Here is a 553030-nt window from a genome sequence, read left to right as displayed (position 1 = left end):
TTTCTGGGCATGTCTGTGAGGGTGTTGCTAGAGGAGACTGACAATTGAGTCAGTGAACTGGGAGAGGAAGACCCACCTTCAATGTGGGTGGACACTATCTAATTGGCTGCCAGAGCAGCTAGAACAAAGCATGTGGAAGAGGGTAGGGTAAGCCAGCTTGCTGAGTCTTCCGACTTTCATCTCTCTCTAGTACTGGGGGCTTCCTTCTGTTCCTCTTGCCCTTGGACATCAGACTCTAGGTTCTTCAGCCTTTGGACACTTGGACTTAACATGAGTGGTTTGCCGGGGGCTCTCGTGCCTTTGGCCACAGACGGAAGGCTTCACTGTCAGTTTCCCTGCTTTTTAGGATTCTGGACTGGGACTGAGCGACTACTGACTTCCTTCTTCCCCAGCTTGCAGATACCCTTCTGTGGGACTTCACCTTGTGATTGTGTGAGCCAATTCTCCCCAGTAAACTCCTGTTTATATGTATCTCCCTTTCATATATACATATTTCCTGTTAGTTTTTGTCCCTGTAGGGTCCCTGTGACCCTATTGTATTTGTCTGACTAATACAATAGAAAAGGTCATTGGAAATACCCTTAAGATGTAGGGCCATCCACATTACAAAGATGATCCAATTCTCTTGTTTTATCAAATAAGCCAATTTCTGTAAAAACAAACTGCAGTCTAGCTTACAAAAATCATTGTTTTCATCTTCATTCAATCAGCATTTGTTGGGTGCCTTATACATTCCAGAAATACATTATGTGTTGAGTTTACAGGTCTTCATCGATACTTAAGGTAGATTTTGAGGGCATGTTATAGCAGAAAATGCAAAGGTTTAGAGCACAGAGGGACACCAATTTGTGGAGATGTGGCAAGGTGAATACTGGTCCATCTCACAGCGTCTTCATAGAGGAGACCAAGCAAATAAAACACATGACTGATTTTCCTTTTCACCTTTGAGGCCCTGAACTAATAATACTGAGAGAAACAGGAAAGATAACCCTTTGGAAGTCTGATTTACACATAGGTAAAGATCTATTGGTCCCAGATAGTTCGGTGTTAATTCTTAGGTCCATATTCAATAACAGAATTTAGGAACTTAAAACCCTGCGACAAATTTTAGATAAATTGGTTTATTACTTATCTTTCCACAAGTCAAATCTCCCACATCTTGTATACCTTCTGTATTACTTATACACTGTGTACTCATTATCTGCAAGGATGGGATAAATGAAGTGGTGCTAATCTGTTTTATGACTTCAAAGACTGATTTTTTAAAAAATCCAAGTTCTTAAAAATAAGCTAAAGAGAAAGCCCAAATCATTTGAAGCCACATGTAAAATTAGTTACACATTTTGCCACAAGAGTACTTTGTTTTCAAGAAATAGATCTATCCTCTATGTTCCATAGGTTTTGAATCTAGGTATTCAGTTTTACTTGCAAATACTTTAAGGTGTATAGATACTTCTATAAGTAAAAGTAATTTGTCAACCAAAATATTCAGCCATCTACTGTGAATATACATTGGGTAAATTTATTATTTGGTAAGAACAAAAAATTAAATCTTATAAACATAGTCAATATAATATTTGGACTGTATCTTAATCAACATAAAAATTACTCTTGCCTGATATTTAGCATATGTAAGATTTTCATATAAGAGAAAAGAGAGGACTCTTAGTGGATATTCTAGCCAAAATGAAAGGAAGATGCTGAAATGGAAACATCATTTACTTAGCTCCAAATCTAGGAAAATGTAAATTGCCAGTGTCAATAAAGTTTATCTGTGTTTCATGTAGCCTATAAATGCTATGGGATAGAAGTAATTTTAATTGATTTTGTTGCTTCAAGGACTGTTCTTTATTCTTTATTTACAGCTATGTTTTCAGGCATAAGCACCGTAAATTACAGGGTCAATATTGAGCATTCAAGATAAAATCAGCTCCTTTGACCTACAGCTGCTTTCAGGCTGAAGTTTTAGTGTAAACCATGTTTTTGTTCTATAAGCAAATGTAGCTTTATTAACTTTCATTTTTCAACTTAAGATATATGATGAAATTATTCCCTGAGTTATCACACATAAATAATAAATATACACTTATACTAATAACCAGTTCTTGACAGATTTTTCCCTTTCCATTTTCCTGGCAGTGATCAAATTCTCTCAAGCATACCCTACTGTTTCACAGCCAACACCAGATACTGAATCACCCCAGATCTTTTCCTCTCTACTTTTCTCTTCTTCAAGAGAATTGAACATTTTCATTACTTATCTTCTTTACTTTCACCTGTTTTTCTCATTCAGAACACAGCTGATTCCCTCTCTAGCAAAAAAAAAAAAAAAAAAAAAAGTCTCTGCCTTTACTCAACCATGTCTGTACTGTTGCTCAACCAAATCAATCTGTACTGCATCTCAGCCAAATTAACTATTGACAGCTTTGCACTATAAAATTTCTTCCCTCATCAGAACTAGTGTAAATTACTGTAAGTTTCACCTCTCAGATTCCAGTTTTTCCCTTTGAAGTCACATAGAGTAAATGGATTTTTTTTCTTTTAGAATAGCTTACTAGGAAGAGGAAACGTTTTGGAATCGGACTGTGTCTGTTCAAATATCATCTCTCCTTATTAGACTAAGACTTTGAAACAAATTATTTACCTTCTCTTTGTTTCCATTTATTTTGTATGAAAAATAGTTCATACGATTATTTTGAAGATTAAATGAGGATTAAGATCCTAGACCAAGGCTGGGCACAGTGGCTCACGGCTGTAATCCCAGCACTTTGGGAGGCCCAGAGGGGCGGATCACGAGGTCAGGAAATCGAGGCCATCCTGGCTAACACGGTGAAACCCCGTCTCTACTAAAAATACAAAAATTAGCCAGGCGTGGTGGCGGGCGCCTGTAGTCCCAGCTACACGGGAGGCTGAGGCAGGAGAATGGCTTGAACCCGGGAGGCAGAGCTTTCAGTGAGCCCAGATCGCGCCACTGCACTCCAGCCTGGGCGACAGAGCAAGACTCGGTGTCAAAAAAAAAAAAAAAAAAAAAAAAAAAAAAAAAAAAAAAAAAAAAATCCTAGAACAAAGCCTAGCATATAGTATTAAACTATCTGCAACTAAATTATTGTTTTTCGTATCTGTGAAATATATCATTGCAATTATTATAAGCGCAACTCAATTTACCATTTTCAAAATTCAAAATAAATGTTCTCAGTTTTTTCAGCTGTTCTTAAAGGACATACTTCAACCTTTTCTTTCTTTCTTTTTTTTTTTTGACGGAGTCTCTCACTGTTGCCCAGGCTGGAGTGCAGTGGTGCGATCTCGACTCACTACAACCTCTACCTCCTGGATTCATGCCATTCTCCTGCCTCAGCCTCCGGAGTAGCTGGGACTACAGGCGCCCGCCACCATGCCTGGCTAATTTTTGGTATTTTTAGTAGAGACGGGGTTTCACCATGTTAGCCAAGATGGTCTCGATCTCCTGACCTTGTGATCTACCCGCCTCAGCCTCCCAAAGTGCTGGGATTACAGGCATGAGCCACCACACCCAGCCCACCTTCAACCTCTTATACTTAAATATCTTATTTGAATCCTGATTGTTTCATCATGCTTGTATTAGCATCCTGTCACTGCTGTAACAAATTACTACAAATTCAGTGACTTAATACAAACACAGGAGAAATTATCTTAGCGATTTGCAGGTCAGAAGCATGAAATGAGTCACTCATTTAAAATCAAGTTGGAGGCATGGCTGCATTTCTTTCTGGAGACTCTAGGGCAGAAGCCATTTTCTTGTCTTTTTCAGCTTCTATAATCTCCCTATATTCCTCACCTCATGTTTTTTGTTTTTTTTGTTTTTTTTTGTTTTTTTTTTTCATCTTCAAAGCCAGTGATGGCCGTTGAAGTCTTTTTCACAATCCCATATATTTCCTTTCTGGTTCTTCCACCTACCTCTTCAGTTATTTCAGGGACATTGTATTATACTCAACCCAACCAGATAAACCAAGATATTCTCCCTGCCTTAATTAGCAATTTTTATTCAATCTGCAACTTAATTTCCCTTTGCTATATAACCTAACATACTCACAAGTTCCAAGAATTACAATGTGGACATTCTTGGAGGGTCTTTATTCTGTCAGCCACACCACTCAATCCTATATTTCATTTTTATTCTTCTTTTTCATTATTTTATGTTGCCTTTGGCTCCATTAATATAATTCACTATCAGTATCAGTATTTCACTCATAGTAAGAGGTTCACTGAATGTTTGATTGATGTAAAAAGAAAATAGAGCTCAATCTCAATATTAAAGGATGAGAAGTATTTAAATAGATGGACTAGAGAAGAAAGGTCATTGAAGACAGGAGAAATTAATGAAACAATAGAAAGAGCAAGCTAAACATAAAGCTATTGGGAGGAAGAGCTTCAATTTAGAAAGTGATAAAAGATAAGGAGGGATGTTAAAGTGAAGCCAATTACAAATGTCTTTAAATACCAAGTTGAAAAGATTATACATAGTGTAATCATAAGCAATTATATAGATTATATATAGTATAAATAATTATATTTTATATAATGTAATAATAAGAAATTATATATGATTATTTAAATTATCTTATATAATTATTTATATATTTATTTTGTACATAATATATTAGAAATAATTATATAGAATTGCTTATTATGATTACACACTATTGCAATTATATATAAACTGCTTATTATGACTACACACCATATATATAAATGGTGTGTATGTATGTATGTAAATATTTTGTGTGATAACATAAAGTCTTATTTGCCAAAATTGTCTCTCCTGTGCTCACTTCAGCAGCACGTATACAAAATTGTCTCTCCTAGACAAATTTACAGTAAGCTTAAAAGTGTCCCACTATTTCGTTGGATTTAACATTCTTGTCTTTTTGAATTGATACATAATAATTGAACATATTTGTGGGGCATAAGTGGTATTTTGATACATGCATACAATGTATAATGATCAAATCATGGTAATTGGACTACCCATCACCTCATTTATCCTTTCTTGTGTTGAGAACATCACAAATCTTCTCTTCTAGCTATTGTGAAATATGCAATAACTTATTGTTGACTATAGTCACTCTACTGTGCTATCAAACACTAGAACTTGTTCCTTCTAACATTTTTGAACCCATTAACCTACCTCTCTTCCTCCTCCATCCCCCATACCCTTGCCAGACCCTGGTAACCACCATGCCTTACATGAGATACTCCTTACATGAGATCCATTTTTTTTTAGCCACTACATATGAATGTTAAAGGCAAGTCGTCCTGGGGATGAGGCAAGAAGGCTAAACTATTGATATGGTAACACATACTGAAATTTTTGCCGTAAAAATGACTTTCTAAATTATATCATGAAAGCTTTGAGGCTGGGGATTGGATTAGGAGACTGGATGAAGCTCATAAATAGAACCAGGACTATGGTTGGGGAGGAGACTGAAAACAGGGAGATAATGCCAAGGGCAGACAATGCCTATCTCACAATTTTGCCAATAGCTTTTTCCCATTCTAGTCAACAAGAAGCATCCACTTTTAAAAAATCAGTTACTGATATGTTAAGAACAATGTCTTTTGTATTACTCAAGTAGGTCAGATTTGAACATGTTGAGTCTGAAATAACACAGGCAAGGACTTATCAGTCCATGTCCCATCATTTTTTCCTACATCATTATGAAAAGCTCATACACAAAACACTTGTGATGATCATTACAGTCACCTGGTGCCTGTAGCAGGAAAATACTATCCATCCCTACGGTGCTGGGACTTCAAAACATGAATTTGTTGGGGGCACAGAAACATTCAGGCCACGAGCATTCCATCCCCACACCACTGCCCTCAATTGTATCCTTCTCACATGCAAAATACATTCATTTCATCCCAACAGCCCCCAAAGTCTTCAGTCATTACCACAAAGTCTAAGTCCAAAGTCTCATTCAAATCATCTAAATCAGATGTGAATAAGACTCAAGGTAGGAGCCATTCTGAGGCAAATTGCTCTGTGAACCTGTGAAATCATACATGTTACATGCTTTCAAAAGACAATGATGGAGCAGGCTAACAGAACAGACATTGCCATTCTAAAAAGGAGAAATAGTTAAGAAGAAACGAATAACAGGTCTCAAGTAAGTCAGAAACCCAGTAAGGCAAACAACATTAAACCTTGAGAATGAAGAACCATCTTTGGCTTGAGGTCTGCCCTCCAGGCCCACTGGAGGGAAGATCCCACCTTCCAGACCCACTGAGGCAGATGTCCTTCCCCCCTGAGCTTTGCCATGCAGGAGTTGGGGCCCCAAGGCTCTGGGTGTTCCTGCCTTGACAGCTTTGTTGGGCAGAGTTCACACAACAGGTATTATGATTGAAGTTGCATGCCTGTGGCTCTCTGGGGCTAGATTTGCATGCCAGTGGCTCTACTGGTCTGGGATTTCCAGGGTGGCTCCACTCCCATGGTTGTTCTCTGCCTGTGTAGCTTACCAAGGCTCTGGAGGGCTCCATACTTTGAAATCTAGTTAGAGGTAGCCACAGCCCCGGACTCTAGCACTGCATGCACTGGTTGAAAGAGTGCTGCCCAGACTCCATCAATATTTGCTATCTGTGCCCTCAGGACAGGCAACCACCATGGCCTGAGCCATGCCACAGCCTGCCATAACTGCAACTGGGGCAGCCAAAGAGCATGGCTACCCTGCAGTTCAGGGAGCACAGCCTGAGATGTGAGGCAGTGCCAGGCAAGACATGCTAGGGTCCCTCAGGCAGTAGCCCCTTGTTGGCATTTGAAGCTGCTCTGCTTCCCAGGCTCTTGCACTCTGAGGCTGGATGGGGGTGGAAGCCCTGATGATTTCTAAATTTCCATCATGGTCATTCTTTTATTTTCTCACTCAGTAGTTCATGGCTGCTCCTTAGATGGCTGACTAATCTCATCGGATGGTCTTTGGCCACACTCTTCCTGTCCTCTTCCAAATAGGTTTCTCATTTCTTTCAATATGAACAGGTTGGAGTTTTTCAAATCTTTAATTTCTGCTGCCTTTTATTTTTTGATATTTCTGTTAGTCAAGGTTTTCCAGAGAAATAGAATCAATAAGATTTTGCGGTACCTTATATTATATTATTATACAATACTATATTACATTTATTATAATACTATATTACGGACACTTAGTATACAAATTGGCTCATGGGATTATGGAGACTGAGAAGTTCCACTATCTGCTGTCTACAAGCTGGAGACCCAAGAAAGCCAATGGTGCAATTCGGTATTTGTCCCAAGGCCTGAGAACCAGAGCAGCTGACGGTGTAAGTCCCAGTCCAAATCTGAAGGTCCAAGAACCAAGAACACTGATGTCTGAGGATCGGAAAAGGCGGCTGTCCTAGCTCAAACAGAAGACAGTGAATTCTCCATTTCTGTAACTTGTTATTTATTCGGGCCCTCGGTGGATTGCATAATGCTTATCCACACTGGGGAGGGCAATCTTTACTCAGCCTACTGATTCAAATGCTGTTTCTTCTGGAAACAGTCTCACAGACACATCCAGAAATAGTTTCACTAGCTGTCTTGGCACTCTTATCCCAGTCAAGTTGAAAGATAAAATTAATCATTACAAACCTTTCTAATGATATTAACAGAAGTTTGGTTTTTTTTTTAATATAAGCCCTATAATTAGGGTGATCATATAATTTGTCATCTAAAATAAGCCTCCATTTCGACTGAAAGTGCACAGTTGTTATATTGAGGCAAAAGGAGTAAACTAAGACTTCCTAGGACACATTAGAACGTAAGATACCCTATGCATAACAATGGTGCAATCTGTGTGTGAAAACAAGGTTATTAAGTTTATAATCACATGTTTAGTGGAATTTCATATTCCTGATTACCATAAATGTAAAATTATTGTATAGAGAGGACAGGGAACAAATGTACTTTTCTAATTCCATTAATACTGTCTTAACCTTCATTTGATTGACTATTTTCAGAGGCTGGAGGAAAAATACAATATGAATTTAAGAAGCAAATCCATATTGGCCCTATGTAGTTGATATTGGAGAACAGAAGGAAACTGTCACATAAATAGCTTAGCTAAGCCTCAAGTTCAAGAATGTGTGTTCTGAGGAATGTCTTGAGAAGCATAACTTTTGGAAAACAACCAGCGTGTGAAAACCTGATGGAAAAAGGCAAAAGAAGTCCATGGCACCTGCAGTGAGAAGGGCACAGAGAGCCTCTGATAATGCTGGAAGCTTATACAAGCATTTGAAAGAAGTCTAGAGAAGTAAATGGGAAGGGAAAATGAGCATCATTGAATTGGAGACTTACAATAGTTGAATTTCATAGCATGTAAATTATATCCTAATAAAACTGTTAAGAAAAGAATTTTAAAATCCATAACATAATATTTTGTTTTTATTTCATCACGGCATTTAAAATTGTAGTAACCATATTATTGTTATAAAAATTAAATCATGGACACACCTTTTACATGATTTTGTTTGAATAATAGTGCCAGAAAACAGTGATTAATGGCTAATTGTCATATTGAGGAACTGTAGGGACATGGCAGAGGGCTTAGTCATTGACCCAGTCATAATCAGTAATTGTGTGCATTATTTGGATTAAGACATCTAAGGCTGCTTACCAAATGTTCAAGTGACTCCAAGCTAAAAGACACTGCTAAGCTGATGACAGAATCAGGATTCAAAATTATATTGACAACTTGGAAATTTCGACCAAAATCAATACAGTGAAATTAAACAGGAATATATATAAAATTCTACCACTAGTTAAAAAGGAAAAAATAAAGTTTGGTGTATCTAAGATGAAAGGAGAAATTTTTCTCTTATAGCAGACATGAAACTGAATGATTTCAAGCAGCAAAGGTTAGTTATTTCTTTCTCATGCCACATGCCTGTCATGAGTTGGCAACAGAGCTCTGTGCATCAGAGTCGCTGAGATTGAAGAGCAATGCAGCCCTCATCTCAGTCATTGTTGGTTACTGTGCTAGAAAGAAAGGAAAGTTTGCTAAAAGCCTCATCAGTTCTTAAGACTGCCATCCAGAAGTTATGCATATAACTTCCTCCCACAATCCATTAGCCAAAGAATGTCATTGAGCCACACTTAATTGCAAGAGGGCAGAGAAGTGCCATTATATCTGTGCTCAACAGTTGGATAATCACAAATATATGGCCACCAGTATAATACCTATTGTAAACTGCAAGCACAACAACAAAGATTAATGACTATAGTAAGCAGAATTCTCAGATGGTTCCCAAGTTTCCTGAATCCTACCCTCTCCCCCAGGGTTACAGTCTGTGTAATCTCCTCCCCTTGAGTGTTGCCTGGACCTGTGGGTACAAAGGATATTACCCCTGGGACTAGATTATTTTTTATGACCAAGGTTGGAAAACTTTGCAGATGTAATTAAGGTTTTAAATCAATTGATTTTGAGATAATCAAAAGGGAGAGTATCCTGGCTGGACCTAAGCTAATCAACTGAGCCCTTAGAAAGGACAGGGTCCTGAAAAAAAGTGATTGAAAGCATGAGAAGTATTTTTCTGCTGACTTTTAAGAAGTCAGTTGCCATCAGAGACAGCTTAAGACCTTAGGGCAGCCTCTGGGAGCTGGGAATGACTCCCCCAGCAAACAAGAATAAGGAAAATAGGAACCTTGGTCCTATAACTCAAAGAAACCAAATTGTCTAGTAACTTGAATGAGATTGGAAGAGGAAATTAAGCTCTAAATGAGAACACAACCCAGCTAATACATTGATTTCAACCTGAGCCCCTGAGAAGAGAACCCAGTTTCATCAAGTCCCATCTATTGATCCACAGAAACTATGAGATGATTTTTTTAAAATTGTATGTAGTCTTAAGACATTAGCTTGTGGGAATTTGTTGTGCAGCATAGAAAATGAATATAATTATAAAAGAACAAGTTCATAATATGTGATGTTTTAAAAGTCAACCACCCAAAATACAAAAGACAATGATGATTCAATTTTGCTTTTAGAAAAGTGTTTCATATATTTGCTTAGGAAAATAATTGTGATGTTTATACAGTTCTGAGTGGAAAAAAAAATCAAACTGTTTTTCCTCTGCTGTCACTCCACAAACAATCAACACAGAAGACTTCTGTGACAAAGTGTGTGTGGGGTTTTCCCACACACACACCAAGCAAGCAATCGATTCTACAGCAGCTACTGCTGGGTGTCCTCCAGTTCAGTTCCAATACTATCTAACTGGAGACAGCTTCAGATCCCACGGGATGAAGGCTCAGTCCCACAAGACTACCCCTCACTTCTGATGTCAACTTCAAGCCATAAGTTGTTTTACCTGGGCTTCTGACTGACTGGCTGTAAATCTGGGTTCCATGACCTCTTCCTCTGGTTCAAATAATTTGCTAGAGCAGCTCATAGAACCCAGGAAACACTTACTTACATTTACCGGTTATTATAAAGAAAATCTGTGCAAAGGACACAGATGAAGCAATGAATAGGGCAAGACATGTGAGAAGGGACCTGGAGCTTCCATGCTCTCGCAACATGTGCCACCCTCCAGGAACTTCTACATATTCAGCTGTCCAGAGGCTCTCTGAACCCTGTCCTTTTGGGTTTTTATAGAGGCTTCATTACATAACATGGTTGATTAAACCATTAGTCATTGGTGATCAACTTACCCTTCAGCCCCTCTCCCCTCCCTGAAGCCTGGGGTGCCAGAGCTGGACTGAAAGTCCCAACCCTCTAATCATGCTTCAGTCTTTGCAATGACCAGTCCCCATCCTGAAGCTACATTGAAGCTGCTGGTCATCAGTCATGATATCAAAAAGGACATCATCATTGACATACAAAAAAGCATCACTTTGGAGATTGTAAAGATTTTAGAAGTTGAATGCAAGGATGTGGGGATGAAGACAAAATATGTATTTCACAATATTATAACAGTCAAACGTTAACAATTGTGGTTAATGCTGGAAGCCACTTTGTCCAATATATGCTGTCATATATATATAAAATCTTGTCTTCATAATATCTTTAAGGTAATTATCTTTATTATCATGTAATTATTGTAAACCAAAAATAAAATTACATCTCCCCAATTGACTGAATAGACCCCCTTTTTGGCCAAGGGGATTCCAAAGAAACCTGAAAAACTAGTGCAGGACATGATGGGAAGTGAGGGATCAGACATACCTCATTATACCCTCTCTCTTTTGAAGTTTAGACACAACTGATCAGCATTAACATTAAAACAGAGATCTTAAGACTGACAAGCACTCTTTGTAGCAATAAGCTACCAAATTCCAACTTGCCTCTGATATAGCATAACATGACAGACAGCAGACCCTGAAAGAAACAAAGTATTTTACCCCAAAATATATTTCTTTGACATATTTTGAGGTGGTGCTGCAAAGCTGTCTCTTGTGGAGACAATTTATATTCTGTAGAGAATCCCCTTCCCTTTCCAGACCTTTTTCTGATTCTAAAGAGATTAGCTGAGTGTCTGGCACCTTTTAAAAGTCTGAATAGGAAACATTTATCACCTATTGACTCTAGGGCAACCACTTATGATACCTTATTGGATAATAGGAACTATGGTCTCTACTTCTTATCTTAATCCAGACACTCCTTTCTATTGATTCCAAGTCTTTAGATAATAACTTAACTCTTTCAACCAATGGCCAATCAGAAAATCTTTGAATCCACCAATGATCTGGAAGCTCCCAACTCCCCCTTCGAAATGTCCCACCTTTCTGGACCAAATCAAAGTATACCACACAGATATTGACTGATGACTTACGTCTCCCTAAAACGTATAAAATCAAGCTCTTTGGGCACATGCTCTCAGGGCCTCCTAAGGCTATGTCATAGGTTATGATCCTTATCATTGCAAAATAAACTTTGTATTGATTGATACCTGTCTATCATACTTTTGGGCTTACATAATGAATCAGGTGACTATTACTTTTGTCAGGTTTTCATGTGTTTTCAAAACTTAATAGAGCAAATATGTTTTTCTTTTGTATTTAGATATGAATAAATAAAATATATTTTTATTAAAAAATATTTTCCAAATTTACAGAAGAGTAGACAGCAATTTACAATTAGGATAACCCACTGTCGACCTAAAGGAAGAAGATGAGGCACAAAATACAATTTTTAAGTGTTTTCTTGAGCCAATATGAGGACAGCTTCCCAAGAAACACTTCCAAGTTGCCTTGGGGAGTGCTCTGTTCCACCTTTATTACAAGTAGGTTTCTAAAGGCAAAAGAAAACAAGGAGTGGGCTGAACTAAGCTGGAATTCTGATTGGTTTTCATAAATAACATTGAATAGTGATTAGCTGTACACTGTTGAACTATAATAAGGTATGAGTTATGGTGTGCAGCATTGTTAGGTTAATGTATGGCTACTTGGTGTCAGTCAATCTAAAGCCCACATAGCAAGTAGCTTCAAGAGGTGATTAGTTAGCTCAAGGGGAATTGAGATGTTCCCATCTCAATGCCTCTCTGGGCCTGATCATTTAAAGTGGCTCATATTTCTCAGATAAAAAGTTTCTTTTCTTTCTCAACACAAACTATGAACATGGCCACAAATCTAATATGATCTAGCAATTAAATGAGACCACAAAATAACCTTAGCCATCTTAATCTAATATTCTAATAGTCTTTCTTGCACTGAACTGGATAGTTTAGTATGATTTATCAAATTCCATTTCCCCTTTCTTTTAGTTCACTTGTCTCAACCATATTTCCCAGTCTCTCCTGAACTTTGGCATGATCCTATGAGCCCTAGTTTGTACAATGGGATTCAAAGTAACGTATACCACTGCATATGTACTAGATCTCACACATAAAACCCTCCCTTTCTTGATCCCTCATTGTGCTCTGTCCTCCTGCTGGCTAACTGGGAGGTCATCCATGGTGCCCCTAGAAGCCTGTGTTAATGATAGCAGAATCTGGGTCTCTAAAAGGCTATTGGAGCTTACCCCCCTAAGCCACCCCAGTCATCTGTAACTGCCCTAGACAGTTACGTGAATGACACATGTATTTCTTTTGTTTTGTGTTATTATATTACACTTTAGCACTGTTATTACAACTAATTGAGCACTTACTCTATTCCAGATCATCTGCTGAGATTCTGCATACATTATTTGCAATCATTATCATCCTAATTTCACACATGATGAAACCAAATCTCCAGAAATTCTAGTCAATCATCTCAGATTGCTCTTCTAATTTGTTAATGAGCAAACAAGGACTGGAACCCAGGTCTTTGAAAATCCAAATCTATTTAAACAATGCGTCTGCTGTATTGCCATAATTTTAGAGGGATAAAAACAAACTTGACTGAATTGAAGAAAAAGAAACCCAGAATTGCTAAGTGTCCAAACATTTTCCTACTAGAAGTATTTTATGGAACTGGAGTTATATGACCTGAAGAAAATCAGCTTGAAGTACCTGAAGGCTTGCTATTTGGGAGTAGAAATATCATTGTTCTTTGGAGCAGAAGTGGGAGATCTAAGGAAGAATTTCAGTTGAACCTAAGAAATTTTCTAATAACCAAAGCTGTGCAACAGTGAGATGCATTGTCTTCATTTATTAAAGCTTCCATTCATTAAACTAACATTGTATTCACATTTTATGCTAGGCATTCCGCTAGGTGCAGATGATAACAAGATGAATAAGACTTGGTTTATGTCATTAATAATTTACTTTCTAGAAGGAAAAACAGCATGCAAAAAAAAAAATTACTTGCAGTACAGAACAATAACTGTAACAATTGCCTGAATTGAAAGCGATTGGCCCTGTTTGACTTTGCTAGGGAAAATGTTCTAAAACACTGCTTTATGGAATAGTGCCTGTTTAATGAAGTTTTTGCTACTCCAAAATAAAATGAGAAAAATAAGAAACAGAGAGATATTTTCAAAAGGCTAATTTATTCTTTTTGTCGGATTATTTACATGTTTCCTTTTTGATGTTAAATGTTCTTTTTTATGAAATGATGTGGTTGTAGCTGGTGGCTTGTTACTTGCTTTGTGTTTTATGTTAATATCTTTACTTTGCAGAATAAAACTTTAGCAACTCCATGTTGCCTCAAAAATTGTTAAATGAAATGTCACTAGCCCATTATAAGCCATAGTCTACTATGAGCTGGATGTTGAGCTAAATACAAGTTTACCAGATAAATACAGGCTTTCCAGGTAGAAGTGTGTAGTCACAAAAACAAGGGGAATTCAAACACTGCCTGAATTATATCCTTAACCAATTCTCTCTTGCTGGAATATTGAATATCCCAAGGAGAGTGACAAAACAATAAGCTGCAGAAATTGATAGGTGCCACATCACATCAACTTTTTGTACCATGCTAAATTTGATATGATTCTATAGGCAACAGGGAACTATCAAAGAAGTTTTCAGGCTGTCAGTCAGTGCAACAGTATTTTTAATATGGATCCTCAGACTGTTATTCAGTGCTCATTCCATTTTCTCTTGTACTTGAGTTTTTACAGTCTGTGATTGTGACATTTTTAGACCTGGCAAGTCTACACAATAAAAAATAACATTCATGTTAGACATCTTTTTCTCCCATACTCCAAAAACAATACTTTCTTATGGTGTTCTTGCTGACTTATTTTTAGTAGAAAAGATGAAAATAACAAGATCTTGTTTATGTTTTAGAAAGAGCACAGCCTTATGTAGAGGCTGAATTGGAAAGGGACAGTACACTGGGACCAACTGGGTGATAAGTTAGAAGCCTGATGCAACAGTGAGTTCCCTGAAGTTGGGAAGATTTGCAGCACTAAATATATCATCATGGCTCACTGTCCTTTCACTGAAATGATCCTTTCAACTCTTAAAAGGATACATCAATTTCTAGCTTAAAGGTACATGGGCCGGGCGCGGTGGCTCACGCCTGTAATCTCAGCACTTTGGGAGGCCGAGGCGGGTGGATCACCTGAGTTTAGGAGTTTAAGACTAGCCTGGCCAACATGGTAGAATCCTGTCTCTACTAAAAATACAAAACTTAGCCGGCTGTGAGGGCGCACACCTGTAGTCCCAGCTACTTGGGAGGCTGAGGCAGGAGAATTATTTGAATCCTGGAGACAGAGGTTGCAGTGAGATGAGATTACACTACAACCTGGGTGACAGCGAGACTCGGTGTCAAAAAAAAAAAAAAGGAACATGGACAACTTATATATGTAAAAATGATCATAGTGAAAATCACAGAAAGATTGCATTTAAATTTTTTTTCTTGCTTTCCTATTTTCTCCAGTCTGACAGATTCTGCATGTTTCTGCTTTTCCTCTCCTAATCTGTACTTTTTTAAAAAAAAGCAGCACAGGACACTTCCTGACATTTTCTCTTTAAAATGTATGGTATCTTCCTACGCATTATGTAGCCGCTTCCATGCAAACCTGACTACAGTCTACTAATGTATAGACAGTCTTATCCAGGCAACATCTATACTGCAAGTTTACTAAAGCTCCTTCAGCAAAATAAATTTATAAAATAAAATAAGACCCAGAATAACAACAAATTGTCATTTCAAAAAGCCTTGGTAAATTGATACTTCAAAATAATATTGAATTTAAATCTTTGAAAGGATGTGATTTGAATGGATTTAAGCATAGCATAGCTATTCCAGGCGAGATTCATATTTAATCAATAATTTAATATTGCTTTGCTTAGAGGTGAGTTATGCTAGAAGTTTTTGTCAAACTGCAATCAGCACCATTGACAGCTTAACCTTTCCTCCATCAATTACTTCTTGATCTCTAGTACTAATAATCAAGAGGCTACTATAATTGTTTCTGGAGCCACTAAGATCTCAGTTTTTAGCAATTGTTGCTAATTTTTATATTCTATAATAATGAACATTAATCTCTTGTTTTTCCTCTGTTGGTTTCAACTGCTGAGAATATATAGAAACTATAGCTGATATTATAAATGTACTGTTAAAATGATTCTTAGCATACCAAATCAAGCCTAAAAATATACTAAAAATATAAATAAGTTGGTTTCTCAGTCAATGCCACAATAATTTTAATGTGGGTGTTCAAACTACTATTCAGTGTTCTTGTTATTTTTAACTTGGGTTTTATAGTAAGAGATTATTACCTTTTGAGACCTGGCATATCTACCCAGTGAAAAATAGCATTCAAGTTATGCATCTCTTCCTTCTATACTTCAGAAACAATGCTTTTTCAGGATGTTTCTTTATCACTTATTTCTACATAGAAAATATAAAAATCTACAGAAACGTGCATAGCAGCCATTTTTCCCAAAAGCAGGACGCAGCAAAGGGATGTATGAGTCAGGTCTATATTGTGCTCATTCTCTTGATGATCCCAGCATAATGAAACTAAAATCCTACATGGCAAATTCCCTGGAATTTCACATTTTGATTCTATTCAGTCAGTAAATGTTATTTTGCTTGGTGCTTAATCTTGTTAAATAAGGAAGAAATTTCCACAAGGTTTGGTACCACATCCAAAACCAACTTTCTCATATGAACATAAACATTGACTCAACGGCTCTAAAGGTCCTGAACTTCAGGGTGTGGGATGAAACTACTTTGTGGGTTTATGGCTGGTGTTTGCTGTTTTTCAATGTTTATGTATCAGAATCTCACCAGCAACTACGTGACATGCTGGATAAGCAGGGTGTTAAGTTGAAGTCAAAGTTTTATAATAATCTGGAAAAAAGCATCATTTAAATTTAAAATAAGGAAGGCAAATACTCATGTGTGATCTCAGTTAGGTATGTACACAAAGGTTTACAAAGGACCTTAGCTTCTCAACTTTATATAAACAGCTTTTCCTTCTAAATTCACTGTGGTAATGACATGAGGTAACATATGTAACCTACAAGGTCACATTCCAACCATAATCCAACCGTTCTGGTGGCTCCATGGTAGCAAGCTGTACAGTCTATTGTTTTTAACTTAATGGCCACACTTTATGCCATTTTGTGAGACACAGGTTCATTAGACCTTCTGTTCAAGAGCCTTAAGGCCACAATTCATTCTGACTCTGCAATTACCGGTGACAATTTTTATATGCAGCCAAATTTTTCAATCGCAGTGGGAATGTTTGCATAATGTGTGGCTTTTGGCTCTTCTTTCTGATAATCTCATGTTGGGGGAAAAAACATTAAAGATGTGTTCTGGAAAAGTATCCATGCTGCATGTGCCAACTTACCATTTTTCAAAAGAGCAAACTCTAGGAAAGGGAATATGGGGAAATAAAAGATATCAGCACATCTGGTTTTTTAAATAAATGGTTTATATTGGTTTGTGATAGATATAAACCAGGAGGAAGATAGCTGGTAACCTTCCTTGTTGGTTATATTATGTAAAAGCACCAGTCTTCAAAGCTTTTTAGTTCTTTGAAATATATTCACTGTAAGTTACACCTTTAGATGAGTTCTCCTCAGTATATAGTGCTTTTGAAATTAATCTTGAAAGCAACCAACTAAATTTTTAGATTATAAGTTATTGTCACTGAGCCTCTTCTACTAATTTAAGAGATGCTGAGTGGAAGTCTGTCAGGCAAGAATTTAAATCACTTCTGGCCAAAAACTTGGAGTGAATCCATTAGAAACCCGATGTTATGCAGAAACTCTAATTGGAAGACAAATAAAGAGAGAGCTATTCCTATGCAGGATCCTGGGGTTTGATTTGTAGGTTATCAGTACATGCTGACCTATAACAGATTTTACAAGACAGAAAGAGTCTGTGCGTTTAAATAAACAAATATGAAATCATATCAACTGACCATTGTTTTCAAAGATTGCAGTTTGACACCATAAAAGCTCAAGAGTCATTATTTCTACCCAGGAATTTTGTGGCTGTTTGGGTGTGTTTGAAGTGCTTGAAGAACAGAGAGGAGCTTGAAAAAAAATACATTGAGAGGTTGCAATATTAATTAAACTTACACGCTCAGAAGAAAGAAGAGAGAGATAGAGGGAGGGTAAGAGAGAGAGACAAAGACAGAAACATGGTAGCAACAGTAAAAGCTTTCCTTGAGAACTGAATTAAACTGTTTTGAGCAAAGTGCATGCATCCTTTAGACTGGAGGAGCAACCATGTATTAATAGTCCCAGAATTTTCATTGAGGGGAGCTCTGTGTTGACCTGCAAACCCAGAGAGGAATGAAACTGATTTATATTACACACAGCATGTTTATCTTTACTCTCTAGCAGCAGCAGGCCAGCAGGGAAGCCGTGTTGCTCTGATGCATAACCAGTGACCTGGGTTCCAGGCTCACATAGGCTAGTGACTGGATAGGCCATTATAGGTAAACCACTTAGTCTTCATTGCCATCAGTTTCTCTCAGCTTTAAAATGTGGATAATACTGATTTTCAAAGACTAGGGCAGGTTTAAATGATATAATATGAGACTGTTCGGGCTTTGTAGTAAATATATGCTATACATTTTTCAATGATTCATTAATTTTGGGTAGAAGCAGACTTTTCTGTGGAGAAAAGGCACAGACCAAAAACTCTGGTAATCTTATGTTCACTGAGGGAAACAAAATGGAAGAACACCACCTGGCATGTAATAATTATTAACTCTCTTCCCTGGCCTGGCAATTTCCCCATCGTAACACAGGCTACTGCCACAAATTCCTGGAATTGATTCAATGCACATGTCCTTGTTTCCAAGACCCTGAGTAAGTTGCTAGGATACCACTGGGACCTTTTAGCACTTTATTTTCCTTTTCTCAGTATACTATTGGAGAGGTACGTCCTTTTATAAATTGGAACATAATATATTCCTCAACTTGACACATCATGGCCTATAAGTCTGTATTGCATGTAACTAGCTATGTTAAATTTAACAATACTGAGCCTTTTAGGTGATAATTGTTGGATACTTTAGGCCTGTATTCTTTAACAGTTTTTAGGATATGTTTCAAACACTCAGTTTTTGCTGCAAACATTTCCTCAACTACTGACAATTAATGAATGCAAAAATGTGGTAAAGGAACAAAATTTCCAGGTAAAACTGGTGTCATTTATGTGCATATGTATTCCAAATATTTTAATTATGCTTCAAAAGGAGGTACTATATTATCCAGATGGATTTATAATGATATCGTTTTCTAGTTTTCTCTCAAACTAAATGAATAATCATCTATGGAATCTTGAGCCCCACCCTACTTCTACTTTCTATGAAGGGAGAAAAGGGAAAGTGAACATGTTACTGAACAAGTGAGTTGCCTAGCGACAAAAAACAAGTTTCAAAAGATTAGGTCAATAATGTCCAACTAAATCTAGTAACAGTCAAAGAGCATGCCCTTGGGTATCAGACCTCAGTTTGGGTTCTAAAATTCAAATATACAATCTTTACTATGTATTTTCAATAATATCAATTTGTTTAAAATTGAGTTTCAAACAAAAGTGATGGCAAAATGATAAAACTAGAATAATCCATGATAAATTCATTTCCATGTAACCTCAATGTTGTGGATTCTCCCCTAATGTTTAGGTTCAAATTTTCCTGTGCTTTCCAAGACAGGACAAGAATTTGTTTCCTCATCTGGGTAGGCTGAATCTTTCTCAGTTTAGATCAATGAGTATGTGTATGGGGACCATTTGACTGTTGTCTACAGGAAGTCAAATTTACTCAGCAGCTTGTGAAGTTTGAATTCACAGATTTTATGGATGGTGCAAAAGAGGTAATTCAAATCCCGCACACCACGTTAATTGCATTAAGTAACCTGTTTGATTTGGTTTCTTCTACCTATCCTTTGGCCACTTCTGGTCCCCCAGTGCCTTCCTTTGACAGCCCCTCAGCCTTTGATCTGTTGTGTGCCCAGTCTTTCATCTCTTCCCCAATTCCTCTGTCATACTCATGTAGGAAGCCAGCAAGGGCTAAGGCAGTGTAGCCTGATGTTGCGATTATATCATCCTGGGAGAAAAGGGAATCACAGCCATCACAACAAGAAGTGTAGTACCATTTCCAAGAAAAATCTCAAGTTCTAGCTTATGTATCACCTGAACCGCTTGCTGAAAGAAAATGAAAAGATCTGAGGTTTGAAAACAACTGTTTGCTAAGACATCAAAGTGAACATGACTGTTTTCTACAACAGATGAGTCCCAGTGTCTAAAATAGCCTTTTCTCATTCTCATGTGCAATGGGATATGAATGCAGATTCACAAAGAAACTTTCTAATTAGTACACAAAGGGAAATTCTAGTAAGAGTGGAACTCATATGAATAGAATGAGAAAAGCCATTCAGCTACCATTGAATCATGACTTTTCCCCTAACTTCACAACCTTTTTTCTAAACTCAAAACACACAGCAAAAAGGCAACAGAAGCAAGGAAGGAAGAACCAGGCTACCTCAATAGATGATTAAATTCCTGAAGTTTTCCTATCTAGCGGGTGTTCTGGAATAAAAAACAATTTGAAGAAATAGTCAAACCCTCTGATTTAGTATAGGATTTCTCCTTTCAAATACAAAGATTGAACTGATTCTAATGAGTGTGCTGGAAAGTGTCAAACTGATACTGCTGATGCTTTTCTTTCCTACTCCACAGTACTTCCCCATTGAGTCCTAGGTTAAAAAAAAATCAACTATTCCTTTCTATTATTTTCCTTTTTATCTTATTTAAAGGAAAACAAACAGTGAATCCTTTGAAATGAACTTGATATATCATTGCTACATGCACTGCTTTTATTTCTCAGAAGTTCACAACAGGTCTCTTCTTCCCAACTCTCAGAAGCTGTGCTAAGTCACATAGATCACTTGAGGACTCATATTTTAACCTTCTCCCATAATCCTAAACTAGAGTTAGACTTGAGGAATTAGGTCTTGTTGGCTCTTTCCCAAGACTACAATCAAGACTACTCATCATTTGCTCAGTCTCTTCAACCAGCTTATTTCATTGTCTCTCTGGTTTATAGCAGCTTTATCTTACAACTGGCCTAAGCTAGAATTAACAAGCCGAATTTCCCAAAACACTAATCAACAGTACTTGCAGAAAATACATTATCTTCAGTTTCCTATAACTCCAAACAATGCGGAAACTAAAAAGACCTGATTCATTTTGCATTGTTCTATTTGGGTTTGTAACAGGATGTCGGAATGTCTCTAATAATATGAGCATTGTCCTTCGAGATGGTCATATCTAGATACTGAGTGCTTTCTCTAATAAAGTTCCCATTATTAAAATCGGGAACAATGCTTTGAATATTCTGCTTTGGAATTACCTTCACTACCAATTTACATGTAATATGAGGGATATCACACTACTTTACGACCATGCCTCACAAAGGCCAAAATTTTCTCGAAGAAAATTAAATGCTGTGGTTTAGACACAAAGTTTCGAATGTCTTTGAGAATGATGCAGTATAACTATTCAAGACAAAGGCTGTGGAAATCTTAGACTATAGTTATGACTCAAAACAAAAATAAAGCAAGCTGTGCCTTCCATATATGCCTAAGGCTATGTCTCCAAAAATTTCCAGTTATGTGTAAAATATTCAGCCAATTATTTTCTTATGAACTACCAAAAAATCTTATTTGATTTGGTTATTTATTTTATGTATTTATGTGTTTTATACCCAATCAGCTAGTCATAGTATCTGCACAGGCTCTTTCAGGAAGATCTCTGCTTCAGACTCTGAGTATAATCATTAAGATATTAACATCATAAAAACGCTTTCAAGAATCCGTGTTACTGTTTATTCTAAAATAAATTCTTTGTAATCACAATGGTTTATCTCAACTCTCTACAGAGCCTGCAAAAAGTAATAAGACTTTAAACTTCTGGTGCTTCAGCACCGAAATTTCCTACAATAAAGATTTGTATTAAAAAGTCTCTTATTTTAAATGTTTAAATGTTCAAGTGTTTGGGGTACAACAGTATAAGTTATCATGTTCATTTAAAGGGATAAAATACTCCGCAGAAAAGCCAGGAGGATGTAGAATTGAATGTCAATGTCTAAGTTTTATGTGAATGAAACAGAGAGCTATGCATTAGAATGCCTTGAGGAGTGCAGGCAGCAGTAAAAAAAGTCTCAACAGAGATAGTGACCCATTTGTTTTTCTGAATTTCAAGGTCATTGCATTGGTCTATATGGCAAGTGTGAAATTAATTACTTCTCTTTCAGATTTGACAATAAGAAGATAATAAAGTATAAGTGGTGATGGACATATGTAGTTCACATTAAATGAGACCGAATTGTACTAAATCATAACATGATCATGGTTGACTACAGCATTAACAATCCAACCATGTAAATTCATATATACAAAATATGTACATGCATTCACATATAGGGGATGAACTATGTGATTGAAAACCTGTGGGTTATGTTTGTGTGTCATATTTCTTTAAGACATATTAACCAAAACACCACTCAGAGGTGAAAGAATCTTTCACCAACCAAAAAAATTCTTGCAAACGGAACAGAGAAATTCAGACTTTGAACAAAAATTAAATATTGAAATGTATTAGGTCATGCCAAACGTTATTGATGAATATATTTACAAACAATTTATGATGAACACTAGAAATTTTCTTGCTTGTTTAATGCAAGGTATTATATCATTATTAATACCACTATTTTATCATCATTTGTATATAAAAGACATCAGATATCCTCTTAAAATTAATTGAATTTTAAGTATTTATCTACATAGGATTTGAAAAATTGATTCAAAAATGGTGATAGAGTATATGTTATTATCCCCGTATATCACTGAATGTGTCAAAATCCTTTACACACTGAATGTAAATGATCCCTAAAAATCATATTTAAAATTTGTTCCACCCTTGCTTATATTTTTAGGGTGACTGAAGGAGTCCCTGATTATGTCGCAAGCACTTTTTAGTATGTGCTGTAAACAAAAGCCCAACCAAATTGGATCCGGTTTAGCCAATAGAAATCTAGCTGTCAAAATCTGCTCCAGCTTTTAATATCTTAGACTTTCATTTTCTAAGTGAGCATGAACCTGAAGTTTGGTCTAGTCTCCAAACAAGAAAACTGCCACTGTAAATGTGATTATCTTCATGCTGCAGCCTAGTGATCATCCAGTGTGGTGTAGTAGAATGAATGCAGGGTATAGAGTCAGGACATTAATAAAAATCCCAGAGGTACAAAACACTCTTCAGAGAAAGCTGTGTAACATGGGCCAGCTTTGAGTCTTCTAGATGTGTAACTTTGGGCAACTTGCTTGCATTTCTGACCCTCTATTTGTTTTCCAATTTAAAAAAATGGGGATTTTATCACACTTACATAAATCTAGAACAATCCATGCCATAAAGATTAGATTTGAAATGATAGTTGCTCTAATGGTTAATTTTAGGTGTCAACTTGACTGGATTAACGGATACCCAGATTGCTGGTAAGCTATTATTTCTGAGTATGTCTGTGAGAGTATTTCCAGAAGAGACTGACATTTTAATCAGTGAGCTGAATAAGGAAGATCAATCCTCACCAATGTAGTCAGGCACCACCCAATCAACTGAGGGCCCAGATAGAACAAAAAGAGGAAAGATGAATTCTGTCTCTCTCTTCTGGAGTTGCGACACCCATCTTCTCTTGCCCTTGGACCTCAGAACTCCAGGTTCTCTAGCCTTTGGACTCTAGGACTTGCACCAGGAGCCCACCCCAGATTCTCAGGCCTCTGACCGCTGACTGAGAGGTACACCATTTGCTTCCCTGGTTCTGAGGCCTTCATACTTGAACTGAACCATGCTCTAGGCTTCCCTGGTTCTTCAGCTTGCAGACAGCATATCATGGGACTTCTCAGCTTTTATAATTATGTGAGCTAATCCCCTAATAAATCCCCTCTCTTCTATCTATACTTTTGATTCTGCCCTCAAGAGAACCTTGCTTGATATGGTTTCCTTTTATAAAACTATTTTCTCAGTAGTAATATACTTTTTACATTCTTGAATTTATGCATTCTGCTTATCAAAGTAATACCTACAAATGACACACCAGAATCTCCACTGGTGTCTTTGCATTACAGCTATTAATAAATGTACATGTATGTGTGTGCTTTGTGGACTGAATGTTTGTGTCTCCCTAAATTCATATGTTGAAGCCCTAACCACCAATGTGTTGGTATTTGGAGATGGGTCTTTGGGAGGTAATTAGGTTTAGATGACATCACAAGGGTGGGATCCCTATAATGGGATTAGTGTCTTGATAAGAAAACGAAGAGAATCAAGAGCTCTCTCTCCTCCCTGCCACCTCCTGCCCCACCCTGTGAGGACACAGTCAGAAGGTGGCCATCTGCAACCCGAAAAGAAAGCCCTCTGCTACCTTGATCTGGGACTTCCCAGTCTCCAAAAATGTGATAAATAAATTCCTATTGTTTAAGTCACCTACTCTATGGCAGCCTGAGAGAACTAAAACATAATCACAAAAACACATAAACACAGACACACACACACAAAGATACATACACACACACACTCAGATATGTGTATTTTTTTTCAAATTTCAATTTTCAAAAGAAAAAATATAATCCAAATACCCAGTACAAATTTAGCCTCTTTAATCTAGGTTTTTTTCTACATGCCTTCTCTTTGGGTTTAAGGACAATCATTATTTGTCTCTTCTCGTCAGTGGAAACTTACAATGGAGGGAAGGAATTTGGATTTTATCTCACAGGCAATAAGAATTCACTTTTCATACTTGGACAGGGAGTTAAAAATAAATAATATTAGTCTGGCTACTCTGTGTAGGATATTCCAAGATAGACCAAATGTAAGAAGTCTAGAGGTTCATGTTATTCAAGTTCAAAATGATAAAGGATGAAATAGAATTGTGCTTATAAAAATACAAATAATTGTATTGATGCTTCGGAGTTGAATGTGCCTGAGTTTAGTTCTTGCTTCCATGATCACTAGCTCTGTGGTATTAAGTCTAGTCTTCACTACATCTTAGGATTCTTCTTAAAATGGGATTAATAAAGCCAACCCACTTCAAGGTTGGCGTAGGGTTTTAAAAAGCCAGAGCTGTTAATAGTCATAACTGATATTGGCAGCCAGTTCCCAATGACTAGATCTGGATCCAAGTGGGTATGGAGATTAAATGAGACGGTTAATGCTGAGTGCTGAGCAAAGTGCTTAATACATAGTACATCTGCTAGTTGGCAGTTATTGCTGTTATGCGCAGAAAAATTGGAGGGGGTTGGCTGTTGTAATGTTGAAACTGGTTGGATATAGAGAATACATGAAAAATAAAGTTTAGAAGATTTGATATTTGAGATTTGGGTATCAAATTGAATTTGAATCTACTGGTACTATTAGGTCTTAAAGCATACCAGCAGAATTTTTGGAAGAAGTGAAAAAGCATATGCAGATATTTAAAAGCCTTTCTTCTTGAAGGAAAGGTGCATGACAATCTTTATGATTTAGCTGAAAATATTAATGTTATAGTTAAAAACCAGGCATTTGAAGAAGTCATAATATGATAACTGCTTGAGGCAGTAAATAATAAATTTAGATAAGATATGTTACATTCCAGATGACTGAGAGTCTTATTAAGGACTCAGCCCACCCACCCCCTACAAATATGAAAATATCTAACAGAAATTGAAAATATAAGAATATATGAAAGGCAAATTATTAGGGTATTATTAGAACTCAGTAGGTGATTTTATGTGCGTTTGTATAAGAAAAACTTTGGAAGAAATGACTTGAAATTAGAGCAAAAGGGCTTTAGTGAATTTTGTGCTCTGCACAAGCAAATTTCTACTTTTTCCAAAGGAAAATTGGATTAAATAATAGAAAACGGTAGTAATACATAAAATAATATATTATTTGAGAGGTTTATTTTCTCATACACATTGTTTCCTATGTTCCATATTGATTAAATAAGAAAAGATAATTTATAGTAGAATATTTGCTTGAAAATAATAACATAATAATATTGTTAATATGTTATCACAAAAAGTCTATTGTGAAACCACAAATGTTTGATATGGGTTTCAAGCATCATTTGTTTATTATAATAAGACATGGTGTTATACTATATTGAGATATTACACTTATTAAAACAAATTCTTTCAAAGATTGTCAATCTATTAGTACTACCCTGAGGGAAGAAGGGGGGGTTAACTCAAAAGGAGACAATTATAAAAAATATCTAAAGATGAAATATAGCTTTCAGACTTCAAAAGAAATAAAGTTGAGTTTTAAGTTATCTGGAAAGAACCTATAGTTTCCAGTTGATGAAAATAAAATGACCTTGGCCGGGTGTGGCACTCCCAGCACTTTGGAAGGCCAAGGCAGGCGGATCACCTGAGTTCAGGAGTTCAAGACCAGTCTGGCCAACATGGCAAAACCCCATCTCTATTAAAATACAAAAATTAGTCAGGTGTGGTAGTGTGCACATGTAATCCCAGCTCCTCAAGAGGCTGAGGCAGGAGAATCACGTGAACCCAGGAGGTGGAGGTTGCAGTGAGCTGAGATCACGCCATTGCTCTCCAACCTGGGTGACAGACAGAGACTCCATCTGGAAAAAAAAGAAAGAAAATAAAATGGTCTTAACTCATTAAAAAAGTTAACTCTTCTATAGAGGAACCAAATTGGCAAACAAACTTTAATTGTTAAGATTACAAATATCTGTTTCGGACAATGGTTTTAGATGTTTGTATAAAATAAACCCATATTTCCTTTTGGAATATGTAAATTCCAATCATTTAAATTAACATTTCCAATCCTCTCTCTAATTTTGTTTTGATGTTTTCTTTAGAAGCATTTGTGATAGACACGTGTTTTCCTGTAATCTGCACAACTTAATAAATACTTGTATACTGCTAATGTATATACTGTCTATATGAGATTCATATTTTAACAATGGATGTGAAATTATATACACTACAGACCTCAAAACCCTGAGCAGAGGCAGTCTGACTGAAAAACTACATCAACCCAATATAAGGATTGTGGCTTAGACAATGAAAATGTCTTTATATTAATTCAGTCACCTCATTGATTTGTCTACCTGATGACCCATATCAAACGAACACACAACAATAAATTTGGTTCACTGAAAAGCATTTTAACTAAAATTCGCCAGATGTTGGCAATCACTCATTCTCAATCCACATCTTATCTCACTGATGAAAGAAGAGAATCTCATAAACCCTCAGCTATTCATTAACAAGTCAAGCAGCTCTCCATGGAGGCAAGCCCTTCACATGCTCCATGGCCCTTGCTCAGATTGTGACATTTGTGCATTTTTCTTTGGTGCTAAAAAAAAAAAAAGAGAAATTGGTCCCAGCGCTTCTGAACATTTCAGTTGCTTATAAACTGCCCAAATGGGGACACACGATCTCCATTCCTCGATTCCTATTGGTGTTACTTTTCTTTTCTTTTCTTTTCTTTTTTTTTTTTTTTAAAGATATTTACAATTCCTTCCCTACCCAGTGGGCAACATGGAATGGCTTTCACTTCCTTAATTCCCACAGCCAGTCCTGCAAATCTCTCAGTCCACGCATCCTCTACAGATGCTCAGATGTGTTCCCTGTCTTTGATTCCTTATTACCTTTCACCTGAACTACTGAAAGAACCTTCTATAAATACTCTCATAAAGTAATTTTTTCTTATTTCACTTGATTTTAATTAATTCATAGTTATAAGATCTCTCTGGAATTAATTTTTAGGGCTAGCATAAAGTGATACTTGAGGTTTACTTTTACATAGGGCTATCAGTTGGTCCAGCACAATTTACTAAAGAGGCTTTTCCTTCACCATTGTATTGTTGTGTTATCATTGTAATGAAATGGAAAGACTAGATAAGCATGTCTATTTTTTCATTCTCTCCCCTCTTCCCTTAAACTACTTGATTCTTATTTCAGTAGCACAATGTGTTGACAACTACTAAATTTTGACTACTAAATCTTCATAGTCAGTGTTCAAGACAAGAAGTCCACCAACTGTTACTTTTCAAAATTGTTTCAACTATTTTAATTTCTATCCCTGTCCATATAAATTTTAGGATTGGCTTGCGAATTTAACAAGTGCTTATGTAAATACAAATTTATCAAACAGTATACTTTAAATATGTGCAGTTTATTGTACATAATACTGTTTTTTAAAATTTTGTAGGTTTTCACTTCCAGGAAGATAGAACAGATGTACTTTTGTTTATTCCTTCCACTAAACGAAATGAGAACTCTTGGGAATTATATATTAAAAAAACATAAAAAGATGCGGAAAGGTAGAAAGAAGAAGGCAGAAGATAGGAAATCTGATACCTGAAGAACAACATGGTAGAGAGTTTTCTGAGTTTTCTTTTTGACTCGTATATCTCAGGCTTAGAACTGAAGAAGCCAGTAACCTGGAAACATCAATGTGCAGAAACAAAAACAGTAAAATAGAAATGAAAATCAGCTGTCTCTAGCCAAATGGCCAGGAAAGGTGCAGCCCTGCAAGATAGAAAATTTTTAAACAATAACCACTCCACTCAAGCCAAATTCTACAGAAAAAAATAAATAAATAAAATTAAATTAAAAAGTGCCTCACTTCATCCATGTCAGCAAAGTCTGATTGGAGAGCCTGGACTTTCACTCTTAAAGGCTATAACAAGGTAGTCTAAAACCTGCACAGAGGTGGTCAAGAACAGGCACTTAGAAAAAAAGGCCTTTCGTCCCCACCAGAAACCGATAAGGATCCCCTAGAATTCCTGATGAAGTGGTGTTAGAGAAGGGCTAGTGGAGACCCAAGATTATGCCTGTGCAGCTGTGGTGTCACAAGGGGCCATGTGAGAATGGAAATGAGACACTAATGAGTTACTAAACCCCTTCCAGCCAGTGGGAAATACATGGAAGCTTACTGGGGAGCCAAAACTTCCCTCTCTGCCCACCAGTAATGAGAAGCACACTACCTCAGGCCTTAATGAATGCCAAGCATGGAACCTGGATTTCTACCCAACCTGGCAGCAAAAGGAACAGGGACTTCCTTCTTCTGCTGGAGAGGTATCTGAAGAAGCAAGCCAAACAGAAAGTTTAAATAAGATCTAGGGTGTCATAACATAAAACCCCAAATACCTAGTTTTCATTCAAAAACACATACCATACCAAGTGTCAGGAAAACACCAAACAGAATGAAAAGAAAGGAAGTCAACACATGCCAACACCCGGGTGACAGAGATGTCAAGGGTATGAAAAAGGATTTTTAAAAATATTTATTTATTTATTTATTTGTTTGTTTGTTTGTTTATTTTGAAGACAGAGTCTCACTCTGTTGCCCAGGCTGGAGTGCAGTGGCACAATCTCGGCTCACTGCAACCTCTGCTTCTGGGGTTCAAGCGATTCTCCTGCCTCAGCCTCCAAGTAGCTGGGATTACAGGTGCCCGCCCCCACGCCGAGCTCATTTTGGTATTTTTAGTAGAAATGGGGTTTCACCATGTTGGCCAGGTTGATCTCGAACTCCTGACCTCAAGTGATCCACCGCCTTGGCCTCCCAAAGTGCTGGGATTACAGGTGCGAGCCACCGCGCCCAGCCTGAAAAGGATTTTAAAGTAGCATCATAAAAATGCTTAAGTGTGTTCAAACATATAGTTAGATAAAATGAGAAAAATCGAGTATTTGATAGCACAACAGGGTGACTGCATCAACAATAATTTATTGTACATTTTAAAATAACTAAAAGTATAATTAGATTGTAACACAAAGAAAGGATAAATGCTTGAGGTGATGGATACTCCATTTACCATGATGTGATTATTATGCATTGTATGCCCATATCAAAATATCTCATGTACCCCATAAATATACACACCTACTATGTACCCGTAAAAATTAAATATAATTAAAAATATATATTATTGAACAAGCAATTACATAGATGCTTAAAACAAGTAAAGCAATAGAAAGTCTCAGCAAAGAAACACGATATACAAAAGAACCAAAAGGAAATTTCAGAACCGAAAAATATAATTGAAATTTTAAAAGCTTTATGAATGGGATGAATAGCTGAGTGAATGGGATGGGGAAGAGTATGTGAACTGGAGACAGAAGAATAGAAAACATCCAAGGGGAAAAAAAGAAAAAATTTGGACTTGTTAAATGTATTTCCATTTTGTTCTTTGGTTCTCTAAGGCAATATTTGTTATCCAAGTTTTAAACAGATTTTGTATTTTCAATTTATGGTATAATATAATTCACTGCTACTATTTGAAAATTGTAGCAAGTGAATTTTTTTACTTTAGAATTAATGTATTGCCCTATTGAAATATATTAAGGAACTAAACCATCAAATGAAGTAGATGGAAAGATGAGTCTTTTGCTGAATATATATATTTGTCAAATAAAATATATCAGGTTATTTATTTTCTGAATAAAAATGCATAAATTCATAATTATCATTAAGAAAACATGACTTTATAATTCAAATGATGTACACATCTGTAATAGCAAGTTTGGGAAGCTTTTTCTAGTAGCCAGTAGGCATACAGCCTATTTCATTAGTGTGTAAAGTATATTTATTTTGAAGAGAAAAATGACATAAACACAAAATATATATAGCCACTCTTTCAATCTTTTAAGGCATCCTGAAATGTTTAATTAAGGATATCAATGGCCTCAGAAGTTAAAATCATGAGTAAATGGAAATATTTTTTCTCTGACCAATTAAATCTCATTTAATGCAGCCATCAATAGCTACTATTCTCATTCTATCAAGTATAATATATACCAAATAGAAGAGTCAAAATGTAACAAAAAAGGATTCAATCATGTGCTTGTGGTACAAACAGATACTTGAGGAAAACAATATATGTGTCCCTTTGTTCCAGTTAAACCTCATTACCAGTGTTTCAGCCTCAGGAAGAAATATCCCAGAAGAGAAACCCTAAATTATTGCGTTTAATAGGAACCAGTTACAAGACTATGCACTGGTGCAGGGGCCTACTCATGACAATTTCTGCCAAGAAATGAGCAACCAGGTATGGGGTGCACATAAGGAATCCGTTGTGCTTATTGTCATAATATTCCACTTAGCAACAAATTGCCAGTGAATGATGCCCAAGTGTCTTCTTGCAATTCTCGATGAAGCCAAGCAAGTCAGGGAAACTACTTCTCTAGCTGGATGATAAAGAAGCAATTAAACTTTTGGAAGATTGCTGTGAAATTTTTCTGGCAATGACATATTCCTGAAATGTCTGTAGAAATGTCTGTAAATCGCATTTTAGAAAATAACTTCCAACTTTAAATAATGCAGCAATCCAATATTTAAAATTATTCAGAAGAAAGTGCAATTTAAAGTTTTAAAAATAGGTTAGAAGGTAAGACCTCAATAATCTGTTTTCCAACTTCTGTTTTAATTAAATAATACAGTTTAAAGCAGGACACACATATGATGGAAATTCCAAAAGTAGGAATTAGAAATTTCAACTTCTAATTGTCATTTTCCTTTTTGGCTTAGAAACTTGATTAACTCTATGAGGTATAAATAAAACTGCATGCAATATAATATGCTGAGAAAATTGCCTTAATCTTACACAAACTTTTTATTGAAGTAAAATTCACATATTAAGTTAGTCACTTTAAAGTGAAGAATTCAGCAATATTTAGTACATTCACAACGATGTACAACCTCATCTCTCTAGTCCCAAAACATTTCCATCACTCCAAAATAAAATCCCATATCCATTTAACAATTACTCCCCAATTTCTTCTCCCCCACCAGCACCTGACAACCAACAATCTGCTTTCTTTTTCTATGGATTTACCTATTCTGGATATTTCATATAAAAGGAATCATAGAATATGTGACCTTTTGTGTCTATCTTATTTCATTTGGAATATAGTTTTCCAGGTTCATCCCTGTTGTAGCACGTGTCAGTACTTTGTTTATTTTTATGGCTGAATATTTCATTCTATGTATATATCACGGTTTGTTGATCTATTAATCTGTCAATGGACATTTGTACTCTTTCTTTCTAGCTATTGTAAACAGTGTTGTTATGAACATTTGTTTACAAGCTTTTGTTCGAGTAGCTGTTTTCAATTCTTTCAGGGTATATGCTTAGCAGTGCAACTGCTAGATCATAGGATAATCCTGTGTTTTACTTTTGAGAAACTGACAACCTGTTTTTCATAGCAGCAGAACAATTTTACATTCCCAACGGAAATGTACAAGGGTTCCAATATCTTCCTACTTCACCATTTGTTTTGCCTGAATTATAAACACATTTTTATTTTTGCTCTTTGAAATCAACAATGTGTATTTAGGAAATAAAATTATAGAGAGCTTTTTATTGCTGGTCATGCCAAAAAGTAATCTAAAATATTTCTACACATACTGATATTTGTTCTTTGTTAGAACAGCTAAATGATTTTTACAAAGAAATAATATTATTTGTGAATGAACATGGGACAATGCCAGAGTATATTTCTCCAACCTTCACAATTATCTACAAGGAGTGTTTATGATGCTTTTTCACACCCAAGCATAATGGTGAAATGTAGAAATGATTTAATTAAAGAGAATGCCTCCATCCTGCTAAACACTAAAGTAAAAAAAATAAAACAAATTGCCAAAGTCAGTGTTGCCTTTCAAGGTCATTCCTTGAGAAGAGGTTTGAAATTGATCAGTGTTATACATCTCAGTGACCGCCTCCATCATGTTCGATAGCTTGGATTTCAAGGTTTTTCGTGACATGTTGAGCACCATCATCCTGCATGCCCTTGCCATCATACGGAAATAGAAAACATGAAATTATAACAGCAAAGATGATCATAGAGGTATAAGGATGAGAATTTCAGATTCAGAAGTACAAATGATAAGAAACATCAAAGTGGAAAAATAATCTTGCTTGAAGCTGCCAAAGTGGACTTTTAGCTTGGTACTTCCCAGGATCCTGACCTATCGCAAGTCCTCTTACCTGTACAGGTTTCAGTGTATTAGGAATCTTCTTAGGAGCTGGATTCGTGTGTCACAGAAAGAATGTTATATATCCTCTTAATTTTTTCTGATTATAGCTTTATGTAGACCCCATTTCCCACCTCACACAATAATCCCATAAAAGAATTGATGGGGTGAAGGTTGCATTTGAAAAGATGTTTAGCTATACAAAAATGATATATTGCACTTGGAAAGAAACAGTGGCATTATGCCACATGGGTCAAGAAGCCATATAAAACATGTGAAGTATGTTAATCTTCAATTAGACTATGTAAGAAATTCTGTAATTTTATTCATTATGACATTGATGATAACTCTATCTGTAAAACAAAATCTGTTGAATGCTTCTGTCATCTTCTACACTTCTGTCTACCTCTCAAAATGGCCTCTTTGGAATCCAGGATACTTTTTGAGGAATATTCAATATGCTTTTAGGCATATGCAATACTCAATATCCCCTTTAAGCCTTTCACACACTCTAAGCTAAGTAGTCCAGGATTCCCTGAAATAAGAGGCTCCCTATTCACCTTTTCCCTTGGTTGGAAACATGGTTTTTTTAAACTGGAAGGGGGTTGTAGTGAAAAAGGCATTACAAGAAGGACCTTTAGGGAAGTTGACACTGCCGAGTCAGCAGTTTTCACCTTCCGCATATTTTTCTTAGGGCTTTCCACAGCTGAAAGGTGATAAGAGATAACCTATTTCTGCAACCATTCTTAGGATGGTATGTACCCAAAACATCTTAGAGAAGAGCAATATTCTTTTAGCAGTAAGTCCTCTCCAAAACAGTTCTGGGAGGTTACCCGGCACTTGGCTATTTCTACTCTCTCCAGTGAATTCAAGTAAAGAATGTGAATTTGAAAATGTCAAGTACTCTCCCAAGTCAACTAAAATCTCATCTTGCAAAAAGTTGTGAAAGTTAGTCTTTTAGCATGGAAACAACATTTTGTTCCATTTATTTTGGAATTTACTTCTCTAGATAGACGGCAATGTGAGTATAATCAAACAATAAACACAGCATATCAAAAGTCTATTTGAAATTTCACTCATAAAAATTTGAATTCAATTCACCTCTGCTATTTACAAAACTAAACCCTTTATGATATTTTCCAAATGACTGCAACAAGGGAAAACCTACATACACAGTCACAAAGTATTTCAAAAGCAACGTGTCATCAAGGGTTGTATGAATTTTACTTTTTAAAATTGGATATTTATGGGAAAATGAAATATGATATTTGTTGGCCTATAATGTTTTATCAACTTGTTTTGTATCATCTGTTTTGTTTGTTTTTCTATTGGTGGAGTAGGCAAATGCCACTGCTAATTTCTGGTGGAATGTAGGTGACTGCAAGGCCTATCGCCACAGTATTTTGAAAATTTATTTTGAAAAATAACACTGATGAAGCCTCTTTCAGGCAATTTTTTTGATGGCAATACCCGAACATAAAGAGCCACAAACTATATAGATACTCAGAGCATGCACGTGGGTAAAACAACACCAAGGGGACCATATATCTACTTAAATTAATATGTCATCAACTTAGTCAGAAAGACCTTTTAACAAATGAATAAATTATTTCCCAAGGTAGTGAGTTCTCCAAAAGTCCCTGGAAATTAAAGTGTAGAGATTTTATTACCAACGTTCCAGACATTTTACACTGAGATATTGAACTATGAGATCTTCTCTAGCAACTCCAGGAGTTGATGACTGTGGAAGTACATTAAGATTAATGATTCAGGATACTAGAAATACAGTTTTTACTGTTTAATTTTTCACCACCACTCTTAATCACATGAAAGCTGGCTTGCATCCATTTAGGTATACTGAAGTTGCTCTTTTGGCTGACACCAAAGATTTTGTTTAAAATTCAGTGTTATTTCTCCACTCCATCCTCCTTGACCTTTCTGCTGTGTTGGTTACTACTGATCATCCATTCTTCTTGAAACCCACTTCCCCTAGACATCCCCATTAATATACTGTCCTTGTTCTCCTTCAGTCTTCAATGACTCCTTCCAGGTTTCCTTTATTATTTCATCTTCTTATGCTGCTCTCAGGTGGTGTAGCCCACCTATGTGCTCACCTTATATTAAATCTTTTTGTCATTCACTGACAAAATTCCTACTATGCTGATGAGCTGTTGAATTTTAAAACTTTGAACCCTACCCTAATTCACTATATAAGTTTTTGGGTTTTTTGTTTTTGTTTTTGTTTTGAGACAGAGTCTCGTTCTGTCACCTAGACTGGAGTGCAGTGGTGCAATCTCGGCTCACTGCAACCTCTGCCTCCCAGGTTCAAGGGATTAGCCCTGCCTCAGCCTCCCTAGTAGCTGGAATTACAGACGCTGCTACCACTTCCTGCTAATTTTTGTATTTTTAGTGAAGGTGGGGCTTTGCCATGTTGGCCAGGCTGGTCTTGAACTCCAAACTCCGGTGATCCACCTGTCTCGACCTCCCAAAGTGCTGGGATTACAGGTGTGAGCCAGCACGCCCGGCCCACCATATGAGTTTTAATCATGTATTTTAAACATCTTACTAAAAGATTCTACCAGGTTAGTCTGCCATAACCTCAAATTTTACCTATCCCCAATTAATCATTAATTAAGTCACTTCTTTTTTTTTTTTTTTTTAACTTCCTTTTCTAACAGGGGCACTATCACTTACCCAGCAACACCCGGAATAGTTTTTGTCTCAGATTCCCTCATGCCCTTTCGTGACCACTTTTTGTACTTAGCCTCTTGAATATTTCCCTTCCTCTTCATTTCCCACTTCCACAATCTTATTCAGGCCATTGTTGCCTAGCAAAGCCTCTATGTTTACTTTCCATTTCACAGCTAAGAGAATTTGTTCATTTCCTACAGGCCACAGTTCATGCTTTTAAAAATCAGTCTTGGTCTGAGACAGAAGATATCTAAGACCCTAACCAGACTCTGTGTAGAGATTATGTATACTGCATTATCTTAGGATACAACTGTGCATGGTTGATGACTTAGAGCCAGATCAAGGAAGACAATGCTGGTGAAGGAGATACAATCTGTTGAGATGGAGTTTAAAATGTGTGGCACACTGCAGTATTATACAGGCAGTGGATCAGGGGGTTGGGCATGGGCACTATAAATGGAGAATGTCACGGATAAGACAAAATACGTGTAGCTCAAAGACTCCAAATCAGGGAGGCTGAGCACCAGATAATGATCCCCTCAGCAAAACTGTGATGTAGAACAAAATTCCAAAGCCTTGGTGGGAGAAAGATGAGCACAGGTCCAAGTCACAATGCTGGGAAGGGGCAGCAGTGGATGTGTAGTTACCAGCAAAAAGAAGCATAATTTTTAAAAGGAAGAAAAACAACTTCATGACAAAAGTGGGATCAAAAAAAGAAGACAATATTTTGTTTTTAAAAAAAGAAAAACAAACAAAAAACAGGGATAAAAGGGAGAATTAAGGCTTGGGGAAGGAGAAGAAACCCAGTTTTTAGAACAAAGGTAAAGAGGCTATAGTAGAGATTGATGGTGTGCCAGTGACTATTGGTTTGGAGAGGATAATAGCTAGTATTAATTAGACATTTACTCTATGCTAAACACTATATGTACATTAGCTCATTTCATTTCTCACCACAACCCTATGCATTAGATACTATTACTATCTGTGTTACGAGGTGATTAAATGAAGCCCAGAGTGTTTCAGGTACTTTGTTCAAAGTCAGAAAGCTTATAAGTGGGCAGATGGTAAATTGGGAGTATGGTCTTTCTGACTCCAAAGCCTGTTCCCTTAACCACCAACCTATGCCTGCCAAAAATCTTCTCCCACAGGCAGGATTTTTGGGTGTGTTGGGGGGAGGGTCCTGATAAATGAAAGTAAGGTATCATATGGCCTTACCATTGGGCAGAGAGTGGAGACTGGGTTTCAGAATTAGCTTAGCCTTGTTTCTCATCTCTCATAAACTTAGAATTCTAAGCCTGTGTCCTAAGAGAAATAATCCACACATCAGGGAAGTATGTAGTGGATTCTTAAGTCTTGTCAAGGCAGAAGTAATCAAAACAGAATCATGTCAGCCCAATACTTACAAACTTAGCTTGCCTGGCTCAAAGATCTTCTATGAATTCCCACTGAGTCAAAGTCTTACTCAGTTTGGGCTGCTATAACAAAATTCTGGGCCAGGTGCAGTGACTCAGGCCTATAATCCCAGCACTTTGGGAAGCAGAGATGGGCAGATCACTTGAGGCCAAGAGCTCAAGACCATCCTGGACATCATGGTGAAGCCCCGTCTCTACTAAAAAATATACAAAAACTAGCCAGGCATAGTGGCACTCACCTGTGGTCTCAGGTACTCAGGAGGCTGAGGCACGACAATTGCTTGAACCCAGGAGGCGAAGGTTGCGGTGAGTTATCACACCACTGCACTCCAGCCTGGGAGACAGAGCGAGACTGTCAGAAACAAACAAACCATACATTGGGTAGTTTACATAAAACAGAAATTTATTTCTCACAGTTCTCACGCTAGGAAGTCCAAGATCAAGGTGCTGGCAGATTTGGTGTCTGGTGAGAACCCACTTCCTCGTAGATGACCATCTTCTCACTTTAACCTCATGTGGAGAAACAGCAAAGTATCTCCCTAGAGTTTCTTCTAAAAAAGTACTCATCGCATTCAAGAGGGTGGAGCTTACTACTTCCCAAAGCCCTCATTTCCTAGTACCATCACCTTGGGATTGGGATTTTAACATATAAATTTGGGGGGAGACGTAAATTCAGTTCATTGCAGGCAAGAACTTGAAGTTGAATGTTATACCTGGGCTGGGTCTTTGAGGTGTAAAGTGGAGTGGCTAGTAATTGAAGGAGGAATTCTCTTTGCAATTATATTGAATCTTTCATCAAACAGTATTTGAGCAACTACTATGTGCAGGGCTCTGGGTGACATAGATGAAGATGACACTACTGTCCACTAATGGACAGACATGAGCATATACATTGCAAGAAAGTGTAGCAGATATAAGTAATGGATTGCAAAATTAAGTAGGAAGGCACAGGGAGCATTATCTAACCAAGCCTGCGTGGGTAGAAGCAGCAAGATATTCCAGCTATTATTGCTGTGTAACAAACCATCACCAACTCAGTGGCATTAAGCACAGCACCACTGAATTATACTCATGGCTTTTGCGGGTAAGGAATTTGGATAGTGCATAGTAGGGATTTCTTGATTTTTGATTCATGGTATTGAAATGGGAAAAGTTCCCTTATCCTCCTCACAGGGCATGCGATGGGGGTGTGGCTCACTTCCTCAATGCCCTACTGCTCAAATCTCGGGCAAGCATGCAAATGGGCAGGTTGTGAGGCTCTGACCCCACAGCAGTGTCTGGGGTTGAATGATCACAGCTGAAGCCCCAGTGGGCATGTGCTACAGTGCGTGCTTTCAGTTTAGCCATCTGTAGATGACTTGTGTTAGTCAGCTCAATTACATCCCCTGCCTTATCACAAGGACAGAGGGCTTTCTGTATCCCACGGTTTCTTGCCTTGGTGTACTGGAAGAATAAGGTCACGTGTGGGCTTGGAGAATGAGTGCAAGGTTTTACTGAGTGGAAGCAGCTCTAAGCAGATCGGGGAGCCAGAAGGGAGAAGGAGCGGAAAAGTGATTTTCCCCTGGAGTCAGTCATCTCAGGGCCGGGCTCCCCTCTAACTGTCCCAGCCAAACTCCATGTTGATGGCCTACTGACCTGCTGGAGTCTACTGGTGTGCTCTTACATCAGTGCATTCTTCTGGACATCCAGCCACTTGTGTTTTCTTCCACTGATGTGTTCCTCTCAGCTGCTTGTGTCTCTGCCTGCTAGGGTCTCTGGGTTTTTATAGGATTTTACAGGCACAGGATGGGGGCATGGCAGGCCAGGGTGGCCTCAGGAAATGCAACATTTGGGCATGAATAGAGAAATGCCTGTCTTCAGGCATTTCTAGGTCCATGGGCATAGACCCCAGAGGTGGAGCCCTAGCCAGAGATCACACCCTTCTCTTCCCAGCACTTAGTCTGCCCCACTCTTGTATCAGTATCTTGTGCATGATCTAGGAAGGTATGAAAGATTGAGGATTAGAATCATCTGAGACTTTTTTCCTTGCATATCTAGCACATAGCTTAAGATTACTTGAAGGCTGGTCTCAATTGTGACTGCTGATTAGATCACCTGTATTTGGCCTGAACTTATCACAAAATGGTTTCAGGGTTGTAAGAGAGAATGTTCCTATAAAGAACCTCTCAAGAAAGAGGATCTCAAGAGGTCCAGGAAGAAGCTGCTTGGACTTTTTGCAACCTCATTTCAGAAGTGAGGTGTCATGCTCTCATTCCACCACTCACTACTGAAGCAATCATAAGCTGTTACAGTAGGTAGCTAGTCAGGCATGAACAGGGCAGGAGAGGGCTCTGCCTAACCAAGAATGTCAGATGACCATCAAGTGATGATCAGGCAGTTGTTAATCTGTCTTTCTAAAATAACTGGTCCCTATAGACAGAAAAAACCTGAAACTGGTGATCAGTAGCTTCTTGATAAGATCTCAGGAGTTGGGCGAGTGAGCTCAAGAGTGTGCACTAAGAAGCAAAATGGCAGAGTTTAACCGGTAAATGACCTAGGAGCATTTGACTGGTAATGGAAGAATGCCTCAAGTGAGCATGCGTGCAACTCCAATAAACACACCGTGCATGCTGCCCTCCTAAGCACTAGCAGGCCATTGCACAGGCAGATAGCCCACCCCAAGGGAAGAATCAGGGAAGAAGGGATGCAAGGCCCCAGAAGCATGCCAACCTATAAAACCCCAAGTCAAAGGTCAAGCCATGCACTTGCCCTTTAAGTCGTCCACTTGGCTCTCTTCCAAGTGCACTTTCCTTCTGTTCATTCCTGCTTTAAAGCTTTTAAATAAACTTTCACTCCTGCTCTAAAACTTGCCTCAGTCTCTCCTTCTGCCTTATACCCCTCAGTGGAATTCTTTCTTCTGAGGAGGCAAGAATTGAAGTTGCCCCGGATCCATATGAATTCGCCACCATAACTCAGATAACTTCCACCACTAACAAGCCCATGTGGATTCATGGGGAAGGGTATATAGCCCATCTCTTGAGAAAAGAAAAATAGCTTACTGAGGCGAGCAGATCATTTGAGGTCAGAAGTTCGAAACCAGCCTGGCCAAAATGGTGAAACCCCGTTTCTACTAAAAATACAGAAACATTAGGCCGGAATGGTGTTACACCTGTAATCACAGCCACTGGGGAGACTGAGGCTGGAGAATCGCTTAAACCTGGGGTGGGGAGGCTGCAGTGAGCAGAGATCACACCACTGCACTCCAGCCTGGGTGAGAGAGTGAGACTCTGTCTCCAAAAAAAATAGAAATTAAAAAATTTAAAAAATTTTTAAAAAGCTCAGAGCAGTGTGAGTCATGCGAGGTTTACAGGCCAAGGCAGATGTGAGTAATGGGGCTTCAGTCATGCTCTTTCTACTGATTCCTGGGAGCAATTGTTTAAAAGTATTTATTCCTAACTCTCTCCCCCATTATCTTCATGTTCCTGGAATTCTTGATACAAAGAATAGTGTATAGCTAACCAGTAGCTTCTGTTATTTTAATGTAAATTCTCAGTAAACATCTCAGGAACTGCCTCTTTTTCCCCTTTGAGAATCCACTTGTAACTGCTTTTAACTGAAGTGTATATTCAAGGCAACTTAAATAAACTTAAATAAACTCTTTACTTATATTAATTTTGCCTCAACTTCTTCCTTTTAGATTGACGCTCTTAAAATGCCATGTCAAAAAACTTTTTAAAGCTGCCACAGTCTGCCCTCTGGCAACAAATTACTTATATTCCTCCACTTCATAAAACATATTGACCCCTTTAAGGCCTGCTAAATGTTTCATCCCATATAAAACAGCATCCAGCTCAGGCTTAAGGTCCAGGATCTCATCATCAGATCTAGGTGTGGATGAGGCTCTTTGGAAGTGACGCACCGGTTTCTTTTGGTCTGAAGACTAGTCACTAAAAGACAAGTTATCTACTCATCAAACATCAAATAAATAATGTTGGGAAAGTCCTGAATTTGTGGGGTCCAGTGCAAAATTAACAGGCAGGGCCCTTTCTTCAAATATGATTAAGAATTTGAAGATGGTGACAGCAGAGAACTAAGCTAAGCTCAAGGCCCTTCTTAGGACGGGCCCCTGAGCAATTGCACGGTTTATACACTCATGAGACCAGACCTTCTTCCCATGCAGAAAATAAGAAAAGAAGAAAGAAAGAACAGTTACTGGTCTCTAGTAATTCTGATACCAGCTGAATCCACGTTGCTATTTCCTGGTCTTGCACTCAGAAGACTATCTGGGAGTTGTTTTCTAGGGTTCTAACTAAGCCCTGCCCTCTGGTATTCTCTCTCTACTTTCTGAGTCATCCTTCCTTTTCCATATATGTAGCCCTTGTTTGAGTAGCTTTCTCAGTCTGATTAGTTTCTCAGTTAAGTAATTTTCTCAGCTTAACTTCTATTGGTAGATATTTGGGGTTCCAAAGTTCTTTTGTTTCTATATAACTTAGCGCCTACGTTTTGTTTTGTTTCTGTATAACTTAGCTCCTAAGATGGAAGAATTATTTTAAAATTTTGTGTATTTTTAAAAATATATGAAATTATAGTATAGTCTGCTAGACAAAAGTCAGGCCTACAAATGTTTTTTACATAAGTCTTTCTCTACTTTGTGTCTCCAGAAGGCTGCTGTGAGATAATGCCCTTAAGATTCTTAAAAGCCTTAATATTTAAAGGGCAGGATCTGCAAGGCACATCCAAAAAACCCTTAGAAAGTCTTTTGCCTTTTATCTCTCTCAAGGGATCTATAAGGCACCAACTTAATTTTTTTTCTAAGTTCCTAACAAAGGGTTTTATAGTCACACCCTTGACCACATCTCTGACCTGCCCAGAGGCCACATTTTCCTGACTGCACCCTGGATTTGATCTTTGCCCCGAAGCCTTTTTTTTTTTTTTCTTTTTTTTTTTTTTTTGGTGAATGTATATTGTATGGGATGGGGAGAATATGAAAGTTTTAATATCAAATTCAGCAAGTCTTGGTTCCTATATATCTTAATTTCTGCTTGAAGCCTGAATTATTTTCTTCCTTTGCTCTTCTTTCTCTGTCTGTAACTGATGATATGCAGCTAAAAGAAACTAGTTGACACTTTTAAAGTTTTGCCAGGAAATTCCCTTACTCACCTCCATTAGTTCCTTAGGTATGTTTTCTATTTTCCGCATTATAGCAGGTAACAGTTTTGTTAAATTTCCCCCACTGTTCAACAGAATTCTCTTCTCCTCCAATTTCCAGTAACATTTTCTACTTGCCTGTAAGACTCACCAACATTCTCCTGGAGACCTGTCAGGCTGCTGCTATCCATTTCTCCCTTCCCATTTACCTACTCTGAAAGCTACTGCCATTAAGTTTTTTTGTTTCAGTGACATTCCATTTCTGATACCCATTTCTGTATCAACGAGGTTTCACTCAGAAAAGTAAAATCAATGTGAGTGCCATTAAACGAGAGATCTGGCATTAGAATTAAAACATACACAATTCTGGTTGCTGGTAGAAAAGTCCTTGCAAGACTTTTATCTCTGCATTTAGTGTTGGGCTGACAAGGCTGCGGATCAGCTAGGCCTAGATTCAGGAAAGAAAAATGGACATAAGATGGAACAGAGCAGTGGCAAACTAAAACCTACAAGGCAAAATGTAATCTATGAGAACAAACTAGACTCCATGAGAAGAAACTGGAAAGATGTAGGGGATGTGTAGATGCAGCTGAGAGCTTTTGCCACAGAGATGCACATGCACTTGGCATAGGACTTAGAACAGCTAAAGAAGGAGAGTAGATGAAAGCTGGTAGACTTACAGGCCCAAGTGCTACCGACACCAACAAGTGAGCTAGCAGATCAGTGGTAGGGAGGAGCTGCCACTGTGCCTGGTACCCACACTGACCTCCAGAGCTACTGCTGCTTCTTTTCCCCCTTCCAAATCTCACACAAATTTCCCTTGTGCTCAACACTGTCTTGGAACAACCCAGGGAAGGGAATTCTAGGAAATATAGTCCAGCTCAGCTAAGTTAGTAGAATACAGAGCTACTACTGAAGACTTTCTGGAAGACATGTTATTTGAATTGGATCTTTCGCAAATGAGGACTTAGCCAAGCAAAGATGGAAAGGCAAAGAGGGTATCATAATCAAAGACATGCATTCAAAGGATAGCAGGGTAAATTCACAGAAAAAAATGGACACTGGAATATCAGCTTGACAGGAGCAGAGACTGGGTCTGTTTCACTCCACAGCCTACAACAGAATGCTACACTTAGTAGGTGCCCCATAATTATATGTTGAATAAATAATCATGTAGATTAAACACATTGTCAGAGACAAACAGTGGTTGGATTTGAAATGGCAGATTTGCCATGGACTGAATCATGTAAGATCTTATATATGACTCAAAAAAAAAACAGGTAGCAAAGGATTGGTGAATTATGGTCTGGTCTAAGAGTGGGTTAAAGCAATGAGAAAACGTTTTCACCAGCCTCGGCAAAAAAAAAAAAAGTCTTAAACTAAGGCAACAGAGGGAGACTTTGATATTGGCTGGGAAAGGGGTGAGAAAGCTGTGGCTCAAGCTAAGTTTTAACAGAATGTTCCAAAGTGCCTTTAATAAAGAAATTTTCCTAGCAACTGTTCAAACATTTCTTGTCCCATTTAATGGGAATAAAAACAAATCATTTCGATCATTATTTCTGAGAAAAATTTGTTACATCTAATGCTGACCACCACCTGAATATATTAAACTTTTTCTTCCTACTTTTTGTGGCATTTTTTCTCCCAGTTCTCTCATTTGTGAAACAAAACAGATTTCTTTGTCAGTGAAGCATAGTATATTATACAGGTAGAGTGTTTTTTTTCTTACACTTGAAATTCATAACTCCTAAGGGGCCATCCAGCTGAATTTATATTTCCATATGGTTACAGAAAAAATGACCAGCCATTGAGAAAGATAAAGACATTTTCCAGTCAGCCATTAACATCTGAACACATATAGTTTGTTTTATTTGGCACTTGGTCTTTGCTTTTTAAACTCCAAAGCAATGCTAATTTAATAATAGAGAAGACAGTTCAATAACAGGAAAACTATTTTGCCCTTACCAGAGCCTCTGCACAATTTAAGATCTTTTCAATTCTCAGTCAAGAAAGCCAGAAATCCCTTTGGTCACAGGAGGAAATGGTTTCTGAATCCTCCCTGGCAAAATACAGGAATTACACCCACCTATCATGTATTCATGAGGTCCCTGCTAAACCCATTTAGGAACCTACATCAAAATTTACCTTCTGGCCGGACATAGTGGCTCACGCCTATAATTCCAGCACTTTGGGAGGCTGAGGCAGGCGGATCACTTGAGGTCAGGAGTTCAAGACTAGCCTTGCTAACATGACAAAACCCCGTCTCTACTAAAAAAAAAAAAAAAAAAAAAAAAATTAGCTGGGCATGGTAGTGCATGCCTGTAATCCCAACTACTCAGGAGGCTGAGGCAGGAGAATCGTTTGAATCCGGGAAGTGGAGGTTGCAGTGAGCCGAGATCATGCCGCTGCATTACAGCCTGGGTGACAGAGGAAGACCCCATCTCAAAAATAAATAAATAAATAAATACATTTGCCTTCTAAAGCAGTTTTCTCTGAGAATATCTGCAGGGAAAGATGATCTCTACATACTCTCACAGTTTTTGGCAGAAAAAGAACTTGTGATAAGCACTGGAGGGTGGACTTCTTAGTTCTCCCAGTTGTCTTTCCTCTATTTGACAGTATCAGGATTCAGATTTTAGGGCTTCTGGCTTCTCTAAGCAATATGAGCAGGTTTGTGCAAGTGCTGATCCCAATCATGGCCTTTAGCAAGCACGTGGGATTGATGTGACATCAGATCACAGACATTTAACGTATCAGCATACCTGTATCAATAGGTTGCTCTCTGGCTTGTAAATAAATCACATTTGCCTTCTCTAATTGTCTTCAAAATGTGCTCAAGACTTACTTCTTCCATGAACCTTGAGTTCATCATCCACATCCAATTATCCAGTAAGAGCCCAATTCCCACTGTTTCCCATACAGCCTTCTTAGCCTGGAGAGTATCCTTAACCTCCTCCGAAATATGTGTGAGTGTGTGAGAGTGTGTGTGTGTGTGTATTTCTGCTACCACTATTTGAAAACATTTATAGTCACTACTTAGCAATATTAACATATATTTATGAAGAGTTTTTAAAGCACAGATAATATTTATTTTCACACAGGTTCATATATTCACCATCGTTGGAAATTCACCAGGAAAAATTAGGAAGATTTCAGAGCTGACAGAAAGTGTCAGTGACTTCAGTAGCCCAAGACAGAGTAGAGCCGCCAGAGGAGGGGATGGGCTCTGGATCGCAACAGTAGAGAAATCCAAACTAATGTTTACAATTGGCTTTTATCTTCACATCTTCAAGCCTTGGATGGTGATTTCTTCCTTAGCTGTGGTCTGGATTTGGGCATGGTATCAAGGTGAGAGGGTACTTGATGCAGGATAATTTCACTAATTTAAGAAAGCCCAGAGATAGGATATAAGTTCATGTCTGAATGTCCTCAAGAAAACTTTATGTGTGTGTCCAGGGAGTATTCTGGGAGAAAGTGAGAAAGCTCAGAAAGGAAGAGAGCTTGGAGATTTTCCCCAAGGAAATCTGTATAGTGAGTAAAGATAAAAATTCCTTTTATGTTCCTATTTGTTTGTATTCTGCTTCCATGGGACAAACAAGAAGCAAAATAAAAATTAAGAAAGATGTTTTGCCCCAGCACCAGTCGCCAACCCTTTCAGTACTTAAAACATTCAGCAATGACACATAATATGTGTTTCCTGTCCTCAGGGAGCCCATAAAATGTCAGGGAATATGTGAGGTAAAATGAAGTTTGAAGTGTACATCACACTATGGAAGGGAAGCAGGAGGAGCCACAGATTCTAGCTGAATTCTTCCCTGAGATAGCGGAGTGATCATGTGGGAGGTGGCATTTGACTTGAAGATTGCAGTGTGAGTAACTAACTGTCTGACTCAGAAGAGTGGGAGAAGGGCTCTGGACACTTGAGCCTGGGCAGAAGTGTATGGTAAACCACACTTTGTCTCCCCCTTATCCTCGAGGGTAAATGTCAAGTTTTCTATTTCTTTTGAACGTTCTTAACCAGACTTTATGGCCACACTCAGTATCTTAGAGAACAAAACGGTTGATGGAAACTTGCCCTGACAGTGTTCCAGTCCACGTCCAGAACAAGAACATTGTGATGGCTCTTGTCTCACACAAGGAATTTTCTTGTAAGAGTGCCACCACACACACTTGAAACCATCATAGCTACAGAGAAAATGGGTTAAATGCTAGAAAATTTGCCCTCGAAGCCTTCCTATCATGTGTTATGAATGTTGTTCAGAAAAGCCCAATCTTGCTCATGTAGAAAGAAGGCCTAGTGAACCCTCCTATAATATCCCAGTGTTTGAGGACCCAAGTCCTTTTAAACACTGCAAACAAGAAACGTGAGATTTCCCTGAACCAATTCTGTTTTGAATCCTGTAGGTGTTTACCAGCATCTGTCAGCCCCAACCATTTGGGGAGGTGCATCTGCTGTTTCCCTCTTCTCCTCAGTTATTGTTGCTACAATCTCTGGCTCATTAGACACACCAGACAGCGTCACATTCAAATTGTGGAACTGTACTCAATCTAAATAAGAAAACAGCAGGACAACAGTCATATAGGTATCTTTAATTGTGCAATATTTAAAGGTTAGATATCACCCATATGGGTATCTTTCTTGAAAGGAAACTTTTACCTTGTATTCCTCTATAAAATGTGAACAAAATCACTTAATAATAACAATATAAAATATTTTGTGATTGTTAAATTATAGGTATATAAATGTTCATATAATTGTCATCTTTAAGAAGAAGATTTTAAAAAGAAGTTTAAGTATATTTTCAGAATTGTTCTTTTTTATCTTTTTTCGTTTTCTTTTTTGTGCTTATTGATGCTTTTGGCAGATTTTACTTTTGCTTGAATATACTAATGACCATATTTATTTTTTAAATTGTATATAAAGTCTCACAAACCTGTTCTATATTAAAACAGGGAACTGATCTAGGAAGGATGTTGAAATATCATTTCCACATTCCACTTAACTATCCCTTAGCTTTGCTGCACAATTAATGTGGTCTCCAAATAGAAATCCGAACTGCACTGGAAACATAGAAGAAACTTGAAGCATTTGTTTTTATAATTTTTAAAAAATACTTTTCTAGTTTAGCTTGGACCATAACACAGGTATGGAATATTGTTCATGTAGGAAGATATCTTAAAATAATTTTCCCAAGAAATGGAACACCTTCCTAAGAATAATTTGAAGTCTTTTATTTGTTTTAGGTGCCGGCACCAAAGAGCAAAGCTATGACCAGAGATAATGATTACTGTGATATTTATTTTTATATAGCTGTATACATATCAGGCATTTTAACAATCATTGGTTGCTACATTTCTGTTTATTCCTATATTTATAGCTTTCTAGCCATATGGGACAAACTTTTTTAATGCAATATGTGCAAAATAAAGCCTACTCAATGAGAATTTGTTGTTCTGCCCCTTTGTACACCAGTAGCAAGCTTTGCATTTTTAAATTAAATGTTTCTCTTTGTTTTACTTTATCCATTAAAAGAGGAATTTATTTGAATCAAATCCACAGAACTTCTGCCTTAAAAGTATTTTTCCATTTTAACAGTTGAACTATAATTAATACCTTGAGCCTCCATAAATCTAGACGAGTAGTCATTCCTTAATTAAGAGATCACATTTTCCAGACTTGTCAGGAACTCCTACTGAATTTGTGTACTAGCTCTCACAATGCCAACAAAAAAGGAAAACACAACAAAACAAATGTATGTTCATCCTTTATTAGGTAAAGAAAGTTTAGGAAAAAGATGGTAGGAGAGCTAAAAATATAATCCTAAATTACAGTGTAGACACATTAATTCCACTCTGTTTTCCAAGGCATATGAACCTATTGTGGGTTGACAGCGGTCAAGATGCAGCAGTAATGAGGAATGAAGGCATGTCCCTGGGTAATTAAGCAGAATCTTGTGTGCCTCTTCTTAACTTTTCAGACCACTAAGTACTGCCATGATTTATCTGATCATTTGAAATCTGCTCTAAAAGGAAGAGCTCGGTTGGGCATGGTGGCTCACGCCTGTAATCCTAGCACTTTGAGAGGCCAAGGTGGGCAGATCACTTGAGGCCAGGAGTTCGTGACCAGCCTGGTCAACATGATGAAACCCCATGTCTAAAATACAAAAAATTAGACTGACATGGTGGCCTACGCTTGCAAACCCAGCTACTGTGGAGGCTGAGGCAGGAGAATTGCTTGAACCTGGGAGGCAGATGTTGCAATGAGCTGAGATTTTGTCACTGCACTCCAGCCTGGGCGACAAAGCAAAACCCCATCTTGAAAAAATAAATAAATAAATAAAGGAAGAGCTAATTATCTCTCCTAGTGATTCTCGTGTGTGTGTGTGTGTGTGTGTGTTCAAAGTAGGAATGAAAATGAGAGTTAACACTTTACTCTGGCCTCAGAAATACCCGAAGAAGTTTACATGTATACATCAATTCATTTAATTATTTGAGCAGTATTTAGATTGGTGCAAAATGAAAGTAATAGCAAAAAACTGCAATTACTTTTGCACCAACCTAAACATCAGGAAGGTACCATTATTATCTCCATTTTACAGTGGAGACTTAAAGGCTTAAGGAATGTGCTCATGATCTTTCAGCAAGTAGAAGAACTGGAGTTTGAATCTAACTTAACTGTACTTAACAAATGTGCCATAAACTGCCTCCCTGTTTCACTATTCTTCAGTGGAAGCACAGCTGTTTTGAAAGGCCAAGACTGCATTACTGTGGCAAGAGTGAAGGTTTTAAAGGAAACTGTTCAAAGTCAGTTTCTTTGAGACTTGAGAAACAAAATATGATTGCTTTAAAACTTAGATCTAAATTTTTAAAAAAATACTACTTTTGTTATGTACATCAATTTTTCATGTAGACAAATATACTTTTTAATTGAAGATTTATTTTCAACCAATATTGAGTTTTGACCACTGTTCAAATTTTTTCTGCCCTTAACTGTAGATTAGCTCAAACTTTGTGTTTGAATAAAAGCCTTGAGTTATTTAAAAAAAAAAAAAACAAAAAACTCCTTAGCCTCTTGAGCAAAAGGAGTTTTTAGGACCCCAAAAGTAAAGGAGATATATGGGGCCCGAAATTACATTGTAATGCTTGGTTAGGATCAAGTTCTAAAAAACTCTCGAAAACATATAAGGATATGTTATTCAAACAGTCTTTCAGAGCTATCCAGAGATTTTAAGCAGTGGACTTGCAATATGTAATTAGGCTCCCTACTTATGATTATATGTAGGCTTAGCTACAAGAATGCATTGACCAGTATGTTGATCACCCTCTTATACCTAGTGTTTAACAGACAGTGTTATTAAATTTGAAATAATAAATCAATTAATAGCACAAAGAAAGCTTGAAAGAAGAAATAGGAGAGTATATGAAAGATGAAAAAGGCCTGACCTGAATTGGTGGTAGTGAGGTGAAGAGAAGGAAACTAACAAGAAAATCTTTATAGTCCGGTGAATCATGTTGATTTAGGTTTTTAGACATCTCCTCATTCATTCTCAAGTTTGCTTTACCTCTTTCTCTGCCACTGCCTCTCTGCTGTCATGAAAAAGAACACTGAGGTTAAATTCAGAGTAACTTATCTCCTAGTTGCTATGCATTAGGTAATGAGGCTATGAATTTTCGTTGGGCCTTAGTTTCCATACCTCTAAGATGAGTTAAAAGTAATACTTAACTTGAAGGGTATTTATGAGGCTTGTCATATGTGAAAAAAGTGGAACAAAGCATTCAATGATTTGCTTGATCTGAATATAATTTATTATGAAGGAAGTGCGATTTAACTTGCAGTCAATACAAAACCCTTGTGAAAATAAGCATAACACAGCTATTTTTACATGTGTGTCCATAAAGTACACTTTGTTAAAATTTTAAAACATAAGAATAATATTAATATGTAAGCAAAACATAAGTTCCAAATTGTGGGAATATGAAAAGTTAAAAATTTGTGTCACTTTAAAAAGGTAGCTTGATTTATTCAAGCTTAAAATAATTAGTGAGGCAGAACTAAAAAACAAATTATAAAAACTATTCTAAAACTCATACAGAACCAAAAAAGAGCCCAAATAGCCAAAGCAATCCTGACCAAAAAGAGAAAAACCAGAGACATCAAAATACTGGACTTCAAACTATGCTACAGAGCCATAGTAACTAAACAGTATGGTACTGGTACAAAAGCAGACACATAGACCAATGGAACAGGATAGAGAACCCAGAAATAAAGCCACGCACCTACAACCATCTGATCTTCAATGAAGGTGGCAATAACAAGCAATGGGGAAAGGACTCTCTATTCAATAAATGGTGCTGGGATAACTGGCTAGCTATATGCAGAAGACTGAAACTGGACCCACACCTTTTACCATATATAAGACTTAACTCAAGATAGATTAAAGACTTAAATGTAAGACCTAACTATAAAAAAATCCTAGAAGAAAATCTAGGAAATACAATTCTGGACACTGGCTTTGACAAATAATTTATGACTAAGTCCCAAAAAGCAATTGCAACAAAAACAAACACTGACACATGGGGCCTCATTAAATTAAAGAGCTTTTGCACAGCAAAGGAAACTATTAACAGCATAAACAGGCAACCTATAGAGTGAGATAAAATATTCACAAACTGTATTTGACAAAGGTCTAATATTTAGAACCTATAAGGAACCTAATTCAACAAGCAAAAAGCGAATAACCCCATTAAAAAATGGACAAAGGACATGAGCAGATACTTCTTAAAAGAAGACACATATGCAACCAACAAAGATATTAAAAACTGCTCAATATCACTAATCATCAGAGAAATGCAAATCAAAACCACAATGAGATACTATCTCCTACCAGTCAAAATGCCTATTATTAAAATGTCAAAACTTAACAGATGTTGCTGAGGTTGCAGAGAAAAGGGAACACTTATGCATGTTGGCAGGAATGTAAATTAGTTCAGCCACTGTGGAAAGCCATTTGGAGATTTCTCAAAGAACTTAAAACTGTCATTCAACCCAGGAATCCCATTACTGGGTGTATACCCAATAGAAAATAAATCATCCTACTAAAAGACACATGCACTTGAATGTTCATTGCAGCATTTGGAGATTTCTCAAAGAACTTAAAACTATCATTCGACCCAGGAATCCCATTACTAGGTATATACGCAATAGAAAATAAATCATCCTACCAAAAGACACATGCACTTGAATGTTCATTGCAGCATTATTCACATTAGCAAAGGCATGGAAGCAACCTAGATGCCCATCAACCATGGACTGCATAAATAAAATATGGTACATGTATACCATGGAATACCTTGCAGCCATTAAAAAAGGATGAAATCATGTCCTTTGCAGTAACATGAATGCAGCTGCAGGCCACTATACAAAGCAAATTAACTCAGAAACTGAAAACCAAAGACTGCATGTTCCTACTTGTCAGTGGGAACTAAATACTGAGTACATGCAGACACAAAGATGAGAACAGTAGATATTAGGAAGTACTAGATGGGGGAGGGTGGGAAAGAGGCAAGAGTCAAAAAACTATCTAGTACTATGCTCACTACCTGAGTGACAGAAGTATCCCTACACCAAACCACAGCAACATGAAATTTACCCACGTAACAAACCCACACATGTACCCTCTGAACCTGAAAAAGAAGAAAAAACAATGAAAACAACAATAACTATAACAACAAATTAGTGAGGTGATTAGAAGTACAGGCTTTAGACCATGATGGGCCTAGTTTTGTCATTAGTAGAATACGTGGAGAAACAGCAATTGCACATGGTTACTGTAAAGATTAAAAATATATGCTTTATTGAGATATAACAAATGCTCAATCAATACTACTTTTTTGGATCTGAAGTTAATATATATTATCTTTTCAAAATCATATCAATTTTTAGAATCCTAGCTGATACATTTTTGAATATTTATTTTACTAAAGTGACTTACGATGACTCCACATAACATTGTCTGCAGAACTATGGTACCAATGCACAGGTGTTTTGTTTCATGTGAATGTATCTTCTGAGCCTAGGTCATTACTGATGGAGTTCCTGTTACCAGTTATGTCAGCTTTGACATAGTTCAAAGGGCATATGTAGAAGCACTTCAAAAATAATTTCATAATCCTAAAGCTTTGTTGGTTGTAAGTTTAGTTTCTGTGTTCCTTCCATACTATTTTTTGAAATGTTTGTATTTTTTACCAAAAGACATTTGTTTCTCAAAAACATAAACTCTATTTCTATAAACTAAATTAAAATCTATAAAAATGATGAAATTCTAGCCCTAAACACGCATATTATTCTTATGTTTTAAATCATTCATAAAATTTTATATGACCAGAATGGCCCACAAAAGGTAAATCCATAACTACTTTCTGTATTTTGTCTGTTATCATTTGAGATAAAATATTGCAGCTTTTGTATTTCTTTTCTTAGAATATATCCATACCACACATTAGTAGGGAATCTTGTTTGAGGAATTCTTTCACAAATTTAAGTTTTGGCTAACAAAAGAGTACAAGGGATGACATTGTTATGCTTTACATTAGTGATTCTCTATCTAGGCCATATAGTAACATCACCTGAGAACTTGTAAGATACACTTCTTCCATCAGAACCATCCAACGCCAACTTAAATCTGAATTCCAGGGGTGAGTCCAAACATGGAACTTTTTCTTATCTTAGTTTCCCAGATGGTTCTGATTTACAGAGAAAAAGTCACTGCTTTACACTTCAGAACCCTCACAAACATGACTAATATTTTTTTATTTCAGATTTTAGACAATGCTACACCTACACAGGTTTAAGTCTTCCCACTTTCAGTCCTTTCCCCAACGTTTGACTCTTACACATTTTGTTTGTTTGCCACAGGGTTGCTGCACACAGTTGGCACGTTGTGCACTGGACAATGGAATCTGGCTAACCAGGCATTGGGAGAAATGGAAATCCAACCCCCTGAATGCTCACAACCGTGCAATCTACCATTCCCCCCATGAATGGATGCCCTTGTCCAACTTACTGCATGGACGAGCTGCAGTTCTGTGAATATAAATGCTAATTTGTAAGTTTCTGTTTTGTTTTCTAGTGAGTTTTTTTTTTCAAAAATTCAATTTGTAGCCAAATTGTACACGTAGAAACAAACAGAAATAATCAGTTAAGTCAATAAGGATTTGTTTATTTGGTTTTATGGTATTTTTCTATACCAACTGAATTCCTTTATTAATAAAGGAATTTACAACTTGTAGTTCAAAAAGTAGTTGTAAAATATTTGAAAACGCATTGGACTAGGAAATAGAAATCCAAACACTAGTTGCTGGCCTTGTGATTGTGTACAAATCACTTGAGTCTCTAAGCCTTAGTTTCCCCAACTTTGAAATGATAGAAAAATATATGTTTTCTGGTCATTCACAGGATTATTATTAGAAAAAAAGTGTTTCTGAATACTTCTTTTTTTTTCGAGACAGTGTCTTGCTCTGTCACCCAGGCTGGAGTGCAGTGGCACGATTTTGGCTCACTGCAAGTTCCACCTTCCAGGTTCATGCCCTTCTCCTGCCTCAGCCTCCCGAGTAGCTGGGACTACAGGCCCCCACAAAGCTCCGCTTTCCAGGTTCATGCCATTCTTCTGCCTCAGCCTCCCGAGTAGCTGGGACTACATGCACCCACCACCACACCCGGCTAACTTTTTGTATTTTTGGTAGAGATGGGTTTTCACCTTGTTAGCCAGGATGGTCTCGATCTCCTGACCTCATGATCCACCCACCTTGGCCTCCCAAAGTGCTGGGATTACAGGCGTGAGCCACTGCCCCTGGCCTCTGAATACCTTTTATAAAATACTATGTTCTTGAAAGTTCCCTGCTCAAAAGGCCTTCAATGGGTTCCAACTGCATGTGAATTGAGCTTGACTGACAAGGACAATTACCAGGAGATTGTAAGTCTTTCTACCTCACCCCTCAGAGATTTCAGTTCTAATTTAGTGGGGCTGTGATGAGACCAAGAAATTCATATTTTTGAAAGCACACTTGAAGATTTTGAATATTAATCAGATTTAGACAGTATTCAACTATAGAACATAAAAGTGAGGATGAGGCATAAGGAATAACAAGGCTGGGGCATTATAGAAACTGAAAGCCCTTTGCAAGTTACCCTTACTTCCAGACCCCACCCTATCCTGCTGCTTTCAGGAACCATTCAGGATTAATAAATCTCAGCTGAGATCCAGAGATGTGTCATTCCTCATTATTTTAATTACTCCTTCCTTCTGTAACCTGGCTAGGCACCACTACTTCAGTGTATACTTGTTTAATAAAGCTTTATTCCAAAGCCTGTCATTCAAGGTCATCTGTGATTGGCAATGACCTGCCTTCCCAAGTTTATCTTCTACTACTAATCCTCATATATCCCACAGTCCAGCTAAACCCAACCAAATTCATTTTCCTGAAAAGAACCTAAATCTTCCAACCTCTTTCTCTTTGTACATTCCTTCCTGTAGATTGCCCTTCCACCTTTACATGGAAAGATTTAGATTTTTGAGTTTGAAGTTCACAGAATTGATGGGGGAGGGGTTAAAGCAAGCCATTTTTAAGAAAATGTATATAAAATTAGGTACAACAGGAGTTATATATTTAGAAGGGATCCATACAGGTGAGAAGTTCTAAAGCTTAACTTCATTAACTTTAAAGTAAATACATTTTTAATTGTTTTGAAACTGTATGGACCCTTCCAGACCTAACTGTAAAGCTGCCTCCCAGCAGGCACTTTATCTGATCTTCCTTAATACATTCTACAATGTGTGTCGATTTCTGTCTTCTGGAATTTACCGTATCCATTCTTGTAGAGTGTTGTAGTCAGGCAGGGTAGTATCATAAAGGATTAACCAATAACACTTTTTCTACAACTCCTTGAATCTGTGGCTTCCCACCAGTTCAGAAAGCTGATATAATGCACAGTTATAGCTATGAGAAGTGTCCTACAGCACATTACAAAAAATCTAGAAACAGTTCTTGGCTTTTTAATTTAGCCATTCTTGTATAAGGACAGCCAGAAATAACTGTACAGAGAAGTGACTACAATCCATTCACATATGCTCCATTCAGTCCAAACTAAATGAACCCCCAACTTAATCACCCTTATCAGACTCCATCTCACACTCCTGATAAGACAGGCAATAGAAATGAAAAAGCACTGATATGGTTAGGCTTTGTGTCATCTTGAATGATAATTCCCATAATCCCCATGTGTCAAAGGAGATACCAGGTGGAGGTAATTGGATCACAAGGGTGGTTTCCCCATGCTGCTCTCATAATAGTGAGTGACTTCTCCCGAGATCTGGTGGTTTTATAAGTCTTTGGTAATTCCTCCTGCATTTATTATCTCTCTTGCCGCCTTGTGAAGGAGGTGCCTTGTTTCCCGTTTGCCTTCTGCCATGATTGTTAAGTTTCCTGAGGCCTCCCCAGCCATGCTGAATTGTGAGCCAAAAATCTCTCTCCTTTATAAATTACTCAGCCTCAGGCGATGTATTAGTTCATTTTCTCTCTGCTGATAAAGACATACCTGAGACTGGGCAATTTACAAAAGAAAGAGGTTTAATTGGACTTACACTTCCACATGGCTGGAGAAGCTTCATAATCATGGCAGAAGGCAAACAGGGGCAAGTCACATCTTACATGGATGGCAGCAGGCAAGAGAGAGAAAGAATTTATGTAGGGGAACTCCTCTTTTTAGAACCATCTGATCTCATGAGACTTATTACCTATCATGAGAACAGCATGGGAAAGACTTGACTCCATGATTCAATTACCTCCCACTGGATCTCTCCTATAAGACATGAGAATTCAAGATGAGATTTGGGTGGGGACACAGCCAAACCATATCATTCTGCCCCTGGTCCCTCCTAAGTCTTATGTACTCGCATTTCAAAACCAATTATGCCTTCCCAACACTCCCCTAAAGTCTTAATTCATTTCAGCATCCACTCAAAGGTTTACAGTCCAACATCTTACTTGAGACAAGGCAAGTCCCTTCCAGCTATAAGCCTGTAAAATCAAAAGCAAGTTAGTTACTTCCTAGATAAAATGAAGGTACAGGCATTGGGTAAATAGAGCCATTCCAAATGGGAGAAATTGGCCAAAACAAAGGGGCTACAATGCATGTCCGAAATCCAGCCGGGCAGCCAACTCTTAAACCTCCAAAATTATCTCCTTTGACTGCATGTTTCATATTTAGGTTATGCTGATGCAAGAGGTGGATTCCCATGGTCTTGAGCAGTTCTGCCCCTGTGGCTTTGCAGGGTACAGCCTCCCTCCTGGCTGCTTTCATGGGCTGGCATTGAGTTTCCATGACTTTTCCAGGCACACAGTGCAAGCTGTCACTGGATCTACCATTCCAGTTTCTGGAAGACAGTGGCCCTCTTCTTACAGTGCCAGGAGGCAGTGTCCCAATAGGGACTCTCTGTGGGGGCTCTGACCTCACATTTCCCTTTCACATTGCCCTAGCACAGGTTGTCCATGAAGGCCCCACCCCAGCAACTAACTTCTGCCTGGGCATCCAGGCATTTCCATACATCTTCTGAAAAATGGGTGGAGGTTCACAAACCTCAGTACCTGACTTCTGTGCACCCAAATGTTCAACACCATGTGGAAGCTGCCAAGGCTTGGGACTTGCACTATCTGACCATGGCCCTAGCTGTACATTGGCCCCTTCCAACCATGGCTAGAGTGGCTGGCACACAGGGCACCAAGTTCCTAGGCTGTACACAAAATGGGGACCCTGGGCCCAGTCCAAAAAAACACTTTTTCCTCCTAGGCCTCCTGGCCTGTGATAGGAGGGGCTGCTGTGAAGACTTCTGACATGCACTGGAGATAGTTTCCCCATTGTCTTGGGAATTAACATTCGACCCCTCATTACTTATGCAAATTTCTGCAGCCAGCCTGAATTTCTCTTCAGAAAATGTGATTTTCTTTTCTATCACATTGTCAGGCTGCAAATTTTCCAAACTTTTATGCTCTGCTTCCTTTGTAAAATTGAATGCCTTTAACAGCACCCAAATCACCTCTTGAACATTTGCTGCTTAGAAATTTCTTCTGCCAGATACCCTAAATCATCTCTCTCAAGTTCAAAGTTCCACAAATCTCTAGGACAGGAGCAAAATGCCACCAGTCTCTTTGTTAAAACATAACAAGAACCACCTTTGCTCCAGTTCCCAACAAGTTCCTCATTTTTATTTGAGAGCACCTCGGCCTGTACTTTATTGTCTATATTGCTATCAACATTTTCGCTAAAGCCATTTAACAAGTCTCTAGGGAGTTCCAAACTTTCACAGATTTTCCTGTCTTCTTCTAAGCCCTCCAAACTGATCCAACCTCTGCCTGTTATGCAGTTCCAAAGTCACATCCATATTTTTTGTTCTGTTTTTAGCAATACCTCACTCTATTGGTACCAATTTACTGTATTAGTTCATTTTCTCACTGCTAATAAAGACATACCCAAGACTGGGAAATTTACAAAAGAAAGAGGTTTAATTGGACTCATAGTTCCACATGACTGGGAAAGCCTCACAATCATAGCAGAAGTCAAGGAGGAGCAAGTCGTTTCTTACATGGATGGCAGCAGGCAAAGAGAGAGAGAGCTTGTTCAGGAGAACTCCTCTTTTTAAAACCATCAGATTTCATGAGACTTATTCACTATCATGAGGACAGCACAGGAAATACTCACTCCCATGATTCAATTACCTTCCACCAGGTTCCTCCCACAACATGTGGGAATTCAAGAAGAGATTTGGGTGGGGACATAGCCAAACCTGTCAGGCAATTCTTTATAGCAGTGTGAGAATGAATTAATACAATCACAACTCAAAATCTTACCCCTCCCCCTATTTCACAACTCATCCTTTCACCACTAGTCCTCTACCATCTGAGCTGTTGTTTCTGTCCCCCCACCAGATCATAGATCTTACCCCTCTCAGGACCTCCAGACTGGCTTTATTTTGTTCTTTGGCCCCAGATATCTGTCTTATTTCTAAGAAATCTCAAGTTTTGAGTCAGTGGATGAAGTCATAGTCCATCCTGTCACTAACTCTTATTTATTCATCCATTTATTTATTTATTTATTTTTAGACAGACTTTTGCTCTTGTCGCCCAGGCTGGAGTGCAGTTGGCATGATCTTGGTTCACTGCAACCTCTGCCTTCCAGGTTCAAGCGATTCTCCTGCCTCAGCCTCCTGAGTAACTGGGATTACAAGCATGTGCCATCATGCCCGGCTAATTTTTGTATTTTTAGTAGAGACGGGGTTTCTCCATGTTGGTCAAGCTGGTCTCGAACTCCTAACTCAGATGATCTGCTCGTCTCATCCTCCCAAAGCGCTTAGATTACAGGCGTGAGCCATGGCGCATGCAGCCTATTTTTTTTTTTTTTTTATCTTTTAAGACCAAGTGAAATGCCACTGCTTCTTCAAAGCTTTTAGGAAATTTATTTATTTATTTTTCTTGATTGATTTTTTTCATAGTGTTTTTATTCCCATTCCATTCCAAGCTCTCCAGATCGTTTTTGCTTTCCTTCCTCAAGGAGGATTAAGTTGCCAGGACCCAAGCAGTAGTTAGTCAAAAATGCTATCTTTCTTGGATTTTAAAGAATTAAGTGTTGATCACAAACTCTATCTACATGAGCCATGCAAATAACCAGGGTGAAGGAGTATTAGTGTAACTTCCAACTGGCAAGTGTACACCCTGATTAAAGAACACAACTCCAAACAGTGGTCGTCAGATGGGCATGCCCCACATTTCCAGATTTTTGAAAAGAAGGTAAAAATCTGTATTTAATGGCAAATCTCCTGAATTTTAAACATAAAATCAAATACATGCGGATGAAAAGCAAACCTGTATGCTAATTGAAGCCCACAATCCACCAATTTGGAACCTTCTTCCTAAATGCCTACCAGAGAATTATGCTGAAATGATTGGCCATGGCTAGTAGCAATCACAGAGGAAAAATTTACCTGAGATGTAAACTGGGCAGAAAATGTGGATTGATTATATAGTAGCTGAGATCTTCATACCTTTCTCTGGAGTGGTGTGTACCAGGGCCCCTATCCATGGCAAAATTAATTTTCTATGGCTACTGTAAAACTTACCACAATTTTGGTGCTTAAAACAACACAAATTGATTCTCTTATCATTCTGGCAGCCAGAGGTCTGAAATCAGTTTCATTCACTAGGTTAGAATCAAGGCGTTTGCTGCACTGGTTCTTTCTGGGTCTCTAGGAGAGAATGTGTTTCCCTGTCTTGTCTAGCTTCTGGAGCCTGCCTGCATTCCTTTGTTCATGACCCCACCCTGGAGTCACCCCAAATTCTTTCTTCCATCATCACATCTGCTACTTCCTTCTTTGACTTGCTTATCACTCTCGTATATGTACCCTTGTGATTACATTGACAGCCCATCTGGATAATAAGGATAATGTCCCCATCTCCAAATCCATAACTTAATCACATCTGCAAGTTTCCTTTGTCACATTAGGTGACACAGATTCCAGGGACTGGGATGTGTATATCTTTCAAAGGGCCTTTTTCAGCTTACCTCTAAGCACCAAATTGCCAAATAAAGTATTATATGGATTTGGACAATGATAGATAATACCTGTCCCCCTTTTACAGGTAGCAAAGGAGCCTATTGAAGTTTCCTGTAACCCTGATGAAACTGGCCACCTAATAACAAGTGAGATAGGCTTTTCCTTCTGTCCACAGGGAGAAAGGCTGGAGAAGCATTTAACTTAATTTAAAGTATCTACTACAGGAATTCTGACTTCCTCGAAAGGAGCTTTCCTTTCCTCTGTATTCATTTGGACCCAACTCCATAGTCTACATACTCTACTGTAAAGCTTGCTACATTTACTAAAATTGTGTTTATTTGTGTGTCTGTGTCCTGGACTAAAAGAGGTACTTTTTTATGTTAAAAACCATTCCCCAGGGCCAGGTATATTACATAAATATTAAACTGTATCGATAAGGAAATAAATAAGTTGCAAGGTAAGAGTATTGAACAATGCTATAAACACTGTGTTTTGATTTTTCATTTTTATGCTTTACCAAAACACATAAGTGGAAAGAAAGATTGAAAGTCAAAAAACAGTTATTGAGGAGCCTGTCTTTATTTCACCTTCAAAACAACCTTCCAGAAGGGTTATTTGAATTTTTACAGATAAGACAATTAGGTAATTTATTCAAAACTATTTAGGGACTAAGTAGTAAAATTGGATGTCGAGTAGTTATTGTGTCGTTCTTGACACCGTATTTCTTTGACATTGCATTCTTTCCTATTTATTTAGAACATCATATTTATGTAGAATTTGTTCATCCGATCTTTTTTTGTAGTTTCCTGTGGATTGGTCAAATTATCACTCTGTTTGATGAAAATAGTGCATGCTCCTTCTCCCTCCTGCTTTTTTCCTTTCCTCCAACTCCCATTGCCCCTTCAGGGATGAGACACAGTTACTTCCTGGGGCCAAATGGAATCCTGCTGTGCGTGAACACAGGAAAGAAGCTGTGCTTCTTCCTTTCCTCGCTCCCTCTCCTGAATAAATCCTGGCTGCTCCGGGAGTGTTTATTCAGGCGAGCGTTTCCACCCCACAGGGGAGAAAACCAGGCTCATTAAATCCTGAATAGTACTTAGTATTGCTTGGATAAATTTTTTAAAAAGAGGATTTAGTTTTGAATATTAGAAAAAAATGTATGAACTGGCACATGAAATCATCTCCTCAGGGAAGTGTTGAAATCCATAAAATTTAAGTTACAAATTTTAGGAAATACGCCAAACAGGTAGATGCTGGCTGAAAAATGAAGTCCATCTCTAAATAAGGTCTATTCCCATTTCCAGTGATTTTATAATTCATCCCTTATTTCTGACCTTAAAGTATATATTTGAATCATCTTCTCCACCAGAGATTCTTGTTACAATTGCAAGTTTGCCCTGAAGCCCGGACTGTTTTCTCATGTAAAGACAGCAAGCTTCCTTGCAATGCAGGATGAGATTGAACTCTCACTGAAATGTTCAGTGCTTATTGTTATAATTACTTCATTTCAAAATAATATGCTTTTTGTTATCTTTTAAATAACCAAGATATCAAATATAGTCCACTAGCTGTCATAGAGCTACACTTGTGAAATAAATGCACAAAATCACCTTGACAAATCTCAACAATACTCCCACTTTTTTTTTTTTTTTTTTTTTTTTTTTTTTTTTTTGAAGTGAAGTTGCGTGAACACGGCTCACTGCAGGGTCAACTTCCTGGGCTCAAGTGGTCTTCCTCAGCCTCCTGAGTATCTGGGACTACAGGCACACACTACCACCCTTGGCTAATTTTTTTTTTAATTACTATTTTCTGTAGAGACAGGGTCTCATTATATTGCCCAGGCTGGTCTCCAGCTCCTGGGCTCAAATGATCCTCATATCTCAGCCTCCCAAAGTGCTGGGATTATAGACTTTAGCACACTGTGCCTAGCCAATCCTTCGCTTTTGACTACTGAAAAGAGCTGGTAGTCAACAGCAATTATTTCAACAAGATTTTGGTCGGATTTCTAACCTTCATAAATTCAAATTTCTAAGAAACTTCCTTCCTAGAGTTTTCTTTAAAGTCTATTTTTTTTAAAAAAATTATAAGAACAAATATGTTTTAAGGTGTCTTCTTTTTCTTTAATACTTTTTAATTTTGTTTATAGTCTTATGTAACATCATTCCATCTGAAGATGATTTGTCATTGGTGTAGTCACTCATGATTTTGGAGTTTTTATTCGTCATGTAATTTTTAAGTAGCTTTTAATTCATCTTCATAATACTTGAAGAATTCTCACACATGACTTTTCTTCCAGAAAGACTCAGGGCCTAAATGGAATTAAATAGTTAAAAATTAAAGTCTGTTTAATTTTATTTTGTTTATTATGAATGCTATCAATTGCTTAATGTTTAAATGATATGTAGGTTATAAATATACAAACAATTTCATAAATATTATTATTATATTATAGCTGTATCTGTATTTTTCTGCCTTAAATTATTATTTAGTATTTAGAAACATATGCTGTTTCAAAATGTTTTAATAAAATATTGAGCTAATAATCTTCCTGTGATAATTATATTAATTGTCAATGCTTTCCCCTCTTTTAACTATTTTGAAGTTTCTTCACAACTGTTTCTATACGTAGAGCTAGAATTTTTCATAATCTTGAAATATTAGGTATAATTTACATTCTATATGACTAATACCATTTTATCATATAAAGCAGAAAAGAAAAATTCACTCCACATTACATCTAGAATGTTAACTACTACTTAAAAGTGAATATTAAGATATTACAAATTAATGTAAATGGCACACAGTCATCTTAATATCAGTGCTACCATGCTTTTAGATATGTTGTTAGCCTATGCAATCACATTAATGTCAATTATGCACAAATTCAAGGTTACCAGGAAAATATTATTGAAGTTGGCATTTGGTTATTTTTGACTTCCCAAAAACTGAAATTGCACCCAAAAGCAGATTTTGGCCAGAGAGCAGATAGCAGAATATTGAGGCCAAATCCAAAACTGGATGCAACAGAAGTAATTTTATTAATCAGTAAGAAGGGGTAGTCAACACAATGGAAATTCTCATGTATAAAACTACTGACAAAACTGTTAAATGTTACTAGTTTGGAATGCAGAATAATAACATGTTTTACTGGCTTTATAATGGATACAACCTAAGTTTGATGATGTCCTTTTTTTTAGAGACAGAGTCTGGCTCTGTCACCCAAGCTGAAGGCACCATCATAGCTCACTGCGGCCTTGAACTACTGGGCTCAAATGATCTTCTGCAGCAGCCTCCCAAGTAGCTAAGACTACAGGCACATGCCACTGTACTGGCTAATTTTTTGTAGATACAGAGTATCACTTTATTGCTCAGCCTGTTCTCAGACTCCTGGCTTCAAGCAATTCTCCCCCTTTGGTCTCCCAAAGGCTGTGATTACAGGTGTGAGCCACCATGCTCAGCCAATTATGTCATATTTTACTAATAGTTCAAAAATGCTATTAAAATACAAATCATGTAAATCAACTGCTCCCTTCATTTTGCAGCTTTTTAAAATAATGTTCTTCAAATTCAACCTCACTTCAAACATTCCAGTGTTCATGTAACAAAACAAGTAACAAAAGTTATTAGAAGAAAATAGATCTTCTTAATGGGGAGAAGGAACTGGTAATTTCAATGCTCAAATATGTGTGTGTTGCCTACATACAGCAGATTCTCCAGCAATTAAAACTGGCCACTCAAAATGTCAGTAAACCAAGACATCTGTGTTTACGTAGTAAAACAAATTGGACTTCATAACAGCCATGATAAAAAAAAGGATATATATCATATCTATTGTGAATACTATCATGATGCCCTGGAGTGTCTTTCACTGACTCACAAAAGCCAATTGTTAAAAATCAGGAATTATGTGAGAAGCTGTTGAGGCACTGGTGACTTCAAATCAGTCATGGTGGGAATATATATACCATGATAATTGGAAAATCAGAGCTTCTTTTATTGTTCTTTTTGCAGGGGTGGTGATGTTTTAGCTTTCCTTTTCCACAAGCCATCTTACAAGTACACCCTTAACTACAACCTAAGGATTCAAATCAAACATTTAAAAAACTATCATAAACTTGACCTTGGGTCATATTTTCACAATTACATAAAATTCATAGATGCCAATTTATATTTCACTTTTCTTTGTTTTTGTATTCACAATTTGTTCTCTTTGCCCCTCATCAGAAAATGCTGGTAGCTTTTCTGCTTTTAAGTATGAATTTCATGGGATTTTTCATGCTATAACAAAGGCGAAAAACAATTTTTGATCAAAAGAAAAACATTTTAATGCTCAATACAACAGATGTTCAAAGACAGCTTTGGAGTAAACATCAGTACCATCTGGATGACCTGCCACCATCTGCAGATGGGAAATTGCTACTTAATAGTTTCTGTGAGAAGGACAGTGTAAAATATTATAGTATTTAAAATTAAATGATGTTTGCATACCCAAAGTTGATATCATTTTCAGATGTTCTTCAATTCACTGGTTATAATGATTTATTCCAGACATTACTTGAAAGGAAATAAAAGTAAATTTTTTATAATAGATTACAAGTTTATTAGTTACTGAAATTGACCATAAAGCCACATATAATTTTATCTTTTTTTAAAAAAAGATGTAATATGTAAGTATATATGTCTAGGACAAACAAAACAAAAAAGACCCCATCAAGATCTCAAATGAAATGCATTATTTATGTAAACTGCTTCATAGTTTTCACAAAAATAACCCCTTGATCTAGGCTCTGAAAGTTGTAAAGAAAAAAGTGACTATTATAATCACAGTGAAAAAATTCTCTATTTTAGTGTTCAGTAGTCCCTTTTGCCACTTTTTATTTCTTATTTATTTTTCCATCTAACAAGAAATAGATTCTTAATGGTGAGGAAGAATGAGGAAGAATTTTTAAAATTGGAGGAATCTTACTGAGACTGTGAGACCACAAAAAATAACAAGGAATGCAGCAACAAATATAAACAAACTTATCATCTAACATTCTAACATTTAGACTTTCAGCTAGAACTGTTATTTTATTTCTTTTTAATTTCTTTCTCCTTCTTCTTTTCTTTTCTTTCTTTCTTTCTTTTTTTTTTTTTTTTTTTGAGATAGGATCTTGCTCTGTCACTCAGGATGGCGTGCAGTGGCGTGATTACAGCTCACTACAGCCTCGACCTCCCAGGCTCAAGGGATCCTCCTTCTTCAGCCTCCCAAGTAGCTGGGACTACAAACTCATGCCACCACAACCAGCTTATTTTTAATTTTTTTTGTAGAGATGGGGGCTTACCATGTTGTCCAGGCTGGTCTCAATCAAGCAGTCACCAACCTCTGCCTCCCAAAGTGCTGGGATTGTACTTGTGTGCCACTGTGTCTTATCCTAGATATGTTCTAATCTGTATGAAACTCTACCAACTCTTATTCAGTAAGTATTTGAAAGATAAAGAACAATGAAAAATGGCAAATTTTAATTATTTGTATATGTGACTTATTATTTAGAAAAGGTGTTTACAGAAAGTAGTGAATCAATTACATTGTTAGTAGTTTCCAAATGATGATGAGCATTCAAAAACATCCAATCTCTGAACAACTGTTTCTCTATTAGTGCAAGAAATGACATGTCTGGCAATTTAAAAATGAACTTGGCACACTTCGTAATATATAATTAATGTGCTGTCAATATGTATATGTAATGTGATATACAGTGAGTATGCATGCACATATGTACAAAACAACCATAAAGTCACCATACTTAAGCTCTCTCTAAATTATTAGCACTTGAGAGACGATTCCACATAAGGGGTCCTCAGGCACCTCCCTTCCCTAATTCTTTACACATAGGAGTCTTTCAATAATCATTTTATGAAAGAAGGAAGCAATGAATAAACAGTGAATGAAAACCTATTCAAGGTTGGATTTTTACCATTAAAACCACAACCACACACACAAACTCTGTATTACAAATTTTCCATACTATTTCATGTTTTAAAATGTGTCTCTAACTCAAAGATAGCATCAATGGCTGCATTCACAAAACTGAATAACCAAAAAGTAGTCTGAAGAAAAAAATGATTCATTATGTTGTGCTTCGGTACCCTTACTTTAAAAAATATCTTACTCACAATTAGTTCCACTTACAACCAAGGCATCTAAAATACTATCTCTCAGTACTCTGGCCTCTAACCATTGTGAGAGAAGACAGGTAAACTACTCTTTTGCTGAAAAGTGTTATCCTCTATGGGATGAAAGAAATAGTGTTCAAACTCGAACAGTGCTTTCCTGTAAAGCCTGTGAACACACTTTATGTCCTATAGGAACTGAATCAAAATCTCCTTTTGAGACCACAGGATATCATTCTGGTGAACTACAGTATCCCTTTCAGTGGATTATACACTATTTAACCGCATTCTTCAGATACACAAAGGAAGCTGTCTGAGTAAGAGAATCCTTGTTTTTTCACGGACACATCCAAAAGACTCTTCTCCTCAAACGAGGCTGGAAGCATTTAGGTTAATCAGTCAGTAGGTCAGTCTCTCAGGGTATTTTTACCTTATGCTAAAGTTGGTGACTATATTCAGATGATAAGAAAAAAAATCAAAATACGCTAACAGATTTAAGGAGATTAAATTAGAGATGTACAAATTTCAGAGACTTTTAAAAATTGGGGGTATTTTAGCAGTACTAATCTGCCTACGCTATTTCCCTTCTGAAGTCAAAATGCTTGTTCAGACCTCAAAACATTTATAGAGACTGTTTTATCTACCTGAGATGCATTTTTATCTGCTGTCTCTCTGACATTATTTATTCACGCTTCAAACCCCGGTTCAAATGTCACTCACTCTAATACATCTTCATGGATCAACTCTTCCCCTCTTAAGGTTGATTATTTGTTTATTTAAATATAATAGACTTTTATTTTTTAGAGCAGTTTTAAGTTCATAGCAAAATTGAGTGCAAAGTACAGAAAGTTCCTTTATAATCCCTACCCGCACATATGTAAAACCTCACCTCCTCCACTATTGACATCCAGTACCAGAGGGTACATTTGTTTACACTTGAGGAACCTACATTGACATATCATTACCATCCCAAATCCATAGTTTCCATTAGGGTCCATTTTTGGTGTTGTACATTCTTTGTATTTTGACAACACATAATAATCAGAATAATGTATCCATCACCATAGTGTCATACAGAATAGTTTCGCTGCCCTAAAACTCCTCTATATTCTCTCTATTTGTTCCTCCCTTCCTGCTAACCTCTGCCAGCCACTGATCTTTTACCTTCTCCATAGTTTCTCCTTTCTCCTTTCTCAGATTGTCATACAATTGGAATCGTAAAGTAGGTAGCCTTTGAGATTGGCTTCTTTTGCTTGATAATATGCATTTAAGGTTCCTCCATGTCTTTCAGGGTCTGATGGCTAAATTCTTTTTAGTGCTGAATAGTATTCCATTGTCTACATACACTACGGTGTATTTATCCATGCACTACTTGAGGACATCTTGGTTGCTTCCAAATACTGACAATTAAAAATAAAGCACCTACATCCTGTGAGCATTTTTTGCAGATTATTTTTTAATAAATATATATAATGAGCTGCTACTTTCGGGCAAGCAGTATAGTAGATACTGGAATACATGTGACATCCGCTATTACATCAGTGCAAACTTTGAGAAAATAATGAGAAGTATGGAAGCTCCACGTGAAGCTAGCCATAATAATAACAAATCAGTGAATACAACAGCACTTATAACATTGTAGTATATGTTCCAAGACACATTTCCAAGGGCTTGACATGAACACAATGTTTCATTCAATTATGTGACATTCTGAAAACTCATAACATGCATTCATAGATTTTCAAAGAAAAAGAAGGTTTCAAACAGAAGAAACAAAATCAACATTACAAATACCACAGAGAGGTCAAAAAAGAAAATTACTAAGAAACTTTTATTGAATTTTGTGATTGGAAGTTTATTAGTCAACTTAAGAAGAATGCTTAGGGGGCTGATAACAAAAGGCCGGCTGCAGCAAGTTTAGGAGTGAAATGACAAGGAGAAAGGATATAGAAAGGTAACTGTCACAAGAATCTCCTAATAAAATAATTTCAATAAAAACTAAGGGCAGCAAACACTGGTTGGATGCTTACTGTTTTCCAGAAACTGTTTCTGTGTGTTAGCTATTATTCCAACCATTTTACATCTAAAAACTGAATTAACCATCACAATAAAACTGGAGATAAATGTGATCGCTTTCCTCAACTGACAGATGTGAAAACCACTGAAAGACAGAGGAGTTGAGTAATTTGCCCTATGTAACACAATTAGTCCCACAGAAGGGAGAATATAACCTCAGACAGTTGACTCAAGAGCCTCATGTCCACTTTGCTATACCAGTTGGCTTATCTTAATAAACATCCCGAGGTAAAAATTGCTCATGCTACTCCACGAACATCCTAATAGAGTCAATTTGAGCATTATCTTCCAGCACGATTACATTGTAATTTTTTTCTCACCTTTTCAACATTTCAAGTAATTGTTTCTGCCTCTTCACCCAACCCCTCAAGAATTTTCCCAAGTAATTTCATTCTAATTTATTTTAGGCCATTTTTCTGCACCATAGATACACTATGTAATCTAATGATACCACCTTTGCTAGTACTATTATAACATCTAACACCACCACTACTGAAATTATCCTACAGGAAGGTCCCTTTGCTGTTTTAAAAATAAATATCTTATTGAGAGAATCCAATGGGCCTATTTGAAAGTGAATATTTCTATGAAAGAGATTACTTTTATTTGAATCATGCTTCATAAACATTACATTGCATTGTTTTGGGGTCAGCACAGGCTTTGGAGTCAGATCTAATCAAGGCTACCACTTTCTGACTAAGGGATTTCAGATGGGTCTAACCGAATTTAATGATTTTTGTTTTTGTTTTTTTAAAATAAACCATGTATACTTCATATGGAGAGCTAGAAATATCAAAAAGTGTAAATCTCTAAGAATAGGATTTGCAGTTTTTTACAGAATTCAATTTATATTAGATTGAATTATATTAAATGGACTTAAATAAATATGTCTTATTTCTGCTTTCTCTCTAGAACACTCATGGACATTGCCTCAATGGATCAACACAACAGTCTCACAAGCTGAGTCTTATTTTCCAGATGAAGAAATTGAAGATCATAGGAGTTAAGTGACTTGCCACAATTTGGACGCTAGTGAGCCCCGGTGTTACAGATATGAGATGGGCAGGAGCGGGTTCTCCCCTCAGTCCACTAGAAAGTCAAGTGATGGTTCAGCAATTATCGCATTTCCTCTCTAAAAGTGATAAATTGGTAGCCGGTGCCAGGGAGAGGCCAGTTCCGGATGGTCCACACCTGTTAACATTAAAGGGTTAATTAAAGGAGACCCCAGGGAGGAAAAACTTCCTGGGCATATACAGTAAGAGACAAAAATGGCGAAGTATGATCTTTGGGGTACATGCCACTGGAAAAAGGGAAAAAAGCCTCAGATGGCCACGTGTATAACTCCTCAAACACACTGCATGTGCTTGCTTCCCAAGGGTAAGGAAAGCACTGTGTATTCGGGATACCCAACCTAAGGGAAGAATCATGGGAAAGACATGAGCCTACAAAGTCCTGGGATCAAGGCCTCCTTTTTGTTGTCTTCTCCTCTCTCTTGGACCTTCAGGTGCCCACTTGGGTTTGTTCCAAGTGAATTTTCCTTTTTTGCCTGTTCTAAAGCTTTTTACATAAATTTCCACTCCTGCTCTGAAACTCACCTTGGTCTCTTTTTCTGCTTTATGCCCCTCAGTCGAATTATTTCTTCTGAGGAGGCAAGAACTGAATATGCTATGGACCTGCATAGATATATCTGCTGCTGATAACTTGGGGTAACACAGGCTGTTCCACTGTTAACACAGGGAACTAGAATCTAACCCTGAATGACTCTTCAAGCAAGCAAGGTCAGAGTGAGATTGAAATGTATTGACGATCTCTGAAAAACAAAAGCAAAAACAAACTCTGTCTCTATCTGTATATATATATATTTATATATATACACATACCTATATATAGTATATATGTATACATTCATATTCAAAACATTCAGTTTTATTAATCTTGAATTCAACCCATTATATTTCTATATACACATTTTTTCTTTAACTGCATTTCTGTGCCTACTCTAAAATCCATTTTAAAAGATCTGAATAATGCAAACATTTCTGCAAATTACACTTCCCTAAAATCTATACTTATAAAATGTTTTGCAGAGAAATATAGCCCAATTTTTTTTAATTGAATGCTTATGTCATATACAGTTTCTACAATGTGCTGATACTTCCATGCATTTTAAGATTAATATTAATAAGGCAGTCTCAAATGTACTTTGCCACTCTACACCCTTAATTGTTGATTTGTCCTCACTTGAATAGTCACAGAGGGTTTTTGTTCATTAGTTTTAATGTTCATTATTGGCCACTGAAAGAAAATAGATTTTACTTTATTTAAATAAATTAGGATTCTGTATTTTGAGGTTTTCCTCTATTCATTTGATGATGCTCAAATACTTTTCCTTATTATGTAAAGAGTATTGTATATTCTGTCTTTTCCCGTCTCTCATTACTTAAGGAAAGGATTTTCATTGCTAACATAGGGAAAATGTTTATAGATGTGATAGAAATAATGATCATAAGATTATCTTATAACAACATAAATTCCACCCAGAGATCCACAAACACTTCATTAATATTATTAATACAATTATGTACAGTTTTCATACCCAGAAAACCATCTAGATTAAAATGCAATCATCTTCATATAGTAATATTATCGATTTGCATTAACCACATTAAAGTTGCATAAATACATGAAACCACATCTTTAACTCATTTCTTGTGTAAAAGGTTTAGAAGTATCCCAAGCTTAAAGGAAAATAATAAATACTGAATAATTGTTCCTTAAATATTTTTCTCACTTCATATCACCCTTATTTTTAAAGGTCTTTTAATTTTTTATTTAATTATCTAAATATCTTGAATTATCAAAAACACATCTTTTTCACATTTTTGTTTTTCTGTATACTATGTATTTAAAAGAGCTGTTTCATGGTCACTGTTACCAAACATGCTAATTAGCCCTGTTCTTTTATAGCACTATTTTCCTAGCATTATTTTTTTTCTGGATAGCTCACTAGGGAAGATACTTTGTATCAGATGGATGTGTTTATGCATGATTCCCAGCAGGACTTCTGGAGAGTACATATTAGTTTCTATTTCAAGAAGGGAGCTGATTTAATAGGCAGTGTCATGTTTAAAATTTAAAATTCTGTTTAATTATTAAGATCTGGTTGACACTGTCTGAATGACTTTCACTTTGGGCCCTGTACTATCACAGTGACATATAGTTCTGATTTCAAGGGAATTCTGTTTCATGGAAAGAACTACTACTAGTCTTTGTAAAAATAGAGAAAGGAACTACCTGTGAGTAAAAAAAAACAAAATATAACATGTTTATAGATGTAATAAAAGTAGTAATCTTGGGGGAAGAGGGAAATTAGAAAATGGTATCCTCTGAACTCATGGCCTAGTGGATAAGTACAAACTGAACCTGGGCTCTGCTCATCTCATCCAATACGAAAGAACATGCACTTTCAAATCATATTTCTTTGTTGCAAATGCCTTTATCAAAACCAGGAAAATGATCAGTTTTGTTGTTGTAAAACCTATAATGTTGATTCAAGTACTCTTTTAAAAAAAAGAAAATAGTTTCATTGCAGGCCATCTTCCATATGATGAGATTCTATTTTCCAATGTTGTTTTGTAAGGTCACATTCTCCCACATAAACAATGTTGTGCACCGTCATCAGAATTATGCTGAATTTTAGGTCCAGTGTTACTCATTGTATCATCCTGGGCCAGTTATATCTGTGATCTTGTGTCTCCTGCAAGTGTGGAATAATATGAACCATACGTGGTTACTGTGAAAGTTAACTGAACAGAGTTGGTAAACTACCCAGCACCAGAGTTTGATGAATAAGGCAGAGACAGTCAGGTTCTAACATCAGGAGGCTCACATGTGGAAATGGGTTCTTGGAAGTCCTTTTCTCTCATATTCTAACAATAATAAAATTGGTTGTTGTCACCATAACCCTCACAACTTAGCACCATTCCTTTTAATATATGTTTTAGTACATATCTTCTGGAGCTAGACTCTCAACAAATGTCTTTACTATTAACAAGAAGGACAACTTAAGTACACGTAAATTTTTTTAAAAGAGTTTTTTTTTTTAATTTTTAAAAAATCCCTTTCTAACTTTCTTTATGCCATTTTCCCAACTGGTAAGTATTCAGAGTGCTGCTACTACTTCAAGCCTGTCACTAAATCTTTTCTTTTTTTTTCAGATGGAGTCTTGCTCTGTTGCCCAGGCTGGAGTACAGTGTTGCAGTCTTGGCTCACTGCAACCTCCACCCTCCGGTTTCAAGCAATTCTCTGGCCTCAGTCTCCCGAGTAGCTGGGATTACAAGTGTGTGCCACCATGTGCAACTAATTTTTGTATTTTTAGAAGAGATGAGTTTCACCATGTTAGCCAGGCTGGTCTCTAGCTCCTAACCTCTGGTGATCTGCCCGTCTCGGCCTCCCAAAGCACATGAGCCACTGTGCCTGGTCTCTTACTAAAGCTTTCTGAAGAATTCCCTTCCCAAGCACTAGTCTCTAGTGTTTCAAATGATCTCCTTTATTCCTTTTCTCACATCAACAGAAGCCCCATTCTTTCAAAGAGTTGGTTTCAACTAGGTATTACAAAAAATTCATTTATTGAACTGATTCATGTGAACATATGAATGAGTCTTGGCTCCTTAAACTCATTTGTGGTTACATCAGAAAGAGAAGGAAGCTGTACAAAAAAAAAATATGTTTCATTGATAAACTTTTGGAGACATAACTCAAAAGAAAAAAAAAAACACACATTTTCAAAGAGAAATCTTAGGTGAGGGCAAGAAGTGTCACCTTGAATCACGCCGGGAAATCTTTCCCTTCCCTGTAGTATAAAACCCTTAAACACTTTCCACTTTTCAAATTTAATAATAACTATTTCTAAACATGCAGCTTGTTTTTCTAAACAGCTCTGAATGTTTAGTTGTTTTTTATAAATGGACTCCCACTAGGCAGCCCCAGGAGGTTTCAGAGGTAAAGGAAAGAGATGAAAGACCAGTGCCATTTGTGTGCTTGTGTTGCTTGCAAAGCAGGTGTTCATATACCAAGAAACCCTGCTCAAAATCTATGTAAGATAGCAGTATAATAAACTTAGGAACAGGGTGTGCTATATAAAGCAAAGGCACCATCTAGCATCTCTGGGTTCACAGAGTGTATGTAGCATTTCTTTAAGCTGCTCACTTAAAGATTTCTGGTTTCAGGAAAACGTATTGATTCTCCCACCATAACTCCTAGGTTATCTAAATTGTCCACCCTGTGATTTGGCTAGAAAAATAAGAAACTAAACATCCATTAGTAGAGACAATTCATGAATTTTGTAAAGTTACAAAAAATAATAATTGATACTGTAAACACGGTAAATGGATATTATTACCAGCTCGCACACAATTAGCTTAGTAAATTGGCTTTCAATAGGAGTCTCAACTTAAAGGGGAAATGCTAGGGTTGAATATGATTATAGTTTAACAGTTGCTTTCTTTAATTTTTTTGTCTCTGAAGAGCAACTATACCAGTGAATTGTTGAAACCCCATTAATTTGCTTGGCCAAATGTGCATCCTCAACTACCTAATCCAAAATTAGTCAACTGGTAAAAAACAGATGACTTTTAACAGACTGGCATTTTGAGCTGGTGTACAAAGGTGGATAGATTACAGCAATTCATTTAAATTTCCTGGTTCCATGTTAATAGTGCGTGTTAATAGTGACTCAGAAACACCCTCTGATACTCACAGTGTGTCAGTCACACTAGAATGCATTCCCTCAGTTCCGGGAGCAAGGCAGCTTTTCAAGGCTGGGCACTAAACAGGGGAGCTTTGTGAGCGCCTAGACTCCTCTGCCGGCCACCTGCTCTTCCTCTCCTTGGCTTCCACATAAGTTGCTTGTTCCAATGATCCTGGCATGTGCTCAATGTCTTTTAGAACAAGATTAATACCGTGAGCTGACACGGCTTTCCTGGCAGCCTCTGTCATGTCTCTTCTCTAACACACTCTACTCACTTCCTATTCTAACATCACTGCTCACATCGCAGGGGGAAAAGGTCTCTCTGTCTTCATACAACACTTCAGCTGAAAATCGCACAGTTACTGAAAGTTTCACCACTTTTGAGATACATAGTATAATAAATAAATCCTGACATGATAGACCTGAGGGGGAATTTAACAATAATATAGAAAGAAATATCCTCAGAAGTCTATTTATCCTGGCCCCAAATAGTCACTGTATGATATAATTCTATAAAATGTTAGATTCTTAATTTGGCAGACTAGTCTTTTAATCAAAGGAATATTTCATTCATTAAACTACTTTAACCTATGGAAACACAAGGTGAAATGTTGTCAATAAGGCAAATGATTGTGGGGTTTGACTAGAAATTAATCGCGATTATCTATAGGAAGAGCCTATATTGACTGTGTCCAGTCGACCAATGGCTTACAACAAGTTATCACTATCACAGGAAACTGATGGATGTGGAGACGTGACAAACACTGTTATTGATTCTCTACTAAAAAGGATATTACAAATCAAATAAGCACAAAGCTGATAACACAGCTAATTGAAAAGAAGTAAGGAAGACAAAATCTCTTAGTGATCATGTCCTGGAGTGGAGAAAATGGCAGATGCTGATGTTAGTTCAGTGAATGTTAGCTTAGCTCAGAGGAGAATTTAAAGAGAGAAGGGCTGGAGCCAGGCACAGTGGTGTGCACCCATGGTCCCAGCGAGTCGAGAGGCTGAGGCAAGAGGATTGTTTGAGCCCAGGAGTTAGATGATGCAGTGAGTCATGATCATGCCACTGCGCTCCAGGCTATGTGACAGAGCAATACCCTGACTCTTAAAAAAAAATGTAGAGGGGTAGCTGCCTCATTAACAAATAACAGAAATTCATCCAGCAACCCAGCTATTCATTCATCCCCCAAAAAGTCAAATCTAACTGGAATGGGCCCTCTTTTGGTGGGAACTAGGTATAGATAATTTTATAACTACTCTCAGGAGATCCAATATGCAGCTAAGCTTCAGAACTAAAGATCTAGGCCAGGCGTGGTGGCTCATGTCTGTAATCCCAGCATTTTGGAAGGCCGAGGTGGGCAGATCACGAGGTCAGGAGAACGAGACCATCCTGGCTAACATGGTGAAACTCCGTTTCTACTAAAAATACAAAAATTTAGTCGGGCATGGTGGCGGGCATCTGTCGTCCCAGCTACTCAGGAAGCTGAGGCAGGAGAATGGCATGAACCTGGGAGGCGGAGCTTGCAGTGAGCCAAGATCACGCCACTGCAGTCCAGCCTGGGCAGCAGAGATAGACTCTGTCTCAAAAAAAAAAAAAAAAAGTAGTCCTTTGTGTGAAATTTCTCAGTCAGATATTGGTGATTGATATGCACTGAATGAACAAGTGAATGAAGGCATTACTTGAAGAACTGTTTATTTCAGAAACATGTAACATATGGCATCCTCCTTAAATTGGCTGCATAGATACAATGGTATTCTCTGTGCAGATTTAAGACAGCCAAAAATTTAGGTCATTTGAATTAGAGAACTAATATTCTCAGACTTTTCTGATATTTTCCTTTCAATGTATAAGTCAAAAACAGGAATGAATGCAAGTTGTACTATTCCAGGAAATTGCCTTCTCAATCCTGTAATCTTCTTTTTGGTAAAAAGCCTTGATTACATCATCTTTCCCAAAATACAAGGTTTCTATTGCAATAGCTCCAGCAGAATTGCTATTTAGGATAGTAGATGTTCAATTCTTTCTCTTTCCCAAGGTTGATGTGTACAAGTTTCACCTATTAAACAGTTTTCTATACATCATTTTAAGAAAAGTTCATCCAGAAGCAAAGAACTAACGCCAAGAGGAAATACTTTCTAATTTAACATGATGAATTCCTAAATGTTATTTGTATTTCTCTGCATATGCATCATCCTCTGCAATGGTAATTTTTAAATCCACATTTTCTTTATATATTCTTCAAAAACATTATTTTTTAAGGGTGCTGGAAGTACAGCTATGAATAGCACAGAAAAAGGCCTTGCCTTCAGGAAGATCACATTCAGCTGGAAGAGACAGATAATAACCTGGCAACTAACAAATGAATAAAAACAATCTTAAAAAATCTAATTTAAAACAGTGGTGTTCCTTTCTCCCTTGGGATGCCAAACTATTATATTTCAATGTATACATGCTTTCCTTTTTCAGCACCATTAACAGTAACTTCACCAGAATAATATCTTACTTGATAGTGCTTTTTTTTTAATTTCAAGAAGGATGTATTATCTCTTATTACTCAAAGAGGTTGTTTGCTTGTTTGTTGTATTTGTTTTCTTCATTCTGAAAGGATATGAGTTGTACAGAACTGAAACTTTTGCAAATTATTGCAACTTGGAGAATCAGCTGCTTTCTCTACCCCTTTGAGGAGCATTATCTATCTCTTTTGTTCATACATCTGCCCTCATTCAAAAAAGTAATTTTCTTTGTTTACAACTGAATTAATCCAGCGTATATTTATTGGGTAGCTATTATATGTAAAAGTACACTATATGCTAAACCAAGTAGATTTGGTCTCTGCCCACATATACTGGACAGTTCACCAGAGGAGACAGGACATTATAAAAAGAAACACACATCAAAATGTGGCAAATACTATGAAAGTTCCTCTAAGAGAGTGTAACGGGAAAAGCTAACATAGACTTGGCAGTGAGGGAAGAACCTTTAAAGAAAAGTCTTTGCAAACTAAAGTGGGGTTTGGTGGAAGAATTCTCTGGGAATGGCCCTGAAGTGAAATAGAGCTTGGTATATTTGAAGAACTGAAAAGTAGGCCATGAAAGTGAACGAAAGTGAGTGAGGGGGTGGGGCATGAGATGAGGTTTCAGGGGTGGGTGGGCAGGAGATCCTGCATGCTTTATAGGCTGCGTCAGAGTTTGGATTTTATTCTAAGCACAATAGAAAGCCTCTGAACCATTTTAGGGAAGTAAGTGGCTTGAGATAAATTACATTTTATAGAGATCATTCAGTTAACTTTGTGGAAAATGGATGGAAAGCAGGTAAAAGTAGAAATCAGAAACCACTTAAGTTGTTGGAGGCTGTTCTTGTCCAGTGGAGAGAAGATGGGAATTTGGATAAGGCCTGGCAATAGAGATGGGAAAAAAAGTAGCGAGATTTGAAAGGTATTTTGAGAATAAGATTTATGGGGCTTGCTGATAGTATGGACATGGGGGTAAGGGAGAAGGTGGATTCATGAATGACACCCACCCCAGTTTCTGGCTTGAGCAATCTTGCATATTTGCAGTATGGAAGAGAAAACAGATCTTAAAAATGTCATTATGATGAGTGGAACGAGAAATCCATTACACTCCAGGCAAGGAGATTAAATTCAGTCTAAGTGATGAAGAAAAATCTTCCCGAAAAAATTCATGCTTATGCTGAAACTTGCATGGCAAGAAAGAGCTTGCTAGGCAAAGAAGTGGCCTCTTTATATCAGGACTTTCTTTATTTAATTCCTGCTAGTCATTTGCTTATTTCCTCCCTCAGATTTTTAAGATAGTAGATCTAATTGACCCATCGTATCCTTTCCAATCCAGGCCATAGACCCTGGGTCAGTAGCCAACCTATGTCTGGCTTCTCTTATACCAAATCCATACAGCAAAAGCCACAGTCCAGATTTCATTTAGAAGAGAAGGTATATACAGTATTGGTAGGATCATCAGATGGACAGCTCTAGAGAGGGAGCTTTCTGGCTCCCTCTCCTATAACATTACTTAATGTGTTACAAGATAACTTAGTTGTCTTCTCTACTTTCCACTTAAACCAGTTGGAAGGAACACTAATTTTTTCCTCATGTTTAATAAGGGCCTGGAAGGAAGGTGTGGCCCTCTTCAAACTGTTTCACGTTAAACTCCAAACAGAAAAGAAGCCATTAGTCATAGATACATTTGGACATCTGAGACTTAGCAAGTCTAGGGTGGTCGGGAAAGTAACACTCTGAGATATCATTCCCCTGAGGAGATGACTGGATGGATAGAGGCTGTAGGGCCTCATCATCTGGTTTGCCAACCCATTTTTCATATACTTTTTAACCTCTGTGAATAGTTCAGTGTTCCAAGCAAGGAGTCATTAAATCAGTTTTGTTTGTGATTGATCCAGAAGTCTCTGACCCTGTATAAATTCAAAAGGCAACTAGAAATTTTCTCATGTGCTTGGTCCAAGGAGTTATATTAAATATTTTTACAACAGATTTCATATCTCTAATTCTTGATGATGCAATAGCATGATATATTTGCCCTGAGGGATTGTTTATTTAAGGTTAAGCCACTATAGAATTGCTTTAAAGAATGATAGGGGTAGCTAGGTCAGACCACGTAGGCTAGCGCCCATGTTTAGGCAGACAAAAATGACAACTTGGAATTTGCTGGGATTACTTTCCCTTGGTAGATCCATTGCTTCAGCTAAAAAGCCAGACTGAGAACACAGGCAATAAATCATACAAAGTGATACCAATGCACGCAGATCCCTTGTGCCTCCTTGTTTTCCACTTAGGCACACTCTTGCTGGATCCTTTTCATAAGTGGAATGAATGGAGGAAGGCACCAGGTGAATGGAGTCTGAAGCTGCAAGCTGCCTAGGGATGAGAGGCCTTATCAAATTACTATAAAAGGAAATTCTGCTTGCCACTCATTGCATAGCCTAGTTATTTCCGTGTTGTATATTCTGCTGTTATATTGGGCATTCTTGATGTTTTAGTGCAGTAGTCTATTGGGGCCTAAAATAATAGGACTCTATAAATTAGGGCAGTGTTTTCCAATGTTTCCAGTGTCATCACCTACATCAAAAGGGGAAAGCAGAAGTGACTCTTTGAGAAGATAGGGACTAGCCTAAGGGCTCTAGCAGCTTTAGGCTTGACCCAGCTACTCCAAGGGCTGAGGAAATCAATATCTTGGCACACTAGAAACTCATTTGCAGCACACCAGTATTTTCTGGAGCACCACCAAATTAAAATGAATTAAACAAGATACTAGTTTATTTTCCTTACAGACAAGATGGTGGTCCTGAGCTTATATAGCATCCAGTAACTGAGGCCTGTTCTAGCTTATAGTTTCAGTATCTCCAGAGCAGTTTCCTTGTCTACGTGATCCAAGGTGGCTCATCACCAGCTTCACATTTCACAAAGCAGGATGAAGGACGAGGAGAAGGAAGGCATACCCCTTTCTTTTAAGGCTATTACCTAAAAGTAAAACAGATTACTTTCTCACATGCCATCAATAAATTTAGTGAAATAGCCAAGCTTAATTGCAAAGGAATCTGGGAAATATAATCTTTGGGAAAAAAGTTTGATTTTTATAAAAATGACATTATGAAAGAGTAAGAATATTGGAAGACTAGTAGTCTTTCTGCTTTCTGCCCCTTTGATCATCTCTCTCTCTCTAAATGTGTACACATGTACACATAGACTTTGGTACACATAGACCATACTCATCTTTAGTCCAAAAGATAAAACTCAACATTTCCATTAAATTACTGGATTTAGCTCAAATCATAGGATCTTGGTGATATGGAGCCACCACCATGAGGTCCAGAAAGCCATTTTGGGGGTCTGGTGACCTCTAAATTGAAAAACAAGTTATGCAAATCTCCTCCTCCTCACAAACACACATGAAATAACTTGTATGCAACTGTGGAGTCAGAACAAGATAATTTTTCTAAAAGATTACATTCAGAGAAGGAAGGAATGGGAAATACATCGCAGTTCTGTTTTCATTATAATGATCAAATCCCACTGGCGGGAAATTGCAAATATGTTCCTGCCTTGACAGCTGAGTAATTTTTTTGTCTAGTTCTGTTTTCTTGGAGGAATACCTTCCACATTGTCCACAGGTCCCTGCATTTTCTCCTGGAAGGTCCTTGCTCTTCATTATCCTTGATGACCACATTTGAAGTGAACAATGGAGAGTTTGTCCTTCTTGGGGGCCAAACAGCTTTTATAATCCTGTGTCTGCTGTTGCACTTCTGGGGGCGCAGGCATTGCTTAGGTCACTCGTCCTTTGGCATCCAGGATTGAAGCTCCTTTGTCAATATAGCCCTCTAGAAACTTAATAGGTTTCTAATATATTTGTTTCCAACAAATTACATGGGCATGTAGCCAGCATCAAAGATTTCATATATATATACATACACACACACACACACACACACACACACACACACATATATATCCTAAATACTTTATCTTTTTTATTCACTAGTCTCTCTGCTCATCTTTCTTGACCTAATGGAAGCTGTCTTAAAGCAATCCAGATATAGGTTTATATGAGAAAGACAATTCCCTTAATATGATTTCTGTCCTCAAGATAGCTGCCTTTCTCTGGCCTAAAAATTTTAAATGGGAGGTATTTGAGAAATAGTTTGAGGTTATATCTCATAGTAGCTTCAGAGCCACCTCATACAAATGTCGTAGTTTAAAGTACAAAATCAGTTTTAACTTTTTAACTTCTAGGGCACCTAGGCACCAGCCACCCAGCCAGCTTGGATTACTGGGTGCAGGCAGAGAGAGTGGCCCTTGTCCCAGCCATGAATATTTGAGTTTATGCTTGCAAGCTGGTTAGCGATAGCCTGAGTTCATTTTTCCTTTGTAGGATTTATTAAAGAAAATCACTACAAGCCACTGTCTATAGTATTTAAGACGTTTTTTCAACTCTTTTCCTTAGAGTTATAGTCAGTCCAATTTCCAAGATATCATTAGCAACAATTTTACCAAATACTTTGTAACAGCATTCCAGCTTTCCAGTCAGAAATACTTGTGTTTTTGCTGCCCATCTCCGGACAGGTTAGATAATAGATAACAAATGTTACCTATTTCAAGTTGTGTTATATGAAGACATTATTTTCAGGTGCCAGATTTTTTAGTAATTAAGATATAGGCTGTCTGGTTATAACAGAGATCCAAGATAAAAGCACTTAAATAGGACAGAATTTTCTTTCTTTCTTAATACCAGTTATGACATAGGCTGTCCAGGGCTACTTTATAATATTGGAGACCCAGGCTCTTTCCAGAGTGTTGCCCCACCTTTCTTAGTGGACTATCCTCATCCACATAGCATAAGCTGACTCACGACTGGAGCCAGAATAGAGAAAGGAGAAAAGGATCTCATTCATTATGATCACGAATGAGAAATGGTTTAAATGTCTTCCTTTCATAGACATGATTGGCCAAGAATTGGTAACAAAGACAGAACTGGCTACATGGGACCCTGGGAAATGTAGCTGTTGCTAGGAAGTCATATGCTCGCCTTGGAATTCTATTACTAAGGATGAAGAGAGGAATTTGATTTGGAGGGACTGTGTCCATATCCTTCACAAGTTCCTTTGTATTTTAAGAACTCCTTGTTTTGGAAGAGTCAGGTTTTTTTCCTTTAGTTTAAAAGGCTACTACATACTTGGAGGATCCATGACATTTAGAAATGGAATTTCTGAAAATAGAAAAATAAAATTGAGAAAAGTTCCAGATGATAGTCTTCTTTCTTTTGCTCAAGATTTCTTTCTTTCTTTTTTTTCTTTTCTTTTCTTTTTTTTTTTTTTTTTTTTTTTTTTTTTTTTGCGATAGAGTCTCACTCTGTTGCCCCAGACTGGAGTGCAATGATGAGATCTCAGTTCACTGCAACTTCCGCCTCCTGGGCTCAAGTAATTCTCCTGCATCAGCCTGCCAAGTAGCTGGAATTACAGGTGCTATTTTTTTTCTTTTTTTTAAGTAGATACAGGGTTTCGCCGTGTTGGCCAGGCTGGTCTTGAACTCCTGACCTCAGATGATCTACCCACCTCGGCCTCCCAAAGTGCTGAAATTACAGGCATAGCCATAACTCCCAGCCTTAAGATTTCTTAATAGGTATTTATTAGAAGCTTAAGTTATGTGACTCATCCTTTGAAGTTGGTCCTCTTTTTTATTGCTTTCTAATATTGATATATTTTTAATTCTTGCTACCAAATTTTTATTTAATCTCAGCTTAATGGATGTTGAAGGTTTGTTATGTTTTCAAAACACACATAATGCTACTATTATATGTTGACTTTTTCTAAAACTTGCTCGGTATACAAATTATAGCAACTATTGGGGAAGCTGAGGAGCAAGCTGCGGTGAATGACTTTTTCTGAATATTTGACGTATTTGTGTAACTTCTGATTTTGAAATCTGCAAAATTCTGTTACCCAGCATGTGGCAATTAACAGTCTATTTAGCTGCAGAAAAATGAGCTTTTGTAAACTGAATTATAAAATACATGTTATACTATTAATTCTTTTCATTAATACAATAATTGACTCCCTCCAAGAGTCTAGTATATCTCTCACAGATTGCCAAGCCTTGGTGAGATCTCAGCATGTCTAATATAGGGAGGTATAGCAACATCTGATGGTTCAGGCTTTGAAGTTATAGAGCTGACTTTAGACTCCCAGTCCACCAGTTACATTTACACATCCTAGGAAAATTGTTTACCACTCTAAGCCTTCTGGTTCACAACAATACAATTCATGTAATAGTACTACTTGCTGTTCAGATTAATGTAAAAATTAAATGACATTATCCATAAAACGTATTTAGATAGCCTATAGCAAATGGCAAGTATATTACATAGGCATACCTTGGAGATACTGCGGTTTTGGTTCCAGGCTACTGCAGTAAAGCAAACATTACAATAAAGCAAGTCACACAATTATTTTGTTTCCCAGAGCATATAAAAGTTATGTTTACACTATATTGTACTCTATTAAGTGTAAAATAGCATTATGTCTGAAAAACAATGTATTTACCTTAATTAAAATCACTTAATGCTAAAAAAGGCAAACGATCATGTAAGCCTTCTAAGACTTCTAATCTTTTCAGTTGTGGAGGGTCTTTCCTTAATGTCCATGCTTGCTGACTGATCCGGGTGGTGGTTGCTGGAGGTGGGGAGGCTGTGGCATTTTCTTAAAATAAGATAACAATGAAGTTTGCCATGTGGATTGGCTCTTCTTTTCATGAAAGATTTCTCTGTAGCATGCAATGCTGTTTGCTAGCATATTACCCACAGTAGAACTTCTTTCAAAATGGAGCTAGTCCTCTCAAACCCTGCTGCTGCTTTATAAACTAAGTTTATTAAATATTTCAATGGCCTTTGTTGACATTTCAACAATGTTCACAGCATCTTTACCAGGAATAGATTGGATCTCAAGAAACCACTTTCTTTGCTCATACATAAGAAGCAGCTTCTTATTTCTTCAGATTTTATCATTAGACTGCAGCAATTCAGTCACATCTTCAGGCTCCAATTCTAATTCTAGTTTTCTTGCTATTACTACCACATCTGCAGTCACCTCCTCCACTGAAGTTTTGAACCCCTCGAATTCAATCATGACAGTTGGAATAAACTTCAAATTCCTGTTAATATGAATATTTTGACCTCCTCACATGAATCAAGACTGTTCTTAATGGCATCTAGAATGGTGAATTTTTTCCAAAACGTTCTTAATTTACTTTGCTTAGATCCATCATAGGAATCACTGTCTATGCCATTTATAGCTTTACAAAATGTATTGCTTAAAGAATAAGACAAAAGTCAATATTACTTCTTGATCCATGGACTGCAAATGACTGTTGTGCTAAAGGGATGAAAACAACCTTAACCTCCTTGTACCTCTCCATTAGAACTCTTAAGTGACCAGATGCATTGTCAATAAGCAGTAATATTTTGAAAGGAATCTTTTTTTTTTTTTTTTTATGAGTTGTAGTTCTCAACAGTGGGCCTAAAATATTCAGTAAACCATGCTATAAACATATGTGCTGTCACCCAGGCTCTGTTATTTCATTTACAGCATAGATTTACCTTCATTCTTAAGGGCCCTAGGACAGTTGAAATGGCATATAAGCATTGGATTCAACTTAAAGTCACTAGCTGCAATAACCCCTAACAGGAGAGCCAACCTGTACTTCCAAGTTCTGAAGGCAGGCATTGACTTCTCTCTAGCTATGAAAGTCCTAGATAGCATCTTCTTCCAATAGAAGGCTGTCTCATCTAGGCTGAAAATCTAATGTTTAGTGGAGTCATCTTCATCAGTAATCTTAGTTGGATCTTCTGGATAACTTGTTACAGCTTCTACATCAGCACTTGCTGTGTCACCTTGCATTTTTATGGCATGGTGATGGCTTCTTTCTTTAAACCTTGTAAACCAACCCCTGCTAGCTTCCAACTTTTCTTATGCAGCCTTCTCAGCAGTGTTCATAGTACTGAAGAGAGTTAAGGCCTCACTCTGGATTATGCTTTGGCTTAAGGGAATGTTGTGGTGGGTTTGATCTTCTATCCAGACCATTCAAAAGTCTCTCCATAACAGCAGTAAGACTGTTTCACATTCTTATCATTCATGTATTCACCGTACTAGCCTTCAAGAACTTTTCCTTTGCATTCACAACTTGGCTAACTGATGCAAGAAGCCTAACTTTTGGCCTGTCTTGGTTTTCAACATGCCTTCCTTCCTCGCTAAGCTAATCATTTCTAATTTTTCATTTGAAGTGACAGATATGCTACTCCTCTTTTCACTGGAATACTTAGAGGCCATGGTAGGGTTATTAAATGGCCTAATTTCAATATTGTTTTGTCTCACAGAATAAGGAGGCCTGAGGAGACAGAGAGAGATGGGGAATAGCTACTTGATGGAGAAGTTCAAATATAGACAATATTTATCAAGTAAGTTGGCTGTCTTATACAGACACAGTCCGTGATGCTCAGAACAATTACAATAGCAACATCAAAGATCACTGATCACAAATAATAATAGATATAATAATAATAAAGTTTGAAATATTGCAGGAATTAACCAAAATGTGACAGTGACATAAAGTGAATACATGCTGTTAGAAAAAAAATGGTGCCAACAGATTTGCTCAAGACAGAGTTGCCACAAACTTTCCATTTGTAAAAAAAAAAAAAAAAACAAAATGCAATATTTGCCAAGTGCAATAAAGTGAAGCACAATAAATTAAGCGCAATAAAATAAGGTATGCCTGTACTTAGTTTTAACACCAATGGGTAGTCTTATATGTATTCCTATGGAAAAATATTTCTAATGAAATACTCCATGATATAAGTTGAAGACAGAGTAATACATAGTGAGTAATTCTCTTATATATAGTTCAAAAATAAGCAAAGCTAATCAATGATTGATGTTAGAAGTTAATGTAGAAGTTATTCTTGCAGTGGGCAGTGATTGGCAGGGAGCATATGGAAGGCTTCTAATGTTATGTGAATGTTCTAATTCTGGATGTGTCTGCTGATTTAAAAAGTCATGTTACATTTGTAAAAATGCATCAGGCTGTGGCCTGGTGATCTGTGTGGTTTTTGTGTGTATGCTATACATCAGTCAATAATTTTTTTTTAAAATTCTTTAAACAAAAGAGAGCAACTACTGACTAGAAATCCTTTCACTCTGTTATTTAAACAAGTAACCTGACTTCTTAGCAAAAGGAATTTTAAAAAGCGGGGCAATAAGATATTTATGTAAAGCATGTATTCTTGAAGACTTCATATTATTTAAGATGTACTTTATTTAAGACTAATATCTCAAAGAAAAAACTAAAAATAAGCATTTCCATTATTTTTTGAAAATTTGATTCATAAAATTTTATTACTGCTTTATACTGAATTATTTTGAACTAGCAAAATTGGAACTAACATAAAATGTATGAACTTTATAATTATTAAAATGTCAACAGTAGCCAGAAAAGATTGTGTTCTACTCTCTCTTTGGAGGCATTCTAGTTATCCATGCTATTTAACAGAATATTTGGCAAATGTGTTGACTTTTGAAAGGTAGTTGCACACTAATATTTATAAGAGTTTATAAGACAGAAAAGAGAACACAGCATACTAAACCCAATATGAAGTTAACACTTTACAATTCAGTTAAATGTTCTTCCATGTAAGAGTCAATAAAAAGAATAGCTAAATTTTGCCAAGTTTTTATTATTATGTGCTCAGTCACTTGTCTGAGGAGTTTACCCATATTTTTGCTTTTAATTCTCACATTGCATCTATGAGAAGTATCTCCCCCATTTTTGAGATAATGAAACAGAGGCATGGAGAAACTAAGAAACTTGGCCAAGATCGCTAGCCCAAAGAGGAGCAAGATTTGAGCCAAAGCACCCTGCATCTAGAGGGAGTAAGCGCAATTTACATTGGTTTGCCAACGGGTAGGAAATTCTCGATGTGCATCCCAACTTCCCCAGCGAATCATTAAAAAACATATTTCTACTGGACAAATACGAGTTTCCAAGGAGCAGAATGCAAAATTTGCATCATTATATAAAATAAAAAGCCATGAAACAATTTCAAGTCTTCTAGGTGTCTGCTTTTTGGTGTCTCTAGATTTCCCCAGCTGATATTTCAGTGGAAAATTGTAGGGAGCTCTACATGAAAGTATTCTTCTTAATAAAGCAGTTAAGTGAAGGCAGAAATAAATAAACTGTGACTTAGTCACTTGGAAGAATAGCAGAACTAAAGAGATGGTATGTCGAGCAGAGTTATGCCTTCAATTGAAAAGAAATTATATTTTACCTATGAGTTCAATTTACATTTTCTAATTTGCCTTTGATATTTGAAATTCTGTGTCATGCAGAAACAAGAAATGCTTGATTTAAAAATTGATGAACTCGAGGTGAGCCGGAACTCTCAAAGGAAGTCTTTCTCATTTAGTTGTAAAAATATTTCTCCTGAGTTTTAAGTTAACCTGCCTGATGTTCAATCATTTAACCAATCAACGAACAACACAGTGAGTGAATTTACAATGTTGTTGCCCCTATAAAGTTGCTGTAGAGGTTTTCTAATTCTTTGCCCCAAGGAACAAAATAATAATAAATATCATGTTCCAAACATGAATCAATTGAGCAGTGTGAAAAAAACTCAATCCCTTTTTTTTTCCTCCTAGCATGTAGACAGAATAGCTGGCTGAGTTACTGATAACGATTTTTCACTTTTCAACTGATTATTCCAGCTTTGCATAGACAGTGACTATAACTAATTACATTGCTAGTTGATATCCCCTGGGTTTCTTACACCAACTCCACGAATCACAATCTTTTCTCTGATAGGCTCATTTGTCTGTTAGCAAAAAAGCAATGTGGTCATTTTCTTTCCTCTGCTACTGTTAATTACAGCTCTCTTTTTTCAGATCTACCAGCTGCTGCCACTACAATGAATAAACAAATCAATTTTATAAGATACTTAAGAGAGAATTTAGCAAGATGCCCTCAGAATGCAGAGGCAGCAAACTGAGCAAAGATATCCTCTTGCCTAATTCAAGTATGCAGTTCAAATACTTAGAAACAAAGTTCAGGGCCAACAGTCGTTCATTAAGACATGCCAACTAAAGAGTAAAGAATTAATTTTAAAATCTGAAGGAAGTATGGATTTTTAACTCTGAATTCTGCTTATCCTTTAATACATAATAATGAAAATACTACTTAAAAATAAGAAAAATCATAAAGTATATTGCTCATCATGATATGGAACAATTTGGATATTGGAAAAGATTTAAGTGTTATTTTACATTTTCTGATATTTCATGAACATGTTTAGCAGGATATTTGTGAATATTATATATAATTAATAATAGCAGTAAATAAAATACTAGTAAAATGATACATTTAATTTAGTCAAGTTATCTTAAAAACTTCTCATGCTTCATAAATTGAGTTCTTGATCTAATTGAAATAATGGAGACATTATGAAATATATGTGTAGCAGTGCAATTTTAAGCAGATTTTGTGTGCTTAAAATATTTTAAAGTGATAATAATTTAATTTCTTTTCTGTGTTTCTAATTATTAAAAAGAACTTTACTAATTATTAAAAAGAACTTTTTTCCATACTAGAAAGGATATACAAAAGGCTATATTTGGTTGTACTTTAAAGAATCTTCTCAAAATAAAACTTGTTAAAAAATCACTGAACACTTCCTTAAAAATAAGTTGGAGCTCTTAACATAAACTTGTTCTCCTCCAGTCTTCATAATAAAACTGAGCTGCAGGTATTATCCTTCCCTTATTTAGTGACAAAGAAACTGAAAGGCTTAGAACTCTAAAATGAGAGCTCCATGGTTAGAATCTGGCTATGGCTTTCCATCTCCACTGTACATAAAGAGACCATGTATCTGTGGCACACAAACTGCCATAGCCTTTTCTGGAATGCATGACAGACATTGCTATGCAATTTCAATACTTTTGTACTCAAAGCTTCCACATGGTCCCAGAATCCTTTTCCAACCAGCACTTCAAAAGCCATTACCAATCGATTGGCATTGGCCCGCAACTTAAAACCCGGTTTCCCTTCCTGCACCTTGCATTTTCCACTAGAGCAGGCTGCCTTTTGAGAAATGATTAAAGAGTGGCTACTTCCCAGATGCTCTGAAGTTTAAAATATAAAAACCCAGATCATCATGTAGCTGATTAATGTTTTCAAAGTCTTCTGTGAGTGGATTTTAAATAGATTCTGCTCAGTGCATCAACTACTCTCTGAAAGCATATTTTCCTTTTTGGAAAGCTGCTTTGGGATAGTTCATTAACATGACATTAAAAAAAAGTGGTAATTTTGTGTATGAAAGTAGAGTCCTTTAATACATTTAAATGCTCTGAAGTAATGTGGACTCTCAGGGCAGTTGGTGGTGTGTCAGTATATGGAACCAAGGAACTGAAAAATATATCGGAGCAGGATTGCTCAACTTATTCTGAGGCTTCAAGCAGGATGAGATTAGGAAACAAACATTGCTGAAGGAAAAGCCCCTTAGCTTGAGCAGATTTGTAGAGGTGAGTGAAGTCCTGATCATATTCCGGCTGTGACAAATTTGCTACATCTTTAATTTTATTTATTTATTTAGATACCGAATTTTGCTCTTTTCACCCAGACTAGAGTGCAGGGTTCTGCGATCTCGGCTCACTGCAACCTCTTCCTCCCGGGTTCAAGCGATTCTCCTGCCTCAGCCTCCTGAGTAGCTGGAACTACAGGCATGTGTCACCATGCCCGGCTCATTTTCTGTGCTTTTAGTAGAGATGGGGTTTCACCATGTTGGCTAGGTTGGTCTTGAACTCCTGACCTCAGGTGATCTGCCCGCCTCGGCCTCCCAAAGTGCTAGGATTACAGGTGTGAGCCATCATGCCTGGCCACATCTTTGTCACTTGTAGGTGCCAGAGACTGTGGAATAGGCCGTGTTACAGGAAAGGGGTCCCGATCAGGACCCCAAGAGAGGGTTCTTGGATCTTGCGCAAGAAAGAATTCAGGGTGAGTTCACAGTGCAAAGCAAAAGCAAGTTTATTAAGAAAGTAAGGTAGTGAAAGGACAGCTACTCCATAGACAGAGTGGGTTGTTCCTGAAAGTAAGAGGAGGAACGCATCCACCCTAGGCACAATACTTGTATGTATGGGGACATGTGTTCCGCTACATGGGTTTGTGATAAAGGATTAACTTTCTTAATTACTATATTTTATAAGAATCGATATTATTATCTTTAAAGGAAAATTAGGAGTGCCTTTGTTCTCCAGATATCGGGATATCTGGACACTCCCAACTCTGGGTCTGTTTAGTAAACATTATTAATTTGTTCCCTTAACTGTAAACATCTAGAAGCTAGGAATGCCTCACTTTCTGAGAATGCTGCCTAGTAGCTCTCAGTCTCATTATTTCTCGCCCTCACTCAAAATGGAGTTGCTCAGGTTCTAATGCCTCTGACAGCTGAGGCGGTGTGGGCAGGAGAAATCAGGTACTAGCGTTGCCTAGTGGAACTCTCCATGATAGGGGTTATGATTAAATTCAAGTATTTGAATGCTTTATTACTTTCACTGAAGCATTGTCAGTTTTCAAAAGGCTTTATGGTGACACAATTACGTTTCAATGCTTATCCTGCTATCCTGCTTAATCTAATGTAATGTATAAACTGTTTTCACATTTTTATTTCTTTTTCTGGGCTTCTCAGATATGCACGTCCTACTTTTGTCACATTGATAGTTGAAAGGCATCAAAAGAAGGAGGCTAAAAGATGTCTTCGAGTATGTGACTGCATATTCCATTCTTAACCCTTGTCCAGTTAAGAATGATGATTCCAGTGAGTTCTATCAAAACATTAAAATATATACGCAGGCAATAGAGAAAAATAAAATTTTGAGTTACATCCTTTCAACTTTCTTTCTTTGCATCCTCTGATTGTTCTCTTTATGAGCTGTGAAGCTTCGTGGGTGCCTTCAGTTGTCCAAATGAAAAGCCAGGTGTGTGTGAATCACAGATACTTTGCCTGAACAAAATGTGTTACAAGGTATTTAATTGTCTTCTTTGCCTTCACATAAATAAAAAATTTGGGCACTTAAACAACCCTTTTACCAATTCTATGGGTTTTATAGTGAAGGTTCTTGATGTGATTTAATATTGGGGCACCGTTAATTGGTTGATTATTTCCTCTTTCCAGTCCTTGAGGAAATGTGAAGTTTATGTGATTTTTCTCTCTTTTAAAAAATTCTTAACACACATAATGATAGGGCAAGAAATGCATAGGCAACAGTTTAAAAAGAGATAAGCAGAAATGCTGTGCAATGGCTAGGCAGCATGAAACATCTAGCATTTCTGACAATCTTAACAGTTGTCTTTGTGACTAGGATGATCATAGAGCCCATCTTTGATTTAACAAGAATTTAAAACATTTTCAAATGATGATTTTTATGCTATCAAAGAAAAAAATGGTCTCCTCAACTGCCCATGACATCATAAAGCTTGGGCTTTCTCCAGACCTTCAGGAAATGATCTTGTGAGGCGATGCCAGTATTCTACCAGGAGAGATTAAGTTCCTAATGATACTGTTTCAGCTATTTTGAGAACAGGGAAAACTATATACTCTAGTACAAATGTGTATATTTGTTTGATGTCTGATATCCTTTGCCATTACTAGTTTTCTCTTTCTTCCTAGGCCTACTTCTGTGACTCTAGGTACCAGAGAAATAAATGTGCTTTCTTCAAAGGCAAATTATGCAAGTCCTTTTTAAACTGTGCCCTTTCGTAGGGGTCAGTCTGTGTTTTTCCACATTCAAATAATCTAAGAGTTTTCCAATTAGCACTTTCCACTCAAAGCACAGCACTGTCTTCAAACTGGCAAATATTTTTGGCTTCTTTTGTCAAGCATAAAATTGCAAATATTTGGAGCTCTTTTTTTTTTTTTCTTTAATTTGAGCAATAAGACTATTTGTCCAGAAAAGGCAAATCGTTTTACAGGGGCTTAGACACCCATCTGTGCACAAAAGTATAGGTAAGTGTCACATACAAAGAAACAATACGATTAAACTCATGCATGCACTGGTTAGTTCATAACTGCACACATTGTCTCACCTCTTTTACAAAAGTAAATCAGGAATTGGTAACAATCCATTAGATAATCAGAGAAATGTGACTCTCTTGAACATGCTTGTTATCTATATCATATGGGGCAACTAAGTAGATTATAACCCTAGAAATCAGCGCATACTGGATTTAAGTTTGATCCTAAATGAATTTCCATGATCTCCAGGAAGAGCACAAAGGTCTTCCGTTTATGAAGCCCCTGCTCCATGTTAGGCACTGCTCTCAATAATTTTGCCCTCATTTCATGGCATTCTAACCACAGCCATAGTACATACATACTGTTATCCTTTTATTCTTAATGAGGAAGAGGAAAACCACATAGGTGCACACATCTGGATTTGACCCTAGTTTGTCTAATTCCAAAGCCTACTCTTGACTATATCACTTGGTTTGGAGGGTGGGGGATATTGCTCTAGTTTATCTGATGTGGTCACTCTTCTAAATATACTAACTTAATCAATGGAGGTTACTTTCAGTTTATGTTCAAAAATGACAGCTACCGCGACTTACTGTTAATATTTCCATTTAAACATGAGGCATACTTTGATCTAAAATAGTCTAAAATATCTGTATATGAGCAAAGTATACTGGACACTAAGTGTATCATATCTTCCTGGGCAGACATGGCAAGAAACAAACAAATCTAAAATTGTTGACCAGTAACTTAATTCCAATTATTGATTCAAAGGAAGATTTATTCAAAAAAAGAAAAAAGTTTAAGAAGACATAAACCGTAAGTTTTTTTCCTCCTCTGCCTCCTCCCTCTCCCCCTCCTCCTCCTCTCTCTATTCCTTCTCCTCTTCTTCTTTTGCAATGTCAAGGGTGGGGAAAGAGACAAACGATAGCAACAAAAATTTGATCAGGAAAGTACATCTCCACTGACTTACCAAAGATGTAAAGACTTTAAAACTATAAAGTACTGTTTAAAATATGTATCTTGGGCCAGGTGTGATGGCTCACGCCCGTACTCCCAGCACTTTGGGAGGCTGAGGTGGGTGGATCACCTGAGGCCAGGAGTTTGAGATCAGCCTGGCCATCATGGCAAAACCCCACCTTTAGTAAAAATGCAAAAATTAGCTGGACATTGTGGTGGCTACTGTAATCCCAGCTACTTGGGAAGCCGAGGCAGTAGAATCACTTGAACCCAGGAGGTGGAGGTTGCAGTGAGTTGAGATCGCTCCACCACACTCCAGCCTGGGAGACGGAGTGAGACTCTGACTCAAAAAATAAAATATAATAATAATACATAATAAAATAAAATAAAATATGTATGTGGGTAAGGAAGGTAACTAAAGATTACCTTGAAACAATAAAAGCAAAAACAATATTACAATGGTAGAGAGAGGTGAGTTTTTTTTTTGTTCTTTAACATTTTCATTTTAAGTGTTGTCAAAAATTTTAAAAAGCATTGTTTAAAAAACAGTTATTGATATCTAGCCTTCCATATTCCAAATACCATCTGCAAAATTTAGTACTATTTGGCATGTTCTTGCAATGTGCATTTATTCCATGTAGTCTTGAATATGTAATATACTTTTAAAAACACAGGAGAATTGGAGATAATATCTTTTTTATACCATATGCTATCTTGGAAGATGCACTAATCAAAAAAAATTGCAAGAGATTTTTATAGTTATATCACTTGCTCACTTACCAACATGATCCACCTCTCAGACTTAGAGGACAAAACATACATATTGAAATAACTATATTCTCTATTATTTAAAAAGCTTTTATATCTAATATCTAAATCAAACTATTTTTAAAGTTATTTTAAGTGAAGCTTTTCCCTTGTTCCTTCAAATAAATAAACTATTAAAATATTTTGCTTATAATCAGATGCACACCATTCCAAGAAGCTCACTAAAATATCCCAAAAGTAAGGGTCCACCTGAATTCATTATAAAAAGATGTTAATTTTCCCAAGGGAACCTAGAAGCACAGTCTTCCCTAAATTCTTCCTCAGCTTTCTTTTCCATCAGAATTAGATCTAAAAACATAGAATTTTGCAACTGGCCCTCATTATTGCATTCAAATGTGGCAAATTTGTACATATTCCTTCAATGTAGCTCATGGAATTGTATCTTCCATGTAGCCTAATCTTTTCCTCTTACTTTTCTCTACTGTTTTGGTAATCATTGATCCTCTAACACATCTCAGTAACCATAACGATTGAAAAATTATCCCTGAACTCATAGGAAGTTTTCTGAAACCTCAAGAAAACCCATTTTTTCGTATTTCACAAAAGTCAGTCCTGGGGACCTAGTCAGAGCCTTAAGCCTCTATAATAGCTTCTAGAAATCATTTTTAGGCTTTTCTCCAACTCTAGGATATCAATCGCTCCATTTAATCTGATATCCGAAGAGAGGTCTTCGACCTTTACTTTTTTCGAGATGCTCTGAAATTAAAGAGCCTATTAGTTGAGATAAACTCTCTCCGGAAATTATGTCTTTCTAAGGCCTGTTTAAAATCGACACTGAACCTTAGACTCAAAGGTTCACTGTCTGACTAAGGGTTCAGGCACAGGCCTTGGGAAGTCTCATGATGGCCCTCTTCTCTAATTTCCTCTGTGTGTGTGTGTGTGTGTGTGTGTGTGTGTGTGTGTGTGTGTGTGTGTGTGTTTTACTCTATTCACCTTATCTCAGCTTACTTAAGAATTTATCCTTCTACATCACAAAAACTACTTGCATCTTCAATTATTCTGCTTAAAAGTCACCGCCATAAAAAAATCCAAGTAAGTAGAGTTTGATGACAGTGACCCACAAATACCTCTGCCACACCTCCTCTCATCATTTAGACAGTTCAAGAACTCAAGTAAAGAAGCTTCAATCTGTGGTTTCCTATTTAATATCCCCTAATTAGTTGGTATTACTACTGTCTGTAACTGATTGTATCAGTTAATTCCTTCACAATGCATATAAAACCATGGTCATATTTTGAAGCCTTATTTGGGCCAGCAAACTTTCCCCAGCTGATCACTTTTAATGGGATTTTGCATATTTTTTAAATTAAAAATATACAGGACAAAAGAGTATGACTAAAACAACGAAAGTTAGGTCGGGCGTGTTGGCTCAGGCCTGTAATCCCAGCACTTTGGGAGGCCGAGGCAGGTGGATCACTTGAGGTCAGGAGTTCGAGATCAACCTGGCCAACATGATGAAACTCCATCACTACTGAAAATACAAAATTAGCTGGGCATGGTCGTGGGCGCCTGTAGTGTCAGTTACCCAGGAGGCTGAGGCAGGAGAATCACTGGAACCCAGGAGGTGGAGGTTGCAGTGAGCCGAGATCGCGCCACTGCACTCCAACCTGGGCAACAGAGCCAGATTCCATTTCAAAGAAAAAATAAACAAACAAAAAACAATGAGGTTGGGCGCAGTGGCTCACGCCTGTAATCACAGCACTTTGGGAGTCTGAGGTGGGCTGATCACGAGGTCAGGAGTTTGAGACCAGCCTGACCAACATGGTGAAACCCTGTCTCTACTAAAAATACAAAAATTAGCTAGGCATGGCGGCCCATGCCTGTAATCCCAGCTACTCAGAAGGCTGAGACAGGAGAATCGCTTGAACCCGGGAGGCGGAGGTTGCAGTGAGCCAAGATCATGAGATTGCACTCCAGCCTGAGTGAGAGAGTGAGACTCCATCTCATAACAAACAAACAAACAAGCAAACAAAAAACAATGAAAGTCCATTGACAATTATGTAGTACTTCAGGAAAATAAAAATTTAAAAAAAATTCCAGTGGATATAGATAAATTTAATTAAATTAACTAATCATGAATCTGGATTTTTTTCTTTCATAGCTTACTGTTACTTGAAAACAAACACATATTCTTGCTTAATCTCATGGATCATAGTATAGTGTCATTCTTTTTTCAGAAGTAGAAAAATATGTCCGTAAGTATGATTATGACTTTATACAAAGATCATCTAAGTAAGCCTTTCTTGATGCTAATTGGCTCATACCAGGATAGAAGTCACAGGAGCATGGGAGAGGAATGAATTACCCAGCCAAAAAATGCAGAGTGACCAGGACGAGTTTTTGAGACAAGTAAGATTACGATGACAATGAATGCATAGTAGGAGCAGTATATCTTTGCAATTTGAATATTGTGTTGCCTGTCTTCATTTTTCTGTCAGCCAGAGCTGACATTCTAGTATATAAGAAAACCTTGTAGAAAGTTGAGATTGTATGTGACACTTAGGGTAGAATAACAGTGTTTTTCCAGATAATAATGCTCAATGTCTTGTTCCTTCTGATGCCTCTTTAGACCAGTGTACGGGCACCATACTAGGGACCTGTAGGTATTCTATAATGGTGGTCTTGTCCTATGTTAATATTGCTTCATTGTCAATATTATTAAACTTTATATTCTATGAAAATGTTTTGTGAATTTAACATTGGATTAACGGATATATCTTAATGCCATTACAGTTTTAGAGACCAAAAGATAGAAAAAACTTACATAATCAATAGCACATGATTTTATAGCAAAACAATAAAAACAGTGTATAAAGCTACCTGAAGTTCTGTTTAGCTCACATTATGAATAGTAGGAGTGTATTCAGAAGCCGTAGGAGACTAGGTAGAATCACAAAATCAACCCCTTTCTATTCTTTCCACTAGCAGTCCAGAAAGAGTCATCTTTCTCTGGGTGAAGGTCAGCATGTGCCTGCTGCTGGACCACATTGACCTTCTTTCACATGCTTCTCCCTGACGGTCAGACATCCAACAGAGAATGCAAAGTCTGATCTTCCAAGAAGAGCATTTACTTAGCATGGTGCAGAGTAGGAGCAGGTGATCCCCATGTCTTTGATGACTGGGACGTAGATGAAATGTTCCCACTGGATCAGGCTCTAGTTGAAGGATTTCTGGTCCTTCTTTATCCCAGGATAATTGACGTATGGAGTGGCCATGAAGTGAAGGTGGCAAAGAATGGAACTTCATTTTATTATAGTTGGAAATATTTTGATTTCCATCTAATTTTTTTTGGCAGGGGGAACGGAGTTTTGCTCTTGTCACCCAGGCTGGAGGCACGATCTTGGCTCACTGCAACCTCTACTTCCCGGATTCAAGCAAGTCTCCTGCCTCAGCCTCCCGAGTTGCTGGGATTACAGGTATGCACCACCATGCCCAGCTAATTTTTGTATTTTTAGTAGAAATGGGGTTTCACCATGTTGGTCAGGCTGATCTCAAACTCCTGACCTCAGGTGATCCACCTGCCTCAGTCTCCCAAAGTGCTGGGATTACAGACATGAGCCACTGTGCCCAGCCAGTTTCTGCTGATGTCTGTCTGATTTTGACAAAGAAAGATGAACTTGATATCTCTCAAACTCTTTATCTTTCCTATTTCTTTGACTAAAAGCTTCCTTCTCAGTTTTGCTTGGATAGAGCAACCGATGCTGGTTTCTCCTCACAGATAGGCATTATACTACAAATGAGACTCAGAGCAGCTTCATATATTCTTCCTCATCTCTGTAAATCAATCATCAAAGAAAATATTTGCTTTCCTTTCATTTTCTAAAGGATAACAAAGACCAATAAACAATAACCCTTGGGGAAAAGCACAACTGATGTAAAGCCTAAAAATTTGCAAAGGAGACGAGACTTAAAGAGATGACTTCACTTCCTGAGAGTGTTAGCTATGAATGAAATGACAGCCATTTTGTAAGACACTTATTTGTCAGGACCAATTTATGTAAGGTAATCATGTGCTTCCTTTATAGCAGATTTTTCAAATGTGATAGACGGTCAGTTAGCTTTAGAGTGTGGGCTCTTTTCATAGTAAATGATTGATATGTGTCTATCAAGGTTTGATGTTGAGACATTCTAAATATGTGTACATACATATATATACACACACATGCATACATATGTAAACGTAAACACACATTTGAACATAATAAACAATTATTTGTATGCAGGTGTGTTTACTAAGCACTTTCTGAAGATCACGCCATGGCTGTGAATATCTCATGTGTGTATTTAATATGAAAGTAAAGTGTATCATGAATATGTACTAACGAGAGCTTAGTGAAGTGGAAGAAATCTTATTTTTCCCAAAACATGAACAATGTTTTCAAATCTCCTTTTTCCAGAAATAAAATTTAGTCATTCTTAAATAAAATGCTATGAGCTGAGCCAACTTCTTTACGTGAAGCATCTATTTAGGGCGTCAGCCACATATAGTCACAACCTTTACTTAGTCTTCCCTTTGATGTTCGGTACCTCCACATAAAATTGCACACTTGAAATGGATGATGCAAAATGATTCTTCAAAATCAGGATAGTTTTGCTTAAGCCAGGCTAATTGAGGTATTTCAATTATTTTATGACTCACAAACTCAAAGTAAATAAACTCCTTTGTTGGATTCTCCAATTTATTTCATGAAAAAAAAAAAAAGAAAGAAAATGTTAACCTACAAATTGCTTATGACTAGTGGTTCAAAGTTATAATTTTTTTGAAAGAAACTCCACTGTGGGAGGAACCTAATTTTGACCTTTATGTGCAGTTATTGGGATGATGTTTCATTCTTTTTATGTTTATAGAATTCAAAGAACCTGAAATTTCTTTCCAATTATAAACTTACATTATTATAAATAAAGTACCCTGAGTTAAACATACGTGTTCCTCATTTTAGAACAAATTTTTAACATTAGGAAACTTATTCTTAGTGAGAAATGATACTTAATTATCATTAAAAGACTGAGTCCATTATTATAATTGTGATCATTATGCCGTGATAGCAGTAATACAGCTTTATATGGATTAATTAATATAAGGAAATAACAGGCATCTTTAGACCTCTGAATCACAATATTTCAGAATAAGATCATGTCATCCATTTTGGACACTTTCATTTTACAGATGGTGCAAAGCAATAGAGTGTAATTGCTAAGAGCACAGATTTTTGGGCTCAGACAAAACTAACATTGAATCAGCTCTGAAACCTCTTGGCCAGCATCCCTAGATACATTATTAAAATTATTCATAAAATATAGCTAACATTCATTGTATACTTATCATGTGCCAAGCACTGTGCTAACCACCTTACACAAATACTCTTATTTAATTCTCACGACTTTATGACATAGGTATTATTATCCTCTCCAATTTGTAGAAAGGGAAATGAGGCTTGGCAAGCTTTAATACTAAAATCATGTTAGTTTGACACTAAAGGCTATTGTATTAGCCTTTAGTACTTTTTTTTAAAAAAAAGTTTTGAGTCTCAATTTTCCCAAGTATTATATTGTATAACTTTAGAGCTTGTTTGTAATAATGAAATTAGTACTTATGTGAAAGTACCTGGAAATAGTGAACTCAAATTCTCAGCAATTAAAACTCTCATTTCTCAATATCCAGACTAAAGATAGTTTTGTTATTATTGTTACACATAGAGAATATCGCTTGTACTTTATGTTTACTTAATGTTAATCACTATATAATGGCAATGAATTTTATTCGTTCAGATTTCTTCTACCTTCTCACTTTCCTTAGGGCACACAAAAATAATTTCAAACAATTTCATGTTATTTAAGAAAATGAGATAATTTTAAATATTTAGAAAAAAAGAAATGCTTAGTCTGCTCCTATAGATTGGACAAATTGAAGGTCAAGGGAATTAGAGTTTCTTGAACCAAATGGGGACAGAAGCTTTTTGGATATGAATTTTTCATCTTATTTTGTGTTTCTGAGAGCTGTAATTGGGAATTTTCAATAGAAATTTAGAAGTGATAAAAGTTGGAAAATTAGAGCATCCTAGAATCTTGTTACAGTAAATGAATAGACTCCACAATCATACTGCTTGGTAGGATCCCATAAATGGGTGCACTCAGCTTGCTCTTTTAGGGGGCTTCCTCTTGATAATTGTGCAGGCACTGATCAAGAAGCAAAATTATACGGTGAACTCATCGCACCCGGGGTATGCACAGAATGAGTGCTGCTTTTGGCCGGCTGTGAAGTGGTGTTGTACAAGGCATTTAACATCTCACAATGAAATAATATGTGGAAAAGGTGTAAAGTGCTGCTCAGCTGAGAATCATTGTGGCTAATGCTAATCCAATTCTAGTTCTTTTGCTCTACAATGAAGACTAGGACTGGGAAGCACTTTGTAAACATACGTTGACTTATGAACATATAATTATAAAGTAATGAATTCTGCATTTTTCATTGTCACTTCATAAATGTATTCAGCAAACATTTATTGAGTGCCTAAATGTTTTATGGCCATGAATATATTTCATTTGCATGTCAAATTAAACATTTCAGAGAGGATAGGGATCACTGAGTATTTATTGAGTGTCTTTCTAACTCTGAAATTATTGTCCTGATCTCTACTCTGGCCTCATGCCTCAATTCTCCCTTAGAATTCCCAGAAAGCAAGGAATTATTGCTGCACAGCTAGCCACATGCTGCATCCCGCTTTCTGCTGCCAACTGCTTCTGACAAACCTATTTTTGATTTATATTTAGAAATGGGAGGCTAGATAGAGGTGTGGAAAAGTATTTTTTAAATTATGTTCTGTGAGATCATAAAACAGATTTTTAAAGAAATTTTCTGAACTTGTTATGACCATTCATTGATAAGGATCTAAGAATGGGAAGAAATAAAAGGCGAGTCTTTCTAATCTACTTAGAATTTCATTTTTCACCAAATATTGGCTGGTACTGGAATTTAATATATGTAATTTTTTTTCCTTATATTAAAACACAAATTTCACTAGAACTTTTTTCACCTATCTTTTAGGAGGTTTATAAAAGTTCTTAAAACTTTTTTAAAGTTTAGCATTAATCTCATATGCTTACAGTCCTTCCTTTTAGAACCTTGTTTCATTGCCAGTCTTGAAAAGAATTGGAGTTTTGTTTAACTGCTTTGAGTAGCTATTCTTAGCAGAGCCCATTAAAGCTTGGTGTTTACCTTCTCAGAGAGAGTGAAGCAACAGGACTGAAGTGTTCACTGGACTTGAATCGAAAGATTGCAAAGCAATTAGGACATAGTGCATTTAGTTGGAGTCTGAAGCATCTGTCTGAGCATTCATTCTATACAATGTCGTTCATAATTGAAATTAGAACTATTTAGCTGTAATGCTTTCTTAGGGTCCATTACTGAAATTGTAACACTAATGTCAGTGTGTGAATAAGGCTTTGAAATACAGAATAGGAGAATCTGCTTCCTAATTGGCAAAGTTTCAGGAGAGGAAGAACACTGACACATTCACATCCATAGACTGAAAGTGCAACGGATTTGTCATGTCGTGTTCTGCAATCCAAGAAAGTCATGTTTGCTGACAATGGATTCATTAGAACCTCTCCCCTACTTCCAACAGGCACAGGAAAAAATGAAATTTTTCTGGCAGTTCCCAGTGTTGATGGAAGAATCAAAGTGGCCTTCAATGGGCCCTTAGTAAAAGGAGAGCTTTGTTTTGTGTTCCAGTCAGCCTGAAAACGGTCATTTTGAAACTCAATAAAGGTGTGTGTTCTAGGAAGTCAGAGTTGTTTGTTAATACACTAGGCTCCCACAGAGGAAGCTGGGTTAAATATGTCACTAGAAAATTTATGATGCATGCAGAAGTCTTCCTGACTTTAGGTCCCTGAGGGATTCTGAATTAATAGAGAAAAGTCAGAGGGAAAAGCCTTTATTGTGAGCCACAAAATAGGATGACTCTGTGAACTTCAGAATTAATTTTGAGTACATTTTCTCAAAATCAAATTTACTATTTTTTTTTGAGAATGTTTCAATGATTCAGTTACTAATTTACTACAAGTAAATTATTAAAAGGGTGTGTGTTGCTGGGAGGAAGGGGGTTTGTAACCAATATTCTCATTAATACCTTATGTTTATTGAGTTTGACCAGTAGCCTCGGCATTGGAGGAAGCTACATATCTTTCCTACTGCAGTACATTTTTCTTCCATGTTTCCACAAAATATTACCCTACAGTGATTTCCAATACCCTTCACTGTGTCTGTTCATTCTGCTTCTTTTACTTAAAAGAGTTGTTGGTGGTACAAGAAAAATAGAGAAAGATCTCTAATACCATAACATAGATGCCTAAGGTTGTTGAGACATAGGACATTCTGTCTGGGTAATTATCCCCACATCTTCATCATTATAAGAAAGCATTGAAGGTTGTTTTGAATATTTTACAGAATAGTTATAAATTATTTATTAAGGATTACATTTATCCATGAAATGCAAAGTGAAATTATTGCACAGTCTAAAGATACTCATATATTCAATTTCTATTGACTGCACTAATTTAGAGTAAGAACTGAAGTTATTCATATATGAGTTTCAGCACTGAAAAACTGTATAACTGGTATCTCCAAGCACTTACCAGTCTGTAGATCAAAAACAAAGTTAGATTAGCAGTAATAACTCAAGACATTATTTTACACGAGCTCACAAAGAGCCCTCTTGTTAGATGCTGACGGTGAACAACTGAGCATCCTTTAAGGTATTGACCTGTGTAGCAAGCACACCTGCTGCTATGATCAGAATGTTTGTGTCCCTCATGAATGCAATTAGTGCCCTCATAAGAGAGACCCCCAGAGAGATCCCTTGTTCCACCACATGGGGACACAGTGAGAAGGCACTATTTGTGAGCCAGAAAGTAGGTCCTCCTCATCAGACAATGAATCTGCCTTGATTTAAGGCTTTTCAGCCTCCAGAACTGTGAAAAACACATTTCTGTTGTTTACAAGCCATTTGGTTTTTGGTATTTTTGTTATAGTGGCACAGACAGACTAAGACACCTGCCAAACTTTTAACCCTAGGGCCGTTAAGCTGCCTAAATCTGCTCCATTTTCTATTACAAAGTAAAGACCGTCCCTCTACCCCTTATACGATACTAACGTTGAGCCCTCTAAAGGCAGTGTTCCTTCCTGCTCTTAATTTTGGTGAAATAGGTTTTTATATATGTTATGTATGATACTGCATAATTCAAAATAAATTCATTTTGTTTTTTTACACGTTATCCACCTAAGTGGAGAACTTTAGGCGACTTGTCTAAAACATTTTCAACAACACTAAATACTATTTCTTAACAAAGTTATTAAAACTAAGTTAAGCATATCCAAAAAAAAAAAAGTATCCTAAATCTCTGTTTATTTTTTTTCTTATCATAATTTTTTCCAATGAAAGACAACTACATTTTTCCAGTTGTTCAGGCCAGAATCCACTTGACTTCAGTCTTTCTTAGACCAGATTCTACAAAGCAGCAAATTTTGTTAGCTCTATCCTTAAAATATATCCAGAATTTGACCACTTTTCGTTATCTCCACTGCTAACACTCTGTTACAAGCCGTCATCACCTCTGCATGGATTATTGCAACAGTCTCCTTTAAGTAATTCCTTTGCTTTGGTCCTCTGTCTCTAGAATCTGAGAGATTAAGAGTGATCCTCTCAATACACAAGTTAGATCTTTCGACTCTTCAGTGGAATTTCATCTCACTCAGACCGAATGCCAGAGACCTTGCATAGTCCCATCTCCCACCCCTTCCCCCGCCACCAACAATGCACCCTCTACTCTCTTTCTCATTGGCTCCACAGCACCCACATGACCCTGTATCAGTTCTCTTAGAGGTCAAGGTGTCTGCTCACTTAGGTTAGTTGGCAAATAACCTCTCTAACCACCCTACAGTAAGTGGCATTCCTGCCCATAGCAAACATTCTCCATCTCCTTAACCCACTTTTAATTTACTTCTTATGTCATTCACCAAACACTCACTACAGACCTACCATGTTTCAGGGCTTCAGGCATCATTGTATATATTAGGGCCAATGCAGTCAAAAAAAATACTCAAAAACTCTGTTCTCATGGAATCTATATGCTGGCGGATCTTAAATTTTTTATGACAGTATTTCACATCACAAACTATATCTACATGTTGGTGTGTTTGCTATTTTTAAAAATTATTATTGATTTTTCTCCCTGCAGGAAGAAAGCTGCATGAGAGCAGTGAATTGCTTTGTCCAATGCTAATCATTAAAGCTTAGAATACTGCTTGTCACATGGTAAGCAATAAATAAATATTTTATGATAAATAAATAAATAAATGGACAGAAATAAACCCAAAATGAAGTTCCGCCTTCAATTTTCCTGCAGATCAGGATTTGAAAACAGCCTGTCTAAACAACCTGCTTTCTAGACAACAAAGAAGCTAGAATTCTCAACAGTCATCTGGATCGAGGAGTTTCTGGATTTAGAGATGTTTTTCAATGAAAGATCAATCTCACAATTATAAATTGTAAAAATAATAATATTTTCATTCATAAAATTAGCTGATAGATATATATAAAATAACAATGTTAATTTAAAAGAGTGTCATGTACTGGCACTCACAAGGTTAGTAGAGGAATTGGATGAGCTTTCTGGAAAGCAAATTTGGTTTTACGCATATGTTTTCCAGAAATTTAGCACCTATAAATTTATTATTGAGAGTGATCCTCTCAATACATAAGTTAGATCCTTCAACTCTTCAGTGGAATTTCATCTTATATAAATAATCAGAAAGTTATGTGCAATGGCGGTCATGAAGTTAATATTTGTAGTAGTAAAATCTTCGAAGTAATATACATATTCAACAGAAAGAATAAATACAATTGAAGGGAGGCTGAGGCGGGCAGATCACCTGAGGTCGGGAGTTCAAGACCAGACTGACCAATATGGAAAATCCAAGTCTCTACTAAAAATACAAAATTAGCCCAGCATGGTGGTGCATGCCTGTAATCCCAGCTACTCAGGAGGCTGAGGCAGGAGAATCGCTTGAACCCGGGAAGCAGAGGTTGCGGTGAGTCAAGATTGTGCCATTGCACTCCAGCCTGGGCAACAGGAGTGAAACTCTATCTCAAAAAAAAAAACTTTTTTCAAAATCAGATGCTTCAGCTATTTTGTTGTTTCCCACAGCCTTTTACAGAGCTTTGAACATAGTAGATACTATGAGACTATTTGCCATCATAAGTTAAAAAGATCATAAATTATCATTTGTTTATTACCTAAGTATTTAATTTTCTAGTATGATTTTGACTCTTTCTGGATAATTTCTTCCATTATCTAATGTATTTCAGTGTTGAAGACCCCAGTATCAGACTAAAAGAGATGGCCTTTATCACTCACACACACACACACATACACACACAAACACACACGTACACTTTGTACACATCACTCTTTATACTAAATGGGCAATTACTACTGTAGAGGAATCGTGAAAGGCTGCTTTCTTAGGTTAACTGAGAGCTTCCAAACTTGATGCAGTGTCTAGTTACCTCCCTATTCCAGGATGTTTATACTAGGGACAGTAATTTTGGCAAATTTCAGCATGCTGTATGAAGTGGTGAGAAAATAGATGAGGTTTGAAATTAACCATGCCAGGAAAAATAATGAAAATATTAGAGCTTAAAAGTATTGCCTGATAAAGGTATTATAAGGCTATGAACCAGCTGAAGGTGTGCCTGGCTTTGAGTGATGCCTGCCTGTATCCTGCCTTCTTGATAGCCAATGGCCTTGTCCAGCTGAGCTAACAAATTCCCAATTCCACACTTTGCAATCTCAGTGCACTTGCTGAACACCATTTCCCTTGTTTAATGATAATATACGTCATTGTATGACTTTTGTGGGAGATGGTTCGACCTGCTGTAAATGAGCAACTTTAATACATCTGCTTGCATAAAGCATTGAAATCATGGTCTAGTTCACAAATGAGGAGTCCTAGAATTAGACGTACATTTTATCACAAGAAATATGTTGATGACTCCATGGACAGCTAGCTGCGATTCAATGAACCTGAGACAAAACCTCTCAGGTTATGTCACTAGAAGTCAAGAATGTTGATTAGCTCCTAAGGCTGTGTTTCTTTCCTTTTCATTTTGAAAGATAGCCATAGTGAAGGAAACTCAGGAAAAGCACAAATATTACATTTTCATTTTGTTATGATTTTCCTTTCATTCCTGTTTTATTTTGTATAGTATAAAAATAAATAGTTCTGCTGACAGAATCAATTTTTATTATTTTCATTCATACTTTTGGTAAAACTCATGAAAACACCAGACTATATTCTTTAGATTTCATTCAAATAAGTTTTCTTAGTTGTTCTTCATTTCCTCTTTTGCTTTCCAACTTTGTTGACAAAGTCTATTCCATCAGAAATGAAAATATGCCATTCAACACCTGGGTCCCTTCTTATCTGTGCCTAGCCTTATGAGAGAAATTTTAAACTAAATAACATGAAATAGCATTTAAATATGTGAGGTCAGCTGTCATACTAAACTTTACACATTCTACAGATGAAAAGTGAATTTTTGTAGCTTAACCTCCAAAGCAAGAGCAGCTGGAACTGGCGGTATTTTCTTTCTAATAAAGATAAAATCCTATTGTAAACAACTCTAGAGAACATCTGAGTTGTTCCATTTCAGTGGAATTTTACTAAAGTAATACAAGTCTATAAATCACATTCTAGTCTGCACTCATAGAATATGGAAGTGAGTAGGGTCCAGTCTCTCTATAGTGAATTAATACTTGGAACAAGAAAGCAAGTATCCAACACACACACTACTTTTTTTTCCCTCTGACCTTTACTTTCTTGACTGATATTTTGTCAGTGATGTAGACTGCTTACAGTTTAGACTGTTGGGATATTTAGAGTTTAGGTTGGTGAAATATGGTGGAAAGGAACTGGGTGGAGGTTGCAGAGGAAATTAAGAACAAAGGGCTTAACTGCAAGAGATCAGTATCCTTATTCTTTCCACTAAGTAGTAAACTACTGAATGAAGCAATTTGGTAAGAACAGGGACTATCATTTAGAAAGGAAATCAGATAACACCCAGACTATTCTTTGCAAGAAGACAATGTAATTAGTTTAACAAAATGCTGCTGTTTTCACAGGCAGTCAGCCAGAATGTAGGTCTCATTTGGTTGCATAAAAAGGGTTTTGTGCTGACATTGTGGACTGAGATTTTACCTGTAATTTCTCTAGTCTTGCCTGAAAAACACCTTCTTATCTGCCCAGGGCCTTAAAAACAAAGGATGCAAGTTCTTTATCAAATATATTTACTTGCCTATTGGTATCATTTGTACGGAAGCACAATTCATTTTCACCACTTTATTGCACAGTCAGAGAGAAAGAAGGTTGAGATGGAGGAGGTGTCTGCTCTATGCTTCTATTACCAATTTATTCATACCTCTATCACAACACTTTCCATGTTATGTTGTAATGACTTCACTTCTCCAAAATGTGGTGCACCTTGAGAACTGTGCCTAGCACAGGATCTCACTATATGGTTATTTATTAAGGGAGAAGATCTTTATGTCTTTACATACGTCAGTTCTGTTGTCATATGCTGCTCATGTTGTCAAGCAGAACAGCCTGAATGCATTTGCTTAAAACAGAATTTGTGAAGTTTCTTGAGAGGAATGGACACCAGGGGTTTTGGATGCAGTTTTGCTTTTTAATTAAAAAAACCCCCACATACTAAATAAGCCACTATTAAATACGTGCCAGGTTATCTTCCTGCATAACTCTCTTAGAGCCCATAAAACTCTATGAGGTAAAGATTATTGTGTCCATCTTAGGAATAGGAAAATTGAGGTTCAGGGAATTGTGTAGCTTATCTAATGTTTCTCTATTGGTAAGCAGCCAAGTCAGGACTAATACTAGAAGCCTTAGTTGGGAGGGGAGGGTAAAGAGAGAAAAGAAGTATGGCTTTTTCCTCTGGGTACATTGTCCAGTATGGTGACTTTTCATTATGTTTCATGTAGAATGTCAACAGGAAGCTTCTTAGGCCTGTGGAAAAGGAGTTTCAGCAAGCAATATGAAATAAACTCTTGAAAAATCAAGTCTAGAAGGTCTGAAGAATTGATGTGAGTATGGTGCCTTTTTGTTGTTGTTTTAACTTGCTTGATCATTCATCAACTAGAGACTTGACCTCTCTCTCAGGCTTGCTCACTAGTATAGTATCAGATTAGAACCCACATCGTTCCATGACAAAATCCCTGCTCTGATGGACTGAATCATATTGCCTTCTTACTTCCCCATTCTGACTGAGGTGTGTCCTTAGGATCTACCTTTTGTCTCAGTCATCATATCATCTGAAGACTGAAAATGGGAAGAAAGAGTGGATCTCAGTTTCCTTCCTCCCTACGTAAGTTTTGAGAAGTGTGGTGGACTGAATAATGTCTTCCCAAAGACATCTACACTCTAACCTATGGACTTGTGATTAGTTTACCTTTTACAGCAAAAGATAATTTTCAGAGGTTATCAAGGTAATGATCTTGAGATAGAAGAATTATTCTGAATTATCCCAGTGTACCAGATAATAATCAGTAGAGTTCTTATAAGAGGCAGGCAGTAAGGCTAGAGTCACTAAAAGAGATGTGATCATGTTAGGTTGCTGGCTTTAAAGACAGAGGAAGGGGCCCTGAGTTAAAGAATGAAGGTCGCCTTTAGAGCCTGGCAAAAGCGAGGAAACAGTACCTCAGTGCATTTGTGCTGCTATAACAGGATACTTGAGACTGGGTAATATAGGAAGAATAGAAATGTATGTGTTCACAGTTCTAGAGACTGAGAAGTCCAAGATCAAGGCATTGGGTGAGGATCTCCTTGCTGTATCTTCATATGGCAGAAAGGAAAAGGACAAATGAGGCCTGACCTTGTGTCCTCACAAGGTAGAAGAGCGGAAGACAGCACAACTAGCTGAACTCTGTGTAACCCCCTTTTAAAAAGACCTTAATCCAATTAACAAGGGAGGAGCCATGATGGCCTAATTGCCTCCTAAAAGCCCTGCATCTTAATACAATTGATCTTTGAACAACACAAAGCTTAGAGGCACTAACCCCCTGCACAGTAAAAAATCTAGGTATAACTTTTGACTCCCCTAAAACTTTACTACAAATAGTCTACTACTGTCTGAATAACATAAACAGATTAACATATATTTTGTGTGTTATATGAATTGTATACTATATTCTTATAATAAAGAAGGCTAGAGAAAAGAACTTTATTAAGAAAATCAATCATTAGGAAGGGAAAATGTATTTACTATTCATTCAGTGGAAATGGATTATCATAAAGGTCTTCATCCTCCTTGTCTTCATGTTGAGTAATCTGATGAAGAGGTGGAAGTAGAGGAGGTGTCGGTCTGGCTGTTTCAGAGGTGGCAGTAGCAGAAGAAAATCTGGGTATAAGTACATCTGCACAGTTTGAATGCATGTTGTTCAAGGGTCAGCTGTACTGTCACATAAGCAACACCTGAATTTTGGAGGGGACAGATTCAAACCACAGCAAACAGGTTCTGCCTTAGAGCCTTCAGAAGAAGACATTCCTGATACCTCAGTTTTAGGATTCTGACTTCCAGAACTGTAAGAAAATAAATTTGTGTTTTTTAAGCCACTCTTTGTGGTAACTTGTTGTGGTAGCAACAGGAAACTAAGTGGTTACTACAAAAGAATCTCTTCCTTCTAGTGCTTTGAAAAGAGAGAAATCTAGCAAGGTTTAATTTCATCAAAAGTATCATATAAGCCCAACAACTGTGAAATGATCTGAAGTTTTTTGAACAATAGATTGAACATATTAGACATGATAAAAAACCTAGGTAAGGTTAAGATGTGTGACTTTCTATTTTTCCTTTTTACTGTAATACTTGAGACCTTGAGTCTTCTCTGATATATGTATCTATAAATAAGAGTAAAGCAGTGGGCTTGCCCACCTCATAGAAGGGCTGTTTAGCTTCATTTGGTAAAGCTTGTAAAATGCTGTGAAGATAATAAATGCTAATCTTTATTTAATCAACTAGGCAAGAAGACAATTAAATGAAAGACCAGGAGTGTGCCTTGCAGCATACTATCTGATGGAGTTCTTGTAGCTCAAACCAACAGAGACCTATATTTAAAATACAATTTCCATAATCTGCCCCATCAAAGTGATAAATTAAGGTTTAAGGCTTCCAATTTCTTGTTTATCTCAACTGCTTAAATTCAATTGCTTTAATTAAAATTGCATTGAGAATGCATTTTCCAATTTAGACTTTCAAAGGCCATTGGGGGTTTTGTTCCATTACATCCTTTTCATCTTACAATGTTTGAAGGATCACCACTTAATTTTCTCAACAGTGAAAGGAAATTTTCCTTCTTAAATTAATAGTTATTGTTTCAACTAACACGTCATACAGCAAGTCTGAAAATTGGCAGTTGCTAAATTTAGAAGTGGGTAGAGATATTTTACAGCCATTTTAGCTCTGGAGTCTGTCTTTATGCTGTTCTTGAAACATACAGAGACATTATTTCATAGCAAAAAAATACACTCCAATCAATAAAGAGAGTAGAAAATAGTAAGAATATGCCACTCACCTCAGGACAGTTTAGCATTTGCTTGGTGACCCAAGAAGTAATCTGTATTTCATTATATTTTCAGGGCCAGAAGTCAAGAATAGGAGAGCAGCAGAAAACCACCAAATATGACAGCCAGCTTCACATGGGTAAATTTAGATGGTTGTGATGTGAAAGTCCCACCCATTCATCCCTTATCCCTTCGCTCTAGAATTACAAACCACCAAGACAAAAGAAATTCATTCATTTTCAAGGCTGTGGCCAACTTTCCTCCATCCTTCCTTCTTTTCTTCTCTTTACATTTTAATATAATTCCAGATTTACAGAAATGTTTCAAGAATAGTATAAGGAACTCTTTATAGCCTTAATCAATATCCAAAAGTTGCTTATATTTTGTCCAATTTGCTTTATTAATTCTGTTTGGTTTTTTGTTTTTTTGTTTTTCTCTCTCTCTGAACCATTTGACAGTTAGGTGGAAACATCATTGATGCAGGATTTTTCTTGGTCTCCTTACCAGTTGGGGACCTCTGGCTGGTGATGCTGAAGGCCTCACTCAGGGCACGCTGCCTCCCACAGGATGCACCCTGCCCAATCAGCCTGCCAAGTCTAGCTTGTGCACTGGTTCCTGAGTTCTTTTCCCATGCCCAAGAAGAATGAGGATGTGCTGACCACTGAAAGGTTAGGAGGGTGTAGAATAATTTTACTGAGTAATGAAACAGGTTATAGTGGAGAGGGGATGCGGGGGTGGTCACCCTACCTGAAGTCCCACATATGGCTGGGTCCAGGTCCTTTTTTGGACTCAGAATGGGGAGTGCGTGTTGATTGGTTTGTCAGTATGCAAAAATGGTTAAAGTAAAGGCACCACTCAAAGGTGGGCACAACAGTAGAAAACCAATTAGGAAAGGTTAGGTATGTGTAAAATAGGTGAAAGCTGGGGATCAATCAGAGGAAAGTAGGCCAAACAGGAAGACAAGTTCTCAATCTGGTCTGAAGATTTAACTTGTAGCTTGGTTTTCAGGTTTTAAACTGTCTTTGGCTTGGAGGTGGAGTTTCACTGAGGACCAGCTCCTATCTGCCTAGACAGTTGGCTGCCTCTTGCTGCTCTCAGCATGATCCTTTACTTTTTTTTTTTTTTTTTCTTGAGATGGAGTCTCACACTGTCACCTAGGCAGGGGTGCAATGGCACAATCTCAGCTCATTGCAACCTCTGCCTCTCAGGTTCAAGTGATTCTCTTGCCTCAGCCTCCCAAGTAGCTAGGGTTACATGCGCCTGACAACACACCTGGTTAATTTTTTATATTTTTAGTAGAGACAAGGTTTCACCATGTTGGCCAGGCTGGTCTCAACCTCCTGATCTCAGGTGATCTGCCAGCCTTGGCCTCCCAAAGTGTTGGGATTACAGGCATGAGCTAACATGCCTGGCCGACCCTTTACTTTAAATACTTCATTGTGTATTTCTTAAGTACAAGTATATTCTCTTACATATTTTCTTTGACAAATTGTCCAAATTGGGAAATTTAACTTTGAAGTAAAATATTTTTGAAATTTATAGCTCATATTCAAATTTTGTCAAAGGTCTTAATAAAACACTTTCTAGCTATTACTTTCTTAGTTCACAATCAGGTATTTCGATTAGTTTTCATGTCTATGTAGTCTCCTTTAATTGGAAAGAATCCCTTAGCCTTTGTTTTTGTTGACCCTGAAATTATTAAAGGGTACAGACCAATTATTTTGTAGAAGAGTTCCTGTCTGGTGCTTCCTCATTATTAGGTTCAGGTTATGTTTGACAGGAAAACCATGACACATTTTATCCTTAGTGCCTATCAGAAGGCATGCACTATTTTTCCAATATTGGTAGATTTAATGTTATCACTTTGTTATTGTGGTATCCATCAGGTTTCTCCACTCAGTAACTACTATTTCCCACTTGTAATCAATATGCCATTTGTAAAGAAGATAACATGAGGCCATATAAATATTCTGTACCTCATCAAACTTTAATCCTCTGTTTTTTTTTCCTAATACTTTGATGATTTTTTTATTTCTTTCATTTATTTATTTTTTTAACAGAGTCTTGCTCTGTTACCCAAGCTGGAATGCTGTGGCACAATCTCGCCTCATTTCAACCCCCACCTCCCAGGTTCAAGCCTCAGCCTCCCAAATAGCTGAGACTACAGGTGCCTGCCACCACGCCTGGCTAATTTTTGTATTTTCAGTAGAGATGGGGTTTCACTATATTGGCCAGGCTGGTCTCAAACTCCTGACCTTGTGATCTGCCCACCTCAGCCTCCCAAAGTGCTGGGATTATTTACAGGCATGAGCCACTGTTCCTGGCCCCACTGATGATTTTCTAACTCATATATGCTTCTATATTTACTGGCTAGCAGCACCCCACTATAAGAGTGTTCTCTTCTTTTCCATTTAAATATTTATGTATATATTTACCTCAGTAGGGAACCATGAATTTTTCCTTTACATGAGGTATTATAATCCATTATTACCTCTCTTTTTTTCTACTTAAATTGTTTCAGATTTGACCACTCTGAGCTCCTTCAAGATAACTGTTTTGCCTTTTTGACATTACTTCATCCCTCTTGGAGCATTTCTTTACTTTCTGGTTCAACAGGATATTCTAGGTTCTTCTTGTACTTTCACTGCTTCAGTACTAGAATCAAACTTCTCCCCAAGAAACTGTGGTTCATTTTAGTAAATAATGGTATTTAGTCACCAAAATTTGAGTACTGTAATTTTGCTCATTGCTACTAGTAGGTCATTGATCAAAGGCCCTGTCAGCCAACAGAGCTAGAAAATATGTATGTATATATACATGTATATATATGTAATGTATATATACCCATATCTAAATGTATTTGCATATCCATCTATCTGTAAATAAGTATTAAAAACCGTTAACTTACCCTGATAACTTTAATGTAACCCCATCATGGCACAGTCTATTCTGTCCAAAATTGCCAGCATACTCGGTGAAAGAGCTTGAACTTGATCTTAGATTTCCGTGACTCTAATAGTCCAGATTCAAAACCACTTAGAATAAAACTTACTTCCCAAGCCCCATCCATTGTACAGATACACCCTTCACTCTACTCTCCTGAATATCAGTAACCCTACTCTAATGCCCCATATCACTATTCATTCTTTCTGAAGATGAGAGAGAATCAAGACAAAGTTTACTTTATATGTTCATATCTGACAAAGAATTACAGTTCATATTATTTTTGAGGTCTGAAAAAAGGCTTTTAATATTATTTTTTATTCATTTCTTGACCTTGATGAGTGTCACAGTTAGTAGGTTCAGAATTGAATTTGCTCTTGAGTCTACTTCCAGCAATTCTGAAGTGATATTACAGAGCATCCTTTACACATATATTAATTAGATGACTTCTTCCCACTTTCTGTAGACCAAATGTGCTATCCTCTAAAATGTGAACTGTGTAATTAAAATAAATACACATCACATTATTTCTCCTATATTCATTCCATCTATAACACACTGGAATTTCTTTTTCACACCTGCTTCAACCAACTTTCATGGACTAACTGAATGAAGCAGTATTTGCACGTTTGTTTGTTTGTTTGTTTAATCCTGAGCACATCATGAGACTCAAAAGTGAGCACAGAATATTCATCATAGTTTCATTCCAAAACATGCAAATTATTTTTAGGACTTCAGAAGCGCTCTAAGATGTCTGGAATCCTCCCCAATGTTCCCCTAATCATGCAAATTATCAACCCAACTCAGTATTTACATCCAGATTTTAGCAGCCTTTTATAACCATTAGCCTTATTTGCTTAGGAGTCTGTTACAAGTGTATATTTGAGTCCAACACTATCAAGCCTTCCAGAAAACTGGGGCAATAAAGACTATGAGTACAAGAAGTTCAAGCTGAAATTGAGTAAAAAAGGTTGCCAAAGGAAGAAATCGACAGTTTAGAAAAGTATAGACAATCTTTAGTTTTAGCAAAGTTCATAGGATTGAACTGTCAACACATAATTAGAATACCACTTATAATGGCACTGTGCCAATATAAGCCAAAATACCTCCTGTTTTATTTGTAATTTAAAGCCTGAAAAATAAACAACCCCTTTTTAATACTAATTTGTGTGTTTTTTTTCACTCTGACTAATATTTTAAAACTATCTTTGAGAAATTTAATTTTTAAAATAAGCTATTTCTGACTGGGGATAAGAGTTAGAGATTAGTTTCATTTTTCTTCAAATAGATATGGAAAGTATTTTACTCCTCTATGTAATTCATTCATTATTTTCATTAAAAAGATGTATTTCTGTCCTAAGCAGATATAATCAGAGCAGACAGAGTCCTGAAAAATTACTTCCTTCATTGGGATTCAGAGTAGTGTTTAACTTGTAAATGAACAGTTAACATTTAAACACACAGGTGAGAACTCTGCAGGTCCACTTCTGCATAGATTTTCTTCTGCCTCTGCCACCCTAATACAGCAAGACCAACCTCAACCTTCCTTTTCAACCTGCTTCAAGTGAGGGTGACAGAGATGAAGACTTTTAGGGTGATCCAGTTCCACTTAATGTTATTTTCTTAACACCATTTTCTTTTCTTTCTTTCTTGTTTTTTTTTTTTTTTTGAGACAGAGTTTCACTCTTGTTGCCCAGGCTGGAGTGCAATGGTGTGATCTCGGCTCAGGGCAACCTCTGCCTCCTGGGTTCAAGCGATTCTCCTGCCTCAGCCTCCCAAGTAGCTGGGATTACAGGCACCTGCCACCAATCCTTGGCTAATTTTTTGTATTTTTAGTAGAGATGGGGTTTCACCATGTTGGCCAGGCTGATTGTGAACTCCTGACCTCAGGTGATGCACCTGTCTTGGCCTCCCAAAGTGCTAGGATTACAGGTGTGAGCCACTGCGCCTGGCCCACCATTTTCTTTTCTCTGACTGTGTTAAATGGTTCATGTAATTGGTAAGGCTTCCAGTCAATCGTAAGCTGATAGTGGTTAAGTTTTGGGGAGTGAAAAGTTAGATGTAGATCTTCAACTGCACAGGAGGTCAATGCCCCTAGCCCCCATGCTGTTCAGTGGTCAACTGTAATTCACATAAATGTCCTTGAAATTGTTAAACTGAAAAACCCCAGAGAGAAATAAGGGAGGAGGAACATCTGATTATGAGACACAAAATGTAAAGGCCAATGATTTCTGCATAGAGAAATTCAGTTAACAGCAACACAGACATTGTTCTCTTCCCATTCTAAAGCTAGAGCATTCTATATAAACTCTCTTCACTACTACAATGAGCAAAAGAGATAACAAGTATTCTGATATCTTATTTGTGGTAGGCATTTTGCAGAGATTAGGATTCTGTGCATCAAGCATTCCATGGAACTATAACATAGAAGATAGAAAAAGAAATAGTTATAAATATGCAGGGTATTTATGATGGCACTATAAACTTTTACAGAAGGAGAAGAGCCAAAAAATGGGTTAGTCGACAACATAGAAACGTAATAATTAAAGTGTACAAGTATTCAAATAGTTATAGAACAGAACTCTTCTTTAGCCATATCCAGTTCTACTTCTAGACCTGGACAATAGGGCCTCTGCCCTGAGCCCCTGCCTTTTGAGTTCTTCTAGCCGTACTTCTCTTCATAAGGTGTGAGGTTCCCAGGACTAAGCCTATGTGCCCACTCTAAGATGGCACACACGCATGCCCAGAGTAGCTGGAGCTCTGGAATTCTCTGCTCAAATAACTCTGCACCTGCATCCAGAGCTTGCATAGGTCTATAGTTTTGTGAGTGAACTGCTGGGTCATCGGGGTGCCTAAAGGGGTAACCAAGAGATGTCTGTGGGTATCTGGCAGAGGGAGCTTGGAAATTTGACTCGTTGAGGTACAGGATTGATCTGGGGTAGAAAGAGACATGGGCAGTCACAGGCCTGGTTTCATGTGTTGGTTCTCCTCGTGCTACCCCAGTCTGAGGTGGAACTCTGAGAAGTCACGGGCAGAAGTCTGAGAATTATAAATTCAATTCTAATTTCCAAGTTGTTAGGAAGGTAAATTTTTCAAGGTAGAAGAAAACAAGACATGTTATCTTGGCTTGATTGATAATGTTTAATATTAGGTTGGTGCAAAAATAAATGTGGTTTTTGCTATTATTTTTAATATTTAGAGATTTGGTATATTGGCCTCTTTTTGTACTTTTGGCCTAAGCCCTACAAATGTTGGGGGTGGGGCACAACTAATAAAATCTTATTTTGAGTTTCACCAACTCCTTAGAGAGAAGAGATTTTTAAGTTAATATGAAGATAAACTAAAAATTATTTCTAATCTGGTGTCTTTTTGTTTTGGTTTTAAGTTCCTGTGTTTGGTTTGTGTATTTGAATAATTGTTTATGTTAACTTTTCATTAACACTACGTGCTTTCTTGCAGAAACGGCTTTGCTCACTCTCAACTAATTTTTTTTTTTTGTCATCATAAAGTCCTTTATAGAGATTCAAATGTCAAATGCCATCAAGATTCTGCTGCCCAGGTTACAGACAAGCTGGTCAGTGCTCTCTTACAGACTGCATGACCGTGTTCCATGTGACCTATGAGGAAGCAATCTGCCTGCTTAAGACCTTGTAATTTTTTTAACTGAAAATGACTGAATAATCTAGTTCAATAATTTTCATTTTACAGGATAAAAAACTTATGCCAGATATCACTTAACACCGATAATCTCTCCTACACAAAAATAAAAATATTTTTTGGCCTAAAGAATAGAAAGCTCTTAATAAGTACTAGAGTTTTTAAAAAGTGATTTAAATAAATTTTTATTCCATTAATGAATTTTAGTTTTGAGATGGAATGAGTATTGATTTTCAAAGTTCTTATCAAAATGCAGATACTTCTAAGAGACAAAAGTCTTGTGCATTGTAAGCTAAGCTAGTTGATAGCTGAGGTCTTGGAAACTGAACACAGTTCAGGAGCTTACAGGACGAAAGGCAGGAAGTAGGGGCAGGGTGAGGAGGTGAGTTGGTCAGTGAGACGGGAGACAGCCTGAAAGCACAGCTTACTAGACAATTTTGCCTAAGGCCAGTTCTGTATGCAGGGAGATGCTGACTGGAGAAAAAGTGGCCCAGTTGTTGGATCTGCAGCACAGAACAGGCCTTGTAGCAAACAGGAAGTGACAAAAATAACTACCTTTTCAACACAAGCAGCAGCTTTAAATGGTGCACAATGAATTTTTCATCTATCAATTACACTGCAAACTAGAAAGTCACAGATAACAAGGATGCCTCCTTATGTCACTTCAGGGGACTGTTTAAAAATAGAAGACTGCCGGAAAACAGGAGAAGCATAATCAATACTGTGATTAATGGCAGTAATTTCATGCAAACATCTGGGCAATTAAATATGCTCTTTAGGAGGTGTTTCGCCTCGTGACTAGTGAAGGAATGAATGAGTTTCAAATCAAATATCACTGTCAGTATACTGAATAATTCACAGCCACAAACGACTTCAAACTGGAACATTTCCAGCTGCCATATACATAAAAAATCTTATTTTAAAGAAAATATACTCTGGGTCAGCTTTTCATTCTGCAATCCTTGTTCATTTTAATTTAAAGGCACTCTAACAATTATGTAAACACATACTATCTATTTGTACCCAAATGTCAGCTATGCATTATGGGAAATAAAAGGACTATATCACATGACTTCTGCTTCCAGCAAAGTTAACATTTTTGTTGGCTGAGCAAAGAATATCCTCAGGAAACAATTAGCAGGCTATTGTAAGTGTTGGTGTTTCCACACCTGGGCCAACCATAAAAACTATTTGAGATGTTTGTTAAATTCAATTCATCAGGTTGAGTGTAGAACTCAGGAATCCTTATGGCCACATACAGTCCATTTTTAAGAAACACTGCAGTACTGTTTCTAAGAAAGCATGACATAAAATCAATATCTAAAATAGATAATCCAAGAGATGAAACTATTTGACCCAAAAATAGTTAGAAAGAAACTTCCATGTTAACACCTTATTTTGGGCAATGTACTAAGAGCTTCATTACTACACACATTTAAAAAAATATAAAACCTTGTCATTCTAACAATTCCCTCACTGCAATCATCTATAGAATCCTGGAAAATAAAAGGACTTGTAAAACAATTATTTTTATACATGGGAAACAAGAAGTTCAGAGAGATGACTTGCCTGATCCCAAAATTTAGTTAGTGATTAACTGGAATTCCATTCAGAGCTATCCATTATGCCACATCGTCCCTCTAAGTAAAAAGTGCTATCATTAGTTAGAACACTTTGGTAGCTTTGCTGCAAGCTCAAAAACTAGGATATCTACTAACAAGCCAGCTGACAATGTTATACCTCTTGTGTCTTTCAAAAAAAATGTTCTTACCTCTAAAGTATCATGATATTTTATTGTCAGAAAATTCAAACTATGAGCAATGCCATCAGTTAAGTAGATATCGATTTTAGTTACGAGACAGCATTGCTGTGAAAAGAGAATACACCATTTCTAAACACTGAGACAATGAAGAATGTCCACTGGTTACTGTGATTCCAGTCGTGTCCGTTTCAACTCCCAGATCATCCGGCCAAACAATTATCCACCATCTATGCATCAGTGCAGACACTTACTTCAGACCATCTCTCTCCAGGCAAAGTCAAGATTTATCATTTGAAGAACTTCTTTTCCTCACTCTTTTTCAGAGCCACCTCTTAGTTGGACTATTTCACTGCAACAGTCCTCTTCAACTGGTGATAGTCTTTCAAGTAATCCATAAAACAGGATGGAAAGTTTCTTTCTCAGTTACTGTTGCAGCAGAAGGGAAGTGTGACCTGGCAGCAGGTACAGGTGAATCGGGAATGTGTACCGCTTCTTCATGCAGCTTGTACATTCAGGGTCTGCTTGGACCTCATCTGGTATATGCCACTTCCACTTGATGGAGTCCTACTGGCATGCTTGACTTTATGGCATGGTAGATCAGATATCCAATTAACCAAAAGTGTGAGTGTCTTTATGGTTTGTGGTTCAGTACCTTATAGGACACAGTAGCAAGGTAACCATTATTTTTCGAATGAGAACAGTTACTTGCTGAAAATTACGTTTATTTTTTTGTTTTTTTTTTTTTCCAGAACTTTGGACTTTGTGTATTACAGATTTCTGCTGGTTGAATCTGCCAAATACAGTTTAAGTAGATACACTGGGTTATGACAGCAAGAAAGAAAATTTTTGATACTGTCAACAAACATCTCTTTCTTTCTTTGAGTCTTCAGGACTTTGGGATTATTGAATAAACAGGCTGAAGAACTGCATCACAAAGTATTACATGTGCATCTCTTTTGATGGTGGTGTCTGTGAAGTGCAGCAACTTACTTGTAAATTTAGAGGAAATATTCTAACACACTCTAAACAATTAGACACATAGACATTTCCTTGAATAGAGCATACTTTCTCACAACATTAATTTCCCATTTTTTGGCATGCATGCATCAGTATCTCCTAGCTCACCGTATCTAGCTTCTATCAGCAAGCTGTCGTCAGTGCGGTTGGTAAGTATGAATTCTGTGTAAGAGTAAGAATGGTTAATTTGGCTGGGCGCAGTGGCTCACACCTGTAATCCCAGCACTTTGGGAGGCTGAGTCGGGTGGATCACCTGAGGTCAGGAGTTTGAAAGCAGCCTGGCCAACATGGTGAAACCCCATTTCTACTAAAAAAAAAAAAAAAAAAAATAGGTGAGTGTGGTGGTGGGTGCCTGTAATCCCAGTTACTTGGGAGGCTGAGGCAGGAGAATCCCTTGAACCTGAGAGGCAGAGGTTGTAGTGAGCCCAAATCGCGCCACTGCACTCCAGACTTGGAAACAAGAGCAAAACTCCGTCTCAAAAATAATAAAAAAAAAGATTAATTTACCTTCAAACTAAATTGTAACACATATTTGACATAACATGGTGCCAATGTGGTAAAGGTGTACTGCTATCCTTGCTAAGTGAGATAACTGAATATGACAGTCCGTACTTATTGGAATACATTAAGAAATCATCTGCCAGATCAGTAGCTACACATTCAGTGATAGAGACTATACAAATTATTTCAGTAAAGAGAGCCACATGTGGGATAGCTGTGGCAGTTTAAATTACCATCTATTATCATTATGATAATCGAGCATCATTTTCCAAATCCCATACACATTTTCTACTGGCTAAAGAGGAGAGTTAAATGTTGGTGTGATACCAATCACAATTCTTGAAGTTTTCAAATCTTTGATGATGGTGCCAGGTAATTTTTCTGCATTTACTCCAGAGGTGTAGTTTTAATTTTTTTATTGAGAGGGAGCACTTGGAGCTTCTATTTGGTCCTACTTATTGTAATCACTCTTCACTTAGGTCTCCGAGATAGAGGTTCTAACGGATGCTAAATGTAATATTCAAAATTCACTAGGGAAATAATCATAGTATATGTTGGGATCCAAGTGGGACTATCTTGAATCAACACCTGTCTCCATAAGACCAAAGTTGCTATTTAGGATTCTAAGAATGAAATTTAGAGCAAAGTCATTGTCAAAATATTCCTGAAAAGTCTGCATATTTACCTTATTTTAGAACATAATTACATCGTGAAATGGTAACAGATAACTGTGGTAACATTAAAAATTTTTTCCTGAGGGGTAACTAGGTGCATTGTTTTTCTTCAAATTTCAACAGATGCTGAGTCTATGGACTGATTCAGGTCTGAGAACTGGGAAAGAGCTCTCCAAATAGGTGGCTTGAGTCAGGCCTCTGTTCAACTAGATTATAAGGCCTAATTTTTTTAAATCAGTTCTAGAATTCAGATAGGAATTCATGGGCTATCTTCTATTTTCATCTCAGGGGCTTTAATGATTAAATAGCTACCTCCAAAGATCCACTAACGCAACCAAACTGCTCTTGCTCCTGGTGGCCAATGACAGCTACTGCTACCTGGGCCTTTCCATTTTTGGGAACTATTGTCCTCATTGAGATAGTAAGCTGTTTTGAAAGTAGTTTCTCTCGTTAGCACCCCTATTTAGTAGAGAACAACTTTTAAAATACTTTTTCAAAGTGAATGTTCCATCATAGGGAATGATGGAATATGACTAGGTGTATGTGAGTGAGCTACAGTGGATACAGAATTCTAACATTGCCATCTCATTTAGTCTTTGGATTTCTTCTTTATCAAGGAATTTTTGGCATCTCATCTTCAGTTATTTGAACAAATAATGATTCCAGGTTTACTATATTCTGTACTGTTTGATCTAGCTCATTTGTTACAGAATATGTAGTAAACTCACACTGGTAAATTTTGCCAATTAAAAATATGTGTTTCTGCCTTCTTGGTCTAGCACCTTCAGAATACTTTCCCATATGTAGCAGAACCTAGATGGCATACATTTTCTAGTTTTTTGGTATATAAGCTGTATCCTCAATGCTTGATATCATAATTACTTTCTTCTCAGGGTATGTTGGAATATGACTCTAGCTTTATAACTGGAGACATTAAAATGTGTTAAGAACAAGGCAAAGATTTTATTAACTTGTCTTTGCAGGGTAACTCCACTGTAGAAGTTGCTATGTAGTCTTTCAACAAGGCAGGAAACACCACCTCATCAGGTTAGGAAAATGAGATGTTTAAACTCACAATGGACTGTGAATTGGGAAGTCATGTGAATCCTATAAGTTCTCCAATATCCCTTCATTTTAATTAGTAGGTTCTTTTCTTTCCCAGTCCTAACCTTTAGGGTTTATGTAAGAGATCTAATGAGGCTATGAATTAATAGACATTGGAATGTGGCAGCATACTGCATCAAATGATGCATCAAATGAGGATTTTGTTTCTAGCTTTCTCAGAAGAGAGGCTGCAAAAGTTAAGAAATTCATAGAAAGTCCCTAGTTTTCAGTAAATGCCTGATATGGTTTGGCTGTGTCCCCACCCAAATCTCATCTTGAATTGTAGTTCCCCTAATTCCCACATGTTGTGGGAGGGACCCTGTGGGAGGTAATTGAATCATGGGGGTGGTTACCCTCATGTTGTTTTTGTAATAGTGAGTGAGTTCTCACAAGATCTGAGGATTTTATAAGGGGCTTTTCCCCCTTTTGCTTGGCACTTCTCCTTGCTGCTGCCATGTGAAGGACATGTTTGCTTCCCCCTCTGCCATGATTGTAGGTTTCCTGAGGCCTCCCCAGCCATGTTGAACTATGAGTCGATTAAACCCCTTTCCTTTATAAATTACCCAGTTTGGGGTATGTCTTTATTAGCAGTGTGAGAACAGACTAATACAATGCCTGAACCAATGAACTATAAATTTAGCTTATAATTTTCCTTTTTAAACTTTCATGTGTTCTTAGAAGGAAAGTCTTCAGGGCTGGGTGAACTGGCTCATTCCTGTAATCCCAACACTTTGGGAGGCTAAGACAGGTGGATTGCTTGAGCTCAGGAGTTTGAGACCAACCTTGGCAACATGGCAAAACACCACCTCTACAAAAAATACAAAAATTAACCAGGTGCACACTTGTAGTTCCAGCTATTCAGGAGGCTGAGGTGGGAGGATCACTTGATCCCAAGAGGTTGAGGCTGCAGTGAACAGTGATCATGCCACTGCATTCCAGCCTGGGCAACAAAGTGACATCCTATCTCAAAAGAAAAAAAGGAAAAGAAGTAATGACTTCAGCTCATAGTCTGTGAGACCTTCAAGTCTTTCCTACAGTTATATAGCAGCAGAGCCTGGATTTTCTAAAGCCTTGCTTTCTATTGTACCCGATTCCAGGTAATGAAACATAATAATTTAGCTGTTTTGCTCCAAAGTGCCATTAGCTGTCCAAGATATATCCCTTTAAAATAGGTTAATTTTCACTATTCAATGTCTAACCAGGAGAGATATAAAATTTTTAGTCCTCTATTCCCCCAAGTTGCTACTGACAACAACCACTTCATTTCAGAGTTAGTCACATGCCGTGAAACCAACTCTGACTGACTGTAACCAAAAACAAATTCATTAAAAGGGCTGATGGGTAGCTTACACAATCACCAGGTGGGTTGGCTGAAAAAGAGGCATCAAATCCCTTTATGATATAACTCTTGCCTATATCTTTGAATTTAATGTTAACAATTCTTCTTTATGTACATTGCACTCTATTTCTGAAATAATTCAGTTCCCGAATGTGCTATGCTGCCACACCTGTATGCTTTCCCATAAGCTATACTTTTTGCTTGAAATGATACTTTCCTACTTTTAAGCTCTTAATCTCCTACTTTTTTTCATGCATTACCTTCTTTATCAAGTATTCTATGATAACCCCAAGTAGAACTGCCATTGAGAATCTCTCATGATCTTATACCCATTACAATACATGTTATCATATTGTACATTATAGTACATTGTGCTATGCATTGTATGCTATATAAATATACTAATTACAATGAGGTATAATAATTTAAACAAATTTGATTCCTCTACTTGACTTTGCATAGCTTATCCCCTCTTCTAGCAAATATTTGAAATGCAGCAAATATTCAATTAATATTGAATGAAAAGACAAATGAACCAATAATCATTTTTAGGAAAGGATAATTTATGAATTCACAGTAACAGATAACATGTTACTGTTACAAGTATTTCTTTAAAGCATATAAAATTTTCTCTGATGTTAAATCTCACCTGTTTCTTCAAGATCCTCACTTTCTTGTTGGGGAGATGACCTAGAGCTGGTTGGTATCTTATTCTAAGTTAATTTTACTCACCATTGCTTACCCCACTGATCCTTTCCTTTAAAGAGTATTTCTCACTTAATAAAATGGAAAAATCTATCATCCCTAAGCTCTTATCATTCAAAAACTTCTGACTAAATATCTCCCTAAGACTGAGGCTAAGTGTTCTGACAAGCAGTTGCAAAGATTTTCATGAATCTTCTTTTTCTCTGCCAAGTGAGAGTCCACAGAGGCTGTAAAAGAGGAGCAGATAATGGGGAGGAAAAGACAAAGACTATGCTGGGAAGTGGGTGAAAAGAAAAACAATGATCAAATGAGTCTGATTAATGCCCAGTGGCAGACGCAAAGCAGTGGAGTCGTGGTCAGAGCACTCCTATGTCCGTGAAAATTTTGGACGTGTTCACCATGGGTTGCTTTTGTGATTTCAACTCTCTACTATTGGATTAATACAGTTACACCATTTAAAACATTGCATAATGCTAAAACAACACCAAAAATATAATCATTCCCAATTCCAGCCCCTACTTACATAGTCCTCCTCCCCAAATATTTCTGATGTTTTCAGCTGATTTTTTTTCTTGGCATTTATCATGTCAGAATTCCTAAGTAATATGCAAGTATTTTATCTTTAAATCAATATTAGACATCATCTCTAGATTTCCCTGTTAGATGAAGATTAAGCTGTCTTCTATGTCATCTCCTTTGCTTCCCTTCCCTTATTTTCTCAATTGTTTTATTATAATTGTTGGTTAAATAAAAATACAGTTTGTACATTATCCTGCCTATAACTAGAACTGGCATTAAATTGGATTTTTATTAGAATTAAAAAATATTTATTAAATTAATAAATGCCTTGTTTATATATTTGCTTCATATTTTGGTACCTAATTGGTTAAGTCTCTATACACTCCAAATGCCTCTAGGTACAGTTTCCCACAAGGCCAATCACATCAAGTAATTTATTGGTTTTACTTTGTGTATTGTTTCACTCTGTGTGTGTGAATTATACTCACACACACATACACACATATATGTATAATTTCCATACTGGAGTCACTGATTCTACTATTTGGACTAGTTATTCTCTAGGTCTGCTATGCAGGATTTACCTTTGCTTTTATTTTAGGATTTTTTTTCTCAAGAGATGAATTTTCTATTCCTTTTTTCTTTCTTTTTTTGAGACGGAGTTTTGCTCTTGTTGCCCAGGCTGGAGTGCAGTGGCGAGATCTTGGCTCACGGCAACCTCCATCTCCTGGGTTCAAGCGATTCTCCTGCCTCAGCCTCCCAAGTAGCTGGGATTACAGGCATGTGCCACCACCCCAGCTAATTTTGTATTTTTAGTAGAGATGAGGTTTCCCCATGCTGGTCAGGCTGGTCTTGAACCTCCCGACCTCAGGGGATCAGCGCGCCTTAGCCTCCCAAAGTGCTGGGATTACCGGCATGAGCCACCGCGCCTGGTTATTCCTTAGATCTTATGTGTTCTTATTTTAAATTTATTTTCTTGTTTTGATGAAGCACATCCTGAAGTATCATCATAAGTTAAAAATCATGCTATGATGACAAAGTCATTAGTACAAAAGTCCTCAACATGCTTATCTATTCATTATGCTGCTCCAATCTGAATTGGTTATCTTTTATACCTGGTGTACAGTTGTAATCTTGGAGGTACCCTTCACCATACTCTTGGACTTTCAGATAATTCCTTTACTGCTTTATTCTCTCTTCCTCCTCCTCCTCCCCCTCCTCCTCCTCCCCCTCCTCCTCCTCCTCCTCCTCTTCTTCTTCTTCTTCCTCTTCCTCTTCCCCTTCCCCTTCCCCTTCTCCTTCTTCTTCTTTTTCCTCTTCCTCCTCCCCCCTCCTCCTCCTCCTTCTTCTTCTTTTTAAAAAGTTCGGTGTGTTTTTACTGAATTCTATGTCTCTTTTTGAATTTCTCATTATTTAGGGAAACACATATTTTAGTTGAGAACTGCAACATGAGAGTAAAAAACTTTTGAGAACTTGCCTGGCTTTATTCTACTCTACATTTAATTAATATTTGCTTGTGTATAGACTTATAGATTAAAAATAATTTTCATTCAAAAATTTAAAGACACTCTAATATTCAAATTGTCAGTGTTATTTTGGAAAAATCTAAGGCCATTTCAATTTGTTATGCGTTGTAAGTGAATTTTCTACCCTCTCTCTGTAAGCTTATACAGTGTTTTCTTTGTCGTTCATGATCTGAATTTTCACTGTGATTTATTATGTGTCCATTTTCATCCATTATACTTGACATTTCTAGGTTCTTTCAACCTGGATACTTAAGTCTCTAAATTCCAGAAAATTTTACCAAATTGTATGATAATTATTTCTCTCCTTCATTTTTTTTTCTGTTGTCTTTTTCTGGAACTCCAAGTATTTGAATGTTGTACCTCCTAGACTTTTAGATCTGTTCTCTAATTTTCAAATATTTTGCTCTAGTAGTTTTTTCATATCTTTCTCTTTTTGCTGTATTCTCCAAGAGATTTAACTCAACTTTTCCAACCTTTATATTAAATTCTTTGTTGTTCTAACTATGTTTTTAATTTCCAAGCAAGAGAATTTTGTTTCCTCTATGGAATATTAAAGATAGTTTTACATGTTTTTTCTTCAGGCATAACCTGTTTCCTTCATGGGTTTTGTGCATTTGTTTTGGTCTCTATCTCTCTGCTTAAGCCTTTCCTCAAATACCTAGAAACCCTTGATTATCTGATGCTATTCAACAGGGGTAAACAAATAGCTGATTGGAAACATTGACTGCATTGATGGGATCTGTCAGTATGAAATTTAATAAGGGATAATCCTGCTGGCCATTTATGGAGAAAACCCTGGGTACCAAATTTTATTATGTTTCCTCTTGAGTTGTCAGATTCACCAGAGAAGAGTGTTCCACTTTCTGACATAGAGAAAAAGCAGACAAACAAACAAAACAAAAATCTCAATGCTGATGTTCCTGTGGTGAGACAGAGGAAGGATTCTGCATTTGCCTCAGAATTCAGCACTGAACTATAGAACAGGGGATTCACCTAATCCTCTGTTTTGGTATAGAAAGTCCCAATTCAGAGACTTTCTTTTACCCTTTCTGTGGGTCAAATATTTGAGTTTTGGGCTGGAAAGAGGAGAGTGAGTTATCAATGGCAGGGAGGCATGGACAGGATCTGGAGTATTTAACTGTTCCTTATAGTTTTAAATTCTTCTTAGTCAACTCCATTCACCTTATGTCCACAGCTGCTTGGTGTGTCCATTCACCCAGCATTCAACACATATGTGATGGAGGTGGGTTTGCTGCCTGCTTGCCCCTGCCAGTTTCTATGATTTGGTTTCCTTGGTTCTGCTAAGCCAGTTACCAGGTGTCCACTTGTTTTCAGCTTCCCAAATGTTGCCACGGTCTCCTCACTTGTATTTCCTTTTCCGAGGTCTTTGAAAATAAAGAAATAAAATAGATTTTCTATGGTTTTAGTAGGGCTTTGGAAAGAAGGAAATTATATACCTGTGGGTGATCTATCATTTGACCTGAAAATGTGATGATAGCTCTTAGATGCATGTCACACACCAGGTAAACTCTAGAATGAGTTCTTAGGTGAAAATTATTGTAGGCATAATGGTCCAATATCAGCTGTTCAAGGTAAAAAATAACTTTAATAAATGGCTTCTTTTCCTGCTCTTGAACTGCTTATCTATATCCTCTCTTTTATTCTTGACTTGGCTTTTCCCTTTTGAATACCTCACTAATCTTTAGTTTCCTCCAGATTAAACACCATGTTTGAAATGCTGTCCTGTAGACCCGACACTGGACCTGCAAGAATTTGGGCTGCATTCTCCTCTGAATAGGTAAAATGACTCCTATTTCAGTCTTTTCACAATGTCTCTTTTATAAGGGAATTTGTTTACTGTCTAATGGTAAGTAAACTAATAAATATTTCTTTGATGTCTATGCACAGATTTGAGAAAGCAGGATTTGATTTTTGAATATTTTAAATTCTGATAATTTATCTGCCAACATACAGGTTTCCCACTTTACTTGGCTATTGTTAAAAAATTTCCTCTTGGTTTAAAAGATGATTATCAGAAGTAAAAGATTAAGGTGGGGTGCAGTGGCTCACTCCTGTAATCCCAGCACTTTGGGAGGCAAGTGGATTACCTGAAGTCAGGAGTTCAAGACCAGCTTGGCCAATATGGCAAAACACCATCTCTACTAAAAATATAAAAATTAGCCAAGCATGGTGGCGGGCATCTGTAATCCCAGCTACTAGGGAGGCTGAGGCAGGAGAATTGCTTGAACCTGGGAGGTGGAGGTTGCAGTGAGCCCAGATCATGCCATTGCACTCCAGCCTGGGTGACAGAGCAAGACTCTACCTCAAAACAAACAAACAAAAACAAAAACAAAAAAAAAAAAAAAAAAAAAAGAAAATAAAAGAAGTAAACAATTAATATAAAAAAGGATAGTCTAAACTTGAGGCTTTCTTTATGATTTAATGAGTAATAAGCAATATTTAAAGAGCCTTGGAGAAAATAAGTAAGGCCTTAGAAAAAAATCAAGGTCAACTGCTTAAAATATTTGATCTTGTAACACAAATGCTTTTAAATATCTTAATTCATAAGACTCTTAGAAAATGGGTTAGAGAATATAACAAAGCAAAACAAAGTTTCTGTAATGCCAGTTATAGTAAAGAACACAATTAAGTTTAGTACAATAAACATTTCTTAGCTCCTTCTTTGTGTAAGGCACTACATCACATGCTGCAGCAGAAGAAAAAGGAAAAAAACAGTAAGAAGAATACAATCACCAGAAGTTTAGACATTGACAAGAAATTATTTTTAAAATTTCACATAAAATTATAAGCTTTGTCTAAAATGTTGGTTAAGAGTATGGCCATATAACTTACAAAACTGGAACACTTTTGAAGGAAAAGGGAGACAATATTAACTATACTAGGAGAATCCTAGCAAAACACAATGCAAACAGATGACATGAAGTTTCAAAGGTGGGGGTGTTTTTATCTATTCAGTGAGGTCAGGGAAGATGGGGAAGGTGGAATTCAAAATAGAGAGGACAGTATGTGCAAGAACATGGGTAAGATATGGCAGATACTTGGATGGCTTTAAGTATAAAAATATATAATGATATGCCTTGGAGAAAAAATCTTGAAAGTGAAGTATAGATTTTGAAGGGTCTGCATATAAAATCTTTGTTTTTAAGATTTTAAGAGGAATGATAATATTTGAACTCTAAGTTGAGAAGATTGTTTTGCCAGAAACGTGTAGAGAGGATGAAAAATAGAGATTGAATAAGACAAGAACACGGAGGAGGCAAGAAATAATGAACCTTAAATAGGGTAAGAATGCCAAGGAAAAATCATATGCAAATGATACCATGTGGAACTCGGAGTATAATTCATAGATATGGCAAATGTCGAATGGGGCATGTGTGTCAAAGGAAGGAGAAGGCCAAGAACTTGTGAAGTTTTAATGGATAGGTAAACAAGAGAATCTAGTACCATTAAATAGATTAGATAATTCAGGAGGAATTTTTAGGGGAGGGAAGGGATAGTTGTGAGTTTTAAATTTAGTAGATTGAATCTGGGAAGCTAAAAAAAATTCAAATCAATTTGTCTAGCAAGTGGGTGGAAATTGTGAATCTGAATTTCACAGCACATCATAGTCATAAAGCTAAAGCCATGGCTGTGAAAGAGGGTCCAGGAAAGAGTGTAGAAATAAAGGAAGTTAAGAACATGGTGGTGGTGGTGGTGGGGTCATGTAAACTCACAAGAATTAGTTTAACATGGTGAGGGAAAATCCTAAACTCTAATGTCTAGAAGTCAACATTTTATTGAAGACTATGAGCTGGGTACTTTATCAGCCTCTGGGGATGAAAGAGGTAGGAAAAAAATGAATACTCCTACCACCAAGGAGCTGCCTAGAACAAATATTAACGACAGAGTAATTATTAGTATTAAATACTATGAGAAAGTCCAGTAAGATAGGAAATAAAGATTCAATTTAGTGATAACTATATAATTTACCTTTCATGAAATAGCTCTAGTGAAGTGGTGAGGAGTGCAACTCAATTATAAAAAGGAAAGAATCAGGGTGTGGAAAAGAATAAAGGATTGTAAATTTTTCTTCCAAGAAATAGTGCAATTGAGAAGGAGAGAAGGAAAGAAAAGAAGGGAAAGGGAGGGAAGAAAGGGAGGAGAGGAAGGAAGAAGAGCAGTAGGAGGGGAGAGCCAGTGGCACACTGGGGTAACTAATTTGAGAGGGTGACTGAATGCATGAAATTGGGTTGAAGCTATGCCCATTCAAATACTTTCTTAAAAAAATTAAAATATGCAAACATTACAATCCACCTCAATAAGTAATACTTATTCCTATAGTGAGCTAGGTGTATTACTAGATTATCTATATCCGTATTTGTATTCTTCTTTTCCTCTACAAGTTGTTATTCTAACTTAGTCCTTGATTGTGGCAAAATCATGTAATATATTGCATATAATATTGTATTTTGATATTAAATAAATCCATATACATAAGAAAAATAAATTATCTACTGAGACAATTGGATGTTTCCAGCTTCTCTCTCTCTGACAATAAAAACAAAAGAGATTGATTCTTGGATTCAGATATTTATGGTTTAATATTCTTAAAAGTTTTACAAAAATCAAGGTTATCTTTTTTTTTAAAAAGCCTTCTACAAATAAAAGTAAACTATATTGTTGGTTGGCTCACCCTTGTACGTTCTTTGACATGTTCTAAAAGCCAACAACTCTTATCTGCAGTCTTCCTTTAAACTCTTGATAGATCTCCAAATTCCCCAGGAATCATTCTAGATTCAGAGTTCAACTTAACACAAAGGTACTCTATCCCTCTAGTCTACTTTTTATGACTTCAGGAAAATAAATATCTGTAATCATCTTAGTTACTCTGCTTCACAGCTCCTCTTTCATGTGTGGATTACAATTTGTAAGATTAATTCCTTGGTGGACAGGTGTACCTTGATTTTTGCATAAGAGAACAACCTGTTTGCTTTATTCCCAATATGACTTCCTAAAATTCAGATGACCTTTGATACACATTATATCTAATCTTCAGAAAGTTCTTGGTTTAGTACTAGATTACATGCAACTATTTGATATTCTCAGAAAGTGATTTCACAGTTTATCCTATGTACAAGGTAATTTATTAATATGCTAGTTATGAAAATATTAGTCCTTCCTCTTGCTTTCTTTCTGTGAGTGGGTTATTCAGTTCATGGCCATCCTTTACTATAATCCTATTTTTTTCTTTTTTAATTTTTTAAATGGAGATGGAGTCTTGCTGTGTTGCCCAGGCTGCAGAGTGCAATGGCATGATTTCAGCTTGCTGCAACCTCCACCTCCCTGGTTCAAGTGATTCTCCTACTTCAGCTTACTGAGTAGGTGAGATTACAGGCACCCGCCATCATGCCCAGCTAATATTTGTATTTTTTTGTGGAGACGGGGTTTCACTATGTTGGCCAGGCTGGTCTTGAACTCATGACCTCAGGTGATCTGCCTGCCTTGGCCTCCCACAGTGCTGAGATTATAGGCATGAGCCACCATGCGGGGGGGGGGGGGGGTGGTGATTTCTTATATGGGATTTTGCCAAAGAGTTAATAGAAAAATTAATTCTGTGATTAAATTTGCCTAGACAACTATGATGTGTAACTTTAAAAAATAAATTATATTCATCTATTCAAAACGTAGTCTTTTATTTTTGTCAAGTCTTTGTAGAAACCTTAAATATCCTATGTTTACAGGCATTTGCCTGAAATATATTTGATGCAATGAAGTTTTCTTCTCCTTTATTTGATCACAGTTATAAGCATACAGTAACTAAACAGTTTCTCCAGTTGATGTGGCCAGTTTCATACACTTGCTAATTCAGGGAAATGCACTGAGGATTTTTCCCTAAATTAGTTTTCATTTTCTGTTTCATATGGATTAGAAAGACATAGATAGTAACGGGTACTGCTTATAAACCATATCTTACATATTGGTCATAAATGTATGTAAATCATTCATTGAGTAAAACCACAATGTCTATGAACCATTTTTCTGTTCTCTTATTTATTGACAGTTTCTTTTAATTACAACACAATGAATTGATGGTAAATACAGAAGATGCAATAGTATAAAAAGCCATTTAACCCTTCCCTTGGTTAAGACACTTACAGCAGACAAAAACTGCCCCACCCCTAATCCCCTCCTTGAATGGAAACAAAATAAATATAAATTAATAAATACAAAAAAAATCACTGCACAGCCCTTAACTCTTTGATTGCCATGGCAAGAACCATGCTGATGATTCTAGCTTGTGACATTTGTGTGGTTAAAGGTTGCCGCAGCAGTCAAAGGGTTATAGCATTGTAAACATAAGTACTTTGTGGAAAAGTTCAGTCATGTTAATGGTCTATAGCAATGAGATTAATAGCATGACCCCTTGACCTTTAATGACGCAACATTATAAGGAGTTAAAAGAGATAGTAGCTTGGTGAGCTGTTACATAGACTAGTCAACCACTTTATTTAACAATGTGCTATGAGGCCTTGATTTACTAATAAAAGACAACTTGTGAATAATAAACACTGTTCAATGCACTGATCAATAAAATCAATGAAAAAATTAATTTAAGCACCACAAAATTTTGCCTGATTTTATCTGACAGTCATAATACACTTTAGCACCATTTATTTAGCCTTATATTTGCACACAAACAAGCTTTGTGTTTGTCAGTAGAAGCTATCTGAAAAAAATTATGCCAGATTTAAGATGGTGTAAATGTATAGAATCCTGTGTGGGAAAAACATCACTACAACTTGCACACCTTAAAACTCATTCAGCAAATAAATGTATTATTTATTTCTTTCCTTGCACACAGAACACTACATATTATCAAGAACTTAATGAAATAGTGTTGAGTGTAATGAGAACAATGCAGAAACTTAAATCTAGATTTTAATACTCTCTCCATAACTGAAAATATCATGGGGAATTAAAAGAAAGGTGAAGTATTGTCAGACAACCACAAGATAATGGCCTACATATTTAATTTCCTGGCATTTCTCTCTGCTTCACAGTTTAATGTTATTTAAATAAAGTCCGTATTAATTTTAATTTTTTACTTTCCCATAACCACAATATAGAAAGAAAAAATTAGTTTTGTAAGAAGCTATAAAATGTATATTGTTTACCCAAGAGACAACTTCCCTTTGCAATTACTTGCATCTCATTCTGACTCTGAATGATAATTGTCTGTGCAATTTTTTAAATATATGGTATTTATTTGACAAACTAAGTTTATGGGAGCTTTTTCTCTTCATCTATCTAGTAAATATATATATGTGTGTGTGTGTATATATATATATCATATATACTATATATTCCCAAATCTATATTACCAGATAGCTTATATGGATGTCATAAATCTGCATTATCATACTGATCCGCCACTGGAATCAAGATAATGTTAATATAGGTATACACGTTTTAAAACATCTTAAAGATAGGTTACTATACTGATGAAGCAGGCAAGTTTCTCAAGGTCAATAATTGATTCTTTTAAAAAAGCATCAACCAACTATGAACTAATTAGATTTTATGTTTTTGTTTAAAAAGTTGTTTATTAAAAGTTATATTAGCGTAAAATTGAACTAGTAAACTCCATTTATTCCCTCCTATAATATAAAAACAAGATCTATTTGTTTAAAATTAGATACCTAAAAAAAATCTTTCAAAACTTTTAAGCCTGAAGCAAATTTTTATGGTCGAATCTCTAAAACCCCTGAAAATAGAGGTCTGCAATAGAAATGCTGATACAGTCAAAACCAAGGCAGCAAAAAGTTGCCTCTGTAACACCCCTAATTCTTTTATTCTATCTCTCTAACATATATGTAATTTACACATACAGAGAAATAGACCAAAGGATGAAGGTTTTAGGCATTTATGTACCCATGATGTACCTTAAAGAGAACACTATACTGTGACTACTTCCTGTATAATTATTTAAGATATATTCTCCAAAAGCAAATTTCCTTAGCTATCTCATCAACAGACAATACCCTTCATACTCAGCATTTCACTTTTCTCAGGGGAATAGCTCTATAAAAAGTTAGAAGCCAATGAGAGAGGTTGGGATGTATGTGAACTTTACTGGGACTGTCTTTGCATGGAAGTTTTGAAGGAAAATACCGAGGAACAAAGATATTTCCTGGGTACCACCTCTGATGTACAATACTGCTCAATACTGATTTTCACAAAGGGAATGGAAAACCAAATCTGTGTTAAAAAAAAAAAAAAAAAGACAATGTAGAAATAGAAAGAAATGCAAATATAGACAGAGACTGCATAAGACAACTCAGTAAGATGTATCTTTCCCAACCATCTGTATTTTTGGGTGACAAACAGAAGGCAAACAAATAATGATCTTAGAATTGGAGGAGCAGAAAAACCAGGCACACACACCCTTGCTTGGAAATTGTTTGTTTGGAAGTAATTAAGATAGTGAAAATTTGTACTTATGAACATATAAAGGAATAATTGATTTCACATCAGCTATAAAAGAAGTAAATGCCAAAAAGACCTAAAAACCTAATTTTACTCAGGCAATGGTATACACTAAAGAGCTGTGAGAAGACAGCCAATAATGTGGCCTCTGTGATGGAATTTCAGTAATAGCAAAAATTATAACATTGATTTAAGGATAACTCTCATATTACTACCAAAATCATTCATTCAAGCAAAGTATATTTTATCTTAACAATTGGATTGTTAATATATAGAGGAAACAGGTTCAAACTGGCATTATGTAACAGCAAATGAAACATGCATCCTAGTGACTTTTCAAATAGACAGCTCATACCAGGCTTTATTCATTCATATCTTGGCCAGACAGGCCAATGTAGCGACATACATTCATATAAAAGGTGGCAAGTACAAGCAGCACCATATCCTATCCTAGGAAAATGCATCCTACCATGCAGTCACATCTCATCAAAGCTTCATCATATATAAAGCATGTATAAAAAGGCCTGTGGCAAAAAGTATTCTGCCTGGGATCCAGTTTACCCACAGACCAAATACAAAAGAAATGTCTGTATTGTGACTGATATTTTTTTTTCATGGATAAAAACAAGTGGAAAAAATTCCCAAGAAACATCTCTATAAGCCAAGAAGTTTATCATTTTATTCTTGTTCACCATTCTTTTCTTCCAGTTTTTCTCTGTGAAATAAAGGTTAATGACATCTTGCTCTGAAGCTAAGTGACCTAACGTAAGTATATTTTCATATTTATATTTAATTGATTTTTATCCCTTTTTAAGGGCATATAAATTCAGCTCTACAGCAGAGCACATGGCAACGTTATATGAATCTGTACGACATTCTAGTTTATGATGTCTTTTCCTATACTGTTCAATGTGCCACGTAATGTGAGGATACGCTGAGTGCAGATTTGAATATTATCCCCAGTCCAATGATGTATAAAATAAATTCTAAGACACACTCATCTTTAAGTTGAAAAGGCATAGAATCCTCAGAAATCTCTATAAATAAATGTCTTTCATACATAACTTTTAATACTTACTCTGCACTGACCATGAGTTCTGGGTTATGCCCTTATTCTCCTTAGAAAGCATTAGTTATGAATGCCTGTGAAGTCTCTGTTATAACACTAAGCTTCGGTGATCTTATATCCTTACTTAGTATAAACAATTAACATTGTTCTAATAAATGATGCATGTCACGTCCAGTTGTAAGCTCATAATTGTGTTTAAAAATTGAAGACTGCTACGTACTTCTGCATTCTACTCAAAAATTGACAGGAATTTTACAATATCATGTGTTTTTCCCTTAATTTCTGTGAGTATGTCTAATCACTGTTCATTCTTAGGCTTTCTATACTATTGGTTTAACTTTCAAAGTGGACATGTATAAAATATTGAAACATATATTTGTAATTGGATGTTATTAATCTTACCTGAAACATTTCAGAATTGTGTCAAAATCACACCAATGGAAAAAATGGAAAATGATTTCAGAAGTACATGAAAGACAAAGGTCACAATTAGATGAGATTAGAACACTAAGGCAACTTCTTTGCTACTATGCCAAGTGTTTTAGGTTACATGATTATTGAGGTAAATTTCTATATCAGGGAAATGGCTTGTCTCAGGGGATTCTAACATTATATATCTTTCCAACTGAGGTTACTGAACACCTACCTCTTACATTTTTAGCCTGTAAGGCAATGCATGAGTATCAGATGTCTTTAAGCATGGTAACATCTAATAACCACTGGCTAAATATTACATTGATATATCACATAATCATCACTAGTGTGAAGAGCTTGAAGTGGCATTTCTTTCTCCACTATTTTATGATTGCTAAAGTAAAATTTCCAGTTGTATTATCAAGGAGTGCTATAGTTTGTCTTTATATCTAACAAAAGACTCATTTTTCCTCCTCCTCCATTTCCATTATATTTATTAAATATAATAATTAGCTTTCATATTTATGGTGTGGTGCTATTCCTGGTTGCTGCTTTCTTTAATACATAAAATTCTAATTTTTAAGACATAACTGTTAAAAATTTTCTGATATAGTTATGATTCCCTCCTAGGCAACGTGGAACCTGTGACTTAGCTACATATGCTCTGGCACCTATTTCCCATGGTCACAATATATCAACATCATGAAAGTACATGAAATCCAGCCGAATGATTAGATCCTCTTATACGATTGACTTGACACATTTTGTGATATTACATATTGGCTGAGATTGCTGTAATAGGTCATCTGAAATGTACATTTTTGGTTTATATAGCATATTCTATTTGACATCTGTGATACTTTGGAATATGCCCTTGAAAGCATCAGAAATAAAATAAGCTCTTTACCGTGTTTGCTTAAAAAGATCTTACCACCATCCAGAAGATTGTTTCAGTATATGCTACAATCTCACAGACTCAATACTATCAGTAAACCCCTTTATTAGTTTCTGGAAATGATTCCAAAAACTTAAAAATATATATATATTTTCATGACTCAGTTTAACTCAGTCTGTTTGCTTATAGCATCCATTCCTCTTCAGATAGCACTTTGAGTTTAGTTAATGTGGACACACTATTTATTCCACTGTAAGATCCACAAAGTGTGGGTGTGTATGTGTACCACACTAGAGATATTAGCATAATATGTAGAACTTGCAAATATGACTACCCCTACAATCCAGTTTATACACCATCATCTATGTACTGGAACTAGCAGTGAAGTTTGGACAATGTTCTTATCCACCACATTGTGTTTTTTAATGACCCACAGAGAGGGAATGAAAATAGGTACATAGTATATGAAATGGCCAAATTATGTGTTAATAAAAACTGATTATGAGTAATTATTAAATGTAACACTTGCTTTTTTCAGTAAACCAGTCTGTATCCTTTATTACTTAGTAATTATTTTTGGTAATCATTACTTAGTAATTTATCACATCGATTCAGAAAAGCCTTGCCCTCTGATTTATAACAGAAGTTGTCTTTGCTAGTATCACATAATGTTGTCTGATTTAGCTCTATAACCTTTGTAATCAGAAAGAGCATCTGTATTCACCTGCTCTGACTGCCATGTCAACAGATACTGTTCGGAAGTGAGTCAGTAAATTCACAACCTTATCTACAATTCTGATGCGGAATTACTGCTTTACAGGAAATTCAAACTGATCAGCTATTTTAATACTTCATTGCATTTGTTTAATAATACACAGAACAACAATATTTTACTAAAATTCTTAACTATATGGTCATTTTATGTGAAGAACATTGCCTTGTTTACATTTGTGTTTATATTAGATAAAGTAGTGATAAATGAAGCAGAACAATTAGTTTTGCAGGCATGAATGTGTTTTCATTTCAATTTGGGAAATGGTATGTCTGAGCTTTTCATGTTTTTAGTGATATTTGATGCCTCGCATATCTCTACTAATACTGAACTGACACCTTATGTTATTGACCCATGGAAATTTATTCCACATTGGTTTTGAATCACTATTCTTATGTGTTAGATCAATTACTTTCCCTATCGCTGTTCCATTTGGATTGAGACTTTTTTCCCAAACCCCAAGTAGAAGAAGAGTCAGGAACCATCCCCACAAAGTAGCTGGTGTACAATAAACAAATGGTATCCCAGTGTTTGTGATTACATTGTCCTTATTTTCTTATCTCTTGTAATAGTACAGCCTGATAACTGAAATGTTCTAGTCAAAAGAGTAGCCTTATATGCCTTTGCTTAACACATAACTCTTGTGTCATATTAAAGTAAATATGACCCAACCCTTATTCATGACATTTGCCAGAATTCAAGCATAATGATAGACTCCTTCCTTCTTAATGCTATGATTATTTTCTAGCCCTTTATACTTATAGTCTTATGACGAATCAGGATATTGTGATGAATGAGTAAAGAGGCAACAGATTGCTTATTCAGTTTCTTTCTCATTTTAGAGGAAAAAAATCAATTTTCAATGCAGGGTGATGGAGTTCCTCAATGATTTGCACATGTCCCAAAATGACACAGTTCCTCATTTCTATCTTTAGCAAAATATAGTTTCCAGTTATTTTTTTCTTGATATCAAGGCCCTAAAAGGATTAAACCCTCCTACAAGCAAACACTGTAAAAACGAGCTTATGTATATAGTCCTCCATGCTTAGCAGCAGTGACTAACTCTTTATAATATCAGCATCATCTAGAATGGAAGCACTGAAGTAAAGCTACAGGGCTGACTCTGGTTCTCATTTCTTGCTTTCTTGGCCCTTGCGTACATAATCTCCAATATCCTCTTAAAATATCATCTGCATTGTATGATATTTAACTGTAAAGCCATTCTTCTTTTCTTACTGTTCTTTTTTCTTAGCCTCACAGTATATATGCTCAGGTTGTAAGAAATAACAATCTGCAAGGCTTTGCAGCATGCCACCTACAATTATAAAATATTTTCCCCAACCAAATCATAAACATGTAGTTTAACCAAAAGGCATTCTAATTTTCATGCTATGTTGAGTATAAATATAAATTCAAGGCAGCCAAACTATCCATTTCGAAATAAGAATGTATACCTACACTCATTAAAAATCATCTGGAAATGTGTATTATTAGCAAATGAGTAAGAAATTTTTACTAGTATAAAATTCCTGCTTTATATAAAAGCCACACTGGCCATTCAAGTATTTGAGGTTTTTTTTTTTCCCTATAGTTTTTTGTAATTTGTACTAAAATGATGAATTTAGACTTGAAATTATATTATAATGAAATTAAAATTCACTTCTACCTATAGGGCATTTTCAGAGTGTGCATGTAAAGAGCAAAGTGTCCATCTGCAGATCGGCCATCACCACTCTCTCCACTCTAAGGAAACAGCTCATGCTCACTAGATTTTAGAGAACAACTAATCCAATGGAGAAGCAACACCAGATTTCCTTCAGTTTGTGCCAGTTTGCAAGTTAAAGGTCAAAGGGCAAAGACATAGAACAGGACTCTTCAAGGAAAATTTTCACAGAAGACAATGTTTAAGTTGTTGTTAATGACAGTCAATAGATCAATAATCAAGTTCAAGGCAAGCTGTTCATTGTTTCAAAAGCTAATCCCCTCAAAGCTGGCTTTCACACAAAGCCAATGTCTGACTCATGGGGTGCATTCATTCTGACCATCTCTAATAAGTTCACAGCCCAGTGGCTGTAAAGCCTTTCACTGCAAGAAGCAGCTCCTAAAAATCAATAAAGAGGTCTGTCAGTTGCTGACTTTTCTCTAGGAAAAAAATATTGATACAAACCTGCTCTGCAGGTCACATGAAAATGACAATACTGCTGTTAGGACAAATTACACTCAACAATGAAATGCTTTGGTGGTCTCTTGGCTCTGTCAGTGATCAAATGGACGGCTAAATGCCAGAAGCCACACTAACCCTTTGAGAACTATGGTGGACATGCAATAGGTAATGCACTGGAGCATATTCATGCAACTTCAGAGTCATCGTTTTAATTCATTTTTAAAATGGCAATGCTAACTGCATATACCAAGGCAAATTGAATTTTCATGCAATGGATTTTAAAACAGAAATTCAGTATGCCTGAAACAAAAAAAGAGAAGATGTAGGCTGTTATCAGTTTTTCAAATAAAATTTCAGTCTTACGAGATTCTTAATAAAATACCTTTTTTATTTGCCAGAAAAATTTTGGCAAGTAACATCACTTCTGTTTGTTATAAACACATTTATGTAGTCTTGTAAATCATTTAAAAATTACATGACATTATAGGACATAATGTTTTAAAAACCTGATCTTCTTGAACCTGTGACTGTTTTTACCATTGCCCAGTTCTGTAACTTATCAGATCACAAGACCAACAATCCTAAGACTCTGAAAGCTGGTGTGATAGTTCTCAAAGGGTTACACGGGTATATTACTAGTGTCACAAATCCTTGTAAAATAACTGTCACTGTAATCCACTTCAGAGATATACTGCTTCTTGCTCTGCTTTGTAATGAATATTCCTGACAGACTCATGGAAGGCCTGGGGCAATGGCCTAATACAACTTGGGAAGATTATCACAATGATGGAGGAGTAAGGTGGAAAGAAGGGGTTTAGAAATACTTCAAAAACAATTAAAAGGTCGTGTTTGAAAATAGCTATGAATATAAATGCGATGAAACATTGAGGACATAGCTGAGAACAGCTGTATAAAATGAAAAATGGATGTATTATTAAGGCTGTTACTATATTGCAGATATTTTGGCCCCTTGGTTGTTGGAAAATGGCTGTCCCAACAGTCTAACGTCCTGCATGTGTATTCCAAATCTCCCACCTGACAAAATGGTGCGTAGGAGACTATCCAAAGCAGTCAGAGAGCTATCTTCTTTGGAGACAAAGCTGTTTTGGGTCTTCACACTTTCCTGGAAGTTCAATTGTGGGTTTTTTGTTTAAACTCTTTTTTCCCTTTGTTTTAAAGCAAAAGAGAGAGAAAAAAAAAAAGAAAAAATAAAGAAAAAAAAAAAAGAAGGAAAAATCGTGGGTTTTCTGATTTGCTTTTTTTTTTTTCTCACCCCAGAAATGGGCTCAGACTTCAGAAGGAAAATAACATTAGAAACTTTTAAGAAGAATCTTTTCTTCTTTTTCTCCTCTTCTTTAGTTAATCCTGAAATTTTACTGGGCATTGAGCGTGCAGAGGAAAGGCCTAGAACTGAATGACAAAGAAAGACAAAGGACTGAAGAACAGCAGATACTGTGCATCATGGAAGCTTCCCCATGAGTGCATTTCCACTCATGTGCAGGACCAGCAACCCTCTGGGTTTGAAAGGTCAGCCCCGAATCAGGCTGCCACAAGCCTGCTCCTAGCTAGGAAACAGCATAACAGCTCTTGTCTTGAATCTCAAGTTACCACAAACTCCTGCAAAAGAAAGAAAGAAGAAAAAATCCCTACATCACACCCACTCTTGCATAGAGCGTTTACAGTACAGTATGTGGCGGGGTGTTCCTTTCCTCTTGAACTGGAACACAGTGTAAACCAATACAAGGAGGCATAAGGCCAAGATGCAGGGAATGACAATAGCTATGGCTTTCACAGTGCTGGCTGTGTTGTCCAGTTTGATGACAATGTCTACATCATCTGGTGGGCTGTGTCCTTCTTTAACTCTGTCTGTTGGTCCATCACAGCCCATAAAATCCTTGAGGATGGATCTTGGATATCCAGGTTCTACCTTGAGTATCTGGTTGTTGAATTTCCAATACTCCTTTCCTTTGTAGAAATACGTAAAGCCTAGGGGGAAAAACATACACACACACAGGTACCACTTATTTGTGACAGTGTATATGTAGAGAAATGTTATTAAAATAGGCTATGTCTTAAGAGATGTATTTTAAGGCCCTTCAGTTTTCATAGGAAGAAAACACTATTTTCAGCTCAGCTGTCTGTTAAGATGGCTGTGGCTGCTGTGCTCCAGGAATGATGCCATCTAATGCCTATGGAAAGCTCAGTCCAGAGAGAGAAATATCATTTACAGAGGACTGTTCAAAGACTGTGCTATGCAATCTACTCCTAGTCCAAGCTAGAAAAGAGAACCTTATCTTTTTGCTCGCTTATAGGACTGCTGTTACAAAATTACATATTAGTGTGATAATATCAACCTATATTGAAAGATGCTGAAACAGCCTTATAAACTGAAACACTGTTTACTCTCAGGCTGTTACTGGGAACATTGTTCAATGTATGATAAATAAGCTTCTCTATGAAACACCTCAAGGGAAATTTCTAATCATCTTAGTATCAGGAATCCGTGCTCCTTCTAAACAACAGGTTTCCTTTTGTAATTTGGATGAGAAATCATAATAAAATATAAATCATAAAACTGGAGGGGCTTTCATTTGTCTGCAAAGAATCTCAACATGTAAAGACGTATTCATAGCATTTGGTACTCTAACCTCATTTCTGGCTCTAGGTCATAAACATTTTGTTCCTTCTCCTTTTGTCCTCTTTATTTTACTTTATTAAAAGTATGTTTAATTTGTGTCACCTAGCTATATTTTATAGAAGTACCAAAGCCATTATTCACTATTTTAAGAATAAAATAGAACATAAATCTACAATTCCATTTTTAATACTTCCTAGTACCTTATATTTCACGGGGAGGAGGTGGGATGTGGGAGGCTCAAGTAACATGCAATTTATTTTCTAAAACATTATGAATGCATACAATACACTTTGTAAGCTCCTGATGATTAAACTACAAATAGGGACATTTTTCCTAGGTCTGTTCTCCAAATTTTATCCTTTTGTTGGGCACATATCCATTTTTTTTCTTTCTGTCCACAGCTCATTCATGTCAAGTTTCTGTGTGACTATAATACTTTGACTTAATTTGTCCTTTGAGATAAAACTTAAAAAAATCAAGAAGAAATGTTTTAACGCTATAATTACTTAAAACTATATTTTAGGAGTTATCTATTTTTGATAGAAAGCATAATTCATAGTTTGTAATCATTAATGAAGGTAATATTTTTTCCTGTTTTATTGAGGACTTATTATGGAAGAAGCATTGTGTTAAAGTTTAGTAGATGACCTGTCTTTTAATCCTCACAAATACTCTATCAGGTAGAATTAACTATCCTTTCTTTTAAGCCCACGATATTGAGGAACAGAGACAAAATAACATGCTCATGTTCTGGTGAACACAAGATTTAAATCTTGATCTAGATCTAGAGCCTGGATACTTAATAATTTTTTAAGACTGGATCCCTTTAGATATCTACTGTCTTTTTCATTTGAGACTGAGTTTCGCTCTTGCTGCCCAGGGTGGAGCGCAATGTCCCGATCTCGGCTCACGGCAACCTCTGCCTCCCGGGTTCAAGCGATTCTCCTGCTTCAGCCTCTTGAGTAGCTGGGATTACAGGCATATGCCATCAGGCCTGGTTAATTTTGTATTTTTAGTAGAGATAGGGTTTCTCCATGTTAGTCAGGCTGATCTCAAACTCCTGACCTTAGAGATCTCCTGTCTTTTATCAAATACTTGTAGTTTAAACGTCCAAGGGTGTGAGAGGTATCATTTTTGAATGAAGAACTCTGACATCTCTCAAGAAATTTTAGATAGGGCAGATGATCACTTCAGGGCACTTTATTCTGGAAATCATTCTGTTCAATGCCATAAACACCTACTGCTGCTTTTAGTTTCGTAGGACAGTTTTGCAATGAGGGCAACTTGCCAAGTGAAAACAGGTGTATGTAGATTCGAGTTGTTCTGCTGAGAGTTGGTATTTGATCACATTAATGAAATTCAATATAATTACTCAACAGGCTTGGATGAAGAAATGGGCCTGCCATTGTAACATTGAGGGCCTGCCAAATAACAGTACATTAGACAATCATAGTTAAATAATGGCATTCATCTAGAATTAAACAGACCTTCAAAACAGGTGAATGCACTTCTTATATAAACTGGAAACCAACAGCCGGAAGTGTCCTCATCTTCAATTTTTAGCTAAAGCTAATTACTATGGAGCTACTGGGCATTACACAAAAGTTAAGAAGTTTCTATTTACATACTATACAGTTCTGTAGGCCAAATTTTATAGTAACACACTCCACATATAGGAGTAGAATTGTAGTTATTGAATATACTTGGTACACATAAAAAGTCTAGGTTTGTTGTAGAGGCTCATGCCTGTAATCTCAGCACTCTGGGAGGCCGAGGCAACAGGACTGCTTGAGCCCAGGAGTTCAACACCAGGCTGGGCATCATACAGGAGTTACAGACCAGCCTGGGTATCATAGTTAGATGAGACCCTGTCTCAGAAAAAAAAAAAAAATGTCTAGTTACTAGGAGATAGTGTAAGGTTTGAAAGGAAGTAGCCTAAAATCTTAGTAATAGAAGTATGTCAAACCTTGACCCTGCAAAATTCATCTTGTTCAATAATTTAGGGTTTTTTTCATTTATGAAAGTCAGTTGGTTGAATAAATATTTAGGTATTTGTATTTTTTTTTCTTTTAAAAGCAGCTTTGACATGTATTTTTGTATACATGCTTATGAAGAACAACTTCTGGTGAATTCTTAACTAAATTTTCATTGTTTTGAGAAATTCTGGAAAATAAATTAATGAGGCTATGTTTTATTTGATGATCCTTTTATGTTTGACTGAACCTTACTGGACTTTTCTATTGTTTGATCCTAAAAGTGTAATGAGAGATAATTCTCCACAGCTGGTACTACTATATAGCTTAGGAGATGCACCCTGAGAGGAGGGTCTCTGTGTTCTATTTCTTACTCTTACATGCTCATTAGTAAGAAGTTGCTATTTAATACATGTGGATGAATAAACTGATGTGCTCATCTTTCACATGTTTTCATTTCTTTGTCCTTTTTAAGTGTATAGCTTCGAAAGTTTTGAGGCACATTATTAATGTGATTTTACTACCTCCGACGTGACTTTATAGTGACTTCCTTTACTCTCTTATTGCTTTCCCTTTTATCTCAGAGAGTTATGTTTTAATCTTAGTCTCACTGTACTATGGATTTCTGCTTCTGTCACATACAAGTAATATCTTAACTTGGTCTTTCAATTTTCTGAGCCAATAGAATACAAACAAATTATTTTTCTCAGCCAGTACTATGATCAGGACTTCAAGGTTCTTTTTGACTTTGCCTCTGCCTAGTGTTCCACTTCTGGGACACCATCACACAGAATGTAGTGGTATATCATTATACATACAGCAATGCTCAAAAAACAGTACATGTACTTTGATTTTTCTGATTGGTATTAATTTATCCTGGTTCTAAGTTCTTTCAAGTTTATACTAGCATAGAGTTTTCTTTTTCTTCCTTTTTTTTTTTTTTTTTTTTTTCTGAGAAAGAGTCTGGCTCTGTTGCCCAGCCTGGAGTGCAGTGGCATGATCACAGCTCACTGAAACCTCCTTTTCCTGGTTTCAAGTAATCTTCCTGCCTCAGGCTCCTGAGTAGCTGGGACTACAGGTGCATGCCACCATGTCTGGATAATTTTTATATTTTTAATAGAGATGGGGGTGTCACCATTTTGGCCAGGCTGGTTTCAAACTCCTGACCTCAGGGAATCTACCCACCTCAGCCTCCCAGGCGTGAGCTCCCATCCTCTGCCAGTGTAGAGTTTTCTTAATCTTGCAATAGGCTTATGGTCAATCACAGTTTTCAGTGCTAGTGTGATTTTTTCACTCTCCCCTGACTCTTTCATTAACTTTGCTTTCTCTTCCTTGCCCCTAGATGCACTTAAGTTTGTCTTGCAAAAGATGCCTATTTTTGCTTATGTTGAACATACGTCACAGACTTTTCATGTTATTGAGGACATATATAATATACTATTTTCTTATGCTTCATATCGAAAATAATTTGATGAGGTAAATTTTTTTCTCTGTATTTCAGAATGTCATTTTCCTTTCCTTTGTTCTGAAATATTGCATATAAATTCAATTTCAAATTATTATTATGATTTATTCGTATTTACTAATCCCTGGATGAGAAGAGATATGTTTACATTTCATATATGCCAACAGATAGGGGAGTACTGATTATCCATGGCTTAGCTAACTTTCCACTCGGGATCTAGCTGAATGTGAAATCCTGGGATAGCAAGTAAAGAGGCAGCTCTTGGATTTTTTTCTTGTTATTATGCCATCATATATCCACTCTATTCTCACTATATTGAGCTGGAATCTTCCTTCCTTGCTGACACTCTAAGTCAAAGAATACATAAAAAATTATAATTCTCAACATGCATTATTACCAGATATAATACCTCGAGTGGCACCTCTATCTTCCTTGTGACCGGTTCTGTCCCATGTATTTTTATTATCTTTACAGGAATTTTAATAGAAATACAGGTGAGATTACTTCCAAGGTATACACAACTTCCATATTCAACTATTACTCATCTTTTTTCTAATGACTTTTTTACAAACTAAAATAAGTGGAGGTTAAAAAATGTCTACAGCATAATATTACATGTAAATCTAGGAAAAAAAGTTCATATAAATAGAAATACAGTATTACATAGCTCCAGTATAGCACTTTCCAATGGCTTAATTTAGCACACTGAAAAAGCCTAATGTGTTACTAAGATAGCAAACTTATGAAATGTAGAAAGCACATGTTGCATACCATTTTCTTTGTGTACAAATGCTCCCTGAGGAGATTCAGGGATCCCTTTCCAGACTGTGATTGGCTTGGGATAGCCAGGGTCCATTGTTTTCATTTCTTCACTATATCTCCAATATCTACAAAGGATAAAAACAACAACAACCACCACCACAATAACACACATATAAGGGAAAGATTATGCATACAAACAATAATAGCTAACATTTATTAGACCTTTGCTGTGCGCTTGACTTTGTTACCTGTGCACCTGCTAATGATTTACAGAACTCCAACTGGCAAGCTCTGATTTAAATAACTGAAAATACAATTGGCATAAGGCATTTATTCTGTTTCTTCTCCTGCATATATTAAAAATGGGCATCTTATTGTCCATATCCTGCCTGTGTTAAAAATAAGTTCTTATTCAGTATGCTAAAGTGAATAAAAAGTGCTAGCTAAGTATATTTATAGTTCATAAGGACATCACCAACCTGCATATATATATCAGAGGTTTTCATGAGTTTTTAAAATCTTTCTTAGGAAGCAGAACATTTTTTTTTGAAATAATCTTAAGTAGAATCTTGATTTATTTCTTCATTCAGTACATATTTAGTGAATATATATTATGTTGCTGGCATTATTGTAGGGCTAGAGATACAACCTTGAACAACACCGATATGCTGTGGTTCTCACCGATCTCACATTATAGGATATGTGAGGATATGAGCAATAAACTAATTTATCAATAAATATATACTATGATAGGAGGTGATAACACCTATGAAAAAAGCAAAGCAGATAGAGTTATCTAGGAATATCAGAAGCCACGTTAAATTGGTGGACTGAGAGGTCCTGTCTGATAAGTTGACATCTGAGCACAGAAAAGTGAGGAGTAATACATGTAGTTTTTGGGAGAAGAACATTCCAGGCAGAGAAACTAGGAGTTGAAAATTCCTGTGGCAGGCACATGCTGGAATACCTGTGTCTACAAGGAAGCTGGGGTGACTGGAATTGAGTTAGTAATGCGGACACAAGGTGAGAGTCAGAACCAGAACCTAAGATTAGACAAGCCTTTACACTACAGTAAGCCTTTGGTTTCCCTCTAAGAGAGACGGGAAGCCAATATATATTTTGAACAGAGGAGCTTAAACTTAAAGAATACACTGGTTGCTATGAGTAAAAGAGTTTGAAGGAGGTAAGGCAGAAGTAGGAATGCCAGTTGGGATGTCACTGCAATAATCCTTGGACTAAGGAGTCAACAGCTATAGGATTGATGATAAATCAAGGCATTTGGGATATATTTTAAAGGAAGAGCCAAAGGACGTATTCATGGATTAGATGTGGAGTGTGAAAGAGAAGGAAGCTGAGCATGACTCAAGAATTTTAAGCCTGATTATCTAGAAGAAGAATGTTATCATTCAGTAAGGTAAGGAAGTAAGGGAAGGTAAGCTGAGATGAATTGAGGAATCTTGACTTTGGTGTTAGCTACTTTAAATTCAGACTTCAAGGTGGAGCTGTTGAGGAAGAAACTGGGAATGAGAGTATAGACGTTAGGGCTGGTGTTGATTGGAGTACGAAAGTGTAGACATTAATACAAATAAGAGCAAAACTCACCAAGAGTTAGAACTCTCAGACTCTTATCCCTTCACAGGGTAGTCCTTGAGCTACTTTCACAGAACCCCTAGACTTCCAAGGAACAAATTGTGAACATCCCTACTTTGGATCACTCATTATTGTTCATGTATTTTAAGAGTAAAATGAGTTTATATTTTGAATGGTCACAAAGATTGACAAAAGGGTAAAATCATTGGGAGTTCACAGTGATATCACTGATTTCAGGCAGCCCGGTTGCTCTATGCATTATTTTACTTAATCACAACAAACCCATGAGATAGTCATCACTGTCCCCATCGGAGAGAGGAGAATTCTTGGAGGACAATGAATGATAGGTAGAAGTATAACCATGTTTGTCTGATTTCAGATAACCATGTTTATCTGCTATTTTCACCATAAAGGCAGTTTCCAAATTCATTTGATGCCACTAAATATGTTTCCCGATTTTATTTGACAATGCTTTTCCCCCGCTAAACATCTATGGTGATCTACTAAAGCTAGTGTTTCACCAACACATATCTGGGAAATGATACATTTTTAAAAAATTATTTTTGTCTTAGCCATTTTATCTGAAATTAGAAAAAAATAAGTATTTTCTAGTTTGGATATGCCTCTGCCAGGCCTATGGAGGATTCTTTACCTACAGAGCTCTGGGGTCCTGTGCAAAGGTTTTGCTATAAATTCCTAGAAACCTCATTTGAGTAACATCTGGAATTCCTCCATCCATTGAAGATGCACTTCCTCCATCTTCAATGTTCACACAGAAAAAGATTGTTTCAGGAAGTGTTCTAAGAAATAACACCCAAAGAAGAGTTTACACCAAAAGCGAAACTGTCACGGGTATTTGTCACAGGTTCTCATCACATCAAAGATGAGAACAGATCTGACGAACAAATCAGAAATAGCTACATGGAGAAGCACTGAGCTGAAAGAATGGTGCCTGAACTGCATCATTTGGAAGAGCACAATGAAGTGGAATCATTAGTGTATCATGCCACCAATTCTAAAATATATTTTCTTTCACATTTTGTTCATGGAAACATTTACTTTTAAATTAAAATATTTAAATTAAACATCATTTCTGAATATTCCTGTCCCACAGAACATTCTGTGATGAATGGTTAATGTAGTTGAGATTTGCTCATAATCTAAAGATCTCTTCTCTCAAGTAAATATCTCAGTGGGGTTTACAATAGTGTATATATAAATATATAAAACTGCTTTCCACACTTGAGCAAAGAAAGTCTCTTGCAGGGAAATAGTCAAATACCTATTTCATGGATCCTAAGAAACACTTTTTCACATTTTACATCTCTCAACATCAGAATGCCCTTTCAACAGATACAGTGTTAGTTTACTTGACAGGGTTTTCCTCTCAGAATAAATAATGACATATCTTAACAATACATGGCATTTTTAGATGACATAAACTATAACTTAAAGTGAGCTTTTAAATTCTAACTTAAAATTTGGACTAGGGTCGGGTGTGGTGGCTCACACCTGTAATCCCAGCACTTTGGGAGGCCGAAGTGGATGGATTGCTTGAGCCCAGGAGTTTGAGACCAGTCTAGGCAACATGATGAAACCCTGTGTTTACCAAAAACAAAAATCTAGCTGGGCATGGTGGTGCGCATCTGTAGTTCCAGCTACTCAGGAGGCTGAGGTGGGAGGATCTATTGAGACCAGGAGGTTGAGGCTGCAGTGAGCTGCGATTATGCCACTGCACTCCAGTGAGGGCAACAGAATGAGACCTTGTCTCAAAAAAATAATAATAGGCCAGGTATGGTGGCTCATGCCTATAATCCCACCACTTTAGGAGGCCGATGCGTGTGGATCGCCTGAGGTTCAAGAGGAGTTCAAGACTAGCCTGGTCAACACGGCGAAGCCCTGTCTCTATTAAAAAATACAAAAATTATCTGGGCGTGGTGGCAGGTGCCTGTAATCCCACCTATTTGGGAGTCTGAAGCAGGAGAATCGCTTGAATCCAGGAGGCGAAGGCTGCAGCAAGCCGAGATAGCGCCACTGCACTCTGGCTTGGGCAGCAGAGAGAGACTCCATCTCAAATAATAGTAATAATAACAATAAATAAAATTTGGAATAACTTAAAATCCTGAGGACAATGGGATCACATCCTGCATGTGATTTAAGTAACATTAATACATACCTAGCAACCAGATTAGTTTTCTGAGAAGTAGTTATGTTTTTATGTAGAAAAACTACACTTTATGCAGCATTTTGTAGCTATAAATTTATACACATATATCGTTTTGCTTAAATCCCTCAACAGTCTTTTACATCACATATTACAGAGTTCTCCACAATAATATCCTAACCATCGATTTAGTATGAACTGTCACTCAATTTAAGCAATGACAGAGCATTGGGTATCATATTATTCAAAGACAATTGACTTAGTCACATTTACTGCATTTGAATGTGGTAGAATTGAAATTCAAATGTTACTGCTGGTGTCTGCCTGTAGTTCTTATTCTCTCAATGCTGTCATTCAAACAATTGGTGTTCATTGTTTGGGTATAGCTTTCCTTTCTCCCTTAGTCTGTTCATTCATAGATTCATTCACCCACTGATGCTTTTCTGTGCACCTATATTATATGCCAGACTCATAGGATTCAGAGAGATCTCATTTCAGGAAAACGTTAATGGAATGTAAATTGTATTACACTCTTTTGTAGGAACATAATTTGGGTATGAATTCGTCAACATAAACGCATTTTTCCCTCTCAGCAGATAATACAAAACAATAATTTAGGATCATTTTACAATTTTAGAAAAAAACAACATAGGCTCAATCCCAAAGGTTGTCTGCTTTGTGTCAGCTTTGAAATATATCCAGTAAACTGGAATGCAATTAGAATTATCTATATTTAGTGCTGTCTTATAAAAGGTGCTGAGGCTTATTCATAAACATTGCTTTGTATTTTAATTTTCAACATATTTGAGCATATGTCAACATGAACAAAAAAGCTCATCCCACTGAGTTTTTCTCCCTGAAAAATAAGCTTATAGATGCATTGAGAAGTAAATTAGCATATTCAGATGAGAACACTGTGTACATCAACCATTTGGGGGGTTTAAAATGTAGATATTTTCATGGAAAACATTGAAATTTTGTGTGGGAGGGTCAGTAAGCAATAAAAGCTATTATAAATGAAGCTCATAGCTCTTTCTTCTGATTCATCAGTTATCTCTACTGTAGAATTTTGACTTTAATCAGATGATTTTTTTTGAAATTAGCAGTCTTAATCAATGCCCCCAAATCCCATTCCTCAGAATCAGTCTTAAAAATGCAACAGAATAGAAAATATCAATATATCAGTTTTTGCTATATTTTTGAATGAATCAAAACATATACATTAAGAAATTACTTTATAAACATACCATTAAAGCTGGAAGAAATAAATGTATTTTTCTATTTGACTGTTAGTGATGATAATAATCAAGAAAATAAAGTAGGTCTACATTTTGTTCTTTTTATTTGAAAATACCTTAAAATTCTCGACAGCTAAGCTTCTTATGAAATATGGCAATAGAGTCTTAGATATGTTTGTGAGATGTTGAGAGATGACTTAGAAATATAGCATTTTAAGCTAAATGTTATGAAGATCAAAACTTATCCAAGGACCAAATTGTAGTGTATTAACAAAAGGGCAAGTAGGAATCTGAGGGACTGAGTTCCATGCTGTATGTGAAATAGTACAACACTCTATATTTTAATCTGAATTTACAGATTTATTTAAAGAACTGTCATTTCATCTACTCTCTTTAGCTATCTCTATACTTAGAAGATTTCACATGAACTCCTGCTTTCAATACCATTTATATGTCAATAAGTCTGAGATCTGTGCCTCCAACTAAACTCTCCATTAAGATGCAAACTCAATTATCTAACCACCTACTTGACTTCTTCACTTGGTGTATAAATAGGCACCTCAGTCAAGCATGGATATTTCAATCTCTTAATCCCTTCCCCCAATATCACTCTCCGTGTCTGTCTTGTCTCCAGATAAGGTGCTATCTACTTAATTACTTGGGTGGAAAGCCTAGAAGTTGCCCTGATTTATTTTGTTCCTCCCCTAAAATCCAAGCCCTGAGGACAACTTGCTATCATACTCAAAATGTATCCTGCACCCACCCACTTTGCTCCATCTCCACCGCTATCATCATGTCTTCCTGCACTCCTTCAATGGTCTCCCAGTTACCCTCCATGCCTCCAATCTTGGAGCCCATTCTTCACACAGAAGCCAGCACAATCTTTGTGAATACACAGAAGATCATATCACTTTCCTGTTGAAAACCCTCCAATGCCCCTTCCTTGTACTTAGAATAAAATTCAAACTGTTTGCCATAGGCTACAGGGCCCTGTGAAATCTGGTTCCTATCCTCCAGTTTCCACCACTTACCCACTATGCTCTAGCAACACTGTTTTTGAACAATCCAACTTCTTTCCTACATTATTGCCTTTGCATGACTATATCACCCACCTGCAACACAGTGTCCTGAATAGCTTTCTATGGCTGAAACGTCTTCCTACTCAAGTCCCCACTCAAGTGTCCCCTTCACAAGTGAGGCCTTCCCCCAAGTCAACACTAAATCCTAACCTGTCCTTACCACCAGGAGTCTCATTTCTCACTGTGAAAATTATCAGGGTCATTTATTTGTTTACTGTTTATTATTTGTCTCCCCCAACACAGTCTAAGTGCCATGAAACTAGGAGCTCTGTGGTCTTTCTTTCTACTACTCCATCTTCATTACCTAGCACATGTCACATACTTTGTGTTTCAAAATGCGTTATTGAATGAATGAAATAAGTGCTAGGGTAGGACACGTGCAGAAATATTAAGGAAGCAGGCATTAGAGCTACCGAGAATAGAATGGGCTGCCTCATGTTCATACTGTCACAGGCAGTTTGGTGGAGAGGGAAGGGTACTCTTGGGCTGTAATTGAGGGTATCTAGATTTTGGTAGGAAGTGAACAACATGCAGGGCTGACATATGGCAGCATCTAATTTAAAGACGTGCTTTGTTTGCATAGTAAATTATTTTAAGTAATCTTGATTTTGAATGCTTTTCTAGAGTTTTTGCACTTTCCAGCTCACCACAGTACTCGTCATTCGCTATTGCCTTGGATATACTACTTTACCCAGTGTTACAGCCATTACTCACCTGATCTGTTTAAGGACTTGAATTTTTTACAGCTGTTCTAGATACTCACTAAAATCATTTTTGCTCTTAGCCTTAGATAAATAGAAAACTGTTGACATAATTTTTTTCTTTTTTGTAAGCAGAAAAATGGAAGTGGGAGAAGAGGGGAGAAATAATAAAAAATACTCATATAAAAGTGACAACTAAATTGTTTCTTTGTTTCAGTTAGAGAGTTTAATGTCTTTTCCATCTAACTTTTAAATCTAGAATAAACATATTGATAATTTACTGTTGACTCTAGAAATACGTAATTATACGACTATGGAATAATTTGTTTATAAAACATCTATAATTCATGACATCTTACATAAGATCATACACGGAAATTAATTGAAATCCTGCTTTCAGTTTTTTAAAACCTATAAAACCATAGTTATTTAAACAGAACTTAAAAGTAATAAAGGTTTTTCTGTATTTAGCATGTAGAAAATACATTTTCTGTATTTAGCATGTAGCTTTTCAAATGGGGAGTAAATGATCTAAAAAACCCTTTTCCTGTTTTCTATAGTCTTTATTCTTCTATACTTTTGGAATCTAACCTCCACTGATTTCACAAATTTAAGGTAGTTCACGTTTAATCTTTAAACTTAAATGTTCCAATAAGAACTAAATTTTTAGAATGAAAATATTTTAAATGTAATCTCTACATTTGTGGGCAAAAGAGCTATCCGATAATGAAATGGGCATTTTTATTATTATCTATGAAACTTTAATTAAACTGTTATATAAAAGTTCAGCTTCCATTTTCTGTCCCCTAGAAGCCAACTTCTCCAAAGTGTCTCCTCAGTCTTTCATTTTTGCCCTTTTTTGAGAAAAAGAAAAAAGTGCAACTCCATATAGTACTGAGATCTGCATGGTACTCATTCAAGCAATTAAAATCAGCCGGTGAATTTAACAACCTTAAGGGTTATACCATTTTAAAGAATATGTTATAAGTCTGAAGATTTATTTTCATTAGTGGTCACTATGCAGTGGCAATAAAGTTCTTCCCCTTTCATACCCTATTACATTGACATCCTATTGAGAGTCATTATACTTTTTGTGGCTTTAAGTAGCATCTTCTCCTTTGATCAAATTTTTGTTTGATAGATATTTTTAATTTGTGATTTAGTAAGAAACACTAAAGCACAGTCTAATTTTATTATAATGAATTAAAATCAACTAGCATTTTGCTATGGAAAAATAGAGAAATATTGCATATAAAGTTAGTAAAAGGATAAATTTAAAAGTGTACATTCTTGTTCATGGAAGCGAATTATAGCAACTTTTGGTTCACACATAAAGCTCAATGTTTGAAATCATTTGCAATTAAAAATTGTAAATTTCCAAATAAACAAAGTTTATAGTCTTACTTACTTTTCTCCTAAAGTTGGAGACATTGCATAGGGTTATTTTATGCTAAGATAATATGGCAAACTCAGTAATGGAATGTTGGACATTGAAGCCTGTACTTTATATGTGTGTATTTTTTAAAAAATTTACTAACAAATGGAAGTACAATGGCAGACTTAAGTCATCCTACAAACCAATGAAGTCTACTTATGAATTTCTCATTGTGAGCTAGCTAGTAATAATGTAATTAAAATTTGATTTTTGATTTTTTAATTTAATATTTATTTAAATTAATAAAAATATAGGCTTCGACTTATATATATTCCATTTGTAATATCTGTTAACAACTGGGCAGGGCTAGGGCTATATCTGCCTAATAGCTACCATAAGGTTTTTTTTTTTTTTAATTTTGTTTTTGTTTTTGAGACAGGGTCTCACTCTGTTGCCCAGACTAGTTTGCCTCCTGGTTCAAGTGATTCTCATGCCTCAGCCTCCCAAGTAGCTGAAATTACATGGCTGTAATTCCATACCTGGCTAATTTTTGTATTTTTAGTAGAGAGGGTTTTGCCATGTTGGTCAGGCTGGTCTTGAACTCCTGAGCCCAAGTGATCCACCCACCTTGGCCTCCCAAAATGCTGGGGTTACAGGCATGAGCCAACGCACTCAGCCTTACTGTAAGTTTTAAACTAACAATTCTCTTTCAATTTGTGAACTCTGCTAGTAATATCACAAAAGGAAAAAAAAAATAAGAGAGTAAAATAGCTGGGAGAAAATATTATCCTTCAAGCTAAAAGTATTTAGCCCAGTGATAGTTTGACTATGGTATCTAAATAAATGGCTTCTTAAGAAATATAATCTGTGACTAAACTGAAATTATTTGGAAGTCTTCACAATTGATTGTATACAAAGTATAAAAATTTTACTTTGAGTGTGAAACAACAAAAATCATGTGCTAAAAAGTATTTTTTTTTTCTCAACAAAGTAAGTAAAATTCCCCAAAAAATGTATCGCAAGAACACACATATACACAGCTTACATAGTATTATGGGCATGTTACAATTATGGAGAAATGAAAAAACATATGCTAGGTATACATATTCATAAGAAAGTCACCTTAGCTGAATATATTCAAGAAAGATTTATCTTAAATATTATTTGAAATATAAAACAATTTTTAATTGCATTAACTCCTGTGTTAAATCCACCAGGATTCTTCATCAACAGCTCATGCCTCTGATAGACTAGAAGTGCTGATTTTCTAAACATTAGTTAATTAACTGTTTTTCTCATCAGAAGTATATACTGACCTGTCTCCCTTGAAGAAATAGGTTTTCCCAACGTCCTCCCACCAAATGGCTGAATCAATACCATGAGGGGGAATTCCACTTCCAAGGGTTATCAAGTCATGAGGGTAACCAGGTTGAAGAGTTGTATCCTTGAACACCCAATATTTGTTACCTGTATGAAATAAGTGTAAATGCAGAATATACTAATTTAATGTCAGAAATTAGAATATATCTAATTAACACAATACATTTAAAATTATTATATTAAATATATACTATACATTTAAAATTATACTAAATATATATCATATTAAATCCTTGAAATAAGTTATTAGTTGTCCCATCTGGAATATTGATGTTATCTTTGAAATATCATTCACAAGTGGATATAATGAACACTACTTATTAATATAAAAATATAACCAAAATTTGTGAGTGAATTTAAAAAATAAAATAGATCTACAACTTCACCATAAAGAAACAATTCTAAGTCAAGGATGAAGGATTCTTCCCCTAGGAATTAGAGGTCCTACTTTTTTTCAAGGCTAAATCATTCCTGTATTTTGAGCAACGGGTATGCCCTCAGATTGACTTAGTGATTATAACCTCTACTCGACTGAAACACTTCCTCTGGGCTGGTCCTTTCCTCTGATTATATAAATGTTCACAAGTCTCCCTAGTCTTATATATTCATCCTCCCTTGACCTCATGCCCTCTTCTGTTAACTCTATTCCTGCCTTTAAGAGTGGTAACTGAGGGGAGGAAAATGTTAACTTTAACCATGTTTGGAATTGCTGGAGCATGGCATGATGATACCAAAAAGCAGACAAAAGCAGACAGGCTTTAGTCAGTTGTATTGCTATTTGACAATTCTCTACAGACAGCACATTTCCTCATGCCCTCCCTGTGCCCCTGGCCGACTGCGCCCACCACTTCCCTTTCTGGTATGCCTATCAAGTTTCAGTCCACTAAGCTTTTTGTTCTGGAGTCACCAATGCCCTCCAACTAAACAATTTTCCATCCTTATCTATTGACACAATTGACCACCTTAAGTACTTTCCTCCCTGAGCTGCCAGAAAACCATTTTCTTTTGTTTTGCTTGTTCTCTAGCTGCTCCTTTCTGGGCTTACTGTATTGTACTCAGCCCTTGAATGTTGTTGTTTCCTAGGATTATGTTCTCTGCTTTCTTCTCTTCTTATCCTAAATAAGGAAGGGTCACAAACTCAAATAACTACAGGGGCCAGGTTAGGGATGATAGTAGTAGTACAGTATCTACACTAATATTGAGATATTTCCAAAAAAGTCAGTAAATATCTATTACCCTAAAGGCGTATTTCCCTCCTTCCCCAAGTCCTCTTCTCCTGGGCCTTCTGAATCATTCTATGATCCAGCATCGTCTTGGATCTCTGGCACCTCCTGGGGTTAATGTCTGGCAAAGTAAGGTGTCCCAACGTCCTTTCTACAATATTTCAAAACCACCCATAGATAAGGACTATGATAAACCATAGCTTTCCTGTAATACCTAAGGGTATTCAAAAAATTTAAAACATGTGCTCTCTTAACACAAAATAAGCTAACAAAAACCACACATCCTTAGGTTAAACTTAGTTGGGAGTTTCTAGTTTGTAACCATGGGTAATCTCATTTACTCCAAGACCTTCTACTAACATTTGATACCATTTGAGTTAAAACAACATTTACTGGGTATCTTCAAGCATCCCAAGTATCATACCAGGTACTCAGGATACTGAAGAGGGTAAGACAGACCTGATTGCTACCCTGATCATCCTACATGACAGCAGAAGAGGCAGATGAAAACCAAATATACACATGGATAACTGTAGTAATTCAAAAACTAGTGAAGGCTAAAACAAAAACAAAAACAGGTTGAGAAAAAAAATAAAGGGAACGTACTTTAAGCAAAAAGGTCAGAAAGACCTCTCTGAAGAAATACAACAAAATCTAAAGAAAGAGAAAGTAATAAATATGCAAAGAATATTGGGAAGTGCATTCAGAGCAGAGGACAGTTTGGGATGATCAACGAATTGAAAGAAGATCTGTAATTTGTAATAAGCAAGGACAAAATCTTTGAAAATGAACATAATGAGTTGAAATCTTATTTAGAGTGTACTGGAGGCCATCAAGGAGATGAAATTTGTGTTGGGTTGTGATTGGTTTTATACACTAAAATGATTTTTGGTGAAAAATGGATTATAAAGGGAAGAATGAAAACAAGATGACCCATCAAGAGTCTTTGGCAAGAATTAATTGAATCATTCACTCAATAATTACTCAGTACATGCACCAGGCACTATTGTAGGCACTACAGATAGAGAAGTGAAGCAGAAGGTCAACATCTCTATCTCATGAAACTTAGATATCAGCGAGTGAGTATGGAAACATTGACTTGAATCAAGCAGATAAATAAATTACAACTTCAGAAAGCAAAGTGCTATACAAATAGAGAAAGAAAAAAGGATATTAAGGTGACAGTGATGGGATGGGGCTACTTTGTATTAGACATAGGAAAGATCTCTTTATTCAACTGTGACATACTATTCAAGGGAGCCAGACCACTGAAGATTGTTTGAGGTAAAGGAAACATAAAGAATAAATGTTATAATGGGAAGAAGCTTGTTGTGCGGCTAGAAGAGAGTGTGATAGGAGTGTATAATGATAGAGGTGAGGATCATGTAACCCATGTAGGAGTTGAACTTTATTCTAAATGAAATAGGAAGTCATTGAATAGTTAAATCAAAAAGTTCTTTGATAGTGGTTTGGACCAATACAGCAGAAATAGAGATGGAAAGGATAAAACAAAGTCAGGACATATTTTGGAGATGGAATTGATAGGCATTGCTGAAGGAAATAAGATAAAGATAATATTAAGAATGATATTCAAGATCTAGTTTGTGTAGACAAGTGAATAACAGTGTTATTTAATAAGACAAGACTAAAGGTGAGTGGGAAGTTTAAATCAAGGGTCTGAGATGTCAGTGAGATATCTACATAAAGAAGTCATGTAGACAACCAGGTGTGTCACTTTGAAAGTAAGTTTGTAAGACACAAGCCTACACGTGGCATTTAGGATAAATTTAGGACGTGTTGAGATTATCCTGGGAAAAGTATATACAGAAGATAAAGAGTAACCATAACTGGACTTCTAGTAATCTATGACCATTGGGAATGATCACATAAAGGAAGAGGGAAGAGTAGGCACATGAGGAGAAAGAAAAGGCAGTGTTGAAGACAAAAGCAAAAGAAAACGTCAGAAGCCGAAAAGAAAAAAATGTAGTCATAAATGACTATCTCTGATCCAAATATCTCTTGAAAGCCAACCAGTATCCATAGTTATCTGATGGGATTTTCTACAAAGTTCAAATCTGAACTCATCTGAAAACCTTTCTTATTTTCCCTCTTTGGGTAGATGGAATGCTAGTTATTCTGTGGATGACATCAGAAACCTCCTTGTTCATTATTTTCTGTATTTAATGGATCATTAAATACATTCAGCTGATTTCAATTCCTAACTCTCACTTAGAACTGTCCTTTGAAGGTTGTTCTTTTTTACCAATGGTCCTTTCCATCATCCCTTCCATCGTCCCTTCTAAAGGTAATTGCTTTGTCCACAAGCTGTAAAGTAGGTGTCATTGTTCTCCAAATCCACTCTCTATACTATCACTGTAAGACTAGAGCCAGTCAAAATGCTGTGCTGCAGAGTAAGCTATGGAGACATGGCTTCATCTGATAAGCAGAGATAAGCAGAACCATCCATGTTTCTCTCTTGGGAGGATGACCCAGAGAATACTGAGAGATTTTTCCCTCTCAGCAGGGGAAATTGACTATTTTTATATAATAGGAAGCGTGAGAAGCCAATATGGCCAGAGGAAGCAGATATTATAAGGAGGCAGAAACTGAATAAAAGAGATGGACTGAAAGAGAAAAGAGAATGAAAAGAGAAAAGTGATGCAAGGAGCGAAGCTATGAATGGGAGAGGGACCCTGGCTGTCTGAGTTCCTGTTACACACCCACTGCTTACCATAAGTTCCCCATAAGCTCAATTAATCTTACAGGGTTTATTTTTCTTTTAACTGAATGAGACTGTTCAACGTAAAATTGTGAACAATCAAATATCATGTAAGTTATTAGGTGCATCTGAGCCCAAGCCTGTTGGCCAGAATCCTGGCTCTAGCCAATGATACCATGCTGTCTTTCAGCCATGAGACTTAAGAGAAACCTGTTTATTTCCTAGCTTACGTTATTTCAACAGTTCCCTTTCTCACTTTATTGTCTCCAGTCAGTCTCCCTTGTAACTGTCCTCCACAAAGTCAACAAAGGGATTCCTTGAAAATGCATATTTGATTTTTGCCTCTCTTTTGTTTAAAATTTTCAGTGTTTTCTCACTGCATTCAGGATAAAACCCAAATTCATTATATGTCATTTCAAGGCTCCTTTCAGTATGGGTGTCTTATCTCATCTACATTCCACTTATCTCCATTTATGGAAAACTAGGATGACACTTTCAAAACTTAGCTTAGCACGATTTCTCTGAAAAACATTTCCCATCTGAGTATGGTGGGCACTTTACATTGTCAAAGTACCAGCATTTACCTTGATCTTATTACTTAGTACATTGTACCCTGATGAATCACAAGCCTGCCACCCACTTTAGAGTGTGAGTAACTTGAGGAAAAACACTACATCGAACACATTATTTTCCTGCAGCACCTCATTTATAGTGCTTGGAAAGTAGGTGCTTAATAAATAGTTACTGAAGCAAAGAACCATGTTTAATATTACACGACTACTCAAATATAGGACCAAAAATCTAACAAAAGGCACAATAAAGGCTACATAAATACCATTGAGGGCATTACTTTGGAATCTTGTTAGTATAGCAGGAAAGAAAAATTTTATAACCACTAGCAAGAGTGAGAAAATATAAGGCATGCTCTGGTATGGTGCTGAAAAATCATTTATTTAAGTGATTATATTTAATCAAGTGTTGGGAAATACAGTCATAAAAATGCAAACTTACTCTCAGCCCTTGTATAATCTGAATATTACACACACACACACACACACACACACACACACACACACACACACACCCCTCATCCCAAAGGCCCAGATCACTTCCTTGCCAGAGTCAGTGAGTTGGAAAATCCAGAAAGCTGTTTCATAGCATGCTCTATATTTTAATCTAATCTCTGTAGCATTTAAAATAGAAAGTCTTAAAACAATAAAAAAAGAGAGAGAAAGGCCTTTTCTGTTGGCATATACCTCAGTGACTTATTGCATCCTTTGCTTTCATCTCCTTTTTAATTAGGAAGGAGTATGCAGTTTCAATGCCTCTCATGCTAGCTATTTAGGGTACATCTTGTGTCAGCTCAACTCAGTTGGTTGTCCTTCAAGCAGAAGCACTCTAGTATGCTTTCGATCACTTCCTTTTGCAGCTCCTAAACTTGATTATCATTTGCATGATAATTTCTTCCAGGCTTTTTTCAGTGATGACACTAGGCTCATCAATAACCAGGATGCCCTGGTGCATGGAGCAGGAGAAATGGTTCACAGAAGCTTAGTTTATTGTTGTAGTCCTGGTGTCTCAGTAGAGGATAATGTGTGAAAAAAGAAAAGGAATTACTGTTCTTATAGGAAATTGTTATTATTCTACTTAAAAAACTGTTATTGTTGCTATTTTTAAAAACTATGCATTGAAAATACTTTCCTGTACTGTTGGTCTAGTATTTTCCGTAAACAAAAGGGAGAAATAATCAGTCTTTCACTTTTTAATGATGAAGTCCTTTGTATAAAACAGCTCGATTAGCTTTTTTTTTTTTTTTTTTTTTTTTTAACCTGCTAGGAAAAATGCACTTATATTCCCTTTATGAAAACAAAGCAAAATAGATAGCTTATCAGCAAACATTTGCTGTAAAGTTGCATGACGGAATTCCAGTAGTTACTCACCAAAATTAAGAAATACCACCATGCCTGCTGAGTATGTGGCATAAAATTCAAGGAAATAACTCAATAATAATTATGAATGGTAACATTTAATTTTCTGAGTGTTTATTTTGAAAATACAATTATACAGTTACTTTTATATCCTGATGAGTTAAGATTTTCATATGAAAAAACTGAAATGACTTTGTTTCTATTTTTTAGTTTTTCAGTTAAATATGTAAGATTTATATTCAACTCTTTTTACTGTACATATGACAGGTGGTTTTTTAACTACCCTACCATCAGACAGTCTGGTTCTCAAGGAAAATATTGCCTTTTTGGCAGAATGTAAGTATTCCCTGGATTTCAGATGAGGTTGACACATTCTGGAGCAAGTGGAAAAAAACTAGTTCTTACCGACATTGTACTTGGCAGAATGCAGAGGGAAAATATCAACAAGTTAGAATTAAAGACCAAAAGGTTTTATAAACAGAATAGCTTTAAAAATGTTTAGAGTTGGAGAGGACTTTACAGATCATCTACTGCAGTGATTTTTCAATGATATTCGTCTATCCATCCATCTATTCAACGGATGGATGACATTCAATCATCCCTTTATTCCATCTATTCATCCATCTATTCTCCTATTCAATGTCTGTTTATTACGAGCCTATTATAGTCTGTCACTCAACTAGGAGCTGCAGAAACACTGATGAAGGCAACACAAAAAGTTCCTGCCCTTGTGGAACAGACTAGCAGAGAAGATAGACAGTAAACAAATAATCCCAAAAAGAATTTTTAAATTAAATGCTGTTCCTATCAGGAAACATGCAGTATCTAATAACCTCTTTTTTTTTTTTTTTTTTTTTTTTCAGAAGGACAATGCTTACTCTGGAGGTTAAGATTTCTACCTGCTTTTTGACCCCCTTGAACTGAGCCACTGTTAATGATGGGAGTGCATTATATTGTTCAGATGTACTGGATCAGAAAAGTGGCTGAGAATCCAGCCTAACGCATTTGCTTATTTTACAGGTCAAAGAAGTGATGTGTCTAAAGCCACACTGCCAGGTGCTAATAGATTTGTACTGCAGTCCAGGCCTCTTGATTCAGTGCTTATCTTACTATCCAAAATTGACTCTCAGAACAGAACGAGTTCACACTCTGGCTTTCAGAATTGCTAATGATTCCCTTCTTCTTCCCTCCTTTATCAACTAATCACCAAACATTTTCAATGGGAGTGTTTATTAATTAACCCAGTGTATTCAGCTCATGCTTGTTCACTGTATCCTGAGTAGTGAGATATCCTTTGTGCCTTATTACTAAAGAAATTAAAAAAAAAATCTACTGTATTTTTGTCTCCTCAAAACTATTCATACATTAGTATTTTGTGTCTTCTATTACAACAGTGGTCAGTAAACGAGGACCACTAGCTGCCACCTGTTCTTGTAAATAACCCTTTACCAGCAAAAAGCCACATCTATTTATTTACATATTGCGTATGGCTGCTTTTACCTTGCAATGAAAGAGTTTAGTAGTTAATGACAGAGTCCATATGGTCCACAAAGCAGAAAGTATTTACTATGTAGTCTTTTATAGAAAAGATTAGAAAACAAATTCCTTAATGGTTTTTCTTCATAACACAGAAGTCTGTGCATAGAATCGTCAGTAAATATTGTTTATTGGGCTGATTACTGTTCATCATTTATATATTCATTGAGAAAACATCAGGGAATTTAAAAAAAGTGTTATAAAGAATTGATATTTTATTTGTTAGATTATGTTATTTAATGGGGCATTCAATAGCTTTGAAGTCAGAACTAGGCGGTCACAGCTCTACCAATAACCAGCTGTAAGATCCTGGACAAGTCATGAATGTGAGCTTTCTTTTCATAATTTGTACATAGGATGCTAACTTAATGCTCGCTTGGAATTCTGGAAATAATGAGAGATCAAATACATTCACATTGTATGTGCCTCAGGATGTCCCAATAAATGGTTATAACACAGTATTTCATTGATCAAATTTGCTTATCACCTACTCAAATAAATAAATGATACCAATAATAAACAATTAAGTAACACTAAACTCTTATTTGGGCTCAATATTTGTTTTGATTTCTATATCATTTATAGGTTGGTTGCTCAGGAAATTTGAATAAATGCTCAACTCTTGAGGTCATATGACTTTTTGTTAGCAGCATTTTGTTTTCCAGATTCCACAATATGATCCAGTAAGCAGAGAATTTTGAATGCTTACGCAAGTGTGCTTGCCATTGAGGTGTGCAGCTCAGGTCTTCCTTAGAGAAAGAAACGATCATCAGCTGAGCGCCTTTGGGTCTGATGCACCAATTGGGCCAAGGCTACACTCTTCTTCAGCAGCCTCCCACCAAAGACTGAGCACAGCAGAGTACTAAAGACTGGCCATTTTTGATCTGTATGCAAGTTCTCTAAGAGGCATTCTTTGATCTGAAGCTTGGCATTGGGTTCACCAAGACTTTGTCACCTACTGCTAATCCTGCCTTGTCCCCTTTAATCTTTCATATATTTACCTTCTTCCTCGACAAACCACTCAACCTCCTAACTTGGTCTCAGTGTCTGCTTCCTGGGGAACTCAAAGGGGCACAACAAACAAAGTTGTGTTATAACAGTTTTTGAAAATGAGGAGGCCGGGCGCAGTGGCTCAAGCCTGTAATCCCAGCACTTTGGGAGGCCGAGACGGGCGGATCACGAGGTCAGGAGATGCAGACCATCCTGGCTAACATGGTGAAACCCCGTCTCTACTAAAATACAAAAAAAAAAAAAAAAAATTAGCCGGGTAAGGTGGCGGGCGCCTGTACTCCCAGCTACTCGGGAGGCTGAGGCAGGAGAATGGCGTGAACCCGGGAGGCGGAGCTTGCAGTGAGCTGAGATCCGGCCACTGCACTCCAGCCTGGGCAACAGAGCCAGACTCCATCTCAAAAAAAAAAAAAAAAAAAAAAAAAAAAAAAAAGAAAATGAGGAAAACTTTTAGATACACAAGTAATATTAATAGGAAAATACTGCAGCTTCAAACATAAATGAAAATAGACATAATGAAAATATACTATAGAGTTTTTGAATCATTATAATAAGTAGAGGTATATTAGCAACAAGAGTTTCAAATATTAAACATTTGGACCTATGTTTTAGATGATCATTTCAACATACAACAAAACCACTAATACTAAAATTCTATAAATATTTATAATTCAAAAAGTAGCACTATTCGCTTAATCTAAATCTATTTTCATGTATACCAAGACAACTATCTATAAATTCCTTAATCTAGTATAACTTCTTATATATAACTTTTCTGTTATATCCTATAAATAAATAAATAATCATTGTATTCACCTATTTATAGAAAATATTTCTTTTAGGTTACCTATTTATTGTACTATGTAAGAAACAATGTATTTCAGCCTCAAATGAACTTCATGAATACTCGCTAAACCTTTCAAGAAAAATAATTTGTGAGCAGCATAAAGAAATTGCCGGTTTATGAGTACTCATTTGAAATAACATAACAATTAAATTCATATAAACCATTTATTAACAAACAGTTCTTTTCTTTGCCATTTTCCAGCACCAAGTATTTTAGACAACTCCTCTCTTTTGATACACATCTTCTGTATGCCATTTTTATTCCCAAATTTTATTGCCGTCCTCTTTTCTGTCTCATATTTTAGTTTCTATTCCATAAGTGATTTGTGTCTCTTGAAATAAAACTGCTAACCAGGGTAATAAGTATTGCTTAAAGTTGTTAAGTGATAGCAATAATTTGAATTTTGAGACAACTTTTCAACTACTTGATTTTATTTTGACTGTTATGGATTCTGACAACACCAGCATCTTTGTTTTAAAATTTGTTTCCAATTCTTGAAAGAGATTGCACCAGCTCAATTTGCAAGACAGCTTTTTTGATACTATTATCTCATAACCATTCAATCTTACATGCCTAGTAACTGAGAATGTATACCTGGCTTGATTATGTTTCTAAAATGTTACTCTTTATATGGGATATACCTGAGTGATGGAAAGATAGCTAACTAGCACAAAGTGTGGAGTACATTCAGTTGCTGGAAAAAAAAGCATATTACTTCCTTGAGGTGTGTTACATTTTCTATTTTCTGGGTCTCTCTAAGTAAAAACAAAAAACAAAAAACACCTTATGAGCATAAAGGAGAACGACTCAGTGTTACTTACTAAATATCAAATAGAGGAATAAGTTGGTCTATTCAGCCATCACAACTGTAAATGGTGCTCAGTGATAGTCACATACACCAAACCATAAAGTTGGCTGACTTTCAGTAAGAAAGGCCTATGGGTTTGTATATCTATAATCTCACTCAACAGCCCTTACAGCAAGCAACTTAATCAGTGAAGGGAGACATTATACACTGGCTTCTTTAAAAAAACATAAACAACAAAAAAATACCCACCCACATACATATGTCTACACATGTGAGGTTGAAAGAAAAAGTATCTAAAATACTTGTCTACTTACTTGTACCTATAGTCATTTCACAAAAATTTGAGGGATCTGATACAAAATGTGATACAAAGATAAAACATAAATTAAAAACAAACAAAAACAAGATGAGAAATTACAGAGCAAAAATAAAACACAGATAAACAATATAAAACGACAGTGACAAAAGTATTCAAAATGTGGGCATCAAAATTTTTTGGTAGTTATTTCCAAGATAAACACTTAGGAGAGAATACTTTATAATCACTATAAGTTGTAGCATCTAAAATTAAATTGAGATCATAGAGTATTTATAATATTTCTTCAGTAAGTGTATGAGTTATTTACTAAGACTTAATTGATTAAATTTTCTTTCTACTATTGTCAATAACACTAAAACTTTAACCTAGAGGGGAAAGTTGCTGCGGAATGAATGCATCTCAGCTATGAGGGTTCATTGCACTTGATTACCAACGGACTCAACTAAGAAACGAAAACTGACATAGTACTAATTTGGATATTCATAATTAACATGCTCTGGAATAATGAAGGAATCAAATTGTACTACCTATGTCATCAGTATATTTAAATGTATGAAATATTTGCATAATCTATTCCAACATAAATTTATGTGCTTAGTAAAGCTTCTTGTTAAAAAAAAAAAAAAACAGTCTTATTGTGGTATAGCTGACATTCAATAAATTTAATGTGTATAATTTATTAAGTTTTGACATGTACATACCTATCAAAGTATTGACATAATCAAGAAAATGATCATTTCGTCATTCTGAGAAGTTTTCTTCATGCCCAACTCTTGCCTTCCTCAGGGAACCAATGAGGCACTTTTTATCACTATACGTCAGTTTGTATTTTCTAAAATTTAACACAAATGCTATAATATAGTATGTACTCTTGTTTTGTCTCAATTATTTCACTCAGCAAAATTATTTTGAGCTTCATCCATTTTGTAATGTGAATCAGTATTTCATTTCTTTTTATTGCTGAATATTCTTTCATTATATGGATATATCACAGTTTATTCATTTACCTGTTGAGAATATCTGAATTATTTCCAGTTTTGTGTTATCACAAATATAGCTGCTTTGAATATTCATGTAGAGGTCTTTGATTACACATGTTTTCATTTTTCTTGGGAAAATACCAAGGGGTAAAATGACTGGATTATACAGTAGCTGTGCATTTTACTTTTAAAGAAAACTGCCAAAATGTTTTCCAGAGTATACAATTTTACTTTCTATTAGCAATATATGACAGTTACAGTTCCTTCATAATCCTGCCAACACTTGGTATGGTCAGTCTTTTATATGTTAGTCATTCTATCAGGTTTGCAGTGGTATTTCATTGTGGTTTTAATTTACATTTCCCTAATGACTAATAATGTAAAGCATCTTTTCATGAGCTCATTTGACATCCATCTATGATCCTTGGTAAAGCTTCTGTTCAACACTTTTTGCTCACTTTTATTGAGTTGTTTGTTTTCTTTGTATTGAGTTTTGAGTGTTCTTTATATATTGTGAATAAATATCCTTCATCTTATACTTGGCTTACACTTGCACTGAATGAAGCCTAATCTGAGGCTTTTTATTCCCTTAAAAGTGTCTTTGAAGATAATAATTTTTAAATTAAGTCTGATATATCAATTTTTCTTTATGATTTTCTTTATATAAATTATGATTTTGCATAATATCTAAGAAATTTTTGCACAGATCAAGGTCACAAACTTTTGTATCCTATGTTTTATCTAGAAGTTTTATAGATTCAGCCCTCACATTTAGGTTAGGACCATATTTTCATATAGTACAGGATGTGAATCGGAGGTTTGTTTTGTTTTTTGTTTTTTTTTAACATGTATGTTTGTCAAAAATTACTTGTCCATATATGTTTTCAGTCTTGATTATTATAGCTTTGAAATAAGACTTGAAATCAGGTAGTATTTTCCTTTTTCTTTCTTTTTTTTTTTTTTTTTTTTTTTGAGACAGAGTCTTGCTCTATCACTCAGGCTGGAGTGCAGGGGCATGATCTCGGCTTACTGCAACCTCTGCCTCCTGGGATCAAGAGATTCTCTTGTCTCAGCCTCCCGAGTGGCTGGAATTGCAGGAGCCTGCCACCATACCTGGCTAATTTTTATATTTTTAGTAGAGTTAGGATTTCACCATGTTGGCCAGGCTGGTCTTGCACTCCTGACCTCAAGTGATCCACTTGACTCCCCTCCCAAAGTACTGGGATTACAGGTGTGAGCCACCTTACCTGGCCAAAATCAAGTAGTATTTCCAAAGTGGTTTTGTCTATAATAGGCCTTTTGTATTTGTATATATGAATTTTAGAATCAGCTTGACCATTACTACAAAAGTGCCTGCAAGTATTTTGATTGGGATTGCAATGAACGTCAACATCAATCTGGTGATAAATGTCATTGTAATAATACTGGGCCCTCTGACCCATGAATGAGACATATCTGTCCAGTTATTTAGGCCTCTTTACTTTCATTTAGCAGTGTTTTGTTGTTTTCAATGTAGAGGTCATGCACATTTTCTTGCAGATTGATTCCTCAGTATTTGGTGTTTTCGAATGCAATTGTAAATGGCCTTTTATTTTAAAATTTCAATTCCTGATTGTTCTTTGTTAGTATGTGATGGGAGATAATTCTTCATAGGTCTTGTGCTTTTCAGTTTGTCTTGAGAGCAGAGGCACTGACTGCCTTCGTTCTAGAATCCATTTCCAATGATATTTGTAGAGCCAACCATCTTGGATTATAGATACGGTGTCTCCCTTCACCGCAAAGGAAAGGTTTGTTTACTGTCCAGTATAATAAAGAAAATATCTCCTTTCAGTGAAAAATTTGGGCAGGCTTGTTGCTAATTATAGAAAATTTAGGTACTTTAATTCATGGTTTCTTTCCTGCAATGAGACTACTTTCATGTAAGGTGTCACCTTTTAGTATCACACTTTTAAAACTGGGGTTTAGGGAACAAGTACAGATGACTATACTATGGCTACTGCTTTTGATTTCCATCCTTTTCTCTGACTCAGGAATCTCATGTCTTCTGTCAACATCCATGAACATGAGGCAGGCTAACAGGCTTTTATTAGCTTATAAATAAGATAAAATCTCAGATCCTTTATAGTTCTTGAAAATATACAGAAATACAATTAAATGTTTATTAATGTTCTTGCATCTTGTAACTTTGAGAGACTCACTTATCAATTCTGGAAGCTTTTTGGTTGACTGCAATCCTCTCTCTTTCTACACAGACAATTACATCCATGGATACAGTTTTACTTCTGTTTCATATCAATCATGTTGTCTATAAATACAGCGTTGTTTCTTTCTTTCCAGTCTAAATTATTTTTATTTATTTCACTAGATAAAACTTGTCACAATGTTGAACAGACCTGATATAAACATCCTTGTCTTGTTCCTGATCTTCTGGGGAATGCAAGATACTGTGAATTTTACCTTGTTGGGTCACTATCTCTGTATCCCTATAAATATTCTTGAGCTGTGTTCTAGGAATGTTATTTGGAAACCATGTGATGGCTTCAGGTCTTACTTTGAAGATTTGTTAAGTAGAATCCAAGCAGGGATATTTCTAGGATAATTATTCTGCATAACTGAGGTAAGGCCCTTTTCAATACTCGATCCAATGCCTATGAACAGGTGGTTGGGGGCAGCAGTTACTATGGCCCTCCGTGAGTGTCAGGCCCTGCTCCTTTTATTCCCACTGATTGGTTCCTTTTCTAGATTTGAGTAGTTTCCTTACAGACATGAGTTGACCAATAATCTCTCCAATATGTATGAGAGTCCATCTGCTAATCTCTGGGCTCTCTTGTGTAGCTCTCTCCTCTATGTTACTTTCTCCTGTGCATGAAGCCACCTTGTTCTCCCTGAACTCCTAGCTCTGTCTCTTCAACTGAGGAAGTCTTTTGAGCTCTGCCTGGGTTCCCCTACCTTGTGCCACAGCCTGTAAATTATTCAGATGGGAAGCTATGGCAATTTCAGGGCTCATCTCCTTTATTTCTTGACTCTCAGGATTCAATGTCCTCTGTTTCTTGATACACAGTGTCTTTGAAAATCATTTTTTAATATAATGTCAATTTTTTATTTGTTTCAGGAAGAAAAACAAATCTGATCCCCATTATTACCTCTTGGTTGGAAGCAGAATCTACCATTATAGTATACTATTATGTAATATATTACATTACATTCTGATATACCATACTTTAACATACCAAAAAGCAGTAAGATTATGTTCAAAATATAGAATTGGACACATATATAAAGGACAAGTTTTATGTTTTCATAATTTATATACTGACAACTCCCACTTCATATGATGTACATGTGCACATATAATTTTGCCCAAGTTCAAAAAATATCTAAATTATACCAAAATATAAGTATTTATTTATTTATTTATTTATTTATTGAGACAGAGTCTCGCTCTGTTGCCCAGGCTGGAGTGCAGTGGCGCAATCTCGGCTCACTGCAAGCTCCGCCTCCCGGGTTCACGCCATTCTCCTGCCTCAGCCTCTCGAGTAGTTGGGACTACAGGCACCTGCCACCATGCCCGGCTAATTTTTGTATTTTTAATAGAGATGGGGTTTCACCATGTTAGCCAGGATGGTCTCGATCTCCTGACCTCGTGATCTGCCAGCCTTGGCCTCCCAAAGTGCTGGGATTACAGGTGTGAGCCACCGCACCCAGTCAAAATATAAATTTTTAATTGTATCTAATGGCTTCTCATTCTTCTTAAGATTTATAAAAGTTCAAATAAACAAGACATGTTATATTTATGTTTATATTACTAACACAATAGCTGTACTTTATAACTAAACACTCATTTATACATATAGTTGAATCCACATCTTCAAATTCTTATGCAAAATGAAAACAACGTTAATACCAAATACCTTTAGGAAATACACAGTTAAATACATTTATATCCAAACATGGACTTTAGTTAAATAGGGGAATAAAAGATGAAGCTATTCAAATACATAATAATTGTCTAGTATAGATTAGAAGAAGAAAAAAAACATAAAAGATGATCTCTGTAAAGAGAGAGAAGAAAACAAAGAGAAATAATGTAAGGCAAAGAGGCTAAATAAAAGAGTAAATTAAAGAAGAATAACATCTAAATCACTAGTAACAAGAGTCTAATATGGCTGGTATAGGTTGAGACCAACTTGTACAAGGCTATAAGTACAGGTTGGGGCTTGAATGTTATTCTTGGTTCATTCAATCAATCTTTATTGAGTGTTTACTATATTCCAAGTATTGTTTAAGATAACAAACTATGACCACAGCCTGCTTCTGTATGGGCCATGGTCTAAGAATACTTTTTACATTTTTAAAGTTAGAACACAACACATACAAAAAACAAAGAAAGGTATATAATAGAGACCATATGGGCTGCAAAACCTAAAATATTAACTATTTTGTCATTACAGAAAAAGTCTGTCAAAGCCCAGTTTAAGATATTGGGGATAAAACAGTGTAAAAGAAAAAAACAAAAAAGAATGCCTTGCCTGTATGGGATATTCTAGTGGGAAGGATACAGATAAACAATTAAAATATATGGTTTGTCAGATGGTACATGCACAAGTTATGCAGGGAAGGGGATCAACTGTTAGCAAAGGGGCAGAGATTGCCTCATGGCCCATAGAGCAAAATGGAGTGACCACGTGGGATAAGGAATGATGTGGTTATCTGATCTTTTGAGGATGATAAGGGCTATAAAGAGATAGCATCAAGGAGAAATATTTTGATCGTGATTGCTGTAGTGACGGTAGTGGAGGGGGTCATTTCACTTCAGAAGCCCAGGGCGCTAGGACTCTCACTCCTCTCCTGCCAGTCATGAGGTAGAGACTAGGGAAGAGTGTGGTTTCACTGGCAATACCCAGAACTTCTGACTCTTTCTAGATAATCAATGCTTTATTGAGCGGGAGAGCTACAAGTCATAGCTGGGCTTTGAGAGGGTTTACTTGACGGTAAGAGTAAACTGGAGGAAAGAGTCACCAAGCAGGATCCTCAAAGTGACAAAATTTATAACAGTAGGCATTTCCTGAGGTTGACAATGTACTAGAAGAGACCACTGACAAGCACAACATTCTGGCGGTTAGATAAGTCTGGGACAAAAGATGAAATTATTGCTGTTGTAAGCACCATAGCATAACAAACACCATACTGAACCAAATCAGTATTCAGTGATATTTTATTGAAATGTTTATTGAGCACCTACTATGCACCCAAAACTTTTAGGAACTGAAAATAAAATGATATGCAGGAAAATATAAACAAGTTCCATCTCTCATGAAATTTCCATCTGAATGCTGTGGGTAATTTCAATTTTTTTTACAAATACTTTGTGCAACTTAGAAGATACTACTTACATAGGGTGGGCAGGGAGGGCACTGGGGGACATACCTTTTATGCTGGCTGTTGAAAGATGAAAAGGAGCTGCCACAGGGTAAGGAGCAGGGAAGCGAATAAAAGTGAGAAGCCCCCGAGGCAATAAAGAGCTGTCAGAACATGAATTGATGACTGTGGCAATTTCGCCTCAGGCAGTTTTGTCAGAGAGCACTACTGGTCCTGTGAGGAGGCAGGGCCTCCTGGGATAGTCCCCAAGTGGAAGGCTAGTCGGAATGAACCTGCCCTTCTTTTTGTTGCTCCTACTCATGGGACCCAGGAAGGGTGTAGGAGAGGGGAATTTCCCTCGAATATCATGTCGCTAAGATTCACAGCCTTTAGGTGGTATCCTTACTTTGTCCACTGTGGCGCGGTGCACACACACTTTTTTATATGCTTATTATAGACAGCAGGAGGGCAAGAAAATTAATAGCAATCTTACGAGCAGCAGCAGCAATAGTTGGCATTTATTGAGGGTTTATACATGCCAGGTACTTTACATGTAGTAATTAATTTAGTTCTCAAAATCATTCTGAGATGGGGAATAATACAAACTCCATTTTTCAGATGGGGAAACTAAGGCAAAGAGAATTGAGTAGCTTGTTCAGTTCATACATCTAGTAAGTGTTCAAGGTTGGCAACATGGCCATAGAATTCTCAGGTTTTTACAGTTAATGTACTAAACTGCCTCTTTTCTTGAGGAACAATTTGTAAAGATAAAGTCCAGGTATATACTTCCATTTTATAGAGGTAGTTTGAGCCTCACTTTAAATATTACAAGTGTTTCCCAAATCCCACGTTTTCATTACCCTCATCATTACTATTATTTTAGTTTGATTCTGTGAATAATTGCTTTTTGAGGGATTAAGATCCCCCTTTTCCTTTCCTCAATCTCTATTCCTGTATAAGCTTATTTTCAGGCCTTTAGGCTCTTGGGTAATATGTTCAATCATAAACTTTTACACTCTAGTTCTCCTCAGCTTTAGCTCAAATACATTCTCTTCACAATTCCCTCAGTCCTCCAACTCAATCTGCCTCTTGTCCCTGTGTTTTCCTCCACAGATATAAGATTTGTGGTTTTGAATATTAACTAGTTTTGAGAATAAAATAATAGGCAGTTGCCTAAGTTCACTTCGTCAGGTAATCTCACTTTTGCAAGCCAGGCAGTTGGTAGTACTTGTGAGATTAAAATTTGGCACTCAGATAAATAACAGACCATAAATTTCATGATACTGATAACTGGATAAGTCTGTTTTCCTTACCTTTATTTCTTAGTTTACTAGACTCTGTTTAAATAAACTGATTAAATCAAACAGATTTTCAGAGATTATGTATGAAAATAGGAGTGTAATAGATTTGAATGCCTAAAACCAGCAAGCAACTCCAAATACTCCAAACAAAACAAACAAACAAACAAACAAACAAACCAACCTTTCGTCAGTGCAGAAATGGCTATTTATGTATTAATTTTTTTGGTACTTTTAAGTCAAATCTAAAAGTTCTAAGAGAAAGAATATCTCTTAAATCTGACATGAGAATACCATATGAGAACAAATAAAATAAAAATTGAAAATTATCTGTATTTCATTTATATTTCTAGTCAACATAGCTTATTTCATTAAATTCATTAGCTATATAATCTCATTTCATCACTTTTGTGTGCAGCACAGGGCTCTAGACAAAATGATTAAAATACAACATAGCCAGATATAGAAAACATCCTTACCTTTGAAGAACACAAAATTCCCATCGCTATTTTCATAAACTGCATCGATACTAGGAGGCAGGCCCCGCCAGAAGTAAGTAATTTGCATTGGGTATCCATCCATCACCCTGTTGTTTCTCACTCGCCAAAACCACTGGTCCTGCAAACCAAGCAAAGGCATTTCTCAACAAATATGTAGGCCTCCCTGGTATTTCACAGTGCAATGGCTGGATGCTTTTGCAGTCAGGTTGGTTTCCTTATTATTGTCTTACATTAAATCCGTCAGAGAAAGAGCTAAACAACTTGACCACAATGATCACAAAATCTTTTGTAGTGAATTCCCTAATGTCTAAGCCATACAGTGTAATTAAAAACATAATGTCAACATACTGAATCTTGTCATTTTGCATTTTCTCCAGGGCTTTCTAGATGGAGGTAGCACAGACAAATCCCTGCCAGATTTGTGGATATGTCAGTTTCTTGAATATGAGAGCAGCGCTAGGGCCACGCATGCTTCCTAACATTTTTAGATATATGCAAGATCTCCACACCTACCATGTTGAGGATGAAATATCTGTCTGTATGCCCGTTATGTCTATTGTCTCATACAGTTATAAAGTAGAGCCCTCTTTCATCATTAAACATATTTTTGGCTGATAACTTTACTCAAGAAAAATAGGCAAAATTATTTTCAAAAAATAGGAGGATTCTAGTCTGGGTTAATTGCCTTTCCTATCTGCTCTGGTAATACCCTGTACTTCACCCAATCATAGCACAGGTCATTTTACAGGAAAAGTGTCTATTCATTCTTACCGCTAGTGAAGAACACATGGCTTGACCCACAGCAGGTTTTTATAAAGTTGTTGAATTAATAATTGGCCTACACACAATATGTTTCACCATAATATTTACTAAGGGCAAAAAATCCCGAAAAACAAAAACAAACCCTTCAAACCCAAAAAAAGATACATCTGATGACATTAAGTAGTTTTCTATTTAAAATCTGAAAATAAATGAAAGACGACTCAGTGTTTTAATATTTAAAAACTAGGTGTATTTTAAAAATTGATTTTAATACAATTAAAATTTCACTTTATTTTAAATTTCTGTACATATAAGCAATATTTCACTTGGATGTTAAGTATATCCACTATTTAGACGAGTATATATCACAAAAATACTTCCATTTTAATTCTCTTTCTTTCTTGCTCTTTTCATACAACTTATACATTATATAAGTGATTTATTTTAGGACTTTCTCATGCTTTTGGTTAACAATATGTTAGCCTGACCAAACTTTCTAGGATTTATCAGTTACTCATACACACACACACACACACACACACACACACACACAATCTACTGAGGATTCTTGGACTTCAGTTAATATGATAACAATGAACTTTCTTTCACCCAAATGAATCTGAATATGAAAACTGTCTTAAAAGCCTTTAATAGTTGTACTTTGTTCTAGTTATCATGTACTGTCTTCTCTACCAACTTCTGTAATTTTTTTAAAAACGAGGAAATAGCTTAATTAATGGCTCTAAGCTCATATGCAATTCTTGTTCTGTTGCCTAACAACTGTGTCACTTTGGTCAATATACTAGTCATTGAGTTAGCACAAATTAATATCTAATTTATAGCATGATTACTGTATAACATACAAAGAACTTTCTGAGAACCTGGCACAGACTAGTACCAACATTTTTGGTTGTTGTTATTGTTAAAATTATATTGAAACAAGTTATCTACTTTCCCTGTTCATACCCCTGTTTACAGTTTTGACACTTGTTCATTGTTTCCTTTTTGGATGTTAGCTATACTATAGTTCCAGCCACGTATCTCATTCCAATCAATTTGTAAAAAATGTTTTTCACCTTTTCTTGATAATTTTCATGGTGCTAGGTGGCCTGTATTAATAATGTTTTGATCCATATGCAGTAGATAAAAGAAACAGATTTTCAAATACAATTTCATATACAGATTGATTCAGAGAAATATACAGGGGCACGAAAATAAAGAGTTCACTGCAAATAAAATATAAGTCAGTGATATTCTAATCAATTAAAAGAAAAATCATAATTTTTGTTTAGATATAACAAGGGCTTCTAACGGGGTGTTTAAACCATGCCAATCTCCAAATAAAGTGTTCTTAAATTATTGTAATATATATGCCAAAATAATTAGTAGAAATGAATAAACAAATGGATTCTGATAAAGAAATAATGACCATGACTATCTATGAAACAATGAAACAGAAAGTTCTCCAAGCTGAAGAATGGGAGGAAATCTAGTGAAAAAACCTTGACTACATTCCAATTTTTCCCACAAAAGCCCTTCCCATTGCTATAATCTCACCACATATGGAGCCGGGCCAGTGGCTCTATGCAACAGACACGTGTTGCAGTCTGCAGATAGAAGTACAATCCCAACTTGCCACTAATAAGGGGAGAAATGCAAGTTCTGTCTCAAGATAAACATAGTCAATTTGCAAAAATTCAGAAGGTCATGTGAAACTGCAGATGAATTCCACTGGTTTTTGTTGACAGCAGCCTTGGCAGAGAGTCATATAAATTATAGATATTCAGGTTCTGCCTCTATTCAACTTATCTGCAGTTTAGCAGAGAGCAATAGTACAAATAATTTAGAAAGCATCTGTCACAGTGGATGTAAACTCATGCCATGGTTACTATAGACTGCCATTTCAGAAATAGGGTTTGTGAACAATTCATAGAGAAAGGATTCTTAAAATGCTATTTAGGTCTCTGTGCACATTTTCCTTATAAGTGAGACATCCCCTGATGATGCTGTCTAAAACTGAAGTCCCTCACTGCACTCATACAGGTCTGCTGGATATCTTCACCTCCCTCTCCTGTTGTATTTTCCTTCACTGCATTTATAGTCGTTTTATACAATACTTGTTTTACTAATTTATTGTTCATTCTCTCTCCACTAAATATATAAGCTCCCTGATGGCAAGAATGTCGGTCTTTTGTTTACATATAGTCCCCTATTTCCAGAAAAGGACCTTATACATAATAGGGGCACAATAAATATTTCTTTAAAGAAAACAAAATGTGAAGAGAAAAGAGCAAAGTAAAAGTAATGATCCTTTTAGAAGTCAACGTTTTAAAATTACATCTCAGTTTTTTTCCCTGTTGTGGTTAAGATGTTTCCTTATTAAAAAATTATAAAAGCTATAAAGGGGTCGCATGAACATAAAAATTCTATTTGAATAGGTAGATGTTTAGTACATATTCTGTTTTCTAGAAAAGTATGATATTTAAAGGTCTTTGAACAATAAAAAAAATACATTTGGTTTCACCCTTCTAAACAAGATAAGTTTGGTTTTAGTTTTAGATGGGGAGGGAAAGAAAGACTAATAACCCTTATGGAGCTCTAAATCTGCTATTTGTATGTTGCCTTAAGCTTCTTATCTCCTTCCCTCCTTCCTCCTTCCCTCTCTCCCTTCCTCTTTTTCTTCTCTCTCCCTCTTCCTTTCTCTTTCTCCTCTCCCTCTCTCTTTCTTTGGTTCAGCCCTTATAGAAGGAGGTGGAAGGGGAAATATTAACCATAACTAGCCTATCTGTAAAGTCAACTTGTGAAAAAAACACTGCTTAAACATTACCAAATTGGAATTCCTACTTAAACACCAATATTTCACTTACGATACAAGCACGTACGGTCTTACATGTAGATTTATTTTCCATGTAGCATAGAACCCAGACAGATCATTTAGTTCACAGAGATAAGTTCACATAGTGTACACCATGGAGCAGTAACACACGGGGAAATTCTGTTTATTACTCTTTTACATCCTTTAAAATTCTGGCTCATGACAGGTATATTTGTTTGCTGAGAACTGTAAGGAAAAGGCCTACTGTCTGAATATGAAACGATGATGTTAATGATCTACTATCAGCAGGAATTGCTGTTTTCAGGACCTTTTAATAAAACTAATCAGCTGAGGCAGGAGAATAGTTTGAATCCAGGAGGCAGAGGCTGCAGTGGGCTGAGAAGGTACCACTTCACTCTACCAGCGTGGGTGACAGAGCGAGACTACGTCTCAGAAAAAAACAAAACAAAACAAAAAACAAAAAAGCTAATCAGTAGAACTGATCTACTTTTACTTCTTTTCTGATACATAGATTCATTTATTCAACCAACAGCTTTCCATAAATCTACAAATGTGTCGCATGTTCACACTGAACATTTCTAGCAGTCACCAGTTGTTCTTTGGGCCCTCCTTTGCCAAGCCACCTTGGTCTTGCTCTGTCTAGTCTTCCCCCTTTCTGAAACAGCATCTCAAATCTCTTGATTTCTCACCATCACCGCTGTCACCATCCGAGTGCCACTGTATTTCACTGAGATGACTTCAATGCCAATGTAAAGCCTCTACTTTGCCTCCTACTGCATCTAGAATGCAATTCAAACTTGGACTCCTGCCTCCAGCTCCTACGCAGCTCCCAGCAGTCTCTCCTGTGCTCACATCGCTCCAGTTGTATCAGCTTCCTTTCAGCTGCTTGACAGAGGAAAGCTCTTTTCTTCCTTAAGACATCTTGCAGACAGTTTGCCCTACAGCAGGCCCTCTGTTTCTGTGGTTTCACTGTCCACAGTTTCAGTTACCTGTGGTCAACCCTAGTCCAAAAATAGGTAAGTCTAGTGTTATAAGGTATTTATTTATTTATTTATTATATTTTATTTTTTTTAAATTTATTTATTATAATTATACTTTAAGTTCTAGGATACATGTGCATAACGTGCAGGTTTGTTACATATGTATACTTGTGCCATGTTGGTGTGCTGCACCCATCGACTCGTCAGCACCCATCAACTCGTCATTTACATCAGGTATAACTCCCAGTGCAATCCCTCCCCCCTCCCCCCTCCCCATGATAGGCCCCGGTGTGTGATGTTCCCCTTCCCGAGTCCAACTGATCTCATTGTTCAGTTCCGACCTATGAGTGAGAACATGCGGTGTTTGGTTTTCTGTTCTTGTGATAGTTTGCTAAGAATGATGGTTTCCAGCTGCATCCATGTCCCTACAAAGGACACAAACTCATCCTTTTTGATGGCTGCATAGTATTCCATGGTGTATATGTGCCACATTTTCTTAATCCAATCTGTCACTGATGGACATTTGGGTTGATTCCAAGTCTTTGCTATTGTGAATAGTGCCACAATAAATATACATGTGCATGTGTCTTTATAGCAGCATAATTTATAATCCTTTGGGTATATACCCAGTAATGGGATGGCTGGGTCATATGGTACATCTAGTTCTAGATCCTTGAGGAATCGCCATACTGTTTTCCATAATGGTTGAACTAGTTTGCAATCCCACCAACAGTGTAAAAGTGTTCCTATTTCTCCACATCCTCTCCAGCACCTGTTGTTTCCTGACTTTTGAATGATCGCCATTCTAACTGGTGTGAGATGGTATCTCATTGTGGTTTTGATTTGCATTTCTCTGATGGCCAGTGATGATGAGCATTTTTTCATGTGTCTGTTGGCTGTATGAATGTCTTCTTTTGAGAGATGTCTGTTTATATCCTTTGCCCACTTTTTGATGGGGTTGTTTGTTTTTTTCTTGTAAATTTGTTGGAGTTCTTTGTAGGTTCTGGATATTAGCCCTTTGTCAGATGAGTAGATTGCAAAAATTTTCTCCCATTCTGTAGGCTGCCTGTTCACTCTGATGGTAGTTTCTTTTGCTGTGCAGAAGCTCTTTAGTTTAATTAGATCCCATTTGTCAATTTTGGCTTTTGCTGCCGTTGCTTTTGGTGTTTTAGACATGAAGTCTTTGCCCATGCCTATGTCCTGAATGGTACTACCTAGGTTTTCCTCTAGGATTTTTATGGTATTAGGTCTAACATTTAAGTCTCTAATCCATCTTGAATTAATTTTCGTATAAGGAGTAAGGAAAGGATCCAGTTTCAGCTTTCTACTTACGGCTAGCCAATTTTCCCAGCACCATTTATTAAATAGGGAATCCTTTCCCCATTTCTTGTTTCTCTCAGGTTTGTCAAAGATCAGATGGCTGTAGATGTGTGGTATTATTTCTGAGGACTCTGTTCTGTTCCATTGGTCTATATCTCTGTTTTGGTACCAGTACCATGCTGTTTTGGTTACTATAGCCTTGTAGTATAGTTTGAAGTCAGGTAGCGTGATGCCTCCAGCTTTGTTCTTTTGACTTAGGATTGTCTTGGAGATGCGGGCTCTTTTTTGGTTCCATATGAACTTTAAAGCAGTTTTTTTCCAATTCTGTGAAGAAACTCATTGGTAGCTTGATGGGGATGGCACTGAATCTATAAATTACCTTGGGCAGTATGGCCATTTTCACGATATTGATTCTTCCTATCCATGAGCATGGTATGTTCTTCCATTTGTTTGTGTCCTCTTTTATTTCACTGAGCAGTGGTTTGTAGTTCTCCTTGAAGAGGTCCTTTACATCCCTTGTAAGTTGGATTCCTAGGTATTTTATTCTCTTTGAAGCAATTGTGAATGGAAGTTCATTCATGATTTGGCTCTCTCTTTGTCTGTTACTGGTGTATAAGAATGCTTGTGATTTTTGCACATTAATTTTGTATCCTGAGACTTTACTGAAGTTGCTTATCAGCTTAAGGAGATTTTGGGCTGAGACAATGGGGTTTTCTAAATATACAATCATGTCATCTGCAAACAGGGACAATTTGACTTCTTCTTTTCCTAACTGAATACCCTTGATTTCTTTCTCTTGCCTAATTGCCCTAAACAGAACTTCCAACACTATGTTGAATAGGAGTGGTGAGAGAGGGCATCCCTGTCTTGTGCCAGTTTTCAAAGGGAATGTTTCCAGTTTTTGCCCATTCAGTATGATATTGGTTGTGGGTTTGTCATAAATAGCTCTTATGATTTTGAGGTACGTTCCATCAATACCGAATTTATTGAGCGTTTTTAGCATGAAGGGCTGTTGAATTTTGTCAAAAGCCTTTTCTGCATCTATTGAGATAATCATGTGGTTCTTGTCTTTGGTTCTGTTTATATGCTGAACCAAATATATCCAGCATATAAGGTATTTATCCACAAAACTTTTATTACAGTATATTGTTGTAATTGTTCTATTTCATTATTAATCTTGTACTGTGCCTAATTTATAAATTAAACCTTATCATAGGTGTGTGTATGTATAGGTAAGAACATAGTGTATGGTCTGGTACTATCTGCAGTTTGAGGCATCCACAGGGGATCTTAGAACATATCCCCCATGGGTAGGAGGAGACAACTGTACTTGAAATGTTCTTCCTTTTCCATCAATTTGAACCACAAATCATCCATTAATTCTCAGCTGAAATGTTATTCCGTAAAGTGGGCTTGGCTGCCCTCTGACTGAAATTACGTAACAGTATGCTATGATCTCAATGTTTGTATCCCCTCAAGTTCTTATGTTGAAATCCTAAACCCCAAGGTATTAGGAGGTGGGGCCTTTCCTTTGGGAATGATTATGCCTGGAAGGCAGAACCCAAATAAATGAGGTTATTGCCCTTATAAAAGAGGCCCTAGAGAGCTGCACTGCCCCCTCCACTGTGTGAGAATACAAGTAGCAGTTGCCATTTATGAAAAGTGGGTCTCACCAGACGTGGAATCAGCTGGTGCCTTGACCTTAGATCTCCCAGTCTCCAGAAATGTGAAGAGTAATTTTCTGCCATTTGTAAAGTGCCTAGTTTATGGTGTTCTGGTATAGCATATCCTGATGAACTCAGACATCCTCGAACTATCTCATGGTACTCTGCATTTTGACTTCACAGAACTTGCACATGTGTTACTGCATCATTGTATTTGTGAAGTAATTTCTTCCACCTGCTCCACTGTATGATATGCTCCAAAGGAATGGGGCAGTGTGTATTTTACTTAGCACTGGATTATCAGCATGGTGAACTGTGTCTGGTTTACTGCAGGAGTACAACACATTTACTAGAAAAATCTACCAATTTTTTTCACCAAACTATCATAGGATGAGTACATATACCTGAGATTGTTCAAAGCAAAGTAGCTGTTTAATGAATATTAAGTCTATTTATTAAGATGACATTCTAACAACCTCCGCCTCCTGGGTTCAAGCAATTTTCCTGACTTGGTCTCCTGAGTAGCTGGAACTACAGGCATCTACCACCATGCCCAACTAATGTTTGCATTTTTAGTAGAGATGAGGTTTCACCATGTTGGCCAGGCTGGTCTTGAACTCCTGACCTCAAGTGATCCACCCGCCTTGGCCTCCCAAAGTGCTGGGATTACAGGCGTGAGCCACCACACCTGGCCATGTGTTATGTTTTAAAGGCTTCTGATGTGGGCATGGAGTGTGTATGGGGAAACTGGTGTTGAAAATTAAGCTGGTTCCTAAGAAAAAAATTGGGTATGCAACAATACTGAAAGAAAGACAAAATTGTGGCAGCTATATACATAATAAGGAGGAAGGTGATTTATATGGATGCTTATTAGGCAGAGAAAGAAATGGTGGTCTTGGTTTTCCATTCCCTGGCAGGGCTTGCTTTGGTTCTACCTCTTTGCAAGCAGTAGGAGATTTCAGAAGCACCCAGCTGGATGCTCTCCACCATGGAGTAACCCTTGGTAGCAAAGCTCATCAGGCAGTCTCATAGGTGAGTGGAGTTTGGGAGGCAGCAGTGCACAGGTAGCTATGTACATCTGGGCAGAATGGAGGAGCCAGCAATGAATATTAACCCTAAGACAGACGTCCAAAGGTTCACCAATTTCAGAACATTGCCCTTCTGAAGGGGCAAGAAGAATAAATGGGGAACTTCAATTGGAGTTCAGGGAAGGAGAAGTATACTTTGGAGAAAACTTTATTAAATAGCTGTTACTTTCACCACTGAACTGACTCATTGTTTTAGTCATATTTCAAAAGCATGGAGAAAAAGCAAAACATCAGAATTTCTCAGAAAATTTCTTATTTAAAGTTTTTTAATAACACCCTATGCCAGACTCTATATCTCATAATCACAGCCATAATTACTGCACTTATTGAAATAAAAATTGATGATGGTGTGGCTTGTGCCTGTAATTCCAGCTACTTGGGAGGCTGATATAGGAGGATCACCTGAGTCTAGAAGTTCCATGCCAGTCTGGGCAATATAGTGAGACCCCCATCTCTAAGAAGAATTAAAAGGAAAGACTGATGATGATGGCTAATACCAATTATTAGGTTAAATTTATACATTTTTAGGGTATTTTATGTAAATATTTGAATATATCACCTAATATTTCCAACAATAAAATACATTTAATAGAAATATAATACTTAAATATATTATAGTAAAAAAATTTTTTTTCTAAGCAGCTCAAATTTTAAAACATATTACTAGATTCTGTTGAAAAGGTGACAAAGACATTTGTTGCTCAGAATGGTGAAGTAAAAGGAACTCAGAAAGTTGAAGCTGTTGGATTTAAAAGCATGTCGACAGTAGCTGTTTTTCTTAGAAAACAACCACATTATATAAAAACATTGGTTGACAATAAATTTGAAAAATAAATTTGTTTTCAAGAACAAACGAGGCCACTAACAAAGTAAAAAGCTATGACAACATTGAGAAAATATGTGTATCCCAGATCACAAAGGGTCGATTAATCTAATATATAAAAAAACTCTTAAAAATCAAGGAAACAAACCCCCAAACCTTACAGAAAAATCAGTAAAAGACATGAACAGTGCATACACACACACACACACACACGGTTTATAAATGTAGGGAAAGATATTCAACCTCACTCATAAGTAAAATGCAAATTGAAACTATTTTGATATACCACGTATTATCAGATTGCTTTGATCTCATGGCTTGTAGGAATAGGCACCCATATATATTTCTGGTAGGAGTGCAAAATGGCATGAAGCTTGTGGAGATCAATATGGCAACATCTAATAGCATTATATACATATTTGTCTTTTGATCCAGTAATCTCTTCTCTGTCAATCCACTTCAGATTAAGCTACAACCTCCCAAATAAAAAGATGCTATACATTACAAATTCCTATGATATACTATAATAAAAATAAATTTTTGCAAGGTTTCTCACTGTGATGTCATTTGTGATAGCAAATGTATTTTATCTTCTGTATAAAAGAGGATGGGAAAATTTATCTATATTAACATTGTTGTATAGGCATAGATATAAATATAGATAAAATATAGATATTACTTATGTTGTCCTTACTAAACAGATAACACAGAAACTAACAAAAAAGTGGTTACTGACTAATAAAAATGGGTGGAACATACTAAAAGTGTGGAAATGAAGGACAGATTTCTCAGACCATGTGCATGTTTTATATATTCAAAAAAAATTTGTGTCAGGTTGAATTGTTAAAAATTAAAAAAAAAATCAAAGGTAAAAAAAGCATGTGCTAAAAATAAATCCCTAAATTCATCTGTACAAGAAATTGGAAACACATCCACATGGAGAAAATAAATATATCATATGACTTTGGAACCGAGTACTCTGATTGTACATTAGTGGGAAACAGACCACAAAAGAAACTTCAAATAAATATTAATCTTCATTTAATAATTTTATCATTAAAAGGATTTCTGGTATTATAAATTTAAAACTACTATAAGACAAAAGTTAATATGTTAATATTATTAGAACAAAGAGTTTCAGAGTAAAATAAAGAGATACAAAGATGTTAATGTTATATTTGGATTAGAAATTAGAATGAAAATAATTCATGATTTAAACACATACACAAATAGCATTTTCTAATTTTTTCTAAATTTTAAGGAAATTTTCACAATCTCCTAATTTTGTTGACTCAAAAGACATAGAAGCCATAATATTCCACCAACAGGTATTACATAGAGCTCCTATTAGAAGGAAATCAGGGCTTCTTGGAGAACAGTTGAGTCTGGGCTCAAGATAGGCTAATTAGAAGGTAAGCCTGGGACAATTGTGATGAAGTAAGAAATACTCAAGACTAATAGAAGCATGCCAACACATGAGAGCAGCTTAAGCAAAGGGTAAATTTGGGATAAACTGAGAATCAAAAGGAAAAATGGCTGCAATTGGGTATAATATACTGAATGAATATATTTAAGAGTTCAGAGTATTAATCATTACTATCGCAACTGGCTATTGCAAGAACTCTTTTCACTGAAACTTGGTAATCAAAGGGAAAGAATTAACTATGAGAAAGAGTTAAATATATGTGCTGCCTTTTGAGAAGAAAAAACGTAGTTCATTTCTAGTTCATGAGAGTTAGCTTTTAAGAGAAGAATGCCTAATGCAGAAGGGAAAACAGAAAGAGAAAAACCATTTTGCAACTCCCAATTAAATGACTGGTTCAAGCAAGAATCATCAATGAATGTGACTACATTCCATCTATTATTGAGAAAGAAGATATTTGTACATTACAAAAAACCAGGTGCAAAGTAAGCAAAAAAAAAAAAAAACAAAAATTTTCATATTGTGGTAACTGTAGATTCACAAGCAGTTATAGGAAATAATACAAACAGATTCATTTTTTCCTTCCCTACTTTTCTCCCAGTGGTAACTCTTGCCTAACTACAGTACAATTTCAAAAACAGAAAAGTGAGATTGATCCAACTTACCAATCTTATTAAAATCTCACCAATTTTACATGCACTTGTGTGTATTTATGCTAATTTTAATGGCAAAAGTATACCTTTCCAAGGCAAAGTTATGCCCGTTGCCACCCTAAGCATCAAGGATTGCATCAGTGATAGTGGACATCTGGCTATATGCTCATAATGTGATGCAACACAAATAGCTAGGCATTTGAAAGTCACAAAATCTATGATGTACAATCATGTAGAAGTGAAACTTGTTAAGCCAGAATCTAATTGGGCCTTCAGACTTGACTTCTTCACATTTAAGAGAGGAATAACTTAAGACAAGCAATCAAACACATTCTAAAATGGGAGATAGTTTATAAGACTATAAACTTGGCTTGGTCTCAGCAAGAAGAAAAAGGAGAGAAAAAAAAGAAAAGAAAAGAGGCTGGAAGAAAACAGCCCATTAAAAGATCTAAAGAGACATAGCCAAACGCAACACATACTCATTCGATCCCATATTTAAAGATCAAATTTCATAATACCTGCAACTTTGTTTTGCCAAACAGTTGCACATGTGTATAGCATTTGCACACATACATACATATGAAATAAATATAAGCAAAACACTAATAGTTGTGAAATCTAAATATTAGGTGTGACTGTATTTACTCTTACAACTTTTCTGTATTTTTGAAAAATTTCTTAGTAAAAAGTTGAAAATATATACTTATTAAAAATCTGGAAAATACATAGGTAACTAGATTATGAAAAAATCATATTATGGAAGCTTTGTAAATATTTGTGATGGGTAAATACTATTCCAATTAGTGAGTATAAGTTTAATAAACCTCCATTGAATAGCCATTTAGATTTGCTACTATAAAAAAGGCTGTAACCAGCATCTTTGTTCATTAAAAAAGAAACAAAAATATGTTTTGTGGCATGTAACTAAGGATAATATATGCTTCATTTGACTGTAACATATGTGGACTGGAAATGTAAAATCACATATTGTGATAACATGCAAATACATTATAAATTCATGAATTTAATTTCACACTACATTTTGTTCTTACGTTTACAGTTTACAGAGAATTGTAAAACGTACTGTAGTGTTTAAAGAGAGAGCAAGAATATTTACACTTAATTAACTACATTACTTTTTCAACATTGGAAAAGAAAAAGTAAAGTCATAACTCAAAGAAGAAAAAACTATTAAGGGAGCCTTAATAGATGTGTCTGGCAAAGATAATGCCATTCTGGGAAGCTTTCAATACTTTATCACAAGAGCTGACATAAGCTGGTTTTTGGTATATAAATGTTAGGGGAAAACCTGTTCAAAGCAACCATTAGAATAGACTTTTTCACTAAGACAGTCGTGAATGTCTGCAATGATTTTGCAGGCACGGTTTTCAGGGCTCATCAATTAAGATTGACCAGATGTAATTCTGTGAGAAATGATGCAGCAGTACATCTCAATAGGTCAAATCACTTTGGGTATTTTTGAAAAATGCTCAAAATATAGACTTTATTATAGTAGAGGAAGGAAGTGACATATTAACAAGTGATTCTTCTAAATAATTTATAAATTCACAATTCTGAAGTTTCCCTTAATGTCTTTATTTTCAAGCAAGAATGTCACAGTCACCATTTGGATTAAAAATTGTGAACTATTTTAATACATAAAGTGTTTATTTGTGTTTCAAAAGAAAAGGGAGTTGATATATTCAGAATACTTTGTTTACTACTTGTGCTAAGTTTATGTGTTAACATTTATAGTCTCCAAACATTAAATATTCATTTTTATATTAATTTATATGAAAAAATCTCAACACCAAAGAGTTAAGTGATGTAGCAGATATGGACCCCCTTTTTATTCATTAGTATTCATTCGAAATTCTAACTTAGAGAATACTAATTTTAAAACTTAAAAATTCATAATCATTCATGAAGATGATAATATAAATATTCATTTTTATCCAATTTCTATACATAAACAATAAATCATAAAAAAGTGTTGCTACACCAAAAATGTAGTTCAGCCCTAGCATAGAAAGAGCGAGCTGGGGAGTAAGTGAAAGAAGGGTGTGTGCTGACACTCTTGTCTTTTTAGGTATTTATATCTTTTTCCTGTTTCTTCTTTAATCTACTCTCGTTCAGAAATCACTGGGGGATGGTTGCAATGAAGAAAAGAACAATCACTAAAAAGTTTATCATCAATATACTGCAGTTAGGGAAAGTAGTCACAAATTCCAGATAAGAATACATCACACATTACTGCTGTATGATATTCTGATTTTTGTGATCTGAAGATCCCATTAGCAAGGTGCTCTAAATAATTCACATACCATATAATTAAATGTTGAAACAGGTAAAAGCGTTCATTCCTTCCATTGTACTAGCAGTTCTGGATTCAAAAATATGAACTCTTTAAGAATGTATATTCAATCTACAGAGGAGGAGAGGTAGACAGCTAATTTCAAAATGCTCTGTAAAATGCTATTCTTGCTGTCTCTATAAAATGGGAACTACCTTTCAGTGAATATTATGAGCTGGGAAAACAGCTGTATCATTAGCACACCTATCAAGAATTACCATCCTTTTATTTTTGAACTGAAGAAAGATGTCTCATCTACAATAAAATCCAGGTTCTTGCTGACTATAGGGCCGTTTCTACCTAACGTACATAGACAAGGTATTCAATTTAGTTTTTTCACCACCCAAGCTAAAGTTGTCTCTTCAATCTCTTTCTATCAAAGCATCATGTTTTATTTTCTTCACAATACCTATTGTTCTCTGAAATTGCCTTGTTTATTTGTTCACTTGCTTTCCATCAGAGTATGTGCCTCATCTGTCTTATTAAAACACTGTACCCCTTAGCCCTGGAACAGTTCCCAGCACCATTTGTTGAATGAATGTTCAAAGACAGGGAGAGAAAAACAGAGACAGAGATAGATCAGCAAATCTTTTGTTTGGCCTGGAATTTGGGAAAACTTAGTCAATATTCTGTTTAGATGTCTTCACAGAAACTCTTAGGTGTCCTCACAGAAACTCTTCCTCAGGCCCTCTTTCCTGCTCCTATAGCCCTAAACTGGCCTATTTTCTTAAATTGGCCAGCCTACTTAGACCATTGGATGGAAACTATAATTTTAATTTATAAATGAAAATTATAATTTATAAATCAATGTATAAATTTATAAATGTATATAAATTTATACATTTATTACTATAAATGGAAATTATAATAATTTATACATTATAATTTCCATCCAATGGTCTAAGTAGGCTGGCCAATGTGCAAGTCATATGTATATTCTTTTCCATAAGCAGCAGCATCATACTTTGCTTTCTCTTTTTCTTTTTTAAGGTACAATCTAGGCTTCACCTCCTCTGGGGATACTTTCTTTAAACTATGCCTCCTATTCCCCCAAAGACTTCTTGCTTTTTAGGCGACTGTCCTGCTTATTCCCATAGCATACCTTAGTTCCTGTAATAGCAGCCAGTGTGCCATGGCATAGGCATGCTGAGTAGGGTGGGAAAGGAGAGGTTTCATGATACGACATAGGAAGAGGGAAAGGGTTGAGCTAGAGCTACAGAGTATATTTTCAACTTGGTCTTCAATCAGACATGTTCTTTCTCACCAGACTTCACCACACCACACAAGAGGAATTTCACTGGGCTGAAAGAATGTAGAAAGTAGAGCAGGCCGTCAGCCTTAGGAATACGATATTGAGGCCCAGCGCTGCGGATCACTCCTGAAATTCCAGCACTTTGGGAGGCCAAGGCAGGAGAATTGCTTGAGCCCAGGAGTTCAAGACCAGCTGGGGCAACATAGTGAGATCCTGTCTCTACAAAAAATAAAAAAAAAATAGCTGGGCATGGTGGTGCACGCCTGAGGTCCCAGCTATTTGGGAGGCTGAGGTTGGGGAATTGCTTAAACCTGGGAGGTTGAGGCTGCAGTGAGCCGTGATTGTGGCACTGCGTTACAGCCTAGGGTAACAGAGTGAGGTCCTGTCTCCAAAAAAAAAAAAAAAAAAAAAAAAAAAAAGTATACACATATATATCTATATCTATCTATCCATCTATCTATCTATCTATCTATCTATCCATATATATATATATATATATATATAAAAAATAACGTGTGTGTGTATATGTGGGGAGATGTGTATATATATATATATATATATATATATATAGAGAGAGAGAGAGAGAGAGAGAGAGAGAGAGAGAGAGAGAGAGAGAAGAACTAAAGAATCAATAGACTCTACTTATAAGCCCGGAGCAAGTGCATAGGCCTAAGTGGGAGGGAAGCAGGCAGGGGGATTTGCCCAGGAGGGAATGTGCCATAGGGAAATATTTTTTTTTTTTTCTTTCAAAGGAACACAAAGTCAGTTGTCAACAAATTAAGTGTTAAAGGCCTAGGCTGAATGACTGATTTGCTCCTAAGAGATAAGGGTAGACAAGGCAGGGAATTCCCAAGAAATTACAAAGCAAAAAACCCTGAAAGATTCCTAAGTGACTTTGTTTTGGAGTTCAGGAACAGTTGTTGCCATAACAGGGGAGACTAATCCTCATTACCATTACCTAATTGCTTTATGCTAATATGCTCTTGAAAGCATTCCTTTTGCTGTCTCTGTGTGGCTGTGGTTTATTTACTTAAATACAGAGTTCAAAAGGTAACTGCCCTTCTTTACACTCAGAGTAAGTCCTCAACACACAACTTGCTGTGGAGTAAAATAGTGATCAAGTTCTAAGGCAGTCTTGAGGGAAGTCAGATGATCACAATCATTAATGAACGGAAAGCACTGTGCTACTGGGTCATTTTTATGGGTTTTACCCATGACTTACTGTTGAATACAAAAGCAATTGGAGAAAGTTCTAAAAAATAAAAATAAGTCAGTAAGTTTCCTAATCATTCAGCAAAATTATGAAGCCTTGAACAATTATGTCGATATGATCAAATAATTTTTGAAAATCATTCTGAGCAACCGGGAATCTAAAGACAAAAGACAGATAAAATAAAATTGGTAAAATGGTGTATAACATTTGAATCTTTGTGAATGTATAGAAGTTGAACATAGTACCAGGTGTCATTTGGGCATAAAAGAGATGGTATGTGTCTTTCACTAGGCTGGAAGATCCATATATTAAGAATAACTGAAGAAATCTTTTAAGGTGAGGAAGGATGAAGTTGACTGGGCTTTCACAGAAAAACTTTCAGGGTGTTATGGAAAAGTAAGTTAATATGTATCACACAAAAGAAAAGCACAAAATAATCTATGCTTCATAAGGCTGAAGATTATGGTGAACAGGAGAGGACATATCTTCTTGGTAAAAGGGGAAATAAGATTTGATGACCAGGAGGCATTCAGGTAGCATGTCGTGGGAATGCATGCTCTAAGAGGATAGAGTGGTAACTGAAGGGAAGGAATGGCAATTCTAGAAGCAACTGTACACAATGTGATATGAAATGGAAAGGCAACAGCTTGATGGGGCATCCAATAATATGATCATTGAAGTAGAATGTATATAAGAAAACAGGAAATGAGGGACTAAAAAGAAGAGGAAATGATGTAATAATACATGGGGATTTAGAAGGGTCTGACAGGCTGTGCAGCATTGTGCTATGTCTAAGGGCAAGACGTTCACTTAGGGCTAGAAAAGAAAGCACTAGGGATTTCAGGAGGGAAGTCCACTACTGCAACAAGTAGAGAAGATAAAGCACTTCAGTTAGGTAGAGAAGTAAATGTTAAATAATAAAACACACATCCCAGACTGAGGATGCTAAGTGAACAAAACATAATACAAAAATCAAATTAGGTTCCAAGCATTAAGAAAGAAAAGGTGAGTTCATAAAACACATTTATATATGTGGGAAAATTCCTTCTTGCTCAATCACATGTATAGTATGCTGGGAAATATAGTGAAAAGTTCAAATGTAATTGAGAATATGCTATTTTCCCTGTATTTCTTCATGAGTAGTCAAATTAATGTGGAAGCGAGGAGAGGAAACAAGCTTATTTAGTTGAGCAAATAAATTTTTTCTCCCTGTCTTCTGCTTATATGTGAAGGGAGAAATATATTCCAATTTACTTTTGTTTTTTGCAAGGTTTTAGAATTTTTCACTGTTTCTTGATTTTTATTGTGGGGTTGAAAAAGAAGTTGCAATGGTAATTAGTTTTATAAACATCATGAATATAGATGAATCTTACTTTATGCCACACATCTAGTCCTGAAAACTTGGTTATTGATTATTTTACAAAGCAAATACTATTTCAATTGAACTAAAAGGGAATAATATTTAAAGGAATGATATTAAAGGAATGAATCATTTTGTTTTAATTTTATAATTATTCTTCCTATGGAATATTAAATAAAACTATTTTGTATTGAGACATGTTTAATGTTAAATATCTATGGCTCAAGTATTTTCGTATTGAGCTGCATTCAGACCATTATTTTCTGAAAGGAAAACTGAGTCAGTGAGTTATGCACAAAATGAGTGAGTTGGTAATATATGGTCCATCAAGTTCATCTTTCCTCTGATTGGTACTCAAATACATGAGTAAAAATTGTCAAATTTTAATTTTAAAAATTACTTTTATATTACTGATTACAACTAAACATGTGTCTACACAATATATATCTTAAAGAGCTTTACAAAATAGACATTGTTCCATTCAATTCCAAAGCGGAAGCTGAACAATTAAAACAAGTATAGGTGGGCCTAGGTAATACTGAAATAGCTTTTGTGGTCTGAATATGTCTCATGTGATCTGATGTATAGAAAAATAACATTGTCACTATTATTCTCATGAATATGAGCATATATATTTGAGTTCCATTTGCCAAGCTACACTAATAAAAGTAGTCAATGTCGTGTCTGGAAAATCCTGGAAGGGGTAAAGTCTTTTCTTTCTCTTTCCTATTGATCCTTCAAAATGCTTTTTTGACCTACAGTAACTTAATTTGGGTGCTCAGTGAACATTATTTTCATAGCTGTTTTCTGAAGTGTGTTTTTTAGATTCAATCATCATAATCAAATCAATCATTAAACAGAAGTCACTCATATGATTAAAAATCAGATTTTCTCCTACTCCCAAAGACCAATAAAGAATACAGATATCTACCGTTTTGCAATATTTTAACACTATCATTCATTCTTGTTGAATATTTTTTTCATATAAGATCGATAATACCTATTTTCCCCCAAAAGATCATTGCAGATTTGTTCGTCCTTAGTCAGATTCTGTCATAACTATTTCTTACTAGTCAGATACATAGAAATTGTGACAGTGAAGACAAAACACATTAATGGAATGGAGGTTAATGGTCTTCAATTCAATAGCTTTCTATATATTGTTCTGGTTCATTTCTTCTGGATGTAGAGTGTTGCACCATTACCTCCTAAGCCACAGAGGAAGGAACAGTATTTTAGCGTATGCCAGAGGAAAAACAAACGAAAAGATGGGGTAGCAGAAACGTGACTAATTCATTTACACACAAATGCACACATACACACACACAGGTTTAAGATATTCTCTTAATCAACATATTTCCAATTCAGAGACAAATTCTAGTTTACCTCTTATTAGTAGTCTGAAGGTGTAACTTAAATTTTTAAAAGAAATAATCAATTCATACTTTCCGAAACACTGATAATTATTTAAAATTAATTCTGTAGATTTGTGCTGTCAATATGGTAGCCACTAGCCATGTGCAGCTACTTAAATTTAAGTTAACTAAATCTAATTTTAAAATTACTTCCTTAGTTGCACTAGCCACACTTCAAGTGCTTAACAGCAGCCTTTTGACTTGTGGCTACCATACTGAGTAGCACGCACATAGAGTACCTTCATCATTGCAGCAAACTCTATTGAATAGCCTTGCTCTAGAAAATAACATTTTAGCATTTGATCAATGTTATGATTTTTCTCATACTTAAGACTCCTGTACTGCTATGAAAAGAAATTCCAAAATGCAGCAGTGATTCAAGACTATGAGAAAATGTTGAGTGAGATAATTGTAAGGCACTAGTGTTTCTAGAGTCAATCTTCAGCAGAAACACTGTAACTATTGATTAAAAAATGTGCAGTGTTTCTACAACTCCACTGGTGTAGTCAGTTGAAATGTTAATTGTGGTATCACAGTATCACAGGTACAGGCACTATGGCTATAACTTTCAGAATTTTGTTTTTTCTTTTTAGAGTCTCACAAAAAACATTATTTAGCTACAGGTCTAATTGGAATGTTATTTCCTTTTATCGTTGCATTGCTGGTTCCTTTATCTGTTTAAACCTCAGCTAAAATGTCACCTCTTCAGAAAAGATCCTTCGGAAGCTACAGCATCTTCCTTTCCACATATCTCAACTGTTAGCATCTATCACATAACCCTGTTTAATTTTCACCTTTGAATTTGTTAATGTCTCAAATACTTATGCATATTTATGTGATTTTTGACTGTCTTTTCTTTCTCCCAAATAAAGCTCATCTTAGGAGAGGGATTTTGTGGTGCTCACTATGGTATTCCCTGATACTAAAAGTCTGCCAGGCAAAGGCAGGCACCTTATAAATATTTATTGCATAAATAAATCAAAAATGCATTAAATAAGAAATGAAGATTAAAGTTATTCACAGCAGAAATGTGCTTTTTTGAAATATAAAGGCATTTTTAAATAAAAAAAATACACTGACTTTTCTTTCCCAATTTGATCTTTGCTATTAATATTTATCAAATTTTATAACGAGATATAGTAAGTACAAAGTTTCATATTGTATGTGTAAGTACAGCATTCTGAAAGTTAAGTAAAAAGTTAGCCTTTAATGGGTGAGACTGACCATCTGTATCTGGAACCCACTCAAGCAGTAGTGAGTATCTCTTGGTGAAACTGGGATGCATGCAGATCTATGGAAAAATAACAAAGGTATTTAATTCTTCTTAAATATTTCCAAATATTCTAAGTAAATCCAGTATAAATGGAGGTTTTGAAATGGGCAATGCAGACTGTTTATTGTTTAAGGAAAAAAAATGATACAAAAAGCAGATTTTGGTCAGGGGGACTTTAATACTATCCAGGGACTGTATGTCCTGAAAACTTAACACATGTAACAATGTACAATATCAACTACATGCTAGCACAACACTGGGAGTATCAGGCTATCAAAAAATGATTGCTCTAGGGATGCAATTAAGATTGTCTAAGTGCTTCAGAAGTAGACTTTTGATTATAATGTGGCTTATAATGCAGAATCTTCTTGAATATAATTAATGCATATTTTCTGTGAGAATTAAAATTCTCACTATAAACTGATAAGTTGCCATTTTGGCCCATCGATCAACCATAACCAGTCTTTTGTGATGTTATTTTGTTCAGTGATTTCTTTTAAGCCCGAATCACTGAGACAGCCGGGTCCATAAACCTAAAGACTAGATCTTGATACACAGTGACCCTGAGTAGTGAATAAACTGGCCAGCCACCTTCCTGGCTATGTTTAACATCTTAAAATAGAATGCAATTCTGATTTACACTACCTTAATGTTGTTTGGTATCCAGATTTTAGTTGTTCTTTGTACTTCTTTATGAATAAAATTTAACAAACTTTTCAAATTAATATAATAATTATATAAATGATGGATGATATTTTAAAATAACCCCCAAGCAGCATTTTTAATAGCACAGGAGGTCATTTTAGGCTTTACCTAGATAGGTGAATTACAAATGCTGACATGTTATGCCCTGTTTCAGGAGTGTCTGTGCTATGGTTAAACATCAAACACAATCTTAAATGATATTTTCCTCCCTTTATTTCTATGTATATACTAGTAATTTCAATGACACTATAAATGTTTCATGTTTGAAATGTATAACTAGAGAATTTCAAGGAAACAATCTCTACATGCTATGTCAGAATTGGCCTAAAACCCACGCTGAATTCTCACATTAATATGAAATGCCGTAACATTTATTTAGTATAAGGTGGGTCTGTCTTGGGCTTAGATCAAGTCAGAGTGTATTACTAGAAATATCAGAAAGAACTCTTTATTTTACATATAACATAATCACATATTATGAGTTCTTGGGGAAGTACGATGGTATATTTTTAATGTGAGATAATTATATTCATTTCTTTTTTTCCAAACATGCTTTAGCTCTGAAATATTCTATGGTGGTTTCCTCCACATAACCCAACAGAATCCTTGACAAGTAAGAGATGAATGTTAGATAACCATAGATTCCACTGATAAATATTACTACCAAAATTATATATAGACTAACTTATAAAGAAATTAACTATAAATATTTGAAGTTATTGATAGTAATTAGAAGAGTGATAAAAAGATTAACTAGTGATATTATTCACTGATTTTTAAATTAACATCCTTTTTAACACCAAATAAGATGGGCTATTGCTTTAGTTTAAAAACTGCTTACTGACCATAACTATAAACATGAAGTACACAAAAGAAACAGTATCTTTCTCCCTTGTGCTATGTTCTGTCTAGTCTTCAGTTTTTGCAGCAAAGATCTAGGGTTAAAAAACCTCTTTATATTTATAGTTTATAAAATATTTTTAAAATATTTATGATTTGGAATACGTAGCTCTCAAGGAAATTCAAGAGGCAGATACACACCAGTAACACATCTCAAAAGAAGTTATGTGTTTGTTTTCTCCAGCCAAAAATCCAAAAATATAATGTCAAACTGAAATGTCAGCAGTAGTAGAGTTTGTCCGTTTTCTTTCCAGGTCTCATGAAAAACTGTTAGCCCCTTGTACTACAGTTAATAGGTTTTACTCTGTGTGCTATGCAAAGCCTGTCTACACGCCAACATGAAAAAGGCCTTTAAAGGGACATCAGAGCTTCAGAAACTGCTTGTCAAAAGGATTTCAGTTTTCTTTCTTTGGCCTTCCTAACCACTGTCAAAGGCTTATTTCATTCACAGCGGTTTCCATATTATTAATGCCTATAGCTTGCAACTGTAATTCAGGGTGGGCTACACGGTTACAAAATTATACACAGAGTTGATTAGGTATAAAAATACAAGGCACGGCTCCACAGATTTTACAGTACATTAATATTTTACTACTGGCAATGCTTAGTGATATAAAGGAAAAGAAGTCTTGGGAGGCCGAGACGGGCGGATCACGAGGTCAGGAGATTGAGACCATCCTGGCGAACACGGTGAAACCCCGTCTCTACTAAGAAATACAAAAAACTAGCCGGGCGAGGTGGCAGGCGCCTGTAGTCCCAGCTACTCGGGAGGCTGAGGCCGGAGAATGGCGTGAACCCGGGAGGCGGAGCTTGCAGTGAGCTGAGATCCGGCCACTGCACTCCAGCCTGGGCTACAGAGCGAGACTCCGTCTCAAAAAAAAAAAAAAAAAAAAAAAAAGAAGTCAATAATTTGCTAAAAGACATTTAAAAAAAAAACCCTCTATCAATTTTGCCTTGAAATTTGACTTAAATTTTTGCAAGTTTATTATAACTACAGGTAGACTGAAATGTCTGTGTGTTTTTCGTTGTTGTTCTTTAATTTTTTTTTTTTCCACCAGAAACCTAAATAGAAATGGCATGGTAGAAAGTACTAAGAGTCCTGGCCTCTGGTTTTGACTCCGACCTCTGGCTTTGGTCTTCTATGCATTAGGACAAGATGCATAACTCTCATGTCTTACTTCCCCATCCGTACCATGGTGAAAGGATATCTGAATGCCTCTTTCAGTTTAGGCACAAAGTTGTGGTAAAAATGGAGGAACAGACAAGTTTCAACTCTGCTTATACTTATTAGAAAATTCACAAGGAGCATCTATTTTATTTATAGATATCTGAAAGACAATACCACTTGATTCATTAGGGAATATTGTTTTGTAAAGTGATTTTTTGCTCTCATAAATAATACACTTCAAAACCAAGTACAGTTCTTCAACCTGAATCTATGCCTGATTATCTAATGAGCCTTTGATAATGTAACAGTGTCCCTGACAGTACCTTCCTGAATAACCTCATCAAGTTATTAGCTGAGCATTCAAAAGACTTCCCAAATCACTGATTACCTAGAATGCATTCATTTAATAAACAACTATTTTCCACCTCCAAAAGCTAGGTGCTATGCTAGGCATTGGAAATGGAGCAGTGAATAAGAGAGTGGTATGAGAAAGCCAACTGTAACTTGTTCAAACTTTAAGCTCAAAACTATATTTTACTATTTATACCTCAAAGATTCCTGAAATATTGGTAAAGGAAAAAAGCAGTGACAATGTTGTCTGTTTACACTGTTTTGCAATATTCATTGTACAGATCTACAATCCCTAATTCACAGTTCTAAAATCCAGAGAGCTTGAAAGAAGAAAGTTGTTTATTGATTTTGGTATGAACTTATTTGGCAGACAATATGATATCAACTATGTGATGATATTTTAGAGACTATACCAGTTATTAATAATATTTATAAGTTTCATTGAAAGAATATTAATGGGTTTGATTATGAGTTACTTCCCTAGATCCTTTGAGAGTATTATGGAAGATATATTTAAAAACTGGTTGGACTTCAGAGTTTTAGATAATACATCTTCAGACCAGTGATTATATTTTAATAACTAGTTTTTTAAAACTTAAAAAATCTTACTTGGCTACACTGGCTAATCATGACTTCAGTGTCCCTATTTCAAATTTGAATGCTGATGGCGATGGCATTATTTTGAACAAAGTTGAGGATTGTATTTCCTGCTTCTAAAATTTTTCAAAGGGTCACTACCTTTTTTTTTGTCTTTGGTGTTTTAAAAATAAACAAGAGAAATAGAACTACTTTGAAAACAAGAAATTTAAGTTCCTAGTCTTTCATCTGAGGCCTTAGGTATGTAATTTACTGTTGGACTGAGTGTTATGTCTAAAGACAGCGCCTGTCAGGAAGATTGATTAGAAGCCTTCCCAACAGGCAATGTGGGGACTGAAGGAATTTGTTAAATATGCAACCCTCATGGGAAAGTCACACCCTCTTCTGGCAAATATTGTCTAAATATATAGTTATAGGAGGGTATATTTTAATTTTTTTAAGGTCCTAGCCAGACTCATCCATGATTGGAAACACAAGAAAACACTCTAACATTATACATTCTAGCATTTAAAACACTGTAAGTGTTCATATATATTATATCCTATAGACAGATTTCCCTCGATTTCTAACATTTTAGGATATGGCCTCTGTAGTGACAATTTCATTGAAATAAAATACATTCCTAGGGCAAAATCTGTTTTCCACTGTAGGTTTTAGTATCTCTGCACATGCACAGAATGGGCTCCTTCACATGGCAGATTTTAAAATACTCAATGTCACCTGTAGTATCTCTTTTATTGATTTCTATTGGAAAATCCTTATAACTTTGGTAAGAGTTTTCATAAACTCAATTCGGGAAAATGTTTTATAATTTCAGTTTAAATTTAAGTTATCTCTAAGAAAACATATTTTTTTGGTTGAATCAGGATATTAACTATATTGATCCTCAGTATATAATTTGCCAAGGATATTTTCTACATATAGATTCATGCTGCTTAAACGTTCTATTAAGAATGGAGGTTAGGTGCAGTGGTTCATGTTTCTAATCCGCAAATACTAACTTTGGGAGGCTGAGGTGGGCAGATGACTTGTGCCCAGGTGCTCGGGACCAGCTTACACAACATGGCAAAACCCTGTCTCTAGAAAAAATACAGAAATTAGCCGAGTGTCGCAGTGTATGCTTGTAGTCCTGGCTACTTGGGAGGCCCAGGTGGGAGGATTACTTGAGCCTGGGAGGCAGAGATTGCAGTGAGCCATGATCACATCACTGCACTCCAACCTGAGAGCAAAATCCTGTCTCAAAAAATAAATAAATAAATAAATAAAAATAATAATAATAATACTAATAAAAGAATGAAAACATCAAAAGACTGGGACTTGGCACATAGGACTTCCCCATCAGCCCAGTCTTCCAACCTGCAAGTGAAAATCAATTATGACAAATTCCATAATTCAGTTTGTTAAAGAATTACAATTCAGTTTGTTAAAGATTCAATGAGATCTTAATAGTTATATTTAATTTTTCAAAGAATAAATTTTTAACTAAAAAGTGTGTAACTGTCACTGAGTTGAAGAAATTTGAGGAATTTGGATAATGGAATTACCTAGAGTTAGTCAAACTGTGAGCTTAAGGGCACATTCCTCCAGATTGCCAAGTCCTGTCCAAGACTTTTGACATCCATGGCAAGGAGTTAGGGTCCAACTACTGAGTCATAGGGAAGAGTCCACACAAGGACACTCTTACTCTGACACCAACTGCAAGTCTGAGAGACATTCCCAAAATTCAGACTTGATAATTTCCTGGAATGACTCAAAGAACTCATTGAAAACTCTTATGCTCATGGATATGTTTTATTACAGGGAAAGGGTACAGATAAAATATCAGCAAAAGGGAGAGACACATTGGACCAAGTTTGAGAAGCTTCCATTGTCCTCAGGATGCATTACTACCCTAGTATCAATGTTTGACAACATGGGCTACTGCCAATTATGGGTGCTCATCTGAGTTTCAGTGTCCAGAGTTTTTCTTGAGTATTCATTATGTAGGCAGGATTGATTGACTGGTTGCCCACATGGGTGGACTCGGTGTCTAGGTCTACTTAAACCATGTGAATCACTTTAAATCACATGGTTGGTATTTCTGGTGTGGCCAGTCCCTACCCTATGATCCAGTGTCACCAACCCCTTCTCTAAACAAAGAGACTGTATCAAGTATGACATAGGCTAACTCCACATATCAGAGGGCAAAAGCTAGACTTCCTTTAGGACATGGCCAATTCTTTATTAAATAACAAACATTTATTTCAAGAGTAAATATTACTATTACAGATTAAAAGAATAAATGAAACCAAATATTCAGTTGGAAATTCATAACATTCATTGACTTTTAAGAAGAAAAAAGCAAAGTAGAAAACAACTTCATTGCCTATTATGAACACCCCGCTCTAATCTCACACCTGTCAAAGAAAATCCAAGTATAACATTATGAAAATTAATTTTGTAAGTATGTAAGAAAAGTCAAAAGAAGTATAAAATTCTGTATGTAAACAAAATTACAGCCAAACTTGCAAAAATTTTTACATGTTGATAAAACTATATGATCATTATTTTGTTCCCATTCTATGAATGATATATATGTAGATTTTTTATACTAAGTTATTTACCTAAACTTCCATAAATATAGACAAATTTTCCTGTATTACGATAAAACTATTTTATTATTATTATTATTATTATACTTTAAGTTCTAGGGTACATGTGCATAACGTGCAGGTTTGTTACATATGTATACTTGTGCCATGTTGGTGTGCTGCACCCATCAACTCGTCAGCACCCATCAACTCGTCATTTACATCAGGTATAACTCCCAATGCAATCCCTCCCCCCTCCCCCCTCCCCATGATAGGCCCCGGTGTGTGATGTTCCCCTTCCCGAGTCCAAGTGATCTCATTGTTCAGTTCCCACCTATGAGTGAGAACATGCGGTGTTTGGTTTTCTGTTCTTGTGATAGTTTGCTAAGAATGAAAACTATTTTTTTCTTAGAAATAAGTGATAAGTTGAATTAAGTGATATACATATAAGGAATTATTTTTAGAAAATCTAACGTATAGATTCAAATTTTATGTACATGTTCTAAATTTCATATATTCAAATTCTATGTACATGTTCTAAAAAGAATATAAGAACCTTTTTTATATTATGAAAAACAGAATTTATTAAATAAAAGCCAAAGAGATTGGGGAAAATGGGAAACATTTTAAAAATTTTACTAAAATTTTATTTCCCAGCCTTGATTAAAATTTGTCATATTTTTCAGGTCCCATATCACTTCTGATAATTATTTTTCAACTTTACAGTCTGGAACCTTTTAGTTTTTAAGACAGCTGAAGTCTCCAATATAACATATACTGACTTAATACAATTTAAAACCATAAAAGTGACATAAAAGTATCATACATTTCAAACAATTCATCCTAAAATGTATACCAATGACGACAATATCTAACATCAGTTCAGCTATTTTGAAACATTCAAAGTGCTTTCAATATCTTCCCTTATCATGAGATGGGTAGCACAACTATTATTATTTGCCTTATTTGACTAGAAATTTATAGTCCAATAACTGAGGTAAAGTCCAATAATCAAGGTAAAATAGTCTGGCACTACAAGCCATGTATCCTGACTTTTAGTCCAGATTTTTTTCCCCTGTAATATGTTGTTTCTCTTAAAAACAAACAAACAAACAAAAAACAGGGACAGCTCATTGTTACCTATCTCTTCCTCAGAAAAGTATCTGCCAATTTTAATGACGACGTTTTAAAAATGAAAATGAAACAATCTATATGCTCTTGTTGCACCTCCTGCTTTCTTTACTTTGCATTTCATATAGGTAGAATTTTACTTGTCTCCTTCTGATTAGCTGATTAATGTCTATTTGCCACACTGGACTGTAAACTTTTTAAGGCAGAGGTACTGAGGCAGCTACAAAGATTCTCATCATACAGATGAAAAAACTCAGGCTCAATAGTGGATTCCTGGTCATACAGGTGCCCTAAACCTAGGCTTTTCTGCTTTTACCATAAGGTAGTATACCTTCTTAAACACCACAGGGGCTCAATACAGATTCAAAAAGTAAATAGATACATTGAATATGACTATACATCAGAAACTATGTTCCTCCACATACTAATTCCCATATTATACATTTATGAAAGATAAGCAAAACAAAATCTCCTATTTATATCTAACATGTGGTTGAGAAAATTGCCCTTACATATATATTTAGTATATTGTATAATTTTTAAATAGCGTTCTTATTTCTAATCACATAATCTAATCAAGAATCTCCTTTATTCTTTGTATAGGCAATAAAGCAGATTGGTATATTAATATATGCAATAAAGAAATTTTAACAAATTTATAATTTACATGAAAAAGTTTCAGGAATCAATAAACTTCAGCATTTCTCTTTCTAATAGTAACCGCAAATGCAGCTGCTTGGAAAAGGCTATCTCTATTCAAGAGATTTCGGGATTATGAATAAGGAGGTTTATGTGTCAGTGGCACATGAATGGCCAGCTCTTACATCAGCTCCTTTGGACTTCAGCTCAAGGATATCAACAGTCTTTGCCTAATGACCTGACCAGCAACTGGTACAAATAACTGCACTTCACTAGTAAGTCGCACAGCCCAAAGAATGCAGAGACTCAGCAACTGCTTTAGGTGAGGGGTAAAGAGCCTTGGTTTAACAATAGCTCAATTTAATTCGCCATAAAAATGCTTGCTGCCCTTTGATTGGACAGATTAAGAATATGATGCATCATTCTTTTGAGTCAAGTTTCAGTAAATAATAGTTGTACAAAGAAAAGGAAAACATTATTGCTTCTTTTTACAGAAGTCCCAATATTCTACTATTTCTCATCTAGTTCCAGATAGGACATCTCCCTGCTATCTGGCTGTCTCTGATTCTCTTCATAATTTGAACTCCCTGGACATCTGAAGATAAGCCTCATTTAAAAAATCCAGTCTTGGCTTCTCGTCACTCATTCATAGTGTTACAATTCTTAGAGCTGCTCTTTTGCCCTTATGAGAAAAAACTGAAACTGTTTTTCTTCTGCTCTCATACCAACACAACAGTCAACACGGACTGTGTTTTCAATATTTTGACCCCAAAATATTTGGAGATTTGTCCTTACCAGCAAGTGTGTGATCAATTCTGCAGTGGTTATCAGTGGAGTGTCCTTCAATCCAAGGTTGGGGACTAAGTCCCAAAAACTGCCTCCCTCCCTCTTCAGATAAGCAGTGGCAACTCTGGGCCCACAGAACTTCTGACCAACTGGCCTCAAGTTAGGTCTCAAGTATCTGATCCCCTTTGGGATTGACTGATTTACAGATGTGTTACACAGAACTCAGAGAAACACATACATTTACCAGTTTATTACAAAGGATATGACAAAGGTGAAGAGTGCACAGACTGAGGTATGGGGAGAGTGGGGCGGAGCTTCTATTTCCTCCCTGGGCATGCCACCCTTCCGGAACCTCCATGTGTTCTGCTATCTGGAAATTCTCCAGGCTGTGTCCATTTGGGTTTTTATGGTGGCTTCATTATGTAAGCATGTTTGATTCAACCACTGGCCATGAAATTAACCTTCAGTCCCTCTCCCCTCCCCTGGTGTTAAGGAGTGGGGTTGAAGCTCTTAACCCTCTACTCTTGTCTCCCTCTTTCCAGTAGCCACCCCCCATCCTGCAACCACCAAGGTAGGGGCTGCCAGCTGTCAGTCAACTCATTAGCATAAAAGAATATATCACTTTGAAGATTCCAAGGCTTTTAAAAATTGCATGCCAGAAAACAGGGTCCAAGATCAAATATATATTTTATAATACCATAGTCCTGTTGCCCAAATCTCTTTTCTGCTAGTTGTCTTCACTCTTGCCTTTTAGGAATGGGACTGTTCTTACTAGTTCTACCCCCAGGAACTATCTTTTGCTCACCACTTCTCATTAGCTCGGTCCCCTACATTCTGTTCCCACCTAGTCATTCTTAGTCTATTCTGTTGGCCGGTTAACCTGGCCAGTGGAATAAAGCTTCAAGTTCCCAACATGGCATATAAGATTCTTTATAAAGTAGTTCTGTTTGAGATTTTCCATCCTCATTTCTCGATTTCCTTGCCTTGATTTCTATAGTAAGCTACATTCCTTTCCCAGTGCACTATATTCTTTCATACCTCCAGCCTTGGCTTACTTTACATCTGCACATGCAGATTACATCCCTTCACAATAACTTTTTCCCAATATATGTGGTCCTCCTAAGTACTCCCATGGTACTTTGTACATTCGTCTATTACAGAACATAAAAATGTATTGTGATGATCTAGTTACTGGTACTTAGCTAAATTATTTCATTCCTGAGGGAAAGAATAAGGAGTGGCTTGGTCATCATTTTATTACTAATGTCTAGCTATTACTTGGTAGCTGGATAAAACTTCCTTAAATGAAAGAATAAAAGCGAATGAATAAAAGATTACAGTAGTTATAAGCTTCCTGAGAGTAAAGAATGTTGTCACAGACTCCTTTGCAATCACTTTAAGGTCATTATAGTGCTTTGCACAGTACTAATAGCAGTAGTAATAATAACACAACCATCATCAGCTACTACAACCATAACTTTAGTTGCTGAAATTCCTTGAAATCTGCTTTGTACCAGGCTCTGTGCTAACTACCTTTTATGGCTAATAATTTATTAGTGTTTGTAGAGCTGACAAACTTTGCTATATGACAGTTCTCACATGACATAATTTAACAAAACTCTCTGAATTAATGGCCAAATATCTTGTCACTTTGCATGATTTTAAAGTATTTCTATAATGAAGACTAAATTCTCACAATAGTGCCTAGAAAACAGCAAAACTGTTACACAAACAAAATAAGTGTTTAGCTTGATTTACATAAGATTATTTCCACTTGAGATTAATGCATAGTGGGCACGGATTCTTACCTAACTGGACACCTTTGCTAGACAGGCTAAATTATATTATGGACACTTGTCATAATATTGTCCAAGGCCATTTAGTCAGTCTAAAGAAAAATTCCAATGAATATTTTAAAAGGTTTTGCCTATTTTATTTTTAAAAATTGGTACGACTTCACCATCACTTAATACATTTCAGTCTTCACATTTATAAAGCTTCATTTATATCACTATATTTTGGCCTACTAAACATATATGTAACATTATTACAATAGCACATATTTTTAAAATCTACTCACAATTCCTTCACTCTACAATTTGTCTATCTTTTCCATATCTTGTCAATGTATTTTAATAATAAAATTTTATATTTTAATATTTTATGTGTTAACATAAAATTTTATATTTTAGTATTTTATTTGTTTATATATGATAATCATGTCTCGTTGTTTCATATATTCTTCATAATTAATGTTTCAAGTGATTTTCATTATATTCCACTGGGTTGATGTACAGTCAGTCCATAATAATTCTTCAGTTAATGACGTACTGCCTACAAGACAGGTGGTTATAATGAGGATGAAAAATTCCAATTGCCTAGGGATGTTGTAGTCATTATAACGTCATAGTGCAATGCATTACTCATGTGTTTATGGTGATGCTGGTGTCAACAAACCTACTGCGCTGCCAGTCATGTAAAATTATAGCACATACAATGAACTGTAGTACATAACCTTTGATAATAATAAATGACTATGTTAATTTTTACATACTTACCATATTATACATGTTATCATTATTTCAGCGTGAACTACTTATAAAAGAAAAAGTTAACTATAAAACAGTCTCAGAAAGGTCCTTCAGGAGGTATTCCACAAGAAGGCATTGTTTTCATTATATGCCAGCTCCATGCTTTTTATTGCCCCTGAATGGGACAAGATGTGGAGGTAGAAAACAGTGATATAGATAATCCTGACACTACGTAGGCCTAGGCTAATGTGGGTGTTTGTGTCTTAGTTTTTAACAAAACAGTTTAAAAAGAAAAAGAAAGACAAACAATCAAAAAACATTTCCAATAAAAAAGCTTATAGAAGTAAAAGTTACAGTAAGCTAAGGTTAATTCATTATTTTAAAAATTATAAATTTAGTGTAGTCTAAGTGTGAAATACTTATGAAGTCTACAGTAGTGTACAGGAATATCCTAGACCTTCACATTCAGTCGTCATTCACTCACTGATGCACCCAAAGGAATTTCCAGTTTGCAGCCTCCACTCATGGTAAGTGTACTACACAGGTGTACCATTTTTTATCTTTTATCTCATCTTTTTTTTTTTTTTTTTTTTTTTTTTTTTTTTTTTACCTTAGCTATCATTAGGCAACTCATGACTATTATCATTTGTTATACCACTACCATATTACTGGATAATCTGGGTTTGCTTGCAAAATTTTTTCCTACTGGCCCAAAAGGTACAGTAGATATCTTTGTTCATTTTCATTTTTACTTTATTACTTTGTGGATCAATCACCATACATGGGGTTAGTAATTGGAAAACTATGCACATTCTCCTGTTTGTTGTAACATATAGTATTGCTGTAGTTTAAATTTAAAATCACCTTTAAAATTTGACTCATTTGCTATTCATACTATCTATAGTTTCTTTAATATTAATAGACATGTAAACAAACACAATATATGTTCTGAAACTGCAAAGTAGTGTAAGAAGCATAATGATGGAAACATAAACATTTGGAACCAAATGTCAAGCAAATAAGTTCTATGGAAAATTGGATGTCCCACCATCTCCCTGTCACTTCTCTCATTCATGGTGGAGGGGAAAAGTGAATATTTAAGAAAACACTTTTCAGATTCTCAAAATCATTCTTGTTTTCAAGGTGAAGAGCCTAATTCTAGAATCTGTAAAAATGTTTATGTTAATGCCAACAATAGTATTCTAGAGAAAAGAAAGATTAAAAACACAGATGCATCATTAAAATAAATCTCTGCTATTAAAGACAACATTAAAAACAACACATTTTCCTTTATTAAATGTTCAGTGAAAAATAAAACTCCATGACAAAAAAGAATAAAATGTTAAAAATAATCTTTAATTTTTATCCAGAGATAACTGTACTTAACATTACAGTATTAGTCCTTTGACAATTTTTATAAATATATTTGTATATATGCAAATATATATACACACATGCATAGATATATGTATGTATACATATTTACATGTTATGTATATATATGTATTTATAGTTACAGATTAAAATCACCTAAATTGTAGATTTCACTTTCTTTCTTACCTCTGACTACATATATCATCACCCCAGAGACACTCAGTGCTTTCACTTTCTTGTGTCCCTTTTAGGGATAATTTGTATCTGGGTATGAGTGTGTAACTGGGTATACATAGGAATCTGGGTATAAGTATGTGTTCCCCAACTTCTCCCTCTTAAATAGCATGGTTTAAAAATTGCTCTGTACCTCACTTTAAAAATATATATCTTGGAGATTCAACCTCATTCTTTAAAAGAGCTACACTGTATTACATTGGCTAGGATATGTCTAAGGCTAAGTTCCTCTTGCTGGACATTTACATTGTTTCCAGTTTTCTGTCAAAAATGCTGAAATGACTGTTTATATACACAGCCTTTGAAAGCTTTTGAGCGTAAATCTTCAAAAAACCTTTCCCAGGCAAAGATTCCTGGTGATCAAACATTTTTCTGAAATGTAGGAAGAATGCATACTCACATTAACAGAATCACAGTGCTAGTTCTCCACATTCTCACAAATATAAGATACTATTAACCTTTGACCTTTGTCAGAATGAATTTAAAAAAACTCACTGTATTTTTAATTTGCATATACTTCTATAAGTATGTATGAGTTACTTGTTATTCCTTAAAATGTATATGCATTTCTTTATCTTCATGTAATTTTTCATCTGGGTGCATTTCCTTTTTTTCATTTCTAAGCCTATTATAATTTTTAAAAGTAACACTTCTTATATGTGTATTGCTTTTCAAGTGGATTCATAAATATTTGCAGCCATGTAGAAATGTCTATATTAAACGTTATTAAATCTATCAAGGTATTATGAATAGCTTTTTAATTCTGTAGCTTATTTAGAAACAACTCAATGTCAAGGTATATATACATGTAATCAAAATAGAAAAGATTTTGCAAGTTTTCTTCTAGTACTTTTATGGCTTAATGTTTCCATTTTAAATAGCTGGTCCACCTTGGAATTTATTTAGATTTTTTCCCCTGACTCTATTCTGTTCATTTGTCCTATCTAGTAATCTCTAAATGTCATCCAATTTTAAAAAAATTTGCGTAACAGTAAGTTTTAAAATCCAGTAGTACAGTCTTTTGTATTTTTATACATTTATACTTTCCTATATAATCTTTTATGTTACCTGGTTAAAAACTAAGGTACTATTTTTATTAGCCATTTTAATTTTATCAAGTCTTCTTATAAATGAATATCATAATTTTCATTTACTCAAGTCTGGGGACTTTCAGTGGAATTACTTTTAACTTTTAGAATAATCAGGGAAAGTAATTTTTTTTACAATACTGATTATTTCATTCCAATACATGGAAATTCTTTTCATTGCTTCTCTATTTTTATCTTTAAAATTATATATGTTGTTCCCCCCCCCCCCCCCCCCCCCCCCCCCCCCCCCCCCCCCCCCCCCCCCCCCCCCCCCCCCCCCCCCCCCCCCCCCCCCCCCCCCATTCTTTAAGATTTTGAATATTTCATGTTATATTTTCTCCTGAGTATTGGAATCAGACTGATTTAAAGATGGATACAAAGAATCAAAATTTTTAGTAGAGTGAATCTTTTAATCAAGAATAGGATACATCTTTCTATTTATCAAAATTGTATTTTTGTTCTACAATAAAGTTCTAATTTTTATTCACGGAAGTTCTGCACATTTTTTTATAAGTGTAGCCCTAGATGTTTTATTTTATATTGCTATTGTGTTGAGATTGTTTCTTTTTCCATATTTTGGTGTTAATTAGGAGAAATTCATCTGCATTTAACAAAAAATATAAATACACTTGTTGAGTACAATGAAAAACTATTAGGAATAAAAAAAGAAATTCAGAGGTAAGCTGTCCATAGCTTGATATATGGGAATGAATTAACTTTTATGTCTCTCTTTCTCATATGATGTCAGATATAAATATGATAATCCATCTAAAACATATGAAAAAATCATTGTAGGTGATTAATAGGTGTTATCTATATTATTATTCCAATATATATGGAATATGAAACTTTTATCAATAATAAAAAATAGGATAAAGCTAGGTTAATAACTGGACAAAAATTAAAATCCCTGTTTATACCTTATGCCAAAGTAAATTCTAGATGAAGTATAAAGATTTAAACTGAAAAACATTCCTGAATGCCAGATGAAAAAAATATTAAAAATAATGAAGAATTGTGTAAGTTCACTGGTCACACAATTAACACATAAAAATCAGCAACTCTCTTCATAAAGAAATAAGCTTTAGAAAGTGTTGGAAAAATGGCTAGCTATCTAACCAACATCCACTCCCTCTCTTTCTCCTGTTAATAAATTCTTGATGTTTTCTGAGAGAGTAATTTGCACAATTTAACATTCTTGCTCACCCAGGCATCTTTTTAATCAAGGAGGGCAACAAAGCCCAGCCATAGTAAGGACACTAAGCATTTGTCTATTTTCCCTGACATGGTTACTATATGTTTCAATTTTGCCCCTTTTTCTTCTTTATATAATATGGAATATCTGAAAGGGCAACATCTATCCTGAAAAACTGAGTACTGAAAAATCAGTTGTGGTATGCAGGGAGTGGTGATTGATACAGCTGGGATTACAAGTTTGGCATAAGACTTACAATTACTATCCTGTCCACAACACTGTCCATGAAACTGGCAATTACTGTCCTTCTACATGTAAGTTAGAATCTTAAAGTGTAAGGTCTCCCATCCCTAATTCCACTGAAGTTATGACTGGAATAATTTTTACTTTGTAGAATAATGTGGGAGAGTAATGCTTTTCCGATATTAAGTTTTTCCCATCCAAGCACTTGGTAAATCTCTCCATTTATTCAATTCTTTTAGATTTCCATCATTACAGTTGTGTATTGTAAAGTAAAGTTGTGTGTTGTAAAGTCTGTTGTTGCTTTTGTTTATACATACTGTATATCAGATCCATTTAATTGAGAAATAATTATGAAGTGATAATTGTACATAGTCTTCTAAGCACTGGGAACAGACAAACAAGACAATCATGAACTTCTCTCATGAAGGTTAAATGCAGAGAAGACAGAGTTAGAAGTAAAAAGACTGTTTATTAAATACATATTTATTGAATGTTATGAATGTGCCAGGCTCTTCTAGTTCAATGTAATCCAATGAGTTATTCATTTGTGTCAAAAAATATTTTCCATTTATATAGTCTATATAGTTATCAGATAAGTTATATTTTATTTTTTTCTATGGCTTAGGGAGTCTTTCTTAACAGTGTTAATAGTTTTAATTTTTTTTCTGTTGATTTTCATGGACTTTTTCAGGTAGACTATCACCTAATTTGCAAATAATTACAGCTTTCACACCTATTTTATTTTAAAGATTTATACATGTAAGACCGTCTTTTGAAAGATAAAATAAATAAATGCTTTTAAGAGATTGTGAAGACCTGGGTGAATGTTTAAATAACTTCACATAATCCACAAAGCACAATGATAATTACAACATAGTTAACTAAAATTTTAAAAAGGGAATACAAAGAATAAAGTCTAATTTTTGCTTTAAAGAAATATAAGACGACAACAGTGGCACATTCACAAATGCCAAATTTGAAAGAAAAAATCAGAAAAGTGTTATTTTTTCAAAGTTCCTAAAATAAAATGCTTTTCATGTGCACTATAAATCTTGAAACAAAACTTTGCTTATTTATCTTGAATTAATGTAAAAGCATTTTGAAACATGAATTGTGAATATAAGTACTTTCTATGCAAAAATGTCAATATAGAGGGCGGAGCAAGATGGCCGAATAGGAACAGCTCCAGTCTCCAACTCCCAGCGTGAGCGACACAGAAGACCGGTGATTTCTGCATTTTCAACTGAGGTACTGGGTTCATCTCACTAGGGAGTGCCGGACAATCGGTGCTGGTCAGCTGCTGCAGCCCGACCAGCGAGAGCTGAAGCAGGGCAAGGCATCACCTCACCTGGGAAGTGCAAGGTGGAAGGGAATCCCTTTTCCTAGCCAGGGGAACTAAGACACACAACACCTGGAAAATCGGGTAACTCTCACCCCGATACTGCGCTTTAAGCAAAGGGGCACACCAGGAGATTGTATCCCATAACTGGCAGGGAGGGTCCCACGCCCATGGAGCCTCCCTCATTGCTAGCACAGCAGTCTGCGATCTAACCGCAAGGCAGCAGCGAGGCTGGCGGAGGGGCTCCCGCCATTGCTGAGGCTTAAGAGGGTAAACAAAGCCGCTGGGAAGCTCGAACTGGGTGGAGCTCACAGCAGCTCAAGGAAACCTGCTTGTCTCTGTAGACTCCACCTCTGGGGACAGGGCACAGCTAAACAACAACAAAAGCAGCAGAAACCTCTGCAGACGCAAACGACTCTGTCTGACAGCTTTGAAGAGAGCAGTGGATCTCCCAACACAGAGGTTGAGATCTGAGAAGGGACAGATTCCCTGCTCAAGTGGGTCCGTGAACCCTGAGTAGCCTAACTGGGAGACATCCCCCACTAGGGGCAGTCTGACACCCCACACCTCACAGGGTGGAGTACACCCCTGAGAGGAAGCTTCCAAAGCAAGAATCAGACAGGTACACTAGCTGTTCAGAAATATTCTATCTTCTGCAGCCTCTGCTGCTGATACCCAGGCAAACAGGGTCTGGAGTGGATCTCAAGCAATCTCCAACAGACCTACAGCTGAGGGTCCTGACTGTTAGAAGGAAAACTATCAAACAGGAAGGACACCTACACCAAAACCCCATCAGTACATCACCATCATCAAAGACCAGAGGCAGATAAAACCAAAAAGATGGGGAAAAAGCAGGGCAGAAAAGCTGGAAATTCAAAACATAAGAGCGCGTCTCCCCTGGCAAAGGAGTGCAGCTCATCGCCAGCAACGGATCAAACCTGGACGGAGAATGACTTTGACGAGATGAGAGAAGAAGGCTTCAGTCCATCGAACTTCTCAGAGCTACAGGAGGAATTACGTACCCAGTGCAAAGAAACTAAAAATCTTGAAAAAAAAGTGGAAGAATTGATAGCTAGAGGAATTAATGCAGAGAAGGTCATAAACGAAATGAAAGAGATGAAAACCATGACACGAGAAATACGTGACAAATGCACAAGCTTCAGTAACCGACTCGATCAACTGGAAGAAAGAGTATCAGTGACTGAGGATCAAATGAATGAAACGAAGCGAGAAGAGAAACCAAAAGAAAAAAGAAGAAAAAGAAATGAACAAAGCCTGCAAGAAGTATGGGATTATGTAAAAAGACCAAATCTACGTCTGATTGGGATGCCTGAAAGTGAGGGGGAAAATGGACCAAGTTGGAAAACACTCTTCAGGATATCATCCAGGAGAACTTCCCCAACCTAGTAGGGCAGGCCAACATTCAAATCCAGGAAATACAGAGAACGCCACAAAAATACTCCTCGAGAAGAGCAACTCCAAGACACATAATTGCCAGATTCACCAAAGTTGAAATGAAGGAAAAAATCTTAAGGGCAGCCAGAGAGAAAGGTCGGGTTACCCACAAAGGGAAGCCCATCAGACTAACAGCAGATCTCTCGGCAGAAACTCTCCAAGCCAGAAGAGAGTGGGGGCCAAAATTCAACATTCTTAAAGAAAAGAATTTTAAACCCAGAATTTCATATCCAGCCAAACTAAGTTTCATAAGTGAAGGAGAAATAAAATCCTTTACAAATAAGCAAATGCTTAGAGATTTTGTCACCACTAGGCCTGCCTTACAAGAGACCCTGAAGGAAGCACTCAACATGGAAAGGAACAACCGGTACCAGCCATTGCAAAAACATGCCAAAATATAAAGACCATTGAGGCTAGGAAGAAACTGCATCAACTAACGAGCAAAATAACCAGTTAATATCATAATGGCAGGATCAAGTTCACACATAACAATCTTAACCTTAAATGTAAATGGACTAAATGCTCCAATTAAAAGACACAGACTGGCAAACTGGATAAAGAGTCAAGACCCATCAGTCTGCTGTATTCAGGAGACCCATCTCACACGCAGAGACATACATAGGCTCAAAATAAAGGGATGGAGGAAGATTTACCAAGCAAATGGGGAACAAAAAAAAGCAGGGGTTGCAATTGTAGTCTCTGATAAAACAGGCTTTAAACCATCAAAGATCAAAAGAGATAAAGAAGGCCATTACATAATGGTAAAGGGATCAATTCAACAGGAAGAGCTAACTATCCTAAATATATATGCACCCAATACAGGAGCACCCAGATTCATCAAGCAAGTCCTTAGAGACTTACAAAGAGACTTAGACTCACATACAATAATAATGGGAGACTTCAACACTCCACTGTCAACATTAGACAGATCAACGAGACAGAAAGTTAACAAGGATATCCAGGAATTGAACTCATCTCTGCAGCAAGCAGACCTAACAGACATCTATAGAACTCTCCACCCCAAATCAACAGAATATACATTCTTCTGAGCACCACATCGCACTTATTCCAAAATTGACCACCTAATCTGAAGTAAAGCACTCCTCAGCAAATGTACAAGAACAGAAATTATAACAAAGGTCTCTCAGACAACAGTGCAATCAAACTAGAACTCAGGACGAAGAAACTCAATCAAAACCGCTCAACTACATGGAAACTGAACAACCTGCTCCTGAATGACTACTGGGTACATAACGAAATGAAGGCAGAAATAAAGATGTTCTTTGAAACCAATGAGAACAAAGATACAACATACCAGAATCTCTGGGACACATTTAAAGCAGTGTGTAGAGGGAAATTTATAACACTATATGCCCAGAAGAGAAAGCAGGAAAGATCTAAAATCGACACTCTAACATCACAATTAAAAGAACTAGAGAAGAAAGAGCAAACACATTCGAAAGCTAGCAGAAGGCAAGAAATAACTAAGATCAGAGCAGAACTGAAGGAGATAGAGACACAAAAAACCCTCCAAAAAATCAATGAATCCAGGAGTTGGTTTTTTGAAAAGATCAACAAAATTGACAGACCGCTAGCAAGACTACTAAAGAAGAAAAGAGAGAAGAATCAAATAGACGCAATAAAAAATGATAAAGGGGATATCACCACCGACCCCACAGAAATACAAATTACCATCAGAGAATACTATAAACACCTCTATGCAAATAAACGAGAAAATCTAGAAGAAATTGATAATTTCCTGGACACTTACACTCTTCCAAGACTAAACCAGGAAGAAGTTCAATCCCTGAATAGACCAATAGCAGGCTCTGAAATTGAGGCAATAATTAATAGCCTACCAACGAAAAAAAGTCCAGGACCAGATGGATTCACAGCTGAATTCTACCAGAGGTGCAAGGAGGAGCTGGTACCATTCCTTCTGAAACTATTCCAATCAATAGAAAAAGAGGGAATCCTCCCTAACGCATTTTAAGAGGCCAACATCATCCTGATACCAAAGCCTGGCACAGACACAACAAAAAAAGAGAATTTTAGACCAATATCGCTGATGAACATCGATGCAAAAATCCTCAATAAAATACGGCAAACCGGATTCAGCAGCACATCAAAAAGCTTATCCACCATGATCAAGTGGGCTTCATCCCTGGGATACAAGGCTGGTTCAACATTCGCAAATCAATAAACATAATCCAGCATATAAACAGAACCAAAGACAAGAACCACATGATTATCTCAATTGATGCAGAAAAGGCTTTTGACAAAATTCAACAGCCCTTCATGCTAAAAACGCTCAATAAATTCGGTATTGATGGAACGTACCTCAAAATCATAAGAGCTATTTATGACAAACCCACAGCCAATATCATACTGAATGGGCAAAAACTGGAAAAATTCCCTTTGAAAACTGGCACAAGACAGGGATGCCCTCTCTCACTACTCCTATTCAACATAGTGTTGGAAGTTCTGGTTAGGGCAATTAGGCAAGAGAAAGAAATCAAGGGTATTCAGTTAGGAAAAGAAGAAGTCAAATTGTCCCTGTTTGCAGATGACATGATTGTATATTTAGAAAACTCCATCGTCTCAGCCCAAAATCTCCTTAAGCTGATAAGCAACTTCAGCAAAGTCTCAGGATACAAAATTAATGTGCAAAAATCACAAGCATTCTTATACACCAGTAACAGACAAACACAGAGCCAAATCAGGAATGAACTTCCATTCACAATTGCTTCAAAGAGAATAAAATACCTAGGAATCCAACTGACAAGGGATGTAAAGGACGTCTTCAAGGAGAACTACAAACCACTGCTCAGTGAAATAAAAGAGGACACAAACAAATGGAAGAACATACCATGCTCATGGATAGGAAGAATCAATATCGTGAAAATGGCCATACTGCCCAAGGTTATTTATAGATTCAATGCCATCCCCATCAAGCTACCAATGACTTTCTTCACAGAATTGGAAAAAACTGCTATAAAGTTCATATGGAACCAAAAAGAGCCCGCATCTGCAAGACAATCCTAAGTCAAAAGAACAAAGCTGGAGGCATCACGCTACCTGCCTTCAAACTATACTACAAGGCTACAGTAACCAAAACAGCATGGTACTGGTACCAAAACAGAGATATAGACCAATGGAACAGAACAGAGTCCTCAGAAATAATACCACACATCTACAGCCATCTGATCTTTGACAAACCTGAGAGAAACAAGAAATGGGGAAAGGATTCCCTATTTAATAAATGGTGCTGGGAAAATTGGCTAGCCATAAGTAGAAAGCTGAACCTGGATCCTTTCCTTACTCCTTATACGAAAATTAATTCAAGATGGATTAGAGACTTAAATGTTAGACCTAATACCATAAAAATCCTAGAAGAAAACCTAGATAGTACCATTCAGGACATAGGCATGGGCAAAGACTTCATGTCTAAAACACCAAAAGCAACGGCAGCAAAAGCCAAAATTGACAAACGGGACCTCATTAAACTAAAGAGCTTCTGCACAGCAAAAGAAACTACCATCAGAGTGAACAGGCAACCTACAGAATGGGAGAAAATTTTTGCAATCTACTCATCTGACAAAGGGCTAATATCCAGAACCTACAAAGAACTCAAATTTACAAGAAAAAAACAAACAACCCCATCAAAAAGTGGGCAAAGGATATGAACAGACATTTCTCAAAAGAAGACATTCATACAGCCAACAGACACATGAAAAAATGCTCATCAACACTGGCCATCAGAGAAATGCAAATCAAAACCACAATGAGATACCATCTCACACCAGTTAGAATGGCGATCATTAAAAAGTCAGGAAACAACAGGTGCTGGAGAGGATGTGGAGAAATAGGAACACTTTTACACTGTTGGTGGGATTGTAAACTAGTTCAACCATTATGGAAAACAGTATGGCGATTCCTCAAAGATCTAGAACTAGACATACCATAAGACCCAGCCATCCCATTACTGGGTATATACCCAAAGGATTATAAATTATGCTGCTATAAAGACACATGCACATGTATGTTTATTGTGGCACTATTCACAATAGCAAAGACTTGGAATCAACCCAAATGTCCATCAGTGACAGACTGGATTAAGAAAATGTGGCACATATACACCATGGAATACTATGCAGCCATAAAAACGGATGAGTTTGTGTCCTTTGTAGGGACATGGATGCAGCTGGAAACCATCATTCTTAGCAAACTATCACAAGAACAGAAAACCAAACACCGCATGTTCTCACTCATAGGTGGGAACTGAACAATGAGATCACTTGGACTCGGGAAGGGGAACATCACACACCGGGGCCTATCATGGGGAGGGGGGAGGGGAGAGGGATTGCATTGGGAGTTATACCTGATGTAAAAGACGAATTGATGGGTGCTGACGAGTTGATGGGTGCAGCACACCAACATGGCACAAGTATACATATGTAACAAACCTGCACGTTATGCACATGTACCCTAGAACTTAAAGTATAATAATAATAATAAATTAAAAAAAAAAAAGGACTGGTCAGTAATCAAAGGCAACTATCCTTTCTTTTTGGACACTAAAGGAGTTCCTAGTGCTGTATACAATTCTTTCTATTTCCAGCTTCAAAAGAATATAGTTACCACTATATGCATTCATGCATACATAGTGAAATATTGTGTACTGAAATATGTTCTGTACAACTTTGGCTAATTCTTGCCTTCTGCTTTTTTTACACAACTAAAAACTAAAATATTCAGTGTTCTTATCTTGTAGTCCAAAGGTGCTTTGAGAGTATTCATTTGAACAATCAGATCTTGCTGTTGTCAGTTTACTGATAACAGCTTACACTCTTCAAGGAGTTGTATTAAAATCACCTTTTCTAGGGTAAGGACAAAGCTTCTTTGTTATTGTTATTTTGTTTCTCTCTCCTTTGGCATTTTGTTTTGATTCTCATTTTCTTAGAGTAGGTGGTTTACATTCTCTAAAGATTATAAAGCTGCATGGCTTAATTTTTTCATGCATAAGGACAGAAGGGTATGTGTGTGTGCGTGTGTGTGTGTGTTTCTGTGTGTCTGTGTGTATGTATGTATATACATATCCCACCTCCTACAGAAACACATGTCTAGGTGAACTCACTTTAAATAAATGGATGCCTGGAAAGTGCAATGTCAATCAGATTCTCTGAGAAGAAGCTCACAACCAAAAACCATTATGCTGAAAGTTCTACTATAAAGAAAGGCTTCTTTCTTACAAGAAAACAAAATTATCTGATGATATTACCTTTTGCTTATATCTAGATTTTCTTATTTTTGGCTGAAAAATCACACATATAGAATTTATATAAATAATACTCATTGAAATCTTTGGGCAAGGAATAACAACTTACCAAAATAAAATGCTTCAAGGATTTCATTTAGCCTGACTATCGTAGTATAAAAATAATATTTGCCACCGTTTGATTATGCAATTCTTACAATGACATCCCTATTCATTAGCACTGAGCACTATGAAGGTCACGTGAACCGATCTCCGCTCTGGAGAAGTAAAAATCTTGTTGAGGAACACATTTCAGTAAGAAATAATTAGAGAAGACAGAAATAAATAACATGCTAATTGAATGAATATAGAGAATATAAAAATCACTAGAGAGAATCAATCAGAGAAGATGGGACATCAGAAGATGCTGAGGATGGAACATTTGGATAGGCAGAGACTCAAGAAGCTATCCCCAGACATTAAAATTTAGGAGAAAATAAGTGTTGATGGGTAAGGGTTGAGGAGATGAAGACACTTCTAAATTGTGTAGAGTCTGTAATAAACAAAAGTAGAAAATCAACATATTAATAAGAGTGAGATCAAACAATGAGCAATACTCAAAATACTTGAAGAGACAGTCAATAAGAAGCAAAATATGAAAAATAATGATGTATACATTGAAGAAATGTTGAAATGGGAGAAAGATCAGATATGGGGTAATGACATTAATTTAGAAGTAAAGGCAGTCTAGACTAAGTAAGTATAGAGGAGAAATTAGGAGACCAATCAGCTGTCATTGGCATTGAAAAACAGAATTCCAGGCTCTGTCATATGTAAGCATTCTCACATCCTTCTGTGACATTCACAAGTGGAACATCTGTGTGAAGCCTCTCACCCACGTGTCCACCTTGAAGACTAGAATGCAATTTGCAAGAAACCCAAGTGTAGCCTATTTTGTTCACTGCTACATAGCCAGTGCCTAAAATAACATCTACCGTACAGTATGAAGGCAATAAATATTTCTTGAATACTTACGATTTCAAAATATAGTTGAAAGTCTACTTTTCTTTTGAAACTTTTCTCAATTATTTCAGGTAACAAAGCAAAAAGTTTAGTGGGGTAAACATAGATTTTAGAATCACGTAGACCTGTGTTCAGCTATTGACTACCTCTTAGAAGTGTTTGAACAACACTTTTCTGATTTTCAGTTTTTTAAATTTGTAAAACAGAATGTTATCTATCTTGCAGTGTTTTTATGAGGTCAGAGACACATAATGGTTACCGAATCTATGACAACTATTAACTAAGAGTCAGATATCATGCAATCATGCTTTCTTTACATCTATCCAGTGTTGCATATGTCTGAATTAAAAGATTATCACTTTATACTAGATAGTAACATGTCTGTTTTTTTCTCCCTCCATACACAAACCTATTGCTGCACCACCCACTTCTTTAAGGTGCCTAGAAAATTTGTCTCAAAATTCATTAAAACTCCAATCTCAGTAAAATTTCTTGTTTGATTAGACTTCAGTACTTTCTCTTTGTTTCAGTGTCATTACTTTTACTCTTATGTATTAAAAGTATTAATGTTCAAGTTTGTCTTCATTCCTGAAAAATGAGCTCTGCAAAGACAGGGATGCTAGTTTCTATTCACACATTCTTGATGCCTAGGAAAGTATACTGGGCACACAGACACATTCTATCAAAGATGAGATAAAAACAAAAAGTATGAAATTATGTGACAAAACATTCACTAAGCAAATGGATATTACAAAGAAAAAAATGCCTATTAGAAGATGTTATCTTCCAGAGAAATTATTCTTAGAAAGAAAGCAATAATTCTTGGAATTAGTGAGAAAATGAAAATAGGGAAGATTTTAGAAACTCTGTCCTGTCAGGGATTTTGATAAAGGAATCCAATATAACCTCAGAGTTTAGGGAAGCATGCCTTACTTACATTTTTTATATACCTGTTTTGATATTGAAAGTAGCAGTTATTGCATTTCTACTTGAGAGTCTGATCCATGCATTTTTTATCAGTTCCTGATTTCAGGAACCAGTGATCACAGGACTTTATTTTGTTAGTCAACCGCACTTACTAAACTTTTACAATGTGCAGAGCAAAGAGGCTGTTGAAAGCGATCACTAGATATGAAGACACCAGTCTCCTCTGACATCAGCAACCTACTTAAGATAGACAGGAATAATGAAAAAATAATGTACCCAGAGTCAATTTCACATCATATTCTCAGATAAGGTTGATGCATTAGTGTTATTATTATGATATCAAGGTATAAAGCCTGCAATGTTGAAATTCTGCCAATCCTTCAGTTTTCATCAGGTGTCTTGTGGAATAAACAAGATTGCACTTTGTGTTCATTTCAACTAGTTGCTGTGGGCTTAGCCACAATGACTAACAATATGAGTAACGCAGAGTAACACAATGAGCAACAAAAGTAAGATTTTCTTTACTCTTTGAATCTAAATTTATTAAACTACTTGAAATAGAATGGCGATATCAAATAAAGTATTACAGGGCATTTATAGAGTTCAAAAATCTATTCATGTGCTTGAAGAAACACATTGATTTTTTCCTGGAAAGCATGATGCTTTTATGCATATTATATCAAATCCAGATATTATTTTTCAACAAAGAAAATAGAGCATTTTATCAAGTTAAAATTATATGAAATCTGTATTTTTAAATGATAGCTTCTGGTAGACAGAAAATTACATAGGCAGCATATAAGTAGAAGAGCATATGATTATTTATTGATTTATGTCCACCAAAACTGAGAGCACATTGTTTTATTTTAAAATAAATAATATTGGCAAAACGTGATTCTTTTAATACTCTACTACCAACATCCAAACTTACTTTCTTAGTCTTTAAGAGTGTCTTACAAATACCGGGGGGGGAAAGTATTTTTCAGTATTATATTCACCTTCCAATATTATATAATTTACTTTTGATATACTGTTTATTAGTGTTGTTTTCTGAGACCCCAACATTAAAAGTATTTTTGCAAATGTAAAATTAGTTTCAGCTTGTAGCCTTTAAAAAAAATTATATAAATTAGTTACATACAATTGCCTAACAATATCAAAACAATAACATATATATGTAAAGTCAAAATGATAGCCTCATAGAGGAGATTTAACTCAAATGGCTACCCGTGGACCCCAAACAAAATGATCAATGCTCTTCCTGAAAAACAATGCTGTAATGGTCAAATGAAATTACAGGGATCTCATAAAGATATGTAAACCAAAGATACAATAGCTGCAGTATGCCTGGAAGTGGCTAAGCTCCCAAGCAAATCATCCCTATTAGCTCCTATTCATGATTCAAATTATGCTATTTTATCTCTTCATAACATGCAGCATTTTTTTTTACCCTCACATTTTAGGCATTTTAGCTTCTGCTGACATAAATGCATTCCCAAAATAGAATGTTACAGCAATCTTCTGCTAGACATTTAAGCCCATTTGTGCATTTATTTTTTAAAATGTTTTTTTTGAACTTTCTAACTGTGAGAGTGCTGGGAAGGTAGTGTTAGAATGAATGAGAACTTGTTTTCTAAAGCAACACTAGACACTTGATCTACTGTTAAAAAAAAAAAAAAAAAAAAAATCACGGTCTCCTACCTTGAAAACAAACATCTCACGGCGAAGAATAGCTAGAGTGTTAAAGTTCCCATCACAGATGTTGGGTTTGGCTCCAGGATAGGAGGGTCTGCCGGTGGGAGGCCTAGGAGGTTTTGGCCTGTCATTCTTCCTTGGGTCAGCTGGAGGAATAGAGCGGTGAGGGGGCACTGTCGGTAGAGGTCTTGTAGGTGGAGGAATCTTGTCAGGTGGACCTTTTGAAAATATGAGGACAGTGCTTGGCTCACTTAAAACTGGAATAGAGCTGGAAAATATGCTACAGAGAACAATCACTTATCAGCAGAGGGCACAGACTAAGTGAACTAAGAGGTCTTTAAGATTGTATATTTTCTGGAAAAAAAAAAAAAAAAACAAAAGACAAAATATCTTACCCCCAAAAAGCATTGCCAAGTCTATCTGAAACTATCCTTATCATGCTAGATTCTGGACCCAGGTAGCTAGGTATACTTTGTTAATTTTTAATAATATTTTTCATAGCTTCACCACAGTTATTTTTGGGAAAGCTGCCTTCAGAACTTTTTTGGAAGCAGGTGGTATATAAATAATAAATAAATGAAAAGGAATACTGGAGCCATGTAAGTAAGCTCCAACAAAGTTAATCCTAGATTTCAATAGATAATGATTCTATGAAAATATTTCCAAAAGATAAACATTAACTAAGCAAAGTTTATTCTATCCAATGTGTCAAAACTATTTTATACTCTTTTATTGATTTTCACTGTTTTCTTCTAATGAAATATTTTGACAAATTGCTGGAAGAGTGTTTCCTTTAAGTAGTGAATCTAAAATACCGATTGATTAAAACACCACCAGTAAAATATTAATGTGAAGAAGTATTTCTCAAAAGGGCTTCTAAATCAAGACAAAGTTTACACATGTAATTTGGTACAGATGTTAAGCATCATTCTCAAGAGATTCATGTTTTTTAAAAAAGATGTAAAGCTGTTTGCACTTAATATTTAGGTATGGGAAGAATATTCTTTTGCAGACCTTCAGTCTAGACTACTAATTCATGAGGTCATGAGAAACAGACTTCTTTCAGTGAACCACTTAAGAAGAATTTCTGATGACACACACTTAGACATAGGACAGCTCAATTCAACAAAAGAGATATTTAGCACTGAGTCAGACATTTCTCTCTTCTTGGTATCCCAGAAAACTAAAGAGCAGCACAAAAATTGACCTTTTTTTTTCACAAATCTATTTTAACCCTGAGAGAATACTTACCACTGAGTTATTAAAATTAAAAGAAAATAAATGAATGCAAACCGAATTAGTGAACTTAAACTATGCTGCTTAAAAATGCAAAAGACATCTTTTGGACACTGGATATTAACATACAGATAGCACACGTTTGTCTTTGTATTGTAAAAACAAAAGCTTCACTTCATTAATTTAGTAAAGCATATTTGCTATATGTTAATTATAAATGTTAAGTTCTTTGCTACTATGTGTGAAATAAATGTCTTTATAAAGGTCAATGGTTGTATGAGGAAGTTAGGATTATAGTAAATATGCATAATAGTCTTTTCTCTTTTCTCTTAATTTGCATTCATTGAGTGAATAAAAATGACACTACTATACTAAAAATTTGTTTTGTATTCTGTATTGATAAACTTCACCACTTGTTAATTTCACTCCTTTGTTTGTTAACTCTTACTCTAGGTCAATAAATCATTACGTGACTTTGGGGTCAATTTCTTGTATCTATCATATAAGGGTATTTTGTGGACCTTCAAAAGTGTTTTGTCTAGGAAATACCTAACATCAACTCTCACAAACTGTGAGTCAATCTATCAGTTTGTAGAAAAGTCTCAGCATTTTATATACGAAAGTCTTATATTTTTCTGTTTTTTTTTTTGTTACATTCACTTATTACATATTTTTTCCTGAATTTTAAAAATTAAAGTTTATTAGAACTTTGCTGTAACTGCAGGTTTTCCAACCAAACTCAGTAAGAAAATTTCATCAGTGCTTAACATGTTCCCATAATCTATACATTAAGATATCTGGGACCTTTGCCAACAGAATTCAATTGATAGAATAGTTTTGCCAGTAGGCCAGCTACATACTTTTTCTGTAGTTATCTGTTTATTCTTAGAGCATCTATCTCAAAGAAGAAAACACAGCAGAATTTCTGGACTTCACTACAGGATTAAGCGAATGGAAAAAGTAGTAACCTACCATATATCTTCTGGATGCCCTGCAAATCATCATTAGGTAGTTTGAAGTTGTCTGTTTCCATGTACTGGTAAAATGGAGCCATGATGGCAGTGGGGTCATTGGAATGCTCCAATCCCAGAGCATGTCCCAGTTCATGAACTGCCACAAGAAATAAGTCATTTCCTGTGTGAACAAGAAGAAAATAAGTTATTGTAACTAATATCTAAATACAGAATTGAAAAGGACAATTTGGTATTATCAACATTTTACCCAAGAAAAATAGGAGGAACTCTTTCCTTCAACTATTAGTATGGTTTCATCATTGGTTTTCCTACTGGCAAAAATCCAATATCCTTCGTTCAAAAAAGGGTCAAGGGAGGAGGTGGTCGTGATAAAGTCACAGATATTTAGAATCCAAAAGGGAAGAAAAAAGAATAAAAGTTGAAGAACAGCAGCATTGGAAACTGATACTACTGCTGTCAAAATACTCTTCTAATTATGAAACACATAATGTGAAACATCTTACTTTAATATGCCTCACATATAATATAATTCTAACAACTTAGTAAAAAATATAGGGCAGATACCTTCCTTACTTTTACACCAATGAGTAAATTAAGGCATGAAGGTGACAAGTCTTGTCAGGAACAGCAAAGAGCTAAGATTGGGACTTAAGGTATTCTGACTCCTAGACTAAAGCTTTAATTTTTTGCTAGCATAGAATATAGAAACATAATAATGTAAAATAAAATCTATAGGCTATTAGTCATACTAACTAGAATGCTAGTCCTAGCTCTATAAATACCAATTCTAATCTTTTCATACATAATCTGAACCAAATACATTTATCTTAAGAGCTGCTGTTCATCACTGAAAATTTCCACCTGTGGTAAACTTGTACAGTAAAGTCTATGGAGTAAAAACTCTGCAGAGATATTTGGTGTGATTTTACGCATTCAACCCCCTGTTGATGACTTCTCCATTTTGCTCACTCTGGATCATCATAACCATATGCATTACGGGAGAAAAAGGTGGTCCTACATCTATATATTTAATGCTAAACATTTAGTTGGGCAATATGATGTATCAAATAGTTGGTGCTGTTACATTTCTAAGGGTTATGCTTCTAAGTGAAAAGTTTAATGTGATTGAACATGAAGGCTAATATTTCACATGAATACTCGCCATGAATGCAAATATTTAATAATTTCAACCAGCATTATTTCCATGAAAACTTCTTTCCAACCATTTTTATAATGTACTATGATAATTGCCTTCAGAAGACTATTTTTTGAACCCAAAGCCAGGCGAATAACCAACATTTTTTCCACTCTGGAGTAGTCTGTCACAGAGATCATAAGATTGACTCTTCATATGACATTAGCATACCATTGACAATGAGCCATTGACAGTACTTCCTGTGGTCTACCTGAGTAAAAATACTAATAGAGCATGGTTATTGGGGGTTGTCTAGGGAACATCGTAGTCACAGGAGGAAGAAAAAAAGGAAAACAGAAGGAAGGAGGAAGTTATTCATGAAGAGTTGCATAACTATGACGGTGTTTGGAAGTATGTAATTTAGGGAGAAGACTACTAAGGATTGTGTCTTGGGGGCACTCACAGGTGAGAGGATGATTGGAAAGAAAAGAAGTTATACTCATTTTTAGATATGGAACATCTAACCCCAATGCTACAATGAACACCTTTGTAATTTCGAATCAGAGACACCTTAGTTAAAATATGAATCTGATAACCACGTGGCCTATTGCTACCCTAAATACCATGTTAAGGGGAAGAAGGATAGCTTCGGAGCATGGCCACACCCAGAAAACATGAGTCAATTTTGGCTGCAGCATGCTATCAATGGGCTAAGTGAAAGGATATTTTCACCAACAGCAGACTGAATGGCAAAACAAAGATCTATCAAGCAGACAAAGGAACAAAAGAAGCCCAGGCAATCGAACGAACAGCAGAAAACTCACGAACTGGCATTCAAGTTCACCATGAACAGCTAGTCACACCTGAACTCAGTCAGAAGACAGTGCTGACTCAGAAAATAGCTTCAGATACTCTTGACCTTCTTTTAGCAAAACTGATGCAACTTCTTGGTAAGAAAGTCCCGACGTGGACTTACAGGGATTATATCTTGCTTTAATCTTCACAGGGGAAAAAAAAAAATCCAACCTCCATCCTCTCCTCCTTGCATATCAGGTCCCCTTCACTAGAAAAAACAGACCCTGCTCTGTTCCTAAACACATAGAAAGTCAGTCTTACTCTTAAGAAGATAAATATTGCTTTCAGTCAAAACTAAAATTTTGGCTAGGAACCCAGTTGATTATTAAAGGTACTTCAAACCTCTCACAAGAAAAGAGTCTCTTGGTCTCAGATTTTTTTTTTTTTTTTTTTTCCTTTTTTGGCTAGAAAGAGGAATACAAAAAGACAAAAACAACACAGACATAATAGCAAACAGGTCATAACAGCCAAAGTCATTCTGTTTCATGTATCTGTTCTCTTCAGATCATTCATATTTTTCCTTAACATCATTTCCAAGGGTGGAGTCATTCCTTGTCTCAGGAATAAAGTAAGGTTTAGAAGAAAATTAATAGAACCAGGATATGAACTTATGACCTGTGGAGTACTCTACACTACTTTTAATCAGAAACATTGGCCAAGGGCTCCAAGTAATTACCATTCTTCAGATGATTGGCAATAATGTAATTAAACCTTGCTTGCAGCTTCACAATAGTTTAAAAGGGTAAGTTGTTCAATAAAGTACTGCCCTGTAATTTGAATTCCACTAGGAACAAAAGTTGTTGGCACATGATGAGCTTCAGACAATTAAAATGCACCGGACCTCTTTCCAAATGATGAAAATAATAACTGCTGCTGTAACTTATCATTAATTCACATTATTTGAAATCCTTAATTGTAATATGCCTTGATTTTATCACCAAGCAGGCAACAAAGGAGAAATCAGTCTCTTGGTTCTTAATACAGAAATAGTACTTGCTTCTTTTGCAAGATTTTGAGTTTTGAGTTTGTTGCTTTCAATTGTATCTAAAATCTCCTTTCCTTTGTATACTCCAATACAATGTTAGAATACTAAACTGTATATTATGAAGGATAATTAATTATTTGTCATTTCTTTGTCATAATTATGTCTATATATTATTCCAAGGTCCTTTACCCTTCCATGCATTTTCAGATACTGTCTTCCCTGCTGACATATCCTGAATGTTAAAAAAAGATCATGTAATATTTTATACATACAAATTGTTATGGAACACTTATAATCCTACTAAAATATTTGGATATCACCAGCATCACTTAATCTCTCTCTCTGATGATTTTGTGGTCCCAAAACTTTGGCTCCTCCATTCCTTCCAGAGGTCATATCACTACCCCGAGTTCTGAATTTGTCATTGCACTGCTTACATTTTTGTTAAATGTATTTTGGTATATTTTGCCTTGCTTACACTTTTATCAAATATGTGTTTCAATGAATTACAGTTTCCCCTAGTGTTGGAGCTTTTCAAAGTTCATCTTTGCATTCTGTCTTCTAAAACTTGTTGAAACTCAGCATTTTTTCCCCTAATATATATCTTCTAGCTTGACTCTGTCAATTGTGCAAGATCTTGTTAATATTTTAAAACAAAAATCAAAGTCATCTCCTCTGTGAAGCCTTCTCCAAATTCCCAGATCAATTCAGTCCCTCTACATCTGTGTATACCTAGTCTTTCATATATAACTTGATTGTAGCACATACCATAATTGCCCTGAAAAATTCTGATGCTCTTAATATTCACCTGTAGGTTAAAAGACTGACGGAATAAATTTGAACATATTTCTAATTTTAAATATATATAAATACTTAAAATGTTACAGTCCATATCTAGAAATAAAAATCAGAAATCATCACCAAACCTGTGATTAGTAGAAATTTCTCCAGTGCTTAGTGGATGGATAGGATGGAATAGGTCTTCTCAACCTGCAGTCCTATCAGAATATGCGTACAGTTGGTTTCCCTAGTTGAGAAGCTAAAGAAATATTTGGGAGCCAGCCTCTGAGATGACAACAGTGATCCTCACCTCCTGATCTCACACTCACATTGTCCATCAGCATTTTATCAGTTTGCCACAGCAAAATAAGGCAGAAGTGATGGTATTTGACTTCCAAGGTGAGGTCATACAATACATCCATGACTTCCATCTTATCTCTCTCTCTCTCTCCCCTCCTCCCCTCACCCCTGCCTCCTCTACAACCATGTGAGTTAGCTTGGAAGTGAATTTTCCAACCCCTTCATATGAGTGCAGCCCCAGCCAACATGGGTATCCATGAAATAACCCTAGCCAGAACCACCTGGCTAAGCTGCTCCTGGATTTCTAACCTTCAGAACCATGTGAGATAATGAATTGTTGTTTTAAGTTGCTGGATTTTGGGGTAATTTTTTGTGTAGCAATAGATAAATGCTATGGGGTATTTTAGCACTCTATCTTCTCTCCATTTGGTTAGGATTAAAAAGTGATTCTAAGAAAAAACTGAAAAATACAGTAGAAAGGAAGCTGCTTTGAAGCATGTGAGTGTTTGTATAGCACTTCTGAAATAAACAAGGGATTAAAATATTGTCCATTTTAACCCCCTCTACAAAACCCAAAAGGCTTGGCATAACTCTTGGTCTGAAGGAACGTCTGTGATTGAAAATTTCCAGAGGTAGAAGTATCATCTATTTCCTTGTCTCCTGTGTTTTTTCAAGTCTGGAAAACTTGATAATTAGGTTTTATTATTTGTTGTACCTATGCTATGACTCTCTTTGCATTTCACTGAAAAGAGGGCTACTCTCTTGGTGGTCAGGAAAACGTGTTTCCTGCCAGAGAGCCAGAGAACTCTGATACATGGGTCTGAAAAAATAACATAAAAGAAATACTATTTATTGAGCATCTACTATGAACTATAAATGTCACTGAACTTGTTACTGAAATGTCATGACCTAAACTTTATTACTCCTGCTTTACCAGTAAAGCTCTCAGAGGCTATGGAACTTGCTCAGTCAGCCAGCCCATAAAAGGCAGCGTTGGTATTTACTTCCTGGGGGCACAGGTCACCTAAAAAGACTTATGTCACAGCTTTGCAATACAGAAGCTGAGAGAAGCCGATCTTAGGTGGATTTTCACGCATCTCTTTCTGACACTACTACTCTTCCATGGAGCCTGCAGTCTCTCAGAGTGTTCTCTCTTGCCTTTTCCCTGCCCACCATCCCTGCCTTCAGCATTCCACCTAGACTGGGCTGCTCCCCTAGTGCCTCAAAACTCTAGAACCATCCCTCAGTCCTTTCTCTAAATGCTTTCCCCCAATTGAGTCAGACATAGTTTGAGTATGAAAAAATGTTTATTATTGCAATCATTTATTAGTTACTTACCATTGATGAGTAAATTTCTTGCAATGCACTTACGAGTAGCATTTACATGTGTGTCAGATAAATTTTATTGAGATTTATTTGAGGGCAAACCTAACTTATTTTTATATACACTCGGACCTTTGAAGTCTTTTGATGTACACAGGACTATTATTATGCCCCAACGCTTGTGGAATTAAAAAAAATAGTTTTTATAATACGCAAGTGACAGAATGAAGTATCAGTTAATAGTCATATGTGCCCAGTAGAGTACTAGGTGCTTAATGTGTTAGTTTATGTACTCCCCTCCATACTAATTAGGTTTTATTATTATTACCATTCTACAGACTGAGAAACTATGACTTTCATTGGCAATGGGACTTGACCAAAGTTACACAGTAAGTGGTAGAAACTTATGTAAGCTCCCATACAGTCCAGGTCCACAACCAAACACTTAGTGTGCTAAGAAAATGCACTTATCCACTTTTTCCTTAGCCCTCAACATCTTTTCAAGGCTCTACTGAGCATCCCAGGAGGTGATGGCCACCCTGTCAAGCCACCTTCAAAGAACACAGCTGCTGCATAGGAGGTTTTTGTAGGTATCTGTAATAATAGTATTTCTTTTTTCCACTGAGCTAATAATAAACTTACTATTTTAAAACTTGGTAAGCATTTTAGTCTGTCCTGGCTGCCATAACAAAATACCACATACCGCGTGGCTTAAGCAACAGAAATATACTTTCTCATAGTTCTGGAGGCTAGAAATCTGAGCTCAGGGCACTAGCATGGTCTGGTTCTGGTGAGGGCTCTCTTCCTGACTTCTTCAATGCCCAGCTTCTCTGTACGTACTCAGAGAGAAAAAGGTAAACAGAGAGAAAAAGGAAGCTCGTTGGTGTTTCTTCTTATAAGTAAACTAATCTCATTAACTAGACCTTATTCTCATGACCTCATCCATCCCAAATTATCTCTCAAAGGCCTGATATCCAAATACTATCGGATTAGAGGGTTAAAGCTTCAACCTATGACTTTTGTGGCTTTAACTACAAAATTTTTATGGACACAATTCAGTCCATAAAAATTCCTCAGTCCAATTTGGCCACTCAAAGAGCTTTTTATCATTTTCATTGCTTCTTACTTTTAATTAAGTCTGAAAGTCCTGGAGTTTTTTTTTTTTTTTTTTTTTTTTTTACAAAATTAAAAAAAAAATTATTGCTACAATTAGAAGACATAGGTATAGTACACAGAATTTCATTTTTTAAATTATATTTCAAAATACGTATTCAGCAATTAAAGAAGATTGCCGGGAATGTTAGAATTGTCTGTTTGGATATGGTGTGAAGTATGTCTAATAAGGCACAGTTAAACACTGTGCACTTAAAATATGAAGAAAACAAATTGCCATTTAACAGGTCTTCCAAAATCAGAAAAAGTATTTTCAGGAATATATGTGCCAAACATTTATAGTATTTAATAAAACAAATACTTTATATTAAATCAATATAATTAAAACAACCTATATGTATATGTTAGTCAGGTAAAGTAGAAAACTTAGGAAAATATTTGAATAATCAAGGCCAAACTATACTTTTTATTCCTTTGGGCTAGAGTTTGAAGATGATGTCTGTATTTAATGAATTAGACATGTCTTTACCTAATTCATAAAAGTCTTGCTGAAGAAAAGCAAGACTGGATATAGTTAATTGCACCATGCTAAAAACAAAGCCCTTTTTGTTTCCAATTGAGCTCAGTTAAGATTCTAAGAACATTCTCAGTTATGTTTCATGTTATTTATTTTTCTGTGATTTATCTGTGCAACACTTTTTCCATGGGTAGCTCATTTTGATTGGTCAGGATGATTCTGGAGGCCTACTTGCCTCTCTCTACAGCTAGTGCAAAAGAGATCAACTTTACTGACTGCTTTAAAATAAAAGTAATCACATAATAAATTGCAAAGCCAGTTTTTAGGAACTGATATGAATTGCCATATTATTTTGATTACTATTTGAAAAATATAAATTATTATTTGTATGGCAATCCTGGTAATATGTGCTACAATTTCCAGATCAGCAACAACTATATGAATTACTCTTTTAAAAATTTTCAATTATCTACTATGTGCAAGGAAATATATGCAGAATTACTGAACTATTGATAAACAATTTATCATAGCATATAATTGATTTTTCTACTTGGGCCAGAAAATATGAGTGCCTGGAGCTCTAAAGATAAATCACCCAAGGCCTTTGTTCTTCATTTAGGAACTGAGAGTAGTTCAGTAACTCTGAACTCTTTTGAGCTCATAATCCTCTCAAAATTATCTGAGAAACTACAGAACTTCTTTCCCAAAACATGAATGCATTAGCAAAGTACTGAAAGTTATTATGGAATTACTTTTGCACTACTTAAGTCCTTTAAGACATACTGGGGTACAAACTCTTAGTTATAAGATGAATAAGTTATGGGGGTCTAGCATATAACATGATGGCTATAGCTAACAATACTGCATTTTATACTTGAAATTTTCTTTTCTTTTTTTTTTTTTTTTGAGACGGAGTCTCGCTCTGTCGCCCAGGCTGGAGTGCAGTGGCCGGATCTCAGCTCACTGCAAGCTCCGCCCCCCAGGTTCACGCCATTCTCCTGCCTCAGCCTCCCGAGTAGCTGGGACTATAGGCGCCCGCCACCTCGCCCGGCTAGTTTTTTGTATTTTTTAGTAGAGACGGGGTTTCACCGTGTTAGCCAGGATGGTCTCGATCTCCTGACCTCGTGATCCGCCCGTCTCGGCCTCCCAAAGTGCTAGGATTACAGGCGTGAGCCACCGCGCCCGGCCAATACTTGAAATTTTCTAACAGAGTAGATCTTAAGTGTTCTTGTCACCAAAAAAAGAAAAATGGTGACTACGTGAGGTGAACAATGTGGTAACTAACATGATTGTGGTAATCACTTCCCAGTGTGTTTATGTGGGTGTGTATATATGTAATCATTACTTTGCATACCTTACATATATATCAAAAATAAAAGATAAACTGTATTTAAAATCCTGACTCAACTATTGACTGTATACAATTTAGTAAACTACTAACCTCTCTGCAATTCAATTTCTTCATTTGTAAAGTGGGTGTGACATCACCTATTATAGGGTTGTTAGTAGGTTAAACACCATCAAGTATATAAAATACTTTGAATAGTTTCTAGAATATAGTTTACTACAAAGAGTGGTAATTTCAGTAACAATAACAATAACTACTTCTACCACTGCAAATATTCCTATAATCAACAAACCTTACAACAAACTTTTGAGGTAGATACTAAATGACATGAAAAGAAATTGAAACTCCAGTACACTAGATCACAAGTAAAAAGGCTGTTATGTGCCCGAACAGGAATCTAAATACCAGTTCTGACTTTACCAAAACTAGTGCACCAACTGGTTAAATATGGTTACTATGCAAACATATGTGAGTGACAGAGTTGAGAAATATACCAGGCTCAAGTTTTGGAGAGTTTTAAATGCTAGGTTTGAGTGTTATTATCATGTAGGAGATAACAGAGTACTATGAAAGTTTGACATTGAAATGATATTGCTGTAGAGTAATTTGGCCTCAGTATGCAAATATGATTGGAGTGAAATGATTGATGGCAAAGAAAGCAGTTAGAAGACTGCTTCAGTAGACAAAGCTATTAGGTCATGAGGGCTAAGGTGGTGATGAGGGCTAAGGTAGTGCTGAAGGGAACAGAACACAGGAGTTGAAATGAGCAAAGGAAGTATGTGAGTGATATAATGATTTGAAATCCTTTTTTGAACTTAGGGGTTAAGACCAACAACAAGTATGACATTATTACATTACTGTTGGTCATAACCCCTAAACCACCAAATTCCATGTCAAGATCATCTCATATTTTACTCTCATTATTTCCAAAAGCAGAAAAACTTAACTTGGATTTTGATTAGAACTTTCAAGGTTATAATTTTTAAAGGCTGTCCATATAAATGTCATATAGAAATATTTCACATTATTTTCACATAGTACCTCATACCGGCTTTTCTCTGCAAATCTTGTGCTTAAATGAATAATGAATAGTTAGCAAGAAATTGTACAAAAGTTTATAAAATGTTTCATACATTTGCTTGGACCAACACACCTAGATTGTAGTTCCCATATGCATTCTGCTGTATTTTTCAAGCACTTTGCTGATGTGAGCTTATCCTATAAGAAAACTGCTTGAAGACATACTGTAACACCACTGATACAAAGCTGCTATACATAATGGCTGGCTCATAACAAGGAGATGGGTTGGCTCTTTTTGAGGAAGGGCATTCAGCTTACTATCATGCAAAGACAGACTTTTGAAGCCTTCATAAAATTGGAAACCAGTACATGCTTGCAAAATTGCATATGAGAAGAATAATTAGCAAAACGATTAGTGTATTTTGTTCACAAAATTCCTGCTTTTTCAGTATACATATTTGGACACCAGAAACTTTTTTTATTTTACAATGAAAAAACTTCTGATCCTACACTAAAGAAACAACTCTGATTAAAGCATAAATAAAGGGTAACTTATACAGCAATTGAATTTAAGATGTATTTTGTGGCTTATATCTTGGCCTTAATTTTCCCTACAGCTTGACTAAATTTTAGACAGGTTTTTTCCTGACCATAAGTTCCAGACTGCACTTTTCTTAAAGTATTTACTATAGGAAACTTTCAAATATAAATCCTTTCTTTGTTACTTTCAGATGTAAATATTATCCCAGATTCTTGCCAGTTTTACAACCTAGGAATGTCTTTCTCTGGGACTTGGGAGCCATTCTTTGAAATGTAATCATCAAGCAAGATAGAGTCCTTATCTTCTTGTCTCTATGGGAAGGGAAGAGCCTTATTTTGATTAGCAACAATTAGCAAAAAAAGATCTTCTAATCACATTGGTGAACATCCTCTCTATACTTAGTAAAACCAATCATGACTATGGGATCCCCAGGAAAATATTGGGAAAGTATTTATAGGCTGTGCAAGGAGGGATCCTAAAGATCTGGATGGTGGTCAGGCTCATCTGGAAACATGAACAGAATTAGATGGGTTTTCTGGTTCATTTCCACCTCCTAAAGGAGAATAAAAGTTGGAGAATGGTTGAGTTTAAATTCCCAGCTCTTGAGGACTAGAATAGAGACCCTCACAGAAGGGATGCACAAATTACAATATGAAGGAAGTAGCAAGAGAGAATTAACCAGAAATCAAGTGAAAAGATGTTACAGATGTTATAGTTGTGTATCAAGTTACTAGAGTACGTGTGTAGGGCCCTCAGAGTAAACCCATGCAACATGTTTCTCTGCTCCTGGATATGTTTACATACTTAGAAGCAACTACCCTATATTCAAGTAAACTGCTTGTTTTCTGCAAGTAGGAGATTAAATTAGTTATAGAATTTAAAAGTTGAGGGAAGACAGAATTTTAGTTGCTTTCCAAATTTTGCTATTTTCAGTTCATTGCCACCTAATTCATTTTTTTATATTACAGACCTGATGGCCTAGGTATAAACAATTTCCTGTTTTTAGAAAACAAAGCAAAAGCTCATAAAAATAACCCTCTATACTCGAGTGTTTGTACAGAGATTAAAAACTTGTAAACAAATTTGTTTTTATAAAACATTAATACATAAACAACAGCAAGTATAGTAAAGAAGTTTGATAACTTTATCATGGCACATTCAGATTTCCTGATGATTTCCCTTTCTTCTCTAAGTGAAGTTCTTCTCTGAAAGAGCCTGTTTTGCCAAAAAATATTTAACAAAAGAAAATAAAAGGCTTTTTCTATTAATGTTTTAGTTTTTAATTTTAGTTTTCTCTAAAGCAACCCTCTTTCCATACTCTCCCAAGCATGCATATTTTCATGAAGGTATACAATAGTAAAACTACACCAAAATGAGTATACAAAATATAAAAAAATTATAACCTTAGTACCTTAATATAATCATGTATTTTTTAGAGTAGGCTTCACATATATGTATAAAATTTCATAGACATATAAAAATTCATAGACAATTAAAAATGATAGATATATATTTCTTTTTTAGCATATTGTGAACCTTACACTTGACAGTGGAACAGTTGGCATTAATTTACTGTGTTGGCCTATCGAGTGATTACCCAGAGTTTGAAATCAACAACTCTGGAATTTCTGACAAGGAGTTATTTATTTTAAATAAGATTTTCCAACTCGACTAAAGCTATTGATGCTAATAAGACAAATGTGTTTGCCTTTCTGTAATTCTCATTTCAGAACAGTAACTTGAGCTCATATTTGTTTTCTAAGAAGCAATGTAATACATGTAAAGTTTGGCTTGATAAATTACCTTAATGTATGAATTTAAAAAATAATATGCAAAATCATAAATTCGGTAATTATTTGTGCAGTCAAAATTAGCGAGGATTAGCTGAGCCAGTTTATCAAAATATTTTAGTAAAGTAGTGGACTTTAAAATAGACATGTACATGGCACACACCAATAAAATCAGAAGATTCATGCATGGCCTAGTGTTCACACAGCAAATTTTAAAACATATTTCAGGATCTTGCAAAAGGATATGATGTAACCTAAGTGTCTTCCTTATCTGCTTTCTTTAGTTTGCATTTAGAGTGGCAGAACTGAAATAGCAAGATAAAAATGGAAATGAAAATTAAAGGACATTTCTTTTTTTAATGATAGATATGCTTTACATTTGTCTGTGATTTACTCCACATATTCTGTAACTAAAATTCATATTTAAATTATTTCAGTGTAGGTGCAGCAAAATATCTTGTCTTATTTTTATTTAGTAAACAAATATTTGAAAGGCCTGGGTTTTTGCTTAGGAGTTGGCAGACTATTCTGTTGGCAATGTGGTTAAGAATTTCAAATGTTCTGAGGAATGTTTTCTTTCTAGGATACATGACTTGGATGGGAACCATAACCTAAATGTCTTGTGAAATATGTGTGTGTGTGTGTGGTTTGTAAGTAGAGCAATGAATAAACCACTTATGTTTCATAATTTTTACAGATTCTAAGGAAATAAATTTGTATAATAACTTCACTGTAGTCTTGGAAATTTCTTCCAGCAAACAGGAACACTTAAAAATGTATTAGAAATTCTGACTCAAAAAAAGGCAAGGGATGTAAATCCCTGATTGTGAGCTTTCTTTTCCTTTTTATTATGTCTTGATTGCAAATAACCTAATTAATGGGAAGCAGTTGCTTCATTTACTAAAGGATAATGGTAACATTCGTGGGGTACCCATTATGGCCCAGATTCTTCTCACGAAAATCTTTTAAGGTAGATGTAATCACCCCGGACAGAGCCTGAAGAAATAAAGGCTTGGAGTAAATAACTTAAAAGCTGGTAAGTGGTACAGGAAAGTTTGTATCCAGGTCTCTTTGAATACAAAGTATTTCTTCCCTATGCTGAATATGACTATCTTGTAGTATTATACACACACATACACACACACACACAATCTTCCATAACTTTCATCACCTAAACTAAGGTAAAAGATATAAATGTAATCTTATGACACAAATGAACAAAAAAAGAATCAATGTTGATACCAAAAAGAACTATCATTTCCTTTGATGTTTGCTCATGGACTGCTAGATTCCATGAATTTTAATAACATACAGCAAGAATATATTGTCCACTCTATGTCCAACCAGAAACACAGACTATTCATAGGAGATACAATAGTCTCCAAGGAATTGACTGTGCTCTGCTAGAGAACATCTACCATCCTATATCATATTAGTTGAGTGTTAACAAAACATCATTATTATCACAGTACTTTATTGGTCGAAATCCTAAAATCGTTTCTTATTACAGTTCAAACTATCCATTAAAAACTACCTTTCATAATCTGGTTTAGACTTTCCTATCCAACCCATCTGTCACTATTCACCCACATGTAACTTAATCCTTAATAGCTCCCCTAATAAACCATAAAAATTTTTACCTCTCTCACTTTCTTCATGCAAATATCACAACATATATAAAAGTGATAAACCATTTGCCCCTTTCCTCTCATTGTTCAAAGTTTTAGTATGTTTTATTTTGATCAAACAACCTTGGATGGTCAATGTTAAGAAATGAGAATTGAACTGTGTATGAATGATTCCATTCACTACATCATGTCATTTATTGCCGCAAGGGATATGTCTTTTGCAGAGGTAGAATTTCCCTCTGAAACTACTTTGACTATTTTCACATACTCCTTCTGGCCTTGTCCTGCTCTATTTTGTTAGTCATCCTTACAGTGAAGTGATTTTTACCAAAATCTATTTTAGCTGTGGAGAAATACAGATTTTTTAAAAATACGCCATCAAATTACTCATACATCCCTTTGTGAAAAGTAAAAAAAAATAAAGATTTTGTATATACATAAGTTTCAATACTTAAAAAGCCTTAGAAAGACTCTTTAAAATATGATTTTTCAATTGTACTTTGTAAACAACTTTAAGAATGATAATATTGTTTAAGTTAGCCATTGCTACATAACAAATCCACAGCTTAAAACAAAAGTCGCTGATACTCTCACAATTTCTATGGCTAGAAATATGAGAGAAGCTTAACTGGGTTGTTCAAGATCAGATTTTTGTGATGAGGTTTCAAACTGTTAGCTGCAGCTGTCAAAACGTTTGACTAGGGGACGCTCTGCTTCAAAGCCCAATTAGGACGTGTTGGCAAGCTTTGGATCCTGCTATCTGTTGGACAGAGATGTGGTCCTCACCACGTGGGCTCCTTTCATATGCTGGCTAGATGTCCTCATGACATGTCATCTGGCTTCTTCCACAGCGACTGATGAGACAGACAGAAATACTGCCTGCGCTGGAAGCCGCAGTCATTTATAACCTAATCTTGGAAGTGATTCACCATTACTTCTTCTCTGGTCTATTTATTAGATTGAAGCCACTTTGTCTAGCTTACGCTCAAGAAGAAAGGATTATACCAAGGCGTAATTACCCAGAGGTGGCTCATTGGCGGCCATTTGGGGGCTGGTTACTCTAGCATCAGTAACAACAGTGAAGGCTACCGCTTGAAGCAATTTCTAGGTTTTAGATACCGTACTAAGTGTTTGCACTCATTGTAATAAGTATGCAAGGGACAGTGTTCCATATAAGTTTTTCCTATGAAGAAAACTGATACTCAGGAATGTTAAACAAATAACAAGGAGTACTGCTAATCATTGGTAAAGCCAGGATTCAAACCTAGGTCTACTGTAGTCAAAGTCAGCAATTTTTCTCCCCTTTAACACTGTACCTTTTTTTCTTCTATGATAATAGAAAATGATCTAAACTGTAATGATTTTTATTCCACATACTGTTTTGGGAATTCATGTTACTTAAGCAGAGAGGAAAAAAGAATCATATTGAATTACCTTGCCATTACCTTTATTAAATTTGATTCTTAAGAAAAAAATTGCAAGCTTTAAAATCTGCTACTTTTCAATATGACACTTAGATAAATAAAAATTATACAGCTCTGACTTGCTAAATTTTGAAATGAAGTGTTTGTGCTCAGAAATGTTCTCCCAATAATCAGGCACAAATACAGGGGCCTCTTTATCATTGTCTTGTCCACTAGGAGTTTTCAATAATCCTCCTCAGTTACTGTTCTATATAGGCTGGAGAATCAGGAGCTAGTGATGGGTAAACTGAACTTCTAATGATGGAGTTATAGTATTTGTTTATATCTGAAGAATATGTTCTCTATTCATTTTGCTACAGTAGTCACATTCTTTGCATGTTATAATGAGTAATTCAGAGTCATCCTCTACCTTTGACAAAGAGAATATGCAGACATATTTTCACATTAATGACTCTTCAGTCTTAGTACCCATTTTTTTGACAAACAAAATTAGAGCTTAAAATAACGATGTAGAATTAAATATAACACTTAGAACCTGAATTAACAATGTGACAGATATTATTAAAATTTTCATATAAAAATTCAGTTTTTCTCTAATTATCATAGTTCCCATTATAACTATCATATCATCAACTAACATATTATAATCACTTTTTAGTCATTTTGTATCCTGCTGACCTTTATCTTGCAATATAATCTTCAAGTAGAACCATATAAAGAATGAAAAGAAAGAAGGTAGACTGCAATTCAGTATCAGCATACACAGCATTAAGCACAGTTTTCTGTTGTAAATAAAACGGAACGTAAAAACAAAGAAAAGATAACATATTAGATCCTCCAAAAGCAGAAAACTATTAAAAAAAGAAGACACCCCTCTACAGAAACGCTTGTGGAAAAATGTGCATATGAATATGTAATTTTAAATTATTTTATAACATATGCTTCTTAGCAGTTAATGAGAAATTCTAACTCCAGCAATATGTCACCAATTCTAACAAAAATAATAACCATAAGCAATTGCTTTCAAAATCCCAGAGTCTCCCTTGGTCCACTAAAATATTAAAGACACATAGCTCTTAGATTATTAAAAGCATCTTTCTTCACACTTACATAAAGAAATTTTGTTTTTATTCCTCTTTCCTTATATATTTAATATCCTTATATATTCAATTTCTTTATATATTCATTTACTGGTTTTATTCAAAACCAGTAAGGTATAACTCAACTTAAAACTTAAAGATATTCAAATTTTTATAAATTGTGTACCTGGAACAGATATTCTCAAGAAACTATTTTTACTCAGAGAAGTACCTGTATTTTCTACATACTTTATTTTCTATTTTGTAAGCCTATTTTTTTTTTCATAAAAAAGTGATTAGGTTTTGGGGTCTTTGGTATTATACATTGTCAAAGATTTATGAATGTCTAAATAATTTTAAACCATGTATCCATCTCTCCTCTATATATTTTTCTAATTTTCCTCTCAACACATTCCAATTTATTCATCAGGTATTATCCTTTCTAGGGACAATGTTGCTGTTTCCCCTAGCAGCTTATTTAATACAAATGTTCTTTGTATCCATTCCTTATTTTTTTTTCTACTACCTTGCTTGGCTAGACATGTGATCCACTAATCTTTATTTTTCTTCTCCACCTTATGAAACACCTAGATCTGATGTCACTGATATATGTAGCTTTATTTTTATGTATTGTTCTAAAATATAAGATTGATAGCTATTTGATTGGTAATTCTTCAGTCTGTTCATGTCTAGAAAAGAATTTTAATAGAATTTTCCCAAATAAGCTTTTCATCATTGAAAAAAGGATAAGAAATAAATCTTTCCTTTTCCTATAATGAATTCACTATCTCACAACTATTCAATTGAATTTTTATATGATTCTCTTCCTTTGAGCTACTTTAAAGCTCTTTTTATTAATCTTTTAGTCCTTTACAAGTTCCTAATCAAAGTTTATTTCAGCCAAACTTAATTCCACTACATGCATTTATTCATTAAGCAAACATTTATTGAGTATTAGATTAAGTACATTGACCTGACTCTCAATGAGTTTAGTCTGATAAGGGAGACTGATAAATAAACACAAAAATACAAATACCTAAAAATCACAGAGATATCCCCTCAATAGCCATATCCTTAGCATCTAAAATGCTGTAAGCACAGTGGCTTCTGAGGTCAATAAAATAAGGTCCCAGTTTAAGTCTATAAGAATAAGATAGATATGTAAGCAAACTCAAGGATATTTTACAAGTTTGCTGGTTCTAAGACAGAAGTATGTGCAGGCTAGTAAAGACTCAGATGAAATGAACAATTCTATTATGATTTTGTTGTGAGACTGAGTCTTGGGGCTTAAAACTGGAGTCAGGGTGACCAGTTGTGTTCTAATCAAAATGCCTGTGTAAGAAATAATGAACTAAGGTAGGAGTGTTATAGATGGCAAGTGTCATGGATGACATAACAGACAGATAAAGAGGAGAACTGATGTAACCATGTTATTGTGGAGAAAAAATGAGATAAAGGGCAAATTAACAAATCAAACACAAACAAAAAAATCCAGAGTAACACCAGGTTTCTGGTTCAGACAATTACATGATGATATATTAACAAAGGCAGAGAATACAAAAAACTACAGCAGGTCTGGGGACATGAAAAGTTAACTTTTGAATTTATTGAGATGAGATTCCTATGGAACAGTGAAATTTGGGTTTGGAACTCTCAAAGAAAAACTGACTCAGTATTAATGTTCTTACAGGTTTTTATTAAATAAGTAGGTTAAGCCATAGTAATAAATAAACAGGCAGAAAAAACATACAGAAAGATTACAAAAGAAAGGATAATAAAATCCATGGGTCAAAATGTAGAGGTACATGGAAGAAGGAAATCTTGAAGAAGAGTAACTTGGAATAGTTCAAACAGTAGAAGATAGAGTGAGTAGCCTACTGGGAAGTTAAAAAGAGCTAAATGTTTTAATAAAGCAGAGGATAAATAAAATGAGATGTCAAGAAAGAGATGACTAAAAAAGGTTCATGGATTTGACAACTACGATAAAAGAATGACTTCTGACAGGAGCCTGGAAAACTCTAGTTGAGAGTGTAGGAGGAGTGAAATAGACACTAAGCACTCTAAGAGCTTAACTACAAACTGCAGAGGCCTGCCATATTGTGTGGGTTCCCAAGTCTTCCTTAATTTAATCAAATTAAAAACTTTAAGTAATTTTTATTGATGTAAAATGTACATACTATAAAATTGCACAAATCCTAAGTGTACAGGTTAGTTGATCATCATAAATTGAAAACCCTATGCAATCAATTCCCAGATCAGGAAATCGAATGTTACTGGTAATCCATCTGCTGGAGTCTCCTTCTTGGTTGCTACATTCCTAAAGGAATGGTTATCAGATCCTGATAACCACAGATTAGACTGCTCATTTTTGAACTTCATATTAAATAAATTCATATTAAACAAAATATCAAATATTAAATGGATTAAATTCATATTAAATAAATTAATCAAATGAATTTATATTTAATATGAATTAAATTCATTTAATTCATTCCACTGAATAAATAAATAGTTTATATTTTTGGTGTTGATAAATATTGGAGTTGTTCTAGTTTGGCACTATTAAAAACAGCAATGTTATGAATATTCCACTACATATGTTTTCATATACCACACCACATTATACCATTATATTCATTCCCCACCCCACACTAAAATACTTGTTCAACAGACATGCATATGTTCAGCTTAAATAGTGACAAATAGTTCAACACATATGTTTGTGTATGTGTATATACATATAGTTTTTTCTCCTTTTCCAGGACTGTACGGAACTCCATCTGTTCCACGTTCTCATGAATAACTGAGTAATTGTTATCATCAATATTTTTATTAGCTATTCTGGTGGATGAGTGATATTGCGTTGTGAGTTAGATTTTCCAGATGAGTAATAATGTTGACAAATTTTCATATGCTTATTTGTTATTCTTTTTCTGTGAAATGCTTGTTGAAGTATTTTATCTATTTTTATATTGGGTTACCTATTTCTTTTTGCCATTTTGGAGTTGTCTGTTTACATTTAGGACTATGAAGGGTCTGAGACTTGCCCTATTTTAGAGGAAAGAAGTTAGCCTGTCATCATTTCATGGAATGCTGGAAGACATAATATGCCTGGGTCAGAGACAGAAGATCTTATTACCCATGACAGAGCAAGCATCATGGGCATCAGTATATTTGCATTAGTTTACTTTGCTCCATATCCCCCAGGAGTCATATGTATGTATACAGGTAGATACCTGCAGATTCAGTGTGCTGCATTAGAAAACAAAACCTCTTAGATTAAGGAACCAAAATATTTTATAAAGGTCAATAAGCATGCCTGCTCTTTTTTCTAGAGGAAGGTATTATGCTAATTATACTGGACAGTAAGCTCTTTATTCCAGAGAGATACACACTATCTGTATCTGTCAAGGCTATTTTTTTATAACCGACTTTGTGAAAAGGTAGCCCAGAAAGAAAGGGTAGCTAGCACCCCACTTGCAAGATGTACAGAAATACAAGATCTCCATGAAGAACTGTCTTCCAACGACATATTCTACATACGATTTCTTTATAGACAGGCATTACAAATATCTATTACAAATAAATGACTTATTTTTCCATATTCTTAATGGCATTTTAAAAAAATGAACCAATGTTCTTAATAATAATGAAGTCCAATTTATGGTTAAAGCTTGTATCCTATTTAAAATATTTCTCTGTATTAATTATGCTGTATTTTAAGTTCTTGACAGTTTTTCTTTCACATTAAAATATAACCAAAACAGCATGGTACTGATGCCAAAACAGAGATATAGACCAATGGAACAGAACAGAGTCCTCAGAAATAATACCACACATCTACAGCCATCTGATCTTTGACAAACCTGAGAGAAACAAGAAATGGGGAAAGGATTCCCTATTTAATAAATGGTGCTGGGAAAATTGGCTAGCCATAAGTAGAAAGCTGAAACTGGATCCTTTCCTTACTCCTTATACGAAAATTAATTCAAGATGGATTAGAGACTTAAATGTTAGACCTAATACCATAAAAATCCTAGAAGAAAACCTAGGTAGTACCATTCAGGACATAGGCATGGGCAAAGACTTCATGTCTAAAACACCAAAAGCAACAGCAGCAAAAGCCAAAATTGACAAATGGGATCTCATTAAACTAAAGAGCTTCTGCACAGCAAAAGAAACTACCATCAGAGTGAACAGGCAACCTACAGAATGGGAGAAAATTTTTGCAATCTACTCATCTGACAAAGGGCTAATATCCAGAACCTACAAAGAACTCAAACAAATTTACAAGAAAAAAACAAACAACCCCATCAAAAAGTGGGCAAAAGATACGAACAGACATTTCTCAAAAGAAGACATTCATACGGCCAACAGACACATGAAAAAATGCTCATCATCACTGGCCAACAGAGAAATGCAAATCAAAACCACAATGAGATACCATCTCACACCAGTTAGAATGGTGATCATTAAAAAGTCAGGAAACAACAGGTGCTGGAGAGGATGTGGAGAAATAGGAACACTTTTACACTGTTGGTGGGATTGTAAACTAGTTCAACCATTATGGAAAACTGTATGGCGATTCCTCAAGGATCTAGAACTAGATGTACCATATGACCCAGCCATCCCATTACTGGGTATATACCCAAAGGATTATAAATCATGCTGCTATAAAGACACATGCACACGTATGTTTATTGCGGCACTATTCACAATAGCAAAGACTTGGAATCAACCCAAATGTCCATCAGTGACAGACTGGATTAAGAAAATGTGGCACATATACACCATGGAATACTATGCAGCCATCAAAAAGGATGAGTTTGTGTCCTTTGTAGGGACATGGATGCAGCTGGAAACCATCATTCTTAGCAAACTATCACAAGAACAGAAAACCAAACACCGCATGTTCTCACTCATAGGTGGGAACTGAACAATGAGATCACTTGGACCAAGGAAGGGGAACATCATACACCGGGGCCTATCATGGGGAGGGGGGAGGGGAGAGGGATTGCATTGGGAGTTATACCTGATGTAAATGACGAGTTGATGGGTGCTGACGAGTTGATGGGTGCAGCACACCAACATGGCACAAGTATACATATGTAACAAACTTGCACGTTATGCACATGTACCCTAGAACTTAAAGTATAATAATAATAATAAATTAAAAAAAATATGTGGTGTAAGGTGAGGGGTCAACATTCATCTTTTCCAGCCATACAGATATCCAGTTAAACTAGCATTATTTACCTAAAAGGCCTTTTCCCTACTCTATTGCTGTATAGTGATTATCACTGAAGAACTATAGATGTGTGGATTTATTTCTGGATTATCTATTCAGTTCCATTAATAAAGTCCCCTCACCAATACTCATGCCAATATAGTATGCTGCTGATTTTGGTAGTTTTACTGAGAGTCTCATATCTGATAATAAAAGTTATCCATGGGAGTTTTCCCTTCTTCAAGACTGTCTTGGTCATCTTGAAGTTTTGCATATTTATCTGCCAGAAATCATTAGTATTGGTTCTAGTGTGGATATATTGCCAACAAATTATCTTGGATTTTCTTTATCTAGAAAATTATTTTGTACTTTATTTCTGAAAGATATTTTTGCTGGAATACAGTTTTAGGTGGCATTAGAGGCTGAACATCCCTAATCTAAAAATCTAAAATCTGAAATGCTCTAAAACCTGAATCTTTGTGAGTGCCAACATGACACTCAAAGGAAATGCTCATTGGAGCATTTTGGATTTTATATTTTTGGATTATGGATGCTCAAATGGTAAATATAATGCAAATATTCCAAATACCCTCCACCCTCTGCCCCCTCCCCCACAAAATCCAAACACTTCTGGTCCCAATAATTTGGAATGTTGGATAAGGAATATTGAACCTGTACTTCTTTAAATACATGAAAGCTGTCAATATCATTGTCTTTTAACTTTCAATGCTGACGTTGAGAAGTCAGATGCCAATTTTATTTTTCCTCTCTCAAACAAAAGTGCCTTCATTTTTTTTTTTGCCTCTTCTGACTGCATTTAAGATGTTCTCTTTGGATTTAACTAGTTTCACTATGACATGTCTGAGTAATAATTTTTGTATTCAATGTGATTGGAGTTCAAACACTTGTTCAGTGATGTTTTTCATCTGTTTTGGAAACTTTCCTGCAATTTTTTTGTGTATATATTGCTTTCATTCTTTTTTCTCCACTTTCTCACATTTGAAGCCTCCTGATTTCACAGGTGTTACACGTTTTTTCATTGTGTCCTATATGCATGTCTCTACTAATTTAGAGCTCCCTCTCTCTCTCTTCTTGATTTCTTTGTGCTTAAGCCTGAATATTTTCTATTTTCTTGATATTGGAAGATAGATACTAGTCTCTTTCAATTCACACACCTTCTCTTCTATTGTGCCCATTCTTCTATGAAATACATCTATTCAGTTGTTAATTTCAGTTATTGTATCTTTTCAGTTCTAGGGTTTCTATTTGATCCTTTGCAATATATTTCTTTTAACAGCCAAAACTGCAGCCTCAAATCTACTTTTTAGTTATATGTATCACAGTTATTTTAAAGACTGAATGATAACTCCAACACCTGAATCATGTGTATGTGTGTTTTTTTTTTTTTTCTAGGTCTAGTTTCTTTTGGATGCCTGGCAACCTTCCTGAATACTAGGCAGTGTGTATACATATTGGGGAGATGCTAGATAATATTTTCATCTATATTCATCCTATCCTTTGAAAAAGACTTAAAATTGGGCAAATCATCTGCGCCCTATCAGAGACTGAGGAGTCTGTTTACATTCTCTTTAAGACTCTGTTCCTAGGCTGTGACTCTCTAGATGTCCCAAATATGCTCATGCAGTGTTTGCCAAAGTCCATTATCCCTAACAGGCCCTACACTCTAATTTTCGTAGCCTCACAACCATGAGACAACTGAAAACTTTATTTTGTGTTTCAGTGGCTTTTTGACTAGCTCTTAGTTTTTCATCCAGTGCAGTTTATGAGTTTGGTAAAACCTTGAGAGGAACAATAAATAGTATTGAAATGTACATCTCAGTGCTTCCCTACTCTCATGGATCTTGGCCCCTTAATTGTGGCTTCCTTCATGGCCTCAAACTCCAATTCGTTGTCTCCTTATCTCCAGAAGATTCCTAAAAGTTCTTTTGGCTTCTGTGCATGATACCGTCAACCCTGAACCTGAAGTCTCAACCAGAATTGGCAAATGCCCTAAGATCACCTAGTATGTAAGCTCACCTTTCTTTGGTTCCTTTTTCGCCAGGATCTTCACATCTCATGTCCTGGATATCCTGGCAGTTCTCTTATGTCTCTGAATATACACACATACACATATATATATATACATATGCATGTTATTTTATCTGTCTTTTCTTGATCTCAATGGGAACATTAGTTTGCTATAAGCTGTCATCATAGCCAAGGCATTTATGTTTTTCAGGTTCACTCAATCACTTTTTTGACTTTGCCAGTGAGCAATAAAGGCATTTAAAAATGTTTCTGGTAACTAAAATTCTAAACATATTTTGGGACATAAAAATGTTTTTCTGCTAAATTATCTCTAAATTGTTTGTGAAGCGAATATATTGAGAAGCACCTGGAATTTTGTCACCAAATAATAAATTCTTATTTTGTCACCAAATAATAAATTCTTCACTTACAGCTGACTGTTCACATGCTGACATTGTCTATGTCTCTTAGAATTATTTTTTTCTGTAGAAAAATTACTACACATTCTTATAATAAGCACATATTCCAATTTTATGCTCCATCATCTGTTAGTTCCCCTTATAGCTTTGCAAATTTACTTCAGCATCTTTCTTCTTCAGTGAATTTAGGATCCTTAAAATTTCAGGTGCTTCTCAATATATTCTCTTCCCAAACAATTTATAATAGGTCATCAGCATATCCCATTATTAAATACCCCTAGTCAGGTGGGTATACTACCCCATCTCTCCTTTAGGTTATTCCGCTTAAACTCATAGTAATTCACAATTGGGCATTACTCAAACCATCATTTAAGACTCAAGTATAAACCTTTGAAAGACAAAAAGAGACATGCCGTTGATACATATGTAGAGAGCTTTTGTATTCTCTGTCTACACAGTATATGTATTTATTGACTTTCTTTCCACAAAACATGGGAAAAGCAGGGATAACTGCCAGTTTTTTTACCCTCTTCTTTATTTTCTGATATAAGCAGAAGAATCAAAGTTAATAGCATTCAATTTTTATACACTGATTAATTACTGAATAAAAATAAGGTTAATAAAAAAATTGGCCAGGTTTCAATTAGTAATTTGTATACATTTTCCCTACCTCTTCTCTATGCTCTTACCTTCAAAATATTGCTATACATCTTTGTCTTGAATGTTTTAATTTCATAGAAAATAGGACATTTAAATTCCTATTTTCCTAGGTAATTTCCTAGAAAGTAACCTTCTTTCCTTTTTTTAAGAAAGCTATGCTATTTATCTAATGCTGTATCACTGATCTCTGAAAATTTACTGCATTTTAACAACAATAATCATTTGCTATATTATTCCTTTAATGTTCTGGGCCAGGAATTTGGAAAAGGCTTGGCTAAGGAGTTCTACCTTGGGGGTCTCCAGGAAAATTGCAATTTGATACGGTTTGGGTCTGCATTCTTCTCTAGATTGAGGAGGGCTGGAGTCTACTTCAGGGTAAGTGGCTCACTCACAGAGTTTGCAAATTGGTGTTGACCACTGGTGGATGTCCATCTCTACTTGGGTCTTGGGTCTCATATGGCCTGGGGTTCTGTGAAACACAGACTGTATCCAAAGTCAAATATCTTGAAGTGAAATAAAAGAGTAAGAGAGGGAGAGAGAGAAAGCGCTATCTCTAGTTAGAAAGTATATCTTTGTCATGACCTAGTCTCAGAAGTCACATAGCATCACTTCTACCACATTCTATTCATTAGAAGGGAGTCACTAAGTATGACTTATATTCATTGGGAGATGATTTAGAAACTATGTTTCAATGGGACAAGTGTCAAAGAATTTGTAGAATATTTTAGAAGCATCACAACAGCCACATGTGCCTTAAACTCAAATTATAATTTATTCAATTATGGAAATTGGGAAGATGAAATTAATCTGGTTTCTGCTGTTGCTATGAATAATATCCTACTGAATGAATTTTTGTGAGATTTTGAATATAAAACTAAGTTTTTTTAATATTTTCCTATATTTTTCAAAAGTCTTAATAACCTTACTAAGCATATTTCATAACATTTTGATTAGAAAGAACTGCTGCCTACACGAATTCAGAAAACCAATTATTTCACATCAAAATTTGCAAAAAGAAAACAGATAAAATACTGTCTGCAAAATCAGACTCTATGCTTAAATAAAGTAATAAATGTATTCTACATATTACAATACAGAAAATTTAAAACTCCAAAAAGATAAAAAGAGGTTCTATGTGAAAAGTCATTAAAATTAAAATATCATTAGGATCAAATTTGAATACTAGTCTTTCCCAGTGTATCAATAAAATATTTTTGTGGGACAGAAAAAATGTAATGCAACACAGAGAAAATAACCTATTAACTGCTAGCCTGGTACCCAAATAAGTGAATGGTACTTTCCATAGGCAAGTAAAAGGGAGATAGCTTCCTTATAATTTCTTGTGAAAAAAGTTTGGCTCTCTCCCACTTCCTAGAAATAACCAAGTGGAAGAAAATGAAATAATCATTTAATATCCTTTCTATTTAAAGATGTCTTACAAATTAATGAAAATAACTCAGTAGAATAGTATAATAGGCACAAAGGCAGAAAATAGCTAGTGAAAATTCACATAACACATACAATAGAGTAATACACACAAAAAAATATGTGCCTTTCAGTATTAACAAAGTATGTAAATCAGTGAAATTAAATTCTTATCTATTAGATTGGTCAAGGTGAAAAATCAGGTATTATTAGAGTTAATACTCAGGTGGATAGCTTTGAGTGGCTGAATCTGTGTGCCTGCTGTGCAGCCATCCTATCTGGGTACATAACCTGAATCCTCACCTACAACTATTACCTCAGACACATTATCTAATTCTTTGTGTTTCACCTTCCTCATCTGTAAAGTTAAGATAATAACAGAATCTACTTAATAGAGGTTCAGTGATGATTAAATAAAAATTCACCTATGGCACCTAACAGAATTTGATATTCAGTAATACTATTATTATTTGCAATTTAGTTATTATTTTTACCATTACTTTCATAGTTATTGTTATGTTCAGGGTCAAATGAACTGTCCTTTTTATATATTACTGGTAGGGGTATAAACTGGCTGTGTGTTTTTGAAAAACAACATAACAACGTATTAAGTTCTTTAAAAATGTTCATGTTCCTTGACCAAATAATTATGTGACTCTATCATAAAGAAATCACTAGAGTGGTAAACTAAATTTTACACACATAAATATGCTTTTTTTTTGAGACGGAGTCTCGCTCTGTTGCCAAGGTTGGAGTGCAGTGGCACCATCTCGGCTTGCTGCAACCTCTGCCTGCTGGGTTCAAGCAATTCTCCTGCCTCAGACTCTCGAGTGGCTGGGACTACAGACTACAGGCAAACGGCTATTTTTTTTTTTTTTGTATTTTAGTAGAGACGCGGTTTCACCATGTTGCCAGGCTGGTCTTGAACTGAGCTCAGGCAATCCGCTCGCCTGGGCCTCCCAACATGCTAGGATTACAGGCGTGAGTCACCGCGCCTGGCCATAAATGTGTTCATTACAGTATATTTAAGAGCTAAAATTAGAGATAACCTGAATTTTCGCCATTAAAATAATCCTATTATATTAAATCACATGCCAGAATATTATGACTCTTTAGATATTAGTCATCAGACATTTTTTAAAGCTATGTATTAGTCATTAGACATATTTTAAAATTATGAACAATTCATAACAATTGTACATACAGCTGCCCAGATTTACATCTCTGCTTTATCTAGTAATTAATATATATCTACTGAGGAGAGTGATTAAATTTATCAGACCTGCAGTGGTTATCTTTGAGTGAAAGTCTTAAAGATTTTAATAATTTTCTAACTTCCAGTTAAAAAAAATTTACACAAAGATATTGTTTATATGATTAAAAATATTATAAACCATATTACAGTAAAAGATTTACTAGAAATTATGGGTTTAATGATAAATCAAAATGTGCAGTTGGTACTGTAGTTACCAGGAAATAAACGAATGTTTTAATATTTATTTTAATATTTATTATTTACCAGGTATTGAAGTAAGTGGATTGTCATATTTAACTTGTTTAAATGGTGATTGTATCCTTTTCAACTACCACCTTCTTCCCCACCCCACACATTACAAAAAGAGAAACAAAGGTATGGTCAGTTTAAGGGATGTTAAATACAGAAGAATTAATTCTCAATTGTTCTATTGCCAATAGATGTGATATCGGCATTGAGAAAAATTGCAAGTCTTTATCTGAAGACCAACAATCATTTTGTTCTTGGTCTGTATGAAATGAAGATGTATGGATATAGATATGTCAGAGTGGGTATCTGGCTACATCAGTATTTTTGAAGAAGAAAGATTTTGACAGAGTCCATTAGGTCAAATCTAAGAAGAACAAGGCAGGCACCAGACTGCATCGTGTTGAATTTAAAATATCTAGGTAAATTAACGTCACATATCTGGGTCAATCTGAATAGGAAGGGTGGTGGTACTCAGAGTGGTACCACAGAAATAATGAGGTTGAAGTTATTTAGGAAAATGAAGTAAATAATTTTTGGTATGCTATTTTGACCTTATCATTTGAGATTCACATAAGCTAAAAAGCATATGCATTATGTGAATATAAAGCCTTAAGGTCCTGAATAGAGATGGACAGAAGATTCAACCTGAGCGAAGAGTGTGGTGAGACTCATCACCTTCCTCATCTCACCACCCCAACTTATCAGTGTTGAAATGAAGAGATTATGTTCAGAAAAGAAAGTATTAAGGCTGAAAAATAAATCATGGCAATTTAGGTTAGTTAAGACTAAATTATATAAGTTGATAATAAACATAGATAAAGAGAAGTATTTCCCAGTGCTTCCTCAAAGATTCTCTTATTTTCTTCAGTATCTTCAGCCTCAAGTGTGAAGAGTTCTACTCGAAGTACTTCTACTACTTGAGTAAAATCATTGTTTTAGATATACTGAGCAAATTCAAAACTTATAATCTATTCTGTTTAAAAGTTTATTCTGTAAAGTACATTGCCTCTAGTTTGATTTCATTTATTCCATAAGAATTCATTATGTTCTTAAGATAGTCATGGAAAGGTGCTATATTTCCATGCATGCCACAAACTTACAAAGGAAGGTGTAAAGTTATATAGAGAAAGTGATTAGGAAAAGATTATTAGGTTGATTAGATAAGGGTCTTGAGGGACTGAACAGGAGTTTATGATGGAAGGAAGTGGGCATAAAATGCAGTCATTGTTTTCAAGGCAGAAATTCATACAGAAACAATAACTGAAATTAAGAGGTAGAAAACACCTACAAATTTAACTAATTGAAATCAGTAAATTAAGATGCATTATTTATTGAGGCCAGGAATCAGATTGGAAACTTAAGATAAGTCTAAAAAGTTTAAATTATACCCAATTTAATTTATCTGAATCATCTTCCTAAGAAATAACATACATAACAGAAATGTACATTTCTCCAATGTTTCCATTAGACAAAAAACATTAATCCCTTTCATCTGGCTAAAATTTTGTCAATAAACTGTGTCAGTAAAATCACTATAACAAAAAGCTTTCATAGGTTAAAAACTTTCACTTTAAACAGGGGTTATTTGCCTCTGGTTTAATGTATAATCATTAAAAAGTACTTAGTATGCATACAGATACATATTCTTGTTAGTAGAGCTAAACGATGCTGTTTTCTTGATCTAATATTCTATCCAACAGACATTTAATAACAAAATTAATTGTTTTAGGTGGCTATAAAAAAATCAATGTTTGCATGCAAAAAGAAAGTTCTAACAAAGTGCCAAGTTTACTTTAAAAAAATGACCTAAATTACAATATTTAAAAATTTTGTTTAATTTATACATAGTATGAAGTATCCTGCATAGGTATATATGTACGTGTGTGTATGTATCTGGAAAACATATATTATGAAGGGAACAAAATAAAGTCTGGTTTTAAAAGTTAACATGAAAAAATTAGAGACTTTTATCTAATTTTAGCAAATTTAGATTGGATAATTTATATATAGAGAGACTAATATAATATGGGCCAGTAATAGAGAATAAAGTTCCATTTTTATATATGTCAAAATAAGGTAAGAGAAATTGGAATTAAGTTATTATTTTGAGATTTCTTTTTCAATACTATACAATATGAAACAACTTCTTCAACTCTGAATAACTCAGTGTTAAATAAAAAACAAGTTTTTTCTGTTATGAATGAGCGAATTTAAAATTCGATATGTCCAAGATACAATTTAAGACATCACAATTTTTAAAAACCTGTAAGTGGTGAGTTTAACAAACATGAAATACAATTGTTACAGAGAAGTCAGGAAGGGTTCTTGCTCTAGAGTCAGGTGGAGTTAGCAGAATTTTCACACTGAATAAGTCAATTCCTGAAGTTAAAAAGTTGCTTCTTACATATGCTTCTATATTTTATTTTGTACAATAATCTAATTTAAATAAAACCCATAATTGCCTGTAGAGTGTCTTCAAAACTGTTCTATTTTTAATACCCCATAAGTCTCTAGAACAGTCATGTGTCAGTTAATGATGGGGATAGGCTCCAAGAAATGTATTAGGTGATTTTGTCATTGTGCCAACATTAAAGTGGACTTACCCAAACCTAAATGGTAAAGCTTACTACACACCTAGGCTATATGGTATAGTCTATTGCTCCTAGGCTACAAACCTGTACAGCTATGTTCCTGTACTGAATACTGTAGGTAACTATAACACAACTATAAATATTTGTGTATCTATATTAACATATCTAAAGATAGAAAAGGTACAGGAAAAAATGGTATTATAATCTTATGGGGCCATCATCATATATGAGGTCCATCATTGTCCAAAATACAATTATGTTTCACATGACTATATATATTTTGAAATAAATAATAGTAATAGTATGGGAGATAATATTGAAAAAAGGCCAAAAAACCATTTCAATAGAGAAATAAGCTCAGAACAGGTCATACTCAACCCTTCATATTTTACGCCTTAATAGATCTCATATCCTGCAACATGGATACAATATTTTAAATTGCAGGTATACTCATTTTATTCCCTTGTTGAAAAGCATTCAGTAGATTCCAATGGGCCCTAAGAGAAATCCAACCTCATTAGCATGTCACTGACTGACTTCAACAAATTGGATAAAAGCAATCTTCTTAGTCTTCATATTATTACTACTATTCACTCTTAATTACCTTGTCTTCTAGACCAGTGATTCTCAACTGAGGATGATTTTATCTCCTAGGGGACTGTTAGAAAAGACTGGAGATATTTGGTTATTACAATTCAGAAATGCTACCAGTATCTATGGCTAGAGGCCAGGAACACTGCTAAACATCAAGCCTGTAATGTATAGGAACATCTCTCTTCCTACCCCAACAATGAATTATCTGTTCCAAAACACCAATAGTGCTGAGGTTGAGCAACGTGGTTCTGGACAAATATTCCTAATCATTTTTAGTATGATCTTTCCCATATAGTTCTTTTGCTTTAACATTTCTTTCTTCCCATTTCTCTTTGTCAGAATTACACTTTTTTTTCAATTCTCAATTCAAATGCTCCATTGTGCATGAAAACTTCAATTCAATGTGACTGGTACAATTCAATTAAGATCAAACAATATTTATTTGGGTTCAATATGCTCAGCAAGATCCTATGATATTACGTAATTATAGTTAGACACATACAGCAAAATATACCTTATTGTAAATTACAAAACATAATAACATGCATCTGAAAATCTGCCATCCCAAGTTCAAAACAGAATATTGCCAACTCCTTTACATCTACTCAGGTATGTTTGTTCTTTTTCTACTCTTCTACCTCCCTCAAAACTAATCACTATCCTCAAATTTGTGGTATCCTTTGCTGTTTCGAAAAGCACATTTACATGCCTATATCCACATGGAATATATATTTTGTTTGTTTTGAACCTTAGAAAAAATGTGATTATATTGTATCTAGTCTTTTGCAATTTGCCCTATTCATTCATTATTGTCTTTTAAATTCATCTAGACTGTTGCTTGTAGCCGTAGTACTGTATTTCCCTGTCTCTTAATACTCCACATTGTAAATAAATAAGAATTTTATATACTCATTCTACTAACATTTAAATGGTCCTTCTTTTTTGGCTATTAAAAGCAATGATGCCATGAAAACATTCTTGTATATATGTACTAATGCACAAGGGCAAAGCTTTCTTTAGAATGCCAATAAACCAAAAAAAAAAAAAAAATTCGGTAAATATTTATGTAAATGTTCAATTTTACTAGGTTTTTGCCAAACTTTTCGGCAACTGTTTGAACAATTTATACTCCAAACTTTTCCCCAACTGTGAACAATTTATATTCCAAACTTTTCTCCAACTCTTTGAACAATTTATACTCCTACATAGCAGGTATAAATGTTCTTGCTGATTCACATCTTCACTGTCACTTGCTCTAACATTTTGTATATAAATTATTATAAACTATAGATAGCATTTTATTTCTATTTATTCCAACAACTTTACTTTGTAAATGGCAAGTTTAGTTCAATTATATTCATTGTGGTTACTGATATGTTTGAAATTTTAAAATTATCATATTATCATCTGATCACTTTATTTGCTTTTTTATGCTATAATTTTTATTTGCTTGTTTTCTAAAAACTATAGTTTTTTCTGTTGCAATTTTACATTTATTTTGGTTTTCTTCTTTTGTTACCTCTTCTACTATTGGTTATCTGTGAAGATTTACTATGCCCACTTAATACAGTAAAAAATTAATTCCTTAATGCTAAGACAATATAAGGATCTGAGAACATTTTAATTCTCATGTCTTATGGTTTACATGCTGTTATTATGCAATCAACTTTTATTTCTTTTTAGTTATACAGATTACACATTTTTATTAATGTATGCATGCAATGTTTATTACTTTCTTTCATCAAAATTATTTCATCTAAGTTTTTTTCTAGGAATATTTTCTTTCTTCCTGTACTTCATGTCTCAGAAAGTTTTGAAGAATTGTTAAGTGAATGGTCAATTGTCTCACCTTTTATACATTTTTTTTTTCCATCCTAACCTTTGAAAGAGTTTTGCTGGGCAATTCTAGGTTGAGTTATTTTCTTTTGGTATTTGAATGTATTCCACTGTCTTCTTGACTTTCCAGTGACTATGAGAGTTTCCTGTGAAATTGCACATAATGAGTCTTTTCTATCTGTTGGTTTGGAAAAAATTCTCTCTTTGGTATACAGCAGTTACTACAAAATAAGTGTCTGTGTGTATGTGTGTGTGTGTGCGCATGCATGCCTTTAGTTTATGCTGCTTTGAATATATTGAGCTTCCTCTATCTGTGGATTCATATTTATACCTCCAGATAATTATCAACAAGTATACTTTGCATGTTGCATATCTTTCCATCATTTTCTCAGTTTTCTCCTTCTGGGACTCCAATTGTATTATATTACATCATTTTGTCCTATTTCCCATATATCTTACCTTTTAATACTTCCTATCTTTTTTACTCTCCATACTGCAATTTACAGATTTACTATCTGCAAATCTATCTTTTTGTTCACAAAATATTTCTTCAACCAATACTAGCCTGCTATTCAATCTAACTTTTATGATTACATTTTATTCTTACTATTACATTTCTAAAGTTCTATTCCTCAGCTCTTCTTGGTTCCTTTTCATAGTCACTTGATGTCTGCTCAGTTCTGTGATTCCATTTTTTCCTTTTTAAAGATATCCTGAAGTTTTAAAAGATATCCTATTTTAAGATTATGCAACTTAATTTCATAGTCTCAGTATCTGAAATCCTGAAGATTAATCTATTGTTTAGAGCTGATTCTCATTCATGATAATCTGTTTCCTTCTGTATTAGTGATCTTTGCTCCTAAACCTCTATTTGCATGAGAGCCACCTGTGAAAATAGTTGGGTGCCTAAACCCAGTATGTTTCCTCTAGAGGATATATATTTGCTTATGCAGGGAGCTGTGTATGTATGTGTATCATTTTGTCCATATCCAAGTGCAGTATTTTAACGTGGGAGCTTCAGATTCAATTTGCTCACCTTGCCCCTGAACTAAGGTTTGGTCTCTGCTTTTCACACATACTCACCACTCAAAACTCTTAGTTTGAGCTCACTGTTTTACTGATCATTTGGAGATATCCTTCCTGAATGTGATGTCAAAACATTCAATACAAATTGTACCTTATTGCTTATCTACTTCTTTAGTAGTAAGAAAAATCTCTGGAATATTTTGTCTTCCAGAAGTAACCATTCCAAGAGTTTTCTTTTAAAATATCTACATGTTACTTATTAAAATTAGTGTATTATATATCCATTGTAGGTTGTAAAATTCTGCTTCTCTTATGGCAGTATAGATCATTAATATTTTCATTTAAATTTTACATAATGCTAAGTCTTTCCCTAGGTTTCTATCAAATATTTCATAATAGCATGATCAAAAAAATGTTTGTTGAAGGATTAATATGTGAAAATACATTATCAGACTTCTATGTTAACATCACATAAATAAATCACATAAATAATATACTGAATGTTATCACATAAATACATACTGAATGTTCGGTCCAAATTTTGTTTATATCTTTATATTATATTACTACTAAATTATGTTACATACTAAATTATGTTACTACTAAATCACAGGAAGTGTAATTCAGGACACATGATTTCTAAAACAAATATTTATAAGGGAATACTTTAAAACTACAGATATAATTTAATAATGAAAATAATATGCATGTAATTAGAATATATAAAAAATATTATGTCTTCTATTTTCTTCTATTGTCTTTTAGAAATTTGCATAGCAGGAGTAAAAACAATGGTTAGTTTTACTTTTTAGTCCTTTGGGAATAATTTTTTTTTTTTCTGCATAGTGACTGAAAGAATCTTTTACTTACAGGATATATGTATTTATGGATCTGATTTTATCAATTTTGCAGTGAATAAAATGACTTCTGAATTGCACACTACTGTCTCATTTTAGAATTGAACATTATTGCTATTATCTGTTTGCTTATTTATTTTGCTTTAATTTTCCTACTCTTCCTCCATCCTGAGAGAATCTTGCACTCTTAAGCTGAATTTATTTACCAGATCTTCAATATCTATACTTTATCTTTGGCTTTCACATCATTTTATCTATTCATACTTTCCTAGAAATGGCTTACCAAGATTTTCTTCCACATGACAGAGTCAGTTTTTACAGTAATAACAGGTTTTCTTTTCCTGATCCATAGCAAGCACAGCAACGGATGTTCTGAGTTGTTTCTAATATTGTTTTTCTGGTTTTCTTGATAAAATACTTTCATTGACAGCCTTTTTTTCCTGAGTCTTCAAGTAGATATTCCTTTTTCCTTGATTCTTCAGTATCCTTTTAATGGTATCGTTCTGTTATTACGACTACCTAACCTTAGGCAAGTTAATAAATTTTCTGCCTCAGTTCCCTTGCAAAATGGAAGTAATTACACTATATATTTTACAAATTTGTTTTGAGGAATAAATGAGTTAAATACACAAAACTAATTTAGAATTGTGTTTGGAATGTATTAAATGTGCACTTAAATTAGCACTTTATTTTTTTTGTTTTCTTCTTTATGCATCTTTGATTATGGTTGATGATAACCCATAGAGAGGCTTTTTATAATATCTCCTACTTTCACTACTTTTTTTTTACATGCTGGTCAAACAATCTTTTCAATTAAAACCTGGAAAGCAGGCTGATATTCCATGGTCTTAGGTCAATTCCCATTGCTCAGGACATATGCATCCGGTACGTACAGTTTTACTGAACAGACGTGGAATCTTTCTTATGCCCACATTCTTCTTTTTCTGATGCATTAAATCAATGGCAAAGCTACAATCTCCACTGTGGATTATAACAAAGTCTATTTCTGCTGGTTCCATGATATGTCGTCAATAGATTTAGGGAAGAGGGTGGGGGTTCTGGCAACTCTTGATTTCAACTAAAGAAGAGAGTTATAAATTAAATGTTGTTGTTAGTAGCTAGTGTTGCTTTGTTTACATTGTAGGAAATTTACAAAAATTGTAGCATATTAGGTTTTAAAGTGGTATGGCTGTAATTCTGCAAAAAAGGTACAAAACTAAAGCAGAAATCTGTTACTAGTCTTAGATAATTTAAGCAATAATGCCATTAAATCATTAATTCAGACCAACTGGATTTTTTTCAGAAACTTAAAGATATTGTCTATATTGAAAAAAGGGGATGAAAATTGAAACTTCGATTTCATTTTGTCTCGTTGTCTAGAATAAAGGACAAAAAAAACCTTAAAGATTAATTAGAAGGAATATTTCTACACAGACTATGTAAGAGAAGAGAAATAACAATAGCTAAATAATGGACAATAGGGCAAAATATGTATGAATTATGATTAAACAACTTACCAAGAGATTCAAAGTATATATAAAATCCAAGTAGTATTGATTTACTTCTCAACATATTGTTGTGGCAGACACGGACTAGCTGTTCATTAAACCTGTCACCTTTCTCCTGCCTTCCTTGTGATTAGTTGTGGCCATAGTATTGCACTTTAGTGCAACCAGGGGGGAAATGAAACAGTTTAGTAGAATAGTTGGCCCTCCACATCCATGGCTTTTGCATCTATGAAGTCAATAAACCATGGATTTAAATATTTGAACAAAAAAATACATGATTGCATCTGTACCGAATATGTACAGACTCTTTAACTCTTGTCCTTATTCTCTAAAAATTACAGTATAACCACTATTTACATAGCATTTACCTTGTTTTAGGTAGTATAAGTAGGCTAAAGATGACTTAAAATATACAGGAGATTGTGCACAGGTTACATGCAAATACTAAACCATCATATATAAGGCACTTGAGCATCTGTGCATCTCGGTGTCTGCAGGGAGTCCTCCAATGCCCCACAGATACCAGGGGATGGCAAACAAATCCCTCACATGAGCAAATTTATCAACTGCTGCCTGGACGTTGACACCTGAGGCAACTTCCAAAGTCATGTGTTGATGCTAAGCCTTCGTTATTCTTGGTGTCTCTGATAGAGTGTTTGGACAGAGCTTCTTATCCCACCACAAGGGCAAGAAATAAAATCTGTTGTGTTAAGTCATAGGAATTTCTGGTTTAATCTGCTTCCCTTTATTTAGAACTCTATATTATATGCATTTTAATGTTTGTGATCCTTTTATACATTTGTGTAATACTAACAAGTGACATATTTTTGTGAATGTGACTATATCAAATTTTCTGCTATTTTCCAACTGCACACAAGGATCTAAAAATAAATAACCAAGTAGAGACTGCATAGTAATCGTGTAAGGCAATGTAATTGAAAGGTTTTTAAAAAGTCAGTACTATGAAACTTTTGGTTACCAGTCTTGTAAAATGAAACAGATTCAGTATAATGAAGCCCATTCCGGTAAAAAAGGAAAGAAGTCAGTTTTTTAAAAGCAAACATACATAATCCTCCATAATAGTTGTGAAAGCCGAATTATTGAGAGAGTTCATTCTCCAGTTTTAAAACATGATAAGAAAAATGTGGTAGAGTTAATATTTTTAGAATTTAAAATCTTAATAAGTTAACTTATTTTAAGGATGAGTTAAGGTCCTTGACTGTCCATATCAAGTCCTTTCCTTTTCAAAAACTCCAGGACAGATGAATTGAGACAGTATTCCCACAGTTGGTTGTACTGACGAGACGCATCTTCATAAATATCCAGTTGGTATCTGATCTTCAGTACTGGAGAAGGGACCTGGTGGAAGGTGACTGGATCATGGGGCAGATTTGCGCCTTGCTGTTCTTGTGATACTGAGTGAGTTCTAAGGAGATCTGGTTGTTGAAAAGTGTGTAGCACTTTCCCTTCACTCTCTCTCTCTCTGTCCTCCCACCATGTGTAGATATGCTTGCTTTCCCTTAGCACTTCCACCATGATTTTAAGTTCACTTGAGGCCTCCCCAGCCAAGTCTCCCATACAGCATGTAGAACTGTGAGTCAATTAAACCTCTTTTCTTTATACATTCCCCTGTCTCAGGTAGTTCTTCATAGCAGTCTGAGAACGGACTAATGCAGTATTAACTCTTTCTTTCCTCAAATATCAAAGTTCAAATTTTGTAGGCCTCTGAGAAACATTATATAGCAGTGCAGTTGCAAAATGAGCAGGAAAGGTTGGGAAGGCAAACCTGAGGTAAACCTGTGCAGAAGTAAACCTGCGGAAGGCTTAGGTTTACTTCTACACAGGTGTTTTCTGTAGTATGGCACCAAATGGACATCTCAGTTACAGAAAGCTAACTCTCCAAGGTCAGCCTAAGTCCTGTCCATTGACTCAAGTATCACACCATGAACATATTTAACTTAAACTAGGTGTACTCAGGAATGAGTGGGTTTGGATGTAGATGTCAATCACTTCACAGTGAATGATGAATTGAATTTAATGGTTTTGATGTCTCAGATGACATTTTTATCATAATTTTTCTCTTTTTGTTTTTTTTTTTTGACAGCCTGCTACAACAGCGTTGATAACCTTCCTGGTTATCTCCTTATGTTAGGCAGTGAACTTCCTGACAGCAAGCAGAGTCACTGCAATGTATTCTTTTTAACAAAATTGCAACTATGTGTTAAAATAGGATATGCCTCTAGATATTTTTCTGTCATAAGTTTTACATATTATTTTAATAGATAACCTGCTTTGCTTGGAGAGTATCCATTTAAAATTATATTACTGCTGTAGATGCTTGTCTAATTAGGAAGAATCCTTGTGATACGTTTGTTTTACATTGATAGCACCATTTTAACTTTAACCATAGACAAGGAAACAATGTCCTATTGTTAATGAATCTTAACATTTTGCTGGAGTTAAATTTTCCAACTCACATTCAGGCAATGTATATTTTTTAAAACTACTATCATGATAAATATTTTCTATTTTGAATTAATTTGCATGTTTGAAAATAGTTAATGACGTTAACTGTGTTGCTGATTCATTCCACGAAAATAAAAAATCTTAAAAAAGGCATTATTTGTATTAGGGTTGTGTATATAAGTGTGTGCGAATGTGTTTATTTTAATAAAACTATTTTGTAATTCACTTAATGGTCTTTAGCTTGAATTTTCAAAAGGTATGACTATTAGCAAATTGATAGGAAAGTAGATAACAATGAATTAAGGGTTACTGGCAGCCTAAGACACTGTTTATCTCTTTTAAGGTAGACAGAATTCAAATTGCCTTCATTAGCTGAGCAATATGCTCTGGAAAATGTGCTGGGTACTTATCAAGAGGCTCTTTCATTTGCATTTTTGCTAAATAAACAAGCTGCTTTGTTTCCTAGCTGCTCAAGAGCTGTGAATAGAAGAGAAAGAAAATAATCCAGGTAAGTAAGCCCGGGGGCATTCCAGGACTACAATAAAGAAAAGAAAAAGTTTATCAATGAAGATGTCAGAACTGTGCCTTGCATATTTGTGATATAAAAAGATAGTCTCACATATAGTTAGAATCGCGAATGTAAAAATGAATTAATTCTCCCCACAGCCACCAGTACCACAAGCAAAGACAGAGGCTGTTCTTTTGATAAATGATCAATACTTCAGCCCGACACTACTCTAGCTGCCCTGCTGTTGCTGGTTAAAAGTTTGAATTTCAATTAAGCAGTAAATCTTTATGGCATCACATCTCCAACAGTCAATTAATGTCTCCCTAATCTCTTGAAATTCTGAAACACTATTATTTTGCAGAGTCCTTTCCTTCAGGCTCATTCACCAGCACAGTGTTCTTGTTAAACAAGTAAACACAAAGTTTTCTCCAAATAAAAACTCAAATATTAAACAATTGTTTTGTTCACATTCTTTGGTCATTTGTCTATGTGTAAAGAATGTGAGGCCGAGACGGGCGGATCACGAGGTCAGGAGATCGAGACCATCCTGGCTAACCCGGTGAAACCCCGTCTTCTAGTAAAAAATACAAAAAAATAGCCGGGCAAGGTGGCGGGCGCCTGTAGTCCCAGCTACTCGGGAGGCTGAGGCAGGAGAATGGCGTAAACCCGGGAGGTGGAGCTTGCAGTGAGCCGAGATCCGGCCACTGCACTCCAGTCTCGGCGACAGAGCAAGACTCCGTCTCAAAAAAAAAAAAAAAAAAAAAAAGAATGTTATACTTCCAGAGTTGTTAAGAAACGTATTTAACATACTCCGGAAGTCGACTCATGAATACTGTCAGCCAAAAGTGCATTGACTTGATTGTTCCCCTTAGGCCACGTTATATTTCAGAATTTTTTCCCACATATACATTCCTTGGAAAAATTCTTAAATCATACAAAACTATTAAGCATTCTAAGCACTGACCACACTCAAATCGGTGTAAACATTATTATTTCTTCTCATAAAATCTCCCTGTAGATTTTTTTCCCAAAAGATTTTCTTTATTTTCAGAGTGTTGGTTGATGCCTAAAAACCAAGTAATACTGTAATTCCAGCTACTCAGGAAGCTAAGGCAGGAAGATTGCTTCAGCCCAAGAGTTCAAGTCCAGCCTGGGCAAAATAGCGAGAACCTGTCTCTGGAAAAAAAAAAAAAAGAAAAGAAAAGAAAAAAAAAAAAAACCCAGCTAATAAAGCTTATAGCTAAAGAATTCATGCAACCTTCCTCATGGAGGACTTCAATATTTTAAGACAAAATATGGGGAACTTGATAGACATTTCTTTCATATAGGATTTTAATAATTTTAAATTTAAGAGGTCACAAAGTCAAACTGACACATCTTCAAAACTATAGATTTACAATTGTTTTAATGATTAGATCCATTGTTGCAATAAAATACAATTTTATCTTTTCAGAATATCAAAAGAAAATCTTTTCCCTGGAAGTAAATGCAGCCTGTGTCAGTAAAATTCTACCATTATAAGTGTTATTCTTGTCAATCATTTAGAATGCAAGCATTTCTTATATTATTAAAAATTTTTTTTAATTGACTTCAAGAAGTCTGAATTATTTCACTAGAATCCCTGTGTGATTTTGGAAAACAAAACAAAACAAAACAAACATGTTTTATTTTAAATGATTTATGTGTCAAACTGGTATGCCCCAACTACCATGTTCCAGATATTTTATTATTAGATGCTCAGGTATACAGTAGGTTAAACATGCCTGCATAAAAAGCACTTCTACTTATAATGCTTACAGGCCTGCAATATAAACTGCATGGTAAAAACAAATCTACACATTTTTGAATAATTAGCCAGCACGTAAACATACGTCTGTTGGCCTCCAAAGTTTTTGGCTTTTCATTCTATTATACTAAAATCTCCACTAGTCTTCAAATCTGTTCTTAAAAATGTAATAATAATTTAATATTACAGCACATACAACTATTAATAACCATTTGAAAAAAATCATCTTACTACTATATACTTTATTTTGGAAAACATCAACAGTTATTTATTATATTTTTTCTTTGAAATTGATGTTATTTGAAATTTAACTCAACCTAATTTTTCCTATCCAAAACATGACAGAACCCTTGGTATCCTAAAACTGCAAGGCTATTAATTACACTAATCCAGGTAACTGAACCCTCTGATGAACAAACAAAGCTTAATGTCATGACTAGGGTTAACTCATCAAGGTGAAATTAAGAGTTTTATTACGTGATTAGTTGTCATTAAATAAATGTACACTTATAGTTAAATAACATTCTACACTCAGAAGAAAAATAAGTCTTCACAATAAAAACTGGTGATATGGCTATATAGAAATCTTATTCTATGATCCTATAACTGCAAATTTTTTAAAACACAGAATTGAAATATGCATTGTTGACTAGGAAGAAACACATGCCTTTTATATTAAATAACTACTCTCATATTAAGTAGCTAAAAGGTATTGAAGTTTCTGAGTTTTACATTATTTTTGCATATCAGAATAATTGTAAGCTTAGAAAACTGATAGATATGTTGGCATACAGTTGCAAAAAATGATCTTTGGTAAAAATTAAGATGTAATGAAAATATAATAAATTATATAGTCCCATCAGATTGGGAGACCAATGAAATGGATGATAGACAAAAGAGAAGGAGCAAAAAATAACGTGTGTGTGTGTGTGTGTGTGTGTGTGTGTGTGTGTGTGTGTGTGTGTATTTTTTTTTTTCTTAATGTTAATTTTTTTTAAAAAAAAGAAGGAGTTTGTTTAAAAAGCAGACCCAGGCTGATATCGAACTCCTGGGCTCAAGGGATCCTCCCATCTTGGCCTCTCAAAGTGTTGGGATTACAGGTGTGAGCCACTGCGCCTGGCCTGCAAAAATTATAGACTAGAAAGGTAATAATAGAATAGAAACTAGGCTGGGTGTGGTGGCTCATGTCTGTAATCCCAGCACCTTGGGAGGTGAAGGTGGGTAGATCACCTGAGGTCAGGAGTTAGAGACCAGCCTGACCAACATGGTGAAGCCCCGCCTCTACTAAAAATACAAAAATTAGCTGAGTGTGGTGCCAGGCAACTGTAATCCCAGCTACTCGGGAGGCTGAGGCAGGAGAATCACTTGAACCCAGGAGGTGTAGGTTGCAGTGAGCTGAGATTGCAACACTGCACTCCAGCCTGGGCGACAACAGCAAAACTTCACCTCAAAAAAAAAAAAAAAAAAAAAAAAAAAGGAAGAGAAAATAATGTAGAAAAGATATAGTAGAAGCCAGACTACAGATGCTAATCAGGATTAAATTTCAAGTAGAAACACTGGGACAAGGTGTAAAAAACAGCAGAATTTTCTTAATATGTATTTCATGACTTAAACACTGACTATAAAATCTTTTAAGGAATCACATTGTGAAGAAGATAAAACTTACTTTAGAGTATTTATAGACAGTGTAAGGTTCTAATCTTTAATCAAAAGAACACATATATAACTATATTATCTAATGACCTACACAAATTCTTATCCTAATATGCCATAAAAGTATGCTTACATATTGCTTTGTAATTTTAAAAGTAAATTTAGGATCTATACCTTAAGTTTGTAAATTGTTAAATCTCTTGGGTATTCTGAAATAATAATAGAAGTATTTACACTGCAAAACAAACATGTACTCACCATCATGATTAGGATTTCCTAGTGTCCATGGCTCATCTGAGTCAAAATGAGTATCTCCTCCAATTCCTGGTCCAGGGAAGTAGGCATGTGCTAAAAATCCTCCCTCTCCATCAAAGGGAGAACTGTCCCCATGGAAACCAGATGCAAAAATAATGGTTATATCCACATCACGTTTGCCATTTTCTAATTCACTGTAGGGAACTTCTTCAAATGTCAGAGGAGTTACATTCTGCCACACATCAAAGGCACGGCGAATAGCTTTACGAGTCTCAGGGTCTCCTACTTTTGGAGTTACGTTCTTTATACTGAAAGTTAGAAAATATAATAATCAGTATTGTTATGTGTAAGTTAATTTATTACAAGTTTTGATCGATTCAGTTAAGTAAAATATTAGAGAAAATAGTCATATTAAATAGAAATAACACATACTCATTCCTCTTGTCTCTATTGTTAGATTTCACTACTTTGCAATCATTTAATTTTCTTCAGGATAGTATTCATGTATCAAAGTTTTAAATGAGAAGATCTCTGTAGAATGGTTAACAGTAGGGTAACTGGATCAATCAGTTACTTTACCTTCTGGATAAGAAAAAGAAAGGCAGATTTGCCAAATGATCAAAGAGGCACAACAGTTTTCAGATGAAATAAAAATTTCATTTTTTTCTAATTTTTAGAGGCACACCATTATATTTACACACATCAATTTCAAACAATGTCTTTATGCTCTTCTTGATCTGTAAATAGTAATTGAGCAGATACATGATTATTTCTTAATTTTTTAAAGAAATGATCAAATAACTACAATTTATGATGTTCTATTGTTTCTTATTAATTTGTTCTAGTTAAAAATGTATTGTGAATAAACAGCTACTTAATACAAAGGTTAAACAATTACATGAATTTAAAGAAGTAACTTGGACATCATGTACTTTAGTTTGTCCTAATGCTAATAACAAATGGATTAAATCACTATAAATATTGTCCTTGATTCATTTAGCACTAAATCAGATGTTTATTTTTTCTCAGTTTTTTCCTAAACAACAAAAATGGAACTAGTATGTGTATTTTTTATGTTATAGCACTATAAATTCAAACCATGCATGTGAAAAAAATGGGTAAATTTCAGAGGAGTCATAAATAAGTTTCAGATCACTTCAACCAATAATGTTACATCTATGAACTTACACTAATGAAATTTTTTTAACTCTTTTTTCTTTTTTAGAGATGGATCTGATTGTGTTGCCCTGGCTGGCCTTGAACTCTTTCACTCAAGCAATCCTGCCACCTTAGCCTTTCAAGCAGCTGGGATATAGGAGTAATCACCATGCCCAACTGATAATTAAACTATTTTATTATAAAAAAGGGGATACCATATCCAGGTGAATATATATTGAAATGCAATCATAAAAGAGAACCGAAAGTGAAACAATTTAATATGATGAAGTATGGCTTAATCATGGCATCGGTAATGCATGCCATTATATAAATAGGATTCAAAATTATTTTCCCATTTTAAGACTTTTTAATCAGCATGGAAAAACTTGTAGGATTAACTTTCCAGTGGAAAAATAATATGCACATTATATTTTTAACCTGATTCTATGTCAATACAATTATAAATATTAGGCAGGAATTATGTAAACTAAAAATAGTATTAATGAATCATTTACTATGAGCTAGAAAAGCACTTCACATTATCTAATTTAATCTCCTGAGTAACTCAATGAGATGGGTATTTATACCTATTTTACCAAAAGCACAGTGAGGATTTATAAGAATTTAGAGAAAAACCTCTAAGTGGCAGAGCTGGGTTTCAATCCAAACATTTGGGTAAAAATCTATTGCCTTAAATTATATGTTGGACCACACATTTAAGATACATTTATCACTATTTTCTAACAAATATCCAGATTATATTTACATTGATTATTTGGTGGTAAATGTTATTCATTACATAAAGGAAATAAGATAGCAAACCAAGTGGAAACAGTGCAGGCAAGGAAGAAGAAATGGCAAGTGAAAGGCGTTGAAGTGAAGATATTCTTGGCAGGTTCAAAGAACAGCAAGGCAGCTGGTATAGTTTGGTCACAGAGAGAGAGTAAGTGTCGGGATATGAGGTCAGTAAGTCAGAAGGAGACCAAATAAGGTAGGTCCCCGTAGGCCACTCTAAAGAGTCTGGCTTTTGCTCTGAGAAGGGAAAAACTGGAGCATCATGAACAGACATGACATTTGACTTATGATTTAATAAATGACTTGAGCTATTATGTTGAAAATATAGTGATATGGTGCAGGAGTTGAGGCAGGGAGACACATCAGGAACTATTGCAAAAATCCAGGTGAGAGATGATGGTGCTTTGGACCAGGTTGGTACCAGCAGAGATTTTGAGAAGTGGTTGTATTTTGGATATATTTTGAGAATATGTCTCCCAAGATACACTGATGGATTAGACATAGGCTATGAGGAAAAAAAGAAGAGCTGAGGAAGACAGCATTTTCTTTTTTGGATCTGAGCCAAAGGATGGACATGCCTACTCAGGGAGAATGCTGTGCAATATTTTGTTGCTATTGTTTTGTTAGTTTGTTTTAACTCTACGGTATATTCAACATGGTGCTAAAAACTATATTTTGAGGAAGAATAAACATCTGCACTGAGATAGCACAGACATTTGTCTACCTTGCTAGTCTCTAAATTTCCTGTCTAATGGCTAAAGAACATGCAAGGTAATGTAACACTGAATTTTGTCTAAATTAATTTTCCTAGTAGTCTTTTATTTTCTATGCACCCTATGGGATTTCAGAAGTCCCTCATTAGTGGGCTGATATTCCTATGACACATTATTGAAAGAACTTACTACATAATTGGCACTGTTCCAGGTGCCAGAGATACAGCTGTGGGCAAGACTCTGCTCCCACAGTGCTTATATATTCTAGTTATAAGAGATAAATAATAAACAGAACAAAAAGATAATTTCATATGGTGAGGGGGTGAGGAAATGACAAACAGGATTTCAATGGCAGAAGGAGCTAAAGACGCCTAGCACTGAGTTTCCAGCCGGGGGAATGCTGAGAAGGCCAAACAAAGATGGCCAGTTCAAAGAACTGGACTGCTCAGTGAGTTGGAGCAATGACGATCATGTGTCTGATGGAAAAATGGATGAGGGGACAAAAATGGGAGTAAAAAAACATTTCAGAAGTTCACATAAGAGAAGAGAGAAGCCAGGACTTGTGTGATAGCCATGGAGATATGAAGAATTAGTTTCAGTATGTGTTCTGAGAGAATTGTTCATGGGGATTGGTGACGGATTTGATATGTTGGAGAAATTGATTTTGATTTCAAATAAAGAATAATCTTATAATAGAGAAATAAATCATGTTAGTATTATTTGCTTGTAAGTACATAATAGTTTTGAGAAAAATGAAGCAAAATATATAATAAAAATAATAAATGTGGAGTACTATTTGGATTTGAGAACACATCACTGTGTTTTTCAAAGCTATGTACTGATTAGCTTCCAGATATGCTTAACTACATTATATATGATTGTCATTAATAAATACAAGGTATCTGTACACCAAATCCTCATGACATGAGTTTACCTCCATAACAAACCTGCACATGTACCCCTGAACATAAATTAAAAGATTACAAAAAAGAGATAAAAAGGTTATAGATGCTGATGACACTGAGCCCAGGTTGAATCCGGGAAGTCAGTGCCCAGTTTCACACATGAAGGGTGGAGATAAAAAGGATCATTACGGTTGAAAAACGTGAGCTGAAAGGAAGGTGTATTTTCAATAATAAATCAGAATAAATAGAAACTGACACTGCTTTATTTATCTTCTGGAGGCCCACTTAATTGTGGATTTTGGATAGTGTGGAAGAAAAACGATAGCTGGTTAAAATAAATTTAAAATTCTAAATTAAAAAATAGGAATAAACATAATTATAGATATTATTTCATTTTAATAGGCTTTGATATGTAAAGTTAAAATGACTGTTCAAAATGGAAATGAGTACTCAGTGGTCTTACTTGAATTAAACAAAGATGGAAAATTCAACATTACTTTAGGAAGAAAAATACTTATTGCTCTTATTTAAATATATATGATGAATTTCAATGGTATGTGCATTTTTTTTTTTTTTTTTGAGATGGAGTCTCATTCTGTCACACAGGCTGGAATACAGTGGCACTATCTCGTCTCAGTGCAACCTCCACCTTCTGGGTTCAAACAATTCTCCTGCCTCAGCCTCCCGAGTAGCTGAGATTACAGATGCCCACCATTACAGGCAGTGAATTTTTGTGTTTTTTGTAGAGATGAGGTTTCACTACTTTGGCCAGGCTTGTCTCGAACTCCTGACCTCAGGTCGCCTTGGCCTCCAAAGTGCTGGGATTACAGGTGTGTGCCACCGTGCCCGGCCATATGATGCATTTTTAATTGTGTTGTTAATGATTTGGTTATGTTGAATTAGCAGTATAAATAATGTAAAAATAGTAACACCTAATTGTTTTTTTGTGAAAGTTCAGAAAAAATTATAGTTAAAATTTCCAATTTAGATGATTAAAATTACTAACTTTTTATAACACATACAATGTAGTGGTAATTTAATGACCTCTGACAACACATTTTATGCAGTAAAAAAATAAATAAATACAAGATATACAAGTATGCTTCAAAGTGAGAGCGAGAGTTCTGAACTAGGTGCAAACAAACACAAGAGTTTAGAAACTTTTATGCCATTGAGAGATGTATTTTGTATGTATTCATAAATGAACTCACAAAGGTCACAGAGTGATCATGAGGTAACAAGATTGCTACTAACAATTCTAATAAAAATGCAGAAATGATTAAATATATTTGCAGAATAAAAGACATTGACTTAAAATGAGTAAAAGTCTGAAAAACTTAATAAAGCTAATTTAATTTTAAAATATTTTTACTGGCCCTTTCTTTTTGTGAAAACAGTAAAGTGAGTTTACTTCTTATTTTAACAGATGATAGATTTCATTTTTTGAAGTATATGTGGCATTTTATTATACTATTTCACTGATTCTTTCAAACTTCCAATTTGGTAAATTTTGGAATTTTAATCTAAAAATTGTTAAATTTTATCTTTAATGCCCATGTCTTACACAGTCTTACATAACAAAACAAGTGTCTTTATTTATAAGTACAAAAGAGTTGAGAAAAATGAAGTAAAATAATATAATAAAAATAAAAAATGTGAAACAGTATTTAGATTTGGAAATAAAATTGATGTCTTATCATTAGATCAAAACAATTTCATTTCATAACAATTCTACATATTAAGAATGGTTACAACTCTTTAAAGGTTTTTTTTGTTGTTGTTGTGGATAAGACATGGTCTCACTCTATCACCCAGGCTGGAGTGCAGTGGCATAGCTCACTACATCCCCTATCTCCCTGGGCTTAGATAATCTTTCTGCCTCAGCCTCCTGAGTAGCTGGGACTACAGTTGTGCACCACCACGCCTGGCTAATTTTTATACTTTTTGTAGAGACAGGGTTTTGCCATGTTGCCCAGATGGTCTTGAATTCCTAGGCTCAAGTGATTCACTCACCTCGGCCTCCCAAAGTGCTGAGATTATAGTTGTGAGCACCAGTGCCGGCCCTCTTTAAAGTTTTTGATACAGTAATAAATCTTTTTAAAGTATTGTTTGATCCCTAATATTAGAAAAAAAAAATCCTAAATACTGTGGCATCTAGTTGGGTTACAAATATCTCATAATATAATGTCAAAATATTTTTATATAAACAGGGTTAAATCCCCTTTACTCAATTAAATAGACAAAAATTAGTTGTTTGGAAAGGCATACTAATATTTTTATCAGTTAAATAGAATTTACTATAACAGGGAATGCAGACAATTGCTAAGAATAAAAGAGAATAAACATAGTAGAGTATAGTTAAATTACTAACATATCCTGAATGTGCTGTAATATTCTATCCAGAGAAAATAAAATAGACCAATTTACTTTTATTCATATTATGTTTGTATAACTAATGGAGTTTCACAACTTTTTTCTTAAGTATGAGAAATGGTCACAAAATAGAAAGTGAATATGGAGTCCCTCCAGGAAACCTTGCCTTACGTTAAATATTTGGCTATTTCCCAAGATGCTGGCTTTCTATGCAGGGCAGAGTTAATTAAGTACACATTACATTGGGTGTTGTTTAAGTGGGTTCTGCTTTTTCAGTCTGTTATGTATTCTCTGGATACACAAGTTGAGTTCTCTTTGAACTCAACAGGATCATCAAGTTCAGTGAACTCTTTGGGTTTAGAGAGAATAATGAAAAATGTTTCTGGGGAGGCATTTTAAAAAAAATTCCTTAGCAACCTCTTTGCTCTGTATATTAAAGTAAAATAACTTCCAGTGTGTGTCCTCAGTTGTAACAGAGTCATTCACTTAAAAACAAGAGGAGCTAAAGGATTAATATACTGGAAAAATAAAAACTAATCAATATAGCACTATTATATTAATTAATATATTATAAATACTCATATTCATCTCACAATTTAGGTACCTGATCCATTGGCCGTTGTCACACAAAATAACATTTTGGAATTTAGATTTCTAAGAGAAAAAGAACTTATTCTAAGTCCATTTTATTAATATTCAACAATTGGGTAATACAGATCTATTTGATAAAAGTTATGTTACTCAGAAGCTTCTATCATTGTCATGAAAAAAAGTTTAACCAAAACCTGTTTGGAATTAACGAATTTATTCAACAACCAACTTTCCAACCATTACATAAACGCATACACAGTCTCTAATTTAACCTAAGTGAATAAATTTTTGGTTAAAATACTTCCAAAAATGAAGATAACTCATATGATGTATGATTTAATTTTCCAATTATTTAAAATATTAGGTTTTTCTGAAAGTCTTTAACAATTTGAGAATAACTAGAAATTTCCCCCTTAAATACACTCGCCACGATGCTGAGAACGCTTAGCTTTATTCCACATGCAGACTGATTTACAGTTCCCTTAAATTTTGATCATTGTTTTTTGTTTATTGAGATGGAGTCTCGCTCTGTTGCCCAGGCTGGAGTGCAGTGGCATGACCTCCACTCACTGCAACCTCTGCCTTCCGGGTTCAAGCAAGTCTCCTGCCTCAGCCTCCTGAGTAGCAGGGATTACACACATGCACCACCATGCCCAGTTAATTTTTTATTTTTAGTAGAGATGGGGTTTCACCATGTTGGTCAGGCTGGTCTCGAACTCCTGACATCAGGTGATATGCCCGCCTCGGCCTCTCAAAGTTCTGGGATTACAGGCATGAGCCACCATGCCCAGCTTTGACTGCTTTCTGAGAGGAGTACATTAATTTTCCAGGAAGCAGCCAAACGTGTGGTAGCCAGAAGAGAAAACTGTATATTGGGTAAAGCTTGGCCAAAAAACCCAAAGAGAAAAATTAGTATCACCACTGCTTTGTATATCAAAGTAATCTGGTCATTTTAACTTTTTCTGGATCACATTATACTGTTGGTTTATAATGAGTTTGCTATCAAATAAAACTTAGATTCCACCACTCTCACACCACCTCCTGTCTGCATATTGTCAGGGTACAGTTCAGCTACCCTTTCCATGAACAATTAATTTTTGAGCTTAAATGTCAGATTTTACTTATTAATTTATTTTTTCCTAAATACTGTTCGAAAAAAAGAATAGCAAATGATTGCATAATGCTTTCTATACACTAGACAATTTCTTAACACCTTATATACATTAACTTTAAAGTGCAATATACTTAGCTCTCATTTCTAACTCTCCATAGTCTTGTCAGAGCACTCTCAACCAATTTCTGCAATTTGTCTGGTAAATTAAAAGAAGTAAAGATAATAATTGGTATATATTAAACACTAACTATACTTCAAGCATTATGCTACTTTTATTATTTTTCTCATTATCTTACTTAATTTTCCCTAAACTTGGTGAGGTAGTGATATGGTTTGGCTGTGTCCCTACCCAAATCTCATCTTGAATTGCAGTTCCCATAATCCCTATGTGTCCTGGGAGGGACTCGGTGGGAGGTCATTCAATCATGGGGGCAGGTTTTCCTGTGATGTTCTTGTGATAGTGAATATGTCTCACGAGATCAGATGGTTTTATAAAGGATCATTATTTTATAAAGAGGACAAGCTCTCTTGTCTGCTGCCATGTAAGTTGTACCTTTGTTCCTCCTTGGCCTTCTGCTATGATTGTGAGGCCTCCCCAGCCATGTGGAACTGTGAGTCCATTAAACCGTTTTTTCTTTATAAATTACCCATCTTGGGTATTTCTTCATAGCAGTATGAAAATGGACGAATAGAGGTAGTATTGTTACAATATTCACTTTGCACGCTGGGACACTAAGATTTAGTGGATCTAAGTAACTTGCAGGTTTTACAGGTTATAAGTGACACAGAGAGCATTCAAACCCAGGTTTTTCCTGCTATAAAACAGACTCTTAACCGATGCTGTGTTTATCAATGACCTGAAAGTTTATACACACAAACACCTAATTACTTGTATGCTTAAAACCAGCTGAGGCCATTGTCAGGACAGGAACACAGCATGAGTGAAATTATAACCAGTTCTGAATATAATAGTTCTTAATCCTCCCTCCCTCCCTTCCTTCCTTCCTTTCTTTCATTTAAAAAAAAAGCGTAGTGAGTATAAGGATTCACAGATACTAAATAGGGTGCACTGCCAACAGTTTGGAAATCAGGTCAAAAAGGACACTATCTGAAATGAAGATAGTGTATCAATATATGGAGCTGTCTAAGGTGTACAGTTCTATAGTTGATTATACATTTTAGTTCCATTACTACTTATTGATTGTTTTTGTATGGTATGGGGTAGGTATGAACTCACTTTCATTGTTTCTCATATACATAATCAATTATCACAGAAAAATTTTATAGATGAAATAGTGAATCCTTTTCCAATTGATCTATAAAGCCTACTTTGGCATAAATCAATTTTTTTTTTATATATATACAAAGATCTGTTTCCTTGATCTATCATCTGTACTACTGGCCTATTAATCTATCTTTGTGCTAATACCCAAAACTGCCTTAATTAGTATTGTTTTAAAGTAAGTCTTCATATCCAGTGGTGGGAACATTTTGATGTCCTCCTTGGCCTTCACTGTTCCTCAGAGATGTTTGATTCAGTGTGTTAAATTATACAAAAAATAGCTTACTGGGATTTTTGTTGGAATTCCATTGAATTTGTGGAAAAGTCAAACTTTCATTATATTAAGTCTTTCTACTGAGAGCAAAATATATCTCTTCATTTATTGTTCATCTTCTGTTACGTCCTTCAATAAAAATTCATAATTTTCTTCATAAAAGGTTTATACATCATTTTATAGATTTATTCTTTGCTCTTATATTTTTGTGTCTATTTTAAATAGTGCCTTTGTAAAGGTTATACACTTGGACTGCTTTTTAATGTGGGCACATGTGTGTATATATTTCGTATGTTGGTTTTTATTAAAAAGACCGTTACAGTCTTGCAGTCTCTGCTTCGATATATAAAATGTTTGGAAGTTATCACTTCAAACCTCACAAGAAATAAAACCGAATAAATTGAAATAACTCTTCTTCATTCCATCAAAAAAATAAGGTCATAGGGCAAAATTCTGCCCCAAAAGTGGAGAGAGGAGCAAATACAGAGACTCATGGTTTATCAAGAGGAAAAGTTCTGAAGCCAAGAGAAGGAAAAACCCTCAACGTCTCAGCCTTAGGGGTGGAGGGCGGGGAGAGAGCTCTACACTTTACATGTTTGACCCCCAGGACCCTCATCAAGTTCTTACAGTGAAGATCTGAGAAAGATCCTCTCCTTCCTCCAGCATGGGGAGGAAAAAAGCAACAATTTTGAAATATGCCAAGAGTATTCTATTCTCCATAATAAAGGCCAGTGTTAAAAGAAAACTATTTTATCAAAGCATTATCTGATCTAGGTTAAAGATAATTAGACAGCTCAACCTCCTTTTGCCTTCATATACTACATAAACGAAGAAAAACAAAAAGCCTAATAGACTTGTCAGAAGGTCACAGCTCAGATACTCAGACTCACTAAAAAGGACTTAATCACAGGATTACAGATGCTTCCTCTGTACAATATCTTATACCAAACCAACAGGGCTCCACTATATTAACAGTGGATTACAAATGAGGTAGTTTAAAGACACGGTTATCTATTTAAGGAGGAATTTCTAGAGATATTTAAAGACAGGAGGAGACAAAGTAAAAAGAATGCTAGAAGAAATTCAGCTACAGCCAAGGTTAAATACAACCCAACCCCTAACTAGATAAACATAAAAGCTCACATCAAAGGATTATTACCTCATTTCCTATTACCCAATACCTTCCCACTTGCAACAGAAAATTACAAGCAATTCTATTGCTTGCTTTGCAAAAAGGAAGAGAAAACAGGCTGAAGAGATAAAGCAAGCAACAGAACCAGACTCAGATATGGCCAACATTTTGGAAGTTTCAGAATGAGAATGCATAATTACTGATCAATAGGCTAAGGGTTCTAATGAAAAATGTAGACAACATAAAGAAAACACATGGATAATATAACCAGAAAGATGGGAGCTCTAGAGAAGAATCCAAACAGAAATTAAGAATGCCTTTGATAAGCTGGTATTAGATTAAACATGGCAAAGGAAATAATCAGTACGCTGTAAGATATGTCAAAAGAAACATCCCAAATTGAAAAATGAACTGAAATGAATGTCTAATAGATAGATTTAATTTTTATATAGTTGTTTAATTCTTATGTGATTAATAGATCATTGAAAATTGAGTCTGTTTATTGTTAAAATTTTTCTTACCATATGTGGCAAGTCCTGCATATCCTCACCTATTTCATATATTCCAACTTTTATTCTTGTGGGAAAAATTTCTCTTTTTTTACTGTAAGAAGTTTATTTTCTATTCTTACCTAATGAAGAATTTGTGTCAATTTGTAAGCATGTAAAGTTTATTGTGGAGTATAACCTCATGTATATTATTATTTTTATATGTTGCCCTTTCCTTTTTTCAATATTTCTGGGTGTTACTGGATATTTCACTTTGAATTAAAGAGAGAGCGGAGATAGGACAATATATTGTATCTAATCTCTATCTCAGAGTATAATATTAGCTGTAGGTTTTTAGTAAATGCATTGAAGCAGCAAAAAAAGAGAATGAAAAAGAGAACAGAATATCTAAGAACTAGAGAGAAAATACACACAATGAAAATACTAGGAGAAGAGAGAAAGAAATTTAAGTAATAATGGTTGAGGATATACCAAAATTAATAGCAGAAACCAAATCATAGATCTGGGAAACTCTGAGAACATGAAACAGAATAAATATAAAAAAACTATACCTAAGCATATCATATTCAAAGCAGAAAACAAAAGACAAAAAGAAAACTGTAGAAAAAGTCAGACGGGGATAAAATACCTTATCTGTAGAGGAACAAAGATACCAATTCTATTAAACCCCTCTTCAAGAGCCATGCAAGCAAAAAGAAAGGGGCTTGAAATATTCAGTGTTTAAATAATAAAATCACCAACCTAGAACTCTGTATCCAGTGAAACTACCATTTAAAAGTGAAGTGGAAAAATGACTTTCTCAGACAAATAAAAACTAAAAACACTTGTTGTCCACAGAATTGCCTTACAAGAAAAAAAAAAAAAAAAAAAAAAAGGTAAGAGAAGTTCTTCAGAAAGAAGAAAAATGATTTTCATCAGAAATGCATATCTCTTTAAAAAAGAAAGATCATTAGGGAAGGAATAAATGAAAGTAAAATATTTTATTATTCTTAGTTTTAATTGATCTAACAATAACTCTTCAAAATAATAATAGAAATAATGTATTGGGTTATCATAGCACATGGATAAATAAAATGAATAATGAGAATGTTCTAAGGGACAGAAGAATTAAATTAGAAACTCTGTTATGAGATACCTGTAATACCTGTGAAGTAGTATAATGTTATGTGAAAGTAGACTTTGATTACTTGCACATATATATTGCAAGCCCCAAGGCCACCACTTAAAAATAACTGTAAAAAGGAGCACAATTGACAGGCTAAGAGAAAATGAAAACATGTAAGATGGTCAATTAAAACCAGAGAAGGCACTGAAAGAGGGGAAGACAAAAACAAATATAAAAAACCAATAACAACAGCAAATAGTTACAAACGTTGTAGGTATTAATCCAACTGCATCAATAGTCACTTTAAATGTGAATACTAGGATGGGCACGGTGGCTCACATCTGTAATCCCAGCACTTTGGGAGGCCGAGGCGGGCGGATCACCTGAGGTTGGGAGTTTGAGGCCAGCCTGACCAACATGAAGAAACCCCATCTCTACTAAAAATACAAAATTAGCCTGGCGTGATGGCATATGCCTGTAATCCCAGCTACTCGGGAGGCTGAGGCAGGAGAATCGCTTGAACCTGGGAGGCAGAGGTTGCAGCGAGCTGAGATTGCGCCATTTCACTCCAGCCTGGGCAACAAGAGTGAAACTCCATCTCAAAAAAAAAAAAAAAAAAAAAAAAAAAAAAAAAAAAAAAAAAAAGGTCAATACTAAATATGCCAATAAAAATAGCAAAGATTAAAAAAAAAATGAAACAAAAACAGAAAGCAAGTTCCACCATATGTTTCTCACAAGAAACCTGCCTTAAATATGAGGACACAGATAAATTAAGAGTAAATTAAGAGTAAACATATAGGGAAAGATATATTATCTTTACGCACATTAAAAAAAACTAGGTTAGCCACATTAATTTAAGATATAGCAGAGTTCATAGAAAAGAAAATTATTGGGGATAAAGAGTCATTACATAATGATAAAGGTCTCAATTTTCCAAGAAGATATTAGAATTACTTAATGTGCAAGTGCCTAACAACATAGCAAGAACATATATGTTACAAAAATTGATAGAAATGCAAGAAAAAAATGCATGGAGCACTATTATAGTTGGAGACTTCCAATATCACTCTATTTAATATCAAAACCAGGTAAAGATATATATATAAAAAAAAAACTATGGATCAGTAACATTCATGAACACAGATGTAAAAATCCTAAAAAATGTCAGCAAATCAAATAGAACAATCTATACAAAGAACTGTACATTATGTCAAATTGAGAATTATCCCAGATACGCAAGGCTGATTCAAGATTTGAAAATTCTATTAATGTAATATTTCACATCAAAAGTCAAAAGAAGAAAATTCATATTATCATATCAGCAGATGCAGAAAAAGCATTTGTCAAAATCCAACACCCGTTCACAATATATACTTTTAGCAAACTAAGAATAGAGGGGGACTTCTTCTGTCTGATGAACACCGTCTGGTAAAGAATCTACAGTTTAAAACACACATGATGTTGAAGAACTATTTGTATTTCTCCTAAGATCAGAAAAGCCAATGAGTTCCGTTCTTACCACTCCTATTCAACACCATACGGGAAACACTAGCTAATGTAATGCAACAATAAAAATAAATGAAAAGAGGCAGATTAGGAAGAAAAAAATATTTACGACTGTCTTTGTTTACAGATGATATATCCTATATTGAAAAGTACCAATAACAAAAAATCTCCTAGACTAATAAGCAATTATAGTAAAGTTGCAGAATACAAGGTTAATATACAAAAGTCAATTGCTTTTCCATATGCTAACAATAAACAACTCAAATTTGATATGAAAAACATAATACCATTTAATTTAGCACCAGAAAAGTAAAATACTTAGAAATAAATCTATCAAAATATGCATATGAGGAAAAGTATAAAATTTTGATGAAAGAAGTCAAAGATCTCAATAAATAGGAAGATATCCATGTTCATGGATAAGAAGACTATATACTGTTATCAGTTATTTCCAAGATGAACTATAGATACAATGCATGCAAAACTCATGGCAAGTTATTTTGTGTGAATCAACAAACTCTAATGTTTATATTGAAAGGCAAGAGACTCCAAATACCCAGCAGAATACTTAAGAAAATAAACACAATCAGACAACAGAAACTACCTATTAGTAAGACTTACTACAAAGTCACAGTAATCAACATAGGACGATATTGGATTAATAACAAATACATATATCAAAGGAACAAAGGAAGGTGCCCAGAAATTGACCACTACAAATAGAGTCAACTGAGCAAAGGCAATACAATGGAGAAAGAATGATCTTTTCAACAAATGGTGTTAGAACAACTGGATATTCACAAGTAAAAGAAATGAATCTGGACACTGACTTTATACATCTCTCAAACATTTATTCAAAAGAAATCAGAGCCCTAAATGCAAAACATAAAACTACAAAACTTCTAGAATATAACATAGGAGAAAATCTAAGGACTTTGGGTTTAATGATGATTTTTAATATACAACACCAAAAGCACAATGCAAGAAGGAAAAAAAAATGCTAAGTTGGACATTATTAAAATTACACTTCTGCTCTTAAAAAGACATTTTAAAGAGAATAAAAAGACAAGCCACAGATATGAAGTTCTGTATTTGAAAACAGAACTGATGAAAGACTAACATACACAATATACAGAAAAACTTAAAACAAGCAAGTCAATTAAAAATTGATAGATCTGAACAGACACCTCGCCAAAGAAGATACAGAGACAGTAGGTAAATAAGCATATGAAAAGTTGTATCTAATGTCATTAGGGAATTGCAAATTAAAGCAATCTTTATCAATAAAATTGCTTATCTTAATAAACAATTGATTTATAATAATTGTTTTATCTCAATTATTTTATCTGAATAAAATATCACTAACTCTTTTTAGAATAACTACAACTGAATACACTGACAACACCATATGCTGGGGGTAGGGCTTGTAGGTCTACAGGATCTCTCATTTACTGCTGGTAATAATGCAAAATGGGATAACCATGTCAGAAGACAGTTTGACAGTTTCTTACAAAGCAAACCATAGTCTTTTCACATGATCAGCAATCACACTCCTTGGTATTTATCCAAATGAGTTGAAAAGTTATGCCTACACAAAAACCTGCACACAAATGTGTATACTGGCCTTATTCATAATCTCCCCAAACTGGAAACAACCAAGATGACTTCAATAGGTGAATGAATAAACATACAATGGCACATTTATACAATGGATTATTGTTCAGAAATAAAAAATGAGCTTCAAGTCACGAAAAATGTGAAGGAACCTTAAGAGCCTATTGTCAAGTGAAAGAGGCCAGTCTGAGAAAAAGCTACATTCTCTATAGTTCCAACTATATGACATTCTAGAAAAGGCAAAATGATAGAGACATTAAAAAAAAAAAAAAAATCCAGTGCTGGCCAGGGCTTTGGGAAGAGGACAGAAGGGGTAAATAGGTGAAACACTGAAATTTTAGGGAAGGAAAACTATTCTGTATGATATTATATTGGTAGATAAATGACATTATACATTTGTCAAAACCTATAGAACCACACAACATAGTGTGAACTATGAACTTAAGTAGTCATAATGTACCAGTACTGGCTCATCAATTTTAACTAATCTACTGTGCTAATGCAAGATGTTAATAATAGGAGAAACCATTTGTATTGGGGGAGTATGTAAAGGATGGAAGAGAGGGTACACAGTAACTCTGTGAACCCTCTGTACTATCAGTTTTTGTGTAAATGCAAAATTGTTCTGAAAATAAAATCTAATTTTAGGCTGACTATATTTGTTAATTATTTCTAAACAATCATCAGAATTTCTTCTGGGTTTACCATATAGAAATATATATAAACTGAGACTAATGATAGTTTGTTTCTTTTCAAATCTTGTATCTTTTACTTCCATTTCTTTCTTTACCTCTGTTAGTAGTTTTACAATGTTGCTGAATAGAGGAGAGGTAGCAGATACTGTTTTTGCTTCTTAAAGATTTTACCAACATTTTGTATGTGAACTACATAACAAAAGTGTAGTATTTTTCATAGAGGCCATTTTTCTGTTTAACAAAACGTACTTCTTTTTTTTTTTTTTGAGATGGTGTTTCACTCTTGTTGCCTAGGCTGGTGTACAATGGCGCAATCTCGGCTCACTGCAACCTCCACCTCCCGGGTTCAAGTGATTCTCCTGCCTCAGTCTCTGGAGTAGCTGTGATTACAGGCATGCACCACCACATCCAGCTTTTTTTTTTTTCTTTTCTTTTCTTTTTTTTTTTTTAGTAGAGACAGGGTTTCTCCATGTTGGCCAGGATGGTCTCAAACTCCCAAGCTCAGGTAATCTGCTCTCCTCAGCCTCCCAAAGTGCTGAGATTACAGGTGTGAGCTACTGCGCCTGGCCCAAAATGTACTTTTTTGCTTTGATTCCTGCTTATCAAAAATGGATGGTAAATTTCCTTGGCCACTTTTCTGTATCTATTAAGGTAATCGTATGAAGTTTCTTATTTAATATTCTATGTTACTGCCAAGACAGAAGTTCAACATCTCTCTACTTGACCTACATGCTCACATGCCTCCTAAATTTCCTAATTTCCCTCTACTTTTGGTTTTTAGGTTTTTTCCTTTTATTTCAGCTCAACAATGTTTTTAAGATATATATTTAGTTTTAAAAATCTAATATATCTCATCCAAGTTTTACCCCAATTGGTAGTATATTTTAGGCTTTCTATTCTGCCATGTGACCATTTTTCATCAAAATCTACAAATGCTTTTCATGGTGTATCCATGGGCTGGGAGTGGTGGCTCACTCCTGTAATGTCTGCACTTTGGAATGCCAATGCAGGAGGATCACTTGAGCCCAGGAGTTCAAGACCAGTCTGGGCAACATGGTAAAACCCTATCTCTGGAAAAAAAAAAAAAAAAAAAAAAAAAGCAAAAATTATCTGGGCATGGTTGTGCACACCAATAATCCCAACTACTCAGTGGGCTAAGGCAGGAGGATCCCTCGAGCCTGGGAGGCAGAGTTTGTAGTGAGCCAAGATCACACCACTACACTAGGGCCTGAGTGACAGAGTGAGGCCCTGTCTCAAAAAAAAAAAAAAAAAAAAAAAAATCCATGTTTTCCTCTCAGAAAGCACTGTAACCACTAATTCCACTAATGGAAAAAGGGTTATTAGACAAGAGACATATACATTACAGTTATTGGGAAAATAACTGTATATTCCATATGAACTTATTGGTAACTTAGCAGAGTTAACTTTCTTAACTCTGCTTTGGAAATACAGATCGTAGAGATGATAAAACAAATACGTGAAATAAAAATATCTTGTGAGCAAATTTAAATGATGGTGAATACTAACTTCATGGGCTTAGCCTAAAGCTGCTTCATCTTTGATTTTTCTTATCTGCAGAAATAATTAAAGTAAGTAGCATAAGACAATAATCTAGGAGCATAAGACAATAATCTAGGAGCTGTGTGAGAAGACAGCATAAGAATATAAAAGAAGACAGAAAAGTGTTCCCAGGCCAGGCACGGTAGGTCACACCTGTATCCCAGCACTTTGGGAGGCTGAGGAGGGCAGATCACTTGAGGTCAGGACTTCAAGACCAGCCTGGCCAACATGGGGGAATCCTGTGTCTACAAAAAATACAAAAGTTAGCTGGGCATGGTGGTCCAGGCCTGTAATCCCAGCTACTTGGGAGGCTGAGGTAGGAGAATTGCTTGATTCTGGGAAGTGGAAGTTGCAGTGAGCTGAGATCATGCCACTGCACTCCAACCTGGGTGATGGAGTGAGACTCTGTTTCAGAAAAAGAAAAAAAAAAGTATCTCCAAAATAACCAAAATAAGTTCAAGTGACATGTTCCAGTTATATAAGTAGAAAATTAATATATTGAGGCTTTTGTTTTATCTTTAATCATATACAAAAGGGTATTTACATGAAGAATAATACTTTAAAATTATCATTCCTAGTCACATAATCTGACAGAGATGACTCCTGACGTTCTACCCTCTCGCCAAAGTACCTTTCCCCTTCTCCTGCCCATTGGTTTAACAAGTTCTTTCTTTTCCTATGGGTCTTAGTTGAAAACCTATTTCTTTAGGCCAATCTCATCTGGTTTTCTAGAATGGGTTGGACGACCCTGGTTTACATTTCTCTTGCATGCTGTCCTTTCTTTTTATAACAAGCATCGTATTTATATGACTATTCAACTTCTTTTGACTGTAAATTCCATGAGGACAAACAGGGTCCTCATGTTTTATTTGTTGTTACATCTCCAGGCCTTAGCATTGTTCTTTGTTCATACTGGGACTCAATAAGCAGTTGTTCAATTACAAAATGAATAAATGTGAAAATTCATTAATAACAATAGTCACTCTAGGTTGGAAAATACTTTGTTACTGAAGACAAAACCACTTGCACAATTAAGAAAAAGATAAAAAGCAGAATGGTTAGACTGATATTAAACACTGATTAATTATTTCAACATTCTGTTTAAATAGCAGTTATTTACATATTTTATTATTTGATTACTTTAGAGATTATAAATATTTATCAAAGAATGTAATATGTTAGAACATTCATCTAAAGTCCCTCATAATATTGACATTCATTCAAGAAGCTGGAATAGTTTACAAAAGAGCCCAAGTGTTTCAGAGTGTCTACATGGTATCTAATGAACAATTTACTCTCCTCTCAATAGCAGTTTTAAGTCTCTTATGTTAACATTATACCCCTATATATTAACATGTAGTCAACGTGCAGAAGATACTAAACTATGTGTCAAAACAAATAGTAATGAAAAATGGGGAAAAGGGGAGATTAATCATGAGTTCTTATACCTGTAAGTGATGTGCTTGTGCTGCCACTTCTGTCCTGTCAATGCATATCGCTTTCGACGAATATGAAATTTGGAGCTACCTCTTGTCTGGTCAGGTACACCGCATCGGGGCTTCTTCATCCAGCTGGGAAAAAAAAAAAGCAGTATTTTCCAGTTATTTACTAATAACCCTAATCATTAAATTCAAAAGGAAATCAATTAAGAGGTTAATCTGAGATAGTGATGATGAAAATGGCAAACTATAAGTAAAGGGAACACTGAATTTTCTTGCACTTTGAATCTAAGTAGATAGCATAGTTTTTCCTGAATTATCAAGAAACACTAGTTTACTATTCAGATCCTTTAGATAATTTTCTTCTCTCTGATTTATTTTGAGCTAACTGTAGACAGAGGTACTCTAAAGCTTCTAAGAATTTGCTGTTAACAAGGTATATAATCTCGGGCAAGTCTTTAATTCCTAGTGTTACTCATAAAATGCCACTAAGGAGTATTCCACCTTTAACATTCAAAGATTATTCTAATCTATTACCTGAGTTTAAATGCCACGATTCAAGAGGATATATGCTACTCTGTTCTAATTTACATAGCAGTCAACTGTTTGTTCAAATAAAATATTCATTTCTCTACCTTTTCTTCTTTACATTTGATCATTATTTCATTTCCAAGCAGCAGCCACTTGCTTTGAATATTTGATAAATAACCAAATTCAATGCTTAAAAATATTTTTCTGAATATGAGGTTTTGCACTCACAAGACTAAGGTTTAATGTATTTCAATTTGAAAAGGAAATGCTGCTTTTAATTTATTAATCTTAATACATATACAGATAAAATAGTCTAATTTCTCTTCTAGAGAGTCTCATTGGACCACTGTCACATTTTCTATCTATTCTTGCATCTTATCTAAGTAGAAAGATTTTCATGATTTGGGGGGTAGTTTTTCTTTAGTGCTTTATAAAGTGACTTTACTGTTTATTAGTCTCTTTATTTTAATAACTACAAAGGTAAGGCAGAAAATTCATAGTGCTACATGGTTCAGAAAGTAAAAATGAAAAACAATTTTTGGAGTATTTGCAGTACAATTTCTATACTTTTTAAACGCAAAAGGCGTGATCATAGAGATGACTCTCTAAGTCATTTACACATTAAGTAATTTACATGTAAAGTAATTTACATGTTATACAACAAAATCAAATAATCCACTTTTACAAACAAAATAACTTTCTGCATCAGTGAAATAATAACTTTTACTTCTTAAGAAAGATGGCACGTTTCCAGAAAACATTAAAAGATTCTGCTTTCTTATTCTGACCCCAGTAATGTAGACCATGCAGTTACCAGAATTAACAAATTCCATCCTAGTTTAAATGCAGTGTAGAGTTACTTCAGAAAATCATTCTTCCCCTTTAAGTCCTCGAATTAAAAAATACATCTTGTAAATGATAAATTCTAAGAGGCTATCCAGCTTTACGGAACTGAGCTCTCAGGAGGTGAGATCAGAGGCCTCTCAGTTTTAACTAACACTTCCAGGGTATTCCTAAACACAATGAATTTGAGAGATATTTCATTATATTGTAAAACACTCAAGAGAAGGGGTTTTGGTATTCTCAGTATCTTGCACAACTCCTGGCATAGGAGAAATATCTAGATACTGATTTAACTAACAATTAAGTATTAATGGTGTGCCTACGATGATTTAAGTTGCTTTTATATGTGGGTATTAATTATATTCTCAAAAAATTATAATATTCCTAAGGTAGGTACTTATCTCATTGAAAGTCCCGGGAGAACAAATAATATGTAATTATGAAATATGAATATATTTACTTAATGTGGGATATGTTTACATTCACATTTAGCTAAGGAAAACATTTAAGTAAGCAATCTGTAAAAAAAAAAAAAAAAAACCCGAAATGGATAGCTGGGTAAAATTTGAAACAATAGAATTCACTATTACCAGAATAAAATGTATTTTCAATAAGGGTATAGTCTCTAAAATTACTTTAGTATGTATAAAATTGTAAAATGAAGGCAGTGATGTCATGCTTTTGTTGGAGTCAGTAAAAGATTTATTTGTGAAGTGTATGCATCTTCCAAAGAACAGATTTTTTTTTTTTTGAGTCCGAGTTTTGCTCTTGTCACCCAGGCTGGAGTGCAATGGCATGATCTTGGCTTACCACAACCTCCACCTCCCGGGTTCAAGTAATTCTCCTGCCTCAGCCTCCCGAGTAGCTGGGATTACAGGCATGCGCCACCACACCCGGCTAATTTTGTATTTTTAGTAGAGACAGGGTTTCTTCATGTTGGCCAGGCTGGTCTCAAACTCCCGAGCTCAGGTGATCTGCCTGCCTCAGCCTCCCAAAGTGCTGGGATTACAGGCGTGAGCCACAATGCCCGGCCCAAAAAACAGATATTTTAGGGAGGAATATTAGGTTCCTGTGCTAAAAGACATTTCTGCTGAATTCCTTATTTAAGTTTTGGGCTTTTGCCCACTTCATATAGTTGTTTGCTTGTGTTCTATTTGTTCATTTACCCATCTCATCCTGATTTATTCATCCTACAGTATTTTTGAGCTTTAACAACATGCTAACATATATAAAAGAAAGTATGGATTAAAAGATGAAGAAAGAAAGAGCCCCTTCCTTACTGAGCTCATAGCACACAGGTAAGACATGTATCATTTAAAAAGTACAATATAATGGGGTAAGTGCTCTCACACCTCCATCTAGATATCCTGTCATCATCTCTAATGTTATATGTAATACAAAGAAAATAATGACATTCCTACCCCAAACTTTCACCAATTTATCTGATGCCTCATCTTAACTGAAAGCCTTAGCATCTTCTAATGCCCACACCAGATATCCAGGTATGATCCTCTACTACTCTTTCCTCACATCCAACCAATCACAGTCTAGTCTCTTTGACCCTCAAAATGTCTCATATCTCTCACTCTCAACACTTCCTTCATTTTCACTACTAACAATACATTTTCCCAAAGCAAAGGTGTGTTCTCTACATGTTCTGAGCATGAAATACCTTTGTAAAAAGAATCTGATTTAGGTCCACTTAGTGAGGGTGCCCCTGTCCTCCTTCTCAAAATCCACTCGAGTTTCTACAGAACCAAAACTCTTCCTGCCCTTATATGCAGTGACCTCTGTCTGGACTACTTTTCACTCCTTGTTCACCCTGAGAATCCTAATTATTCTTTAATAGTCGGCTCACATAGATATAGTTTACCACCCCAATGCAGCATGTCTTATAATGTGTATCCTGATTTGTATGTGTCTGTCTCTATCTGCCACTGACCTGTGAGTGAGGGTAGACAGCCAAGCACGAGGTCAGTGCCTAGTGAAGTCGCCAATAAGGAACATGAAGCAAATGAACTAAGTCTGTATGTCATTCTGCATATACTGATCATTTCGACAATCCTACATATTTCTTGAGGACTTCATAACTTTCTCCAACTCTGCGCTTTTAACAAATGATTATTGCAGAGATAGTACGTGGACACTTATATAAAACAAAATCATGAAGTAGATAATTTACACATAAAAAATAAGCATAACATATATAATACCAATTAATGATTTAATGAAAAGAACTCTGAATGAAGATTGGTAAAGTTGAGAATACTCCCTGTTAACTTCACCAATATTTGTATGTAAACATTCTGGCACAGAAATATTAGTGGGTATCAAAGGATGTAAAATACCATAAATATGATCAAAGCACATCACACTACTGAACATGACACAGAATCTGAGCTAAATCAGTCTTCAGGCTTTTGTATGTGACTTTAAACATTCGATTTCATAAGCAGGCAGGTCCTTTTTTTTTTTTTCAGATTTCTTTCCCTTTATCATGAATTCTTTTTTTTAATTTTTTTTATTTTTTATTTTTATTATTATTACACTTTAAGTTCTAGGGTACATGTGCATAACGTGCAGGTTTGTTACATATGTATACTTGTGCCATGTTGGTGTGCTGCACCCATCAACTCGTCAGCACCCATCAACTCGTCATTTACATCAGGTATAACTCCCAATGCAATCCCTCCCCCCTCCCCCCTCCCCATGATAGGCCCCAGTGTGTGATGTTCCCCTTCCCGAGTCCAAGTGATCTCATTGTTCAGTTCCCACCTATGAGTGAGAACATGCGGTGTTTGGTTTTCTGTTCTTGTGATAGTTTGCTAAGAATGATGGTTTCCAGCTGCATCCATGTTCCTACAAAGGACACAAACTCATCCTTTTTTATGGCTGCATAGTATTCCATGGCGTATATGTGCCACATTTTCTTAATCCAGTCTGTCACTGATGGACATTTGGGTTGATTCCAAGTCTTTGCTATTGTGAATAGTGGCAGGCAGGTCCTTTCTTATGGAAATTTTAAAGTTCCCAATGGATACAAAGAATGGTCAGTGTTTAACAGGATTCATCAATACATGAAATGCTGTCTAATATTAAATGCAAAACTGGCATGTTAATGTTTTTATTCAGTTAGAGTCTAGCAGTCAGGTTCATTTCCAGTTGCCCAAATAGATAATATAAATGTATTAGCCACAAAAATGTTAGTAGCATTCAAATATCAATTTGATAAATCCCATATATACCTGTTTACACAAAAAGCAGGACTATATAACTACATATAGCCACATACAAAGTTAACATATAAGTGTATTTTATATACATATACCCATATATATGTGTGTGTGTGTGTATATATATGGGTATATACAACTGGCAACTTGGTAAAATCTAGTTGCCACCTTTTTTTAAAGCTTTCAATAACATTATTTTCAGGCAGTACTTTTTTGTGACAGTGTCACTGCTTAAACATAGTTGCTTTTTTAGTGTGTCAACACACAACTCATATAACAGTGTTTTTTCTTTTTCTTGACTGACTCATTTGTAAGAAATTTTAAGTTGACATCCCAAAGCAAACAAAGACACGGGAAAGGGGCACTGCAGCATGTGGTAGAGGGTTAACTAAAAAAGGCATTTTGTAATTATTAAGGTGTAAATAATGGCATGGCTTCAATTTTCATAAATGAAATACTGATTTACTTTTTGGGAATTTTAGAGAATTTTAAAATTAGGTGGGCAGATCATTAATGTCCTCATTTAAGTTAACTCAACTGAAAAAGAAAAAAAAAAAATCTAAATCAGTGCTTTTTAGAGGAGTATAAAAGTTGAAAGCAGGGATCCAGGTGCCATACTGTACAGTTACCTCGCTGGCTCCACTGAATCACTCACTAGACCTATGACAATAGTCAGGTTACCATTTCTTTTTATATTTCAGTTTCCGCATCTTTAAAGAAGATGATAATATTACCTCTCTTATTAGGTTATTGTGAAGAATGAATTCGTTAAATCATTTAAAACACTTAAAATAGTGTCTAGCAGACAGTAACTACTATTATTAACTTATAATTCCAATTCTAATAACTATTATAATTTTACAAATATCAGGAAGTAGTTATACCGGTGGTAATCGTGGTAGAAGCAGCAGCAGCAGCAGCATACAAATAACAGTGTGCTTCACCTCCCTTTGACCTGTATGTGTGTTATTTAAAACAGGGATTTTCTTGGTACTTTGATAACAGAAATGTAAGTAAACAGCTTCACTGTCCCCTGTTTTATGTAAGTGAAGTAGCCAGAAGCTTCTAGACAGTTTGGTGTAAACACACACACACACACACACACACACACACACACACACACTATCTGAAAGTGTCCATTAACTTCAGTAAAAAAATATTTTAAAAAGTATTTAATAAGTTGGGCATTCATGCCAAACACATAAGGCCACTCACTGCATGACTCTAAGAGGTGCCCTTAGGTTATAGTCCTTGTACTGGATATCCTGTAGTGGTGCTGCAGGAAGGCAGTGCTTCAACAAAATACCAGGGAAACATCATCCCTTGCAGCTAGAGCTCTGCCACACAGTGGCTCTGTGTACATACACCTACCTTTACCATGAGAAAAGAAAATGACTGCCAAATACATATGTTGTATTTTATCAATTAGTTCTCCAAGACAATATTCATCAGGATAATATGTTAAACAAGTTTCCATTCTCCATACTTTTCCAGGTTTTAGTTAAAAGTACAAATAATATTTACTATTTATAGTAGTCCCCAAAAGATCCTTCTAAAAATTTTAAAATATAGTTATTTTAATTACTTTAAAAAATCCTCAGGTTTTGTTTGTATTCATAGAGTCAAGTCCAGTTGTAATGGAAAGATTTTTAAAAGTAAATTAACTTAGGGCTAAAAATATTGTGGCTGACAGGTCATTCCAGTCCAGAGTTTCTTTTTTCTACAGACTCATTAACTGCCTGTATAGACACCCAGGTTATTCACAAGATTGCAATGGCAAAGTTAAAGTACCTAAATACCTGAGCAAGAACAAAAGCATATCAAGCCACCATGATTTTCAACGTGAACACAATTTCAGTGTCAGCTCGTACCAATTCTTTCAACTTTTTGAAAATTCTTTTGAAAATTCTTTTGAAGAGAATTCTTCCAATTCTTTCAGAACAGGAATCTAAGGTCCCTGCTCACTAGCTATCAACCTTCTTTCTGCTGCCACCAAAACATGGACTGACCTATCCTATAACGTGATAGTGTTTTAATGCCATGGGTATATTCAGAAATAAAAAGAAGAACATCAATTGATCAAGAACATATCTTTTATATCCAAACTGAAAAAGAAGATAGAGAATACTCCCTTGGCAATTTAGACAAAAGAATAAAAATCATAAAACATATTGATAAGCCAAAAATGCTGGGGTTCTTGGTACATCTAAATAAATATTTCAATTATCAAATTAGGAGTCCAAATATCACAGTTTCATTGAAATGACTTGAAAAAACTACTTATTCAACCTTAAATAAATTTTAATTAAGTTAAATTTCTGTACAATGAAATATCATCCTACCCTGGTTAAGCTTTCATCGAAAAGATAGGCAATAATGAATGTTGGGGAGTATCTGAAGAAAGGGGAATTGTTATACACTACTGATGGAAATATAAATTAGTATAACCACAATGGAGATGAGTATGGAGCTTCCTCAAAAAACTAAAAAGAGAACTACCATACGATCTAACAATCCTACTGCTGGGCATACATCCAAAGGAAAGGGTATCAGTATATTGAAGAGATATCTACACTCTCTTGTTTATTACAGCACTATTCACAATAGCTAAGACATGCAATCATCTCAAGTGTCTGTCAGTGTGTGAATGGATAAAGAAAATGTGGTATGTATATACAAGGGAATATTATTCAGCCATAAAAAATAAAATCCTGTCATTTGCAGCAACATGGATGGAATTGGAAGACATTATGTTAAGTGAAATAGGCCAGGCACAAAAAGATTGCATTGCATGTTCTCACATATGTGGGAGAAAGAAAAAAAAAACCCACAAAAACAAGAACAACAAAAAAAACACACAAAAAGAACTTCATGGAGACAGAGACTAGAATTATCTAGAATTATGGTTCCCAGAGGCTGGGAAGGATAGGAGGGAGATGGGGATAAAGAGAAGGGGTGGCTAATGGGTACAAAATATAGTTAGATACAATGAATAAGAGACAGTAGTAAATAGTCCACTAGGGTGACTACAGTTAAAAACAATATATTGCATATTTAACTAAAAGAGTAAGATTGGAATGAGCCTAACACAAATAAATGGCAAATGCTTGAGGTGATAGCTACGCCAACTACTCTGATTTCATCATTATGTACTGTATGCCTGTACCAAAACATAACATGTACCCTCTAAATGTATAGGACTATTATATATCCATAATAATTAAAAATAATTTTAAAAAGAAATATTTCACCAAGCACACTTGAGTGCATGCCACTGTGCACATATAAAAGATAAACTAATATGAAAAAAACTACTATTAAAATTATAAAACATACCAGACTCATTTTCTTTATTGCCTTGCTATTTTTTTGTTTCCTTGCTAAATATATACACTTTATGTATAATACAGATTACTCCATTAATTAAGAAATTTAAGGGAGCTTGCTTATAAAAATTAGCTATGCATCTATAATTTAAAAGAATCACTGATGAACTCATTCTGTGGGAGGGAATAAGTATTTATTATGATCTCTAATACCATTGTTAATTCATATTAAAGCAATATAATATGACATTTAAGGTAATACCTTATTTTTTGAAAATGGGCAATTTCTTCAACATAATATAGGGATTACTGCAATAGTCATCATTACTTTTAATTACCCAACAATTACAGATTCAATGTATCACATATCTATCTGCCAAGAAAGGATATAATTATTTAATATAAAAACAATTGATCTTGACAAGAGTCTAAAATTAGGTAAGAGTTTATAGCATCGAAAATGGTTAAGACATTATATTAATACTAAGGAATAATTCAGATCTATAACTATAGTCCATATTTTATGTAGTAAGTGTCAGATAAAAATTCATATCTTATAATTTGACCCTAATATAACAGAGTGTGATTTCAGCATGGATTGTTACCACACATTCAAGATTACAAAAGCACAGATGATAGCTTTAATATCATGATGATGGGGATTATACTTCCAAAAATAGTACACTCTTTCAGCTGAGTACCTTGAGCAGTAACACCTTAAGAGCAGAGATGTGACAGTAGAAAAAAAAAGGCAGGAAATAAATGAAGTCACCAAGTTTCTAGTTCAAGTGACAATGAGAATGAAGTCTCCAAGCAGACACAGGGAGCAGAGGAGGCATGGCAGGCTAGGAAGGGAAGATGAGGCGGAGTTAACAAGGCTTTAGTTGTTTCACCTAGAAATAACTGCCAGGTATAACACTCTGAAGAGAAAGATGCACTACCAGTTCCTAAAAAGACACCAAGAAAAATCCAAACCTGAATTAGAACAAGACTTTGTTCAAAAACAAAAGCAAAATAGCTCCAAACCAAAACAAACAAGCAGAAAAGTTCCTTTGATTTTAAAATATGGGCTGCCTACATAGTTGATCTTTTCTCTGTGATGCTCTACCACAGAAATGCTACTTTAACTCCCATGCACTGACACCATCATTTTTACTAGTCTGGAATCTGAGCCACTCTGTGCCCCAAAAAAGGCCCGTGTCCTTTTCTACCCCTCCACATTTTTTACATCCTCCTGCCAGAGAACAGCAAACTGTTGAGACCCCTTTCCACATGAAGGGCCCAAATGAATCCTGTGCACATTACTCTTCTATTACCTCCTGACAAAAACCTTCCTCCAGCCGCTTTCTGAAAACAAACCTTTCCATCCCAAGTCCTTCCAATGACCAACAGGAGCTCACAAAACTGGTGGAAATGTACCTTTTCTAGGATTCCACTTCCTTAAATTTAATAACTAGTAATAAGTAGTAATAACTAGTAATACTTCCTTATTATTCTGGCACTAGTCAAGTTAGACATTCAAACAATATGAACTAATTTGTTTCCCAAGTCCTCAATTTATTTGTATTTTTATGAATTGCATCATATTTTCCAAGAAAGTGAATCAGAAGCTAACAGCTCTCCATTAAGAACAAGAATGTTGTCCACAGCACTTCGTAAAATGCTGTGATGAGGAGTACAATTTAAATGGAATTTGGTACTATACATGGCAACAAAACACAGGATTTGCTGGAGGCTTTTGCTTGTTAACTTAAAACTATATTTATTTAAGACAAGGGCATATTATGACTTAAAATATTATAGCATTCAGAGAGAACTGCAGTGATTAGAGGACAGCAGGTCCAAACTATCAAAACTCTATTCCCAATATTTAGAACAAATTTCTAATTGTGGCAGAATACAATCTTTTTATTCTTGATTCTGTTTTCCAAGACGTAGATCAAAGTTAATATTTATGCATCTCTCAAAAGTACTAGGGGAGGTAATGTATTTATGTTTTCAAACTGCTTTGAAGTTTAATCTCAAAGCCTTTATTATTTATAAAGGTTTTCCTGTGTTGATGAAATAGAAAAATTATGACTAACATCATGTTGCAAACATTAGATGGCAAAATTTCAAAATTATGTATTAAATTAGTTTGATATGTCAGAATTAATTAAGTATGTCTGAGTCTAGATAATCCAGGTATTTAAGGTTTAAAAAGAAAAACACTATGTCTTTTCTCAAGGTATATAGCAGGGCAAGTTCCCCAGATCAAATGTTAAAAGAGAGGTTCTGCAACTACTCTGCAGTTCACTTAGCCTTTGACATTTAGTTCCTCTATTTGAGAAAGCAGAGAGAAAAATGCGTGCTTGTCTGTCCTATTGTGGAGGGTTGATGTACCATGATCAAACTAAGGAACAAAAATATGTAAATTTTGTGAATATCAAGGATTCTAAAAACACAAATGATTTTTCTCTCCACTGAAAAAATTAATCACTTCTCCCTTTGCTGTTCAGAAAAGTAATGCTGTTGTTTTATAATCTTATGAACTTACTGTGTACTTGTGGTAATAGCATTTGTGACTATGTTTATCTATGCAGAAGATAAGAATTAAGCTCCTTTGATGAAGAGATTATGCCTTCTGAATCTGTACATGCTTTATCTTTCACTGATAAAGAACTCAATAAAGAGATGAATAAATGAATGACTGATGAACCAATCATTAAAAAGCAAAACTATTAAAAAATAAGAAGAGTCCTTTGATAACAAGAAATTGAAAGAAGTAACTTTGCAGTGAAAATCTTTTTTTTTGATTTAGAACCATCAGCAGTGGGGAGTTAGTAAACTGTTAACTGGCTCTCTGATGCTGCCCCTCCTACCCAACATAAAAGCCCTAATTTGTGTTGCTTCCTAGTTTCCAGGGTGTAGATATTTCCATTTGGCCGTTTCAAGCTCCTAATATGATACCAATGAACAGAGATTTGGGAAGCAATGTGTACAATATATTCTCAGCCACACAACACACCTCTGTTGCTCATAGTCGCTCTTCTTGTAGTGGCTTCAACTGTACACCTACCTCAACTCCCATTCATACTTTCTTTACTATTTTGAAACTATGTTGCTAAAATCAGGTAAGCAAACCTGACATTGGGCCTTAAATATCTTATGAAATATTGGAGGAGTGGGGTTAAATTAGGTTATATAATTCCAAAGAAAGTTCATGAGACAAATTACTCCATTTCTGGTTGGTGGAATTCATATAAAGTATTCCAGACTACTTAGTTTGGCTCAAAGACCAAAAGAAAGGAGGGTGGGAGCCATTACTTACTCAATTGTGTTTCTGTCCACTTTTCCTGTCATGTTAATGCCATAGAACTGCTGCATGGCAGCTAGGGCAGACTGCATGGTCTCTGCAGAGCGCAGCACTGACATTCTGGGGTCAGTCGGTGGAAGGTAGCCGTACTTTTGTAACCAAACCTGCAATAACAAGTACAGTTTCTTTTAGATCAATTTTATACTTTTACAATAATTTTCTGGTAATTAATGTATACCTATAATAGAGTTTTGAACATTTTATCCACAAGGGCATACAGTATTTTAAGTGTTTGATCTTTTTATAATATATATTATATAGGTTAGGTTATTTTAATATAATTGGAGTGACTGTTATGGATCTTTCTGACATACCTCCTAATGCTAATTGAAAAAAAAGATTGATTATTTGTTGCAAGCTTATAATGTATAACGTACTATAGCAAATACTGGATAAAAACTTAAGATTATCTCTGTCCTCCAGGACCTCAACCTCCCAAAATGAAGGATGCTTTTCAACAGTATGACTCCATTGAGAGGTTTATGTTGCAAGGGGCAGTTATGTGCATATACCACATTAAAAAAGCCGTCTTCCTGAAATTGACCAGTGACTCCAGCTATGACGTGTAGCTTCTTTACAGATAAACCATGTTACTCTATGACATTTTGAGTGTAAATTCCATAAAACCATTCTATCCCATCGTAGCTAGGTATCTTTTGATGACTTTACCATGTAAAGAATATTCTTTCTTCATTTATTTCTGGTGACTCATTTTAATCTAAATCACATAAGTAACCAAGCTTTTCACCTATAGAAGAAATCCAAATCCAACTATCACCTTACGAGTGTTTAGACTTCTCTTTAAGGGTCTCATGATTTTTATCCCCCACCTTCCCTGGTGAAGGGTGCTCTGGGAGGACAGAGAAAGAACTCATAGTTAAACTCACATTCTAACTGTGATTGGAGCAAAAATTCAGTCATTTAAGGTTAAATTTTACAAGTGAATACAAATGTAGGGCATTTTGGGGAAAAAAAAAAAAAAAAAAAAAACCCCCCAAAAAACCAAAAAAAACACCAAACACATGTATCTCCACCAGGGAGCAGATGCTTTCTAGTTTTACAATGCTATGCATTCATTTTAAATGCGCAATCATATGTTCCGGCCACATCCCATCCTGCAGTCCTTTACCTCAGTCTTCTACAGGGCTCCGAGATTTCTTGGAGTTTAGTGAGCTACCTCTCAAACTGATAAGGGCCAAGTACTTCTGTCCCTGGCATAAAATACAAGCCTTGCTATTTGGTGAAAGGTATTTGCCAGCATGTGTTACCCTTCCTACCTCAGTCTATTTATCATATAAATGACCATCCTATGAAATTGTAGTTTTTCCCTAATAACTGATATTCTTCCTTTATGAACTTCAACTTCTAAAACAGGAGACCTATTTTCCCAGTGAAAATAACCAGCAAGTATAGAAGTTAAATTTCACCAAAAGATACTAATATTAAATGTATCAAAGTCTTAAAATGTGAAACACAAAGTGGAATTTTTCATGGTATTTACAAAAACTAACCACCTCAAAAGTACAGTACCATAAGCACATCTCCTTGAAAAAAAAAAAAAAAAACACATTTATTCTAAAACTATTTAAGAAATGAGCAATGCATCACTGTCAGGAAGGTGTATTAGTGAAACTTAATCTAGTAAACTCATGTACCACATAGTAAAAGCATGCCAAGACACTCTTCTCATCTAATCTGTAATGAACAGACTGCCAGGGAAAATATGAATATTCAGTTTCCTAGTTAACAGTGGTGCAGTCTGAAATAGACTCCACTTTTTTCTGAATGAAGGAAGCAGGGAATATTATTTAATATGAAAGTCAATACCTATTGTTATGTCATTTCTCAAAATTAGAATGCTGTATCTTGATTTTTAATAACATACATGCACCAATATTCTTAAACTGAATGTTTTTTCCATAAGACCTTGTTTGCATTCATTTCTTACTTGCTAGAGAGCTGACTTGTTGCTAGGTAACTCATGGGTGCTAAGCTACAGGCAATTACGTTTATGAGGAAAGCAAAGAGAAAACCATTAACAATAAAACCTATGACTTATGTACAGATAGAGGAACTATAAAATATGTAAATGTTAAGTGCATAATGAACAGAATAAAAAATACATATTTGATTTATGCACTAGCCTTTCAAACAAATGTTTTAAAATAATGTAAAAAATGAATTGGGATTTTTCTTCAAGTTTTCTTTTACACTGTCACTTATGAAAGGGAGTTCTTTCTGAATGACTGAGGAGTGGATCATTATTTTTAATTGTAAAATATTGGGAAAGCTATGAGTTCTACCATTTTATGGTCAAGGTTTATTTTCTGGCTAATCAAGATTGATTTGTCACCTAGGAAGCAAACTTTTCTTCCAAATTACAAATGTAAAATATCTTTTTTGACAAAAAGTTAAATCTATGAAGTAATATTTGAAAATGTATCTTTCCCCTTACCCTAGTATTCTGCTATCCAAGGTTAAGGATTTGGCATGTAGTCTTTGCATCTTTTTCACTGTTCTTAAAAATAAATTTTGAGATATAAATATATATGTATGTATGTGTATCTGTAAACATATATACATATATATTACAGATTACACCATAACCTTCCATCCTCATATGTTTTTACTTGAAATACATCCCTATTTTCATCATTGTCTTAAAATACTTCATCTCCTGGATGACTGCAAATACTAAATTTGTCTCTTGAGACTGGCTGTGCCTTAATGTGTTTTCAATGTTCTCAAATGTACATTATGAATAGTTAAAGAATCATCTATTCTTGTGTGCACTTGGATGAATGATATATAATTTGTAGGGGTGATGCTAGGATTAACTGAGAATATACAAAGCCCTCAGCATAATTCTTGCTCAGTAAATCATATTACTATTTTATGCTTACCAACTACCCTGAGTTCTTAAAATCGTTCCTGTTCACCTTAAGATTTGTCCTTGGGATAGGGCAAGATTAAAAATGGTGAGGTTGAACTAGTCATAGCTGTAAGGAAAGACAAACAACATGGGGTAAGGAATCATAGAGTGCTTCAAAACTCCCCAAATCCAAAACAAATAAGGTGTGACACATTTGGCAAACTGATTTTTGTTATGTTTTCTTCATTTTGTGCTCACTGGATTGACAAGTGCTTTTGAGAACACTGAAAAAATATCAAGGGACAAACAAGTTCCTTTAAGGCAAACCTTGACTCTTTACTATCTGGGACTTACCCCACCTCATTATCACCAGAACAACCAACCTCAAATGAAGCAACAAAATCTCACCTTGAATTACATTCCTGTTTTACTAAGTTATCAAACATCTTGCTACCAGGTAGACAAAACCAATTTCCAGCACTTAGTGATTATTCAGTTGGAGGAACAACCAGAAGACTATTGTTCTCTGCAGAGCAAGACAATATATCAAGCAATAAAAGGTAAACACTTAAATATTAAATGTTGTGCCAATAGACACTGCCTTTACTAGATTATAGCATAAATAAGGACAGGCAAACAAAATTTCAGCAAAATTCATTAATGAATTCATTAATTCATAAACATTAGTGACAAAAACTGACTTTGTCACTAATATTTCATGTGCCCATACTGTGAAAACCTACGTTAATTGACTGAGTTATTCACCCACATATATTAAGCAGTATCCTGAAAAATGATTACATAAAAAAATGGAGACAGTAGAAGTTCTCACCACTAAGAGCAAAACTAAGTAGTAATTTTTAAAAATATGTATCCTTATTTATTCCTTCAGGCCAATACTACAACCTAGAGGAAAAAAAAAATTCCCTCTAGCCTTGAAGCTAGTAAGTTTATCAATATCTTAACATAAAGTTAGATACTGTTATTAATTTGCTTGATGAAACACAGACGCAAGAACAATTTTTAAACCTCCTCACTGATAGGACATAATATATATAGAAAACATCTTGAAATACTAACTCTGATTAATTGCAGACATCCTTTCCCCCACCAAAAAAAAAAAAAAAAAAAAAATTGGAATAAGTGAATAGGTGATTAAACTAATGAATATATTAGGACTAGAAGAGATACATTTTAGAAATTATAGAAATAATTGAAGGGGAATATAAGGAAGGCTGTGTTAGGATTTTATTTAATCTGAAAAATCACTTTGCCAGTCCACAATGCCTATTTGTGACTGAATTAATTATTTCAGGTTATTTCAAGTAAAGTTAATTTCCAGCTAACGTGGTATGGCAAATGCAAGTTCCTTGTACCCAGTGATTATATGACCCAAAGTACAGTACTCATATGAAAAGGAAAGGGCAAAGGTGATAAATTTATTTTATAGCATTTATTTAGTAAGAATCTCTTCCATTTACTTGATTATATAAACATTTTTATTATTTTGGGAAACAAGTTTTTAAAATTGCTAAATTCTCAAATTATAACATACTAACAAAATGTCTAAATCTATGATGTTTAAAATATATTCTGATATAATTAACTGACTTTCTCAGATGAAATTCAACTGAAAAAATGCTTTTAACAGATAACTTCTCAATGTTATAAAATGTTAATTTCCATTTTTCAGTATGAGACTTATAAATGCATTTGTTAAATTTTGTTATAAAGCAAAATTAACAACTAAAAGGTGATGACCCCTCTATTTTGCAGTATCATCAGCCAAGGCAGTAACAGCTTAAGGACATTTTTTCCTGAAATAGCATATATTTGCTGGTTATAAAAAGTGGCAGGATTTGTGGCCTACATTTTCTCTTCTAAAAAATGGTTATAAATGTGAATTATAACTACCTATTAACCAAACAATTAAACTCATGTTAGAGTAGTCACTCAGAATTGGTCAAATTGAAGATTCACAGGATAAGTTAACAAGGCAGAAATTAGCCTTTTTCTTCATTCAAAAATCTAAATGGGCTCTAAATTACCATCCCATCCCTAGCATGAATGGATTAGTGTATGAAATTGCACAAATATAATTCAATTCACTTAGAATTTTACCATCTCTTTAATGGCTTCTTAAAATGCAAAGGAAATAGTGGAACAACCAAAAGCTACTCTATAAAACATCTTATGAATTAAGAGGCAACCATCATTTGGATAGGAAGAGAAGAAAACAGGTGAGTTATACTAAAAGTTGTGATGGCCGTCATGAGCATATTTTACACCTTAACATGAAACTCATTTATGATAGAAGCCAATAACTTAGGGTGTCAAGGCTGTGGAGAGGTTTTCCAATCTGCATAAAGTGAATTACACTTCGTACTTAGTAGCTGTGGGAACAAAACCCCTCCAACAGTAATGGCTGAGCCCCAGTGTTAAAAGAGAGCAGAGCCCTTACTTGAAATTCCATTATGTGCTGGTCATCATGCTGGAAAGTTGCAGAGGACTGTGATATGCCGTCTGCTCAGATATTACTGTTTTTTTTTTTTTCTTCTAAGTTGTTTAGTTTTTTTTTTTAATTTATAGTGTACATGCACATACACACACATAAACAGTGACAAAACAAGACCAAAATAAAAGCAAAACACAACAAACAATAAACAATAACAAAGCATGTATATGATACCACAACCCCTATGTTTCTGAAGTAGACAGAATTACCAAAAAACTACCTGTAATAATCATTGACATGATTCTACTTTATATCATGATTACCTAAAAATTCACAACAGTAAAATCCCCCTCAAATCTGTGTCTTTTCACACTAGCCAAGTGAAGAGAAATGCTGAACAATGCACCATGTGAATGTTCTAAAGGCACTTACTTGAGTCTGTCATATGAGTCACAGATTCAACTCAGCTTTATTTACTGGGAGCAGATTCAGTTTCATTGACACCAAAAATACAAAAAAGAAATTAATCTCAATTAAACTTGCAAAGTGGGGGGTGCAAAATGTCCCACTGAGATGAAGGTACGAAATACCAGAACTTTTTTTTTTTTTTAGATGGAGTCTCACTCTGTCACTAGGCTGGAGTGCAGTGGTTCGATCTTGGCTCACTGCAACCTCCATCATCCAGGTTCAAGGGATCCTCGTGCCTCAGCCTCCTGAGTAGTTGGGACTATGGGTATGTGCTCCCATGGCTAGCAATTTTTTTTTTTTTGTATTTTTAGTAGAGATGGGATTTCAACATGTTGGCCAGGATGGTCTCGATCTCTTGACCTCGTGATCCGCCCACCTCGGCCTCCCAAAGTGCTGGGATTACAGGCATGAGCTACTGCGCCCGGCCAACACTAGAACATTTTATAAAATGCACACATCCACACTTACAAGCCTGAGCATAACTGTAGATGAAACTTAATACAAGAAGAAATAAACTTTACTTTTACTTAATATACAGACTAACCAAACTTCATACATTCATCACCACCAGATGTCCTGAGGGAGGAGCTGGAGTTCCACAGTGCAGAGAGTTTCACACTGTCACCTCAACAGTTAGGATGATTCCAGCACAATACAACATACAGCTATTTTTCTGTGCCAGGTTATATGGATTTATGAATGATATCATATTACAAAAAAGAAATTTTATAATACTTTCAAATACGATGGGTAATGACTAACAAAACATTTTGTGCTATATAGATGTTTGCTGGTTATTTCATAGCAAGGTACTTAAAAGTTGTCAAATTGAGTTATGTATTTTCTTTTACAAAAAGACAAAAGTGCTGTCCTTTCCTGTGAAGACAAGTAGCTGCAAATAGTGGGTTATTCAGTAGCTATTTTGGGATATAAGAAACAAAAATATTTTAATCTGTACCATCAAGATAAAAGTGATGTTTTTGCAATGCAAGATAAATTGCTTTTCAAGGAAAGATATGCCATGCCAACTATTTTTAAAGACAGATGTTTGGAAATGTTTCTATCATCACATGACATTATATTAAAAAAGACAGAAATTCGGCCGGGTGCGATGGTTCAAGCCTGTAATCCCAGCACTTTGGGAGGCCGAGACGGGCGGATCACAAGGTCAGGAGATCGAGACCATCCTGGCTAACACGGTGAAACTCCGTCTCTACTAAAAAAAATACAAAGAAAACTAGCCCGGCGAGGTGGCGGGCGTCTGTAGTCCCAGCTACTTCGGAGGCTAAGGAAGGAGAATGGCCTAAACCCGGGAGGTGGAGCTTGCAGTGAGCCGAGATCCGGCCACTGCACTCCAGCATGGGCGACAGAGCGAGACTCCGTCTCAAAAAAAAAAAAAAAAAAAAAAAAAAAAAGACAGAAATTCATGACCTATTCAAACTATCATAATTCCCTACTTTAAAATCCCAGCAACAGAATTTTCCATCTGTAAAATGATCTGCCAATAGAACAGTTGCAGAGAGTTTTAAGCCCATTTGTTAAAAATATAAAGATGCAACACCTTTTGATTGTTTTTTAGAATGAACTGATAGACATCAGAGAAAATGGTTAATTTACCTGCTGAATTTTACCAAAAACCTTTACAGAATTGAGGGATAGCATTGCAAAATAAGGCTCATGATTTATAACCAGCTAATGATGCAACTCTTCCAGGATCCTGTGTGGTACCATTTTTGGCTATGACTATTTTTAAGATAAAGATTATAAATAAACTGATCTTGAAATTGCTGTATTTCAAAGTGTTAAATCAGCATTTTAAAGAATAAGGAAGAATCAGTCACAGAACTCTCAAAGAAAAAATGATTAATATTTCTAATAAGAGCAAAACAATGTAAATATAATTCATAAATAAAAAATAAAAATTATTTTAAAACACATCATCTTTAGTTCACCTTAATATTTCTATTATAATGATGTATAATATACATAATTTTAGTGCTTTAGTTCATGAATATAATTATAAGTAAAACAGGGTACATGTTTTAAAAATTAAGATGTACAATAAAAAGTGTAGAGATCATAAAGCTGAAACTACTTTATTTCTAAAAATGAAGCTATTTCCTTAAATTCTCTCCAATGTGCCACACTTACTCTCCTGAAAAGGTAAGAAAGCAGTTTATCAATACCTAGATATTAGATTCTATTCTGACTTTGACAAGTCTCAAGCTCTTCCTTTTCCATCATGCACTACTGAAGCTGCCCATATCCTACAGAATCAATTGCTTAGAATGCCTTCCAAGCCATGTATGATTTTGTCTCAAACTATTCGCTTGTTGCTTTCCTCCATAGAATCTGTTCTTTGGTCACACTGAACTTCCAGTTCCACTCCCAGCAGGTCTCCATAAGAATGACTGCTAGCATGCCTTTACTGCCCATTATGTACCAGGCAATTTACATGCGTTATTTTTAATCCTTATAATAACTTCTCATATTCAGCACTATAACCTCTGTAATGACAAAATAAAACCCCAGAAAAAATAGGTAACTTGCTCAAGGACACATCAATAGTAAGAGGAGGAATCAGTATTCAGAGAGAGACATGACTGGCACCAAGCTTGGCTCTGTCTGTTAATTTAGACTGCCTTTTAGAGAGAGGAGACCCAGCTGCCTGTCTGTATGCTGGAAAGCCTAGGAGACTCTATTCATATTAAAAAATGAAAAGGCAGACTGTCTGAAAACATACCTACAATAACCAAGAATGTTCAGTTTTTATGCAAACAAAACACCCAGTTTTGTACCATGAAAGGGCACTGAGCTGTGGCTGCATAAGTTCTGGGTATAACACTAACTCCTACTTCTAAGGGTTTCTCTAATTGCCAGTGCAAAACAGCCTTGCATGGTCCAATTTGCCCAGCCTAATTAATATTCTTATTTCTATGCTAGAATATTTCACTTATGGCCATTTCAGTTTTACAGTTTAAAAAACCACTGAAACCTTCTTTGCCAGAGACACCCCTTCTTCTCACTTTATTCTTTCACAGCACTTTCTTACTGTAGCCTCAAGGTTGCTAGTATCTACAGCTGACCAGCAACCTTAGTTATCTTCTCTAAAATTAATCACTCAAATACAATCTATGCACCTATGACACACCACTTAACTGTAACTCTGACCGCAGCCAAATGTCCAGACTCTGAGATCACATTGCTGTTTAAATAAAAAATACAGCAGTCATTCTTAATTTCTTCTTTTTCCTCATCATTGATATCCAATCCATCATCAAGATTTAGCTACAATTTAATCTTGAATGGAAATATTTATTTCTGCTGCCACTCCATTGTCAAGGAAACAATCATTTCCCACAAGAAACTGTAAGATTCTCCAGCTGGCCTCTGTGCTTTCATATTGCTACCTTCTCTCTCTTTGCCCAACTAGGGTAAGTTGTCTTTTCTTTAAATTGTGGTTAAAAAAAATATACATAACCTAAATTTATCATTCTAACAATTTTCAAGGATGCAATTTGATGGCATTAAGTACACTGACACTGTTATGCAATCAGCACTACCATCCATCTCCTGAATTTTTTCATCATCACAAACTGAAACTATATATAGAAAAGTCCTCAAATAATGTTTTATTCAATGTGGTTTCGTTATAATGTTGATGAAAAAAAAAATCAATTCCCAGCCGGGGCCATTGTTCGTGTGGAGATTGCATGTTTTCCCCATGTTTGTGTGTTTTCTCTGGGTATTTAGGTGTCCTCCTACATCCCAGAAAGATGTGCCTGTTAGGAACCGACATGTCTAAATGACCCCAGTCAGAGTGAGGGAGGGTGTGAGTGAGTGCGCCCTGCAATGGGATGGCATCCTGTCCAGGGTCTGTTTATGCTTTGTGCCCTAAGCTGTTAGATAGGCTCTGGCCATCTGTGATACTAAGCTGGAATAATTGGATATATAATTATCTTAATTTTTATTAATGTTAAATGTATGTATAGCTTACATTTATTTCAGTGTTTAATATCAGAAGTGTTTTGGTCTTTACTTAGAAGTCTGGTGATGGTTTTTGTGACCAGAAATATGCTGTAGGAACTTAACTCTTACTCATATCAATTAGCCTATGGTAAAATTGGTTATGTTACATATCATTTTACTTAAAGATGAAGTTTTCAAGAATGTATCTATGATGACATTAAATAAAGACTTACTGTGATCATTAAATAATGACTCCACATTATTGCTTCTCCCAGCCTCTGGTAATTAAGTTGACTGCTGAACGACATGGGTTTCAATCCATTTATATGTATATTTTTTCAATAAATACGTTGGAAAATTTTGGGGAAAGTTTCAACAATTTGAAAAACCTCACAGATGAACCATATAGCCTGGAAATATCAAAAAACTCTAAAATTTAGATATGTCATGAATGCATAAAATATATGTGGTAACTCATCTATTTTATCATTTACTACCAAAAAATATACACAAATCTATTATAAAAAGTTAAGACGTATTAAAACTTATGCACACAAAGACTATATATGGTGTTATTCCCAGTTGAGAGAAATGTAAATAAACACAAAGATGCAGTATTAAATAATAACTGCATAAAATTAACTGTGGTACATACTGTACTACTATGATAATTCCGTAGCCACCTCCTGTTGCTATTGCAGTGAGCCCAAATGTTGTATCTGCTGAAAATGCTATGTGATGCAAATCATCTGTGTGAGAAGTTATCTCTCCACCTAATTGCATATCTCAGTAAAAAGTGATCTCTTGCAGCTCTCACATATTTTTATTGTGTTTATTGCAATACCATAAACCTTGAATAATACCATGGGAACCATACAAAGTGCTGCTAGTGATGCTGGAAGCACTCCCTAAAAGTAGAGGAAAGTCGTGGCATTACAAGAAACAGTTGAATTGTTTCACTTGTAGCACAGATTGATGTCTGCAGCTGAGGCTACCCGTCATTTCAAGGTAAATGAATTCAGAGTAAGGACGATTGTTTAAAAAAAACAAAAAAAGGAAAGAGAGATAAGGAAATCTATGAGATTTTGCTGCAGCTATGCCAGTAGGCATAAAAACCTTGCACTGTTTGCAAAATACCTTTTAATCTCCAGTTGAAAAAGGAGCTTGTATGTTGGTGCAGGATTACTCCAAGAAAGGCATATCTATAGATTATAACATGATTTGAGAAAAGCTGAAGTTATTATATGCCAAAATTAAAGCAAAAGGAAGGTGAAGGTTCTAAAGCTGGAGAATTTAATGCCAGCAAAGGATGGTTTGATAATTTTAGAAAAAAGTTTGGCTTACAAAATGTCAAAATAACAGAATAAGTAGCTTCTGCTGATAAAGAAGCGGAGACTAGTTCTTAGATGTCTGGAAGAAAATCATTGGGAAGAAAACATATTTGCCTGTATATAGTTTTAATGAGATGAAAGGGTCCTATTCTGGAAAAAATGCCACAAAGAACGTTTATTAGTAACGAAGAGAACCAGGAACCAAGATTTCAGGTAAGAAGAAATGGGCTAACTCTACTGTTTTGTGCAAATGTAGTTGGGTTTATGATTAGGACTGCCCATGTTCTAAAAGCTGCTACCCCATAAGCCTTAAAGGGAAAAGATAAACACCAGTTGCCAGTATTTAAGTTGTCTGGACAATAAGAATATTGATTGGTTCCATTGATGCTTTGTCCCTGAAGTCAGGAAGTACCGTGCCAGTAAGGCAAATTCTTCTATTGTTCTTTAAAGTTCTTCTTATATTAGAAAATTTCCTTCGTCACCAAGAACCCCATAAACTCAACATTGAAGGTGTCAAAGTGGTCTACCTGTCCCCAAACACAACGTCTTATCAGGGGGTCATAAAGACCTTTAAGGCTCATTACACACAGTACTCTATGGAAAGGACTGCCAATGCTATTGAACAGATCCCCAGTAGACAGAAAATCATGAGAGTCTAGAAGGATTACACCATGAAAGATGCCATCATTGTTATATAAAGAGCCATCAATCTTGAAACAACAAATTCTTGCTGCAGAAAACTGTGTACGCAGATGTTGTGCATGACTACAGGATTTATGATGGAGTCAATCAAGGAAATCATGAAAGAGGTTGCAGATATGGCAAAAAAAAAAAAAAAAAAAAAAAAAAAAAAAAGAACAGGGAATGTACTCAAGATATGGATTTTGGAGAAATTCAAGAGCTGATAGATACCACACCAGAATTAACAGAAAATGACTTAATAGCGATGAGTGCAACTGAACCGTGCCAGATGAGGAAGAAGATGTAAAAGAAACAGTGCTGGAAAACAAACTGATATTAGACAATCTAGTAGAAGGCTTCTGTTTATTCAAAACTATGGGCTTTTCTATGAAGCAAGCACTGAAATGAAAGCAATCATTGGAGGAAGGATTCAAACCATATAAAAACATTTTTAGAGAAAAGGCAAAATAATTAGAAAATGTATTTCTATAAAGTTACACTGAGTGTGCCTGCATCTCCTGCCTCCCCTTCCACCTCCTCCACCTCTTCTGCCTCTGCCACCCTTGAAAACAGCAACCCCTTCTCTTCCTCCTCCTCAGCCTACTCAGAGTGAAGATGAAGAGGATGAAGACCTTTATGATGATTTACTTCCACTTCATTAAAAAAAATGTATTTTTTCTTCCATATGATTTTCTTAGTAACATTTTCCTTTTGCTTACTTATTGTAAGAATATAGTATATAATACCTATAACATACAAATATGGGTTAATCAACTGTTTATGTTATTGGTAAGACTTCTGGTCAACAGGAGGCTATTAGTAGTTAAGTTTTGGGGAAGTCAAATGTTATACGCCAATTTTTGACTATGTGGGGATCTGTGCCCCTAATCCCTGAACTGTTCAAAGGTAAAATGTATTATTCTACTCTCTCTATGTATTTGACTACTCTAGGCAACTCATATAAGTGGAATCATTATGATATTTGTCCTTTTGTGTCTGGCTTATTTTATTTATAATAATATATTCAATGGTCACCCATGTTGCAGTGTGTAGAATGTAGCATTTTTAAGACCAGATAATATCCCATTACTTGTATATACCACATTTTGTTTATTCATTCATCTATCAAAGAATGTTATGGACTGAATGTTTGTGTCTGTCAACATTCATATGTTGAAATCCTAACCCGAAGGTGATAAAATTAGGGGGTAGGGCCTTTGGGAGGGTAATTAGCCCTCATGAATGGGACGCCCTTTTAAAACAGACCTCAGAGAGCTCTCTATCCCTCTTTCCACTAGGGAGTATACTACAAGAAGTTGGCAATCTACAGCCTAAAAGAGAATCTTTCCTAGACCTCCACCAGGCTGGCACCCTGACCTCAGACTTCCAACCTCCAAAACTGTGACATTTCTGCTCTTTATACGCCACCCAGTCTATGACACTTTAGCAGCCTGAATTGAGTAAGACAAAGAAACAGAGGGCTTCCCTGACTACTTCACCACCCAAACATATAGCACCCAGTTTATGTCTATTGCTGTACTTATTGAGATCACTACATGGTTGCTTTGTTTATTTATGGTTTTATACTGTATTTCTATCTATTTTGTTCAACACAGTAGGGTCAACACAGACAGCTCCTGGCACATTTTCTGAGCCTGAGTGATGGAATTACAAGGGCTCGTTAAGTGAGGCATCCATGCATTAATGCCAATTGATAACACAACTGTACAAATCATATTTTGCCATTTTCTGCCAACTGGGTTTACTACTTGATTATTTACCACCCCACTCTCCCCCATATACACACACAACTAGACCCCCAGTAGGAAGTCCAGTGCTCAAAAGGTGTATAACAAATCTCATTTTATCACACGTATAGCAAAGATTAGCACCTTCCCAGGCACATCTGGGAAAGCTCTAGGAAATATACAGTAAGGTACAATAGGAAGTAATAGTGATAATTTAGGCCACTGTTGGGCAAGCACTTAGAGGTTTTTATCTTTGTCTTCTCAGATTCTACCTTCCATCCCCATACCCACAGATAAAAATCAATGCGGAATTGTTTTATTGCTTGAAAATTGCATTCTGGAAAGTACTGATACTCAATGTAAACAACACACCAAGAGCTTAACATTTATTAAGCCAGGCACTGCACTAATCTCCTTAACACATTAGCTCATATAATTATCACAACAAGCCTACGAGATTGGTATTATTATTGTCATTTTACAAATGAGGAAACAAGTTGAGAAGGGTTAATCAACTTGCCCAGGGCTACAGAATGAGTAGGCAATATCCATGGATACAAGTGTCATTGTAACTTTGAAACAGCTCTTGCTCTTAACAACCTCCAGGAAGCCCAGAAGAGTGGGTAACAAACCTAGCCTTTATTACATAAGATTAAGGATGATCTACATAAGCGTTCTGGCTCAGAAATCCACTGTCTGGTTTCACACAGCTGAATCTCACCAGTGTACAGGTAGGTCATTTTGCTGGAAGAACAAAATAAAATGCAAACAACAAGTGATATTTTAGAGGTAGCTAGCCACAAGGTTGTAAGCTATAAAATATGTTGTAGTTATTATTACTACCATTGTAATCCTGTTTAATTTTTGGTGCATACAGATTTGGGGGCAGAATGCTAGAACCTAGGATGCAAAGGTAAAAAGTAAGGTATTTGTTATCAAGGAGTTCATAGTTTAACCATCAGAGACACAGGCAGGTGTTCTGACAGGGGTTTGTATGAGTACTATGGGTGCACATTGATAGAGCTCCAAACCTCATGGGGTAGAGCACTAGGAGAATGGAAATGGAATCTTAAACACAACTTGAAAAGCCTTTCACAAAATGTTAAATCCCTGAGTTTATAAAAAAAACTCCTCTGCCTCCTTTTCATCTTCAAGGTAACCTTCCTAGACCAGGCTCTCTTTTACTTGTACTTGAGTATTGCAACACTTTCCTAATTGCCTAATTCATTTCCGTGGTTCTATATTCTTTCAATTTTGACCTACCCTACTAAGTATGGAAAGATTAAGTATCCCAAAATATCATTTCCTTTATTTAACTTCCTTGCTCAAAACACTATGATTGCTATGATTACAATCATTTACTTACTGAAATGGTTTAAGATTCTTTATCCTTGCAATGAGTAAACTTCAAAAATTCATACATATCTACCTTAACAAGCTCAATTTTCCCAAAAGGCTTATATACTACCTGGGCATTATCCAAACTGGGTTACAGAATGTGCCTCCTGGGCTTCACCTGTGTTCACACTGGCCCCACATCTCCAGTGTCCTGTATATACCAAAGGGTCTTGACCAATCAAGTCCTAGTCTTCCTTGAAGTCTCTCTCCTTCCTTATCTCTGTTTCTCTTGCCTCTGAGAGCACTTAGTGTGCAGATGGCTTGCTGAATAATTAACAAGTCACTACGTGAGAGGTAATGGTGTGTGGTGGGTATGGACACAGGCTTTATGTCTGGAGGACACAGATTCAGGGCCTGAATAAGATGCCTACAAATTATGATCTTGAACAAAGTAAATGGTATTTGCTAAGTTTCACATTATACATGTACAAAATGAAGATAATGATGATGCTACCTTACAGGGTTGTGGTGAGAATTCAATAAAATTGTCCCTACAAGAATTCCTAGCACAGGGAATATCATAAAACAGCTCAAAACAGTAGATAAAAATTATATATCTGTCCATGTTGCAGTTATATATCTAACATAATAATATTTCCAAAATATCTAAAGAATACATGACAATTTTAGGTAACAGATTTGTTAAATTTATTAACAAAAATGTCTATGATAGTTATATCCACTAAGCAGAAAGCGAAACAAACAAAAAATGTCCTTCTGCTACAACATTATTACTGACTACATCTCATGAGCCTCTCTGAGATTTCATCACTTTAGGAAAAGGTCCTTTGAACTGTATCCAGTCTTCACCATAAATCCTGCTTTCTACTCCCTGGTTATTGTAGTAGAATATTATATAATCCTAAAGAAGAATCAGATGAATCCATATGAATAGATAGGAAGAGGTGCACATAAAATACTGGTAAATGAAAACACACCTGCATACTTACATCTATATATTATGCTTGCACATGTATAGATATTTTCTGTATGTTTAGATAAGAGATTATTAAAAACAGTTACCACCTGGTGAATGAACTTTGTAGGCAAAGGGTTGAAGTAGAAAACTCTACTTCTGAATAAACTTTTCTATGATTATAATTTTTAAAAGATTTAGTAAACATGAAAATTCAGAGGCAAAGTTTTCTTAAAAAAATGTTTTTGTATGTATAATATATTATCTGACAAAATTTTAAAAGATTGCTTGAAATGATGCATGCTAAATGGATTTGGGGGCTGTACTTGTGCTGATTAAACAAACATGAGTTCTGTAATTGTTTAGCAGTATCACTGGACTACCAATTCAATAAACACTGTTAAGATCCTCCACACTGACTCTTACATGTTACTCAACTGTGTTTAACTTAGCATGACATTCTGACTCGATAAATACTGCAAATTAAAATTTGAAATGGGTCAACCTTGTCATCACAAGATGTTTGAGAATGAGAAAAAATGCTTTACAAAATTAATTTAAATGGTTACATTTTTATTCACTTTAAAAATACTCTACCTCATTCAATATTTAACGTTACTCATATATTCATATATTATAACATTAACACGCAAGGGAAAAAGAATAGAAAATAAGATAATGCCAATGGCAGAATTAATGTAGATTATGTATACTCCACTATCTGGTATAGTTGCCATATAACTGATTTCTCTGAATTTCCTAAAACTTAGAGCAAAGATAGAAAAATGATCAGTTATAAGATCAATTAGTCACAAGACTGATTTACAAAAAGTACAAATATTTTTTCTAGTCCCAGTCCTAGATGCTATTTTCCCCATGAGCTTTCTAAGCCTATGGACCTGAGGTTAGGTATTAACTTTAATGTCATAATTACATACCAAAGAAGCAGCAGTCTAGAAAAAGGAGTAATCACTTAGAATAGTGAAAATTAATCATAAATATCAAATTGGAAAATAAATGACTGTTCTTTCTCTTTCTGTTTCCTGATGCTTCTTCTTTCCCATCCCTCAAAAACTATATTCCAAAAGTTTGGAAATGATCTGCTGATTCTAATCTATCTTCACTTAGATAATTCATCTTCTCCTGAGGGTAATACTAGCAACTCAACCTCTCTGATTCTAACAAGCGCCTAACAGATTGTAGTTTTTCCACATATGCAAGCTGGTAATAACAACGATGGCAATAACAACAAAAGCAACAACAACAATAATGTCTCCAATACCTAAACGTGATGACTCCTCCATGTGTAGCTCAAGATGAACTCTCTCCAGAACTCCAGAAATATCTATGACGTTTTCCAGCAAACATTTACATCTACATGTCTCCATGGGCCTCTCACATTCATCAGGTGTAAAATTGAACCTTTTATCACTTCTCATCTGGCTCCAAATGCAGGCAACATATAGCCCAGTCTTCTGTTATTTATACAGGTAAATGACACCATCCAATCCATCAAGTTCCAAATCTGAAAATTATCTAAAATACATTTCTTGTTCTTGTTCTTATCTTTCTCAACTTGTCAACCAGTCTACACACCCAGCTGTTTGTGTACAGTGAATACAACCAAGACTCATCTCTATCTCACTCCTTAGGCTCAGCTGGATACCTCAAACTTTTAGTTTTTTTCCAGTTTATTCATTACATTTTAATGAACAAAACTTGAGTCTAAGCATGGTGTTTAATATGATGTTTTGAAATAAGTAAATATATGGAATGACTAAATCAATGTAATTAACATGTACATTATCTCACATATTTATCATTTATTTGTGATGAGAATATTTAAAATTTACTCTCTGAGCAATTTCCAAGTATAAATTACCAGCTTATTGACTCATCATGTTGTATAACAGATCTCTTGAATGTATTCCTTTTGTCTAACTGAAATGTTGTGTCCTTTGACAAGGACCTTAATCTTTTTAAACTGAGAAACTGTAGTGACCTCCTAACATGTCCCCTATCTCTAGTCCTGATTCAGCTCCCTGTTTACTGCCAGTGTGATAATCTTTATAGAGCCTTCCAAACACTTGAAGAAGAGAACAGAGAATAAGTGAGCCTCCTTTTCAGTGAAGGAACTATCATTCTAAACCTTAAATCTGAAAAGGTACCCTCAGATAATAAATTAGTGACAAATTTCATTACTGAATAGATATAAATTTAAATTAAGAAGTAGCAACTGATCTAAGAGGATTTTTAACACTATTTATTTTCCACTTGCCTTTCTAAGATTTGTTTGTCCTCCTCATCTCTGCAGAGGCTAGAGAGGTTAACTTCTATGGACTGTACTGCCCAGGATCCCTTGCCATTTGACTTTCAGTTGGATTGAGACAATAGGAAGCTCTATCCATAAAGAAGACATAAGAAAGAGCAGGTTGAGACATCCATGCCCCCTCCCTAACCTCAATGCTGTTCTCTATGGTGCCACGTTTCTTGGGCAGTTAATTACCTTTCCATGACGCCAGATCTCACCAGGCTCTGAAACTAAGTGATCTTCCTTTCCCCTCCTACTCCTAAGAATAGTGATGACTTCCTGCTGTTCTTAATCTCAGTACAGTTCACCATCTCCTGTAGTTTTCGTTAACTGTCTCTAAATCTCAGGAAATAGTTCCATACTGAAATTTTTTTTTTGACTGGACACTTTAGAGTGTGCAACCTTTTTCGTGCTAGGATTCTGACTGGCATGTATGGCTAATAGACATGCCAATTTGAGTGTATTCCATGAACCAAAAAAGCAGCAGGATAGGATCATCTTTACATATCATCTTGATAGCTTTTAGAAAAACCATCAGATAATGACCATGCATGCTCCAAAGTACTTGGTATGATTTTACATATATTTGTGGCACCTGAAAGTCATTTTCATAGAAGAAGAATTACATACTTTATCACAAAAGACAATTTTAATCTAGAGCAGTGTTCTTCAAACTGTGGTGCATAGACTGGTATGTCTCTGAGGTCTGAGATAAACAAAAAATAAGAGTAAGCTTTTAGAAACTGTTCTAGTAATCTGGCATTAGGTACTATTTTTACTGTGTTTTACAAAAGCATTGATGCATTAAAAACTATAAAATTAAAATTAGTTCTCCATGACAGTTTTTTTTTTAAAAAATTAAAATAATCATAAACTTGTAAAAAATTGGTTAAATACTAAAGTTTTAATTTTTCTGAACCATTGAGAGTAAACTGCCAATGAAAGAATGCTTCATTACCCTGAATATTGTTATTTTGTGTAAACATGAACATTTTCCTACAAAGCAAAATATAACTATCAATGTCAGGAAATTAACATCAATACATTATCATTTAATCATCAGATCCCACTTAAAGTTATACAGTTTTCTCAAAAATATTTTTCATAGCAAAAGAATCCACTTCAAAATGATGAGTTGCCTGTCGATGCCATGCTAGTTTCCTCTGTCTGGAATAGTGCCTCAGTCTTTCCTTGACTTTCATAATCTTGACACTTCAGAATACTACAAGCCAGTTATTCTGGAGAATGTCTATCAAGTTTGTTTTGCTGATACTGTCTCATAATTATATTTTGTTAAATAACATTTTCAGAAATATCTCAATGTGATGCTGGGTGCATCTATCAGGTGGCATTTGATTTCAGTTTGTCCCATTAATTATAATGTTTACTTTGATAACTTGCTTAAGGTGGTGTCTGCAAAGTTTCTCCACAGTGAAGTTACACTTTCCCCCTTTGTCAATAATAACAATTTTATTGGATATATACTTTGAATTATATAAATATCTGGTTTCTCAAGTAACTTCAAATGATTTGCTTTTATATTTACATATATGTGGACTCATAGATTGCTATTTTATTAAATGGATTATAATATGTAACTATCATTACTTATTTTGATGCTTATCTGTCTCTGACTCAAACAACTGAAGACCCTTCAAGCTAGTGTCATTGTTCTTTCAATGTTTTCCTGTAATTCTTCAAGCATTTACTGGCATTCTGACAAAACAAGGTGTTCCAGGATCATCTTGTACTTTGCCCTGAAATCAGTCATTTCTTTAAGAAGCCAGATGCTTTTAGTAGATAATGGTATTTAGAAGCCAAGATCCAGGCAAAAAATGTATTTATTGTTATGTGGTTGTCACTAATCCCAGTTCTCTCAATGTATAAAGCTAGGGAATACATTCATGTATGCATATATATGTTTCTATCTGCCTGTATACACACATACTCACATATACGTGTGTCCATTTATGTTTACTACAATGGTAACAAATACATATATTTATGTCTATATTCATTCCCATATCTATATCTATACATTTAAAACCATGACTTCATATGAATATCTGTAATATTAATCCACCACAGGGTTCAATACAGTTTTCTTCCTTTCTGCATTTCTTACACCCTTCTCTGCCAATGTGGAACTGGACTTCATCATCTTAAACCTACTCAGTTATATGAGCAATCCTCCTCTACATTACCAATCTCTTATCTGTGCCAGCACCAATTCCCCTGCCCCTGCATGTGACAGATAGTTGAATATGTTCTAATCTGTAGACATTTTCTTTAAAATTAGCAAAAAAATTGATCCTTACTATCACTATTTCCACTTAATACAAAGTTAAAGATAAAAATATGAAAATATGAGTGAGAAAAATAGAAATATAACATATTTGAAAATTACATAATTTAGGAGAAAATTCAAATAAATCACATGGCTGAGCCAGTAAGTTAGATGCTTGCAGACACATCTTTCAAATCACAAGTAATGCATATGTCTATGTGAACTTGTTTCTCAATTTCCGTCACACACAACGTTGCACCTTGGTCCTTTAGTATGCATGACAAAGCACTGAGAGAAGATTACAGATAGGCTATACCATTTACTTTTATTGCTTTGTTTCATTTGCTTCCTCTGGCCCACTATATTAACCAAAAGATCTTCTGACTTCTACTCTTTATCTGTCTATTTTCAGTAAGCAAAACAACCTCTAAGGAAAAAAACTTGGAGAGGGGTATTATGTATATCCATCCTTTTGCAAGTGAGACATGAATTATCAATATCTGAAACACAATATGTTCATTTCTTAAAGTATAGTAGCGGGAAAATATAAACTTTTCATTAAAATATGCATCATTCTAATGATGCACAGGAAGCTAAGCAAATCTCAATGACCTAAATTAGGAGGAATTTAAATCTATAGTAAGAATGCAGGGGAAATTGAGGGATTTCTATTAAAAGGGACAAACTTTCAATTGTATGATGAGTAAATTCTTGAGATCCAATATAAAGCATGGTGGCTTTAGTTAATAATGCATTGTATACTAGAAATTTGCTAAAAGTAAATCTGAAAATTTCTTACCACACGAGAAAAATTGCTAACTACGACAGGTGATGGCTATGTTAACTAACTTGATAGTGGTAATTGTTTCACAATGTATGTTTATCAAAACATGTTTCATACCTTAAATGCATTTAATTTTGATTTATCAATGATGCCTCAATAAAACTGGAAAAAAATGAAATAAAGATTGGCATCAATTTGAAAATATTCACTAAATACCGGCAATATTAATGATGCCTTAATGTCAAGAATCCTTCCAGAATATTGATAAAATGCCCTTGAGCTTATACACATGCTCAAGAGAAGCGCTGTACATTAGTCTAACTTCATAATATGGTATCAAATTAAAATCTAAAGTAAACTACAGAAAAAGACCCAATGGTAGTTCATTAATACATTTTAGAAACTCTTAAGAATTGGCTGTTTTAAAATAGGTAGCCCATCATTGTCAGATCATTATTAAATCAAATCCCTAAGTATTAATGGAGCATCAACCATACACAAGGGTCTCAGGGATTAGAGCAGAACATAAAAGATATAAATATCTCGGGCCTCACACAGCTTTCATTCTGGTGAGGTAAGAAAGGTAATAGATAATAAATACATATGATGACTAAAAAAGGTATATAGACTATGATAGGAGATAAAAGCCACAGTAGAAAACAAAATAAAGCAGGAAAGAAGGAGGGATCAAGAAGGGCAAATTAGCGACAGGATAAACAAGGATGACCTCAAAAAGAAGGTGACATTTTGAATAAACACTGGAAGAAGGAGCATCGCACATCAGGCACATCTCTTGATGTGATATTGAATTAACATCATAATTACTGATGTTAATTATGAACCTCCTAGGCAGAGGCAATAGCCATCATAAAGGCGAGACAAGAGTATGCCTGTGGAACGGAGAAAGAGAGGAGAAAGCAAGAGGAGATGAAGTCAAAAAAGTTCCAGAGAGCCAAGAAACGTTACACTATGCAGATTGCTTTAAAGACTTTGGCTTTTTGTTGTTGTTGTTGCATGAGACCATGTCCACTGGAGAATGTATGCTTTTTCTTCTATAAGAATTTTATTTCAAAGGTCGCCTGTTGGGACCAGCGTGTCATTCATTTTGGGAATTCATACAGCCCTCTGGTACTCTTAAAAACAGAGACACCCACAGCTATGGGACCAATAGCCATTTAAAAGTATTTTTACAATGACAATATGCACTGAATTAAAATAAAACTTCAAAATATTCAAGAGTTATTTATAAAAATTTCAGTATCTAGTTCTATCAGTATGCATATTTCAGTGTGGACACTGTAGCTTCAAATGCAGAGCTTTGCATTCCAAACTGTACACTAGCATCCTTAATGCCATTTTGTTGTATTGAATCCGAAGAGCTTTGAATTTTTGAGTTGAATTTTTCAGAAGCAGATATATTCATCTTTTGAATGGAGTCAAAACAGTCTTTTCATTTTTTAAAATTTCTTCTTATGAAAAATTTCAACGACAAAAGTAGAGAGAATGGTAAATGAATGTGATATATTTGTACCACCTTTAATAATTATCAATACATTCACAATCTTGTTTCATCTATAACCCTTACTCACTTCTTTATCCAGTTCATTGTGAAGCAAATCTAAGACATCACAAGCGTTATATCAGTTCATTGATGATTTACTTCAGTACCAGCTTTTAGTATATACAAATTCTTAAAAATAACCACAATATCATTATCATACCTATCTTCAATACCTAGGCAGTTTCCATATTTCCTCAATTATTTTATAGTTTATTTTTATAGCTTGCTTTCACTAGAGTCCAAATAAATTGTGTGTGTTGTTATGACTTTTAAGTTTTGTATTTTAGTTTAAAATAAAGTTCATCTTTCCTTTTATTTCTTCCATTTTTTGTTGTTGTTGAAGGAATCAGACTGTTCTATAGAAATTCCTTTGTCTGTATGTCTAGATTCTGCTGATTACATCTCCACAGATTCACTGACCATGCTCCCCAATTCCCTCTGTGTCCTATAAATTGGTAGATCTGGAGAACTGTCCACATTCAGATTGTATGTGTGCATGACTTTTTTTTTTAGTCTGAACATAGGTAGTGCCGTACACCATCAGTATGTATCTCATCAAGCCATTGATAATCATTGCCTAGGCACATTTATTCATTAGGAATTGCAAAGTCCTTATTTCATGGAGACATAATTATCTGTGAGGATGAAAGAAAAGTGTTATCAACAAAAGGAAGAAGATTCACTTCAGTGAAGTCAACGTGAGGTGGATGCTGCAGCTGAACTGGCTTGTAGTACTCTGTTCCACCCAAACTACTGTCCAGAGACTTACGATATAAATTTTTTTACATAAGTCCAAAAGGGATGTTTAAGATTTCTGGATAAACTTAGAAGATTGAGTATATGTATTTCTCTTGCTCCTTCCTGAAACCCTACTAAATTAGAAAATACATAAATCCACAAAGGATTGTCTAAAACTCATGGAAGGACCAGTTAAATTAGCAAGAATGAAGTCTGGCTGAACTATGTACCCACGTGACTCTCCTTTAACCAGATGAGGCTTCGTTTCAGAGAAAACTTAACCAGAAAGCTTCAGGACTTAGGAATACCAGGCATGGTAGAGCTGGAAGCTAAGGCACAGAGATGAGGCACCAAAATAGCTGGGAGGGGTGGGGAGTCAGTGACAGCCTGCCCAATAAATGGCAAGATACCTTGTCCTTTTTCTCACCTGAATCCTAGACAGCCAGGCAAGTTTATTTTCCTCAGGCCCTAATACTTCCTCAAGAGACATCAAAGGTCAAATGCCAAAAGAAAACTCTTTATAAATGGTGAAATCTGAGAGTACAGATTACTACACAATGTATGCACTGTGAAGCCCTCCAATTAGCAAGGCTGGCCATGACATTCAATAATCTTTTCAGTGTCTCAGCCTTCCGTATGCACCAAGGATCACCAGATAGTTGAAAAAACCTCCAAAATAAGAATCTGAAAAAAGCAAATAACATAACATTTAAAAAGAGCCACGGAGTAACTAGACAAAAATGTCAGGAAACAAAACAAAATCCTTATAATTAATAACCTCAGAGAGAAGAGAATTCTACCAAAAAATAGTTTTTAAAAACAATTAAATATCCTAGAAGATTAAAAAATACAATTCTCAAACTGAAATAAAATACGACCAGTAGACAGGATGAATTAACACAACCTCCAAAAAACAGAGTACAATGAAAATGCATGCAAAGAAACAGAGAACATTTTTTTAAAAATCAAGGAATCAGTTAAAATCTTCTAACATTTGATTAACAAACCCCAGAAAGGAAGTGAAGAAAAAAATAATTATATTTATTTTTGACATTCTCACCCTATGGTCCACCAAGACCTATATGAAGCTGAAAGCCTATAATCATATACTGATTTCAAATAAATACAAATCAGATCATGAATTCTCTTCCATCAAGGGGGAGGTTTTTGGTATGATATATTACAAAACATCCATCTTTTTATATATTTGTTCATTTTTTTTATTTTAGAAGAAAATCATACTCCTGCTTTGTTTTTTAATCTTCATAAAAAGTTTGATAAATATATTAATATAAAAATAGCATTTTGTTATTGGGATAGAGTAATTATAAAATCCAGGCAGGTGTCTCACTCCCACCTTAACAGATCTTTCCACGTCTGCCCACTCCATGCAGTACTCAGTATTGTAGGAAAACAAGTGTGTAGATGACATGGGATTTCGTTTTTAAGAGTGCACAATTAGGACTTAAAAAATTATTATAAATAGCAACCTTCATGAGAAAAATAGATTAATTATATCATTCTGAGTTATTTAGAAAGTATTTCACCAGGCAGAATCCCCATCAATCTACCAATTACTTTCTTTACAGAATTGGAAAAAATTAGTTTCAAGTTCATATGGAACCAAAAAAGAGCCTGCATTACCAAGACAATCCTAAGCAAAAAGAACAGAGCTGGAGACATCATGCTACCTGACTGCAAACTATACTACCAGGTTACAGTAACCAAAACAGCATGGTACTGGTACCAAAACAGAGATATAGTCCAATGGAACAGAACAAAGGCCTCAGAAATAATGCCACACATCTACAACCATCTGATCTTTGACAAACCTGACAAAAACAAGAAATGAGGAAAGGATTCCATATTTAATAAATGGTGCTGGGAAACTGGCTAGCCATATGTAGAAAGCTAAAATTGGATCCCTTCCTTACACCTTATACAAAAATTAATTCAAGATGGATTAAAGACTTAAATGCTAGACCTAAAACTATAAAAACCCTAGAAGAAAACCTACGCAATATCATTCAGGACATAGGCATGGACAAAGACTTCATGACTAAAACACCAAAAGCAATGGCTACAAAAGCCAAAATAGATAAATGAGATCTAATTAAACTAAAGAGCTTCTGCACAGCAAAAGCAATTACCATCAGAGTGAACAGGCAACCTATAGAATGGGAGAAAATTTTTGCAATTTACCCATCTGACAAAGGGCAATCTACCCATCCAGAATCTACAAAGAACTTAAACAAGTTTACAAGAAATAAACAAACAACCCCATCAAAAAATGGGCAAAGGATATGAACAGATATTTCTCAAAAGAAGACATTTTTGCAGCCAACAGACACATGAAAAAATGCTCATCATCACTGGTCATCAGAGAAATGCAAATCAAAACCACAGTGAGATACCCTCTCACACCAGTTACAATGGCAATCATTAAAAAGTCAGGAAACAACAGGTGCAGGAGAGGATGTGGAGAAATAGGAATGCTTTTACACTGTTGGTGGGAGTGTAAACTAGTTCAACCATTGCGGAAGACAGTGTGGCAATTTCTCAAGGATCTAGAACTAGAAATACCATTTGACCTAGCCATCCCATTACTGAGTATATACCCAAAGGATTTTAAATCATGCTACTATAAAGACACATGCACATGTATGTTTACTTCAGCACTATTCACAATAGCACAGACTTGGAACCAACCCAAATGTCCATCAATGATATACTGGGTTAAGCAAATGTGGCACATATACACCATGAAATACTATGCAACCATAAAAAAGGATGAGTTCATGTTCTTTGTAGGGACATAGATGAAGCTGGAAACCATCATTCTGAGCAAACTATCATAAGGACAGAAAACCAAACACCACATGTTCTCATTCATAGGTGGGAATTGAACAATGAGAACACTTGGACACAGGATGCATAACATCACATATTGGGGCCTGTTGTGGGATGGGGGGAGTGGGGAGGGATAGCATTAGGAGATATACCTAATGTAAATAATGAGTTAATGGGTACAGCACGCCAACATGGCACACGTATACATATGTAACAAACCTGCACATTGTGCACATGTACCCTAGAATGTAAAGTATAATAAAAATATATATATATATTTTGCTAGGCAGAAAAAATTTGGTATGGACCTGAAAAGTGGGAGATTTTGATAGGTAAAAATAGCGAGAATGACCTCTAGGAATGTGGTGAAGGATACGAGAGCCAAAGATGCACAGATTATGAAAGGAAAAGTCATGAGAAAAATTTATTGAGTGATAATGGACAAGACAGTTAAAAAAACTGCATTAGGTTGCATTGTGGGGGCCTCTGGAGGATTGTGAGGAAGATACTTCTGTATTATGATCTGAACATTTAAAACAGTTTCAAAATTTAAAATGCCACTATTGGTTCTATGTAACTAATGGTAGCCTTGACTAATAAGAAAATTGGTCTGTTGCTCTAGGCTATAAACAAAGTTCCAGTTTAATCTTAATACCTCTTTAAGAATTTAATACAAAACTCTGGATACCATAGGATATGAATCACATAACTGATTAAGATATACATCATCAGATAAGCGGACTTTAATAGGTACACATACTATAAACAGCTGGTTTTGGTAACTTTTGTCCATTAATAGTTACCTTTTCCCAGTATGTTTATATTTATTGCTAACAAAAGGATTTTTCTTTAGACAGTTAATATAAAATGATCATATATGCCATTTGCACACAAAATGCTTAGAAGTGAATTTTGATGACTTCATCTCAAACTACTAGTTACTACATAATTTTACTGTTATTTTTAGACTCATCAGAATACAATGACCATGCAAGACTATTGGAAACAAGAATATACAAATTAAAACAATTAACCTATGCTTGAACTGAATAATTTATCACCTCATTTCTCAAATTGTAAACTCTACTTTTATGACAAGTTTAACGGGAGATCTGTGAAAAAAGAAAGGATTTCATAGTCAAATATAGGTGGTAAATGCTGAGTTAAACAAAGCTAAGCAGGTTTCTGAGAACCTCAGAGAGTTAATGTGAGCTGAGAAATCAACAGTAGGATTAAAGTAGACAGTATTTCCCAGCCGTATTTGACCACACAACATTTAAATTATGTATTTTTTCCAGAATACCCATTAACATCTCTGAACACAATTTGAGAGTTTTTGGCCTAGAGGATTAGATAAACCTCTGATCTTTTTTGCTGTTTCCTGAATGAGGTGTTAAATAAATCCTAACACTTTAAATCATTTATGAACAAGCACCACCTGTTTAAATATTTGAAATACTTTCATTTTACATTGAGGAATAAAAGATCCCTTTCAAACAAAAAATAAATGCTGAAACTATATAGTTTACAATTTCACTAGTTTTAACATGAAACAGTTGTAAGATATTTTATGTTGTTTCAAATGGATAAAAATGCACTAAGAGAAAACAGAAGAGCTCACACTAATATTATTTAGTTCAAATTAAAACTTAACACTTCACATGAAATGTTTCCATGACACTTTAAAAATGCATACAGGCTGTGTTTGTCCATGTTCTACTCTTACCGTTCACACCATTTATCAGTGTATCCAAACTAACTTGAATTTATTACCATATTTATTGGGATTTGAGGGTGATTTATTATCTTTAAAGATACTTCTTTATAATTACTAAAAATATTTTTGCTTTAAATAATCATAACAATTTTTATCCAAAAACAATGAGATACATGAATATATAGAAATACATATTCATTGAATAAAAAAGACAAGAAAATTAATCCCACCTATTCAGCCATATATAATGATAATTTCCATGTAGTCACTTTGAATATTTTCATCTTTGAATATTCATCGACCCATGCACACACCTACAAAAACAGGCACACACACACAGAAGTGCTCAAGTAGTATCAATATATATAAATATTTAAAAGTTTTGATGCTGCCAAATTGCTTTCTAGAAAAGGTGTACTATTTTCGCTTCTCCCATAAGCCATGAGGTTGCTCATTTCCCCCACTTTTGACAATACTCTGAATTACCAGTGTTTTGTCTATTTTGTACAGGATAACGTACCTTATTCTTTCCATTTCTATTTCTTAGATTATTAGGAAAATTGACCTGTGTGTGTGAATGTAGAAATAGCGCATTCATTCCCTTATCCATTTTTCTGTTGGTATTGTCCCCCATTTTTCTATAACTATTTTATAATTACTTTTGAAAAAATTTTCTTATACACTAAGAATATTTTCCTAGTTAGATATTTTCCTTTCAATTGTGCTCATGGCAACTAACAAATGGACTGTTGTGTGTACACACACACACAGAAAATATATATATATATATATATATATAGATTAGGTGTATTAACCTTCTTTTCCCATTTTTTTCAAAAGGTTTAAACTTTCATTTTTTTCAGGTGAAAGTGAGAATTACTTTCTTAAATCTGTGTTCTCCTTCCTATTCTTCCTGCTAGATTCTGACTGTGAGTATACTCAATAGACTTATTAGTTTTGGTGGAATTATTATCACAAAACAGCGATCACTTATTAAAACTGACTGTATTCCAGGCTACATTCTAAATACTTTATAACCCTATGGGGTAGGTATGACTACTGACTTAATAATACCAATGAAGATATTTCAGGACATTGATTAATTCCCAACAAATAAATCTTGGATACAGGATTTCAACTCATACCTTTTAATTGTAGAAGACTCATTTTCAAGTTCTGTGGTATTTAACATGGGTTGTTCAGTCAAGAAGCATGTTTTAGCTTTTTAAAATCATGTATTCAGTCAAATTTTCTAGTTGTTCGCACATAGATCATGGTTGAAAATCCTTAACTCTTTCTACTAGGAATTTATTTTTTCTCATAGATTATGGGGCTCCTACAGGCTCATTCTTACTGCCCAAAAGCCAGCTCTCGTGTCCTCCCCTCTTGGTAAGGCATGTCCGAGAGAGCTGACCAGGGTCTCTTCTGCCTATTTCAGTTGACAATTCTGGTCAGCACTGCCTTCAACTCAGTCCCTGGTAAAACATACAGGAGGACTTTGTTTCCTATTAAATGTTAACAAAAGAGTACTCAAAGAGCCTACATGTATTTATTTATGTATTTATTCTCTCAGAAATAGTTTTGATGAAAACATTTAAGGACATGAAAACAATAACTAGGGATTCCACATCTAGTTCACTCTGGATATTGTTTCTTCTTCTTCTCACTTACAAATAAACAAAAGTGATCTAGAGAGAATGAGCAAATCAGGCAACTATATTTTATAAGTAACATAACTTCCTATGTAATAGGTGGACAAAGAAATTTAAATACATAATAATGATGTGTAGTCTGTGAGATCACAAAGGCAGCCAAGTCCGCTTTCAGACAGTAGGTTAAATCTTGGGGGAAAAAGAAACTAATTTAAATTCTTACAATATACATATAGCAAAATTACTTTTAGGAGATTTAAAGGATCAAATATAAAATATCAAATTATGTCTTTATGTAATAACGGTGAAGGCTCATTACATATTTCACAAAAGAAGGAAGTTCTGTGATTAAAAGGGATGAAAAATTACCACAGAAATAATTTAGATTTCACAATGTCATATTTAAAACTCCCAAATCTAAAAAGTATAGATTATTACAAATATGAGATTTCAGGAAGCCAAAATAACCCTGTCATCAACACCTAACAAAGACCTATCCATCTTGGTTGGGTGTGTGTCTTGCGTGAGTCTTCTGACTTTCCTCTTGTCAAGGGTCAGGCAATGGTAATCCTACCCACATCATGAATCAGCATCTGAAGTGCCCAGCTCCTTTTTCAGGCAAGGGCCCACTCTAGTATCCTTTTCCAGGGCTCTCTGTTCTTTCTAATGTGTAAAGATTGTTGTGTATTCCACTCTTGCTCAAAGGACTTCTGAGACACTGTGATATCTATAAAGTAAAATTTAATTTCTGCTCCCTGGCCTACAATTTACTTCATAAGCTGATCCTTCAGATCAGAAGTAGAACACTCACTCTGTTTCATTTAACTCTGAAGAGCCCATTCCTTAAAATACCCTGGAACTTAAAAAACAATCATCATATTAAAATATATATATATATATATTTTTTTTTGTTTAATAGACAAATGGTTAATATCATTAACAGCAATTGGAAAGCTGCAGAACCACAATTTAGGAATTGGCAATGACTATGTACAGAAAATTCCTAGAAGAAATACAAATGACTAATGAACATGAAAATATTCAAACACGACTAATCAAAGAAATGCAAATTAAAACAAAATACTGTTTTCCCCAATAAACTTAGCAATGATTAAAACATTAAATCCTCAATGCTAAAAAGGGAGCACTGAATCAAGCATTCTCATATGCTGCTAATGGTATAAATTGGCAAACCATTCTGGAAAAAATTTTGGCATGATGTTTCAAGAGCTTTAATTTATGTTCATACCCTCAGATGCACTTCTAGGAGATTATTACAAGAAAATAATAAGAGAATTGAAACACATTTCTACAAATGTTTTCATGAATAATTATTTTTAACAGATATCAAAATAATTGACTGCAAAACAATTAAAATGATTAAATATTGATACTTTTTAAATAGAATATTACATAGCCAACAAAGTGATTTTCATAAACTCTAATGACAAGGTAAAATGCTTATTTGAAATATTAATGGAAAAATATCAGGAAAAATATATATGGTACCAATGACAATAAAAATGATTGTCAAAGATAGGACTTGAAGTGCATTTATTATAATAAAATGTGTAGCTCCTTCCAAGTGACATATTAAATGCAATTTTTACTTACATGTATGTAAAATTAAACAGAATAACTTCACACATCTGAGAGTCTGTCTTAAAACCAAAAATATGGGTAAATTACTGATATACAAAGATGTTCTTTAGACCAATATTTATAATGCATCCCTTTGCTCACAAACACAGCCTGAAATAGCCTGCATGTATCAGAAGGCAACTATTAAATAAACTTTGGAACATTCTTACTAGGCTATTGTGGAGTCGATACAATTATATTTAAAAGCAACACTTTAATAGTACAAAAATGTTTATTAAAAGCACTACAGGGCAGGCATGATGGTTCATGCCTGTAATCTCAGCACTTTGGGAAGCTAAGATGGGATGATCACTTGAGCCCAGGAGTTCAAGACCAGCCTAGGCAACATCTGTGACCCCGTCTCTATGGGGAAAAAAAAAAAAAAAATTGGTGGGCGTGGTAGTACACACCTGCAGTACCAGCTACTAAGGAGGCAGAGGTGGTCAGATCGCTTGAGCTCAGGAGGTCAAGGCTGCAGTGAAACGAACCATATGGTTACAATGATGGAAAAATGCAAAGGAAGAAGATAAATAATAGGGTCACTAATATAGAAGTGACATAATAAAACTGTTGTTACTTTCTTTGATATTTTGTGAATATGCTGAGTTTTCCAGAACATACGTGTATATATGACTCTTGTCATATTAATATAACTATTTTCCTATTAAAAATATGAATGATTTTAACAGTTCTGTGAGATGACCGCATTCAATGACAACACATGTGCTAGGGCATAAACTAAACAAAACAAGAGAAAAGTAACAAATCAAAACAGGGTGTGTTCTCCAATCTCAACATGGCTACAGAGCATGGTTTTAAAAAATGAGAGAGAAGGTAGAAAAGACAGGTTATAATTAGGTTACAGTGAAATCTTAGCCAGGGTAAGACTATTATGAGGTAAGAAATAGTTCGTTTTGTTTAATTTGGTTTTTACTTGCAGAAGAACAACAGGGACAAAGCAATATTTTAGTGGCATTTATCTGTACAAAATGCATTAGATTTAAAAATCCAGAGGCACCCAGTCAGTGAAGGGGCCAGAGCTATGACCTAGTCACCTAGTGATTGTTAGGGGGAAAAAAAAAAAAGACAAGAATGCTATTGAGCACAATTCTGAAGTAGAATTGGTAAATTTCAAGACTAGTTGATGTGAATAACAAGGGAGATGAAAATTCTATGGATGTGTACATCCAAGTCTAAATGACTGAGAGAATAAGTAATGCTGTATTTAAAGAATATTGAGACATGGGATGGAGAAAATGGAAAATTTAGAATGTAGTTAAGAGATCCAACATATTTTATCTTATTTCTTCACCACTGAATCACTGTGTCTTTCTTCCTTGTATAACAGTACCGTAGCAAAATACAAATCCCTTTCTCATTAGAAGTAAAGCATTTAGAAATAAAATGTACCAACAAGCCAATATTCCATAAAAGCTAAGAGTCACATACCATGGAAATGCCTATTTGTGGTGTCCATCATCATTTTGACATATCTCTAGGACAAGGATTCTCGAACTTTATTGTGCCTTAGAATCAACAGGGACAGGACATTTTAAAAACACTTATTGCCAGGCTACACCCCTGGGTTTCTCACTCACGAGATGTGGATACTGCTGGTCTAGGGATGGGGACCATATACGGGAACCACTGCCCTAGAGCCACATAACCCCATGAACGGTAAAGATAAATGAATTTAAGTAACTGAGGGTAAACAAATTATAGTGAAAAAGTAACATTTTAAAAGACAATTCTGAAGCAGGCTACATAAAAGACCTTTAGTGGGAAGGTAAAATGAAAATCTAACCATATGAACGTTTCACTGTTTAGGCATCATCAACTAAAGTCCAGATAACCTAGACTGAGATTTAAGATAAGCCTAAATACTTACTGCTAGTCACTGGATCAATTTTTTTTTTTTGTAAGGAATAAATAAGCAACAGAAACATAAAAAATAAGCCTGCCCTTACTATATATTGATACTTGATGTATAACATGTCATTTTATATGGTGGCTAGTAGAAAGTCAACCATATATAAGCTATTTAAAGTTTGCATTTAAAAAAATAGTAGCAATGATTACAAGCAACATTAATATCATCTAAGAAATGTGATCATATGTCTTAAAATTGAGATGCATTCTTATAAATGCTAGATAAACAAGCTACATGGTTTTTCTTCTTCACAAATTTGCAACCTGCATACCCATTATTCATGATCTCTCTGTGAGTCATATGAAGTTGCATATATTGCAAAATCTTAGAACTCAGCAATCAAGTCACTCTAAGACACGTAGTGAAAGACCTTCGACATTACTATCTGTACAGATATAGGAAGTCATATACCTTTTCTGGATCTTAGTATTCTTATTGGTAAAATAGAGATAAAAATTTCCATCTCAAAATACTGCTGAAATGAAATGGGCAATATATATGTCAGTGTCCAAAAACAGACAAACTTCAATAATCATTATTTAGATGTTTTGTCTGAAATAGCTGTAATACCAACTTGAATTTTCCTTTTGGATTCTTCTTTGTACCTATGATGGATCTGAGAAAATAAAATGGAATCAATAAAGATGAGAAAGAGTGAATAGATTCTCTAATGAGTCAATGAAATAAAAGGGTTCATCCAACTCAAAACTGAGCCATTCTAGATATAACCCAATATAAACATAAAATTAGTAATTCTTTATTCAGTAGATTGCTAGTGTGTGCTGCAATTGATTTGGTCAGTTTTATCTTATATATCTTCCATACAATCAACTGAAAGTCGAATCCAAAATTATTTGGCTTCTCTTTACCCTAAATCCTTACACAGAAAGTTCAGTGTCAGAACCAAACTAAGGTGCTGACAAGGACCCATCCACCCAGTCTAGAAATGAAAGTCCAGTGGTGGCAGAAAGCAGAGCAACAAAGACACACGTCACATTTAAGTCATGAAGCTCTTTCTCTAACCAAAGTTCATGACTGCCATGAAAGGTCACTGGGAGGCCACCTCGGTGACCAGCTTGTAAATATTAACAGTTTACAAGTCTTTCTACAAACCTAAGTAACACCTGTGAAAATATTTCTGGTAGGTTCCCACTCCACTATACATAAAGATATCAACTTCACCCAAATGATTGTAACTTCTTTATTTTAAAATATCTTTAAGTTGAAAACAAGTTCTGTAATATGATGTGACCATTTTTTAAAAAAGTTTTTCTCTAAAATAATTCTAAATACGATAAAAACATATATGTATTTTTAGGTTATAATCTTGAAAATGTCATATTCCGAATTCATTACCCTATCTAAAATCCATCAAAACATTTGAGATTCTAACATGATAGAGTGCTAATGATACTTACTCCATCAAAATATTTTAAAATTCTGAGTTCGTTTTCCTGCATGGACGTTGAGCCATAAAAAGAAGGAATGGAGTGGGGAGGCAACCAAGAGGTCGTCATACATTTACTTCCAGATTCTTTCATCTATGAGGATGAAAGTTCACATATGGGCAAGTAAAGAAGTGGTCCTCCTCATCCATTTAAACCTTGATAGATATTTAATGTCAATTTAAACTTCTAAAGTATCTTTCATCTCTGATTTCAAAGTGATTTTGTAAGAAATTCAGTTTTACATATTTAATTGCATTGACTTAATTGACAGTATACTACATAGAAAATGCCATTTTACAGATGGGAAAACTGAAGCAATCTCCCAACGGGTCAGGGACCTAGAAAAAAAACACTATTTAGATTCTGTAAAACCAGCAAATAGTTTGCAATTTTGGCAGAACTACACTTACTACATACTAAATAGATTAACTACATATTTGGAGAGCTCTCATTACTATATATAAGATCATTTCTGCCTGATGTCACATAGCCACATAAAGAACAGGATTAGATTAAGTGATCCACATATGTTCCGTATGGTGAGACTCTTCGTAGACAAACAGAATCACAGTATGTCCTAGAGTTTCTAAATAGTTTTAATCTTAAGAGAAGCACTCAAGTCCTTTAAATATCTGGTGTTAAATATATGACTACTTTTCAAACAATACTTCACCTGGGAATGGAGCCAATGCAAGTCAGCAACACCTATCCTGCACAGTGAAATGAATCAAATATTGTCAATACAAACAGCAAATGGACTTTCAATATAAGTTGACAATTTTTTTTTGAGTAATAGCTATATTTTGCATCCAGTCAAAGCAGTGTGGAATATGCTCAATAAGAAGAGAGTCAACTCCTGCATTTGGTGTTTAAAATCCCATCTTGAAAAACAGAATATTCACATATGTACTTCCCAAGGCCTACATCATATCACAGTGTAGTGGATGAGAAGAGTTAGATTCTGAAGTCAGGGGGATCAAGCTTTGAACTCTGGCTCACTCACTTATCATAACACCTGTGTGACTTTGAGCAACTTACTTAGTGTCTTTAAGCCACAGATTATTCATCAGTTACATAGGGATAATAATCTACCGATTTTAAAATTTGCCATTAGAATTAAATCAGGTAATACATGAAAATTCTTAGCAGAGTATGTAGCACAGAGCAAGTGTTCAACAAATGCCAGATATTACTACTCTAATGACACTCCATTCCTTATTTTTTTTTTTAAAAAAAAGGCCTTTAAAGTTGCCGATCAGATAAATTATTTGCATCTAAGCCAGAAATTTGAGTCCTTTCACTTTACAGCCCACCCTGCTTTTCTAGATTTCTATGATACCACTTTCCTTATAGGCAATCCATGCTGAGGTCAAACCAGATAGATTGCCCTTCTCAGAATAACTCACCATAATGTCCTATCCTTCCCTCCATAATGTCCTACCCAAAGGAGATACCTTGGTTTATCTCCTTTGATCAATCCCAAATGCCTTTCTCATCAATTCAGTTCCTTGATGGTCAGATCTAAGTGCTGCCTCTTGAATGATGCAAGTCTGATTCCACTAACCAGATACAAGGTCATTTTGTTTTAATTCCAAGAGCACGTTCTTTCTGAACAGAGGAGCACCTTCCACTAAGGAAGCTGAGCTCTTAACTGTCCGGGACTGGGCTTTTTTCCTCTTTCAAAGACCAGAGATGCCTGCACAGTGTCTGCACAAAGCAAGATTGAAACCAATGCTAAACAGTGATGAATGAAACAGACAAAAGAAATTTTAAGACACAACTTGTCCCTAATGTGTGAACATCTCATTCAGCAAAGTGTGTTCACATTTGAACAGATATTTAATGTACGGGATACAAAAGCACTGTCTTTCCAGTTTTATTCATTACTTTATTTTAAAGACTCCCAAAGTGAGTGCCAAATCTAGTTATTTCACAGTGATAATTCTGTTTTATAGCCTAACATGAAAACAGACATATATTAGATACAACTTCAAGGAGCTAAATCCATCCTATTGAGAATAATATTATGCAATTAAAGATTTTTTCAAAAAAATAAGCTAGCAATGAATCATTAAATCAGTGTTTCATTAAGTGTATGCTTTAAACTTTCAGAAACAAGATTTATGCTCATTTTTTAGAGATGGAAAAATCCTAAATCACTTATCTTTAAGAGAAAAACATAAAGTGGAGTTGCATTCATATTACCGAATAGTAGCTATATAACTTAGAATTTCAATTAATTAACTAAATCTGTTTATTAATGTGAATTTGTCATTTTGCAACTGTAATTTCACCTAAAATATAAGCTAGAACTTGGGTAACCACAGAACTAAAATGTGGTATTACTGTTTTCCTAAGAATTTAATAAAGGTTGAAGTATTTTGGCAAAAGTATGATACAATCCAAATCAAGTGAACACAATTACTTTTCTTCCCCTCTCATTCCATAAAAAGATTTGGCCTTAGAATCGATGTATCCAAACTCTTTCTGCTTTAATGGTTCTGGGTGCCATGGGTCTCCTCAGAAATTATTTTATAATTAATGACTGCTTCTGACTCAATCATTTAACTCACTTTTCTGCCTTGACCCTTCTTTAACAGAAGCAGATCTTTTGTTTCTTTAAAGAGGTATTAGGACAAACAGAGCAAATTCAGAGTTAGGCTCTGACCTTTACTTACACATGCAATTAGAGCTGGGGCTCTTTTAACTACAGTGACTCCATAAAGCCGGCCGACCTGCTGTAAAGCAGGAAAGTAGAAAAAGGTTACAGACTGATGGAAGAAAGATGTCAAGTGGCCTTTCAAAATCCCAAAGCATATACTGCCCTTTATTCCACTTACTCATTGTTTAAATGTCTTTCAGAAAGTAACATAATAATAAGTTTACAGCATTACCCAAGTTACAGCCTGTGGGTAAATTTATTTTACTCAAACCATAGATCAGGTGTTATTAAACTGTGACCCCAGAGAGGGCTTCAAGAGGTCCAACTCCCTTGAACTCTAGGAAAATTTTCTTTGTGTGTTTCTTTCTTTTTGCATTTAGCTACTTCATCTTGAAGGATTCTATATCATCCCCAAAATTTTAAGAATCACTGACACAGAATAGTAAGTGTTAACAGATTAGTTTATGCCCAAATGACTTTTTAAAAAAGTTTCATATATATTATTTAATATATATATTAATATTTAATATTTAATATATATCATAATATTATGATATTTAATATCATAATATTTAAGTCAAGGCACAAGAACATAACTCCCAGCATACAAGCATAGGTGTCTTTTTTTTTTTTTTTTTTTTTGAGACGGAGTCTGGCTCTGTCACCCAGGCTGGAGTGCAGTGGCCGGATCTCAGCTCACTGCAAGCTCCGCCTCCCGGGTTCACGCCATTCTCCAGCCTCAGCCTCCCGAGTAGCTGGGACTACAGGCGCCCGCCGCCTCGCCCGGCTAGTTTTTTGTATTTCTTAATAGAGACGGGGTTTCACCGTGTTAGCCAGGATGGTCTCGATCTCCTGACCTCGTGATCCGCCCGTCTCGGCCTCCCAAAGTGCTGGGATTACAGGCTTGAGCCACCGCCCCCGGCCAAGCATAGGTGTCTTTACTCAAATAACTAGATGTCTTAGCAGGAATGCTATAGCAATAAAGTAAACCACCAACTTTTTAAGTCTTAGAAGTGATGATTTATTGGAAACAGGAGTTTCATAAGGTGGAAATTTGTGCATGGAGATGAAAATTAGAAGCGGAAAGTATACGAAGAGTGCATAAAGGAGAGGAGACAGAACAGCACAGTCCCAAAGTCTGAAGCGGAATCTAAATCTACCACTTACTAGTTAATGGTATGGCCTCAAAATCTGTACTCCCTTAGGGTTCTGTGAGGTTCAAATGCAGTGTGCTTAGCACAGTGCCTGACACATGGTAGGCACTCATAAACTATCAGCTGCTGATGACATTAACTGCTGGTGGCAATAATCAGGATGGAAGAAGTTCCTGCCTAAAATGAACATTAAGTAGTTAAAACTGGCCCTAGGGTCAGGCATAGTGGCTCATTTCTGTAATCCCAGCACTTTGGAGGCTGAAGGGGGCAGATGACTTGAGTCCAGGAGTGTGAGACCAGCCTGGGCAACATGACAAAATCCTGTCTCTACAAAAAATTAGCGGGCTGTGGTGGCGTGCATCTGCAAGCGACTCTGGAAGCTGAGGTGGGAGGGTCATTAGAGCCTGGGAGGTTGAGGTTGCAGTGAGCCCAGATTGCACCACTGCACCCCAGCCTGGGTGAAAAGCAAGACTCTGCAAAACAACAACAACAAACAGAAGACCAGCCCTACAATCAAAGCTTTTCACCTTCTCACACCTTTGATGACTCACTTTTCAGATCTGGGCCACTGCTGATCTCACCTGTTCCAACATTTAGTCATCAACTACCCCTTTCAAGATTTCTCACGCTATATAGCACTTACGGCAAAATTAGTCTTAGTAGTAATAAAGATAAAATCATACGTCTGTATAGTACTTCACAGTTCCTGTGACATAGACAAGTCAGGTCAGATTATAAATATTGCTATTTTTACAGGTAAAAAAATTAATCTCCACAACTGCTCAAAATCTTTCATAAATTGTAAATGACCATATAAACACCTGTCTGCTTAGTAATTAATAATCCTCTTAAATTTCAGTTATCACCCTTGCACTGATAAGACCATCCTCCACAACGTTTCTTATAAAAAGTCTAACAAGAATATTAGAGGTAAAAGGGACCTGGAACTCTTTTTGTTCAACTACCTTGTTTTACTGATGCAGAAATGAAGGAATGGGCATTATGCGTTTTGCTCAAAGTCACATAGCTAGGCTTAAGTAACAAGGCTGATTCAAATTCACAAGCCTGAATTTAGCTTTTCAAAACTGCATCTTGGGTATGGCACGTACATGAAGCAAAGTATTTGTGAAAGAGGTTGAGGCTATTATAGGTGATTTACGTTTGTGTATGCATTTGTTCTCAAAGACTGAAAATGCATACCTTGGTAACCTACATGGATGACTCTATCATGACCAATCTTATGTCTTGGAAATGATTTGTATGCTTGTGGCAACATTAGTCACTATAAGTACCATAGCGCATGAAAGAGTATCCCTATCACTCTTTCATTAAAAACTGGGTCATCAGTCAACCTAAAGTTGGCAGGATGAACTTCAAAGTAACATGTACTTCCTCCAGCCTTGCAAAGAAAAATCACTTATAAAGTGATGAATTATTTCAGGAAATATACCTATTATGTTTATGAAAGTTAGGTGAAATATGGTGAACCTGTCACAGGAAGGTCATCGTGCCTGTCTCCTTACCATATCTGTACTAGGCAAGCAATGATCTAGATCATCAATGTCATGTGTAAGGGGAAAATACCCACATCAAAGATCCTGAACAAGATTTGGGCTTGGCCAGGTGTGGTGTCTCATGCCTGTAATCACAGCACTTTCGGAGGCCGAGGCAGGTGGGTCATTTGAAGTCAGGAGTTTGAGACCAGCCTGGCCAACATAGTGAAATCCCATCTCTACTAAAAATACAAAAATTAGCCGGGCGCAGCCGGGCCCAGTGGCTTGCATCTGTAATATCAGCATTTTGGTATTATCCACCAATATGCTCATTTGAGGTCAGGCATTTGAGATAAGCCTGGCCAACATGGTAAAACCCCATTTCTACTAAAAATACAAAAGTTAGCCAGATGCAGCTGGGCCCAGTGGCTTGTCTATAATTCCAGCTACTCAGGAGGCTGAGGCAGGAGAATCGCTTGAACCCAGGAAGGGGAGGTTGCCGTGAACCGAGATTGTGCCACTGCACTCCAGCCTGGGCAACTGTGCAAGACGCTGTCTCAAAAAAAAAAAAAAAAAAAAAAAAGACATGGGCTCTTTGTTTCCTATCCTTCTGCCTTTTTTATACTGTATATGTGTATTATTTCTGTAATAACTTTGAGGCATATGCCAAAGTTTATGATATTTAAGTTCATAATAGCCAATGATAAAATACTGTGATAGAAAAAAAATTAAAATTTTGGCTGGGTGCAGTGGCTCGCACCTGTAATCCCAGCACTTTGGGAGGCCAAAGTGGGTAGATCACTTGAGGTCAAGGGTTCAAGACCAGTCTGGCCAATATGGCAAAACCCCACCTCTACTAAAAATAAAAAAATGTAAGCCTTGTATTATTTTCCGTTAGTCTAAGGAGAAAATATAAAATCCTCCTTCCTTGCAAGAGCCAGCATCTTGCCTCACTTCCTTGTCCACGTTCATCCATTTCTACTCTTTCCTTGCTGCTCTCCTGCCACACTGTTTTCCTTTCCCTGTGTTCCCCAAATATGATTACAAGCAGGCAAGGTGGCGCTTGCTTATAATCCCAGCTACTTGGGAGGGTGAGGCAGGAAGATGCTGGAACCCAGGAAACGGAGGTTGCAGTGAGCTGAGATTGTGCCACTGTACTCTAGCCTGGGAGACAGAGCCAGACTCAGTCTAAAAAAAAAACAAAAAAAGAAAAAGAACATTTCAAAATCAATTAGAATAGTGTTTTCACTTTTAAAAAACAGATTAGTATAAAATATCTTCAAGATTTAACTTGTCATCGAGTGAAATAAATACGAATCATGTTTACCTTACCTCACTGTAAAATCTATTTGAGGTACATTACTAAAAATGCAAACCATTATTTTGGCATCTACCATAAGTTCTCTGGAAATAGCTGAGTGTTATAAGAATTTTTTTTTTTTTTAAGAAAGGAAAAGAGAAAATGGGTAGAGAATTAAGCTGAAAAATATCACGGTTTCCACAGATTTAAACAAAACCTATACACGATTACTAAAATGATAAGAATTTCCTCTAAGTGTCTTATGTTTTTAAATATAGTCCTTGTGATGAGGAGGATAAATCAGATAATGACATAGCATGAATCCCTTTGGAGCTATTTTAACTGTAATAACTTGTAGCATTCTGCCATGTGTTTTTTGTTTTTTTGTTTTTGTTTTTGCATTCAGTTGAAATAAAAGTCAAAAATTAACACTGGTTAGAAGAAATATAATTCCTTCCCTCCCAAATCAAATATAAGAACTAATGTGCTCTACTTTTATGCATTTCTTGAAACATGAGTTAAAAATAAGTTGGGATTTATTATTTTACAAAGTTAACTTAGATGACCTACATCCACACCCTTTAGCCTTTAATGCTGCAGGCCTTGAGGTCTGCCTTCAGGGGGCAACAAAAGACCCATGCTGCCTTACATACTCAGGGTGTTCACTTACTCACTTAGTGTTGTCAAGAGTTGTTGAAAGGAGTCAACTTATGCAATGCCCATTGTACAATGTTGGATGAGGAGCACAGGAAATGGACGAACATGAACCCTTCCTGTGTCACAGGCACCTAAAGTCAAGTGGTCACTAACCATCTGCAATTGTTAATTTTATGTGTCAATGTGCGAGGCCACGTACCCAGATATTTGGAGGAACAAATTGAGAATGTAATATTTTAGTTGCAATCTGAAAGATAAGAATTACTCTAGAGAATGTAGTGAAAAATGCCGTCAGCAGAGAGGATAGCATGAGTGGTAGCCCTGAGGCAGAAGGAAATTCAGTGCATTTGGGGAACGCAGGGAAGGGAAAACAGTGTGCCAGGAGAGCAGCAGGGACAGAGTAGAGAGGGATGAAGGTGGATAAGCAGGTGAGGCAAGATGTCGGGTCTTGCAAAACAGGAGGATTTTATATTTTCTTCTTAAACTATTGGTAAGTATACAAGGCTTATATTTAAGCAGAAGAGGAGCATAATTAGATTTTCTTTGTAAACTGATGACTTTTCTATGTGGATAATGGACTGAGAGGAGAAAACGACCAAGTCTAGAGAACCGCTTATTAGGCAACAACAGTGATCTGAAAATTGCTTCAGTTCATCTGTTTTCTGAGCTTACTGGCATAAAGGTGATCAAAATATCTTCTTATAACTAGTTCCAAAACTAGTGTCTAAAATAACCTATTCCCTATTTATGTGTGCTTTCTATTTTATAATTATTAATCTTGCCAGCGGCTTGTCTTTATTAGCCTTTCAAAGAATCAACTTGGCTTTGTGGATCCACAGCGTTATATGTTTATTATGTCATACTCTGATTTTTCTACTTCATTAATTTATGATTTAATCTTCATTGTTTCCTCCTTTCTACATTCTTGCGTATATTAAGTTATCATTTTCTAACTTGGGTGTTGAACTAGTGAATCTTGAACTTTTATTCTTTCTAATGTAGCATTTGGACAAAGTTTTTTTTTCTTTTCTTTTCTTTTTTTTTAATTAATTTAATTAATTAATTAATTTATTTTTTATTATTATACTTTAAGTTCTAGGGTACATGTGCATAACGTGCAGGTTTGTTACATATGTATACTTGTGCCATGTTGCTGTGCTGCACCCATCAACTCGTCAGCACCCATCAACTCGTCATTTACATCAGGTATAACTCCCAATGCAATCCCTCCCCCCTTCCCCCTCCCCATGATAGGCCCCGGTGTGTGATGTTCCCCTTCCCGAGTCCAAGTGATCTCATTGTTCAGTTCCCACCTATGAGTGAGAACATGCGGTGTTTGGTTTTCTGTTCTTGTGATAGTTTGCTAAGAATGATGGTTTCCAGCTGCATCCATGTCCCTACAAAGGACACAAACTCATCCTTTTTGATGGCTGCATAGTATTCCATGGTGTATATGTACCACATTTTCTTAATCCAGTCTGTCACTGATGGACATTTGGGTTGATTCCAAGTTTTTGCTATTGTGAATAGTGCCGCAATGAACATACGTGTGCATGTGTCTTTATAGCAGCATGATTTATAATCCTTTGGGTATATACCCAGTAATGGGATGGCTTCAAAAGACCAAAAGAGAACTGGGATAGTTCTTAAAAAATAAAAAGAACAGAAACGGCCAGGCACAGTGGCTCACGCCTGTAATCCCAGCACTTTGGGAGGCCGAGGCTGGCGGATCACGAGATCAGGAGATTGGAGACCATCCTGGCTAACATGGTGAGACCCCGTCTCTACTAAAAATACAAAAAATTAGCCGGGCATGGTGGCAGGCACCTGTAGTCCCAGCTACTCGGGAGGCTGAGGCAAGAGAATGGCATGAACTCGGGAGGCGGAGGTTGCAGTGAGCCGAGATCGCACCACTGCACTCTAGCCTGGGGACAGAGCAAGACTCCGTCTCAAAAAAAAAAGAACAGAAACCACAAAAAAGTACCACTTCTGTTGCTTCCAACATGCATTCATATGTAGTAACTGCACATCCATTCTGTGTAAATATTTTAAAAATTTCATTATGATTTCTTTAATTTCGGAGGTCTCTAGAAGCATGCTTTGAAATTTTTAAATGCCTCTATGTCACTTTTCTTACCATATTTCTTTTTATTTCTAGCTTATTGCATTATCAGAAATATGCATGAAAGTTTTTTACATGGTGAAGCTAACTTTTTAGTCCAGCAAGTCAGTTTTAAAAAATGCCCCAAGTATTCTGGATAAACATAAACATTTGAGAGCAGATAAGATTATTTAGGTAGAGAGTTTCATATGGTAAAAAAGGGAAGAAAAGCTATTTTTCTGTTTCTTTTTTAAAAATTGTTTATTTGATGAATAGAAACTGGACATAGTTATGGTGTAAAGGATGTATTTATGGTATATAACATGATGTTTTGATATAAGTATACATTGTGCATGTCTAAAACAAGCTGTTTAACATATTATCTCATATACTTATCAATTTTTGGTAAGAACTTTTTCATTTTAATTGACAAATAATAATTGTACATATTTATGAAGTACAGTGTGACATTTTGATACATGTGTAATGATCAAATCAGAGTAATTAGTGTATTAATTACTTAAAACATTTATCATTACTTTGTGTTGATTATATTCAAAATCCTCTCTTTTAGCTCTTTGAAAATATACAATAAATTATGAAGTACTATTTTTAGCTAAGATGGATATGAAAAGATACCAAGGGCAATATGATTTACATAATCATATGTAAGTATCTTAAATATCATATCTTGAATATCTGATTTTTGCTGTGACCTTAATCTAAATTTTCTTGGAACAACTAGATGTATATCTAGTATATCAACTTTTCAATTTAAATGACATATTAGGAAATACATGGTATTTATTTAAGCCATAGGGCAACATACATATTTTAGTGCTTGGACAGAAAATAAAAAAGAAAGATATACAACCAGCTCATCTGAGATGCTGAAATGAGATAATGTAACAGCTATCTTTTTTCCCATTTTATTTTCCTTCCTTAATGGAGACAGGAAAAGAGCACACAGTTGTGGTAATAGAATTTAAACATTTTGAAAATCAAGATTCATCACTTTCTTTCTTTTTTACCTTTGTTTCCTAACATTTATGTCTTTCATTTTGTAGTAGAAATTCTAGGAAAAATTTCTATATCAGTTGTCAAAGGCTTAGGGCTTATCAACAACATCCTTTCACTCCTAGAGAAGGATTATAGTGGAAGGGGAGATATTTTAAATCAAATGAACTGTGGCTCAGAAGATTGGTCCAAAGACTTGAAACCAAGCTCTCATAAACTGTAGAAAGGGATAGTACCACAGAAATGCATTGTCATTGAGTCATCCAAGTAACTTACACTGAGTCACAGTAAACACCCCATCTGAATGCCACATGAATGCTGAAACTGATAGTCTGAGTACATCTTAAAGTAAAAACAGAACTCTGAAATATTAAGTGTAGCAGAACTGTATTATGGGCAATATAAATCATAAAAATAAAGGCCTAGAACAGTCACACTTTAAAATATTGTGACTGGAAAATTTTGATCCTTATCCTTCAGGCTGGTTAGTAGACAGACAGGTGTTAATCCTCACATCCTGACATCAGTGAAGCAAATGAGTTAGGGAAGAGTGTTATTTGTTAGCATATATTACCCAGATACTATTTTTCTTTTAATGTCCTTAGTCTGACTAGAGAGACATTTATTTATAAAGTGATGGTAAATCTATATGTCTTCAACCTGCCTAAAAAGAAATGTCCTATAATCTCAGAAGCCAAAGTTAAATATACTTGCAAGAATGTTTTTCAGGATCCCATGTTTTCAAGAATGTGAGTTCTCAGTCACTATGTCAAGCTATCATTTGCCTCCCAATCTAAGTTTCAGACTTGAAGATAATGTCCAAAAATGAAAGTTACTGTTGTCAAGGTTTAGGATAAGAAGATAAATACAATATATTACCAAGGTCATATATGTTTGCTGAAGCTTAGTACTTGGATTCAAGACCATTAGGAATCATCTTGCCTAGCATGATTTAGGGAGGCATCTGATGTATTTTGCTCACACCTTTGCCCACAGGAGTGAGCCACAGGGAAGGGACATGGAAGGCTCCTCAGAATGCTGATGCACCAGGCAACGCCAGCTCCTGGTCCCCACATCACTGCCTCACAGCTCCATCTGCAATGATGGGACAGCAGTCCTGGTCATTCTTGAGACCAAAGACCAATTCCTGTCATGCATATTCTAATTTGCTTCCAGTCAGCATGATTTCACCCAGAAAATGTTGCAGTAGACTCCGGACGAAGACAGAATGAGACAGTAGATGCTTAAAAGACTGTTTTTGGGGCAAGAATCCTCAAATTTATGATGGTGTTGCATTAAATACTTGCTTTCTGCTGATGTAGGTAATTTTTTTACATTAAGCGTTGGAAGAAGGCCCAAGTCCTTCAGTGGAACTCAGAATTGTTTAGTAAGCAGGGATCTTTTGTGCTGCGTGTTAACATAATGTATGACACCATTGTTTTATTTGGGCAACTGCTCAAAAGAGATGAGTAATTAATTGCTTTCTAAGTAATAGTCCTCAGGTTGCCTGTCGAAGATATTACTAAGTTCTCGTTGCTGGAATTTCAGTCTTACAGCCAATCTTTTGAGTCAAAGCATCAATGCAGAGAGAAGTATAAAAGAAAAAGATAGCTGCAATTTTGTATTTTAATAAAGGTAAATCAGTTACTGGAATTGTTTTTTATTAAAGGTAACAATAATGAATTTTTTTTTTTAATCTATCCAGTGAAAAGTTCTAGTAAAGAACCTTTAGAATTAAGCTGATGTGTTTCCTTTGTTCAGGGCAACAGTTGTTTACCACTTTAATCACAAATGGTTCTTTGGTCTGAAGCAAACACTGCAGTCTATCAAATTACAAGCATAAATGCAAATTCCTCAGCAGACTTACTTTTCTGTGTTTTATATAACCACCTTACCTACTTCAAAGAACTTTTACAATTGGGAAACATAAAAATGTAAGATATTGCTGTTATTTTGTGAATTTACAAAAACAGGTCATATTACCTGCAGAATCTTAAATGACTGAAAAGCATCAGTGGACTTGAATGTAAAAGCTATATCACACTCTGGCAATGAAATTCTAAAAACGATTTGAAGAGGAGTAATTTAAGCCTAAATAGTAAAAACACATCCAATTCACTTTGTGGTACATCAATCCTTTCCTTCATAATACATGCAACAGTTTCTCTAATAATGATTTTTAAACTAACATGTACTGAGCATTCTTTATGAATCAAGCACTCTTGTATTTTACATATATTAACTGAACTGATCCTAATCATAGTCCCATCCTACACATTTTGAGAAAACCAAGACACGGAGAGGCTACATAGCTTGCCTAAATTCACACAGCTGGTAAAAGGTAGAGCCGGAGCTTGAACACAAGCAGTGTGACCCAGAGACTTGATTTTCAACTACCTGGCTATAACATCTTTCTTTACCTTCGTGACTTTCATAGACTTATACAAAATTATGTTGCAGAAAGATTTTGAACATATTTGTGCTATTATTATTTCTCCTAGTTTCAGGTGATATTATTCAGATAGATTCTTAATAACTAGAGATTATGTTCCTTGGGCTGTCAATAAACTTTGGGTCAAACCCATGTCTTCAATTCCAGTGAAACATCTCTCAGCAACTTCTTTCCACACCAATACATAGAAATTGAGGTCGGGTAGGGGCAGGTGGTTAAGGCCCAGACCGATGTAAATTCATGTTGTTTTTCTTCCCTGAGGTTTTAATTCAAAATTTCTATTCCTTCTTTGCCATGTTTTATGTGACCTTTCTTCTCTCAACCCTGAATTGTTTTCTAACTATGCCTAAAAGGTGTGACTCTCAATACACAAATATTGGAATTGAAATTCTTCTCCTTAAATACAGGTATATATCTATGTTTCCATATCACAGTTACTTTTACCACACAAGGTCTTTCCCACTTGGGGACCAATAAATATACAGGCTGTTCCTCATTATTAATATTTTAAAGATTTTGAAAGGCATAAGTATATGACCTGACGCATTCCTAAAACATCAGGCACTCTGAGTATGGCAGTCATATGGATGCACTCTCTGATAGGCATGGAAATCAAGAGCATTATAGTATTTTGACAGCTGAGCTAGGCTCTCCGAGGCAGTCCCCTGTGTAAAGGTGAAGAGAAATGCATTACCACTAGAACTGCCTCAAAGCAAGGAAGAAAAGCTAGAATAGAGTCAGGTTTTCCTGGACTAGGAGAACACATGAGGAATATGGAGACCAATCTGTATGAGATGGAGAAAGAGCTAAAAGATTATCAGCAGAGTCCCCTAAAACGATAAGGTCAAGGACCCAACAGGACCGTTGTTTTGGCATCACTACAGGCCCAAGTGGCTGCAAATTTCAAGTGTTCAGCAGAAGTGGCATTCAACAGCACCAGGCAATGATGAAGGGAACAGATGGCAGAAGAAATGTGACAATATCAAGGTGTGACTTTGGAGAAAAGCGATGCACATTCCCAAAGTGGATAGCAATAATAAATAAAGCACCCTTTTTCAAATAATCATTATAAAGCTATCCTTATTAAACCTTCTAGGGCTTTATTAAATCAATTCTATAAATAAAAATATATGATTAGTAATAAGTACATTTTCAAGTTCATTTTTCTCTTCTAAAAGAAATATGAGAGAAAAAGCAAGCAAGAAATTCTCTGTTAATGTACCCCTTTCTTTATAAGGCAAGGGCTAAAAAACAGCTAAGGATGTTACAGGGTAAAAGACGAAAACACAGACTACGTTAAAATCCCCAAATCCAATCTCTGTATGTGACTGCTAAAACAAAAGTAATGAAAGGTCAGAAAGATGACACAGCATCATTGGAAGTCACACTAAAGTAAACCGAGCAGTAACATTAATGGTAGAAAATCTGCATGATTATTCATTTAGATGATTTGTCAAGTTATAGACCAAGTATTTTTGTAACCGTTCATTATATATAGAAAATTAAATACATCAAATAATTTGGCCATTTCCAATTCAGTTACAGGCACCCAGACACATCTTACATAGCACACCTAAAGAATACTGCATATGAATGCATCTGTGTGACAAGCAAAATAAGCCATGTGGCCAATCTGGTCACCTTGAAGGCTGTGTAGCTATCTCATATCAACTATTAAGATGGTTGAAAAGATGTTATCAGTTTAGTGGGATATCATCTGTGCATAAAGACATATACAAAAATATACCAAATGATAAATACTACCCAGCCCAACTTTACCTCCGTTAGATAATTGAATACTTAAAGAAACGTGTGAAGGATCCAGAATAGTATCTGTTAAAGAATTAGTCACGTACTCCAGACATTTTTTAAGTATGCTTATAAATGGTACTGAATGAGGGAATAAATTTAAGTCTATTGTCGTTTAAGGAAAATAACCTATCAAGACATATGTGATACTATTTAATCAGAATAACCTTTCTCTTATCCAGTGGTAATTAAAATCCAGCAATTAAAATATACAGAGATAGTTCTAAAATAAGAATATGCCATATATTGTTTCTCAGAAGTCAAAAAATAAATTTTAAACAATTTTACATTGAATTTCATTCATCGAATTAAATCTTATTCTGAGTGTATTTACTCTTTATCATGTGACGGTAAATGGAATGGACAACCCTTTATTTGAAACTGTTACAAAATAAAATAGTGAATCAGAGGAAGCAGTTCTTCCAAAGACCTTAGGAAATAAGAATAACCAACTAATGAAGAATAAAGATAACCAATAGCTCCAAGAACCACAAAGGCATAATGAGGTCATTCAGGGTAGCTGCACAGTCAACATTCATTGTATCTTAAATCTTCATACAATGTTTAAAATATATCCAGAAGACAGTGTTTATTTAATACAGTAGGAAAATTTTGTAGTAACTTTGTAAAAGATTTCCAACAAAAGTCTATTGTGATGATACAAGTATAAATATTCCACAGGAATAATTTCTACTGTCTAGTACTTTTATCTTGTCATTTTGAGAATTTTGTAACTCTTTAAATAATACAAATTGCCATCATTATATTAGTTTTCAGAAACATGTGACTAGGCACCCAGAGGGTATAAAGTCGTGACAGCTATGGAGGAAACACGTGGCACCTTCAAGTCAGCTCTTGTGTAGCACTAGTTGTTCCTGTGCATTTTCTATCTCTGTTCCCATGGAAAGGCTGACAGACTACAGGATTCACAGGGAATGAGGCTAGAGAGTTCATTGCTGTGGTTCTTACAAGAACATTTTCCTGCCAATACAGGAAAATATGCACAAAGGAGAGAGAGATTGATAATAAAAGGTAGGAAAACCCTGGAACAATTTTAGGTGGAACAGTCCAGAGAAAAGTCATGAATATAGAATAGGCAATGTATAACATAGAGCTCAGCTGTACCTTTACTCCACACTGCTCTGTACACGTCTTTAATCATTTCATCTTCATTCCCAGCTGCAGTAACAATGTCATGGAGGCAGATAACAGTGTAGGAGAATCTGGCTGATGTTGTACATTTCTTCCTCCTGCTCTCTCATCACAATGATTAGGCCTCTGAGGTTGTCAAATGTGGTTGCACATTGACATCATCAAAGTAATTACGAAAGCTTGGGCCCAGTCCCAGATCAAATGAATTTGAATTGGGGAGTGGGCACCAAGGTGGGAATATTTTTAAAATTCCCCCAGATTAGATCATTCACCTTGTTGAAATATCCCCTATATACACACACCTCCCCAAAATTGAGACACAAAGCTGAGGCTGGGGCTGCATTAGCTGACAGTCTGTCATCATCTACCCACTTACAGCACAATTTCTATAAAAGAAAGATGATGCATTAAACCATCTACAGCATGTGATGTAAAATTAATGGATGCAAGCAGAACAAACATTTAAAGTAAGCATATTGAATATCATCAAATAGATAAGAATTTTGTAAACATAAGCATGTACAAGAAGACTGTACAACTGTAGATAATAAACATAAAAGTGAAAATTTAAAATTCACCAGACTGACTAAAGAGTAAATGATTTAGGGTAAAGAGTGAATTTGTGAGCCAACAATGTAGATTGTGAAATGTTCTCAGGAGCCATCAGTAAAGAATAAAGGGACGGAAAATGTAAAAAAAAAAAGTTTCAGAGATGGAAAGGGCACAGGCAGAAATGGCAAAAAGTAAGGTCCTCATCAATGGCAGAGATTCCCATGAGCTCCCCTCCTTCTTCTTTACTGGAAAACCTCCATTCCCCGATCCTTCTGGATTAAGTGATCATGGCTTCCAGCCTCTAGTACGACTTCCATTCTGGGTCTCTGAGGTCAGTAATCTCTCACACATCTGATCATCACAATATTCCCAGAGGGACTTGCTTAGTGTGAGAACTGGAAAAAGGAGCTGTCCTCTAGGGAGAGACTGGTGAGAAGAATCTCATTGACAGGGCTGTATTGGACATAGTTAAAAAAAAACTGTATTTCCCAACTATAATGCAGTTTATATTGCTACGACCAATATCTAATATTTAAAGAAATATGTTCATCAAATGTAATTTGTAATTCTATTTTAGAGAAAATATCTTACTTAATCTCCTGTAAAATTAAACTGCAAAGAAACAAAAAAAGGCCAGTCATCAACATAACTCTTTAAATTAGCTGGCTGGGGATGAATGAGGGTTCAGAGTTCCTCAGAGATGCCTGGAGCCAACAACCTTCACCAGAGAAGCAATAGAGGACACTGAGATGGAAAGGCAGACAAACCAGTTGAGCCAATGCTCAAAATGTCATGCAGCATACCTGGTGGGGTAGGGAGGAAATGGATGTGGCAGAAAAGAATTATATCTGATGAAAACAGGGAAGTTTAAGATAAAACACAAAATTTGGAAGCCAGAGAGGTAAGAAATGAATGTAATAAGTCCTGATCAAATAAAGTACTCCAATGGGATGCTGAGTAAGTGCCAGCTTTGTAACTAGCTTTTAGTTTCATCAGAGGCCTCATAAATGGCAAATGGAAGCAGGGTAATGGTTCAAGCAAAGGGCAGTGAGACCTTTCTGATACTACAATTATGCTCATAGCTTTTCCCCAGCCTAAGGAATAGATGCATCTCCTAATCTTTACTGACAATGTCTAGTTTTCTGATTCCTGGAGTAACTTTCCCACCTTATGTTATAGGGAGAGTTTTACTTGGAATGATCAAATGTTAGAAACCACATTTTGTTGACAAGCCTGAGAATGCCCTTCACCTGGCTAGACAAGTAGCTCTTGGGAATATAATTTTCCTCTCCTGAGAAAACACCTCCTCCAGACAGCGGCTTTAGGGAAAAGGCAGGCAAGATCACCACTGGCTATAGAACCCCACACCACAAAATCAGGACTGCAAGGGTACAGGAAATCCATGAGAAATAGGAGAAACAGGGTTGGTATACAGAAAGAACTGTGTCCAACTAGGTGTGTTTCTAATATCCCAAAGCAAGAGGGTCCGACTGGGAAACTAAGTTTAAAATTTTGCCTATTCAATCTTTTGTCTGCTTTTCAACAAGAATTTTATGTAATGTTCCTAAAATATTTACTAGTTTTATTTTAGCACTATTTGCAAACATTAGGAATCAGGTTACATAAGCAAAAACTCATCTCTGTAGCTGTCATATCTTCCTTTAATGCAGCTGCTTCTACTGTTTCCTGATCACTAGAAATATGCTTTAGCTGTAGATAACTCTTATACCATTTGTAAATTATACTATCTTAATATCTTGCCTAAACATTGATTCTCAGTGCCCAAAATGTTCCATTCCTGCCCCACAAATTTCTATTCCATTTTCATGATCCAGCTACCAGAAATCATGAAGACTTAATAGCTCCCTAAACAGAAACCCTAAAAACTCCATACAAAGATCTACTTAAGAAAGAGTGGGCATAGGAATCATGTCTTTCTTAGTTTTCAAGTTTATGTACTTGATACTCTGAATATGTCTTCTACTGAAGGGTTATTATAAGAAAATAAAAATTTCCAAATTAAATAAAGCCTTAAAATTTTAAATGTGAGACTGTCATTAATTCCATTTTAAACCACTTAATCAAATAAAAGCAATTTTATTTTCCCTTGAGCTCAACTTTTTATTCTTTGAGAAAGCATAAAGGGATCGTAACTATTAAATCAGATTGTTTTGTAGTGTGATGACCAAAAATCATGAACAGTATCTATCCCTTACAAACTACTCAAAAGGCCAATTAGTAGGGGCCGAAAACATTTCATCTCTTAAAATTCATATTAAATATATATAAGTTTCATTAAGAAATCCCAGAAATTTACCAAAGTAGCCCTCAGTGCCTGTAATGTCGTCATAATCCTCTAGTCTTTATGACTCTCTGATGGCTGCAGTTTTCCCTAGGGTAAATTGTACTAGGGCCTCTTCCACATATGCTCGTTCTAGCTCATGATGCTCATTATCTTAACAGACAACTGTAGTCCTCCAACTGATTTGTCAATCACTACAGGTAACAGAAATATTTTCATTATTGCCTACACCTTCAGCTATCAAATAGCAGATACATTTTATTTACTTCCCTTTTGAACTATTTTTCCCAGCTTAGTAAAAACAAACCAATAATCTCTTACATGTCAAATATAAAAAAGGAGTATATAAGGTTCAAAAAAAATCAAGATCTAGATATAAATGAAGTTGAATAGTATTTTTAATAAGAAAATTTCAGAAACAGGTGTTTTCCACTTCTTAGCAAACAAACAAACAAACAAACAAACAAAACTTTAACCGAATCTAACAGACTTGCAGTAATTTAAATTACATTTATCATTGTTTTCCGGAATTTTTAATTATACTCCAAAAATATTCTTAGTTGTATGATAAAAACTAAATTAACTTAGAATTATCTTGAGACTATCCAGCCTTAATACATTAGCCAAATCAAAGCACTAATGTAGAAACATTTAATACATAAAAGAAAACGCAAATTAGATAACTAGATTTATCTGACTCAAGCCAAATAGATTGGAAAAAAAATTGCTAAATGAATAGTAGATTTGATCAATAAATGAGCAATTCTCTGGAAACAAGTTCAGATACTTGGTAAGCAGTGGAAATGAAGTCTGATAGGACAATTCTTTAGAAAAACTGTTGTTCTCTTAATTAAAATTCTATTTTCTTTTTCTCCATCTCCTCACCTTCATGAAATACTTGTCAGTTATTTACAGAGGTACTGGTTTAGAAACACAACTAGAATGCATTTGATACACTTATTATTATGATTATCATTACTAATATTTATTTACACAACACTGTATATTATTCCAGGTCTTCCATATATATTTTCTCATTTAGTCCTCAGAATCGCACTCATACGTAGGTATTATCCTAGGGGTAGAACATAAGTCCCTATTCCTTAAGTGTGTACTGCGCATAATGACTTCCTTCCAACGAGTATAATATGCGCAGATAGGAAAAAGAGTAATCTTACAGTAGGGAAATTGGAAAAACAGTCCTTCAGTCAAATGATCCAGATAAACATCAACAGTGATAAGTCATGTTGACAGTATGTACCTTGATATGCCGTGATGAAAATGGCAACAAGTCCTCCTTCCCAAAACCTATAACCCCAGTCCAATAATGAGAAAAATATCAGACAAATCCCTATTGAGGGGCAGGCTACAAAAATATCTGACCAATGTGTTTCAAAACTTAGCTTGACTTAATCATTTTACATTACACTGCTTTGTACCCCATAAAAACACACAACTATAATGTCAATATATAATTTAAAAATAAGTATAAATAATATATAAAAAGAAAAACCCAATCTAGCAATCAGTTCTTCAGGTTTCAATTCAGGTTATAAAATCTACTCAATTTTTCTCACCTACAAACTAGCTAAATAGCAATCATTTTAATGCAAACTAATGTTTTAAAATTCTTCTTATTATTTTTTTGGTAGAGACATGGTCTCACTGTTGCCCAGGTTGGTCTGAAATTTCTGGCTTCAAGCAACCCTCCTGCCTTGAGATACCATTTGACCCAGCAATCCCATTACTGGGTATATATCCAAAGTAATATAAATTGTTCTATTATAAAGACACACATAAATGTATGTTCACTGTAGCACTATTCACAAGAGCAAAGACATGGAATCCACTTAAATGCCCAACAATGATAGATTGGATAAAGAAAATGTGGTACATATACAACATGGAGGACTATGCAGCCATAAAAAAGAATGAGATCATGTCCTTTGCAGGGACACAGATAGAGCTGGAGGTCACTATCCTTAGCAAACGAACACAGGAACAGACAACTAAATACTGCATGTTCCTGCTTATAAGTGGGAGCTAAATGATGAGAACACATGGACACATCCAGGGAAACAACACACACAGGCCTATCAGAGAGTGGAGGGTGGGAGGAGGGAGAGGATCAGGAAAAATAACTAATGGGTACTAGGCTCAATACCTGGGTGATGAAATAATCCATACAACAAACTTCCATGACACAGATTTACCTATATAAAAAACCTGCACATGTACCCCTGAACGTGAAATAAAAGTTTAAAAAAAAAGGAGAAGCAATCCCCCTGCCTCAAACTCCCAGCATGTTGAGATTATAGGTGTGAGCCACATGCATGGCAAAATGCTTAGTTTCTTAATGCATCCACTAGTTTGTATTTTATTTGAATAAAAATGTAAAGATAACAAATATAAAATAGATCAACTGATAGCTGAATAAATAAATGTCTGAAACCAGTACATAACAACACTGTGAAGATGATCAAAAATAAGATAAACTTGAGAAACCGTCATCATACCAAAGAGTAAACAAAGGAGGCATGACAACAAAATATAACATTGTATCCTGGATGGAATCCTGGAACATAAAAAGGACATGAGATAAAAACTAAGGAAATTTTAATAAACTGTGTACATTACTTAATAATAATGCACCAATCTTAGGCCATTAATTGTCACAAATGTACTATATCACTGTAATATATTAATAAAAGGAGAAACTCCTTTTTGAGAATATGAGAACTATCTATATGTATTATCACATCTTTCTTGTTAATCTAAATCTATTATAAATAAAACTATTATTTTAAAAACATGGGGAAAAATTCATGCACACAGTGATTTGGCTTGGATATCTGTCCCCTCCAAATCTCATGTTGAAATGTGATTCCTAATATTGGACATGGGGCCTGGCAGAAGATGTTTGGGTCATGAGGATGGAACCCTCATGAATGTCTTGGTGCTCTCCCCATAGTAATGAGTGAGTTCTTGCTCTGTAAGTTCAAGCAAAAGAACTCATTTAAAAGAGCCTGGCACCTGCCCTCTCTCTCTCTTTCTTCCTCTTTCACCATGTAATACACCAGATCTCCCTTCACCTTCTGCCATGATTGTAAGCTTCCTGAGGCCCTCACCAGAAGCAGATGCCAGCACCACACTTCCTGTACAACCTGCAGAACCATGAGCCAAAATAAACCTTTCTTTAGAAGTTATCCAGCCTCAGGTGGTATTTTCTTTATAGCAGTGTAACAGAATAACACACATACAAACTCAAAGACACACACACAAATTGGTATTATCTTAATTTACAGTTGAGAAAACAGAACTTCTTATAGATCCAGTGATCTGTCTGGATCACTAGGAGAGGATGAATTTGGATCATAAAAGGATTTTCAAATTTAAAAGCAAAGCTTTCCTCCAATAAAATAGTTGCCTCTTTATTGCACATTCATTGTAAATAAGGACTTGAAATTTCCATTTTAGTTAAAAACAGTATGTTGAACTCTGCCAAAGGATGGGCAAGAAGATAAGGGCTGATTGTTAGGGTTTTTTATATAGGTGCATGAAACATATCAGACTTCCACACTCATACACACTGAGGAACAGCTGAGCAAGGGTCTGATTTTTCCCTCACTAAGGCACATGGCTTGGGCAGGCCTTTTCTGAAAGTAGTGGAATTCAATCATTTAAATGCCAATGTCTGCAGTAATGGCTTTAGGGAACTTTTCTGTAGATGTTGGATTCATTTTCTCCTACTGTTATCTTTTCATTTATCCAGAGGTCATTCTTATCTCTTCTCTTGGTTGAATCTCAAGGTTGTCCCAGCTTATTTTTGTAATGTGTCTGCACCTGGTGTCCCTGATCTTATTAAAACAGCTCATCTCCTCTTTTCAGTTTTTTTTCTAGGCAGTGTTTTTAACCCATTTATTCTTCTTTCACCAATTCTATCTTCAATAGTTAAATACATTCCAAGCCAAGCTTAAAACCTGTAACATTATAAATACTTATTTTTTATTTTTTTAATTCCATTTTTTTTAATCAAAGACAGGAGTAACCATAGGTTTGTATTTGCAAAAATAATTTTATTTATTTACAATTAGCTTGTGTCTAATAAGAACCAATCTTTTCAATTAAACAGGCAAATGGGCTAATGTTCTCTCTTTCTGAAATCAAAAACTGAATAGTCAAATGGATTTTACACAACAACCTCCAATGTTGAATGATCCAAATATGTGGTTATACACCTACTGCTTTGTTTTCTCTTTTAAATAAAGTGTTGTCTAGTGTAAGATACTGATCTCTTTCCCATCTTAGAAGAAAAGTCCAAGACATTCAGAATTCAATAAACTTGTTTTTGAATCAAACCCTGACTTCTTCTGAGAAGAAAGACAAACTATTGAAGGATGCATATTTATTTTACGTTGTCACCATCTTGCTATCTTCCCTTCTCCCTTCTCACTATGTCCTTCCATAATCACCCTCTCTCTCTCTCTCTCTCTCTCTCTCACACACACACACACACACACACACACACACACACACACACAGATGCACACCCCACACATACCATCCATTGGGGAGCTATAGTACACATAACTCAGAGGGTCCCTGGTTTATAACCTTACTAGCAGCAATACAAATGTTCACATTTTATGACCAGGTTTCCTTGCTAGAAGCTTTGTCAAGTCATCATAACCAAATGTTATTTTATTTCCTTTATTTCAGAACCTATTTAAGCAATTCTGAATATAATGTTCAAGTTTTCAAAATGCAGAACTGTAGACTCATTATAATTCTGTCAAATTTCTTTTGTTCTATCCTCACTAAGCATGACCCCTGCTCTCCATACAATAATGTCTTTTCTCAGCCTCTAGTGTTTTAAATTCAGTAATTTCATTCTCTTAAATTTTATAACTAGTTGTCACTTTGCATCCTCTTAACAGTTGTTCTTTGAACACTTCATAAGGCTGAATATGTTGTTATTTCACTTGAGCTATACTGAGTCTACTCATAGCAAGTTTGGTTTATATTTAAACCTAAGGACATACATTCATTCAACAAACATGTGAGACAGTCCTTGCTCTTACAGGGCTCAGAATGTCTTAGCATGTTACCTGTGTATACACAATAGCAAATACATGTGGACAATGCACTTTAGAAACCTGTACAAGGTAGAGTAGAATAGAGAAAAGAGTAACCTTCCATCAGTTGGGATCATTTACTAGAGGTCATATATATGCTGATGTTTGAAGTATGTGCAAAAAATATAGCTTCTGTGGAAACAAAGCTACAAACAAGCAAAAAGTCAAATCTCGTTTACAATTACTTTTGCCTTTTGCTGGCATATGCCATTCTCTTAGGAAATATTCAACTTTTCTAGGTAGATCAATGCCCTCTAAGGGACCTACCATTTATGGGGCTTAATATCATTGATAAGAAAGCTCAGTTTAATATTAAATATAATTTATTGCCATGAATTCTGCTAGAATAAAAGCTCCTTTTGTTCACCAATGCATTATAAGCATGGGGTAAGTAGGCATAAACACTATGCATTGAATAAATATTTGTTAATCTGACTAAATGAACAAATATCCCAGTATTTCATTTTATAAACATGAACAGAGTATGGGTTATACTGGACCTCACTATCCTATTAAAGGTGACACACAAAAAAAACAAAAAACAGTACTGTAAGTGTTTTCAACAATTTACTTCACAGTTAAAGGGAAGGCACTAGCAGGGTCGGTTAAGTTACTTTCCAACTTTTTGAAAAAAAAAAAAAATGCTTTCCAGGAACAGAAGGGTAGGCTAACGGTAAGGAACAATCATAACACAGAAAGGGCATCTAGCTTCACTGCCTGAAGCTAGAGAAGTCAAAATGCAATGACTCTTCTTTTGAGCAGGACTTGCTTCACATCTCCTTTTCCCTCCTGATTGCTTTGTGCCTGTGCTAATACCTCTGCTGTGTTAATAAAATTTCCTTTTCTTGCCAGCCTTCAAGAAGGAAGATGATTAAAATGCACATAGCTCTGCACTCAGGAGCCTATACTTAAGATCAGTGGCTAAAATAGGCTTTCAATTTCCAAAACTATGAATAAGTTACCAGAGTGAGTTTCCAGTGAGTCGACTGTAAGGCATACTAATGCCTGTCTAACGCCATATCAGGTCTCTCCCTGACTTGAGAAATCACTCCCTACCTAAGCCCTCATTCTCCCCTAAATCTCCCCTATTGTGTTAGTTGCCCTTTGTCTAAAACAAAGAAAATCACTAAAAAAAGCAAGACCGAATAAAACCTCATATGAACAAAGTAGGCCTTTTAAGCAAAAATGTTTTCTGTGATAGCCACACTGCCTGATGCACTGTAAATGTTAAATGTTAAATAATGGTTTACAATAAGAAGGAAGATGGAGAGCTTACAACTCAGAAAACTATATTTTCATTTCTGACCTAGGCAAAATAAATCATGTTGCTATTGTTCACCTATCTCAATAACTTAGAAATGTTGTCATTTCTTTTACAGAGAAGACACAGTGTAAAGTTGGAGTACTGCAGAAGTGAAAAGAGAACTATCACTGAAATTAAGTCAAAATATTTGGTTGAGTTCTATTTAACATATCTTAAGTTGCATAGCTATGATTCAGAGGTTTCATCTTCCATTTACAACAACATAATAATTTTGAAATCACCATAAAAATCCCAAGAACCTAATGTGGTAGCTTCACAAGGAAGCATGCCTCCTGCCTGCCTTCCTTTCCTTTCCTCCTTTCACCATACATGACCTCCACATGCAAGATGAAGAAAATGAAGACACAGGCAGAAATGGATTAAGGGCCTTGTCCTGTAACTGAACTGTCATTTGAACCCATGTCTAACTCCAGAGCCAAGATTTTTGGAGAGCAAAAGCTACCTACATATGGATGCTACCTATATATAGTATACATATAACTATCTAGATACTTTCTATCATGCCAAAGTTACAACTTTAGAAAAAGATAGATTAAAGTCAGGAAATTGGAAGCATTTTCAACGGAAATGTCTCAAAGACAGTATATTATGATGATTAAAACAAAGCTCACTGGAGTATTAAAACAGAAGAACAAAATGACAATGTTAATGTTCACACATTGGCGAGGGTGCACTGTGAATGTTATTTAAGGCATTTATGTTACTACACCCCTACTGTGAAGCAATTTGGTGACATCTATCACAACCAAAAATAGCAAGAGTACTTTGGAAAATCAATCCTAGAAAATAATTTAAACTTGTGGAAAATGTGATATGTACAGAAGGATCCACCTTATCCTTATGTTTAACAGCAAAGCAAAAAATAAAAATAAAAAAAGAAAGGAAAGAGAAAGGGAAAAAGAAAGGGAAGGGAAGGGATCCCCAACCATTAGGACTGTAACTATGTTAACAATGGAACACTGATTCCATTGAATACTATGCAAAAAATACTGGTTATTTTGAAGATTATTATAGGAAAAGGTACAAATCCTTATGATACATGTCGGTCCCATCACTCAGCTCCAGTAACTACTGAGCACCCCACCTGATCCATCAATGTCAATGAGAATGGAAAGAATCTGACTTGAAGCTGGATTCCCTAAGTGTTCAGTCTGGCAAACGGGTGTGAATAAGTCAGAATCCAATAGGTAGATTAATGGTTGCTTCCTAAACCCCCCAAATTTTACTTATTTCTACTAGTAAAGGTAGAGAGCATTGTTTTAACTTAGTTGACCAAGTGAGGTGAAAAGCTACATGTTCAAAAAATGCACAATATGAGGAACTAGAAAAAACAAGCCCATGGTGATATTATTAGAAAGAAATACACCAGTAAGAAACATGAAGTGATAAAAATTATACTTTTTACAGTATTTTAAAAACATTTCTATAATATGGTTCTACTGCTTTGCACAAAAAAATATGAGTATATTTTTAACTGTACTGTCATTCCTATGAAATAGTTCCTTCACAAAACACTCATATTTAAGGAATGCATGTGTTTTTGTTTCTTGCAAAATCAAAGAAAGAAATTAAAACATAAGGCAAAAAAACATGTATTTTCCTTGCTACTTAAGACTTCAAATGATCTTACTTTTTTCACTTAAAAGTTTACTTTTTTTTTTGGATTTCTAGAGTCAATTATTGAAACTTTCCTAATAGGTTGCCAAAATAAGTATATACTGATATTTTATTTCCACTTTGTGGAGCCCTAACTGAGCATTCATGTTACCAATAAAAACAGGGTGTTATCTCTCCGTAGTCTAAAATCCTAAATGATCTTATCAGTTTACAAATAAAATTCAAAGAAAAGATCTCCTCTACTTCTGCTAACAAAAAGCCAACAAACCAAAATTATTAGGGGAAAAAAAATCAACATTTAAACTGATGATATTCAGATGAACCTGAACAATTACAATATAGATTAAAAATTAGAAAAAATATATGAAGTATAAACATAGCTAAATGACTGAAAAATCCTCATGTTTTATTAATGAATTATGTTATGTTATGTTTCTCGGTTAACAGATCCTTTAACCACTGACCACCAGACTTCAATCTATAAACACTTGAGAAGTAAATTGTTTCCATTGGATGAGCATTACTGTTTTAAGTTATACATGGCTTCTAATATATTAATTTGCTAATTCTTACATTAGTGACCTCAGATAACAAATGCACTTTAACAAGTATCTTGTACTCAAACACCCTGACAGCTCATTTCAGGCAGCTTGCCAAAATCAAGGGAATACACTGCATTTTGAAATACTAAAGTTATTTAACACTTTGTCTTGAAGATATGCCTCAAATATACTATAAATTTCCTAGCTTTATCATGCAGACATACTGATTCTAATTTAATCATTCCCTCTGGTCTCAAGAACACCACTATAAACAATCATTTTACCAGGATCAAGAGTAGGTAGTTACGCACAGTGGGTTAGATCTGTACTGATTCTGGTTATTTCATTTACTGAGATTAGAAATCATTTAGGAGACAAACATGCCTATCTTGGATTCAAAAATATCACATGGACAGTTGTATTATCAAGCCCAGAAAAATATGTTACTGTATAATCAGTGTGTCAGTTTTATGAGGGGGGAAAAAATAACCCAACAATTTATAATAGCATTATAATTCTAAACTGCAATCCCCTAAAATCCCACCCTAGTGCTCACATTTTTACTACCATACTTAATAATATAATCGATGTTTCTGTTTTCACCTCACTATTTAGGATATATTTTCCACCCAGCCACTCAATTAAAACTCCTCCCCTTCAGACTCTATAAACCACTGGACAAAAAGATACCAGGGAATGGAGACTGAGAATCATCATTGTACTTAATACCAGAGAAGCAACTCAAAGCACTTCCCATTAGGTATGTTACATACATATACATATATACACATATGCAGATACATATCTGTACACACATATATATACACATATGCATACATATATGTACATGTACACATACACAAACACACCCCCCATATAACCATTTACTGATGGAAGAGGGTAACATTTACTGAGTGTATCCTATGCACTGAGCACTGCACTTAGCATGATTCACACATATTATTAATATTTAATCTTCAGAGCAACTCCGTGAGGTTATAAATAACTTAACACTCAGAAAGTACTCTGGCCAAGGTTACTTAGGTAGAATGTTAAGTAAGATCTAAAGACTATGAGCTCATTAAGGCAAAGGATAATTATCTCTCTAGTTCTACATTCCAGTGCCTAGCACAGGGCCAAAACATGGGTGTTTCAATGTCTGGGAATAAAGCGATATTTGAACCTTAGTCAATAATCCAAGCCACAGCTCCATTCTCACCAAAAACAAAAACAAACACAAACAAAATTATAAAACACACTCCATACTATGTGCAGCAGTGAGATGTATTATTACAGGAAAAGTGTGGGCACGGGAAATTTTATCAAATGTGGCACAGTCACATTTTACTAAAGCAAGCACTTGGTATGGATGGACTTGTCTACCAAGAATACATTTTATAAAACTCTGTTTTTCTGGAACTTCATCAGAAACAGAGGTTAAACTACTCACTTTTGTTTCACTGTTTATGCCCCCATTAGGCAGCAAGTACACACCCGAGGCTTCTCCTTAGAATGATTGCACTACATATTATTTGAATTTGTCATTTAATGGTAGTTATATAGCTTCAGAGCAACTCCGTGAAGTTATAAACTTTTAAAACTTAACACTCAGAAAAGTTTTTGACTCTGGCCAAGGTTGTAGTCCCAGCTACTCGGGAGGCTGACTTAGGCAGTAGTGGAGATAGCACCACTGCACTCCAGCCTGGGTGTTAAGGAGTAACAATCAACACCCTTTGCGCTTTTAAAAATGTCATTTTCTATTGTCTCAATGAGTGTGCTTAAAAACAAACATAACATAAAGATGCAATTTCCTAAAAGAAAATTCAATTTTTCTTCCCTTTTTAGACATCTAGCTATACTGATTCACTTTTCCAAACCCACAAAATCACAGTAAAGACTATGAGCTCATTAAGGCAAAGGATAATTATCTCTCTAGTTCTACATTCCAGTGCCTAGCACAGGGCCAAAACATGGGTGTTTCAATGTCTGGGAATAAAGCGATATTTGAACCTTAGTCAATAATCCAAGCCACAGCTCCATTCTCACCAAAAACAAAAACAAACACAAACAAAATTATAAAACACACTCCATACTATGTGCAGCAGTGAGATGTATTATTACAGGAAAAGTGTGGGCACGGGAAATTTTATCAAATGTGGCACAGTGCACATTTTACTAAAGCAAGAAAAGATAAGAATTTTTAAAATATTTCCTTTCTGTAGGTTGTTTGTATTTGATTTGATTCTCAAGATTTTCCAAGATCTTGGTATGGATGGACTTGTCTACCAAGAATACATTTTATAAAACTCTGTTTTTCTGGAACTTCATCAGAAACAGAGGTTAAACTACTCACTTTTGTTTCACTGTTTATGCCCCCATTAGGCAGCAAGTACACACCACCATTTGCAGCCTTCAATCACCTGGTCTTGAATCCTTCTGCCTCAGCCTGGGACTAACCTCAACACCTGTTTTTTAAAATTTTTTGTAGAGATAGGATCCTCTCAGGATGATCTCAAACCTGGCCTCAGAGGCTTCTCCTTAGAAGTATTGCTTACTACCGAGAATCTGCATGTACAGCTTTGATGGCTTTTGTCAATATAATGGTAGTTATATAGCCTGTTGGCTGTCTCTTTTGGGCACAGCACATACTATTGATTTACTGTTGTGCTGTCCATGTGTGATAGCTAAGTACTATTATAACACAGAGCTCATACAACAATATGGCATATCTCAAAAATCATGCCCTAACCTCAGATGTTAGACACTTTATACAAACACATAAAGAAAACCATGCTATTTTGGTAGCATTTCCAATGACTTGGCAGGACTGCATTGCATTGGCCTACCAATTCCCTGCCCCTACTGATTGTCTCCCTATAGTATGTCTACCATGATGAAACCTGAGACCTGAGAAAATGAGCTGATCAAACATTTCCTATTTGATGCTACCTAAAACCCTTTGCTGTAAGCAGAATCCTTTAACTTTACTGCAGAAATGTTTAATTTGGAAATAATTAATGCACCTGAGTACTGATTCTCACCAGTCCTCAAACTCAGTCCTCAACTAGACAAATTCAGGGTAGAAATGACCATTTCCATTTTCTTTCAGATAAAGACACTGAGTCCTAGGGAGGTCAAGTTCACAAGACCATTAATTTGGCAGAAATGTGGTTTCCATCATGGTCTCTGACTCTGAATCCATTCTGGATTTTCCATTTAGTGTCTCAAGCATTCAAGATACTATGAAAGCTAAAAGCTGCACAAAGCACTGAGAATTCAGTGGTGAAAAAAGCACAGTCCTTAATCAGAGGGAGTTCATAGTTTAACGGGGGAGAATGATCATTAACTGGGTAACCACAATGAAGTTGTAAGTACTATGATAGATAGAGACAACCTAGCAAAATATGGGTAAAGTTTGTATGCAGACTTGGACAAGTCAGAAAAGGTTCTGCAGCAGAAGTGATGCCTTACATAGGAAATAATCTGTGATTATGTTTCCAGCATAGTTTGAAAATACCTTCAGATTTGCTTTGGAAGTAAATAATGTAACTAAAACAAAAAACTGGCAAATGGCATTACATTTTAGGTAACTTTTGTGTAACCCTGCAAACAGTTTGGTGGTGGAGTTTTTCCAAGTAGATGAAAGCAAATCTACACTGACAACTGGGGCATTAGGGAAACAAAGAAATGGAGTTGAGTGGCGTAGTAATCAGGGCAATCTGGATCTGACTGCTCGGCAATCAGGACCATCATTCTTTAGTTCTTAGAACTGCCTTGTCAATTATAAAATGAGAGCTTGCTCTATTCGCATTTCTCAATGGGACACCACTGGCATCCTGCAAGGGACATGATTCACTATGTAGGAGAATTTCAAACATCATATGGCCTTTAGCATCCCTACCCCTCAAAATGCTAGAGGTGCTCCCATTATTGTAACAAAAATATATGCCTAACACTTCCTAATTCTCTCACCAGCCCACTACGGAGTACAAGCCACGATGGGAACCAAGAGAGTAAATAGACTAATCTCCCTCCAGGTCTGTGATTCTGTCATCTATAACTATGTTTATATCCATCAGACTAAGGTCACCTCCTTATTAGTGAGTATGCTATTTTTTGACATACTTTCCTCAGTTGAAAAAAGTGACCTTCAAGTTCAGATTCAATAACATTTTATGACATAACAGTGTCATTGGTGGTTTTGGAGATTATATAAATTCATTTGGAGTATACATTTATCATTTTATAGATCAGATAACTTAGTGAAATTGTAGCATAATTAATTAAGAGCCAGGTCTCTGGCACCTCATCCAGGACTCTTTATGGCATTGTACTTCCACCCATTTGATGCTCCCATTTTCCTGAGTTCCCTCGTATTTTGGTAAAATGGGCATTTCATGATTTTGAGGAAATTTTCTCATAATAGTGCAGTTCTACTTACTGTTCTCAAAGAGACCATTTTTTCTTAGTAGCTTGTAAAAACAGAAAAAAATGTGCCTACCCAAGGTGAGCAACTGTTCCGTTGTTTAATGGTAGGCCCTAGAGCATGAAAAAGTGAACATATTGCAATCTTTCTCTACTAAATTTTATCTTTGGATTTCAATCATGCTGAATCAGTAGCAATTATCTTCAAATTGCTATTTCATGACTCCTGACAACCTCTGCTTTATACATTTCCTCAAAAAAACTGGTCACATGAGTTGAGAATCTATTAACTATTCTAAAATAGTCCCAAATGCAGAAAGATCACAGAAAATTAATATGCACATAGAAGGAAGATGCTGGTGTGATGAATGCTAATTTATATGGCACTTGTGGACAACTAAGATGTCATTCTTAGTCATTCTCACATTTTGCTACCTGACATCTGCCAATAAATATTAGGAACGTTCATCTGCTTTTCCTTAGAAGGAAACACAGAGGGAAAGCTAATATTCATATAGTATATATGAATCACAAAACAGTTTAGAAAACATGACAATTTGATCCTTATTGCCATTTTGCAGTTGAGAAAACTGAGAGAAGAAAAAGATAAGTAACTTTCCTAAGACATACCACGGCTAGTAGTGGTCAAGTCTTAAATATAAATCTTTTCACTACAGATCTCACACACTTTCCTTACCCAAAACTCTCTCCCATTTGCTGTGACTTTTGGGTATCCCCACAATACCCCAAAAGGGCCTGCTAATATAACACTTGCACCTATTAATGTACCTGCCTCCTCATACCAGGCTGTGAATTTCTGTATGCTAAGAACCATATCTGCCTTACTTTTACATAGCCAACACTTAGCGTAACACCTGGCACACAGTGGGCACCTACTAAACGCTCACTGAATACATAAAGAATGACATCTGAGGGTTAGTTGCGTATGTATTCTTTGTAAAACAAAAACAAAACAAAAAAAAAAAACAAGAGCTAGTAGAATTATCAAAGGTAGCACATGGTGAAATGATGCTATTACTAAATATTGAAAGGAAAGATCATGAGAAAATTCAGGTAATATAGTCAGTATAGTCAAATTTGAGTATTCTCATAATTACTTATTAACAAATAAGTAAGAAGTTGAGAATACAGAAATTAGGGCAATATACTTTGAGAAAGTCCTGTAACTGGCCCCAAAATTGACATCATATTCCTATTCAATGATCCTGTCATTACACAGGAGTGTGAATGAAGCAGTCATAACAAAGAAACCACAGTTTTTAATATAGTTTAAATTTAAAAGGCCAGATTTACGCAACGTTTTACCTGTATAAGCAAGAAGATCCCACCAACTGTACTAGGATCTCCAGAGAACAACAGATTTATCATAAAAAATTCCTAGGCTGGGAGCGGTGGCTTGCATCTGTAATCCCAGCACTTTGGGAGGCTGAGGTGGGCAGATTGCCTGAGGTTGGGAGTTCGAGACCAGCCTGACCAACATTCAGAAACCCTGTCTCTACTAAAAATACAAAAGTAGCTGGGAGTGGTGGCTCATGCCTGTAATCCCAGCTACTTGGGAGGCTGAGGCAGGAGAATCTCTTGAACTCAGGAGGCGGAGGTTGCAGTAAGCAGAGATTGCGCCACTGCACTCCAGCCTGGGCAAAAAGAATGGAACTCTGTCTCAAAAACAAACAAACAAACAAACAAATTCATTCATTTGTCTATTCAACAAAATATCTACTTGATGCCTGGCACAAAGAAGAAGAAGCTTCAAGGAGTATATATTCTAGTTCTATGATTTCCATACTTTTTTTCCAGACAGTTCTTCCCTCCTCAAATGAAATCTTAGTAAGAACTCTAATATATAACAGAGATAAAACAGAGGCTTTTCTGGTTAAAAGGGTGGAGTGGGGGACCACAATAGATCAACTTCCTTTTTTCCTTAGAAGCCAATATCTCCCCAGAAGTCAATTCGTCCATCATTGGTCTAGTCTTCCAAACATGTCAATTTTAAGCAAATGTTTTGATTTTCCTCCCAACCATATGACAGACATCTATACAGATGCACTGTTTGTGCTCACCCTTATACCAGTAAGTATTTCTTTCTCAATTTCTTCACAAATCCCATGCTTTGTTATTGTTCTTTGTTTTTTAACCTTCTACTCATTCTTCTTCCATTCTCTCCATTCCAAGTGTATTGCCTTCCACTCTGAAAGTACTGAACATCAGGCATGGTTCTTTGATACATCCCCTATACCAATACAGGCTGAGTTTCTCACAGGACCTTGGGGTTGAGGATACAGGCAGGATTCCCCAAGGTAAAAAGCAGCAATCCAGACTGAAGCACTCAGTTATATACGACAGGCAGTAAGAAGCCACTGTACTTCCTAATAACAGAGAGCCTCTTATAGACTTTGCAGAACAGACCACAGGAAAGCACTGCATATTGGGAAGGTGCCAAGGTGTTTCTACATTAGCATTTTACCATCTTAAATTTTTTTTAACTTTTAATTTCATTCATGGTAAACAGTACTATGTAGTACCACAAAGAGGCTTTACCTAAGGCATGTAAGCCTAAGCACATTTACCCTGTTATGGACATCATGGCCTGTCTTTCACTGTGAATGACCTAAAAAATAAAAAGAGCAAAACATCAAGATCTCTCTCTATAGGGAAACACCTTCACAGGGCAACCAAGATAATATCTTCACAGAGCCATAACAAAAGTGGACAAGGTGCGTGCACCCATCTCAGGGATGAATTAAGGAGATAAAAAGCGGAGTTGAGGGGAATCATATACTTACCTAGAAACATAAAAATATGTCCAATATAAACAGGTAAACTAATACTGAGACTAGAGCTGATGGCTAGCTAGAATGCATCAGTACAACTTGACCAGTTGTTACCGTACAACACAAGACTTCTTCCATGCAGCTTGGAAAATAGTCACTGTCCTAATCACTCCCTAGAAATAATCAGTGACCCAGTAACTAAAGGGTTAATCAGACACCTCCTAGATCCTGATCCAGCTCTTGGAATGTCATCCACCCTACAGGCCACTGCTTTGCTCTACGACCTATTAAAATATTTTTGTATTACTGTTGCTGGAGACTCATTTCAAATATAGCAGTTTTTATGGTAGAATTTCAAAGAAAAACCAGATAAAACAAAGAGTTCATTTCATAAGCCATTCTTTTAAATGCATAACTGTTTAACAGATTCAATAACACTAAAATATCTCATATTATACTCAGGCATAAAAAGTATTTACCTTTCATTTCTCTTATTTAGTTAGAATCAAGTATACAACACCTTTTAGCACTGACAATATGTGATTAAATTGATGGGTTCATGTTCATATTCAAGCACTTCAACCCTTTTGGAATGGTACTGCCTTCTGACCCAGTTCTTTAAGACAAAGAACAGTTTCCAGAGCTCAGCATGGTGAGTCATAAAGGATCTCAACAAAGTTGAATAAATGCATTACAGGATTATGAAAATCCCATAACTCTCAAGTCGAAAACTAAAAGCCAGACCCAAGTTAGGCAATCACTAAAATAATTTTAATACATTTTAGAAATCTGATACTACAATCCCATTTCTAAATTTCCTCCAAAATTTACCAAATTGCTTCTGGGAATACCAGGGAGAAAAAGAAAGGAAAGTAAGTAACTGCTACAGGAATCAGTGAATAAGGTCTGCAATAGCGTATTCCCACTGCAACTCATATAGTATCTTACATATAATTAGAAGCAAAATAAGAGAAATAATCTAAAAGTCAATGTATAGTTTACGAAAATATTCACAGATATCCCGCTGAATATTTACAATAACTTTTAATGTACATTTTGTAGATAAGCAAGCAGAGAATCAAATAAATTTCCTGTAGTAAACAAAAGAGATAAGAATTAAATGGTTATCGAATTAATAAATGCCTGGCATGAGCCTATATAAAGTCTGTGGCACAAAATAAATATCCAAAGGCAACTCCTTTTCATTTAATTGAGTGTCAGGTCAATTGTCATTTTCTTCAAGATGTCTTCTTGAAACAGTAGAATAGGCCAAATCTGTTTATTTTGTGCCTTTCCAGTCCTGATTTCTCTTTTAGCATGTATACAACTTAAATAGTTTTATAAAATTGTCTTCCCAAAAGATCTAGAAAGAACTGCCTTACTTTAATCACAATCCAAACAAGTTCTAGACATTTCAGCAACTATATGAAAACGTCATGAATATATCTACCTTATTTACCTTTGTATCTATCCAGACCTGGCATAGTGCCGGGCGTTTGCTAGATGAATGAATAATAAATGAGTAAGACTAACGTAAAGTCAGTACACTTAATTTGGGTTTTAGGGTATGGTTTAAATCCAAAGAGAGATTAAGATAAAATGAATGAAGTAAAACATGATATTCTATAGCAGAGTATACAAACAGGTATCTAACCAGATAGAAAAAGAAGTGATCGTTTATAGATTTTAAAACTGATGGGAAATAGACAGTACTTGGAAGAAACTTCAATTACTTATGACCTGGTAGAATTCTAATTTACTAAGGAATAACACTAATTTACTAAGGAATTCTAATTTACTAATAATAACACTGATGGATTCTTGATGTGTTTTGCACCATTTTCCCATAACTTGGATTATGAAAGCAAATGTAGGAACTTCTCTAACTTTGACTCTAAGATTTTAAAAAATGGTTTGTTGCAGAGTATACAAGAGGAATCTAGATAGAATTATTTTTATATAAGAGCACAATGTGTCACTCACATCAGTCATTGCCACTCACAGATTTGGATTTTATTTTATTTATTTATTTACTTATTTATTTTTGAGATAGAGTCTCACTCTGTCACCCAGGCTGGAGTACAGTGGTGTGATCTCGGCTCACTGTAACCTCCGCCTCCTGGGTTCAAGTGATTCTCCTGCCACAGCCTCCTCAGTAGCTGGAATTACAGGTATGTGCCAACACGTTCAGCTGCAGATTTGGATTTTTGAAAAGGCTGATTCTCAAAGTTTCAGAAAAAGTATTTTAGTATGATCCCATAGACACAAATGCTAAAATGGAAAAGACCTCAAAATTGAGTCCCAGATAGAAAACACTGGCTTAAATGTGAAGTGCTAAAATGGGCAGCCATAAAACAAACACAGAAGAACTTGGTAGATAATAGAAAAGTTAGTTTAAACATGTAAAATGTGTACTTATCTTACGCATTATGGTGATATAAATGGGCTTTGGAGCTAGAGAAGGCAGAATTTGAACATTAGCTCAGCAACTTACCAGCTAAGACATATTTAAGTTAGCAGTTAGTCCATCTATAAAATGGGGACAACACCTACCTGATAAAACTTCATGGAGATTAAATGGGACAATATATAAAGTACATTAATAACATAGTTCATGGCACATAGTAAACAGTTAAAGGTGCATGTCCATGAATACATGCATGTAAGTGTGTACAAGTGCAGTGGTATTGATGTCATATCAGTGGCAGTATTATTTATCAATCATTTTCATCATCCTCATGGCTATAATGGAATCATATTGGGGGTCACATTATCTTTATTATTAGTATCACATCAGCAGTATCATCAAGATCATCATTATCCCCAATAATCTATACTTTGAACAAGAAGAAAGTTATGTTAATTCATGTCAGAGTAAAAAAAATAGCAAAGAATATATAAAGCTTAGTGCTTGAAACATATGTGCTATAACAAAATCCAGTAAACAGCAGAACGCCTTGAATCCTATTCTGTTTCTGCTTCTTTATCAAGGAAAATGATCATAAACAGTGAAAGGTAGTACACATGTGATTAGGAGAGAGCTAAAACCTGAGATTAAAAAACAAAAAAGTGACACTAAGAACTCACTATAGTTATCTTTAAATCCAGACAATTTATATTCTGGGGGCAATGGGACAATTGGTAAGTAAATGTGATCACATAACTAGGGTAGATAATATTTGTGTTGTCACAAGGAACGGGAAAGCGGCCAAAACCAGAGGCATGACAATTGTGAAATCTATGTTGAAAAGGTTGTCATGAGAGGAATTTTCAAAATTGCAGACCAGTGAACATCGATCACCAGTGAAATTCTAGCAGTGATGTTTTGTAAGCACATAGAGAAGGGAGTGGTGACGACCAAAAGCGAGTTATGTCAGGGATACTGAATAGAAGCTTGGAATATCTGACCTCAACATTTCTTCCCCAGAGACTGTTAAGAATTAAAATTCTATGATTCTGTCATTTTAGCCAAATCAAAGGAAACAACTGGAATAGAACACTAGACCTCAGTCCCTGCTACTAAGCTGGCTTCAAACAAATCATGTCAGAAAAAGAAAAAGAAAAAAAAAAAAAAAGAAAAAAAGAAAAAAAGGTATCCTTCTTGCTTTGAATAGCTAAATAGAAAATAACCTGTCTTTTTTTTTTTTTTTTTTTTTTTTGAGACAGAGTCTTGCTCTGTCACCCAGGCTGGAGTGCAGTGGCATGATCTAACCTCACTGCAACTTCTCCCTCTCAGGTTTGACCAATTTCTCCTGCCTCATCCTCCTGAGGAGCTGGGGCTACAGGCATGTGCCACTATGCCTGGCTAATTTTTTTTTTTTTTGTATTTTCAGTAGAGATGGGGTTTGACCATGTTGCCAGGCATGTCTTGAACTCCCAGTCTCATGTGATCTACCTGCTTTGGCCTCCCAAAGTGTTGGGATTACAGGCGTGAGCGACCGCCCCCGGTCTAGAAAATAACCTGCCTTTGATGAGAAACTGGTCCTCAATCCTCTGACCTGACCCAGGAACCTACCGTTTCACTCTGTTTAATCTTGCACAGAGTGATATATAATAAATCAATTCTGACATAGAATAGCACTACTGTACATTCTAGCTACAAGTTATATTGACTAAATCTAAAAAATGGCCATATATCAACATGATTTCCTAATTAGAATGTATGAAATTAACTGTCTGTTTGTTACAATGTTACACACATTTAAAGGGTTCTTTAAGCCTGTGAAATATACTTTCTGATTCAAATATTTAAAAATCCACATACAATTGTTGCTGAGTGCTTACAAATACTAGAAACTATTAATAGGCATCTTCAAATACAATTTCCCCTTAATAATTTAATGGCAAACAGAATATATGGTTATATGTCGATGGAAACAACCTGAGTATAGACAAGAAAAAACTGATGTTACAAGAATAGAAAAGAAACAAGTATAGATCAAAGTCTTGATGACATAACAGGAGGGGACACCACAAAGCAGCAACATCATCAACTTTGGTTGTCAGAGCTGTTATTTTTATCATTTTCTTCACCACCATCATCACCATCATCAACACTGCTAACGTTTATTGACTTTGAGAGAAATACTAGTTTTATGGGAAGAGAAGAAGGTATAAAATAATCATTTTGGATACTAAGAAAGCAAACGAATCATGGAAGGAGTAGACTATTCAGCAGAGTTGAGTGTCTGAGATTTATGACGACGAATTTAAAGTGAGACCAATCACTAAATTTGTTTTTGTGTTTTTTTGTTTTGTTTTGTTTTTTTCAGGTATGTTCAATTACTTAAGTGCAAGCACAGGATCTGTGTATAGCTAAGTTTATCCAGAACTAGAGACTTGACTGATGACTACAACGAAAGAAGAAACAGAAGAGGAATTTAAATATACTTCTAAGGGAGGGATTATAATGTCTTTCAATTATTATCCAATCCTGCAGGTGTGTTTTATAACAAGCTTTGTGATTGGTCTCTGATTACCTTTCCCATCTTGTATTTTTCTCTCACTTACCTTTAATACCTAAGTCCACAGACATATTCAGCTCCTTGCATGTTCCTAAATACATCAGAGGTTCTATCATATTTATGCAGACACTACACTTAAATGTACTGAACAAAGTAGATACTAAAAAGAAATGCATTGAATAAATGCATGAAGGAACACTTGCTTGAATAAAATAATGAACACATAAGTTTACCTAAAAAGAGATTCCAACAAATGCACAGCCCAATGTAAAAGTTACAATCTGTAATTACTAAGTTCTGTGTATGTGAAAGGTAAATGAGTCTGATTAGTCTTGTTCATCTGTGTTCTTTAAGAAAGGAAAACAGTATTTGTTATAATGTCAGGTGATTTTATAAAAGAATACCAAAAAAGAGATAACTACATGATAGAAAATAATCAGAGCAACCAACATCACTACCAAGAACATTCCTAAACAAACCTGAAAAAGACAAGTTCAAACGATATATCACCAAAGTTTTCTCCAAAAGTATCCTGGATATGTATACAAACTCACATTCATGCATCATTACCCAATTCTCAAACCTATCTTTACAAAAGATTATTGTCTTCTAAAAGAGAATGACATTAAGGAGTAAATAATAATAAAAAGTCACCGTAGTTAAATCAATGGTTAACCAGACAATACACTTGAGAGAGAGAGAAATATGAATCATTTGGCCCTATACTACCATCTCTGAAAAAGCTATGAGAATCAAGATTGTAGCTTTATCTTCCCATTATTTTGTGTGAATCTAAGTAAGGATTAAAAAGACTAATACTTAATAATTTACAAATTTAGAAAGAATATGATTGATATAGAAAATTAAACTAAGATTATATGGAATAAAAATATTACTTATTAATTGATCAAGAATTGTGGAATAAACATAAGCAGTTATATAATGCCTTTCCCTACCATCTTTTAAGATTAAGATAAATTACCTCTGTTCTTGAAAAACATTTTGAATAATGACTTTAGTTCCAATATAACTTAGCCATTTTTTTCAGGATCCCTTTCATCTTTTTCAGCCCTTGCCATATATTACTTAATATTAAAATATCAGAATCGGGTCTAATAAACTACATCATGGGGTGGCCTGTTATTAATATTCATAGTTACAGTAACAATCCCAGAGAACTCTGCGTACCTACATTGTAAATAATACCATTGTGAACATTTAAAAAACACATAGCAGTGTTTATCTTCTTCTTTTAAGGATCCCTTTCATCTTTTTCAGCCCTTGCCGTGTATTACTTAATATAATATCAAAATATTAGAATTGGGTCTAATAAACTACATCATGGGGTGGCCTGCTATTAATACTCATAGTTACAGTAACAATTCCAGAGAACACTGCTTACCTACATTATAAATAATACCACTGTGAACACTAAAAAAAACCATAGCATTGTTTATCTTTTTAAACAAGATGGGAATCCAACTTTTTAGCCTTGTAAGCTATGAATCTGACATACTCATGCCTGACCTTCATAAAATCAACTAAGAGCACTCCTAGTCCCTTGCAAATAGTAGGATTTTAAAAGTGTCAAAGATATTCGTGTCTTCTAGTTGTAACATTAAAATGCTATTTTTGAGATCCAGTGTACTGTACATGTATTTTAAGACTAGTATAACTTAAGTCTCTTAACATTTAAAGTTAAGCAGTTTATAAAATTGAAACTCTAAGCAAATAAATCATAAAATTTGCAGAATTGGATAGAAAAAATGAAGCCATTATGAGTTTCTTAAGAAACTAGGACAACAGTGGGGTATCCCTGCTCAGACACACAAAAGTATAGCTTACATTGCAAAAGGTACGTAGCATCTCATATACCTAAATTGTAAATGCGTGTGTCAGTAAGTGGGTGTGTGCATGTGCACATGTTTTAATATTCTGCCAATATTCTGTGGTCTTTTGCATCTTTGGTCTGAAGTATTACTCATTTCCCTTGAGGATAATTCCATAGTCTCTACAGAAGCTTAAATAAGATATGAAAGTAATTCTCTGCTTCCTGCACTCAAATGCATTGCTTTGTATTTATGCAAATGTTCAGCCCAGTCTCTTGGAAAATTCCAGAGAAGAACTACCCTAAATAACTGTGAAGACAAAATTAGTTACCCGTGATTTCAAAGAAAATATTTTTAAAATTTCCTTTAAATAGGTAGGCTTTACAATACCAAAATCTCGTGCTTCATCAGTCCATAGCCTATGTCATAAAAGGAAGTATATAAAACAGTCACTCTTATTCAGATGTTCTTACCCAATACTGCTTGGGGGTTGATAATTATCTGTCTTTGAAGAGAAGTTAACACTCCCATCTCTCAATTATGAATAAGAGAACCCGAGTAAGATGTATTAACCACCCTGCATTTTGGTTAAATTAATAAAATGGTAATTAGGTCAAGTTTCATTCTTTCCATGTCCATGTCTTTTTCAAAAAAGGAAATTATATAGTGATTCAGTTGAATGTACAAATCACAAATATTCAATAATAATAGACCAAACTAAAACAATTATCTTTATTTTTGCCTTAACATATTTTTCACTTCAAAGATTTTCACTATAAAATGTTTTCCTCTTAGGTATATTGGATATTATTAAAATTAGAAAATCTTAACACTATACCATTTAAAAGAGAAGTGAAATAAATCTTTTAGTGAAAATAACATATGCAATACATATCAACTATTCTTAAGTCACCACAATAAAACTAAAGATGTTCAACTATTACATATTAATTGTTATTTCCATTTCAAAACATTTGGAATTTGAATATGAGCAAAAGCAAGGAAAAGCTCAGTAGCTCAGTCCTAATTACTTTAGATGCATCTCAGCTATATATTTAATTTGTCAGTATGATTATGTGTATCTTCTTCAAATCCCTTTAATTACAAATATTCTATTCAGGTTATTCAGATAAAGTCTCAAAGCCTCCAGATCTACATCTCCACCCAGGTGTGCTATCAAGATGAAGCTCATCTAAGATTCTGGGAGATTCTAATTAAGAAATACACAGATGTCTTCCAGAGAGCAGACTGGAAACAAAACGTGTATCATCCTTTTCTCTTTCTGGATCGACTATAGCTGAAACTGTGCTGCAGGCAGCTGCAATGGTTATTTTGAAAACTAATGTTTACCTAGACTTGAAATAAAACATACAAGTACCTTTGTAAACCATAAGGGTAATTATGGATACTTAATTATTACTAAAAATTAGGTTATCAAATTGGTCACTTTTGGGATGCTATATTTGACAAGGAATGAATTTTTGGTCTCTACCAAGCCTGCATTTTGTGTAAGACTAGTGATGCAAAGAATAATTTTTAGCACATTTACTTTTCATCTATAAGATTAGCTCTATATCATTGGGTCTATGCATTTTCAGAATAACTTTTGAGAAACTAAATAAGACAGGTCTGCCCTACCTCAATAGTAGGTGTTCCTCATGCAGTAATATTTGATGTGCTGATATATCAAGGGTGTTTATAAGATCTTCTCCAGCACTACTGATTGCATTGAATTACCAGAAATTTGTTTGGCATCTTCGATGAGTAAGGCTCTAATGCCAGTTACATGTGCCTGAAACTCTATATATGGCAGGCAAAATGGCTAAAAATATTTGAACAAAAAGACCAGGAAGGCCAAAGACAAACTGTCATCTTGGATCTTTTAAGTCTGCTCCTCCTCTTAGTCTCTTACTTTATAAACCATCACTACTACTGAAGCTGAAATCCTGAAACCTGCATTTTTGGCTGTTCTAATATCTTTGTTTACCTTGATCTCCCAGCTAACACTAAGCTCTACAACACCGGTCTAAAATATAAGATTTGGAATGGATACTGAGAACACGTCCACTGCCTGAGAAATGCTGCTGTATAAAGCATGAATCATAAACTGCTATACTGGCCGCATTTGGTTCTGAGACCTGGGTGTGTTGTAATATTGGTGCTGCAATATTTTCACGCAGGTTCCTAATTTCCTAGGACTACAAAGTGATGAGAAGTAAGAAGTATAAGGCTGGGGTAAAACCAAATCTTTAAAGTGCTGCAGAAGCTACATTAACTACTATGGAAGACACATCGAGGTTATAGCAGCTGTAGAAACTATGCAGGCTCTGAAAGACATGGAAGTGAAATTCTTTAGTTGGCTTAGAATTAAAATAACAACAAAAACAACAAACACACAAGAAGCATGAAGAGGCTTTCGTACATGATTTTGAATTTCACTACTTTCAAATGGAATAATGATGGGGGAGTCATTTTTGTAATTTGACGGAAACAAAGGATTGCATGGAATGGGAAAGCTTTCACATTCTAGGAAGTAAACTGAAAAGACTTTATAATGTTCTGCTGGCAATAGGATGACTTTATTATCTAGGGGCATTGTACAACCCTAACTGGTAGATTTGCATAAATAACATAGCTACATAAAATTAAAGCAGCAGAGTAGTTCCAGGGCAAATTTTTGGTCCGCTGTTATACTGTCCAATATGGTAGTACTAGATTCATGTGGCTATTGAACACTTGAAATAGGGCTAATGTGAGGCGGGCGGATCATGAGGTCAAGAGATCAAGACCAGCTTGGCCAATATGATGAAACACCATCTCTACTAAAAATATAAAAATTAGCTAAGTGTGATGGCACGCGCCTGTGGTCCCAGCTACTCAGGAGGCTGAGGCAGGAGAATTGCTTGAACCTAGGAAGTGGAGGTTGCATTGAGCCGAGATTGCACTACTGCACTCCAGCCTGGCGACAGAGCGAGACCCTGTCTCAAAAACAAAAAACAAAAAACAAAAAACAAAAAACGACAAACAACAAAAAAGAAGCAATGCATAAAAAATGTAAACTATCCCATCAATATTTTTATTGATCATATGTTAAAATGATAATATATTGGCTATACTGCATTAAATAAAATATTATTAATAATAATATGTTTATTTTTCCTTTTCTCAACATGGCTAATAGAATGAAATTACCTACATAGCTTGCATTCTATTTCTTTTGGTCAGAACTAGTCTAATGTATTGAAGGGGTGAGGTAACATCCTTCTAGAAACATTTTAGAGGCTTTTAGAACAATATCAAAGGAAACTTTACAAAAGTTTTGAGGGGCTAAATTGTCATTGCATTGTTCTCATACAGGAGTAAGGAAGCATCAGCAAAATTTGGAGACATAATCTCAAGAGTTGCAGGCAGAACTTTTCTGGGACATAACTAACTTCTGTCTCAAGAGGGGCAACATCTGTTTCACTGTAAATGGGGCCACTGCATTTGGTAATCCAAAGGGTAAAACAAAATATGGAGGGAGGAGTGTCTGCCACAAATGCTTAGTATTAGAGGACATTCAACGACTCTCCATATTTCTTCTCAAAGTATCATCCACCTAAAAGGAACTCTAATATGCAGCAGCCTTCAGTGACATACAACGAAGCTTCAGGGAGTTATGGTAAGAAACTGCATAAGAACCATGAGGCCCTGCCTGGACTGTCATGTTTTATAAAAAGAGAGAGAAAGACATGCCCAGGAGCCAGAATGCTCATGCCCTCAAAAGAGGAGGTTCCCGAGGGGGCAGATGAACCCCAGTGGTTCAGAATTCAGCAATATCCCCAACATTCCCCTCCCTCCCACATCTCTGATCACCAAGCAGAGTCTCCCTCTATAAATGATCCTGAAGGATCTGATTGTAGTTTTACAACTTTCTGAGCTGACAAACACTGAACTGCATCTGTTTAAGCGGCAAAATTTGTGCACTTATGGTCTGCTTTGTATTTTCTTTTTACGTGTTACAAATATATCCTGAAGTTAATACTCTACTGCAGCTGTGTCCACTTACTTCTTGCAAGCTTTTTGTCCATATAGGGAACAGACATGTTTCAAAAAGTATCTTAAAACTTAAACTCCATCAGCAAAACTTATTTTCCATGTAATGACATCAAAAAAGGCAAGAATTTATTCTGTAGAATAAAGAGAACTCTATCCATGCTACTATGATAGAGAAAAAAAAATAACAGAAGATTCAAAATACCAATATACCATCTCCATGTTTTTGAAAGGAATGATTCTGGTCTGTGTCTGAAGATGTGAGTTCAGTGAACATTACAATATTTCACTTAATTATATACCTAGACAGATGACAGGCAAATATAAATTATTTTTATTTTGTTTTTTAAAAAATATCTGCCCAGGCATGGATGCCTATATTCCCAGCACTTTGGGAGGCCAAGGTGAGAGGATCACTTGAGCCCAGGAGTTCAAGACCAGCATGGGCAACATGCCTCTACAAAAAAATTAACAACAAAAATTAGCCAGGCGTGGTGCTGGTGCCTGTCATCCTAGCTACTCAGAAGGCCGAGACAGGAGGACTGCTTGAGCTTGGGAGTTCCAGAGTGCAGGGAGCTATGATTACACCACTGCACTCCATCCTGGGAAACAGAGTGAGACCCCATCTCAAAAAACTTTCTTTTCACTTTCTGCTTTTCTGAATCACAACAGTCCTATGATATCTTGCCCAATATTTTAATATATCAGTATACTGCTATTAGCTTTAACCAACCTCACATAGTACAGGAGATCAGGAAAGCACAAATTAATAATGATGAAATTTCACTCCAAAGCAGGAGCAGAAAGTCATAATCACAGCAAAGCAAAGAGTACAAGACCCAGATCAAGGACAGGTCTTTGCAATTCCAAATTTTCCCTTACTTCCTCTGGTTATCGATACAGATGGAATTAAAAACCATATTTTGTAAGAATATTTGAAGGCAAAAGAAAAATTATATAGATAAGGTTGTTTTAACGATTAGTAAGAATTCATTTATACTATATTAGGGCTCATGTTAAATTCATGTAGAGTCAAAATTACGATTTTAAAAAAGAACATACTGGCTCATAGGAGATCATAGATGATGAGCACAAGAGTTAAGAGAGAGCTCCCAAGGGTAAGAAAGCATTCCAACATGCTGCTTCATCAAAACATCAGTGCAAGGGTCAGAGGAAGGTGAAACTCATTTTCAAAATCATCCTAAAGGAAACGATGTAATACAGAAATGACTACAGCTTCAGCTGCCATGAGAAGGAAACTGAGATTGTTGTGGATGTTAATATCAGAACCAAATTAAAATCCAGGCCTAATGACCCTCTTGTCAGTGATCTTTCCAGTCAGCAGCTCTTAAGCAGGCAGTCCACAGTAGTCACCTGTGGACCTTTAATCAATAAATTGACCAGTACCCAAAGCTCAGAAATCTGATTCCACCTAGCCCCAGGTAGCTGCCTCATACCTGGCAGAAGCATTGCACAAGGCTGCCCCCTAGTCACGGAGTGGACAACCAGTGCTTTCCCCAGTCCACCATGTTTTCTCAAGTGTTGCCATGCTACATGTCAACCTAGGAAATTCTCTTTGCCTTGAAAACGTCTATTCATTCTTCTGGAAATTTCTTTCTGACAGGATCTCCTGACCATGCCCTTGTCCTAACCACCACAAGCTCTTCTATGTCCACAAGCCCCATCCACAAGCTCTTCTGTGTCCAAAAATTTTAAATTTTTGTTGAAATCCTTCCTTCCTGTTCTTGGTAACTAAAATTCTACACGTTTTTAAAAGAAACATTAACAGACTTCAGTATGAAGTCAAAATTAATACTAAAAATTCCAGAGTTTCCTTTTTTTCTTTTTTTTTTTTTTTTGAGATGGAGTCTTGCTGTCACCTAGGCTGGATTGCAATGGCACGATCTCGGCTCACTGCAACCTCCGCCTCTGGGGTTCAAGAGATTCTCCTGTCTCAGCTTCCAGAGTAGCTGGGATTACAGGCGCACACCACCACACCAGGCTAATTTTTGTATTTTTAAGTAGAGACAGGGTTTCACCATGCTGGTCAAGCTGGTCTCGAACTCCTGACCTCGTGATCCACCCACCTCAGCCTCCTAAAGTGCTGGGATTACAGGCATGAGCTACCATGCTCAGCCAAATTCCAGAGTTTTTCTATATGCATACAATGAATTATAAAATACAATAAATTGAAAATTGTAAATATTCATTCAATAGAATCTATGGGGGTTCTGTTGGAATACTAAAACATATTGAAAACAAATAACGCTGAATATGTCATCTTTTTTGCAATGTAGACATGCTACTTTCTTTCTCTTTCCTAATTACATTGATTGGAGCTTCTAGGCAATAACAGTGAACACAATGTCTTTGAAGTTACTTCCCCCTGAATTAGAAATGTTTCTATTGAATCAGTATTTTTCTCAATGCAGGTAAGTAAAGAGATGATTAAGGAGGTAGCTATATTATTATTTTCAATGAACGTGTTTTGTTTTTTAAAAAATAGTTATGGGAATTAGTTTGTCAAATGCTTTTTGGCATTCTTCAATAGAATCACATGGTCTTTCTCTATAATCTATTCACATAGGGTATTATATTACTCATTTCTTATTTTAAAACAACATGTATTTCACTTGGTTCCACATATTATTCTTTTCATATATTGTTTAAGTCAAGCTAATTGAAGTTTCTTACATGGAAATTTTTGTTGGTAATACTATATGGCTTTCTTTTTTATATATGGCATGTTCAATGTGATGTGGTATCACTATGGAATTTTGATATAAGGGCATTTTTTTCATTATCTTTCATTACTAAACATCTCATGCATAATACTCTGGTCTGGATTAGTGGACAACACATTCTGGGTACAATGAGGCATTGTACAATCATTTAATAAACAGTATAAATCCTCCTCTTCTTTAACATAGTTACATTGATTCCATTTAACTGTGCGACTTGCAAGACAAAAGGGATCAAGAGGAGATATTTTATACAAAGCCATTGTACTCATATTCTTCATTTATTTGGCTTTCTTTTCTTTCTTGTTTTCCTTTTATATTAACATAACTAAAACAGAGTGTTAACTGCATGAGCATTTGAGTCAGGCAGACCATGCCTCTGGGTATAAGTGCTGAAGCTTACAGATCTGTAACACTGGACAAGTTATTTGATCTCTCTCTGTTTCAGTTTTCTTGTATAGAGTATACACAAAAACAGCACTCAAAAACAAAGCTATTGTGAATATTAAATGACACGACAGGCATAATGTGGTTAGCACTTTACAGGTACTTGACAGGGCTTTGCCTCCCTTCCTATCTCACCCCCAGGCAACTCCCCACTCTCTCTATTTATGAATATATGTCCATGATCTATAATATCCTTTAGAAATGTCACATTGTCTTGTCTAAAATCCTCACCTCCACGGACTAGTGCACATTCTGCTCTTTGCAGATATACTAAAACCAAACAACCAAAAATGCTTTAAAACATTTTTATTAATAATCGTGAGGTTATACACTGACCTGTGAGACCTAGAACATACAAAAATTTACTCATATTTCCATAAATGTACTGTTTGGACATATTGTCTTCTGCTAAGAGAGGAAACACCCACAAAAGCTGCTCAGTTGACCTCACAACATCATTACCCACATGGCCTGAACAATGCCAACAAGGTGAATCATAATATTTTGCAAAGTATCAAATGGTGCTGAAAGTTCTACATTTGAGCATTGAATAAATATTGAAACAACTGATGATAATTGTTAACAATGACTTCTTGACCTTTCATGAATTGTTTGCCCCCAAACATCATCACCTTTTGTACACAAACAGTATTTTGTCAGAAAAATTGCTTGATGACACTATTAGGACAATACTGTCTTTACCTGTTCTAGTGAAAGTCATTTGAAATGGCAACAGACATTGCTCTGTATTATCCACAGCAGCACAGTACTATTAATCCTCCAAATATACAAAGCAATGTCTTATCATGCCAATCTAACAGATTTTACAAATGATGTTGCTTATGTAACAGTCACACAATAGTGGATAAATTGCTCTTGAACAATTTCTGTCAACATTTGGCTTTTGTTATTAATGTGGTACATATCAAACATGTGCATATCTATCATATCATTTTAAAAATTGTTTAGTTAGAAAGGATCTGAAGGATCATCTCACTTAATTCCTTCCATTTACAATGATGATACTGACTTTAAGAGAGAAGTTAGATAACTTGTCTAAAGCTATGTAAACAAAGAGTGGAAGAGGCAATACTAGATTGTAGACCTGCTCATTCTAATTCAGCGCTCTTTTCAACACAGCCTGTTGTCTCCTTAAAGCCAATGTGAATACCAGCATTGTAGTCTGGAAGTGCTAGGAAGCACCTCTCAGAAGTAGATGACAGACAATGGAGATGGCTAGAAGAATGCTGCTAAGTGCTATTTACTCACCATGTACACATTCGGCCTCTCTGTGCTCCATTTTTGCATCACTGCTTCCTAAAACAATTCCACTCCAGCAAACTCTGAACTGCTTTAATTCCTTCCTCAAATGCTTCAAACTCTCTTCCCCCAAGGGTGCTTCCTTCTTCTCTATGCCTTTTTTTTTTTTTTTTTTTTTTTTTTTTAAATTTTCTCTGCCAGAAATTCTTCCCCCTCATGCTGTCTAGCCTTAGCTAATTCCTACTTATCCTTGAGGATGTAACATAAATGTAAATTCCTCAAGGTAAACTTCCCTGATTCTTGCTAGTCCTTATTATGGGCCTCTGTTAACATTCTCTCATAACTGGTTTATTTCCCCCATAACAGCATTTAGCATATGTTCGTGTTGTGTCTTATTTATTTGTCTATCTTCCTGACATATTATTAATCCCAGCAGGGACAAGAACAGTCTTTTGTTTGTTTGCTTGTTTGTTTTTTTGAGATGGAGTTTTGCTCTGTCACCCAAGCTGGACTATAATGGTGTGATCTTGGCTCACTACAACCTCCACCTCCTGGGTTCAAGTGATTCTCCTGCCTCAGCCTCCTGAGTAGCTGGGTTTACGGGTGCCCACCACCACACATCCAGCTAATTTTTATATTTTTAGTAGATATGGGGTTTCACCAGGTTGGCCAGGCTGGTCTTGAACTCCTGACCTCAAGCAATCCACCCACCTCAGCCTCCCAAAGTGCTGGGATTACAGGTGTGAGCCACCGTGCCCGGCCAACAAGAGCTGTTTTTTATCTTTCCCACCATTTTACAACAAAACTCAAAGAAGCTACTCCATGAAAAGTTCTTCACTTTCAAAGTATCACACTCACTATAAAAGATGAGCTATTTCTACTTCCTGGGGCAAATCCTTTGAATCATGTTAGATACCATGCCCCCTCTTGCCTTACTGAAGAGATAAAACTTTTGATGATCTTCTCTCTATTATATATTTCACCCCTCCCCCTCAACTGGATCCTTCCAATGACTTTTTTTTCTTTTTAAAAATTAACGTTGCAGTAAAATATATACATCATTTACCATTTTAAAGTGTGCAATTCAGTGGTATCAAGTGTATTTACACTATTGCACAACCAACACATTATCCATCTCCAGAACTTTTACTAATGGCTTTTAAACAAATTCGAGCACTCCTCAAATAAAATGTTTTGCAATCTCATTTGTCACCTGTTATGTCATCTCATCTTCCTCCTGTAACACTCTTTCTCTTCAAAGCCAGCTTCATATCCCATGGTATTTTCTCACTAACCTCTTACTCCTAACTCACTCCAACTGGGTTGAGTGTATCAGTCTTCCAAATGATTTCAAAAAGTCAGTAGCAGGTCTCCATAGGGATGAATTCAAGGAGCTCTTTTCAGTTCTCAACAGCATGATGAACTGTTCACCACTCCTTCCCACTCAATACACTTTTTCCTTCACTTCCCTGGCCCAGTGCACTACATCGTCTGTTTTCCCTCCAGGTACTTCTTTCCTATATCCTGTCCACGTTCTTTTGCCTACACAAAGCCATTCAGTATAAGAATCTCAGAAGACTCTCCCCTAGGTTCCCTCCTGTCTTCACAGTATACTTTTTCCTTTCCTAAATAATCTTCTCCTTATCCTTGGCTTTGGTTACCACCTGTTTATATTGGACTCACATGTTTAGATGTGACAGTCAACCAAAACCTTTCCATTGAGCTTAAATAAGTATTAAAAATTGTTTTTCTGAAAATTCTTTACAAATGCCTCAAACTCCACATGTTCCAAATAAAATTCCTAATATAAGCATTTTATTGTCCAGGTTCTCTACCTCAGTGAATGTCACTATCATTCAATGTGTTACATGAGTCAGAGACCTGGAACTCAATTTCATTTTTTTTTTTTTTTTTTTAATTAAGACAGAGTCTCGCTCTGTCGCCCAGGCTGGAGTGCAGTGGCATGATCACCACTCACTGCAAGCTCCGCCTCCCAGGTTCACGCCATTCTCCTGCCTCAGCCTCCCGAGTAGCTGGGACTTACAGGCGCCCGCCACCGCGCCCGGCTAGTTTTTTGTATTTTTAGTAGAGACAGGGATTCACTGTGTTAGCCAGGATGGTCCCGATCTCCTTACCTAGTGATCCGCCCACCTCGGCCTTCCAAAGTGCTGGGATTACAGGCGTGAGCCACCGTGCCCCGCCTGGAATTCAATTCTGATACATCCCACTCCTCCCATCCTCATGCCTTCGATCAACAGCACTAAAGATTTTACCTTATAAATTTCTCTCTTAAATCTTCCTTTCTTTGGTGTCACTACCCTAAATATAGCATCCCCATCTAGAATGCTGCAATAGCCATCTACATCTGGTTTATCTACATCCATTCTGGTTCCAATTCAATACTTTCTCCACACTGTAACATATAATCACTTGAGACCTGTAAGCACTTTCCACTGCTCCAAGAATGCCCACTGAGGACTATGAAAGCTTACGTTGCTCGTAAAGACAAAGCCACTTAACAAGTTCTGAATGCTCGGATCCCCCGCCTATATTCCAGCCCCAACTTACAACCAGTTAAGAGTCTCTCTCTGAGCGCCAGCCACCCCGGCCTTTTTCCAGCCTTTGTTCTCAGTAACGTCCCTCTCCATTCCTTCTGTATGTTATTCTATCTTCCTGGGAAGCTCCCCACCCTCTTCAAATTTTAAATAGATAATTCCTGCTCATTCTTTGGAAGGCAAATCAAATGTCACTTGTTAGGAGAAACTTGCCACTGCTAGATCAAAGCTATGAGTTTTCATCTCATCAAGTGCATCTTCTTCATAGCAGTTACCACATTGCTAATTTTCTGTTTACTTCTTACATCATACCCCAAATTCAGGCCCTCGAGTTGATGCAGAGATCATGCCTTTTTGCTCATTGTTACATCCCCTCCACCTAATATATCTGGAATATAGCAGGTACTCAATAAATATGTATCAAACAAAATAATGAATACATAAATGGATGAGTTGTAGGGCCCTAAATATTTGTTGAAAAACCTTATTCTTTCAACAAATAGCCCATTATGTGATAGGCAGTGTCATGAGTAAAACTAACATTTATTGATCACTTCCTATGTGTCAGACATGGTGCCCAGAGCTTTGAGTAATCAGGCACTTCTTTGTGTTATTGTAACAAAAAGGTTGTAAGACAGATACTAGCATTAGCTTTCATTTACAGACAAAGAAATTGGGGCTCAAAGAAGTTACATGATTTGCTAAAGGTAACTTAAACAGTAAGTGAAAGAGTAAGAGTAATACCAAGGTCAGTCAAACCTCAGAATCTGATTGGGCTCCTTGAGTGAATGAAGATATTCATATATTTCAAACAACACAAATGCATGCACTGTCAATTTCATAAACATATCATAGTCCTAAAGTTAGGCACACCACTTTGAAAACACTAACCCAAAGCCTCATTTATTTTAGACTCACAAATCTATCCAGTATGATAAAGGGTCATCTTGTACTTAAAATCAATAAACACAATACACTCCAACAGTTACCAAAACCAATATAACTATTCCATTAGTAAAGACAATTCGCTTTATGCTTGAGCAGTGTACAATGAGCATATCTCAGAATTTCCATGAAACCTCATTCTTCTTCCGAATAGAATACAGTTAAGAAATTGCAGCAATTAACATAAACATTGCAGGACACCATTTTTTTTTTCTTTTTTTTCTTTTTTTTTTCTTTCTTTTTTTTTTTTTTTTTTTTTTTTTTTTTTTTTTGCAGAAAGGCCATGGGCACCAGGTGCTATATCAGATGACAGCAGGTTGTTGGCATCAAGTATTTCAAAAGATGCTAAGAACACCCTGAGCCCTATTTAACCCCATACAAGAGGTTGATTAAGTATGCCACTGAGGCATAGAGGAGCTATCATTCCCTAATTGCTAAACATCAACTGACCAGTGATCTGGTATCTTTAGAGGACAATAATGTTGCAATATAAAACAGTAAAGAGGCCATTTTTTGTATCTCCCAAATTTGCAAATATTGTTTTAAAATAAAGAAATTGATGTTGGTGAGAACGCAGTAGGATAGAAATTCTCATATATCCCTTTGAGTAAAAATTTGCACATCCTTTCAGGAAATGAATGTTTATTGTGTATCAAGATTTGATTTAGTATTTTTATGTTCTAGGACTTTAGCTCAAGGAAATAATCAGTGATGTAGATGAAGATATATTTACTCATTCACTCTTCTCTAAGTCATTTATCACAATCATTTTATCTCTTCATTAAACAAATAGTCACTGGACATTTTCTGAGGGAACAAAAAAGGAGAAAGACAAATTATGCTCCTGTAGGAAGCCACACAAGAAACAAGATAATTTCAATTTGTTGGTACAGAAGAGGCAAGGGCCTTCTGGCAGACAGGGCATCACAGAGGTTCAAGCTAATACTTGACCCCAAGTATGTGTTAGTTAGATAATGGGCAGAACATTTGAATCAGATGGTACAGCCCAGAAACAGAGAGAGAGAGAGAGAGAGAGAGAGAGAGAGAGAGTGAGCACGAGACTGCAGCACACTGGAGGGATGAATCAGAGCAAAAAAAACCTGCAGAGTACAAAGATTAAAAGGAAAATATCATAGGTTGCAGGAACACAGACATTTTTGTTATCATCTTTGTATGTTTCTGTGCTGCCAAAATTTTCTCCATTGTACAATGGAGAAAAAAGAACATTTTAAAGCTCATTTAAAAAGCCAGTAAAATATAAAATGATTATAATAGCACATGTAGATGACCCATAAAGTATATCATCAACAATTCTCACATCAGAGGACAACTGTGAGGAAGAAAAGAACAATAGATGTCAAAAGTTCTAGCAAGTAAAATATTTGTACATCTCCTACACATACACATCGAAGTATTTTTGCAATAGTGATAGTCATTTCATACAAAAATTTACTTTAGACATTACTTAAAAATACAGTCATTTCTCATTATTTGTGGTGGTTATATAGAAACACACACACACACACACACACACACACCACTCATATAATCTTAAATACCCAAAACAACACAGACTGGTAGATTCCATTTTCCTCTTTATTACAAAAGAAAGGCAAAAAAATATTCACAAGTGTTAGGTAACTTTCCTGAGCCTACCCCACTAGCAAGTGCCAGAGTTGGGACTGAAACTTCCTCCAGCTGGCTCTAGGGCTCTTCCTGCACTACCTTGCACTACCCTGCACTGCCCCCTACTGCCTCCATCCTCTGAAAGCTGATATCTGAAGGCAGAACTCTTGCTTTATCTGGCCTTAACTGGGAACATGCTTACTGGGTGACACAAATTTTTTGTCCATCTGTGCATATCCATAAATGACCAGGAAAATGCCACAAGTATTGATTTTGAGGTAACAAATAAATTACCACAAATGGGAAAATTCATAAATATGGAATCCACAAATAATGAGGATTGAGTGCATATGGAACACCCATATTATGGATAAGTTCATGTCCCCCTATGATCTATACACAGAGATAAAAGTTGCTAAATCTCTGTTTCTCTTAAAAATTGACCTTATTGAGCCAGGCGCGGTGGCTCACGCGTGTAATCAAAGCACCTTGGGAGGCCGAGGCGGGCGGATCATGAGGTCGGGAGGCCAAGACCATCCTGGCTAACAAGATGAAACCCCATCTCTACTAAAAAATATAAAAAATGAGCCGGGCGTGGTGGCAGGCACCTGTAGTCCCAGCTACTTGGGAGGCTGAGGCAGGAGAATGGCATGAACCTGGGAGGTGGAGCTTGCAGTGAGCAGATATTGCGCCACTGCACTCCAGCCTGGGCGACAGAGCGAGACTCTGTCTCAAAAAAAAAAAAAAAAAAAAATTGACCTAATTATTTTCTATTTATTTATTTAAGACTGGGTGTGACTCTGTTGCCTAGGCTGGAGTGCAGTGGTGCGATCATGGCTCACTGCAACCTTGACCTCCTAGGTTCAGGTGATCCTCCTGCATTAGCCTCCCGAGTAGCTGGGACTACAGGCATGCACCACCATATCTGGCAGAGATAACATCCCAATCTGATAAGGCAAGAATGTTGTTCACCAAATCATGACACCTTACTTGATTTGCAACCTTTTGTAAGATGAAAGGAAACAGGGAAGCAACCATAATCTCAGCTGGATATATATTTTTACTCATATTTTATTTACACAAATATAATAGAAGAAATTCTTAAATATTCAAAAAATGAAGAGATTCTCCCATTCTAATGAGTAAAACCTTGCTTAATTTGACATTTGATGTCAAATAAAAAATAAGGGCCAGGCGTGGTGACTCATGCCTGTAATCTCACTACTTTGGGAGGCTGGGGTAGGATCTCTTGAGAACAGGAGTTTGCGATCAGCCTGGGAAACACGGTGATACCACATCTCTATAATTTTTTTTTTAATTAGCCAGATATGGTGGTGGATGCTTGCAGTTCCAGCTACTCAGGAGGCTGAGGCAGGAGGATCACCTGAACCCAGGAGGTCAAGGTTGCAGTGAGCCATGATTGCATCACTGCACTCCAGCCTAGGCAACAGAGTCACACCCAGTCTCTAAATAAATAAATAAATAAATAAATAAATAAACAGACAATAATCAGGCCAATTTTTAAGAGAAACAGAGATTTAAAAATATGTTCCATTACAAATGTGGCTAAAATTTTTAGAAGTCCAAATTAACCTAGAATTACCCTTATGTGACAAAACCAGTAGCTACTACCAGAAACTACAGGGAGCTATAACGAGAGAAGTAAACTAGAAAGATCCTTCCTATATCTTGGACAGATATTTCAAAACTTCAGTCTAATGGTCATTGTTAACTCTATGCTTTCACTAGAAGTTAAAAAGCAAACTCAGTGTCTTCGAGTGGGAAAAGAAAGACGCACATATTTTCCAAACTACAGTAGAGGCAAACTGAAACCCTCTCTTTTAATTGAGTAGAAAAATTTAGTTAAGGTGAACAAATTAATAAAAGCTGCAAGTGAAAATATCAAGTCCCAGGGAAGGCAAAACCTAAGAATTTTGTGGAATAACCTTTAGTAACATATTTTACTGCAAGTTAATATTTAGGATAAATCGATTTAAAAAATAGGAAGATGAAAGAAAAATGAAAACATTTTCAATAGATAGGTTTTTAAAATGTAAATATATTAACGTTTTTAAGGACTTGATATTTACCAGATGCTTTGTAAGCATTATCTGTAATCCTCGCATTAGTAGTACTGGGTAAGAATTATTATCTTAGATTTACACATGAGAACACTGAGACACAGACATGCTAAATAATTTACCTAAGGTGTCACGTAACTAGTATTTTGAGGAGATACTATTTTAAGTTAGATCATCTTGGATACAAAGTCCATTCTTATTCCATTGCACAGCAGATGCTGCTTCCTGAAAATAATACCTTGAAAGGCAATCAATAGTTATTAAGAAAGAACTATTCTAGAAGAATTACCTGCTTTGCTGGAGATTAACATTTAATACAAAATTATATTTTAAAATTAGAAGTTAGCAAAATCCTTCAAACCTCTCTGTGTTAATTTTTATTCACTTTTTAGATTAGTTCACAGTGTCAGTAGCTTTAACTCTTTTTTTTTTTTTTTTGAGATGGAATCTCGCTTTGTCACCCAGGATGGAGTGCAGTGGCGCAATCTTGGCTCACTGCAAGCTCCGCTTCCCAGGTTCATGCCATTCTCCTGCCTCTCAGCCTCCCGAGCAGCTAGGACTACAGGCGCCCGCCACCTCACCCGGCTAATTTTTTGTATTTTTAGTAGAGACGGGGTTTCACCATGTTAGCCAGGATGGTCTCGATCTCCTGACCTTGTGATCCGCCCGCCTCGGCCTCCCAAAGTGCTAGGATTACAGGCGTGAGCCACCGCGCCTGGCCACTTTAACTCTTAATCAATTGTGGAATTATGGACCCCCTTGAGAATCTGAGGAAAGGACCCTAAGAACATACCCATATACAAATACTTCATTGAACTTCAGAGAGTTCACAGTAGCCCGATGTCCATATACTTAACCACCTATGAACACCAGGTGAGGGGCCCTTGCTACTAGTAGGTACAGCTCCTCTCCTACCTAGACAGATCAAACAGTCTTGAAATAATACCAGCTGTTATGTACCCAAATAGCCAGATGAGAAAAATGTGAATAAATAAATACATATTTGAAAGGTAAATACATAACAGAAATCATATGATTGGAAGAAGTAAAATCTATGAGATAACAATCACTTTCGGAAGTGCTAATGAAATAAGTTGTATCTAGCATCTGGATAATTAAACAGTTTTTTCACTTACTGGTATTCATAGAAAGCTAAATATGGAAATCTGTAAGTATTATTTAATCCATTCATGCCACCAAATATGCATAGAAACACTTGGTTGAAAGGATGAACATTTAACAAGAAATTATATTTGTAAATTAAGAAATAACAAAAACCTATAAGCCTCTTTTAAGTATCACTCGATTTTTTAATATTTAACATACAGTGACAATAGTTTTAACGCCTAATTGACAATGGGTTTTGAACCTCTTTGAGAACCTGAACAAAGAACTTCTGAAAAACGCACATATAAAAATGCTACACATGACTTCAAGGAGTTCACAGTGCCTTAATATCTATCTATTTAACGCTCTAGAGTTCAACAGGTAATGAACACAGATGTGAAAACTGCATAAAACTTTGAGAGTAAATGACACACCACAATTATTAATATATTTTTGGTTATATCATTATCCATACTGAGTACATCTTGTTGATTTTAAGTAGATAAAAGAGAATGAGTTGAAACTCCTAACACTAAATATAATTTTCTAAGTTATGGAAACTAGTTTTTATGTCTTACTACCTTCTCTCTTTCCACTGTTTCCTCTAATTACCTATTTAGCTGAGAGTGATCTAAGTTATTATCCTTACCCCAAAACTACTTAATGCTTTTTTTTTAAGAGACAATGCTAAAAGTTGATGATTAATGGATAAAAAAAATAGCTTTGAACTGGTCAGTGGGCCTCTATCTAATTAAATTCATTAACAATTCCAAATATCTGTTAGAGTAACAAAAACCAATTTGGTATGTTCTTCAAATAAAGGTATAATCTAAATGACAGTGAGAATAAACATATTCTCAAAATTTTAATCCATTGTTTTTAAAAGGGAGCATCACTCATTTCTTTGAACTTGAACAAATAAAAAGGGTATTAAGGAAATCCTTTTTAAGCATATACTATATATATTAAAGCTAATTTAATCCCGAAAACAATATGAGATAGGCACTATTAATCCATTACCTATAAAATAGTTAACTTTTTTTTAGAAAACCAAAATGAGCTTAAGACTGTTTAAACAATTTTTCCAAGACTGCGTTGTATGAGTGAAGTTAGGATTTGATTTAAATCCACGACAGTCAGTGTCCCATCTCAATCTCTCTTCTTTACATAAAGTTATCTTAGTTATTTCAAATCCTATGAGCCAACATTTCGTGACCAACTACTGGGTCAGACACTTTTCTGGATGCTTTCTAATTTGATAAGAATGAAAGGAAAAGAAAAGTAAAGAGCAGTCTGAAGACCACACTATAAAACACTTCAAAGCTAGACCAACCATTAGTCCAATTACAATTTACAATCACTCAATCAGAATACAGAGTTACTGACATATGATATGTGGAGACATTTGCATGTCGAACTGACTTTCTATAAAGATGCTTTATAAATTCCAATATTCCATTAACTAAGAAAACATTTTAGTTATATATGCCTATATAAATGTGTGTATATATGATAAATGTCAATACACAGATATATAGACATGTGTGTTGTATATATGCACACATATACATATATAGACATGTGTGTATACCTAGCTATGCACACATATACATATATGTCTATATATGTATATATGTCTATATATGTCCATATATGTATATATGTATGTCTATATGTCCATATATGTATATGTATATATGTAGATATATACACACACGTCTATATATACACATATATGTGTATATATAGACGTGTGTGTATATATCTACATATATGTGTATATATAGACGTGTGTGTATATATAGATATATATAACGTTATGGTACATATAGACATATATAAACATATATATAACTATAATGTGTTCTTAGTTAATGAATATTAGAATTTTATTTATTTATTTTTATTTTATGATTTTTTGAGATGGAGTCTCACACTGTCGGCCAGGCTGGAGTGCAGTGGCGCAATCTCAGCTCACTGCAACCTCTGCCTCCGGGTTCAAGCGAGTCTCCTGCCTCAGCCTCCTGAATAGCTGGGATTACAGGTACCTGCCACCATGCCCAGCTAATCTTTGTATTTTTAGTAGAGACGGGGTTTCACTATGTTGGCCAGGCTGGTCTCGCACTCCTGTCCTCAGGTGATCCACCCGTCTCGGCCTCCCAAAGTGTCGGCATTACAGGCATGAGCCACTGTGCCTGGCATGGACCTGACATTTCAATATTAGCAATGAAATGCATATCCAGCCGGGCGCGGTGGCTCACGCCTGTAATCCCAGCACTTTGGGAGGCCGAGGCGGGCGGATCACAAGGTCAGGAGATCGAGACCACGGTGAAACCCCGTCTCTACTAAAAATACAAAAAATTAGCCGGGCGCGGTTGTGGGCGCCTGTAGTCCCAGCTACTCGGGAGGCTGAGGCAGGAGAATGGCGTGAACCCAGGAGGCGGAGCTTGCAGTGAGCCGAGATCGCGCCACTGCACTCCAGCCTGGGAGACAGAGCGAGACTCCCTCTCAAAAAAAAAAAAAAAAAAAAAAAAAGAAATGCATATCCACTTTAGGCTTAACTCCTATTTTCAAGGGAATAGTGTTGTAAGTATCCCTTTTATCCTACAAAATATTGTGCACACTTTGGGATATAGCATAAAGGAAACAGTAATCAAACCTTGTCTTACCGTACAAACGTGACTAGTAATTAACAAAGACATATATTACTTCGATGTTTCCTCCTGAATTTAAAATAATTCACCTCTTATTTAGAAGAAATGCTCTAAACCAAGTTCCAATTTTCCAATTTTTGTTTATTTTAAGAATCCATCAATAATCAAGCACTTGAGGTTTATTTTAAAAAACAAAAAAAAAATTAGCCCGCGGTGGCGGGCGCCTGTAGAACTGTAGGCAGGAGAATTGGGAGGCGGAGCTTGCAGTGAGCCTAAACACTTGGGAAGAAAAAAAAAAAAAAAAAAAAAATCAGCCAAACACTTGAAAAAAAAACAGCCAAGAATTTTCAAGTGGAAACTGCTATTAGTAGCAGCAATACACAATCTAAAAAGCTGAAGATAATATAGAAGAAAATAAAAAGGTAATCTGTATTTACAGGTTGGACACAGCCCAATAAAATCAGTATTCACAGACTCTCTCAGAGGGAACTTTATACTACAGAGACTGTATCTTATACTCAAAAAAGCAATTTAAGTTAAATATTTTGTGAGCGATGATCTCAATTTTCCAATGGGGCTGATTTCATTAAAGAAAGATATTTTCAAGTGTCTTTTTTTAATGGCTGCTTAAATCTAATAAACATGGTGGTTTCTGGAAAGAATTCAGAAATGTTCTCCAATTCTTAATCTGTTTTCCTAAAACACATGTTGTTTAAAGAAGTAAGGTAATTCTGAAAATTGTGTAGTAATTTCTTTGAAGATTATAAGTGAAGCACAGATGGTAGGTAATACGTTGCTTTACAAGATATATTTTTATATGCAGGATGATGTTACCAAGAACCTTGTACTGTGCCATTTTTCTCTAACAATACATGAAACAGTGCCATAATAGGTACACGGGGGAAAAATAAGGCAAATCAAATAAAAGCTTAGATATAATACTTTGCTTCAATACATTAATAACAATTTCATATCATATATTAACTGTATATTAATCCTACTTACTAATTGAGACTAGTCCAAATATAATACACAAGATGGTGTTCATAATCCAGTATTTTTTGCCACCTCAAATTTTCAGGCTCCACCATTCATTCATTCATTCACTCATTTATTCAACAATTATTCATCAGCTTCTACCAATTACCAGACACTATGCTGGGATGTAAAGATGGATAAGAATATAACTCTATCTTCAAGACTTCTGAATAATCTCTGTAATAAAATGAATGGTTTAAAGTAGCATTTTATTGGTTTATTTTTAATTGACAAATAATAATTGTGTATATTTACAGTGTACAATGTGATTTTCTGTCTATGTACACATCATAGGAAGAGTCAGTCAAGCTAATTAACATATCCATCACCTCATCAACTTATTTTTTTCAGAATGAGGACATTAAACATTTGTTATTTTGGCAATTTTGAAATATTTTATACACTATTATTACACCAACATTTACTTCTAACACTATAGGTGGTACCATTTTTCTTTTGAAGTAAGGAAAATAAAGAAAATGTATGCCTGGTGAGGTGGCTCATGACCGTAATCCCAGCACTTTGGGAGGCTGAGATGGGCAGATTCCTTGAGGCCAAGAGTTCAAAATCAGGCTGGGAAATATGGCAAAACCCTGTCTCTGCTAAAAATACAAAATTAGCCAGGATGACAGGTATGACAGGGATGACACACCTGTCATCCCGGCTACTCAGGGGGCTGAGGCACTAAAATCACTTGAACTCGTGAGGTGGAGGTTGCAGTGAGCTGAGATCGTACCACTGCACTCCAGCCTGGGTGACAGTCACTGTCTCAAAAAAAAAAAAAAAAAAAAAAAAAAAAAAGCTTGCAATAGAGTAGATAGAGCCATTTATTCATTTATCAGTTAAGTGGAACTCTGTCTGAAAATAAATAAATAATTAATTAAATAATATAAAAGGAAATTCAAAATAACTTAATGTCAGTGCCCTGAGAAAGTAAAGTTATGATTTTTAAATTAAAAATAAATTTCCAGTATATTTATTATAAAAATGTTATTCAAACCTGCAACTTCAATATTTTACTGTTTTATAGCTGTATTTTATATCAGATTGGCTAAGATATTACTTTATCCAAAGGATCTGCTCCCACAAAGCTAAATACATGTGACTGATACCCCACCTGCATACTCAGATCTGAAAGAGTAACCCCCAAGAATAATTGGGCAAGGAAGTTTGTTAAAGGCAATACAGTACCACCACCAAAGGCTATTAATGGAAGAAAGAGCAGAGTGCTCTGAGGAAGAAGTGCCAACAGCTAGAACAGACGCCCTGTAGAAGTGTTCTCCCCAAACTCAAACGACTTCTGCATAATAACCAAGGAGGTCTCTGGGACCTAAGAACTGTCCTTTGTAGGTACCTGAGAGAACAAACCATCCTCAGTCATTATGATTAACCATAGAGATGGCCTCTCTGCATATGGCCCACTCCAAAAATGATAATGAGCCACCACAGGATTAAGGACTTGATCATTAGAGAAAAGAAATAGCAGCACTTCCTCCCAAAGGACTCAGCAGTGCTCTGCCAGAGAGGGCCTTGATACAGTCAGGATGGAGGCTGATTCTCAGCCAGACTCTACCCAGCTAATAAACTCTAAGTACTGTGCAGTAGTTTCACAAGTGTGCTCTAGAGGCAGAATGTCAGGAATCCAGTTCTCGCTTTCACATTCATTTGTGGCAAGACTTTAGTTAGCCAAGTTTCTTAACTTCTCTGTGACTTCAGTTTCCTCATCTGTAAAATGAGTATGGTAATAATAACAAATACACCTCAGAGAGTTAAAAATGGAAGGAGGTAATATATGTAACATTTAGCACAATGTCTGGCACACTTGCAAAGTGCCGAAAAAGTGGCTATTTTTGAAGGCAAGGGAGCCAAGTCTAGGAAGAAAACAATTAGAGAAAGGAAATTCAATGCATCCAAGCATTACAATTCGACCACATACAAATAAACTCAGTAAGCTCAGTTGTGCAGAAAGCAAAAATCTAGGCCTGTGAAAAAGGTAGGGAAAAAAATGATGGCTAAATAAATTAAAAAGGGAGTTATAATTATGCCTGTGCCTGTTCAAAGTGATTAGAAGGTAAGAGAGAAGGTAAGAAAGGCCAAAATTTCACCATGAAGAAAATAAAAGGAAAAATGTGGCAGACCATTTTGAGTACGTTCAGTTAAAACTAATAACAACCATAAAACATTTTCCCACTTTCCTTCCCCAAACACCCCATGTTAGGACAGTGTAAGAAAGGCACATCCACGTGACTATCAAAGTGCAGACTGGGAGGTAGAACATGTACAGCTTGTAATTGCCAAATTTACGTGTGGAGCAAGAGATGAACCAGAGAATTATAGGCCAATAAACCTGAATTCAATTTAGGAAAAGAAATGGAAAACACGTGGAATTGCTGAGATAGCAATCCTTCAGGAAATTCTATAACTGTACTTCCTAAAGCAAGACCAATGGCTTGGCAGCATGAATATCACACGAGGGGAGGGGAGACTTTTTCAAAATGTAGATTCTGGAGTTCTACTCTGACCTCCCGAAAGAGATTTTCTGGAGAAGAAGCCAAAGAATCATCACTTTAGACAACTTCCTCCTGGTGACTCATCTGCACATGGAAGTGTGAGACCTCTGCTCCATGGCACAGGAAAAAAGTGACCACAGGAGATGATGAACAATAAATTAAGCATGAATATATCTTTTCAATTTGGCACTACTTATTCTGTGATTAGTTACATAATGAGAATTATCTATATTGCTTTTTAAGTGATATCTTACTTTAAACACATACATTACACGGTCAGAGTACTCAGTTTGAGGAATCAAATTGAATTTCAATACCTGGTTATAATAAATTTAAAATAGCTGTTGAGTTTTTAATCATAAAAAACTGTAGGTAAAATTGTCTAGTTCATTTCTAACATTTTATTTATAGTTTATAATTTGTTTTGTAAAAATCCATTTTTTTTCTTTTTGGTTTCATCTTTTACAATCCCACAGTGGGAAAAAAAAAAGAGAGGACAGATAACCTTCCATGGAAGAAAAGTCACAATGGCCAAAGGAAGAAAGTTGAGGTTATTCAGTCAAGAGCTCAGTCCTTTTTACCTCGACTCTGGAACGACACATGCATCTGTTCCCAATTTGAAGAAAATATATTGCAAACAGATAAGTTCGTTTTTTCATGGCTGAACACTTCTGCTCAGAAAGTGAATGTATAAACCCTGGCTTCATGCTTTTGTTTATCCATGGAAATCAATATGAACTTTAAATAAAAAGGCAAACAAAAAAGAAAGTACACTTCATACTCCAAATTCTTTAATTAATGCTAGCACTGTATCTCTTTATCCTCAATCTGGATCCCATCTGGAAGTAGCAAGATGAAAAGGAAAGGACCATGGGAGATGAAAACCCATTTTCCATCACCCACTTCTTCCTCACTTTTAAAGAATACTTCCAACAAAAGCACCACCACGACATTCCTAAAATACAAAACATAAAAGTGGATAATTCCACCTGCCGAACTTGAAACTATCCAGATATTAACCAAAGCATATTACTACCTCAGAACCTTGAATTGTCACTACTTCATCTAATGAGTCAATTTGAGGTGATTTAGTATGATGTTATTAGTCTGTCTATAATGTATACTGCAATGACAAGACTTGGGGGAAAACATTTAGTCAATTGTATCTCAGACAATCGATAATAGCTTTTCTTATTTGCAAAATCATTCTTTAACCTTCTGTGAGTCTATAAAGTTGTTTATAAATGTTGACTTATGTTAAAAATATCAAAACATGAACCATACTGTCTTATTTCCTATACTAATTTCATGCCTACATCCCATGTCTTTCCAGATTATATGAACAGCAAAAGGTTTAACATTTACTTTTTGTGTGTGCTAGGTACTAAATAGAAACTAGATTGCATATTCATATTACTTATGCTTATATTTCTTTTCTATAAAAGTAAACATAAATGTCTTTCATGTGGGAAAATGCCAAGAAACATTCACATTAAAAAGGTGAAAGAAATGCAGACCACATGTAAGTGGTATCCCTGGAAAAGAGTGACCAATATCCCAATAGCATCAACTACCATACTTGTATACAGGAAATTACAAATGCATTCTATCGGGGAAACTGTGATAGGAATCCTATTGTTGTCTACTCTTCTATCTCTTAAACTGTAAAATTCACACTTTCTATGTTAAATAATTATTAAGCCTAAGTAGTACACAGAAGCCCTCCTTATGCAGTTTCACTTTCTGTGGTTTCAGTTACCCGCAATCTAAACGCATTAAATGAAAAATTCTAGAATAACCAATTCATACATTTTAAATTGTGCACCTTTCTGAACAGCATGATGAAATCTCACGCCATCCCACTCCATCAGCCCTGGACATGAATCCAATGTATTCATGCTGTCGGCACAACCTGCTCATGAGTCACTTAGTACCTCTCTCTGTTATCAGATCACCCGTTGTGAGATAACAGTGCTTGCATTCAAGCAAGCCTTATTTTACTTAGTTGTTCTATTTTATTATCAGTTATTATTGCTAATCTTCTTTTGTGCGTATTTTATAAATTAAACTTTACCACAGGTATGTATGCACAGAAAAAGAAAAAATACATGTAGGGTTTGGTACTATTGCTGGTTTCAGGCATCTACTACGGAACTTATCCTATGAGGACAAGGACATACTGTTGAATGGAGGTCCCCAAGTTCTCACTGTCTGAAAGAGAGAGAATCGGAAAGTACAGAAGCCTCCATGATAGAGGAAAGGCCCCCCACTTTTTTTAAGAGCCTGAAGTGAGAGTAACTCGTCCACCAGCTAATGAAATGCCATCAGTTATAAGGGCAAAAATAACCTCAAAGCAATGGTAAATGGAAAATGGAAAAAACAAAACAGGAAGACAAAGTTTACAATTTTCTATGCATGCGTGTAGAGGCAGGCAGACACAGGAAGGTGAAAGATTATATCACTTAAATCTTTATTTTTGCCTTATTCATACTTTAAAATTTATAAATCATTTATCTTGCACAGAAAACATCCTTTACTTTAAACCTAGCTCAATGAAAAATGAGAATTATCTCTCATAAGGCTCTAATAATTCTAGAACACAATACGAATATTCTTCATAGCAATGCTAAGTCTTCTAGTGTTAACAGGCAGGGGGTGAAGGAAAGTCCTTTCTCAGCCTTCTCTCGTTCCCTCAATGTCCCTCCTTCTCATTTCCTCTTTTTCTGCCTCTCTCCATTTTATAATTGCAGTAAATCTTACACATAAAAACCTAAAACAGAAGAACTCCTGAAGTTTAACTGTCTGATCCTCTTCACTCTTTCCTGGAAGCAGGAAAACAGCTATTTTCTTTTAATATCTCTGTGACTTGTTTGCCACAAAGCTTAAAAATAAGATGAACATCTCAAGACATGTAAGAAGCCGATTTACTACCGAAAGCTCTCTTTCAATGTATGCATGAATACATATGCTATACTCTATATTTTCTCTTTATGAAAATACAGATATATGCAGGAATATGACATTATGTGTATATAGTTAGAAATGTGTTTAATTGTAACATTACAGATACATTTAAACAAAGATGCTCTTATTTAATGGTGCCTAAAACAGATGACTGAATCATAGCTACTACATAAACATCTTTGCTATTGGGGAAGAAAATATATTTTTTAAAACTGAATTTGTTGAAGTTTGAATTTAGCAGATATTTGGTAATACCCTAATATTCACTTTTGCCCCATTAAAACTGGTCTTCAGGAAATACACTAATGAATATCATACCTCAACATTCAAATGGCTAAAACTTTTTACTGTTTCACAAAGTTATTTTTTTCAACACTGAGAGATAATCCACATAATAAAATAACATTTATCAGTCACATATCACAATGACACTTTCTGAAATCTGACCATTGGTATGATGCCAGAATGCCTGCTTTTTGTTCACTCCAGCTCACTTGCTCAGAAACTTTCACAAGAACACTGGAAAGTCCCACTTTCTATTCTGCTTTCTGCCATTAACTTTCTATGAAGCTTGTAACAAAGTCATACCCACAACCAGGTTCCCAGATGCCCTATTTAAAAAAATAACAGATCGACATTATAGTTAAGATCCTAACATGGAAAATAATTAGGAGGGCAAAGAGCAACATTTTCAGCACTTTGCTGTCACATCATCAAATAAAATCAGTGGAAGAAGTTGCCAGAGGGGGGAAAATATTTCTCACCTCTTGAGGAAAAACGTGGCATATAAACCCGAAAATTATTGTTTAAGGCCAACCTTATGCCTCTCAGCTGTTTGTTTTTCTCAGTCACATTAGTGTAGAACTCTGACTCATTTAGTCTAATTTCTGTCCCTTGTTATATTACCTGTGCACAAAATGAAGTCCCTGTTGTACTCCTTCTCCACTGACATTTCACTCTTGCACTCAGGACAAGTGTCTCCAAATAAGTAACAACCCTAAATCACACTTTAATCCTAACTTTTCAGAGACACGAAGGGAAAATTACAGAGAAAAGAAGGGGAAGAAAAAAGTAGGAAAATAAGTATGCATATGTGTGTAGGGGATAATTGGAAATGCAGAAGGGGAAGAGGAAAGTTAAAGATAGTAAAAGGAGAAACAGAATAGGATAATAATAGAGGGTCCAAGATGGCCGATTAAAATCTGTAACACTCACAGAGAGGTATGAAAGCAAGGGATGAATTCAGCACCTTCAACTGAAATATCCAGCTTCTCGCACTGGGACTGACTAGGCAAATAGCTCGACCCACAGAGAATGAAGAAAAGCAGGGAGGGTCAGCAGCCTAGCCAGGAGTGGCATGGATCGAAAGGAACTCCCACCCCCAGCCAAGAGAAGCAGTGAGTGACTGTACGATCCCACCTGGGAAACCACACTTCTCCCACAGATCTTTGCAACCAGTGGATCAGGAAATCCCTTTGTAAGCCCACGCCACCAGGGCCTTGGGTCTGATACACAGAGCTATGTGGAGTCACAGCAGAGCAGCTGCTCAGGCACACACAGAGACCCAGGAGTTTTGCATACTCTGGTCCCGAGATTCCTGGCAAGGAGGGAGAGACATAACTACATACACCTGGGAGTGGGGCTAAATCCAGGGAGCCAGGCAGCATCGTTTTAAGGAATCCACTTCCATAGCACCTCACAAGTTAAGACCCACTGGCTTGGAATTCCCTCAAGCCAGTGATGACAGGTTGGGGTCTGCCTGAGAAGGACCAAGTTCCCAGGGAGAGGGATGGCTGCCATCTCTGTGGTTTGGTCTACTCAGCTGTTCCAGCCTGCCAGCTCTGGAGAGTCCAGCCTGTCCAGAAGAGGAGGGGTCCCCCAAAATGCAGCACAGCTGTGCTACCAAAAAGCAGCCAGACTGCTTCTTTAGTTGGGTCCCTGATCCTGTTCCTCCTAACTGGGTGTGACCGCCCAACAGGGGTCTCCAGACATCTCCTACAGGCAGAGTTTAGGCTGGCAATAGGACAGTACCCCTCCCCCCTCCCCCTGGGACAGAGCCTTCAGAAGAAGCAGCAGGCTCCCATCTTTGCTGTTTCACAGCCTTCACTGGTGATACCTCCAGGTACAGGAAAAACTGAGGCAACTAGGGTATGGAGCAGACCCCCAGCAAACTGCAGCAGCACTACAGAAAAGTAGCCTGACCATTAAAAACAAACAGAAAACAACATCAACAAAAAAATCCTCACAAAAACCCCAAAGATCAGAAACCTCAAAGATCTAAGGTAGATAAGCCCACAAAGATGAGAAATAATCAACACAAAAATGCTGAAAACTCAAAAAGCCAGAGTGTTGCTTCTCCAAATGACTGTAACACCTCTCCAGCAAAGGCACAGAACTCAGCTGAGGCTGAGATGGCTAAATTGATGGAAGCAGGCTTCAGAAGGTAGGTATTAAGAACTTTACTGAGCTAAAGAGGCATGTTGTAACCCAATCAAAAGTAACTAAGAATCATGATAAAACAATACAGAAGCTGATAGGCAGAACAGCCAGTTTAGAGAGGAACATAATTGACCTGATGGAGCTGAAAAACACAACATGAGAATTTCACAATGCACTCACAAGTATCAACAGCAGAACAGACCAAGTGGGGAAAGAATCTCAGAGCTTGATGGCTATTTCTCAAAATAAGATAGGCAGACAAGAAGAGAGAAAAAAGAATGAAAAGGAGTAAACAAAACCTCTGAGAAATATAGGATTATGTAAAGAGACTGAACCTTCAACTGACTGGTGTACATAAAAGAGAAGCGGGGAACTGAATCAAGTTGAAATACATACTTCAGGATATCATCCAGGAGAACTTCCTCAACCTAGCAAGACAGGCCAACATTCAAACTCAGAAACTGCAGAGAACCCCAGTAAGATACTCTAAAACAAGATCAACCCCAAGACACATAATCATCAGATTCTCCATGGTTGAAATGAAAGAAAAAACTGTTAAGGGCTGCCAGAGAGAAAGGCCCAGCCAACTACAAAGGGAAGCCCATCAGACTAACAGTAGACCTCTTAGTGGAAACCCTACAAGGTAGAAGAGATTGGGGGCCAAAATTCAACATTCCTAAAGACAAGAATTTCCAATCCAGAATTTCATATCTAGCCAAACTAAGCTTCATAAGCAAAGCAACAATATGATTCTTTTCAGACAAGCAAATGCTGAGGGAATTCATCACCATGAGGCCTGCCTCACAAGAGCTCCTGAATAAAGCACTGAATATGAAAAGGAAAAGCCATTACTGGCCACTTAAAAGACACCCTAAAATATATAGACCAGTGACACTATGAAGCAACCACATAAACAAGTCTGCAAAATAACCATCTACCATCATAATGACAGGATCAAATTCACATATAACAATACTAGCCTTAAATATAAATGGGCTACATGCCCACAATTTAAAAACAGAATGGAAGGCTGGATAAAGAGCCAAGACCCATTGGCATGCTGTATTCAAGAGACTCATGTAAAGTGCAAGACACATAGGCTTGAAATAAAGGGATGAAGGAAAATTTACCAAGCAAATGGAAAACAGAAAAAAGCAGGGGTTGCAGTCTTAGATTCTGACCAAACAGACTTTAAACCAACACAGATCAAAAAATACAAAGGGCATTACATCACAGTAAATGGTTCAATTCAAAAAGAAGAGCTAAGTATCCTAAATATATATGCACCCAATACAGGAGCACCCGGATTCATAAACCAAGTGTTTGGGGACCTACAAAGAGACTTAGATCCCCACACAATAATAGTGGAGATATTAATACCCCACTGACAATGTCAGATCATCAAGACAGAAAATTAACAAAGATATTCAGGACTTGAACTCAGCTCTGAATTAAGTGGACCTCATAGATATCTACAGAACTCTCTACCCCAAAGCAACAGAAGACACATTCTTCTCATTGCCACATGGAATTTACACTAAAGTTGATCCTATAATCCGAAGTAAAACACTCTTCAGCAAATGCAAAAGAAATGAAGTCACAATAGTCTGTCAGACCACAGTGCAATCAAACTAAAACTCAAGATTAAGAAGTTCACTCAAAACCATACAATTACATGGAAATTGAATAACCTGCTCCTGAATGAATTTGGGGTAAATAATGAAATTAAGGGAGAAATCAAGATGTTCTTTGAAACTAATGAGAACACAAGAGACAATGTACCAGAATCTCTGGAACACAGCTAAAGCAGTGTTAAGAGGGAAATTTATAGCACTAAATGCCCACATCAAAAAGCTAGAAAGATCTCAAGTTAACCACCTAACATCTCAACTAAAAGAACTAGAGAACCAGAGCAAACAAAACCCAGAGCTAGCATAAGACAAAATATAATCAAGACTAGAGCCAAACTAAAGGTAACAGAGATACAAAAAGCCCCTTGAAACATCAATGAACCCAAGAGGTGTTTTTTTGAAAAAATAAATAAAATAAACTACTAGGTAGACGAATAAAGAATAAAGAGAGAAGAATCAAATAAACACACTTAGAAATGATAAGGGGGATGTCACCATTGACCTCACAGAAATACAAACAACCATGAGAGAATACTATAAACACCTTTACGCACATAAACTAAAATCTAGAAGAAGTGGATAAATTCCTAGATGCATACACACTCCCAAGACTGAACTAGAAATAAATTGCATCCCTGAAAGACCAATAATGAGTTCTGAAACTGAGGCAGTAATAAATAGCCTACCAACAACAAAAAGCCCAGCACCACACAGATTCACAGCTGTATTCTACCAGAGATACAAAGAAGAACTGGTACCATTTCTGCTGAAACTATTCCAAAAAATTGAAAAGGAGGGACACTTTCCTAGCTCATTTTATGATGCCAGCATCATCCTGATACCAAAACTAGGCAGAGATACCACAAAGAAAACTTCAGGCCAATATACTTGATGAACATGGATGTAAAAATCCTCAATAAAATATTGGCAAACTGAATCCAGCAGCACATTAAAAAGCGTATGCACTACAGTCAAGTTGGTTTCATCCCTGGAATGCAAGGTTGGTTCAACATACACACATCCATAAATGTGATTCATCACCTAAACACAACCAAAGACAAAATCCACATGGTTATTTCAATAGATGCAGCAAAGACCTTGATAACATTCAATATTAAAAACTCTCAATGAACTAGGTATTGAAGAAATGTAGTGTAAAATAATAAGAGCCATACATTTCAAACCCGCAGCCAATATCATACTAAATGGGCAAGAGCTGGAAGCATTCCCCTTGAAAACTGGCACAAGACATGGATACCCTCTCACCACTCCTATTCTATACAGTATTAGAAGTTCTGGCCAGGGTAATCAGGCAAGAGAAAGGAATAGAGGTATCCAAATAGGAAGAGAGGAAGTCAAACTATCTTTGTTTGCAGATGGCAGGATCCTATATCTAGAAAACCCCATTGTCTCAACCCAAAAGCAACTTAAGCTGATAAGCAAGTTCAGCAAAGTCTCAGGATACAAAATCAATGTGCAAAAATTGCTAGATTCCCATATGCCAACAGGCAAGCAGAGAACCAAATCAACATCTCACGTTTAAGATATCTGCAACTGCCCCATGCTTGCCTGGTGCACTCTACCCAACAACCTCTGAACTACATTAGCAATTTCCAATGAACTTTTTACGTTGCTTAAGGTAGTTCAAATTGGCTTTTTGTAGCATGAAATGAAGAGTCTTGAATGAAAGTCTTGAATAAAATGCTCATATTCCATCAAAAATTAAAGTATCCATTTCTTGTTTTATTTGAAAACAAATTTTGTCCTCCTATCATTGTGATAGTCATGGAAGCAACCAATCCATTAAGAATTAAGAAGGAAATAGAGAATGTCAAATAGAAAAATAGACAATACCAAATTTCAATTCTTGTCAGGCTGGTCATGCTACATCCTCACCATCAATCTTAATTTAATAGCAATATACAAAGATTCTAGAATGAATTATCCTAAATAAAGTAACTAGTATCTTAATTCTTTTTTTAGTTTAATAATTGACAATTGAAAACAAATTAGTCCCCATTTCCCTTAGTCAGAATAAAGGACAGTATGCCTAGTATCACAATAATTACTTAATACTGCTCTGGAACAACTAGACACTATAATTGTCTAGAATTAATAAGAGAACAAAACACAGAAAAGGAGGCAAAATTAAGTATAAATGATATAGCCCTGTATCAGACTACTCAAGAGAATCTATGGAAAGAATACATAAAACCTTATGATTATCTTTCATATGATTATATGAAAATATACAAAAATTTATAAATTGATGAATGTCACTTGGTAAATATATCAGAAGATCCCATTCTAAACTGCAACATAAGAAAAATGTAATAACTCCATATCTCAGAAAGCTGCAAACCACCACTGAAGGGCAGAAGCAGAAACTTCAAAATAGTTTTCCCAGAAATGTTTAAATAAATCTGTGGACAGAATTGTATTCAGAAATAGACTGAAATATGTGTCAAAATTAGTATATAATAAAGGCAGCATTTAAAGCATTGAAAACATCATAAATGCATCACTGGCCACAATTCTTCACTTCACCCTGTATCTATATCCTTGCCATGCCACATCAGAGAGACAGTGTATAGCCAAGCTCCTTGACTTTGGACCTTGCCATGCAGCAAACTTGCATTTGAACAATCAATGTGTTCAAAGAGACCTTGTGTTAATTATGAGGGTAAGACTTATGAGGCATCACATGTGAATGCTTGCTCTATAATGCTTTTGCCACTACCAAGGGAACATGTTCTATTTTGTCAGTGTTTCCAGGATCATGTCAGATACATGCAATAGAACTGCCCCAGACAAGCTATATAAAGCAAGAGGTGCCCAAAGCCACCCATGGTTCCCTAGATCAATGGCATCTGTCTTAAGCCATTACATACTATAGTAGTTAGTTCTCAACAAAGCCTGAGCAAGTGTGAGAGAAAGATGTATGACTCAATATATAGTGTTGAAGCACCTGTTCAGTAATTTTAGGAAAAATGGGTTAGATTCCAGTTTCCTTATCTACACTAAAAGTATTTTATGTATTTCAAAGATTCATGTAGATAAAAAGAAAAAAGAAAGTGGTTTCTTTGAAACTTTTGAAATGCTGCAGATTTGAAGAATACAAAACTAAAAGTTACAACATAGATGACTAATCTTAAAAAACATTAAAAAAATCAAAACATCAACAAATGCATTTTATGACAGAAAGGGGCCAATTTTAATATATAGAGAGCTCATATAATCAAAAAGAGAAGACAAAACACAAGTTGGCAGAAGAAGGAAGTCTTCATAATTTAAAAAATATAAATAGTTTAAAACACATAAAAATTCCCAATGCTGCTATGAATTTACACTTGCAAAAAAAATTAATATTTTACCCAGCAGATTAGGAAAAACTTAAAAGCACTGGCAAGTGTGTGTGGAACCAAGCATGCTCAAGCATTGTTGAGTGACAATTTGGCAGAATCCACTACAATTATAAATAAATATAGCCCTTAGCGCAGTAATTCCACTTCCAGAAATTTTGTTACATAAACTAATTAACTCACATGTACTTAGATATTACGCTGCATTATTTTTTAATTATAGAAACAACTTTTAAAATAACCTCTTTGTCCAGTAATAGGCTATAGTTAAAAAAATTACAAGTTATTAATACCATACACGTATGAAGTTGTTCTACATGCATTGATAGAAAAAAAATCTCCAAAGTATATTGTTATGTTAAAAATATACAGAACATTTTATACAATGCATTTTTATGGGAAGGAAGGCAGAACATTTTATACAATGCATTTTTATGGGAAGGAAGGCAGGGGAGGGAGGAAAGTCTATAAAGAGGGAGGGTGGCAGGAGGGAAGGGGGAATTGTGTGTGTGTCTAGAAAATTTCTGGAAATTACTTAAGTAGCAAAAAGAAAACCTTTCTTTAAAAAAATAACGACTAGAACCTGCAACTCTTGGGCAGATGGCTGTCCTCAAAGAAAAGGCTCCAAGTGTTTTGTTACTCTAATATGATCCTATAATAACAGCCTCATTTTTTCTGTTAAACACAAAAGTGAAAAATGGACTGCTTAATATTCTAAGACTACACTTCCTCTACTTTTCCTAAGATGGAATTCAGATAGACAGCACATGTATCAATGAAAGAGTAAAGAAGGTCTCATATTCTTTGTTTTTATCCTGCCTATCACCAATATGGACGTGTTCAGCAAAAGCAAATCCATCATATATTTAACATTTATTGAGTCAACTATTCATGGGCCTTCATTATTGTGCCTGTTTGAATACTATGATCTAATTTTAATGTAAATTACTTAAAAGAAATTCAAATTATTATGTGATTATTGAGTCTTCAAGTTTTACATGCTAATGGACACAGCGACTGACAGTGTATGCACCTTTTTCCTCATCCATGTAGCTCAAACAGGGATGGAAATCAGTTAAGACCTCCAGTGAAATACAAGTAAAACTGTTTTTGCTCTTTTCTAAAAATCATTTGGTGAAGTGCTGTTCAATAATAGCAATAACTACAACTGAAGTCACTGAACTAGAACAAAGTTATCTTCCTTTGATATGTTCCCTAAGATATTCTGATACACACCACTGGGGAAAAAAAATGACTAATTTAAAAATATTTTTAATGCCAAGCCAAAAGGCATTTATATAAATGTTCTATTGGTGAATGAAGATAGAAAGTGCTATTTATACGAAAAATACTGTCATATGATGGAGATGATTTTTTAAAATCTCGAAGTCCAAGTTGCTCACCAGTTGACCATTAATAACTAAGATAAATATGACCCCTGATTATTTGAAGTTAAATATTTCTAATAAAGTAATTGAAGTAAATGTAAGGTAAAGACACCATGCTGTCATCCAGTATGGGTTAAACGAGTTAAGAAAAAGGATCCTCAAGGATCTAGAACTAGAAGTACCATATGACCTAGCCATCTCATTACTGGGTATATACCCAAAGGATTATAAATCATGCTGCTATAAAGACACATGCACACGTATGTTTATTGCGGCACTATTCACAATAGCAAAGACTTGGAATCAACCCAAATGTCCATCAGTGACAGACTGGATTAAGAAAATGTGGCATATATACACCATGGAGTACTATGCAGCCATAAAAAAGGATGAGTTTGTGTCCTTTGTAGGGACATGGATGCAGCTGGAAACCATCATTCTCAGCAAACTATCGCAAGAACAGAAAACCAAACACTGCATGTTCTCACTCATAGGTGGGAACTGAACGATGAGATCACTTAGACTTGGGAAGGGGAACATCACACACCGGGGCCTATTATGGGCGGGGGTAGGGATTGCATTGGGAGTTATACCTGATGTAAATGATGAGTTGATGGGTGCTGACGAGTTGATAGGTGCAGCACACTAACATGGCACAAGTATACATATGTAACAAACCTGCATGTTATGTACATGTACCCTAGAACTTAAAGTATAATAATAAAAAAAAAAGGAAAAAAAAAAGGACAACAATTGAAATGGATCAGAAAATACCATCTACATTAGAAATTAAAACCCATGAATACGGATGATGTAATCTACTCATTTTTCAGTGCATATCTAATGAGCACTCTACTTGCATGGTGGTGTCTGGCTCATGGAACACACTAACGACCAAGACAGATATACTCTGGCTCAACACAAAGTTATAATTTTCTGTGAGAGACAGCTGTGAATCTATCACACAAACACCTTGTACAATGGATTACTCGTACAGGCATTCAATTTGTTCTAATGTACTGAATTTGCCTATGTGCCCCAGACAAGAAGAAAGAAAAATAGTTATTTCTGTCCCCTTAAATTTTTCTACTAGCAAGTATGAACTTGGCCTACATTTTTCTAGACACAGGAAGACCAAAAAAATGCACATTAGGATGGGGAAGAAATGAAGGAATTAAGCATTTTGATAAAGACTCTATGGTGGAAATTGATATATCCAAGAGGTAAAAGGGGAACAGCACACCTGCTAGAGCCGAGATTATCAAAGTTTGATCCAGGAACCTCTGAGTGTCCTAAAACTTTCAGGAGTCAAACAATCTTAATAAGATGTTATTTGCCTTTTTACTCTCATTCACTTGCATTTGACAGTTAAGTTTACCAGAGCCTATGTGATTTATAGTATCAGGAGTGTGAATGCATAAGGAGATATGAGAATCTAGCTATTTTTTGTTAAGCCAGATATTTAAAGTATCTGGAAAGACCTAAAACAATGTTACCTTTCTTACTATTATTTTGCTGTGTAAAATTATTTTTTCATAAAAATGTTATTTATAACATGACTTATTTTTAATGAATTTCTAAATAAGTATTTTAAAATTCTCTCAGATTTATCTAATACCATAAATATAGATAGATATAAACCATAATAGAAGCTTTTTTGGGTTTTCATTAATGTTTAGTAGCAGACAGGCATCTTTAATGTGAGGACCACTACACTAAATCACAGTGAGCAGAAGATGAACTCTGAGCTACGGGGCTAGAGAAAGCGGTGAGGCTGATAATGAGAGGGCTTGCATGCCATGTTATAAATAATATAACGTGTCAAGACCAGAGGTAATGAAGATTTAAAACAGGGTTGCAACCCAAAATAGACATCAGAAATAAAAAAAAAACTTAAGATATACATTAGAGGAAATGAGGCAACTGATTAGAAGTAGAGAGTAAGGGGCAGAAAACTGTGGATTTGGTGTCCACTCTTAACTTGAACACCTGTGTGGTAGGTGATGCCAGCACAGTGGTGGGAAGTAGTGTCAGAGGAAACACTGTGACAGGGCATTTCAGAACATCTGTCATTGTACACAGTAAGATGGATAAGCAGACGATGGGAATACAGGCTAGAGCTGAGAAGAGAGATGCCAACTGGAGATAAAAACTGGCAGTTCTCTTCATATGGGTATTTTAAGCCATAGGAATCCAAAGACAGATTCCAGAGTCAGACATGGCCCAAAGCTAAGCCCTGATCACCCAATCGTTTATAGTTAGACATTTTATTTCTATAGAATAGTGTCATAAAGAAGACTGCAAACTATTCTTTTCCCTCTCAATTTAGGCTACAGCATACAAGTAACTACCAGCAGTTATCCTTATTAAGTTGGTTACTAAGAACTGGATTATATATTCAATATGCAATTTTTAACAGCTCTATTGAGGTAAGATTGCTATACAATAAGTAGTACATATTTTAAGTGTACAACTTGACAAGTTTTGACATACACAGAAAACTACCACCAGAGCCAGGAAAATTAACACATCCATCACCAGCAAAAGTCTTCTCTGGACTCTATAATCTTTCCCTCCCAGCCTTCCTGCCCTCCTCCCTCAGTCCCTAGGCAATCACGGAACTGCTTTCTGTTGCTAAAGATTAGTGTCCATTTGGGCCAGGCATGGTGGCTCACGTCTGCATTCCCAGCACTTTGGGAGGCTGAGGCGGGTGGATCACCTGAGGTCAGGAGTTCCAGATGAGCCTGACCAACATGGCAAAACCCCATCTCTACTAAAAATACAAAATTAGCTGGGTGTGGTGGTGCATGCCTGTAATCCCAGCTACTTGGGAGGCTGAGGCAGGAGAATTGCTTGAACCCAGGAGGCGGAGGTTGCAATGAGCCTGAGCGGAGATTGCCCCATTGCACTCTAGCCTGGGCAACAAAGAGGAAATCTCTGTCTCAAAAAAAAAAAAAAAAGTTGAGTGTCCATTTTCTATAATTTTATTTAAAATAAATCACACAGTATGTGCTCCTTTTAACTGGTTTTGTTCCCTCAGCCTAATTACTTTGGCATTCTTTACTATTTTACAATGTATTGATAGTGCATTCCTTTTTATTACTAAGTAGTATTCCATTATATGCATGTATCAGAGTTTTGTATGTATACATTTTGATGTTGATGGATATCTGTGCTGTCTCCAGTTTGGGGGCAGCTTTTAACATTTTATGCCATGTTGTTGTGCTGGAGATAAATCTTTCAGCTTTTGTGTCTCTGAAAAATTCTTTATTTTGCCTAAGTATTTGAAATATATTTTTATTATGTACAGAATCCTAGATTGAGAGGTTTTTTTCCTTTCTGTATTTTCAGGATGTTTCTCTACTGTCTTTTCCTTGTATTATTTCTGACAAGCAATCTGCAATTATTTGTTCCTCTATATGAAAGGTGTCTATTTTTCTCTGTCTGCTTTTATGATTTTTCTCTTTATCACTCATTTGAGCAATTTGATTATGGTGTGCCTTACTGTAGTTTTCTTCTTTTTTCTTTGTGCTTGGGATTCATCAATCTTCTCGGATCTGTGAGTTTATGTATTTATGTATTTTTCATCAAATTAGGAAAAGCGTTATTCTTTCTATCTCTCCCTGTTGAAGAGACTTAAATTACACGTATACATGTTGTATTAGCCTGTTCTCACACTGGTGATAAAGACATACCCAAGACTGGGCAATTTACAAAATAAAGAGGCTTAATGGACTTACAGTTCCACATGGCTGGAGAGGCCTCACAATCATGGTGGAACGCAAGGAGGAGCAAGTCACATCTTACATGGATGGCAGCAGGCAAAGAGAGAGCTTGTGTAGAGAACCCCCCTTATAGAACCATCAGATCTTATGAGACTTATACACTATCATGAGAAAAGCATGTGAAAGACCCTTCCCCATGGATTCAATTACCTCCTACTGTGTTCCTCCCACACCACAAGAAAGTTCAAGGTAAGTTTGGGTTGGGGACACAGCCAAACCATATCACATGTATATTAGGTAATGTGCAGCTGTCCCATATCTCACTGATATTCTGTTCATTGCTAAATTTTTGTTTCGTGTTTCTGTGAATTACTTGTATTTCTGCAACCTAAAGTTTATTTTTTTCTTCATTAATGGGTAATCTGCTGCTAACTTCACATTTATTTTTAATCTCATATATTGTAGTTTTTATCTCTACAAGTTCAATTTCAATCTATCTTCCATATATCAACTTTTGGACATAAAGAATATAGTCATAACAAATGTTTTAATATTTTTATCTGCTAATTATAACATCTGTGATATTTTTGAATCAATTTAAATATATACAATTTTCTCCTAATTAGTGTTTTTTTGCTTCTTTGTATGCCTGACAATTTTTTATTATATGCTAGACATTATGAATTTTACCCTGTTGGGTGCTGGGTATTTCTGTATTCCAATATATATTATTAAGCTTTGTTGTGTTAAGTCACTTAGAAACAGTGTGATTCTTTCCAGTCTTCCTTTTAGGTATTGTTAAGCTGAACCAAAGCAGTGTTTAGTCCAGAGCTAATTATCTTTCATAACTGAGGCGAGACACTTCTAAGCACTCTCCCCTTTGCCCTAAGAAGTATGAGGTTATCCGGTCTGGCTGAAGGGAGCAGGCACTATGGTAAGGCCTTCATGAACACTGGGCATGATTCCCTCTAGCTGTTTTGGTTGATTCTTTCCTTGGAAACCAGTAGTTACTTCATAGGAAGACACAGATCAGTTCTCAATTGCATACTCAAGGGGAACCCTGGGCAGATCTCTGGTGTTTTTGCTCTTCGCAGTCCTCTTCTCTCCAGTATTCTGAATGCGAGCCACCTTGGTCTCCTTATACACTCAGCTCCATTCCTTAACTCAGAGTCTGTCCAGCTCAACCTGGGTTCCACCTTCCTGGTGCTATGGCTGGAAACTCTCTCAAGGCAGCAAGTTGAGATAATCCTAAGGTTCTTTGCATTTGTTTCCCATCTCTCAGGGATAACTACTTTATTACCCAAAGTCCAGTGACTTGAATATCATTGTTCAAACATTTTGTCCATTTTCGGGGACAGGATATGCATACCTCCATTTATTTCATTTTACCTTATTGTACTTCACAGATAATGTAGTTTTTACAAAGTGAGGTATGTGACAACCCTCCAACAAACAAGTCTATCAGCGTCATTTTTCCCACAGCATGTGCTCACTTCATGTCTCTGTGTCACATTTTGGTAATTCTCACAATATTTCAAGGTTTTTCACTAGATGATATCTGTTATGGTAATCTGTGGTTAGTGTTCTTTTTCTTTTTCTAACACTTATCAAATTTATTTGACTATCGAATGTTTCTGAGAAATATCTTGTAGCATTAGCTTCCGAAGAACATATCGTGAGATATGCACTAAAACAGAGACCCAAAAACTCACCTAGGGTTCTAGAATTAAAAAATACAGACTCCCAAACCTCACTTTATGTACTAATCTCTGATGTATTGTAATTGTTTCAGAGTGCCACAAACTCTGCCCATTTAAGATGCCAAACTTAGTAACTAAGTGTGTGTATTCTGACTGCTCCACTGACTGGCCACTACCCCATCTTTTTCCCTGTCCTTGGGCTTCTCTATTCCTTGAAACACAACAATATTGAATTTAGGTCAGTTAACAATTCTACAATGGCCTATAAATGTTTAAGTGAAAGGAAGAGTCATACATTTCTCACTTTATATTAAAAGTTAAAATGATTAAGCTTAGTGAGAAACCACGTTGAAAGCCAAGACAGGCCAAAAGCTAGGCCTCCTGCACTGAACAGTTAGCCAAGTTGTAAATGCAAGGGAAAAGTTTCTGAAAGACATTAAAAGTGGTACTCCAGTGAACACACAAATGATAAGTGAAATAGCCTTATTACTGTTACAGAACAGGTTTGAGTGGTTTGCATAGACCAAACCAGCCACAACATTCCCTTAAGCCAAAGCCTAATCCAGAGCAAGACCCTTACTCTCTACTATTCTATGGAGGCTGAGAGAGGGGAGGAAGCTGCAGAAGAAAAGTTGAAAGCTAGAACTGGTTGGCTCATGAGATTTAAGAAAGAAGCCATCTATGTAACCTAAAAGTGCAAGATGAAGTAGCAGTGCTGATGAAGAAACTGCAGCAAGTTATCCAGAAGATCTAGCTAAAATAATCAATGTTAAGTGTGTATCCTAAACAACAGATTTTCAATATGGACAAAACAGCCTTATATTGGAAGAAGAGGCCATCTAGGACTTTCATAGCTAGAGAGGAAAAGTCAGTGCCTGGCATCAGAGCTTCAAAGGACAGACTGACCTTGATAGGAGCTAATGCAGCTGGCAACTTTAAGTTGAAGCTAGTGCTTATTTACCACTCTAAAGATTCTATGGCCCTTAAGAATTATGCTAAATCTACCTTGCTCTATCAATAGAACAACAAAGCTTTGATGACAGCATATCTTTTTACAGCATGGTTTACTGAATATTTGAAGTCCACTGAGACCTACTGCTCAGGAAAAAGAGATTCCTTTCAAAATATTACTGCTGACTGACAACATACCTGGTCACCCAGAGCTCTGATGGAGATGTACAAGGAGATTACTGTTTTCTTCATGCCTGCTAACACAACATCCATTTTGCAGCCCATGGATCAAAGAGTAATTTCAAGTCTCAAGTCTGCTTATATAAGATATACATTTTGTAAGGCTATAATCACTATGCCATACATAGTGATTCCTCTGATAGATCTAAGCAAAGTAACTTTAAAACCTTCTGTAAAAGATTCGCCATTCTAGATGCTACTAAATATCCTCATGATTCATGGGGGGAGGTAAAAATAACATTAATTATTCCAATCCCTATCGATGACTCTGAGAGAATTAGAAGTGGAACCTGAAGATCTGACTGAATTGCTGCAGTCTCATTATAAAACTTTAATGAATGAGGAGGCTTCTTACAGATGAGCAAAGAAAGTGGTTTCTAGAGATGACATCGACTCCTGGTGAAGAAGCTATGAACATTGTTGAAATGACAACAAAGGATTTAGAATATTACAGAAACATAGTTGATAAAGCAGCGGCAGGGTTTGTCAGGATTGACTCTAATTTTGAAAAGTTCTACTGTGGGTAAAAATACTATCGAACAGTATTGCATGTTAAAAGAAATCTTTCATGAAAGGAATAGTCAATCAATGTGGCAAACTTCACTGTTGTTTTAAGAAATTGCCACTGCCACCCTCATCTCCAGGGCCATTACCATGATCAAGTTAGCAGCCAGCAGCATCAAGGCAACACCCTCCAGCCGCAAAAAGAGGACTTGCCAAAGTCTCAATGGTCCTTTAACAATTAAGTATTTTTAATTAAGGTATGTACATTTTTTTTAGATATAATGCTCTTTCACACTTAATAGAATATAGAATAGTGTAAATATAACTTTTATATGCACTGGGAAACCAAGAAATTCATGTCACTCACTTCTTTGTGAATTTCTCTTTATTGCAGTGAGAAAACTAAACCAGCAACATCTCTGAGGTATGTTTTTACTTCCTTCAGAGGAATTGAGAAAGTAGAAAAGATTTTGTAAAAATCACCTAGATTTTCACCTTTGTAAGTTGGTTTAGAAATAGTCCTTCTTTGATAAGGTAATAAACAAATTATGTGAGCGCTGAAGGATACATACAAGAACAATCTTAGGGCCTGAAGATGTTTTTTACATCTGTTGGTCAACTACCACGTTGGAGTTTCTATTCTCTCTACAATAAAGGCAACAACCAGCCATCAGGCCTATTCTCAAACAGTGAGGAGGAACTCAGTAACATTTGAGACACCTGATCCATCGCTGGATTGATCTATCTCTGAAAAATGCCGCTTTATATTAAACTAAATAAATATTTTAAAAACAATAAAATAAATATATTTCATTTTAGCTTCTACTCAATAGATACAATATATATGAAAATAACAAAACGCCAGAATTCATAAAACATACCAGTCAGTAGCCATAGACACACACATTCCTCCCTGCAGGGCATTGGAACACCCGTCTCTGACAAAGATTTTTCATTACATTTTCTGTATTGTTCAATTTTTTTAATCTTAGAATGTAACCAAATCTTCCTGAACACTTGAAAATCAGATTTAATGGTAAACTGCAATATAACAAATAGTTGACAAATAAAATACTACAATTTAATATTGTATATATTTAAGATTACACCATACATGGATTACCAATTATCTAATGATTTAGATAACTGCAAAACTATAATGAGTACCACAAAAGCAATCTTAAATCAACCAATCAAATCAACAATACCCTATTCAGTTTTTACACCAGATAAGACTATCTGCTCAGGATAGGTTAATATTTTTCCACTACACATATTAGTTATACTATTTTAGTTTGGAATACAAATGATGTTAGTAATGGAACTGGATCAAATTATCCATACTGGGAACCTGGAAGTTAATTCTCACTTGTATTTATTTGTTTGGAAGCCTGGGTATGACAGTCAGCCTGCCCGCTTTGATTTTAGGCTATTCCACTTCAGCACTTCATAGCAATGTAACCTTGGCAGGTTCCTTAACCTCTGTGTTGCAGATCCATCACTTGTGTAACAGAAATCGTCATACCAACTCACAAGATTATAATAAGAATTAAATGTGTTTATATATGAAATATTTAGAACACTTATTAGGCACATAGTTTGTGTTTAACCAATGTTAACTAACATTGTTTTTTTAATTATAATTAAAATTCAGTGTTCAAATAAATTCCAGGTATTTCCAAGTTGCTGGTTATTTGGACCTTTGTTTAATCAGAATATAATGGCAGAATGTAGGTGTTTCTATGCTCCCAGTCATCAAAGGGAATTCAGGGACTGAGACACCATATTATTCCTACTTACAAAGGAGACTGCTTGGCAGTGTCTGGATGCTGTTGTTATAAAATCCATGCTACAGACAGGCAATAAAGATCACATATCCATTACATAAATGGCCCAAACAAGGCAAAGGCTACTTAAGCAATTTGCCTGAGTCACCCATGGAGCAAACAACTTCACTCAATCCATCATACATAAGCAAAACAATGAGTTATATGAGTAGCACTGTTGTAATACAAGGAATACCCAAACCTCCAAAAAGGATTTTAGTCATATCCTAGTAATGCTCTTGACTTAGTAGTGCTCTTGCTCTCTTCTATGTTTGTTCTCGATTTTATATAAACCATTGAGTATACATTCGTTTCTCTAAGCTATTTGAAACTATTTTACTTTATTAACGATGACAGAGGGGAGGGGTAAAAATGTGACTTTTCATAATTTTCCCCAACTTCTAAGCCTGAGGTCCTGCAATATAAGTACAATATGAAGTTCCTAAGATGCCAACTAGATGAAGCAAGTAGAGCATGAGAAAAGGAACTGCAATTGTTGAGAGTAAAGAAGGAATGAATGCACAGACATTAGAACCTAAAATAAAAACAAATTTCTAATTATTATAAACAATGAGAAATTACTAACACATGGTAGGAATTCAACTGTGAAAAGTTCCCATGGAAAAATGCCTCCACTGACATCATTCGGGGTCTGACTGCCTCAGTCGCATGCAGAGGCACATGTCTACATTCCATTGACATCACATCAGGTGCAAGCAATTTGGGGACATGAAATGAAGTTTATAAAAGTATCCAGCTTCCTCTTAAAAATGGCAGTTTATTCCTCCTTAACTTAAACGTGGTTAAAACAAACACTGTAAAATTCCATTTCATTGAGTAGTTTATTTGGGTTTCTTTGGTCATTTGAATACATCACGCTAAGGACTATCTCTCTTGAGAACATTCATCTGTTCTCAGGGTCCATGATTTACTTCAATAATCCGTATCTCACTTAAGTGACTAGACTAAAAAACTTACAAAAAATCTTAGTGATGGTTACGAGTAGCTTATAATATTTTAACTAAATGCTGGCGTGCCCTAATGCATTAGCAAGTGCCTTTGTTATACCCCAAGCTCTATCAGAGGTCAAATAATAATCTGCTCAACTAAAAACATTTCGTAGGCTCCTATTAAAAGAAACCACATTGTTTCACACTTCTGTGGATCATTTCTTACATATTTTTAAAAGGAAGAATAGGTTAAAGCTGTATTTTAAAATCTGCTTTCATTGAAAAGTATTTATTCAATAAGGACTTATGGTAAACATTAGAAATTTAAATCACTTTAGTCTTATGAGCTTTTAAAATTGGATTTTTGCTACACATAATCTAAAAGGCATTATCATATGAAATTTATTCCACCTCTAATCTATAAAACCACAATTATTTCATTAGTCATTTTAGTTAAAACAGGAACACCAAATACACCTAGTCACTACAATGTATAGGTTTTGACCTATTGCACACCTAAAAATAAGAGAAATGTAGAGCATTCCTGCATTATAATATTCTTTGTTATACTGCCATGCCCAGAACATTTTTCCCTAGAGAAGTGCTAATTTCCTTCTTAGTTCATCAAATATGTAATCACTGGTGCCAAGTGGCTCTCAGTAAACCAGCTTACATCTTAAATCGTGAACTGCGTTCATTGATTTCTCCAAAATCTACAATTGGCTATGATTCATTTTGCAACATCTGATTGCACCTAGTATCTGTCCTTGGTTTTAAACCAAATTCTTCCAAGCCATTGGAGTCTTTAAACAGCTCAATAGCTCCCTCTAGCCTCTTTTTATATGCCACACCAAGAGGTCACATTTAATCAAAGGTTACAGGTTACACCTACTCTCTTGGCTCAGCTTCTGTCATGTGGCCCATTAAGCTATGCCACTACCCAAACATAAGGATGCACAATGCCAAACAGTTGTGGTGAAACACCAAGCAAAAAATATCCATTCACAGTGCTAAATCATAGGAAGCAACAATCAAATATGGTTTCATGAAGAACCTCAAATCTAAAAATAACTTCCCCAAGTAAAAGCAAAATAAGGCAAAATAAAATGTGAATGTCACATATATTATTACTTAGTATTTTGTCCTTTCAGCATGAATTTTTTTATTGTTCACATAAACTACATATTTGATAAAACAAATGCAATCTGATTTTTCATACTCAAAATCAAATATGTGGTGAAGAACAAAAAAACCCTCAAAGAACACATGCCCAAATTATTTCCCACAATGGGCAAATGGAGAATACAGTATAAGCACTTTATTTCACTACAAAACATGTTTATATTTGTATACATATACAGAGAGACAGATTTAAATTTTGAGACACTCCCTCCCAAAAACTGTTAAAACTTAGATTTTGAACTTATTCCAACTTGCCTTTTTATGACTGAAGTACCACTTGTAGACGGTATTTGTTTTTCAAAATAGCACTAAATTATATTTTCAAAATTAATACTTAGGATTTGCTACCTTGGCCAAAACTAGATTTTAAAATTACATATCATTTGCTGCCAATGTATTTACTACTCAGCGGAGGGCTAGGATGATCTCCAAAATGGAACACCCTTTGGAACTACAGATGATAACACGTTAGATTTAAGCTATACATTCTGTGTTTCCTCATTACAGTTATTTCAGAAAAAAAAATCTGAACTATCTACCTTTGTGATTCAGTTGTTACCAAATTTGCAGGGTCAATATTGCATTCCCCACCCCCTTTGGCTATATAAACTAAAGCTTCTAGGCTTACTACTATCAAATTTCGAATTTGGAAATGGCCTTAGTGACAGTTTAGTTCACATCTCATTTTTGCAGATGAAGGTATCAAATAAATTACATGTTCAAGTTCAAAGCCAGGTTAGTGAAACAACCTGAGTTAAAGCCCACCTCCTTCAACTTCTCCCCCAGTGCTCAATTACACTACATTGCTAGCTATCTTGCCATTCCCGATGTTATATGGATATGATCTGTTTTTCACTAATTTTTTTATTACTGTAGAAAACACTTTAATTTCTTTTTCAGTCCATTCTTATCCCTCCCAATACATAATTTTTAAAAGACTTTTTGGTTGTTGTTCAGAATTTGAGGTACAACAGAGCTGGCCTAAGTTTCTTATTGAATCCTGCCCATATTATGGGAAGGAAGCACTTGGGGTTTGATCCAATTAAAATAAAAAGGCCTACTGAATTATAAAGGCCTATTTATTTTCTATGGCATTAGAAAAGATGAACAGATTTCAGCGAACCTAATGTTGTAAAAGAAGGTGTGAGCTGAACTTGATATTCTATGATAGTAACAGATGACAAGACAAAATGTGAAAATCACATTCCTGAACTAAACTGTCTAAGAAAAACCTACGGGAAGAAAATGTACTGATGTTAGCTTGGTTGATTTTCAGTACATTATATTTTTAATAAATGGAAAGGTGTTTAAATAAAATCTTCCTAGACCAGTTGATATATCCTAACCTGATACGTGTTTATGTCATTAGATGCTATGGTGCCAATTACCTCCTTATCAACCTTTATTTTCTATTAATAATAATGACATGTGGCTAGATGTGGTGGCTCATGTCTGTAATCCCAGCACTTTGGGAGGCTAACGAGGGAGAATCACTTAAGCTCAGGAGTTTGAGACCAGCCTGGATAACATAGTGAGATCTTGTCTCACTGAAAATTAAAAAAAAAAAAAAAAAAAAAAAAAAGCTGGGTATGGTGGTATGTGCCTGTAGTGCCAGCTACTCAGGAGGCTGAGGTGGGAGGATTGCTTGAGCCCAGGAGGTTGAGGCTGTAGTGAGCTATGATCATGCCACTATACTCCAGCCTAGGCAACAGAACAAGATCCTGTATTTAAATAAATAAATAATGACAACATCTACAAAGTATTGAATGTTCAACCATGTGAAGGCATATTTCAAGCTATTAGATATATACACATATAATATATACACATATATATGATATATATTTACTTAATTATCAAAACAACTCTATGAGGCAGGTACTTGGAGTATTCAGATTTTACAGACAGTTAAACTGAGGCTCACAGAGATTGACTAATTAACCTGTCTCTTACTATAAAACTTGCAGACAAAAAGGATGGAATTAGAACCCAGGCAGTCCAGTTTCAGAATATGTGCTCTTAATTACTATATTTCTACATAATATAAAATGAATTGATGAGTATTACTATATTCACAGATATTTAAATTTTGATAGAAAGTCATATGAAAATTAACTATCAATTTCAAACATACATGCTGAAAGGTCCAACACTTCTTGAAGGGCTATAAAGACAGAAATATTTCTCTTCCAAAGCTGAATACATTTAATACATTAATTCAAGTGTCCATTTTTGTTTTTTTGGTCCCAAAATAATTCCAATTGGTCCTCTACCAAATAGTCTGAACAAGTACATTTTGAGTAACCGACACAGGTCAGTAATATAGATTTACACAAGTTATTGATTAATTCAAATAATTATGCCACTAAACAAGTGCCCTAAAATTTTCTTATGTTAATAACCTTAATTAAGAAAAAGTGACAACTTCACGTTCATCATTTTTAACCTGACTCCATAGACAGAAAAGCTGTCACTGAACCCAGCTGTATTCTTACTTGGTAACAAAGTGAATGAAAGACAAAACCCAGCTGTATGGAGAGGGATGAACTTGGACTATTGCTCTCTCTGCATTTCTCAAGGGGATAGTAGGAGAAAACACACCTCACTGGCATATGCTTATCTGTAATGGTTTCATTAATAACCATAGCCCTGAGTGACCCAGCCCAGGCAACTCTGAATAGAGAAAGGCATACTCCAGGTGGGACATGTAGGAGAAGCTAGAGAACCTTAAAACAATTGAGCCTCTTGTTCTCCTTGTCATAGCTTTGGGCCCTTATGAGCACCCTAAACAGCCAGCATATTTGAGACATTTTGTTAAACCTGCAATCTTGCAGTACATAAAAATCTTGATGAATCAGTCATACAGCCCCTGTTGTTGACCAGCTATAAACTGCTACAGTGGAGAATTATAGGCTATATTCAGGAGACAACCTTTATTCAAGAAGGCATGGTACCATCATTCTTCCATGTCCAAATGAAATAATGCATCTTGATTTTTTAAGCAATCAAAGAACAAGAGAAAAGCAAAACAGTGTCCCAACATAAGACTGTAAAATTCTATAAAATACAATATTTTATTTCTGAAATGTCTCATGATCAATTACCAAATTTATATGCAATACAAAAGTACCCAATGCAAACTCTGACTTTTTAGGTACATGCAGGCAAACCTGACAAAGATGAATAAATCTTAAATCAGTTAAGTAAATATATTGCAAGAAAAATTTAGGAAATAGTTATACTCAATTCATATTTGTCATAAAAGACCCCTCTGAAATCTAAAATATTCTGCTTTCTTTAATCAGGAACAACAAAATCAATTTTTGCCTTATCAAGACTTTTTTCTCACAAAAGAGTAATCATTTTATGCTTTGATATATGCATCATTTAGAGTTTTATATGTTTTTACTTTATCACTAAATGGGCTTGAAAAATTTTTCCTCCCTGGAAATGTACACTATTGTTTAGAAATCGATAAGGAATATGTTGCTCACATAAGTAATATTTGACAAACTATTCAGAGTTGATGATATGAGAGGTATTACTATCATGAACTATATTCTGTCTCAAATTTCATAACAAAAATGCTCACAGCATACCAAAAAAAAGCCACAGGATCATGAGCATCCCTATATGAGACAGCTATTTTAGGAACAAAATGATTTTTAAGACAGTAGATATTAAGTAATAATTCTTTATTAATAATTTAGCTGCTTCTGACCAATGAACACCTCTGATTCAGACTGCTGTCCAATGACAACAGTTTTTGACTTTTAGTTAATATTAGCAGTGTTCCCCTGCATCATGCTAATTATCACACACTGAAAGACCAACTCTTAAAAAAGGGATTCAATGATATACAGAAATCTTTACCTAAATGAGAATATACTGAAGACTTAACATTAAAAGTGTTCCACTTGAAAGAAAGAGAGCAATGTACTGAATCTCTTCCATAGTACTACTCCTGGTAGTGTCTGACCCTTTCTCAGCTGTAAGAGATGTTCCTTTTTGCTTCTTAAAAGCAACCTAAACAAACAAAACCAAATGCACTATCTTTCTGTAACAGGATTTTATCACCATATTAAAAATATCTCTCACTTCAATAATTGACAATTCCAAATATTTATACTCTCAACAATCAAACAGGAAAGAGTTAACATGACTACCTCTAGCCAGCCACCCTCCTCTAATCCCCCACTTTCCGGAAAAATATACAATCTTAAACCTTAAATCATAGAGATAAAAAGAATGGGGGGACCACAAATTGTTAAGTTTAGTGATGAATAAAGCAATGTAATCTTAGTTGTCAGCATAACAATCATCCCTCTGAAGCTTTGTTCCAACTATAATAACTTTCTGTGCTTACTGAAAAAAAAAAAAAATTATGATCATATGAGCTTCATGCATGACTGATATCATTACTGTTTATTTTAAGGCTGTCCTTGAGAATCAATCAAATAAAACATGCCCAGTGTGTATGTTTTGCCACCAGAATGAGGAACACAATGTAAGTGCCTCTTCTGGAGAGGAAGTGATGGACCATTCTTCCCATTAGTGTTTCCTATCAAAAAGAAACATCAAATAGAAGCGAATCAGGCAGCAATTTATGTCAGAAAACATCCTGTCATTCTGTGTTCTTGACAATATTTTCATTTCACTAGCAGCAACTCTTAAGATCTAAAAAAAAAGGGGGTATCATTACACATAAAGAAGCTTATAAATCCAACCAAAATGAGCTCAAGAGCTTAAAAATACTATTTGGGGATAACACAAACTATGGTATATAATCTGCTCTAAATCATTAAAAACTTCCCATTTTAATAAGTAAGGTTTTAAAGGTCTGAGATGGCACATGACTTCTTACCTGTCATGCTTAAATCTGTATAATAAATAATGAATAGAATAACTTAAATACTCTAAAAATGGGAAAATAACGATTTTCTCCACAAATATAAACCATTTTCCCCACACATCTTAATGAAGAAAGATAGGGGTCATTGGAATCCAAAATTAAAGAAATTTTTTTAGTACAATCATAACTTTTTCTTGCATAATAATATCTGAACTTACTGAGGGATTCCAATATAAAGAAATACAATCTTTCATGTTTAGTCTCACAAAAAATCTAATAATCATCAAAACTCATGTTACCCTAATCTCTGAAAGCAAATCTAATACTTTCCTAAAGCAGGTAGCCATCAATTCAGGCTGTCTTTCCCTTCCCTTAGTCAGGAAGACACAACCTTGCACTTACTTTTACCACCTCCCCCACACTCCACCTCACCACCATCACCACCAATCTGAAGCAATAGGCCCTTCTGTTTATAACATTATAAATAACAGCTTGCCACTTTAATTCCTCCAGCCTATGAACTAATCCTTCATTTCAACATTAAATTATCTCTTGATTTAAAGGTTAGGTACAAAAATGCATCTGTGGCACGTAATTCCAAAAGTTCAAATTTGCAATAAAAAAAGTCTGGACTTTCAAGCCCCTTTCTCTTTTTATCCAGAAAAAATAAAGTTGTATTTTTCAAAGGGTTAAACCTTTTTAGTTTTCAAATTGGGTTTTTTGTGTAATTTATTCATACTTAATATCTGTAAAGGTCCTTAACTCTTTTGATAATAGCTCTTACTTTTTCAAATACTTTTTTTCTGTACTAACCATCACTTATTACATGAAATCCTAAGAACAGTTTCTATAAACACAGCTATATTCAGAATATGCCTTTACACATGGCATTTATTATCTATACTCTGTATATCAATTGGTTACACGAAGCATGTTCAAATACTGTGCAACAGGTCTTGCTATTGTGTAAACACACACTCCCAACAAAATGACAATAAGCTTTACAATATCAACAATATAAGAAAAAAAAATCACATTATTCCTTAAAGAATTATTTATAATTCGTTTGAGAGATCAGAGGACATCAGATCTAATCAAAAGAAGTAAATGTTACTAAGGCCCTCTTACTGGCTTTGCATCCCACCGTATATGTGATAAAGTTGTGTTACAGCCCAGGTGTATACACGCTTTAATTGATTTATTGCACATTACTGGCTTCAGTGCTGACTTGATGACAGGAAGAGTACTTTGGCAGAGGTCTGACAAGTCCCTATCCTTAAGTTCCCTTTTGCTTTGTGCCGTCTGTTCCCAAAGCTATCAAAGTAAAGCAAATGACAGTCTAAAACCTCCCCGTTTTGCCACGAGAGTGTGAAATCAAATTAAAAACACACCTCAAAACTATTACATTGGGCCACGTTTATTTTCAATTGGCGGGGGAGGGGGAAAGAAGACACTTAAAAAGAGATGGATTTCATGTCCTCTGTGTAGCCAGATCTAGTTACAGTGTATTAAGTTATGTCTAAATGAAAAAAAAGACTCTCAAGTGTTTTATCACAAAGTACTGTTATTAAACACATCTAATGTTCCCACGCTCTCCTCCAGATTCTCTGATTTTTAACCTCCTTTGTTAGGCATCAAACACCGGGAGAAAGATTTCAGGAACAATACCTAGGCAGCACATGATGCCAGGGAATTAATTCTGTCTTCCCCGAGCTGTGTATCCATCATAAACTCAAGCTGCCTTATTTAGCTACACGGTTGCTATATGTAGGACTTCTCTTCCTTGGGTGAAAAGCATGGACCGGCTACAATTGTGTCTTTGAGCGCGCAGCATCGTGCTTTGTGCTGCCGGGGATAACGGATTCTGGGTCTCACACGCATCCGTCACCTAAGACACCCTTCACTGAACCAGGGTCTCGGCAGCTGGAAGGGAAACAATGTGTTGGGACCCACGCTGGTCTGAGCTACAAGGATCCCAGGAGTGAAGGAAATGTTTCAGGGAGCAGCCCAGGCAAGGGGGGAGGAAGAAAACCCTCGCACTCTTACCTCCACATTGAAATACTGCTCCGTTCCGCAGACTGTAGCACATAAAATCCAAAGCAAGGTTTGCAAGAAAAACACCCCCGAATGATGCACGAAATCCAACCGTCTTCCAGTGCTGAATGTGAGTAAGATCATAGTGAACTGTGCTTCAATGGATGGACGAGCTCCCCTTCGTTTTCTCCCTCTCTCCCTCTCCCTCCCTCCCTCGTTTCCTTTCAAAAAAAAGTCCTCCGGGTGGGTAAGGAGCCTGCAGGTTCACCCACAGCCGGGCAAGGGGAGGAGACGGGGGCCCCGCGCTCGGCAGCCCCGGAGAGGCAGCGACGAAGACAGGGTCAGCAGTAGTTCCTGTTCACCATCCTCCGAGGTCAGTCACCGGGAACGTGGCGCCCAAGTTCGCCGGCGGTTCCGGCTCAAAGCGCCGAGTCGCAGCCGCAGCAGCAGCCGCCGCCGCCGCCGCCGCCGCCGCCTCCAGCCCGTGCGTCCTCCTCCCTCCACCGCCTACTCCTCCTCCTCCTCCGCCGCCGCCGCCGCCCCCAGCTCCTGCGGGAAGGGCCTCCGCCGCTCCTCACTCTCTTGCCTCTGCTTCTCCTTCCCTCCTCTCCTCGCTCCCCTCCAGAATGTTCATCCGTAATCTACATAACTCCTCCTTCCCGGGGTCTGCCTGGCTCTCGGGGCCCTTGGCGCGCGCGCGCGCACACACACACACACACAGACACACACACACACACACACACAGACACACCACGACACACACACACACACACACACACACACACACACACACGAGCATACACACAGCCAGATACACACGGACGCGCGCTTCTTAAAGGAGACGGCTCATAAAGGCTTCCCCACTACGGTAGGGCACACCGGAGGTATCCAGCCCCCGACAAGGGCCCTGGTTTGAGCACAGCTCTTCAACAGTATCTCCCATCCCGCATCCCCGAGGCAGGCACCCAACAACCTGGGCGGTTCCATTCTTTCTTCTCGCCCACCCCGCCGCCTCGCATGTAAAAACGAGTGCGCCCCTCCCCAGCCATAAGCTGGGTGGGGCTCAAGCTGAGGACCCTCGTGGGGCCTGGGGAGCGGCCCAACCCCTGGTCCTGGAGAGCGGTCAGCATTCTTGAGGAAGCGGCCCTGGAAGATTAGGGGCGCTGGGAATCAGAGGAGCGCCTGGTCACTGAGTGCCGCTGGGTGGTTCGGGTCGGTGGCCGGGGCTGAACAAGTTTGGGATGCCTGAGATAGCAAATCCCGAACGTCCAAAACTTTGTTGGGGTCCGCCGAGCTTGTGGCCTGGTGTCTTCCTGAATCCCCTCTACCATAGCTACATTCCGCCTTCCAGGCTTGAGGGTAGGCACAGGGTTTTGGTGGGGGACTAGACAAATACAGAGGCGGGATGAAAATGCTCACTTTCCAAGTGAACGGTGGACACACGCACACACTGGGACCCGGGAGAGGTGGTCCTGGGTGCTAAGAGAACATCCGACGGGAGGGATGGGGGCTCTGGAAAGAAACCGGCTGCAAGAGCCAGGGGAAGGCTTGGGGAAAGAAGGAGAGGGAGCAGCCTGAGGAAAGGCGAGTAAAGCAGCTGGCAAGGGCGGGAGGAAGAGGCTGCGCGCAGACCGAGCGGGGGAGAGGCTGGCGGGAGCGAGGAGAGCTGCAGGCGAGAGGGGGAGGCGGCTGGCAAGAAGCACCGGTGAACGCGGGCAGGGGAACTTCAGAGGAGGCTGCCAAAAAGGACTGGAGCTGCAGCAGTGCGAGGCAGTGGACAGGGGGGGCAGCAACCACCAGCCCTTGGCAAGTGATGGTTTGGCTGAAAAAGAAAGGGGGAAGGGAGCGAGGCAGGCATCTGTTTGGGGGCAATGCCAGTAAATGTGCTTCTCCTTGGCAGCCAGCAGAGGGGAAGAGGAGCCCACGGGAAAGAAAAGCAGGCGAGGTTAAGAATAAAGAGTGTTCCAGGTATGACAGCTACCTCAGTGAGGTGGAAGAGAGAATTGACAAGGCAAATTTCATGGATGAGTTGGAAAGGCAGGAAGCAGGACTACAAGAGGTCGTATGTGGTAAGCAGATGGAAAATGCTGAAAATGGTTTGCCAAAAATTGTATTAGACTGAAATAACTTTTATCCAATAAAAGAAAAAAAAAAAGGCTGAGGAATGGGAATTTGTAGCTATTGCTGTAAAAATGTAAGAAATGCCCAACCAACTTGACCCAACACCCAAGAAGGTCTCAGGGAGACCTTCCTGACAGTCTGCCTTGTGCCCAGCATGTGCTGCCCAGAAAATAATTTTGAAGATGTAACAAAAAGCAATGCCTTATATTGTATAGTATATTAGAATATTCAGAATGTTTCCAGACATAGTATCTCATTTAATTCTCACACCATGTCTGAGGATTTTGTTTTTATTTTACAGATGAAGTAAATGATAGCAATAAAATATAACGTTCCAGCAAACCATACAAGTGGCAGAGTTCAGACCTGTTTCCTGACTCCCAGTTCAGTGACTTTCCTGCTGTACTCCAGTGACTTTCCAAATAGCAATTCATTCCTGCTCTTAGCAATTTCATAATCCATAGGTTGAGATGACTTTTATAAAAGAAACAGCTAGAAGGCAACATGAAAGTAATGTCGTTATGTAGAATTTATACTGTGTTCTGTGCCAGTATAAGGTAACAAAATGTAGTGAAGTATTTGTCAATAAATCAAGAATGATTTTTATGTGTACATTATATCTAGTAAAGTGCAAAATTAGAGAGGGAAAATGATAGAAAAAAATGTGTAAACTCAGTTTCTAGTCTTTGAGATACTATTGAAGAGGAACAGATAAAAATAATTTACCAAAGACGTTCATGAGAAAACAGTGCTACATGGTGAAGTCCTTGCTAACTGAGCCAAATATTAGAAGACTTTATCAAGGACATGGAGTGCAAGTTGAGCACTGCAAAACTATCAACAAGGAGAGATTTTTCACCATAAATAACTTTTTTTTTTCTTTCTTTTTTTTTTAAAGCATGTGCTCAGAAAAGAAAAATAGTGTATTTGTGGAGAACAGGTATAGAGAGGGACTTGTAATGAAATACTGAGTTAATATTTGCTCAAGTAGGCAAACAGGGATTGCTAAACCATTCTAGACATGAATAGATATCCAGGGAATATTGTCTTCAAAATTATGTATGGGATTGACCATGGGAAGGGACTCCATGCAAAGAGGCAACAATTAAAATAAGGTTTTAGGCCGGCCATGGTGGCTCGCACCTATAATCCCAGCACTTTGGGAGGCCGAGGTGGGTGGATCACCTGAGGTCAGGAGTTTGAGACTAGCCTGACCAATATGATGAAATCGCGTCTCTACTAAAATTACAAAAATTACCTGAACTTGGTGGCGAGTGCCTGTAATCCCAGCTACTCAGGAGGCTGAGGCAGGAGAATCACTTGAACCCAGGAGGCGCAGGTTGCAGGGAGCCCAGATCGCGCCATTAAACTCCAGCCTGGGTGACAAGAGCAAAACTTTATCTCAAAATAAATAAAGAAATAAATAAGGTTTTAATCCAGCTATGAAACTGTAAGGCCTGGACTAGTGAGATGTCCTAGGAAATCTATGCTTTCAAGGAGCAATCTTAAGAGAAGAAAACTCTATTGAAAATAGAAAATCCTAAATTCAAAAGATAATATCAAATTAGTGATTGGTTACCATGATAAGAATTTTAATTATTTATAAATAGTTATTAAACTTATTTGTGGGTGTTTGATGAGCAATAATTGAATGAATGAATGTTCAAGGTTATAGAAATACTATGAATATTCAAGGTTCTAGGAATACTAACATAATACTGTTTCGTTTCTGAGATGGGACTCAGAAGGATTCACAGTACAGTGAGAAGGACAGACATATAATAAATATTGCAATGTCGTAAGACCCAGGTAATTACAAAAGCAAGATGCTATGGAACAGAGTGGAAGAAGCAGTTGACTTTCTGTGATTTTTTTTATTTTTTATTTTTGGAAAAAGGCATCACAAAATACGTGGTTCTCAAGTGAAATCTCTGATAATGAGAAATGTACTGGGCAGGGAAAGGAAGAATATTTCTGACCTGTGTGCAGTGGAGGAATAAATACACAAAGAGGCATCCGTGGAACTATAAATAGTTGGTCTGGACTAGAGGCTAGGGTGTGTAAAGCAAGGTCAGAGTCAGAGGTTGCATGAGTAAGTGTGCAGGGATCAGATCAGCAAGAGTCTTAGGTGCCACATTTGAGGCTGTAGACATTCTCCCGAAGGAACTCTTAGGAGGAATAGTTGGATTTTCACTACCTTTACTGTTTGTTTGCTAATACCATGCAGAGGCAGACCTTGTAGTTCTCATATATTTTACCTCATATGTTCCATTGAGCATGCAGTATCTACTGCCTTTATAGATCTTCTATCTGTGTTTGTCTAATAAGCCTGATGCAACGTTTCACATATAGACTCAGATGGGTACCTGCAGAAATGTAATTGCTCTCATGGTCAGGTGAGTGTGTTATTTTATCTCTAATCTGTTATATATACTTATCTTTCAAGGGCCTAGAATTATGAAGAAGTATCTATTCTCACAAATTAGTAATGTGAGCTTCTTGGCAGTCTTAGAGAAGGCATTGTTTTCCTATGCATAGTTAGATAAAACATGGACTATCATCCTTCCCTTTAGGGTATGAATGAAATCTTCCCTCACAACTCTTGGCACCTGCTGTGTATGCTTTCCATCAACTACTTTCCCTGTTCTCACAATTTCACAAAACTAATGAACAATCTTAGAATTACATGTGACTAGAGAAAAGAGAACCAAAAAAAGATGAAAATAAATAAGAAAGCCAAAGAGAAGTAGTAATTGCCACTGATAAAAGTTAATAGCAATTCAATGAAATATTACATGGGAGACAAGAAGTCTGAGGAAGTAAATTATATGTAAACCTATCAAGAGGCAAATGACATATACTTAAAAATGAGCAGTGGAGGGGGTGCACCCAAGATGGCCGAATAAGAACAGCTCCAGCCTCCAGCTCCCAGCGTGAGTGACACAGAAGATGGGTGATTTCTGCATTTTCAACTGAGGTACCGGGTTCATCTCACTGGGGTGTGTCAGACAGTTGGTGCTGGTCCGCGGGTACAGCCCAACCAGCCAGAGCTGAAGCACAGCGAGGCATCGCCTGCCCTGGGAAGTGCAAGGGGGAAGAGAATTCCTTTTCCTAGCCAAAGGAAATTGAGACACACAACACCTGGAAAATTGGGTAACTCCCACCCTAATACTGTGGTTTACCAAGGTTCTTAGCAAACAGCACACCAGGAGATTATATCCCACACCTGGCCCAGAGAGTCACACACCCATGGAGCCTCCCTCATTGCTAGCACAGCAGACTGAGATCTAACTGCAAGGCGGCAACGAGGCTTGGGGAGGGGCACCCGCCATTGCTGAGGCTTAAGTAGGTAAACAAAGCCCCCAGGAAGCTCGAATTGGGTGGAGCCCACAGCAGCTCAAGGAGGCCTGCCTGCCTCTGCAGACTCTTCCTCTGGGGACAGGGCATAGATAAACAAAAAGCAGCAGAAACCTCTGCAGAGGTAATTGCCCCTGTCTGACAGCTTTGAAGAGAGCAGTGGATCTCCCAGCACAGAGGTTGAGATCTGAGAATGGACAGACTGCCTGCTCAAGTGGGTCCCTGACCCCTGAGTAGCCTAACTGGGAGACATCCCCCACTAGGTGCAGGCCAACACCTCACACCTCACACAGCTGGGTACACCCCTGAGACGACGCTTCCAGAGCAAGAACCAGACAGCGACACTCGCCATTGAGCAATATTCTATCTTCTGCAGCCTCCACTGCTGATACCCAGGCAAACAGGGTCTGGAGTGGACCTCAAGCAAACTCCAACAGACCTACAGCTGAGAGTCTTGACTGTTAGAAGGTAAACTAACAAACAGAAAGGACACCCACACCAAAACCCCATCAGTACATCACCATCCTCAAAGACGAAAGGCAGATAAAACCAGAAAGATGGGGAAAAAGCTGTGCAGAAAAGCTGGACATGCAAAAAATCAGAGCGCATCTCCCCCTCCAAAGGAACGCAGCTCATCGCCAGCAACAGAACAAAGCTGGATGGAGAATGACTTTGACGAGTTGAGAGAAGGCTTCAGTCCATCAAATTTCTCAGAGCTAAAGGAGGAACTATGTAACCAGGGCAAAGAAACTAAAAACCTTGAAAAAAAATGGATGAATGGAAAACTAGAATAATCAATGCTGAGAAGACCTTAAAAGAACTGATAGAGATGAAAACTGTAACACAAGATTTACGTGACAAAATGCACAAGCTTCAGTAACCAACTCAATCAACTGAAAGAAAGAGTATCAGCAATTGAAGATAAAATGAATGAAATGAAGCAAGAATTTTTCTTAGAGAAAAAAGAGTAAAAAGAAATTAACAAAGCCTCCAAGAAATAAGGGATTATGTGAAAAGACCAAATCTACGTCTGATTGCTGTGCCTGAAAGTGACGGGGAAAATGGAACCAAGTTGGAAAACACTATTCAGGATATCATCCAGGAGAACTTCCCCAACCTAGTAAGGCAGGCCAACATTCAAATTCAGGAAATACAGAGAATGCCACAAAGATACTCCTCGAGAAGAGCAACTCCAGGACACATAATTGTGAGATTCACCAAAGTTGAAATGAAGGAAAAACTGTTAAGGGTAGCCAGAGAGAAAGGTCGGGTTACACACAAAGGGAAGCCCATCAGACTAACAGCAGATCTCTTGGCAGAAACTCTACAAGCCAGAAGAGAGTGGGGGCCAATATTCAACATTCTTAAAGAAAAGAATTTTCAACCCAGAATTTCATATCCAGCCAAACTAAGTTTCATAAGTGAAGGAGAAATAAAATCCTTTACAAACAAGCAAATGCTTAGAGATTTTGTCACCACCAGACCTGCCCTACAAGAGACCCTGAAGGAAGCACTAAACATGGAAAGTAACAAAACCAGTACCAGCCATTGCAAAAACATGTCAAAATGTAAAGTCCATCGATGCTAGGAAGAAACGGCATCAACTAGCGAGCAAAATAACCAGCTAATATCATAATGACAGGATCGAGTTCACACATAAAAATATTAACCTTAAATGTAAATGGACTAAATCGTTCAACTAAAAGACACAGACTGGCAAAATGGATAAAGAATCAAGACCCATCAGTTTGCTGTATTTAAGAGACCCATCTCACATGCAGAGACACACATAGGCTCAAAATAAAGGAATGGAGGAAGATCTACCAAGCAAATGGAAAACAAACAAACAAACAAAAAGCAGGGGTTGCAATCCTAGTCTCTGATAACACAGATTTAAACCATCAAAGATCAACAGAGACAAAGAAGGCCATTACATAATGGTAAAGGGATCAATTCATCAGGAAGAGCTAACTATCCTAAATATATATGCACCCAATACAGGAGCACCCAGATTCATAAAGCAAGTACTTAGAGACTTACAAAGAGACTTAGACTCCCATACAATAATAATGGGAGACTTTAACACCCCACTGTCAACATTAGACGGATCAACGAGACAGAAAGTTAACAAGGATATCCAGGAATTGAACTCATCTCTGCACCAAGAGGACCTAATAGACATCTACAGAACTATCCACCCCAAATCAACAGAATATACATTCTTGTCAGCACCACATCACACTTATTCCAAAATTGACCACATAGTTGGAAGTAAAGCACTCCTCAGCAAATGTAATAGAACAGAAATTATAACAAATTGTCTCTCAGACCACAGTGCAATCAAACTAGAACTCAGGACTAAGAAAATCAATCAAAACCGCTCAACTACATGGAAACTGAACAACTTTTTTCTGAATGACTACTGGGTACATAACAAAATGAAGGCAGAAATACAAATGTTCTTTGAAACCAATGAGAAAAAAGATACAACATACCAGAATCTCTGGGACACATTTAAAGCAGAGTGTAGAGAGAAATATATAGCACTAAATGCTCACAAGAGAAAGCAGGAAAGATCTAAAATTGACACCTTAACATCACAATTAAAAGAACTAGAGAAGCAAGAGCAAACTCATTCAAAAGCTAGCAGAAGGCAAGAAATAACTAAGATCAGAGCAGAACTGAAGGATATGGAGACACAAAATCCCTGCAAAAAATCAATGAATCCAGGAGCTGGTTTTTTGAAGAGATCAACAAAATTGATAGACCGCTAGCAAGACTAATAAAGAAGAAAAGAGAGAAGAATCAAATAGATGCAATAAAAAATGATAAAGGGGATATCATCACCGACCCCACATAAATACAAACTACCATCAGAGAATACTATGAACACCTCTACACAAATAAACTAGAAAACCTAGATGAAATGGATAATTTTCTGGACATTTACACTCTCCCAAGACGAAACCAGGGAGAAGTTGAATCCCTGAATAGGCCAATAACAGGCTCTGAAATTGAGGCAATAATTAATAGCCTACCAACCAAAAAACTTCCAGGCCCAGACAGATTCACAGCCGAATTCTACCAGAGGTACAAGGAGGAGCTGGTACCATTCCTTCTGAAACTATTCCAATCAATAGAAAAAGAGGGAATCCTCCCTAACTCATTTTATGAGGCCAACATCATCCTGATACCAAAGCCTGACAGAGAGACAACAAAAAAAGATAATTTTAGACCAATATCCCTGATGAACATCGATGCAAAAATCCTCAATAAAATAGTGGCAAACCAAATCCAGCAGCACATCAAAAAGGTTATCCACCATGATCAAGTGGTCTTCATCCCTGGGATGCAAGACTGGTTCAGCATACGCAGATCAATAAATGTAATCCAGCATTTAAACAGAACCAAAGAGAAAAACTACATGATTGACTCAATAGATGCAGAAAAGGCCTTTGACAAAATTCAACAGCCCTTCATGCTAAAAACGCTCAATAAATTCGGTGTTGATGGAACGTATCTCAAAATAATAAGGGCTATTTATGACAAACCCACAGCCAATATCATACTGAGTGGACAAACACTGGAAGCATTCCCTTTGAAAACTTGCACAAGACAGGGATGCCCTCTCTCACCACCCCTATTCAACATAGTGTTGGAAGTTCTGGCTAGGGCAATCAGGCAAGAGAAATAAAGAAAGGGTGTTCAGTTAGGAAAAGAAGAAGTCAAATTGTCCCTGTTTGCAGATGACATGATTGCATATTTAGAAAACCCCATTGTCTCAGCCCAGAATCTCCTTAAGCTGATAAGCAACTTCAGCAAAGTCTCAGGATACAAAATCAATGTGCAAAAATCACAAGCATTCTTATACACCAGTAACAGACAAGCAGGGAACCAAATCATGAATGAACTCCCATTCAAAATAGCTTCAAAGAGAATAAAATACCTAGGAATCCAGCTTACAAGGGATGTGAAGGACCTCTTCAAGGGGAACTACAAACCACTGCTCAACGAAATAAAAGAGGACACAAACAAATGGAAGAACATACCATGCTCATGGATAGGAAGAATCAATATTGTGAAAATGGCCATACTGTCCAAGGCAATTTATAGATTCAATGCCATCCCCATTAAGCTACAATGACTTTCTTCACAGAATTGGAAAAAACTACTTTAAAGTTCATATGGAACCAAAAAAGACCCCGCATTGCCAAGACAATCCTAAGCCAAAAGAACAAAGCTGGAGGCATCATGCTACCTGACTTCAAACTATACTACAAGGCTACAGTAACCAAAACAGCATGGTACTGGTACCAAAGCAGAGATATAGACCAATGGAACAGAACAGAGCCCTCAGAAATAATACCACACATCTACAGACATCTGACTGATAAACCTGACAAATACAAGAAATGGGGAAAGGATTCCCTATTTAATAAATGGTGCTGGGAAAATTGACTAGCCATAAGTAGAAAGCTGAAACTGGATCCTTTCCTTACTCCTTATACGAAGATTAATTCAAGATGGATTAGAGACGTAAATGTTAGATCTAAAACCATAAAAACCCTAGAAGAAAACCTAGGTAATACCATTCAGGACATAGGCATGGGCAAGGACTTCATGTCTAAAGCACCAAAAGCAATGGCAGCAAAAGCCAAAATTGACAAATGGGATCTAATTAAACTAAAAAGCTTCTGCACAGCAAAAGAAACTACCATCACAGTGAACATGCAATCTAGAGAATGGGAGAAAATTTTTGCAATCTACTCATCTGACAAAGGGCTAATATTCAGAACCTGTAAAGAACTCTATCAAATTTACAAGAAAAAAACAAACAACTCCATCAAAAAGTGGGCAAGGGATATGAACAGACACTTCTCAAAAGAAGACATTCATCCAGCCAACAGACACATGAAAAAATGCTCCTCATCACTTGCCATCAGAGAAATGCAAATCAAAACCACAATGAGATACCATCTCACACCAGTTAGAATGGCAATCATTAAAAAATCAGGAAACAACAGGTGCTGGAGAGGATGTGGAGAAATAGGAACACTTTTACACTGTTGGTGGGATTGTAAAGTAGTTCAACCACTGTGGAAAACAGTGTGGCGATTCCTCAAGGATCTAGAAGTAGAAATACCATTTGACTCAGCCATCCCATTACTGGGGATATACCCAAAGGATTCTAAGTCATGCTACTATAAGGACACATGCACACGTATGTTTATTGTGGCACTATTCACAATAGCAAAGACTTGGAATCAACCCAAATGTCCATCGGTGACAGATTGGATTAAGAAAATGTTGCACATATACACTGTGGAATACTATGCAGCCATAAAAAAGAATGAGTTTGTGTCCTTTGTAGGGACATGGATGCAGCTGGAAACCATCCTTCTCAGCAAACTATCGCAAGGACAGAAAACCAAACACTGCATGTTCTCACTCATAGGTGGGAATTGAACAATGAGATCACTTGGACACAGGAAGGGGATCATCACACACCAGGTCTTATTGTGGGGAGGGTGGGGGAGGGATAGCATTAGGAGGCATACCCAATGTAAATGACGAGTTAATGGGTGCAGCACACAAACATGGCACATGTATACACATGTAACAAACGTGCATGGTGTGCACATGTACCCTAGATCTTAAAGTATTTAAAAAAAAAAAAAGAAAAAGAGCAGTTGAGTCACATTCTGGGATATGTAAATAACTACCTAAAATAACACTGTAGGTAAATGGTAAATTATGTACTATACCGTTTATTGAACCAGATTTCTTTGTAAAATAGAGACTTTGAAATGAATTTGGTAGGTTGGGAAGTTAAATTAACTTGCTCATTCTTCCATCATATCAATTAATGTGCTTTCTTTCCTACTTGCATCAGTTGAACCTGTGGTATTTTTGTTGTTGTTGTTGTTTTTAAATTCAGAGAATATTGAATTAGTGCCAACTACTGACATTCTCTCACACATCTGTTATTACCAGGGTCATACATATGTGGAGCAATCAGCTAGAGGCTTATTATTTAAGCTGTGCTCCCTCTGTGAACTTTAAGACCTAGGAGCTTGTCAGAAATGTGGAATCTCTGGCTGTGTCAAGATACCCCAGTGCTCCATAGGCATGGTAAAATTGAGAAGCACCATTCTAGAGTTTGCCCATAGGGCAGCTTAGTTGCACCATATCCACCACCTTAATGTTGTTAGTGTCATGCCCTATGCAAAGAGAGCTAACCAGTTCCAGAGTTATACTTGTGGTACTGAAGTCTTGGCTTTTCCCTCAAAAATATAACTGCATGACCTGAATTTATTGATATAGCTTCTAACTTTCAGCAATATGGTGTTTTATTTTTTTTCTTTTTGAACATGCATTCTGTGCAAAACAGCTCTTCTACTTGATAGATAAGAAAAATTGCTAGCTATTATTACTGCCTATGAGGATAGCATGATTTTTTTCTCCATTTCTTTCATTGATTTATACTCTTTACCCCTCCATAATTATGAGTGTTTCTCAAATATGTGGTCTTCTTTTTAGTTCGTTCATTCCTCCAAGGACATTGATTAACCATTGTAAAATACAAAGCAAGTGAAGATTTAAAAAGATAAACATGGAGTGAGTTACGATAAACCAATTCAGTTTGGTTGGGTTCTAAGATTGATGAAGTCTTGGACTTTAAAGTTGTTTTCATTTGGATTTCCTTTTGAAATAAACAAGAATCAGTACAGAATACAGACATGCTTTTGGTAAAAGTGAGTGAAGAAATGGCTCCCAGTGCCTTCTCTCTTTTTTTTTTTGTCATGGAGTACCTGAAGCTTGGAGCTCCAAGATGACTGGGAATTATGAGAAACCCACCAGACCAGGTATAATATTAGGCAAGAGGTGGGTCTTGTCAGTTCCCATAGTTGTGCCCATAACCACACAAGACCATTGCTCCAGCAATGCAATTATCTGCTTCCCAGTGACCGTGGTGTATTATAACGAATAACGTGGAGTTGCAGAAGCTTGAAGTCTAACTTTGCTGTTCCGTCACTCTAGAGAGATTCTTCACTCTTAAGTCTATGTCTGATACTTCTACTCTGGTAATTTTCAGGTCTGTATCCCCAGCCTTAAATTTAGCCCCATGGTCTAGAATTCATATTACTACTTTCACCGAAAACTTAGCATGTCCCCAACCAAGTTCACCACCTTGTTCTTTAGATGGTATATTCTTTACTTTCCCCATTTCAATCTAGACCCACTATTCCACTTAACATGAAACACACCTTTGACTCTAATATTCATTTATGCTCTGTGTTGAATCAGAATCAGTCACCAGTAGCTATGATGACCCTTGTCCAAAATCACTCTGATTCATTCCTTCACCTGCACTTGCAGTTAATATAAGGGACAGTTAGCTGTCCCTTATAAATGTATGCTCTTGTCATTCCATGGCTAATCACTGAAGTAGCCTCCAGTATGTTGTATATACATATGTTCTTTTTTGTCTCCAGTTATTCTTCAAATCAGCTCATTGAATCCCCTCCAAACTTAACTATTCTTATGTATAATTTTCAGCATAGACATGGCATTTATAAATTAGGACATTTTTAGAGTTCTTTTCTTCCTCTTCATTCTTCAGAGGAGGGAATTGAGGCTTAACAATGTTACATACGATGTGACTAGTTGGCAAAGGTAAAAAACACACATGTATTCTGATTTACAACTGATTGCCTTTATAAAAGAAAAAGATTCATCTAAACTACTTTAGGCATGCAAGAAAATACCATGAACAAACAAACCAGTGTAGGAAATATTTTCATCACTTTTTTTTTACCAATGCCATGTAAATAATTGTGGTAGACGAACATTAGATAATATGCTCTGGATTATCAGACATGCCATGGTTTGGTATATAGTGAGATGTATAGCACATATGATGAGAATGATGAAATATGATGAGGAAGGACATTTCATTATGTAGGTGGCTAGGAAAATGGAGAAGAGGATTGAGAATTCCTTTAGGTACTTGTGTAGCTTTAGAAAAATAAGTGTTTATGTTTCTTTTTTTTCATCTATACAGTGGTATTTCATATTATTTGGGTAGTTGTGAGGATTAAATGAGATATTACACATGGAAGCTTTCTGTAAAATTCTAAGTACTCAACAACATAAAAGATTATATGTGGCTATTGCATGCTTTACTTTCAGCAGGCAGGCAGCAAAGACTCAATGAGATTCTGGTTAACCTTGAAAGTGAAGTAATTTCTGCTGGGGAGTAACAAGTGCTGTGTTTTTAAATGGTATTAACAGAAATGATGAAGAAAAGGAGCTATAAAATGGCAGTCTTTGTTATCAAAATATAATTAGTCCCTTTTGTATTATTACACAGTGTATTAAATAAACTTTTCATTAGTTCAGGGACAAAGAAAAGGAAATGGAAAATGAAATAGAAATTAGATTGGCACCCATTAAAATAATAACAACACAATGAAAATATATGATATAAAATTGAATATTTTATATTAAATTAGAGGCTTTGAATTGGAATCTAAACTTATGAGTTCAGAGAACCTTTTATGAGCTAATTTTCAATAATGAGAAAATAAACATCCAAGTACAATGTTCTTTTTCTACATTTTAGAACAAAAATAAAAATGAATTAACCCGTATCAGTATCGTTATCATTAGAGGAAGGATAGTAATAGAAAGATGAGAAAATATGCCAAACTTTTTTTTGGAGGGCATTTGTTAAGCAATTTTCATAGGTATCTCCACCAAAATGTATTCAGTCATCTAACCATAGCTGTAGTGTATTTTGTGCTTTTGTTGTATGTTTTCTTATCTTGAAAACTTTAACCACACTTATCTTTAATTCTGTCAAAGCTGAAATAGACAGAATCATTCTTATTTTGTTTGTTGTTACTAAGAAACTTACTATCATAATAAAGTTAGCAGTCTTCTACATCTTTCACTACCTGACTCACTGTATCAGGTGAGAAGAGGTGTTCTAATGGTCTGATAGTCTAATAAGAAAAAACTATTTATGTACATTTATAAAAAACACCCAGGGGCCGGGCACAGTGGCTCACGCCAGTAATCCCAGCTCTTTGGGAGGCCAAGGCGTGCGGATCACGAGGTCAGGAGATTAAGACCATCCTGGCTAACACGGTGAAACCCCGTCTCTACTAAAATTTCCAAAAAATATATCTATATCTATATCTATATCTATATCTATATCTATATAGCCGTGCGAGATGGCGGGCGCCTGTAGTCCCAGCTACTCGGGAGGCTGAGGCAGGAGAATGGGGTAAACCCGGGAGGCAGAGCTTGCAGTGAGCTGAGATCCGATCCGGCCACTGCACTCCAGCCTGAGCGACAGAGCGAGACTCCGTCTCAAAAAAAATAAAAATAAAAAAATACAGAAATTTAGCCGGGCATGGTGGCGGGCGCCTGCAGTCCCAGCTACTAGGGAGGCTTAGGCAGGAGAATGGCATCAACTCGGGAGGCAGAGCTTGCGGTGAGCCGAGATCGCATCACTGCACGACAGAGCGAGACTCCGTCACATTAAAAAAAAAAAAAAAAAAAAAAAAAAAGAAAAGAAAGAAAAGAAAAAAAGCACCCCAAGAGTCAATTTCTCTATCATATATGTCAGATGTTACTATGGTTTTATTAATATCATTAAGATACCTGTTTCTGGTTATATTGGAGTAGTTGTGCTTTTATGTCATTCAGTGGTTCAAAAAATAAGTGACTTGTTCATTATAAATTTTAAAGTAGTTATGTCTCAAAATCTAGGGTTAATGTAAAAATAATTTATTCTTTGAAAAAATAGCTACAGTAATTTGAAATGACCTAAATATTTTGCTTTATTTCACATATAAATACTTTATTTCAAAGTATTTCACGTTTTAATCAAACGTGAAGCAGTGTGATTTTAATATAAAAACATAACAGTGTCAGTAAATCATAATTTGACACTACAAGCAATACCTATTTAATTGTTTTGGTAAAATATGTGTCTTCTTTATAAGACTAAATTCATTCATCTAAATAAAAGTGAAAAAAGAAAAAAGTCTTAAAATGAATTAGAAAAATTTTGTCTGAAGTATTTATTCCCAAGATTTTTGTTAACATCAGATATCTTCTTATATTTCAAAGTGAAATAATCACTATCACCTTAGTCCAAGGAATGAGATAAATATCTTAGGGCTTGACTTAGAGTCTTATAGTTTCCATAGGACAACCAAATATACTATAAATTGCCCACAGATACAACTTAAGTATTACTATACAGTAATTCTGGAATTGGAATATATACACATTCAAATGCTTTTGGCATTTTGATTTATTCATATCAAAGCTACACCTGCATTTAGCATTTCTGTTATTTTACTTTAAAAAATTCTTAGTATAATTCTTATTATAATTAAAGACATATTTTGCTTTCTGCCTTTAAAGAATTTTGCTTAAGTGCTTGTTTTATTTAAAAACGAAATAAGATAATGAAGATAGCTAGATATTGTTTACATGAAATGTTGCCCCATTTTCCATTTTCATTTAAATTGGATTGACATCAAACTTACTGTAACTGTGAGAGCTCAACTGTTAATTCAGACATTATAGAAAAAATTAATTGTGGGACAAGGAGGGACCAGATGCCCCATTGCATGCTCTCACCCAATGGAAAACAAATCATGCTTAGTCAGTTTGGGATGCTGTCACAAAATCACTATAGACTGTGTGTGGCTTAAACAATAAACATTTATTCCACAGCTTGGAGCCTGGGAAGTCCAACATAAGGACTGGCAGATTCAGTGTTTGGTCAGCGCCTTCTTCTTGGCTTGTAGACAGTGGCCTTCTTCTTGTAGCTTCACAGGCAGAGCAGAGAGATAGATCATCTCTCCAGAGTCTCTTCTTATAAGGGCACTAATCCCATTATGAGGGCTCTACCTTCATTACCTGCTTACTTCACAATAGCCTCACCTCCAAATACCATCGTATTAGGGATTCTGGCTTCAACATATGAATTTTGGGGTCACACAAACATTCGATTTATACTGTTAACTATTCTTAAAGCAAAGTAATTCAGCTGCTTCTTGAAGACCACCAGAAATGGGAATCCGACTACCTTATAAGGCAAAATATTCAGGGGAGCTTGCAAGTGCATTTGATCTTTCAGATTTTTTAAATCAGTTTTTCCGTATTGAAATTATAGAGTTTTTCATAGGCAAAATCATTTTTAATAAGGCTTTTTACACACATACATACATATATATTCAGTTATATTTAGAGCTTCACTCCACACAATGTGTAAAACCTTCATTCTCAGCACATATTCTGAAGAATATTACCACCTCTAATACATCATCAGCAGAGCCATTCAACTCTATTTTACAATGAAATTAAAAACATGAAGACTCATGATTTGGTATACTCCCAAGGAGCAGAAAAATGTTTCTTTAATCGATTTATGAACCTACAATTGGTTTAAACAAAGGAATGCATACATACAGTTCCCATCAAATATTGTATCTCAAGGTTTCCGAGGACTTTGCAAAGATTAGATAGCCCGTGTTTCTATCCAGATTTGAATCCTCTCTATAATGTTCCCATTTTTAATTTTAAAAAACTCCATTATTATGTGACAATTATTTAAATATTTATGAGCTCTTACTTAAATTATATACTGGAATTGAATGTAAAACATTCTGTATGCAAATGAAATCTGTATTTTCAGAGTATTACAAAGTGGTATTACTTGATCCTCTGTTATTATAACATAATGGCATAAGATTATTCAATTCTATTTTAAAAGTTTCCCAAGTTTTATTTGTCATTGATGTATGTACTTAGCTGTGGCTTAACATTAATCAGAATTTAAGACATTATTTCATGCTTCTTAGGTTGTGAATGGATTCTGTAGAGAATAAGATTAATACTTTCCTCAAGAAAGATATTACAGACTTTCCTTAGTAATAGGTCTCTATACACAACCATACATTCCTGCTCCTTTTTCCCTTTATAGTAAATGGCATGACCTTTCAGTAAGGAGATATTAGTGAATATTGGAAATTGCACTAAGACAGTAGTCTGGAGACTGTTTCTTACCTTTGGCTCCATCAGTAAGTAGCTGATTTTCTTTAAGCAAGCCTGCCAATGGTTCTATGCTCTATATATTGTATGTATGAAATGAAAACTTTGAATCAGATAAATTCTGAAGTATTTGAAAGTTCTCAAACTCTGTGAATGTCTAAATCAATGCTAACTCAAAGTTATAATCAATACCTGTCTTGCTAAGAAGTCAGAATTTAAAATATCAAGCTAGGTATAAATATAATTCAACCTAAAACTTTTTCCATTAGCTTGGTAAGTTTCAATATCTTTACTGTACTAAGTAAATGACAGCCTTTCTTTAGGTTACCCTGATTTAAATTCGGAGAAACACATGGAATGATATAATAGTAAGGTAAGTTTATATATGCACATGAAGCTTCTTATTTAAAAGCTCCTCTATGTATGTACATCCAGGTGTGTCTGTGTATGTGTAATATTTGCCTGGCTTCTGCATTAGGGGTCATTATAATGTATATGACTGAGGAAAAGAATGCCTTTCAGCTAGTCAGTGCTGTGTGTGTGTTTGTGTATGTGTGTGTGTGTGTGTATTTTGGGTAGGTGCAACAGCATATAATAAACAGTTCTTATGTATGAAGGATATAGCTTAAGGATAAACTTCTATGTAAAAATAGCTTTTTACATTAATATATGTGAAAATGTTCTAACATAAGTACTACTTTTCTGGAAAGAGTACAATATCATGATTTGTTGCTCATTACCCATTCAATTGCTTCAAATTCAGCATCTGGTTCTCATTACAAACTTGTTGTATTTAGTTTTGCTTCAGTATTATCAGTTGCTCAAGTGAATCAATACAATTTCCAAGAATTTTGAATAAGTCTTTATATTGGCTGATATATGGTGGCTTTTTATATATTTATAAACAAATGTTTGTTTTTTATTTCAGTAAAATGAATTAGAGATTGGTTATATTAAAAGAAATAATACTATATAATATTCTATTATAAAAATGAAAATAGTTATTTAAGTATATATTAGTGAAGCATTTTGTTATATTTAATTTGGCAGTTTCTAATCATAGTAAGTGTTCACATCATCTTATCAGACCACTGACATAGTTTTAATATTTAAAATTATACAATCATTGTTAACACTGCTTAATTGAAAAACATGCTTGTCAGGTCTACAAAAAATACTTAAGGGTTGCCAGATTTCACAAATGAAAATACAGGATTCACAGGTAAATTTGAGTTTCAGATAAACAACAAATAATTTGTAGTATATCTTTTGCAATATTTGGAATATACACTAAAGAATTATCCATTGTTTATCTCAAATTTAAATTTATCTAGGCATCCTGTATTTTATATGGCAAATATCTTTAGCATATAAATATACAATAGGTTAATGCTTTTTCTGAGCTATAGATAGATGGAGAGATAATATAGCATCACCTCAGCTATCTGGAAGTCAAACTTTATATTTCTTAAAGCTAAAGAATGAGATACCATCTGAATTACAGACACGGAGGTAAGGAATGTAAACAGGGAAGGAAGAAAGAAAAGAAAATAACAAACTACTCTGGCTCCATAAACATGACTTGCGAACATCTATTTATAGCAACTGTGAAAATAGCCAAACAGAGTAAAAAGGATTGAGCCTGATGCTCCGAAATTGCTGTACCTCACACCAGGTGAAAAGCAACACTCATATCAGCAATCAATTGCACAAAACCTGACAACCATTTAAGAGAGAGAATGAGAAAGCAAAAAGAACAAAAGAGAAATGATGGGAAAGAGACAAAAGAGAGTTAGTTACAAAGAGCCAAGGTAATGACAATAGGAGTGGAGGTGTTAATAGAACAGGAGATCCAGTGACTTAATAAATTCTGCCATTGTAGGAAAGTAATGGAGTGGGTTTGTCCTTCATTCTTGAGAACTGACAAGAGTATCAGTGTGCCACTCCACTGAAAAGCCACATTATCATTTGACCAGCTCTGTGGCATGCAAAGAATAGAAATTAAGAAGGTCCTGGCAAAACCGTTTTTGGTTCAGGTAATCACAAGAATGCAAATCAGTCTTGCTGAAAATATGCAAATTTCAGTGATATGAGAGAAGATAAGTAATTCGCCTAAAGTCACCACAGCTAGTAAAGGAGCAAAATCAGGACTCAGCCCACGTTTTACACCAAAGTTACATGTGTATTTTACTTAATATTTTGATGCCTACCAACAGTTTTATTTGCTCAGGAGGAAGAGTCACTGCGGTAGAGAAGAGTTAAACCATAATGCAGTAGAGATATGTGACTTGCATGGTAGCTTATTCATGGGGAACAAAACCCCATTAAGCATGTCATAAAATCCAACAGGTGAAAAGGTGAGAAAATATCCTTATTGTGTTCTCATTCTAATTGAAAAGACAAAAATGCAGTATATGAAAATACTTAGGAATGAGTCATGTGACAAACAAAAATGAAAGGAAGGTTAACGCTAAGTGCTGAGAAATAAAGACCCGTGGAATTTTAGAATTCTGAGTAGTTTATTCCCAGAAGAGTTCAACAGGAATTGAAAGGAGAACGTACAAAATATTGATGAATTCTTGACCACTTGAACATGTACTAATGCTGTAATCAGTAAGTATCCTTGGCACACAAGTCACCTACTTACAAAATGCTTTTCTAACTATTTATATAAAAGACCTCCCAACCCTATACTTATTGTCAGTCACTATGATTTCAGTTGCCATGTTTTATTTTCTTTTTAGTTGTTTACTATTATGATAAATTATTGTTTTATTTCCATCACTACCTTCATTCACAGTGGACAAAATATAAGCTTCATGACAACAGGGACTTCCTCTGAACTGTTTACTATTTTATCACCAACACCCAGCATAATGCCTGATTCAGAAAAGAAGAATGCTAAATCTTTGTTTAAAGAATGACAGAATGAAAGACTGATACTTATGTAAACAAATCCAGTGTCTGTAAGAAATACAATTTTTGTTTGTTTTATGTTCTGGATTTTATTATGGAGTATGGGTCTCATATTCCCTGGTTCTCTTGCATTTTAAAACCTATTCCCTGCTTTTGAACTCTCAGTTAGCAAGTTGAGTTAGTATAAAATTCATAGATCACTGTTTCTGTCAAATACTGAAAGTCCTTGGTGATTTCTGGTGCATGGTCATGTGATTATTTAATTTTGTTTAAATAATCAGTAATTATTTAGTTTAAATTATTTAATTCTGTTTCATTTGGAGGGTTTTTTGTTCATTTCCCTAGTATGTATTGTACCAGCTTAATCTGCTAAACTTGAGGGGCTGTTATTATTTCAATAAACTTTCTTCTATCATTTCTTTCAATACTTTTACATTTTATTTGCTTTCTACCAACCAATTGCACTTCCTTCCTGTATTGTAATTATTAGGAGGTATGATCAATAAGTCCAGAAATCATGATGGCTAATTTTCTCACCCAAGGTATCTTGGAACTTTGATTAGAAAGACACTGGAAAACAGCACACTACCCTCTAATATGACTTGTTCTTGAGACATACCCAGCATGGCATGGTGACAATTAATGGCCCAATTGAAACATTGGCTGTCTTGAAATTTTCTATATAAGGATCGTGGAAACAGACATTAATCAACTGTTTGGTTCCTAACAAGGACTGTACTAATACAAGTCTCTATAAACTAGCTCTTAATGGCCCAGTTCTGTACAATCAAACTTGCTCTCACCCTCCTTAATCCAAAATACAATTTTAAAAGAGAAGTATATTTCCAATCACCTTATTTTATAACCCAGGAAGTTAATTCAAAAGAGTTTAAGAGAATTGCTCAAAGTTAGCCCAGCCCCTCTCTTGACTCTTGCTTAATTACTTTTTCCATTAAATAATTTGTATGTTACATTTGGACACTATAGATCAAAAGATTTGGGAATAAGGACTACATAAAAATATGTAAAGAGATTACTTATGCCAACACTTCAACCATCATGGAATTCTTTTGTGTCTTTTTCTAGATCAAAATATAGTCATGTGTCACTTAATGACAGGCATGCATTCTAATAAATGCATTTCATTTTCATAATTGTTTGAATATCATATAGTGCACATACACAAACCTAGATAGTATAGCCTACTGTACATCTGGCCTATATGGTATAGTCTATTGCTTCTAGGATACAAACCTGTACAGCATGTTACTGTAGTGAATACCATAGGCAATTGTAACATAATGGTAAATATTGATGTTTCTAATCATATCTAAACATAGAAAAGGTACTGTAAAAATGCAATATAAAAGAGAAAAAAAAGGTACTTGCAGGACAAAGTTGCTCTGGATGTGTCAGTTAGTAGTGAATGAATGTGAAGGCCTGGACATTGCTCTACACTACTGTAAACACTGTACACTAAGGCTACACTAAATTTAATATTAAAAGTATGTTTCTTTTTTTAACTTCAACTTTTATTTTAAGTTCAGGGGTATATGTGCAGGATGTGCAGGTTTGTTACATAAGTAAATGTGTTACATGGTGGTTTGCTGCACAGATCATCCCATAACCTAGGTATTAAGCCCAGGATTCATTAGCTATTCTTCCTTATGCTCTCACTCCCCCACCACCCCCCTTGACAGGCCTCAGTGTGTGTTGTTTCCCCCGACATGTGTCCATATGTTCTTATTGTTCAGCTCCCACTTACATGTAAGAACAACCGGTGTTTGGTTTTCTGTTTCAGCATTAGTTTACTGAGGATAATGGCTTCAAATTCCATCCATGTCCCTGCAAAGGACATGATCTCATTTGTTTATAGCTGCATAGTATTCCACAGTGTATATGTACCACATTTCCTTTATCCAGTCTATGACTGATGAGCATTGGGGTTGTTTCCCTGTCTTTGCTATTGTGAATAGTGCTGCAAAAAACATATGCATGCATGTATCTTTATAATAGAAAGACTTAAATTTCTTTGGGTATATACCCAGGAATGGGATTGATGGATCAGATGGTATTTCTGCCTCTAGATCTTTGAAGAATTGCTGTGCTGTCTTCCACAATGGTTGAACTAATTTATACTCCCACCAACAGTGTAAAAACACCCCTTTTTCTCTGTAACCGTGCCAGCATCAGTTTTTTATTTTTATTATTTTTTAGTAATAGCCATTCTGACTGGCATGAGATGGTATCACATTGTAGTTTTGATTTGCATTTTTCTAATGATCAGTGATATTGAGCTTTTTTTCATATGTTTGTTGGCCGCATGTATGTTTTCTTTTGAGAATGTTCATGCCCTTTGCCTACTTTTTAATGGTGTTGTTTGTTTTTTTCTTATAAATTTGTTTAAGTTCCTTATAGACTCTGGATATTACATCTTTGTCAGAAGGATGAATTGAAAAACTTTTCTCCCATTCTGTAGGTTGTCTATTCACTTTAACAATAGTTTCTTTTGCTCTGCAGAAGCTCTTTGGTGTAATTAGATCCCATTTATCAATTTTTGGTTTTGTTGTGACTGCTTTTGGCATTTTCGTCATGAAATCTATGTCTGTGCCCATGTTCTGAATAGTATTACCTGGATTTTCTTCTAGGGTTTTTATAGTTTTTGGCTTTACATTTAAGTCTTTAATCCATCTTGAGTTAATTTTTGTATAAGGTGTCAGGAAGAGATCCAGTTCCAGTTTTCTGCATATGGTTAACCAGTTCTCCCAGCACCATTTATTAAACAGGGAATCCTTTCCCCATTGCTTGTTTTTGTCAGGTTTGTTGAAGATCAGGTGGATGTAGGTATGTGGTCTTATTTCTGAATTCTGTATTCTTTTTTCTTTGGCGGGGGGTGGAGGGCAGAGTCGCTCTGTTGCCCATGCTGGAGTGCAGTGGCATGATCTCAGCTCACTGCAATCTCTACCTTCAGGGTTCAAGCAACTTTGCTACCTCAGCCTCCCAAGTAGCTGGGACTATAGGAATGCACCACCACGTATGGCTATTTTTTGTATTTTTAGTAGAGATGGGGTTTCACCATGTTGGCCAGGCTGGTCTCAAGCTCCTGAACTCGAGTGATATTCCCACCTTGGCCTCTAAAAGTGCTGGGATTACAGGTGTGAGCCACTGTGCCCAACCCCAAGTTCTCTCTTCTGTTCCATTGATCTATGTGTTTTTGCACCAATACCATGCCGTTTTGATTATTGTAGTTTTGTAGTATAGGTGGAAGTCATGGAGTGTGATGCCTCAGCTTTGTTCTTATTTCTTAGGATTGTCTTAGCTATTCTGGCTTTTCTTGGTTTAATGTTAATTTTAAAATAGTTTTTTTCTAATTCTGTGAAGCATATCAATGATAGTTTAATGGGAATAGCATTGCAACTGAAAATTACTTTGGGTCACATGGCTATTTTCGTGATATTGATTCTTCCTATTCATGACCATGGAATATTTTTTCCCCATTTGTTTTTGTCCTCTCTGATTTCTTTTTTCTTTTTTTTCTTGCTTTCACATTTATTATGAGGTTAATATAAAAGAGACATTAAACAAATATATTTCTGCTTCTTTACAAAGGATGACTATTGTTTTCTTACTTTTCAAATACAAATTTGTATAATATTATACTTGCAAGAAGTATAACACTCTTAATGAGCAATACAGTTAACCTTAACTGGCAAAATTTCATGTCTAATCTAATATCATTAACAAATTGAAAAATCTCTCCAAAATTTCACTCATCTTGCTGAAAATCCATGTTAAAGGCTTTGAAACTACACTTAATACATCTGGCTTATTTTATACCTCATCTTATACTACCAGTTATTATTATTTTTTATTATACTTTTTAAGTTCTAGGGTACAAGTGCACACCATGCAGGTTTGTTACATATGTATACATGTGCATGTTGGTGTGCTGCACCTGTTAACTCATCATTTACGTTAGGTATACCTCCTAATGCTGTCCCTCCCTCCTCCCCCTACCCCATGACACACCCCAGTGTGTGATGTTCTCCGCCCTGTGTCCAAGTGTTCTCATTGTTCAATTCCCACCTATGAGTGAGAACATGCAGTGTTTGGTTTTCTGTCCTTGCGATAGTTTGCTGAGAATGATGGTTTCCAGCTTCATCCATGTCCCTACAAAGAACATGAACTCTTCCTTTTGCATGGCTGCATAGTATTCCATGGTGTATATATGCCACATTTTCTTAATCCAGTCTATCACTGATAGACATTTGGGTTGGTTCCAAGTCTTTGCTATTGTGAATAGTGCCACAATAAACATATGGGTGCATGTGTCTTTATAGCAGCATGATTTATAATCCTTTGGGTATATCCCCAGTAATAGGATGTCTGGGTCAAATGTTATTTCTAGTTCTAGATCCTTGAGGAATCGCCACACTGTCTTTCACAATGGTTGACTAGTTTACAGTCCCACCAACAGTGTAAAAGTGTTCCTATTTCTCCACATCCTCTCCAGCACCTGTTGTTTCCTGACTTTTGAATGATTGCCATTCTAACTGGTGTAAGATGGTATCTCACGGTGGTTTTGATTTGCATTTCTCTGATGACCAGTGATGATGAGCATTTTTACATGTGTCTGTTGGCTGTATGAATGTCTTCTTTTGAGAAGTGTCTGTTCATATTCTTTGCCCACTTTTTGATGGGTTTTTTTTTTTTTTTTTTTTTTTCTTGTAAATTTAAGTTCTTTGTAGATTCTGGATATTAGCCCTTTGTCAGATGAGTGGATTGTAAAAATTTTCTCCCATTCTCTAGGTTGCCTGTTCACTATGATCGTAGTTTCTTTTGCTCTGCAGAAGCTCTTTAGTTTAATTAAATCTCATTTGTCAATTTTGTTTTTCATTGCCATTACTTTTGGTGTTTTAGTCATGAAGTCCTGGCCCATTCCTATGGCCTGAATGGTACTGCCTAGGTTTTCTTCTAGGGTTTTTATGGTTTTAGGTCTAACATTTAATTCTTTAATCCATCATGAATTAATTTTTGTGTAAAGTGTAAGGAAGGGATCCACTTTCAGCTTTCTACATATGGCTAGCCAGTTTTCCCAGCACTATTTATTAAATAGGGAATCCTCTCCCCATTTATTGTTTTTGTCAGGTTTGTCAAAGATCAGATGGTTGTGGATGTGTGGTATTATTTCCAAGGGCTCTATTCTGTTCCATTGGTCTATATCTCTGCTTTGGTACCAGTATCATGCTGTTTTTATTACTGTAGCCTTGTAGTATAGTTTGCAGTCAGGTAGCATGATGCCTACACCTTTGCTCTTTTGGCTTAGGATTGTTTTGGCAATGTGGGCTCTTTTTTGGTTCCATATGAACTTTAAAGTAGTTTTTTCCAATTCTGTGAAGAAAGTCATTTGTAGCTTGATGGGGATGACATTGAATCTATAAATTACCTTGGGTGGTATGGCCATTGTCACAATATTGATTCTTCCTATCCATAAGTGTGAAATATTCTTCCATTCGTTTATGTCCTCTTTTATTTCATTGAGCAGTGGTTTGTGGTTCTCCTTGAAGACGTCCTTCACATCCCTTGTAAGTTGGATTCCTAGGTATTTTGTTCTCTTTGAAGCAATTGTGAATGGGAGTTCACACATGATTTGGCTCTCTGTTGGTCTGTTATTGGTGTATAGTAATTCTTGTGATTTTTTGCACATTGATTTTGTATTCTGAGACTTTGCTGAAGTTACTTATCAGCTTAGGGAGATTTGTAGCTGAGACGAGGGTGTTTTCTAAATATACAATCGTATCATCTGCAAACAGAGACAATTTGACTTCCTCTTTTCCTAATTGAATACCCTTGATTTCTTTCTCTTGCCTGATTGCCCTAGCCAGAACTTCCAACACTATGTTAAATAGGAGTGGTGAGAGAGGACATCCTTGTCTTGTGCCAGTTTTCAGAGGGAATGCTTCCAGTTTTTGCCCATTCAGTATGATATTGGCTGTGGATTTGTCATAAATAGCTCTTATTATTTTGAGCTATGTCCCGTCAATGCCTAGTTTATTGAGAGTTTTTAGCATGAAGGGCTGTTGAATTTTGTCAATGGCCTTTTCTGCATCTATTGAAATGATCATGTGGTTTTGGTCTTTGGTTCTGTTTATATAATGGATTACGTTTATATATTTGCGTATATTGAATCAGCTTTGTATCCCAGGGATGAAGCCAACTTGATCGTAGTGGATAAGCTTTTTGGTGTGCTGTTGGATTCGGTTTGCCAGTATTTTACTGAGGATTTTTCCATTTGTGGTCATCAGGGATATTGGTCTAAAATTCTCTTTTTTTGTTGCTGTGTCTCTGCCAGGCTTTGGTATCAGGATGATGTTGGCCTCATAAAATAAATTAGGGAGGATTCCCTCTTTTTCTATTGATTGGAATAGTTTTAGAAGGAATTACACCAGCTCCTCTTTGTACCTGTGGTAGAATTTGACTGTGAATCCATCTGGTCCTGGACTTTTTTTGGTTGGTAGGCTATTAATTATTGCCTCAATTTCAGAGCCTGTTATTGGTCTATTCAGGGAATCAACTTCTTGTTGGTTTAGTCTTGGGAGGGTGTATGTGTCCAGGAATTTATCCAATTCATCTAGATTTTCTGGTTTATTTGCATAGAGGTGTTTATAGTATTCTCTGATGGTAGTTTGTATTTATGTGTAATCGGTGGTGTTATCCCCTTTATCATTTTTTATTGCATCTACTTGATTCTTCTCTCTTTTCTTCTTTATTAGTCTTGCTAGTGGTGTATCAAGTTTGTTGATCTTTTCAAAAACCAGCTCCAGCATTCATTGATTTTTTGAAGGGTTTTTTTGTGTGTGTGTATGTGTGTGTCTCTCTAGCTCCTTCAGTTCTGCTCTGATATTAGTTATTTCTTGCCTTCTGCTAGCTTTTGAATGTGTTTGCTCTTGCTTCTCTAGTTCTTTTAATTGTGATGTTAGGGTGTCACTTTTAGATCTTTCCTGCTTTCTCTTGTGGGCATTTAGTGCTATAAATTTCCCTCTACATACTGCTTTAAATGTGTCCCAGAGATTCTGGTATGTTGTGTCCTTGTTCTCATTGGTTTCAAAGAACATCTTTATTTCTGCCTTTATTTCATTATTTACCCAGTAGTCATTCAGGAGCAGGTTGTTCAGTTTCCATATAGTTGAGCGGTATTGGGTGAGTTTCTTAATCCTGACTTCTAGTTTGATTGCACTATGGTCTGAGAGACCGTTTGTTATAATTTGTGTTCTTTACATTTGCTGAGGAGTGCTTCACTTCCAACTATGTGGTCAATTTTGGAATTAGTGCAATGTGGTGCTGAGAAGAATGTATATTCTGTTGTTTTGGGGTGGAGAGTTCTGTAGATGTCTATTATGTACACTTGGTGCAGAGCTGAGTTCAATTCCTGGATATCCTTGTTAACTTTCTATCTCGTTGATCTGTCTAATGTTGACAGTGAGGTGTTACAGTCTCCCATTATTATTGTGTGGGAGTCTAAGTCTCTTTGTATGTCTCTAAGGCCTTGCTTTATGAATCTGGGTGCTCCTGTATTAGGTGCATATATATTCAGGATAGTTAGCTCTTCTTGTTGAATTGATCCCTTTACCATTATGTAATGGCCTTGTCTCTTTTGATCTTTGTTGATTTAAAGTCTGTTTTATCAGAGACTAGGATTGTGAACCCTCCTTTTTTTATTTTCCATTTGCTTGGTAGATCTTCCTCCATCCCTTTATTTTGAGCCGATGTGTGTCTCTGCATGTGAGGTGGGTCTCCTGAATACAGCACACTGATGGGTCTTGACTCTTTATCCAATTTGCCAGTCTGTGTCTTTTAATTGGAGCTTTTAGCCTATTTACATTTAAGGCTAATATTGTTATGTGTGAATTTGATCCTGTCATTATGATGTTAGCTGGTTATTTTGCTCATTAGTTGATGCAGTTTCTTCCTAGCCTCGATGGTCTTTACATTTTGGCATGTTTTTGCAATGGCTGGTACCGGTTGTTCCTTTCCATGTTTAGTGCTTCCTTCAGGAGCTCTTGTAAGGCAGGCCTGGTGGTGACAAAATCTCTCAGCATTTGCTTGTCTGTAAAGGATTTTACTTATCCTTCACTTACAAACCTTAGTTTGCCTGGATATGAAATTTGAGTTGAAAATTATTTTATTTAAAAATGTTGAATATTGGCCCTCACTCTCTTCTGGTTTGTAGAGTTTCTGCCTTTAGCCTGATCAGCTTCCCTTTGTGGCTAACCCGACCTTTCTCTCTGGCTGCCCTTAACATTTTTTTCTTCATTTCAACTTTGGTGAATCTGACAATTTTGTGTCTTGGAGTTGCTCTTCTTGAGGAGTATCTTTGTGGCATTCTCTGTATTTCCTGAATTTGAATGTTGGCCTGCCTCGCTAGTTTGGGAAAGTTCTCCTGGATAATACCCTGAAGATTGTTTTCCAACTTGGTTCCATTCTCCCCTTCACTTTCAGATACACCAATCAGATGTAGATTTGGTCTTTTCACATAGTCCCATATTTCTGGGAGGCTTTGTTCATTTCTTTTTACTCTTTTTTCTCTAAACTTCTCTTCTCATTTCATTTCATTCATTTGATCTTCAATCACTGATACCCTTTCTTCCACTTGATCAAATTGGCTACTGAAGCTTGTTCATTCGTCACGTAGTTCTCGTGCCATGGTTTTCAGCTCCATTAGGTCATTTAAGGACTTCTTTACAGTGTTCATTTCAGTTAGCCATTCGTGTAATCTTTTTTCAAGGTTTTTAGCTTCTTTGCGATGGGTTTGAACATCTTCTTTATCTCGGAAAAGTTTGTTATTACCCATCATCTGAAGCCTTTTTCTCTCAACTCATCAAAATCCTCCTGCATCCAGCTCTGTTCCATTTCTGGTGAGGAGCTGTGTTCCTTTGGAGGAGAAGAGGCGCTCTGCTTTTTAGACTTTTCAGCTTTTTTGCTGTAGTTTCTCCCCATCTTTATGGTTTTTATCTTCCTTTGATCTTTGATGATGATGGCATATGGATGGGGTTTTGGTGTGGATGTCCTTTCTGTTTGTTAGTTTTCCTTCTAACAGTCAGGACCCTCAGCTGCAGGTCTGTTGGAGTTTGCTAGAGGTCCATTCCACACCCTGTTTCCCTGGGTATCACCAGCAGAGGCTGCAGGACAGCAAATGTTGCTGAACGACAAATGTTGCTGCCTGGTCCTTCCTCTGGAAGCTTCATCTCAGAGGGGCACCCGACTGTATGAGGTGTCAGTCGGCCCCTACTGGGAGGTATCTCCCAGTTATGCTACTTAGGGGTCAGAGACCCACTTGAGGAGGCAGTCTGTCCATTCTCAGATCTCAAACTCTGTGCTGGGAGAACCACTACTCTCTTCAATGCTGTCAGACAGGGACGTTTAAGTTTGTAGAAGTTTCTGCTGCCTTTTATTCAGCTATGCCTTGTCCCCAGAGGTGGAGTCTACAGAGGCAGGCAGGCCTCCTTGAGCTACGGTGGGCTCCACTCAGTTCAAGCTTTGTTTACCTACTCAAGCTTCAGCAATGGTGAATGCCCCTCCCCCAGCTTCGCTGCCACCTTGCAGTTCAATCTCAGACTGCTGTGCTAGCAGTGAGTGATGCTCCGTGGGCATGGGACCCTCCAAGCCAGGCATGGGATATAATCTACTGGTGTGCCGTTTGCTAAGGCTGTTGCAAAAGTTCAGTATTAGGTTGGGAGTGTCCTGGTTTTCCAGGTACCATCTGTCATCACTTCCCTTTGCTAGGAAAGGGAATTCCCCAACCCATTGTGCTTCCCTGGTGAGGCAATGCCACGCGCCCTACTCCATGGGCTTCACCCACTGTCCCGCAAGCCCCAGTGAGATGAACCTGGTATCTCAGTTGGAAATGCAGAAATCACCCGTCTTCTGCATCGCTCACACTGGGAGCTGTAGATTGGATCTGTTCCTATTTGGCCATCTTGGCACCTCTTCTGCCTGTCCTGATTTCTTAGAGCAGGGGTTTTTAGTTCTCCTTGAAGAGGTCCTTCACTTCCCTTCCCTTCCCTTGTTAGCTATATCCCTAAGTATTTTATTCTTTTTGTGGCAGTTGTGAATGGGAGTTCATTCATAATTTGGCTCTCAGCTTGTCTGTTCTTGGTATATAGGAATGCTAGCAATTTTTGCACATTGTATTCTGAGACTTTGCAGATGTTTTGTATCAGCTTAGGAAGCGTTTGGGCTGAGACAATGGGGTTCTCTAGATATAGGATCATGTAATCTGCAAGCAAAGATAATTTGACTTCTTCTCTTCCTATCTGGATACTTTTTATTTCTTTCTCTTCTTGATTCCCCTGGCCAGAACTTCCAATACTATGTTGAATAGTAGTATTGCGGGGCATCCTTGGCTTGTGCTGATTTACAAGGGGAATGCTTCCAGCTTTTGCCCATTCAGTATGATATTGGCTGTGGGTTTATCAAGTAGCTCTTGTTATTTCAAGGTATGTTCCTTCAATACCTAGTTTATTGAGAGTTTTTAACATGAAAGGATGATGAATTTTATCAAAGACCTTTTCTGCACCTATTAAGATAATCATGTAGTTTTTTTCTTTCATTCTGTTTAGGTGATGAATCACATTTATTGATTTGCATATGTTGAACCAAACTTGCATCCCAGGGATTAAACCAACTTTATCATTGAGCATAAGCTTTTTGATGTGCTGCTGGATTCATTTTGCCAATATTTTATTGAAGATTTTTGCATCGCTATTTGTCAGGGATATTGGCCTGAAGTTTTCTTCTTTTTGTTGTATCTCTGCCAGTTTTTGGTATCAGGATGATTCTGGCCTCATAGAATGAGTTAGAAAAGAGTCCCTTCTCCTCAATTGTTTGGAATCATTTTAGTAGGAGTTGTATTAGCTCTTCTTCATACATCTGATAGAATTCAGCTGTGAGTCTGTCTGGTTTTGAACTTTTTTTGGTTGGTAGGCTATTTCTTACTGCCTTAATTTTGGAGCTTGTTATTAGTTGGTTCAGGGATTTCATTTCATCCTGGTTCAGTCTTGGAAGGTGTATGTGTCCAGTTATTTATCAGTTTCTTCTAGATTTTCTAGTTTATGTTCATTGTATGATATTTATGGTATTCTCTGATGGTTGTTTGTATTTCTGTGGGGTCAGTGGTGATATTCCCCTTAGCATTTCTGACTATGTTTATTTGATTCTTCTCTCTTTTCTTCCTTGTAAGTCTAGCTAGCTGTCTATTTTATTAATTTTATTTTTCAAAAAAATCAGCTCCTGGACTCACTGATCTTTTGAATTTCTTTTATATCTCTATCTCCTTCAGTTTTGCTGTGATCTTGGTTATTTCTTGTCTTCTGCTAGCTTTGAAATTTGTTTGCTCTTGGTTCTCTAGATCTTTTCATTCTGATGTTAGATTGTTAACTTGTGATCTTTCCAGCAATTTGATGTGGGCATTTAGTGATAAAAATTTCTCTCTTAACACTACTTTAGCTGTGTTCCAGAGATTCTGATATGTTGTCTCCTTTTTCTCATTAGTTTCAAAGAACTTCCTGATTTCTGCCTTAGTTTCATTATTTCTGCAGGAGTCATTCAGTAGCAGATTGTTCAGTTTCCATGTAGTTGTGTGGTTTTGAATGAATTTCTTAATATTGAGTTCTAGTTTGATTGTACTGTGGGCTGAGATTCTGTCTGTTATGATTTCGTTTCTTTTGCGTTTGCTGAGGAGTGTTTTACTTCTGATGATGTGATCAATTTTTGAGTAAGTACTGCATGGCTATGAGAAGAATATATATTCCATTGTTTTCGGTTGGAGAGTTCTGTAGATATCTCTGAGGTCCACTTGATTCAGAGCTAAGTTCAGGTCCTGAGTATCTTTGTTAATATCTTTGTTAATTTTCTGTCTTGCTGATCTACCTAATATTGTCAGTGGGCTAGTAAAGTCTCCCACTATAATTACGTGGGAGTCTAAGTCTCTTTGCAGGTCTCTAAGCACTTGCTTTATAAATCCAGGTGCTCCTGTACTGGGTGCATATATATTTAGGATATTTAGGTCTTCTTGTTTAATTAAATGCTTTACCATTATGTAATGCCCTTCTTTTTCTTTTTTGATCTTTGCTGGTTTAAATTCTGCTTTGTCAGAAACTAGGATTGCAACCCCTGCTTTTTTTGTTTTCCATTTGCTTTATAAATTTTTCTCTATTCCTTTATTTTGAGCCTATGAATGTCTTTGCACATGACATGTGTCTCTTGAAGATGATATACCAATGAGTATTGGCTCTTTATCCAACTTGCCATTCTGTGCCTTCTAATTGGGGCATTTAACCCATTTATGTTTAATGTTAGTATTGTTTTGTGTGAATTTGATCCTGTCATGATGCTAGCAGGTTATTTTACAGACTTGTTTATGTGGTTGCTTCATACCGTCACTGGTCTGTATACCTCAGTGTGTTTTTGAAGTGACTGGTAATGGTTTTTCCTTTCCATATTTAGTGTTTTCTTCGGGAGTTTTTGCAAGGCTGGCCTCGTGGTGGTGAATTCGCTCAGCATTTGCATGTCTGAAAAGGATCTTATTTCTCCTTTGCTTATGAAACTTAGTTTGGCTGGATATGAAATTCTGGGTTGGAAATTCTTTTCTTTGAGTATGTTGAATATTGGCCCCCAATCTCTAATGTCTTGTAGGGTTTCCACCAAGAAGTCTGCTGTTAGACTGATGTGATTCCCTTTGTAGGTGACCTAGCCTTTCTCTCTGGCTGTTTTTAACATTTTTTTCTTTCATTTCAACCTTGGAATGAAACACAGAATCCGTTGATTATGTGTCTTGGGGTTGATCTTGTTATGGAATATCTTACTGGGTTTCTCTGGATTTCCTGAGTTTGAATGTTGGCCTGTGTTGCTAGGTTGGGGAAGGTCTCCTGGATGATATTCTGTAGTATGTTTTACAACTTGGTTCCATCCTCCCCATTTCATTCAGAGACCCCAGTCATTTGTTTTGTCTTTTTACATAATCACACATTTCTCAGAAGTACTGTTTGTCCCTTTTTATTCTCTGTTCTTACATAATTCCAAAATTTTGGGGGTTTTGTTCATTTCTTTTTATTTTTAAATCTATATTCTTGTCTGGCTGTCTTATTTCAGAATGATAGTCTGAAAGTTCTGAGCTTCTTTTCTCCACACGATTGATCTGTTCTGCTATTGGTACTTGTGACTGCATTGGGAAATTCTCATATTGTGTTTTTCAGCTTCATCAGGTCAACTGTGTTCCTCTCTAAATTGACTATTTTAGTTATCAGCTACTGTATTGCTTGATCATATTTCTTAGCTTTTTTGCACTGGGTTACACATGCCCTTTTAGCTCAGCAAAGTTTATTACCCACCTTCTGAAGCCTACTTCTGTTAATTCAGCCATCTCAGCCTCCGCCCAGTTCTGTGCCCTTGCTGGAGAGATGTTGCAGTCATTTGTAGGAGAAAAGGCACTCTGGCTTTTTTATTTTCCAGCATTTTTGCATTGATTTTCTCTCATTGTTGTAGGCTTATCTACCTTTGATCTTTGAGGTTGCTGATCTTGAATTGGGCTTCTGTGGGGTATTTTTGGTTGATGTTGTTGTTGTTTTCTGTCTGTTTTTATTTTAATAGGCCACTGTCTGTTAACAACCATAGGGCTGCTGTGGTTTGCTGGCGGTCCACTCCAGACCCTAGTTGCCTTAGTTTTTCCCATACCTGGAGATTTCACCAGTGATTGCTGCAAAACATCAAAGGTGATAGCCTGCTCCTTCCTCTGGAAGCTCCATCCTAGGTGGGTACTGACCTGTTGCCAGCCTTAATGCTCCTGTAGTTGCTGCCCGGAGACCTCCGTTGGGAGGTCACATGCAGTCAGGAGGAACGGGATCAGGGACCTGCTTACAAAATCAGCCTGGCTGCTTTTGATAGAGCACATGTGCTGCATTGGTCAGAGGTGGCCCTTCCTCATCTGGACTACCTGGACTCTCCAAATCACAGAGTTGGTGGCCACGCCTCCCCTGGGATCTTTCTTAGGGAGATATCAGAGTTCTGTTCATATAAGCCTGGCTGGAGTGACTAACGGACCCCTGCAGGGAGGCCTGGCCCAGTCAGGAGGAATGGATTGGAGTCCTGCTTAAAGAACCATTTTGTGTGCAATTTTGCAAAGCAGGTGTACTGCACTGAAGAAGACCCTTCCAAGTCAGGATCTCCTGGGCTCTCCAGAGCTAGGAGGCTGGAATGTTGAGTCTACCAAACTGCAGAAATGGTAGCTGCTCTCTCTTCCCCCGAGACCTCCCTCCCTCCCGTCTCCACCCCCCCACCCCCGCAAACTCTCTGTAGTTTCAGGCAAACTCAGCCTATTGTCATTTGCTGGGATTCCAAGCCAGTGAGTCTTTACTTTTGGAAGTGGGGCCCACAGAATGACACAGCTTGGCTCCCTGGATTCAGCCCCTTTCCTAGGGGAATATAGGAATGGAGCTGCCACATTGCCAGGAATCCGGGGCCAGAATATGTAAAACTTCTGGGGCTCTGTGTGTGCCTGAGCAGTTACTCTGCTGAGACTCCACTCAGCTCTGTGTATGAGACCCAAGGCCCTAGCAGCATGGGCTCACGAGGGCATCTCCTGATCCATAGGTTGCAAAGATCGTGGGAGAAGCATGGTTTACTGGGCAGGGTTGCACAATCTCTCACTGCTTCCCTTGGCTACGGGTGAGGGTTCCTTTTGCTCCATGCTGCTCCCAGGTGGGCTGTCACCCCTAAAAATATTATCCTTTCTTCAATAGTATATTAACTTTAGCTTACCGTAACTTTTTTATTTTATAAACTCTATAACTTTTAAAAAAACTTTTAAGGTGGGGTGTGGTGGCTCACACCTGTAATGCCAGCACTTTAGGAGGCCGAGGTGGGTGGATCACCTGAGATCAGGAGTTTGAGACCAGCCTGGCCAACGTGATGAAACCCCGCCTCTACTAAAAATACAAAAAATTAGCTGGTTGTGGTGGCGGGCACCTGTAATATCTACTAGTCCAGAGGCTGAGGCAGGAGAATCGCTTGAACCCGGGAGGCAGAGGTTGCAGTGAGCAGAGATCATGCCACTGCACTCTAGCCGGGGCAACAGGAGTGAAACTCTGTCTAAAAAACAAACAAACAACAACAAAAAGCCACAAACAAAAACTTTTAAAATACATTGTATATCTGTACAAAAATATTTTCTTTATATCTTTATTCTTTAAGCTTTTTTAATTTTTACTTTTTACTTGAAAATTTTTTTCTGTTAAAAAATAAGGCACAAACATCCACATTATCCTAGGCCTACACAGGGTCAGGGTCATCTGTATCACTACCTTCTACCTACACATCTTGTCCCACTGGAAGGTCTTCATGGGTAATAACAGGCATGGAGCTATCATCTCCCATGACAATAATGCCTTCTTTTGAAGTACCTCCTGAAGGAACGGCATGAGGCTGTTTTACAGTTAACATTTTTTTAATTGGTAGAAGGAGTACATTCTAAAATAACTGTTAAAATGTAGTATACTAAATACATAAACCAGTAACCTGGTTGATAGGGTTTGGATGTGTATTCCTGACAAAAGCTCATGTTGAATTCTAACCCCCAGTATTGGAGGTGCGGCCTGGTGGGAGGTGAATGGACCATGGACATGGAGTTCTCATGAGTGGTTTAGCACCATTTCCCCTTGGCATTCTGTAGTTAATTCTTATAAGATCTGGTTGTTCAAAAGTGTATTCCACCTCCTCCTTCTGTCTATCTTGCTCCTACTCCAGCCGTGTAAGACATGCTTGCTCCCCCTTCATCTTCCACCATAATTGTAGGTTTCCTGAGGCCTCCCCAGTGGCTGAGCAGATGCCAGCATCATGCTTCCTTTACAGCCTGTGGAACCATGAGCTAATTAAACCTTTCTTTATAAGTTACCAGTCTCAGGCTTTTCTTTATAGCAGTGTGAGAATGGGCTAATACAGTGGTCATTTAGTATTATCAAGTATTATGTACTGTATATAATTGTATGTGCTGTACATTCAAACAGCTGGTAGTGGGATAAATTTGTTTGCACTACTCACCGCAAACATGTGAGTAGTGCATTGTGCTTTGATGTTAGGATGACTGCAACATCACTAGGTGATAGGAATTTTTCACCTCCATCATAATCTTATGAGACCACCATTGTAAATGCAATCTATTGTTCACTGAAACGTCATTATGCGACATATGACTAGTTCTTTAGGTTGGAGAAGACAGAAGCAAAGTAAGATTTAAATCACAAACTTTGGCTCTGTTTACAGATGGCCTAAATGAAGCTCACACTTGAAAAATATTTCTATTTCTATCCATCCTATATTTCTCTGGCTCTGACTATAGCTTTAAAAACCCTAAATTTTTTTATTATTACTTTCTTAGAGTGTTTGCAAACAATAATCGCATTGTGATCTCTGTTGTCCAGACATTATTGTTCCTTTTCATTATATATATATAATGAAATATATATTTATATATTAAATATATTAAACATATGTATATATGTATATATACATTTAAATATATGTATATATTTAATATATAATATATATTTAATAAAATATGTTAAATATATATTTTATATAATATATATTTTTGTTTCATTTTTTTTTTTGAGAGGGAGTTTTGCTCTTGTTGCCCAGGCTGGAGTGCAATGGCGTGGTCTCGGCTCACCACAACCTCTGCCTCTCGGGTTCAAGCGATTCTCCTGCCTCAGCCTCCCGAGTTGCTGGGATTACAGGCGCACGCCACCACGCCTGGCTAATTTTTTTTGTATTTTTAGTAGAGACGGGGTTTCTCCATGTTGGTCAGGCTGGTCTTGAACTCCCAACCTCAGGTGATCCGCCCGCCTTAGCCTCCTAAGATGCTGAGATTACAGGCGTGAGCCACTGAGCCTGGCCAGATATATTTTTAAAATATTTTCTTGGTTATGTGCTAAGAATACAATTGTAAAAATCATTAGAAACTGACAACATGTTTGCATTGGCAAATAAATCACTACAATGATCCAGAATTTAGTATCCACATTGTGAAAACAATGTAGTTTATAGTTAACAATAAGCAAATTACTATAAAGTGCCACCTTTGAAGGAAAAAAGCACTGCTCCACCTCCCAAAAACTGCATTTTAGTGTGTGACTTTTGTGAAACATCTCTCCTCACTTTATGTGAACCCTATTAAGCCACTACTACAACTAAATATAAGCGGATGTTACCAAATACAAAACTTATTAGCTCTCTTATCTAAGGCATGTTATTACATAGTAAACATGCATTAATGTATTTCAGACTAGAATGTAAGGCCCTCTGAGCACCAGGAACTGCCTTCTTCAGTGTCACCCACATTTATCAAGCTGACTTTTTCAGGCTTCCCTTGACACTGTCCAGTTCACATACAGTACCCCATGATTTGTTTCTATCCGTTCATGTTCAAACAACATTTTATGCTATTTCTGAGAATACATAGTTGCTGAGTTGCTGTGAAACTGTCATGTTACTAGCTCCTCAGGGGAATGAAAACAAGTATTTGAATTTCAGTAAAATAGTGCATATATCAGGGGTTAATTGTATGATATTAATGCATGAATTACAAGAGACAGTGACCCATTCACTTTAATTGCATAGATAATAGCACCAAATGTATATAGGAAGCATTTGTTTATTAAGAAAGAGATTCTTAATTCCAATTCCCTGAAAGAGTCTATGACAATTCTTATCAAAATTATGAATATTTTTAGTGAGAATTTCATGTACTGTTATTGTTAAGAGACAATTTTCAATGGGTTTCTCATATTGTCAGCTTGTCTCATGATTGAGGCACTTACTTACCTTATGTTCTGAGGTCTCTTTTATTTTATTTATTTATTTATTTATTTTGAGACAGTGTCTAGCTCTCTCACCTAGGCTGGAGTGCAGTGGTGTGTTCTCGGCTCATTTCGACCTCTGCCTTCTGGGCTTAAGCAGCCCTCCCGCCTCAGCCTCCCAAGTAGCTGAGATTGCAAGTGCTTGCCATCATATCATTCCTGGCCAATTTTTGCTTTTTCTCTTTTTTGCTTTTTTTTTTTTTTTTTTGTAGAGACAGGCTTTCACCATGGTGCCCAGGCTGGTCTTGAGCTTCTGGGCTCAAGCAGTCTGCCCGAGTCAGCCTCCCAGAGAGCTGGGATTACAGGCGTGAGCCACCACACCGGGCCCTTAACTGTCTTTTCAAGGATGTTTGCCTAATGAGCACACTTGAAAGACATAGTATCTCGCTCTGAAACAGGAAGTAGGCTTGCTTGCTGCCCAGCCTAACAAGATAATGACTCCCACAGGAGCAAAAGACACATATGCTTGCTTCCTTTTATAAAAGAACCAAATTCTCTAAGTGTAGAGTTCCTCTCTTGAAGCCCATTATATCTGCAGGGATTACATAGACCCCTTCATGCCTCCTGGTAAGAGCATGAGTTCCTCCAACCTGTGGAAAAAATCAGATAGTCTGTCTAATGTTACCGCCGTGAGAAAGTCTTTTGTCTCACCCAGGAGTCTTGTGTCTTTTCCAGCATCCATAAAACTGTAGCAGGCTAACTGGTTATACTGCAAGTTAGGTAAAGATCTTAGACCCCTCACAGTTCTTGTAAGACGTTGTATCGTTCCATTCTTGCATTGCTATAAAGAAATACCTGAGACTGGGTAGTTTATTTTAAGATAGAGGTTTAATTGGCTCATGATTCTTCAGGCTGTACAGGAAACGTGATACTGGCATTTGCTTGGCTGCTGGGGAGGCTTCAGGAAACTTACAATCATGCAGAAGACAAAGGGGGAGGAGGCACATCACATGGCCAGAACAGGAGCAAGAGAGCGAGAAGGGAGAGGCGCTACACACTTTGAAACAAATAGATCTCACAAGAACTCACTACCATGAGAACAGTAGCAAGAGGATGGTGATAAACCATTCATGAGAAACCCACCCTCATGATCCAGTCACCTCCCACCAGATCCACTTCAAAAACTGGTGATTACAATTTAGCATGATATTTAGGCGGGGACACATATCCAACTATCTCAGATGTTTTGGCAGTGAACATCAGTTATTGACAGAGACAAGTCTTCTAAAAGGTAAAGTATGAGTGTCACATAAGCTGATAACAGAATTTAAGGTAAGTCCACAGGAATTGGTAATAAACATATTGACCAAATTGTATAGTGAGGCTGGAAGTAAACCATATGGTCATCCTGGAAGCACTGGTCCTCACTTTATTGCTTGTTAGTAAGAAGAAATTGGGGAGGAGGGTGCATGTATGTAGGTTCAAGGACACCTATCTAAATAGGGGGCTGTAGTTGCTAATTTTGCTCGAGGAAATGCTGGGTCAGGAGCAAGGAGGAGAAAGGAGGGAGGGAGATTTCCTCACCAACATGGGGAGGAACCTCAAGTCTACCTTATTGTAACAGCAAGTACTAAGATTCATCCTGAAAAGACAGAAGGGTTTCTACTTCCTTTCAGATTACTATTATAGGGCTGAGCATCTACACTAGCAAGAAAGGAGGGAAATTCACAAAAGGCATGGCAGAAACTAGGTGCATCTTTAAAATTTTGGCTAGTTCATTTCAGAGAAGAGGAGAATGGCATGTAATGCTCATTCTGGAAGAATGGAAATACTTGCTTTCAGCTCAGCACCCTTTACAGTCTGTCATGCCAATTTTAGATCTATTCAAAGATGATGGTAAAACATATGAGGTTTTTTGGTGTTCTGTCTTATACGTATATATAAAACATATATGTATACATTGTTTTATATGTGTATATATTAAAAACCTGTGTATAATAAAACATATATGTACATATACACACACACACACACATACATACATATATACACATAAGCCTTGTATGCCGTAAGAGACATTTGATCCTTTGGGGCAGAATTCCCTGAGAAAAATCTTGTGGGAAACCATAAGGGAGTCATTGACTAGAATTAAAGTTCTTATGGCTCCAGGTAGTTCACAATGCTGGCAGTGGTGACTAACTGGAGAACAAGTAAGGACATCCAACAAGCTTCACTTGTCAAATGGAAATTATGTATCCAACAGTACAGCAAGCCAGGCCACAGCAGCTTCTCAGCTTTACATGAAAAAGAGATAGCTATACTTTGGGGAAATTGTATTCCCCCATCTGCCTCCAGAAGCAAAACTGGTTTGATAGGGTCCTCAATTTAGAGAGATTCCTCTACATTCTTGGGCCTGAGACACTGATTTTTTGGTTGCCGAGCTAAAACTTGATGGTGTCCACTATACAATTCAGCCTCAGCACCAACTGTGTTTAGTTGAGAATGGATGACTGACAGTGTCTCTGGACATAACTCATAGCTCTGGACAATACTCTGCTTGACGAACCTTGCTATAATTTTGCTGGCTTTCTGGCTTTTGCCAGGGGCCTAGGTGTTTGGTCTGCCACACAAATTGTGGTTGCTGACCAAGTCATCTAGATCATACTTGTAGATGTTCAGAGTAAGGGATTATTGTCTGATGAGCCCAACTAAAATCCAGCTATCGAATGAACCTGCACCGTCCGGATTGTCACCTAATTTCATCTTTGTACCAGATATAGCAACACATCCTCCACTGTAGAGTGAGTACAACTTTCAGGACTCTGTGTTTCTAAAGCTGACCATTTTAATCAGTGAGTAAAAGAAACCACCGTTGTGGGTTCTGAGCAATAGGGAATAATTTTCTATTTAAAATTTAGAGAGACAAACTTTTTTTCTCTGCCAAAAGCAAGAAATTGTATGAAGTTCTGGTATTGCACCTGTGAAAGTCATTTTGCAGAGATCTTGCAGATGGTATAAGGTGCAGTTTGACTCCTGGCTCTGCTACTTACTATATTACATTAAACAAACAAAAAACTCTTAGAGATGTAGTGTTATTTTTTAAAAGTGGGAAATGCGATAGTTTTAAATATCAAAGAAACAACCCCTGTGAGAATGTTTTCCAATTGCAAAACATCTACAAATATTATTTGTAGTGCCGGTACTTATGTACGTTTACACTGGAAAATAGAAACCAAGCAATATAATATAGTTCACCATCTATGCATTAAACCTAAAAAAATTCAGAAAACAGACCATGATTTTAAAGTGTTTAACATTTTAGTTATAATACAATACAGTAACTAGTATACCTTGGGGAACCTGGGTGAAGTGCCCAACAGCCTAGATGGAAGGAAGATTAAGAAGCAAGAAAATGGAATGGAAACCAGGACAAAGAATTATCCTGCATACCAAAACCACATTATAGTTATTTAGATAATACACTATTTGTAGTTTGGATTATTTATTTTTATACTAGCCCTTAACATTCAATAAAAATAGATGTGGTTTGCCAATTAATATGGATATAAACACTTTCAACTAATTTTCAAATACATGGCTATGTCAAAAGAACCCTTTACATATTGGTTAAGAAAACTACCTAAACTTTTGAAATTTAATAATGACTAGTTACTAGTCATTATCCCAATTTCCACACTAAGAAGACCAGGTAAGGAGTATCTGCATAGCTCATTGCAATTTATTTAGCCTGGTATCTTTTTTCTTTTGAAATTATAGCAATGACATATTTAATTTGTAATCCATGGTACCTTCAACTTTGTCTTTGATCTATGTACAAAGCTAAGCATGAGTTATTTGTATTTATGTAAATAACCTTCTTAACCTAATTACCTTCTGTGTAGCTTTATAGAATTTCATGTTGATTTGATGCACTTTGTATCAGGTTATTTCATAAATCATATTTAACCTTCTATTTGTATATCTGAAACTTTAATCAATTACATTAAAAAATGATAATCGTGGACTGTGATTTAAAACACCTAACCTTTAAAATTCCAATGCAGCCTCAAAAATCCATAATTTAAAATGCCACTCATTTCCCACTATACAAAATATAAATCTATTCAATAAATAGCATTGTGCTACAATATGCAAGGTAAAGCACTCTTTTGTAAAGAATCACAAGTTTATATAAAATATGTAAAATTTAATTCCAAAAAACTTTACAAAAGTACAAACAAAGGAAAGCACTGGGCATGGCACAAGAATGGCACAACAGTCTATAGGAATTTAGGGAGAGGAAAGAAAAAATCCTCCTATGCTTAATTAATCTATCATTTAAATTTGTTCCTATTTATTTTGTCTGTTTATTTTTGTAAAACGGCCTTGTTGAATATAATTCACATACCGCACAATTCATTCATTTAAATGGCATAATTCAATGAATGGCTTTTAGTATATTCATAGAGTTGCACATCCATTACCACAATCAATTTTAAAATATTTTCATTGCTGCCAAAGAAACATTGCTTCCTTCTCAATCCCACATCCGCTCCCATCCACACCAGCCCTAGGAAACACCAGTCTATTTTCTTTCTCCATAGATTTGCCTATTCTGGACATCACATATAAATGAAATCATACAATAGGTGGTCCTTTTATGACCAGTTTCTTTCACTCAACATAATATTTTCAAGGTTCACCCATATGGCAAAATGCTTCAGTACTTTATTTCTTTTTATTGCTGTGTAATATTTTATTGTTTATCAATTTTATTTATTCATTCATCAGTTCACAGACATTTGGGCTGTTTCCCCTTTTGGCTAGTATGTATATTGCCGCTGTGATTATTTGTGTGCAAGTTTTGTGGGCACGTGTTTTCATTTCTTTTGGGTATATATCTAGGAATGGAATTGCTGGATCATACGCTATTTCCATGTTTAACCCTTTGATAAACTGCCACACTATTTTGCAAAGCAGCTCCACCATTTGACATTCTCACCAGCAGTATACGGGGATTCCAACTTTTGCACATCTTTGCCAACAGTTGTTATTTTTCTTTTTCTTATATGTATAGCCACCCTACTGGGTGTGAAGTAATGTCTCATTTTGGCTTTCATTTGCCTTTCCTGATAGCTTTTGACTTTGAGCAACATTCAATGTGATTTGGGGTCATTTGTATATCTTCTTTAGAAAATGTCTATTCAGATCCTTTGCCCATGTTTAAAATTGTATATTTTCCTTTTCATATTGAGTCATCTGTTATTCATTCCATTTTTCCTCTTTTCTCATTGATTTATTAATGAATTGAATATGTTTTATTGAACCATTTATCTCCAATATTGGGTCATGTCTTAGTTGGGTTGTTATTGCCTATAACAGAATACCTGAAACTGGTAGTTTATAAAGAAAAATAATTTATTTCTTCAAGCTATGAGGGCTGCAATGTCCATGGTTGAGGGGCTGCATCTGGTGACAGCATTCTTGCTAGTGTGGACTCTGCAAAGTTTCATGGTTGTGCAGGTTATCACATGGTGGGCATGCTGAACATGCTAGATCAGGTCTTCCTTCCTCTTGTTATAAAGCCACCAGTCCTGCTCCCATAATAACCCATTAATCTATTAATTCATGAATTGATTCATCCATTCATGAGGGCAGAACCCTTATGACCTAGTCACCTCCTAAAGGCCTTACCTATCAATACTGCCACATTGGAGATAAAATTTCAACTTGAGTTTTGGAGGAAAAATATTTAAACCATAGCAGATCATTAGCCATGCCAATATTTAACTTAGCATAACCTACTCTGAAATAATATTACACCAATCATGTATGTATGAAAACATCACAACAATGTATACTTTCATTTATCTTTCCATTGTCTTTGTTAGTTTGTCATACAATTTTATATACATGTCACAAATTCTGCAGTACCTTTTTAAAACAGTCAGTTGTTTATTAAAGGTACTGACTTTTTTAAAAAAATGGTTGTTTACTCATATATTTAACCTATCTTGTGGGTTTTATTTCTTCATGTAGATCCTAATTCCAGTCTGGTATCATTTACAATTTTTCTGAAGTTCTTCCTTATAGTACAACTTTTCCAGATCTAAGTTCTGTTAGAATTTTGATCTAAAAAGTCTTTGCATGATTTTCTGTATCAATGTTATAGTATTCTGTATTTTTCAGAAATTTAAGGATATATTTCATTGTTTTCTTGTTGCATGGTTCTGATAAGAATTCTCTCATTCTTATCTTTGTCCTATAAACTGGCTGCTTCCAATATTTTCATCTAATTTCTGGCTTAGGGTGATTTTCTTTTTTGTTGTTGTTGTTGTTCAGTTTTGCTTTTCCTTGGGGTCCAAGGATCTTCTTATAGCTGTGAATTTGAAGTTTTCATCCCATTTGAAAAAGTTTTGGACATTATTTATTCAAATATTTTTACCCTCTTCCCATCTTCTCTTCCTGGGTCTCTAATTACACCTAGGTTAGACCATTAGCTATCTTGTCTCTCTTTGTTGTGGTTCTGTCTATCATTCGTTTTCAAAATCTTTTTCTGTGCTATATTTAGAATTGTTTATATGGTTATGTCATCAAGTTAACTGATCTTTTCTTCTTTAGTATTTAATCTATAGTTAATCCCTTCCTATGTATTTTTTATTCACATGTTTTTGATCAATAAAAATTCCATTTAGAGCTTTATTATTTTTTCTATTTCTTCTATTTTCCCATTATTATGTTCATCTTTTCCATTAACATATTTATAAATAGAACAGTTGTTTTAACATCCTTTATGATCAACCTGTTTTTCCATTTCTATTGATTGATTTTTCTTTTGGTTAACTTTTCTTCTGGTTTTTGGTTATCTTTTCCTGATTGTTTGCATATGTGGTGAGTTTTAGTTGGATACTGCCATTGTTGCATGCTGAATTTTGTTTAATTTGAAAAAATAAAATGTAGGCTTTTTTCTCTGGTTTTCAACTTGATCCTTTCTTTTTTTTTTTTTTTTTAATTATACTTTAAGTTCTAGGGTATATGTGGATAACGTGCAGATTTGTTACATATGTATACTTGTGCCATGTTGGCGTGCTGCACCCATCAACTCATCAGCACCCATCAACTCGTCATTTACAGCAGGTATAACTCCCAATGCAATCCCTCCCTCTCCCCCCTCCCCATGATAGGCCCCCGTGTATGATGTTCCCCTTCCCGAGTCAACTTGATCCTTTCTAAGCATTCCTTTAACTTTGTTATGATATGTCAAAAGCAGCCTTTATTCTGGCACTAATTAAGCCCAATACTAAAGTTTAAGCCTTCTGAAGACATTAATGCCTAGTCTAAGTCTCTCTACTCTGATTAGTCCAACATAAACTGTTTTTGCCCTTGTATGAGCACTGAGACTTGTGTATCTACAGCTTTCTAGTAGTTCTTTTCTCAGGTTTGAGGGTTCTTTTTTTTTTTTTTCTCTCTCCTCAATCCCTCCTGAAAAAAATCTATGTCCACCTTACCTTTCCACTGTTGTTTTCCTAACTTAGGTCTCCATCACTGTTCATCTAAATTCTACAGGCTCTTCTAGGAGATTGTTCTAATGATAATTCCAGTCTCATTCTTACATTAGTCATGTCTCCACGGTAGCAGAATTATCTTTTTAAGATGAAAATCTAAAGGTTTATTTGTCTATTCCAATTACTTGTCAGTACATTTCTTAAGGACAAGGATGACATCTGGCAGTTAGTAAGTATTGTGCTGGTAAATCAGCTTTCATGGGAAAAAATTCCAGATATCTAATATTTGCCCATTACTATGGTGTAAATATTTCCATCATGGCCACTTGCAATCTGCCAATTAATGTCAGTGAATATAGAGTTGTGAAGAGATGCACACAATTAGCTTTCACAAGGCACTATAATTCAGCTACAGTACGATTCAGCTTCAGCACATTTGGTGTTTAGCCCATAGTAGGTTCTTGGTACATGTTCCTTGAATGAAAGACTTTTATTATCTGTGTTAAAACATAAGTGCATAAATAAAACTAGACCAGCTACAGGAGGATTGTTTGAGCCTAGAAATTTGAGGCTGCAATGAGCTATGATCACACCACGCTCCAATCTTGGTGACAGAGTGAGACCCTATTCTAAGATAAAATAAAATGTAATAAATTATTTAAAAAGAGAGAACCGGGGCTAACTAACTAGCTAGTTAATGCAGCCTCCAAACAAAAAATCAACACAATGCATGCCTCCAGTTAATTAGGGAAAAAGAGGAGTCTGAAATAAGAATATGCAGGTATTAATAATTTTGGTGTTTAAATAGTGATTTTAACATGAAAATTAAATAGAACTTTGCTGAGTAGTATGAAAAATAAAAGTTAATTGAATAACTTTATGGTAAGTATTCTGCATTGCCAGTAAGAATTGTAGGACAGGCAGTAGGAAAGCTTAACAAAATAAATTGAATGAAACTTGGCATGTATAAAACTGTACTTTCCTGTATATGGCACTTTTAATATCTAGAAGGTATTCAAAACACAAAGCATTAGGTCTAAGAAGGATAAACCCTTATGAGTAAACATATCATACTGCACATAATAAAGAAGAAATGTTGGAAGATAGCCTACATTAAGAATTTAAGATAAGCAAACCTTGAAAATTGTGTTGGATAGCTGTAATTGCAAAATAATGAGGATGCATGAGCATTGGCCAATTATCCCCACCCATAAATCTTGCTAAGTTTGATTCCCCACTCATATGGTTCCACTTTACCTCCCTCACTCAATGCCAAACTGTACTGATTAAAAATATCTATCTAGGTGTGCGGAGACAGAAAACCACTGAGAAGTAAACATATTTTATTATATACTTTACAGTACTGTGTTGCTATGTTTGATTTCTAGATATTGAGAAAGTGTTCCTGAGAAGGTCAGTAAATCCTACTCAAACGCCAAATAAAAGATAGATAGGATTTGGTTCTGACTTCGAGATGGGGAGCCTGGGAGTGGGGAAGTTCATTATATGGGGTGGGGGTAGTGACAGTACTTAGGGACCTAATCCAATATTCACTTAGATTGACCTTACCCACATCATGTGTAAGAGGAATGTAGCCAACAAAAGCTTAGCTACAGTTCTAAAAACATGATGTGCCTTTTCTATGTACTTACATTTAGTTTGCTTTTCATGAAAACTAGTTATGAAAGTAGGTATACACTTACGCTTAATTTTTATAATAGCCTAGAAGTGAAAAATGAAGAACATCAGTAAAACCTGACGCACAACAAAAATAATTTTTATGTTATTTAAAGTTATCAATGTCCTAGTTTTAAAGTCAGTCCCCAGTGTCATCTATTAACTCTTAATTGGGTTATTAATAACATCTAATGGGCATAATGCCAATGTCAGTTAGAAAGACATGTCCACTATGGCATCGAATAACTACTGAAGATGAGGTGGTAACATACTCCAAAACTTTATGTACAATTTAAGGTTAAATACTTTTTTTCACATAATTGTTTTTGGGAGACAAATTTCTTGGTTGTTTTCTTGAAGAATGCCATTTCAAATGCTGTTTCATATTCATGTGGGAAGGAGTAGCTATAGATCTGGTTCTTTCAAGTAGAGGTCATGAACAATCTCCATGGGAGTGTTAGACTTTGGAATTGCCTTGCCTTAAAGAGCTGTTTAGAAAGTTTATCCTGTTTCTACTCATGACTATTTTATTTTGTTCTTTTGAAGAGTGACCAGTAAGCCAATTATATATATTTTCTGACACTAAATTAGTAGCTCATTTATCGCTTAGCTCCCCCAATTAACTCTACCTCTCCTAAGATAAATAAAAGAAATACATTGAATATATTCCTTTATTTGAAACATTATTAAAAATCTAACATTCTAGAAAGGGGCTTGAAGAAGGATTTGCTAAAAACACATTTAATAGTTTTTTCATTTTTTGTTTGTTTGTTTTTGGGCAAACATAATGAAAATCCTGGGATATCAGCGGCATATGACCAAGTGAGAGTGCAAATGTATGTCTGGCAAAGAAAGATAAGGGGTTAATTTCATTTATAGATAATTAACTTATTAAGTTATCCCAATTTTAATCAATTTTATCTTAAAAGAATAGAATGGTTGAAGCAGTGTTCCCCTCTGATGCAAGGCCGACACAGGTAGCAGGGCTTGAAAATGAAGTCATATGGGAGGCTACAGCACCAGGGCCAAGGTCAGGGCCAGGCATTCACCTCCTTTTCATCTATTCTTCTCCTTTAATAAACACACACAGACATATTGTTTCTCCAACTCTACTACTCTCCCACAATTAATGTTGTCACTTCTCCAATTTTCTCAGGTTCATATATTTTATTCCACATTGATATCTCTCAACATTTAATCCTTCTACCTACCTAAATCAAATGACCTAAGGTGTTTTTCCAAAATATAAATTCTGAGCTCACACCCACCCACCTCCAGAGAGTACCTGAATTAGAATTGCTGGGAGTGGGTTCAGATACTCTCACTTCTAACGAGTACCTGCTGCGATTCTTACAGATATTTGAGTCTTAAAATTGCTCCTACTGGTCTTTGGATGAAGCATCAGGGCCATTTGCAATAACAGCAACACCTTCCACATCATGAGTTAGCCTTAACCTGGGCAAAAACTGCAATAGCGAAAAAGAAAACAAAAAGGTTGAATTCGAATTAGCCCAAAATGAATATACAGTATAGCAGAATTAAGAGCCTGGGGAGACCTCTAGGTTCTCCAGTATTCACTATCACCCCCTCATCTTTGACTCTGAATAAGGTACGAAGAAAGATAATCAGCTTAAGACACACATTTTTAAAAAATATTATCAAGACATTTTATAAATTTAATGGAAATTGTGTTTAGTGTAAATGCTATGAATAGTGTGAAATTTCTCAAAGTTCACTGAATTTTTTTCTACTTATAAATGATAATTGAAACAGATTGGAAACAGAGCGTGTCCTTTAAGCTGTAATGATTACCTGAGAAGAGAGACCTCTAAAAAGAAAAGAGGAAGAATCGAAGAAAAGCAGGAAGGAAAAAGGAAGAAAAGAAGAAGGGAAGGAAGGAAGAAAGGGAGGGAGGGAGGGAGGAAGGAAGGAAGGAAGGAAGGAAGGAAGGAAGGAAGGAAGGAAGGAAGGAAGGAAGGAAGGAAGGAAGGAAATGGGAAAACTTCAGATTCAGAAAATCAAAAATTTTCCTTTCAAACGTTACTTAATTAGATAATTTCTCTTTATGTTACATGGACTTTCACAAAATTTTGTTGTTTTCATCTTGAAAGAAAAATTTCTCAAACTCCACAGTGTTTTTGAACATCAATTGAATGACTGGATTTGGCAAATACAAACAGAAACAAATAAGCCCATGTTTATCTAAAAACACAGTCTCAATAATTTCTATTAAAAATCAAATGTACCATCAGTTGTGTCAAGTAAAATGGGCACCACTCACAGTTAAACAGACAGGAAGATTTTATTCAGAAGTATTGCAATAGAGGTCAAGACTATTGCAATAGAGGAGAGAGATTAAACTCAATCTGTTGAAACAAAAGATGGGGAATTTTCTTTTTTTATATACTTTAAGTTCTGGGATACATGTGCACAATGTGTAGGTTACATAGGTATACGTGTGTCATGTTGGTTTGCTGCACCCATCAAGTCGTCATTTAGGTGTTTCTCCTAATGCTATCCCTCCCCCAGCCCCCAGCCCTCGACAGGCCCTGGTGTGTGATGTTCAAGGTGGGGAATTTTTAAGTGCGGGAGTGAGCTAGTGGAAAATTACAGGAGGAAGTTGGGGGTGGAGGAGATCGTCAATGTGATTTGGCCATCTGTGTTTGCTAATTTGTACTTGAAGAAGTTAGGCTCATACCTTCCCACAGAGGCTGGAAGATAGGGGCACTATTTTTCTTCGTGATTACATTTCAAAGGGATGGCTCCTAGGTCCTTGTGAGAGACATTTCTGAGTTGTAGCACTGGAAAGAGGCTGGGAGAGGATTTATATCTTAAAGGGGCACAGAAAGAATAAACAATCCCAAGTGTTCTAAAGGAAATGCTTTAAGAAAAGAGAGGTCAAGGGCCTATTGGCAGGAAGAAACCTGTCTAAAGTTTAGTTATGCTGAAGGGGCCATTAAGGCCATCTTGGTCAATTGCCTTTGTTTCAGTCTTTCAGATGATGCAGAAATTTTATTTGTATTTACTGATTTATTTTTTGAGACAGGGTCTCACTGTGTCACCCAGGCTGGAGTGCAGTGGCACAAACACAGCTCACTGTAGCCAGGAGCTCCTGGGCTCGAGTGATCCTCCTGTCTCAGCATTCCTAGTAGCTGAGACTACATGTGTGCACTAGCACATGCAGCTAATTTTTGAAAATTTTTATAGAGATGGGGTCTCGCTGTGTTGCCCAGGCTGGGAAAAATTTTTAGACGTATGAATCCATTATATTAGACATTGAGTCACATTAGTCAAAACTATTTCATCTAAATATTATGGGTGTAGGCCGGTTGTTTAATTCTAATGCTGACCTAACTGTCCCTATTATAGATTGTTTTGAACTACATCACAATTCTGTTGTGTACTTATAATGCCTGCTCATTTGTTGATTTAAGCCTAAATGCCCTCTTTAAGGAATATTTTAGTTTGTGATTTTTGGTTAAGAATAACATTTGGCAAGGAGCCTCCACTAATACAACCTCTCCTGATTTCACATAAAATTCCTGAGAGGACACTGAAAAGGTGAAAATCCCTTACAACTCCAGCTAAAGAGAGGGAACAGAACCGATCCATTGACAGAATCTTGCAGGAATTGGTGAAAACAATTATTGTTCTCACCTTGTGTCCCCTCATTGAAACATAGCAGCTGATAGAGGATTAAATATCATGTGTTCCTACTTCAGTAACTGTCCCAGGGCCCCAAAACTCAGAGTCCATAAAATAATTCAATAGCTTTCCCTTATGAGGAAGTATCCCTGTTTGATACTTCCCAATGTTCTCGATATTGAGAACATTGTTTTCCCATCCTACTCTCTCATCTCACACGTAGACATTTGGAGCCTCCAAAACTCAAAAAGTCACAGGCAGGAAATAAGGGTAATTGCTCCTATAACACTCTGCATTCTAGAGAGTGTGACTCCACAGGTAACGTGTTGTCAAAAGGCCTGCTGAGTAAAGGTAACTCAGTAGTGGTGCATAAGCACTTAAATCAATCAGATGACAACAATCTAGCTCGAGATGGATGCTTTTAACAAATTGTTCATTTTCCAACTCCTGTCATATATTTGAGTTTGGTTCTACTGATCTCATGTAGAATCATCTCTTATTTACAATGACTGATCTGTGACATTCTGTACACAGGAAGTTAATGATAAATCTACAATTCCTCTACAAGCCAGTGCATTACAGTGATAATGTTAAACATATTGTTATCCTGAAGTGAGCGCTTTGATCCTAATATACAGGGTTAGCTAAAGACAACCCCCCAACGCCCTCCATGTTTCAGAAAAGGCTTATGGCAAGGAATGCACCCTTCTCCATATGACTTAGATAAGACTCAGGGATGACAACCCTGTCTAGCTATGACAAGGCCAGACATAGACCCTCCAAATTTCCATTCTTTGCTCATCAATGGTTAGCTGAAATGTTTGCCCCACTGATCAGTGGGAACGAACTTTTTGTTAACCAAACTTGGGTTAAGCTTCTCTCCTCCCAGGCGCCTGAACTTAGTCTTACCCTCAGCCTGAACCAGCCTCCAGCTCCAATGGCCCATCCTGAGCACAGACTGACATCTGGGCAAAACATTCACTGATTCATCCAATCATGCCACTCTTTCACCCCACTTCCCCACACTGGGTTTTCTCTAGCCTTATTTATTCCTTACTGTAAAAGAAAATCCTTTTGCATAGCTCTGGAGACCTGTGAGAATCTCATGTTAGCAGTGTTTTCCTTATTGCAATAATTGTTCTCTCCCTTTTTCATTGGTTCCATTCCCCACCCTCTTGCAATAATCCTTTAGGATAAAATCTCTCCCATAAGTAAAAACAGATAAAATAAAGTCTGAATTTATGTTTTATTTGATAAAGGATCCTTCTAAACTTGACTTATTTCTCATCTTTTAGTGTTTTCTTTTGCAGACTTCATTTCTTTCAGAACTATTCTTATGCTCTTTTTCCTAAGGCATACCCCCTTACTGGGGCTAGCATTAATCATCCTTTATTCATCCTTTTAGAAATCGCTTCTTTGAAGAAATTTTACCTGATCTCTTAAGCCATATGCTCTCATGACACACCAAGTTCTATATTCTGCTTAATTGTATTTTTATAAAACTGTAGTCTCTTTGAGGGAGCAATGTCTTATACTCTCAACACCTAATATAGAGCCAGACACATAGTAGATGTGTAATAGATGTTTGTTGAATAGTGTTTTTCTTTCCAAATCGATCTTGGGAGATTGTATCTTTTCCAGAATTTATCCATTTTCTCTAGATTTTCTAGTTTATGTGCGTTGAGGTGTTCATAATAGTCTCAGAGGATGTTTTGTATTTCCGTGGGATTGGTTGCAATGTCACCTTTGTTGTTTCTGATTGTGCTAATTTGGATCTTGTCTCTTGTTTTCTTTGTTAATATGGATAGTGGTCTATCAATCTTGTTTATCCTTTCAAAGATTCTTTGGTTTCACTGATTCTTTGTATGGATTTTTGGGTCTCAATTTCATTTAGTTCTGCTCTGATTTTAGTTGTTTCATTTCTTCTGTTAGCTTTGGGGTTATTTTGTTCTTGTTTTTCTAGTTTCTTTAGGTGTAATGTTAGACTGTTAATTTGAGATCTTTCTAAGTTTTCAAAGTAGGTGTTTAGTGCTATGAACTTTCCTCTTAACACTGCTTTTGCTGCATTCCAGAGATTTTGGTATATTGTGTCTTTCTTTTCACTTGTTTCAAATACTTTTTTTATTTCTTCCTTAATTATATCGTTTACACAGAAGTCATTCAAGGGCAGGTTGCTTACTTTCCATGTAATTGTTTGGTTCTCAGAGATCTTCTTGGTTCTGATTTCTATTTTTATTTCACTGTGGTCTGAAATTATGGTTGATATGATTTTGATTTTTTCAAATTTATTGAGGCCAAGCATGTGGTTGATCTTGGCGTATATTCTGTGTGTAGGTGAGAAGAATGTATATTTTGTGTTTGATGGGTGCAGTTTTCTGTATATATCTGTTAAGTCCCATTGGTCAAGTGTCAAGTTTAAGTTCAGAATTTGTTACTTTTTTACTTTGTCTAATGTGACAATGGAGTGTTGAAGGCTCCTACTATTATTGAATGGCTAAGTAGAACACTGCTCAGATGTTGTCTATTAGAAGAGTCAATGCCAAGTTTAAAGTGACCAATTTACATTAATATTATATGTGAACAGGCAAGAATACTTAGAAAGAAGTAGAGAAAATATGAAATCAGTACAATGTGATGTGGAATCTGTTAAGATGTATTACAGAGGATGGTGATAAAAATGTGTGTGTGGTGGAAAAAGAAAAAATTGAACAAATATACAAAGCTTATGGACATGTAATGTGCTTAAAGCCTATGGCTATTTATTGTATTATTCATGGAATTCGTGGAAAATATTTGACTTCTGCCACTTGTTATAGTTGTAAACATAGAACTATTGCCAGTTCTATCAATTTTTGTTAGAAATACAAGCTGAATAATCTGATCTGCCCTACTTCTTTGATGAATTAGCAGTGGTAAATTTTCAATGGGATTTTTTGAGCACATAACCAAAAATGAAGTTTTACTGAATGAATGAGGAAAATTACCTCAGCCGCTATTAACTGAAAACTGAATGGCTTTTGATGTTAGCAGGAGGCAGAAATAATATTTCTTAATTATTTCGATCTAAAATGAGAATGAAAAAATAGTGCTAACATGTGAAGTGTATGCTGCAGTAATTTCAACAATCAACGTTTGAATCACTGGTAATGTCAAGTTGTTTTAAACACTTTACATGCTGTCAAAAGTTGCAACAAGAAATAAGATCTTATTCTCATGCTGATTTGCAGTGGAAATATTTCCTGAACTCAAATTACAGGTCCAGCAGTGGGTTTTGCACCTTGATGCAAGTGGGAAGAAATTTTTTGTATTTTAAAATCCACTTTACTGTACAATTAAGGAGTTTCCACCTAATCTTCAAATGTAAGTGATTAAACCACAACATAATGACACAATAAAAGGTGAATATCAAGAGAAGAGCCCAATAGAATTCTATATATGATTTCCAAGAAGTGACTATATTCAATTAAAATTGTAAGCTCATGGATTGATGTCAGTATGTAACAGTACTTATTTGTGTGAGAAGACATTTTCTAAGGTAAAATAAATAAGACATTTTCTAACGTAAAATCTTATGACATATCAGCAGTAAACACTTATTACAAATCAACCCCCACTAAGCAGAATATCTTTAAACAATTGCCCCTGGGCATGGGTGTGTGTATGTGGGAGGGTGCACGATTGAAGTCCCACACTCATGTCTCTCTGGGCAGAAAATAAATTTTCATACTTCATATAGCTCAAAAAAATGTTCAGATCAAAGGGTTTTTTTCTTTCTAATTTGGATTGTGACTTTCTAACTTTACTGGACTTTCTTTGTTTTCTCTACTTTTTTTGTTTGTTTTTATTCTGCGTCTTTATCCTTCTCTTTGGATCTTCCGAGTTTTCATCGTGATATTTGTTTCATCATGTCCTCCAATTTTTCTTAAAGCCCTTTGTCTGGCCGCCAATCATTGCATCCTCTTTTATCATTTTGAATTTTTGCCTCTAGCCTTGCAACACAGTTGTCATAGTTGTCATAGTGAACTCTAAGAGAAATTGAACCTCTTTGTCTCCCCATCCCCCATGTCCGATGTTTATTAACCTTGTTTTTCTACACTATTAATTCACCAAATTCCTAAGATAGGGTTCTTGGGAGGTAACGTTTGTGGGTTCTGAAAATATCCTTGTTTTGTCCTGACATTTGATAATAATTTTGACTGAGTATAAAAATCTAGATTGAAATTTTTTTTCATTACTTTGAAGGTTTTTCCCCATAATCTTTTAACTTTTAGTAGACCTTATAATTTGTTGTCATTTAAATTATCACTTATTATCACTTATTAATGGACATTTTATCATATTTTCAATCCATAATATTCCATATATTTTCAATCCATAATATTCCATATATTTTCAATAGTTGCAATGCTGACATATTATCATTATACATCTAGGTATGAATATCTCATTTTATTCTATTCAGAACTCTGTAAACCCTTTTAATAAGAAAACTTTGGTTTGCTTTTGTTTTTTAAATTCTAATTTTTAAATCATAAATTAACAAATTATAGTTGTATATGTTTATAAGGTACAAAGTGATGTGATGATTTATGGATACAATGTCAAAAAATTAAAGCGAGTTGATTACCATATTCATCATCTCAAAATACTTACCATTTTTGTGGTGAAAACATTTGAAGTGTACTCTCAGCAATTTTGGAGTGTGCAATATATTATTATTTACCATATTCACCACTCTGTGAAATATATTAATATATTGAAGAAAAATAACTCATTTTCCCGAATTGAAGTTTTTTACCCTTTGACCATCATTGTCCCATTCCCCTATGCTACACCAGTTCCTGGTAACTATCATTCTTTTCTCTGCTTCTTTAAGTTGAATAGTTTTAGATTCCATCTATAAGTGAAAACATGTAACATTAGTCTTTCTGTGCCTGGCTTATTTCACTTATCATAATGTTCTCCAATTCCAGTCATGACAGAATTTCTTTGTTTTTAAAGGCTGAATGGTGTTCTGTTGTGTACATATACTACATTTTATTTATCTGCTTCTCTTTTGGTGAACACTTTGTTTGATTTCATAACTTGGCTACTGTGAATAGTGCTATGATGAACATGGCCATGCAGACATCTCTTTGGCACACTAATTTCAAGTATTTTGGCTAAATACCCAGAAGTGCGATTGCTGGATCATATGGTAATTCTATTTTTAGTTTTCTGAGGAACCTCCCTGGTTTGCCATAATAGTTGTACTAATTTATATTTCTACCAGCAGTGTGTCTGGCTTCCCTTTTCTCCACATCCTCACCAGCACCTGTTGTCTTCTCTTTTTGATAATAGCCATTCTAACAGGTGTGAAGTGATATCTTATTGTGGTTTTAATTCATGTTTGTCTGATGATTAGTGAAGTTGAACAACTTTTTTCATATATATTTGTTGGTTATTTGTATGTCTCCTTTTCAGACATGTCTGTTCAGGTCCCTTACCCATTTTAAATTGGGTTATTTGTTTTCCTTCTATAGGGTTGAGTTGCCTATCTATTTTGTATGTTGACCCCTTATCAGTTGTAGGGCTTGAAAATATTTTATCTCAGTCCTTAGGTTGTCTCACACCCTGTTAATTATTTGTTGTGCCAAAGCTTTCTCTTTTTATGTAATTACATTTGTCTATTTTTGCTTTTGTTGCTAAACTTTGGGTCAAAACTAAAGAACCCTGGCCCAAACCAATGTCATTTTATTTTTTTTTCTATGATTTATCCTACTAGTTTTACATTTCCAGATCTTAAATCATCTTACATTGATTTTTGTACATGGTAAGAGATCAATGTCTCGTTTCATTCTTCTGCATGTGGATATCCAGTTTTCCTACACCATTTATTGAAGAGACTCTTTTTCTTATGATGTTTTCTGATAATATCTATTATTATGTTTTCTGATAATATCTATTCTCATTTTCTACATTCCAGAATATTAATTAAATATGACATCACATATTAATTCTGAATGCCTTTTATTTCCTTTTATATCATTATTCCCTAGCTATTTGTCTTTTTTCCTATAGAGAGTGCCTCAAAATTATCTTCTATTTTTTGTAGTTCCTACCTTACATTTGTAATTATATTTTTAATTTTTAAAACTCTTTCTTGTCTCTAATAATTTTGATTAAATTTTTCTCAGAGTACTAGTATAAATGTCACTTAATGGTTAATATTTCTGAAAAAGTTTTAGATTTGTCTAGGACATTCTTTTCTACATGCCTTGGCTTTTCTCTTATATGTTAATTGTTAGGTAATATTTGATTGATTATTTATATCTTAAGTCAGTAAAGAGGACCTCTGTATACTTAGATAAATACAGTCAACTGGCTTTGCTGTAAGGTGACAAGATGAGGCTGAAGTCCTACTCGTTACCACGAAAACTCCTAAGTGCTGAAACAATGAAGTTTTAATTTGATGTGATAAAGCTCCCAGTATGAGCTTTAACTTTAGAGATAGTTTTTATCATTTCAGTAGAAAATAAATCTCTGGTATTTTTATCTAGGCTTAATCACCTGGCTGAATGCCTTTCTGTATCCACATAAAGTATAGAGGCAAGGAATGAGTAAATCAACTGTTTCATATATAAACTTACTATTAGTGCCTCTGCTTCAGCCATGCACCTCTGCTTCTCCCTTGGCTGAACTTGCTGCTTAATTAAGTTGGCGTTCTCCCTGAATGCAGCCATACAGCATTAGTTTATGTTCCAGACTGTGGCTTTCTCTGCTCTCCTTAATCAATCTATATAATAGTTATTTCTATTTGGTTTTCTCAAATATTTGTTGAGAAATGTGTTCAGGAACAGAATATTCTCATTAAGCAAAAACCTTTACATATTCTTCAATAGGGTGTTTAGAAAGAAAAGAAACAAAGATGGGACATGCTGTTACAGTAGGCAGCTAGTCAGACATGAGCAGGGCAGGAGAGGCCCCCCAACCAGGAATGCCAGGTGACCAGCAGGTTGTGGTCATGCAGTTGCTAAACTGTCTCTCTAAAATAATGATTGGTCCCAGCCAGCGCCAGGGAAAGGCTGTGTCCCGATAAACAGAAACACCTGAAACTTATGATTAGCGGCTTCCTGATAAGGTCCCAGGAGCTAAGCAAGTAGGCTCGAGCATACGCATTATGAGGCAAAATGGCTGGGGTTAACTGGTATATTACCTCCTAGAGACATTCGACTGCTAAAGGAAGAACACCTCAAGTGAGCATGTGTACAACTCCAGTAAACACACTGCACGTGCTCACCTCCCAAGTGCTAGCAGGCCACCACACATGTAGACAGCCCACCCCAGGGAAGAATCAGGGCAGCAAAAATGCAAGACCCTGGAAGCATGCCAACATATGAAACCTAAAGTCAAAAGGTCAAACCACGCACTTGATCTCTCAAGTCACCTGCTTGGCCATCTTCCAACTGTACTTCTTTTCATTCCTGCTCTAAAGCTTTTTAATAAACTTTTACTCCTGCCCTAAAATTTGCCGTGATCTCTCCTTCTACCTATGACTCTCAGTCAAGTTCTTTCTTCTGAGAAGACAAGAATTGAGGTTGCTGCAGACCCATATGGATTCACTGCCAGTAACATGGATTTCCTGCTGGTGCCTTGGTCTGCCATATTGAAGTGCCTTAGTCTGTCACATTGAAGTGGAAACACACACTCAACAACTATTTATTGAGCACCTACTGTGTGGCATCATTCTGCCATATTTTCATGAACAGAAAAGAAATGGTCTATAGCCTTGTAAATGTTACCTTCTAGTGACAATGACTAAGTAAACATTTACAATATAATTAAAAGATAAGATGACTATAATATTTAGAGAAAAGACAGTACTCTGTGAGAGGTAATAACAGAATAAACAAACTGTAGATTTATTGCCAAGGAAAACAACAACAACAAAACACTGATTAGAAAACAAGACCAGCTCTAAAAGATAAAGGAGAGCCAAACATTCAAAGAGAGGGTGGGTAGAGTCTTACAGGCAAAAGGATCTCTGTTTGAAAAGACATTTTAGGAAGTAAAAGTGAGTGGCTGAAAGAAAGCCACTCTGCTACTGAGGAAGTAGATCAAAAAGAGTTTGGAGACAGAGGTAGAGCCCAAACTACTTAGGACACTGTAAGATACAAGAGTATAGGTGTTATTTTGTGTGTAGATGTTTTATGAAATAATTTATGTTTTAGAAAGATCATTTTGCTCTTCTGAATAGGAACAAGTTGGAAAGGAAATGTGGGAGGTATGTCTAAAAATCAGGAACTTATCCCAAGTTTTAGGTAAGAGACGGTGATGGCTTGAGATAAGATGCTAGCAGAAGAGAAAAGAATGAGAATAGATTCCATATGGGTGAGAACGATTGAATTGCTGATACTTACTGATGGAATGGCTTTTGAAGGTGAGGAAAACATTCAGATGACTTGAATTTTTTACTACAAAACTGATTGTCTTGTGAAATGTTTATTGAGATGGAGAAGACTGACCAAGAAAGGAATGAATAATTTAATTTTAGACTCATTAAGTTTAAAAAATGCAAATACAAATGCCAAGATGAGAAGGTGAGACTGAGGATTTAAATTTTGTTTTATTGGCATAGATGTGGGAATGAAAACTATGTGACTCAGTAAAATGACCTAAAGATAAAGAAGAAGGGATAAAAAAAAAGGGGGTTATAACCAAGTTCTCAGATTAGATACAGACAGAAGAGCCAGCAAAAAAGACTGAGGAATAATGTCATCAGGAAGACATGGGCAGTGGGGCACGGGAGCTTATACCTCTAATCCCAGCACTTTGGAGGCCAAGGCTGACAGATTGCTCGAGCCTAGGAGTTTGAGACCAGCATGGACAGTATGAGAAAGCCCGTCTCTACAAAAAATACAAAATCGGCTGAGCATAGTGATGTGCTCCTGTAGTCCCAGCTACTTGGAGGAGGCTTAGGCAGGTGAATCGCTTGAGCCCGGAGGTCAAGGCGGCAGTGAGTTGTGATCATGCCAATGTACTCCAGCCTGGCTGGCTACCTAGATGACAGAATGAGACCCTGTCTCTCTCTTAGAAACAAAACACACAAAAAAATATATGGGAAGGGGAGATAGGCAGAAAGCCAGAAGTAAGCCGGAAATGTCTATATCTGGGAAGTCAAGAGAGAGGAGAGTTCAAGGAAGGCGGCTTTCAAACGAGAGGCAGAGAGGTATGCATTTGATTTGGTAATGCGAAGATCATTGTTTACTCTGAAAATGGTGATTTCAGAAAAGCAGAAAGGCAAGTTAGATTGGAGTATTTCTAAACCTAAATATGAGATAAGGAAGTGGTTGGGAAAAATATGTATTTAAAACTTTTTTAGGAATTTTATATATGAGAGAGATGAGAAAGGAACTGAATGAATATAGGATAAAGGAGGATATTTAAATGTGCTTCATTACTTCTTATTATGTAAAGCTTCTGACATAAGCGCTTGGGCCCACTGTTGTGCCTATAATGTTCTAGATGGCCTGAGACAAGTGAGCCACTTGCCTTAGTCCTTCAGCAGTCTCATCAGCTTTCCCTAGTATGATTTCAAATGATTAGAACTTTATATGTGTTATGTTGTAAAACATGTGAAGCATGACTTCTGGAGTATAGAAAGCATCCAATAGAGAGAGATAGAGCTTAATGATATAGGAAGAAGATAAATGATCAAAGTAAAGTCATGGAGAAGGCAGCACATGTAGAATGATTCACCTTTGCCAAGAGATAGAAACATCACCAATGCCACCCCAATATTTTCAGGAAAAAGGAAAGAAGTAGTTCCCGGCAGATGCAGGTAGGTATATAGATTTGGTCCTGAGAACATAATGGGCATTTCTTTGAATGATTTCCATTCTCCATGTGAAATGTAAGGCTAGATTATATGTGCAAGTGAGGCGGAAAAGGTAGGGCATTTGCAGAGCATGGAGGAGATGTGGAATAGTTATTTCAAAGAGAAAGAACGATGTTACTTGAATGGTTTTATGTCCATTTGAGGTGCTGCATCTTGCTCAGCCATTCTGATCAGAGATGTAACATTCAACCAGACATGGTGGCTCATGCCTGTAATCCCAGCACTTTGGGAGGTCGAGGTGGGTGGATCACCTCTGAAGTCAGGAGTTCGAGACCAGCCTGGCCAATGTGGTGAAACCCTGTCTCTACTAAAAATACAAAAATTAGTTGAGCATGGTGGCAGAAACCTGTTATCTCAGCTACTCAGGAGGCTGAGGCAGGAGAATCGCTCGAACCCAGGAGGCAGAGGTTGCAGTGACCCGAGATCACGCCATTGCACTGCAGCCTGGGTGACAAGAATGAGACTCCATCTCAAAAAAAAGAAAAAAAGAAAAAAAAAGATGAGATGAGAAACATTCTTAAGTGTAGTTATATAATTATTTGTTTAAGTTGTTTAAATTCTAACATATCTAGAATATAAACCCCTGGAAGACAAGAATGTTTGTCTCCCTCAGGGCTTCATTGCTGACCCTAGGTGCAAAGTAAGCACACGACACATATTTGTTGAATAAATTAATGGATGTGTTAATGAATGAGCAATTCTGACTCCTACAAAAGACTTTTATATGATCAAGAGACTATTCTGTGAATTGCAACATTGGATTTTGGGGGAAAAGCCTCCTTTTGTCCAATTATTTATCTTCTCCACCTTTGCCTCCTCTATTTCTTCCTCTCATCCAAATAATACATAACCATTTCCAGCCAAACCCATTTAAAAAATATTGCTCCCTAATGTAAAGGTTGATTTTCAGCCAAAATGCCTGTAACTGATTTAATTGGACAAATCTTAGAACAAATTAAAAATTTAATAATAAATCCTCCAAGTAGGAATTATCTTTCTAGCATAATATTTTAATGCTGGATGGTCTTTTCACACATAATGCCAAAGTCAGCTCTTTTCCATGAATCCTGCACTATCAGATTTAAGATATAGCTTTAGCTTGATTGACTCCACTTTCTTTTTTGCTTCAAGGAAACTTGTTGACTCTGTTGGCATATTTACTGCTGCCCTTGCAGATACATGAACTATCCCAAGCATAACGTGACCACAGATGGTGGAAAGCTCACTTTAATCAATCTCTTGCTGTGTTTCTGGAATCGCCACTGGGCAGCCCCAGCTTCAAGCCTGATTGTCAGTGCCCAACATGTGCACACTGGTTGTGTGGGGGCACTCCTCTATTTAATTTTAATAGAACACAATGTAGCATCTTTATCTTGCAGTTTTCAAGAGAGTAAATATTTATTGCTCACTATTCTCCAGCTATTTCATGGTTGACTATTCTGTCTGAGCAAAGGGATTTCAATGTGTTGGATCTTTCTGTATAAAAGAAGCAAGCAGATGATGTGAAATATTTTAATCTTCCTCAAGTGACTATAACATTATTTCAAGCAGTCTCTTGCTTCCTCGGACCAACAGAAAAGGGGCATGGCTTGTTACACTAACCAAATGAATATCATCATTATCTGCTTCTGGGAAACCGACCTCCAGCTTCGTTGGCCAATCTGGAGTAGAAAATGCTATTTGTTTACCTGTTTCAGATTTTAGTGGAGAATGCTGTCTTTCATCTTCACAGCTCTAATACCTGTTTGTGAAATTGAACTGCAGTTTTGGAAGAGATTTTATCCTCTGGTAGCTGCCGGGTAAATGCAGATTTTCTAGCTGCTCTTAACAGCTTGGGGTGAATATCAGGAAAAGTAGAGTGGAAAAGAGTGATCTGACTGAATTGAATATGCTTCTTGTACCCATTAATAAATGACATAGGCCAGGTTAAAAATTACCTTGGATTTCATACACCTCTGAGACAATTAAAAGTATTATTAACTCTATTTACAAATAGGGGAAATTAAGTTTGATTCTATCCAAATAAAAAAGGTATACACATTCTTCCTCTGTCAAATACAATACCTCTAACATATGATATTCAAATATTACATTACCCGAAAACATTCTCTATTAGAGATTCTTCCTACTTATCAAGAATCTGTTCTTTTTATAAAAGTTCCAGAAATAAGTTTAACAATTTCCAAATGCTACCTTAATTTAACCTTTTGTTCTAATTTATTTTTGACACTTTTATAATTTTTATGAATTTTACTTATGGATGGAATCCAAATAACATATGAAAAACCTGAAACAACCTAATAAATGTAATATTTCTTTTATTTGGGTATCTAGATATCATCCCACATTATGAAAATCAATATGGAAAGTTGGGTAGCCATCCCAACAGATGAAAGTATCCTTTTTAATGTCATGTTACATTTCACTACCCCATAGAAAAGTGGGGCTTCATCAGGTTTCAAAAGTGCAATCAAAAGAAGACCTGTAAACACAGGAGTCATATTAATACCAAGAGATAACTATTAGAATTATTATGCATTTGTATTGTAACTAGAATTATGAAGACTGAATTATACTTCATATTCATCAATTAATTAATGTATCAATATTCCTCTCAAGAAATAATGGTAAAATTATTCAAGTAACTCCAAGAAACAATGTAATATAATGTATATTTAGTTTACATATACATAATTTTACATGCAATATAACTTTTTTGCTATGCATCCATTAATTCTTATTTTAGAGCACTTCACATGCCACTAAATTATTGCATGTTTTATAGAATTGTCAAATGTCACTGTCAAGTTTCTTTTAAATAACATAAAGCTATGTGTTAATTCAGAACTTGTGTGAAAAAAATTAGCTAGTATCCTCCTATTATTGACTTTAAGACAGGCATATATTCAAACAATTCTATTTAAATTTTCATGATCCTGAGCCCTCAAAGCCTTTTTGCCATGTTATCCATCACTAGGCTCATAAATAGCATTTCTATATAATTTTGGTTACATAAGTAAATAATCCATTCAAAAAATTAAGATTCTCATTAATTACTTTGGAGAAAAAAAACTGCTTACTATGAAAGGTGACGTTATTTCTCAGCTTTCCTGTACCCATTCCTGTCCTCTTCTCTCCCCCAAATCACCTTCTTTTGGTTTCAGATTTCCATCAGTGACTGACTTTTTGGCCTAAAGGTATCTCTCATTCCTCTTCCTACAATGATTGGCACAGCATTGTAGACTTGACCCAATCAGTATATGACATTTATCTTGTTACCAGGAATGATTCATAAATGAGCAGATTAGGTTACTCAATTCAGGCAAAAAAGTTGCATGATAGGTTTACTGGGACTTATAAAAACAGACAAAACACATTCCTTCTTTCTCTGGACATTGTAGTGTGAAAATGTGAAGTGTGAATTACAACAGCTTTTTTTTCCTCCAATAATCCACCTCCTGATAAAGCTAAATAAGAGAGAAGGACACAGTTGGAAAATATCACCTAGACATAGCACAGCACAAGAGGCATTAGAGTTAGTCCTAATGAAAACCCTCCTCTGGGTCCTCTGGTTGTATCTGTTTCTAAGGAAATGTACTTCTTAGGAAATACATTTCCTTTGATCTTGGTCCAGTTTAGGTTTTATGTTATTTGTAGATGAAAGTTTTCTAACTGATACATATGACTATTATTACTATTGATTGGACACAGTATTCTAAAGAGGATGCCAAATATGTTATATGTGATATTTCACCTGATACTTATCAATATGAAGTACAGTTATAAGTTCAATTTTAAAGATACAGTCCAGGATCACATAGGTGATGAGTAGTAGAGCAAGGATTCAAGCCAAAATCTGTTTGACCCCAAATCCTGCAAAGCTATTTTGCCTCAACACTATTCAATAATCAGTATATTAGTATCTCTTCGGGAAATTTAAAGGGAATGCCTATATAAGTACTTTGGATTGTGGATAATATGAAATATCATTTCAGGGGCACAGTCATTTCTGTCTGGAAGAGAAAAGAACATTTCTCTAATTCTAATTGATATTAAAATCAAATTCTATGCATTAGTACCACACACAACACTTTTAATCACATGTTGCCAAGGTGGCACATTTATTCAGAGCCCCTTGGGTTGAAGTATTTATGTATACTATATCACTGAGACAGTTGGAGTGCCTTAGGCATAAGGAAATGCTCAGAGGAAAATCAAGACTGCTTTCTTATTGATAAATCTGGGCTCTTGCAATTGCCATAATGAAATAAGAATAGAAAGAAACATGTAATCTATATAAACTAATATCATGCAGAAAGCATAAGGTGTTGTCTTTCGTTGGCCACAAGAATGAATGAAATACTAATGAAATGAGACTCTTGTAGGTAATTGAGACTACATTCCTTCACATAGGAAGACGAAATATTCTCTCAGAAAGATAGGATCTATTCTTTATATTTTATTCTTTATACTCTATAATTTAATAACCTTTTGAATAATTTCTGGTAGAATTGGAATCGTGACTTCTATCATCATTGCCTATGGAATGTGGATGGTACCTGGGATACAGAAACATCCCCCTTTCCCCCAGAAATGGGAAAGATACAGTCAGAATAAAGCAGTAGCTAACATCCTCATTGCTACACTCATCTTTAGTAAGAGTTGTATAGGGAACAAAAGTGATTGAAAATATCTCATTTTAACAGAAGAAAAAACAAGGAATACCTTTATTCATAAGTAGTAGTGGTGAGATCCAGTAGAGTGTGCTTTGGAGCCAGACTTCCAGGGTTTGAATTCTGCATGTGTTCTGCCACTTACTAGCTGCGTGATCTTTAGGAAAACTAACTTTTCTTTCTTTCCTTCCGTCCTTCCTTCCTTCCTTCCTTCCTTCCTTCCTTCCTTCCTTCCTTCCTTCCTTCCTTCCTTCCTTCCTTCCTTCCTCCCTCCCTCCCTCCCTCCCTCCCTCCGTTCCTTTCTTTCTTCCTTCTTTCTGTCCTTGTTATTAAAAACAAGCTGCCCCAGGAACCTTCTCAGTGCATCTGACCCTTCCCCCAAATGCTCTACAGCTGACCCTTACCCAAATGCTCTACAGCTACATTCCTGAACCCTTATCTAGGCACCACAGCAAGATCACCAGACTTGCTACACTGAGCAAACCCTGATTACAGCACGGGGGAGGTCACGAGAAATGTGGTGAAACCTAAGTTATACTCTCTTGTAAATTCCTTCGGTCACGAGATGGTATGTGGTAAAGTTAACCGACAAACAACTCCAGGATCTCTCTCCCCCATATAAACCCCTCATTTTTTTTTTTTTTTTTTTTTTTTTTTTTTTTTGAGACGGAGTCTCGCTCTGTCGCCCGGGCTGGAGTGCAGTGGCCGGATCTCTGCTCACTGCAAGCTCCGCCTCCGGGGTTCCCGCCATTCTCCTGCCTCAGCCTCCCGAGTAGTTGGGACTACAGGCGCCCGCCATCTCGCCCGGCTAGTTTTTTGTATTTTTTAGTAGAGACGGGGTTTCACCGTGTTCGCCAGGATGGTCTCGATCTCCTGACCTCGTGATCCACCCGTCTCGGCCTCCCAAAGTGCTGGGATTACAGGCTTGAGCCACCGCGCCCAGCAAACCCCTCATTTTTTTAAGCTCACGGCTGCCTCCTCTGACTGGTGGAGCAGCCCAGCAGCTTAATAAACTTACTTGCCTGACCTTGGGTCTCTTTCATCCTTTCTCTAGGCTAACCTTATCCTTCCTTCCTTCCTTCCTTCCTTCCTTCCTTCCTTCCTTCCTTCCTTCCTTCCTTCCTTCCTTCCTTCCCTTCCTTCCTTCTTTCCTTCCCTCCCTTCCACCCTCCCTTCCTTCCTTCCATTCTTCCTTCCTTCCTCCCTCCCTTCCTTCCATTCTTCCTTCCTTCCTTCCCTCTTTCCTTCCTTCCTTCCCTCCCTTCCACCCTCCCTTCCTTCCTTCCATTCTTCCTTCCTTCCTCCCTCCCTTCCTTCCATTCTTCCTTCCTTCCCTCTCTTCCTCCCTTCCTCCTTCCCTCCCTCCCTCCCTTCCTCCCTTCCTTCCTTCCTCCTTCCCTCCCTTTCTCCTTCCTGCCCTCCCTCCGCTCCTTCCTTCCTTCCTTTTTGCTTTCTTTCTTTCTCTTTCTTTGTTTCTTTCTTTCCTTCTTTTCTTTCTTTCTTTCTTTCTTTCTTTTCTTTTTATCTTTCTTTCCTTCTTTTCTTTCTTTCTTTCTTTTTCTTTCTCTCTCTCTTTCTTTTTCAAAATCCTATCTATATGCAGTCATGAGATTTAATTAAACAATTAGGCCAGGCACAGTGGCTCACACCTGTAATCCCAGCACTTTGGGGAGGCCGAGGCAGACGGATCACCTGAGGTCAGGAGTTAGAGACCAGCCTGGCCAACATGGTGAAACCCTGTCTCTACTAAAAATACAAAAATTAGCCAGATAGCAGGCACCTGTAATACCAGTTACTCAGGAGGCTGAGACGGGAGAATAGCTTGAACCCAGGAGGCAGAGGTTGCAGTGTGCGAAGATCACGCCATTGCACTCCAGCCTTGGTGACAAGAGTGAAACTCTGTCTCAAAAAAAAAAAAAAAAAAAAAAAATTAAACAATATCATAAGAAATGAGCCCTGATATTTTCTAGTAGCAGTAATGATGCTAATAATCACAGAAAGAAAAATGAAATGGTTGCCATATAATATACCATGCACTGACTAAATTTGATGCTTTACAAATATTATCTTATTTAATCATCAAATACTGCTTTAATGAGAGAGGGAGATAGTATCCATATTTTCAGATGAGCAAGTAAAGAGACAGTGGTTAAGAAACTTTTCCAAGTTCAGATGACTTGGGAAAGCTAAGATATAAAGTCAGATCTGCCTATTGTCAAGACTATGCTATTCACCACAATCCAGGGCATTTTTTTAAATGTGTTTTTATTTGAGTTAAAATAGAGTACTAAGTGTCACATAAGGAGACACAACTCTCATTTATCCATACACAAATATTCCATATCTTTTGAACACAATATATTCTCTAGAATAAAACTTGCTCACTGAGAAAGTGAATTAATGATAGCATCACTTTAAGGAAACTATTAAACCATTGCTGTGATTTAAATGGTGTCAGAAAAAATGACAGGCAGTATCAGTCTATTCCAACAGCTTGCAAACATATGACTACAAGAATGGGTAAGTGCAACAAGGCAAACTAACATCTATGCCTCTGCACCATAAAATTGCAGAGACCAAAAAATAACATCTCACTACATAATGAAAGTAGATACCATTGCCAAAATTTGTACTTAAAAGAGTATTGACAAGGATAGTGTGCAATAAAAATATAAAGAATGATGATGGATATTTGCTTATTGTAAGCTCTAAGCCAGGGATGATTTCTTGTCTGTGTTCCCTCACACTACATGTGCTAATGTATCTTTGCAGTGAACATCTGGATAAAGCCTGCACCAGTTCCACCAACCTACCTGCTTCTATCCCATATAATTCTTGTTCTTGTAGGAGACAAGTCTGTGGATTCAATTAGTCAGTCCTTCCATCTGTGCCCTGGATTCCACTTCCATTCATTTTTTCAGGGAAATTGGTTCTGCAATATAGTTTTTTCTCTGTTGCATCAGCAATTTCCCTTTCTCTTTCTACTGGGTCATTCCAGTTGGCACACAACATGCCTTAATTAGATCTTTTAAAAAAAAATCATCACATAACTCCACATTAAGCTCCATAATCTATTACAGGGCATAACCACTGCCTTGTTTTTCTATTCCTCAATCAAGCAAAACTCCAATAAAAGATTTGTCTATTTTATTGCTCTGTCTTCCCATCCTTTCTTCAGCCTACTCCAAGGGGGCTTTTCTTCGTGCAACTCCAATGAAAAAGCTATTTGCAAGGTTACAAATGATCAAAGCAAGTGGTCAATTCACTGCCCTATTTTACTTCACTTTTTAGCAGCATTTAACAGAAGTGATCACTTTTTTTTTTCTTGAAATAGACTTTTTTTCTTACCTTCAAGTATACCCAAGATGTCTGATTTTCTTCTTCCTTCATTATCTTCCTTTCAAAGTCTCCTTTGGTGGCTCCTCCTCTACCAGACATGTAAACATCTAGTGCTCCAGGTGTTTTCCTCCTCTAGCATACTCTCGAGCTAGAGAATCTCATCAACTCTCAGAACTTTAATTACAACCTATGCATGGATGACATTCAAACTTTGCCTTTTCCCTCATTACTGAGTTTTAGACTTTTTTGGGTTTAAATTGTCAAAGCTACTCTCCCAAATATTCCTCATATCAACAAATGCACCATTCTGTTGAATCACTTGTTTATTCTTCACACCAAGCATTGTCTTTGATTCCTCACATCCCCTCACATGATGCACTCAATTTATTAGTTAATTTCCTTGGATTCACCTCAAAAATATTTTTGCAATTCAGCCATCACTGTTAAACTCCCAACACCTAACATCTTTCACCAAGTCTATTGAAATAGTATCTTAAGGGTACATTCACCTCCATTCTCACCTCACTATGTTCTACCATTTACATAGCAGCCAGACTCTACTTTAAAAAGCAACAGTCAGACTATGTCACTTCACTGTTGAAATCCCCTTATCCTTAGAACAATAGAAAGCTCCTCATCATAACCTTCAAGACCACACGTAACATGGTACTGAGTTATCCCTTAGACCAGCCTTGGAACCACTTATTCATTCTGCTGTTGTTTCTCTTGCTTTTTTCCACACAAGACAAATTTATTTCTGCAGAAAGATTTTATTTCATCCCTGAAATATACTTTCCTATTTCTTTGAATGACTAACACTGTCGAGGAATTTATTCCTTTGAGCATGTCACCTACTCAGTCTTTTCCTGATGGTCTATTATAACATTGACCGTGACATCACTTTCAATGGCCTCGCCTTATTTCATTTTGTTCTTGTATTGATCACTATCTGAAATTGTTCTCTTTGCTTACATATTAGTTTATTTGTGTGTGTATTTACTTACCATCTGTGTCATCCTGATTCTCTGACACTAGAATATAAATCTCAAGACAATGTGATCTTGTTTCTATTACTCATGACTGTATTCAGTGGACAGCTCTTGGTTCTTCACAAACGTTGGAGTAGAAAGGTAATAAAGAGGAAATTATGAAAACTAAAAAAAGATAAAACATCATTTATTTTGAGAAAAATAACAGCCATGTAATTATTAGACTTAAAACTCTTAGTATGTATACTTTTTTTTTCCTAAAAGATGAATGCATGCTTAAAGTCTATCATTTCTAGACCACTGTAATGATATGCAGCAGCCTTTTAACAAAAACAACAAGTTACGGGGAAAAGGGGATTGCCAAAAGCTCACAAAGTATAAAGCACAGAGGAAACAGATGGAGCACAGACATTTTCTTCTCTCTGCCTCTGTCATTCTTCTCCCTTAGAAAGTACTTTTCTGACAGCATTTGGTCCTACTTTAGTTTTTATATATTTTTTTTCTAGCCTTTTAGATCTCAGTTATCATCACCATCAAAAACAGAACAGGTAATATGTGTTTAATTATTTCTAGATTTTAAAATTCCACTAGATTTAAAAATCCAGATGAATAGATATTAGTATATTTAATTGATCATTATATTCTTGCTAGTTAGTATGGATCTTAAGACCTAATAAGTGTAAAAATATTCTAGAAACTATATTTAGCACTACATTGTGCTGTTTCCTTAATCCTCATAAAAACAACATAACCTGGATTATATTGTTTTCTTTTTCTTTTTTCTTTCTTTTTTTTTTTTTTTTTTTTTTTTTTTTTTTGAGACGGAGTCTTGCTCTGTCGCCCAGACTGGAGTACAGTGGCCAGATCTCGGCTCACTGCAAGCTCCGCCTCCCGAGTTTACGCCATTCTCCTGTCTCAGCCTCCCGAGTAGCTGAGACTACAGGCACCTGCTACCACGCCCAGCTAGTTTTTTTGTATTTTTTAGTAGAGATGGGGGTTTCACCGTGTTAGCCAGGATGGTCTCGATCTCCTGACCTCGTGATCCGCCCGTCTCGGCCTCCCAAAGTGCTGGGATTACAGGCTTGAGCCACCGCGCCCCGCCATTGTTTTCTTTTTCACTGAGATTATGTGTTCTAAGGAAACTGAAGCATAGAGACACTAATTGCTTTTTCAAAAAAAATTAAAAAGACTCGTTTATAAGTAAAATCGCTGGGAGTCCAATCAAGTTGGTGTGATTCAAATGACCCAGTGTTTTAATCACTAATCAAATAACTCTCAAACTGTAGTGTGCAAAGGAATCACCTGGATTATTTCTTTTTTCTTCCTTTTTTTTTTTTTTTTTTTCCTTTGAGACGGAGTCTCGCTGTCGCCCAGGCTGGAGTGCAGTGGCAGGATCTCGGCTCACTGCAAGCTCAGTCTCCCGGGTTCATGCCATTCTCCTGCCTCAGCCTCCCGAGGAGCTGGGACTACAGGCGCCCGCCACCTCGCCCGGCTAGATTTTTGTATTTTTTTTGTAGAGATGGGGTTTCGTTGTGTTAGCCAGGATGGTCTCGATCTTCTGATCTCGTGATCCGCCAGTCTCGACCTCCCAAAGTGCTGGGATTACAGGAGTGAGCCACCGCGCTGGCCTGGGTTATTTCTTAAAAAGCCAACTGCCAAATTGCCAGTTTTCATCTCAAGATACTATGTTCAAAAGTTCTTGGATGAGGTTCATGAATCATTTTACTTTCTTTCTTTTATTTTCTTTCTTTCTTTTCTTTTTTTTTTTTTTTTTGACAAGGTCTCACTCTGTCGCCCAGGCTGAAGTGTAGTGGCGCGATCTCGGCTCATTGCAACCTCCACCTCCTGGGTTCAAGCGATTCTTCTGCCTCAGCGTCCCCAGTAGCTGGGATTACAGGTGTGCGCTATCATGCCCAGATAATTTTTGTATTTTTAGTAAAGACAAGGTTTAACCATATTGGTCAGGCTGGTTTCTAACTCCTGACCTCAAGTGATCTGCCCACCCCAGCCTCCCAAAGTATTGGGATTTACAGGCTTGAGCCACCGCACCAGGCCTTTATTTTTATTTTATTTTATTTTATTTTATTTTATTTATTTATTTATTTATTTATTTATTTATTTTTGAGACAGAGTTTTGCTCTGTTGCCAGGCTGGAGCGCAGTGACCCCATCTCAGGTCATTGCAACCTCCACCTCCCGGATTCAAGCGATTCCCCTGCCTCAGCCTCCTGAGTAGCTGGGACTACAGGTGTGTGCCGCCATGCCCTTCTAATTTTTTGTATTTTAGTAGAGACAGGATTTCACCATATTGACCAGGATGGTCTTGATCTTCTAACATCGTAATCCACCCACCTCGGCCTCCCAAAGTGCTGGGATTAAAAGCATGAGTCACCATGCCCAGCCCACATACTTCTTTTTTAAACAATTAAAATAAAATCTTATAGATAACATAACCTTAGAAATCTATTAGTTTCAATAATGGCATATTGCTGCGGTCTTCCCATATAATCTTAAAAGTGAGCTCACATTACTGTTTTGGTGCCCTCTAAATTAAATAATGAAGCTGATCCCAATCTTCTAAGCAGCCAAATATAAGTTTTTGCATTTGCTTGAAGTATCCAAAATATTTCCTGTGATTACCTTTATTTAACCTAGTAAAAGGCCTCTTTGTTCATCGGTAAAATGTTTTCAGCCTTGGACATTTATACTCTAAGTAACAAATGGGGATATAGCACATATGAATATGGTTTAGGTTGAGATTTCTATTTTATTTTAGGTATTTATAAAGGACAAAAAAGCTAGTATCACTTTTAAATTTGTATCACATAAACCAGAAAGAGATTATGATCAAAGTTTAAAATCTTTCATGGTTATTTTGGTAGGTAAGAAAAAAAAATCCCAAGATTTTCTTTTTAGGATCTATGTAAGATAGAGGCAGACTCACTCACTCAATTGATAGCTGAAGCAGGCAGAAAAATCTCACATGTTTGCTAACTGGGAGAGCAAAGTTATGAAACAACTTTCCAAAAATAAAGAGACAAACATAATATGTATAAGAAGGCAAGGATGCAATCATTCTGTTTATAAATATCTTTAAATTACCAAGCATATAGAGATCAAATTTAAGCAAATGTCTTTGCATTGTCACAAGGAGAGAATGCAAATTTACTCATAACTTGTTGATAGAAAAGATACCTAATTACAGGATATTTAAAAACGTACTTTTTCCTTGTTCTTTTTGTGTTTATTATAAAGATAAACATACAATAAACACAGCAGGAATAAAATGTCCTCTAATTTTCTATTCCTGAGGAGAAGCCATCTGTAATTTTTCAAAATACTGATCAACTAATAAACAAATATTACCCAAGAATCAAGCATGCTGTGTGTCATTTTTGAAAACACCAGAATATATAAAACACACTTCCTGTTGTCCAGTAACTTAAAGACTAGTTGAAGCACTTAACTTTTATACATTTTGCATCCTAATAAATTAATGGTCAAATGAATAAAGATGACAACATGATAGGAAGAAGGGATAGATATATGTCAACTACATTAGAAATGTCCTCATGGAGAAGGTGACACTTCAAATGAACCTTGAAATGTAGGCTTTGATAATTTGAAAGGGGCAGAAAATTCTAAGCGAAGCCAAAACATGTATAAAATTATAGAAGAATATGCAATGAATATGTCAGGAAGGAAAATTGGCTACATTGGTGAAAGTTGAGAGCATAGGAAGAAAGAGATAAAATCTCAAAAAAGGCTCACAGCCTAGAGAGTTCTGATTGCTGATCTAAGAATATAGGAAGATCAGAGGTACTGAAGGATTTCAAGGCTAGAAGTACCTTATAAAAGTACAATTTGAAAACATTCGTGTAGTAAAACTGTGGAAGTGGGGAGCTGCAAGTAAATTCAGAGGCAATAAGATTACAGATTACAATAGAAGAGTGGAAAGAAAAGACAAACATGATTATGATATTGAAGATATCTCGAAAAGTACCCTGAGGTGGCCCAAAACTCCAGACACTGGCCATTTAAATTGTATTATAAAAATTTCATAGAAATAGAGAATACTCATAAATGATAATTCTTGTCCTTAAGAAAATAACCAAACATCTCTGAGGCCTTTTCCTGACAGACATGCTGCAAGTCTGTACTAAGATTAAATGAGAAAAAGCCACTAATCCCTTGTTTAGGTATCTTCCTTTGTTTTCTCTGGACATTTAAATCTGCCAAAATAGAGTAGATAGAAAACTTTTCTTTTGTATCCCTATAACATGAAAAAGTTAAAATAAATTTCACTATAATTCTAAATTTTCTACTCCAGGAAGAATAATAAAAGAGACAGCACATCCTTTTCTTTGCTGAAGATCATGTATAAATTTTGACCACCTCTCTTTGGTCTATTCCAGTTTCTCTAGATGTATGATTCCGGTTATCACTGAAACCTTCCAACAGCCACTGAAGTGAGTTCAGAAATAAATTTTCCCCCTCAGGTGATTCCAGATGATTGCAGTTACAGCTGATGATTTGACTGCAGACCAGTTTTCTCTTTGACATACTGATTTTAATTCCTTTACATGCATTCTCAGAAGGAGGATTGCTAGATCATTTGGTAATCCTGTTTTCGTTTGGGGCACTCTGTACTGTTTTCCATAATGGCTGCACTAATTTATATTTTCATCAACACTGTAATAGGGTTCCCTTTCTCCACATCTTCATCAACACTTGTTATCTTTTGTCTTTTTGATAATAGCCATTCTAACAGGTATGAGGTCACATCTCCTTGTGGTTTTAGTTTTCATTTACCTGATTATTACTGACCTTGAACATTTTTTCCAACACTTATACATTTGTATGTATCCTTTGAAAAACATCCATTTTGTTACTTTGCCTATGTTTTAATTGTATTATTTGTTTACTTGCTATCAAGTTGCTTGAGTTCCTGATATAGAATTAATCTAAGTGTCCATCAAAGGATGAATGGATAAAGAAAATGTGGTAAATATATACAATGGAGTACTATCCAACCTATAAAAAGAAGGAAATATTTGGGAGGCCGAGGTGGGCGGATCACAAGGTCAAGAGATTGAGACCCTCCTGGCCAACATGGTGAAACCTCGTCTCTACTAAAAATACAAAAATTAGCCGGGTGTGGTGGTGTGTGCCTGTATTGCCAGCTACTCGGGTGGCTGCGGCAGGAGAATCGCTTGAACCTGGGAGCCAGAGGTTGTAGTGAGCCGAGATTGCACCACTGCACTCCAGTCTGGGTGACAAAGCGAGACCTCCAAAAAAAAAAAAAAAAAAAAAAATCCTGTCACTGTCATTTGGGCATTTGGGACAACATGGATGGACCTGGAAGACTGGAGGACATTACCCATGTGAAATAAGTTGGGCACAGAACCACAAACACCACATGATTTCACTTACATGTGGTATCTAAACAAGATGAACTTAGAATACAATGGTGGTTACCAGGGGCTGGGGGTAGGATAAATGTGTTGGTCAAAGAATACAATATTTCAATTAGGAGGAATAAGTTCAAGAGTTCTATTGTACAACATAGTGACTATAGTTAATAATTATATATTGTGTTCTTGAAAATCACTAAGAGAATAAATTTTAAGTGTTCTTACCACACAAAAAAAATGTAAGTATGTGAGGTAATGCATAAGTTAATTAGCTTGATTCAGCTGTTCTATAATATATACATATTTTAAAACATTACATTGTACCCAATAACATTACATTGTACCCAATAAGCAAATATAATTTTTATTTATTAAAACATGGCTAAAAGTTTATTTTAAGAGGAATAATGTGTTAAATAGGCACATTGTACAACAATATGTTTCTGCATAGCTTGTATTAGTGTGCGTTGCATTGAAGTGTTGCTATTTGATGAAAAAATTACTAGAAGTAGGGTGGGAAAGTCACAAATGCTCCTGTGCATCTTTGCATTTTATTGACATCATCCCTCATGTACTGATTGTGTGAAATCTTATTTACTTCATGAAAATGTGCATTTAGGTTGAGCCTGCTTTTCCAGAAGCAACAATATTCTGAAGAACAACCATGGAACTCACTAAAGTATTTTTTAAATCTCAAGTTTATTCTACTTCTTTTTTTAAATTGTACTTTAAGTTCTGGGATATATGTGCAGAATGTGCAGGTTTGTTACATAGATACACCGTGTGCCATGGTGGTTTGTTGCACCTATCAACCCATCATCTAGGTTTTAAGTTCTGCATGCATTAGGTATTTGTCCTAATGCTCCCCCTCCCCTAGCCTCCCAATCCCTGACAGGCCCTGGTGTGTGATATTCCCCTGCCTGTGTCCATTTGCTCTCATTGTTCAGCTCCCACTTATGAGTGAGAACATGCAGTGTTTGGTTTCCTCCTCCTGTGTTAGTTTGCTGAGGATGATGGTTTCCAGCTTCATTCGGGTCCCTGAAAAGGATATGAACTCATTGTTTTTTATGGTTCATAGTATTCCGTGGTATATATATGCCACATTTTCTTTATCCAGTCTATCATTGATGACCAGTTGGGTTGATTCCAAGTCTTTGCTATTGTGAACAGTGCCACAATAAACATACATGTGCATGTGTCTTTGTAGTAAAATGATGTATAATCCTTTGGGTATATACCCATAATCGGATTGCTGGGTCAAATGGTATTTCTGGTTCTATATTCTTGAGGAATCACCGCACTGTCTTCCAAATGGTCTTCTAATTCACACTCCCACCAACAGTATAAAAGCGTTTCTATTGCTCCGCATCCTTGCCAGCATCTGTTTTTTCCCAGACTTTTTAATGATTGCCATTCTATTCTACTTCTCATGATTCTTTTAAGAATTACATAATGGGTATATAGGAAGAGAAATATATTTTAATTTCCTGTCATTCTTTTATCTCTTTTTTCACCCTCATGGAAAAGGGGTTTTTGGTAGGACATTAGGGAGAAGCTTTCAGCATAGTAATGCATCAAAAAATAGTTACTATTAACTACATGAACATGAGGAACTTGTCTTGCTCTCGGGAGAGGACTTTGGCATTCCAAGCTTCTTTCCCCTTTGCTTAGCCAGCTCTATTTGTTTCCTTCCAGAAAGGATGCAGGAATATATCTCGGGTTGAGCGAGGGTGAAATATACAGAGAATGGGAAAAGATTTAGGTGAACCTGCAGTAATGAATAGACATAGAGACAATAAAACAGATTCTCAGGTACACTTTCAAACAGGATTCTATGGACAGAAAAGTGATTTGATAACAAGAGCAAATAAATATTTTACATCACATTTTGGATGCAGTATTGCTCATAATCAGTGGTTAAATAATCTCCATTTTATTTTTAACAATGACCAGCATATTTGCACAGTTTTCTGGGCATTGTGAACTCACTGAAGAGTGATATATTGCCATAATTTCCCATTCACTTCTTTCATATGTCAAGTTTTAAATGCATTTATGTGGTCCTCTTAAATGAGATAATGCTTGAAAAGTTTTCTGAGAGTACCCAAACATTGATATTGCTCAATAAACATGAATGATTATCACTGTCATTAAATTTTAGGATAATACCTTCACTTTTAAAGAGATGACTGTAGCAGTTAGAGAAAACTTCAATTAATCAGCCTCCAACTGAGTGGAATTTTGTTTTTAACCTACAGTTCACACTTACTGAAATAACATAATAATAGAAAAATATTTTACATTTTCTATTAGCAGAATGTGAAACTAAGGGAATCTCTGCTCTGGACATGATTCCATAGGAATTTAGAAATATATTCTATTACGTCCAACACCAAATCTAGCACAAGGAATCCTTCCGGTGAATCAGTCTTTCTTTAATGCAGTCAATAGCATTTGTTAAACACCTTGTAAAGGCTGAGCATTATGCTACAAAATAAAGAGGGAAAGACAAAATGAACAAAAGCGCTTGACACCATGAAGCTAAGTATGGAGATGACAGATCTTAACAAATGAGTACAGATCATTAGTGAAGTACCTGCAAACAGGAAAATGCCTCAAAAGTAAAAGAGGCTTGGAAACCACAAGCCATCAATAAGTTACTCAGCAGATTACTACAGCCACTGTAGCTCAAAAAGTGTGTGTGCTGACTCTGCCAAAATCAGCAGTTTTCTCTCCAAATCATTGAATAAGCATCTTCTTCCCTAACTGTGACAGAGTCTCCACTGACGAGGAAACATTCTGATCCCTTTAGAATTGTAAAGCTTCTCAAGAGCAAATGGAACAGAGCTTAACCATCTTATCTCCTACTCTCGCAAGCCTCAGTTTAGTTCCAGGCCTTTGCTTAACAGCTTCAGGTTTGCTTTGGCCTCCTTATTACCTGTTATACCACCCTTGGATGACCAAATGACTCATGTTCCATCACTTTTCTGAATATGTAAGTCTAAATTTTACCATGATAATCCCCGGATTCCAACCTACCACTCAGCCACCTCAAGGACTCAGCTTCATATAGGACAATTTGTTCCTATCAGTAATAAAATAGTTTTTAAAAAGATTATTAGTGTCAATACTCATTTAATTGTTTAAATTCTACAATTACAGTATTATTCCATAACAAAATCAATAGTATCTGGGGGAAAAACACCCAAGGCTCTAAAAAATTAAGAGATGATTTTTAGTAAAAGTATTGCCTAAAGCTGTACCTAGACTGTATTTAAGAATAATTTTTAATATTAAATTAAGATCAAACTGTTTTTCTGATTTATCTACTATTCTCTCTGTCCCCTCAGATATTCAACTAATCAAAGTTTTAATGTAGTAATGTGAAATTAATATAGAGATTATGTTTCAAGTCATGAATTGGTTCCAATAGATTTCAATGTAATAACTTAATCAGTTTTATTAAACTAATTTTAAAAAGAAGCTGGAAAATGTATGTGTGGTATAAGTAGAATCAGCATTAATTTATATGTGAACTAGGAAAGCTTATATTGAGGATAGATAATAGATATTAATTAATAAATTTAAAAAACCCAATAGCTAAAACTCATGTACTCTAAAGGAGTACTTTTTATCTTAGTGACTACAATCAGTATTCAAAGTATGATGTTTTGGGAGTCTAGTTTTTAAAGAAATACAAAAGAAAAACATGCCACATAGCACTTATTGTATTTTATATAAGGTTTAAATAAAAATTAGAAAATTTAATTTAAAAATAAAGCATTCATTTTTTCTGAACATTAAACATAATTAACACACATAAAATATTTATTTAAAAGAAAAAATTGTATATCTGCTAAATTAAAGGAAAAGATTTTCCAACTTTTTCAACAGAAATATAAAATCACTAATGAATTCCACAAGCACATCAAAACAACATCACTGTCTGTTTCAGACATTGGGGTAGATGTACTATGTGTAGAGGGTTAATGAAACCAATTCCCCAGTTTAGAATGTAAGTACTGGATGCAAAGAAGCAATATAAAATCTTGGATGTTAGAAAATGACTTGGTTTCCAGCTGCATCCAGGAGGGGGGAGGGATTGCATTGGGAGTTATACCTGATGTAAATGACGAGTTGATGGGTGCTGACGAGTTGATGGGTGCAGCACATAAACATGGCACAAGTATACATATGTAACAACCCTGCACGTTATGCACATGTACCCTAGAACTTAAAGTACAACAAAAAAAAATATATATATCAAAAAAAAAAGAAAATGACTTGGGAAATCAATTAAAATTCTATATTTTATTTCATGTTAATCTGCCTAATCGAAATTTTAATGCTTGACTTATAAACAGAGCTCTCCATTTGCTTTGAAGGGTTCTGAAAAAAGTGAAATAAATATTATTGTAATAAAATAAAGATGTTATTTGTAGTCCTTTAAAATTCAGGTTAAATCCTCTAGTAGGAAAATGAACTTTTAAAAGAATACATTTGATCAAACTTGAAATTTGGTCAAACAAAACCCACCATGGTGCTTGTGAACCACACTTTTAAAAGCTATGGCTAAGATCACAAAGTAGGCACTTTTATTGACTGCCTCTCTTTCAATGACTTGTCCATTTCTCAATCAATTCTTCCTCCTTTTATCCTTTTCAGTCCTCCAAAGTTGTCCCCACACTAATTCTATACTGCTCAATTACATCTTTTAAAGCTCTGAGTAAATAGTATATGTCACTCTTTGTGAAGATTACCCAGTCTTCTGATTTATAGGCTTAATCGTTGAATTAGTCGCTAAACCTGGCTGTGTTTGTTCTGTTTCCTTATGCTTTCAGCATCAGAGACAGTATTTCATGTCAACTTTAAGGAAGGCTGTAGTTTTTAAAGGTAAAAGATAAAGAAAAAAGAACCTATGACATACTCACTGCCATAGTCAATCTTGTACATGGGCTGCGTCAGACAGTCACAGAAGTTAAATAAGAAATTGGCCTTTCACATCTAAACTGTTTCCTATTAAGTTTCTGCCCCTTCCTTTCCTTTTTGTTTATTCCTCTGAAGTTTCTTCTTGGAAGCTACTGATGTGGTAAGAGATAAAACTTGCTTTAAGCACTCATCATACAAATTAAATTTTACGTAAAAGCAATTGGTATTGCTGCTGAGTAAGTTCTTCCTGTAGATCGCTGAGACACTCTGCAAAATTGCCTGCTGACCTACTCCATGGGCCAGAGATGCCAGTGGCCTGATAGCCAATAGTATCTATCATAGGTGACATTTACAGTGGAGAGCTCCTTTCAGTTGTGCCAAAAATACACAGCAACTGCAAACAGGCTATTTGGGATGAGATGATATATTATATTAAATTATATGCTGCACTTTCAACTGAAAAATGAGCATCCTAAAGAAATAAAACACTCTTGAAAACCAACGTCAAAAAACTGAAAATTCGAAAGTAACAAAGTATTTTTATTTTGATGAACTGAGTAGGTAAAAATGCATAAAGATGGCATCTGCACATTTACGAAATGTAAAGTGTATCCATCCTTTTAATTATCAGTTTAATGTCAAGATGCATGTGGTGTAATCTCCATTTTACAGATGAGGAAATTGAGGCTTAGATAGATTAAGTGATTTGTCAGAGTTGAAACAGCTATTTTAAAAGAGTCACATGCACATAATTTCCACATATTTGGAGCCTATAGCATATTTCTTTCCTTTTTATGTTTTACATCATTAACAAAGCTGTTTAGTTCCAAAGAATCTTGTTTATGAATTACTTTTTAGAGAATTGACTAAATATATGGTGTGATTTCAAGAATGCCAGGAAAGTTTCTAATCCCCCAAAGCACCTATTTCCTGGGATAATATACCTAGAGATTTGATATAAAGGACCTGAAATAGTCAACGAATATCTTATATCTTGGACTAGATTGTGAAACATTGAAACTGAAACTGACCTGATGATTAATCTCCCATCCAAGCACTCACCAAGCCTGACCCTGCTTAGCTTGGGAGATCAGATGAGATCAGGAACATTCAGGTATGACCATAGACCTGATGATTAATCTAATTCTACACCATCCTCTTACCCATGGTGGATCTAGGGCCTAGAGAGATGGTATTTTGGAAAAACTCACTGACAGTTTTAATTACAGACTTAAGGATAGAAATCTAGTCTTAAATTTCAAGTTCTTCTCCTTGTTCTATACCATTTTGCCTTGCTTATCAAGAATTCATAATTTGACATCAGGTCCGACTATGTTGAGACTTTGGTGAATTCATTAATGCTGTATAAGAACATTTCAGTCCTGTCCTATAAGCCTATAGTTATTGTAAGAGACATAATGAGGTAAAGTTTATTGACATATGAATGAGTAAAAGTTTCACTGGAGTAATTCTTTAATCAAAACTTTCCTCAATCTGAGAAATATATTGCAGGGAAAAGATAACACCTATATTTTAGCACTGCAGTTATGCCTTATCCTTAAACTTTCAGTAATAAAAAAAAAATGAGTATAATCAGAGATAGGGACATCAATACATATAATCCATTTTTTATGGATCTTTACCCAAAATATTTTGTTTGATTTTTTCTTTGTTTATTCTGACTTTACAAGGAAGATTAATTTAACCTTTTATTTTCCTGCTCTCAGCTAGATTTCTGATGTTTGAAGGCAGCTCTTAAGTTAAATAGATGTGACAGTAGAAAATATAATCATCAGAATTATCTCTTTGGAAAGGAAATTTATGGCTCAGGAGAGGTATTTTGTGTGGGTTATTATTTAATGTAATCGTAAATTACTGAACTTCTCTTCCAGCTTTCCCTCCACCAAAGAGTGTCTGCTGAAGTTTGCATTTGAAACCTGTATTCATCTGAGAGCTTTAGAATTTCTGGGGAAAAATACTGCTCCCTGTGTTTCTAGTCATGAGCAAGGAATGTGTTGAGGAAAACAATGCATATGTTTACTTGTATTGCCACCATAGGTCTAACATAAGTGTCTGGTCCAGACACGTAGATACTGCTCTTGAAGAGAACTGCTTCTAATCCATGTAATTGGAAAGAGCTGCTTAACGGTATTAATAATTACAGAGCATATCCTTCCACCTCACACATCAATAGCAGCTTACTAGTTCATTTGCTAGAGACCAAAATGATTAAAATCTGTTATGTCATTCAGAGTGTTATGATTTTACTCTGTCAAGATTTGATTTGAAGATGCAATAGAAATACCAAATTACAGATGGCTAAGGATGAATTATAACATACTTCAAGCGCAATTGGTGAATTGAGAGAACACCAAGATGAGTAATTGTTAAATGCATAGCTAAAGTTAACAAACCAAACAAAGCAAACGAAAAACAAGGTATTAAATCTGTGGATTATCCTACTCTATGATTCAGTAAGTCCCACTTTAGGTACACATGAACTCAGGCAAGGATTGTCAATTGGTGTGAGAGTCTTTATAATTATTATTTATCGTAATGTAGCAGTGTAGCTGCTAAACTTCATTCTCTGTCTTATATAGTGGTTGACTAACTATCTAACATGGCCTCTGAACTTTCTGTGTTGTAAAACATGTTCATGCAAAATGCTTTTGAAAGGTAACTCACTTATTTATAATTTGAACAACAAATCTCTGAAAATGCTTTCATTAAAATAATGAATTTAAAGCCAATATATTATAAAAGTGCAGAGAGTAATTTAAAATTTTTATAGCATGCATTTAATGTTAGCTGACAAAATTTAATCTTTTTTGACCATTTATTTGTGTTGTTCAGATATCAGTAGTATTTGAATGCTTTCAGTATGTAAAATCAAATATATATGAACCCAAGATAAGAATTTCCTTAACAATTTTAATATCTAAATTCAAATTAAAACTTCAAACTTAAAAAATTTATATCTTAGCTGGGTCCCTGGCCAAAGTTATAGCTTACTATGGTTATAAAACAGATAGAAAATTTGCAACTCTTCAATGGCAGAGCTTTTGAACTTGTGGCCTTGGCCTTAGGAGAAAATCCAACATGGCTGTATTAGAATAAAGTAGGGGAGGCTGGATGTGGTGGCTCATGCCTGTAATCCCAGCACTTTGGGAGGCCGAGGTGGGTGGATCACGAGGTCAGAAGATCAAGACCATCCTGGCTAATAAGGTGAAACCCCGTCTCTACTAAAAATACAAAAAATTAGCCAAGCGTGGTGGCAGGCGCCTGTAGTCCTAGCAACTCAGGAGGCTGAGGCAGGAGAATGGCATGAGCTTGAAGTGAGTGGAGATCACGCCACTGCACTCTAGCCTGGGCGACAGAGCAAGACTCTGTCTCAAATAAACAAATAAATAAATAGATAAAGTCAGGGAAAAAATTATCAAGTTCTTCATGCTTTTCCACACCCATTGTCCTGAGACAATAACAGATACTCAAAGCTCTCACTCAGATGTTCTCAGTGTGTAAACCCTGTGCTTGAGAAGACCTGAGGCAAACAGATAATGACTACCTAAATTTGCACAGTTGTTTTAACCCCTTCTAGCCCTCCAAACACTCAGGGCTGGCAAATTAACATCTAGTAGTGTTTTTTGTTTTTTTCCTAATGCCAGGGCAAGGGAGAGTTACAAGGCATGAAGCTTTGGCCAGCAGACTTGTTTGTCAGGTTAAAAACTGTCTGACTGTGGTTGTCTAGAGCCAGGAACCCTTACACAAAGGACTCATCCATTGCCCATCCCCTGAGCTCTCTAGGGCTAACTTGGACCAAACTTCACTTCCTCACAGTGCCTATCAGAGTAGCTGATACTCTTTGGAAAAAAATGACCTTGTAGGCCAATAAAACAATTATTTGAAAAGCACAATTTTTATTAAGACAACACAACAAAGATTTATACAGTCTATTACAAAGCATAAATATTAAAGCAGAACAACTTAAACATTTAAAATTACAATTTAAAACATACTTCAAAGAGATAAAGGAAGATATTACCAATATAAAACATGAATGAGAAACCGTGAATGAAGCAGTATTATTGGAAATTAAAAGAAGAGTTATTGGGCCGGACTCAGTGCCCCTCACCTGTAATCTCAGCATTTTGGGAGGCTGAGGCAGAATGATTGGTTTTGGAGTTTGAGATCAGCCTGAGCAACATAATGAAACCCAGTATCTACAAAAACAAAAAGACAAAAACTATCTGGGTATAATGGCACACATCTGTAGTCCTAGCCACTTGGGAGATTGAGGTGGGAGGATTGCTTGAGCCCAGGAGGTCAACACTGCAGTGCAGTGAGCTGTGACTGTGCCACTGTACTGTAGCCTGGGTGACAGAATAAGACCGTGTCTAAAAAAAAAAAAAAAACAAAACACTAAACTAAAACAAAAACAAAAACCCACAAAGCCAGGATAGTCATTGAATAGTCATTGAAATGATGTACATAATTTGTAACAAGAAGAAATATAGAGAATATGAGTATATGAAGAGACTTGTATCTATTTAAAATTTAATTTATAATTAAAATTTTTCTACAAAGAAATGTCCAGGCCCTGATGACTTTAATGTTAACTGCATCCAAACATTTATGAAATTATACTAATCTTAAACTTTCAGAAAACAGAAAAGGAAGACTTTCCAATTTATTTTTTGAGGCCAGTATAGTTTTGGTAACAAAATCTGACTTTGTTATTATGCTTAATAATGAAATATTGAATATTTTCCTGTAAGATTTGAAAGAAGGCAAAAAAATGTTTGTATACACTACTTCTCTATTATACTAGTCCTTGGTAGAACAAAAAGACAAGAAGGACATAATAGACAAAGTTTGGAAAGAGGAAGTAAAGTTCTTTATTTACAAATTTTATGACTGTGTAAGCAGAAAAATCCCATGGTATCTACCAAAAAAATTACTAGAACTAATAAAAGAATGTATCATGGTTTTAAGATACAAGGTCAATATAAAAACTAGATATATTTCTTTATATTAGTAACAAGCAATTAGAAAATAAATTTTTTTAAATACCATTTAAAATAACATTTAAAACACAAAATATTTGGGAATAAATTAGCAAAAGCTGTGTAAGAACTTACCCTGAGAACTGTAAAACATTATTGGAGATACTAAAGAAAACTTTAATAAAAAATATAAATCATATTTATAAATTAGATGACTCAATATTATTATGACATTAATTCTCTTGAAATTGATAGTTTTAACGTAATCCCAATCAAAATCTTTGTTGGCTTATTTGTAGATATTGACAAGCTAATCCCAGAATGTTGCCACTCTTTGACAGTTTCTTATGAAGTTAATAACGGTCTACTCTATGACCCAGTCTACTCTATGAATCCTAAGCATTTACCAAAGAGAGAGAGAGAGAGAAAAAAAAAAAAACTCCACAAATAATTTTAAAATATATTCATTACAGCTTTATCCAAAACTATCCAAAGGTCTAAATGTTGGTTATAGTTTTATTGCCTCTTGGCTCACCCTTTTAGACTAATTTGTGAAGATGGATCTGGGCCCTTTAAACATTTTTGCTTATTCCAGCTGGCACTGAATTAGAATGCAGGGAGATGTTGCAGGATTAAAAAAAAACAAACAAAAAAAAGTTTTGCTTATTGGTTCCTGTCGGCTTGCTCAGCTGGGTCCTGCAATGCGTGAGGCTTCTTCAGTGCAGTGTCTGTAGCCCCCAGTGGCCAGTAGCACTCAGCTTCTTCCAGTATCCACGTTGGATGGTTTTGTAACAGGGTGCTTCTGCTATATATAGTACCTCCTTGTGAATCTTACAGGTCAAATTTCCAGCAAGTTTTGGCAGGCATAGTTCCAGAAAGCTCTGCCACTTGGTAAGCCACATCCATGCCTTCTCCAACAAAGTCTGTATCTTGGCCCAAGAGGAATGTCTTCCTTGGGCACTCTAGTTCAACCCTAAGGGTAGTGGTTGCTTCTTATAAATGTTCTTTATTCTTTATTCTCTCCACTTCTTACTAGCCAGTACTTCGCTAGTCTCATTTACTTTTAGAGTTAATTATTCTTAGCACTAACTTTGTCTGTTAAAATTACTATGTGGTTTTGCCCTCCTTACTAGACCCAGATTGTTTCAGTCCATCAATAGGAGAATGGCTAACTAAATTGTAGTATATTCATACAATAGACTAATACTAAACAATAAAAGGAACAGGGTACTGATACATAAAACACTGAAAATAAAAGAAAAAACATTACGGTTGAGAAAAATAAGCCAGGCAAGAACGAGGTCATGCTGTGTGATTCCATTTATATGATGTTCGAAATGTGCAAAACTTACTTATTTCTGCTGTAATCAGAATGCTAATTGTACCTGAGTGGACTGGCTTTGCCAGAAAGAGGCACACAAAACTATCTTATGAAAGGTGATTAAAATATTATGTACTGCGATAGTGATTTACATGGAAATACATATTTGTCAAAACTCACCAAACTGAACCCTTAAAACGTGCATTTTACTCAATGAAACAAAATACATTGGGAAGAAAATCTATAGACACATTTTTGGCAGTAATATGATAGTTTGCAATGGTAACTGGATATAAGACTAATATCCAAAAGTCAATTATATGTAAACATTAAGAAATGACTAAATAATGTAAAGGAAAACCACAATTTACAGTAGCATCACAGAATAGGAAAAAAAATCTAATGTGGTGAAAAGAGCTATTTAACAAAACCAAAATAAAGTTTATTTATGGATAGAAATACTTAATATTTGGGTAATGCCAATTTCCCCCAGGTTGTGACTTAGATACGTAGAAATTTAAAATACAATTCAGAAGATGTGTGTAAAATTTGATGTGAAATATTGTACTTTTAAAATATGATCTTTATAATATTTCTGATCCAGCATGATTTTCAGAACTGGACACTCTTTCATTATGTTGTGAAGTTTATTTCCTTTCCCCTCAAAATCTGGTATTGACTAAAGGAATTAGCAGAAATGATGGTGCATGACTTTTGAGATTAAGTGATTAAGGTGATATAGCTCCAGTTTGGCTTCTTGTACTTTTTCTTACCTTCTTTTTTAATTTATCTACCTCAGGACATTTTCTCAGAAGAAAACTAAAAATATAAACCAGGGAAAAAAATATATAAAACCTGTTTATTTAGAATTACTACTTTAATGACTTGTTTTTAGAATAAAAAACAACTTACTATTTTGAAAAATTTAATCTCATTTAAATGAGATTTGTGTTTTTAAGTTTTTTTTTTTTAATAGTTTTTCAATATACTGGCATGCCCCAAGTTTTGACCTTTGGAACAATGTGTTCTCTGTGATTATTCTCATATGTACAAAAATATCTACCGGTTTTCTATTTCTAGCCCAAATCTATTTTCCATCTTCCAGTGCCCAGCCTTCTTTATGCAGCCATATTCTAGACATCCACTTAGAGACAGCTCATGCAATTTCTCAGAAAGGATGGATGTCTCATCAATATTTTTTATTAGTGTATCCCCACACTCTTCCACAGTGCCTGACAGTCAGCAGGAATTGAAGAAATGTTGCCTGAATGAATAAATATATCAAGTTCTGCAATCAACATTATCCCATTACGTTATGTACATATACATGCTCCTCTTCCTCATTATTCTGCACCTGTGGATGGAGCTGCATCCACCAAGAAATGCAATCTGGGAACCCATGCATCTTTGTCAGATTTTTCTGTATTCTGTGATGCTACTGTAAGTTGCATTTTCTTTAACATTATTTAGTTATTTCTTAATGTTTAGATACAACTGACTTTTCGTTATTAATTTTGTATCCAGTAACCATTGCTGCTAAATATTACTGCTAAAAATTTGTCTATAGAGTTTCTCCCCAATACTTATTGTTTTATTGAGTAAAATGTACCTATTTTAACATCCACCAACTCCTACCATTGATTCTAATTTCTAGATATCTTTCAAACCCATCCTCTCTTCTCCTATGTCGCCCAGGCTGGACTCCTGGACTCAAGCAATCCTCCCACTTCAGCCTCCCAAGAAGCTGGGGCAATAGGTATTTACCACTATGCCCAGCTTTTTCCAAAGAGTTACAAGATATAAGTGAGTTGATCTCTTCTCATATCTGAAGGGTTCACTTTTGTTATTTCCCACTCACATGTTAAGCTTCATCTGTCTGACTTCAACTGAGCCATCATCACAATTTTTATTTTGATTATATTTCTCCAGGGAGACTATTCTTCTATTCTCTCCAATCTATGTATAGGTCCAGTCATTCTTCTAACTTCTGACTGTCTTAAAACTCCAAGCTAGCATGTTAAACATACGATTATGCTGCTAATTAGGACACAAAATAGAAACCATTAGGCAAGTATTCCATCAATTTTTTCATCACCAAATTTCCAAACCTATCTATATCTGGAGTACTCCTTATCTTACCTCTTATTAAAATCTAGAACTACTTCTCCTTTTCTTTTTCTTATATTTATTTTTATTTTTAAAGACAGAGTCTTGTTCTGTCGCCAGATTGGAGTCCAGTGGTGCGATCTGGGCTCACTGCAACCTTTGCCTTCTGGGTTCAAGTGATTTTCTCCCCTCAACCTACCAAGTAGCTGGGACTACAGGCGCCCACCACCACACCTGACTAATTTGTGTATTTTTAGTAGAGACAGGGTTTCACCACGTTGGCCAGGCTGGTCTTGAATTCCTGACTTCGAGTGATCAACCCACCTTGGCCTCCCAAAGTGCTAGTATTACATGTGTGAGCCACCACACCCAGCCTGCTTCTTTTATCTTTAATCAATTAAACTCTATATGCTGCCTCCTAAGTTCACAGAAAATTTGTACTACTGATTAATTCCCGCTCTCCTACATTTTATAAGCCATTAAACATATTCAAGTCTTCACCACCTTAAAACAAAACTCTGTCTTAATCATTTCTTACCTTTCTCAACCAAATTTTATTAAAAACAAAACATAAACTACATTCATGGGCTCCATTTTTACCACCCTCCCTATTAACCTTAATCTATACTCTACCCTATTATTTCATAAATACCATTCTTAATAAGGTCAGTAAAGTCCTTCAGTGGACTTTTGTTTTCATTTATTTTACTTCGCAACTACATTCAATGGAGTTTAATACTTTCTTTTTGAAATAAGCTATTTTCTTGAGTTCTATTACCCACATACACTTGGTTTAACCATAATCTTTCTGGCTATTCCTTTCCCTTCCTCTACAAAAGCATTAAGTATTAAAGTTCCTGAGGACTTCATTCCATACATTTTTCTTTCTCAAGTATTATTTTGCTAGTAATTGTATCTGTTTCCATAGGGGCTATTACCAATCCATCTACCAAATTATATGCCAACTCAGTTTATGTTTACATTACATTCTTTTTTAACTCCAGATTCAAATATCTACCTGCTTACACAGTCACTTACATAGTGTTTACACACTTACCTGCTTACATACTTACAAAGTGTTCATGGCCTTTGTTACTGACTAGATAATAAGCCAAAGAAAAGGAACACATCTTTCAAATGGAATTATCCTCACCAAACACAATTTTGAAATAATGTCAGACACATGGTTGGCGAATAATAATTGACCTAATTAAAGAATGAGTAAATGCTAATAAATAATTGATACATTTTCCAACATTGAAGAAGTGCTTTTTCAGTCTTTGGGTTTAAAAACACTTGTTCAACATTAATTGTGATAACTAAAAATCTATTAAAGGACTATTTTCTCATCTGCTGAATCTAGAAGATAGGCAGGGAATATTAAGCAGACGTCTCATGATGTCTTCAGCTTCTTCATATTTTTTGAGAGAACAGGACTTGTACTGGTTGGTATATATAATGGATATATGCCTAGAAAGAAATAATATTTACTAAGGCATCCTAATCATGATATTAGCTAACATCTAATCATGTTCCATCATAATTCTAAGTGCATTGTGAAAATTAACCTGCATAACCGTTTTAAAAGGAAGATATGATTGTGATGATTTTGTATTTTCATCCATTACTCTAATGTCAATGTGTGAGTTCCTCTAGTGAAAACTTTTGTAACACACTTTTGCTGTTAGTCAGAATTCACTCAAATTTAAAATGTTCCTAGCTGAAAAGATTTGCTGCTCATCATAAAGCCCCATTTGCAATGTACAGAAATTGTTGGTGTTTGTATTTTATGAATTGTAAGAATAAATAAAAAACAGAATTCACTTTGAAATGAAAAATATTTAAAGACTGGAACTCATAAATAAAATAAGGTGAAATAGAAAGGGAAAAAGAAGACCTGGGGATCAGCCAAATACCTTGTATGATCTTTGCTTTTGAAAAGGATGAATAGAAAGAAACTTACGTCCAGCCATTGCACTGTTACCTGCACATGTTACTTTGTGCATATAAAAGTAAATTTGTGTCTTTATACATACAAAAGTAAAATTGTGACACACGGAAGTTATAAAAGTATAGGAATTAAAAATTAGTTTACATAGGAAAAAAATTAAATTATAAACTGTCAACTATACTCAGTGACTTTTAAGAACAGCCCTATGTATAATTCTTCTCTAGAGGAAACAATATTAAAATTCTGGGTATATTTTCTTTGAATTACAAATTCAATGTCCTTTGAGGAGACCAGGTATTGTATATAAGCATTTAAGTATATTAATAACCATGAGAAAAAAGCACATCTAATCAGTCAAGAGTAAAAGAAATAAAAATATTTAAATTGGGCAGAATATTTTAGGATGCTTTTAAGATTTTCAGAAAAGCCTTGAAAATGGTAGAAAGTTCCCATATACTCCACCCTCAGAGTTTCTTAATGTTAACATCTCAGTATGGTACATTTGTCACAACTAATAAACCAATACTGACATACTACTATTAACTAAAGACAATACTTTATTCAGATTTTCTTAGTGTTTTCCTAATGTTTGTTCTTTTTCTATCCAGGATTCCATGCAAGACGCCATATTACACTTGGTCCTCATTGTTTCCTTAGGCCTCTGTAGACAGTGACAGTTTCTTAGACTATCCTTGCTTTTGATGACCTGGCAGTTTTCAAGAGTATTGATCAGGCATTTTATAGACTACCTTTCGGTTTGTCTTCATGTAATGTTTTCCTCATGGAATTACAGGGTTTATGGACGCTTGGGAGGAAGATCACAAGGGAAGAGTACCATTCTTCTTATATCATACCAAGCGTACGTGGTATCAGCATGACTTAGCACTGTTGATGTTAAGCTTGATAGCCTGGTGGGGGTAGTGTTTTTTGAATTCCTCCACTGTAAAGTTATTCTTCCCCCCACCTTTCTGTACTGCCCTTTTGGAAAGGAAGTCACTGTGTAAAGATCACACTTAATGGGGGAAATTATGTTCCACTTTTTTGTGGTATATAGAGTCATTGATATTAATTTTATATCTTAGGCTATAATTTAATGTTTCATTATTTATTTGTCGCTCAATTGTACCAGTAGTAGTTAAAAAGAGCTCTTTTAAGTGTGTCCCTTTTACATATTCCCATTTGTATATGTGTGCATGTATGCACATTGGAGCACTTCCTAACTTTCTGGTACTATAAGGTGTCCCAGCTTCATCTTGGACATTTCTACTTCCAGCCTCAGAATCAGCAATTTCTTTAAGAAACTCTTGTTTTTGGAAGAAATAGTGTTAGAAACCAAGATGTAGACACTAGTTTTGCTCATTGCAACCAAGGGACACATTTATTTTTAAAGTCTAATTAAAGGCATTAATATTATTAAGTAAAAAAATCATACCACATTTTTTTCCAAAAATCTGCAAACCACATACAGCATGAAGTTTTTGTTTCATAAAGTTATAAGGACTGTCAAAGGTGTTAAGATAACATTGACAAGAAGAAAAGGGAACAACATTGTATAGTTTTATATTTCACTTCTTTTCAGAAAATAACTTTCTGATCGCATTCATGAATCTCCACGGAAAAAGCTGATATGCACTTCCACAACCATTGTTGGGTGTTTCCAAAAATTATGACCAGAATTCAAATTAGTTCATAAATTGTTATGTTTTGGAGTATATTATCTACAGAAAGCTTTTTATTAAGAAGATATGAGATGCTCTTATATAGTCAATAAACTGTATTTGAAGAGACAAGATATACACATTGGAGGAAATATTGACAAATGAGTAGTATATCCTTATAAGGTGTATCAGATTTCAAGCACTTCAAGTTATTTTATAGTTAAAAATTTAAATAAAGTGCAAACTAAAGATGGGGATATCCACTTCAATAAGACTTTAAAAAATGTTTCTGACATGAAGCAACTTTAGAAAGGCCTTTATGGCCTAGGTCTGTGGTTCTCAAAGTATTGTCTGGAAACTCTTATTTGTTCCTGAGACCCTTTAAGGAGGTGCACAATATTAAAACTATTTTCATAATGACACTAAGGTATTATTTCTTTTTTTATTTTAACTCTCTCATAATCTACCATGGAGTTCTCTGGATGCTACATTATCATGTGATAGCATAGCCACTCATTGTGTGCAATGTGTGCATAGACACTTAATTTTTGTGTTAAACTCTTCCATTCACTGACAGAAAACTGAGAATGGTGAGCCGTACTGAAAGCAAGCTTCCGCTTAATTTTCAGGACAGGATGTTTCTATGGGTCTACATGCAGGTGTGGCAAAAGAAATTTCTTCCGATACCTTTTATTCACTGTGTGTTTATAAGCTATTTTTAAGTTAAACTTTTTCATTTACTTAAAGAAATGTGGTAATAATGAGCCATTCTGAAAACAATCTTTCATTTAGTATCCAGACTGGATTTGTATGTGGTCCTATAATCACATTTGGCAAAAGAATCTTCTTTGAATAATTAATTCTCCTTGGTGCTTATGAACAATTTTTGTGTTAAAATGTCCCATTCACTAAAATATAACTACTAATGATACTTTTATTGAGTATTCATTGAAGCCACTCAGATGGCTAATGGTATTTGGAGGCAGCATTATCGTGTGATAACATAGCTACTCATGGTAATTCAGTGTGGGCATATAAACTTTATTTTTGTGTTAAACTCTTCAATTCACTGACAGAAAGCTGAGAAAAGCATATTTTTATGCTTAATATTGCCTCAGTTTTAGTTATTTACACTACAATAACAATAAATATAACTCACATAAACAAAAGCCTTCTGGAATCCTCAATATTTTTAAGAAGACTGCTTTGGTCAGGCATGGTGGCTCAATGATATAATCCCAACACTTTGGAAGACCAAGGTGGGGGATTACTTAGGTCCAGGAGTTCAAGACCAGCCTCAGCAGCAAATATTCATAAAGTTATAAGGGCTGTCAATGGTGTTAAGATAACATAGGCAAGAAGAAAAGGGAACAATATTGCAATGCATAGTTTTATATTTCACTTCTTTTCAGAAAATAATTTTGTATAGCATTCATGGTTCTATACAGAAAAAGCTAATATATACCTCTACAATGATTGTTGGATGTCCCCAGAAAATATGACCAAAGATACATTTGTTTTTAAATGGTTAAATTTTGGAATATCTGTTTTTTAAAAAGAAAATAAAATGCTGAGTAAATGAATCACTACAGAAATTAAAATCTAGATGTAAGAATGGAAGACGAGTGTAGTGCAAAGAGATTTGAAACACAACTGAAATAAGAGAGCATATGTCACTACAAATCCTACAGACATCGAAAAAATAATATGGAGACATTATGGCAGCAAATCCAATAACTTTAATGAAATGGAAGAATTCCTTTAGATACATAACTTACCCCCAAATAATACACATAAATAAATCAGAATAACCCAATATCTATTATAGTGCTTGAATTTGTTAAATAATTTCTAATAAAGACAATTGCAGGTCCTGACTTTTTCACAGCAGAATTCCATCAAACATGTAAGGAAGAAATAACACCAAACTTACACAAACTCTTTCAGAATATATAGGAGTAATAAACAATTGCTAATGAATTTTATTAAGTCAACATAACCTTGATACATAATCTGATAAAGACATTACAGGAAAAAAAATGGTAGGTTAATATAAACACACACAAAAAAACTTAAAATACATTAGTAAATTAAATGCAGCAATACATAAGAAGAGTATTATACCATGATCAGCTGGAGTTTATCCTGGGAATAAAAGATTGGTTTAACATTTGAAAATATGATTACTAGTATACAACTTCAGATTGGAATGATATCATTCCATATTGGTTAATAATATATTGACCTCAATTAACATTTTCAATGGGAAATTATGCAAACATAACAAAGTAAAGAAGGCTTGAAAACATATGGCTCGAGGAAGGCGAATGTCAAACACTGTAGATTCTGAGGTTTACCCTACCTGTAAAGTAACAGAATTAGCCTGCCAGAGTTTCAAGTATGCTTGTAGAAGACATGATACTCCTGGATCACATGCTAAAGAATTTTATAAAACTTTCAAAGACCCACTATATTCTCCAGTCTGGCTCATGTGGGCCACTAGAAGGAGCATTGCTGAGCTGTAGATTTCTCACTAAGCGGTTATTATCTTTATAATCTGGGGTCATTTTAATACAACAAGAGATCCTAAGTTATGGAAAGAGAATTAAGTTTGAGGTCCTTAAACCATTTTTTTTTGTGTGTGTGTGTTTTGTTTTTGTTTTTGTTTTTTTGCCTAGGTTGTCACCTGGAGGATGTAACAACAAGCAAACCCAAATGTGTTTTCCTGAAACTAGTTATCACCAAAATAAGCTCATATACTCCCCCAACCTTTCATTCTCATGATTATCTTGAACATTTCGAAGAGGGGATTAACTCTTTCTGGAGACAGCTACATTCAATAACCAAAGTCTCTAATATGGTTTGGACATTTGTCCCTTCCAATCACATGTGGAATCACATGTGGAAATATGATTCCCAGTGTTTGAGGTGTGGCATTGTGGGAGGTGATTAGAACATGGTGGTGGACCCCTCACGAATGGTTTAGCACCACTCCCTTGGTAATAAGTGAGTTCTCGCTCCATTAGTTTATGTGAGATCTGGTTGTTTAAAAGTCTTGGACTTCCTCCCTCTGTCTCTCTCTCTCTCGCTCCTCTTCTCACCATGTGACGTACCTGCTCCCACTTCACCTTCTGCCATGACTGGAAGCTCCCAGAGTTCTTCATCAGAAGGTTAGCAGATGTTGGTGACATACTTCCTGTAAAACTTGCAGAACTATAATCTAGTTAAACCTCTTTTCTTTATACATTTTTAAATACCTAGCCTCAGGTATTTCTTTATAGCAAAGCAAAAATGGCCAAACATAGTTCCTTTATGAGTTGTGTAGACCAGGACAAGGTGAGGTGAGAAATGTAGTGTTGAAATATTTTTCAGTTGATTTTCACGGGCATCTTTTCAACACTTGAAAATAGTTGATATGTGGATAGAGGAAGCATAGAAGGTGGATGGAATACCTTGACAATCAGCTCATTGTTGAGTGGCTGTTGTAAATAAAACACACTTATTACAAATGGCCCAAAATCATGGGGCAGATTAGTTTCAAGACTCACAATGACGTGGGTGGAATCATATTATTGGACTGAAACAGCTATACCATATACTGAAAAAGTGTCATCATTAATGAGATACTGCCAATAGCCCATTAAAGGATTCAAAGGTCTGATGTGGTCAATCCTCCAGGAATGAATGAGGCCAATCAATACTCCTTACCCTGTGCCATATAGCCTTTCTCATTATGAAACAATTGGGTTAATTATTGGGAGGAATTACACATCTAGCATTCAGTGACAGCTTTTGCTTCAGAAACATATAGTCCTTCATTTAATACACAGGCTGTGATGGTAGATGTATTGTCATACTTAGTATGATGATGGATTCAGGCAGGAATGGTGGCAATCTGGGTATTGCAGGCTCATTCAGTAGCTTCATTCCACTCAATCTTATCAGAGAATAGCTCCTTACCATGGGCATTTACATGAGTGACCCAGATGGTTTGAACAGCAGCTGTAATTTGTTTCTAAATTTCATGGACCCCAAGAGGGAATTCTTTAATCTGCCAGTCTCCTTTTACAACTGGAAGACCAAATATCTAGGCTATTGGCATAGCCAAAGCCAGTAAAACTATCACACAATTCATCAAGAAGAGCACTGGGAGAACTAAGAAAACACCTTGAATTTTCCTGCTGAGCAGTGTGACCATATTTGTTTTCAGTGCTGTGTAGCTGATGCTGAAGTCCGGACAGCTATGACAGCCCATTGAATACATTGGAGTTTAGCTCACCTGAAACGTTAGTGAGCTATGCTTTTGTTTCAGGTGGAAGTGAGGAAAAATGTTTTCCTCAAAGTGCTCTTCAAAGTGATGCACCTGTTAGCTGTTTTAGAGCGGCAATTGTTTTGCCCAAAGGAGGAAATAGAGATGAACACTTAACCTTTGGAAGTAATCACCTGGCTACAGACAATTCCCCCACCCCCATAATTAACCCTGTGGCTGAAGGCTTCTGCCATATTTATAAATCAACTATATCCATTGAACTCAGGGATATCTAGTCTTGATATCCTCTTGATCTAACATCTGGCATTATTTTATCCAAAGGAATGGATTAAAAGAAAAGCATATTTGAATTTCAGATACATCTGAAATACACAATAAGATAATTAAGAATGCATAATTTTTGGTTGAAAAGATCTCTCTCTCTCTCTCTCTACATGTAAGACTTAGAGTAAAATCAAGTAATTTTTCTCAGTTATATATCCTTAGAAATACCATTAATGATTTACAAATTGATAGCCATATCTTTGATTTTTAAATTTACAGCATTGTAACTTTAAAAAAATGCATAATATTGGCCAGGTGTGGTGACTCACACCTGTAATCCCAGCACTTTGAGAGGCCAAGGTGGGTTGATCACCTGAGGTCAGGAGTTCGAGACCAGCCTGGCCAACATGGTGAAACCCCGTCTCTACTAAAAACATAAAAACCAGCCGGGCATGGTGGTGGGTGGCTGTAATCCCAGCTACTAGGGAGGCTGAGTCCGGAGAATCGCTTGAACCCAGGAGATGGAGGTTGCAGTGAGCCGACATGGTGCCACTGCACTCCAGTCTCAGCAACAGAGTGAGACTCCATCTCAAAAAAAAAAATAAATAAATAAATGAGTAATATTTAGAGTCTACTATTATAATAAATAGGTAGTTTTACCCTTCTAAGAAGCGGGGAGTGGGGGGCATAAACAGTGTCCCATTTGTCTTGGAGTGACCCTTCTGCTTTATGAATTGGACATTGGGTTAGGGTGCTAGCCTCAGATCTTTCTGACTTTTCCTGTCTAGAGTTGAACTTCTGCTCTATGAGCAAGCTGAAGCGGTGGTGATTAGAGCGTCAGTATTCTTGGCCAGCTGTACCTAGAATGTAGCCTCCACCCTATAAGTGGGACTGGGCGGTTGAAGGAATCCCATAACCACTCAGTTGCCTTCACCTGGAATTTAACCTTTGCAACGTGGAACATGGGCGATGAGAAATCCTAGCAGCTTGTCCCTCCTGGAGAGACACTGTAGCCCTTGCCTGGAAGCTGGGCCAAGAGGGAGCCTCATCTCATCCACATCCACCAGGAGTGATTTCTGTCATGTTGAGTAGGTAGGAGGGTGCGAAGAGGTGGGTGGCTCACTTTTTCAAATGCCATAGACTTTTATTGAGATTTAGGAGATTGCCTCAAATTAGTGTTTCTTCATTAAATGTTTGCCCATAGGAAATACTTGACTTTATTTTTTAATTTATATATACATTTTATTTTATTTTTTTTTAGAGACAGGGTCTCACTATGTTGCCCAGGCTTATCTAGAACTCCTGGGCTCAAGCAATCTTTTGGCCTCGACTTTGCAAAGCACTGAGATTACAGGTGTGAGCCACCATGATTGGCCTGTTTTTTTCATTTTCTTCAAATAATTTTTTATCAATTATGTTTGGTTTGCCAGGGATTAGGCCTGTGGAGCTCCTCACACTGCCATTCCTGTCCTGTAGTCTCCTATATTCTTGAATGATTACTTGAGGTGGATGCTCTTTCTCTCATAATTTAACATTGCTGTTCTTTTTTTTTTGTAATCTTGGAAGTTGCAATGTATTATGAAGCCAACCTGGAATTATATTACTTTCTCTTTTGTATGTGACTTTTATCTTTGCATTGATGCTTATAAATTTTTTCTTTTCCTTTAAATGTATTAACTTTGCCAATGAGTATGTTAAGTGTAATTCTTCTATAGTATTTATGTGTATCAATGTATGACTCTTTCTTTCAAAAATTCCATCCTCTTACTGTTCTATATGCAAATATAGAAAATTATGATTTTACTTCAGTTAGCCTTTCATTGAGTGACTACTACACATATGTTTGGCACTAGAGTGGTAAGTGCTATGAAAATAGGCTAATAGAACAGGGTTACACTTTTACTTTAGAATGGGCACATAATAGACTCGATTATGAAGAGACTTTATTTTTGTGGATGGATAAAGGATAAGTAGCAAGCCATTCATACCACAAGCAAAGCCATGTTCTAAGTTGATGTACGTGTGGCACTGGGTCCGAGTTGGGATACTGGAGTATTTTAAGAACAGAAAGAAGGCTGGTATGGCTAAGACATACTGGTTTGGAGAAAAACAGATACAAGGAGATGTCAGAAATGTGGTCTCAGGTAATTATTCAGGAAAGTTTGGCAAACTATAGCCCATAGACCAAATCTGGCCTGCTACCTGACGTTATATGGCTGTCTGTCAAGTAAGAATAGTTTTTCTATTTTTTAATGATGGAGAAAATAAAAAGAAGAAGAATATTTTGTGAAATGTAAAAATTTTATAAAATTTAAATTTCATTGCTCATCAATAAAACTGTACTGGAAGACAGCCATACCCATTTGTTGGCACATCATCTCTGCCTACTTTTTTGCTACAATGATACGACCATAGGGCCTGCAAAGCTTCTATTTACTGTTTGGCTTTTTCCAGAAATAAAAAGTCTGCTGACTCCTGATTTAGGGCATTCTCAGGTCACTAGGGAGAATGGACTTAATTTTAAATTAAATGGAAAGTTTTTAGAGGATTTAAAGTAAGAAGATAGTGATCTGATTTGCTGATGTGCAAAGTGGATTGTAGTTGAAGGAGCTGGAGAAAGTAGATGCTGGGAGAGTAAATAGGGTGCAAATATAGTAAAGCAGTACTTGTAAATGAGAGATGATTGTGATGTATAAGAGGGCTGTGTGAGAGGGGCTGAGCGGACACTGACAGAGATTTGAGATGTGTTAGAAATAGAAACCATAGAACTTAAGATGGATTAAACGTAGGTGGATGAAGGAATGGGAGGAATCACAGATGAACCTTGGTTTGGTTTGAGTAGTGGGTAGGGAAAAACGAAAGTTTTAATTTGGAGATAGTGTACAAAGGCCATGAGGTGGAAATTTTAAGTAGGCCATTGGTTATATGAGTTTAGCTTATGGGGAATGAGTTAGCTTGAGATATGAATATTTGAGTTGTCAGCACAGAAGTGGTATTTATGGGAATAGATGAGCTCATCTGGGAAGAGAAGGGAACAAGGAAGAGAAGGCTCAGGATCGACTCTTGAATTAAGCCAAACTGGGAAATAGGCAAATTCCTGTCACTGTCTCAAACAGCAAATGTAGAAAATTAATTCATTCCTTTTAGTTATTTAAATTCATCAGACTACTTCAGTTTTCTAAGCTGTTAGTATACCATGGCTCTAGATTTAAAGGTGAGAGTACATGTTAAATATTAACCGACAATAGGCCACTGTAAAGAGGAACTTGTCGGCCACATTTTCATCTATATAGGGGTCAGTGGTTTTTTAAAGAAGCAAAAATCAAAACAAGTATTTCCTGATGGTGTTGTTAAAATGAGTTTATAATTATTTAAGTTTAGTTTGCTGGCTCTTATTTACTTCGCATTCATCAATGCATTTTAAGATATTTATTTTTTTCCTGTCTCACCTTCCGGGTGCTCTAGCTGAAGACTAAGGAACAGAGGGAGAGGAGATAGAGCTTAATGTACCTGGGAAATAAGAGATAAATAGTCTACCTCTGAGAAGGGGACATGGTGCCTTTAGGGGAATGCCATTTCAGCTTAAATAAGAAGGCTTGGAGAAAGTCAAATAAAAGATTGTACAGATAGAGGAGTTTGCTGGCTCAGACATGCAGTACCTGAGGGCACAGTAAAAGAAGAAAAGGGTTAAGGGAATAAGTCTGATAAAAGGATGGAGACAACAAATTGAGAATTAAAGTCCTAGTGAAAATGAATGTCCAGGGAACCTGAGGTTTCTGACTTTGCCAGAGATGAACAGCGAAGCCAGCATTCATCCTGATTAGTCAGGCCAACAAAGTATGGGTTATTCAGGCCATATTCTTATTAATCAACTTGGTTGCAAGGGTCACTTTGTGATGGGCTCTCTGGAAGGTACTATTCCTTCCTTTAGTCTTAAAGATGTAGGAGTAGTAATGCTATTTTTAAAGCACAAATTAAGGGGTGTTTTCTTTGTTTCTTACAAGAATTGGGTGGAGTTGATCGTGGCAGTAGGGGTCATTTTTTGCCTGCTGTATTCTCTTAATTAAAAAAATATATATGTATATTGGCATAGGCCCCATGCTGCTTATTCATCATTTTTGAAATGGGACAGGGGCATAAGCCATGGCACTTAGCAATTTAAATTTATAAACCTGGAGTTAATGAATTTTTAAACAAATATTCCATAATTATTGGTGTTTCCTCCTTCAGGAAAATAAAATCAGTGGGTGAACCCCCACGTAGCAGATTCTCCTTGTTATGTTTATTTCTGCCCCTCTGACTCTGAATCACAACTGCCTGAGTGGTTACTTCTTCCCTTACCCTTTTACCTGAGCTCCTCCAGGTGTTTCTCCAGAGTCAGAGGAGGGAATGTGGAAAGTAGAGATAGCTTGTATAGCATTTCTGCTTTAGCCCTGCTCTTCTGCTATTCTGAAGCTGGAACTTTGTCTTTTCAAGCATGTCCTCTGCTTCTCCCATGGTCCACCAATTCTGTCAGAATCATTATTCCAAGTAAGAAGCATTCCTTGACTAGCTTTTCAGACTTTTGATGGAATCTGTCCCTTAAGTGAAATCTGAGCAGGTATTTGGTGGAAGGAAGACTAGAAATGCCTTTTCTACTCCGTATCTATAGCATCTGATAGTTTTACCAATTCCTCATCATCTGGTCGAAAGCCCACCAAATTTGAAAAAGATTTCCTTTTTGTAGTTTTTAAGTTGGTGACATGAATCTTTCCTCATTCCAATACTTTTGACAATTTTTGTTGTATTTGGTGGGTTCCAGATTAGTATCTAGACCAAAAATATCATCTGCCAGAGATTCTAAGAGTAGAGACATAGTACAGGGTAATGGTCAAGAAAAAAAGATTCTGGAGAGACAGACTGACTGGATTTCAGTCATAACTGCAACCCTTTAACTCTGCAGTCTCAGAAACCGACTTGTATTGTCTCTCTTTGCCTCGGTTTCTTATATATGCAAAAGTATAATGAGAGTATCGGTATTATAATATTGTTATAGAGATTAAATATACATGCAGACACACACACACACACACACACACATATATATACATATAAAATTTAGACCAGCACCTGGCATACAAGAAGCACCATATCATTGTTAAATGTTGTATTATTATTGCTATTGCTATTATTATTATACTTTAAAATTAATTCTATAGTGGTACTGCTTAACTTTAATTTTCTGTTTCAGTTACTTATTTCAATTTCTCTAACTGAACTGTAACTTCCCCTTCAGGGAGAAAGAACCATATCTTATTTTGCTGTCTAATTTCCACAGTGCTTGCTATAATATATTTCATGTTGTTGGCAATTCACAAATGTTTGTTGTATTAAAATGAATTGAGAGTCTCGGACAATCTAAATTTATTGAAAATCTGATCATACATATTTTTAAAGGTCCTTCTTAGTCTGTACAACTAGTAACTTTGTTCTCTAAGCCTTTTAAAACTAATGACATAGGAAATAATATATAGGAACAATAAAATGGAAAGTCAGTAACATTTTATTTTCCCTTTAGTGTTTGACTAGGTATAAAATATACATCACAGGTGTTACCTTTAAAGACTATCTACAATTATTTGCTAAAATTTTTTATAAAAGGAAGACATTTTTGGTTTTGGATTTTTTTCTGTCCTGGTAAAAGTGGTTTTACAGAGATTTGCCAATTAGGAAATCATCAGAGAAGTGAAAATGAGTTAATTATATCATTTTTGTTCTAAAAGCATTAGCTTTTAGCCAATTTTAGATTAGCTGTCTTTCTGGCCTCAAAATATTGAGTAACTGTCCCAGTAAACAGATATTTCAAAAGAAATGGAACATTATTAGAGCCAAATAATTGGCCTTCATTTTGCTTACCATGCATAGAGTTTAGTACAACTTAGTTCATGTCTGAATGATATAAGACTTACCGATACTATTCCAATGTCTAGGTGTGATAATATGTTAATTTGCTTTTTTTTTTTTTTTTTTTTTTTTTGAGATTAAGTCTTGCTCTGTTGCTCAGGCTAGAGTGTAGTAGTGCAGTCTCAGCTCACTGGAGTGTATGGCGTGATCTTGGTTCACTGCAACCTCCACCTCCCCAGTTCAAGTGATTCTCCTGCCCCAGACTCCCAAGTAACCAGGATTACAGGCACGTGCCACCATACCCAGCAACTTTTTGTATTTTTAGTAGAGACAGGGTTTCACCATGTTGGCCAGGCTGGTCTGGAACTCCTGACCTTATGTGACCCTCCTGCCTCGGCCTCCCAAAGTGCTGGGATTACAGGCATGAGCCACTGCACCTGGTCCTGTGTTCGTTTTTATCTGTCTGTAATTTTTGCTTGCAGGAAGACATTTATTTGTATTTTGTTGCAGGTTGAATTATGTCCTCCAAATATTTTTATGTTGAAGTCCTAACCCCTGCTACCTCAGAGCGTAACCTTGTTTGGTATTGAGTTCTTTGCAGATCTGATTAGTTAAGATGAAGTCATACTTAAGTGGATTCCAACATGTCTAGTGTCCTTATGAAAGCAAGAAATTTGGGCCATGGACAAACACAAACAGAGGAAGAATGCCATGCGATGATTGTAGTTGTATTGCCACGAGCCAAGGAATTACTAAAAGTTAGGAGAGACTTCTGGAACAGACCCTTTTCTAGTGACTTCAGAGGGAGGATGGCCCTACCAATGCATTGATTTCAAACTTTAAGCTCCAGAACTGTGAGACAGTAAGTCATGTTTTACGCCACTCCGTGTGTGGTACTTTGTTATAGCTGTCCTCGCAAACAAATGCACCTGTCATGTGTAACTATGCAATTAGTTATATGTTTTTTGATGTGCTTTACATGTTATATAGGCAAACAATCACTGCCTTCTGGATTGTGAAAGACTCACAACTGACTTGTTGTCAAATACATCCAATATTCTCCGAGCTGTAGGTCAGTAGCACAAGTCTCCTTAATTAACCTCTTGGCCAAAGCCCCAGCTGGTCCTTCTCAACAGGAGATGCGTTTCAGTTACCCCCATGATTGTTTGAGAGCTGAAGCTCTTCCTTAGGCACTTCCACAGTATTTTGCTTTGTATTGGGTTTCTTTACATTTTTGTTAGATTGCTTTTGTTTTAAAAAACATAAGAATTTTTTTAAAAAATGACAATTTTCACATTGTTTTATTTTATATTATTTTATTATTTTTTGAGACAAAATCTTGCTCTGTTAGCCAGGTTGGAGTGCAGTGGCATGATCTCGGCTCACTGCAACCTCCATCTCCTGAGCTCAAGCAATTCTCCTGCCTCAGCCTCCCCAGTAGCTGGGATTACAGGTGCGTGCCACCATGCCTGGCTAATTTTTGTATTTTTAGTAGAGACGGAGTTTCACTATGTTGACCAGGCTGGTCTCAAACTCCTAACCTCAGGTAATCCACCCACCTCAGTCTCCCAAAGTGCTGGCATGGCCCACTGTATCCAGCCTGTTTTATTTTTAAAAGCCCAGCAAATCCACTCTGACAATCTGAGTCAATGATAACAAAGAGATGTATCTACCTCAAATTCATGTAACTTCATTATTTTCCTTTTGTTTTCTTACATAGAATATGAGGATATATACTCATCTTAGGAGACGAAGATACGTATATGTATATGATAACACTATTTTCTGTATAGTTATAAGAAAACCTTGAGAAGTATTAATTTTAAAAGTTTAATAATGTCTCCATGTCATAAGGGTTGCTGTTGAATGTAACATGCCTATTTCAAGTGGCTTTTGCACATTTGAGAAGTATGTTTCAGTTTGAATCTCTAACTACCTCAATTCACAGTGTCATTCATTTTGAGCTACTTAAAATTTGAGCTACAGTTATGTACACCTGGAGTCTTGTCATTTCACTATTTTTTTTTTTTTTTTGAGACAGAGTTTCACTCTTGTTGCCCAGGCTGGAGTGCAATGGCATGATCTTGGCTCATCACAACCTCCGCCTCCCCGGTTCAAGTGATTTTTCCTGCCTCAGCCTCCCGAGTAGCTGGGATTACAGGGATCCACCACCCTGCCTGGCTAATTTTGTATTTTTAGTAGAGACAGGGTTTCTTCATGTTGGTCAGGCTGGTCTCGAACTCCTGACCTCAGGTGATCCGCCCACCTAGGCCTACCAAAGTGTGTGGATTACAGGCGTGAGCCACCCCACCCAGCCATCATTTCACATTTTTAATGCTGATAAGATAAAGCAGTAAATTAAGAAGTAGAGTAAAAACATCTTCTTGTAGTTGGACCAGCCATCACTATCTACTTCGACTCTTCTGGAAAATATTTAGAGGAGAAATAGAAAGCCAGGATATGAAGTAAATTATAAATAGGTGGTTCATACCTATGTCAGTTTCAAGGAAGGGAAGTTGCCTTTCTTGTAAATACATGTCTATACTGCTCTTGAAAAAGAAGAGAGGAAATACAAGCATCCACTGAAAAGGTTCTTTTTTTGTTAACATTGTGCTGGTTTTCATGACCTAATTCTAGGTATTTCCTTATGTAGTGGGGCAATCCATTCTACACAGTGCTTGAGGGCTTAATGAACATTTTGCTGACTAGTAGCTATGACAAGACATGCTTTGGAATTTGTTAAGAGGGCTGAAACACTTCATTGGGAGTTGTGAAGAAGACTAGAAGAGGCTTTGGAATTAGGGAAGTTAGGTTACCTAAAAATGCATGAATGGGGGTGTTTGCCGAGATCAGTGGAATAATTGTGAAAAGCACCAGGACTTCTTAATGGTCATGAAATAGTAGACCAATATATTTCATGACCATTATGTGCGTGTGTGTGTGTCTGTGTGTGTGTGTGTGTGTTCTCATGTTAGTATGTATCTAGAAAATGAATATTATAAAATACAATTCTGAAAACTCAATAAATGGTTTCATATATTATAAATGTAAATCTATTCCATGTTCATTATGGATACAATTATAGCATAAATAACACATATATTTTGAATACAGTGGTTCCTTTTTATCTGCAGGGGATACATTCCAAGACTTCTAGTGAATATATGTATACCCTATATATTCTATATTTTCCCCTATATATTCAAATCTATGATAAAGTTTAACTTATAAATTAGGTATACTAAGAGATTAACAGTGCTAACTGCTACTAATAAAATATAGCAATTTTATGTGAATTTGACCTCTCTCTGTCAAAATGATTCATTGTTACTGTACTTGCCTATTTTCATACTTCTGTTGATAGGAGAAACTGAAATGCAAAAAGCAAAACTGCAGGTAAGCAGGAGCAACTGTACTGCTTGCTATCAAGACAACTGCAATTACAAATTTTCCCTACTTACAGAAGAAAATTATAGTATGAAGACTAAGATTTTTCCTGGAGAATGCGTAAAGTGCTATTTTAATTCAGAATCTCCATCAACTAAACCATTTTTACCGGAGATGTCACATAAAATAAAATTGGGTAGTTTGGGTTTCATTTCTGTTCTGGTCTCACCCCAACTTCTGTTAAACATTCTAAATGTTAAACAGCTCCAAAATTACCAAAATTATTGACAGTAGAATGATAGCAATTTATGTCTAGGCATTTGTAGAATCAATTAATTGAGCCAATTCTTGGGAAAGATGGGCCTAAGTAGATTTTTTGGAATGTATATAACATATTTAATTAATTTACTTTTCTCATATTTTTAAAATAATTCATGTAAAGACTGTAAGGACTGATTTATCAAAGAAAACGTTATTATCTGTAAGATAACTGAGAGTTGATTATTGTAAAAGAAAATACTATGGAATCATTTACATTTCAAAAACTTTTGTCTGAAGCAATAGGTAATAGTTATTTACAAGCCCAGATACTTTTTTTCTGGTATCCATTTTGTTTGTCCTTTTATTATTGTCTCTTTATCTTTCACTTCCTTTTCCTCTTTGTTTTTACCCTATTTATTTTCCTATTATGTAGTAAGTGTTCTGTAAATATCCACAGAATGAAGCTGGTTTCTTCTAATGCCAGTTCACAGTCATGAAAGTCTTTGAAAGTGTTGTCTTTCAAAGGAAATACTTTTCTTTTAAAGTTAGTGAGAATTCCAAGGCAGCGATTTCCCCAAGGAGAGTGGAACATTTAAACATTTCCCTTAGCATGTAATTGTTCATGAATGCACGAGAATTTCTGTGCTCTTCTTCTTTGATCTCCCTTTCTCATTGATTTTTGTAAGTAGTTGAACAGTCTAGCATTTAACTCTTACAAATTTGCCAAAGTGCAAGCTTTGCACAGTTTGCATGCAATAATTACTTTTTAGCTTCTTAATGCAGTCTCATTATGTAGAATTATTTTCCCTTTTTAAATAATAGTAATGATTCATTTCCTAAACTAAACTTAAGTTATTTCAAAATGATTTCACCAAAAAATTATTAAAGGTAATCATTCTGATAATGTTTCCATAGCTGAGAGGTAAGTTTTAGAGATTAGAAAGGAAAGAAAAAGGTTGATTTCATTTTCTTCTGTGTACACTTTACACAACACTAATTTTTGCTTAGGACAAAGATTCTTTGCTTGACCAAAATTTAGTTGGGATCCTGAATCTTCTCCTCATCCCATACATGCACTTTCTTGTAAATGCTGTTTTATCAAAGAACCCTGCAAAATTAGTTTAGCAAGAACTTCCGCCCTAGATATGTGATCACCCTAGACATCTCATCAGGTTTCTCATCCTCCATCCCCCAGGTGATGCCTGTCTTAGGAGAATCCTGTTAGATGGAGTTAGCCAGAGTCTCCCTTCCCCTTGATGTTTCCCTTTAGTAATTTTTTCATCCACTGGTTCTCATCCTGCTTCTTGGCTATAAATCTTTACCCGGGAACTGTATTCTGAGTTGAGTCCAGTCTCTCTTCCCCATTGCAAAATACCATTTCAGTTATCCCTATACTTATTGTGATGGTCCTAAATAGTCTTCCTTGTTTTGCTTTAACAAGTATCAATAATAATTTTTCTTTAACACATTCCTAGTGAAAGAAATAAAGACACTAACATTGTCTATCTATGTGTTATTATTGTGTGTGTGTGTGTATGTGTGGACATCAAATTTTAATTGCTTTGGGTAAATACCAAGTACAACTACTGAATCATGTATTTAATTTTGTAAGAGACCACAAAACTGTCTTCCAAAGTGGCTGTTAAATTTTGCATTGCTACCAAGCAATGAATGAGTTCCTGTTGCTCCACATTCTTGCCAGCATTTGGTGGTGTAAGTATTCTGGATTTTGGGCATAGTAATAGGTATGTAATGGGATCTCATTGTTTCCGTTGGCACTTCCTTGATGACATATGAAATGAACATCTTTCCATGTGCTTATTTGCCATTTTGTCTATCTTCTTTGGTAAGATATCTGTTAATGTCTTTGGTCCATTTTTTATTATATTATATTTTATTTTATTTTTCAGCATTTGGTTAACTTTATTTTTTTTTACCCATTTTTTAATTATTATTATTGTACTTTAAGTTCTAGGGTACATGTGCATAACGTGCAGGTTTGTTACATATGTATACTTGTGCCATGTTGGTGTGCTGCACCCATCAACTCATCAGCACCCATCAACTCGTCCTTTACATCAGGTATAACTCCCAATGCAATCCCTCCCCCCTTCCCCCTCCCCATAATAGGCCCCGTTGTGTGATGTTCCCCTTCCCGAGTCCAAGTGATCTCATTGTTCAGTTCCCACCTATGAGTGAGAACATGCAGTGTTTGGTTTTCTGTTCTTGCGATAGTTTGCTGAGAAGGATGGTTTCCAGCTGCATCCATGTCCCTCCCTACAAAGGACACAAACTCATCCTTTTTGATGGCTGCATAGTATTCCATGGTGTATATGTGCCACATTTTCTTAATCCAGTGTGTCACTGATGGACATTTGGGTTGATTCCAAGTCTTTGCTATTGTGAATAGTGCCGCAATAAACATACGTGTGCATGTGTCTTTATAGCAGCATAATTTATAATCCTTTGGGTATATACCCAGTAATGGCATGGCTGGGTCATATGGTACTTCTAGTTCTAGATCCTTGAGGAATCACCATAGTGTTTTCCACAATGGTTGAACTAGTTTACAATCCCACCAACAGTGTAAAAGTGTTCCTATTTCTCCACATCCTCTCCAGCACCTGTTGTTTCCTGACTTTTTAATGATCGCCATTCTAACTGGTGTGAGATGGTATCTCATTGTGGTTTTGATTTGCATTTCTCTGATGGCCAGTGATGATGAGCATTTTTTCATGTGTCTGTTGGCTGTATGCATGTCTTATTTTGAGAAATGTCTGTTCATATCCCTTGCCCACTTTTTGATGGGGTTGTTTTTTTCTTGTAAATTTGTTTGAGTTCTTTGTAGGTTCTGGATATTAGCCCTTTGTCAGATGAGTAGATTGCAAAAATTTTCTCCCATTCTGTAGGTTGCTAGTTCACTGTGATGGTAGTTTCTTTTGCTGTGCAGAAGCTCTTTAGTTTAATTAGATCCCATTTGTCAATTTTGGCTTTTGTTGCCATTGCTTTGGGTGTTTTAGACATGAAGTCCTTGCCCATGCCTATGACTTGAATGGTATTACCTAGGTTTTCTTCTAGGGTTTTTATGGTATTAGGTCTAACATTTAAGTCTCTAATCCATCTTGAATTAATTTTCAGAAAAGAATAAAGAAAGGATCCAGTTTCAGCTTTTCTACTTATGACTAGCCAATTTGCCCAGCACCATTTATTAAATAGGGAATCCTTTCCCCATTTCTTGTTTTTCTCAGGTTTGTCAAAGATCAGATGGCTGTAGAGGTGTGGTATTATTTCTGAGGACTCTGTTCTGTTCCATTGGTCTATATCTCTGTTTTGGTACCATTACCATGCTGTTTTGATTACTGTAGCCTTGTAGTATAGTTTGAAGTCAGATAGCGTGATGCCACCAGCTTTGTTCTTTTGACTTAGGTTTATCTTGGCAATGCGAGCTCTTTTTTGGTTCCATATGAACTTTAAAGCAGTTTTTTTCCAATTCTGTGAAGAAACTCATTGGTAGCTTGATGGGGATGGCATTGCATCTATAAATAACCTTGGGCAGTATGGCCATTTTCACGATATTGATTCTTCCTATCCATGAGCATGGAATGTTCTTCCATTTGTTTGTGTCCTCTTTTATTTCACTGAGCAGTGGTTTGTAGTTCTCCTTGAAGAGGTCCTTTACATCCCTTGTAAGTTGGATTCCTGGGTATTTTATTCTCTTTGAAGCAATTGTGAATGGAAGTTCATTCATGATATGGCTCTCTGTTTGTCAGTTACTGGTGTATAAGAATGCTTGTGATTTTTGCATATTGATTTTGTATCCTGAGACTTTGCTGAAGTTTCTTATCAGCTTAAGGAGATTTGGGGCTGAGATAATGGGGTTTTCTAAATATACAATCATGTCATCTGCAAACAGGGACAATTTGACTCCTTCTTTTCCTAACTGAATACCTTTTCTTTCTTTCTCTTGCCTGATTGCCCTAGCCAGAACTTCCAACACTATGTTGAATAGGAGTGGTGAGAGAGGGCATCCCTGTCTTGTGCCAGGGATGAAGCCCACTTGATCATGGTGGAAAAGCTTTTTCATGTGCTGCTGGATTCAGTTTGCCAATATTTTATTGAGGATTTTTGCATCGATGTTCATCAGGGATATTAATCTAAAATTCTCTTTTTTTGTTGTGTCTCTGCCAGGCTTTGGTATCAGGATGATGTTGGCCTCATAAAATGCGTTAGGGAGGATTCCCTCTTTTTCTATTGATTGGAATAGTTTCAGAAGGAATGGTACCAGCTCCTCCTTGTACCTCTGGTAGAATTCAGCTGTGAATCCATCTGGTCCTGGACTTTTTTTGGTTGGTAGGCTATTAATTATTGCCTCAATTTCACAGCCTGCTATTGCTCTATTCAGGGATTCAACTTCTTCCTGGTTTAGTCTTGGGAGAGTGTAAGTGTCCAGGAAATTATCCATTTCTTCTAGATTTTCTAGTTTATTTGCATAGAGGTGTTTATAGTATTCTCTGATAGTAGTTTGTATTTCTGTGGGGTCGGTGGTGATATCCCCTTTATCATTTTTTATTGCATCTATTTGATTCTTCTCTCTTTTCTTCTTTATTAGTCTTGCTAGCAGTCTAAATTTTGTTGATCTTTTCAAAAAGCCAGCTCCTGGATTCATTGATTTTTTGGAGGGTTTTTTGTGTCTCTATCTCCTTTAGTTCTGCTCTGATCTTAGCTACTTCTTGCCTTCTGCTAGCTTTTTAATGTGCTTGCCCTTGCTTCTCTAGTTCTTTTAATTGTGATGTTAGGGTGTCAATTTTAGATCTTTCCAGCTTTCTCTTGTGGGCATTTAATGCTATAAATTTCCCTCTACACACTACTTTAAATGTATCCCAGAGATTCTGGTATGTTGTATCTTTATTCTCATTGGTTTCAAAGAACATCTTTATTTCTGCCTTCATTTCGTTATGTACCCAGTAGTCATTCAGGAGCAGGTTGTTCAGTTTCCATGTAGTTGAGTGGTTTTGATTTTCTTAGTCCTGAGTTCTAGTTTGATTGCACTGTGGTCTGAGAGACAGTTTGTTATAATTTCTGTTCTTGTACATTTGCTGAGGAGTGCTTTACTTCCAATTATGTGCTTAATTTTGGAATAAGTGTGATGTGGAGAAGAATGTATATTCTGTTGATTTGGGGTGGAGAGTTCTGTAGATGTCTATTAGGTCCACTTGGTGCAGAGATGAGTTCAATTCCTGGATATCCTTGTTAACTTTCTGTCTCATTGAGCTGTCTAATGTTGACAGTGAGGTGTTGAAGTCTCCCATTGTTATTGTATGGGAGTCTAAGTCTCTTTGTAAGTCTCTAAGGACTTGCTTTATGAATCTCGATGCTCTTGTATTGGCTGCATATATATTTAGGATAGTTAGCTCTTCCTGTTGAATTGTTCCCTTTACCATTATGTAATGGCCTTCTTTGTCTCTTTTGATCTTTGATGGTTTAAAGTCTGTTTTATCAGAGACTAGGATTGCAACCCCTTCTTTTTTTTGTTCTCCATTTGCTTGGTAGATATTCCTCCATCCCTTTATTTTGAGCCTATGTGTGTCTCTGCATGTGAGATGGGTCTCCTGAATACAACAAACTGATGGATCTTGACTCTTTATCCATTTTGCCAGTCTGTGTCTTTTAATTGGAGCATTTAGTCCATTTACATTTAAGGTTAATATTGTTATGTGTGAACTTGATCCTGTCATTATGATATTAACTGGTTATTTTGCTCGTTAGTTGATGCAGTTTCTTCCTAGCATCGATGTTCTTTACATTTTGGCATGTTTTTGCAATGGCTGGTAATGGTTGTTCCTTTCCATGTTTAGTGCTTCCTTCAGGGTCTCTTGTAAGGCAGGCCTGATGGTCACATAACCTCTAAGCATTTGCTTATCTCTAAAGGATTTTATTTCTCCTTCACTTATGAAACTTAGTTTGGCTGGATATGAAATTCTGGGTTGAAAATTCTTTTCTTTAAGAATGTTGAATATTGGCCCCCACTCTCTTCTGGCTTGTATAGTTTCTGCCAAGAGATCTGCTGTTAGTCTGATGGGCTTCCCTTTGTGTATAACCCGACCTTTCTCTCTGGCTGCCCTTAATAGTTTTTCCTTCATTTCAACTTTGGTGAATCTGATAATTATGTGTCTGGAGTTGCTCTTCTCAAGGAGTATCTTTGTGGTGTTCTCTGTATTTCCTGAATTTGAATGTTGGCCTGCCTTACTAGATTGGAGAAGTTCTCCTGGATGATATTCTTAAGAGTGTTTTCCAACTTGGTTCCATTTTCCCCCTCACTTTCAGCCACCCCAGTCAGACGTAGATTTGGTCTTTTGACATAATCCCATACTTCTTGAAGGCTTTGTTCATTTCTTTTTCCTCTTTTTTCTTTAGACTTCTCTTCTCGCTTCATTTCATTCATTTGATCCTCAATCGCTGATCCTCTTTCTTCCAGTTGATCGAGTCGGTTCCTGAAGATTGTGCATTTGTCATGTATTTCTCGTGTCATGGTTTTTATCTCTGTCAGTTCGTTTATGGCCTTCTGTGCATTGATTATTCTAGTTATCCATTCTTCCATTCTTTTTTCAAGATTTTTATTTTCTTTGCACTGCGTACGTAATTCCTCCTTTAGCTCTGAGAAGTTTGATGGATTGAAGCCGTCTTCTCTCAACTCGTCATTCTCCATCCGACTTTGATCCGTTGCTGGCGATGAGTTGCGTTCCTTTGGAGGGGGAGATGCACTCTTATTTTTTGAATTTCCAGCTTTTCTGCCCTGCTTTTTCCCCATCTTTGTGGTTTTATCTGCCTGTGGTCTTTGATGATGGTGACGTACTGATGGGGTTTTGGTGTGTGTGCCCTTCCTGTTTGTTAGTTTTCCTTCTAACAATCAGGACCCTCAGCTGTAGGTGTGTTGGAGATTGCTTGAGGTCCACTCCAGACCCTGTTTGCCTGGGTATCAGCAGCAGAGACTGCAGAAGATAGAATATTGCTGAACAGCAAGTGTACCTGTCTGATTCTTGCTTTGGAAGCTTTGTCTCAGGGGTGTGCCCCGCCATGTGAGGTGTGGGGTGTCATTCTGCCCCTAGTGGGGGGATGTCTCCCAGTTAGGCTACTCAGGGGTCAGGGACCCACTTGAGCAGGCAGTCTGTCCCTTCTCAGATCTCAACCTCCCTGTTGGGAGATCCACCGCTCTCTTCAAAGCTGTCAGACAGGGTCGTTTGCGTCTGCAGAGGTTTCTGCTGCTTTTTTTTTGTTTGTTTGTTTGTTTAGCTGTGCCCTGTCCCCAGAGGTGGAGTCTACAGAGACAGGCAGGCCTCCTTGAGCTGCTGTGGGCTCCACCCAGTTCGAGCTTCCCAGCCTCTTTGTTTACTTACTTAAGCCTCAGCAGTGGCGGGTGCCCCTCCCCCAGCCTTGCTGCTACCTTGCAGTTAGATCGCAGACTGCTGTGCTAGCAATGAGGGAGGCTCCGTGGGTGTGGGACCCTCCCGGCCAGGTGTGGGACATAATCTCCTGGTGTGCCGTTTGCTAAGACCTTTGGTAAAGCGCAGTATTGGGGTGGGAGTTACCCAATTTTCCAGGTGTTGTGTGTCTCAGTTCCCCTGGCTAGGAAAAGGGATTCCCTTCCCCCTTGTGCTTCCCAGGTGAGGCAATGCCTTGTCCTGCTTCATCTCTCACTGGTCGGGCTGCAGCAGCTGACCAGCACCAATTGTCTGGCACTCCCTAGTGAGATGAACCCGGTACCTCAGTTGAAATTGCAGAAATCACCCGTCTTCTGTGTCGCTCGCACTGGGAGCTAGAGATTGGAGCTGTTCCTATTTGGCCATCTTGCTCCGCCCCCCCCATGTGTTATTTTTAACTCATTCCTAGTGAAAGAAATAAAGACGCTTACATTGTCTATCTATGTGTTATTTGTAATGAACAAAACCCTCGTGTTTTATTTTATAGCAATATTCTATAATTTATGAATATAAATAGTTATCTGCTTTGAAATATACACTTATATTTTCTGATATGTAATATGAATTTAAATTGATTATTTTCCTTTCATATATGTGAATGCATATTTAATACAACAAAGTTGAGTGATAAATTAAGAGTATTATGCTTAACGAACATTTTCTATTCACAACTTGGAGCAACTAAAATTTATCATTCTTTTACAATGTACATCGTAGTTTTAGTAGGACATTTTAAAGAAACGCTATTATTTATTATAATGAGCCAGTAAGTGGTTTTCTTCAGCATGATATTCATAAAGGATTATGCAATTTAGTTGGCTGGATATAAATAAAGTATTTACATTAAAGATTCATGAAATTATTTTTGAGCTCCTGGTCATTGCAAATTCTTTTAAAGAGTCACGGATCACATAGCCTTAGAATAAAGAAAAAAAAAAAAAAAACATTTGAGATCATCAGATTTAATCTCATTTTATAGAAAGGATAAAATTAGTAGGCTTATGTATGAACACTTAATTTTTGTCACTTTCAGGCTGGGAATCCAGTTTCCTCAGTTCCCAGGCTCAATTCCATCTTTTTCTCTTAGAATTAGGCATGTTCAAATACTAAATGAAAAGACTCAATTTTTCTTTTCTTTTCTTCCTTTTCTTTGACACACAGTCTTGCTCTGTCACCCAGGCTGGAGTGCAGTGGCCCAACCTCGGTTCACTGCAACCTCTGCCTCCCAGGCCCACCTGATTCTCATTCCTCAGCCTCCTGAGTAGTTGGGATTGCAGGCATGCACCACCATGCCCCGCTAATTTTTTGTATTTTTAGTAGAGATGGGTTTTTGCCATGTTGGCCAGACTGGTCTCAAACTCCTGGCCTCAAGTGATTCACCTACCTCAGTCTCCCAAAGCACTGCTATTATAGGCGTGAGTGACTGCACCCGGCTAAGACTCAATTTTTCAAACAACAAAATGTATTCTTAGTTCTTGCCCCCCTCAAATCTCAATTTTAATAATTCCTTTTCCTTCTCCTCCTCCCTTTTATACCCTCATTAATCCTCCCCAAATGCTAGCAATTGTTATACTTTTGTCTAATAAAAGTAAATATAAAATACTAATCATTTAATATAACTTTGATAAAATGAAGATTTGTTTTCTTGGTAAACAACTATTTTTGTGAACCAGGACTAGGTGAAGGAGAATTAAAATATATATTAAAATTCAACCTCACTTAAAAAATCAAATATATGTAAGTATAATTAGTATACAGTAGCTTCAAATATTTACAGTATAGTTGTGAGTATTTACAAATATTTACAGTGTACAATGTACTTTGATAACTTGCGAAATATATATTCACCCAGGAAACCATCACCAAAATCAAGATAATGAACACATCTATCTCCTTTATAAGTTTCCTCTTCCCTTGGTAATCCTGCCCCTGTCTGCCTTATTTTCCTGAAACAAATGATAATACTTTCTGTCACAATAAATTTGTTTGCATTTCAATAACATTTACAATTTGTAAATGTATAAAAATATTGGAAAAATAGAATTACCATTTGGTTAACACTACTTGGCCAACACCTCAATAATACTTATTGCAAGCAAGAATCATTAACAGATGCTAAAATTAGTGGGTGAAACACAAGATATTTATATAGTCTCAAAGTATATTTGCACAAGATTACCCAGGGGAAAATATCAATTTTACAATAGAGATGATGGAGAGGATAAGGCATGAGAAATGACTGTAGAAATAATCATTAAAAACTTCTCATATTTTTGAAAGACATAACTACACAAATTTAAGAGATTTAGAAAACCCAAAACAGCATACATTTAAATAAAACCATATACACAGAGAGCATAATTGAGTCATTTTTTTACAGTAGGTAGTGAGTCAGACTTGAGCGGGGGAGGAGAGGGCTCCCCCAACCCATCAGGAATGTCAGGCTGCCATCAGGTGATGGTCAGGCAGTTGTTACACTGCCTCTCTAAAATAGTAATTGGTCACAGCCAGCACCCAGGGAAAGGCAGTTTCCCAATAGATAAAAGCACCTGAAATTGGTAATCAGCAGCTTTCAGGAATTGGGTGCGTGGGCTTGATCGTACACTTTGAAAGCCAAAATGCTGGAATATGATCTTTGGGGGACATTCCACTGAAAAAGGGAAGAAAGCCTCAGGTGAGCATTCCAGTAAACACACTGTGCATGCTCACCTCCTAGAAGCTATTAGGTCCCCACGCATGCAGGCAGCTCAGTCTAAGAAAAGAATCCACGGAAAGGGGACACAAAACACTGGAAGTCAGTTATCCTATGAAATCCTAGGTTCAGGGTCCAATGGGGCACTTGACCTTCAAGATGACTTCTTGGGTCCCTTCCAAGTGTACTTTCCTTTCTTTGTTCCTGCTCTAAAGCTTTTTAAATAAACTTCCATTCCTGCTCTGAAACTTAGCCTCAGTCTCCTTTTCTTCCTTATGCCCCTCAGTTAAATTCTTTCTTCTGAGGAGGCAAGAATTGAGGTTGCCATAAACCTGTACAGATTCACTGCCGGTAACTTGAATGACTTCCACCAGTAACAGTTTGACTTGTGTCAAGGTTATGTAAAGAATTCCTACATCTTAATAAGAAGAGGACAAACGAGGTGTGATGGCTCACGCCTGTAATCCCAGCACTTTGGGAGTCTGAGGTGAGGGGATTGTTTGAGCCCAGAAGTACAAGACCAGCCTGGGCAACATAGTGAGACCTTGTCTCTACAAAAAAAATCAAAAAATGAGGTGGGAGGATCACTTAAGCCCAGGAGGTCAAGGGTACAATGAGGTGTGATTGTGCCACTGTACTTCTTCCTGGGTGACAGAGTGACTTTGCCTCAAAAAGAATTAAAAAAAAAAAAACCTCCAATTGTAAAAATGCACATTTCACAAAGGGAAGTGATATACATGCCCAAATAGAACATGAAAAAAATGCTTAATAGTTGCTAAGAAAATACAAAAGAAAAATCAGAATTAGATATCACTATATATCCTTTGGAAAGGCTAAAGTTAAAAAAAAAAGATTGGCAATATCAAGTGTTGGCAAGGATGCGTCACATGAAACTTAATTGCTTAAAAAACTTAAATGTTTCCCTAACCCTTTTAGAATAAAATTCACATGTATTAGCATGTTATAACTGCCTTCATTTGATATTGGCCACATGATATTATGCACACACCTTGACTTTCAGGTGAAGACCCTTATCTCCATGCCTTGGCAATCTTCTCTCTGCTGATATCTTTATTCTCATTTTTATTTATATAAAGAATACCTTATTCTTCATGTATGAACTTCTCTGGAAATTCATCTGTAACATCTCCATGGAGGGTTAGAAATTCCCCTTTGTGTGCGACCGTAGCACTGTATAGAAACTCTTACTTTTTAAGAGTCATAACATTATTACATTTCAATTTTACTTAATTTAAATATTATCTTACCCAAGAGAGACTATAAACCCTCTTGAAAATAGAAATTCTATTTAATTTCATGTACATTTAAAAAAATAAGTACAGTGCCTGAAATATTGGCTCTTAAAGTTGCTTAGAGCTGACTATATATTCAACATTTATAATTGCTCAATAAACACAGAGTGATAGATGAGCTAATTCATAGGAACAATATTGGCCAGAATTTAATTTTATTATTTTTGGAGACCATAGAAAAAAGAGAAATATATAAAAGAAGGAGAAGATTATAAATATTTTAACAATATTTTTGTGATGTAGTCTGGATTTTATATGTCTGCGTATGTCTCCAGAAAGAGCTGGGATTCTGTGATGTTTACATTTTGCCTTAGGCTTGTGTCAGACATTTATTAGTTCAAGAGCTTCTGATTCAATATTTTTCTGTTTGTGTTAGTTTAATTCCTATGTACCCTGACATCAATATGTTTGACTAAATTTTTAACCCTTTGAAACTGATAGTTCAAATCTAGATGTCATTAATTAGTTGATAAATTTGGATTGTGTTTTACCTTGGGGAAGAAATAGAATGGTTACTATTTATGCCTCACTGTAAAAATACCTGGAAATTTCAAAGAACCAAAAATATTACATATTTTTCAGGCTTATGTAAATTTCAGCCCAAGGGATTTAGTGCTCTGAACAAAACTAAACTAAATTAAAGTAACCACCACAACAATCTTGCCTCAATGGCACCCTTCTCACTGTGTCTTTCCTAAAGCAGTTCATAAATAAATAAGTAGAACATGTTCCATTTTCACCTTTAGAGACAACTTCTATATTAAAGATTGAAAAGTTGTACCTTATTTTATTCAGGTCTCTATTAAAAGATCACTTTATCAAATGTTTTATAACCATTAGTATAAAAAAAACCCTTTCTCACCCATGAACAATTGCTTTATTTTCTTAATTAATTACACATTTATTGGCTTATAATTTATTGCCTGTCACTCCTTAACGAAATATTTGTTTCATGAAAATAGGAACACTGTTTTGTTCAATGCAATATTCCTAGTAACACGAATATTGCCTTAACCTTAAAAAGTATGCAAACAATTGTATTAAGTGAATGAATGACCTTGGATATTTTGGCCTGAAAGAAGTGTAAATAGGTTTATACTTCATTGCCTGCTGGGTAAAGAAAAAGGAATTTTTATCAGGCTATAATTACGCATACTAAATTTATACAAAAGGAAGAAAATTTTTATTTTCTTAATTTTACTCTTAATTTGCCATTAACTAAACTTTGATTTCCTTATCTGTTAAAAAGAAATAATGATACCTACTAGAGATATTACAAAGTCTATATTTGACTCTTGAATTTTGCAAAAAATTTCTCTTTGGTGTCAGATATAAATCTGCCCTTTGGAAGGATGAACTATTGAATAGCCAGCTAAACACATTCCTGCCATTCCTGAACTTCAGGTAACCATAATCAATAAGTGTGTGACTTTCATATTAATTACTATTATAATATTAGTGGTATATATAAGATGTGTCATTTGTATTTATTGTTATTACCTGCATATTTACTATCTTAGAAGGATAAGCATTCTAGATAAATCCACATGGAAAAAAAAAATTTCATTATGTGCTTTATATGTTGAAATTTATTAATGTTATCAGTTATTGCACAAATTATTTAAATAATTAATAATTCCTACAAATTATGAAGAACTTAAAAATAAATAAAAATAGATTGACAATTAATACAAATATTAAGAACATATATGTTACATAATTTTAGAAAAATATTGCAATCCTTAGGCATTTGTATATAAACATACACATTCTTAGAAACATGGTAGTAAGACAGAACAATAATATCAGATATAATTTTAATAAGTGTAGAACTATACAGAGTACTAGGAGTCCTTTTGTTTATTAAATTATAATAGACATAGTTTCAGGATACATATGTTATATATTCATATAATTATTACAGGTTGAATCAGTGGACTTGGAATATTTATCATCTTAAATATTAGTCTTTATTCTAAAACCAATCAAATTCTTCTTTTCTAGTTATTTTGAAATATACAATAGATTGTTGTAAACTATAGTCACCCTACTATCTAACACTAGATCTTATTATTTCTCCTATCAAACAGTATTTATATCCATTAATCACCTTCTCTTTATATCCTCTCCCACCTCCCCTTCTCAGCCTCTGGTAACCACCAGTCTACTCTAATTTTTTTTTTTTTGAGATTCTGTTTTTTTAGCTCCCACACATGAATGAGACGAGATATTTGCCATTCTGTACTTGGCTTATTTCACTTAATGACCTCCAACGCTATACATGTTGCTGCAAATGAAAGGATTTCATTGTTTTACATGGCTAAATAATATTTCATTGTGTATATGTACCACATGTTCTTTGTCCATTCATTCATGACTAGGCCCTTAAGTTGGATTTCATATTTTGGCTATTGTGAATAGTGCTGCAATAAACACGGGAGTGCAAATATCTCTTCAAAGTATTAATTTCCTTTCTTTTGGATATACACCCAGTAATGGAATTCCTGTATCATATTGGAGTTCAATTTTTAGTTTTATAAGGAACCTCCATACTAGAGGTTGTAATAGTGGTTGTACTAATTTACATTCCTACCAACAGTGTACAGGATAATTTTTTCTCTGCATCCTTACCGGTATCAGTTATTGCCTGTCTTTCTCATAAATGCCATTTTAACTGGGGTTAGATTATACCTCATTGCAGTTTTGATTTGTATTTCCCTGATGATTAGTGATATTGAGCATTTTTTCATATACCATTGACCATTTGTATGTCCTCATTTGAGAAATGTCTGTTCAGAGCTTTTGCCCATTTTTTATTAGATTATATATTTTTTGCTATTCAGTTGTTTGAGCTTCTTATATATTCTAGTTACTAATGCCTTGTCAGATGGATAGTTTGCACATATTTTCTCCCATTCTGTGGCTTGTCTCTTTATTTTGTTGATTAACTTCTTGGCTGTGGAGAGGCTTTTTAGCTTGAGACAAACTCAATTGTCTATTTTTGCTTCAGTTGCTTGTGCTTTTGAGGTTTTACACAAAAAGTCTTTGCTAAGACCAAATTCTTGCAGCATTTTTCCGTTTTTTCTAGTAGTTTCAGATCTCAGATTTAAGTGTTTATTTCATTTTGTTTGTATATTGAGATATAAGTTTTATTCTTCTGCATGTAGTTAACCATAGAGGAATCAATGTTCTCACTCATAGGTAGGAGGTGAACAATGAGAACACTTGGACATAGGGTGGGGAATATCACACACCAGGGCCTGTCATGGGGAGGGAGTAGGGGATAGGGATAGCATTAGGAGAAATATCTAACATAAATGATGAGTTAATGGGTGCAGCACACCAACATGGCACATGTATACATATGTAACAAACCTGCACATTGTGCGCATGTACCCAAGAACTTCAAGTATAATTTTTAAAAAAGGAATCACAGTATTAAATAAAGTAAACGTTAAGAATTCTATCTCTTTCTAGTTGTTTAATTCCATTGAGGCCATTAGAATTTTTGAAAAGAAAAATTATATTTTCAAATTCTTCCCATCCAGTATAACTAAATTGAAAGTGCTACATCAATTTCCTGAAAACAGAAAACTTCAAAATGATGTTAAATCATATCCATGATAAATCATCTTTGATCCAGTGGATGAATCCATCTTTGATTCATCACATTTTAATGAAAATGTAAAGATTTATGGAGAATGGGAAATATGGTTAAAGAAAAATTAAGTACCTAGGAAATAAATCATTCCTCTACCAACCACAGCTGAAAATGAGCATTTATTGTGTGCTATTATAAATGCCGGAGCAATCTAGCAGCTAGTGTGAAGAGACACTATTATTCTCACAGTATAATTTCATAGGTTTAAAATTTGGCTACTTAAATATTTTAGTAAATATGTTATAATAATTATAGTCTGATATTATTTCAAATTTATTCTTTTAATAAAGAGATTTATTTCATAACTACAACTAAGTCTCTGCTTCTATTAAATACTATTACCTTTCATACTCACCCATTCAGTGTTTGACCAATATTAACACTTTGCAAGACTTAAAGATTACATGATTAATTCACATATAGTACCTTGTTATAAGAAGAGCACAGTTATATAAATATGGTTGGTGATCCAATTTTAGTGATTAAGTGTCAAATACATGTAAGTGCTTAAGTGTCAAAGCATTTTTCCTCCTTTGTTCTTTCTAAAGTAACAATGTGGAATGTCTTTCCTAATTCTTGATACTGTCTTTACATAAATAACAGTTTATTGTGTTTACAAAATAAATAATATACATTCTTTTTCATTAATTTCCATGCAAAGAATTATTAAAACTGCTTACAGAAACATAAATTCTGATGAGAGGAGCCCTTCTAGATGGCTGACCAGAGGCACTTGAGTCAACAAAAAGGAAGCAAAACAAGTGGATAATCACAGGTGAAATGGAGCATCTAAGAAGCACCATTCAGCAGGGAAACGATAAGAAACATCTAAGGCATGGAAGGACAGAGAAACAAGGCAGTTAGTCTAGAGAACTAAGTGACGCAGCCAGCCTGGCTAGGATCAGCTGGGAGCTAGAAGAGGCCATCTAGTGTGGGGAAAAGGCAAGAGAGAAATCCTGAGTGGTCCACATTTCCACTGTAGACTTTTGCAATGCTAGCCACCAGAGAACCCCTTGGCCATTCTAGGCCCTGCTACTTGTTAAGGGTGCTTGTTGCCTGGAGTCTGCATAATTGAATTGTTGGAGAGAGAAAACTCATACTCAAACACCTCTAAGACCCAAGCAACTGATGCATGGTGTCATTTTGAGAAACCAGGCTCCATCAGAGTGCACTGAGACACCACTGACACTGATTAAAGCTGAAGAAATCATGTGAAGACTAGACTTCTGTATGCACTCAGAATGAAAACTGAAGTATCCTATCCAACGAACCCTATAGATACATTTAAAGGAAAAAAATATTTTCCTATGTAAACCAATCCAAAAATTTGAAAGAAGTTATTATTATACTAGATATCAATGTAAGGACACAAGAAATATGAAAAAGCAAAGAAACATGACACCTCCAAAGGACACAATAATTATCTACCAGTAGATTCCAAAAAAACCACAAATCTATGAAATGCCTGAAAAATAATTTAAAATAATATGACCAAAGAAATTGAATGAGAATCAAGAGAACATACACACACATAAACAATACAAAGATATCAGAAAAACAATTTGGGATATAAATGATAAATTCAAGAAATAGATAGATACCATAAAGAAGAACTAAACAGAAATTCTGGAAGTGAATAATTTAGTGAATGAAATAAAAAATACAACTGAGATCTTTAACAATAGTCTAGCTCAAGCAGAAGAAAGAATTTCTAATCTCAAGAATCAGTCTTTTGAAATAACCCAGTCAACCCCCTACCTCAAAGAAAATAAGAGGATAAAAAGAAAAGAATAAAAAAAGAATGAAGAAAGCCTATGGGACATATGTGGCACCATAATGTGAACACATATTCAGATTCTGAGTGTTCTGAAAGAAGAAGAGATGGAAAAAGTCACAAAAAAACTATTTAACAAAGTAATAGCTAAAATTTTTTCATGTCTTGCAAGATATATAGAAATCAAGGTACAGGAAACTATAATATTCCCAAATAGATTCAACCTTAAAAGTTCTGAGAAATATTACAGTCAAATATTCAAAACCAAATACAAAGATAAAATTCTTAAAAACGCAAGAGAAAAGCATCAGGATACATAAAGACACATAAACCCCATCAGACTAACAAGTTTCTCAGGAGAATCCTTAAGGCTAGGACAAAATGAGAGAATATGTTCGAAGTGCAGAAAGAAATGAAATGTCAGCCAAGAATACTATATTCAACAAATCTTCCCTTCAAAAATGAAGGAGAAATAAAATCTTTCCCAGAGAAGAAAAAACTGAGGAAATTCATCATTAGTATACTCCTCCTACAAGAAAGGCTTAAGGGATTTCTACAACAGGAAATGAAAGGAAAATATATACCATAATGAAAACACACTCATGTATGAAACTTAACATTAAACAGGATAGAATAGATACACAAATGAGGAAAAGAAAGGACTGAAATGTTACCACTATAGAAAACCACCAGACTACAATAATAAACAATGGGACAGGAAGAAAGCAGTAAAGGATATACAAAACAAGCAGAGAACAATGAACAAAATGACAGAAGTAAGTCCTCACCTAACAATAATAATGTTGAATTTAAATGGATTAATTTAGTTGTTTAAAATATATACACTGGTTGAGTATGTTTAAAAATTTGCCTAAATATATGTTGCTTACAAGACACCCACTTTACCTGTAAAGTGTATATGTGTTTACATATAGACAAAAATTAAAGGGATGGAAACAAATATTACACACAAATGGAAACCAAAAATGAGCAGGAATACCTATAGTTATATTACATAAAACAAGCTTGAAGTCAGCAACAGTAAAATGAGGCAAAGGTCATTATACAATGATAAAGGGATCAATTCAGCAAGAGGACATAACAATTCCAAATATATATACACCCAACACTAAGAAACACCCAGATATATTAAGCACATATTATTAGTTTTTGTTTTTGAGATGGAGTCTCACTCTGTCACCAGGCTGGAGTGCAGTGGCACAATCTCGGCTCACCGCAACCTCCACCTCCCAGGTTCAAGTGATTTTCTTGCCTCAGCCTCCCAAGTAGCTGGGATTACAAGTACACACACCACACCCAGCTAATTTTTGTATTTTTAGTACATATGGGGTTTCACCATACTAGCCAGGATGGTCTCAATCTCCGGACTTCAAGGAAGACCCTATGTGTGCTCAGCAATTTTTAAAAAATCAATATCATGTCAAGTACATTCTTAGCCTACAATGGAATAAAAGTGGAAATCAAGTCAATATAAAGAAAACTTTGGAAACTGTACAAATACATGGAAATTAAATAATATGCTCCTGAAATACCAATGGGTCACTAACAAAGTTAAAAATAAATTTTTTTTTTTTGCAAATGAAAATGGAAACAAAATATACCAAAATGTATAAAATACAACAAAAGGAGTGCCGAGGGAATTTCATACCAGTAAATGCCTACATCACAAAAGTAGAATGGTTTCAAATAGCCTAATGATGCACCATAAGAATTAGAAAACCAAGAACAAACTCAACTTAAAATTGGTAAAATAAAAATCATAATGTCAGAATAGAACTAAAGGAAATTGTGACTTAAAAAAAAAATTCAAACGATCAACAAAACAAGTTAGATTTTTCAAAAAGACATGCAAAACTGATAAACCACTAGCTAAACAAACAAAGAAAAAAAGAATACTAACCTAAACAAACTCATAAATGAAGAAGGAGACATTATAAGTGATTGCACAGAAACATGAAAGACCACCAGAATCTGCTCTGAACAAGTACATGCTAACTATCTGGAAAAACTAGAGGAAAATGGATAAATTCCTAGACACAGGCAACCTAACATGATTGAAACGAAAACAAATAGACAACCTGAACAAACAGACAAATAACGAGTAACAAGTTTGAAGCAGTAATAAAATCTCTCCTAAGGTGGAGAAAATGCTCAGGACTGTATGGCTTTACTGCTGAATTCTGAATTCTATAAAACTTTAAAGAACTGACACCAATCCTTCTGAAACTATTCTGAAGAACTGAAGCACAGGATATTCTTCCTAACTCACTCTACAAGGACAATACTACCGTGATATCAAAACTACATAAGAGAACAGGAAAAAAAGAAAACTGGCCAATATACCTGATGAACACTGACAGAAAAATTCTCAAAAAATTACTAGTAAGTTAAATCCAATAACACATCAAAATATAATACAGCATGACCAAGTAAGATTTATTCTAAGGACGCAAAACATAGTTCAGCATATGTTGATCTAGTTTGAATGTTTGTCACCTCTAAATCTCATATTGAAATTTGATTATCAGTGTCAGAGTTCGGGTTCAATGGGAGATGTCATGGGGGTGTATCCCTCATGAATGCCTTGAACTAATAAGTGAATACTTCCTCTGTTGGTTCTTGTGTTGTGCAGATTTTTGTGTTATGCTTCTTGATTTTTGGGTTATGCTTCTTGAACAGCCTGCAGAACTATTAAACAAATAACCCTCTTCTGTATAAATTACCCAGCATTAGATATTCCTTTATAGCAATGCAAAATAAACTAATATATATGCAGATTAATTTATGTGATACATTACATAAACAGCATGAGGGACAAAATCAGGTCAGTATCTCAATAGATGTAGAAAAACATTTGATAAAATTTAACATCCCTTCATGATAAAAATTCTGAACAAATTAGGCATAGAAGGACCACACCTTAACATAATAAAGGCAATATATGCCAAAGCCACAGAGACCATTATACTGAATGGGGAAAACCTGAAAGCTAAGAATTGGATCAAGACAAGGAAGACCACTTTGACCACTCCTATTTAACATAATACTAGAAGTTCTAGCCACCACAAACAGGCAAAATAAATAAATAAAATGTGTACAAGTTATTTAAAAAGAAAGTCAGATTTTCTCTCTTTGCAGATGATATGACCTTATACAAACAAAACCTTAAAGATTCCATCAAAAAACTCATAGAACTGATGAACAAAGTCAGTAAATTTGCAGAACATAAAATAAATATACAAAATTAATAGTTGTCTATACACCAATAATGAACTAGCTGAAAAATAAATTTAATGCAGTTTGATTTGTAATAGCCACAAAAATCTAAAATGTCTAGAAATAAATTTGAACAAGGAAGTGGAAGATCTCTACAAAGAATATCACAAAACACTGATAAGAGAAATTGAAGATCATGCAAACAAATAGACATCTCAATGCTCATTGTTGATAATAATTAATATTGTTGCAGTATTTATCAAAATATCAATGGCATTCTTCATAGAAATAGGAGAAAAGTATTATCACATTTGCATGAAACCAGAAAAGACCCAAATAGCTAAAGCAATAAGCAATCCTGAGCACAAAGAACAAAGCTGGAGTCATCACATTACCTGAGTTCAAAATATGCTACAAAGCTATAATAATGAAAACAGCATCATGTTAGTGCAAAACCAATACATAAACCAATAAAAGAGAATGGAGAACCTAGAAATAAATCTGTGTATTTAGAACCAACTGATTTTTGACAAAGATGCCAATAAGATATATTAGGGAATGGACACTCTAATCAATAAATCATGCTGGGAAAACTAGATACCCATATATGGAAAAGTAAAATTCTACCACTATTTTACAACAAATTATCTAAAAATGGATTAAGAAAAACTTAAAAGTAAAACTCAAAACTATAAAACCACTAGAAGAATTCACATGGAAAGTGCTTCAGATCATTAGTGTACCAAAGATTTTATGGCCAAGACCTCAAAGTCACAGACAACAAGAAGATCAGAAGAAAAATGAGAGCATATTAAACTAGAAGGCTTCTGTCTAGCAAGAAAACAGTCAACAGCATGAAGAGACAACCTGGTGAATGAGAGAAAATATTTGCCAACTATCCATCCAATAAAGGACTAATACTGAAAATATACAAAGAACTCAAACAACTCAATAGCAAAAAACATACAATCCTATTAAAAAGTGGGCAGGGCCGGGTGTGGTGGTTCACACCTGTAATCCCAGCACTTTGGGAGGCCGAGGCAGTGGATCACAAGGTCAGGAGATTGAGACCATCCTGGCTAACATGGTGAAACCCCGTCTCTACTAAAAAAATACAAAAATTCGCTGGGCGTGGTGGTCGGCGCCTGTAGTCCCAGCTATTCAGGAGGCTGAGGCAGGAGAATGGCGTGAACCCGGGAGGTGGAGCTTTCAGTGAGCCGAGATTGTGCCACTGCACTCCAGCCTGGGCGACAGAGCAAGACTCAGTCTCAAAAAAAAAAAAAAAAAAAAAAAAAAAAAAAAAAAAAAGTGGGCAAGCCAGGTGCAGTAGCCCACACATGTAATCCCAGCACTTTGGAAGGCTGAAGTGGATGGATTGCTTGAGGCCAAGAGTTAGATCAGCCTGGTTAACATAGCAAAACCCCATATTTATTAAAAAAAAAAAAAAAAAAAAAAAAAA

General features: G+C 35.9%; 1 protein-coding gene across 1 annotated transcript; it reads right to left on the bottom strand.

Annotated features, from left to right (window-relative positions):
• Window positions 1-131429: 131429 nt before the first annotated feature.
• MMP16 (matrix metallopeptidase 16) lies at window positions 131430-425531 on the bottom strand. Its single transcript, XM_050801222.1, has 10 exons — window positions 424957-425531; window positions 296117-296265; window positions 284883-285005; window positions 266112-266416; window positions 223926-224087; window positions 221724-221935; window positions 174074-174212; window positions 155507-155657; window positions 146053-146168; window positions 131430-141191 (listed from the first exon to the last, which is right to left on the bottom strand). The coding sequence occupies exons 1-10, from the start codon at window positions 425086-425088 to the stop codon at window positions 140857-140859; spliced, it is 1824 nt and encodes a 607-aa protein (XP_050657179.1). The 5' UTR covers window positions 425089-425531; the 3' UTR covers window positions 131430-140856.
• Window positions 425532-553030: the final 127499 nt, after the last annotated feature.

The sequence above is a fragment of the Macaca thibetana genome, chromosome 8, assembly GCF_024542745.1.
Source record: "Macaca thibetana thibetana isolate TM-01 chromosome 8, ASM2454274v1, whole genome shotgun sequence".
In the NCBI taxonomy this organism is placed as follows: domain Eukaryota; kingdom Metazoa; phylum Chordata; class Mammalia; order Primates; family Cercopithecidae; genus Macaca; species Macaca thibetana.
The sequence above is the reverse complement of the archived record's forward strand: the minus strand, read 5'-3'. Positions and strand labels throughout refer to the sequence as shown.

Excerpts from the sequence above, each read along its gene's own strand:
- MMP16 (XM_050801222.1), bottom strand. The coding sequence starts at position 425,088 with ATGATCTTACTCACATTCAGCACTGGAAGACGGTTGGATTTCGTGCAT. Across the intron at positions 285,006-296,116 it reads GTGGACAGAAACACAATTGA|CTGGATGAAGAAGCCCCGAT; the intron begins GTAAGTAATGGC and ends TTTTTTTCCCAG. Across the intron at positions 266,417-284,882 it reads CACAAGCACATCACTTACAG|TATAAAGAACGTAACTCCAA; the intron begins GTATAAGAACTC and ends TCTAACTTTCAG.